Genomic DNA, 536,636 nt, shown 5'->3' with positions numbered 1-536,636 from the left:
ATATTTCACTACTTGTCACTAAAAGAAGCTCCTTCTTCCAATTGCCCTCAAATGTTGACAATAGTCAAGATGTTCCTGCAATTCAATTCTTCATAATGGTATTATTATCTAATAGTATTTATAGCTGAATTCAAAACAAAACAGTTATTTGAGTATTGATACCCAATAATAAATGAGTTATGGGTACTCCAGTTGGTAATAAACTCTATTTTCATTTCTTATCTGGAAATACCACCAGGTGATTAAGTGACAAAAGGAAAAAAAAAAAAGATGATGCTCTGGTCTATGGACACATCAGTATAGACCACCAAAAGGAAGTGGCTCCAAGATTTATGGCTTTGGGTTTTATTTTTCCCTCTTTAATCTGGGTGGTCATCACAGTCAGCAAACATTCACTAAGATTTTATTATAAACAGGATACTGAACTGAGCACTAAACATGTGTGTTAGAAGATATGTTCTCTGTCCAAACCGGTTTGGCTCAGTGGTAGAGCGTCGGTCTGGGAACTGAAAGGTCCCAGGTTCTATTCCGGTCAGGGGCATGTATGTTGGTTGCGGGCACATCCCCGGTAGGGGGTGTGCAAGAGGCAGCTGGTCGATGTTTCTCTCTCATCGACATTTCTAGCTCTCCATCTCTCTCCCTTCCTCTCTGTAAAATATCAATAAAATATATTTTTTAAAAAAAGATATGTTCTCTGTTATTAAGGGACTACTAAGTATAGTAAGAAGGCCAGGAAGATAAACTAAAGCTCTAATGGACACAGAATAAACTATTCAAGGTTTACTTCTCTCAACTGGCCCAGGTCTGGCGTAAGCAGCAAAGAACTGTGTACAAATTTGCCTAGAAGATGTCATATACAGATGTCAGATACGGGCTCTTTGTTTTTCAATCTGCTCCTCTGTTCTGCTAATTCCTACTTCCCATCACCACATCACATGCATCTTTCCCTTTGAAGTGATGACCCAGATGAACTGTAAAAGGACTTCAATGTCTAGAAACCATGTGAAAATTGAGAAGCAATGCAAGGTTTCAAAGCTTTTGGTGAACATTGTGACAAAACTCTGTTGTATTATTAGCTCCAATATTGTATCCAAAAATCTTGTGGAATGAACTAGAATTATGGATTTTGGAAATTCTAGAATTCTAATACAGAATATAGAATTCTCGCCAAAACCGGTTTGGCTCAGTGGATAGCACGTTGGCCTGCAGGCTGAAGGGTCCCAGGTTCGATTAAGGTCAAGGACATGTATCTTGGCTTCAGGCACATCCCTGGTTCGGGGGGTGTAGGAGGCAGCAATTGGTTGATGTTTCTCTCTCATCGACGTTTCTAGCTCTCTGTCCCTCTCTCTTCCTCTCTGTAAATATCAATAAAATATATATATTTTAAAAAGAATATAGAATTCTAACCCAAAGAATAGCTAAGAGGAGAAATGCCAGAAGCAGACTATTGAAACTAGCCCCTCGTCTTATTGAAAACTGAGGTTTGATGGATCCAAATACCTGATAACTTACTATAGGTTCCAGAACCAGGTGTTTGTAACTGATTGAAGTCCCAGCTCAACTCCTCCTCATAATTTTAGCACTGGGGAAGACCCAAGAGACCGTTCAGCCTGACATTTTATTTTATATTTGAGAAAAGCCTGAAACCTTGAAAGGGGAAGTGAGCGTTCCAAGTCCACACAGAGGTAAGGATCTGACTTTAGCTTCAGCTTCCTAATATCCAGCTCGGCAGTCTTCCTGCTACTCTTGCCTTTACTTTAAGTAAGCGTTTTCCAACTTTTTTTCATGATCACACCCTTACCTTCCCTGCTCCTGTTGTCCCCCCCCAATCCTTTCTAGATATTTTCCCCATGAACTTAAAATACTGCAAATATACTAGATATGTTTACATACTGTATGTAATCTGTGCTTTATACATAGAGAAAGATTTCCCCAAGAACCAATTTCCATCCTTTTTGTGTGACATTGTTTTTTTCTTTTTAACCTTCACCTGAAGATATGTTCATTGATTATAGAGAGACAGGAAGGGCAAGACACTGAGAGAAACACCAATGTGAGAGAGAAACATTGGTTGCCTCCAGTACACGTCCTGACTGGAGTCCAGCCAGCATTGGTGTACAGAACAATACTCCAACCAATAGAGTGAATCTCCGGCCCCGATGACATTGCTCCTTAAAAAAAAAATGTTTTTATTGATTTCAGAGAGAGGAAGGGAGAAGGAGACAGAAACATTAAGGAGAGAGAAACATCAATTGGCTGCCTCCTGCACACCCCCTACTAGGGATCAAGCCTGCAACTGGGGCAGGTGCCCTGATGTGGAATGGAACCTGCAACTTACTGGCGCTTGGGATGTCACTCAACTAACTAAGCCACACCAGTCAAGCACGACATTGTTCTTTTTAAGAATGTGTGGTTTAATTGCACAAACACTTTCAGTGGGTAACTATAATCAGGCATTAAATTATATGCCACTCTGCACTATTACCAAAGTATAGTTTTCTACAGCCTGTGCATATGCACACAGCCTGCTATGAAGTTCTCACCATGGTGATGACCCAGTGAGGCCACAGGTTGGTCAAACTAAGGGCCCAAAATCACACAGACATTTTATCAAATTAGTCCCCTTTATCCCTTCTCAGGACACACCTGTCATGACTTAGTTACTGGCTGTAACATGAAACTAGTCATCCTGTTACAATGCAAGTCAGGTCATTCCACTCCTGCTTAACTCCCATTTCTCTCAGTAAAAGCCAAATTCCTTACAATGACCCACAAAGCCCTACAAAATCTACACTAGCATCTCAGTGCCTGTTTTCCCTCCACTTGCTTCCCTGGCTTCAGATGACTTGGCCTCCTTGCTATGCCTGGAACACTCCAGAATGCTCCCATATTAGGATCGTTGTATTGGCTGTTCCCCCTGCTCAGAATGCATTTTCCCTAGATATCTGTATAGTCAATTCCCCAGACTCCTCTATGTTATTTCTTATACCTCCTCTTCTCAGTGTCACCACTCTGCTGTTTTGTTTAATATGACAACCTATCTCAACTCCTATCTGTTACTCCCTCCTCATTATCGAAAACTCTGCCTGAGTTTTTGTTACTCTTTCCATAACACCTATCACCTTCCAATGAGATATACACATTACAGTAGTTATTATGTCCAGAGTTTATATTCTGCCCTCTCCCACTTCTATATAAACCTCAAATGGACACAGGTTTCTGTCTGCTTTTTCATCATGATCTGAAGCACCTGACCCATATTAGATATTCAATACATACCTGTTCAATGACTTTTTATAATGATTTGATATCTTTGCCCTCCACTGGACATGTAAGTTTCATGAGAACAAAGCCTTTGTTCATTTGCCCATCACTGTTTACCTAAAGTCTAGCAGACATAACATATAATAGGTGCTATTCAATATTTGTTTTATTGGGTCGGCAACTATGTACTTGCGGATTTTTTAAAGAAAATCAAAGACAATTTTTTCATGGAACTAAATAACTTTATTCTGTAATGTATTGCCCATTTTGATCAATGACCTTTTACCATCTTTCAGGCAGCATCATAATCCCACGTTCAAAAAACTTCTGGTTTTTATTAGCAAAAAACTGAATCAGGTACGATTTGACATCATCATCATTATTGAAATTTTTACCATTCAAGGAGTTTTGTAAAGATCGAAACAAAAAGTAATCAGATGGTGCAAGGTCAGGACTATATGGTGGATGTGGCAAAACATCCCAACCAAGCTCCATTAATTTTTGCCGAGTGACCAAAGATGTGTGTGGCCTTGCATTGTCATAATGGAATACAACACCTTTTCGATTTGTCAATTCGGGCCGCTTTTCTTCAACTGCATTGTTTAATTTCGTTAGTTGTTCAATGTAGACATCAGAATTGATCGTTCAGTTGGGTGGTAAGAGTTTAAAGTAGACAATTCCTTTGTAATCCCACCAAACTGATAACAAAACCTTCTTTTGATGAATATCAGCTTTTGATGTTGTTTGAGTTGGTTCACCTGGCCTGCTCCACGATCTTTTCCGCTTGATATTGTTGTAAACAACCCATTTTTCATCGCCAGTCATCAGTCGTTTTAAAAATGGATCATTTTCATTACGTTTCTTTAGCAAATCGCAGCTGCTAATGCATTGCGTTAACTGTGATTCTTTCAGTTCGTGAGGAACCCATGTATCGAGTTTTTGAACATAGCCAAGTTGTTTTAAGTGATTTTCAATGCATGTATGTGATACATGAAGCTTCTCTGCAATCTCACGTGTTGTACTGTGACAGTCCGAATTGATTATTTCTTTGATTAGGGCGTCATCAACTTCAACTGGACCACCAGAGCGTTTTTCATCTTTGAGTGAAAAATCACCAGAACGAAATTTGGCAAACCAATTTTGACACTGCCGTTCTTTTAAGGCTTCGTCACCATAAACAGCACATAACTTTTTATGAGCTTGCAATGCGTTTTTCCCTTGTGGAAATAAAAAAGCAAAATATGACTAAAATGTTCCTTTTGATTTTCCATTTTTCAACGAACGCCAAACGAAAACTACAAAACAGATCAAAAAACTTTTTTCACTGATTAACAGCTGAATAGCCAACTACCAAACAACAAAATGTGTTTTACATTTGTACTACATCTGCAAACCTAAAAATTCAACTGAAGCCATATGTGTGTGAAACCCGCAATTACTTAGCTGCCGACCCAATATAAACAAGTAAAATGGAGGAGGTGTATCTAGAATTCATGTCCTCTTATTCCTGGTCTACTGTGTTTCCACATTTATATGTATAATCATAATCTTATCTCCCCACTCTATTATCAACTCCTTCAGGAAGAGAACTGATAAGTGGATCTTCCACAGAATTTTGTATAAAGCAAGTTGGCTTGTTTACTTGTAAAAGGAAGAGTTCACCAACCAATTTATGAATGAAAAATATTTTGAGGGCTCCATATGTCTGTTGCTTATAACCCAGGGAAGGAGATAAGACATGTATTCATTAGTTTGAGAAGTTCTGAGACTGCTTGGGTGCTTTTGGGATTTAAGTCTGTCCATGTTTGGAAACTCCCAGTGGGCCCAAGCTTATACAAGAAGATGTCTAAGAATTATCAGTCCATTCCCTTTCTATGCCCCTGATTCTATTATATTCACCAGTTTATTCTGTTCCTCAGAATCTGAGTCCATCAATGTATCATTCAGATGCAAAAGGCCATTTTTTCATGTTTCTATGCAAAAAGAAATCTACTCACTCCCAAAATAATTTCATAGTTTTAATGAAGACTTGGGGGCTAAGGGGAGCCATCATATTAAGTAGCACCATTTCACTGGCCCCACCCCAAATTCCTCTCACCTCCTCTCTCCCTTCCTTTCTCCCACTTTGACAGGAACCATCGGTTCTTCCAGCTTCTCCCACAGAGCCTTTTTCAGACAAGCTCCACTCATAATTGGTTTAGGGGAGGGGTCTTCTCACCTTCCTTCCCAAATAGGCTTTCTAAGAACTTCTTCAGAACAAACCCAGTGTCCTCCTTGAGAGAATTTTAATGGACTGGATGGTCTCCATCTTATTGCATTTATGTTCAGATTTGGTGACTCCAAATCTGAACATAAGTGTCCTGGTGACACTTTTGGGACTCTGAAGACCCAATGGTCATGATTTCCAAACAGAAGCTGTATCTCTGAATGGCTTGATCTTTAAAGCATGGGAATGGCTTAGCTCCCAGGAAGATGAGAGCCCCTTAGACTAGAGGCAAGCGGTGAGCAATAAGCAAACATTTTGGATCCATCTAAAACTATAAAATCTGAAAATATAAAGGTTATAAAAGGTCAATAAGACATAGCCAATGACTTTAAAAGTTTAAAATCTGTTTAAGTATAAGATATAATGTTCCAATAAGGAAAGTTAATTGACAATGTGAAATAATATGTTCAGTGATAAATAAATGGGGACTGATCTTTGGGCTGTAGGATTTCAGAAAAGGGAGAGGTCACACTGGGCTGGAGGAGGGGCAGGGAAAGTGAGTATCTTAACTGGTAGATGAGATCTGGACAAGTGGAGTAGAGAAGAAGGGAGGTTAATGTGTAAAATATGATGCAGAGTTGAGAATTCATAATGACAGAGAGTAAATCCAATTGAGTGGAGTATGCCCATTCTGGAAAAAAGAATAGAGAAGATGAGAAATTTTCTATGGATGGCCTTGAATGCCATGATCAGAAGTCTGACTTTTATGATCATTGGATGATATTGAGAGTGAGCAGGCACATATCACAGAAAGAAGTTCAATTCCAGAACCATTTAAACCCAACAGGATTCAATATAGGAAGAGGTGCTCAGAGAAAACAATTTCCAGTTGCTGGTTTTGCTTATTGAAGCAATTGATCTATTGGCACATCACCATGTGACATCCGCATTTCAATGAGCATGGGCAGGGAACTGTTATAAGCCACCTAACCTCTGATGGTTCTGCTGGTCATTTCAGTCTCCATGAAAGTTGCCCCCTCTCTTAGACCCCTCCTGGCACTCTCCACAGAACTCCATCAAACACCATTCCTACTGGTCATTACATAGCCTTTGTTTTTGTAAACTTCATAGTTGTTTTAATTTTCTGAATTTCATTCCTCATGATTCTGCCATTATACCAAGATATACTTTATAGTATATCTTCCTGAAGGCTTACTTGCATATAATCCCAAAAATTCACTGCACTTTCTTACTTTTCAAATTGTAAATAGCCATCCACAGCTTGACTTGTCATTACATCCATTGGCCCACCTCAGTGCTGTCTATTTAGGATTATACAATCTGGGAAAGATATTAAGAGTCTTGAAAGAGTCTGGGTAAAAGTCATTTATGGTGTTTTACTGCTCAGAAGAGATGAATAAAGACAACAGGATAAGGGAGGACATTAAATTTGGGGGGAATGACAGATGGAACCCTTTTCACTGACCCAATCTAACATGAATGGGAAGGGACAACTAAATTATTTTAATAAACTTAGTAAAGAAATTGAGTGCCAAAAACAACACATTTAAAAATAAAAATAAAAAAACAGCTACAAAAACACCACATAAATGTATTTCCTCAGAGTTCTGGAGGCCAGAAGTCAAAATCAGTGTATCAACAGGTCACACTCACTCCAAAGGTGCCAGGGGAGACTCCATCCTGGTCTCTTCCAGCTTCTGGTGCTTCAGCACTCCTTGGCTTGTGGCTGCATCTCTCCAATCTCCGTGTGTCTTCACGTGACCATCTCTTTTCTCTTGTATGTATGTCCAGTGTCATGTGCCATTGGATTTTCAAAACAGAATGAAGTATACGCCCACAATCCATTAAGCAGGGCAGTCCTTGCTTCCTCCTCTGCCTGCCCTGGCTCTGTTTTCTTACCCAGGCTGGGATAACACACCACACCCCAGGACCCCACACTCATGGATGCTCTCTAATTGTTCCTCCCCTTCCTCCCTGTGTGTCTCCAAATGAACAAAGCCTCCTTATCTGACCAGCTTAGAAGCTCTCTGGCACTTCTCTAGAATCTCCAGTATAAAGAAAAAAACAAAACAAAAAAAAAAATGGAAGTAGATCAACTTGCAGATGCCTGAAGCCTGAGGTGTCCAGACAGCTGACTTCCAGGAGAAGGAAGAAGTGAGCTGGGCTTCCTCCTATCCAGGCACACAATGAAGGTCCACTGAGGGAGTGTGGAAGGCTCCTACAGAAATGCTCATGGACATGGCTGAGAACTTGCATCGTCATCATTCTCCCTGAAGGGAATGTGCTTTCTTTCTGCCATGGGCAATTTGACTCATCGTGCTCTCTTCATCTTTGGAGATTTTATTTTGTGATTTGAAGGGTTTCAGGGCTTTGTTGTTTGAAAATCTCCCCCCCCCCCCCCCACAATGACATCTGGGAAGTTTGGTTCTATATTATAAAACCCAAAGTAATCTATCTCAGTAATCTTCCGGGTAATCATTCTGTATATTCTATACTTTTCTATGTAACACGTATAACACAAATTGTTAATGTGAACCATGGAGGACAGATAGGAAAAGACTATGGACTTTGAAAATGCAACTTCACTCTGAGAATTGCACTGGGTTGGAGACGCAAGTGCAAAAGCTGTCCTTTCACACTTCAGTTCTACATTTTCTAACCAGCATTGCCCAAGGCCAACGCCTTTGAGTTAGTCCACAAGAAACACACTCTTACCCTGAAATATGTACACAGTTGTCACTTTGAGCTTCTTAGGTTCTTGCTGTTGCATCAAAGATATATTTTTATATTAAGAAGATTTCTTTCTGATTATAGATGTAGTTCAAGCAGATTATAGAAAAATATATTAAAAATCAACTGTAATTCTACCAAAGATGATTATGTTAGCATCCTCATACTCCCTTTCTACCCATATGTATATATTTTCATTGTCATCACATTCAACTTTGAATTCTGCTTTTTAAAATTTTGACATTATGCTTCTCATGCCAATAGCACTCTCACAAACATAGAGAATGTTCCTAAAACCTGCTGGACTTTCTGTAGAAAGTGTAGCAAACACCTACCCCCCCCCCCCCCAAAGTAACACAGCACAAGAAAGGCAAGCTTCCTCTTACTGCGCAGGAAAAGGGCGTTATGACAGGAAGCAGGGTGGCTATGGTAGACAGACTAAGATGCTTTTAGCATAAAGGCTAAAGCTACAAAGATCATTCGGAAACTTCAATGCGGTGAGCCCAACTGCAGACCTAAGAGAATGCTGGTATGAAGAGATGCAAGCATTCTGAACTGGGAGGAGATAAGAGAAGGGCCCAAGCAATCCAGTCCGAAGTTTCCTTTTTTATTTTATTATGTGACAATAAAATGGTGAGCATGTGTTTACTTCAAAAAAAATTTTTACATATGCCAGCATATTTGCATAAGACCAGCAGAGTATTTTTCAAATAATAAACTCAAGTATTAGCTAATATAATTTGTTGATTTATCAGATTCAAAGATACTATATTTTTAATGTAGAACCAAATGACTTTTTAAAAGGCAAAGGGTTTTATTTAAATAGGCAATTGGCCCCACCAACCGGATAATAAAACAGAAAACTCACTGTTCTCAACTGTGTGTGCTTCCTGGGTTGTGACACTGTCACGGTGCAGGGGACAATGTCACAGCAGAGAAGGGCACACTAAGAATCCTACAAGGGATCTTAAGACTACTGATGAGTTTCCTTTACATTTCTCTGTCTGAAGATAGTACACTCAACTTATCTACACATATTTAAATTCTGTTTTGGTCTTGGTGTGAATTTGGGCACAGAGTAGGGAGCAAAGAAGAGAAACTATGGAATTGTGGGAAGAAAATAAACAACTTGAGGCTTATGGAGGTGATTACAAAAATTATGAAGATGAGGGGTGAGTGAACTGCACGTTGTGTTAGCAACATGTGACACGGGGTAAGAGAAACTTTGACCTGGCTTCAAATGCTGACTCTGCCACTTATTTTTTCTGAACCTTGATTTCCTTATTTGTAAAAAGTGTAAATAACATCTTCCTCAAAGTATTGGTGGGAAGTTTAAATTTTTTAAAAAGTGTGAAACCTCAGAGCTGGCAGATTAGATAGGTGTGTGGAGTGTTAGTTTCTAATACTTCTCCAACCACGAAGTCACACTCATTTGAGCTCAGAATGAACAGATTATGAAAGGGAAAAAAATATATAAGTACACTAATAATCATGACATGTTTGTATGTTAATGGAACTTAGTTCTATTGTGCATTTCATTTTTTATTAAGCATTTTGGTGGTTCTTTTTTAAATAACCTTGATACCTATTCTAATAACTATTCATGATAATTACATTTTGCATTTTGCAGTAATTGCAAGCTTCAAAAGACATATATAGACAGTATTTTTGCATGTTTTAAAAAATGCAGTAAGGCAGGCATTACCTGGTGAGTGTTTATAACACTAACTTTAGGGCCTAAGTATCCTAAGAGCTGACACTGAACTTCCACAGCTAAAGATCTTTGGGATTATGGAAAGAAAAATGTTGCAAATTATGCTCTGCTAAAGTAGGTCTGTAGATTCACAGAAAATATCAGATGTCTATAATTGAACCAGAATTATATATAATGCAAAAAAAAATGGCTGAAACCGGTTTGGCTCAGTGGATAGAGCTTCAGCCTGCGGACTGAAGGGTCCCAGGTTCAATTCCGGGTCAAGGGCATGTACATTGGTTGCGGGCACATCCCCGGTGGGAAGTGTGCAGGAGGCAGCTGGTCGATGTCTCTCTCTCATCGATGTTTCTAGCTCTCTATCCCTCTACCTTCCTCTCTGTAAAAAAATCAATAAAATATATGTTTTTTAAAAACCTAAACATGATTTTAAAAAGGCAAACACATGTAATATGCAAGAAAAGATAAATGCAGAAATCAGCCTCCTGATTTGAAAACTCTGTGTGTTTTTGCATTAATATTCCACCAGGTGGCACTGTTATCTGTAGGCAGCACGCACCCCACGCAGCATCAGGCAACAGGTGCAGTTCACAATATTCTGGGTCTGAAGCCTTTTTCCTTAATTATTTTGCTTTAAGAGTAAGGTGCCTCAAATTCAAAACATATGTTTAAAATATTTCACCTGTCATTTTAAAGCTCAATGCCCTCCCTTTTTAAAAATACAGTTCAGCTGAAACCGGTTTGGCTCAGCGGTAGAGCGTCAGTCTGCGGACTGAAAGGTCCCGGGTTTGATTCCGGTCAAGGGCATGTACGTTGGTTGCGGGAACATCCCCGGTGGGGGGTGTGCAGGAGGCAGCTGGTCGATGTTTCTCTCTCAACGACGTTTCTAGCTCTCTATCCCTCTCTCCTTCTCTCTGTAAAAAATCAATAAAGTATATTTAAAATAAAAATACAGTTCATTTAATAAGTTTTAAATTTTAAAATAAAGAGGAAAGGAAGGTTGGGAAGAACATTCAACCTTCACAAGGACCCTATAGAGCAATTAGTTTTTCTACTTCACATGCAAGAAAACTGAGTTTCAGAATAAGTACTATCTCCAAAGTCAGGCTGGTAGTCAGTAGAGAAGCCAGACCACTCCTCAAGTCTGTTTGAATCCCAAGTCCCCATACTTTTCACTACTCTCTACTATATAGTAATTTCATTTTCTTGGGGAATCTGAAATCAAATGATGTCTTCTTAGACTTGTAGGACAAACAAACAAATGGGATAGCATTTTTAGGAATGCCAATTACAAAAACCTTTATCATCCTTTAGAAGATTTTTCTCTCTTTAATGATTTTTTTTTAGTCTTTCTATAAATTAACTTTAACTGTGTTTTATTCCTGACCTGACTCAGAAAAAATATAGTGGCATCTACCTCAATTCTGTATTGTCCACACCAAAATCAGAATGGTTCCATTTTGTGTCTGTGTCTACACATTTGTGTGTGAGTGTGTGTGTGTGTGTGTGTGTGTGTCCACATAAAATTGTATTTGTCCTCAATTTCCATACCAATATTTTGTAGAATTTTGGTGTCCCGCATTTCAATGTTTCTGATATTTATAGTTTCTTTACTACAGCTTAAATAAAATTTGCTCTCACTGCTAATAATCATGGCACATAGGTTTGCTCTTGTTAGTTCTATGTCCTGAAGCTTAAAACTAAAAGTCTTCTTGAATGAATGAACATATACATATATTTATAATAATATACATGCAATGGTGTATGTGTTCAGTGTACAAGATTGGGAATCATGAGGTCACTGTTACATCTTTCTTTCTTATTTGAACTGTCACTCTAATCCAAATACTGCATTTTCTCTCATATTCTCTCTCTGTGTCTCTCTCTGTGTCTCTCTCTCTGTCTCTGTCTCTCTCTGTCTCTCTCTCTCTCTCTCTCTCTCTCTCTCTCTCTCTCTCTCTCTCTCCTTCCCCTTTCAATGCAATTCTTGCTTTGAATACACAAATCTTCTCCCTCCCTAATAAGTGAGGCCTTTTCTGTGAAGCCCTCTCTAATCTTTCTAGACTTTGATTTCATGACTGTTGGCAAAGGCATCATATCATAACAATAAAAGACGGAGAGCTGTCATGATTGAAATGACCAACTGGTCACCATGAGGTGCATGGAGCACCTCTCAGGCCCACCCCCGCTGCCCATAGGCTCCTACCGTAGCAAGGCTGGCAGCTGGCAGGGCAGCGAGCAGGTGGACGCTGTGAGGCAGGTGCAGCTGTGAGCACAGCAAGGCTGTGTGATTTTGTGCTCTAAGCCTCTAGTTCTATTATAATAGCCCCACCTTAGTTCCATCTGCTAACTCTCAAACACTTTTTCTATCCTGCCCCAATTCTTCAGAACAATAATCCTATCTTTTAAAAAATATAAGAGAGAGAGAGAGAGAGAGAGAGAGAGAGAGAGAGAGAGAGAGAGAGAGACATCAATGTGAGAGTCAAACATTGATCAGCTGCCTCATGCATAAGCCCACAACCCAGGCATGTGCTTTGACAGGAATTGACCTGGCAACTTTAACTAACTAAGCCACACCCACAGGCTAGAGCAACCATTATCTTATTTATCTTTACATCCCCTAACCCATTCTTAATTTTGAATGTGCATAAGAACCATCTGGGGTCTTGTTGAAATGCAGATTCTAGTTGAATACCTCTGGCTCGGGCTCTCCCATGAGGCTGCAGTCTTGCAGACATGCAGGATGGAGCTACAGGAGGCTCACTGGGGCTGCAGAACCTGCTGCCAGCATGGCTCACTCAGAGGGCTGTCCTCTCCATAGAGCTGCCTGATTGTCCTTGTAACAGGGCCACTGACTTCTATCATGCCAGTGATCCACCTGCTGTGGCCTGTCCTGGCTCCCTGCTGCCTTTTCTTAGTGGTCTACTTTTATTCTTTTGTACATGTCTGTCCAGTTTCCCAACACCATTTATTGAAAAGACTATTGAAGAGGACTGGGCATCTATACTTTTTAAATGCTCTCCTAGTGATTTTAATGTTTATCACATATTTAGACCTTAAAATGTTAAAGTTTAAAAAAAATCTTTAAATGGGACTGCAAAAACAATTTTTCTCAGAAGAATGCTGTTTAAGGAGTCCGAAGGTTTGAGAGCATCTTTTCCTTCCAGCTCTTAGACATATGTATCTAAGTGTGATAGGTTGATGAGTTCACATTAAAGCAGAACAAACTTCAGCTTTAGATTCCCAGAAATAATAAGATCTCGTTGGCAGAAATTAGTAGCATTTTTATCCTATTGGAGCTGATATGTAAGAGAATGCTGCTGTTTTCCCAAATTCTGATGTGTGCATGTCCAGCCAGCATCCCTGGACTAGGCAGACTAAGCGTGTGTTTAGGGCAGCACCATAATGTTTACTTGGGAAAAATTTTATGTTTGATATCTGAAAAGTGGTATTGAAGGAGTCATTGTGGCAAAAACATAAAGATAAAAATTAGAATGCATTGGCCTCCCTTACACTTATCCTCTCTCTGGGAGGTGGGAGGTGCTCCCAGGCGGGTTGGGATGTAACTATTGCTTCCCACCCTCTTTCCTCCCACCCCTGTCCCCGCCCAGGTGTCAAGGCCAGTCACTTAGAAAGTCAAAGTACTCCAGGAGGGAGATTGTGCCTGGCCCAGAGGGTTCAGCCCTGAACTAGATTGAGAACAATGTGTTAATTGTTCTTTGTTTGCTGAGCAGGGTCTGGTGCCTGTACAGAGCTGGTTCTGAGAATCCGCCAGAGCCAGTGAGCAGGTGTTGGGATCCAGCACTGGCTACCCTGCTGGCTGCCAGGAAGGAGGAGGAGGTGGAGGTGGTGGTGGTGGTGGTGGTGGTGGTGGTGGTGGTGGTTGGTGGAGGAGGAGGTGGGCACACAACAGGTGCATAATAGATGGATTAGAAACTTTGCTTAACTTATAGGTTCAGAGTTTCTCTAATGAGAGCAAAAGACAGAAAATAGCTAAAGAGTCAGGGTGGTGACAATCAAATCAAAACACTCAACTCCAAGAAGAAAGCAAGTTTATCCCACTGACTCTAAATACACAGACACTCCCCATAGAAGGAGTCTTGCCAGAACCCTTCTTGGCCTTCAGGATGTTTGACCTGCTCTAATTGGGGGAGGCGGGGGGTGTAGAAACTGAGTTTTCAGCGACACTGTGGTATAATCCTTTCCACTGCAAGGTAGCTTCCAGGTTGTGAACAAGAGAGAGCCTCAGAGAGGCAGTCTCCCTCAACAGCTTTCTCTATAGAAGAACAGGGCTTTCTATATAGGACACAGGTAAAAAAACTGGTCCCCTTCTCCCCCCATGTATCAATACAGAAAAACTTTAAATATATGCAAAAGAAAACATACCTTTCAAAAATGCACACATGCAAAATTGCCATGGCAATTATCTCTGGGCGGTAAGAATTTACTCTTTTTCTACACTTCTAGACCACCTTACTCATTTTTATTCATGTACATATGTATGTGTTTATATGTCTGTCTAAAACTCAGGAAAACTATGAAGCTAGTTTTACAGTAAAATCACCCTGAAATTCGCATGCATGCTGATGGCCACATGTTGAATTACGAACGGTTTGGGTGGGCAATCTAGGGAGGGAAGGGAAATTTTTTTCAATGCACGTTTTCTCATTAACATGACTGAAGGCCTGTGATCATTTGGATAGTATTTTCTCTGTGGAGCCTTTAAATGGGAGAGACTTACATCTCAAGAAAAATGTCCAATGCTTCCATTTGGTTATTTAAAATCCGTAAGGCCATCAAAAGCAGGGCTGGCACCTGTCCCCTGCCACTCTGACCAAATGCCACTGGTTTTCTTTTCTTGGCAGAATCCCTGCAGAGTTGTTGGGCCGAGGAGGTCATTATGACACTATCAGTCCGTGAACTTGTTCCAGTTTGGCTGTGGTCAGTTTGTCTGCCTTTGACCCTTCACTCTGTTTCACTCTCCAATCACTAGGGCACAGCTGCAATGCATGGCCCTATGGAGCGGCCAAGGCAAAGCCTAAGGAGAAAAAACAAACCTGAACCTGATCCTGTGAGTTTGCTGCGACTGATATTGTAGCCCCTACCCTGTTGTTAAAGAGGAGAGAGCTGAGATGTGGGGAGGTTCTGGGATTTGTCCCGAGTTAGCTCCCAGCTTGGCTCTAGTGCTGCTGCCTGCGGAGAGGCAGAGGCTGGCCTGTGATTCCACCTGCCTTGGCACAGGCATAGGAGCTGCTCTGCCCATGCTACCGACTCACCGCCACTGTCCCATCGGACCTGCCCCTCCTCAGTCTTCTAACTCCACACACTAAGTGATGGTGATGTATGGGGGCTCAAGCGGACTGAACTCCGTTTTATTTTAATTTCTGAAAATCATTTTATATACTTTTTATTTTTTTAATATGTTTTTATTAATTTTAGAGATAAGAGGGAGAGGGAGAGAGAGTTAGAAACATCAATGATAAGAGAGAATTATCTATTGGCTGCCTCCTACATACCCCCCACTAGGTATCAAGTCTACACCTCCAGGTTCACGAGTCAATGCCCAACTGCTGAGCCACACCAGCTCAGCTATACTTTTTATTTTTAATTACATAAGAAATTCACGCAGGTACAATATAAGAAATTCAAACTATGTACAAATCTGTATGTAGAAAAGCCTAGGCAACCATTACAACTCAACAACCAGAACGACCAGAACCAACGGGCCACCAGTCACTATGACACACACTGACCACCAGGGGCAGATGCTCAACACAGGAGCTGCCCCCTGATGGTCAGTGCTTTCCCACAGCAAACCTCCCTCGCTGGTCAACCTCCCACAGTCCCTCCCCTGGCCATCCCTACTCCTGGCCGGTCCCCCAGTTCCTCCTCAGGCTCCCGGCACCAGAGAATCTGGGTCCGGGAAGCCTGTAAGAGGAGAGAGACCCTGACACTGATCAAGACAGAGTGGCAGGTCAGAGGAGGCAGAAGGATCAAGGAAGAAGTCTAACTGCAAAGATGTAAAGTAAGCATACCACCATCTTACTTCTGCCGCTGCAGTGCATGCATTGCTCGCCCTTCTACCCCTGTCAGCCACTTTTAACTTGGCCCCTGCGTTTCCAGGCTCCCAAGCACTGATTGGCTAGTGTTCCTATGGCAGTGTGGCACTATTGGCCAAAGTCAGCTACTATCATTTCTTGGAGCCTCTAGAAAATGTGTGGCTGAGGTAGGAGAGATGACTTGTCTGTAAGCGACTTGCCCACCGGAGAGTGAGATGGCCCAGCATGGGCTGTATTTCCAACTCAGAGCATAGCTGATTTCAGGCCATTTTGGGGCACTCTGTCTGTGGTCTTTGCTTGCTGCTACCTCAGCACATCTACACAAGTAGATTAGGGCCTACTGGCCAACCTCCTGCGGTCCCTCCCCAAGGCCAGGAGGCCTCAATTGCCCCCACCCCTCTCCTATGCACAAATTCATGCACCGGGCTTCTAGTATAAAAAGAAAAAGTGAAAACACTTCTTAACCTCCTCTTCTACCGCTTGCCTTAAGTCACAAATTTTCTGGTCTCGCTTATCTAGTCCAAGGTAATCTTACCACCAAGATCATTGGTACATACTATCCGGCAAAATAGCTGTCAAACAATTGCTATGGACCTGTGATTGCTATATGCCTCTCGTTCTAGATATCTTCAGTTTATTGTTCTATCAACATGAGGGCCTCACCTAAGACTGCTCATAAGGATGACAATTCAAGTTAGTGGGGGTAGCATTGTGGGTTTGACCCAGAGCTGTGGCAGTAAAAATAACTCTGAGGGCTCAGGTATGAATAGACCTTATTCAAGCATGGTATGTCTAAGACCACAGTGTGGCTTGTCTGGTCTTCCACCTCTCTTCCCTTCTCTTACCATAGATGGGCCTTTTCCTTCTCTTCTCCTTTCTCATTCTCCAGGACCAAAGCTGGTCCTAAGAAAGGGGGATCAAATAAGCTCTTTCCCAGCACTCTGTAACTCATCATCAAGCCAACCTTGCTTCTTTGTCTGACCTGTTTGCTGGTTTTCAGTGTCCCCAATCCTGATTTTCTACCCTAGATCTAATCAGTGCATCCATGATATGTCACTTTCTTGGAAACATGCCCCCCATATCCAATCCCCTTAATTTGGTAGACTCTCTTCTGCTCTTTAGTCTCAGCCCAAGAGTGAAGCCTGAGAGTCCATATTGGATTTCCCTGATATAGAACTCTTATGTGCCAGAATGTACTTCCTCCTAGCACACACACCTTGGCCCATCCTTCGCCATTGCAAATGGGTCCAATAACCCTAAGATATGGCAGGTCACACAAGCGGGAGAGAAATAGAAGGCAAAGTCCTATTGGAAGGCTGTCGGCTACCTGGGCTACATTAATTGACATCTGAAGCAGGAGTGGAAGGGAAGCATGATTCAGAACACTTGAGAGCTGGGGAAGGAGCTTAGGTTACTGGTGACTTCTCAGCTATCTCTGCACATGCTCTATGCCATGAAGTTCCAGCCACAGAGATGGTGCCAGCTGACCAGCAATGTTGATGGTGGTTTTTTCCTTCTCCATCCACCTGACTCCTGTGGTCCATTGCAAGACAGTGAAACATGCTATGCTAGGACCACTGTGAGAGATCAGCTAGAGAGCAACTTCAGAGTGCTCCCATCCCAAACTTTGCCTTAATGTGCAGAATATCCTGATAGGGAATAAAACAAATAAACCTGCCTTTTGCTGCCCTGAGATGCCTAAACACTGATGAGGATCCCCCAAACGTCTGCTCTCTGGACCACAATATTAGATTCAATTGCCCCAGAGCACTGACCTATTGCTTAAAAGCAGAAGTACTTATGAGGACAGGAAGAGAGGAGAAAGAACTCAGGACTTGCAATGGGAGCTCAGGTGGAGGTTCCAGGTCTGACAGTAAGGAGCTGTGATCTTACCTGGCCAGCAGGTGGGATGGGTTCATATACCTTCCAAGGTACTTTCCAGCTTTCACATTTGATGAGTCTAAGTTTTCCTTCTTTGCTGAAACCAGAGAAACAAGCCACTAAGGTTCATTCTCACCCGAGCCATTCCATGATGTTATTAAGTGGATGATTTATAAGTTTAATCAAGATGATGCACCCGACCACCACCTCCAAAACATTTGCTTGGTGATATTCTCCTAGTTGGGTTCACAGATAACTAACTTACAAGGTCTTTGCAGAAGCATACTCTTGACTATTCTTCCTCCCTGGTTAGCACAGAGTTAGACACACAATAGGCCCTCAGTAATGTAGGAGTGAAAAGGTTTTGACTGAGACATCCTATCTTTCCCACCTAATCCACCATGGAACAATGAAAAGCCCTGTGGGAAGCTTTGAGGAATGTGTTTTGTAGAAGAGAAAGTCTCTGTGCTCACTAATTGCCTTAAGTCCACACATGCCAACCTGCTAAGTGAAGAGCTCCAGACACATGAATCTGTTCAGATGGAAGGAACTTCGGTTACGAGGTACAAGCCTGCTCCTCTGCTTAGGAAGTTTCTGAAGGACCACATGCAGATGTGCCTCAGAAAGGCAAAAAAAAAAAGAGCACACTGATCTGCCAGCTTTCTAATGTCCACCAGAAAGGAATGGCTGTTTCACATTTGCTGTTTAGAATTAAGCAGGCAATTAAAGCTTCTTACATATAAAGGCAGGGTTGACTTCAATAAAATGTACCATTTTGTTTCTAACTTTCTTTAGTCATTCATAAACTTAAATAGCCTTAGATATTTCATACATTAAATACAACTCTTAAGGAAGAAAAAATTTTAGGTTCATTTCAGATGCATTCTAGACATATTCTAGAAAAACAAATGTGGGGAGGGCTGGGGGTGACAGGTGAATTAATAGAAGAATAAACTCACATCCTAGATTATTTTAATGTTTTCTGCTTCTTTATTTGCAAATGACTTCAGCCATTTTCAAATTATGGGCTGAAAAGCGGGGGGGGGGGGGGGAATAAAAGACACACCACAGAGCTCAAAGAATAGTTGAATTTTTTTTTTTAAATTTCAAATTGAGAGAGAAAGAGAGAGAGAAGCAACGATTTGTTGTTACACTTATTTATGCATTTATTGGTTGATTCTTATATGTGCCCTAACCTGGGATTAAATCTACAATCTTGGTGTATCAGGACAATGCTCTACCCAGTCATGGCTCAAGTACTGTTTTAAAATGTATTTATATATGCCCTAACTGGCTTGGCTCAGTGGATAGAGTGTCGGCCTGTGGACTGAAAAGTCTCAGGTTCAATTTTGGTCAAGGGCATATACCTTGGTTGTGGGCACATCACCAGTAGGAGTTGTGCAGGAGGCAGCTGATCGATGTTTCTCTCCCATCGATGTTTCTAACTCTCTATCCCTCTCCCTTCCTCTCTGTAAAAAAAAAAATATATATATATATATTTTTTTAAATAAATAAAATGTATTTATATGTAACTTCACCTCATTCCAGAAAGCACTTAAGGTGGTATAATATAATCTAAAAGTAAAAATCAGAGAAAAAAAATCAAGGTTGGTAAAACTCCACCAAAGAATGCCATGTAAAGGATCAGTAATAATGTTCATAATGTTCTCTATCTTTCTCTTGTGGGGAGGCACTTATTCAAATATAGCATGAAATACTCATGTGAGTTAAAAGAATGTATCTCATTTTGACTTTCTCAAAGTATTCTTTCATTTAGCAGTCTCTATGTGAACATCATTTAAGGATGGCAGACATAAATTTGTCCATTTTACAAGGAACTTGAAGAGATTAATTTGCTTGTTGTCACATAACCAGATTTGGCAAAGTTCATAATTAATATCTTCAAACAAAAGAATGGGCATCTGAAAAATTATATATACTCTTCTTTCCCATACCCATAGGCCTTTGAGAAATAAGATAAAGGGTGCCTTAAATGTCATTCTTTCTGAAAAAAACATTAATTAGTATAAATTTTACCCCTGTAAGGTTAAGTTCTACAAAATTGCAGTTTTCAAAACATTAAAAATGATTAACAATTGTATGGACCACACTAACTTAGAGGACTTCTATTTAAGCAGAGACTTAATTAGTACAGGGAGTGAGATAAACAAAGACTGTGTGGAGGGCGATTCGGGCCACAGGAATAGGGCAGAATTTCTGAGGCAGGAATGAGCTTCATGTCTCTGAGAAGTAGAGGCTGGTTTGTTCAGAGTCTCGTGAGCATGGTAGTGAGTTGGAAGGAACTGAGGTCCAAAACACATGGGGGTCAGGTGATACGGTCACTGCAGTAACTGAAAGGAGCCTGAATTAATTCTGAGGATGATGGGAAACCATGAGTGAGGTCTGAGCAGGTGAGCCACAGGAAATGAGTGTCTAACTGAAAAGCTCTGTCTGTCTGCTGAGTAAGACTAGATATTAAGGGACAGGAAAGGAAGCAAGGAGCTCAGGAGGTGGGTATAGCAGGGTCCAGGGAACAAGGGCAGGTGGCTTGCAATCGATGGAGATGATAAGAAACAAATTGTGGGCAGCTTTGCCAGTAGGTGATGTTGGGAGTCAGACTGTGGTGTTATGAAGCCAGGGTTTTTAAATCACAAATGTTGTCACTCAGGCAGGTGGATGATGTTATCAAGCAGTCATGTGACATTGGCCAGAAAGTGTAAGACCCAGCTCAACAGTTGGGGCATACCTTTAAGCAGGTAAATAGTGGCATGTGGACCGCCCATATCTCTTAGTAGGTTGTGTTATGGACTGAATTGTGTTCCTCTCAAATTCATATGTTGAAATCTAACCCACAGTAACTCAGGATGTGAATGTATTAGGAGATAGGGCTTTTAAAGAGATAAGTAAGGTAAAAAAAAAAAAAAAGGTCTAATGGGTTTGCCCTAATAGACTATGACTGGTGTCTTTACCAGGAGAGATTAAGACACAGATAGTAACAGAGGGAAGAAGCACAGAGAAAAGATGACCACCTACAGGTCAAAGGAGAGGTCCTCAGAAGAAACTAGCCCAGCTGACAGCTTGATCTTGGACTTCAGGCTTTCAGAATTGTGAGAAAATACATCTCTGTGCTTTAAGCCACCCAGTCGGTGGTACTTCGCTATGACAGCACTAACAAATGAATACAGTTGGGTAAGTTTCTTGAATCTCTGGGAGGTCCTGCATGAGTGCTACATGTAAGCAGTGCTACATATATAGGACATGGCAGAGTGATATGAAGTTCATGAATTCCTGGGGAGATTCTGCAAATTATTACATGACCCTGGCAGATTCCAAGGTGATAGCAAAACAGCTTATTGTCACAAGAACATCTGCAGATGAATAATATGAAGAAGAGAATGAAAAATATGGGACTTAGGGGAGCAGCTTGGTGACTCCATTGAGTCCCTGGATGCTGGACCATAGCAGGTTTGAGAAGCTTGTGAAGGTGGTTGGAAACAATGGTGGTGGCATGTGGGGAGCTGAGCCTAAGTGGCCTGGATGGAGTCAGTAATGATACTACTGTAATGCTACTTCTTAAGAAGTCAGAACTCTACCAACTTTCAGGAAAGGGCCAGAATTGACCTTTTTCACTGAGGTGGTACCTTGGAGCTGAGTGTGGAATCCAACATTCTCTTCTTACCAAATGTTTTGCATTTACCGTATTTCTTGCTGCCTAACCTGTTTCTGGGTTTGCAGAATCTCTGGGCAGGCAGCTGCTCCAAACTCTGTGCTCTCGCCTAGACATATACTTTTGTAATGATCATTTTTCTCTCTCTTTTTTAGTTAGCTTTATTAAAATTTTCCATTTTGTTTGTATGATTTTAACCCCAGAGAGCATTAACACAATAAAATTACTGCCAACCAATTTTGTATTCATTCTAGAAAAATGACTCTAGGAAACAGAAGCAGCCTTCTGTTTACCTCAGAAAAATTATGCCAATGGAACAAGTATATCTTTTATGTTCAATGGATGTCAGAAAACATAAAAATACTGAGGGCTCCTATACCTGGAGCAATGATATATGAGTATGTCTAACAAAACCAATTACATAACTGACCCAGGTGACTTAGTTAAATAAGGCAGATTATGGGTCCGAAATAGAAAAAGGCTCAGCAAGATTTGCTCATGGAAAGAAGAGGAGACAGATATCTTTAGGAATGAAATCAACCTAGAATAATCTGAGGCAGCTCAAAGCAAATATGAAAGTATAAAGAAATCCTGGCTATAATTATAAAATCCCATGCTGTGCCCAGCCAGCTTGGCTCAGTGGTTGAGCATTGACCTATGAACCAGGAGGTCATGGTTTGATTCCCAGTCAGGGCACATGCCCAGGTTGTGGGCTCAGTCAGTGTGGGCTGTACAGGAAGCAGTCGATCAATGATTCTCTCTCATCATTGATGTTTCTATCTCTCTCTCCCTCTTCCTTCCTCTCTGAAATCATTAATATATATTTAAAAACCCATGCTGTATTTTTCATCCTCCTCTATAATATACCTGTGCTGTCTTGTTAGCATATGTGTCTCAGCAATTAATAGACTGGGCACTGAACGCATGGGGCTCAGCTTTACACTCTAAGAGTACAGCCATCATCAAGACCTCAGAGTCTTGGAAGCAGCTAAGAAGACAGTTTGAGGCTGTATTATTCTGTTGGTTATTAGTTTGTACCTTCATAAGTTAATTTAGTGTCAAACCTCAAGGCTGGCCTGGGCATTGCTGATTTGGGGCACCTTGGATTCCCAGGCTGTCACAGCTGGAAGACCTGGCAGAGGCCACGTGGTTCAGTCCCTAGCATCTGCAAGACCTGAGTTTGAATATTCTCTCTGCCACTCAGTAGCTGAGCAGTCTTGGGCCAGTGTCTCAACCTGTTTGAACTTCCATTTCTCATCTGACAGTGTCAACCTTTTACAGTATCAACCTCTTAGGGTTATTGTCAAATAAATGAGATAAAGCAAGTAAAGCACTCAGCCCAATGTCTGGCATAGTAAGTATTATTGATTATTATCACTAAAATGTTCCCCATCCTGAACAATGGTCAGGAGAAGGGTGCATTCTGGGGAAATTCATGCCATGTCTGATTTAGCAAAACTTAAATATTCTGGCATTTGGGGCATAGCCTGTTTGCTCCTTCACTAGTGCCCTGGTGGGTTAAGGAGTAGACAAAATTGACTGCCCTATAGATCAGGTATGTAATGGAGACAGCAGCTGGATGGCATTAGGATAAATGGCTCCCCAACACTGCCCATGTTGTCTGGGCAGGTCAAGGGCCAGGGCTCAGCTCTGACATTCCCACAGGAGCCTTAGGTGAGCACCTCACCTCTGAGATTTAGGAATAACACAGATATAAACGTCACACCTATTTCCAGGCCAGCTGTGAGAGACAAACTTACGTAAAAGCACATTGTAGGCTTAACACACCAAATAAATGCAAAGGTCAATCATCATCCTAGTCCCACTTTCTTGACTTAAGCATTTAGCGACTTTAAATTGCCCCATGCTAATATGAGGTTCCTTCCTATGTAGTCCCCTGTGTTTCATGCAATTACTTCTTCCTATACCAGTGTCCCATCATCTGTTCTCAGATGCCACTCAAGATTTACTAGATTCTGATCCTTAGAAGAGAGTACTTAGGACACTTCTAACAAAAACCATAGATGATTCTGTAATTTGGCAAGTTTGGGAGATAGGGAGCTAATGTATGCAAATGGGTTAGTTAACTAATATGTTATTGTATTTGGACTCAATCCAATTAAAATGTTCTGCTTCTTAAGTATCCTAAACTAGTGTACTATAAGAATTTTTAAAACATGCAATGCCTATTTATTCAAGGGCACTGATCTCTTTTCCCTCAGATTGTCAAATAAAAGAATGACAATAACCAACACAGCAATAGCCTTCCTGTCTGAATGAAACAAAATTATACCTATTTCCTGTCAGATCAGCAAAAAATATATTTGTTAGTGTGCCCCAGAATTTTGTAATTAGTTTATGTGCAGTGAGATGAAAAAGGTTGAAAATTGCTGTCCTAAAGTAGTTATACTTATTCTGAGGATTTCAAGTGGAACCATAGGGGGGGATTTATGGGTAAAGAGAATTCTTCAATCATACTGTTAGCAAGAACGGTTATTGAATTCTACATACTTTTTTTGTAGTGCCATAGTCTAAAAGAGATATGACTATCTTTGTAAGAAAATCTATAGAATGATCAGACAATTAGAAATACCAAATAATGAAAAATAAAATGTAAAGTAATTAAAGTCATTTAAGTTCAGAGATGAGCCACTTTAGCAAGAGTCTTCATATTTGAGAAAGGATATCATCTTACTTCAGAAATTTTAAAATGTACAGTTTTTCACATTTTAATATCTCTTAAAGCAGAATGGATCTTAAACCGATTAACTACTATTTTCATGGTAAACAAAATAATAGAGCTTCTTAACATTGCTTGGATTCAATGAAATACTGAAATGAGCCCAGTTGGTCAGTGGTTAAGCATCAGTCTATGAACCAGGAGGTCGAAGTTTGATTCCTAGTCAGCTTACTATGCCCAGTACATGCTCAGGTTGTGGGTTGTGCAAGAGGCAGCCAATCGATGATCCCTTCTCATCACTGATGTTTCTATCTCTCCCCCTTCTCTTCCTTTCTCTGTAAATCAATAAAAAATATATTTTTTAAAAATACTGAAATGAACCACAGACCATGACATTTTCCTCCAATTCTACTGACACTTAACAAATAATCTAGGTGTACCCTTTTGCCTCTCTCATCGACACAAGCCTGATCACATGTGGAGCTCCAGCCACCAATCTCTCCGTCCCACTGGCGGCAGCATGTCCTGCTCACCCAGCCTGGAAGGATCTCTGTCTTCTTATAGCTCTTATTGTCTGAGGCAACTACCTTCTGTTTCTCTTCCTTAGAATTTCTGTTGAGGCCTCGCTGACAATTAATTTTTGCAGTACATTTTTACTTTAGATCTTCAGATCCTACAACTAGATGGTATACACCTGGACATAGAAAATTTGACACTGTCTGTTGTTTTTTCCCCACCCAGGGCCTAACATAGAGCTCCTACCTTGCAATATTTAACAAATATTGAGGATGTTGGCACTTAAGTGGACTTACCCTATGCTTTATCATCTAAACCAGGACATTTTGTAGAATGAATATTTATGTAGGAAATGGGGGAAAATTGGGACTATACGGGGCAAGTGCGGTTACTTTACATAAATGTCTTTCTCTCCTACAAGACTGTAAACTTTTTTTGAAAAATATATATTTTTTTGAGAGAGAAGAAGAGAGAGAGAGAAACATCGATGTGAGCATAAAACATTGATGTGTTGCTTCTTGCATGCCTCCTACCAGGGATTGAGCCTCAAACCCTGGCATGTGCCCTGACGGGGAATCTATTATAACTGGTGACCCTTCAGTACATGGGATGATGCTCGGCCAATTGAGCCACACCAGCCAGGGCTAGATTGTAAACTTTTCTATAGCAAATATTATATTATAGTTCCACAAAGCAAATAGTGCAATGCTTGCTACATCATTACCTAATACATTTAGTATAACTACTTCCTTGTCTACAAAACAATATGGTTTTAAGTAACCTATCTAGCCTCAATACTCCCTTAATATACATCATTATTTTCCAGACACATAGAATTATTTTTAAGGACTAACACACTTTTCTTATCATGGTGCCTAAGCCAACGTTATTCCCTCAGCCACACATTAGTGGCCTCCCAAAGATGTCTGTATCCTAATGCCCAGAATGTATGACTATGCTACTGTGCATAGTAAAAGGATCCATGCATGTGTGATTAAGGTGAGGATTTTGAGAGAGGGAGATATCATTCTGGATAATCTGGATGGGCCCAATGTAATCACAAGATTCTCTTGCCGGAGGAAATCTTGTTTTCATGAAATATCAAGGACAGAATTCCAGGGACCCAGGTACGGGAGACTGTGGTGTGGTAAGATATATTTGTAGGGTCAGATGCAATTTCAAAGGAGTGCTCTTGGGTTCCCAATGTCCCATCACTGTCTGTGGAGAAAGTATAAGCTTGCCTTCATCAGGCCCAGAAATAGGCCAATGGTCAGCAATCCTGTGCCATATTAGTCCTTTGGAGTGTGTGTGATCAGTCCCAGAGGCACTTTGAGGACAGGGAGTGAATCTTACTTATTTTTGTACCTTTTGAAAAACATTGCCTTCCAGATAGGAAAGCCTCAAAAGAATTTATACTGTTTTTCACACAACTTTATTAAATACTTTTAAAAATTTCTTTAGAGTGAAGAGCATCTAACACTACCTAAATAGTTTGCCATGGACATGACAAAAATATGGACATTTTTAAAAATAGTTTATGATCATATTTGATTGATATTATTTAAATGTAATCTTGCTGAAAACTTTTAGTTAAATACATTTTCAAGATCACTAAAGTACTATGATTTGTAAAGTCCTCTTCTTTTTATATTTAAGTTAAAAGCTGTTTTATGGTTTTTTACATTAACATCTAACGTTATATTAAAAATGAAACTTAAAATACTCTCCCAGTGATGTGAAATTCAATTTGCTAGTTTCAGTTTCGTTGTTTAGGCAGAGCTGAGCAGTGGACAGGAGTTGTTTTTCTGAGAAGTGGACAGGAATTGGGCAGGGTGTGGCGCTTGCTCTGAACGTTACGTATTCCCGTAACTTCTAACTTCTGACCCACTCCTGTTAGTGCAATTGGGAGTTTAAAAGGTAAATAATTTCATAAAGAGCTGTCTTTGATTTTGAAAACAGGATGAAAATGTAAAACTAGTTTATGCTAATGAATAAATGCTAAATCTTGAGTCTAGATCATTGAGGGGCCGTGGGAGGGGGGACTGCTTCTAACATGTTGCTCCAAACATGCTATTGACTATGGAGGCAAAAACTCCAGTTGTACCTTTTTTTTTTTTTTTTTGTACAGTTAGCCAAGTCAATTAGCTTCGGGATACAACATTCACTCATAAATGATGGGTTCAGACTATTGCTCCTAATTCATTTCAATCTCTAACACAAAAGTACCAGAAGCCAATACAGTTAATAGCTGGGTGGAGACTCAAAAAGAACCAGTACTTGATGGTGACATTGTTGAGTTGCTAATTTAAGTAGTCCTGAAGCCTGCCCTACCTCTGGATGTCTTGTTTAACAAGATTCTAAAATCCTTATTATTGAGGCCCATCTGAAACAGGTTTTCACTTGTGGTTGACGTGGTAAATGTTTGGAGGATAACAGAAGCTCAGTGCTGAAAGATCCTTATGAATCATTTTGTCCCTCTGTTTCCAACCACATTGTCTGTAAGGAGACCAGACTGCATAGGACTCCGGATCTGACACAGTCACTTGAGCAGTAGCAGTGGCTAAAGGGAACCTTTCTCTCCTGAAGCCCATCCAGCTGCTGTCTCCACTACACATCTGATCAATATGGCAGTCAATTCTGTCTACTCCTTAAGCCATCATGTACCCAGTGAAACAGGTGTGTTAACGAAAAAAAAAAAAAATTGAAACCTGTAAAGAATTTTTTTATGAGTTTATTTGAGCCAAAACTGTTGACATATGCCGGGAAGCAGAACCTCAACGAATTGAGATAATGCTCCGAAGAAAGGCGGGTTACATTTCTCTATTTTTACACCGAAATCAAAGGAGGGACATAGATGGGTTACATGAAATTCATTGGTGATGGAGTAAGGAGGCGGGAGAAAGCAAAGCGGTGGGAAACTCCTGGGATTGGATAAAAAGTAAAATGATGGACGTGTACTCAGGTGAGTGCAGGAGCAATTAACATGATAAAGAAAGAATCTGAGGCATCTGTCCTGGCGCCCACCAGATTTGGTTGTTCCCCAGGGGCTCCGGAAAAAGAGAAGTTACCAGTTACCCAGACATCTCACAGATATGTTACCTTAGAGGCAAAAAGGCAAATGGGCTCAGTAAAAAGATCAAAGTTAATCTTTGTCTGGGAAAATATCTGGGACATCACTAACTACTATAACCTGTTAGATATTTAATTTTCAAACCATCTTTTGTGGTTATCTTAGGTCTCTGGGTTTGCAAGACTGCCATGCAGGCCTTCCCTGAGCTTGTCAGGTTAGCATGTAGCTTTTTTCTTTCACAGGTGCATGCCCCAAATGCCCGAATATTTTCTTCACTAAATTGGACAATATGTAATTTCCCTTAGAACTCGGTCTGTTACAGGCACAAGGTTCATGTGCCAGACTAGCTCAAGAATATGAGAGAATTAAGTCTCAAATCCATCTTCTTCTGAGAGCTCAAAATGCAGTCTTATCGATCAAGGGAAGGGAGGGTGGGTGAGGTGAAGAGGTGGGTGGGGACTGTAAACAGCCTCCAAAAAGGGGTCCAAGTGATTCGGTTGTTTTCCTGAGCAGGAGGCAAGGGTGATTTCTTTCCTGGGTCCTTGTCCAGTTGCATTCGAAGGAAGAATGAAGTCATGAACAAGAAGTGACAGGTCAAAAGGATGGAAATTTATTGGACTCAAATACAAACACCCACATAGGGAGTTTGTCCCAAGGGGGTAACCCACTAAGCTCTTTTTTTGCCAAGGTTTATTAATGATGCAGTTCTTTGTCTCTTCATGCTCTCTTGTAATTGGGCCCCTTCCCCCATGATCCTATGGTCTTCTAATTGGTCACTCTTTTTGCAGAAGAGCTTCAAAACCCAAACCCATGGATGCCCCCCTCACTTTCACCCCCATCCCCTTATTTTGTAACATTTCTCTATCTCCTGTGAAAATCTGTTATCATTTTTTCTGCCATTTGTAGATATTTCTTTATCCTCTGTGAAAGTTTGTTTCCTTCCCCCCCCCCCCCCCCCATATACTCTGTGGCTTTTCCTTATCTTCTGTGAATGTATGTCTACCTCTCCCCTTATCCTGTGGCACCTTTTTAAATTCTCTGTGAATGTATGCCTTCTGATGACTCCAAGCCCTCACCTATACATTCCTCCCCTATGGACCCTTTATTCCTAAAACTCCCTAAACCTGCCTATTTTATCCCTAAAATTCCTTTCACAAGGAAAAGTGCAAAATTTCTAAAATCTTTTGTTCAAGGTTCCCCCCATCCCCATTTGAGAGTCTGGTTCTGGAGTCATTACTTGATTACTTGTGTGTATCTTTCCCCTACCCTGCCATTACCCTTCCTTTGCTGACAAAGAGGCTGCTCAGGCTAGGTCTCAAGCAGATTTCCGCTAGTTAATTAGCATATCTATAGCAGGAAGCTATTAGCCTGAAGGCCTTCAGAGAGAGGAAGCATCTCACCCTGTCACAAGCCTTCCTCTGATCACTGTTCAGATTGGGGAACATTTCCTAGTGATAATAATCACTACCATTTTCCAAGTCACACACGGGGCTGAATACTTTACTTGCTTTATCCCATTTCATTTACTTGACATGAACTCTAAGAGGTTGATACTATAAGAGATGAGAAATAGAGGCTCAAAGGTCCCAGGTTCGATTCCGGTCAAGGGCATGTACCTGGGTTGTGGGCACATCCCCAGTAGGGGGTGTGCAAGAGGCAGCTGGTTGATGTTTCTCTCTCATCAATGTTTCTAGCTCTCTCTCTCTCTCCCTTCCTCTCTGTAAAAAAATCAATAATATATATATATATATATATATATATATATATATATATATATATTTATTTATTTATTTTTTTTTTTTTAATTTTTTTTAAGAGAGAAATAGAGGCTCAAGTAGGTCGACACACTGACCCAAGATCTGGCGGATACCAGGGACCGAACCACGTGGCCTCTGCCAGGCCTTCCAGTTGTGACAGCCTGGGAATCCAAGGTCCCCCAAATCAGCAATGCCCAGGCCAGCCTTGAGGTTTGACATGTAATTAATTTATGAAGGTACAAAGTGATACATTAAATAGAGAAGGTAACCAGAGACGGATGGCAGGACACACACGGGCTTTATTAGAGGGAAGAGTACCCCTGCCGGCTGCTTCCACAGAGAGGGGCGGAAGAGAGCGAGCGCCAGGGTTACAAGCACTTTTAAGGATAGGGGGCGGGGCTTAGGGCACTCAGCACAAGCTGATTGAGGATTAGGGACCTAGGGATTTAGAAATGGGGGGGCCTAGGGGATTTGGCAGGTGCTGATTGGTGGTTCAGAGCTCACGAATGTCTGGCCGCAGGTGGGGTTTACGTCTGTCCATCAACTGGAGGAAGGGAGGATTTATCACAAACTAATAATCAAGAGAATGTATCTAGCCCCACACTGTTCCTGCAGCTGTCTCCAGACCTTCAGGTCTTGGTGATGGTTATACTCTAAACACCCATGGGGCCAACCTCAGAACCCGAAGGATCTTCTGGCTGGTCTAATAATCAGTCATGATATAAATTAGCAAAAGAATATAACCAAAATTTAATACATACATGTGTATGGGAACCCTGCATAGATGATAGGTTCAGAGATCCCCATATGCACTGGAGGTTCAGAGACAGAAAGGAGGACTGAGGTATATAAGACATTCTGATGAAGTAAGCACCTTCGGGATTGCAAAGAGTCACTGCAGTATGATTAGAAGAGCAGATGTTTAATAAATCAAAGTTTATTCGGCTAGACTATAAAGGTGGTTGAAAAGGTTATTGCTGATAATGTCTTATTGGGCAAGGCCCTTTAGGCAGTTAAGGGAGGGGGTGGGGCAGAAGTTTCTCCTGAATCTGACGGCTAAAATTGCCTTTAGTTCAATAGCTCAAAGACAATCTGCATACCACAGAGGCATATGTGGGTGACTCTTCTGGACCCCCACAACGTCTAAGGTCCACTATTGCAGGTTAATAGTCCAGATATGGTAGGCAGTTAGACAGACATGAGCACAGCAAGGACAATGGGCCAAGTACAGAAGGTCACCAAAGTGGAAAGTCTTGGCAACAGGAGAACGAGGGAGAACAAGGACCTTGCCCCTCCTCCCTAGCATATCACTGGTCATGTGGTTTGCACTCCTCCCTCTACCCTCCCCCCCCACCTTTCCTCCCTAAAGATTTATCTGGACCTCCATTGTATTTCAACTCCAGGTCCGAAAGAGCAGCAAATCCAGGTAAGTGATGCCGTGGCAGCCTCAGGACAAGCTGCCTTGAGTAATGATATCCTGCCCTGGTGCTAACCAATCAGCAGAGACCGGGACCATGAAAAAGTACCTTTGAAAAACTGATGAATGAAAGATCCTCCCTTCCTCCAGCTGAGACATAAACTCCACCTCAGCCGGACATCCCTGGGTATTGAACCACCAATCAGCACCTGCCAAACACCCTAAACCCCCATTCCTAAGTCCCTAGGTCCCTAATCATAGGCCTTACATGAAACCACCAATCAGCGTGTGCTAAGTGCCCTAAGCCCCGTCCCCTATCCTTAAAGGTGCTTGTACCCCGGCCCTTGCGCTCTTCTGCTCATTCTCTCTCTCTCTCTCTCTCTCTCTCTCTCTCTCTCTCTCTCTCTCTCTCTCTCTCTCTCTCTCAGCAGCCTGCAGTGTTACTCTTCTCTCCAATAAAGCTTGTGTCCTGGCATCCCAGTCTCCGGCCCCCTTCTCTATTTCATCTATCAATGAATATTCTATTGAAACACTCTGGTGAAACCTCCCCCTAAGATTCCTGCCTACGAGAGATAAAGCCCCTCAAGACAAAAGACCCAGCACTCCCTCTTCCTCTGGAGAGCATGCCTGCACCTTTCCCTTCTCTCTCTTCCCTCTCTTCTTTCCGCATAGTTATGTGTCTCCTAAACTCTCAGGAACCCCAAAAGACTTGAAACCAGGCCAGCAATGGGTAGCAGCAGCCTGTCCCAGGCTAACCCCCTAAACCTCTCTACAAGCCCCTCTTTTCTCTGACTTCCCAGGGAGCCAAAGCAGCCCAGCCTAGGCTATCCTGTTGCTGCTTCTCCGCTAAGGCCTTCTTTGTTTCACTGTCCCAGCTTCCATAAAGGTACCCTCGTAGTCACCTGGACTAATGTTGTGAAATCTTTTCTTCACAAAGTCAAGACCCCACAGACTACGATCTAGCACGAGGCAGATCCGCTTAGGGCCAGGTCTGATCACATAGGATACATTATTTCCAATACTAGAAGACAGAGCCCCTTAAACCGCCCCATTAAACTCAACAATCACTTAGTAAGTACTTTTTCTATGCCAGCTTCTGCACTTGGCACTGCAGTTACAAAAGATTCTATCTGCTCTTTGCCCACCATACTGGGGTAACCCAAGTGTTAAGAAAAATCTACGGTAGTTCTGTTTGCTAATTTCTGTTTCCAGTAGTAAGCTTCAAGTTACATTGACTGTTTGCCTAAACTTCCAACTACAGGGATTAGCACAATCCCCCATGCGGCTGTCTAAGGAAGTGCCCATTTCTTTGCTGGTACCGATGACTGATTCCCTAATTAGTCTAATTCCCTGCAAGGACTATGTTTCCGTGTTTCCTGTCACTTGACCGGTAAACTGCCTGCCATTCAACTTCGTGTAAAGGTGCTCCCCTGTATGTTAAGACAGATATTGCTATGGTAGTACTCACAATGTGTTTATCTCCACTCACCGGGACTGGCTGATGCTGCTTTAGATTTGTCCTAGGCCCCGGTGCAGCCAAAGTCGTTTTTTGTTTTGTTTTTTTTCTCCCTGGGGACACCTAAGCCCCAGACTTTCCTAAGGGCCAAGTGGGAGTGGCATGAGGCGTGGACTTGGCCTTAGCCAGGGCTCCCTTCTTTCAGGGCCTCTGAAGGGCACGCAGCCCTCGATGGCTTAAAAGGGCCATGGTGGCCAAGACTGAACACACCTCCGCCCCGAGGTCCAGTGCCACTCCACCTAAGCAGCTGTCGCAGGTGGTACCTGAGTCTAACCAATCGGAAAGGCCGTTACACTGACGGCGGCTCCGCCATCCAATCAGAGGGCGGGACTCAGACTCCCTCGACCGCTGCGCCCACCGCTCGGAGCCTGTTCCGCTGTCGCGCCGCGGACGGACGGACGGCGGCCCGCACAGCGCAGCACCCGGCGGCGCGCATTCCCGGAGGTGGGGGCGCTCCCCGCGGCGGCGGTGGTGGCGGCGGTGACGGTGGTGGCGGTGGCGGTGGCGGTGGCTGGGGGGCCGCTACTGCACAGGCGCCTCGGGCAGCGCTGCTCCTCGCCCCTGGCCCTGCGCGTCTCCTTCGCTCCGGGACCCTCGAGCGCCGGTTCCGCGCGCTGGAAAGGAGCGGCCGCGGCGGCAGGTGAGGGAGGGAGGGAGGCTTGGCGCGCGCGGGTTCTGGGCGGCAGTGCCACCCCAGTCAGCCCCCCGGGGGATCTGAAAGGAGAGGTGCTGCGAGACGCCCTCTCTCACCCCCCTGTCCCCCCACATCCTGGGACGCGGGCGGCGCCGGAGGCGGAGGCGGGGTGGCCCGCAGGTAGCGGGTGCGTTGGGGGCGGGCGGGGCCGCGGGGCGGAGGGGACGGAGGGGGCGAGGGGGACGTTGACTGGAGGCCAGCGGAGAGGTCAAGATGGGCGAAGGTGAAATCGAGGGGAGCCCTGGGCCAAGGCGGGGTGGGCATTGGATGGCAAAGAAACGCATCCACAAGGCATCTGTCCCAATATCAGGTTGGGGTTGTCGGTAATGATAAAATCCAAATGGAAAACGAATTTCCTGCCAACGCAGCCGAGGGAGAGGACGACCCAGTGCCGTGCGCAGGCCGGGCCCTGTTTGTGAAGCACTTGACAAACACTTCCTTTCCGGGCACCGCGGACCTGCGAGGTGGTGGCATTCCATCGTCCGGGGGCCGAGGGCGGCGCGGCGAGGCGTGTGCCCGGGGTCCAGCCGCTGGCGACGGGCGGGTTCGCGTCCATCCCGGGGCTGAGCCCAAAAAGGGTTTTTGCTGAACCACCGAAGGCCATGCCAAGGACTGTAGGAAGTCACCTGCTCCTTTTAATAATAATGAGTTTTCTCCCCTTTTCCAGGCCGCTTAAGGAAATGCACTTAATATAATAAATAAACTATCTCCACCCTTTAAGTTAGCTACAACATGCTTTGGAGAAATTTTGATTAAAAATGCATGGAGTCCATGGAGGGGTATTTTATTCTGTAGAAGGTAATACAATTGTGGCTGTTTTGAAGATATTTGCTAGACAATTTTATGTGCGTGGGAAAATTGGAGAATGATTTAGAATCCTTTAAAAAAAAAAAAAAGACTGAGAAAGTCTTTTACTGAATACTTAATGTTTCTCCCCCCACCCCCGTAGAATATGAAGATAATAATAATAATCTGAAGGAAACCACCTATGTTTTCTGTGTGCATAGACAATAATTCTATTTTAAAGCTGTATTAATAGTTCCATTACAAATACTTGTGAAGTGCATAGAATAAAGCTTTTGTATTATGAAGTGGTGGCATGTTAATGGTGACAAATACCTTTCACCTTATCTTGTAACTGTTACACTCTCCCAGCTTCACCTGGACTAAGAATGTCAGTGAGAATTGTCCATTAATTGAAGAAAACTACCTACTGCTTCTGGTTGCTGTGGGAAATATTTGGACATAGTCTAGATGAGTCTGCTTTCTTTTCCCTGCATCATTATTATTGTTATTATTGCTTTGAAAAAGTACAGAATGCCTCCCAATGTTTTCTAATATAACAGTGATCTTCATACATTGAAAACCACTTGAGATCTCATTGATGTTTTAATTATAGTTTAACGCTCCTTATTATAATGAATCAGTATTTGGAAAGCATAGATACAGGTGCTGCTAATGAAAGATGATCTGGCAGGAAAAGTTCCGTTAATCGTTTGGAGATTGTTATTAGACTTGTTAACTTGCTGTTACTAGACTCATAACTTTGTCGAAATTCGTAAGGGCATACTACTTGCTTTCTGAGGTTGGGCCACCATTGACCTTCAACCTCATCACATGTAAAAAGGGGTTTAGACTAAATTATTTTTAGTTATTTTATAGTTTCACAGTAATACCATCTGCCTGTCATAGTGCACTTTTTTTTTTTTCTTCAACATAACAGCTTTGTAACTAGAATGCATAAAAGGAAACTAAATTTGAGGGTCTGTTCTGTAGTACTTTATGCATCCCCATTTTACACACAAGGAAATTGAAGCTAGGAGGAGTTAGATCTGCCAGAGGTTGCCCATCTACTAAGAATGAGCTCAGATTCTGGGATTCTTGTGGTTTCCATGCTGTCTGTACTTTAATTCTGGGGACAAGGACTGGGACCCTTGGATCCTAGCAAGGTATTAAGCCGGGATTACTGACCTCAGGATAAACAGCCCAGGTATCTTGAGCATCCTTTCTACTCAAGATTTGGAGAAGAAAGAGTTTGATTCTTATGTATTTTATGTGAGAGAGAGGCTTATATTGTTTTTTGTTTTTGTGGTTGTTTTTTTTTCTTTCTTTCTCCCATATGAGAAGTGGTGTAAAATATTTTCCCATTAAAACACCCAAGTCTGTATCATGAAGTACACACTTCACATAATTTTTTAGGTAAAATGAGACTTCAAAGATGCTACCTGTTTTGTAGCAGGGCATTTTTAGATGCTTTTAAGATTACAATTTCATTTTCTTCTCTCTCATCACATACAATCCATTTCATTCATTTATAGTGTAAAATATTAGAGTTGTGCAAAATCACCACAGATAATTTGAGAACATTTTTATCACCCAAAAAGAAACCTTATACCCATTAACATTTCTCCCCAACCCTTTGTTCAATGATAACTACTAATATACTTCCCTTTTCTGTAGTTTTGCCTAGTCTAGGCATGTTAAATAAAAAGAATGATAGAATAAGTGATCTTTTGTGACTGCCTTCTTCCACTTAGCATAATATTTCAAGGTTTTTCCAAGTTGTAGCATTAGTACTTCATTGCTTTTGATTGCCAAATAATATTCCATTGTGTGATATACCACATTTTATTTATCCATTTATCACTTGATGGATGGACATTTGAATTGTTTCTATCTCTTGGCTCTAGGAATAATGCTGTAGTGAGTATTTGGTACATGTTTTACTGTGGTCATAATGTTTTAATTTCTCTTTTGCATGTGCATAGTAGTAGAATTACTGGATCCTGTGATAACTTTATTTTAAAAACTGCCAAAATGTAAAATGTTTTCTAAGTGATGATTGTACCATTTTATATTCTTACTAGCAGTGTATAAAAAGGTTCCAATTTTTCTGTATTCTTCCCAACATTTGTTATTTTCTGTCTTTTAAAAAATATATATTTTATTGATTTTTTTACAGAGAGGGAGGGAGAGAGATAGAGAGCTAGAAACGTCGATGAGAGCGATGATGTACATGCTCCTGACCGGAATCGAACCTAGGACCCTTCAGTCCACAGGTCCGACGCTCTACCACTGAGCCAAACCGGCTTAGGCTTTTGTCTTTTTGATTACTGTATTCATCATAATGGGTGTAAAGTGGTATCTCATTGTGGTTTTGATTTCCATTACACTGATGACTAATGATGTTGAACATTTTTTCATGTGCTTATTTGCCATCTGTATATCTATGGATAATTGTTTTTAGGATCTTCCCTCATTTTTAATTGAATTATTTGACTTTTATTACTGAGTTGTTATAGTTTTTTTTTTACATATTCTGTATATACACTGAGTGGTGAGATTATTATGATCTATGAATGCATAATAATCTGGCCACTCAGTGTATATCTTATAAAATAAAAGGCTAATATACAAATTGTCCCCTCTACCAGAAGTTCAACCAGCAGGCAGGCCAGCCAACTGTCCATGTCCTCTCCCCGTGGCCAGCCTGGCCAGACCCCACCCATGCATGAATTCATGCACTGGGCCTCCAAAATATATATGTGTGTGTGTGTGTGTGTGTGTGTGTGTGTGTGTGTATACACACACACACACACAAACACACTCACACTGAGTGGCCAGATTATTATGCATTCAGAGATCATAATAATCTGGACATTCATTATACGTATATAATACATATATTTTATATATTCCTTATCAGACATATGATTTGCCAATATTTTCTCTCATTCTGTGGATTCCCATTCTGTATGGTATCCTTTGAAACATTAAAGTATTTAATTACAATTTCAAGAAAGTCAAATTCTGTTTTTGTAACTCATGCTTTTGGTGCTATATCTAAGAAGACATTGCTTAACCTAAGTTTATAAAAAATTATTCCTGTATTTTCTTCTAAGATTTTATATATATATAGTTTTAGTTTATAATATTGGTTATTGACTAATCATACATGAATCAGGAGGCTTTAGCTAGAAATAAATGATAAAGATTTATTCAAAGATATTACACAGCTAGGTAAATATCCAGAATGTTCTGAAAAAAGGAAGAGAAGCTGAGAGTTTTTATAGTAAAAAGTACCTTCTTGAGAAGAATCAATCTTGCATTCTGAGTCTTTGGATTGGTCCAAGTTGTAATCCTCTAGATCAGTGTTTTTCAACCTTTTTTGGGCAAAGGCACACTAGTTTCATGAAAAAAATCACGACGCACACCACCATTAGAAAATGTTAAAAAATTTAACTCTGTGCCTATATTGACTATATATAAAGTAATTCTCTTGAATAGGAATCAAACACAAAGAAAGTATTTTATAATTACTTTATTATGAAATATTAAGTAAACAAAATAGTGAAAAATTATAAAATTCTTGTCTTGTCTGCACCTACGGCACACCAAGCAACATCTCGGTTGAAAAACGCTGCTCTAGATAACCGATGATCTGAATAAAGTATGTTAGGTGGTCTGGACAGGTGAACGTTCAGGGGTAATCAGAGGATTAGTGGAGGTTTGATATCTATTGATGCAGAACTGGAATATTCAAAAATTTAATATTCCAGGCTAGTTAAAATAAGAATAGAATCTTTTCCTCAGATATCAACCTACTTGATTTTAGTAATTTAGCAGCTTTACTATAGTGAATCCATTTTATTTATTCACTCTAATCCTCATGGTCTATGATCCATTTTGACTTACTTTTTGTGTATGGTATGAGATGAGGGGTCTAAATTCATTCTTTTGGATTTGGATATCTAGTTGTCCACCACCATTAGTTGAATTTTCTTGGAACCCCTCTGCTCTTATAAGTAACTCTATTGGAAAAGTTTTATGCATACTATGATATTCTACTTGTAGTAATTTCTTGAAGAGCTTGGTTTTATAAACAATACTTTTGTGGTGCATGGATCTCAAGCATAGAAGTACAAAAAGTTTTGGTGGTGTCTGCAATGTTCATTCAAGCTTGTCTTTGTTCTTTCAAGGTGACAAGTTGATTCATTGTCCTGATTATTTATGCTCCTATTTTCAGTATTTAAAAAGTATAACATTCTTGTCTCTTGATAAACAGCATGTATATTTTAGTGTTCAGACTTAGTTATATTGTATATTTATTGAATGATTTTTTTGGTAATGATCTGTAAGAGAGTTTGGACAGAACTACACATATAGGGAGTAACTTTAGGATGTTTTTGGAAGCATAGACTGTTACTGAAGAACTGTTATAAGTCACCTGCAGGTCACCTAGATAAATGATTATTGTCTTTTCATGTCTTTGTAATACATTTCAGACAGATTGTGACAGTGAAATCCAAAGACTCAGAATGCAAGATTGATTCTTCTCAAGAAGGTACTTTTTACTATAAAGATATACACTGAGTGGCCAGATATGGTAAATGGAAATTAGGGTTGGCAATTATTTCTTTAAGTATTTTTTTTTTAGTGATTTTTAGTGGATAATGGAGGGGTTTAAATGCCAGGCGGAGGTGTTGTGACTTTTTGTATAGCAGTGGATACTTTGAACATTTTTTTTTAAAATTAGGGGGTTGTCATGAACAGAGCTATGCCCAGAAAAATTAAGTTGGGGCAGATATTGGGTGAGAAAGGGGAAGGTGACTGAGGTGGGAGTGGAAGGTGATTGAGGTAGGAAGGTCAGTTAAAGAGAGAGTATTTTTCTCAGGAAATATTGAGAACTTTAAGAAATAGGGCAGCAGTGGAGATGAAAAAGAATATATAGCTGTTAAAAATGAAGGCTCCTGGTCTCTACTGTAGACCAACTGAATCAGAATTTTCTAGATATGGAGAGTAAACAGTTGATTTTTTAAAAAAATCTTCATCCGAAGATATGTTTTTATTGATTTTAGAGGGAGAAAGAAAGAGGGAGAGAAACATTGATTTGATTACCTCCCATACCTGCTCCTAGGTGACACTTAAATCAACTGAGCCACACAGGGCTGGACAGCTGAGCTTTTAACAAGGTCCACTCAGTGATTCATATGTCTACTATACTGTAGAGATTTTCAACTAGTGTGCCACAAGAATTTTTAAAAGATGCAGTACCTGACTGTTCAGTCAGGGGCATGGACCTTTTTTCCTTTAGATTTTCAAATAAAAAAATGACAACAGCCAATACAACAATAACCATCTGGAGTGAATGAATCAAAATTATATCTTTTTTAAAAAATTAGATTGGCCATGCCGAGACCGGTTTGGCTCAATGGATAGAGTGTCGGCTTGGGGACTGAAGGGTCCTGGGTTCGATTCCCGTCAAGGGCATGTACCTTGGTTGAGGGCATATCCCCAGTAGGGGGTGTGCAAGAGGCAGCTGATCAATGATTCTCTCTCATCGAAGTTTCTAACTCTCTATCTCTTTCCCTTCCTCTCTGTACAAAATCAATAAAATATATATTTTTTAAAAATTAGATTGGCCAAAAATATAATATATATTTTGGTGTGCTGTAGAACTTTAGTAATTAATTTATGTGTCCCATGATATCAAAAAGGTTGAAAATTGCTGCTGTAATAGATAATATAAGAATAAAGTTGACTAGACTGGCAACTGATGGTATACTCAGAAAATTTCTATGTGACCAAGAGAATGGTGAAGCTCTTTTAAGATATTAGGGAACATAGGAAAGGGGGAAAATTTAGAGGTGCAGAGAATGTGTCCAGTTTGACATACTAGATCAAATTTGACTTGGCAGCAGAATACTTTGTGCAGTGGGATTGGTTGGGAAAGTAGAATGGTTACTCAGGGCAAAAGCTAGGGCAATAGATAAACAACCTTTAAAAAATACATTTGTGCCTGGCCATTGTTGCTCAATGGTTGAGTGTCAGCCTATGAACCAGGAGATCAAAGTTCGATTCCCAGTGAGGGAACATACCCAGGGTACAGGCTTGATTCCCAGTGTGGGGCGTGCAAGAGATAGCAGATCAATGATTATCTCTCGTCATTAAAAGTTCTATCTCTCTTTCTCTCTGAAGTCAATAAAATAAAATAAAATAGATCTGTGAGTATCTTTAGAATACTAGGCCACTTATTTGCTGTTTTAGTCTACTTTAGTGGAAACATATTTTGGTATTGGGAAGTAGCTATACTGAGAGAAAACAAGAAATCTGTTCAGTCCAGGCTTTCATGGAGACTTGTGTGCCCTCCACACAAGTTCTGAGATTCTGGAATCTAGGCAGCAGCCTGCATGATGTTGTTGTCTGGACCCAGTTATGACTGACTGAGGGAAGAGATGCATTACACTAGGTCTGGGGCACCAAATACTGAATAAAAAGAGAAGTACTGCTGTCTAGAGTCTTAACAGCTGAGATTGCTGACGTGGGACTGGAGCTACATCTGTGCAAAGTATGTGTCTTGTACTTAGAATTGTTACTCATTTCTTTGGAAAGGTGGTTTTTGTTATTGTGAATTGGTTTTGGTTTCTTGGATGGATCAGCAGCAGTAGAGGACCCATGCGCCATATTGAGGAGGTAGCCCGTCTCAGGTTAAAATGCTGGAGATTTTTCAGACACAAAGATTCTGTGCCTTTGATCTTCAAAATCTTAAGTCCCTGGTTTTTGGAGGGTCACAGCTTCAATTAGTAAGTATTTGATTAACTACATATGCCAGATGCCAATTCTAGAATGTCATAATTGTAAGAGTTTCATCAAAAGATTGATGGAACTTGGGGACTCAACAAGGGCTGAGTTATACATGTTATCGCCTGTTAGAATGGCTAAAGGCATTTCCCCCAAACCTGAATAGGATGATTGTTTGCTGCCAGACAGCTCAGGGCATCTTAATCTACATGTTATTGCCTCCTACTGACTATTCCCCAATCTGACAATGCTTCTGTACAGATACCCTACCCTTTGAAGTGTATATATTTGAAGTTTATCTATTGCCCCTCCACCTTGCTATAGGATAATATGTGTTAATAAAAAGCAAGGGGTCCTGAAACAAGGAGAACCTGGTATCTTCAGCCAGGCTCCTTTGACCCCCAGTGCCTTTCAAAATTATCTTTCATCTCTGGATTCTTATTCAGTTACACACAGCCTTTCTCCAGATTGCAGAACCCTTAAGGCTGGAACAAGAACTCCGGCATACATACACAGACCATCTAGTATGAAGTATGTTTGGGGGGGGGGGGGGGAAGTCTCTGACCTCAAGTAATTGCATTCTAGTTGGGAAAAAGAACAACACAATTAATGACTTGTGAACTTAATCATCATATTAGTTAACTGGACTTCTAGGTGCATGTTCCCCTGGCCATACCACAAGTCTTATTCTGGCATGATGAATTCATTCACCTCACTCTGACCACAACCCCACATCCTTACAATTCTCACTGAAAGTTACTTTTAAAACACAGGTTCTTTGACTTCATCAGACCTCAAGTCTAAAAACCTCTCTGTTTACATCTACATTAGTTTCAATTTAAATGCTGCAGCTCAAATATCAGCCATTCTTTAGATGATATCAACTTTAGCTTCCATCACCATACTTTAGTTTCAAGCCTAGGTATGTTCAGCTGTATGTTTTGTTCATGCCTGAGTCAGGAAATTGCTACAGAAAGCCAATCAACAGTGTCACTCTAAAACTTCATGGTATCTGCTGTCAACATTGACCACAAAAAACTGCTGTTTCCTTGTACTCTCACCTATCCTCCACATCTGCCATTTCTCTGTGTTTCTCAAACCACCCTACTCCCTCTCAATAAATGACCCTACTTCGTATAATTCAGAGAATGCAGCTCCCTTCACCTCTAGTCCTCCAACCTGTTAGCTCACTCCTTTGCACCTCCTCTCTTATTATGATGGAAGGGGTAGCCTGACCATCTATAGTGAAGCATTCTACCTAAATCACAGATATTTTTATTTTAGGGCCCAAAGAAGATCGAGTCTAAAGGCAGGGAGATTTATTAGGGGAAAGCTCTTTTTGTCATTTGTGGATTATTAAAAATGAGTGAAAAATCAGAGAGCTCTGAACCTGAGATATTAGGTTGAATACATATGCCTTTGACAGTAAAAGGGAAGACTAAGAGGGATGTGGTAATGAAGTTCATTTCAACAGCTGTTGAGTTTCTTTAGAAGTTACTGTCGTCTGCAGGTCCCTATAGTCTTGTCTGCCTGTCAGCTTTTTGTGCATATTGTAAAGGCTCAGATTGAGGTGGGGCTTTCTCTCAAATAGTATTTATTTCTTACTCTTATATTGTATGCCAGTATTTTTTTTCAACAATAACTGGTGGTGAGCCAATATGTTGGAATTTCTACCACCTATTTCTGTAGGACTAGTCATTAAATGGAATGGTAATCTCCCTCTCTGGAGCCTCAGAAAGCTGGGCACTATTTCTGCTTTGTGAAAAGGGATACTTTTTGTTTCTTCATCTGTTGTTATTAATCTTTTAGAATAATTTCTAAATTTCTAATTTCAAACAAGCAAGGTAGCCAAACACGAGTATTATATAGCGTATACAAATGGCCCATTTCCCTTTCAGAGCATGCATGCTGGGGCAGGACATATATATAAGGAAACTAGCCAAAACCGGTTTGACTCAGTGGCTAGAGCGTTGGCCTACAGACTGAAAGGTCCCGCGTTCAATTCCAGTCAAGGGCATGTTCCTTGGGTGTGGGCACATCCCCAGTAGGGGTTGTGCAAGAGGCAGCTGATCGATGATTCTCATCGATGTTTCTAACTCTCTATCCTTCTCTCTTCCTCTGTAAAAAAATCAATAAAATATATTTAAAATAAATAAAATAAAAGGAAACTGGACAAGTAAAGGCAATTTTTAGTTTTTCCAATTAACTTTATTCAGTTGCTTTTCAGTAAATGGCATTATTTAATTTTTAAGTTGACAGAGGTAAATCTAGTATATAAAAAGTTTAAATATTGGTTCTCTTCTCCTGGTGGCTAAACTTTTAAAACCTAATCCAAGTCAAATAGTATTACTGCTTATGCATTGTTGTTTTTTTTGTTGTTGTTTTGTTTTTATATTTTAGGAACCTGATTGCTCTCCTTCAACACGTTCAATATGAAGTTATTAGTAATACTTTTATTTTCTGGACTTATAACTGCTTGTAGAGGTAACTCTTCTTACAGTTTGCCACCGAAGTTATTACTAGTGTCCTTTGATGGCTTCAGAGCGGACTATCTACAGAACTATGAATTTCCTCATCTCCAGAATTTTATTAAAGAAGGTATCTTAGTGGAGCACGTTAAGAATGTTTTCATCACAAAGACATTTCCAAACCACTATAGTATTGTGACAGGCTTGTATGAAGAAAGCCATGGCATTGTAGCTAATTCCATGTATGATGTAATTACCAAGAAATATTTTTCTGACTTAAATGACAGGGATCCTTTTTGGTGGAATGAGGCAGTACCTATTTGGGTAACCAACGAGCTTCAAGAGAACAGATCAAGTGCTGCTGCTATGTGGCCTGGCACCGATATACCCATTCACAATACCACGCCTTCCTATTTTATGAATTATAGCTCCTCTGTATCATTTGAGGAGAGACTAAATAATATTACCATGTGGCTGAGCAATTCAAATCCACCAGTTACTTTTGCAGCACTCTATTGGGAAGAACCAGATGCAAGTGGACATAAATATGGACCCGAAGATAAAGTAAATATGAGCAGAGTGTTGAAAGAAATAGATGACCTTATTGGTGACTTAGTCCACAAACTCAAGATATTAGGATTGTGGGAGAATCTTAATGTGATCATTACAAGCGATCATGGGATGACCCAGTGTTCTAAGGAAAGACTGATAAACTTGGATCTCTGTCTCAATCGTTCAGACTACACTCTTATAGATTTGACTCCAGTTGCTGCAATACTTCCCAAAATAAGTAAGTAAATTTTAGCCAAGGGATATTTGAATGGGGCAATGGTTTGAGGGTTTTATAAGAGAATAAAGGTCTGGATTTTTGCAGTTAAGAACCATCTATTCTTACACTTACTCTAGAGTGGAATTATATGTTTTCCCCTATTTTACAAATTTTAAAACAAAACTATTAGCTTAAGACTTATATTGAGAATTATCATTTCTTTGCTTTTGGGTGTATTTTGTAATTAACACAAATGGAAAAAAGAAACTTTTACCCTTGAAAACATCCGGAATATTTGGGTGAGATATACCTTTTGTTTACTGATAGAATTAGTGATGAGTAGTAATATGTAATTAGTTAATATTTACTGAGGAAGCTAGATGTGAAAATTGTCCCCTTTGTATAAAAAGTCCACCAGGAATAATAACAATATGAAAAAAGAGCTATGTGAATACTTTGAAAAAAGTGTGTGTGTGTGTGTGTGTGTGTGTGTGTCTGTGTGTCCCAACACTGTCACATGATTATTCTCTCTCTTTTTTTTTTTTGAGAATTAAATAGATTATATTGTTCAGTATTTTTGTTTCCAGTTATTCTAGTTAGAAGTATTTATTCCTTATCAATCAATCATGACTTTTTTCTTTACTATCTCCTTTTTCTTCAGATAAAACAGAGGTTTATAACAAACTAAAAAACTGTAGCTCTCACATGAATGTTTATCTCAAAGAAGACATTCCTGCCAGGTTTCATTACCAACATAATGATCGAATTCAGCCTATTATTTTGGTTGCTGATGAAGGCTGGACAATTGTGCTCAATAATTCATCACTAAAATGTAAGTATTTAGGGTATTTCTCGTATGTCATAGGGATAAATCATAAATTGACATTGTTCTTTTAACAGAATATTTTCACTTAGAGATGTTGACCCAATGTAATTAGTTCAATTTCAACTAATACATCATTGGGAGTTCTTCATTTAATTCTCAGATTTTTATTTGATAGCATGTCACAATAACCACAATGTCACCCTTGCATTAGAAGGTTGGGTGACCCTAAGGGTAAAGGTATAGTTTTACTTTCTTACCAAAACTGCAGTTATTCTCAGTAACTTTTAAGATAGGTTCTCATTTGTAGAAAGTAAAAGATAAATAAGGAAACAAAAAAAAAAAAAAGAAAAGGAACAAAATACTATAAACAGGAAGAGATTAGCTAGTTCAAATTTCTCAATTTTTTATGTTAAAAAAAAAAATTTCCAGCCCTGGCTGGTTTGGCTCAGTGGATAGAGTATTGGCTTTTGGACTCAAGGGTCCTGGGTTTGATTTCAGTCAAGGGCACATGCCCAGGTTTTGGGCTTGATCCCCAAGTAGGGGATACACAGGAGGCAGCCAACCAATTATTCTCTCTCATCATTGATGTTCTATCTCTCCCTTCTTCTCTGATAATAAAAATATATTTAAAAAAAATTTGTCCAAGTAACCTTTTCCCAATGATGAAATTATTTACCTAAATGCTACAACATTTTTGTACATTGGACAAGAACCAGAAAGTAAACTTCCAAAAATGCACTGGGTAAACAAAATAGATGTATTGAAATCCCTCTTAAAACACAGATGATGTATAGGGGAGAGTTATAGGTCTTCCTGGAAACAAGCTTCTTTATCCATATGCTAAATTCAATTTGAATACTTTAAAAAGAATGCATGATTTTGTAGTCAATAGCAGGGGTCAGGACCCTTTCTGTAAATGGCCAGAGAGTAAATACACATTTTAGACTTTGTGGGCCAGCTGATCTGAACTGTTCAACTCTCCTTTACAATGGGAAAGCAGCCATGGATAATATCTGTAAATTGGCATGGGGTGTTCCACTGAAATTTTGTTTACAAAAGCAAGTAGAGAGCTGAATTTGGCAAGGGGATGTTGTTTGCAGTCCCTGATCTAAAGCAATTTAGAAAAGAATAAAACCAGAATCAATGGAACCAGATACTATTTTCCAGAGGCCAGTTGCATGAAATTTTTGCAAGAGTCGGCCTTCCTTCCCCCGACTGCTGGCACTGGCTTCCCTTTGGCAACAGGCAGGAACCCAGGACCTGGGCTTCCCTCCAGCTGCTGGCAGGCACCAGGGACTTGGGATTCCCTTGCAGCCCAGCCTTCATCCATAAGGTGGTCCAGAAGGATGTCCAATCTAATTAGCATATTATGCTTTGATTATTAGATATTTGTCATATACCCACTGTTAAAAACTTGGAAAATACAGAAATGTTTAGAAAAGAGAAGAAAAAGAATCAATTACCCCTTAATATTGAAGTACATACAGACAAATGTTAATTGTGGGAGTTTTTTGCCTTTCTAATATTTTTCCTATTACACATACTTGCATATTTTTACATTAATGAATAATATCTTTTTATGTATAGTGTTGTATTCCACTTTTTATTATATTGGTCATATGCATTTTTATTTATTTATTTTTTAAAATATATTTTATTGATTTTTTACAGAGAGGAAGGGAGAGAGAAAGAGAGCTAGAAACGTCGATGAGAGAGAGACATTGACCAGCTGCCTCTTGCACACCCCCTACTGGGGATGTGCCCGCAACCAATGTACATGCCCTTGACCGGAATCGAACTCGGGACCTTTCAGTCCGCAGACCGACGCTCTACCGCTGAGCCAAACCAGTTTCGGCGGTCATATGCATTTTTATTTTGAAATATTTTAAACATATAATTAAAGAATAATAAAACACTGGTATACTCATCACGTTGACCCTGCATTTCATGTGAAAGTGGAAGCTTATTAATTGCAAGTGATGTTCATTAAAAGGCAATATTTGTTGCCATAGCCGGTTTTGCTCAATGGATAGAGCAAACTAAAGGGTCCCAAATTTTATTGTGGTCAAGTGTACATGCCCAGTAGGGGGCGTGCTGGAAGCAGCCCAACAATGATTCTCATCATTGATGTTTCTATCTCTCTCTCCCTCCCTCTCTGAAATCAATACAAATGTAATAAAAAATATATAAATATAAAAGGCAATGTTTGTTAAAATAAAGCTAAATTTTGAGAATCTGGTATGTGGCTTTGGTTAGAGACCATCACATTTTTCTTTGAGTTAATCTTTCACTGGCATTATAAGTTGGAATCCTCTGGGTAGACTTCACATTTAGTATAAGAATCTCATCTGTGACGTTTGTAGTTACCTGGCCCTTCAGGTAGAGTTGTTCATTAACTGTCAATGAATGAGTAGTATTCTATATAATAAAAGCCTAATATGCTAAGTGTCCGACCTTTCGTTAGACCATTCAACCAGTCACTATGATGCGTACTGACCACTAGGGGCAGACACTCTGACCAGTAGGTTAGCTTGCTGCTGGGGTCCAGCCGATCGGGACTGGGCAAGATGGGCCGGAAATTTGCTGGAGCCCTCTTGTGGTTTCTCCCCAGCCTGTCAACTTCCCACAGTCCCTCCTCAACTGGCAGACCACGATTGGGACTGGGCTAGATGGGCCAGACATGCTCTGGAGCCCTCCTGTAATCCCTCCCCTCCCTGATCATGTACCGGTGGGGGTCCCTCGGCCTGGCCTGTGCCCTCTTGCAATGTCAGAGAGCCAGTTTCTGCCTAATTCCTGCAGGCCAGGCCACGGAACCCCACCATTGCATGAATACAAGCACTGGGCCTCTAATATTATATATCCCTATTTCTTATCACAGGAGCAATTGACATAGGTAAGTCTGCACATTCACTTCTTCACCATTCAGTGGTTTTAACTCACTCTTCCCCAGTTACTCAGGACTTTTCAGCCAGACCACATTTTCTCCCTGGTGCTGTTTATAGTGGGCTTTCGCAAATAGTGCTAGAAAGTAACAGGTAAAATAGGTGGGGCTAGGACTGAAAAATAAGTACGTAAGATTGAGAAATCATTTTAAAGCCACTATGATTGATTGAAAAAGGGATGTGTGTATGAAAAAGGGAACATGGCTGAGTTGAAGAAAATAGAAAATGGTATTTCTGGCCCCTGTCTGGTTCAACAGATCAGAATTCTAATGGTCTGGGAATTATACTGGCAAGACTAGTATAATTACATGCACAGCAAGTTATTTTCTAATAGATTATTTACTAACATTATTTTTGTTCTTTTTCAGTAGGTGACCATGGTTATGACAATTCCTTGTCTAGCATGCATCCATTTCTGGCTGCCCACGGTCCTGCATTTCACAAAGGCTACAAACAATGCACAATTGACAGTGTGGATATTTATCCAATGATGTGCCAAATCCTGGGCTTAAAACCACGTCCCAATAATGGAACCTTTGGTCATATTCAGTGTTTGTTAGTTGACCAGTGGTGCATTAGACTCCCAGAAGCCATTGGAATTGTTTTTGGTGTACTCTTGATCTTAACCATTCTAACGTGCCTCTTCATAATCATGCAGAATAGACTGTCTGCACCGCAGCCATTTTCCCGACTTCAGTTACAAGAAGATGATGATGATCCTTTAATTGGCTAATAATATGTGCTGGAGTTTCTAAAAAGTGTCTTTGTTTAGTCACAAAACCAAGGATACACCCAAATGTGTTATAACTATGAAAAAGCATATTTTGAAAGACAAAGAATTTATACGAAGCATGCTGAAATTGTGTTTTACTTTTCTTTGTGTTTTCTTTTGGTGCATTAGCTAATACCAAAAACAAAAACATCCTGAACATAGTAAAAATTGCTGGTATATTATTAGTTAACACTATTTCTCTAACTAGAAACATTTTTTTAAGAAAAATACTGCCTATGCCTTTCTTTGTGCAATGAAATTTGTCACATATTTAGATGAAAATATGACAAAATTTAGTAGGCATACTTTTCTAATAAATTTTTATATTTGTAAATGAAACAACAGAATCTTTATGTAACTAGTGGGATTTGTGCATCAGGGAGGAAAAGTTTCCTATATTTTTATATTGACCTTTAATGGAGTTTGTATTCCAAGTAAACTCTTGAGTTAGAAAATTATCTGTGTTAAATGAAATCAGTTAACCAGGCAGAAAAGATCAAGCATATAAAGATTATTTTAAGAAAAGTTATTATAAAAAACTATCAAAGACAATGTGTACAAAGCCCCTGTCTTCACCATTGTGTCTTTGTTAATACCCTTAAGCTGTTGAAATCTCAGAAGTTTTCTTTTGAAGATTATTGCTAATAAATTAAGAAAATAGAGAAAAGTGGATTTCTCTGTGCTTAATGGCTTTGTGTAAGTTATTTGTGTGTGTGTGCAAGTGTGTTAGCATGTATGGGTGTGCAGACTATGCAACTTATAGAAGGAGATCAGAGATGGACTTGACCATAGGTAGGCTTCCGCATTCCCATAGAACCCAGCTCTTAGGAAAGGTTATATTTTCATTCATATTTGTTTACCTTCTAACAAGTTCAAATCATAATTTTAAAAATGCATTTGTTTTTGTTACCATTTTTAACCTTCTCAGGTTGATTATAATTAGAAGTATTAAAGAGCTATAGAAAAAGTTATTTCTGGTTTTGATGAGTTAGAATGAGAAAAAGATATTTTTATGTTAACCTTTGGGACTTTGATGCCTTACTCTTTAGGCAACAGAGTAGTTATATTTAAAGTGGAATTTAGTATCTGTTGCTGTTTTACATTATTATGTTAAATGACAGAATAAGCTCTCAACAATGCCTAACGTTTCCTAACTTGAGTGATTGGTAGAACCTTCTAATAATCAAAATTAATATGAAGAAACTGAGTTGTGACAGACTAGATTATATCTATTAGAGTAGGGGTGTCGAACTCAATCAGAGAAGGGGCCAAAATCTAAAATCCAGCCTAAATCGCGGGCCGAATGGTTTACTGAACAGTCATAAACTGTCATTGTGATGGAAACGCAACGGAGTGCAGTGATGACAGGGCGGTGCGGGCCACATTGCAAGGCCTGGCGGGACGGATTTGGCCCGCGGGCCTTGTGTTTGAAAACTTGGGTTCAGGAACCATTCATTGGAAGTTGAGGCAAGCAATTGATATTAATAGTGTAATCTTTAAAGTTTTGACAATACAAAATAAAGTAGGCACCCACTTTGCAGATACAGAAGTGATTTACAGTAAATATGCAGCCCAGTTAAATGTTGATTGTCTGTGATGGTTAAGAGCAATGGTGCTAATCATCAACTGTTTAATTCACCCTGTCTGGTTCTGCTGGTTTCCTGATCTTGGTATTTAGTGCGTATTGTATCTGGGGTTCTTGAGAAGCATTTCCACATCCTGCATAAATAGGTGACACTGATAGTAATCATAAGTTGACTGTAGTAACAACATAATACATAAGTGCAATAAAGCCAGTAGGGCTAATTTTGCTTTTTGACACATTTTATTTCTGAAGTTTTTCCTCACATAAAAGTTATCTTAAAGGTAATAGTTGATTTGAATGAAATAATACAAAATTTTCTTTTCTACTTCAATTGCCATTAAAAAATAACAAAGAATAGAACAGTCACATTTGAAGCCCTGGACATTTTAAAAATAGTAGGAGAGTATTTTATACTATTTGAGTAGTCTTTGCTACTTAGAATGGTGAGTCTTAGTGACTGCATTAGCTTGATAGGAGGTATGATTTTCAGTGAACTTACGTGGCATCCAAACGGAATAGATTTTATATAGGATGAAATAAGAAGGGATGCTGTCTATGTCTTACCCCCTGTTCAAAAGACATTTACCTATTTGTCTTATCAGTCTCAAAATATTAACTTTAATTGAAATTATAAACTTTATATATATATATATATATATATTCATGAATAGAATTTAATCAAAGAGGTGTTTATGTATTATTATATTGAACTCTGTGTTAATTCATTTGTATTTATAATATTGCTGTTAAAGCTAATGATCCTCCAATACACTGAAAAAATCTTTTAGTAAAGCTAGGCTTTTACAGTAAGGTTTTTATGTATTTTGTTATGTAATTGACAAATATACCTTGATGTTTCCTGGGTAATAGAAAGTATTTGGCTGTTTACGACATTTAACTGTTTATGACAATACTCAAGGTAATAGGATAATTTTTATTAGGTGTTTTTTTTTTTATTCAGTGAGTAAATTCAGAATAAGTACATTAACTTATAACAGGGACAGTTCTGTTGTCAATAACATGCAGGTTCTCTAGTCCATGCTCTGTACTATAGGCTTTGTGTTATTGTTCCATTAAGCTTGATCTAAGAAGTTAAAGATAAATGTTTGGAACATTAAAGGATTAAAAATGCCTTTGCATTAACCTTGGGTTTCTATCTTTCTAGCCTGTATCTGGTAAGCTTTAAGGGTGAATGCATTTAATTTCTTTTATTTGGAGGTTTTTACTTCATTGTGAATATGTAAAGCTACAAATGAAGGACAAAGATGAGATGAGAAGTGTCTATTGTCAATTCTTAAAATAGTGTGTAAATAAAATGACATAATGTGCTTTAAAAAAATTGTAATATAGTGCCTTAAGTTGAAGTAAAATGTATTTTGATTTATTGTTTGAATTCATAGTTAATGACCCTGATTTTAAAATGTATCTGAATAAAATTTACCAAAACATTTTTTTGTATTACTAAGTATAGAATCCAACCTCATTGTTATTTTTTGTCACCATGCACAATATACATATTGTAACAGATTTTGATGATTTAGTAATATTGTATAAGTTCTCATAAGCATTCATTACAGATTTTTTTAAACCCAAGATTAAGTGTATAACATTTAAAACAGTATATAAATAAAGAATAAAATATACTTCCTTTACTCTGGAAGAGTTCAGTAACATTTCAAAAGTGGTAAAAATAAATTACTTAGGTCCACTATGTTTCTGATTTAAAAAAAAAAAAGAAAAAAAAGAAAAATCTTAAATATTTAGAAGTTAATATACTTTTAAATATAAATCAAATGAGAATATATTAAACTGAGTTGAATGATAAATCAAAGTCTGTAGTTTGCAGCTAACGCAGTACTTAGGGGGAAATTTATAGCCTTGATTGCCTGTTTTTGATGTAGAAAGTCCAAAGTGAGTGGAAGAAGAAAAAAAGAATCAATGAAATAGAAAAGCAAAATAAAATTAATAAATCCAAATTTTGTTTTTTAAAATAATAAATTGATAAGCCTCTTTAAAAAGTGACTAAGAACAAAAAAGGAGCTAACACAAATGAGCAATATCAGTAATACAAGTGGGGCCATCACTACTGAACTGTATATATATAAAAGATTTAAAGGAATATGGCAATAAATATTTGGATAAAATGGCAAATTTCTCAAAAAATACAACTTATCAAAATGATACAAAATCAAATGGCTAATTTAATAGTCATATCTATCACAAATCAGTTTGTTATAACAGCCCTATAAAGAAAATTCCAACTCCAGGTGGTTTTACTGATTAGTTATATCACATTTAAGGCAGAAATGCTTTTTATAAACTTTTACAGAAAACAGAGAAAAAAACACATCCTAACTGGTTTAATGAGGCTAGTGTAACACCATTACCAAAATCTGACAAAAATTTAAAAAACAACATAGGCAACCCCTATGAACAAAAATTCCTCAATGAAATATTATCTAATTAAATTTAGCAGTATTTCAAAAGGTAAATACACATGAACAAATGGAATTTATCCCAGAAATGTACATTGATATTTGAAAATCAATGTTATTTATATTAATAGGGAAAAGAAAAATATGGTTGTGTTAATAAATGTGGGAAAAGCATTTGGCAAAATTTGCCAGCTGTTTATTATTCAAAACAAAATAACTCAAAAAATTTGGAATAGAAGGGAACTTAAAGTTGATAATTAACACACACATACATTTATATATTATATATATATATATGTATATATATATATATATATATATAGCCACATATAATATCACATCTTTTTGCCACAAATTTTCAATAATATCATACAGAATTATAATTTTTAATAGCATAAACCCACACCTAATGGACTGAATGATGAAATAGTAAACGTTTTTTCTCCAAAATCAGGAACAAGCCAAAGCTGTCCACTCCAAACACTCCTATTTAATATTCCACTGGAGGTCCAAGCAAGTGCAGTAAGACAAGAAATAAAATAACTGAAAAATAATAAAACTGTCATATTTATAGATGAGTCAATTGCATATATAGAAAACCCAAAGGAATCAGATAAAGTAAAAGTGAGCTTAACAAAATTGCTGTATATAAGGTCAGTCAATGTGTAAAAATCAAGTGTATTTGTATATCAGAAAACAAAAAAACGAAAACTTAAATCTGGTATCATTAAGCATGAAATCTCTAAGAAGTCAAAATGCATACAGAATTTTTGCACAAGAAATTATAGCAATGAGAAGAATTAAGAAAGACAAAAAAAAAAAATAAGAATTAAAGAAGACAAAACAACAAACAAAAAACCCAGAAAGCTATATCAGGTTTATAGTTTGGAAGATTCAATATTGTAAAGATGGCAATTCTCAAATTTGTCATTGCATCTAAGCATTTCGAGCAGGGTTTTATTTTTTATGGAGTTGTATAAGCTGACTCAAAAATTTGTAGAAACATGAAGGGTCAAGACAATATTGAGTTAAAATAAAGTTAGAGGACTCACTCTCTGTGATGTCAAGAACTATCATAAAGTTATAACAAAACTAGGGTGTTGATACAAGGATAGACAAATAGATGAACAGAAGAGACGACCTTTGTTAAAATGAAGAATCCATATACATGTGAATGTATTAGACATCTTTTGTATATCACCTCAAATTTACTCAACTCACCCTTTACTCCAGTTTCATCTTGATTTAGACCAACTTCCCACAGATGCAACTTAACAATGCTTAGCCTCTTTCTTCAGGGCACAGGCACGATGGCATTGGGTGCCTACGAGATCACATTCGGCATTTGTGCATGAACTACTCAGATATACTGGAGTTATACCCATGAACTACTCAGCAAGTGGGATTGGAGGCCAATGGGTAAATGCTTTGCTTTCCTCCCCCATTCCCCACGCGGTCAATTCCGAGGTACATTTCCTACGGTTCCTCTGAAGACCTGTGGGATTGCGCACTCATACCAGTTCTCTAACTTACGCTTATATAGGCTTTGTCTTCATTTCTCCTTTACTCTCTGTCCCTCTCTCATTTCTTGGGATCACTTTACAAATAAATTGTCGACATAATAAGCCTTTGTCTCAGACTCTAATAATGGGAAAAAACTCAGGTTCAACAGTAGATTCATATAATATATTCAATAAAAAAATGTATACATATATTCACCAAATGACGGAAAAGAATGCTCATAGCAGCAGTACTCATAGTAATATCAAATAGGAAATGGTTCAAATATCCAAAAACAATATATAGTGTTGTATATTCATGTGATTTCATGTGAAACAATGAAAATAAACTACTGCTACACACAAAACATGGATGATTCTCATAAAATCTTGAGTGGAAAAAGCCAAACAAAAATGAATATATATTGGATGATTCCACTTAGGTAAAATTTATAAACAGGGGAAAGTATTCTATTGTGTTCCAACAGTGTTGCCTCAGGCAGAGGGAGAAAGGTAGATTGGGTCCCAAGAGGGTCTCTGTGGAGGGCTAGTCATTTTCCACCTTCTATTTCTTTTCTATAATGAAGTTACATTAATTTGTTCACTTACTAAAATTGGCAACATTTATTATTTACTTATATGTTTTGAGTTTTACTTCAATAAAAAGTTAAAGAGCAATACATATTACAAAGAAACAGAGCACGAACCTCAGACAAATAAAAACTTTCAATGTGTAAAAAAATTAAGTAAAAGAGCTAAGGCTTAGAAAATGAAGTATTTCAAATGGTATAACAAAAAGAAGAGTTGATGCCCATTTGGTGTGGCTCAGTGCTTGAGCATCGACTTATGAGCCAGAAGGTCACTGTTTGACCTTCGGTGTGGTCACATGCCAGGGTTGTGGGCTCAATCCCCAGTAGGGGGCATGCAGGAGGCATCCAATCAATGATTCTCTCTCATCATTGATGTTTCTATTTCTCTCCCTTCCTCTCTGAAATCGATAGAAATATATATATATATATAGGCTTTGTCTTCATTTATATATATATTTAATATATTTTATTGATTTTTCACAGAGAGGAAGAAAGAGGGACAGAGAGTTAGAAACATCAATGAGAGAGAATCATCGATCAGCTGCCCCTTGCACACCCCCCACTGGGGATGTGCCCGCAACCAAGGTACATGCCCCTGACCAGAATCGAACCCGGGACCCTTCAGTCCGCAGGCCGACGCTCTATCCACTGAGCCAAACCGGTCCCAGCGAAATATATATATATTTAAGAAACAGCTGATGAAGGATGTTGAGTAAAACTGGTGAGGTGAAGGCACTCCATCCCTCTGACCTGTTAAAGAATCTTATTTACAATTAGTTAACTAGTCTAAATTTCATTTCTACTAATTTTTGTTAACTGTTTATAAAGTATGACCATGAAGACATGCAGGTAAAACCAAAAACAAATAGTTATCAAAGATGATGATGACTAGATTTTTCACAGCAAACTAAAATTTTATTTTCCTTCAAGTAAACTCCTGCTGATATTTTACAGAACAATAAGTACCTGTAAATAAAAGAAACAATAATCAAATCTTCCACCAGAATTCTAGTAATTTCATCAAAGTTACAGAATTTACTTTCTTCTTACTACGAAGGTTAATGGCACTTTCTACAGTGAGTTTAATGATACTGATTCAATGTACAGACAGCCCTTGAGGAGTAATGCTTTTAAACATACCAATTTCTTTCAGTTGTTATATGGGCATCTCAGTAATGCAGGTAAGTTCATAGTAACAATGCAAAGTGAGCCATCCTGACCTGTCTTATTTCTTTTCTAAGATCTTTAATCTGTAGTTTAGACGTCTTGAGTTTGTTACCTACCATTTAACTTCTTAGCTTTTAAATCTATGGTACATTTCCACTGATTCTATTCTATCCCTTTAAGAGGTTCTATAATGAAATGAGAATTAGGTGCTAACATTTTTTATTGTCACTAAGAAATAATCCTCCCACCTCATTTTACAAAGCACTTAAATTCAATTGTATTTTTAACTCTGCTACTTTTGTTCTCTCCATCTAATGTATCCTTTTTTTCCTTCTGAAATACATTTCCCATTTTTCCTATTTAGCCATTTGGTGTATATTTACACAGGAAATCACAATATTTTCTAGGGCCCATACATTTTACCTAACAGAGTTTAGGCTAATTCTGCATCCTCAAATATTCACATCTAAAAGATGCTTGTGCTCTGTTACTATGGGTTACCAGGAATAAAACAAACATGGTTTTCTCTAATTTGATTTTAATGTAATTAATGATTTAGTTTCCAAACAAGCAAATAATTATAGAACAAGAGAAAACATTGCTGAGCTGATGCACATCTCTAATACTTGGACCAGTGCCGGACCAAAGGGAAGGGAATGGATATTCACAGTGTTCTAAAACATTAGAGTAAAATGACCAATCAGGGAATAGCAACAATGAATTTTATGACAAATAATATATTTAGTACTAATCTATCAGTAATTGATTTATTTTATTTATTTATTTATTTTTTTTGGAGGGGGAAATAAAACAAAAACCCAAGTCCTTTGGAAAGAAATAGGACAATGAATGTCCAGGTACATTCCGCTGATAGGAACGCAGTCTCTCCAAAATCCAATACACAAAGGTAGTCCCATTTAATTTTCAACAGTTTTCAATTTCTTCTTGCTTTCCAGCAAACTAAATTTAAGTACATTTCCACATTATTAGGGAGTGATCCGAAACTTCATTCAGTCTGAATGACAAGTATTCTGTGACACGGGTTAAAAAGTTGTCTTTTACAACCAAGTTATAAGACATAATTTTCAAAAAAAGTGCATTTCCCATAAAAGTACCCATCAGGACTGAAACTTAAAGTGCAACATATAAAGTACTTTAAACAGTGCAAAGTTGCTAAATATATACATTATATGTGCCAAGTCCAAATAAAGCAGGATCTTCTCTCTGCCTACGCCAGACAGGATAATGGAAACATACTTTTCCACATCTGGAATCCAATACACAAAGGTAGTCCCATTTAATTTTCAACAGTTTTCAATTTCTTTGCAAGTATGTGTATTTTGGTCCATCTGTGTGTGTGTGTGTGTGTGTGTGTGTGTGTGTGTGTGTGTATGTGTGAGAAAGACTGTGCCTGCATATGTATGTAACTGCTTATGTCTCAAGGTGGTTTCCTAGAATTTGAAACCTTTAAACACTGACATGATTGCTCAATCTCCACTTCTAAGTATCATCAGGCTTGTAATAACGGTTGAGCTATTTCACCCTGCATAGATGGTAAGGCAGGTATTTGACTGAGAATTAAATGTTTAAAGAAAATTATAAAAAATACAATAACTATAATGCTACCGAGAGTGACCCCTATGAAATAAGCATTTGACTCTTGCTCGCGTTCTCCTGGCTTGCCATGGCCACGGTGGGGTGGAGGGCTCTGTGTGTGAGCCATTCTCCTTGGAGTTGTGGAACTGAGCAGATCCTGGACGCGCCTGAGGGAGCCGTTGTGTGGCATGGCGGGGATGCTGAGGAGGTGGCAGAGCAGTGGGTACAGATCTGTGGAGCTCATAGCTTCTTTTGTGAAATTCTTTCTGAAGGCAGGACCGTGGGCTAAAAATATTGGATGCATTTCTGCTAGCGCATTGTCATAACCGTGGTTGCCTACTGTGAAGATAAAATGCATGAAAATGTTAGCCAACCAGCAGGCATTCAAATGGAAATAATTGTGGCACTGTCAAAGTCTGAGCAAGTAAATGCAAACTTTATCCAATTTGACTTTTAAAATAGTCTTGTACGAACAATTTTTGCTGTTGTCCACATCACTTTGGGAAATAAAAAGGCAGCTTTCTCAGGCCAGTACGACCTTGAGCAGCAGGGGTGACCTTGAGCAGCAGAGAATGAAGGGTAAAGAGCAAAACTGAGCCAAGTGAAGAGAAAGTGAAACTGATTTTTATTTATTTTTTGGTGGCAGGTAAACTACTTGTTAGGTACCTACTATGTTCTAATGATTGCTATAAAGGTCAAAGATAAAGGTGCTTTTAGACATGAAGATAATAAATTCACAATTACTAACAAAACAAGAAAAGCAAGAGATAGAGAAAAACACACCGCAAAAATCAAACCTCTAGTTACACTTTCAATCCACTGCAGAAAAACCAGTCAGGACTTGAGGGTAAATTTTTTACTTTCGAGTTCAGATCAGGATCTAACTTAGTACTGTGTGCCTAAGTATGGATACAAGTAAAGCCAAAATTTGAGTCTTCTGACTTACCAAGGGATACTGAACTCCAGGATGAAAACTTGCATAATAAAAGCTGCACTTTATGGTTTACTTTATTTTTGTGAATGGCATTTTTTATTTTATTTTGCAAATATAGTTTGCATTCAACACCTTTTTTGTATCAGTTTCGGGTGTGCAGCATAGTGGCTGGGCTTTCATTTAGATTACAAAGTGCTCCCTCCAGTAATTCCAGAGAGAGAGAGAGAGAGAGAGAGAGAGATACATCAACTGCCTTATGTGCCCCAGCTGAGACTAGGGATTGAACCTGCAACCCAGGCACATGCCCTTGATCAGGAACAGAACCCATGACCCTTTCTTTGGTGTGTGGGCTGATGCTCTAATCACTGAGCCACACCGGCCAGGGATAAAATCTGCATTTTAAAGGCACTTGTGCTTATTAGCATGGTATCAGGGTGCAAAGGAGAAGGAGCTGCTGTTGATAAGATGGCAACCTAAGAAAACTAACTGGCTTTATTTTAAAGGTGGTGAGGACAATGACTTGCAAATCAGTCTCTATACCTATATTACTATAAGGAAATATGTAAACAGGAACACAACATTTTTAAAAAAGAAATCTTAAATTAATTGTTCTGAAAGTCACAAACTGATCCCTTAGTCATCAGCTTAGAGCAATTCCAAATCCACCAAAAGAAGTCTTTCTAAATGCCATGGTTCTCTTGTGTTTACTCAAGTAAAAATAATGCTGGCTTTATGTAATCATCTGTAATCATTTGACAGGGCAAACTATGCTATTCTACTGAGCTGATAACATCAACATTGGGAAGTATGCCATTATAGAATTTGTGACTGATCAGATGATTGTTCTGTTTATTTCTGTAAGAAGTTGGGATCTAGACTCTCAGTCATGGAGACAAAGGTAATATTCTCATATCCCATTTATTAGAAAATCAGATTTGAAATGAAATCATTATGACTCACAAAATCTTTCCCTGTATAGGGGCTTTGTCTATAGTGGAAGCCTTACCATCAATGCTTGGTCCAGTAGGTAATATTTAATAATGGATGCTTAAGGGCAGTGGTTCTCCAACTTCAATGTAAACTGAGACTCCCAGGGACGACGTGTAAAAACACAGATTGCTGGGCTATGCCCTTACAGTTTCTAACTCAGCAGGTCTGGGTTGAGTCCAAAGTCTGCTTTTCTAACAAATTTGCAGGCAATGTGGATGCTGCGGGTACAGGGAACGCACTTTGAGGACCTCTGCTTTTGAACATATAGGCTTAATCTCTTGTAGAACTCCAGCTGAGAAGAACTGTAGTGGTCAATATTTAATTATTTTGTTGAGTAAATGGTCACAATTTATTATAAATAGGAACATTATTAAGGTCAAAAATAGGTGTGATCAATCTATTGTGTTAATTGTAGTTCACCAAACCATATTTCCAGAGAATTTTAAATTCATGTTAACTGCCAAATTTTGAGCAACCCTTCTAACATAAGCACTAACTGCACACTACAGAATATCTAAACATATAAAGGCCAAATAAATTATTTTTAAAGGCCTTCTTAAAATGATCCCTGTCATGTAATTAAATATTGGTTTACAGATCTTTATCTGTATGTAAAACCGGTTTTAAGAACCAGTTACCATGTACATGTACAAATTATAGAACGGCATTATGAATTATGTATACAAGTGCCATTGACAGGCAACTTCTTTTATTTTCATCAATAAAAATGACAGGAACCTATTTCTACCTAAAGGGCCATTTTTGTACATCTGTTATATATATATATAAAGGACCAATAACCCAAACAGCATCTCTAGATCGTTTGGCACAATGTGGATCCTTCAACATTCAAGTAACGGAGTAGAAACAAATCCCAGTGAACTGATAACTGATCAGGAGTGCATGCTAATATAGAGATCCAGCAGGAAGCCCATGCCAGGTAGTCCAGCAGAGGAGGTTTAAGATGGGGACCAATTATAAAAGTGTGAAGAGCTAAGAAGCAAATATGAGATGGTGAGGTTATCCAGTGTTAGGCAGAGGAACCTCCTCCAGGGCTCAGGGATGGAGGGACAGAGGAAGAGATAGTTTTACCAGAGCCCAAAAGTCAGGGCTACTAATTCAGAGCTGAGATCACAGAGATAGTTGGGAGCTGGGATCACAAAGGAAATGAACCCATTGTTAGAGATAAAGCCTGAGGCAGAGATTAGGGAACAAATACACTGGCTTCCAAACTCCTGTCAGGGTGTTCTATTGGACAAACCTAACCAGAAACCAGTTCGCAAAGGAACTGGGGGATTTTAATCTTTAGGGGTCAGTGACTGGTGATACAAAGCAGAGACAGAAAAGAGCAGGGAGCTTAAGAGCAAATTGCAAATGACAGACACCACGGAGATGAGTAAAATTCTGTGGATGGCTTTTCCATTTGGCTAGCTTGTTAAAGCAATATAAAAAGAGAAAATTTGACATTAAGGATGGCAGAAAGTGTCTTATTTTGCATATTTGAATTTAAATGGAACTTTCATTATATTCTGAATTTATTCAGTGGCAATAGCTCCAAAATTATATCATGAGGTATTAGGAAAACACATCTTGATATATTATTTTACATGACACATTGAATTCTTTTTAGAAATGTTTCCAATGTATAAAGCAAAGTTGGCCTACATTTGGTAGTATCAGAAAGAAGGAAAGAAAATACTAGAAAGCTGATAATTGTAAATAAAAAAAGTAGAGTTTAAATTCTTGGCCCAGGTAGCTCAGATGGTTAGAGCATAACCCCAATATGCCAGGGCTGCAAGAACAATCCCGGGTCAGGACACATACAAGAATCAACCCACGAATGCATAAATAAGTGGAACAACAAATTTCTCTCTTTCTTCCCCTTCCATTCTCCCTCTAAAATCAATTAAAAAATTCTAATCAAACTAGTATATAAAACAGAGAAAATATTTCAATTACATTTCAGTTAATGTTTTTCTCTGGAACATCATGTTTATTTGTTTATTTATTTATTTTTTAAATATATTTTATTGATTTTTGTACAGAGAGGAAGGAAGAGAGATAGAGAGTTAGAAACATCGATGAGAGTCATCAGTCAGCTGCCTCTTGCACACCCCCTACTGGGGATATGCCCGCAACCAAGGTACATGCCCTTGACCGGAATCGAACCCGGGACCTTTCAGTCCCCAAGCCGACGCTCTATCCATTGAGCCAAACCGGTCTCGGCTGGAACATCATGTTTATAATTAGCAGTAGAGGTCACTGTGAATATTTTTAGTCTGGCTTCAAGAGAATAAATGTTTCATTTTTAGGAGGTTACCACTTTTCAAAGCCCCAAGAGTTGGTCATATAACCAGCTAGTTATTCAACCAGCAAATAAAGTGATGTATTATCCATCACATCCACTTTAGCACACAGTGATGCAGAATGGGAAGAAACAATTGTAACATACTCACACATAAGGCCTTCCGACTTATTTTGTAAAATGTACCACCCTTCGTCAGCCACTGCTATAATTGGTTGAACCCGGTTGTTGTACTTGTAATGCCATCTTTCTGGAATCTCTTCTTTTTTGTAAACAGTCAGATTAGGATGAGCATGAGCTAGTGCCTCATAGACTTCATCAAATTTACCTTTAAGAGAAGGGAGAAGAAGAGACACTCAGAACAAAACACCCACTGCTACAATCAAACTACAATATCATGGCAATAGAGGTCATTCAAAGCACACACCCTACTGAGGTCACAAGCCAGCAAGCTGGCAAGACACTTTAGAATTCTCATCCCCTTTGAGGAATCTTGAGTGGGAAAGGGGGGTGGAGAGAATAGGGACTAATAAATTATCTTCTGTTCTAAGTAAATTATCCTTATACAATTAAGAGATTATGTAGAACCTGAAGTCTCTAATTTGAGATTTCTTAATAACTTAAACATCCACACAATGCGTGAAATACTGCAACACCCAAACTAAAACAAAGGGTTGCATTCTGCTCGTTATGAGTGCAGAGGTAGAGATTCTCTAAATGAGAAAATATGAGGAATGGAGGGTGAGGACTGGGCAGGACAAAGTGAAGGTGGGAAGCAGACTGCAAAGTAGACAAGTTCTTCAAAACCCTGGAGGTCTTGCAAAAATTCTTCACATGCAGTAAACTTGGGCACTGTCTGCACTCCTTTGTTTGTTATTCACATCCATTTGGTAGGGGTCCCTCTCTGCCTTCCACACCCGACAAGGCGACACCATACCGATTTTATAAGGAAAACTGAAGGACTGATGTGATTTTCTGAAACAAAAACAAACTTGCTATTCCATATTGAATTTGTTGACAAGTTTGTGTGCAGGCATGTATGCCTATTTTAACATTCACCATTCCCTATGATCCTCTGAATTCCCCTCTGAGGGATAAAATTTTCATTTGGGAGGTATACAGCTTTTCCAAATCTGTTCTCTCATTTGAGACCTACACAACCATAGGACCTGATAAAGAAGAAGCCAGAGGAGTTAGTTTGAGTCTTGCTCTGTCTTACATTGTGATCTGGGGACATAATACTTGGTGACAGGGCTGATATGAGGCTTGGAGGAGAGATTTCTAAATGTTCAAAGTCTTGTTATTGCTTGCCTTTCTTATAGTTAAGAAATATGAAATCTCAGGTTGACCAAAGCTTCCTCATTCCTACATTCCACTGCTTCCCTAGTAAGCAGGAACTAAGGAGCCATCCTACCTAATAAAAGAGTAATATGAAATTAACCATCACTCCACTACACCCACCAGCCATGCCCACCAGCCAATCAGAGCAAGTATGCAAATAAACTCAACCAAGATGGCTACAGCCACAGAGAGCAGGAAGGAGGCTTGGGTTTCCCAGGCAACAGAGGAACCCAAGCTTTCCTCCTGCCCTTGCCAGCCTAAGCCTCCACTCAAGACTACAAAGTTTCAATTATAGAAGGTAAACAAATCCAAACAGAAATGGCTGCCAGCCATGGAGTGAGCAGGGGGCTTGGCTCCGCTCCAGGCTACGAAGTTTCAATTGTAGAAGGTAAATAAAATCCAGATACCAGGGCTCCACTTGGGTGGCTGGGGGATGTGGCTGGCCTGCAAACCACTACAGGCCCCTCGCTCAGGCTGCCCCATGCCCCAAGGGAACCCCCACCCTCATCCAAACACCCTTCAGGGCAAACCAGCTGGCTCCCTCCCGTTCACCAGGCTTCTATCCTATCTAAAAAAGAGTAATATGCAGATTGACCATCACTCCAACACACAAGATGGCTGCCCCCATGTGGTCAAAGATCCTGCCCTCTAAGTGGACACAAGATAGCCACCACAAGATGGCCAGCAGGGGAGGGCAGTTGGGAGGCACCAGGCCTGCAAGGGAGGGCAGTTGGAAGTGATCAACCCTGCAGGGGAGGGAAGTTAGGGGTGACCAGGCCAGAAGAGGAGGGAAACTGAGGGCAAACAGGTTGGCAGGGGAGCAGTTAGACATCAATCAGGCTGGCATGGGAGTGGTTAGGGAGTGATTAGGCTGGCAGGCAAAAGCAGTTAGGGGCAATCAGGAAGACAGGCAAGTGAGCAGTTGGGAGCCAGCAGTCCTGGATTGTGAGAGGGATGTCCGACTGCCCATTTAGGCCCGATTCCGGTGCATCCCAGTGGATCCCAGACTGGAGAGGGTACAGGCTGGGGTAAGGAACACCCCCCCCCCCCCATAGGCCCGGTGCAGGAAATTGGTGCACGGAGGAGGAGGGGTGTCCCTCAGCCCAGCCTGCACCCTCTCCAATCTGGGATCCCTTTCACAATCCAGGACTGCTGGCTCCCAATCGCTCATCTGCCTGCCTGCCTGCCTGCCTGCCTGCCTGCCTGATTGCCCCTAACCACTTCTGCTTGCCAACCTGGTCACCCCCTAACCACTCCCCTGCCAGCCTGATCGATGACGAATTCCTCCCCTCCTGGCCCAATTGCCCCTAACTGTCCTCCCCTGTTGGCCTGGTCACCCCTAATTGCCTTCCCCTACTGGCCTGGCTGCCCCAACTGCCCTCCCCTGCAGGCCTGGTTCTCCCCACTCCCCTCCTCTGCTGGCCTGGTAACCCCCAACTGCCCTCCCCTGCAGGCCTGCTGCCCTCCAACTGCCCTCCCCTGCAGGTCTGGTAACCCCCAACTATCCTCCCCTGCAGGCTTGGTCACCCCCTAACTGCCCTCCCCTGCTGGCCATCTTATGGGGGCAGTTATGAAGTGTTGGAGTGATGGTCACATGGGGGCAGCCATCTTGTGTGTTGGAGTGATGGTCAATTTGCATATAATCTTATTATTATATTATATAGGATAGATAGAGAGGAAGAGAGAAGGGGAGAGGGGGGGTAGAAAGGGAGAGAGAGGCTTTTAGGGCTTCTATGAAATTTCTATCTTCCCATTGCAACTTCTCTGAGAAGGGGGCTGAAGCTTTCATCATATTAAATGATTCCAAAATGGTTAAAGACAGCATCAATTGCAATATTCTAGGGAAAAAGTGAAAAATTAGACTTCAAGAGATACCGCTAGTTGGTTTAGGGAGATAAAATATTCTGTTAGCAACCTACAGCTGTCAGAGGGTTGGGTGGCTGGGGGGCTGGGTGAGAAGAGCGAAGCAAATTAAAAAACAACTCATAAATACAGAAAACCGTATGGTGATTACCAGAGGAAATGGAGGTGAGGGGAACAATAGAAGAGGGTAAAGGGGAGATAAATGATGATGAAAGGAGACTTGACTTGGGTGGTGACCACTGATACACAGATGATGTATTATATTGACATATGAAACCTATATAATTGTATTAACCAATGTCACACCAATAAATTCAATAAAAATTTTAAAGATTCTATTAGCATATTTTCCAGGAAGTAGCTAGGCCTCCAGGTAAGCACCTGCAGACTCCACTAAAGGACTCGAGGAAAGAACCAGCTCAAACAGGTTAAGGCATCTATTATGAACTTAAGGCAACTAAGCTCATTATAATAGTGAAATTCCCACTTCTGAGAGGGCCCTGGATATCATTTTCTGAACATGGGATGCATGAAGAGGCATGACCTACTACTGCGCCCACACCTACCCTACACCCACCCTTACAGACTATGACAAAAATTTCCATCATGAATATTCAATGAAGTGACTGGATAACAGCAGAGGCTCCCCAGTTTGGGGAGTCATGGCTTTGGAAATTGTTCCCTGTGGGCTACTTATTTGGGGTCAAATAAATTGGGCTTTGTGAGGCAAGTTCAGTTCAATAACAACAACAACAAAAAAGAGATTTTGTGGTTTTTTTTCCAGAATCTAAGGAGTGAATTCCAGAGTATTACCATGACTCAGGCAAACATACTTTAAAGGCACAGAAGCAAAAATTCCCCACTCCATGGCCCTGGGTTTATGCAGACTGGGCCTCAGACCAATAGTCAGACTCACCTTCTTTAGGCAGGATGGCTGCTACTGGAGACCCGTCAATCAGCAGGTAGAGGTCTCTATCCAGATACTGGTCGAGTTCTATCACCCTCTCCTCAGAACACTGGGTCATCCCGTGATCACTTGTGATAATCAGGTTAAGAGTGTCCCACAAGTTTGCCTTTTTCAGCATCTGCATAAGGTATCCTAACTTGTTGTCAATATCTGAGATGACAGGCCCCATGAGGGGACTGTCAGGTCCCAAATGGTGGCCCATGTCGTCGGGGTCTTCCCAATAGAGAAGGCCAAGATTGATGGGCTCTTTGGATGTAAACCATTCGATAATTTTGGCAACTCTTTCTTCAAACGAAACGGACGCGTTGTAAGGCATGTAGTGAGCAGGAAAGCTCTCATGGATTTTTACATCCGTGCCGGGCCACATGGCTGCACCACTGGCATGTCCAGCCCTCTGATTTGTGATCCATATCGGTGTTGCTTCTTCCCAAAACTCAGAGTCATAAATATTCATGTTATCCAAGGAGAAAGATTTGTTCAGCATAGGATCAAACATGTCATTTGCAACAACCCCATGATTCTCTGCAAAGAGGCCAGTTACCAAGGTATAATGGTTAGGGTAGGTCTTTGTAATAAAAATATTAGTAACTTGCTTCACACGAACACCATGTTTCATAACATGATGAAAATGAGGCGTTGGAACTCTATATAAGTAATCCCAACGGAATCCATCAAATGAAACTAGTAGGACCTTTTGCTGATCTGGTTGGAGAGAAAATGTAATTGAAAGTGGTAATGCAGCAAGTACGAAGGCTGCGCAGAGGAGTTTTGAAGTCATTTTCAAAGTACTTGATCAGTTCAGCATAAGATAATCTGTATAAGAAAAGAACACATAGAAGCTAATTTAGTTTTATATTCTTTACTCAAAACTGAGAGTGGCTGAAACTGGTTTGGCTCCGTGGATAGAGCATAGGCCTGCGGACTGAAAGGTCCCAGGTTCGATTCCAGTCAAGGGCATGTACCTTGGTTGTGGGCACATCCCCAGTAGGGGTGTGCAAGAGGCAGCTGACCGATGATTCTCTCTCATCGATGTTTCTCTCTATTCTTCTCTCTTCCTCTCTGTAAAAAATCAATAAAATATATTTTAAAAAAACAAACAAAAGAAACTGAGAGTGATGGTGCTGAGTAGTCCCAGTTATAAGTCGCAGCCTGCAAGGATTACGTTACAGAACTCCATCTTAAACAAGAGACCTGAGTAATAAAGTTTAGCTGCATTAGAAACTGTTCTACTTTCCAATAATTTATCAAGAATCAAAACATTCCTCAAAGGAATTATTTAAATTGGTTCCCTAACATCACTTAAAAATATGACATACTTTACATATAACTTTTCAGAAACAGTTTCAGGTTGACTCAAACTTCTCACAGTCAAATACCTATAACATATTTATCATTATTAGACCTATTATAGGAACCTAGAAACAAGAAAGTACTGTTGGCAAACCCCAATAATAATGCATTAAAATATACACTAAGTGGCCAGATTGTTATGATCTCTGAATGCATAATAACCTGGCCACTCAGTATATATATTAGAGGTCCAGTGCATGAATTTGTGCATGGATGGGGTCCGGCCAGCCTGGGGGAGGGGACATGGGCAGCTGGCCAGCCTGCCTATGGGTAAAACTCCTACTCAAGGGGACAATTTGCATATTAACCTTTTATTATATACGATATACACTGAGTGGCCAGATTACTATGCATTCAGAGATCATAAGATCTGGCCACTCCATTCACTGGTGTGTGTGTGTGTGTGTGTGTGTGTGTGTATGTGTATTTTATTAATGTGTGTGTGTTTCCTTCACACCAAAGCCAAAGCCTGCCCTGGCAGGGTAGTTCAGTTGGTTAGCATGTCATCTCAATATGCCAAGGTTGCAAGTTTGATCCCTGATCAGGACACAGACAAGAATCAACCAATGAATGCATAAATAAGTAGATCAATAAATCAATGTTTCTTTCTTTCTCTCTTCCCCCCTAAAATCAGTAAGTATATAAAAATTTTTACAAATCCAAACCCTTATGTTTGGTTCATCATGGTTAGAGATGTTACAAGAGAGACAAGAAAATACATTAATTTGGTTTCTTGAAGACAGACATAAAATTTGTGATATTCAAATATATTTGTGAAATGTAATCCATCTTCATTTATTAATAATCAAATTATAGTCTTATTTAAACAATAGATTCTAAACTAAATATAAACAGAAACATATTTTAGTAGGTATTTCCATATTTATTTTTTTCCCCCCCAATCACCATTTATCCCTATACCTATTCCACCTTCACCTGCCCCTTTTCTCCCCGCAATCACCATATTGTGCATGAGTTCTTTTTTTCTCAATTCCTCCACTAACACCCCAAATCCCTCCCCACTTACACCCCCACCCCCTCACACACACATACCAGAGCTGTCTGCATGCTCTTTATCTATGACTTGTCTTTATGTTGCTTGTTAGTCCGGTTTGTTAATTAAATTCCACATATGAGTGAAATTATATGGTATTTGTCTTTCTCTGACTGGCTTATTTCACTTAGCATAACCTTCTCCAGGTCTATCCATGCTATCACAAAGGGTAAATTTTTTTTTCCTTTTTACTAAATAATATCATTCAATTGCTTTAGTGCACTACAGCTATTTTATCCACTCATCTACTGAGGGAAACTTGGGCTGCTTCAAAATCTTGATTATCATATATAACACTGCAATGAACATAGAAGTGCATATATTCTTTCATATTTGTGTTTCAGATTTCTTTGATAAATTCCCAAAAGGGGAATTGATGGGTCATAAGGCAGTTCTATTTTTCATTTTTTAAACAATATATTTTTATTGATTTAAGACAGAAAGGGAGAGGGAGATAGATAGAAACATCTGTGATGAGAGAGAATCATTGTTTAGCTGCCTCCTGCACACCACTCCGCCCCCAACCAGGAATCTCAAAACCCAGGCATGTGCCCTGACCCGAAGGCAAACCGTGACTTCCTGGTTCATAGGTAGACACTCAACCACTGAGCTACACCAGTGGGGCCATTTTTCATTTTTTGAGGTAACTCCATGCTGCTTTCTACAGTGGATGCAGCAATCTGCATTCCACCAACAGTGCACAATACTTGTACATACTTGACAACACTTGTTTGATTTACTGATGAAGCCATACTGACAGGTATGACATATCTCATTGTGGTTTTAATTTGCATTTCTCTGATGATTAGTGATGTTGAGCATCTATTCATAAGTCTATTGGAGAAGTGTCTATTCAGATGCTGACCTTCCTAATGCCAAAATTTGTTAACATTTAATCTCATAACTGATAAGATTAAATAGTCTCTTTGGACCAAGGTTGTTGGTGTGTTGTTCTTTTAAACTGCATGTTATTTCTAAAAATCTTCCTTTTCCCCCTTCCAGCCCGGCCCGCCCCCACCCCAGACCCCCCCCACCCCATTGTCTGTGTCCAAGGGCCATGCACATATGCATACATGTTCTGGATTATTTCCCACCCGCTCCCCTTTCCCCTCAAGATTCCACACTCTGTTCCATGCTTCCATGTCTCTGGATCTACTCAGTTCATCAGTTTGTTACTTAGATTCCACATATGAGTGAGATCATGTGATACTTGTCTTTCTCTGACTCACTTATTTCACTTAGCATGATACTCTCCAGGTCCCTCCATGATGTCTCAAAGGGTAAGAGAATCTTTTTTACTGCTGCATCGTATTCCATGGTATAAATATGCCACAGCTTTTTTTTTTTTTTTTTTTTATCCACTCATCTACTGATGGGCATTAGGGCTGTTTGCAGAGCTTAGCTATTGTAAATTGTGCTTCTATGAACATAGGAATGCAAACATTCTGTCTGATTGGTGTTTCGGGTTTCTTAGGACATATTCCTAGAAGTGGGACCACTGGGTCAAATAACACTCCCATATTTAGTTTTCTGAGGAAACTCCATACTGTTCTCCATAATGGCCGCACCAGTCTGCATTCCCACCAGCAGTGTCCTAGGGTTCCCTTTTCTCCACATCCTCGCCAGCTAAAACGCTTTTATTCAAGAAAGCTAATAAGAGGCAATGTAGTTAAGTAAGTAATACATATGTAAATTTTGTTGGTTTTCATTGGGCTTGCAAATTAAGCAAGGATTTTTTGTTCTCCCCTTTTCCTATCCATTCTTGCATGAAGGTTTTGTAAGCCCACCAAAAATTGGATCTAACCATACTTTGGGCCACGAAGTCTCTTGAATTCAGCTTTGACATCTTCCTAATTTGAATTACTGAATACATGTTTAAACCTCAAAAAAACGAACCTGTCTTGCCTTGCTATATAAAAACTTCTTGGCATACTTGCTTTCTTTTTAGATGCAATCATTCTATTTTGTTTGCTTTGTAAACATGTTTTTACCATACAGATAACTAAATTAGTTAAACTGAAATTGTCTGAGGCATAGGGCTCCAGACAATGATTCAAAATTAAAATTTAAAACTATTTTTCAAATGGCAATAATGTTTCCTCTTCTAGAAGGGGCAGTAAAAATCAGGTCCAATAAGAAACTGCAAATATATTTACTAACATATGTAGATGAGGGTGCTGGTTCCTTCCTCTTGCTCCCTTTTCCATCGCCGTCCTAACACAAGGAAGGCTAATATAATATAAACCAAATATAATTTAAACCTAAAAAAAACCAACTGCGAGGAAACACCCGATTTTCCTCTAAGTAAATTCATTCAGGAACCGTGGCAAGCAGGAAAGAACTGCTTTCTCGGGACAAAGGAAAACACACAAAGGCTAAGTGTTGTCTAAAGCACAGGAATGTTTGAAAAGCAGAACCGACATTCTCACCTCCATGACGCAGAGCAATCAGAGAGATGGGGGTGGGATGAGCGACATCTCAGATTTTTTTCTTTTTTCATGCATAAAATGCTGCACAGGCCGGCGGAACCCCTAGCTTTGGGTCCAAATTCCCTGGGCCGCTTTCTGATTTCTCTCCCCCCCCCCCCCGCCCCACCCTCCCCCTACAGATAGCCTTGGGAATCTGGAGGGTAGGGGCGCCAAGAAACAAGAAGTGGGGCAGTGGAGGAGGAGCAGGTGAATCGACATTAAGAAGAGTGGATGCCCAAACCGATTTGGCTCAGTAGATAGAGCATGGGCCTGCGGACTGAAAGGTCCCGGGTTCGATTCCGGTCAAAGGGCATGTACCATGGTTGCGATAGGGGGTGCGCAGGAGGCAGCTGATCGATGTTTCTAGCTCTCTATCCCTCTCTCCTAAAAAAAATAAAATATATTAAAAAAGAAAAGAACAGGGTGATGCCCACCCTGGACTCTTACCTTTCGCAGCGATCCTGTCCGTCCGCATCGGTTTGGGGAAACGGGAGGCAGGATCTGAACGGGGCTCCCTTTCCTCAGATTCGGGGCGACAGCGGGGAGGGTGGCGGGAGCCTGAAGGACCCCTTGAACCTGCAACCGCTCACCACACACTTCAGCGCGGAGCACCTGACCAGCACCGCATCCCCGCCGCCGGCTCCGCCCCTGGGCTCTCATTGGCTCCGGGAGAGCTACCCTGTTGACGGGCTCCTGGGAGTGGCTGGAGCCGCTGTCAATCAGCGGGAGCGGGCGGTGCTGCCGGGGTTGGGTGGGCGGAGGGGCAAGAACAGAGCGGACGAGAGCTGAGAGCCAGAGCTGGCCCCGCTGGGAGGTCGGAGGGGCGGGGAGGGGACCCCTGCTTAGCTAGCGTGCCTTTTCTGTACTCAGTGGATTGTGTGCTCTAACACTCACTATTTTTGTTAAAAGCGACTTTTATTTTCTTATCTGTTCTCTTAAGTTTTTTGTTTGTTTGTTTTGTTTTGGTGTTTTGTTTTGTTTTTCTTGATTTTTTTTTTCTCTTGTCACAAATTGGTCGGTGCCGCCATACCTCGGGCTTTGTTCTGAGAACACCTCAGGACGTTGTTAGGACTTTAATTTTTTTTTTAATTTTTATTAGTTGGTGTTGGTAGCTGCTTTACTTCTCATATCTTTCATTTAAAACCTAGCATTTACTTCAGCCAATTCTTCAGCCCCAATGTTTGCTGTCCAGGTTTTTGCCATATGAGGTCTCTGGATCTGCAGTAGCGGGGCGCCTGAGAATGAATGGATTGAATCAGGTTCAGGACTAGGCTAGTCTGCACAGGGAGTGGGGGCAACAGCTACTCTGAGAGTTGACCTGGGCTCCCGGCTCTGTTTCCAAATGACTGAGAAAGCTCTGACCTCCAGGACCTATTTCACTTTCGGAAGTCTTCATTGGCACTTGCTTCTTCTGTACCTTTACTGTAGTGAATTAATTTTCCAAGTTTGTTGGTAATCCATGGTGTTTTTAGGCCGGCGGGGGTGCGGTGGGCATGCGCACAATTCGCCAGTTTGATGCCAATTATAATCACCATAGATTGTAGCAGTGATCTGAAGCTGCCCCGAAAGGATTTGCACACCTATACAACTCCTGGGCCTGATTCTGCCCCTGCAATGGCCAGTAAGACCTTAAAGAATGTCACAACTTATCATTTCAACATCTTACATTTAGCCCATGTGTCACAACTTACATTTAGCCCATAAAACAGAGAGTAAAACCAGTGGCTTTGGCTGCTCTGTCTGGCTGTTGTTCGTGCTCCCTGTCTGGTAAACTGGAGCTGTAAAATGCATAGTCATTCCTGTTGATACTGAGTTAAATGGGACAAACATTTTGGTCACAGTTTTTTCCCCTTTCTATTTCTTACAGAGGGGAGAGTAGCGGTAGGGGGTGCGCTCCCTTCTGGTTGTGTTGTAACGAACAAAAAAAAACCATTGAAACCTGTAAAGAATTCTAGTGAGTTTATTTGAGCCAAACTGTCCACAGATATCATGCCAGGAAACAGATAATGCTCCAAAGAATGGCAGGTTACATTTCTATTTATACATTGCAATCAAAGGAGGGACGTAGGTGGGTTACATGAAGTTCATTGGTGACGGATTAAGGAGGTGGGATAAAGCAAAGCGGTGGGAAAGCCCTGGGATTGGATAACAAGTAGAATGATGGACACATACTTAGGTGGGTACAGGAACAATTAACATGCTAATGAAGGAATTTGAGGCATCTGCCCTGGCACCCACACATTTGGTTGTGCCCCAGAGGCTCCAAAAAAAAAAAGGGGGGGGGGAGTTTACAAGTTACCCAGACATCTCACAGATATGTTATCTTAGAGGCAAAAAGGCAAATGGGCTCAGGAAAGATCTAAGTTGATCTTTGTTGTCTTTGTCAGGGAAAATATCGGCCTAGGACATGACTATCCACTATAACCTGCTTGTAGTTAAATATTTAACTTTCAGGCCATCTTTTGTGGTTATTTTAGGTCTATGAGTTTACAAGACTGCCACGCAGGCCTCCCCTGAGCTTGTCAGGTTGGCATGTGGCTCCTTTTGTCCACAATACCATCTCACGGGGCATCGGGGCACTCTGTGGGACCTCTTATTTGTAACCACTGGAGTTTATAGTTTAACACATGTGGGATGGGGACTGAAAGGGAGGCTGGTTTCTTTGTTTATGTGGACACAGTGAAGGTGAAGTTGTACAAGTTGTTCCAAGTCTCCAAAGCCCTGTCCTTTGAAATCACCCAAGCTTGAACCCGGTGGTTCAGTATTATAAGTCCTTCACCCCCCAAAATAGGTCAACCCTATGTTCCCCCCAAACTTTCAAAGAATAGCTTATGCTGATTAGAGAACAGAAGCAAGGAAACTGGCCTTTTACAAGGGCCGCTGAACATGGTTGGCCTCTGTTCAGATGACACTCTGCCCTGCTTTGCAAAGCTTTTATGGAGGGCCGTGTTCTCCAGCCACCCCTGTGAAATAGGATGGTGCAACTGTTAACCACAGCAGCGAACTCAGAAAATGACTCCTCCAGGGGGTCAGTGAGTGCCAGGCACCCTTTCCAGATCTCCATAGAATGATATTTAGTGCTCAACTGGTAAGCTTGTTATATAACTCAGGTCCCTAATGGAGAAAAAAAAAATCTGGCTTAAAAAGTATGGCTAAAGGAATGATTGTAAAAAACATGCTTACTCTGTACCAGCCCTTCTGCCCCCTCACCCTCCCCCCGCCCTCCGTTGCCCCTTTTTCTGTCCAATTGCAATAACTATTGAGCAAATCACAGTAGCATAAATTGATGTTGACTATAGCTCTTCCTTTATTTTATATTATTGAATTAATATAATCATCACCGAACTGGTAATATTTTTCTGAGTAATGGAGTGAGAGAAGAATCAATTTCTTTCATGGGTTTTGGGGTAGGCATGGGGTTCCCTCTGCCTGCCAAAGGCAGTCTAATAGGGATTGGAGGATTGGATTCTCCCGTAAAAGCTGGAAGAGGTTTATGCTAAAACTGACATATGATCTGTTCATTATGAACTAGCCAAGAATGGCTCTGCCACAGAAGTTTGGTTTTCAAAACTAGTCTATACCCCATGGTAGGGAAAATGAACAAATGATTTTACAATGTATTTATTTTTATTTTTTAAAATATATTTATTAATTTTAGAGAGGAAGAGAGAGGGATAGAGAGTTAGAAACATCAATGATGAGAGAGAATCATTGATTGGCTACCTCTTGTATGCTCCCTACTGGGGATTGAGCCCACAACCCAGGCATATGCCCTTGGCTGGAATCGAACCTGGGACCCTTCAGTCTGCAGGCCAATGCTATATCCACTGAGCCAAAGTGGCTAGGGCTGATGTTACAATTTAAAAAATCTGTAAGAAACTAAGTAAAAGAAAGTCTGTCTCATAATCCTTTATAGAACACTAGAGGCCTGGTGTATGAAAATCGTGCACTGTGGAGGGGGTGGGGGAGCCCTCCACAGTCTGGGAGCCCTCAGGGGATGACTTAGCACTGCTGTGGAGGCAAGAGAGGCTCGCATCACTGCAGCTGCATTCGCCAGATGTGAGCCTCACTCAGGGCTTCTGGCTGAGCGGTGCGCCCCCTGTGGAAGCACACTGACCACCAGGGGGCAGCTCCTTTTTGAGCACCTGCCCCCTGGTGGTCAGTGCTGTTTGGTTGATTTGCATATTAGCTTTTTACAATATTATATAGGATTCTGCAAAATGTGGATCTCATATATTCAACAGCCATAGGTTAAGAACCACTGAGACTCTAGTTCTGGACTGACCTTATTATTTTTAAAATATGTTTGTATTGATTTTAAAGGAAGGGGGGGGGGAGGAAGGAAGGGAAAGGGAGAGGGGGGGGGGAGGAAGGAAGGGAAAGGGAGAGGGAGAGAGAGAGAAACCTTGATGAGAGAGAAGCATCAATTGGCTGCCTCCTGAATGCCCCCTATTGGGGATAGAACCCAAAACCTGGGCATATGCTCTGTACATGAATCAAACCTGCAAACCAACTGAGCCACATGCCAGGGTAGAACTGACCTTAATGCTTGATACATAGGACTTCACTAATTTAGACTCATCACAAGTTCAGTAAAAATATTAATTAAATTTTAGTCAAAGACTTAGTCCAAGTATTTTTATGTTTATTATTAATTTGGCTGTTAATGATATATTTGTACTAATTAGAACTATATTTTTACACAGTTATCATGCTTTTATCTTCTGAAAGCTTTATGCAAGTCAAAGAGAACCTTATAAACTTGTTTGTATTATTGTATTTCCTAAATTGTATCACAGTATATTATTTTCTCAGGAACACACTACCACAAACTGGGTGGCTTCCAACAAATGTATCCTCTCGAAGTTTTGGAGGCTGGAAGTCTGAGAACAAATGTTGGCAGGGCCACACTCTCTCCAGAGGCTCTAAGGAACACCCATCCTGTCCCTCCAGCTCCTGGTGTGTCCAGTGTCCGTGGCTTGCTGCTGTGTAACTCTACTGCAAGGGTAGAGAACGTCCAGCCAGTGGGCCATATAAGGTCTGAGAAATCATTTGCCCTGGTCCTACCAAGGCATAAGGGGTGAGTTAATGAAATGTTTGACAAAATATAGCAGGGCTAATTTTTAAGTTGAGATAATTTTGTATGACCCATGAATGATGTTATAAATATTCAAATGGCTCTTGGCAGAAACAAAAGGTTCCCCACCCCTGCTCTAAGGGACACCTCCACCATCACATGAGGTTCTCCTCTCTGTCTCTGTCTCCACATATAATAGCTTCCACCAGCCACTGGAATGAAGGCCCACTTTAACCCAGCAAGATCTCATCCACACTTAGCTAATTACATCTTTAAAGGTCCTATTTTCCAAATAAGTTCACATTCTGAGGTTCCAGGTAAACGTAAATTTTAGAGGGACACTATTTAACCCAGTACATGTAGCTAGCAGGATGTTTAATTTTATAGCTCAGCCTAGATAAAAAGTTCACAAATTATTATTAAAATGGCTCAAATCAAGGAAACTAACAATACCTAATGCTGACAGGAGCAACTTCCACTATCATTACATTGCCGGAGGGAATAAAATAGCCACTTTGGAAAAACAGTTTGGAAGTTTCTCAGAAAGTTAAATATGCACTTATCATACAACTCAGAAATTGCACTTTGAGCTATTTAGCCAAGAGAAATGCAGATATCTTCTCAAAAATTTGTATGCAAGTTTTAAATGTGTTTTTATTTATTTTTAGAGAGAGAGGAAGGGAGAGGGAGAGAAACATTGATCAGCTGCCTCCTGCATGGCCCCCTACTGGGGATTGAGCCTGCTATTAGGCATGGGACAACACTCAACCAACTGAGCCAGGACTATAAGCAGTTTTTAATAGCAACTTTATTCATTATCATTAAAATCTAGAAACACCTCACATGACATGCAGCTGTGAATAGATAAATTGTGCTATATTCATAAATGGATATAAGAAGAAAAGAAAAATATAGGTGAGTCTCAAAAGCATTTTGCTAAGTGAAAGAAGCCAGGTAAAAATGGCTACATTCTGTATGATTCTATTTACTAGTATATGACATTCTAGAAAAGTCAAAATTATGGGAGAGAAATCAGATTGATGGTTTCCAAGGATGGGGTTGAAGGCAGGAGATTAGCTACAAAAGGGCACCAGGGAATTTTCTGATGTGAGGAAATTATAATTGTGATAGTGGTTGCATGACTACATAAGTGTCAAAATTCAGGAACTGTACGCCTGAAAATATTTAAATTCACTATGCTTAAATTATACCTCAATTAACAACAGCAACAAAAAAATACCCCTACTCTGTGATCATATCCCCAAATGTATTAGGCCCACCCAGTGGTGTTTGACTTTCCTGGTCACTTTTCTGTGTGTGGTAGAGCATGCACATTCAGGGTATAAGAACCTGCGAATGCAGGAACTCCTTGGGGCCCCTGATCTGCTGGTTTTCATTTCTTCCACCTAAAGAAGTGAGGACTGGGAATCACACAGCAAATAAACAATTACTTCCTAGGCTAGAACCGAATATTATTTGTTGAATAACTGACTCAGCTTAGGATGTGCAATTGCAGGAGGAAGGGACAGTTGTCTTTTGGTATCTGGTTTCAGGCTTGTTTTGATAGACATATTCTCAGAAGAAGCCAAGTGCAAATTGTACACGCCTGACTTTGTGGGGTGTGGAGTGAAAACATTAGTCCAAAACCATGTTTTCAGTTCTTTGTAAGAACACATCTCAAATTCTTGGTATAACCTCATCATTTGTTTAGAAAAGTATTGGTTTGTCATAGGTATTGTAATTTTGCAAAGTTACTATGATTGGGTTGTCCCAATAATTCCATAAGGGACACATGCACATGTGACCAAGGGTGCCTCAGCCAGAAATCTGACACCCTACAACCCAAGGTACTTAATTAATAATCCACCGAGCATAAATTACACAGGAGACAAACATGCAAGGCATGAATCTCTCACCATTTATTTACCAGAGTCCTGGTGGGTTCCAGACTTTGGCAGGCCACTCGGGGATCCACACTGACAGACACACAATCGGTTCACAGAGGACTCTGCAGCTGCAGCTCGGCTTGAGTTGAGGCCTCTCACAACGGCTCAGGGTCCGAGGCTCAGGGTTCGGGGTTCACACCTCGGGCAGAGCTTTGACTGGTGCAGGCAGGGAAAGTGGAGAGCGACCTTCTGTGGGGGAGCTACCTTCTTCTTTTCCACTCTAGATTCTTACATTTAAAATGTAAATGTAAAGGAATGTCTCTGATCTTCTGTGGAGCTTGCTCTTTTTATGTGTCTTCAGTGCTCAGATGTGTCTTCAGTGTGTCTTATCAGCAGGTCCCAGGAGCCCTGCTATCTGGTCTTACATATGAGGTACAGATCACTTTATCTATTTTCTACATACAGGTCGCTCAAGGGTGCTTATCAGTTTGTTCACATTACACTCATACTTTCAGATATCACACTTCAATTCCACACTTTAATACTTATTCAATATTGTATTTATCCTTATTACTATTACTATTAAACATGTGGGAGGACCTACTCCCGGATCAAAAAGATGTCTTCTTTTCCACTATAGATACTTACATTTAAAATGTAAATGTAAAGATCCTTAGCAACTATTATGTAGCTTGAGGGTGCCCAGGGTTCTTTAGTAAGTGTCTATGAATATGCAAAGCAGGTAGCAATTGCTTTGTGTCTATGGCTTTCTTGGCATGGAGGCTGGGAAAAACATGGGAGGCATTCCCTGCCTCATTCCTGCGTGGCTGCAATTTCATAATTAGCAATTCATCTCCCTGCCCTCAGGCTTTTCTCCCAGGAGTGATGCCAGGTCCATCTCTATTAGCCTTTTACTCAGGCGTCTGTGTGACTAAATCTGTCTTATTCACCCCAAGTAGCTCAATTTGTTGGGTAGCAAGGCCCTGAGAGGAGTGGGTTAGCCCGGTGAGCATTTTCTTTTGAGAGGTGACTGCATAGACTGAGAACCCCAGAGGACAGTGAGAACAGGAAAGGAAAGGAAAGCTGACATTTCTCATAATTTGCTTAAACTTTAGCTCTGCTCCTTGACAGTCATAAGCAGCAGCCACCTAAGGGAGCTAGAAAGGCATAGGTGACAAACAGGACATTTGACTTATGGAGGCATTCCAAGTTTTTCCTTAATTTCTTTGAATAGCCATTGGTCAAAGTTTTTATACAAAATATTGAAATTCATCAGAAAATTCAACAACTAATGAATTTTCTGATATAAAATCCTTGGGAGCATTGCAATTCTTGAAGTCACTTTCATCTTTATGTATCCACACCTGTTGTCACTTGTTATCTGATTTCATTAAGGTCTCTGTCCTTTACATCTTGCCATAAGACATCTGCTGCCCAGGTATCTGCTCCCTAATGGGAATCCTATTTCATCAGAGAATTTGTCGAATGCGAGTGGAGCTTTGCTGATTTACTCATCTATTCTTGCTTAGAAGCAAAGATGTATATATGTCTGAGCTCATTGCCCTTAGTGGTGCTATTCATGGTAGTGGACCAGAGTAAACCTACTGACCCATCTGCATAGAGATTTAACCTGTTATTTTCTAAATAAGAGTTTTTTTGAGATTTCATGCATGAGTGGGATCCCTCGGGGTAGTCTGTGGGGATTGGGCCCCAGCTCATAACCCCAGCCTCACAGCCTCACAGCCCTGCCTGGCACCTTGCCTTGGCTTGGCGCTGCCCCCTCACCTGCTCCACCATCCCACCTGCGGGATGATCAGTCGGGGCCAGACCTTCAACCAGGCTCCCTCAGGGCCTGGGATGTTGGGAGCCGTCAGAGTTGAGACAAGCAACTATTTTCTTAGTCTTAAGAAAATAGAATTAAGTTCCTTCTAGCAGAAGTTATTCGGTGCCCTGAAGGTTTGGCCAGAAGATAAGATTAACCTGCCGCTTAGCATCTTTGCAACTTCCCCTTCCTGATCCTCCCCACTAGATAGCCCAGCCTTGGAATGTCACACCTTGAAATGTTATGCCGCTCTGGAAGTTAGCCAATCCTGTGTTGCCAGATACCTTACCACCTTGCCACTCAGTGCCTAAACCAATTATACACTGCCAAAGACCCCTCTGCATAGGCAACCCTGCCCCCCTTTATTTCTGCTGTATATATACAGCCATTTCAAAGAATAAAGTCGAGGGTTGATCAGAACCTTGTCTTGCCTCCATTCTTTCGCGTTCCTTGTTTGCTTCATTCTCTTAGGTGGTTCCTGCGTGCCCCTGTTGTTGCTCCGCAGATCAGGACACTGGGAGCCAGGTGGCAGCCTCACCCCCGCCCCCACTGCTGCTGCTGCTGCTGGGTGTTATCTGCAGGGCCATAGGTGGGGTATTGGGTCCCCACTTGCACCCGCCTTGACCTGGTGCTGCCCTCTTACTTGCTCCATTATCCCACCATGGTCCTGTTCTCATTGGGGCTCATTGGGTTGGTAGCACCTCATCCACCGCCAGAACTGCATCACTTACACCTGCCATGTTCTGCACCGCCCCCTGGTGGTCAGTGAATGTCATAGTAAGTGGTCAAATGACAGTCTGAGGGGACAATTTACATATTAGGCTTTTATTATATAAGATTAGGGGTCCAGTGCATGAATTCATGCACTGGTAGGGTCTGGGGGCAGTGGGAGCTGGGACACAATCAGCCCTCTGGACAGGTGTTGGGATGCCCTTGCTGGCTTGGATCTGGATATGTCCTATTGATATTCGCGCTGGTTGTCAGGAGCCACCTGGCAGCTGCTTTTATATTGTTTCTTCCTAGCAGAGCATGTAGGGAGGGGAAGCATCTACAGTGCCCGCAGTTGACTTTCAGGATGCCAAAGGCACTGTTGAGATTGTGCTGGTGGTGCTGGTCCATTCTCCGAAGGTTGGACCTGCAGGACTACTGAGGGAGTGAGTGACTGCCACTGGGGTGATGGGCGGCCAGGCTAGTAGGCTGCTGGGATGGGTCAGTCAGCTGTAGGAGTACACTGACCACCAGGGGGCAGCTCCTGCATTGAGCATCTTCCCCCTGGTGGTCAGTGCACATCCTAGCAACTGGTCAACCAGTTGTTCCAGTCATTCTGGTTGTTCTGGTCATTTGTATATGAAAGTTGCTTAGGCTTTTACATATATAGATAATTCACATAGCATAGCATGCACTCATTCTTTCACATCTGATTTTCCAGTTTACTAATTCATTCTTTATCTTTTTTTGCCTTGTTCTTTAGTCCAATCTTTTGTGTAATTTTTTTCAGCTATTATGCTTTACATATTTACAATTTTAATGATTTCTAATTCTTCGTATTGCTAATACCTGGCTTTATCTCATTAAGAATATTTATTATGTTTACATAGAATACTTGGTTCATCTCAGTACTTTTACTTTGGATGGAACATCTGAAAGATTTTTGTACTCTTTTGAGTTTGAGGTTATTGTACTCCTTAGATACATGGTAATTTTAGACTTTGAATTTATGTTTCTCTGAATGTATATTAATAAGGTGGGAGGAAAGACTGAAGGATAGGCCCTAGCCTAGATGAAGTGAATCTTAATGTATTTAAGAATAGGAGATGATCTGAGCCAGCAGGTAGATGCTTTCTCTTATAAACTTTACTGCAAGGTTCTCTAAACACCTGTTCAAAGGTCTTTATACCACATAGAGTTAATTGTTTGTATGTTGTGAAATAGGGATCCAAGAGTTTTTATTTGCGTGTGTTCTTTTCTTCGTGTGGATAACCAGTTATTCCAGCATCATTTGTTGAAAAGTATTTCTTTGCTTTTGAATTTCTTTGGTTCCTTTGTCGAAACAATACACCTCGTAAGTATGGTTCTATTTCTGGACTCTATATTTTGGTCCATTGATCTATCTGTCTATCCTTATGCAAATAGTACACTGACTTTATTACCAAAGTTTATAGTAGATCTTGAGGTTAGGTAATGTGAGTCCTCCAACATTGTTCTTCTTTTTTTAAGATCTCATTAGCCAAACTATGATGCAAAGAATCTCCTTTTACAATTTTCTTGATTTGGGTATATAACCTCCTTTCTAGTAGAGAAACAGACAAAATAAAATTCTCTCTCTCCACTCCCTTTGCCTCTCCTTTAAGAACAGTACAGTACTAGAGACTCAAATCACCTCTAACAGTCAGACCAGAGCTCTGGTACCATAATGTACCTTTTTGTAAAATATAAAATTTTCTCTCATAAATTTGAATATCTCAATAAATGTATCTTTATTGTTGAAAATATGTGCTTTTCTTCCTCCCCAGTGCGAAGCCTTATCCTCTCGTGAAGCACAATTTTGACCACTTCCATGATTAAGGCCATTTCATGACATTTAATTTCCTCTGTGAGATCTCAGCATTATCAGGTAGAACATCCAGTGATATGCTTTGCAACCTGGAGCAGGCCATAGACATTTTTTTTAATGATGGCACATAAATCTCACATTATAGATAAAGGCTGTGTGACTATTAGGGGCACTGCTTCTTTTTTTAATTTTAAAATATATTTTTATTGATTTCAGAGAGGAAGGGAGAATGAGAGAGAAATAGAAACATCAATAATGAAAGAGAACTATTGATTGACTGTCTCCTGCATGCCCCCTCTCCGAGATTAAGCGACCTGACCCCTGATTAGGAATTGAACCCTGACTCCTGGTTCAGAGGTCGATGCTCAACCACTGAGCCACACTAGCCAGCATAGAGGCACTGTTTATACTCAAATGATCAGTCACCTTCCTCTGTATAAAAATGGTGAGAAAAACAAAAATAGCAGGACCCAGCTTATCTCAGGATTTTCTTATCTTTTATTTGTTTGTTCATAATTTTCTTGAGATATTTTCAAGTCCTGTGCATTAGATTCACTGTCTAATGTTTATCGTATTGGAGTTAGAAAGGGAAGGATTCTGTGCCTGGAGGAAGGTAGAAATGGAATCAGGAAGTAAGCAACACTCAGACATAAAATGTTGCCTTATCCAGTGCAGTCACTGGCTCAATAAAATACAGAAAACCCCATTGGTACTAAGTGACAAGGAGTAACTACAGAGACTGTCAAAGATGATTGTGGGTATTAGAATTGAGAAAGATGTATGGAAAAGTGGATTGCTACTATAATATACTGTATATATGCTATATCTATGTTATAATAAATAACCTATATTCTGTATATTCTACTGTCCCTACTGCTTTAGCTCTTGGACAGGGTGTGAACATTCCTTTTCTAAAGAAAAGTACAAGGGTAGCGCAAACTCTCTGTGGGGCCGTGGGAAATTCCCAGAGTGACTGGTTTCCACTGACTGCTTTCCAGGTCTACTCCCCACTGAGAGCACTTGAGGACCTGGCAAACGTAACTTGCTCCAGCACTTGACAAAATCCTGCTGGAGGAAGCTGCTCATTGGTTTAACAATGATAGAAAGTCTGTATCAAACACAATCAATTGCCTATTAAATTTTAGTTCTCATGATGGCCCAGTGAAGTGGGTACTCTTATTATTCTCCACGGTATATATCAGGAAACTAACCCAGAGATGTTAAATTTCTTGTCTAGTTCAGACAGCTGGGATTGGTCAGAGCTGGGATTTGAACCTAGGGAGTTGACTCTAAACTTTAGAGTCTAAAGCATATACTTTCAAGGGTATCGTGTTTCTGATGCTGAGAGTACAAAGATAGTTTTTAAAGCAACTCATTAGCTTGCACCTTCAAGCCTCCACTTTGGCATTTCCTTTATGTCTCTTTATCTTTTTTTTTTCTTTCATTCTTGGAATGATTAATTCTCAGTTTAGAAATACCATGGAGATGAATTTAGAAATCACATCGTCCCACTGGCTGTTTTCATTTACAAATGAGGCGAGTGAGACCCAGAAAAGTTCAGTAACTTGCCCAAGGTCACACAGCTAGTAGGTGACAGAGCCGGAATTATAACTGAGAGGACCTATTTGGAATGTCCGAGTTGGTATAAAGTTTCCTTTAAGATGAAGGCATTTGAGATTTAACAGATGCAGAAAGAAGCCTTCTCAGAGCCTTCCTATCTGACTGACACAACGTAGCGAGTCTGAGAAAAGAGGGCTGCTGAATTCTTTTCCCAAGAGTAACTCTACACCATGATCCCTCTCTGAGTGGTTCTGTGGTTCTAAAGAAGGGGAAAGACCGCCCAGACCATCATAGACAAATAGTATCACAGACTTTACCTTCTATTTGTTCTTCTGAAACCCATTTGTCTTTCCTGAGGAAACCTGTATGTTCTTCCCACTGAAGCCTTTCTCTCTCTCCCTTTGTTCTACTAAGTTCAGTGTATAAGCTTCACCTATTTATTGGGGCAATGACTTATTTTAAAAAATATATTTTAAAATTGATTTCAGAGAGGAAGGGCGAGGGAGAGAGAGATAGAAGCATCAATGATGTGAGAGAATCATTGATTGGCTGCCTCCTGCACACCCCCCATTGGGGACGGAGACCTCTACCCAGGCATGTGTCCTGACAGAATTGAACCATGATTTCCTAATTTAGAGGTTGAGGCTCAATCAATGAGCCTTGAGGACCAGGCAAGCCAGTGACTTCTTTTGTAGGCCTGAGTGTGTGAGTGCATACATCCCTTCCTCCTGTTAATCTGTCTTTTGTCTGTCTTATTGGCAGTCTCCAGAGGGAGCAGAAGAAAAGGTTTTCCCTCCCCCACAAAATGCGGGCACTCAGGCTACAGAAACCATACTCATAACCAGGGCTTCTCAACCTCAGCACTGGCATTTCCTTGTGAAGGAACACATTTCCTGTGCTCTGCACGATGTTATCAGTATTCCTGGCCTCTCCCCACAAGGTGCCAGGAGCAGCCACCTCCCAAGTTATGATAACCCAAAATGTCTCCAGACATTGATAAATGTCCTTTAGGTGGGAAGGGGCAAAAGCTTGCCCCTGGCTGAGACCATGGCTCATTACCTGCCTTCTTTGCTCTGGGTCCCGCCTTCTGGGAAGAGTCTCCAGACTATCCTGTCAAGGCTGGGTCAAGGGTTCTGTGATTCTGTAACCCTTCCTGCTAATGATTACTGATATATGTTGAGTTCTTACCATATTTTGGAGGGATACCAACTTTTTACAAGAATTTTCTTATATTATCCTCACGAGAATCAGTGTGGCAGGTCTTATTGTTGTTTCTTCTATCAATGAGACAATGGATCCAGCAAGGAGCCCTGAAGCTGGAATCCATCTACACAGGGGCTGTGTGTGCTCTGAACCACCCACTCTTAGTTCTCAGGCCCTGTTTCTATCTGTGTATCACACACTTCTCCACGTGTCTTTGAGGCTGGAGAGTTGAGACCAACGTGTCCCCAACAACCACCACATAGCATGTGGCTCAATGTTGTTAAGCAAGTAAATAAAAAACAGTAGATTAAAATCTTCATAGCTCCAAAGGGGAAGACTGTGTCCCCTTTCTGTCCACACGAAACAGTGCCCAGGAGCTCATTGGACTCTGATGTCAGAATATTCTGCTTTCTTTCATAAAGTCAATTCCAATGACCCGAGAGAAAGGGCACATTATACAGGCTGCACATCCTTTCTCAAAACAAACAACAAACATATTGTATAGGCCTTTAGGATTAAATCACGTCATCCCAAAGTTGTTTAATAAATGCATCCTAAATAAAAATTAAAAAAATATATATTTATTGATTTTTTACAGAGAGGAAGGGAGAGAGATAGAGAGTTAGAAATATCGATGAGAGAGAAGATCTGCTGCCTCCTGAACACCCCACTGGGGATGTGCCCCCAACCAATGTACATGCCCTTGACCGGAATCGAACCCAGGAACTTTCAGTCTGCAGGTTGACGCTCTATCCAGTGAGCCAAACCGGTTTCTGCCTAAATAAAAATTTATAGGCAAATACTGTTTAGTCAAATGCAACATGGAGCTCATATTATTTCCTCTCTCCCAGAAACAATACATTTTCTAGACCATCAGAGCCTCAGCACAGAAAGGACAGACCTGTCTGTCGCCCAGAGCTTTGCCACACACGTGTCGGCACCTCATTGCTCCTCTTCAAGAGTCTGCTCCTCCTTCCCCCGACAAGCCCAAGGAAAGAACGTGAACCTTGGACTGACAACTGTCTTGAATCATGGCTCTGCCACTTGTAGATGAGTAATATTAAGCAAATCCCTACTTCTCCGGGTTGGTTTATTTATTACAGTGGAAAAGTATTCATGAACTTTTTCTTGATTTTTCTCTAGTGTTGTTTTGAAGTTAAATAATAAAGGAATACATTAGTTATGTTTTTTTAAAAAATTACCCCCCTAATTTCGGAGAGTTTAACTCCGTTGGGGGTATTGGAAGTGGCTGCTGCATAAAGTGTTTTGCAGGCAGCTATGTGAGGGCCTCGGTGTAGCTCTGTTTCTTTCTGGGCAGTTCTATTTTTGTGTTTGCCACTTCCCCTCCAAGACACTATCAGCATTACCGAGGAAGGCACAGAACCCCTCTTGGGGACATTAACCCAGGGAAAGTTACACTGTGTTCTTTTGTGTCCCCGACACCCACCAGTTGTCAGGCTAAGGAAATGTTGTTCTCCATGGAGAGAAGGAACCATGCAACGTGTGAGCTGAGGGTTTGTGGAGAAGCAGGGAGGTCCCCCTCCCCCCAATGATTGTTGGGATGGTTTGGACCACGTGATGGTTTCTGAGCCAATTGTAGGCACATGTGCCTTCAGTGCTCTTTAGCCCCTGCTCTCTGGGTAACTTCTTTCTCCATCATGAACTTGATTCAAGATCGGTTTTGCCACACATAGTACAGTTTCATACATTATTTCCCTCATCCAATCCCTCCATATTTTACTGCTTAAATCACTCAGCATGAACTAAGAATCTATTGAACTTTTAAGAAATGGGATCCCACAACTTCTGTTAATGTGACTGTAAATGTGAACTTCTGTTTGAGTGGGCGGGGTTAGAGCTGCTAGGAAATGGGTCACTGGAGTCTTTGTTTCTGGAGAGTTAGAGAAAGAGCTCTGTACACAGCTGGAAATATGGAAATTGCTGTTCTGATTTTACATGGACTGCTATTTTTATCAAAAAAGGTTAAAGGGTGCACTTTACAAAATTTCTCCATTCTCATTATTAGGACTTTTAAAAAGTTCTCTATGTTGTGGTTTTTCAGGAAATATGAAGAAATTTCTGGAAGGTAAGGATAAAAAGTGTTTGCCTTGCCTGGCCGGTGTGGCTCAGTGGCTGAGTGTCAACCCACCAACCTGGAGGTCACAGTTTAGTTCCCAGTCAGGATACATGCCAGTCAGGATACATGGCTCAATTCTTATAAGGGGGGGTATATAGGAGGCAGCCAATCATTTATGTTTCTATCTCTCTCCTTCCTTCCTCTCTGAAGTATATGTGTGTGTGTGTGTGTGTGTGTGTGTGTGTATATATATATATATATATATATATTTGCCTTCACATAAATGCACATGCCCAGGAAAAGTCTCTGATGGAGTATCCAGCCAGGCCTGGAATGGAGTCACTTCTCCCCAAGCAAACCATCTTTCTTCCCAATAGAATATTCATTGTTATTATCCTCAACTGGGAATTGGGAGAGCCATTTCTCCTCCAGTTACCAGGAGACTTTGAACACATTTTCTTTTTATTTGAACATCCTGGATTTTAGAATCACCACCCAGGAGAGAAAGGAAAGAAGAAGAGAACATTGTAAAAAATTGGGTCCCCAGGGTTCACTGGCTCTGCCAAGGAGAGGTTTACTGGCTCTTGTTTCTCCCAACCCTATCTGGGATTTGGCAATCCAAACAAAGTCTAGGCATGAACCTGGATTTTATTATTATTTTTTTTTATACTTTGGGTTGTGACCCAGCAGCAAACCCTAAAGTTAATTTAGTCTGACACTTTGTCCACTACCCCCATCCCCATCCCCTAGCTTCTCTGGACTGAGATTCCAAAGTCAAAGCTGAGATTCTGAACACATAGCCGCTGCTGCCATTTTGCTAGCTACCCGAAGTTTTACAGGAATAGCTCTGAGTTTGTGACTCACTGGATGTCAATTTTATTTTGTGGTTGGTAACTACACGTTTAAAATAATGAAAAAGAATACAATGTAAAATATGTTTTTAATCACGGGTCTCAATGTAAATATTTTAAAAATACAGTGGGACAGGGAAGAAAATGCAATGGCTGTCCTTACTAGGCTAGCAACCTTCTACAAAGCCCACTTTCAAATATGCTTCCCTTAATGACGGGGATACGTTCTGAGAAATGTGTTTCCACTAACCTCAATTTGTGTATCTAAACCTAGAAAAAGTCAGTAAAAATATTAAAAATGTGTACCTGTATAGGGCAATTATCATGTATGGAGCTTGTAGGACTGGAAGTTGCTCTGGGTGAGTCACTGACCAAGTGGTGAGTAAACATGTAGGCCTAGGACACAACTGGCCACTACTGCCGGCTTTGTAAACACTGTCCCACAAGCTCCTCCCCTGCTTCCTTCCATCAATGCCAGAGAGCGCACACAAAGGTAAAAAATCTCCATGAACAGGGGTGCAGGCTGCACTGATTGGAAATATGGAAGAGAAACTTGCCGGGTAAGGAGCAGATCAACCTAACAGTGACCGTCAGGAAGTGTGAAAGGTGGTCTGAGGATTAGTAGGAATAAGAAATCCAGATGGAGAGTTGAAGGAATATAGGCGATTGTGGTTTTGGCTATTAACGTGTTGGAACAGTGGTCAGATTAAGGAACTTTGTGGAATTCATTAAAAAGAGAGAGAGTGTGTTTAATATGGAGAGGACATAGAACGTAATTTGCTTTGGAAATTCGTTTGTGGTTCCATTGACTCTATGTAGCACAAAAGGCTCTCTGTGGTGTTGAAATGATTGGAGAAACAAAACATCTCTTCTTTACACCATTACAACCTGAAAATATTTCCAAAGTAAGAGGGCAGGATGGCTCCACAAACCATAGAAAGCTTTTACCCATGGGGCAATGCCACTTAATAGATGCTTAAGTAGTTCCCATCCTTAACAAAGAATTTGCAGCAGTGCACTCTGATGACCATCAGCTGGCTCTGGGAGGGCTGCTCCTCATTCCTCCCTCTCCCCTCACCCCAGCTCAATATGTGGTGTGGGGACAGGCTTCTCTGTGCTGAAGCAGGTTTCTGCTGGCTGATTGAGATATAACCCATGCACTCAAAATTGAGGTGCTGCCAAGCCCCAGAGAAGAAGATACTCCTCCTGAAATGCATCTCCTTCCATTTCTCACCGGATATTCCACTCCACTTTAATCCATGGGGCCACCATCGTATATGTGGTCCATTATTGATGGAAACATGTTCCCCAAGAATGTAGTCTTTTTTTTTTTTTTTTTTTTTTTAGAGAGAGGGGTGAGTGATGGGGTGAGGTTACAGGCCTAGCTTGACCATTTTGTAACTAAATCTCAAGGGGAATGTGCCTAGGGCCTTGCTTTAGAATGTAAGGGTATTTTTGTTACTCTCAGAGTTGAGGCCTTAGGTGCCTTTTTGAGACAACTGGAAATAGGTCCTATGCCAGGCACTGAGAGTACAAAATAAACAAGACCCCAGGACAGACACTGGGTGGAGCACTTCTCTGACTTCCCAATGCCTGCTTCTCCACAGCGGGAAGAGCTCTCCTGGAGCACGAGGCAAGCAACAATTGTGACTCTCACCTGCAAGGATGCCGGAATAAAGTATCTGGCATTCTCAGCCTCTATAAGCCTCTGCCAGCAAGGAAAAATTAATGTGGTATAATAGTTTGGGGAAAAGCAACTAATAGCATTTAAAAGCTACAGTTACACGACTTTAACTGTAGCAGTAAAGTGACCACTTCATGGGCAGTAAAACGAAGATGGACCTGAACGTAGTACTGGCCAAATCCTGGAGTCAAGCATTGGTTCCTGAAGAATCCAGGAACTTCCCTCTTCAATCAACACTTCCACCAGCATCAGGACATCACACTGAGTTTCTTACCGAGAAAGTCAATGGACTCCAAGGTTCTTCTGTGAAGACACTGCCAACGAAACTGGCCATTTTTCCTAGGGATGAGTTCTTATCCATTCAAGGCTGAGGTGACCTTCCAGTTAGCACGCAGCAACTTCAGGTGGGTGAATTTCTGTAGCAACAGTCCTTCACAGGCAAGAAACGTATACTGTTAGCTTTATAGTCTTCTATAGATGGCTTCCCTGCAATTCCAGACTTCTCATTCATACACAATAGTCATCTACATGACCTTCCTGGTGGCTGTTCACCAACTGATTTTTAAAAATATACTATTATTGATTTTAGAGAGAGAGAGAGAAAGAGAGAAACATTGATGTAAGAAAGAAACAAGCACCTCAACAAGTGATCAAACAGCTACCTGAATATGTGTCCTGACCAGGATTCAAACAGGTGACCTTTTGGTACATGGAATGAGCTCAACCAAATGAGCCACACTGGCCATGGCTCACCAGCTGATTTTTGATTGGGATGGGGAGGAATCTTTCTCTGTTATTCAAGGTTTGGTGCCACCTTTTATACTAACAGGTGGCTGAAGACCTGATAGCCCTGGCATAACTCAGCTTCTACCACAAAGATAGGAAGGGGTCCTTGCCAGAGCCCCCGTGCCCCCATACTTAAGGCATTTGTTGGAGTTAAACATCCCTCAAATCTGATTAGTAGCTCTACCACCAAGAAAATGCATTTTATTTTTTGCTTCATTAGTTTAAAAATGTAGATGGTTTTGGGTTTGGTTCATAGAGCATTATAAAATACAAAGCCTTGCCATCTGGAAAATGCCTTTTTGGGATACTCTTAATTAGGACTAAATTTAAAAGGATCCCACACAGAGACCACCAGGTAATGCAGTGGCTCTTTGCCTCAAAAACATTTGGAGGCAAATGATTCTATTGACCCATAACGGGGGCCTAGTGGAGTTTTAAATATATTACTTATGGGATTGTAACTCTCCTGCTGGGCCATTAATCTGATTGTTTATTAAAGTTCTGCTGACTTGTTCATTTAATGGATTTCCCCAGCACAGCCAATGCTCTTCAGAGAGAAAGTGCTATAGAACTTGTGGTTCTTAATGGAAACTGACAATATATCATAAGGGATGTAGGCCTTGAAGGCTTTAAGCAAAAGATAGATGAAATTCTCTGCCTTTAGCTCATTTCGAGAATAGTTCAGCAGTTCTGTGTCTGAGTTAACTGCCGAGGTCTCTGCTGTATAGAAAAACATTTGTCACTTTGGTTTCATTTGCTCACCTTGCAACTAGAATTCCATAGCAGTAACTTTAGGGTATTAAAATCCTTTACACCTGGAGTCATGGAAAGGACTGGAAGAAGCAGCCAAGTAAAATAGCTCACGGAGAATCAGTCCCAGAGAAGGTTACTGAGGTGGACAAATAGTTCAGGAAGCAGAGAACAATGCAACAAGGTGGGTGGGATGGATCCAGGTGAGATGGTACCATAACCAGAACATGATTTGGGAGCCAACTGTCTTATTTAAGGATTTTTCCTTTTTCTCTACATAAAACCAAGCAAGCATGCTCTCAATTTGTCGGAATCATACCCCACTTTCTGCTTAGACCTCTCCTTTTCAACCTGTGTTCCATATGGAAATGTCCTCATCCTGTAGTTAATCTATAGAAAGCTCAATTCTTTTACTCTGATCAATAAAATTGAGACTCTATGTTCAAGAGAGCTATCATGCTCTAGAGCAGTATTCTCTAATAAAAATATGAGCCACATGCATAATTAAAACTTTTCTAGTGACCTTATTAAAATAAATGTTATATAATACATAAAATTAATTTTACAAATGTATTTTATTTGAGCCCAATATATACAGAATATTTTCGTTTCAAAATATGATACTGGCCACATTTCAAGTGCTCCAAAGTCACAAGTAGCTAGTGGCTATTGTGGTTCTAGAGCCAGTCCTTTGGCCAAATCATCTGTACTTTGGTAATTCTCAACATAGCGTTTCCCAGCCAGATATTGGTATTTCCAGGCAGAACTGCAGACCAAGTCTTCTGTAGCAGGTCAGTCCTTACTTACTGGGCTCTTAACTTGCACTGGTTAGGCACATGCCTGCTTTGCATATTGTCCATATGACTTTTATGTATGTCTCTTGTAATCTTAAAAGAACACTCTTAGAGAATTTTCAGAAAGGAACAGAATGAGAGGAAAAAAGGTCTCCTAATAAATTTACTTCTGTAGGTCAATGCTGTTAAAGCTTTGGAAATTAAGGGCTGATTTTGTATATGGTCATATCCATATGTTTTTGCCCTTCATCTTTTGCTTGTTTTCTCTTTCAGAGGTTCTCCTTTTTTTCCTGCTCATTCCTTTCTTCTTGCTGCTGCTTTGACATAATGTTGGAGACTTCAATATAAAGAGTTCTCACTGTCAGAGTATAATTTTTAAGGAAATGTAATAAATTAATAATGATAAGAACAAATGAAGCACATTATAAAGTCTACACAATTTTCCTGCATTTACACCATCTACAAGATTTATCCATTGTTGAAAAAGACCATTTTAAATCTTGGATTGATAGAGGTGGTCACTTTGGCCAAAATTACTGGCCCAAAATTCCAGATATTTGAGTTCCAGGCTGTTGAAGCATGTATCTATTGGGAGTGCTTTCAACTCCAAATAACTCTTTTCCAAAGTAATTGTACCATTTTACAACTTGCTTGACAGCAGCTAGTAAGGCACCATGGCTCTCAGTCCAGCAGATCTTTAGAAACAGAATTCTGCCAATAATCTATGTGAGCTTGAGAGTGAATCCATCCCCAGTCAAACTTTCAGATGAGAACATAGTCCCATTAATAACTTGATGCAGCCTTGAAGTAAACGAGATGTTGAACTTGAACTTGATGAGACCCTGCAGTAGAAGACCTAGCTAAGCTGGGTTCCTGACCCACGGAAATAAAGAGAATAAGTGTTTTATTTAAATCACTAGCTTTATGGTAAATTACTAAATGGCAATAGGTAACAAATACAAACATTGTAAATTTATCTCTGGGAGCAGGGACCAGGCCCATGTAGCAGTTAGCTGGGAGATAATATATATATATAATCCAAGACCTGAGGGAGAGCAGACTGTCTTGGTATTCAGAAACACTGCAAAGAGATTGCTTATTTATGGAAATAAATTAAAGGGTTGGCCCATTAAAATTAGAACAGGAATCAAAGCATTTGGTTCACAGGAAAAATGAGAAAACCCCAAGAGGGAGGCAGTTATATTTAGGCCATACTCTGAGCAACAGCATCTGGCGTATGAATGAGGCTGAGACTTGCTGTGGAAGTAGACTATGAGCCTCAGGAGGTAGATAAACTTTAACATAACAATACAATGAAAGGCTTCAGACAGGGTTGAGAAAGCCAACTAATGCTCAAGGGGAGTACCAAGGGAAGTTGTAGATTCTCCTTTACTGGGTTCCATAAAATTGGTGTGTGATAGTAACTTGCTTCATAAATAACAAGAATCCCAATGGATAATCAAAACCATTCAGTATTCTCATTCTGTGTACAATTTCCTTTTTTCTCTTTCCTCTCCTATCTTCTTACAGTAACCACTGACGCATTAATCTTCTCAGGTTGCCATACAAATTGTGTGGCTTAAGCGACATACATTAATTTTGTCATTGTTATAAAAAGAGGATATCCAAGACCCAGGTGCCGTCAGGGTTGAATTCTAGTGAGAACTCTCATTCTGGCTTTTAAACGACAGCTTTCTCTCTGTGTCCTCACGTGACCTTTCCTCTGTGGAAGAAACGGAGATCTCTGGTGTCTCTTCCTCTTGTAAAGACTCTAGTCTTATCATATTGGAGCCTAACTCTTCTGACCTCATTTATTATTACCTCCCTAAAGTCCCTCTCTCCAAATGCTGTTACATTGGGTGTTAGGGCTTCAGCATATGAATTTCTGGGGGACATAATTCAGTTCATTATGCTTTCCAACCATTAAATACCTATAAAAGTAAGCTCAGTTAGGACAGAAACTTGGATTGTATTTTCCACTCAATGTCTTATTTGTCTAAGGCTTGTTACAGTGCGTACAATATACTAGGCCCTCCATAAATGTTTATTGAATGAATATATGATGGCCTTTTTTTCCCTATCAGATTGAGACTGTAATTGAGGATATCTGTGAGAATAGGTCAAGAAGACATATTTATTTTTTTTTAATTAAAGGAAGACAGTTTAAATGTAGTCTTGAAAAGTCCCTTTCAATTTTATTAAGTAATTTATATATGTCTTTGGGATTCCAAATCATCTATTTTTTTTTTTTTTTACCCACTTCATTCATTAAAGATTTATTGAGAAACTAATAGATGCTCAGCACAGGATCAGGTGCTGTGGGTCAAGCTAAGAATAAGACATCATCTTTGCCCTCAAAGCATTTGCTGTGTGCTTATTGAGGGATGTGGTCAGCACAGGATGTAACCACATAATTATAATACACATAAAAGAACATTACAAAGATCACGCTTCACTTCCCTGAGGACTAATAAGAGAATACAGCCCTAAATTAAATAGAAAGGATACCTGCCGGGTGAGAGGTAGAGATCTATTGATGAGAGAGCTATTTAAGAACTGGTAGAAGTTAAATCAGGTGAATTTAAGAAGCATTTAAAATTCATTAGTGTAAAATTTCACTATTCTGGAAGGCACCGGAAATAATATGAAATTTGCATGATTGTCTTCCATCTTCTGCCACACTTCCATATACAATTAGGAGCAGGCTCAAATGTTTATTTCCAAAGGTGCAAAAGGGAAAAAGGAGGACAAGGAAGGAAGGAAGGAAGAGAAGAAGGAAGGAAGGAAGGAAAGGAGGAAGGAAGGAAGGAAAAAAGGAAGGAAAGAAGAAAAGCAAAGGTGCTTGTGGGGAGTGACAGGCTACCTGTCTCTAGAGGCAGGCAAGGGGAGGGTAGGTCCCCATATTCTTAGAACTCCTTCCAGTCTGATCTTTCCAGGCTGGGCCAACATCTACAAGGACTTCCCTTGAATCTTTGCTGCTGTCCTGGGTACTCCAGGCAGCAATAGGACCTAGAGCTGTCCACACTGACATTTATGCTGGAAAAGACAACCACTGCCAGGTGGCACCAAGTCACAGCCAGACCCTAAGGCCCAAGGCTGGCCAGCAGCCAGACTTGCCCAGTCACTCATTAACCTCAAAATGATGTAACTCGCACTTTATACCTTTGCATTTCTGGATCCCTCTTAATTTGTTACAATATCCCCTAGTATTTATGACTTAGCTAGTTACCTTGGGCTCTGAATAGCTCAGATACAGTCTGGTCTTCTCCTGAGTATAGGAGACTGAACTGCAGTCTTCCTCATGTTTCTTTCTGATCATAGATCTATGAATCAAGGGACCCAAGGCCAAATTCCACTGTGCAATTCCAGAGAGACAGAACAAGGAGACTAACAAGGATATGCATCCTCCTTACCTGCTCATGTCACTCCTGGAAAGATCTGCCCACTCTTCAGCATGAGAAACAATGTTAGACATACATGTCCCAATTAAGCCACAATTAATTGATTATATGTCTAGACTTAGTGGGACAAACGCAGGTGACCAGGAGTCAGCAATAATGGCCTATCCCCTGGTACTTCAATGTCTAGAAGCTGAGCCAAACTGGAACACATGACACACAAAGACAGAATTAGTGTGAAATCACAAGGGTTTATTTACCTATTCCTAGTGGGTGCGAGGCTCCAGCAAAGGCCACCCGGCAATGCACACTGAAGGACAGGCAACGAAAATAGAGACAGGCAGGCGGCCGCAGTGGTTCAGGCTCACACAGCAGAACAATCAGGGGCTTGTCTCTCAGAGCGACATGGAGTCCTCCTCCTATCAGGCAGGAGACCACAACTGAAGCTGGTCCCGGGGTTATATAGACCGCCGTAAACAAGTTGTGTCCTTAACAGTGTGGGCAGACGGTGTGCCTTATGCTGGGTGCAGGGCATTTACACATTGAGGGCTCAGAGCTTTTACATCAAGATATTGTGGTGTTCATTAATTTTGGAAGTTACAGAGTATTGGGGGTTTCCATACAGCAAACATTTCACACAATCATTAGAGGGTTACATTATTACAACAATGCACCAAGATGGGAAGCTCTGCTGGAAATCCCTGAGCTGGTAAGAGACCCAGAGTAGGCCTGGGCCAATCCAAGGACAGGTGCAAATGCTAATGCCTAAGCATCCCTGTAACTCCCTCTCCAGAGATTTCACACTTTGTATAATCTCTGCCAAGTTACCTGGTGCAGGGTATTCCTCCCTTGGCATTGGGATGATAATAAATGAACTCAAATAAAAAAGCAGGTATGACAGCACCTTCTAAACCCAATGCTAATGAATGGATGACCTGTCCCGGCCATCTCTCTGCCATGATCTCTGCTTTCCCCATGGGATAGAGTGCAGTGCTGTGCTTAAAACTGTAGGCTCTGGACTCAAACTCCCTGAGCATGAAGCTCAGCATTTTGGGCTTAACTCTTGTTCCTCTAGGTTTCTTCATCTGCACCATGGAAGTATAAGAATCAACCTCATAGATTGTCATGAGGATTAAATGAGAAAAGTTCATGGTAAAAACAGTGCCAGGAACAAAGCATTCAATAAATGTTAGTATCGTTCCTCTTGTGAGCAGAGCTGGATGCTGACTATTCTTTAGTCTCTTTTCAGTTATGCAGTCTTTTCAACTAGCACTTAGAGGGCAATGGTCTAGCTAAAGGCCAGAATGAGGAATATCTAATGATCGGAAATTGTAACAATACAACAACAACAAAAATACTGCATTTCTGTAGGGAAAATCATGGCCCTAACGGATATAGTGGTAACGTCTTGAAAAGAACACCGTCTGTTAGAAAACTTTGTCCAGCGCTGTTCTCATTGGCAGGAAACTGATAAATGTTGATTTTTAGAGGTTTGAACATTGGCATTTGCTTGTCTCCTCTCCAGATTCACCCAGGTAACTGGATGACACATTTCTTTTTAAAAAATACATTTCTATTCATTTCAGAGAGGAAGGGAGAGAGAAACATCAATGATGAGAGAGAATTATTGATTAGCACGCCCCCTACTGGAGGTCAAGCCCACAACCAGGACTCACACTCTAATTTCCTGGTTCATAGGTCGATGTTCAACCACTGAGCCATGGCAGCCAGGCTTGATGACACATTTCTTACTGCAGTACATCCAATAGAGAGGAGACAGGTCCCATTTTCAGGAATTCTGTAATTTTCTGCAGAGGTCAGAGGGTATGAATGACTATCTGGGAGCATGTTCTTTTCAAGAGGACTCCCTGCCTCTGAGCCCTCCGGCAGCTAAGAAAGATCAACAACATATTTTCATCAAGAATCCAATTTCTGGTTACACATGGTGAATTAAACCCACGAGTTTATGTTTTATTGTTTTCAAAATTTTAGTGGAAAGTCATGAGACCCAAAGGACAGGAGAGGGGAAGGCAGAATAGCAACAACATTTTGGCAGCTAGCAAGCTGAAGAAAGCATGGTTACGTACTTCAGAGACTAAAGAAGCAGGCAGGAGGCCAGGGCCTGGGAAGAACCTCAGTATTATTTCAGGTGCCTCTGAAAGTGGGGCTGCAGGTGGAGTTTAAAAATAGGAAGGTTATTTCAAACATGAAAAAGAGGCAGTTAGAATCCTTGCTCAGCCTCCTTGCCCAGTCAGGCACACAGTTTCATTAGGTGGACTGTGGTCATTTTCTGCTTTAAAGATCCCTTGTTCCCATGGTGATATCAATTGATGTTTTCTGTTTTCACTGCTCCTTTTCCAGACTAAATTGCAGACTTCCTGAGAAGATTGCACTAGAAAGACTTGGGTGTCAGGGATACTGGGTACAGGTGGGGTGGGTGGCAGTGGGTGTAAGCCTCTTACTGAAGACAGACTGCAGACTGGATGGCTGCTGTCTGTTGGCACTATAATACTGGTTGTCTGACTTCAACCCTGCAGACAGGAGACCACACAGCTCTCCTTTGGATGAACTGATTCACTATGAACATTACTTAATGATGATGTGTTATTATTAATCCATTCATTATAACAGATGTCCCCTGCTAATGCAGGCAATTAGTAGCAGTGGTGGTTGGGGGAGCTGGGTACTGGGTATATACAAATTCTCAGTTCCAGCTGCACAATGTTTCTGTCAATCTAAAGCTGTTCTAAAAAAAGTAAAGTCTGTTGGGAAAATGGCTATAATGTCTTAAATCCATAATTCCATAATCAAATTATTCTTAAACACACAGAGTTTGAAGTTGTACGATGAAAATGACATCTTGAGCAACCTACTGTGAAGTTCACAGTCTTCACACAATCAACTCCATCTCATTTGTAGTGTTTCACATATGAGCAAAGCTCCCAGAATCCCAAGACGCTGGAGGAAATGTCTAACACAGGGTTCCTTAACCTCAGCCCTATTTATTTTATTTCCTTTTTTAAAAATATATATTTTTATTGATTTTTTACAGAGAGGAAAAGAGAGGGATAGAGAGTTAGAAACATCGATGAGAGAGCCATCTATCAGCTGCCTCTTGCACACCCCCTACTGGGGATGTGCCTGCAACCAAGGTACATGCCCTTGACTGGAATCGAACCTGGGACCTTTCAGTCCACAGGCCAACACTCTATCCACTGAGCCAAACCAGTTTCAGCCCTCAGCCCTATTTCTGTTGGGGGTCAGATAATTCTTTGTTGTGGGGCTGTGCTATGCACTGTAGGATGTTTATCAGCATCCCTGATCTCTATGCATCATATGTCAGAAGTACAAGTCCCCAGCAATGACCAAAAAAAATAAAAAGTGTTTCCAAACAAGCAAAAAATAAGAGAAGAAAATATATAAAACAAGAACAAGAATAGAAGGCAATAGAGAAGAAACATCCCGGGAATGAAAAATACTCTCAGCAATTAAATACATGTCAACAGAAAGGAAACATTACATAGAAGGGTTGGAAGAAAGGTTGAAGAAAGGCAAAGAGATAGATGTTGTAGAGAGAGAGAGGATTAAAAAGAATTACAAGATAATTTTAAATGATCTAAGATCCAAGAAGATATTTCTAAAGAGAGTAGGAAAGATAGAGAGAAGGAGCATTTAAAATACTTAGTCAAGAAAAGTATCCATAATTGACGTATAGGAGTTTCTAGATTAAAAGGACCCATGAGGTACTAGCACCTGACATTTCACAGCAGTTGGGATAAAGCAGTCTAAAAACTTCTGGGAAGGAAATAAAGGCTCCAAAAAAGAATCATAAATGAGAAGGACATGGGCTTCTAGAAGTTAGAACACAACGAGAGTTGCCTTCAAAATTCTGAAGGAATTCCAGCAAACCAAACTACCATTCGCGTGTGAAGGTACAATAAGGACACTCTCAGACACTCTTGTGATGTTTACCTTTCGTGCTTCCCAGGGGAGCTACAGAAAGTGCCCTATGTCAAACCTGGGGTGCACAGGTTTTTTCTCATGCAAGTCTGCAGTGGAGCTGAAGAGTGGTTAGAAGGCTCTCATGGGCCCAAGTCCCCATTCGGAGCACTTCGGCTTTGTTAGAAAACAAGTTTTGGGGATTTGGCCAGGGGTATTTTTTCAGCTATAGCTAGTGGTAGAGAGGGGCTCAATTGGCCTCAGGTCTTCCAAAAGCAGTGCTTCTATTTCCTGCCCATGCCTCTGTGTATTTGCTGACTCTGAACTCAGAGCTTCTCTAGGCTCCAAGGATGGCTTCCATGGTAGCTGCACCTGGACAGGTGTTCTGCTGTGGCTTTAGCAGATCTAGTTTCTCTGTCACTATGCTTCCCACATTCCAGAAGTGACTCAGATTGTGTGGACAGCACCCTTTTCTTGGGTCTCAGAGCTGTTATGTATATTTTGATGACTTTTTCTATCATTTCCAAGAGATTTTATAATACCAGTTGGGCAGTAAACATGTGTTTCATCAAATATTTTAAACAAAAAGACTCATAAATAGAAGATTTTACTCCTTTCCCACATTGATACACACTGAGCTTCTGTTCAGTGAAGGCCCTCAAAGGTTTATTTTTGATATTATACTTTTTTTTCTTAAAGTTGATCTCATCTTCCTTATACTTCTGTGTTTTTTAAAAACAGTTAAACCTGGGACTTTACAGTTATGCCTGTTACATTGTCTTAACAACTTAGCTGGTCACTCTTTCATTGAATATGGGGAAACCACACTTATACTGGGTTAAGCAAAAGGGAAGTCACTTGCATCTGAAAAATCTGAGATGATTTTAGCTTCAGGCATAGTTTGATCTAGGTGCTCACACAATGACATTCATATTTCCTCCCAACCCCCACTTTTTTCTCTCCATCTTTCAGTCTCCTTGTCTCTGGATTGCCTTCATTCTTATGGACAAAATGGCCACAAGGAAGCTCTCAGCCTTTCAAGTTTAAATTGTTCAATTTAATAATTTAAATAGAAAAATATTCTCCTTTCCATTAGTACCAGCCAGAAATCCTGGTATTGGTTCTGATTCACTTACCTTGGATCATGTGACCATCCCTAAATCACTCACTGTGACTGGGGCATTGGCCAGACCTGAGAAGGTACTGGAACCTTGTGCTGTAAGATCCCAACTGATTTACAGTAGCAGGCAGTGGCTCTCCATGGAAATCCAGATGCGACTCACTGGAAGAGGGAAAGGGTTAAAAAACAACCTGAGTGGTAAAAACAAAATGGGTGCCAAGTAGTATGCCAGCTATGATATACATTAACACTTTACATAAAGACAACCTTAGTACCAACATATAGATAAAGGCATTGAAGCTCAGAAAAATTGAGCAACTACTTGACAGGCTCTTATAATTTAGCAAAGGGACCACACCTTCCTGGTCTGAGGAAACATAGGATGGAGAGAGGGTTTGGTCATATCCAGAAATAGAGATAGTTTAGCTCAAAGCAAAGGAATTCATTCATTACCTCAGAAGTTCACCATCAAGTACTCATTTTGGAAAACCTCAAGTATATGATCTCCCATACATCAGCAGTGTGTGTGACATGGTTGCTGAGTCTGTCAGATGGACTTGTCTGCCAGCCAGGGCGAACTGGGGAGAGGCAATGTTCTCTGCATAAACCAATGTGATTGTATGTTGACGACAAGACACTCCTTTAATTTTTAAGCAGCTGTAAAATTAACATTTTTATTTGTATATTTTCTTCATTTGAAGGCCAATCTTCTCAATTTTGTATAGCTAGTGCAAAATTTAGTTAATCATAATAATATAGGTCATCCATCTACTAAGTTATGGTGAAAAGTAATTGAAGTGGGATGAACTGTATTTAAATACTCTCCGTTTGTTGAAGGTAAAGGGAATTGGCTACTATGTGTAGCTCATCAGTTGACCTTTTTTTTCAAGGCTGGAGAACCTTCTGGAAGACAGTTTCCTACTCCCAAGGACTGTACAATAAAAGGTTTGATTAGGTTCTGGATTTTGGAATTGCTACATTTTCCCTGTATTGGAGGAGGTCATCAAGAGGGCATGATCTCCAGTTGACCCAAGAGCTCCTCACCTGCTTCCCTGTCCTTCCAAAGCACTTTCTGCCCGCCATTCCCATGCTATCAGCTGTTTCCAGGGCACAAGTTTGAAAGCAAAGCATTGTTGAGCTCATCCTGAATATGAGACTGAACCCAGGTAAGGTCTCACATAACTCTTATGTGGATGGGTGTGGAAATCTACCTAAGACAAGCCTCATATGTAAATTCCCTTCTTATTAAGACTGCCACCTACCAATCTGGAGTGGTTTTCTTCTTTCTTCCATCTCTCCTTGACCTCCAGGCACAAGGCCAATTCCAGATTCCACCAAGGAAACTGCCAAGGTTCAGAATCAACACTCTACAAACAGGTTCAGCAGAGTGGGAGCAATAGATGGACATGGTTTCCCACATTTCTAGCATGGTATCCTATATAATCAATAGGTAATATGCAAATTGACCATCACTCCAATACACAAGATGGCTGCCCCCATGTGGACACAAGATGGCCGGCAGGGGAGGGCAGTTGTGGGCCATCAGGCTAGCAGGGGAGGGCAGTTGGGAGGAACCAGGCCTGCAGGGCAGGTCGGGTCACCCCCTCTGCTGGCAGAGGAAGGCAGTTGGGGGTGACCAGACCTGTAGGGGAGGACAGTTTTGGGGGACCCATGCTTGCAGGGGAGGGCAGTTAGCAGTGACCAGGCTGGCAAGGGAAGGAAATTTGGAGTGATTGGGCCAGCAGGGGAGGGTAGTTGGGGGTGACCAGGCCTTTAGGGGAGGGCAGTTAGGGTGACCAGTCTGGCAGGAGCAGGCAGTTAGGGCCAATCAGGCTGGTAGGGGAACAGTTAGGCATCAATCAGACCGGTAGGGGAGTGGTTAGGGGGTGATCAGGCTGGCAGGCAGAAGCGGTTAGGGGCCATCAGGCAGGGAGGCAGGCAGGCAGGCCAGTGGTTGGAAGCCAGCAGTCCTTGATTGTGAGAAGATGTCCAGCTGCCCACTTGGGTCTGATAGGGCCCTCTCCCCGCCCCCCAACCTGGTACATGAATTTCATGCACCAGGCCTCTAGTCTGAGAATAAGAATAAAGACAGTGGTTGTCTTGATGGTTCACTTATCCTTACAAAAGAAGGTGACTTTCTTTGTATATTAGCCCAGAATATATGGCTTGTGTGCCTGAAACCATCCAGTTACTCTCAGTAACTCTGAGAGTAGCTGGTTCTCAGAACTCGGGTGTGCTCCTGGGGTCACTGCCCTTCTGGGAACCACACTGTAGCTTATTCAGAAGCACTTTACTGGTGTCATTGGAGTGGCCATTGGCAGAGCTTTGTCTGAGCCTGACCTATGGCAGTATGACCTGGGTATTTTAGTCAAAACAGCAAGGCCAGAAAAATGGAAAGAATGGATGTGGATAGGGACAGAGAAAGCAGCTTGGTCAAACTGATAGTTACTTGAGGAAGGGAAATTGTATACTTTGAGCATTTTTTTTTTTTTATGACCACTCTATACATTGAGCAGTTAAAAGCATCTGCTCTGCAGTCATAGCTCTGCTAGGACTTGAGTGCTTTTTGAACTGTACTATACAGAGGATTAATGGGAGGGGAGATCTTGTTAAAATGCAGAATCTGATTCAGTAGATCAGGTTGGGAATGAGATTTGCATCACTAACCATCTCCCAGGGGACCTGGTGCCAATGTCTGAAGTGCATGAACAATCTGAGTATCAACTCTTAGAGTAACTCTTTTGGGCTTTGGTTGCCTCACCTTTAAAATGGGACATCAGCACCTTCTTCATAGGATCAGTGAGATAATTAAATAAGAATGTAAAGAACTTAGAAGAGGTCTCAACACAGAGTAAACACTATTATTTCATTATTTTTGAAAAATGGGAGTGATGAAATCACAACCATGAACACTAAGTCAGAGTCAATGTCTAGTGCTCCATTGGGACCTGATGCATAAAAAGCATTGGTCATGGACTTCCTGTGGGCCCAGCTTTGGATGTGTTTTCTCATTTAATCCCTCCTATCTTTTTGAGATAGGTACCAATATTCTACCTTGTAGACGACCACCTGAAAAGGCACATGGACATCCTTTAAATTGTTAGCTGAGCCCGAGGCACTGGCAGAGTACCTTTGTCCAGGTATCAGCAGGGGCGGGTCTAGATATGTAAATCTAGTAATGCTAGAGCCTAGTTAAGAATGTAGATAAGCTCTTTTGACTCTATAAAATAAACCTGTTGCGTGGCTCGGGTTCCTTGCTGCCTCTCCATCAGAGAGTATGGCGCCCACCTAGCATGCAGCTAAGATGAATCTGTTTCTGTGTCATGGTCTCTTCTTTCTTTAATTTCTTAATCCCCAGCTCCTCCACTCAGGAACCTGTCGTTTTCCGTGATGAACATGGAAAACAGAGAAACAGCCCCCCGTACTACCTCTTTGGCAGATGTGTAAATCAAGACTTAATCTAATAAACTTGCAAAGGACCACAGGTTTACTAAGCAGCAGAGCTGGGGTCATGTGGCACCAAAATTTGTGAACTTAGTCACCAATAATAATTGCTACTATTATTAGTATTATCTTATTAAGTCCTCACGACAAAGGTGGGATAATATACCCATTTATAGGAGAGGAAACTGAGTTTCAGGAACTTTAGTAATTTGCCTGAAATCATGTACATCATCTCTATCCTTTTCCCGTACACAAGGCTGGGCCAACAGTGGCACACAGGGTCATGACCTCTGTGTTTTTCCTAAGGACCCCTGACAACATCCGAACAGGCTCTCATCATCCTTCTCACACCCCAGCAGTGTTGGGAGAAGCCCTCCTTCCTGCACTATGATACTCCTTACCAGCAATGCTGCTGTACGCACCATGCTCTCAGCCATCCAAAGCATGGAACAGAGCTTTGCTGTGCTGGCTTTTGGAAAAGCTTCTAACCCCTGGTACAACTGGTCCATGTCAGAAATGCAAAGGGACGGGGAGGAATGGAAAAGTATCGTACAATTCCAGAGAGCCCCAAGTGATGGAGAGAAGGCTATTGAGGATGTTAGTGTTAGGTTAGTCTCTCTGGGACACAGACTCTCAAAGGAAGATGTGCACACGGGAGTCTTGTTGGGGAGCCTTTATGTCAGACCTGTGGGGGTGTGAAGAAAACATGTAGAGGCAGAGGGAAGAGATGAACTGAGATGCCCAGGCCTCAAACAGACCCAAGTAGCTCTGAAGCTGAAGTGGCCCTAGAGTTGATGCACTGGGCCAGCCCACTCCTACATGACCAGTCACTCTCCCCGGGGTGGGGGTGTGACCAAGGGTGGGGGATCTCTCCATCTGAGTGCAATGCTTGGCCACTCAGTGGAGGGGCATGAGTCACCTATACCCCAGCACCTGGCAGCATGAGAGCCTCCACCCTGAAAGGGGATCTGCGACTTACAGCACAGCACCCACTGCAGCACATCACATGGGCTAGTAGGTGCTGAGTTTGTCTGCATTATGAAAAACAGTGATACATCTTGCTTAAGACTAAAATGATGCAGAAGGCAAATCCAAAGTCTGTTTGGGGAACAATAATGATTTCACTAATGATTGCAACAGTCAAGGAGGCCCAAGCCATGCCCAGCCCTAAAAGTTTTCAAATTCAATTATTGGATGAGAATGGGAAATAAGGCAAAAGAATCAAGGAGCTATTATGCATGAAAACGTTTAGCACAGAGTATTTCAACCATTTCAGCCTATTATGGGTCTCCTATTTCCAACTTATACCAAATGCACTTGGGGACACACACACACACACACACACAACCTTGCATATGTCTTCCCTTTAGAGACACCAAATCTCCTGAATCAACTCCAAGCACATTTCCCCAGACTGTCTCTGAAAGGAACAGATGAATGGGTTTGACAGAAAACTTTTTGCTTGAAATTTTCCCTTCCTCACGTTGCATAAATTTAAGGGGGAAGTCTGCCAAGTGTTCAATGCTGCTCTGCATGGTGGCTCTGGCAGGGACGCACTGTACCAGCGGCTAAATGAATGTTTTCCTGAATCACTGACTTATCATTCTTAATCACCTGCTCTGTTCCCCCCTTGCTTGTGCCAAGGCCTTCTAAATGACCTGGGGAGGAACAGAAAAAAGAAGCAACCTTTCCTAGAACCATGAACATTGACCTTGGCGGCTGAGAATTTGTTTGGTAGATAAGACTGCAGCGATGAACCCAGCTAGTCTAAGTTCTCTTTTCAAACCTAAAGTGGTCAGTAGGGGGTTGAGCCTTGGACATTCAGAACTGTGGCTTTGTGTTAGAAAATTTCTATGAGACTAGGATGTCTCACAATGAATTGAGCCATCTCATTCCCTGGCTGAAACTCTTCTCATTGTGCTTACAGTGAGCGAAAAGCCCCCTCGCTTGGCCCACAAGCTAGAGAGCCCAAACCCTTTCCCAGCCTCACTCAGAGGCAAGCCCTCATTCTCTGCATTGTTGCCATATGGATGCCACCCAGGAGGTTCCTTCAACATGAGAAGGCCTTTCCAAACCCATGGCCGTCACCCTGCTGCTTGGAATGCTCTTCATTGGCCGGTTCCTTCTTCAGTTCAGTTTCAACGTCACCTCTTCAGTGAGGCTTTCCCTGACTGTGACCCTTCAGTTTCTTCCCTTTTCTCACAGCATGTTCTTGCTCTTCTTCACTGTGCTCACCTACCAGAGTTTATAGTTATTTACTTGCTTATTTCTTTGTTTACAGTGTCTTTCCCACATCCAATTCTACTATTTGAAACATCAGGGACTATAATACCCACCTGTTCACCACTGGAAACCCAGTGTCAGGCACACAGTAGGTCCTTGGTAAATATTTGTCATTGGAATGAACAGTGCCTCATCCAGTGCTGAAGTCCTATGTTTTCTGTGTTGTAAAGTACCTATATATAGATTTTAAAGGAAGGCTTTGTACGGATGGAAGTATCTCACAGACATAAGATGGATGTATTTTTGGGATGATGGGACATCCCAAATTGTTTTTGCAGCGAATGGCTCCTCCCTCTTGTTCTCATAGTGGTTTTGTTTCAGTTGAGGTATAATTTACATACAGCATTGCCCACATTTTAAATGAATTTTACACACATATATACATCCACAGAGATCAAGATAGAGATGCAGGATGTTCATAGCACCCAGAAACTCCAAGTGTCTCCTCTCAGTCAACATCTCCAAAAGGTATCCACTATTATTTCTATCAATATAGGCCAGCGTTGTCTGTTTCTTAACATCATAAATGGAGTCATATAAACATCATATAGTTTTTCACGTCTGTCTCTCTTTTCTTTTTTGGCTCAAAAGGATGATTTGGAGATCCATCCATGTGGTTCTATGTCCCAATAATTTGTGGGTTTTGGGGTTTTTCTTGCTTTGTTATACTGCTTTGTGTGAATGAATGCACCACTGCTTAGTTATCCATTCTGCAGTTGAAGGACATGTGGGCTGCATCCAGCTGATGGCTATCATAAGCAAGGCTACGGTGGATATTACTGTACAAGTACTTTGGTAGCTGTGAAAACTCATGTCTGCTGACTGTAAGTCCGGAGGGGAATGGCTCCAAGGCAGCTACATGCTCAGCTTTAGTAGATACGCCAGTGTTCGAGGTGGTGGTGCCCGCTAGGCTCAGCCTTGCTCCATAGCATCACTTTGTATTTACCCATCCTCCACATAGGCCATTCTGATAGGGGTGAAGTGTACCCCTTGGAGATTTGCCTTTCTCTGACGAGAAATGATGTTGAACACTATAATGTTTATGGCCCATAGAGTTATTTCAAGTATCAGTCTGTATGCATAAACTGCCAGTATATGTGAAGTGACTAAGTATTTTGACCATTTGTAAAAAAATAAATAAAAAAAATGAATTGCCTATCTTTTTCTTACTAATCTGTAGAACTTTTTTCCTCTAACATTTTGGGTATGAGTTATTTAACAATTATATGTATTACAAATATCTTCTCCCAGTCTGTGGCTTTCCTTTTCACTCTCATGATGGTGTAATTTGATGAACAGATGCTGTTAATTTTAAAGAAGTACAATGTCCTCATTATTTTTTAAATGAAAGTGCTTTTTGTGTTGTATGTGACAAATTTTGCTCACTTTGGGTCTCCTATAGTGTCTTACATGAAAGAATTGAGTAGGGTAACTGTTAAAGGAGAGTCCTAGTATACCTGAAATGACATTTAGGACCAAGAAAGTAGAATAATGACAATAAAACGGGGCTCTCCCACTTGCCAACCCATCCCATCCCTCCGGGCCTTGCTCAAATTCCTCCTCCTTCATGAGGTGGCTCAGCCTCACCCTCTGCTCCTATGAGGAAAACGTAGATGCGTTCATCTCATCTCTTGGTAACTAATTAGACTATAGGCTGAATTGCACTCGCCCACAATCACCACTCAGAAATAGTCAGCACAGGCGGACCACAAAGAAAGTACACCACAAGGACCCAGAGTCATTCACCAGGTATATTTGAAGTCTAAGCTCTTTGAGCTATACACGTGCACAAATGATTCAGTTGGTGGAAATCTCTCCCTCCCCCTCCATATTTAAACTTTTCAAACTTAAAATAGTGCGAAAGAGGTTTGCATAATGTGTGTCATGGAAATGCTGAGGCAATTCAGACTTTCACAGTGCTGGGAGCTTCCACGCTGCCCCCTCCTCAAACCCAATCTCAGGAAGGAATACTTGATCTGAGATAGATTCACATGGGCACTTTGCAATAAAGTTCACCAAGATTAACCATTTAGGTCATACACTCCACTGAGCTTTTATTTCATAATTACACAGACCAGTCATTTCAACTTATACTGAATTTGGTTGGAAATGTCTGATGTATCTGTTTTTTAACTTAAAATTAATTTCCAAATATGTTCTCTCACCCAGATTTCTTTAGAACCTGCATTCTGGAAATTCTGAGTAGCATAAAAAGTCAAACAACCCGAAGATGACAGAAGATTCAGCACAAAATGGCCGAGGCTAAAATTTCTATTTCTCCCACCAGAGGGCAGCATTTCTTCACTATTCAGTCTAATCTCTCATTTAATGAAAAACCAAAAATCTCCACAGCAAAGGAAAGTCAAAGCACTTGCTTATTTATACACTCCTCAGATTTTATTTTTAAGAGGAGCCTTCATTTTTTTTTCTTATGGAAACTCAGGAGTTTACAGCAATGCTGTCCTCACTTTCATCCATCCTGTGTCCAGTACTTATATTGCTATATTCACAGTAGAACGGACTAGAATTTCTGAGTGATCAGTCTATGATAAAACTAACATACACCTTAGTCAAAAACCACAACAACCCTTCTAGCAGTTGGCTGAGTTATTGTTCTTGTGTGTGTTTCTGAGGCTTGGGTACTGAAAGTATTTCCCCCAGTCCATCACAATTGGCATTTGCATCAAAAGTAATTCATTAATGTACAAGAGTAGATGAGGCCTGGCACATACAGCAGAAGGAAATGGTTCTATAGGTGTATCTTCTGTAATGCACTTTGGGCTAGAGAAATAGAAAAATCACATGTAACAAAAACAAGTAATTGTTTGAGCAATATGGGCATTGCATGAGTAGGATCGGCATACCTTTATCATCCTTCGCCTTTGAATATGCTCAGCAGGTGCTACATTCTGGAGACTTAGCTTCCTCCAAATTGTCTACAATTGACATTAGCATCTTCACTTTATTTAAAAACAAGTGGTCTTGATAGCAAAGATGTTGGCCGATCGTTTAAACATGGGCATGAGAAGTTTTGTGCCCTTTCAAAATTCAGCATTCTCCATAATAGAGTGTAATATTATCTGGTTATCTGTATTAGTCTATGAATGCATTCATAAGCAATGCACATATTAGGTCTTAAAGCAGCAAATGGCTGAACAATCACTAAATAAAAAACATCCAGATTTTAAAAGCACAGCTGAAACATTTGTACAAATATACAAAGAGGAAAAACAATCGTTCAGATACCATGAAACTTTTGTAACAAATAGGTTTGTCTGAAATCGGCCTCTATCACCCTGGACAAGCTTCCCCGCAGAGGCTGGGAAAGGTCTAGATGGAAGTTCAAAATCTACTGAGGAATCTCTTTGGGGCCAAACTCAGTTTTGCTTCCAGGAATTTTAACAGAGCCATGACGTATTGACTCAAAACAGTGACTATACCCAGACTTGCTGAGCTGGACGATGCTGATAATTGTACTACTCTAGATAGGACATGGCTGGCTGCTAGCAACCTGTGAGTTAATAGTAGATCCTCAAATTATGAAAATAAATGCTGGTGATCATGCATGTCCTGGGAATGTCGGGATGCAGAGGACTGAGTGAGACCAGATAGGGGTATCTCATGCAGTCAAACTCAAGTTTACTTATGGTCCTACTCCAGTGGCTTGGGAATACACAACGCACACATCAGGACTGGGACTGGAACAGCTCACAAACAACACGGATGCTATTTGTAACTGATATCTCTGGCTTGTATCACCACGAGAGAATGAAGATATAGGCTGTGCTGATTGTTTAATAAGAAAATACTACTTTATTTTCTAGAACCTTCTAAATAATGGATTATACTTGATGGCATGATATGATCAGGAAACATATCACCTTTCCTAGCCCTTTTGTCTGAGAGGCTTGATTACAAGGAAGGAATCTCAAACAACCAAACACCCAGTGATTTAAAGGCATTTTTTTTTCTCCGACAAACAACCGGGAAAAGAAAGCATGATAAAGAGGAGACATATCGGCGAGGCGGAGCGGTGAGCTCAGTTGGACACGGAGGGTGGCAGGCCGGGGCGCCGGGTTTGGATGATTTTTGGCTTTGGGGAAATCTTTGGATCCTCTTCTTCCTCTATGTCACTGTCACACACGTGCACGACGACACTTGGGGTGGACTCAGTCCCTGCATGGAGCTCATACTTCTCTCCTGGAAAGTGAGAAGAGTAGGGGAGGGGTGAGAAACAGATTCTTTGGTGAAGTTGGCTTACGCAGTGAGAAGAATTTACAGTCTCAGGAAACCTAGGATCTTACCCAGGGATTGCTGGGGGCTTTGGAAAATGGAATGAGATCTACCAGTCACGGTATCCCAGACTGACCACCTATCAGCTACAACTCTGAGCGGACCACTCAGCCTCTCGCAGCCACAGATCCTCAACTGCAAGGGTCAACATGGCAGGATCCCCCAGAGGATTGTGGTGAGGACTGAATGGGTCTGGCAGTGAGTTACCAGTTTCTCTTCCATTTCTCAGCATTGCTGCTAATTGCTGTGTAACCATGAGCCAATCGCTTCACCCTCTCCCCTTCTGGATGTAGTGGTCTCTACGTGTTGCAGCTGGACGTGTCCTGTAACAAGAGCTGCCTCAGGATGGAATAAGGCAGGATCATTGCTTGTTTGGGATTTGCAGTAGTGACGGGGTAACTGAGTTAGGGGACTATCAAGGTCCCTTTTAGTCATAAAAGTCTGCCATTCTTAATTTGCCCATCTTACAATCAAATTGCTGTTAGCCAACTGCCTTCCTGTCTGTCTTTTTTTTCAGTTCAGGAGGTACTGGTTGAGCATTTCCCATGGATGAGCCCATTGCTAGTTACACACACACACACACACACACACACACCCACACACACACACACACACACACTGTGCCTTTCTCAAGAGCACAGCCCAGTGATGGCATTTGCGAACAATATTCCACGATAAGTGCTGGGTGGAAATGTATATCAAGGACTATGTTACCACATTGAAAGGAGCTCTAAAAGGCTGTGGTGTACATACAGATGCTACTCAGAGCTCATGTAAATGTCTTTGTTCTCCTTAAAGAATTTTATCATTTTTATCAAAATCACAAAGTCGAAGGACCGTTTCAGATATTGCTAAGGAGAGGCACCTACATGAACTGCCTTTTTCTGAAAGGTGGAGGAAAGGCTGTGGGCCAGGATGGGCAGACCTGGTTGGGGGCATCTTTGCATGGCGGTACCAGCCAACTGCAGGCACTTGTTCAAAAGCATTTTCCAGTGTGAGGCTGCAACCTGCACATTCTCACTTAGTGAATCTGCATTGGTGCCCGCACCCCCAGGTGCTCCACTGCTACAGGAGTTCCTGTGACAGGCAGGCTGCTGTAGTGCTGAGGGCTCATTGGCATCCATGTAATCCATTCCCCATTTCCCTCCATCCCTCATGCATCATGGGGATGACAACAGCACAGGTGGAGGGCAGTGCCAGGAGGGATGCTGAGGATGCATAAAGGAGCAGAAGCAAGGATCCAGCCCAGCCCTGCAGCCACTCCCAGCCATCAGGCTAATGAAGCTTTGACATTCTCATGCAAAGTTCCTCAGCAAAGGGTGGCTGAGTTCCCTGTGGCCAGGGTGCCCAACATTTCCTCTTTCCTGCTGGAACACGCCACAGCTCTGAATAGGGGCTCCCTCAAGCAGGAGACAGAGGAAGAAAGGACGCCTGAGCAACCAAATGAGGTGGTTTTTTTGTGGGGGGGGCTTCTGTGAGGTTCGCACATTTGGAGAAGTGCCTTGAGAAGAAACACAGGTGGCCCTGAAGTCGCCGAAGTCCCTTTCATGGCCCTGCTGGTTGTGACACAGGGAAAGAGAACAGCAGTCACTTGTCCTCTGAGGTGGGGCTGACAGGAGAGTCTGCCATTGCAGAGTGAGTGTGGAGATGGTGGGGGTGAGGAGGTGACACAGGGACCCTGGCCAGGGGATGACCAACACCCTTTCCATTTCATCATCCGCTGCTAAGAAGCTGGCTTAAAAAAAAATAGTAGTAAAATATACATTATAAAGCTAGCTTTTTGATCAGACCACTTGTTTGCTCTGCCCTGCTCAAAGAACAAGCCCTAAAGACTCCTCTAGTTGCAATGTGTTTACTTTTCAAAAGTGGGTGCCTTCCTCAGTCTAGGGGTACTGGGAGCCCACTAGGGATGGAGAGGCAAGCATCCTGTTGGGGGACACCATGTGCAGGGCGACCTTCACGTTGAGTTACCAAAGTCACATCGCTTGGCAGTAGAGGGTTCACTGCTGTGATCCCACTGGCTCTGACATTTCACTGTTCTAAATTTGGGAACTTTCTTACTGTCAAAATCCAGCACAGCTAAACAGCTGTTGAGAGCCCACGAAATTAAAAAAAAAAAAAAAAAAGCTTTGGTTTTACTGGGTTGAGTTTCTCATTTTTTTCTTTTAGCCTCTCTTTCCCATTGGGCTTCGGCTTATTCCTGCACCCTGAAAAATGATCTCAATGCTGTCACCCTGCATGGGGACACGGGACCTTATCTTAACAGGGCAGGCAGGTCCTGCCCCAGGACAGTGGGCAGGGCCACACATGGCAGTCAGTCTGGTAAAGGACAAGCAGAGTCCTCTCATCACAGACTGTCCTTTCCCCTGTGAGCAGAAAGGTGACTGGGATAACACCCCCCGCCCCCCCCCCCGCCCCCCCCAATGCATTGGCCAGGGATTTCCAGCTCTCATGAAACAGATTCCCAGGCACACAAATGCACAATCCTCCAGCACGTGGTCAAAAGTTAGATCCTCATCCAGGCCTTTGACACTGAGATAGCTTGGCTACTGCTCAAAACCAATGCCAAGGTTCTGTCTCCTCTTTCCCTGAGTGGATGGAGACAGGCTGTGGACAGCATCCCTATGTCTGCACATCTGGAGGAAGTGGAGGCAACCATGATTTGTCTCCTGTCCTCAGGAGGGAGGAGGTGGAGTTCCTATGCTGATGAGGTGGCTGGAGACGTGGTGACGTGGTGACGTGGTGACGTGTTCTGGCGCAATCACAGAGAAATGTGCTGGTGATGGTTGGTCCAAGTGCCCAGGGAAGTTCTCCATCATGCTCTCCTGGGTTAATGGGCCATGAGTGGGCCTCTTCTTGAATTCTTTCAGACATAATCAGTATGATGTTGCATGGTTTGTAAACATCAATGTAATGCAGATATGTTAAGGGAGGGCTGATAATACAGATAAAATACTGTATTTATGTGTAGTAAGGCAGAGATCTGACTGCTCAAATTCCTAATAAAGAAACGTTTGTGTTGGGGGAGGGGTGGTGGGGGGAGAGAAACCTTCCTAAAGCATCAGTGCCTCCCAGGACAAGTCTTCATATGACTTCTTCCAGGGAAGATGGCACCCTGTGGGAAGGCTAACCCCTACTTTATAAAACTGCTGTTTGAAATTCTCTTTTTTTTTTTTTATGACAGCATCTTATTCTTTAAAAAAATAAGTTTGCTTTCTAGCCTGTTTGAATAATGAGGAAGATAAACTTAGCTGTCTGACCTTGTAGGCCAGAGACTAGATACACCTATACTGTCATGCCATGCCAGACGCATTTTTTAATTGGATAGAACTGTGTTGTTTTCAAGGCCACCAGCGAGATAACCACTAAGCAAGCACTCATAGGGCTGTTTATTTAATAAAAAGGAAAGTTCTGCTTGTAGCCTTGCTCAGAATTCTAATTCATTTTCTCTGAGCCCACCGCGGTGAATAAAGTGTGACTCCAAACTCTCCGAGCATTGCTTGATTTATTCTGGTTTTCTGTAACACCTGGAAAGGAGGCTGGCAAAGCATGGCAATGTGCAGCAGGCACAAGGCGAAGGTTTGTTTTATATCTTGGCAAATCTGCTGCTTTTCTCAGAAGATTCTTTCTCTGGAACAGCATGAGCTCCTCATTCCTGTCCCCCTGTAAGAAGCTCCAACCTCAGCCTGATCTCACACCCACATTGGGACATATTGCCATCTCCATCTAAGTCTTCTATTCTTTTCCAAATTTACATGCTTAAAGCAGAATGATGTATTTCCCTGTCAATCTATGTTTACTTCCCAGCGATCCCATTTCTCTTAGATGCCAATCCTTGAAGGCAGTCATCCTTGAATTCACTCTTTCTCTGATTCACTGTAGTTGTCACCTAGCATCACCAAATATTGAATTTGAACATTTTCCATCTACTCCCTCCGCATATCCTGCTTGCAATGACCTATTTGTGCTTCACCTCCTCCCACCCAGAAGACTCTAAGCTGGGTTCCTCACCCCAGGAAGCCATATCCCTGCCAGAATACACTTCTTAAAAACATTCGGGAACTTCACCATATCACTTACAGTGGTGTGAATTTGAGTGTTCTACAACATTTCTAAGCCTCAGTTTTCCTCACCAGTTCAGTAGGGATAACACATATCTGTGGGCTACTACAAAATAAAGCATTATGTGCCAAATCCTTTACACAGCCCTCCCAAGATGCATGCTATGATTATTGAAGGCACTATTGTGGTCAGTCCTGTTCTCCGAAATAATTGCTGGATTTCAATCTGATGAAAAAAATCTAGTTACACTTGACGATGGTGAAAGAATGAAGCAGCTGATTCATGGCAAAGAGCTTTTGCTCAGAGAAGCCCTGTTGGAAACAACACTAAGGGGTGGAAGATGACCCTGCTGGATTCCAGGTAACAGTAGGGCTCCATGAATTCTGATCCTCAAAATTAAATGATCCTTTTCCTCTTGACCACTGCCTCCTTCTCTACTTGTTGGTAAGTTTCCTTCCTTTATCCTTCTCTCACCCTACTCATTTCCAAGTTGCCTATTTAATGAGCTCTCTGATTTTCTTTTTCTGAGATAGCATGAACCACATATTCATAATGCTTGGTTAGGCCACCTTTTGTGTTATTCATTATTTTATCTGGGAATGTTTTATATTTCAAACCACTGAAGCCAGGACTTAACCTTCTTTTGTGATGGCTGCAGTGTAGGGTGCCCGTAAGTGCTCAATAAATATGCTATGGATTTATGAAGGCACCAAGCGGGCCACTGAAGAGCTACTTGTGTAGTGTCCGGCACATATGCACACGTGATTTTCCTCCTGTAGTGAAACTTGTGTAAGTCTTAGCTTTTCACCTGAGCTGCAAACTGCTGAAAGGCAGGCATTTGACTTCTTTTCAGGATGCTCTCAGGGCTAGGTCATAGAAACCTGCTGTCTGCCTTATACATCACAACCACTTACTGGGCATTTGCCAGACCCAGCTCTAAGTACTTCACATAAATTAGATATTTAATTAGGGCAGCGGTTCTGTAATGTGGGTTTTGTGATGTCTTCTTCACACAGGAGGAAAATGAGATCACACAGGCAGTAAATGGCAGAGCCAGGATTCAATCAAACTCAAACTCTGTCTGGCTTCAAAGAACTTGCTCATCACCACTCCCGTTATCCCCACTGTTTCCATGTTCTCACAAGAGACTCTACTGAAAGGGAGCCCATTTTATCTTTCACTTTTAATATACTTTCCCTGCAACTCATATATTTAGTGGATATTGGTTCTCTCACAAAAGAAGGAGTATGTATTCCTTTTGCACCTTGCCTCTTTTTGTTAGGCTAATTGCTATTGTTTCTAGGCATGGTCTCCTTGACAACGAATCTTCTCAAAAGACAACACTTAATACATTATACAAAGAAAAGGACTATAAATTACAGACTGAGCTGATCTACATCTCTTATGGTGACTTTGGACTCTGATAAAAGACACTCTTGTTTCCTTCTTGCTTTAACTTTATTGTCTTTTATGTTACTGGTAAAGGTGAATTCTCAACAGGAAAGTTATGTGTAGTAAGTAGCTGATTGTATTTTGCGAAGATGGTCATATTTCCTGCCCAGCATTTTTCTTCGAGAACCTTGCCACTCCTTCATGAAGGACTCTTCGCACTGAGTCCCCTCCCCTCAGATCTGGGCAGGCCTTTGTGGCTGCCTTGACGGATACAGTGGTAGTAACCAGTGGGACTTCTGAGTTAATCACAAGAATGACAGGCACTTCTGCTTTGTCAGCATGCTCACTCCTGGAACCTCACCTCCATGCTTTAAGGAAGCCCAAGCAGCCTGTGGAGAGGTACCAGGGTCCCTGACCCACCACCTTCCTGAGTTCTCAGTCAGCAGCCACGTGAGCGAACCACCCTGAAAGCTGATTGGCCCGTCCCCGGCTGCACTGCCCCAACAACAATGCACAGAGCTGGGAGGAGCTGTCCCCAAATATCACAATGGTGAGCAAAATAAATGATTGTTGTTCTTTTAAATCCTACTCATGTTGAGGTAATTGGTTATGTGGCAACTGGTAGGCCATGGGTTATATAAGTCCCCTGTGTCCAGAAGCAAGCTAAGCTACTACAAGTGCCTTTTAGTGTTTTCCCTCTTTTTCCTGCTCAGGTGCTGAGCTAGAGTGGACAGCTCCCTAGTTCCAGTGGGTCCTTGCTTGTGGGGGGAAGCTCCCTGAGCTCACCACTCGGGACCTCTCTCCCTGGCCCCTCTCTTGCTCTTCTCTAGTGGAAGAGAAGCAACACATGATGGTCAACGTTGGGGGGAAAGAGCTGAAAATGCTCAGCTCACCCTCTCCCACCTTTTTCTCTGAGCCATCCCTGCCTGCAAAGGGCCTGTGCTCTGCTCTGCCCTCAGCTCGGTGCTAAACCCAGCAGAAAAGAAAAGACAGCACTATGTGTGTGTGTGTGTGTGTGTGTATGATGGGAGCTGGGGGTAGTGTGACATGCTCTGCCTCTGTGACAGGGTGAGTAAAATGGTATGGCTCTGGATTTCAGTGTCAGGAAGCACTGACTGTCGCTCAACTAAACCACAGTCTCAGCTTTAGCCTTTCACCAGGAAGGAGGCTGGCCTTTGGAGCTCACCTCACCTATGATTTAACCCTCGGAGAGCTCGAATCCAGACAGGGGGAAAGCAGGTGTGAGTTGTAATCTATGTGGAATGTTAAGGATTGGTGACGGCTTCTCAAGCCCAGGGCTAAGGACATTTCAACGGGACCCTGAGCATGGACCTGGGCTGAGCTCTGCGCCGAGCCCTCAGCCCTGGTTGGGAGTAAGAGCCCATCATATTGGATTGAGAAGAAAAATAAAAATTCCAATATTAAACCACTGCAGGCTTGGTCATGTTTAAAAGGCACTGCAATGCCCTGCCCACGTGATTTTATTGTCAATGAGCTTTTTCTCAAGAGAAAGTGGGAGCGTGAGTCTTGATGGACAGAGTAAGTTCAATGGCATGTCCATGCGTGTTAGTTTCACTGAATACACTTCCCATTGGTGAGATGGAACACAGCACTGAGGTGAGAGTTATATGTGCTCGAAGGGTGTTTATATTTAGATTTCCTTTCCTTTCAGTGTGGGCTAGGGCTTCACATCTGGCAGGGAGAGGAAGGCCCACCAGGCTGCCAAGCCCAGGTGATTGCTCCCTGTCACCTGCCTGGTGCTGATCCAGCTTTCAGAAAACTGGGGGAGGTGGGAAGGGGAGTGACAAGCCAGGAGCAGGGAAGGGGAGGCGGGAGGAGCACTTGTCCTTTCTTCCCTCTACCCCGGCATCGGCATCGGCCCCTATTTGCTTGCCGTGATATTGAATCTTCTCTCAACCCCGGCAGGGATAATGCTGGTTTGTTTTGGGGCTAGTGTTCCTCAAGAGAAGGACTGAGTTATAGGGAAAAACATTCCCCCCAAAGTCTTCCAAAGCTGCACCCTCCTCCCATCCAGATATGCTATTTAATAGTATTTTTAAGTTATCTACTTGCAGTCTTGTCTCCCTCCCCCCTATTTTTCCAAAGGGAAAGAAAGAGAGAGAGAGAGAGAGAGAGAGAGAGAGAGAGAGAGAGAGAGAGAGAGAGAGAGAGAGGAGGGGGGTGGGTGGGGAAAGAGTGAGGGGTGGGAGGGAGCAGTGACACTTCTCTCTACTGCTTCCTTTTTCTTTTTTCTGTCTGCTCCACACTGGTCCTGCAGGCTCCTTACTAGGCATTCTTTGCCCCTATGTCTCTGTCACATTTGACAACCACCTGATAAATACTCCTGAAGTGTAATTAGTGTGGTTCTCAAACACTCCCAGTGGTATCTGAAAAAGTGGTGGGGAATTTTTTTTAATCCTTACCCAAGGAAATTTTCCATTGATTTTTAGATATAGTGGAAGGGAAGGAGGAGGGTGTGTGTGTGTGTCTGTGGGTATGTGTGTGTTGGGGGAAGAGAGAGAGAGAGAGAGAGAGAGAGAGAGAGAGAGAGAGACAGACAGACAGACAGACAGACAGACAGACATAAACTGGTTATCTCCCGATTGCACCCAACAAGGACTTGAGATTAAATCACCACTGAGATACGTGCCCTTGACCAGGAATCAAACCCAAGACTCTTGGATCTATGGGCTTACACTCTAACCACTGAGCAACCAGCCAGGGCAGTGATGGGGGTTTATTTATTTTTTTGTCATAGGATATGGATACTGGCATTTAGCAGGTGATGCCCAAAGATGCTAAATGTATTGCAATGTGCAGAGCTGTCAGTTAAAAAATATCACAGTTGGAAACACTGAGTTGAAGAGCTTACAATAGGCACTTGGATTTTAATAGGAGACCATGATCCAGTTTGAAAACCAAGTGACAATAAAAGGGAGAACTAAGTCCAGGGCTTAACATGTGGATGTAGATGGGTTACATCATTTCATGCTTACAACAACCTGATTTTACTCTTTATATGTATACTAGAGGCCCAATGCACGAAATCTGTGCGAGAGTAGGCCTTCCTTCGCCCAGCTGCCGGCACCGGCTCCTCTCTGGCACCCGGGACTTGGGATTCCCTCATAGCCCAGCACACTAAGTCGTTTGGTCTAATTAGCATATTATGTTTTATATATATATATATGTATATATGTGTGTGTGTGTGTGTGTGTGTGTGTGTGTATTTCAAAGAGGAAGAGAGAGAGAGAGAGATACAGAAACATCAGTGATATGAGAGAATCATTGATCGGCTGCCTCCTGCATGCCTCACACGGGATTGAGCCAACAATCCAGGCATGTGGAATCAAACTGTGACCTCCTGGCTCATAGGTTGACACTCACCTACCAAGCCATGACTCTTAAAAAAACAAACAAACAAACAAACAAACAAACAAACAAACAATATATATATTTCAGAGAGGAAGAGAAAGTTAAAAACAATGTTGAGAAAGAATCATTGATCAGCTGCCTCTTGCCTCTCGCAAGCCCCATACTGGGGTTTGAGCCAGAAACATGTGCCTGACTATGAATTCAACAGTGAATAACTGGTTAATAGGTTGATGCTCAACCACTGAGCCACATCGGCAGGGCTGACCTTACTCTTGAGGAAGCTGAGGCACAGAGAGGTTAAGAAAGCTTCTCAAGGTCAAATAGGTACTCAAAAGTAGAGTCTGGATTCAAACTTTCAAATTCATATTATGAGCTTTAATCATCACCCAAAAGCAAGAGAAATGCCTCTCTTTTTGTTGGAGCTTCATTTATATTGTAGCTACAGGGGGAAAAAGAGGAAGAGGTATTCCAAGACGAGGGACTTAGTGGAAACTTAAAATCACAGCTATTTGGTAGCTGCCTGTTCACAACCTCAATCTGAGAGTGAAGGAAGAACGTCTTTTCTAAGTAGATGTAGAAAGAGGGATTTAGGATTGAAAGAAATGTTGCAGGAGAAAGAAACATTCCAGGGAGCAGAGTCTTTTGCAAAACTTCCCCTCCAATTCCTTTGTGTTTCCATGAGCCCATATTTGACTTTAACGGGGCATGGAGAAAGATGTTATGGGTGGACGTGAGGGTGGATCAATCACAACTCTCTCCCTTTCCTCTGCGCAGCTGCTGTTTCTGTGAAAGAACCACCTCTGAGCCTGGTGCAAAGAGTATGAAGCAAAGCACAGACCAACCCAAATATTTCACTGACAGTTCAGAAAACAGGCCCTTTAAGTAACAGTTACCATCACCTGCACAGTGTTCTTTCTGGCTGGTAGACACTATTCCGAGCGCTTTACAGACCTTCATCCATCTATCGGCAGAGGAGACATCTCTCGGAGGACACCCGGCTAAACATTATTGCTCAGAGCCATGAATGTGCTTGGTTCTATGTGCCAGCCCCCAGACTAAGTGCTTTATGTATATTAATTGTCCCATCTTCAAGATGACTTGGCAAGTTGTCAAGTAATAAGCATTAAAAAACGACCCAGAGGGTGAAGTAAATAGTTCAAGGTCACCAGGATTCCCATTGAGGCCTGCAGAAGTTCACGCATGATCACCACACTGGCTCCGATGTTTAGGAATGAGGTGGGATATGGCACACCATTGACTTCCTTGCCTCAGTGGGTCTAGTGACCTGTTTTCCAATAATAAGAAAACATTATTGACATGAATTATTATCCTACATCCTCAGGCCTGCCCCACACCAAAGCAGGTAAACAGAAGGGGTTCTTTGTAAGATGAAGACAGGGGTGGGGTGAGCGGGGTAAGGGTGGGGAGAGTACTTCTGTGGATTTGTTAGAAGTGGTGCTTTCTTTCTTTCTTTTTGTCTACTAATCCTTACCGGAGGATATTTTCCCATTGATTTTTAGAGAGAGTGGAAGGTGGGGGGAGGGGGAGAGAAAAAGAGAGAGAAAAACATCAACGTGAGAGTGGGGCCAGGGATGGAACCGCCAACTTTTGTCTTATTTTGCTCTGGGCCAGGAATGGAACCCACGCTGCCGTAGGCACTCTACCACTGAGCACACCAGCCAGGGCTAACTGTGGTGTTCTCCTTCAACCCAGGAAAGTTTGCTGGTCTTCTTAGGGGGGTGGTGGTGGGGGGAGAGGTGTTCCCTCTAAGACTGGATTAGGGCGGCCAGTTTTTTTCATTCCCAATGGTGTTATTTAGGATCTTAAGTACTTCATGGAGCCAACTGATTGACTGAAGACCTGACTTAGTGGTTGGGACAAAGAGGTGGAGCCCTAGCCAAAACCGGTTTGGCTCAGTGGATAGAGCATCGGCCTGCAGACTGAAAGGTCCCAGGTTTGATTCCGGTCAAGGGCATGTACCTTGGTTGCGGGCACATCCCCAGTAGGAGGTGTGCAAGAGGTAACTGATTGATGATTCTCTTTCATCGATGTTTCTAACTCTCTATCCCTCTCTCTTTCTCTCTGTAAAAAAATCAATAATATATATATATATATATATATGTGTGTGTGTGTGTGTGTGTATATATATGTGTGTATATATATATATTTATTTATTTTAAAGAGGTGGAGCCTTAGGAGGAGGGTAAGGGGAGAAAGACTAAGGAAACCATAGAGGGAGAGGAAGCGGGAAGGCCAGGGTTGAGCGGAGACAAGGGGCCCTGTGAAGTCTGTGAGGTACGTCTGTCCACAGGGGCGAGAGGAGAGTAGCCAACATAAGAGAAGAAAGCTGCTGCTCTGAGCTCTGGGTGTGCTCCGTCATAGAGCCCTGAGGTGTCCACCCTGTTCTACCTTCCCCGATATCACGGGTGTGGCTATGGGAGGTGCGAGTGCTTTTGAATTTTGGTCATGTATCTTTTTTATTTTTTTTCTACAATGTGCATGTCATACCTGTGAAATAAAACAAAAGGAAGTATTTTTATACTGAGTGGCCAGATTATATGATCTCTGAATGCATAATAATCTGGTCACTCAGTGTATATCCTACATATTAAAAGGATATATGCAAATTGTCCCCTCAACTAGGAGTTCGACCATGCTTGTCGAACTCCTGGTTGAGGGGACAATTTGCATATATCCTTTTGCAGGCCAGCTAATAGCTCGTATCCCCTCCCCCTGGCCAGGCTGGCCGGACCCCACCCATGCATGAATTCATGCACCAGGCCTCATATATATTTACTGAGTGGCCAGATTATTATTCATTCAGAGATCATAATAATCTGGCCACTCAATGTATATTGCTCCTCAACATGGATTGAAAATGATTGTGGAATATAAGCTGAGACAAAAACCTTTATAATTTTTTCCAGGGAAAATTCTTCAAAAGGAGATGGAAAATGATGAGCATGTATTCCAGGATCAGATATCTATGTCTCTTGGGTGGGGAGTGACCCAAAGAGACTGCACTGACTGGAACCCTGGAGACGCTGTTTTATTTGCTTTTTATGCCGGCGATCAGAAACTAGCAAACGTTTACCAAGAACTGAGGCTTCTCTAACAGTTCCACCAGATGCACCCACAACAGGGGTGTTTGTGTGTATTTACAAAATGGAATTTTCTCTCCCTTTGAATCAATGGGATAGAAAATTTTTCTTCCTTATAAGTTACATGAATGACTAAAATATATTTTCCATTTGGAGGAAACAATATATACCAAGCAGCAAACCGGCAAAATTGCTTTACTGTGGCATGTTTTGATGGAGAGGAATTTGGAACAAAATCTAAATATAGCAGATGTACTCGATTTGAAACTCGAGCACCGTATTAAGCCTTCCTCTGCAGTTAACTAAAATTGATTTCTCTAACAAGAGCTAAAAATAGCAGGCGGAAAAAAGGGAACAGACAATGACTTTTCATATCTCTCCCCCAGGCATTTCCAGTGACAATGGACGTGACCTTCCTTCGGGAGCCATCCTGGAGAGCAGAACACGGGCTGGCATTTCACATCCCCCTCCCCCCATCTACCACCCGCTTGCTGCAGCGACAGCTCTATTTTGCCATTTTTGGCTGATTGGTATAGATAAGCTTCTTTCGCTGGGCTGGGTTTCTGTTTTCCCTATTTTGTTTACATTCAAAAAGAACACAGCAATAGGCTCTCTCTGGAGTCAGGAAGAACGGGCATTAGACAATAAATCAAAATAAGTATGTGATCCACTCTCACGCTGGTCAAAGCCCATCTTATTGTGCCCTGGTCATGGTTAAATGACCAGCTTCTCTACATTCACCAGGGGACTAATATCAATGCAGAAAGCTTCTGTTTTATAGAGGTGATGGCTGTCCTTTCAACAGAGCAGAGGAAGGCAAATTCTGATCCCCGTGTCCCTCTGGATAAAGAGATGGAAATAGCTAGCTGGTGCAGTGGTGTATTGTAAGGGGACAGGGGCAGTAAGCAGAGTACTGAAATGTGGAGGAACCAAGGAACCAAGTGTGTAAGTTGTTTTGTATTTTTTTAAATTTCCTTTGGCAATAATCTTGACTTTCTTCTGGAGAAATTAATTTCACTCTTCCAGAGATCTCTCTGGTTTCTCAAACTGTTCACTCTCCAGGGCCAGGGCAATGGCTTGACCAATCCTTTCTGCTGCTTGCCGGTGGCAGAGGAACATGTTTTAACCTACCAGCTGTGCAGCCTTGGGAAAGTTACTCAACCACTCTGAGCCTCACATTCTCCAGCTGAATAAATGAGGAAAATAACAACGCTTGCCTCAGAGAGTTGCAGTGAGCATTATATGCAATAATATAGCAATGTGCTTAGAACAGTGCCTGACACCCAGCAAGCCTTCTATGGAAGCTTTAGTCATTGTTGCTATTTAATTTCCCCCCCCTTATTCCTCTATGTTTATTTACTTCCGGGATCAAAAACAGAACATGAAGTCATGAGGACACTGATTAAGAATGTTTCAAACTAATATTTCCCAGAATGCAAACTTGCCCTCTCTGTGATGAACAGAACTTAGATGCCTCTTCAGTGTTAGGTGGCCCTGGTCTCAAATTGTAACGTTCTGTTAAGAATGTCAAAGGCACCCACAGGTTTGGGTGGATAAGGACCCCTTGGAAATTGCCCTGTTTTGTACATACTTGCTTCCAGAGCCTCTCTAGAGGTTGTGGGGTAGGCAGTTAGACAGGCAGGAGCAGAGCAAGGGCACTGGGCCAGGCACAGAAGGTCTCCAGGGTGGAGAGCCCCAGGTGCCCAGCAAAGAATAGTCACCACCCAGGATGACCCTCCCTCCCCGAGCAAATCGCTGGTCATGAGGTTTGGACCCCCTGACCTTTCCTCCCTAGAGAGAACATCTAGGCCTCAGTTATATTTCAGCTCCAGACCCAGAAAAGCAACAAAACCAGGTAAGTGACCCCATGGCAGACCTCAGGATCCGCTACACTGTATAATGGCCCCCTGCCCTGGTGCCGACCAATCAATCCGCGGAGACCTAGATCCCAAAAGGACACACCTGCAAAGCTGGTGAGTATTCTAGTGAGATCTTCCCCTGGGACCGCCCTTAAAATCTCCCCACTGAGTACCCTTAGGACTGAGCACCCAGAGCACTCTGCCTCCCTGGGGCACACAGGAGCCTTTCCCTTCTCCCTCTCTCCCTGCACTTCCTCACTTCCTTGGCCTTTATGCTTGTTTCCTAAACCCATTTCTTCTATGAGTTACTTCTACCTCTGTGGTTTTATAAATAAATATTCTCTCATAGATTGAGTCTTGGCTCTGAATTCTTTCTTAGCCAGAAATCAAGTACCAAGGTTGCTGAACCCAGGTCCAGTCTGACCCCACGGTCTCAAGTCTGGTGCCATCTCAGCTGCCTCCAGGAAATTCTGGACCAGGTTAGCCTGAATTCCTTCCTTAAAGAACAGGAGTGCAGTCTTGCCCCTGCTCGTCTGAGCTGAGTCCTGTGTCCTCATCTTCACTTTTGTCCTCCAAGAAAGGGTCTTACTAATGCATGTCAGTACCTGCCTTGGGCAGCCTGACAAGTCACAGCTCCCACAAGCCAGCCTGTTTGTTGAAGTGATCCGGAGTGGGAGTACTGTCTAGCCCTGGATCCCAGCCCCAGGATGCTCTGTCTTCAGACTTACTTTTCGTCAGCCCTACCAATTTAGCACTATTAGTCATTCCTTCGAAGCAAAAGCATAACTTCCTCCTTCCATCATGAAAGTTGCTTTTCTCTGCTCTCATTCTAATTTGTTTCTGCATTCCTGGAACAGAGGAAGCCATCCCTTATCACAGAGTGAGTTATAATTTGTTACTGAAATGATTCTGCCAAAAGATTAAAAATGAATTTTACTAAATCATATTTTTTTTTAAAAAAATGGAAATTCCTGAAGTCCTCTTGTTGAAGAAAACATTAATTTAGTGCTTGCCTGGCTCAGTTTGGCTATAGCCGGGAGGAAGCAACACTTTGCCAGTGAAGAAATTATCTCTAGGCAGGCTAATCGCTCTGTCTATTTACTCATGCTATATTTATTGAAGACCTACTGTGTGCAAGGTGCCATCAGGCACCAGGGATATCAAAATGAGTAGAACAGACATTTCCCCCTCCAAAAGTAGGAAACACAGTAAGTGAAAGAATGGAAAATTACCATAAGGAGAAGTGAGCATTTGTGCAAAGTGCCTTGAGGAGACTGAAGGAGCAAGTCCTCACGTTGGCCCCTCACAGGGGAGGGGACAGCAGAGATGTGCGTGGGGAGGATGCCCTGCTCTCTCATCATTGTAGCTAACGCAGCTGCAAGAGGCCCAGGCCTCTAACAGAACTCTGTGATGTTTTCAACTCCATTGCTGGAGACAAATCATTCATCGGTGTGGGTGAAGGAGCTTCAAGGACACAGGAAAAGGACAAATGGAAACTAAATAAAAAGAAATAGCCTTGGATTGCTGTCAAGGAGAGAGAGCTATCCCAGGGAATACAGCCCAATTACAGCTGTTCCATGGCACACAGGATCAGTCATCCTTAGAAAGCAGAAGGCCTGCCGAAACCAGTTTGGCTCAGTGATAGAGTGTTGGTCTGTAGATTGAAAGGTCCTGGGTTCGATTCAGGTCAAGGGCATGTACGTTGGTTGCGGGCACATCCCCGGTCGGGGGTGTGCAAGAGGCAGCTGGTCAATGTTTCTCTCTCATCGACGTTTCTAGCTCTCTATCTCTCTCCCTTCCTCTCTGTAAAAAAATCAATAAAATATATTAAAAAAAAGAAAAAAGAAAAAAAAGAAAGCAGAAGGCCTGCCAGATTTGCTCTTGCACACGTAGTGCACAGGAATTCATTTGCACACGTACCAGGCCCTGGGTTAGGCTTTCTGGAAGTGGTAGTGGTGTTACTTCAGGGTCTATTCAGGGTCGGGATAAATGTTTTGCCTGTGTCAGAGCAGAGTAGGCCTAAAGTCCCTCGAGGCAAGCCAGTGTCTGTATTAGCTCCTGGGATCTGGCCAAGTGGGGAGTAAGAAGAGCTGAGTTTGACATTAGCCTCTGCCACCAAACAGCTGTGTCACCTCGGCGAGTAAGTTCACCTTTCTGCAGCTCAGCGTTCTGATCTATAAGGTGGGGATAGCAATCCTTCCTCTCTGTGTTTGCTGCACAGCAGGGCACATTAGAAGGAAGACAGTGCATATGCTCAGCTGGGTAAGGAGAGGTGAGGCTCATTGGTTAGCAGCACAATTAATGCATTTGTAACATTATTGATAAGTCATTCACAACTTTAGAAAGGACCTCCTTTTTTCTTCTACCTCTTTAAGACAATTTTATTATTCCTCCTGCCTCCTCCATGTTAGGATCTGGGGGTAGTCTTTCTGAGGGGGAATTCCCTCTCCACCGTCCATTCTGCCTCCATCACTCTGGTCCCAAGGAGTGCCCTCCAGAAATGGACTCAGCTCCGTTAGCCATAAGGGCGCCTGAGACTCACCCTGATCTTGTCTTTGCATCAAGCTTTGTGAACATGAACTGCATATGAATTTTCTCTCTTGTGCTGGATGAACAATGATTTGATTTATTGAAATACCAGCTCCAAGTGAGAGGACAAGACACTCCTGGGGTCTGCTGGTCAGAAAGTCTGGCTTGCGGCCTGGCTGGTGGGGTTCAGTTGGTTGAGTGTCATCCCATGTACCAAAGGTCACCAGGGCCATTCGGTTTGATTCCTGGTCAGGGCACATGCCAGAGTTTTGGTTTCGTCCCCAGTAGAGGGCATGCAGGGGGGCACCTGATTGATGTTTCTCTTTCTTCCTCTCTCTCTAAAAGTCAATAATATATATATATATATATATATATATATATATATATATATATATTTTTTTTTTTTTTTTTTTTTTTTTTAAAGAAGGTGGGACTTGGCCTGGGCCTCCTTTGCAAAGAGAAACACAGGAAGAGCCCTGCGGTGGAAGCCCTGTCATTGGCCAGTCATTTTGCCCCCTCTCTGGGCCTCTGGGTCCCTCCTGTGAAATTCAAGTCGGCCGAGTGATTCCTACGTCCTCTAGCCAAGACCTCAGTGATTCTAGGAAGACCTCCGTGTGTTGATATTCAAACCAACCGCACAAAGTGTTCAAATGTGTTCTTGTCAAAATCTGCGCCCGGGTCACTGCAAGGACAGCAGTTGCAAGGATCTCAGGTCTGATTGGTCCATTCTGGGGGTGTGCTTGCCTGCCTCTGCAGCGCCCTGAATTGCTGTGAGAAGTGGCTCCACGAGGCTTGACCTGAGCAGACTCAAGGTCTACACTTGACATTACATAGATGACAGGCCTTTCTTTGGATGGGGAGTGTATGTGGAAAGTCTGTATGTGAACTAGACTTCCCAGGAAACCCCATCTCACAGATGCCTCCCTGGTTATTACCCCTCTTCTTTCACCAGCCTGTCTCAGGCACCTACGGCATCTCACAGCACCTCTCTGAGAGAAACCGGTGGCCACATTAAAGGCTCCAGGAGCTGAGTGCCTTGATGGTGATTTCAAAGAGACCTCCGAGGGGCTTGCTCTGAGAGCCCCATAAATCTCAGGCCACACTTGGGACAGCCACAATTCTCTTGCAGGGAGTGCTTATTAACCCAATTAGCCACATCCTAACCTGAGGATCCTCTGGGTGACCCGCTCTTCCTGCTCTGTGTGGGCATTTTCTGGTTTCAGCACTGAAAGTTCCCAGGAGCCCCTCAGTCCTGGGCACACCAGGGCAGCAGGTCGCTCTAGGATTCAGGTTTCTCAAAACTCAGTGTATGTGTGATGATTAAACCTGCATATTTCTGGGGTGAGTAACTCTTGTCCAAATGTTTTTCTGACCACACTAAGGAAGATAAGAACTTACAAATTTATCAGCCCTGACATTTGACATTTGGCTACCCATGGTGCGTGAACTCATCTACACATCAGAATCACCTGGGAACTTTTAAAAAAAATACTAATACTTGGACTTGATCCAAATCAGTGAAATTAGAATATCTTGGGGTGTTGTTAGGGCTTTGGGGTTGTATTTTGAAAGCCCCCTATCCCACTGGGAGAACTACCGGTAAATGGAGCAAATGCAATGGCCATTGCTTCCCTTGGGATCCATTGTGCCTAAAACCTGAGCTACCTGGTGGCAGCCCTTCCACCATTTCCTCTCCTGCTCTAATACAGGAAACACACTTTGGAGTGCAAGATGGCAGTATCTGGTGAAATTGAAGACAATATCACTTCTAGGAATAAAACATAAAAGAAACTTTCAGAAGAGTGGATAGGAAATATGTACGAGAATGTTAATTGTAGATTCAATTGTAATGTCCATCAACCAGAGAATGGATGCATAAAGTGAGATGGTCTATTAACCCAAACAGAATACTACAATATACTGCAGTGAAAATGAGTGAATCCAAGAAACATATGCCAACATCAGAACAAAGTGGCCATAAGATGTTTCTAAAGTTTGAGGCTATGGTGACCAATTTCTTGACTTGGAAGCTCTGCTTTGGCAGGCAACTATCTTGTGACTGAGGGTTCCTGGGCAAGCTGGTGATAGCAATGAAAAGGGCTGCCCAGCAGAGAAGCCTCATCCCAGCTGCTGGAGCTCCTGTTGCTTGTTCTGAAGAAATAACTTAATAGTGCCAAAAGAATTAAGTAGTTTCCCCCCCCCCCCAATCTTAACCTATTTGCATTGCAATCAAGAAGTCATGTAGACATTTTAGAACTGGTTCCTTAAATAGCTACACAGCCTGATGCTTCCTCATCCATCATCCCTGTCACTGTCCACATAGAACAATACATCCTTTAGAAATGCAGAGGTGACCATGGGCCCAGGATCTCAAGGGGGTTCATCTCCTTTAGCTTCCCCAGGTGGCTGACACATGGATTTTTTTTAAAGGCCTGTAGAGCTCACCTGGTCCAAGTTTGGCCACGGCGTAGAGGAGGTCGTAGTTGAGGACTGGTGTGGCATCGCTGATGGGCTGCCAGCCAACGGGAGGAGATGCCGGGGGTGAGATGAGAAACTGTTTGGCGGGCTGTGGTGGAGCCAAATGCAGTTTGTCTCCGTCTGTTTCTGGAGTCTGAACCTTTCAAACAGAGTAGAAATGAAGACACGTGACTCAGTATGGCTCAGAGATGCCACATTGGCCTCGATTTTAGCTTAGTAATTACTCCTTACCACACACCACATGCTCAATCATCTTATTTCACCCTATATCAGTGGAGCTCAACCTTTACTGTGCATCAGAATTCCCTGGAAAGCTTACTAAAATATGCACTGCGGAGTCCTGGTGTTTCTGACTCAGTAGATCAGGGTGGGCCCAACGATTTCATTGCTAACATGTTCCCAGATGATGCTAATGAAGCTGGTCCCCACATCCACCCCTCCTTTCCTTGCTTCCTTTCTTCTTCCTTTTAATTGAGGTGAAATTCACATAATGTGAAATTAACCATTTTGGAGTAAACAATTCAGTGGCATTCAGTATATTCCCAATGTTTGCAACCACCTATCTCTCAAAAAAAATCTTCATCACCACGGAGGAAAACCTATACCCATTAAACAGTTGCAACCATTTCTGTCTCCAGTCAGAGTGTGTGGCAAGTACCAATATGATTTCTACCTCTGTGGCTTTACCTATTCTGAAGGTATGTATAAATGGAATCATAGAATATGTGACTTTTTGTGTCTGGCTTCTTTCATTAAGCATAATGTTTTAAAAGTTCATCCATGTTGTAGCATGTAGCACTATCTCATTCATTTTTATGGTTGAGTAATATTCCACTGAATGAATAGACAGGTAGTTTGTTTACCTGTTTCACTTAATGATGCACATTTGGGTTGTTTCTACTTTTTGGCTAATGCTGCTATGAACATATGTGTACATGTATTTGTTTGAGACCAATTTTCAATATTTTTCTATATATACCTAGCAGAGGAATTGTTGGGTCAGATGGTAACTGTATGTTTAATTTTTTTTGAAAAAACAAGTGGGGTTTTAACAAATGGAGAGACTGAGGTTTCCACAAGTTATGCATGTTATTATCAGTGTGAGATTTAAGCATGGGTCTGAGGCCAAACTCTGTTCTTTTTCTTTTTTTAGCTTTTATTTTATTTTATTGTGGTAAGAACACTTAACACAAGATCTAACCTCTTAACAACTTTCTAACTGGCTATTTTCTTTTTTTTTCCCTTCAAAATATATTCTATTGATTTTCTACAGAGAGGAAGAGAGGGGGATAGAGAGTCAGAAACATCGATGAGAGAGAATCATCGATCAGCTGCCTCCTGCACACCCCCACCGGGGATGCGCCCACAACCAAGGCACATGCCCCTGACCGGAATCGAACCCAGGACCCTTCAGTCCGCAGACCAACGCTCTATCCACTGAGCCAAACTGGTTTTGGCTTAACTGGCTATTTTCAAAACACAAAAGACAACAAGTATTAGAAAGAAAACTTTATATACTGTTGGTGGTTCCTCAAAAAATTAAAAATGGAACCACAATACTATCCAGAAATTCTACTTCTGGATATTTACCCAAAAGAATTAAAATCAGGCTCTTGAAAAGATATTAGCACTCCTCATGTTGATTGCCACACTATTCATAATAGCCAAGATACGGAAACTTCCTAAATGTCCTTTGACAGATGAATGGAGAAAGAAAATGTGGTATATACATAAAACGAAATACTCTTCAACCCTGAATAAGAAGCAAAGTATGTTCTTTTCATGGTACCATCTTTGTAGAGTCCAATTAGAAACAATGTTTACTGACCAATAAGAAATGGATCAGGATATCTATTGATGGAACATTATGGACATTGATTGTGTATTGTGAGGACACTGTGTGCATTGTCAAAAATTACCCATCTATTTTTGGAGTAGTCAGAATTTACTTTTGGATTAAATAAAACACAAAATTAATTTCCATATGTTTGTAAACTTTTGTTATGAATGTAAATTACTGAAAAGGTATGCAGTCCACTAAAACAGTCATCTAATTTAAGTTTTAAATATAATCTTGCCAGGAAGGTTAGGAGTAATTGTGATTAGAGCATTCTTTACAACTATTACTTGATATTTGTTATGCATTTACCAAATTTCAGGCACTTCTTTTTCCAATAATTTATTTAATTCTATAGCAACAGTATGGGTATATATCATCACCCCCACTTATATCTGAGGAAATGGAGACCCCGTCAGATTATGTGACTGATGCAGGTTAAAGCCCAAGCTGTCAGTCCTCAGAGCCCACTTCTCAACCTCTATGCTGTCCCTGATACACAGGCATATTTCTCAGAGGACTGTGTATAGACCACAAACCAAGGTGACAGTTTACATTTTAAAAAAGGCAAACAATAATGTAAGGCCAAAGGATTACCTTTGGTAAGAATTACCTGTGCAAAGTAGAGTTTTAATTTTTTCCCTCGGAACTGGGTTTCATGAAGCTCTATCCTGGCTCGGGCTGCAGATTTGGGATTGCTGAAGTTTATTCGGACACGTCGGAAACTCTTAAATAGCTGGAACGTCACGCAGTCATCATATGTCCGGAACAGACCCTCAAATTTTTCCTGAACAAAACAAACACAGAGGGTCATCCATGGGTCATGTATCTGCTATGATGCCTGACCTGACAAAAGCAAATAGCTAGTAAATGAACAGGCTGTCCCCAACATTAAATTAAAACAGATCACTGGTTGTGGTTTTGTTTTGTTTTTGTTTTTCATCTATCCTTCTGTTACCCGGTGCTAAATACACCTGCGGATTCAGTCATAGGATCCATAACCGGGCTCCAGGGATCCAGAGAATATAAGTGAATGGAGTTTAAAGCACATGAAAAAACTGTAAGTTATGCAAAATATTTAGTAAGTTTCTGTGCACTTGTGTTTCTTCCTTGAGAGAGATCAGAGCTGTCTTAAGATTCTCAAAGAAGTCCATTATCTCCAAGATATTAGAGGTACTGAGTAAAGCATGTGGCAGACATTGGTAGTGATTATTGATCTTGGTGGCATTCTTCTTGCCTAAAGATATGATAGCCCACACTTTCCAAACCACCCCCAGTGTCATGTGATTAGTCCTGATCAATGACATGTATGCAAAAGGCAAAAAACAAAACAAGACAAAACAAAACAAAAACAAAACAACTCTTGTGAAAATTTCCAGTCTCTCTCCTTGAAGATGGCATGTGCTTGGCAGTCAGAAGCAGACTCGCCTCAGCCTGGGTCCCTGAGTGCCTGTGTGGAGTACAATTATCTTGCTCCCTATTCTCACCCCATCCTGTAAATAACTGCCTTGGCAAGGAAAAAAAAAGGCCCTCTATTGCACTAAACCACTGAGATTTGGGGATAATTTTATTCTCACAGCATAACCAAGCCTATCACAATATAAAGCAATCATTTAAGTTTTTTGATTCAATGCAATTCTCAATTCAATTGAACAAATCTCTATTAAATGCTCACTTTGTAAAATGCATGGTCTCTAGGAGAATACAGAAATGAGTATCATTTTGTTTCGACTCACAATGATCTAACAATCTAATGTGAGAGGCAGACATAGACACAAATAAGAGAATGCCCAAATGATTAGGAAAAGACTTAGAGAACTAAAAAATTTACATATTAATACCATCTGTCTGGCTCCTCTTAGCTTTAAAAATATCCTTATTATAAGCAACAAAAACAGTGCATGTTAAATTACTGTTTTTCCATTAGTGAGTGTTCTTAATGGAGAAATTGACACTAAGGAAATAACTTCTACTTAAAAAAAAAAATCCAGATTCTTGCCCAGCCAGTATTGTTCAGTGGGTTGAGCGTCAAACTATGAAGCAGGAGGTCATGGTTTGATTACTGGCCAGGGCATATGCCCGGGTTGCAGGCTCTATACCCAGTGTGGAGCATATAGGAGGCAGCTAATCAACGATTCTCTCTCATCATTGATGTTTCTCTCTTTCTCTTCCTAGCCTTTCCTCCCTCTCTTCCTCTCTCTTCCTCTATGAATTCAATAAAAACATATTTTTAAAAATTCTGATTCTTTTATTTCTCCAATAAAAGGTATATTGTTATAAGAGTGAGTACAAGTGGGAATAGAGATGCATGGAAGATTAATACTGTAAGGTTCAACGAATTTTGATTTGAAATAGACCTTAGGGATAATTAACTCAACTTTTCTCTCACCACCTCTATCAATTTAGCAGTCAGGACCCTGAGGTCTGTAGAGATCAAGACTTGCCCATGGTCACATGGCCAGTTAGTGGCAGAGCCATGACTGGTCAAAGACCCTATGATCCTGAATATAGAGATGCTTTCAACTACAGAGAAAATTACACTGCTAGATTGAAAGGAAGAGAAAACTGCTCTAATGAGAACAAGAGCTGGATAGCAATACACGGACCCAAGGCTCATATGTGACCTTATCTAAGAGGAGCAACAGTGTGATGTAGGGTTGTAAAATCACTGACTCAGAGATTGCCATGTCAGAGAAGAACTTGGGCATCTGAGAATTTGTCTCAGACCCTCAAGTCTCTGGTTTGTGATCCTTTCAAATGCTGTTGCTCATTTCTGAGATTCCCCAGAGCATGGCTGTCTATAATTCCCCGCCCCCGCCCCCCCCTCCAGCTTTAATTCTTGTATCTGCACACTTTCTCTTTATATCATAGCTATTCAGTCCAGAACCCCAAAGAATATGCTTAAAGCATGTTTTTTGTTGGTTGGTTTGTTTCATGATATGAATGGAATTTGAGGAGTTCTTTCTTTCCCTTTTCAGGCTCTATTCTTATTCCCCTTTCCCTTTAAAGAGCAAAACAACGTTTTTCCTCCTCTGTTCCTTGGCAGTTTTTTTTTTTTTTTTTTTCTTTTTCTTCTTCTCATCTTTCAGGCCTTCGGATCAGCCAACTCCCAGGCCTGAGGCCTTAACAACCACCCCAAGGGGGCTCATTAAGGAATCCTGCATTTTCCTGAACAGAAATCCTGGGAATGTATTGCTTTCTGCTCCATAATAATAACAGTCTTCTCAACTGGTCACATCATAGATGGTGGTTTGATTAATTTGGAGAATTTTTAAAAATGGAAGAAAATAAGAGATTAAAAATACTTATTGCAACATAGAGAATCATCTTTTTTAGGGTAAAATCCTTGGGTCATCTCTGTGGCTCTAGTTTTCTATTTCCAGTTTGGGAGTTCCACCTCCCTCTCCCACCTCAAGGTGTCAGCATCAACAGTAAGATTCAGATAAGATGTGGGTGGGAGCAGGTGTTCATTTCCTTGGAGTCTAACTCACTGTTTTTCATCCTATATTTCTTCCCAATGCCTCACATTTCAGTGGTTGAGCTGTTTGGCCTCCGGGTCTGGCTGGATGAGGAGAAAGAAACCAAGGAGTCCTGGCCCTGGGCTCAGGGAGGGGTGCCAATCAATGGCCAAGGTGCTGCCCTGTCGGGAGGCCTTGGCAGATGTCAGTATGATTGCACTTCCTTCTCCACTGCTTCTCACCAAAGGCTTTCAGACAGCTACTCCCATCAAGCTGGAGGTGGCCAATGACAGAAACCTCTTTGATATCCCTTGTCTGGGGCGTAGGCCCACAAGTCAAAAGAGCTCATCGGCCAGGGTTTTCATTTGACCATCTGGGGCCCACATTCTACAATGATAAAAGTAATAAACAAATAGCATTTCCTTGATGTATCCTCTCTGCACTAGTCTTTTGGGACTATGAAGGGACAAATGGCCGAGGGAGGGTTGAGGGAGGGAGTGAAACCTGGCCAAGAATTAGGGACTTGCTGGTGATCTCTACTTTTTTCTTTCTTTCTTTTTTTCTTTTTTTTCCATTAGTGACATGACAAACACTTCATTTGCTTAAGCAATATAATACCAGACCAAATTGGTTAGAGGCAGATCTAGCACAGTGGACTCGCCAGGCCCTTAGGCAAAACAGCAACAAGAACAAAGCCAGCACAGGGGTCCTCCCTTCTAGCACCTCTTCTGTGGTTTTAATGCTCAGGTTCCCACTAGGCACACAGTAATATTTTGCTGTCCGCTGGCTGCTAATTTCCTCCACTCTGGTACCCCACAAACCCAGTAAATTCCTCATTTCCTTCTTAGTTTCCTTTGTAGCCTCTAGTTTAAATAAAGTTCTACAGCAGCGATCTCAAACTTTGGTCTCAGAACCTTGCTATATCCTCTTAAAAATTATGGGGGATCCCTAAAGAACTTTTGAAATATGGGTTTCATCTATCAATGTTTATTGCACTAGAAATTAAAATTGAGAAATTAAGAAATTTTTATTTATAAGTCCATTATATGTTAAAATAATATTTTATAAAAAGAATTACCTTTTCAAAACAAAAAAAGGTAGTAAGAAGATTGACATTGTTTTACCTTTTGCAAATTTCTATAATTTCTAACTTAATAGAAGATGCCTGGAATCTCATGCTGGCTTCTGTGAATTTGATCAGTTAACATGATGTTGCTTTGTCTCCAGGATAAGAAGAAAGGCTGGCCTGGCTCAAATATGCATTTGGAAAAGGGAGGAGGGTCTTAATAACCTTTCAATGAATTTCAAATATTCTTCCTTGATACATCATTAAAACATGTATTGTAATGTTGAATCTGTTTTCTTTGGTTATATTAAAATCCACTTATCCATTTTGCATCTTTAATAGATTTTTTTACTTGCACATATTCTGTAAGAGTGTGCATTGGTCATTTAGAAAATATTGGTTCTCGAGTTATGCTGCTTTTCCAAATGTCAACGCCTGTCATTGCACAATATCAAAAACGCCATTCATTAATATTACTGCCTATCTTATCAAAGTTGTCAGATGCACCCTATCGGATACAAGTTTTCCAAAATTCTATTTCCAGTTTGGGAGTTCTTCATCATTGGCAACAAACACTGTTGGTTATTTTACTTTAAAAAATATGTTTATTGATTTCAGAGAGGAAGAGGGAGGGAGGGAGGGAGGGAGGGAGGAAGAGAGAGAGAGAGAGAGAGAGAGAGAGAGAGAGAGAGAGAGAGAGAGAGAGAGAAACATCAAGAATGAGAGAGAATCATTGATTGGTTGCCTCCTACATGCCCCACACTGGGACCAAGCCCACAACCCAGGCATGTGCCCTGACTGGAATCGAACTTGGGACCCTCAGTCTGTGGACTGACGCTCTATCCACTGAGACAAGCCAGCTAGGGCTAGTTATTTTTCTTGAAGTACATGCTCACTCATTCATTTTTGAGAAAATGGTTGCCAAATATCGAGGTCTGCATAACTGTAACTTGCTTGTTAGTTATTTTTTCAAGTCAACAATTTGTTCCATGAGAAAAATACCTGCCCAATTCAGCTTCAGACAGCTTAGACTGTTGTCTTGAGACAAGCATTGTGTTTTGGCTGCTATAAAGTGCTTTATGTGTACCCTCCATATTGTTATTCAGATTACTAAAAAGGCTCAAGGGTAGAGTTACTAGAATTAATTTATACTGTTGGATCAAGGACATTCTTATGAAAAACTGGTATTTTGCTTCTTACTTTTCCTTTTTCTAAATTTCATGAGTGTGTCACTGAAAAGAATATAAATACTACCAATACAGTTTGATGCCACTGCATTGATTCATACCCTAAAGACAGTTGCTTTTGCCTCAGAAATGTGAATGTCAACACAGTTGAGAAGGAAATTGTTTTAATATTATTATGAATACTAGAAGGCCGGTGCATGAAATTCATGCACAGGGGTGGGGGGTGGAGGAGGGAGGGAAGGAAGGAAGGTGTCCCTCAGCCCAGCCTACACCCTCTCCAATTCGGGATCCCTAGTGCCCGGTTAGGCCCGATCCCAGCCTCCAGAATAGAGAGGCAATATACTCCTGCTACTTTACTAGTAAGTTACTCAGTTCCAGCATCCCTAGGGAACTAATACAGGCAGTTATGCAGCACCAGTGACCAACTAAGTCTGGGAATGAGACAGTTTGAATAGAGCCAACCAATACAATTAGGCCATTTGTTTCCTAGGAGAGCAGTAAGGGGACAGGTAGGTCATTTTAGGGTGAGGTATGCAAGACAGGGGTGTGTATACATGTGTGTGAGTGTGTGTGTGTGTGGGGGGAGGGTAAAGGAGGACCAAGAGGAAACTGTTCGATGTATTTTACTTGGTTGCTGGATACAAAACCCCAAAGTATTTTATATTATAGACTAGTAGAATTTTAGAACATTATCTTCAATATAACTCTATACCAGGCAGGCTACAGATAAATAATACCGTCTAATACATCATCTCACTGAATCACCATTTTCCTGAACAGGCCCTTTGAGGGAGTGTTGGGTTATCATCATCGTTGAGTAGCATATGAAGCAACTGAAAGCCATAGAAGTTAATGGCCTTTACAGAGTCACACAACTAACAAGTTAGCAAAACCAGAATTAGTGAGCTCAAGTGGGTGATACTACATAAATATCATAGATGGTATGCAAGCAAATGAGAAGTCTGAAAAGCAAGAACATCAGCGTTCCTTGTCCAGCGGAGAGAAGGTGGTGCCGTTGAAGACTACAGAAGTCCGGCGGTGTCTTTATCTTCATTCCTAACGGTGCTGCGGGCCTTCGTGTACTTTTCAATTTTCTCTCACGATCCCTCTGGGTATAAATTATCTTAATAAGACATTCAGCTTCTCTCAAAAGCGCAAAGCTCTCATCCATCAGATAACACCTCCCAGAAACTGCCTAAGAATGAAACAATTCACTCATGTTTATCACCTCTCCATGGATGCCGCCGCCAGGTCATGTGCAGACCCAAGTTTATGGATCCTACGGGCTCCCCAGGAGGGCCTGCCTTCTAAAGGACTGCTACTGTACATCTCCCAGGATGCAGACTCCTATGTGAGAGGAGTAACCAGCCTGCATGTGGGGGTTTACACCTGGATTTTAACCTATGATTTCACAGGCTAGGAAGACTTGTCTTAAATTACTAGTATGGCCGAAACCGGTTTGGCTCAGAGGTAGAGCGTTGGTCTGCGGACTGAAAGGTCCCGGGTTCGATTCCGGTCAAGGGCATGCACGTTGGCTGCGGGCACATCCCCGGGTAGGGGATGTGCAGGAGGCGGCTGGTCAATGTTTCTCTCTCATCGATGTTTCTGGCTCTCTATCTCCCTTCCTTCCTCTCTGTAAAAAATCAATAAAATATATTAAATAAATAAATAAATAAATAAATTACTAGTATGTTGCGGTTTTGATATTTCCTGAATAAAAAAAATCAGCAGGAAAAGAAGGCTCCTAATCCTTCTATTTTTGTTTTTGTTTTTAGAAAGCATTTATATTTATTATTATTTTAATTATATTTTATTTTTTATATTGTTATAACTTTAACAAAATCTTTATTGTTGAAAGTTTTACATATGTCTCCTTTGTTTCTGACCTCCCCCCACCCTGCTTCTGCGTCCCTGCGCCCCCCTCCCCCCCCGCACATGTCCCCATCCCCCTATTGTCTGTGTCCATTGGTCATGCTCATAGTCATGCATACAAGCCCTTTGGTTGATCTCTTATCCCTCTCCCCCTCCTCTGCCTTCCTTCTGAGGTTTGACGGTCTGTTCAATGCTTCTATGTCTCTGGATCTATTTTTGTTCATCAGTTTATATTGTTCATTATATTCTACAAATGCGTGAGATCATGTGATAGTTATCTTTCTCCGGCTGGCTTATTTCGCTTTGCATGATGCTCTCCAGGTCCATCCATGCTGTTGCAAATGGTAAGAGTTCTTTCTTTTTTACAGCAGCGTCTCAACCCTTCTTTACTGATAAGAGAAGTGGACAGCCCAGCTGGTGTGGCTCAGTGATTGAGTGTCGACCTATGAACCAGGAGGTCACCATTCGGTTCCCAGTCAGGGCACATGCCCAGGTTGTGGGCTCAATCCCCAGTAGAGGGTGTGCAGGAGGCAGCCAATTAATGTTTCTCATCATTGATGTTTTTATCTCTCTATCTCTCTCCCTCTCCCTCTCTGAAATCAATAAAAATATATTAAAAAAGGAAGTGGAGATACTCCATGCTACATAACGGCTCCAAGAAAAGAAACTTCACTGGCAAAGGCACAGAGGTCATTCCTCTTTTCCTTGAGGCCTCGTGAGAGACAGATCTCAAACTTGACCCCAGGCTCAGAAGGACCCGCTTTGTCCTAAAGCCTCTGGCTTCACCACTCACTCTCACTTTCCATGGTCTGTGTTGGATTCTGTTTTTCATTCCCAGTGGTGGCCCTCAAGTTCACTGTGGCAGGATCACATTGCTATGCAAGGACACATGTTAACTTCTTTACTTAAGGAAGTCTCCATTTCTATGATCCCAATGAGCCATCATCTATACATTTAGGACTGGAGAAGTCCTTTGATAGCTGCCAAAAAAACTCCCTCCAAACTAAGAAAATGTACAGGGGCTATAACCTGGAAAGTTCTTTGAACAGGGGCGCATCTAAGTACTGTGGAGCCTGAAGCTTTTGACAACTTGGGACGCCTTCTTGAAGCAACATCATATAAAAAAGGTTTAACTTTTGCAAATTTTATAAAAATGGATGTGCACACACCAGGGCCCTGCCAGGTTTTGGTAGAAGTCCATGCAAATGAGGGCGCTGAAACTGACGCTTCATTCACTTTTTAGGAAATGTGACTAAGAGTCTGAGCCTACGATATGATCACCAAGCAGTCTGGAGCATATGTTCTCAGAACAGCTAAAATAAGTCTAGTGCTTACATCATTCTTCCTGATGAGAGTCACTTCCTTACGTGTTTGAATCACCAGAATGAGAGCCAAGAAATTTGCATTTGTGAAGTTTCAGCCCAGGAATCATAGGTGGCTCTGTCCCTGCCCCTCGTGAACCCATTTGTAAATACCTAAGGTGGAGAACTGAGGAGGGGAAACAAGTTAGGGGGGTGCTTGAAACCTGTCCTGTGGGTATTCAGTAAGGGGTAATAGGTGCAAGGAACCTGCCTGCCCAGGACCCTTGTGGGGTCTAACTCTGTGCAGCATGCCCACCCTTTGCATGGGTGAGATCCTGCCAGCACCTGAATCCAGGGCTTGTCTGGTAGGTCACACTAACTCCACAAAGTGTCCAGGGTCTACAGAATCTGGGTATGACAAGCAAAATACCTGCATGCCTACATGCTGCCTGATTATCTCCCAGGACACTTGAGCCCTTGAGAGTTTCCCAATGGGCCTTTGAACACCCAGGGGCTATGGGGATGAGCATCCCCATGTACTGAGGGTACAAGGGGGTGGACCAGGCCACGCTTGAGAACTCTGAGAGAGCACCGAGGGCACAGATCTCTGTCACATGCCACAAATTGGACATATCTGTATAGTGATATGTACAAAGAAAGGATCTGACAGTCCTTTCATAGCTGCCATCTTCCAGTTTACACTACCAACGGCTGCCTTGGTTCAGGCCATTTCCTGAGGGCTAATGACAGCTTCATCCTTCTCTGGGCCACCACCTTCTCTCCTCTGCAAATCTGCAAGAGCTCCTGTGGCTGCCAGCAACTCTTCCTAGATATTTGCTCTAACTGTGCATGTGTGATCGGTGAGAGGCACAGCCTCCTTTACAGTTTACCCAATCTCCACCCAGGAATTGCATTTCAAATGCATTTAAGTATTGATTTAGCTACCAGACACAGGTAAAGAGGGGCAGTATAACCCCATATTACTGGCACAGACTCTAGGGCCACTCTATCCAGTTCAAATCCCAGATCTGGGATTTGTACAACCTTGAGCCACTTACCTATTTGACATCTCAGTTTTCTTATCTGTAAAATGGGAATAAATAATAGTATTGACCTCATGAGGGTGACCTGAGCATTAAGTGAATTAATGTATTTAAATAACTTGGAAAGCTGCTGAGTGTGAGTTGTTACTTCCCAGACTGGAAGATGATGATATTTGGCCTGCTAGCTCTAGCTGTACCACCTCTGTATATCTAGATCCAAGTAAATCATCATTTATGCCTATATCTATCTATATTTATATCTATGCTTGTGCCTCTAACTAATCCTTAAAGACTATAAAGAGCAATTATAGGAGTGCCCAGCATAATATCTCATATAAATTAAGGCTAATCACACCAACAGCATTTTATTACTGTTACTATCTACTTAAAATGTAGAGCCCAAATTAACCATCAAGATTTCCTTCTTGGCTGCAAAGCTTTAAACATTTCCTTTACAAAACCTGCATAGTGAATTAAATAATTCTAAGGTGGAAATCAACTGGGTAATTGCCTTCAGTCCTTTCCTATGGAGGCCCTGCACCATCAGCAGGGGCTGGGACTCAGAGAGGCAGGAAGCAAAGAGGTCAGCCATAGGGAAAATCTGACACCTGTCTACTTCACCTGTCTCAACACACCTCAGCTACCTTTTAGACAAATCCATCTCCACCAACTCTATTCTCACATTCAAATTCAACTATTTCCTGAACATTTCCTTTGGAATATCCCATAGGTGCCTTAAACTTAATGGCTTAAACACACACACAAACAGACACACACACACACACACACACACACACACACACACACAAATTCTTTGCCAGAGGCTGAATGTCATCCTGCTCTTTTCCTTCTCTCTCATCCCACATCCCATCATTCAACAAGCATTGTGTTCTTTCTGCCCTTCATTATCTGATCACATTCCTCCTCTATAAAATCCTTCAGTTGCTTCATATAGCTTTAGAATAGAATACAAGTTGGCTTAGCATTTAAGACCCTTTATAAAATGGCCATCTCTCTCACCCTCCTAACTTCATATCCAACCTTTGTCTTCACCTGCTCCCTGCACTCCAGCCAGACTTCCACTTACAGGTTCCCAAAGACAGGCTAGTCTGTATCTCCAAGCCTCTCTCTTTAGCCAGTGACACCCTTTTCTTTCAGATAACTTACTTTTTCTGTATTCTTTTTTTTTTTTCCAGTTTCATTGAAATACAATTGACATATAACACTGTATAAGCTTAAGATGTTTACATAAGAGTTTCATAAGTGTATATATTGAATAATGATTACAACAATAGAGTTAGTTACTATCCATCAACTCACATAGTTACACATATTTCTCTACTTGTGATGAGAATTTTAAGATCTATTCTCTTTGCCCTGTTCAAATATATAAGCCAGTATTAACTATAGTCATCAGAGTATTAAAGCCCTATCATAAAACTTCTAATTATCTCCCAAGTACCCGCTTAGATCGCCTATCTACGAAATCCTCCAGAATCCCACTGAGATTCCAACATCTTCCATTGTGCTCCTGTCACAGACTTATCTAGTTCACGAGGGTAACTGCTCCCTCATTAACCGAGTGTAAGAACTTCAAGGGCAAGAATGGTTCAGTCTTTGTACACTGCTCTGTATTCATTATTGGTGCCCGGGTGGAAAGGAAACAAACAAGGCAACGTAGATGGAGCAGTCCTCCCATCTCCCCCCCACACTACCTTTTGATAAATTTTCCTTCTCTTCAAAGCTGCTCTTCAATAAAATCAACAAACATGTACTGAACATATAGACTAAGATTCTGCATACTGCAATAGGAAGCCAACAATCAAATTAAACACATTTATCCCCAGAAGTCTTTCCTAATCCCTTCCCCATTCCTCCATCTAGGTTTAATCCGCTACTTCCTTCAACTTTTTAAAAACACTCTAAACCTCTTTTCAAAATAATATGTCACCAAGATGTGTGTGTGTGTGTGTGTGTGTGTGTGTGTGTGTGTGTGTGTGTGTGTATACAAGGGGTGTCACTAAAGATTTCAGGGAAGAAACAGTAAATGAAGATGGATGGAATATTGATGTGTGGTGGTGGGAGCCTTTAGAAGAAGCTTTTTGTTCCAGGCAGGGCAGCCAGCATTACCAAAGGATTTATATTCCTATTCATCTGATGCCACTTCTTTAAAAAAAAAAAAAAAAAAAGTATTTTGAGGCACTTATGGAAGAAGAGGGCAAAAATAATAGTCAGTCCTAAGCCACATTGCCCGAGGCATGCACTCACACTGCTATTAAATACTTAGGGAGTGGCAGGAAACCCCTCAAAATGAGAATTAAGGTCTTATTGTTTTAAGGGCCTTATGTGTTTCTTACAACATTTATTTCCCTAGCAATATGCTCTACTGAATACATCTCATTTGAAATCTAAATGACAGGTCATGCCCCTGCTGATGCACACAGGACAAACAACTCACCAGCACCAACACAAATTTAGGAAGTCATTGCTTTCCAGAATGCCACGCAGTGTTGTAGCTGAAAGAGGTAGGAAATGCACTTCTAAAAACAAACATCGTTATATCTTCCCGAGATGGAAGGGAAGCCTCTATTTTAATATCGAGCTGTCAATAATTGATGAAGACATTTTTAGTATGTTTAATGTTAAATTAAAGGGCTAAATCCTAAATATGTTCCATATCACATCCTTCTGAAGAGAGGCAATTTAAAATTTAATGCATTCATTTTGCCATTTGGCATAAGATCAAAGCAAGCTTTCCAAAGGCAGTGTGGTATCCTTAACTTATTTTCCCCATGAAAATGAAATGGCATTTGCATTTTCTTTTGAGATTCAGATGTGAACAACTTTTTGCAACTCAATCTTTAAATCTAGATAGAAAGTCCACAGCTTGTTTTGCTCCTAATGGTTTTCCTTACCGTTCCTGTTGCGCCTCTCAATTACACCTTTTTTTTTTTTTTGGTTTGTTTTATTATGTTAGGTTCTGTTCTCTCTGTTCTTTGTGTAATGACATAAAAGGAATACATGATCATGATAAAAATCTAATATAAAACTACATCTTTTATGTTCAAAATCTTTGGTATTTGAAGCTAAAATGACTGTTTCAGCCCATCACAAATTTGGGGTACAAGTTACTCAAAAGAAGCCATAATTCCAAATAGTCAACACCAATCCTCTAGATCAATTCCACAACTGTAGCTAACACCGAGCATGATTTGGGATTGAGATTTTCACTTGGCCATTTATGAGACAACTGCTGGGTACTACAGGTCTAAGCTCCTTCCTAAGCCCCTACCTTAGAATAACACATTTCATTCTCACAATAAGCTTAGGAGGCAGATAAAGAGATTCAACAATTTGCCTAAAAAGGCCACTCAGTCAGGGACAGAATGCAGATTTCATCACACAGAGTCTGGTGCCTGGAGTTAGTCTTAACCTCTAGGATCACCTACCTAAGGCCAGAAGAACTTGGGTTGGAATGGTGTCACCCCTTTTTTTGGCATCTCACCCAATAAGACGGACACGTCTTTTGTCTTCAGCCAACTTTGCTCATGAATGATATCTCATTGTCCAGCAGCAGAGTGAAGAATTTCTCTATGATCCTACCGTAGGAAAGATGGATGGAAATGGAATGGAAGCTTCGTCTGTCAAAAGGATGATAGCTGCACATTAGGTAGTCTAGACTGGAAGCATCTGCCAATTGTATCATAGTGATGAAACCATGTTTCTTCCACGACAGAGGGGTGTTTGTGTGAGCATATTATATGCTAAAGTTCAGGAATGTTCAACATTAAGTCGGACTTAAGGCCCAAACCATTACCAGCCAAGAAGGATGCTTTGACTGAGAATTTTCTTCTCTCCCTGTGATAGAAAGTTTGGGGAGAAGCAGGCAAACTGAGTGAAGCTGGGAACTTGTCATCACTATAATTAGGATCACTGTACAATGTATTGCTGAAGCCAGGGCTTTGAAGGGGTGAGTGTTATTGATTATGCATAACCTCAGGGTGTCCTGGGTATACTGAACACGTGCTCACCAATTGGCTGGTCCCTGAATCCCTGATTACAAAACTGTGGCCCTCAGCTCACCAGAAAGATGTGATGGTCTTCCCAATGGGCAGATCCTGTCTGAACATGTAAGCCTTCTTCGTAGTTCTTAGTAACAAATCATGCACATATCACAGACTTTCTTCCTACTAAGGGCTGCTTACTTACAATCTAATGAGAGAGTGAGTTACAGAATCAATTTTTACGGGTTACTAAAACCCATAAGTGAGTTTACTGAAGGATTCTAGTTAGGCATTTAACTAAAAAGTCTGGCTGCTGCACAACTCTTGGTCTTACTGCACTCCACATACAGAGAGCAATAACAGTCATCGCTACCACTAGCAATAACAGTCATCGCTACCACTCAGCAATAATAGTCATCACTACTACTCAGAACTTCCGAAATGCAGTCACTGTTCTAAGTGCTGTGTGTCATCCTGACAATCCAACTTGTGGAACAAAGACCACCACCAGCAGCAGCCATGGGGACTTGTCTAGTAGGCATCATCTCAGTTCCTAAGCCCGAGAGCTACTGATTTAGAATCTGCATTTCAATAAGAGCCCCAGACAGGTCAGTGTCCTTTTTACATTTGAGAAGTACCAGATCAGAAGATGTGGGTTGGGCCATCAGAGACTAAGAGCTTCCTGACTCAGTGAATAAATTGATTTATGTAATTGTGCTCCTGGGAATTACAGTGCTATCCTTTGATGCTAGCATTTTTCCATCCTTTGCATTCATTCATACATTTATAGAATTGCACTTAGCAATTACTCCTGTTGATTGCTTCTTTCTTACAATCACTACATTGTTTTTGTTTTTACTTTTATTATTATTTTGTTCTTTACAAGTTTTGGTTTTCATTGGTTCTTTTCCAACTATAAAGAGGGAACTCATCAGGTAGGTGGGGCACTGTGTTGGTGGTTCCCATAAAAAAGTGAAGAAAACCCTGAAGAGACTTTCTTTCTTTTTAAAATATATTTTGTTGATTTTTTTTTTTAATAGAGAGGAAGGGAGAGAGAGAGAGTCAGAAACCTCGATGAGAGAGAAACGTCAATCAGTTGCCTCTTGCACATCTCTCACTGGGGATGTGCCCGCAACCAAGGTATATGCCCTGACACGGAATCAACCTGGGACCCTTCGGTCCACAGGCCGATGCTCTATCCACTGACCCAAAACAGTTAGGGCTCAAAGAGACTTTCAAGTGACACCAGCTTTAGCCTCAGCTGATTGACAATGTGAATCCCAACCTGCCTGTGTGTATACCCAGGACAATTTATCAGTCCATTTAAGACCAAGATTTTAAATATATTAACTACACCATACTTAACATTGCAACATGACTGCTTATCTCATTCATTTTTAATCACTTATCCCCCAAATTCCCAGTGATCAAATTTTCTCGTCTGCATCACTTTAACCTCTATTTTTAGAAGGGACATTAGAGGTAACTTACTCTGAACCCTTTACCTTGAAAGTTAAAAGGTATAAAGTGAAGAGCAAGGAGGCAACATGACCAATGCCTTGTCACTGGTCAGAGGTAAAGCTGCACTAGAACTTGAGACCTGTATGCACAGACATACAAAATCCGAAGACAGCACAGCAACACTTAATATCAAGAAATTCTGCTGATACAGCTTGACCTTGTGAATAATGAAAGGCTTTGAATAAAAAAAAGATGTTCAGAGGTGAAGTCCTGGAAATCAGATATTCCCTAAGAAAAGCAGGTCTGTGGTAATAAATTATTTTATTAGAAAGCCTCAAATATAAATTTTACCCTGATTTTCCATTTCTCAAAATCAAGGCCAAAAAGAGGGTAAGTGACTTGGTAAAGATGAAGGACGAGTGGTGGCAGTACCAGGCCCCTAATGCACAGCCACATGCCAGGTTCTAGCAATGAACCATGTTGTCACTTGAAAGAATTATTGTTGTTCTCCTTAGAAAACAACATGGGCAGGGTAGGAAAACTGCAAAACATACACAAATATGTGGAACAAAAGAACCCCATGCATCTAAGATCATCACATGATCATTTTATTAAATAAAAGCATTACACTTATCAATTTTACTTAAATTTATCAGAAAAAATTAATAGTCAACAATCAAAAAAGACTTCTTCAAAACAGGAACTATTATTCTCCTAAAGGAGTTTAAAAATAAAGTCTTAAGAAAAATAGGTTTATGTTTGCAGGTATAAAATCTAAGTCAAGTGTCACAAAAATCAGAAGATAATGTTATCTATATAAAAATGTAAAACTTCTATTATTTAATTTGAAAAAGAACCTAAGACTATTTAAGAAAAAAAAAAACACACAGAAAAGGCAAATTTGTAAAATATGTAAAAGTAACAAAAGTACTGGTAGAAAAAAAAATAGCATAGAAAAGTAATTGCAACTATAATGTACAATAAGCATAAATGAATTGGCCAGGACTCTTCGTGCCATTACTAATTCTCCTTACTCTTAATTTCTTGACCTGTGGGGTTTGAATTTATTGTTTCATAAAACACTATTTCTTTCACTCCATTAATGACACATTTCTCTTGTTTCATTATAGAGTCAAGTCTGTTTCATTTTTTTCCTTCTAGAATTTGTAAATGCCTTCTTATTTTTATTGAAAAGACACAAGCCTTTACTTCATTAGTAACACCACACAATTGTACTTCCAGGTTCCTACTTAAATAATTTGCATTATCATAGCAAATGTCTCTAAGTAATTCATTCTACTGGTCTATGTATCTCCTTTTCTTGGAGAACTATTTTCTGTTATATGGTAAAACATATTTGAGTGGTTCCCATCTCCTGGACAGGTAACAGCCAGTATACATCCTGAGTCATTGCATTATCAAACATGTATGCATTTTGCGATTACAATACACTGAAGGCCTCCAAAAAGGGCTCAACAGCTCTCATAGCCACAATGGGGGAGGTGTGGCCCGTCAGAGGCGGCCCCCATTTCGATTTTGCTTCCCTTGGAACCGGCATTGGATGAATGCTGTACCCACATATGGGGGATGACCATGGCTGAAGCCCATTCTCAGTGGATGACTCAGCTGAGAGCCTTCAGCTCCAATACGTCAGAGCATGCGAGTGTCAGGTGTGCCGGGAGGACCTGAAGGGCTGGGAGAGCTCCTGGGTGGGGTGTCCTCACAGGCTTCAGGACATGGGGGGACCCGGGAGTACAGGGCCCTGAGTCTAGCCAACCAGGTGACTTGACTCTAGACGTGCAGAGCCTGCCTTGGAGTCATTTTCAAAGTTGTTTGGCCTCAAGGTTTCTCAGGCTCAGGTCTGTTTTCTTGAAGCCTCAACAACCCTGTAGGCTGATTCCATACTTCGTTTAATGATGTTTACTCACAGTTCAGTAAACAATCATTTGCTCTCAGGCCCTGGGAGCAAAGGTGAGGCTGAGGGTGTGGAGGTGACTGTGTTCTCACATCCCCGCTGGTGGCTGCCCTGTGGAACCAGAGCTCTTCCACCTGGTCAGTCATTGGGACGCTCAGTGGGCTGGGCGCTCCCAGGGCCTGAGCTCAGGAGCCACCCTTGCAGCAGCCGCTCCGGCCTGTAGGATCCCACCTCCCTGCTGCCTTCCAGAAGGGCCTCTGATCTGTGCAGGTACTTGCCCTGTCCCAGCACCATGGATCGCTAATTCTTATTATATTTGCTTCTGCCACTTCAGGAAAAGAGAAGTTAAACACCTTCTAAGCCTGCTACTAGGTACATTCAGCCAGAAGTGCCCCAGCGATTTCTGTTCAAGATTATATTAGGTTGAACCATGTGAAAATGTGTTTTATGATGGTTAAGAACCTTCAAATCTTAGCAATTTCATGTGGCTTCCTCTAACAGTAAGTCCATAGAGCATTGAATAAACCAGATAAACCAAGGAATACCTTCCTAACTCCCTTTAAAGAAATAATATCAATCACCAACTTATAAAAAAAAAAAGCACATTTTCTATTCATTCGTCAATTCCAAGAAGGGAACTTATAATTTAGTTCCAATGAATGTCAGGCACTGTACTGGGAATTTCCTCCTATTTCACTGACTTCTACAGCACTGTTGTGATGTAGGCAGTTACCTGTTCTGGGGGGTACCTTAAACAGCCCAGGGAATGGCTGTGCCAGATACACAGGTGCTCTGGGGACAGCCTGGGGGAAGTGACTGCTCCACTGTGCAATCTGAAGGGGTTGGGGAAAAGCTGAAGAAGCTGTCTCTCTGGGTGCCCAGGCCTGTGGTGACCCATGGTTCCTGTGAGCAAACCTGCCTCATTCCCTCCTGTCCTCTGAGAAGCTGCTACCCACCAACATGGGTAGCCTGTGTATAAGCTTCATATTCATATCATTGAAGATATCACACTGTTTATAGACAAAGAAGAAGTTTAGGATTTTTTGGATTAAAATAATGTTTTTAGCCTTCATCACTCATATGAAAAATTAGTTCCATAAGTTTACTCCAGATTTAATGGATTCCTTTGTAAGACTCTAGATTTTTGTTGTTGTTCTGAGTTTGGCTTTTATGTTTCAAATTGAGGTTTCCTAGCTATACTAAGTTACTATGAATAACAACTATGTTCACCTTATGTAGGTCCCCCCTGGGTAAGCATCTTTCATTGTAGCATTTTTTGTTTTGTTTTGTTTTGTTTTAGTGTAAGGGTACCTAATATTTTATGACATTTTAGAATGTTTTACTTGTCCAGCTTTATGCCTTTGTAGGCCTCGGCTGTGTTTTTCTCAAGGAATGGAAATCAGAGCTGTGTTGTTATTATTTCAGGACCTGGTGTTCCTAATAGTGGATGTGGGCAGCTCATGCTTATACTGTTTTTCCCAGTGCCTTCCCAATAGTAGCAATATTCTGCTGTCCTTTGGCCACTGGAGCAACTGGGCCAACAAACTTTCAAAAATTTGTTTCTTCTTTCACTAAATATGAACACATGGAATTCAGAATTTCTCTGCTCTGGCTGTTTCATCCATGAAAATTTGTCTGGTTGATGGTGATGATGATGATGACAACGACAATGATGATGATAACATTCACAGAAGGAATTTGCACTTCAAGTTTATACATTGCTTTTATCTATTTTATATATCCTTTTAATATAGATTATATTATCAATGTTCTCCAACCTCAGAGGTATATAAGGGAAGCATTATTACTATTGCCACATTTTAGATAATGAAAATAAGACTTAAAGAGCTTAAGTAATTTTCCTTTGGTTAAGTTAACCTCTTCATTCTAGTTAGAATAACTGAGTTATTAACATATTTCTTTGATGACAATAAAAATCTACTTATGCAGGAGTTTAAAAATGCACTGATCAGATACATACACAGACATAACTGGGATCAAAAACACCTTAGAAACATTAAGGTACTTTGTCCTTATATAGTGCAGAGAAGATGCTACTCAACACAGACTAGCTGCATGGCTGTGTCCATCGTTGGCATGGATATTTTTCTACACGGATTATAGCTGTTGTGCTAATCATGGTCATTTCCTCTTTAGAGAGCTGAAAAAATATCATGATTTGTGTGATTCTTTTATGAATAAGCCTGCCCACTGCATTCAGTTTTTAGAGCTGGAGGCATAAAATGTTGTTAAAAATGATGAGAATTTTGGCTGAATGGCACATGGCATGGAGGTTCCCTGTGGATCTTGCAGCAAGCAAATATGGACTGTGATTATTTTATCATCTCCTTTCCAGCAGTATTTTAGATGCCTTTCTGTTTGTGACTCAAAGATTACACAGAACTTAGTTCAGACAAGAAGGTGTTCAAGCTGCAAACATTGGTAAAACCAAGCAAAGTGTTCACTAAACTTGTTTTTGGAATATTGGGTATATTTGTTGAAGGATGTAAATAATGATGCTTTTTCTTTGAATCCCATTACTCTATTTGGTAGCTAATTGTGGGTCATCTGCTCCCTTCACTGTGGAAGCAGAAAACAAAGAGGTCAAATTCTCAGCTTCTAAAGTCCAGCTATGAAAAGAAAATATTTAGGAGAATATTTGCAGAGTCAATGCCATTACAGAAGATACAATTTCTCTAGGGGAGGGCAGGTGGGAGAGATAAAGAGAGAGAGAAAGAGAGAGAGAGAGAGAGAGAGAGAGAGAGAGAGAGAGAGAGAGAGAGAAAGGGAGCTGGGAGAGGAGAGCTATACTGTCATATGCTGGTATGTGTTTGAGTCAGGAACATCACACCACAAAACCTCCAAGGGGTGAGTAGCATTCTGAGACCCTCAAAGTGAGATTAGAGATGTGAGGACAGATAGCACCTGTGGATTGGGGATGTCCAGGAAAGCAGCAAAGTGCTAGGACCCCTCTCCAACAGCCTCGTTTGTACAGGAACAGAAGACTGGACCTGGTTGTGTGGCATCTCCTGGCAGAGAGGATCCAAGACAGCCCAGTGGATTTCCCATAGCTCTAGTCACGGAGGAGCTTCAAATACTTTTTTGTGTTCTTCCAAGAGAAGTGCAGACTCAGGCAGGGAGGGCAGGAAACCCGAGGACCTACTTTGTTGTCAGGACAAGAAGAATAGAGGGTAACCTCATAGACTTTTAACAGGAGCAGATGGAAACATGGGCACTTCATGCCAGGACAGATGGATGTGAATGTCTGGGGACCCCACAGCCTACGGACACAGCCATGGATGTTTGGTGAGATTTAAACAAGGCCAGCCTCACTCCCAACAACCATCTCAACACACTGACAATGTGTTAGGGTTTTTAATTCAACATCAGTTTGGAGGTAGGGTGAACTGACTGAGAAAACCCTATAGCAACTGTAAGAAAAGCCAGAAGTGGCAAAGATTATATTTTTATAATCAGAAGTCTATGAAACACTTTACAGAAGCCTAGGGTTTCATAGTAGATATTATTTTGGCTTTCAAAAACACAGGAGGTGATTCCTCTGATTCCCGAGTCTGTGGTCCTGAAGTCTGTGTCCCTCTAGAGCTCATGATGAGGATGCAATCACAATGCAAAACAGTTGGTGAGTTTGCCAATTCTGGCCTTGGCTCCACCATCTCCCAAACATAGGCCTAGTCTAAGCCATCAGATGGTCCACATAATCCCTGTCGTTCTTTACCAGCTTGACACGAAAAGTCAAGAATGCTTTTTTGGGAGCTTGGTATATTTTGGTGGCACCACCTATGTTGTAATTCTTAAGAAAGAAGAACTATCAGAGGCCAGTGATGACAAAGAGCTTATGGGACGACCACAGAACAAGACTTTCACTTTGCTACACAGCTGTTGAGACCCAGGCTCTTCCCCATCATTAGCTCTTGGAGCCTGGTTAGTTTCTCATGTTCTATTCATGCCGATGCTACATTAAAAATAATAAAATCAGATTAGAAAGTTTCCTAACATATAGATGATGTTCCAACAATGTAACAAGGGTGGAAGAGCATCCACAAAGAGTTCATTACGATTTCAGTGAGCTGTTTTGTTTTCCCAAATAAAAAGTGTTCAAGAGGAAAAAAAAATATGGAGTCGAGGTTGTATGTAGAATTCTCCTGGGCGTCTTAATATACCACACAAGATTCCCTAAGGGTCAGACCAGAGCTTGTAACAGCAGTGCCTGTAGAAGGGCATATATCGCCACACTATGATCTCTGAGGATCCAAGCAATTGTGTCCAGGAGCACATGAGGTATGACAGCTAGGGGCTCTGTGCCCCAGGATTTAAGTGTCCCTCTATAAAAAGAGAGATTCAGGAGACAGGCTAACTTAGCTCAGCTAAAACAAAGAATGTGTTTACATTCTAATCTCGTCACAATCAAACTGTCCCTCTCTCAGATTTTATGAGCTCCACGTGGTCTTTCCCACAAAATGCTGCTTCGGGGAGCACTTTACACACGAAAGCCTGCGTGTGTCTGAAAGAAGCCCATCCACACTCTCATAAATCATTTGAACTGCAGTCACATTTTTTTTCCCCAAAGCTCAAGCCTGGGAGTGGAAATTGCGCTGAAAATTCTCAGGACTGCAGTAAATCATCTCTCTGGCTGTGCATCAGCCACAATTTATTTCCTCCTGACGGAGCCTTTGCTTCCCAGCATTAGTGTGTGCATCATTTTGTGATCGAGACAGCGACAGAAGTTGGGGGGAAGCCAAAGAGGCAGAGCGAGTGGCAGCCTCCAACAGACATCTGGTTGACTTCCCCTGAAATTTGATGTGAGTTTCATTAAGTTCGTGAGCAGATACTATCAGGCCTGTCGGACCGTTTGTGGAAATGGGACACAATGGCAGGATGCGAATGTAAGGCTTTGTCTGGAAAGGCAAGGAGGAAATGGCTTTGTTCTATAAAAAACTAATTTAGAACGGTAGTTAATGAAAAAAGAAAAATAAACAAAACTGTTGGGTTCAACTGACTTTCTGTTCTCAAATCTTTTCTTGTTTTGTTTGGATTGTGTGTTTATTTTCTATGTTTATTCCCGCCTCTGTTCTATCCCACATGGGTTCAGATTTCCACATGGTTATTTACTGGTTAATTTTTCTATTATGAAGCAAAGTGATCTGAGTAATATAACACCCTTGGTGTAAATTATTCTCCCATAGGAGATGGAAATGGCTTTTTCTACAAGTTGATGACTATAGAATTTAATATCCAACTGAAACATTTTTTAGTATGGAATGAGGTGTTGATAATTATGTTAGGATGACTACTATCCACTGGGATCATACTGAGCAAATTGAGATGTGTGGTCACCCTACCTGTGGATCACAAAGACAATTAAAAATGATTTTCTCCAAACTAGACAATAATATTTGTGCCCAGGCTCATTTTCTTCACTTTTTTACTTCCTAGATAGTAGCTTTCTATTTTGTTTCATATTTTCTTGTTTATGAAGAAGGAACTGTCCCTGCACCCTTTTCCTCTACCTATTATAAACATTTACGCAGAGGGAGGCCAAATGGAGCAGTGTTATAAATTATGTTTGTGACCTTCCAAAATTTATGTCAAAATCCTAACTCCCACCCTAGCCAATTTGGCTCTTCGGACTTAAGGGTTTCAGGCTCAATTCTAGTCAAGGACACATACCTTGGTTGCAGGCTCCTTCCTAGCCCGGGCCCTGATCAAAGCGCATGCAGGGGGCAACCTATCCATGTGTTTCTCTCACATTGATATTTCTCTCTGTCTCTCCCTCTGTCTTCCACTCTCCCTAAAAAATCAATGAAAAAATATCCTGAGTAAGGATTAAAAAAAAATCTTAACCCCTAATATGATGGTGTTTTGAGATGGGACTTTTGGGGATGATTAGGTCATAAGAGTGAAGCTCTTGTGGATGAGATTAATATCTTTATAAGAGAAACCCTAGAAAACTCTCACTGCTTCTGCCCTGTGAGGACACAAAAGAAGATGGCTATCTATGAATCAGGATGTTCTCACCAGACATTGACTCAATAGGTGCTTTGATATTAGACTCTTCAGACTCCAGACTTGTGAGCAATAAGTGTTTGTATTTAAGATCTCCAGTCAGTGATATTTTTTAAAATATATTTTATTGATTTTTTACAGAGAGGAAGGGAGAAGGAGAGAGAGTTAGAAACGTCGATGAGAGAGAAACATTGACCAGCTGCCTCTTGCACACCCCCTACCGGGGATGTGCCTGCAACCAATGTACATGTCCTTGACCAGAATTGAACCTGGGACCTTTTAGTCCACAGACTGACGCTCTACCACTGAGCCGAACTGGTTTCAGCGATATTTTTGTTATAGCAGCTCAAACAGACTAAGACAGGAAGGCTGCTGTGTGTATTGGGAAGGGGAGTTTTCTGGAGGGTTATATTTAACTATTCCTCTCTTCCTATATAGACACTCTCCCATCCTTCCATCCCATCCTATGAATTAAAAAGGGGACTGAATTCTCTGAGACAAAGTGCTAAAAGTAGCTGCAACACTTAAATGGCTAAATCACCATAGTGCTGACTTAGATGAACTTGATTCAACATCAGATATTCAAACAAAGAGGCTCTCTGAAGAGATGACTTAGCTCTATCAGGAGAGCCACTTAGGGAGATCTCTTAGAAGTCACAATGAATTTCTCTTTTTTATAAGTTATTATTTTTACTAGAGGCCCATTGCACAAATTTGTGCACGGGTGGGGTTCCTCGGCCTGGCCAGCAATGGGGCTGATCTGAGTAGTGGGAGTTTAGCCAGTGGGGGGAGGGACCATAGGAGGTTGGCTGGAGCCAGGAGGTTGGGTGTGGGAGTGCACTGAACTCCGGGGGCAACTCCTGCATTGAAATAACATAAAAAAATTATGTCAGAACTTTCAGATCACTTCTTATGCATTTATTTCGGGTTTTTTGCACAAAAGATGTTACCTAAGTCAATCATGAAAAATGGACATGAATCTTAGTTCCAAAGGACTCCAAAGAGTCTTTTCTATTTTGAAGTATTTTAATATTTTATTTTGACATAATTTCAGGATTTATAAAAAGTTTGCAAGAATAGAAGAATACAAAGAGTTCCCATGTATCCTTTACCCAGATTCCCTGAATGTTAGCATTTTATCACCTTTGCTTTATCCTTTATCCCCCTTCACAGACACAACTTCAGAATCATTTGAGAAAAGTTGCAGATAAGATGCGCTTTTACTTTTAAAAGCTTTGTATATATTTAATGAAAATAAGGACATTCTCTTATATAACCACTATACAGTTATCAAAATCAGGAAATTAACATGGACACAATAATCTACAAACCACTTTCAGTTTTGCCAATTGTGCCATTAGTGTCCTTTGTAACAAATAATAATTTTTAAAAAATCCCACAATGTGTGTTGAATTTAGTATAATGTTTCTGTAGTCTCTTTCAGCCTGGAAAATTGCTCTGTTTTTGATATTCACATTTTTGAAGTATACAAGCCAGACGTTTCTTCAACTTGTGTTTGTTCGCTATTTCCTCATGATTAGATTCAGGTAATTCATTTCTGGAAGGCTGTTGCAAGTATTGTAAAGTCCCCTGTATTGGATGCTAAGTTTTGATGGTAAACTCACCTCTAATGCTGCTATTTCATTCAAATTCTATTCATCAAGTCCACCTTGATCCAATATAGCAAGTGACTCAATATTGGCTATGCATTGGAACTACTAGGCCACACCAGATCCTGTTAACCAGAATCTCTTGGGATGACACTTGAGCACTAACATTTAAAAAAACCTTAGATGATTTTAATGTGCAGCAGGATTTTTCCCTTTTGAATAGGTACTAAGTTTTCATGGCAAATGTGAAAACTCACATATTTAAACATCTTTCCATTCACTCTATCTTTGCATTAAACTTGATTAATAAAAGCCAAGTCTTGCTTGCTGGCAAGGAGATCTGTGGACCCTCACGGTAGCCCACCTCCTAATAGTTTGAATTCTACATTTTCTAATGGACAGCTATGGGGACTTTAGCAGCCAGGCAAAACCAGGAGAGTTCCCAGTTGTGTCCTTTGGAGATGCACAAACAGGTTAGTAGAGTCATAGATTTCTCAACCTTGGCACTATGGACTTTTGTTTTTGTGGAGTCATCCTATGCATGTAGAATAGTTAGTGCCAATCAGGCTTCTATCTACTAAAGGTAAGTAGCATCCCCTAATCATGACAATAAAATAATGTCTCCAAACATTGTTGAATGTCCCCTTCGAAGTGGGTAATTATTCCCTGTCCCCTTCGAAGTGGGTAATTATTCCCTATTGGTAGACTTCCTTGCCTCAAGATCTTTTATTAAACTACTCTGCACACCCATCTCCAATTGTATAAATTCCACTTGTCCTCTAAGACCAGCTGGTTGAGACAGTATAGTATATGAGCAATCCCAACAATGGCTTGGTTATCATTCTGTACTGGCTTCACTTACTGTAGCAGACCTTGCTCAAGGAACTTGGCCTTTGTAGCTTTTAGTCTTCTCTACTGCAAAATGGGACAACTAGAGCAACTCTTCACAGAGTTGCTGTGAGAGTTCAATGAGATAGTGTATAAAATGCGGCTGATAATGAGACAGTCTAGGTAAAGAGATGAGATGGCAGATATTAGTGATTGTTATCATCATTGATGAAGAAATTGTAACAGAGTGATTAAAAATTTTGGTCATGCCCTAGCTGGTTTGGCTCTGTGGATAGAGCATCAGCCTGCAGACTGAAAATCCTGGTTCAATTCCAGTCAAGGGCATATGCCTGGATTGCAGCTTGATCCCCAGTAGGGGGTCTGCAGAAGGCAGCTGATCAATGATTCTCTCTCATCATTGATGTTTCTATCTCTCTCTCCCCCTCTCCCTTCCTCTCTGAAATCAATAAAATATATGTTTTTAAAAAAGAATCTTGGTCAGGGTCACACAGTGGGTTCATGATAGAACTATAGCCCATGCTTTAGTAAGTAAAATGCTCCTTACCCTGCACAAAGCTTTGAAATATCAAGGACAGTTCTAGAGGGGATGAAACTCTTGGCCAGATGTGCTCTGGTCAGGGCTGTAATAACTAGGACTTGACAGTACAGGTGAGGTGATTAATCATTCTAAATGGGAGAAGTCAGAGCTAATGCTATTCAAAGGAGCATTTAAAGGCACAAAATCGCTTAGTACCATCCACTGAAAAGAATCTTTTAAATAGGTAATACAAAATATTAGGAATACTTTTAATCTTTTCACAAAATAACTGGCCAACCAGAACATAGAACTTTTATGTCAACCCTTAACTATTAAAAGAATCTTTGTCTATGAGGACATAGACAGATGAACATAGCAAAAATGACTTCTTCAGGCTAGAAGACTACAAAAATAATGTAGCCAGCATCCCCTGGCACCTTATAAACATAAAGAACTAAGAAAGCTTGCTCTCCCTACAGAGCCGTATTTTTTACACAGATTCTGCTGGTTCCAATGGAGACTTGGAGAATTACTTCTACTGCCAAAAGGCTGTAGCTTCTTATAAAATAATAGACCAGAGAAGTTCATTCATCATAACCAGTGAGTTGACAGCCTTTGTCATCTGTTCTTTTTCCCCTTCCGTAAAGAAACAGGGTATTAATTACACTGAAGGACTCTTAGTAAAGCGGTTAGCAAGCTGTAGATGCCTTGGGGAGGTCTGTGGGCAAATGAGTATGTATATGTGTGGTATGGCGTGTGTGTGTGTGTGTGTGTGTGTGTGTGTGTGTGATCTTTCCCTTATAATCAATCATTTTTAATGAAGAAGTTAAAACTACTTATTAGTCAGTCCAGCTCTAGAACAGACCTCACCACTTCCCTTTAGCAGAGGCCATGCTGTGCTAGGCTCTTCAGTTGCTCATTGGTTGGGAGCTTCCTGGGGAAGGTCAGACAGCTGAGGTTGGAGTGGGAAGGGAAGAAAGGGTAGGAAGGAGCACTCAAATACCCCTATTCAACATCTAGTTAGGAATGGTAGTAGGAAATCTGATATCTTAACAGACGTGTGCTGGCTAATACCAGCCCCAGACTTACTTATAGGTTATGGTGTTTGCTTATTTTTTAGGCAAGGTGGGCCCTCAAGAACACAGTTTCTCAAACTCGTGTCCACAAGTTGATCTGTGCATGAGAATCACTTAGTTTGCTTGTCTCAATCACAGATTCCTGAGGTTGCTCTCCAGGAATTTGACTACGGTCACAGACCCTGAACCATTAACCACTCACTGGCCTTGCACTATCATTTTAAATAACTTTCTTTCTCTGAGTGCTAAATATGCTAGAAGCACCAAGAGGCTTGGGGCCATTTCTGTCTTGCTCATTTTCCATTTTCTCTGGGTCTACTAGAATCCTGAAATTCCCAATTAAAAAATTTTAATTACATATGAGAAAATTTAAGATGTGCATTTTAGTACAAATAATTCATATTTTCCTTAATGATTTGACTATGCTTATAAAAAAGAAACTACTTAAATAGCTCATATGCAAGACAAGTTATTGCTCTATTCGTGTGGTTGCCAATAAATCAAAATAGGTCACACAGATGGGTTAGGAGAAATTGATGCAGTCTTGAAACCCTTAGGTCCTTCTGCAAAGAAGCCGTCTGTCTTCACTGACTGATAATGTTTGTGTTCATTTTCTAAATTATACATGAAACCAAAGCCTGTTTGTGGACCACTGAAATGAGAGCCCCACCAGCCATCTTTATGATGCAGTGATGGCACCATTAGTAATCTCACACAGGAAGTTACTGAAGGGCCAACTTGACAAAGAACAGCTTTGAGGTTCTTCCTGGCCTTCAATACAAATAAGGTTTCACACCCTTCCCCAAAAGCCTGCTTTTTTCTCTAAATATTAAATGTATAAAATAAATCCTTCAGAGCTAGAAAAAACTTAGGGTTTTATTTCAAGTGATAAGAAATCAAAAGCCTCAAACAGGGATGACACTCTAACTATTTACCTGGGAATCTTTCTACATGAGTACTGACTGGATCACAGGGAAATCCAGGGATTTTCAGGAAAGCAGCCAAAGAGCCTTGCAAGGGGCTTGGGCAAAGGCTACTTTCCAACCAATATAACATATTTTAATGATTTAAACAAGAGTCATGGACATCCCAGTATATACCTACTAATATTGGCCTTGGCTCAGAGGGAAAGTGGCTTACCCACAGAAACTCAGTGGCAGGTACAAGAACCATGGTTTTCTAATTTCACTGTCAAGATACATGCACGGTCTTCAGTCAGACCTCTTAGTCTCTTTGTCCTTAATACTCACCTACCTTGACAATACTTTGGTTATAGTTTGAACACCTCGGCTTCCTATTGGTCTGGTTAACTAAGAGATTAGAATCATTTTCCACTTGGTTGTAATAATTAAAAGAATTCTTCATGACTATAATTAAATATAAGTATGAATGTCATAAAATCATCATATGGATTACAGGTAGAGAAGAGAAAGGGCTCATTGCTAATGACAGAAGTCATGACCCAAGACCTATTGTGGGCTGGTTTCTTTCATACCCCACCAATGTTTTGAAAGACCTAGACACTGAGTCCAGGAGCCAACTGGTCACAAGTGCAGGGAAAGAGTGATTTTAAAAAAGGAGTAAATGTGAGTTGTATGTATTTTTTCAGTTATGTTCAGAATCTTTACTGTTTTTCTCTACAATTAAGGAACAGCTTGAACTATATGTAGTTTTAAAGGGTAAAGAGACAGAGTTAATATAAGCAGGAGCAGTGAATTTGTGCCTTCTCATTAAAAACATTGGTGAAAGGTTAAGAAGTCTAACTAACAAAAAGAAGGGAACATCTCTTAATTCCCTCTTGAGTGCCTGCCAACATAATTGGCAATGGTGATGGGGTTTGGGATGATGGGTTTGCTGTGGTCTATGCAGGAGAGACCTGGAACTTGAAGTAATCACAGCTGTATTTGGAAGGAGTTGATCATGAATCCTTTGATCATAAGTGGCCTCAGGCAAAAGTTAGCTCCACACCCTAGAGTAGTTTTTACTTCAAGCTACAATTTTTCTAGGGAGAGTGAAAATAAATTCAAAATAGATAAAATACGTAAATGTAAGTTGTGAAACCATAAAAATACTAGAAGAAAACTTAGATAGCAAAATTTCAGACATCTCACATAGCAGAATTTTCACTGATATATCGCCTAGGGCAAGAGAAACAAAGGAAAAAAATAAACAAATGGGACTATATCTAACTAAAAAGCTTCTACACAGCATAAGGAACCAGGTTCAAAATGAAAATGGAACTCACTGTATGGAAGAACATATTTGCTAATGACACATCTGATAGGGGGTTAATTTCCAAAATATATAAAATACTCATACAACTCAACAAAAGGAAGACAAATAATCCAATTACAAAATGGGCAAAGGACCTGAATAGACACTTTTCCAAAGAGGACATACAAATGGCCAAGAGACATATGAGAAATTCGTCAACACAACTAATCATCAGAGATGCAAATTAACATGCAAGGAGGCATCACTTCACACCTGCCAGAATGGCTATCACCAGTAAGTCAATAAACAAGTGCTGGTGAGGATGTGGAGAAAAGGGAACCCTGGTACACTGCTGGTGGGAATGCAGACTGGTACAGCAACTGTGGAAAACAGTATGGAGGTTCCTCAAAAAGTTAAAAATAGAACTGCCAGTTGACCTAGCTATCCCTCTTCTGGGAAAAGTAATTTTAATAAAAGTTAACAGATCAGAATCTGTAGGTACCACTGCAGCAGGCACTTAATAAAGGAGGAACTGCCATTTGAGTTTGATTATCCCTGAGTAGTCCTGAAGCTCTGGAACATGGAGCAATTGCAATTTTGCCAAAGGTGTATGATAATATGAACCTGAGTCACGAGTGAAGCAAGGCTGATGCAGCAAATAAGACTGATTGAGTCAGCCAGGTACAGGGCTGGCAATCAAGTGGCCTCCACAGCTGCATCACTTCAGTATGAGCTCCGCCTGGTTACTGCATTCCTGGAATGATGACTCTGATGAGCTGATGGGATTATTTTTCATTTCCATTTATATGGGGTTTAAAAGTATAAAATAACCACACTTTCAGATGCACCGCAAGACACCCATCCTCCATAAAAATGAAATGATGCTTCCCAATGATTCTTAATTTTCTTCTTATCGACTCCTAATGGAATCAGATTCTGTAGTACACAGTTGGTATTTGATTATATGCTGCATGATTAGGATTCTAATGCTGAGGACCTGGGAACATGACTGCTCACTTAGAAACTACATTTCCCAATCTCCTTTGAATAAAAGTATGGCCACATGACTCAATTGGGGCCAATGGGATGCAAATGGAATAATGCAGGCAACTTCTCAATCTCATTTTAAAAAGATATTTCTTTAATTGATTTCAGAGAGGAAGGGAGAGGGAGAGATAGAAACACCAACAATGAGAGAGAAACATTGACTGGCTGCCTCTTGCATGCCTTCTACTAGGTATTGAGCCTGTGCCCTGACCTCCAGGTTCATAGGCCGATGCTCAACCACTGAGCAACACTGACTGGCTCAATATCATTTTAAGAAACACATGGTTGTCCTCTACTTCATATTTTTCCTTCCCCAGGCAGCCACTTTGGACTCAGGTGGTTGCCTGGGTCCCTGGATGATGCTGTGGAGCATAGCTATTGACCCACCATGGACTGCCAGCTACCTCTGCACTGATGTGCAAAAATAAACATATGAACACCACTTCCACTTTACTGCATCTTTAGTTCTCTTTCTCCAGGACCTCCACCTGTACCCTAATAGAGGATTTTATCCATCCAACACTCTTGCATATGCAGGAAAACATGGATAATCATGAACTAATGCAAATGAGGAAATTCCAATTTGTAGATGGAACTGACAATCATGATATCTTGTGAAGTAAACATGATAACTCAGTGCTGAGATGTTAAATGATGAGAAAGAGAACAATACAGAAAGATTAATTGGAATCAATCCTATAGGAGGCCACTTTGTTGCTGGTTTATTGTTCTGTTCAGTGGCAAATGAAAGTGCAGCATTGAACTCTTTCTCCTCCTCTCATGTTATTCATAATCACCCTTAAATTTTATATGAATTATTATTCCAGAACAATTTTAAATATCAGTAAATCATTGTGCCTAAAATAATAAAGAAAAAACCCAAGTGAAAAAATTATCTAACTCACAAATCCTGGGAAAGTGTAGAGGGAAATGAATCATGAAAGCAGTATTAATATGGTGTTGTCAAGTTAATAATAAAAGATCTATGACTAAAATCATGAAGATGGAAGCCCAAAAAGAAAAAATCATATCTCATCCAGTTGGCAAAAGTATGAGGAAATATAGCAACATGATCAGGTTTAAGAAAGAGTAGAGTTGACTTGAACAATGCTGGGGTTAGGAGCACTGACCACTGTACAAAAATCCATGTATAACTTTTGACTCTCCCCAAAACTTAGCTTCAATCATCCCTTGGTATCAGCAGGGGTTTGGTTTCAGGATATCTGAAGAAACCAAAACACATGGATGCTCAAATGCCTTACAGAAAATGGTGTAGAGCCCTGTATACAATTGGCTCTCCATATCCATAGGTTCCCAACTACTGACAGAAAATACAATCTTCAGTTTGTTGAATCCACAGATATGAAACAATGGTGATATGGAAGGCCAATCTATATATACTGAAAAAAAAATCCACATATAAGTGGACCTATGCAGCACAAACCCATGTTGCTCAAAGGTCAACTGTATTTTGAGGAAAATTAGACAATTTCTGGATAGAATTTGGAATTTTGATTAAAATTCATGAGAAATGATAAAACTTATATGATAGTACTTGTATTTCCTCACAATTCCTGACCTAAAAGCACTAGAGAAAGCACAACCAGAACAGGTCCACAAAGCACTGCCCAGTAACTGTGACCCAATTACACTTTGTACCCAATGGACAAGCCCAAGTTCATGAGTGGAAAGAGCTAAAGGTTCAGAGGAAGTAAGTCTAGAAAAGGGCAAAAGAGGACAAGAAGATTAATAATGATAAATTAGAAGAGAAGAATTGAATCAGTGCTTTTCTAAGAGAACTTTTATTTATATCCTAAACACTCAACAATAGAGTAAAAAAAGAAAAGCTGAAAAGCTGAATCGGCTAAGTTGAAAGACATTAAATATAACTAATTAACCAGTGTTTTTACTGGTGTTATTTTTCCTTTTTAAATAAAAACAAGAAGGGTGGAAGAAAGGAGAGTGAGGGAAAATGAGGAGAAGAAAGGAGTGTCTTCCTCATGTTGAAACTCCTGGTATGGACTCAGACTGCTCTGAGTAACACCAAGGCCCAGGGGCAGGAACAAGGGCAGCCTACCAGCCAGTGAACCAGCAGCAGGCCCCATAGCTTTTGGGATCCCCTCTCCCCGGCATGGCAGTGCTTTGATTAAAGTCTTAGAATTAAGAAGGAAACCAAATGATAGTTTGTGACTTAATAACTAAAAAAGGTTCAAACAAAATGCACCTTAGATTCTACATTTTCTGCCATAGATGAGGTCATGTTTACTTACAACAAAAATTTTTCCTATGACTATTTTTATAACTGACAATTTGTACTTCTCAATCTATTCATCTTTTTCACCCACCCTGGACAGTAATATTGTAACAACTGTGTATGATATCAGGTGGGCACTAGGCTTATTAGAATGACCACTTCTAAGTTATCTAAATGTCTCATCACTATGTTGCACACCTGAAACTAATGATGTATCAATATGTCAATAGTGGTTCAAATAAAATTTTAAAAATCAATAACTAAAACAACAACAAAAACACTTTATGGCCTTTTAAAAGCCTCAATAACAACAACAAAAACTTTTCATATTATAGCCAGAAAGGTTCTGCAGTTCTTCCTTTGCTAGGACTCTTTCTTTTATCATGTCTACTAAGGACACATCTGTCCCTGAAATACAGTTTTGATGGGCTCTATGCTTACCTAAGAGAGAATCCCAATCAGTGGCATACAAACTTTCTGCGTTCACTAGGAAACACTTACAAATGGGGAGAGAATTTGAAGTGTTAAACAGTATTTTCAGCACACAGACCCACACATGCAAAGCTACAGAGGCATGAATGAGCAGACGACATTCAGCAAACAGCACAAATATCTCAGATCTTTCTATTTGTTCATTGATGACTAAAATTTGTTACATTCCAAACTGAAATTAAAAGGCTTACAATGCAAATGCCTCTTGAAACTGCCCCATCAGCAAACTTATTATACTAAATTGTGATTAGTCCACCAGGCAACTGGGATAATGCCAACCTGAGTTCTTTTTTGTTCTACAGGGAGGAGAAGATAAAATGATAGTGCTTGGAAAGCTACTAAGAATTGAGGCAATGGGCATTAGCAAAGTTGGCCAAGTCTATACTTGAGAGATTGATTGGCTTCCAAATCATTAAGCAAGCTCATCAAGTAAATTATAGGCATGCAATTATTATTTCAGCTAGAGGCCCAGTGCACAGATTTGTGTACTGGTGGGGTCCCTCAGCCTGGCCTGCCTCCTCTTGCAATCCAGGACCCTTCAGGAGATGTTGTACTGCTGGTAGCACTGCTGTGGAGGAAGGAGAGGCTTGTACCACTGCAACTGTGCTTGCCAGCCCTGAGCTTGGCACCTGGTGCCCGTTGGTCAGCTGAGTGGTACTCCAGCTGAGGGTGTGCACTGACCACCAGGGGGCAGCTTCTGTGTGAGTGTCTGCCCTCTGGTGGTTAGTGTGCATAATAGTGACCAGTCAATCTATGGAACAGCAGATTGGTCACTTAGGGTTCTATATATATTTTTTTTCTCCAAGACAAATGTGTTTAATAAGTGAATTTTGGCTTCTTAATATAAAGAACTGGTTTGGGGATATACTTTTTTTTAAAAAATTTTTTATTAAATTATTATCTCTGTACATATACCATTGCCCCCACCCCTCATACATGCCCTCCCTCCCCAGAGTTTTGTGTCCATTGGTTGTACTTATATGCATGTATACAAGTCCTTCGGTTGATCTCTTATCTTCCTCAGATCTCCCTACCCTCTGGTTTGGGGATATTCTTGTCATGCTATCTTTCTGATAGAATCTTGGGAGTGTTGTTTCTTGTTTGTTTTTACAAAATTTTCATTGACTTCCCTTTTAGCAGCTTACTTATTATTTTTAATTTTAGCATGTAATTTAATTGAACCTCAAGTAGTCAGCTTAAATGACATAGAAGCATTCTTAGATTATATGATATGGTATCTTTCATCATCTCATTCTGAGATATGGTATGCATATTTGTGTGTGCTGCCTCCCCAACCCCAATTCATATGTTTAAACTCAATGCCCATGTAATGATACTAGGAGGTGGGGACTTTGGGAGGTGCTTGGGTTAAGAGAGTGGAGCCCTCAGGAATGAGAATCATTCTGTATGATAAAAGAGATCTCACAGAGCTCCTTAGTGTCCTTCTACCATGTGAGATCACAGGGAAATGTCTGTCCATGAAGTATTGGGCTCTCACCAGATACCAAATTTGATCTTGGACTTTCCAGCCTCCAGAACTGTGAGAAATAAACAAGTATCACATGATCTCACTTATATGTGGAATCTAATGAACAAAATAAACTGATGAGGCACAGAGGCATGAATGAGCACAAGGCATTCAGCAAATAGCACAAATAGCTCAGATCTTTCCAGTTGCTAGAAAGAACAGAAAAGATCCAGAGACATTGAAGCATGCAACAGACTGACATATTTCAGAGGGAGGGGGGTAGGAAGAAATTAACCAATGAACTTACATGCATATATGCATAGCCCATGGACAGACAATAATGGGGAGAAGGCCGAAAGGGACAGGAGCAGGGTAGAGGGGGTCAATGGAGGGGAAACTGGGACATCTGTAATACTTTTAACAATAAAGATAAATTAAAAACAACGATAAAATTTGTTGTTTATAAGTACCCAGTTTATGGTGTGTTGTTATAGCAGCCAAATGGAATAAGACAATAGATATATTTATCTTTTCTAAATGAACATGTTCTCTACTCAACAAGTAAACTTTAGCTCTATTTTCCATCCACCCATCATCCTTCCATTTTCTATGTTTTTAGCATTTCACTGGTTTTCTTATAATTAAGCTGAGAAGTCAAATGTTATGATAACTGAACATATGCACTTATAATTTCCAATGCTTTGTGTTTAATAGTAAATGAATTTTGGAGATAATTAAATCCATGCCAAAAAATCCTTTTTCCACAACTTTATGGAGTATAGTCACACTAGATGTTTGTAACCATATATTCTATCTATTAGGGCTTTAATATATTAGTAACTACTATAGCTCTACCTACAATATTTGGATATATGAAGGGCCAGCACATATTATTGCAATATTCATATAAGAAATTCAAATTGAGGTAAACTTCCCAGAGCAAATACAGCTCTTCTTGGGTGGAGAATAATAGATTCATTCATTTATCTCATATTTCCTCAACATTTATGGATACCTCCTATCTGCTAGCTACTGTTAGGCCATGGGAAAGAGAAACAAAAGGTTTGCCCTCTTTGTGAACAGGAAAGACAATGTAGTGTGCTGAGGGCTAGGAGAGCCTTTCTCAAATGCTCTAAGAGCACAGGAGAAGGACACATAATTCAAACCATGGGGTGCAGAGCTGTTCCCACCTAGGGGAAGTAACTCCTGAGCGAGTTGGAAGGAGAATGGGAGTTTGCAGGCAGATGGAGAATGGTGATTTGTGCAGAAAAAAAGAAAAGAAAAAAAAAGACCATGTTGAAAAGACACGAGTCCTAAAGAAAAAACACATTATTTTGAGATCTGGAAATAGTTCAGAATAACCTGTGGTGTATTTGTGTGCATCTTGGCTCAGAAAGGACAACAGTCAAGGGCAAGATAATAGAAAGCACTACCTGCCAGGCTAAGCAATTTCCACTTTACCCTGAGAGTTAGAGGGAACAGTGGAGGGTCTTTAAGCATGGCTTACTTTTCAGAATGTCTGCTCATTCGTGCAAAATAATAATTAAAATAAAACTCAAACCTTAATATAAAAAACAAACTGAAAACATGAATAGGCTACTCACAGAATAACAAATAGTTATAGCTAATAAACACATGAAAACACATCAACTTAATTTAGAAAATTGCAAGCTTTAATTTTTGGTTGTCCCAAAAACATTATATATATATATATATATATATATATATATATATACACACACACACACACACACACACACACACATATACATATATACACACACATATACACACACACACACACACACACACACACACACACACTTTAACAGCTGATCGTTCACTTAATTTTCACTCCTTTTCAGGTTTGAAATAATGGGTGAAGCCAGGCTAAGCTTTGAAACAAAGAAAATCCATCCACTAGAATTCTTTATGGGGATACATAAAAGATAATGTTTACAGTACAAAACTGGCAACAGTTGATGAATTGAGGGCGCACAAATACCGAACAAAATGATTCTTGATGTTGGTCGTATCACTGCTTTGAGTTATCATCACGTGCCTGGACCAGAATAGTCATCAGTTTGAAAAGAAACATTAACAAAAAAAAAATCATTCATTTCTGTATATTCTTTTAAAATTTGAAAATGAACTGTATGTTAATGAACACTGACTTTATAATCACACGAAGTGTGCACACAGTTTTGGGGGACACCTTGCATATTACTTAAATGTGAACACTCAATTCCCGCCCATGTGAGTGAGGTATCCAGTCTTATACAATAGAACAAGGAGGAAATAATTTGTTCCCCTTCTCTGGAAAACAGTTGTGCAAAATATATATATAAAAAAAACACCCTAAAAATGCTCACATTCTCTAACCCAATAATTTCCCCTTTTGTAATTGATCGTAAAGAAATAAGAAGAGGTAAAAGTTATGGATTCAAGCACAAAGTTGTTCATTTAGTGGTAGTTAAAATGCAAAACAAACAAACAAATAAAAACACCCCACAACCTTAGTGCTCTACAACAGAAGAATGGTTAAATCACAGCTCCTTCATGTCATTTTCTGGACCACACTCATACCTGTATTTCAAACAAAATTTTTGAAGATATGGGATAATGCACAATCAAATTGTATAGGGAACATGATCACAACAATAATTAACCAAAAGGAAATGCATCAATATGTTTATAATGGTCATAACTGAGTTTTAAGAAAATGAAAAACTTTTATTGTCTTTGTTATGTTCCCGGGGCATTTTCCAAGGTATAAGCACATATCACTTTTATATTTTAAAGTCCCTTTTAAAAAGGCAATGTTAATTTTCTATGATGTGGAGGCTGAACTGGAGGGTGACAGAGAATGAAGACTGGGAAGACAGACGCTGGGGCTGCTGCAGTGATTCAAACCAGAAAAGGTGTGGGTCTGGGCCAAGTGTGTGGCAGAAGCATGGAGAAGAAAAGAAGGCATCAAAGGATGTCAAGGAGGATGAGTCCTCAGAACAATCCACATCGCTCGGGATAGAGCACAAGAGAGAGGGAGAGTTGGGCGGCTCCCAAACTCTTGGGGAATCAGGAGGAGCTGCTGATTTGCAGGAAGAAAGATATGAGGTGCTCCACTTTGGACATGTTTTGTTTGCTGTGCCTTTGGAGCACCCATGTGGCGATGACTAATAAACATATAAATAATAAACATGTAAGCTCTTTCTACAGATCTGGGCCCAAGAGACAGATATGGATGTTGCCAGGATTATATGTGAAACCTGAACTCAGAAAGTGAGGTGAAGAACAGAGACATGAGCATAGGCCCAGGACAGAACCTGGGAGACTGACATGGAAGGGAGGAATGGAAGGGAAGAGGAGAATGAAGATGAGTAATTGGAGAAGAGAAGAAAAGCCAGGAAGAAAGTAATTGCAAAAAGTAGAGAGGCATCACCTGTGGGAAGGTTAGGGATGGACAAGTTCTAGACCTGTGGTTCCCAATGTGGGGCACATTCCCCACAGGGGGGCAATTTGATTTTTAAGGGAGGCAATTTAAGAATGAGTTACTAACAGTGAATTTTATTTGCATTTCTAGGGGCCTCATACACAGTATATATATAGTGACATATTTATGCATTTCAGTTCTCTATTATATGTTTTGAAACTTTATTTGCTATTTTTTCCACATCACTTCAGATTTCTTTTTTTAACAATTTCTTAGTGATTTCTTCCTCAGCACTTCAACTGTCCTTTCGTTCTTTTATTTTTCTCTTTCATGGATGCTATGTTCTTTGGAAGCTTGTTTAGACCAAGTTAATGGCTTTTAGGCTTCCTCCATGAGATTAGGAGCTCGATTTTTGAATAATAAGAGTCATATGTCATGGAGGTGGGGGGGGGCAATCAGGATTTTAGAGATGCTTAGGTGGGGCATGGCCAGAAAAAGGTTGGGAAACACTGTTCTGGACTGAGCAGTGTCCATCAGATTTGGCTGTAAATAGTTGCAGGTAGAGGAAGAAGGCAGACTGCAGAGAGACAAGAAAACAGAGAAAAACAGTCTACTATTTAAGGACCCTTAGCAGTGAAGAGAAGGGAAAAAAATAAGAATTCACCAGCTTCCAGACTATCTGTTGCTGAGGTAGAAGAAACGTGAGCACGATTGCAGATTGAGAGGAAGGAGCCAGGAGAAGGAGGCTTTGATCATCCGGGGGTAAGAAGGATAGTGATAGGCTCTATCCTTGGGGAGGCAGCGGGAGAGAAGGCCCAGACACAAGCGATATTTTAGGCCAAAGAAGAAATACTTTTCCCAATGAAACAGGAGGGACAGAAGATAAGATAAAGGAATAAAGGAAATTTGTATGAACAGCAATTCTCCTGGACTATACACCTGACTCAGATGCAATGGGTTTGTATTCTGGTATCAGCACTTGGGGTGGGGGAGATCTAGGGGAAAGAAAGGGTTGTTTATGCTAACGCTTACTGAGCACTAACTATAAGGCAGTGATTATTTTAAGTTACAAACACTCTTACAAAGTAGGTCCTATTATTATCCCAATTTTTACATATTGGCTTAAGTTGATGACTAGCCTAAGATCCCACAGCTAAGGTGCAGGGAGATGGTACAAGTTGGCACTCACGCACAGGGCTCGAGCGCTGAACTTTCTGGGTGTGAATCCTGTTTTTATCCCACTGAACCTCTCTGAGTCTGAGTCTCCTCATCTGTGGAAAATGAGTCTGACATTGAACTGGCTCCCTATCTTTTCAAGAGGATTATAAATGAGTTCATACAAGTAGTATATTTAAGAGGAGTACCTGGAACACTGTAAGCACTTAATAAACCTTAGTATATTGAAGTGCTGTTTGTAATAGCGAGAGATTGAAAACCACTTAATGTTTAATAGGACTGTTTAAATTAATTATACAAGGTTAAAAGCAAGCCCTCTCCCAGCCAAAAGCAACAATAAAACAACAAAAAACAACACCCTTAAATATCAGGAGAGCTTTTAAGAATGAATTGTGGAAAGTCACCTATTAGCCAGGCAATAAGATGTAACTGAAAACTGTCCCAGTCTGGAGCCCTGGGCATCACCTTGAACATAGCTGAAGCCCTGGCTTTCAAACTGAGACCTGGCAGCCTGCCCTACAGGCATTAACAAGGGTTTGCTGGGCCCTCCCAGGTCCACCTCAAACACAGAAAAGTATAACAATTGTTTGGGTTGAATTCATCCCCCAAAAGGTATGTTGGTGTTTAACCCCTAGTACTTCAGAATGTGACCTTATTTGGAAGATAGGGTTTTTAGAGAGATAACCACATTGAAATGGGGTCATTAGGGGAGACCCAAACCCAATATGACTGGTGTTCTTATAATAGGAGAAAACTTAGAGATAGACACACTTCATGGCATAAAAGTCAAAGGCAGAGATTGGGGTGATGCTTTTCAAGTGCCAGCACATTACTAGCATCTAGGTGAGAGGCAGGGAACAGATTCTCTCTCAGAAGCCTCAGAAGAAAGCAACCCTGTCAACACCTTGAGCTCAGACTTCCAGCCTCCAGAACTGCAAGACAACACATTTCTGTTTTTTAAGGCACCTAGTTTATGGCACTTTGTCATGGCAGCCCTAGCACACTAGTACATTATCCGTAATGCTAAGCCATCAGACACACAGCTCTGGCTCTGGTCCTGCCATCAACAAGCAATTTTGGGATTATCTCTGCCTGCCATGATGATCTCCCCACACGGGGAGCTGATGGGAGCATGTGAATACCTAGTTGCTCTGGGGTTCTATTTCTCACTACAGGCTAGTGGGATGGTTTACACATCAATCTCTTAGGAGTTTGCATGTGGTCAGAAGAGATTGAGCCATTTTTAGAATATTGACAAGTCTAACTTCCTTAGTAAAAAAAAAAAAGTGGAGGCCACTTGCTGAAATGTAATAAAGACCTCACCAATGCATGTCACCTGGGGACAGTTCTTGTTGCTTTCTCTGATGGCAGATTTTTGGAATCAAACATTTCCTTCCCATTTAAAAATAATTACATTAAGTAAAAGGTTTAATCAATCCTTAGTACATGTCATCTGACTTTGAAGGTACCTTTAAAAATAATAAACAAATAGATGCTTATGTTTCTATTTCCTTTCTTAAAGTTGCAATTACTTAAAACATAATTCTTTGTATCTAATTGAATTTCACATTTTATTATAAATATTTAAAATTTAAAATAATTTATGTCACTATAAATCATTACAAATCAAATCATAATAGAGAATGAAATAAAGTTATATGACACCTAGAGGTCATCTCACCCACCATTTGGCCCCTTATTTGTACACTAGAGGCTCAGTGCACAACATTTATGCACTGGGGGTGAGGTCCCTCAGCCAAGCCTGTGCCCTCTTGCAGTCCAGGACCCCTCAGGGGATGTCCTCCTGCCAGCTTAGGCTCACTCTCCCCAGGAGTCCTTAGTGCTGCCTTGGAGAGGCTCCTACCACCGCCACTGTAATCACCAGCTGTGAGCCCAGCTTCTGGCTGAACAGCATTCCCCTGTGGGAATGCACTGACCACCAGGGGGCAGCTCCTGTGTTGAGCATCTGCCTCCTGGTTGTCAATGCACATCATAGCCACCCGTCCTTCCGCTATTCAGTCGATTTGCATATTGGCCTTTTATTATATAGGATGAATATTCCCTAAACAGTATCTACAATGTTCTGAAAATCTTCAAGAAAATATAAATGACATAAAGAAATGACGAACTACCTATGACAAGATTCATTGCATGCTGAAGCATCTTCTTAGGCAGTGAGCTAAAAACTACGTATCTCCTGTCAATCTCTTCCACTGCATTTCTGCTTTTAATGTGGCCACACAGGCAGCCAGTCACACTGAGAAGATTCAAAGCCAACCCTTTCTATTACACTCTGATGCAACCACCCAGAATACTCTGCATTCCTTCATTTTCTTTCCTTACAGTGAAAACCCTTTTAAAATTCTTTTCTCATTTCTGAACTCTCTTCAAAAGAACTTTGTGATAAAGGCTAGGCACTACTCGCAGTGTCCCTTTATTACGGTTGAAGGACCCGATCCTGAACTTGTGTGGTCCTGCGGAGCTGGCACCCTCTCACCGCAGCAGGACCCCCAGTGGGGCATCCAATTTTGCAAGAAAGGATTTCAGTGCAAAGGTTCTGCAGACTCTGATTCACTCAGCATGGGCTCTGCCAGGGCTTCCAGATGAGAAGATGCAGCCTCCTTCACTTCAGAGGGAGGAGGAAGAGCCACACTACTCTTAGGACGGAACATCAGAGTGCAGCTCCAGCCCAGGAAAGAGGACAGGGCGGTACCTCTCCTTCCCATCCCAGAGAGTGCAGAAGTGCTAACCAACCCATCTGACAACCACTGTGCAGCCCAGATGGGTAGAATAAACGAAACGAAACGAAACGAAACGAAACGAAACCAAACCAAACCAAACCAAACCAAATCAAACCACACCAAACAAAAAGTAACATGGAGAGAAATGCTAAGAAGGGCTAGGATTTCCTTTAGGCAGAGACACAACATGTATACTTTTCTGCAGATTCCCTAAAAGCCAAATTAAATGTGAACTTGGTACATTCTAAAACATTCAGATGGAAACAGAGATAACCATCTATCAATATATTTCTTTGATTTGATAAGAAAACTCCATTTTCATTTATACTATTTATTAAGATAGAGACATATGAAGACATTTTCAGAATGCTTCCTGCTAATGTAGTTCAAGTAAAGGAATAAATTCTAGTTTTCTGTGACAATCACTTGGCTGTCATTCTTTTAGCCCAAAAACTTTTTATGAAATGAACTGTTAGAAAAGGAATAGTTTGAGGTGAGAAATCCCCCAAAAAGGATGGAACAAAGTGAATGAAAGAAGTGGAGCATCTTGAAACACATTTTACCATCTTCATATTCCACCAAAGGCAAGCTAGCTCTAAAAAGCTTTAGTCAAATCCCGAAGGTCCACCATATACCAGAACAGAGTTGTTAGTCCACGTAAATTGCTTTACAAAAATTATTCTATTACTTAGTGACAGAGTGCCTAACATTCATATTATGGTTTCAAATGAAACCATCCCCTCAGTAGCATGCAAGAGAAGAAAAATACTAACAAATAATTTAAAAAAATACCTTGCCTTCAATACTGTGAGATATTTTATATACTTTCCCCGCTTAGCTTACTTTCACTCCTGGTTGTAAAATACCATTGATATCATGTGAGTGCCATAGATGTTGCTCAGTGTAGGGCAGTAGCATAATGTCAATGTTCAAATAATTAAAAATAACTTTATTGGGCCCGGGGCAGTGGTGAGGGCAAATCAAGCAAGGTATCACCTCTCAGCCTTCTGGGTTGGGCTTATTTTAAACCTTACTTGGTGCTAATGGCTCAGTTTTTACAGCACAGTAGATAAATATCCTTCAAACAAATCACAGTTGGAGATACTTTTATGACTTACCCAACCCAAGCAAGATAGAAACTGTCTTAGTCCATTCGGGCTGATATAACAAAGTATGGCAGACTGGATAGCTTATAAGCAACAGAAATGTATTTCTCACAGTCTGGAAGCTGAAGTCCAAGATCAAGGTGCTGGCATACTTGGTGCTTGGTGGAGGTCCGTTTCTCGGTTCTTAGATGGCTGTCTCCTTCCTGGTCCTCACAGGTATAAGGAGTGAAGCAGTTCTCTGGGGTCTCTTTTATAAGGGCACTAATCCCATTCATGAGGCCTCCACCTTAAGCACCTCCCGAAGTTCTCACCAACAAACACCATCACATTGGAAATCCGGTTTCATTATATAAGTTTGGGGGTTAGGGGCGGGGGGACTATAACATTCAGTCTGTAGCAGAAACATCATCTCAACCTAAGTGCAGAGCAGTTATGAAAGATGGTTTCTTGGGGTTATACCAATGCATATGGCTCTTAAGGCACCAGTACTGGCCCCTCTAATGCAAAATTTTTTTAGGGCTTATACAATAGTTTATAACAGAGAACCTGATGCAAGATTGCTCTCACCACCAACAATAATAATGTTACCATTTGGATATCTTCTCTATATTAAATATTTAATTTGCATTATTTCATTCAATATCACAATAATCCTGCAGGGTAGGTCCCATGCCCATTTAATAGATTAGAGTTATAGAGAGTCACTTGCTATAGAACCAGAGACCTCCAAAACCCTCTCTGCAGGACTTGAAATACGTTTGAAAACAGTAAAGCAAAGTTACCTGAACAAAACATGGACAGCTATAAACAACTCATCACTCTTTTCAAGAATCTCCACCTGAAGCTTACAATTTAGAAAAAGAGAATAAAAACAGAACAAACCAAAAACAGTTAAGAAATGTAGTAGACTTTAATCCAACCATATCAGTAATTACATTAAATATAAATGATCTAAACAAATGTATTAAAAGACAAAGACTATCAAACTGGTTAAAAAAAACCACACCCAACTATATGCCAGGAACAAGAAATCCACTTTAAATACAAAGTTAAATATAGGTTTAAAGTAAAAAAAAAATGGGGAAAAATAAAATTCAAATGCTAATTTAAAAAGCTGCAGTGCTATATTAAAGTTTTATTATCATAAAATTGAATACACAAAATTTAAAATATGTAAGAACCATATCTACATCTAAATCTCACAGATCTATGAGAAATAAGACTAGAAGTAGAATTTGATTAATCTTAATTTTAAAAAATATATATTTTATTTATTTTTAAAAATATATATTTTATTGATTTTGTACAGAGTGGAAGGGAGAGAGATAGAGAGTTAGAAACATCAATGAGAGAGAGTCATAGATCAGCCGCCTCTTGCACACCCCCTACTGGGGATATGCCCGCAACCAAGGTACATTCCCTTGCCCAGAATCGAACCTGGGACCCTTCAGTCCCCAAGCCGACGCTCTATCCATTGAGCCAAACCGGTTTCGGTAGATTAATCTTAATTTAATACCCTGTTTCATATGCTCAAGAGGTACATATCAAATTTATTTATATCTTTTTATTTTATTATTTGAAAACATATGTTATAGTATTTATTTGAATGGAGTTCCGATAAAGTATAATAATCATAGAGCAGGAATGTTAGGCTGAAAGCTGTATATGAATTCTAACTAGCTAAAATCAAATTTGAATTCTTGTCACTGAGTAGGCACATATTTCGCTATTAAATGACCACATTTTAAAGATGTTATTTAGTTAGAAAATATTAAAATACTATTTTCAGAAGTTGCCAGATAATGTTAATTAAAACGAAACCAACCAAACAAAAGAAAAGATAGCTTTCTAAACTAAGATTTTAGTGACTAAAGACACAGCAAGACTCTAATATTTTGAAAATCAGAAGTGTCAAAAAAAGGGGATGGGAATTCAAAATTTTAGCATGGGAAAACTGAAACATCTTGTACCACAATGAAAATCTGGTAAATCTGGGTCATATTTCTTTCTTGCATGAGGAAATGAGAATTCCAGCACTAGTGTTCAAATAGAGTAGGTGTAGATGAAGGAAAACATTTATCAACAATGATGCAGAAATGTTTCAACAAGAACAAATAAAACACATTCTGCTAACAAAGAAAATGACAGGCTTCAACAATTGAGAATCTCCCATATTCACTCTGGCCTCAGTGTCTGCATCAGTAAAATGAAGACTAAGCCCTCTTAAGATGGTTGTTAGGACTGCTAAGGTACATAGGAATGGGCCTTCAGATGGCCATGCCTGTGCTCAGGGATCCTGGGACGTTGGCCATAGGTTGGAATCATATCCTACAAGATGGGACAATAATATCATTTCTGGCATTTGACATTTCACAAGCAATTTAATACATTAATTCACTCATTCATTCATTCATTCATTCATTCAATAAGCATCTATTTAGTGCCTATTAAGGACACGGTTCTAGTCTCTGTTGAACAAGACTGACAAAGGTATTATTCTCTTAGAACTTGCATTTCATTGGTAGATACAGAAAACCAACAAGCAAATAAGAAAATATTAAATCCTATGCAATGGCAAAATTATAAAAACGATGATGTGATGAGGAGTGACTTTATAAGGAAGCAGCTACTTCAATTTGGATGGTGAGAAAAAACATCTCTGGAGATGTGATAAAAAAAAAATGTCTGTCAGATTAAAAAAAAAAAAAAATGAAGGGAAAAATCATTCCAGGCAGAAACAGAAGGAAGACCAATGTGGCCGGAAGCATGAGGAATAGGGAATGAGCAAAATAAGAGATGAGTTTAGACAATTAGATCAAGTTATGTAAGGCCTTGTGGGCCATGGCAAAGTGCTGGATTTTATTCTAAGAGCAGCAAGCCAATGGAAGATTTTGTGCAGAGGAACATGACCCAATTTGTGGTTTCAAGTGATCTCTCCGGCTGGGTGATCTAGAGACTAGGGTCGAGATTAGAGGGGAACAAGTGTGGAGGTAAGAGAACCTGTTAGAAATGACTTCATTATCCAGATGGTAGTGATTGGACCGAGGTTATAGTGGAGGGGGGCGGAAGTAGAGTTTGGAGGTGAAATTAATACCGTGTTTCCCCGAAAATAAGACATCCACCGAAAATAAGACCTACTTACAGGTTTCCTTCTGAGTGAAATATAAGGCATCCCCCGAAAATAAGGCCTCTCTAGGCTAAATATGAGAGATTTGGTCCATTGATTCTGAAAGAAATGGAGTCACAAGAAATTCAACAGGAAATTCAGGAATTGGATTGTTATGATGATGTTCCAGAAGATGATGACATGATTGTCATTGAATAAATGAGTAAATTCTTGATAGTGTAGGATTCACAGTTTGTCTGGTTTGTGTTGACAACTACCATACTACCGTACCATATACAGGTAATAAATTTCCTTTATTTTCATTTAACAATAGATGTGTACCATATTCTTCTTCATGGAAAAATAAGACATCCCCTGAAAATAAGACCTAGCCCATCTTTGGGAGCAAAAATTAATATAAGACACTGTCTTACTTTTGGGGAAACAGGGTAGGATTTGCTGATATGGACAATATGGGACAGAATATAGTCAAGGAAGATTGCTCTGCTGGTAATCTGAACTACTGGGTGGTTGATGGCACAGTTTCCCAAAATGGGGAAGACTGTGGGAGGAGCATAGTGTTTTTTGTTTTGTTTTGTTTTGTTTTAATTTGTTTTTGAAATCTAGAGCTCTGTTTTGGCCAGGTTATGTAAGAATGCTGTGGTAGATATCAAGTGCTGTGTTGGGTCCCAGTGCTGGAAGACATTAGAGCTGAGTCACATTAATGATGATGTCCAACAGAGGATCTTCAAACCCTGCTGCCCACAGGCTGGTCCTCATTTCTGCCATTCTGCATCTCGTGTTTAGCTTTTCCAGCGATTGCATAAGATGCTCCTGCATCCTTCTCATAAGTTGCCATTTTTGCTTAAGTTAGCATTTCAGCATCTATTGTTTGCAACCCAAAAGGACCTTAACACATCCTTGGTGATAGCAAGATCATTTCTAAGTTTCTTTCCTGCGTTACTATTTTCTGAAACCAAGAAGCCATAACTAAACACAGTGTTATTTAAAACTTAGGTCATGGTTGATGGGCACAATAGGAATTGGCTACACTAAGAATAATGGCCTCACTTCATTGAGAGAAGCACTGTACTAAGGACTCTGAAAAACTTTATCTCATTTAATCCTTAAAACAACTCTGAGCTATCCTATTTTATAGAAACTTGAAGCTCGAGGGAAGATGTGAACGGCTTAAGGTCACAGAGACAGTCAGTGTTAGAGGTGGGTTTCAAATCCAGGCCAGGTTAACCCCAAAGTGCACCAGTAACCACTGCACTGACTGCTGTGAGTAGGTTTTTCCTGCCATGACTGGCGATGACTCAGAGAGAGCCTGAAAGAACATCCCGGTTCCTCTGGTTGGTGGTACCTGGACTGCAGCACAACCTCTTGCTGGGTTCACTGCAGGGTTGGCCACTGCACAGTCAGCCACGTAGAGCTCTAAATGGAATGTGGAGACTTCCATCTCTATCCCCTTCAGCTGGGGGCTCTGCTCCTCGGTCCCATTCAGCAGAGGAGAACCAGCACAAGACATAGACCTTGGCCTTGGGTGGGAAGGCAGTCACTGGGATCTTGAGATTTGGGAGGACACAAGATATCCTCATTGGTCACGCATTTTACAGAATGGCAAATGGAGGCCTAGATAGGTTACCTCCCAGGATTGCATGACTAATTAGTGAAGTTAAAATTTGAAGACCGGGTGTCAGAGTCTGTCTTAGGAATTTCCAAGCTCATGGTGCTTGCTCCTTTCCCGCTTGACAATGAGATCTTAGAGTTTTCCTCATAGGCGTGGTGGTCGGAGGTTCATCAACCTTGCTTTGAATTTATTTTAATGGAAGTGTAATATGTAAATATAAACTGCCCAATTTTAAGTACAACTCAAGAAATTTTTACAGTATAACTACCATTGACATAATGACTTCCTAGATCTACATGCAAAATGTTTTCAACATCATACAAGACACTATTCTGCCCCTTGCTGACAATAAGCACCTTTCCTCTTCGTGGGGCAACCACTGTTCTAGTGTCTATCACCATAAATTAGTTTTGTCTGTTTTTAAGTTTTTTGCAAATGGAATAATAAAGATGTACTTCTCAAATCTATCTTCTTTTTCTCTATATGATTGTGCTGCATGTAGTGGCTTATTTATTTTTAAATATATTTTTTATTGATTGAAGAAAGAGGAAGGGAGAGGGAGAGATAAAAACATCAATGATGAGAGAGAATCTTCAATAACTGCCTCCTGCATGCCCCCTACTGGGGATCAAGCCTGCAAACCAGGCATGTGCCCTGACCAGGAGTCAAACCATGATTTCCTGCTTGATGGGTCTATGCTCAAAGACTGAGCTTCACCAGCTGGGCAGCTTATTCCTTTTTATTACTGTGTAGCATTCCACTGTGTGTACATGTCTAGATTTATCCATCCATTCTCCTAGTGATGGACATCTGGGCATTTCCCCTTTCCGAACTATTATGCATAAGGCTGCTATAAACATTCATGTGTATGTTTTCTAGTGGGACATAAGCACTCATTTCTCTAGGGAAGCAGAATTACTAGATTATAAAGTAGAGGGTATACTTAGTTCTACAAGACACTACAGTTTTCCAAAGCATTTGCAATAGTTTGCTCTCCCACTGGCAATAAATAAGGGTTCCAGTTGTTCCCCTCCTTGCCAGCCCTTGGCATTAATTGTCTCTTTGCTTTTAATCACTCTGTTGGTTGTGTAATGGTATCTCACTGTGGTTTTAATTTGCATTTCCCTGATAAATGATGGTTTTGGCCATTTGGATATTGTTTTTTTGAAATGTCTGCTCAAGTATGTTGCTGATTTTTAATTGGGTTGTTTGTCTTACTGATTTTTAAGATTTCTTGCTACATTCTTGAAATGAGTCCTTTGTCAGATATTGGTATTGTGACTGTCTTCTCCCAGTCTATGGCTTGTCTTTTTATCCTCTGAGTAATATCTGTTGATGAATATGAGTCCTGAGTTTTTAACCGAGTCCAGTTCATCCATTTTTAAAATGATGGTTTGTGCTTTTTGTGTCTTATTTGAGAAATCTTGGCCTACTCCAAACCTTGCCTCTTTCACACAGGAAGCCCAGAAGCCATTTAAAACTGTGCCTTTCAGAGCCTTGGGAAATGCTGACACTGAAGCTTTTTTTCAGGCACAGGAAAGGAAAGATGTTAAGAAGTCAGAATGGTGCTGAAATAGTGGAAACTCTTGGACGCCCTGGTGTGTAGCGGGCAGGCAGGAATCAAGGACTTATCATAGAAGCTGGTGGGGGGAGTTTTCTTGAGAGAAAAATCACAGTAGCAACCATCAAACAAACGTGACCTGTATCTGGCCTTGTTCTGATACTATCCCCACGCTCTTGTGGTAGGTGTGCAAACAACCTTATATATATGTGAAGTGCTCACCAGTACCCGGTATTTGTGTTGGTTACTTCTAGAATATCACTTCATATTCTCTTGGCCCCACCTGTCTCTTATTCTAGTTACTGCAGCAGTTGTTAGTTTTATGGTCTAGTAATAATTAATGTCGTTTTTAAACATTCGTTTAAAATCTTGCTTGGCGTTGACTTGTATTGACATAACCTTCAAACACGTGGTATCTACAGAACGTGTGAAGTGCAATTAACAAGTTTTGCTTGAAAAAGTTTGCGTTTGGTTTGGTTTTTGTTGCAAAACTAGGGCTAAGAAGATGGCGGATGAAGAGCATATTTGGCACTGCATGCTTTACGAGTTCCAATTAGGAAGAAAAGCAAGTGAGGCTGCAAAAAACATCTGTAGTGCTCTTGGTCAAGATGCAGTTAGCGCCAGAAAATGCCAGTGTTGGTTTGAGAAATTTCGCGAGGGAAATTTTTCGTTAGATGACAAGAGTGGTCGAGGCCGTGTGTCCAATTTTGATCAAGAAGCTCTTCAAGCTCTTTTGGTGCAAAATCCTCAAATTACCCAACAAGAGCTTGCTACAACTTTAAGTTGTTCACAAAAAACAATTTCCAATCAATTGCGTGCACTTGGCAAAGTCCAAAAGTTTGGAAAATGGGTTCCTCATGAGTTGACCGACAACAACCGTAATCAAAGAGTCACAATTTGCAGTTCGCTCCTCTCTCGTCAAAACTGTTGGCCGTTTTTAGAGCAAATTGTTACCGGAGATGAAGAATGCGTGCTGTATGTTAATTTGAAAAGGCAGCCTCAATGGTTGGACAAAAATGAGGCTCCGCAGCCCACGCCAAAACCTGACTTGCATGCGAAAAAAGTGATGTTGTGTGTTTGGTGGAATTTTAAAGGAATTCTTCATTATGAACTTTTACCATCTAACCAAACCATTACAAGTGCAGTGTATAGTGCCCAATTGGAAAGGTTAGCCCAAGCTTTAAGAGAAAAAGAACCCGCGCTGATTAATCGGAAGGGCGTAATTCTTCACCACGATAATGCCCGACCGCATACTGCAAGAATCACTGCTGAAAAACTGCACCAGTTGGAATGGGAAGTTCTCCCTCAACCTGCATATTCTCCTGATATTGCCCCTTCTGATTACCATTTGTTTCGTTCTTTGCAAAACTTTCTTCTTGGAAAAAAATTTAATAATGAAGAATGCCTCAAAAATGCATTGACCGAATTTTTTGCATCAAAATCACAAGAATTTTACAACAGAGGGATTAAAATGCTTCCTGAGCGTTGGGCACAAGTAGCAGAAAACAACGGCAACTATATTGTTGATTAAATTTTGTTGTATTGTTAAAATAAATTCGATTTAAAAAAAAAGTATTAGAAAACGACATTAAGTATTACTAGACCTAATATGTGTTCCGATGAGGGCTTGTCTCTTTCCATCCCAGACTTCTCTGCTGACACAGAGTCAGGCACCCCAACAACATGCTTGGTATTCATGCGTGCATACACCTGAAGGTCCTAGGAGTCAGTTAACCATCTGTGCGGTGGCTCAGACCAATGGATAAATGCTTGCCTTTTCCCTTCCCTGGACAGGAGGTTCTGAACCATGTCTCATACAGCTTCTTCTCTCCTTGGGATTACCCAACATGTCACCATAGCAGAGGCCAGCTTCCCTCCTTCCCTGCTCCACCCCACCTCACACCCACCCTGCTTCTTGCCCTTAAGTTTCTATCCCAGGCTCTGCTTTCTGGGGAATTCAGACTAAGAAGGTGCTTACTAGGACTTCTGCTTGATTGATTTTACTTCGTTAGATTTTAAATGTGTATCCATTTTACACCATTATAATGTCAATGGAAGAATCAGACCTTTTCTAGGAAAGGTATCATCATGCATTAAATTCAGCCAATCAGGTACACACGTCAGCTACACGGGAAATTTATTCAAGAATTGGTGTGATCCTTCATTAGCCACAGAGCTAAAAATATTTCTCCTAAGACATCTGCTGGAGAGGAGCCAAGACGAGAATCAAAATTTATGTTGGTTCATGAGCTAATCAAGGCGCTGAACTCAGTGAAGACAATTCATTATCGGAGAAACAGTAAGAAGCCAACTGCCCAGGAAATGAGATCGTGTCATTTGGCTTCCACAGCCGGAGCACAGCCCTGTTCTCTCTCGGACGCTTTTGGTCATGGTTGCCACTTTGTCCACTGGCCCCTGGTCAGTGCTGTGTGTTCAGCACTCGTTGCTGGGGTGGTCAAGGGGCCTCCATAGGCATGGGCACAGGCAGCAAGGAGAGTGCTGGGGGTGGAGCCAGCGTGCTGCAAAGGCTATGCTGTGCAAAATGCCACCTAGAGAAAGGGACATGGTGAGAAGTAGACAGTGTGTCAGCATCAAAGTGACACCCGAGGGGGCTGTGTAGCTCAAGATTGGCTTGTTTCCATGTCCAAACAGCCAAATGACAGCAATTGTCAACATACGGTTCAACTGAAATTGCCTTCTCCCTGGCCTGCTCAGTGTTTCTCCTCTGGGAGAGGAGGCAGATAAGAAGCAGAGTAAAGAAGTGAAGTATATAATATGCCATAAAACAAGTAGAGCAAGGAAGGGGGATGAGGAGAGCTGCGAAATGCATTGCAATGCGCAGGGTCTGAGGACAGCTCCTCTCTTTGCATCAGTCCTTAATGTCCTCCATCAGAAACCTTCCTGCAGATGGTGGAGGCCAGCCTATGATTTAGGGGCTTTTTTAAAAAGCAAGCAGGAGGAAGAAAAGAAATCTTCATGCATTACAGTAATGAGAACCATAATTGTACTTCCTATTAGATTCTAAAGTAATTATCCAACAAATAACAAACGAAAGAACTCTCTGAAACAGGCATCAGACAAAGATGTTGAGAGAAAGCCCAGGGCAGTGATGAGCAGCGCATGCTCTGAGCCAGGCACCAGGTTGGGATCCTCTCTGCCATTTCCTGGCTGGTTGACTAGGGCAGTTCATTCATCTCTCGAAGCCATGCTCTCCCTACCTGTGCAGGAGGAGTGGTGATAACAGTGTTTACTTTACACGGGAGTGTGAAGATTCAATGAGGCGATAGGGGAAACAAACATTAGGTACAACACTATTCCTGTACTTATGTGGGTTTCCTAGATCATCTCATTGAATTTTACCTTTTGTGACAGTATGGATAGACCTAGAGGGTATTATGTTAAGAGAAATAGCTCAGAAAGAGAACAAATATCATATGATTTAATTGTATGAGGAATCTAAAGAACAAAACAAACAAAAATGAAACTGACTCACAGATACAGAGAACAGGCTGATGTCTGTCAGAGAGCAGGGGTCGGGGTGGGGTGGGGTGAGAAAGGTAAAGGTATTAAGAAGCACAAATTGGTAGTTACAGAGATGCAAATTACTGCATAAGGAATAGAACCAATAATGCTGTAATAACAAGTATGGTGCCTGGTGGGTACTTGTTGGGGGGACCATTCTGTAAAGTACACGATTGTCTAACCACTATGCTGTACATCTAAAACTAGTAATGAAATACTATGGAATGTAAACTATAATTAAAAAACTTAAAATATGTGAAAAATAAATAAAAACCCCTCAATAATGTTGAACACTACGGTATTAGTCTAGCCAAACATGGCTTCTTCAGTGACCCCAGAGAACATGAACTCTTTTATCTTAGACAAATTGGCCCACTTTGCAGCATAAAGTATGAGGAGAAGTTTGAGTTAAGGGTAAGAAGCAGCAAATGTGACTGGTGGTACCAAGGGGCTTTTTGGCACAGTCTAGGTTAGAATGTGACCAGGTACAGTGCAGGCCTGCTGGATGAAATGGAAGGATAGCTGTTGACTGAAATAGGACATGAGTTGGGCAAACCTGCAGGATGGGAGGCAGAACTTGTGACCACGATACATGAAGAATAACCTGCAGAACCTTTGAATATAGTCTGGAGAGGAAGACCTGGAAGTCAGGGAAAGACGGAATAACTGTCTTCAAGGAACAAAAGTGCTTTTACAGCAAAGAAAGAGCAGACTTGCTCCGTTTGCTCACACTGGTACTAGGATAAATGAGTTCAAGTTACAGGGTATCAGGAAAACAAGTGAGTCATCATAAAAACCATTTCAGTAAAGAGTGAGGGCTCCATCATTGGAGGGGTTCAAGGAGAGGCTGGAATACTGGAGGGGAGGGGCTACAGTAAGTAAGGGGTCCTTAGTTGTCTCTCAAGTCTATTCTAACCCTGATATCCTGACTTAAAGCCTCACTTAAGCAGGAAAAAAATAATATGAAGTCCTGAAGGGCTCCAAGCTTGGAAATAACTGAATCAAATCAAAGTGATTAGTAGAAAGGAATGGAGGTGAGCCTGCAGATGAAGAGAAGTTCACAGAATAAGGTCACAAGGTGATGATAGTGTAGTCTGTGAAGAATGTCCCAAAATGTTTTACTTAATTCTTTCCTGAGAGGTCACTTTTATCCTCATTGCTATTTCATTATGAGCAAATGAGGCATAGGAAGCATTTTGCTAGCAAAGGCAGACCTATCCAGTTTTCTGATGTCTAGTCCAGCATTTTTTCCAGTTCACTCTACAGAATTTCCATGATGGACTAAGATGAGGGATATAAAATGAAGACAAGGTGTTTCAAGAATTGTAACAGCCTCCTTACTGATATCCCTGCCCTCCCTTTCTCTCTCATCCTGTTTTTGATTCTCTCACATCTAAGCTAGAATCCTGGAGCATTGTGATCTTCCTAAATTATGGCTTTTAATACTATAATGAGGTTAATTGGGGTTAATTGCAAATGCTTTGCTCAAAGTCATCCACAGCATGACCTATCCTCACTCCTCACTCCAGCATTATCTTCCACTGCTTTCTATATACTGGGAGGAGGCCAAGTGTAGGCCAACAGAGAATGGTGGGGATTGGAGAATGCCTGCTCTGTTGAAAAAGGCAGGCTTAGCTCATTTGGAGCCAGGAAATGAAGTCATGAGGTGATCATAACAGAGTCTATGAAGACTGTACAAATGTTGCTTTGCTAAATCCTTATCCTATCTGGGAGGTCATTCTCCCTTGGAAAAGGAGATTCAGTGATGTCAGTTCTATCAATGCTTTAAGAGAAGCTGTGATGTACAATAGATTTTAAATATAAAATCTCCCTAATTTTAAAAGGCTAGTATTGTAATAAATTCAATTTAATAACACAATACTATACAGGACAAATAAAATCCCCTGGCCCTGGCCAGGTGACTCAGTTGGTTGGAGTGTTGTCCTGTATACCATAAACCAAAAGGTTGAGGGTTGGATTCCCGGAAAAGGCACATACCTGGATTGAGGGTTTGATTCCTGGTTGGAGTGCATAAGGGAGGCAAATGATAGATGTTTTACTCTCACATCAATGTTTCTCTCTCTCTTTTGCTCTCCCTTCCTCTCTCTAAAAATAATAGAAATATATCCTCCAGCCAGGACCGGTTTGGCTCAATGGATAGAGCATCGGCTTGGAGACTGAAGGGTCCCGGGTTCGATTCTGGTCAAGGGCATGTACCTTGGTTGTGGGCAGATCCCCAGTAGGGGGTGTGCAAGAGGCAGCTGATCGATGACTCTCTCTCATCGATGTTTCTAGCTCTCTATCTCTCTCCTTTCCTCTCTGTACAAAATCAATAAAAATATATTTAAAAAAAAAGAAAAAAGAAATATATCTCCAGCGGGGATTAAAAACAAACAAAAACCCACCTATGGATCTGGTTCACACGTGGACATTTTGCAACTTCGTATCTTTTAGGTGACGCTGGCCCTCATTTGCCCAACTTGAAGTGAGTTGTGCTTCGTGGCAGTCCCCTGGTATGAACCGTTCATCCTTCTAATGGCACTTGGACTTGTCAGCTCTGCTAGACGCCATGATTTTAAGGTATCAAGGTTTTGTGTGTGTGTGTGTGTTTTTTTTTTATAGAAAACTACACAATTCATTTTAGTACTCACAAACAGATTTGGAACTTGATTCAAGTACAAAAAAGACCTGTAAAAATTCAGTTTTGCTTACATAAGAAGTAAAAAAAAGGGGTTGATGAGTGAAGATGCTCTCAGGTTCCATGCCCACATAATGACAATAACCGCTAGGACTGCTTAGGTGGGTTAAGCAAGAGGTTCAAGGGGAAGTTGATTCTTTGTTATATTGTGCTCGTACAGAATTCAAGAGCTTAAAGTCCTTTTGAGTTTATTTACTTTCAATTGTCAGAACAGCATCAAGAAGTCATTATAAACCATTTTGTGCTCCAGAGATTCTATTCTATAATATACACATCAGGAAGAGGATTGAATGAGAGCATTGAATGAGTGTCCTGACCCAACATACTCAGGGAAGAAACTTTGTTTTCCAATGTATGTAAAAAAAAGTATAAAGACTGGTTCTACTTTCCTCCAAAGCAATCTCTTAGTTAACACAAGATTGCTGTTTGCTTATCTCTCCTTAGAATCAGTCAGTAAACAGCTGCTATTAACAATTTTCAATTTTTGCCACAGTGTTGAACCAAAGGAAGCAATTGATATTGTCAATATTAGTAACTTCATGGGAGAAATTGATGAGTTATCAATGTTTGCACTCTTGAAAAACTTGATAGATTTTTTTCTACTAAAACGGATGATGCCCTATGCAGACATGTTAATCAGAAATTGTACAGATTTCAAAAAATTACAATTTGTGGATGAAGCTAATATGTGATTCTCAATATAGCAGAACTGCTGTGTCTTTACCAGCTAAATCTCATTACTGGACTCCAGTTGATTTAAGGGATTTTCATTATCAAAGTTTAGAGATGAAAGAGGCAAGAAAAACAATAGCCATTTATTGAGTGTCTTCATGCTTTAAGTACATTCTTATTCCATCTACAAAACCCAAAAGAGTAACATTACCAGTATACCCATTTTACAGATGATAAAACTGTAACTGAGAGAGTAAAAAAACAACAACTTCCCAAGACCACAAAACTAGTACTAACTGTTAGGGGCAGCCCAGCCTATTTAAAATCCATTCCCTCTACCAGATAAATACCACCATCTGCTCATCTAGGGATCTTGTATTCCAATGGACGTTCAGAAAGATTCCATTATTTGCCCAAAGTGGGTAGCCTGAAAGCCTGCACCTAGAGCTGCTGCCTCCTTAGTTGGTCCCCTTTAGTCTTCCCACTGCCAATGGCTGCACACAGGTTCCACTGTATCTATAAAGGATGCAGAAAGGCTGAGACCTCTTAGTACTCACCTGGGCAGAAGCTTGCTGGCTTATTTAGCATAACTCTAGCCCTATCTAATGACTGCAAAAGATCTGAATGATACTCTGGATCTGATTGGAGATGGTCTTGCCATGTGTTAATAAAAATCTTTCTGCCAACAGACAGAAAGTCCCACTGGATGGTGGTAGTATGTAAAGCAGGATAAATGTGTGGAATGCCCCATCAGCATGGAAGAACAGCCAATCCCAAGGTATGAGGGTGACTGGAGAGGCAGCCTGCTGGTCCCTAATCTCCCTAGATGACCTAGAAGCCACACTGAAGAGTGCCTAATACCTGCCATGCCTTTCACATCTCAGGTCAATGACATAATTACCTGCTTCATGGAACTTGACAAGCTTCTTCTAAGAATGTGTGTTTTGAGATTCCATTAGCACCTTCTGGGATGTTATTTAACGTATGTGAGTTCTGAGCCTTGATTTCTCAAGTCCCTTATTTAAAGGGTACATTTGTCACCTGCTATAGAAATTGCTCCTTGTGCCTCAATATCCACCTTTCTCTTTCTGTTTATCATAGAATCCCGAAACAGATGGCATTCTCAGGCTGTCTTGCATTCTGATGTGTCCAGGGGCCCATGCTTTGTCCAGGTGAATCTGAGAGGAGGTGATATGGACAATTTTTGGAGCCTGCCTTCAACTGGCCTCCCTCTTTCATCCTGTTGCCTAACGCTAGGCCTGCAACAAATGCAATCACCATTAATTCACTCCTTCAGCTAACTTTTAATGAGCATCTACTAAATGTAGCTACTGCTCTGAGGCCAAACTGCTGGCATGATGGCAATAGGTGACTACCAGGACAAGGTATCAGACTTCTCTTTCTCTCTGCTTTGTGTATGTTGAGCTCAGGGACTATGAGCCTCCATAAACATATGTTAGCAATAATGTTGAGGGTTTGGGGCTTACTTTTGCATGGGTGTTTGTTCTCATGAGAGGCCCAAAATATTCTATTGTAGGTCCAGCATTTAACATCACTGAATTTCTCTTTCCAAGTTGTGAGAAGCTTGCAGAGGCATAGGGGAAGACTTTTTGGATAAAGGATATCAGGATGGGATTGTAAATCAGCATCCTTCACCCATAGACTAAGTGATTCCCCAGGGCCAGCACCAGGGTTTGGAGCCTTGATTTTAGAGTCCTGGCCATAGGAGACCATCAACCATGCCATTTAAATGCACTTGCTGCACACCCTGGGTGTAGCAATAACAAATATGCCTTTCTCTGCCCCCAAATCAACCTTGTTGAATGGCAACCTAATGACATCCTCAGGATGGCCTCTTTTCTGTTTTGATTTCTCTCCTCTTTAAAAAAAAGAAAGAAAGGAGAAGACAGAGGAGTAACAAAAGATAATCAACGTGATTCAGGGATGCTGGGACACTGCCGCTGAGTCTCACAGGCCCTCCTCCTGTCTGGCTGAGATGAGGCAGCCCCTCCCCTCTACTCGCCTCTTTGTAGCATCAGCCTCGGTGCAGTACAGTCACACTAAAACCGGAGGACCTGCAGTCAGATGAGGTGGAGGGGTCACTCCCCTGCTTATTCCCATGGTCTAATCCATAAGGTCCAAAGCTCCTTTGTAATGTGGGCCCAGCCTCTGTATCTTGCATCCACCAGGGCTGCATTTCCTAGAAGTGATCACTCTCCCTAGGATTTCTGCTTTGGTGCTCCCCCCATCCCTTGCCCAGGAGTACTCCTTCCTACTTCCACATTTCCTTCACCTGCCCAACAGCTACTTAGCCTGTAAAACTGTAACTCAATAATTATCTCTGTGGGTAATTCTTCATCATCCCAGACCACTCTCCTATAGCTGTCCAGAGAATACAGTGGTCTGGGCTTATTCGACTTGTGGCATTTTCTAAATTCTCTGTGTCTATTCACTATGCCTCACGAATGCCATACACAGTCTTCAGTGATAATTTATTGATTACCTACAACCTAACAGCTCTTACCCCAAATCTGTATCTTTTTTTGTACATAGGAAAAAAGTCATGAATATGAAGTAGTGTGAATTCAGGACCTTTTGCTTTCAAAGACCAAGTTGTTTTCCACGAAACCAAGTTGCTTCTTGCTTCCACATCCAAAAACTATGCAGTAAAAATCTGAAGTCAAAAGGAACCAACTCCAACATAGTATAAGGGATATTTCTAACCTGAATTTCTCATAGAGAGAATAATACTTCCCACCTACATCAGGAGGGTGGCATGAGGAAGTATCTATTGAAAGAGGGTTCAGGTCTTCTGAGGCTAACATCAATGTGGACAGTTGCTGATGTGCAGTGTTACTTAAATATAGAATGTTATTTTGCTGAGCACTACAGCATTGTTTTGCTCGGCACTTTTCCTTACAACGTGAGAATATAAAACAGACCATCCACTATCCCTCTCATTAATAATTCAGACCTGCTGTGTATTCATTCAGGCAATGAAATAGTAGGACTTTTAGCTTATTTTTATTTTTTTAAAGTGTCACAGAATAGTTTACTAGTTTTGGAATACAAGCTAGTAAACAGTCAGAGGCAAGCGTGCATGGCAGAACATGGAGTTTCTAGGGCAAAACGCCTATTAAGCAAAAGAGAAATTGAGCTCAGCTTGGGTAATTAATCCACAGTTTTAAAGTAGAAATGGGAAGTTTTAAAGTAGAAATGGTAATTTCTCCACAGTTTTAAAGTAGAAATGGGAAGTGAAGGTCAATATTAAAAGTACTGCAATTATAGTTTAGCATTACTGTGGTGAAAGCAGCCTATAACCCTACTTAAAATTCCTGCTCAGAGACAGATGTAAATAGATCTGAAGATATTGCTTCTGAGTTCAATCTCCGCTTTCCTTATTGGACATCTTGCCTTAAAACCTCTGCATTCTGCCATATAAACCTGGCCTTGGTCCAGACCCATCCCTAGACCATCCCTTTCAAAGAGAGTGGTCTAATAGCATGTTCAAGGTTACTGGAATTGGAGTCTCTCATTTGTTTAATACACGCTTTCTTGGTGTTACTGCCTGGAGCCTCTAGGAACTCAGAAGTGGATAAAGGGGAAAGTCCCCGACCTCCTGAAGCTTGCGTTCAGGGGTGGGGAGAGGGAACAAGACAATGAACCAATAAACAAACAGACTCTGTCACCTAGTGATTGTGCTGTGATGGAAATCAAGGCAGGGAGAGGGGTGTAGAATGACCAGCAGGCTGTACTATTTTTGATTCAGCAGTCAAGGAACAGCTCTATGATGAATGAGGAGCAAGCCAGGGGCATGCCAGGAGGAGGAGCATTCTGATCAGAGGGTATAGCAATGCAAGTTCAAGGAGGTGCTTGGCCTGTGCAGGGAGCAGGGTGGTTAGAGCTGAGTGAGAGGAAGAAATACATGGAGAAGATGAGATGGGCAAGGCATTTGAGACAAGGTCTAATGGGCGTTGAGGACCATAGCAAGGACTTGAGTTTTATTCTGAGTGAGATGGGAGCCACTGGGCCTCAGAGTTTTGACCAGGAGGGTGGGGGCTCACTCAGGCTGCTTCCTTTTCCATTAACTCAATCAACATCAGCAACTTCCTTGGGGCTTCATCTCTACACCTGTCCCATCCCCACCCCATGGCTGCAGAGTGAGGACGACACTTCCTATCCATCCAGACCTGTCATTTCTTGGTGTCACCTGCTTTAAAGGGACCCCTTTCTCAAGGACTCTTGAAGAGGCAGGAAAAATCACAGACGAGGGAGGAGACACAGCCTGAGGTCTGTGGTTCCTCATTCCCTTGCTTAGCCACTTGCTTCACACTGATTCTGTGACCTCAGAGTGTCACAGAGGTAGGTCACTGCTGCCCCTAAAGGAGTTAGAAACTGCAGGGAGGAGTCTGATATCATTAGGGCAGGTAGAGTAAAGTGTCCTGGCAAGAAAACTCAAAACTCCATGTAAGAAGTCTGCTTGTATTAACAATGATGATGATGACGACGACAATAAGGGCTAATATTGCTTGTGTATGTTCTGTCTGCCAGTAACTGTAACTTGTTTATAAACTCAATTGCATATAATCCTTACCACCAACCTACCAGGTAAGCACTATTTCTTCATTTTGTAGTTGAGGAAAATGAGGTAAATCTCTTTACATAGTAAATGGCTAAGTGGGCAAACAGAGAATTTCAACCAGGATGTATTGAGACAGGCTAGTAAGCCAGGACAAGCAGAATAGGGATACTGAGACAGACAGTGAAACAGCAGTTTATAGCCATCTAAAAAATCTAGATGCCAAGCAGTTTGCAGCCATCTAGCAAATGCTATCTTCTCTAAACCAGGAACATTTAAGAATAAATGGTTTGCACTTCTCCCCAGTTAGAGGGTAAGTAGCTTAAGTCATCCTATTCAGGGCAACGGATAGCAGAAATTCAATTAGTGTCATTTGCTAACCACACCCAAAGACAGATGAATTAAAAAAATAACCCTCATTTTGCTACATCAGCATAAAGCTGGTGAATATTCTACAGAGCTCTTCCCCTAAGACCTCCCCTAAACAGTCTTTAAAACTCCTCAAAATGAAGGTCCAGTGAGCACTCTCTCCCTTCGGGGAGCACACCCGTGTTTTCCTTCCCCTCCTTCTTCCCCCATAGGCATACATCTCCTAAACTCTAAGGGACCCCACGAAGTTTGCAACTACGGCAGTGGTGGGCAATGGCAGCTCATCTGAACCTGTCTCCATGGCCTCCTTTTCTCTGACTTCCTAGTGAGCCAAAGCAGCCTCTTTCCCCCAGCCCTTCCTCGTTTCACTGTCACCAGCTTTAATAAAGGTCCTCTAAAATTCACCTGGACTTGTGTTGTGAAATCTTTCCGGCACAGAGTCAAGAACCCACACACTACTGGCCAGCCCTAGGCAGACCCGCTCAGGGCCACAGCCCCTTTCCGGTAAGAGTCTGACTTGGAGGCTGGGCTTGCTTCCTTCTCACATGCCCTATCAGCAAAGGAGACCTCTTTGGAGGTCGAGACAGCATCATCTTTTCTAGGCAAAGTGGGACTGAGTGAAATAAAGGGCAGCCCTGCTTAATGCAGAGCACAGGCCTTTGCATTCAATGGACTTAATCTCTACATGTCCAGAGCCTAGTGTGAGGCCTTGGATATGGAAGGCACTCGATACGTATTTGATGTAAAAATGAATGAATAAAAGCACTTTGCATAGTGCCTGACAAACAGGAAGTGCTCAATACATTATTGCTATTATTAAGTTTGCTCATTGCTTGCACATCCTGTTCCAGGAAAGGTGGCCTCAGATGATAGTCTTAGTCAATAGCTAAAGGCACAGTGAAGTCACCGAGGGTGAAATCGGTCCCCTCAGACGAACTATTGATGCAAGAGGTCCGTGTTGTGGCATGAACAGATCCCAGACCAACTTTCCCCTTACGAACTGTGTGATCTTGAACACCTTGGTGATCTCCTGAGGGAAAGCTGAGTTTTGTACACTTTGGAGAGCACTATCATTATCATGGTCATTAACAGTTTCCCTACCACTTGCTCCAATGTACTTCATAGATCACCGCTCACCAAGTCAGCGGTCAAAGTTCGGTGACATTGGGACCAGGTGGAGGTACTCTCAGAGCAGGGTTCTCAGTCTGCTGGTGAGCCCCGGGTTTTCGAGAAGACTTTTTCTTTTCCAACTAGACGGCATAATTAAAATTTGACAAAAATTTTAAAACAAAATCCAAAACAGATGCTATGCCTAGAACTGCCACATGCTAGGTTTATTGAGAAAAATTAAGTGATTTCAATGACTGATTTATGTAATAGTACTCCCACCTCTGATAAGAAACAGAGGACAAAAGCAGAGTTTTGATCCCTCCAGTAAATACTACATATGAGCTCAATGTCTTATCTTCTAAGATTTACATCCCTCTTTCTCCCCCTACCCCTGGATGCCCAATAATTGATTAACAGCTGGTTAATGAATCCTTCTTTGGTAATGCAAGAGTGAAGTAGACCACAGCTTGAGTCCCGTTTCTGTGTCATTTTGTGCAAAAGTTTAACTCTCTGTTCAGGAACCTGTTTATAAAGGGGCAGATAAACAGATGCCCTGGGCTGCTATGGGGATGACAGGGAGTACCTGGTGTGTGCCATGTGCCTGGCACTTGGAAATATTTAGTAAATGGGAAGAGCTGTTAGAATCTTTTAAATTGCCCATCTTGACGTCATCTAATACTGATCCATAGAGATGAACATCTCTGGGAATTTATATTTGTCATAAAGGGGGATGGTTTGATGCCTAATTTAGTAAATGCCCCCTCCAAAGTTAAATCTTTGGGGCCCAACATGAACACTGCTCCCCTATTATTTTAGAACCACCAGAGATTGGGGGTGGGATTTTACATCTAAGCAGAAAACTACCCTATTATTGGGACAAGTAGAATACTAAGGAGGATCATTTTGAGAGAAAATGGGAGATTGGTCCGCAGTCCAATTGAGCAGCTGGGGGACAGATTTGCTCAAGTCACCTTTCTGCAAGCTCAAAGGCAAGATCTTTTTAAAAGCCTTTAAAAAATGTGCTCAGTTCGGGGCTTGCATGTGAGATTCTAGAGAGAGTAATTATGTTACTAGACACTAAGGCTATAACCACTCTTTTGGTATTTTAACAATAAAAAGAGGCCAGGAGTGTCTTAGTATTTCCCCCCCTGAAGGAATTGTTTAGCAGTTGTTTAGGCTTCTGTTCAATTATTTTGCCAGGAAACTTCTCCATGCTTTAAATCTCTTAGATGGTCAACAGCCTCAGTTTCTAATAGCTAGTTAGGTAGGCCAGAGCCTAACGGAAAAATACCTTCTATGACCATGGGACTATAATATATACATACATACATACATTTTCATACATATATTTCTCTCTTGATAGAGTTGCCTTAAAAGAGGAATGTGAAAGAACATATAGTGAATATTTTCTAGGGAAGGTCTGATGTGGTGGTTATTTTCTTCTCAAATGCTTTTAAAATAAATTCTCCATTCTAGATGGAGTGTCTGTTTTTATCTGCTTGAAATTCTCATTAAATGATCTCAACATTTTTTACACTGTATTTTGGAATCAGCTTAGATTTAGAGCTGAAAAAGGCTACATTCCCTTTATCTAAAGAATCCATAGAGAAATTGTCCCTTTACAGGGCCATTCCTGGGTCAGACATGGGTTGAAGAGTGTAAGACCTCCTTGAGAACCTGGGCTGTTGATCACAAAGATGCAATGCCTGTTGAGATTACAAATCAGACATGTCAAGTGATAATGTTTAAGCTATTATATCCTTTCTTCTTTGTCTGTTCTAAGCCTCATTAGAAAGTACTAAAAAGCCCATCATGAATTATTGATAGTGGTACTCAAATAGAATCACTGAGGATGCAAATAGAACTCTCTTAGTTTTACATTAACATCTGTTTCTTTAGGACAACAATACTAATGAAGATGCTATTTTGTTGTGGTGGCTTTTAAGTACTAGGTAGTAAATCTGACACTCAAGTTCAAGGTCACAACTGTCAGTGTCTCAGTTACTTTCCAATAGTTCAAAGACTTTTAAACAGATAAGCAAGCTCTTTGTTTTTTCTTTCCTGCCTAACAATGTCGTTAGCTGAATACTTTGCCTTGTCTTTTCCTCACATGACAGGTGGCTGAGAAATCACCTATTAACCTTCTCAGGGAGCACCCATCATTTGCATAAAATCCTTTCTCACAACATGAAAGATGTTTGCTCTCTTCAGAGCAAGAAAATGTCCTATATTGCACATTTAAGAATGGTCAGATTTTTTTAGGCTTCATTTTTACATCCAATTTTGTATAACTCATTTATTTTCAAAATGGTCTCAATTCTACTCTATTTTATTGTCAGAGGAAGAGCAAGTATTTGTTAGTGTATTTTGCAAACACACCACCCTACCCTCCAACCCCATACTCTCACATGCTCCCTTTTGGTTTTCAGATACTAAACATGGTCTGGAGATATGTAACAGACATGATTCAGTATCCCAGCCGTTGAATAGAGAATGATGGTTTCTGTTAACATGGTGGTTACTAAAAGTTGCCATGAATCTCTCTAGAGGGTTTCAGTTTTTGAGAACTCAATCATATGCAACTCTACCTCTTCTGTTACTAAGTGAATACGTGGTATTTGAATTTGCTGGAAGAGCTTGAGAGTTCTGCAGAGCCACAAAGTCAAGCTGGTGGCCAGAGACTCTCCCCAACACTGCATCTGCAGTAAGCATAAGAAATAGGCATGGAGGTCAACCCGCTCTCCCAGCAAAGACACCTACCAGCTTCTCTTCACATCAGTTCCCAGTACCCAGTTCCCACTTGTCCCTCTTCAAATCATAATGCAAAGTGGATGACACCAAAGCTGCTCCATCCTTCTCCTCATGTGACTCCCCCCACACAAAGCAAGTAATTTGAAATTTCCAGTGGTGCCAAGGACAAAGAGGTTTCATTATACAGAAGGACCACAGTGTGCTGTTTTTTTTTTTTTTTCCATAACTCCCACAGCAGCATGACACAGACTATGAGTCAGTCACATCATACCATTGTGTGAAAAGGAAAACAACATGCAAAGCGGTGGAGCGTCTTTCTCAGTATGATTACCACGTATCTAGAACAGTTAAGAGGCTTTTCCAATGTTACATGGATTAGGGGGGTACTGGGAAAGTCTCAAAGGCAGACGAGAGAAAGTGGGACTATGAGTCACCTTACAAAAAGCCTTGGCTTTCAGAAGGAGAAAGAAAAATCCTCAGATTTCAGTATATATAAAAAAATTATTATGCTGAGAACAAATACCTGCTTTATTATTTCTCCCTTCCCCATAGAAACCAACAACCTTAAAATATAGTGCGAGGGGAATTAGGTCAAGCACCATTTCTAAAAAGAAGCACCCTTAAGAAAATATAATAAATAATAAAAACACGCCATAAGATAGTGTTAGTCTCATTAAGTGCCTGAATGAATAAACGATTAACATAGATGAAAACAGGGTTGAGTAAGAATACAACCTTGTCTTGCTTTGTTTCTACTCTTCCCTCTCCTGAAAGGCTTTCCCCTCAGATCTGCCCCTGGCTCTCTTCAGAATGACACTGGAACAGTGACATAAACTGTCCCCTCCCCAGAGATGTTTCCACTGGCCATCCATGCAAAAGTGGCCAATGGAACTTCTAGAGAAAGATAATAGGGCAGAACCCCACTGGCCTAATGACCTCTTCTTTCTTGGTGCTATGATCCAGCAGAATTAGCTGAGTCTCAACACTTCTGACAGCTTCTAAAACTGCACGCATCAAGCCTTCACTGGGGGGCATGTGGGTCGGAGTTTACGTGGAGGTCACTCTAGGCCAGTGTTCAGCAAACTCATTAGTCAACAGAGCCAAGTATCAACAACGATTGAAATTTCTTTTGAGAGCCAAATTTTTTAAACTTAAACTTCTTCAAAATAGACTCACCCAGGCCATGGTATTTTGTGGAAGAGCCACACTCAAGGGGCCAAAGAGCCACATGTGGCTCTCAAGCCGTAGTTTGCCAACCAAGGCTCCAGGCAATGATTGACTGACAGCACCCATACTTACCTGTGTCTAGAAGAGACCTGACACTGACTTTATATGATAACTTAAGTCTGAGCTCCATTCAGATCAGCCAAGGCAGAAGTTCTGGGCATGGGGCCTGAGCATCGCCAATAGTTTTTAAAGCTCTCCACGGGACACCAAGGTGAAATCCGGTTTAAGAACCACTGGACTAAAGTGAAATATAGATTCCATTACCCACCTTTGGATCCCTTTCATTTTCCCAAAGGTTTGGCTCCTTGGGGTGGTGGACAACTATTTTCAGAAATATACTGAAGAAAAAAAAAATCAAAACACACACACACACACACTTCACTTCATTATATCATTTTTCTTCTATTAAGGGTTTCATATTTCTTCATCTCTGTGTACTCTTATGCCATAAAACAGACAGCAAGATTCATGACACCACTAATGGAATTTCTGAAGAAAGCCAAATATGGCAGCACCCTATTTTCTGATTTCTTCCTTTTTAGTCCGATTGCTCTAGCAGTTTTGCCAACATTAAGGACACTGGAGTCTGAAGGGCCCCCAGTGCAATCAGCTGAGATTCCCCCATTGAAGATCAGGCTAAGTGGAGATCAGACGCTGGATTTGCACATGCCTCCATCCCCTTCAGATAAGCCACTGCACCTGCAAAGGGTGCCTGCTGGCTGCCTAACCTGGGGTGGCTGCTTCTCCAGGGGCTACCTGTAGAAAGGAAGGGTCTGCAAAGACAGTGAGACGAGGCAAGCTGGGTGCAGGCAGTCCAGTCAAACCCTCGCCTTAGAGCAGCCTCCCTTTTCTCTGACAGCAAATACGGAAGCCTTGGAGGAAAGGGGCTCTGGTTCCGTCATGTGCATGTGTCTGTTATTGGCAATTAATGAAGTTTTCCTTTGGAGAAACTTTGTTTGGTGGCAGGATTTCACATTTGAACATGGCAATGAGCAATGCCCAAGTTTGAACCAGGAGCACATAGGTTTTCTCCACAAACCTCTTTGGCCCACCTTACTTTATTCATTTTTTTAAAAATACGCACAGAGTGGATCTTAGCTTGATAACATCACTGTTTTACCTTAAATGATTAAATATCTGAAAGGAAGGGCCCTGTTTTCTAAATTGCTTGTGTGTGTGTGTGTGTGTGTGTGTGTGTGTGTGTTCCTTTTTGGGGGAATGGGAGAAAAAACACTTCTGTATCCTGGATTGTCACTGTTATCTCCGAATTAGGGTATTCCAATAAATTGGCAAAAGTCATCTATCACCTTCAGAGAATGTCTAAAAGATGACAATAATGATGGTGGCAATAGCAAATATTTATTAAACAATAAATATGTGTCAGGTACTATGTTAATTTTTTTACGTGTCTAATTCTCTTCAATTATACCAAGCCAAATAGGTAGGAGCTGCTATTATTCCCCACATTACAAACGAGAAGAGTAAGGCACAGAAAGATCAAGTAGCTCACTCCAAAGAAACAGTGTGATTTAGAGCTGTTTGGTAGTAAGGTCATCTTTCCGGTGGGAACCTTCCCAGAAAAACCTCATACATTTCTGATGAACGGCATCAGTTGCTCCGTAATCTGGTCCTGACTCACTTCCTCCCCTGCGGCCCCTCCCACCTCTCAGATCCTACTGCAGTCAAATCCATTGACTCACTCTACTGCAACATGGAATGACTCCCTATCCCCAGACCTCCCCTCTTTCTGGATCAAAATCTAGCCATCACCAAGTTCAAATACCACTTTTTCCATGAAGCCACCCCAGCCACTCAAATAAAACCAGCTGTAAGGATTTTATGTCCCTCTAATTCCACAAGCATTCTCTGTCTTTAAGAAATATTGGGCAAGTGGTTATTTTTATGACTTTCAGGGATACGTATGTCATATAAGCATATTTAAACGTCTTCCCATGTAAGCATCATTCCTGGCATATTGCCTAAGTGCAATAAATATTTTCTCATTATTAGTTCTTGAACCAAAAAAAGTTTAGACATTTTCAGAGCAAGCACATAAAAAACAGAGAACAGTGGAGGATGGAAGAGAGTTCTGAGGTTTTAGTTCTGTTCCGGCATTGGTGGGAAGATACCTCTACCCGGTTATCCACGCTGAACTTGAAACTGGTGCTAAACCAGAGGCTCTGACGACTGCTCTCACTTCTGGGTGCGAATGGCAGGTACACCTGGAAGGACCGTGAGCCTTTGCATGCCTGTTCCCATTCCCAATGCAACCACAGGCAGCACCAATCCATTATATTCTAATTTTCTAACCTCAATGTGACAGGTGATAGACACTTCTGTAGCACCGGTAGGAGAGTCTGGTAAATGCAGGGCCACCCATTTAAATATTCAGATTTCTGAATCCATTTCAAAAGCAGGTCCAAAACCCCAATCTTGAATGACAGAGCCATGCATTATGCTAGCGAACATATAAATCCCCACCTGGGAAGGACCAGAGTGTCACCTGCACACTCAACAGAAAAGAATTTAAGGTCTTCCTTTAAATAAAGACTAAGGCAAGGATGGAAAATGATTATGCAACATAATTCCCCTTTTCTCCCTCCCATCACACAATGAGCAACTGACGTGTGTGTGTGTGTGTGTGTGTGTGTGTGTGTGTGTGTGAGAAAACCGTGTAAATAAGAAGCTCCTGCTCATTCGTACATTAATGATGAGAGAATAAATAAAAATTCCCATTTTACATGCGTGGAACCTTTTTCATAATATAACACAAAATGGGAAATAAAGGAGAAGGAATGTCACCCGGGGACGATCACCCATGACAATTAAACAATTCCTGCAGACAATCAGTGGGGACCAGTGCCATGGAATTCTAAGTCTTCAGACGCAACGTTTATTTATGCCTAAACTTTCTTTTGTACCACCGCTCAGGGACATGACTCCTTTGCTTGACAAAAATAAAAAATAAAAATTTAGGCAGAAGCTCTCCAACTTCGATTACCAGAGAGCTGGAAACTGACATTCTTAGAACAGCTTTTGTTCAATTTGAAGACCACACCGCATCTTTAAATGACATGTCGTGAAGCAGTTACTGTCCCACTACAGGGTGTCCCGGATGGGAGATTTATTATGTGCACCGTCTTCCTTTAATCATTGAGTCAAAACCCCTCCGAACATGAAGCACTGACAAATTCTCCTTCTTGACACAGATATGAAACTACAAAAACATGTCTACTGTGAAATCGCCGGATAGAAAAGATCAGAAAAACAAAAAACAAAAACCAGACAATAGTCGACCTTGTCACAGTCAAAATTAATGCGCTGGTCCCCCTTCTAACTTATTCTAATTAATACAGGCAGCCACTCACCACATGCATTTCTAGCACACACCGTGAGCTGCGAACTATTAAACAAAGTCATGTTTCTTTAAGCTCGAGAGGCTCTGCCCGGCAGCTTCAGGAGCAGCAATCATGCAAAATAAGATTGCAGGTGCATACCTTCACCTCCTGATGGGTAAAGACCTCCACATCCACCACACAGGCGACCAGAGTGGAGACATCACAGTCCATGCTAGGGGCCGGCATTCCCCCTCCTGATTTTTCAAAAGAGTTAGGCAGCCTCGAAGCCCTGTGTGACAGGGTGATGGGCAGAGCCTCCAGGTGGATGCTGCCCTGGTCCGCCCGGCGCTGCCTGCCTTGCCCTGGACACGGCCGGCGCTCGGCACCTGGAGCCCGCTGGCTGCACGCACACAGCCCGCCGCCTCTGAGGCAGCACCGCGGAGTAAGAAGGGCCGGCTTTCTCATGGCAATGACATCACCACAAAGACTGACACAAGCTGAAGCTATTTTTTCCCCCGTGCCTTTTATCTCTAGGCAGTGCAGTGGAGCAAATTGAACATGATTAGGTGCTAAATCTGAACTCAGACTAAATCAATTCAGGCAGCGCTGGCTAGGAACTGAGTCATAGCTGTTGTTTCAGCCGAGTGCTTATGTTTGCAAAAAGCAGCGAGGAGAAGCTGACACGGGAGGCTCTTGTTTGTGGGAGGGGGTGTGGGTGTGGGAAGGGGGATAATTCAGCCGATGAGCCTCCTGAGATGAAGGTGTGACAATTTTCTGCCTCCCGAGATGAGCAGGAAGTTGAGGCGTTTTTGCAAATTGCGTGCCTTCTGTTAATTGCCCTGTGCTGCTCGGAGCAGCCACGCATGTTCTGGGCATCCTAATGCATCGCGGGTACCGGCTGAATAGAAATCCATTCTTGGAGGGACTAAAGAGCTAGCCGTCAGTCAGTCAGGCAGCCTGGTAAGAGGAGATAATTAGAGGTTTGTGAAATTCTATTTGAAGCACATAAGTGCAGACCAGTAACTCTAAAAGCACCCTTCCGAGCTCGGGATTTCAGGCTGTCTCCAAGGTCATTCACACCAAAAGCGGCCCGTGGAGGAGTTACGGCAAACGTCTCAGGCAGGGACAGATGGCAGAATGTAATGGGCCGACGCACTGATGTGGGTCATTGTCAGCGCTTCGGGGCTCTGTTTCGCCGAGACTGAACACATCCTATTGCCTTTTCTCTTTTTCTGATTGCGAGTCCCTGAAGGGCAGGGCTGTGGATAATGCGCCTTTCTATCTTGAGCCTTTAGCAGGGTGCCTGGCAGGAGAAGTCAGTAACTGCTTAATGAATGAAACAACAGAACAGAAATAGCCTTCTTTCCCAGTAGGAATGAGCAAAGGAAAAAGAGCAGATTCGTTTTTATTTCATTATTAGGTATAGAAGTACCAGCAGAACGTTCCAGCAGGATCTGTCCCCACCAGGACTCAGGTGCATCCTCAGCGGTGGTCATCGGAGCGCAGTGATTTGAAATGGATGGGCGCCTTTCTATCACGTGATTGAACAAAGTGGTCCAACTTTGCATGCAGATGGGAAAGGTGACATTTCACACAGAAGATGGAAGTCTTGTCGCTGGTCCCCATTGGACTCCATTTGAGCCTAGTGTTCCCTTGAATAAGGCATTACCCACGCTAAATGAAATCAGTCCACAGTATGAATATTTAGACTGATGAAATTGTGTGTGTGTGTGCGTGTGCGTGTGCGCGTGTGTGTGTGTGTGTGTGTGTGTGTGTGTTGCGGGGGGAGGGGTCAATTACTATGTTGTCCATGGAACTGTGGAGAATATGAAGCCATATATGCAGATGATTCAACTAACCCTAACAGAGTAGTAATTGCGTGCAAAGCTCTGCACCAGATGCTATAAAAGATAAAATGAATAAGCAAAAATCAGGATCCTCCAGGGGCCTGCATTCCCAGGGAGGCGATAAGACATGGAGACAAGGACCTGTACCTTGAGGCAGTGGCTGTGGCTGCGATAGAGAGGCACAGGCAGCATTAGGTGGGAGCACTGGAGAAAGGGCAAAGGAAGGGAGCTGTGGCAGAGGATGGTCAAGAGAACATGACCTCTGCTCTGAACTGAAATATGACGAAGACTTTGTTAGACAGAGCGGGGGTGAGGAGAGCCCTCTAGACTAGAATATCCAGAAGAAAGAATAGGGTACTTGGGGGGCAGGGGCAAGGCACATTGATGATTAAATTTGATTGGAGCCAGGGGTAGCCAAGACAGCAAGAGCTAGATGACTCAAAGCCTTGAGAGGCCTTTTAGTGTTTATCTGGTCAACCATGGAATGCCTGCAAAGTTTTTGAGAAAGTAAATGGTGTATATATATATATATATAATTTTGAACACCATTAGCAACTATTCAACAGGCAAAACAAAGAGACAGCTGTTTTTTCATATGCCACGACATACGCTAAAATATTCTTTTTAAGGTTCATGGCAGTGGCATGCTGGTGTTTAAAAATCAGTGTCTGAAAATAAAAAGCCCAATGTGTGGCATTTGCTGATTTCTGTGATGTAATAATCTCATCGTGGCTGATTTCAAGCGACCGATATGAAGTCCCTGGAATGCAAAGTTGCAGAGCGATGCCTATGATCTGTCCCCACCAGCTGTTCGAGCTGCCTCCAGGACACCACGTTTCATTGTCATGAAAACACTGGCCCGCAGAGGTGAGGTCCAGGGTGCGTGTCCAGGGCCGGCCAGGGCGCATCAGGCGGCAGGAGCAGGGTGTGGTAATGGCTGGGCTCTGTGGATTATTTCACACTTTCCGTTTAGGAAAGGGCTATTAAAAGACACATATGTTATTTCAAGAAAAAGAGCCTTGCCATCATGTCTTGGCAGGAGGACATTCGTCTATCCAGGAAGCAGAGCAAAGTCCAAAATTATAAAATTAGTCCTGTTACTGACACATGCTCAGTTTCTCCTTTCTGATTGGTTTCTGCCCTGAAGATTCCTTCCTGTACCCAAGAACCCACCAACTTCACGCCTTTCTTTTTTAAAATATATTTTCAAGGACACAGCTCTCAAGCCATTTAGATGAGCATGAAATGACTGATAACTCATAGCATTACCCATCATAGGAGAATATGTTTTAACAGGGAACCGAATTGTAAATTGAGTGCTTTTAAGGTGGAATTATAAGCCATCGAGAGCATATAATTGTGATTCTGAAATAAAGTTGTTGTTTTTAATAGGTTGGTTCAAATTTGATATATAATTCAATTGATTATACAAAACACTCATTTTTCCTCTCGATCAGAGCCCCTAGGGGGTTTCACTATTTAAAAAATGTGTCCTGTTTCTCTAGATAAAATGGACTTCTCATAGCTGAGGATGACTTGCAGCCCTGGAGATGTCTAGGGCATGTATATAAACCCCATGGCTAATGGCTACAAGGCCCTAGATACCCTTCCTCCTGCCTCCTTTCCCATCTCATCTCATAACCAACTTTGCCCTTTGCTCTCCATGTCCCAGATCCACTGGTCTTGGCATTTCAAAAAAAAAAATGCTAAGCTCATCTCAGGACCTTTGCACTTGCTTTTGACTTTGTCTGAAAAGACCCAGATCTCTTCATGGTGACTGGCTCCTTCTTCTCATCCAGCTTTCAGCTCAGATATCATCTCTTTGGAGAAGCCTGCCTTGGTCACCTAAAATATGTGTACACATGCATGCACGCTTGTCTGCACACACATACTCAAAATCAATCACTACCAGGCATCTTCATTTGAATTTCATTCATAGCACTTTTCACTATTTGAAATTACTCTGTTCATATAGTTCTTTATGTGTTTATTGCTTGTTTCCCCCAACCAGAACTTATCTCCACATATGCAGATATTTCTGCCTATCCTGTTCCCTGCTGGAAAGTGCCTTACACTTGGTAGGACACTCATTAAGTATCTGACGTATGACTGACTACATGAATCTTCACAGGCGAGTAGATGGCCTCCAATAGAAAGAGACACCTCCAGATGTACGTGTTTCAGGAAGGTCCTTGTCCGAGGACACGTGGGCGTCTGAGTTCAGTGATCACACCACCTCTGACAGCTCAACCTGCTGGCACAGCTCTCTGCTCAAGAACACCCTTCTCAGTGAAATGGCTAGGGACTCTTAGGATTCATTCAAACCACTGCTCTTCCTATGACTGACCACACCGAGGAAATGGGTGCAACATGATGCAGACCCCTCAGACAGAGACTACTTCCCTCAGACAAAGACCATGTCCCTGCCCCTCGGGCCCAGCAGTCCTCTAAGGGGATTGACTGCTGAGCTGGTGCTCTCAGCTCCAACTGTGCAGGAGGTGGCAGCCAAGAGGTGGCAGCCAAGTCTGTCCTACTAATGAGCATAGTTGTTCCCATTACAATGATGAGTTGTTGAAGGCTTTGCTCCTTCTATGTGTCCTTCTGGGTCACTTGTGTCTGCTTTAATGCTTATTACAGAAAATTTCAAATATGTTCAGAAGTAATAGAATAATGAGAGCTTTCATGTACCCACTACCCAGGTCAAGAATAACTTGAGGTTTTCTTGTTTCCTTTCTGCCATTAGGTCTCAAAGTGTGGTCCCCAGACCAACAGCATCAATGCCTCCTGGGAAATCAGGAAGGCAAATTATTTGGGCTACACCCAAGACCAAATAAAAAACTCGCTCTGGATCAGTGTCTGTAATTTAACTAGCCCACCAGGTGAATCTGATGCAAATTCAAGATTGAGAACCCCTGTTCCATGTCCCCACCTATCCTCCCACTCACACCAAGTTATTTTGAAGCAGATGTCTAAAAAATCATTTTGTCTATAAATATTTCATCATATATCTCTAACAGACAAGGGCCCCTCTTTTGAAATCACAATACCTATCATGACAAAACCCAAAAAGCAAGAATAATTCCTCAATATCAACAAATATCCAGCCCACATTTCACCACCCATACTACCCATGTCCTCTTTACTCCCCATGCCCTCCCTGGGCCCCTTCTACCATCCTTCCCTTGCTTTGTTTAATAGTTTGCATTGGGATTCAAACTACAGTCATCACTCATATTTCTCTTAATCTATAGGGTCCTCCTCCATCCCTTCTTTTTCCTTCCTTGTAGTTTCTTGCTGATGATGAAGCCATGATATTTGACATTTAGCATTTCTCCCAATCTAGACATTCTTGGTGAACTTCATAGTGTGATTCCATTGGTCCCTCCACTGCCAGTAGGTCCTGCTAGTTAGGTCCAGAGGCTTCAAAGATTAGGACGTGGCAAGACTCCTTCCTAAGTGGATGGGGCAGGAAATATGTCTTCCTAAAGGATGGATCAAAGCAGGGAGAATGTAATGCCACTGTCTCTCGTTATGGTACGAGCAGCCTTTCATGCTCAAGGCCTGGGTTCATTCTTTCATAAGGCGTTCATTCTTTCAAAACAATGGCATTCCTTCTGCATGCATTCACGGCACACTTCCATTAAAAAGAATGACTTTTCTCTAAGATGTAGTAACCGTGAGCTACATTTTATATGGCAGGCAAATACATACTTGATTCTCTTCCTTTATTAACTAGTTTTGGGTTAAAAAGAACTATTTGTCCCTTTATTATCCTTCAAAGATGATTGAGGGTTTCTTCTTTAAGTGTCATTATGAATTTATTATACATATTGGATGGCTTTAAACCCATTGTAATTTTGCTAGTGATGTCCATCATTGACTGGTCAGAGTCTAATAGGTTGGCTCCTGTGTCTTTTTGACACAATCCCATCATCCTTCTGGTATGACAAGCTGTCCCAGACTCATGTCCATTTCTAGCCCTAGATAAGAAATCAGCCATTTCTCCAAAGAGCCTAGTTCAATTTAGTATTTCAACATGTTTTAATATCCTAATCCATTTACTTAGGTAGAGAGGTGCTCTTTGCACTGTGTTGGTTATTGTTTTAAAGCTTTAAAGCAGTCAGAGGTAGGAAATATGCAAATATAGTTTAAGGATAGCATACACAATGAGTTCAGACTGATCAATACAATCCAAATACAGAACTACCGTATTTTTACTGAAACTTACCCATCTTGCACCTGCATCCTCTTTCTTCCACATCACATATCATGGTCCTTAACATAATTACTCCCTTGCCTTATCCCACACTATATGCATAGCAGACTCAGAATCACATTATTAACCAGAGGCCCAGTGCATGAAATTCGTGTATTTGGGGGGGGGGGGGGTGTCCCTCAGTCCAGCCTGCACCCCCCTCCAATCTGGGACCCCTCGAACATCCTTCTTGCAATTCGGGACTGCTGGCTCCTAACTGCTCACCTGCCTGCCTGCCTGATTGTCCCTAACCCCTCTCCCTAACCTGCTGGCCTGATCACCTCTACCTTGCCCCCCTGCCAGCCTGATTGCCCCTACCTTGACCCCCTGCCAGCTTGATTGCCCCTACCTTGCCCTCTGCCAGTGTGATCGATCCTAATTTGGCCCCCTGCTGGCTTGATTGCCTCTAAATGCCTCTGCATCATGCCCCAGTCTGGCCTCCCTCTGTGGGAGGTGACTTGGTGGATCAGGAGAAGGCACCACCTCCATTACCCCACCGCTGCTGCTGCCACTGCCGGCCTGAGCCTCAGCCCTTCATAGCTGCCCATGGCTGCCTGAGCCTTGACCCTCACAGCCACTGCAGCTTTTCTGGAAGGACGTCCAGAAGACATCCACTCTAATTAGCATATTACCCTTTTTTAGTATAGATACTACCAGGAACAATTTAAGATATTTTCCCCTGTTTTTTTGTTGTTGCTGTTTTGTCCTTTGGGTATAGCCAATAAAGGGAATTCAAATTTTGGTCTTACAGTCATTTGGAATAGTTTCTCTAATTCCATCAACTGGATGACAAGTTAGGTTCTTTGGTTTCTAAAATGTTTACTTTTAGAAACATTTACTTTTAAAGGTTAAATTGTTGCTAAAATGTTTCTAAATTTATTTATCAGTCAGGCAACTCTTTAATGTTTCTCTCATGTTGATTTCCCCCTCTCTCTCTCTCTCTCTCTCTCTCTCTCTCTCTCTCTCTCAATCTCTCTCTCTCTCTCCAATAAACATGTCCTTGGATGAGGATTAAAAACAAGTCCTAAACACCCACCGATGTTCCTCAGTGAGTTTTCAGTTTGCATTAATCTAGTTATGAGTAAAGTGGATCATTTTTTCATTTCATAAGAGCCATTTGCCTTTCTTCTTTTTTGATACCTCCTTAGGTCTGGTCATCACATGTCAAACCCATTCTCACCTCCAGGCTCCTGCACTTGGTGCTCCCTTGTCTGCAATGAATGCATTTCACCAATCTAGACAGGGTTCGCTTATCCATAGCACTCAAACCTCTGCTCCAATGCCAGGCCCAGGGAAGCCTGCCCAGTCAGCCCATCTAAATAGCACTCTTCTCTCTATCTCCTCACCCTGTTTTATTTTCCTACAAAGCATTTGTCACTAACCAATGCTACATATTTATTTGTGTAGTTTCGGTCTCTCCCATTGGAATGCAAGCTCCAGGAGGGCAGGGCCCTTCCACCTTGGTCACCCTGTACCCTGCAGAGTGGGAGCTGTGCTGGGGGAATGAATCATTGAATGAGTGGAATCTTTTCCTCTTATAAAGCTGCTGAAGACATGGACCAGAAGTAAGTCTATCAACTGGGTCCCTATAAAGGAGAGTGACTCTGAGAAGGGAGGGTGAGCAGATGAAGGTGCCTCAAGTCAATGGGCTATGGGGATAGTGAGGTAGAGGCAGGAAAGGCCCATAAGAAGTGAGAAGGACCCCGGAAGGGGAGGAAGGACACAATGCAAGCTCACCATCTGTACAAATCCCATGCTAAGTGGCCCTGCAATGCCCTTGGTCAGACTCAGGGACCATCCTCATTCCACCACTGCTCAGTTAGCACCTGCGAGGCCCACAGATATATTATGGCCCATCCCTGAGTGGCACCCCGAAGAAACTGTTATCACTTCTTCTTTGTCTCACCCTCCTCCCAATTCTCCAGGGTTTTCTCTCTGCCTTGATCCATGCTTTAGGAAGACATATTTCCCTTCCCATCCTCCATGTCTGAACTGGATGGTGCATTTATACCAGGCAGAGCTATACCTAAGAAGCTGACACACTTGAACAATTATAGGGATGAACACAAATAGGATGTTATCGAGGCACACCTGTCTTCTGGGCAGCAAATTCTCTGGGAACTGCTCCTCCTCTGCCCATCCTGGACTTGTCTGGGGGCAGCCCTGACCGAGCCAAGCCTGTCAGAGTTTTCGTAAAAATTTTCCAAACCCAAACTGGGTCAAGAGCACCTGTTCTCTGTGGTGTCAGAAGCTTGGAACTGTTGCCAGCTAAGATTTTTCATCATAAAGCAAATTCAGACATAAACAGGAAGTAGAAGTAAAAAAACGAAGTCCTGGAAGCACTGGAGTCCTCATCTCCAGGTGCCCCTCAGGCCCTGTGGCACCCTGACAACCTTGGGCCACTTATTCAACACTCCCCTGGGTTATGTTAAAAAGTCTAGTGTTATACCAACCAATACTCCCTTCTCTCCCATGCTGATTCAGATAGTGTTGCTGTCACTAACAACCAGAAGAGCCCTGGCTAACACACACACACACAGACACACACACACACACACACACACACACACATATGCACACACGCATGCACACACACCGCTCTAGGTTAAATAACAAGGGACAAGGGACAATAAAGTAGAAGACATTCATCCGGGGACACATTCAAGTTTCTAATTTATCCCATGGAGATGCTCTCCCCTCTCCCTCAATCAGACCTGAGGTGAGGGAGCTGGCACTATCCCAAACTTCCTTTCTGAGATGACAGCAGAGTCCAGGATGGATTTCTGCTAAGAAAAGACCATCCTCACAGACAGTCTTCCCATCTCCATTGGCTTCACCCTATTCCTTATCCTGCAGGCATTAGAACTGGCTCACTCACTCCTGGCCACCTGCTTTGAAAATTTGTGTATTGACCTGATACCTAACTTTGCTTGAAAGGTCCCATTTGCTATTTTACCTTGGTCTAGCTGAAACTTGCAATTTAACATCCTGTTATACTATCATGTACCTGGGGCTCACTTTGTGAAGTCACTCTTAAAAATTTTATTAGCAGTATTCTATGTGCACTTCACAACAGGCTGTTTAGAGATGAGGAAGTCATGCGCCCAAGGCTGAGCAGCTGGGAAGTGGTGGAGGTAGGTCAAATGCCACTCACTGACTTCCAGAGTGTGAACGCCTAACTCCTCTGCTGTGCAGACTTGAATGCTCTGGAGAGGAGAACATGGACATGTCTGCACTTTGGACAGACTTTTAGTTGTGGTGTCAAGGCTGGGTTGGAAAGTAACAAAGGCAGGAGCCAAGAGACCGGTCATCTCAAAGGAACTTTACAAGGGTAGAAATCAACTTGCTGTATTTCTAATAGAATTATCTAAGCCAGTGGCAATGAGGAACCAAATTAGGCAATGAGCAATGCCGGAGACATTATAGAAATATGAGAGAACTCAGTGACCACACTGGGTAGGGAAAGTGGGGAGGGGTTGTCAAGGACAAGAGGAAGGTATAGCATGGTTAAAGTTTCAAAATCTTATCTCCAAGGAGAAGAGGGTACCAGGGACAAGGGTGGGTCCCTTAAAGAGATGAAAGATCCCACCTACCAGCAAAATCAGAAAGCCTCAAAGAAAGAAGGAGGTGCTTGGTATGCACACTGGGTAGAACTAAGATGAATCAAGGTCTTATGAGCAAGAGGCTGTTTAAGGGCCAGTGAGCAGCCAATTGAGTTGGAATGCAAAGCTAAGCCAAGCAGTGGTGAGTTATAAGATCAGAAGGGAGAGCTGTGGCCACACAGATAAAACTTTTGAGTGCCAGGGTCGTTACTAATATGAGTGTATTTCACTCAGTAAGGTATGGAATCTATCAAAAGTTTAATTTAAAAAACTGCACACTAGGTTGAATTGGAGTGGAGAGGGGTTGTAAATGTTGGTAATCTCAAAGGCACTGAGGGGTTGGATTATGGAGATAAAGCAATAATATTGGGAAAGGAATGGATATGAGAAACACCACAAGATGCAATGTTCAGGATTTAACAATTAACTGGCTGTCAAAGTAATTATCAGAATAGGAAGGAAAGCAGGTTGGAGGTACCAGAAAAAGGAGAAATGGAGACAGGGAGGGTGGGAGGAGAGCAGACTCTAAAGGCAAGCCTGGATAGACAGAGGTAAGTCTATGTGAAGTAGCTTAGCTAAGTAGGTGTCAAAAACAAATAGTGATCAGTTTTATACATCCACGACATGAGGTACGCATCCACATTCATTCCCTTCGATCTTTAGCTATTATCATGAATCTTCACTTAAGTAAAAAGGCAGAAAGGAAAGGTAAGGGTAAAAACTGAGATTAAGACTAGAAGTGGTAACAGGTGCTAGTCTTTATAGCTATCAATTAGGGGTGAGCATTATTGCAAAGCTGTTCTAGTTCTGACTAGTCAAGATTGGGCAAATGGTTCCTTTCACCCTACCCTGCTCTTTCATGCTAAAATCTGGGAGGAGGAAATAACATCAAATCTATGAATAGTGGTCTTTCTATGCAACTACTTCTACTTTCCTTTAGAAATGTCTAGATATTCATTTGAGTTGTAAATACATAAAGTATTTGATGAGTCTTACTCTATATTTGAAATTTAAAACTTATGGAGCAAAAAATCCAATTACTTATAGGAAAACAACTGTCCCATTTTTGGAACTGAACTTCTAATTGCCCCACCAAGTCTGCTAGGCTTCCCGTGCTCCCACTTCAATTGTGGCACCACCTTCCATCCAGCCACCTTGCATCGCAACTTCAGTCATCTCTGATTCCTTCTTGGCGGTCCAGAGAATCAGTGAGGTTGTCAAAGGGCTCTCTCTCTCTGACTCTATCTTCTGAGGTGGCATTAGAGAAGCTTTCCCTAAGTAAGGAACATTTTGCTGAACTTTAAAAGATAGTTGGGAACAAGTAGGAAGACAACAAGTAGGGAGATGGGAAGTGTAGGCAGGTGCCTGGGATGATGTGTTGAAGTATGAAATACTATGAGTAGACCAATACTGCAGGAATTTCCAAAAACCTATTGATGTTAAGCAGAGTTAGGGATTAGGGTTTGAAACCATGGAAAATGCAGCTAGACTGTCAGGCAAGGGCTTGTGAGTTATGGGTAGGAGTTTGAATTTTGTACCATAGGAAGAAAGAAGCAGCAAAGGCTAGAACAGTAGCATCTTGATTCTTGCTGCCTCTAAGTTCACTGCTCTTTAATCCATCCTGCAAACAATCTGTGTTCAGAAAGACCTTTCTACTAAGGGAATATGACCATGTTCCTGTCCTGGAGAGTGGAGTGTGAAGTTAGAACTAGGGCTGCAGAGGAGACAATGTTAGAAATCAGTCCTCTGAGCCCTTCTGCTGGGGATTTCTCATGGCCAGCCTCCCCCACTAGAATAATGCATTTGACTTCATATACATGATACACATAAGCCCAGTAGAGCACTTACCCAGCTGTATGGTTTAAATGTTTTATTGTAGTCTCAGCACTTAATAAGTGGTTTCAGACAATGTCTGATAAATAAATGAAAGATTGCATGGACAATCCTCACTTCTTTTCATGAATGGATTATTTCTAAGTGATTCTATTCTGGCAGCAGCTCCACTAGCTTCAGTCCTCCGTGCTTAGCATGAAGTCTCCCACCCCATCACCATTTTTCTTACATCCTCAGCTTTAAAAGCCCTGGAGACTTATAGTGGAAGAACTAAGAAGCACAGCCATGTAGCCTCAGGTGTATTTATGTGTATAGAGATGGTTGAAAGTCCACAGAAGGTTGTGCTGGAGGCTAATTCCAGCAGGGCATAATAAAATGCAAGAAGTTCATCAGAAGGCTGATGAATCTGGGGGTTCAGCAGGGCTAAAGATCTGCATGTTATTGTCTGCTGCCAGCAGTTCCCTCAACATGATAATCCTTTACTGTTTACCAAACCTTACCTTTGATATGTGTATCTGCTTTGCTAAAAGGCAAAATGTGTGAATTAAAAGCACTGGGGCCAGAGATTCAGGGAGCTTAGTCACTAGAGCTAAACCTCGACTTGCTCCCCAAACATGCCTCCCAAATTTATATTTCTTGTTTAGTTTACTTAATTTACATCACAGCCCTTCTCCAGATTCCTGAACCCTGCAACTGTGGATAAGACCCCAGCACTTCCATAGTATAAATCTGTCTCTGGAACATGGTTTCCCAACCAGGGCTATGGTTGCCAGCTCAAGACTGACCCTGTGACTGAGTTCTGGACAATGGCGTAGGAACAGAATTACAGAATGCCACTCTCAGGCTTGCCATAGCGCTCCCTGCAGGACTCTCGTGTCTCTTCTTCACACCGATCTCTGAGCCAAGTGTTGAAGACTGCAGAGCCTCTCTCAGCCTAGGTCTCTGAGTGACTGCATGGAGTACATTCCTAATTCCTTCCTCCTCCTCCCCTATCACACTGTCAATGGGGTTTTACACAAGTGGGAAATAAGCCTGTTTTCTGGTAAGCCATTGAGATTTGGGATCCTATTTGGTAGAGCAGATGGCATTATCTCAAAGAATTCAGCATGCATGTATACTGTGTGTGTTCATGTATGCCTTCTCCTAATACAAAATTCATATTTATATAGAATCAAAAACCAAATGGAGACAGAACTGAAAGAGGATTGAATCCCTGAATGTGGACATCTTTCATGTTAAATTTAATTTGAATGTCTTCAATCAGCACGTGAGCAAGGAGTCATATTCTTGACTCCTTGAGCTTCAGTCCTCCGACACATAATGGTTAGAGACCAGGGAGAAAATGGGGCTGGAGAAAATATTTGGAAAGCCAAGAAAGAAAATGGATAAGATCAGAAAAGATTCACAATTTTTTAATCAGATGAGTTAATATTAGACACACACTCATTCTGGGTGAGATTTCAAATAAAAAAAAATAATCCAGATGGTGACATAAAATTATGCTTATGTTGCTGAGCCCTGTTGAGCTGCAGACTATTAATGCCCTGTACTTCATGGCCACCTCCCTAAAAGTGGCAGGTAAGAACATCCAGTGACTTACTTTATATTTCTAACTACAATATTTTAGGGCTAAAGAATGCATCTAAAAAAGTAAATCTTCTTTTATTACCCATGTGTTCTTTCATTTGCTCTCCCTTTTTAAGAAGGGTTTGTGGTAAGTCCAAAAGCTACAACAGAGGAAGGTAAAGAGGAAGAGGAAAGAAGCCACATGGTGCCGAAACCGGTTTGGCTCAGAGGTAGAGCGTCGGTCTGTGGACTGAAAGGTCCCAGGTTCGATTCCGGTCAAAGGCATGTACGTTGGTTGTGGGCACATCCCTGGTAGGGGGTGTGCAAGAGGCAGCTGGTGGATGTTTCTCTCTCATCGACGTTTCTGGCTCTCTATCTCTCTCCCTTCCTCTCTGTAAAAAAATCAATAAAAATATATTTAAAAAAAAAAAAAAAGAAGCCACATGGAAATGCACTAAAGGGCAGTGTCTGGTATAAGATGTCAGGCTGATTATTCATATTCCTACCTTCTAGATTGTGGTTTGGGATGCGGGTATCTGCTGCGCATATCAATACCTTTGGAAATTTCCAAAATGTGGAGAAATCACATGCTTCTTTTCACTGAGATATATCTTTTGTTTGTTTATTTCCAGAGAGTTGGGGTGTCAAGAGTAGGAAAAACAAGAGGCCCTCTGTAGAGAATTGGTGCTGGCATCAAGAGAAGAAGGGGGCACGAGATTTTTAGGTTACTGTTCAGGTTAGCCAAGGTAATTCATCAAAATAGGTTAAGGAGTAAGAGCCTCAGGACAAATGCTCTACACAATATTGTGCATTTGGATGGAGTTTTCTTTGTGCTGTGTTTTTGGTACACATGGTATGGAAGGTAAGGTGGAAAAAGACACAGAATTCCAGTGGTGGAATCCTAAATAAACTTATCAAAGAGGAAGTCTTCAGCAAGTATGGCTCTGGGCTGTGCCTTTAAATTTTGGGTGTTATTATTTTGATAGAGTATAAATGAAGTTTCAATACTCTGTTAGTAGAAATGTGACTCAGAACAATCTTTCTGGAATTCAGGAGCCTTTAAAAAAATAAGTATAGCACACAGCAACTTCCATTTATAGTAAATATAGAAACTTGTAGGAGACCATTGTGCAACTCTCAAAAAGGAAAAGCCACACGCACTATACAATCACAGACTTTTAAAACCTCTTCAGAAAGCTGATGAAAAAGCAACTTAAATGAACTGAGTTCCTTAAAGTGATGAGTGCTTTTCATGAGAAAATAAACACATGTCTGCTTTCATCTTTTGGATAATAGTGGGAGAAAGAAAAATTTACTAGGAAGGTATAAGGAGAAGCCAGATGAATCCCTAATAAACTTTAGAGTTTCACATGGGCTAGAATAATGGATTAGAATTCCATCAAGTACCAAAAAGCAAGTCTGTAAAGCCAATACTTTATCCAGTCAAAATTTAAAATAAATATCTGTGGGACAATATAAAGTATTTGAACATATGTACAACAAGAGTCCCAAATATAGGAGAGAATGATGCAGAAGAAATATCTAAATAGACAATGGTCAAAAATTTCTACAAATTAATTAAAGATGTCAATGCATAAATCCAAGAAGCTCATTAAATTCTGAGATGACCACATCTAGAAACATCACGGTTATACTTTAAAATTCAAAATTAAAGAGAAACTATTCAAAACAGGAAGAGGGAAAAGACATACTGCACACAGAAGAATAACTGAAAATGACAAACATTTTTGAGAAACAACGGTGGCCAAAACACCATGGAGCAACATATTTAAAGAAAGAAAAATGTTAAACTATCAACCTAGATTTAGATATCCAGCAAAAAGCGACTTTCAAATAGGAAAGTATATCCTTATCTATTGTATTTCTTGTGAGAATGTAAAATAGGGCAGCCACTTTGGAAAATCATTTTTGCAGTATTTAAAAAAACTAAACATAAAATCCTCGCTCTTTTCCCATTTGGGGGGGAGGCAACCTAATTTTAGTGACTTTGTTTTGACAAGACTTAAGAAAATACACACAAAAAACAACTAAATATAAAATTAAGATATGACCTAGAAATTCCACTACAAGTTATTTACCCAAAAGAAATGAAAATAGTTTGACACAAGACTTGTGGGCATGTGTTCATAGTGGCTTTGTTATAATGGCCAAACATTGAAGACAATATAAATGTTCATCAACTGATTAATGGGTAAAAAAAAAAAGTGAAATATTCATCAAACCAATCAATCTCTATTTATCAATAAAAAACAAGCCATTGACTTAATATTATATAATGTGGCTAAACCTCACAAATATTATGCTAAATGAAAATAAGCAAAAGACTACACAAATATTGTATAATTCCACTTATATGAAATACCTATAAAAGTAGATTAGTGATTGCCTGCAACTGTGGGTGAACAAGGTGATGGTCTACAAATGAGCATTAATAAACTTTTTGGAGTTTATTAGAACTCCAAATATTCTAAAACTAAATTTTGCTGATGATTGTACAGGTCTATAACTTTATTAATAATCATTGAACTTTATACTTAAAATGAGCAAATTTATGTTATTTAATTTATGCCTCAATAAGATTGTTAAACAATACAAAGACAAAACAAAACACTATCAACAGAAGTAGGAAAGTATCTATTGCATATCTGAACTACTAGAAATGATTTTAAAAATATTATTTCTAGAGGGGAAAAATCCTAGTGGAAACTATGGGGTTTATAGCATATTTAGAAGTTAAGTATCTATTGTATATGTAAAAAGCCAGCAACCAGAACACCGTAACAACTGGAATGACCAGTTGCTATGATGCCCACTGCTGCCAGTGAACTGGCTTAATCAGGAGGTGAGGCCGACCAGCCAACCAACTACAGCCCCTCCCCCTAGCCAGCTCCACCCCTGATTGGACCCCCCACTCCAATCAGGGGCCCCCACCACCCTGATCGGGCCACAGCCCCTCCCCCCAGCCTGCCCTGCCCCTGATCACCACCCCCTACCCCAATAGGGGTGGGGCCAGCTGGCCAACCTCCTGCCGCCCCTCCCTCTACCAGACCCCACCCCAGATCAGCCCTCCAACCCAGATCAGGAGCAGGGCCAGCCAGCCAACAGCCTGAAGCCTGACAGAACCATGGTCCCTGCCCCAGGCCACTGGCCCCAGATGGATCTCCCCACCCCATTAATGCCCACAACCCCTCCCCATACCTAGCCCCACTCCCGATCAGCTCACATCACCCAATTGGCCCATGGACCTTCCCCACAGCCAGCTCTACCCCCAATTGTCTCCCCCACCCCTAATTAGGGGTGGGGCTGGCCGGACAAACTCCCATGACCCCTCCTTTGGCCACTGACCCCCAATCGCCCCCCCCCCCCCCCCCCGTCCCCATTCGGGGGTATGACCAGTTGGCCCACTGCACACATTCCCTCCCCATGGCTGTCCCCCACCCCTAGTTAGCCCCCCACCCCAATTGGGGGCGGGGGCCAGCCAATCACCAGCAGCCCTTCCCCCAGCTAGCCCAGCCCTGATTGGGGTGGGCTGGTTGGCCAACCTTCCATCATCTCCTTCTCCCAACAAGCCCAGCCCTGATCAGCTTATTGTGGCTGAGCTGGCTGGACCCCATCCAGGCACAAATTCATGCACTGGGCCTCTAGTATAACAATGAAAGCAAAAAGATTGGGTAGGTGAAAAAGAAATTATACTGTTGTAATGATACTGTTGTAAAGAAATTATACTGTTGTAATAACTAGAGGCCCAATGCATGAAATTTGTGCAAGGAGCTCGGCCTTCACAGCCCTGGCCTTATACAGAAGTCACCTGGAAGGTCATTCGGCTGTCAGGTCTAATTAGCATACCGTATTTTCCGGCATATAAGACGACCCCCTAATTTTACAGTTAAAACATAGGTTTAGGCCTATAAAGTAATATAACATTAGTTGAAGACAGGCTGGGATATGCTCAAGATGCTTATGGTAGCCTTGAAGCTAGAGCAACCATTAAAAACAATATAAGAAGGACTAGCTAAAAAGAACACAGAAGAGAATCAAACAGAATACTAAAAGAAAACACAATTATCTTACCCAAGAGAAGGCGGAAAAGAGGAACAGAGAAACATAAACCAGATGAAACAATTAAAAAATAAATGTCAAGATGGTAGACTTAATTGAAACCATATTGATAATTGCTTTAAATAAAAATGGATTGTAAACACATTAAGTAAAAGGCAAACATCAGACTGGATAAAAAACAAGAATGCAGGAATCTCCCTCTCTCTCTCTCTCTCTCTCTCTCTCTCTCTCTCTCTCTCTCTGTAATATATTTTAAATCTAAAGACATGGACTGGTTAAAAGTAAAACATTAGAAAATTATAAACCATGCAAACCGAAAACATTGAAAACTTGGAGATCTATATTAGTACCACACAGAGTGAACTTTAGGACAAAGAGAATGACCAGAATATAAGAATATATACTTTATCAATTTAAAATCAAAATGGTGTAGCAATACTAGATATGAATGCACTTGATAACAAAATTTCAAAATACAGAAGCATAATTTTACAGATCTAAAGAAATACAGATATATAATCTCAGTAGGATATTTTAACACCTCCCTCTCAGAAACTGATAGGGAAAAAAAATCAGTAAGATAAAGAACAGCTGAACAACTTTACAGACCACTTTGACCTACTTGACATTTATAGAACACATTACACAGCAACTGCAGAATACATTTTCTTTTCAGATATGCATGAACATTCATCATGACAGACCACATGCTTGACTATAAAAACATTTCAAAATATTGAAAAGGACAAAAATCATGTAAATCAGAGTTTCTCAAAACCTTCAAGCCCATGAAGTCCCTGAGACCCTTTTAGGAGGTTCCCAAGGTCAAAACTATTTTTGAAATATTGAGAGATTATTTGCCTTTTTTTATTATTATTATTTTACTAGAGGCCCAATGCATGAAATTTGTGCAAGGAGCTCGGCCTTCACAGCCCTGGCCTTATACAGAAGTCACCTGGAAGGTCATTCGGCTGTCAGGTCTAATTAGCATACCGTATTTTCCGGCATATAAGACGACCCCCTAATTTTACAGTTAAAACATAGGTTTAGGCCTATATTCGCTGTATAAGACTACCCCCCACTTCAAAGAAAAGACTTACTTTGCCATCAAGATCTGCAGGTAATTTTTGTGCAATTTTGGCCTTTCCCCCCCGATTTTCGGTTGACTTTTTTTCATTTCAAAAGTCGTCTTATATGTTTTTATTATTATAGATTTTATTTTTTCCATCATCACTTATCCCTCTATACCCTCTTCTACTTCCACCTATCCCCTTTTCCCTACAACCACCGCACTATTGTCCCTGTCCATGAGTTCTCTCTTTTGGTTTTTTGTTCAATCCCTCCACCCCCAACCCCAACACCTACCCCCCCACCAGCCCTGTCTGCCTACTATCTGTGAGTCTGTCTCTATTTTGCTTGTTAGTACAGTTTGTTCAATAAATTCCACATATGAGTGAAATCATATCGTACTTGTTTTATCTTTTTCATTCTCATTCTCTCCTGAGTGTACAGTGAAGTTTTCCAGAGGATAAATGACTTCTGAAATGACAACAAATTGAATAAAGAAGCAAATTCAATTGTATTTTAAGCCAAAATTAAAGAAATTTTCAAAAATATAAACCAATCTCCTTTACTTCACTACCTTTTCATTGTCCTGAAAAATAGAATTGTTTTTCATAAAAATATGATTTACCTTAAAATGTTATTTTTAAATAGCTTATACATTTTTTAAAAAACTTCTCAGTTTTAAATTCCACCACGATAAATATAAACAGAGATAATGTACACAAATAAAAGCTCTTTAGGTCTTCAATAATTTTTAAGAGTATAAAGGTTGCAAGATAAAAAATTTTGAACCATTGGTACAGAATATGTCCTCTGATGACAATTAAACTAAATTAGAAATCAGAGAAAATCGGACATCTAGAAGTATTTGGAAATAAAACAAGACTCTGCTGAATAATTCCTCAGTCAATGAAAGAAAAACTAACAAAATTTAAAAAAAATATTTAAAATCAAATGATAAAAAGCAATATATCAAAATTTGTGGAATATAACTAAAGCAGTGTTTAGAGGAAAATATACAGCTTTGAATGCTGATGTTGACAAGAAGAGTAAAATTAATTTAAAAAGTGCCAATTTTACACAAAATCTTTTAGAAAATAGAGGAGGATGGAACACTTGACAAATCATAATCCTGATGCCAAAGTTTTAAAATAAATGTGCATAATCTATCCCTGGTAACATATTTAAAAATCTCTTCAAATAAATAATCAGAGATATAGATAAATATTTAAGTACTAGAGGCCCAGTGCATGAATTTGTGCATAGATGGCCAGTGATCGGGGCCAATGGGGCTGTCTTATCCAGTTTGGATTGGGGTCAATTGGGGCTAGCTGGCCTGAGGCAGAGACCGCCGGAGATTGGCTGTGGGAGCACACTGACCACCAGGGGGCATTCCTGCATTAAGCGTCTGCCCCCTGGTGGTCAATGCATGTTGTTGTGACCAATTGACCAGTTGTTTGGTTAGTCTTAGTGGTCGCTTTTATATATGAGTTATAACAGTGAAAAATTTCCAGTTAACAGACAATAGTTAAATAAATTATAAGTCTATAGGATGAGGCATCATGGATCTATTAAAAGTATGTTCTCAAAGGAACTAACTAATGTCATGGGAAAGACATAGATAAAAAACTATAGTCTGATTCCATTATTATATGTAACATATATACATATAAAATTCTAAAAACAAATGCACTAAAGCACGAGTAGTGCTTAGCTCTGAATTAGATGAGTTTCCAATAATTTCTGTTTTTATTTTTTCTTTTGCTGTATTTCCTGAATCATCTTCAATGTAAATGTGTCACTTTTACAATTAAAAAAAAAAATCCAATCTCTTGTTAAAAAAAAATGTTTGGGTAATGCAACATCATAATTTCCAGATTAATATTTCTCTAAAGAACTTTTAAAATTTGTTAGTCATAGGCTTCTATTTGAATTCCCCATTCTGGGTGGACACATATAATGTACTTAGGTCATTCATCAAGTTAACAAGAGAATCAAGTCTAGAATCTTGATTCCACTCCTCCCCACACCATGCCCTTCACTTTAGGTCAGAATGTCAAGAACCCAACATTGTGGTCAGGTGTATGAAAATCCTTCAGATTTAATCACTGCTCTCCAGCCTGTGACCCCCGAAGACTTATTCTGGTTTAAGCCATGAATTCTAATGTAAAGTGTTTGACTTTATTCTTTAAAGTATACCATTAACAATCTCAACAAAAATGTAAGGGATCCGTTCTATATATTTTATGAGGAGATGAGTATTTTTCCTATTGGAATTTTAATAATACTTTTCCACGTTATCTAAAATACTCCAATTCACTAAAATCTCAAATTAAGGCAAACCATTAAAATGAGAATTATCAACTGCGTGAAGAGCTTAATGGTCTATTAAAGAATTCTGGCAAAAAAAATAAAATAAAATAAGTCATTGCCCGAAGTGTCCAGGTTTCACTCAATGTCAGGTTCAGCTTAAAGATAATTCTCACATTTAAAATTTGGGCTAACTTACTGAGAGATAGCTCTTAAATAGAAGCTTTAAAAAAATATATAAATAAATAAATAAAAAACAGAAGGCACATTTCTTTACTGGCATTTTAATGAGTAAACCAAATCTGTGTAAGAATAAATGAGCAAGACCTTTTATTGCTGAGAATCTGGAGAAGAGGGCTTAGTTATCTGAAAGGCCTGAGCAGAATACAACGCTGATTTAAATAAAAGCATCCATCATTTTCAACCTTAAGGGCTAGGTTCCCAGTGATGGTGCAGCTAGTAAAACACCTGAAATAATGTCTGTGTCACTTTCTGAGTTGAGGAAATTAAACAGTTGTTCTGTGATGGATCAGAGGTGACTGAATCCAGATTCAGTAGGCGATGAGAGAGCTCTTTTTAATTTTGTTAAGTATTTCATAAAAGAAGAAAAAAAATATCCACATCAAAGGCATGATTGGTGTGTCAGATCATCACATCCTCCATGATTTGAGTGGATAAAAGAGGCTAAGGTACATGTCCTTTGTCCTTAAATAGTCATAAATTAAGAACCCTAGATGACAGTCAATTTTTCCTCAGAAAGAGTTTGTTGGAGCAATAAACTCTGGTACCCCCTTCTACTCCAAGCTCGTTTTGAGGGGTTTCCCTGCCTCCCCATTGATTTTGGAACCCCACATTGGGCCTTTCACATGCCCAAAGAGCTCCTTCTAAGTCTGAAATGCAGGATATTAAATGACTGCTCAGTAAGACAGTTTTCCCAAATTATGTCCAATCCTCTGCGTTGCCATAGAGGATTCTCCACTGCCTGCCTTCAAACTGTTTGCCAGCCATCATTAGGTATATCGATGCTGCACTTAATGTTCCCAAGGCAAATATGATGAGTCTTATTTCATAATGGCAAAATTGAGCCAGAAAACGAGCCATTTCCCCCAAACCATACAGCAAATCGAGAACAAATACTAAAATTGAGGGGTAATTTATTCACAAACATATTTACTTGTTTCACTACTTTTATTGTGCACTTACTATGTGCAAAGTACTAGGGAAGTCACTATTAAAGAGAGAAAAAGAGAAGAGAGCAGAATAAGTAAGGATTTCTGGTCCAAAAAATTTTAAATCTGGTGTGTGAGAAAGATATGCACAGAAAATGTAAGTTGATACACAAATGCCCATCTCAGAGAAAGACAGCATTGTTCACCCCAAAGCCATTCCTCTCTCCCTTTCTCGTCCACATCAAACATATTTGCAGATCCTGTTGACCAAACTGTCAAAGTCCACCTCAAATCTGACCATTCTTGCCGCTTCCATCTCTAATTCAAACCCTCATTTTCTCTCACCTGGAGCCTCCTGACTAGTCTCCTGACTTCCCTTCTGGCTCCACAGTCCATTCCCACACAGAGGCCAAAGTGATCAAACTTCTAAAAAGCCAATCAGTTCCTATCATTCCTTGCTCTCACCTTCCAGTGACTTCTTGTTATACTGAGAGCAAGATCCCAAATCTTCATCATGGTCTATAAGAACCTATTTCCTCTGGTCATGGCCCCCACCTGACCTGACTTTCCATGGCTCTCCTCCTCCTTTACCGTGTTCCAACCATGCAGACGTTCTTGTTGTTGCTTTAATCCGCCAAGCACATCCCTGCCCCAGAGCCTTTGCACTGCTGTGGCTTTAGTTGGAAAGTTCTTCTTATCTTCACATGACTCTCTCCTTCCCTTCATTCAGGTCCAATTTCAAATGTCACCTCTTCACGGTGGCCTTTCCTTACCATTCTAACATAGTGTCTACCCACTCCCTAACACTTTACCCTGCTTTATTTCCCCCAAAAGCACTTATTTCCACTACCACATCATAAATGTGTTTACCTTTGTATTGGTTTCTCTATTAGAGAGTAAGATCTATGAGGTCAGGAACACTGATAGTCACTCATTCACTGTTGTTTCCCCAGCATCTACCATAGTGTGTGGCAGGCACATTGTAGCTCTTCAATAAATATTTGTTCAATGAATTAATGAATGAATGTAGGAGAGAGCTAGAAATAGGAGAAAAGTGTGATATTGGATAACACCAAGGACTATTGTAATGTGTGTCTACATTTCTATTGTAAATTCTCTACCAGAGCAATGGCTGATGTTAAAGGATGCGGTTCAGCTGATGAGCAGGGGGAGCAGGCTCACAGAGGTGTCTGCAGAGGGGCTGAGATGGAGGGAGCGGTGGCATGATGAAGGCAGGTTCCCCCTGGGTCTGGGGTGCACAAAGCCACCAGCTGTGGAGTAGGAGGGAAGCAAGTGATCCCAGAGACACAGCATTTGAGGTGAGCTGCTTGGTATAAATTACATAATATCTGGGCAGTTGGGTCCTGATCCCCAAAATAGGAATGGTAAAACTGACCAAATTCTTTCCATGCTGAGGCAAGCTGTGGGCTGAACAAAACGACCCTAGAGGATTTACAGGATACACTGCTGCTATGGCAATTGAGTTGAATGGCTCCTCTTTCTGCAAACAGAAATTACTTTGAAATCCGCATGCATCAGTGACATCAGGGAAGATCTTACTTCCCTCGGAGTAAAATACCACGTGGGAGTTTTTATGTAGCAAACACTATTATAGCCTTAGCTACCTTATCGCAGGACTAGGGTGGAACCCACAAAGTCTGGCCCTAGAGTCCATGCACTTGACCATGTTCCACGTGGCCTCTCCTGAATGCCAACTAACTCAATCTTGTTGGCCCATCCACTCTGTGCCTCAGTTTATTGTGGAGAGCAAAAGTATTACCTCTCAGAGTTGTGTGAGGCTCTAATGAGCTAACGTATGTAACATGCCCAGAAAGGGCCCGGCCCTCGGTGAGCATCTCCTAGTAATTATCCCTATAGGATCAGTTCCCAGCAGTGCAAGTACCAGGTCAAACACAGGTGCTAAATAACTTTACCAGAGTCACCTGGCTGGTAGGTGGGGCCAGGACTTCCACCAGTTGTGTTTAACTCCCAAACTCTTATTCTTACACCCTTGCTAGCTATTGTCAGCTGTTCCCAGCGCTAGCATCCTTCTGGCGTTTGACAATCCCTCAGCCGAAGTTTTCTGTTCCCTTTCAGGCATTCTTTGTGATGTCCAGTGTTTTAATGCAGCATGTCACCTGTTAACAATCTAGGATCCTAAGTCAAAATGTTTCAGCCCAGAACATGTCTTGTTATGGCCGAATCCAACAAGGGAAGCCAGTGTGGATGCTGCATTTCAGACGCTCTTCTGAAACTCCACAGCAGGGATTTGAAAGAAGCCGTGTCCTTGAACATCTCTCACATCCCCATGCTCCGCTCTCCAGGAGACTTTATCTTCTTGCTACAGCGCTCACGAGAAACAAGGGTGAGAAATTGAATAGCTTCCCTCGTAAACAGCACACACCGCCAAGCTGGCAAAACAGGCCAGCTCATGGACAGGAAAATACAGTGGGACCCAGATAACAAATACCTCGGGTGATGATGGATGAACAAAACAAAATACATCTGCGTGCAGATGCCACGGTCCAGGGAGCTGATGGTGCACACTGTTTTTGTTTCTTTTATAATTAGGAGAGGACAGGTGGGAGGCTGGGAAACGGAGAGGAGAGGCATTTTTCTGTGGCAACCAGCCCTCCAGGCTGCCCTTCCCATGTCCTCAGGGCTCTGTGTACTTGGAGGGTTCTTCGTTTTTCATCTCCTCCCCTTATTTAGTGCTGGCTTCCGGAAAGGGTCAGGCACGTAGCATTATGCTGTCAATAAATGTCTCTTACCTTTAAAATAATGTCACCCATCTCACATCGTAGTTGGATGTCCACAGGCCCCTAGTAAGCATAAACCTGGGCATAAAGGTACACAGTAAAGTGTACCTCAAAGGCATTCTCCAGAGATTAGGCTCCTTCTGAAAGCAGACATTGGCCAATCCTGTTGTCTTAATGCAGTTGATATACAATAATCAACATGTCCCAATGACTTTATCAAGGATACTGTAACCTCACAGCTTTAAGTAAAAAGTGCGGATCAATGGGTGGAGAAAGAGGAAGCAATGATTATTTGTACCAAAAGCTCTGGGAATGGCCCCTTTCCTCCCCTCCCCTCACATTCTCCTTCTCTTCTCAAGCCAATTTCAGGGGCCTAGACCCAGAGCAGGAGAGCTGCCCAGTCCAGGTCTGGAGATTCTCTTGGTCTTGCCCTTGGGTGAAATACTCAAGACTCCAGCACACTCTCTCCAGGGCCTTCCCCAGGCCTCCCTGAGTTCCTGTAAATGTCATTCCAAACCCAAACCTCCCTCTAAAATATTAGGTAGAAATGATATTCTCAAAACTCTGACTTAAACATTGCTTGTGCTCTATAACTTTATGGACCTCATCCAGGTGAAATTCTCCTGGGAGATCCAGGCTCGGGGCCAGAAGAGGAAGTTGGCCGGGTCACATGGGGACACCGAGTACCTGGGAGGGATCAGGAATAGGATGGGCTCTGTCACTGAGAAGGGGAAGATACATAGGAAGGGAGGCCTTCAAAAACAAGAGGCACCCATCCTGCAGGCGAAATTTTCAGCCATACTCTGCTTCTTGAAGGAGGAATTCTCAAACCTGGAGAGGCCAGTGTATGCAGACCATGGAGCTGGAGGGGACAGCAGGTGGAATCTGGCAAGTCCTGTGCAAGCAACCCTTAGTAAATAAACCACAGACACTATAGCAGGGGTTTCCGTTATCTTGGTGAAAGTTTCATCCCAAATAAGGGGCTATCTCCTTTTTGTATAGGTGAGGGCAAATTGTGCGATCTGACCCGGTTCAGCTAAGAGCCCATTGTGGTTATAAATATCCTTATTGAAGCTCACAGTTAATACCTCAGAGTAGACACTAGGAAGAGATGTGAGGTTGATTCATTCCTCCCACTGCTTAACAGACCAAAACCCATTGCAACTATTTTTTAAAGAGAAAAGGCATGGAAACTTGCCCAAGACAGTGTTTAATTTCCTACTGATTTATTTACAAAGAACAAGAGATAAATTCCCATTTAGCATGCATTTGAAGTGTGATAATGGGAAGTTTATATACATAATTATGTAAATAAAGCATTTTATTATTATTATTATTATTATTATTATTATTTTATCATGTTACCAGACTCTAAAACTGAAATTGTACCTACAAATGACATTTTCAAAACCCACAGAATTCTCCTCTCCTTCCTCAGCCTTTAATTCTGGGTATCATTAAGCTCTGGTACCTTTCTCAGCTGTTGTAGACATCGTAAGTTTGATGTAGGCCCCAAACCAGGATATATTTTGCACAGTGGTGACATGCACTTTTCTGGCTCTGAAGTTTGCTTCTAAATGTCAGTCATTTTTTTCTGCAGTCTGTTATTAAAAGTTTTCAGTGCATAGGACTTATATGTGTAAGTGTGGTCTAAATTTTCACACATGCATTTGTGTGTGTATGTGTACAGAATTACATGTTATGGTTGGAAGGAACCTTAAATGGCATGCAATGCAGAGGTTTCAAACCTTAGCAATGTAGTCAAATCACCTGGAGACCCTTTGAAAGTCCTGATCCTCCAACTGGTGAAATCTTCATAATGTCTATGGGCTTCTTGTTAACATTATGAGTCCAATGTCAATTTTATTGGTTTGATGTTGGACCATAGTTATGTGAGATGTTACCACTGGGGAAAGTGGAGTGGAGGGTACAGGGGATTGTCTGTGTCTTTCAACTTCCTGTGATTCTGTAATTTCAAAACAAAAGGTTTAAAAAGGCTGATGCACTGGACTAGGAGCTCTGGGGGCGAAACTCTAGAAATAATCTCTTAAAGGTCCCCAGGTGATCACAATGTAAGGCCACGGTAGATAGTCACTGATCCTGTCCAACTGGTTATCTGATGTTTACATGTTTTACAATCTCCTCACACATTGCTTCCTATTTTATTTTTTTAAAATTTTTTATTGATTGATTTTAGAGAGAGAAAAAGGGGGAAGAGAAACATCAATTTGTTGTTCTACTTAATTATGCATTCATTGATTGATTCTTGATCATTGTATGTGCCCTGACCAGGAATTAAACCCAAATCCTTGGTATATTGGGACAATGCTCTAACCCAGTGGTCAGCAAACTTTAGTCAACAGAGCCAAATCTCAACAGTACAACGATTGAAATTGTTTTTGAGAGCCAAATTTTTTAAAACTTAAACTTCTTCTAACACCACTTATTCAAAATAGACTCACTCAGGCCGTGGTATTTTGTGGAAGAACCACACTCCAGGGACCATGTGGCTCTTGAGTTGCAATTTGCTGACCACGGCTCTAACCAACTGAGCTACCCAGCCTGGCCATTGCTTACTATTTTAAAAGTAATGAAGTACTTTTCAATTACTGAACAAAATATTTATTATGAACTTTCTAATATTCTAGGAAACCACAAGCAATTTCTTGGGGGAACAATGTTCCAGGAAGAATGTTATGCTACATTTTTAAATAATTATTAAATTGTATCTGAATAGGTATCAGCTAATCCTAAGGATTTCCTAGCAATTGTTCATAGGGGCAATAATACAACATGGTATTATGGCACAAAACCTAAGTCATTGTCTTTGTAAATTAAAAAAATATATAGACACTTCTCACAATTAAAGTTGGCCATAAATAAAAGAATGTTCTATTCGTTGTTTAATGGTTATGCCTGAACTTCAAAACCTCTGTAATGCATAACTAGAGTTTTCTCCCCAAATACCCATAAAAAAGGCAAAAGATCCTATCTTCGTATCAGCCTGGAATAAAAATGAATTTGTAAAAAATGTATCTTTCAATCTAAGATCCTATGGTTCTGATCTTTAATGCTGTTTATCAGGCCTACATGAAGTTAGTTATTAAAATATACTTAGAAATCCACATGCATGCAGACTGAGAAGAAAAATTGTAATAAGAATGGAAAATCTTAAGATGAAAGAAGTTAATCATTAGGTCATTGCTTCCTTTATTGACACAATAGATCACATTTTAAACACTGAAATAAGTCATTCAAATGTTACATGTGTTAGGAAACCCATAGAGGTTTCTTAGCAGACTAGATTGGTCACATAGCTCCCACTCACCACTGGCTAAAAACATCTGTCCAGGAGGGCTCTGCACATGCGAAAGTCAGTCCTCCATGTGAGATGTACAATAGTATAGGAAGCTAGACTACTCCAGAGGAATAAAAATTGAAAAAGAAAAAAAACACATTTTTCTATAATAGTAACTGCCACCTATATGTCCACATACATGATTTGTTAGGTAAGCAATGTAAAAAAACCAAAAAAACCAAAAACAAAAACAAAAAAAAACACCACACAACTTGGTATCTAATAATTTATACCTTATCTTAATCTAAGCCTGCATTGACTTCAGTCACCAAACAAACCCAAGGTCAATGATTGTCTGTTAAACCACTATGGGAGTAGGCCTGCTATTATTATTATTATTATTATTATTTAATATATTTTATTGATATTTTTACAGAGAGGAGGAAGGGAGAGAGATAGAGAGCTAGAAACGTCGATGAGAGAGAAACATTGACCAGCTGCCTCTTGCACACCCCCTACTGGAAATGTGCCCCCAACCAATGTACATGCCCTTTACCGGAATCGAACCTGGGACCTTGCAGTCCGCAGACTGATGCTCTACCACTGAGCCAAACCAGTTTCGGCTATTTTTGTAAAAAATCCTATATAATAAAAGCATGAAGTGCAAATAGACTGAACAGTAGAATGACTGGATGCACTGACCACCGGGGGGCAGACGTTCAACACAGGAGCTTCCCCGAGTGATCAGTGTGCTCCCACAGGGGGAGCACCACTCAGCCAGAAGCTGGGCTCACAGCTAGTGAGCACAAAGGTGGTGGCAGGAGGGGTCCCGGTTGGCGAGAGCCTCAGACTATGAGAGGCCTCTCCTAGATAATATTTTTATTACAAGCTCTTAGGGAGGCAAATTTAGGACAAACATAAGTAGACATGGTAACCAATTCAAAGTTGTATTAAATGGAATAAATCTGTGGCTAGGGAATGACCCTATATTCATACATTCTTAGCCCGATTTTAGATCTGATCTCTTCTTCTAGTTACTACAGGTGGTTAGCTAAGGGACAGCCAAATTCTCTAGGCCAATATCATAAACTCAACATCTGAGGGACTAAGCACAAAATGAAATAATCTGAAATGAATGGAAAACACCCAAGATACAGATTCTGTAGTGAACAGGTAAAGTGAGGAGTACACACTTGGCTTTTTGTTTATTTGTTTTCAAATATTTTTATTGAGATACTAGAGGCCTGATGCATGAATTCATGCACCAGTGGGTCCCTCAGCCTGGCCTGTGGAATCAGGCCAAAACCAGCTTTCTGACATCCCCTGAGGGGTCCCCTGTGAGAGTGTGCAGGCCAGGCCGAGAGACGCCACCAGTGCACGATTGGGACTGGGGAGAAAAATGAGAGGCTGGCCAACCAGGGAGGAACTGAGGGAGGACTCCAGGGCATGTCCAGCCTGTCTCAGTCGTGATCAGCAAGATCCCAGCAGCAAGCTAACCTTCCGGTCAGAGTGTCTGCCCCCTGGTGGTCAGTGCACATCACAGCAAGCAGTTGAGTGGCCTTAGCATATTATTAGCATATTACACTTTGATTGGTTGAATGACTGACTGGACAACTGGACACCTAAGCTTTTATTATATAGGATTGACATTATATTAGTTTCGGGTGTACAATACAATGATTCAATATTTATGTATGTTGTTGAATGATGACCACAATTAGCCTCCTAACATTCATTACCACACATAGTTACAATTCTTTTTCCTTGTAATGAGAACTTTTAAGGACTACTCTTACTAATTTTTCAATATACCTAGGATGTTGTTAACTATCATCACCATAGGCCTACTATTTTTAACTCATGTCCTCTACCAAATAGCCATGCTCCTCAGATGCCCAAACTCATCCAAAGATCTTGTAAAAATGCAGATTGTAGTTCAGGAGGTCGGGACTTGAACTGAAATTTGACATTTCTAGCAAATTCTCATGGGCCGCTGCTCTAGGACTATGCTTGGAGGAGCTGGGCACTATGGCTCCCAGTCCAGGCTAAGTCCTGCCATGCTATAATATTACCAGAGTGACCAGGTGAAGCCTGCAGCTGTCCTACAATAGCTCATCCCAACCACCCTCTCAGAGAGAGCGTCCTGGTAACAGAGCACCAGTGAAGCTATGTCCCAAGAACTAGGCAATGATATGTTAGAAGAAAAAATGACAAAGCCAGCCCCAGGTTCTTTTGTCTTTAAATAACATTAAATATGTTTTGTGTCCTTTTATTACCAAATTAAGAAGTATATTTTTTTAAAGTATAAATAGAGACAAATTTTAAATTACAGATTATTCAACATATTCTTGAGGTTTTCACTGAAGTATGTGCTTTGGTTCCTTAAGCATTTTAGTGCTTTAGGATGAGATAATCCCATTCCTGGCCATAAACAAAAAAGGTAATGTTTTATGACTTAAGGGGATTGATATAAATAGTATAATTATTACCACTTTAACATGTCTCAAATATGTGTACTAATAGTTATGAATGAAACTTGCCAACGGTCAAACACTGAGCAAATGGGCGTGTAAGGTAGGACTTCCGCCTACGCTGCACACAGGGCACGAAACAGAGGGTCAGATATATCACTTCTCCCTGTGCTGTCTGGGCCAATCTTTCCATCGGCCCTGTGCAATAAACATTATAGCCATTTAACCAAATAAGGAAATGGAAACTCAGAGTGGGCAAGGGACCTATCCAGTGGTTAGATAATTAAATAGGTCCGTGGTTGGCAAACTGTGGCTCGTGAACCACATGCGGCTCTTTGGCCCCTTCAGTGTGGCTCTTCGACAAAAATGCCATGGCCTGGGCCAGTCTATTTTGAAGAAGTGGCATTAGAAGAAGTTCAAGTTTTAAAAAATTTGGCTCTCAAAAGAAATTTCAATCGTTGTACTGTTGATATTTGGCTCTGCTGACTAATGAGTTTGCCAACCACTGAAATAGATCATTACAGTCGTCCCATCATGTACTTTCTGAGGCCAATCTTCACTTATTCAATTCTCCTTGCCATTCTGTTCTGATGAACTTGACCCTCTCCTGCTCTGCCGGATGGTCACTGCCAGGGGCTTGGCTATCTCAGTGTCAAGGAATAAATGGAGCAGGCTGCCACACCACACTGCCACACAAAGATGTGAGAGCTACAGGCTGGAGACAGCGGAAAAACTCATGCCCAGCTGCTTGGCGCTACCCCAGTGTTGGCACCGAAAGTCCCACATTCTGGAAAACCCCCTCCTTCATTAAGGAATTACTTATTAGTAACATTTAGTTAATGGCTTTAAATATATAATGGTAATAAAACATAAAGCATTCACTTATTGCTTATTGCATGCCAGACCCTGAGTGCTTTAAAACCCACAGTAACCACTTAATCCTCTCAGGAGCCCTAGGATGAAGGCTCTAGCATTCTCTCTGTTATAGAGATATGGGAGCTGAAGCCAGAGAGGCTGACACATTCAAGGTCACAGAGCTAGTAAGTGTTGAGGCTGGAATGGCTTTGTCTTAAGGACATCATATATATCCATGGCCAAGGGCATCACCAAGGGCCAAAGGGGCCAGGATTCCCACTCCAGATGGCAGGTGTCAGCAACAGATTCCTGTTGCACTCCCCCCCACCCCCCACCACCCCACCTGCTTCTCTTCCTTCTCCCCTGCCCCACTTGCTTGCTTCTCCGCAGCTTTGTTCCCTTCTGCAGCTTCGTTCCCTTCTGCTTGGATTCTTTCTATAACACATTGTCTTGATATGCAAATTAACTGCCATCTTGGCTGGGTTTAATTTGCATACTCGCCCTGATTGGCTGGTGAGCATGGCTTGGTGTAGCTAAGGTGTGGTCAATTTGCATATTGCTCTTTTATTAGGTAGGATACACACACACACACACACACACACACACACACACACATTTTAATTTATTTCAGAAAGGGAGAGATAGAGAAACATCAATAATGGGAGAAAAATCATTGATCAGCTGCTTCCTCCATCCCCCTCGCCCCAAAACTGGGGATTGAGCCCATAATCCTGGCCCTGAGACCTCCTGGTTCCTAGGTCAATGCTCAACAATTGCCCTGGCTGGGCAATCTTAAGGACATCTTGTCAGGAACAGTAGCCCTTGGCAGGTGTCAGCAACAGGAATTGCACATTGCTTTGAAAATGCAGGCAATAACAAAGATGAGGCCAGAGCAAGGAAATGTATTTAAAATTCTTCAATTTTCACCTTGTCCAGGGCAGAAAGACTGGAGATTTCTTGGAGTCTCTCCCAGCTCCCAGCTCCCAGCTCAAGATATTATCTTTCCTTTGCCTCACCAGAGAGCGCAGTGTCTTAATGTGAACTGGAAAAATCTATCCGGTCATTTCAGAACTAATTTTTGCATAAAATCTTTAGTTTATTTTTATAGCATTCAAATCAGAGGTACAGATGGAAAATTCAATAATGCGATAATCCTGGTGAGGCCCCAGGTCTAGGATGACATTTATCTAGGCAGATGCACCTCTATGGCCCTAGGAATGATGGCTGTGGCATTTGACAGCCGTATCAGGCCCTGCTACAGAAATCCTGCCCATACTTTTGTAAATCCTGTGGGGTAAGACAGAATTTATCAAGTCACTAAAAATACAGTTCAGCCCTAGCTGGCTTTCTCGGTGGTTAGAACATTAGCCTGAAGACTAAAGGGTCTCAGGTTCAATTCAGGTCAAGGGCATGTACCTCAGTTGCAGGCTTGGTCCCCGGGCCTGGTTAGAAGACAACCAATCAATATGTCTCTCTCACATGGATATTTTTCTCTCTGTGTCTGGCCCCCTCCCTTCCATTTTCTCTAAAAAAAAAAAAAAAAAAAAAAAAAAAAATCAATGGGAAAAATATCTTTGGGTGAGGATTTAAAAAATATATGTAGTTCCATAATAATTCTACTGTGTGTCTGGGGACTTTCACCCCTCACTTCAGAAGGGCTTCTCGGGAGCAGTTTGTTTGGGGCACGGATGGTGGCAAAGGAGGAAAAAGCACTACTGTCCCCCCACCCTCCTGTGGGTTGATCCCAGGTCCCCAGGCATCTCCAATGGCCAAAGGGGCCAGGATGGTCTTCTCCAGCCTTAACTGAGATGCCCCCAGTTAAAATCTGAGTGCCCAATGCAATGGGAACATTAGCAAACACTGATGCCCGAGCATGACTATTGGGAGAAGTTTTCCCTGCTTCCTCGCCTATCAAGCGGGCCACTGAACTTGAAGTGTGACTCTCAGTCTCCCCTTTATATCGGTGACGAGGCCCTTCCACAACCTACAGATATCCAGGCCCCTGGGATTGTTGGAGCCCCAGGTTTCTTGAATACGCTGGCATGCTGATCTTCTTCAGTGGGTCCCAGCCCAGGGTGTACATGACAACCACTTGGGAAATTGGAACAAACCCCAATGCCCTGGCTACACTCCAGGCCAATTAAATCGGAACCTTCAGGGGGCACCCAAACAGTCATTGTTGTTTAAAGCTGCCAAGTGATTCTAGATGCAGCCAGGGTGGAGAGTCACTCAGCCAGCTGATGGCTAGGGGATCATTACAGAAGATTCCTGCTGTGTTTAGAGGCCTGCAGTCCCCTCCACATCTAAAATTCCGAAGGCATTTCCTTCAATGCAGTCAGTTCCCAAACTTGAGCACCTCAGGATCACACTGATAGCGTGTAAGGACACAGACTTCTGGGCCCCAACCCCCGAGGTTCTGATTCATTAGTTCTAGGGTGGGACACAGGAATTTGCATTTCTAACATCTCAAGTGATGCTGCTGCTGGTTTCAGAGATCGCACTTTGGAAACCACTGCTCTGAGGCCTAAGGGGCACCAGACTTCAACGTCAGAGAGAACAAGTAATTTTTGTTGGATAAAAATAATCGAGGGAGCAAAGTAATTATACAGGGCTGCCAGGATCCGCAACACAGACAGCTTCTGGACAGTTAAGTTGTGATACCGAGATACTGACTGGGCACTGAAATGCAAAGATGATGATGGGGTGACGCGTGGGGAGATAATGAAGACACACATCATCTCTGTCAACTTAACCTCGAGCCTTACACTCTTCGCCAATCAAATCACAGGAAGGTAAAATGTTGGAGCATGTTCTGATTTCATCAGTAACTTCATGCAAATTCTGTTAACACTCTAGTGTATTTGCTAATAGTCTTTCAGCTAGTCATGTTTTATGGATTATGTTATTTGTGATATTAGTTTTCCAAAACACATGTAGTTAGCTTTTTCCAAACCATGTCTGAACATAAAGTGCATAATCATTGCTTTGAATGACTTGGGATGCTCAAATGACAGAGGCATCAAGAATGGAGAAAAGGCTTATGGCAGGGGATTGGTGATAAGAGTAATATTGGCTATGTCCTGTCGGTGAAAATATATCTTGTTTAATTCTCACCAAAAACTAGTTTGACAACAGAAGTTATAACATACAGATGCTAGAGCCAAGGTTCAGAGATCACAAATCATTTGTCTGCATTCTCAGAGCTCCAGATACAAGAGCATTTGTATGTGGGTGTGTCTAAGCCCAGGCACTGTCTTTCATATCTCTTGTCCCTCATGCCAACATATCCTATCCCCCCACCCAATCTACTCAGAGGTTCTGCTCACCTTCCTAGTCCACCGTCTCAAGCTTTAATGTGGTAAGAACCCCTAGGGATCTGGTTGAAAAGGCACACTCTAGGGTGGGACCTATGAGTCTGCATTTTCAAACCAGGTCCCAGGTGTTACAGATGCTGCTGGTCCAGGAACCCCACTGTTCATATCAAGGTCTTAGGAGATGGGAGTTTAAAGAGAGCTTTATGTAAATAAGAGAGAGAGAGAAAAAAAAATTCCCAAAGAACTGCTTTGAAGAAGACATTGCCAGTCTAAGAAATGGAGGATGAAAGGTAGCAGAGGCTGGGCTTACAGAATACAGAACAACTGGTCACATGGTGTTTTTAAATGGCCAACCAACCATCTGATACCAAAAAGTCAAATGAGTCATAATCTATACTGGTTCAATCTAATCAATTTTCTCTTTGCTATGGTGGTGAAGAACCCAGAAAAGTGGCTAACCTGTTGATAACAGGGAGAGAAGTACACTCTTATACTTGGTAAAAATGTATATTTTTAAATGGTCATTAAGTTTGTACAATGGTGGTCGAAGAGTGATGATATAATATCATAATTACCCTATATATGTGTATAACTTGACTTGGATTTTCAGGAAAATAATTCATCGATAGGCTTCCTGCCTTCTGTCTCATTTTGCAGTTCTCAAAAGTGTTAAATAAAGTTTGTTTGTAACCCTCAAGTTGTCTTTGTGGATCATTTTTTAACACATGCAAATTTAAATGGGACATGCGAGGGGACTTATGCATATAACCTAAGGCGGGGCTCCCAGTTGGAGAGAAGCCACCATGGTAACCTGTAAATTATGAATGGTATGGTTTAAGGAATGGAATAGTCTTGACTAAATGTATGATCAGGAATTCATTATTTGACTGTTTTTCTACACAAGCCACTGGTAATTCTAGGCTTATCAAATCACACCATCCGGTAAAATTATTGTGTGCTTTTTAAGAAGGTTCAAAAGAACACCCGTTCTTAAGCAACAAATATCCTAAAAACCTACTGATAACCTGAAGATTACATGAGATGCTGACCTATTTAGAAAGCTCCTGAAAGCCTCAGTATTAAAATCATGCCACTGTGGGAACTTCAAAGGCTTGGTGCATTAAGATGAATTTGGAATGTCAGTTCAAGATCAAGTTAAATCACTTCATTATTCTAACTCAATATTTTCAGTCAAGCTGGAGACTTATTCCTTCAGGTTTTTTTTTCATACTGCTGGATCTCTTATCAACAGCAGATGATCTACCCTACACATCACCTTTTAAACTAAGTACGGGGATTTGTTTCTTGCTGATTTCATTCTTCTTACTTTTGAAATACATGTAATCTCTGACTATAAGATCACAAAAATAAACTACATGTAGGCGGATATGTTTCTCTTCTTTTTTCTGTGTACATTATAATTTCCAATTTTTGTTGACATAGCTGGCAATTAATTCTAGCATTTCGAAATGCATGTAGGAGGTAAACGATAATTAACAACAAATGTGTCTTGTCTTGCATTCTCCTATGCTCATCTTCATTTCCACTGGCTTCAACAAATGATTCTCTGCTCTAAACTGCATGTTGTATCCAGCTATGTAATTTAAGAGCTGTTGTTTATCTTTCAGTCTAGAGTAGGGATGGGCCAGGTTTTTCTTTCTTTTTTTTTTTTTTTTTTAAAGGTCTCTTGGAGCTTTGTCATTCCACACTCAGATCACCTTTCTTCTGGGCTTGACCTTGACAAACATTTCTAGTCTGTACACAGTGACCAAAGCCCTGCCAGTGCCTCCTCAGCACCATGTGCATCACTCACACTCCTAACCTTGCCTGTTTCCTTAGTTTTGCCTGATCCTCTATCCTGGTTATTCTGTTTGCCTTCTAAGTTCATTTCCCAATCTTCCCTGCCCTGCTCCAGGCCCCAGGAAGCAGTCCCGGGAAATGCGTCTCCCTAGCTCCCTTACCATTGAAGTCAGCCAATGGGAGGCCCCAGCAGAAGACCAATGGAAAGGAAAAGAATGATTTGGGAGCATGTTTGTGTTCTTGGGTGACACAGCTCCCTCCTGACAGACTATTTGAGTTCCTACTAGGCCTACTAATGCTATTTGTCCTCCTCACACCTTGGCTCTGAGGGTGAAAACACGACCCAATATTAGGGCAACTTATGAGAGGAGTAAAATGCTAAGCTGAATACTCTGTACCATTTGTAAATTGAACTGATTCATGCTGAGTGGGTGTATCTGAACATTTTTTACTTTAAATAACAGAAAACCCAACTGAAATTGGTTTGAAGAACATGTAGATTGTTTAGTATACGTAGCTTGAAGCCTGGATGCCTACAGTGAACCAATCACTGCCAAGAAGGCTAGGATTACTTTTAGACTAATCATGCTTATGGGGTTCATCTTCCCCTGAAGCACACGAACTGAGAACAGTGGGTATATCTCAAAAAAAAAGGAATTCTCTGGAAAGAAAAGAAGAGTGGATAGTGGAAAACCAAGTCCAATGCAGTTGTCATGTTCAAAGTTGTCCTTCTTGAATAAAAAACATTTTGGCCTACCACTGAGATCTAGTTTCGATCAGTTGACTCTCATAAACAAGGAACAGAGCACAGATGTTCAATTAACATGTGTTGAATAGAAACCAAATGTACTGAATATCATGGACTGGAACTGGGGTTGGACTTGGTAACCTCAGAGACTCCTTCCAACTCTAATTCAACATTAACTTACAGGAACTCTATGGAATATAACCAAAGGAAGAATTTTCTCCCAGGCAGCATGCCAAGGATGTTTCTTATTATCCATGGGAAAGATAATGCTGAAGACTAATACTAGTACATGATTACAATAATCATATTTTCTACCAGTCCACTGGGTTTGGAGACACAAAACAGAGGAAATGGAATAAAGTGGTCATGACCATAAGGGCAGCAAGGCCCATTTGTTGAGCATTTCATTTGCACCAAGCTCTTTGCTAGATATTCAAATACATTTTATTATTTAATTTAAACACTGCAACAATCCTATGATCTAGGTATTATCTCACCAATTTACAGACCAGAAAATCGAAGCTTGGAGGTAAAGCAAAATTGCCCAAGATTAAATGTAAACCCATTGCAGCCCTTACACTATGAGTTGTGGACATAAATCAAGACCACCTCAAGGACTCATCTTATTTTAAGAAAACAATTCCTTAAAAGCCATGCCAACTATTAGCTGTCAAAAGAAGAGCTACTTGTAGGTCTCCACTAATGTCTTACTGAATCCTTTAACCATCAGAAGGACATGTTGTTCCATTTGTAAAATAAGGAAAATATCTTCTGAGCCAACGATACCTTCAGATAAGTGTTCTGCACTTACAGAAAGATAAAAACAAAATGGTATTTCATGTGTGGAAGATGCTTTAGAGATCCTGAGGTCAAAGGAAAATGACACCCAGAGAAATGAAGTCCCTGGTACCCGGTCACATTCCTGGTGAACAGAGGAGCTGGGATCAGGATCCAGACCAACCAGTGTTCACTCTGCACATTGTCATCAGTCACAAACACACCCTAGCAGTGAGCACACTGAGGTCATTGGGCAATTAGTATTATTTCATGAACACTGCTTTCTTTGAATTTCTAATAAATTACTGATAATTTATTTTCATTGCTTGATGGGAAGTTCAGTTGTTGACAGGTAAACTAATGTTAAGCTAATGTTAAGCTACAGGATCAAGAAACATACTAGTAAAACCTGAGAATTTTCTGCTTTTATTAAGTTGGTATTTTATTTTCCTCAGAGTAAGAATTAACTAGTCATTAGGTAAGGGGAAAATGTAAACTACATTAGCCCCTACATTTTTCCTTATCTTTAAATAATTAATCAAAGAAGATAGTGATTTCTAGATTCCATGGGTCTAACACTGTAGAGAAGCTTATATTTCAGCAGAGGAAATAAATGCAATCAGTGTGAAATGTCATTTTTTCCTGCTTTAAACTAAATTCATCAGCCTCTGTTTGCTCGACACTTTTCCTTATCAACCCAACACTTTTCTTTATCAAACCAGATGTGAAAGAATCTGGAAGCTGTAGAAATGCAATGTATTTTTCAAATAGTTCAGAAAGATGAAAGAAAACACCTATTGCTGCTAAGGAAAAAATATCCACTCTGGTACTCACAGTCCTAAGTTCAACTCATGAGATGCCATGGAAATCACCACATGGTTCTTTGGAAATTAAACTGGCTCAGAATACTCTTCCACCCTTACCTGTTACACTTGGCCTCCTATGACAACCATGCTCTTTCTCGGCCCACACAGTTTCTTCCCAAACAGATATGATCATGTCATGCCCCAGGATATTAAATGTGGCCCTGGTTTACCCTTCTAACATATTCTTTGCGCAATGCACCAATTTCATCAGCCAATCTGTCATTCTGGGCAAACAACCCTCCACATACCTTTATATCAGACAAACATTTTCTATAAGAACAGAGAGTAAATGTTAGGTTTTGCAGGCCATACAGACTCTGTCAACTCTACTTGACTCTGCTGTTATAGTGTGAAAGTACCTGTAGCCAATGCATTAAAAAAAAAAAAAAATGGGTGTGGGTGTCTTACAATAAAACTTTATTTATGGCCGAAACTGGTTTGGCTCAGTGGTAGAGTGTCGGTCTGCGGACTGAAAGATCCCGGGTTCGATTCCGGTCAAGGGCATGTACATAGGTTGCGGGCACATCTCCAGTAGGGGGTGTGCAAGAGGCAGCTGGTCGATGTTTCTCTCTCATCAACGTTTCTAGCTCTCTATCCCTCTCTCCTCCTCTCTGTAAAAAATCAATAAAATATATTTAAAACAAACAAACAAACAAAAAACTTTATTTATGGAAGCAGAAATGTGAATTTCATGTAATTTTCGCATGTCCTCAAATATACTTCTTCTTTTGATTTTTTTTAAATAATTTAAAATGTAAAAATTACTTTTAACTCCAAACACTTGGTGACCAGATGTGGCCCATGGCCCCCAGTTTACCAACTTCTGTTCTATGACATTGTACCTGTTCTGCCTGCCAAGATTTTCTTTTCTTCTCATCTGCAAAACCCTTTTCATTCTCCAATGAAAATACCATGCTCCCCCGAGAAAGCATCATTCCACTCAGAGGTGATTCTATGCCTCTTCCTTTCTGCTCCCCAGAACCTTTGGTTGGACTCCCGACAAGGAACATGATGCAGTCGGCTGTGGCTGTTATTTTGTGAGCTCACTAGATTGCGTTTCTCTGTGATCCTATGTCTAATTCAACTCTGCACGGACTTCAATACCTGCTTTCCTCTCCTACACAATGCTTAGCACACAGGTGACACTCAGTAGACATGTTTGTAATTATAAAAACCTGTTCCTTGCCTCTTTCCAAAACCCACCTAGAGTACTGATAATGAAATCAAACTAGAGCAGTAGGACCAGAAAAGTTGGGGTGAGTGGGTACTACATACTGATGCCAACTCTGAGACTGAGCCATGGCCTCCATGCTCTCCGGCAAAGATAACAGTTACATGGTCGTATCAGAAAAGAGGACGCTGAGCACAGCTTCAACAAAAGCAAAGTGTTGTTCCTTTTTTCCTCTCAGCATAAGTTTTTAAAAATATATGTATTTTATTGATTTTTTACAGAGAGGAAGGAAGAAAGACAGAGAGCTAGAAACATCCATGAGAAAGAAATATGGATCAGCTGCCTCCTGCACACCCTCTACTGGGGATGTACCCGCAACCAAGGTACATGCCCTTGACCAGTACATAACCCAGGACCTTTCAGTCTGCAAACTGATGCTCTATCCACTGAGCCAAACCGGTTTGGGCTTAGCATAAGTTTTAAAAGCAGTTGCTCATGTGGAAATTTGTGTAGGTCACTTGGCAACAGGCTGGACATTGTCCTATTGATAATTAATACTGAAAAAAAAAAAGATTGTGATTTTTATATGGCTGTATCCAGAACAATTTGGGAAATGTAAGGGAAATCCCATGAGGAGAAGAGGTCCCAGAATGCTGCTTTCTGGAGCTCTAACTTGAAACAACCACAGAATTCAGAATATACGCAAGGCAGAATGGGGAGCCAGGTCTCCCAGCCCCTCTGCCCTAATGCTTCTTCTTCAAGGTCAGAGGCTCATATCTGATAGGCTTGATGTCCCAGACCATACCTCTGGCAAGGGCTGGCCTGTAAATGAGGGAAAGGTAGAACTGACACTCTCTCCTAAAAGATCAAGGGGCTGACACACACCCTCCCCGGCTGGGTGCTTAGGGAAAACCTACCCACCAAGTGGCTGGCGTGCTGCAGTGGGGGTCGGGGTGTTCCAAAGAGCCTCGTGGAAATGAGGTTAGCTTAGGAAATTTTCGGAGTGGGCAGCGCCCCATCCTGGCAGGAGGAAACCTGCCATAATGTTTTCTTACATGACAGAGTAGCAGATCCCCAGTGGAACAGGCAGGGTGAGTCAGCTGTGGAGTGTAGCCCGGCTAAAGGAACAAGGGACTTGGTGTACAGAGTTATTTATTATTAAGTAACTGAAAAAGACCATCAGTGTCAAGAGCCCAGCTGTCTTTTTCTGGCAGAAGTTAGCTAATGGGCAGAGTGCCTCTTGAGGTCACTCTCAATTTACCCTCTCAACACTATTTGGTTGGCATTAATAAAAAGCTTCTTGCTTTTTTTTTTTAAATAAAAAATGTGCATTCCCTTTATCTAAAGTTATATCAGTCCATTATCCTGCTAGTTATAGAGAAAGGGGATAAATCCTGACCAGCCAAGGAGAGGTTAGTGGGGGAGGAACAGTGGAGGGGACTATTTTGGAGCACAAATTTGGAGTCATAAAGATCTGGGGTCAAACCCCCCATGGGACCACTTATTAATGAGAAGATCTTGGCTTACTCTAGCTGCTCTGTGCCTCAGTTTCCTCATCTGAAAAGCAGAGATACTGATAGTGACTGGAAAACTTGCTTTAAGATTAAAATAACCACCGCAATGAGCGTAAAGCAATGAGCACTGAGAAAGCGTCAGCTGTTCCTCTAATTATGTGCACCCCTCCCCACAGTCTCTGTCACAGCAGCTTGCACACAGTAGGCACGAACTAAATATTTACTGATCGATTAGCTAGTTTCTTGCAATTAAGCCCATGGCCATCCGGTTGCTAATCATGATGCCAACTCAGAGAAGCTGACTGGCCTCGCAGATGCCGCGCTTTTCGTGATTTGTTGACAAATAGTAAAAGCTTCTCATTTATAAACGGGGAGTGAGTAAACATGAGAAAGAGAATGGAGTGTGATGAAAGGCGACCTAACAAGCATTACTCAGCCTTGACAGCTACAGCCAGGGACCGTGCAGCAAAGCGAATGAGTGCCTGGCCCGAGGCCTGAGCCACTCAAACTGGGAGGTCCTATTATTATCATCATCCTACCCCATGAGCCCAAGCTGAGAACGAGACTTCTGCTGCAGTGAACCTAACCTGATAGCGAGACGGGCTTTATAGGAATATTCATAACCTGGGATTTATGTACATCCAAGTATCTCGGGATGTATGGACCTGATGATGGGTCCATGTGTCCTGTTCCCTTAAAATATTTGCACATGAAGCCTGAGACACTAAAAAGCACTGCCACATTTGCTTGTGCAGGTTGTACACCGCACAAGCCTCAGGGCACGAGTCACACGGACTGGGGTGACCATAGGGCTATAGACTATGCAAGTCCATGCCATAGCAGCCCTACTACCCCGTGCTCAGCACTATATCTGTGACCTTCCCATTCCTCCTCCAAACACTGACCCCAGAATAGAACAAAACGGGTATACATTTTGAGGTCATATTCAGCAAATTCATTTGTTTGTAGCATTGATGGAGCTACCCTTTTTGAGAGATTGGAGAGATCACACTTTGGGAATTCTCTAGAGGGTCCCGAACCTGATTTGCACTTTGAGTCCAATTGTTTGTACAGAACAGTGACCAGACCATCAAAATAGGCCTCCCTGAATACTGGGGTCAAACAGGGACACACCAAGCTTCATAAGCTGGTGTGACTAGCCAATCAAAGGCCTCTGGCCCTGGCTGAGGTGTGTGTGGGTCTAGAGAATAGAAGGCTGGTGAGTGGGGATTGTAAAGCTGGGAGAAATAGGTTGCTGATTATGTGCGTAGCTGAAACCTGCTGGGCCTAAAACACAGCAAACAAAGAGCTGCTACCAGCTGCCACCATGACTCTCTGTTCTGGAGATCCCATTGTGAGATGACGAGAAATTTCTGGGTCATAAGCACCATCCCAGGAGAGGCGGTTCTGGAAAGCCTGGTTAAGGACCACAGCCACATCACGGATAAAACACAAAACTACAAGCTCCAGATAAAAGCACTGTGAGGGCTTCATTCTTCCCCTCGGACATGCAGTCTCTCAGGTAATTTCGGGTAATCCAGACACAGTATGTGTCAGTGTCACGTGACAGATAAGCTTTTGATGGCTTTATAATGACTCTAAGAAGCATTCTCACTCAAGCTAAATGATTTTGGGGGGATTTGAATAACTGTCTCATGAAGCCTTCCTCATTATTAAATAAAAATATGAAACTCTTCCCTCTACCTCCCTTATGTCAGCCGTGGCCAAATGGCCCTGCACTCCGAGTATAAAATGAAAGTTTTAGGGAAAGCATGGTCAAAGCGTGTGTTATTGATGGAGTCCCTATTAATTGTCATTAAGTGTCAGGAAATATTCCCCGCAGATCACTGTGTCTTTGGGACTTGCCCAGGTGACTGGGAAGGGCTGCTCAACATTTTCTTGCAGCTCAGCAGGCAGTGGCATTTCACAGCTGAAGGACAAAAGCTTTTGAAAACACCAAAAAGATGTCTCAGAAGATATACATGGAGTTCAATGTGTTGGCTATCTAAGCATTTATTTTTTTAAAAATTATGCAGCCCCAAAAGCAAAGCTCACAGTCCCTCTGTCAGCTTAGCACAGATGTACCGTCCCTTATCCGAAAATGCTGGCACTGGATGTGTTTTCCATCTCAGAGTTTTCTGTTCTAAAAGGATTTACAGTATACCTGTCATGGAACATTCCCCAGAAAGGTCTGGGGACCGCCTGCCATCTAGCATATTAGCACGTGTATGCAAACCGGAGGGACAGTCACACCAAGGGAGAAAGGAAGACTAGTCACAGCTTCCCCCAGTGACTTCAACTGGGTCAGGGCAGGCACTGCTCCCACCTTCAGGAGGAAAGCGTTGGCTCTTCAGAGCTTTCTGGGTCTCAGTCTTGCAGGTGAGGGACTGGCTCCCTGCCAAGGGTTCAAAGACGGTATGGCAAAGCAATAGGGCAGAGGTTCTCAAAGTGTGGCCCCCAGCCTGGCAACAGAGCCACCTGCTGCTTTTTAAAGAAATGTGGATCCTCAGACCCCACCCCAGACCTCCTGAGTCAGGAACTGGGGAGGTGGGGCCTGGCCCTCTGTGTTCAGCAAGCCCTCCAGAGGATTCCGAAATCCTGCAGGTGAGACCGCTTCCTGCACGGGTTCGAGCATCACCGCTGGCCTGGAAGTGAAGAGACCCCAGTCCTGGTTCACTAAGCTGTGATACCTCATCTTGTAGTCATTTAGCTTTCAACCTGCAAAATGGACATTGAGTCTGCTTACCCTTTGGTTAAGCAGGATCGTTATGCAGATGTAAAGAGATCAGTCACATAAAAAGGTTTTATCAATGATAGGGTACTACGTGCATGTCGGTTATTCTAAATAAGAATAAAATAAGATCATGAGATGGAGATGAGTGAAATACACTCTGGATGTTATCTTCCTCAGGCTTCCTGTCTCTGGGAGACCCTGAGTCCTGCTCTCAGCCAGCTCACCTTAAAACGTGACAGTATTGCCCTGGCCGATTTGGCTCAGTGGATAGATCACTGGCCTGCAGACCAAAAAGATCCCAGATTGGATTCTGGTCAAGGGCATGTACCTTGGTTGCAGGCTCCTCCCCAGCCGGGGTCCTGGTGGGGGCTCATGCAGGAGGCAACCAATCAATGTGTTTCTCTCACATCAATATTTCTGTCAGTCTTTCCCCCTCTCTTCTACTCTCTCTCTAAAAGGTGGAAAAATATCCTCGGGTGAGGATTAACAAAAACAAAACAACAACAATAAAACGTGACAGTATCTGAAAAGACTGAAATAGTCAATGAAGTGTAATAAATGAATGTATTTTCAGTTGCCCTCCCCATGTCATTCCAGAAAAGATTTAAGACACTGTTGAAAGATGACATGTTATGAGTTTGGGTTTCTGGGCCATGATCAACAGAGAAAACAATCCATACAGCAGTTGATGCGATGGGAGGGTCCTCGGACAAAGAATCGGAAAGCCTGAACTGAAATCCCAGCTCTGCCCCTAATGGACAGGGCCACCCCTGGGCATCAGTGTCCAGCCCTGAGCACTGCTCTTCTGGTTCAGCTACTGACCCAGTTCCTGGAGTCAGACTCTAGAAAAGGGGGGACAGCACATGAATTCAGTGGAAATGGACATGAAATGAGCTGCCTCCCCTTCTATAAGCTCAGGTGGGGAGCCAGAATACCGGCTAAACTGGGTTTCAGGGTACAGAGACCTCATAAAGTAATGCCATCATTTGTCCTGTGCTGGAAACCAAGATCAACAGTAATGAATATAAATGCGAGAAGTCAGGCAGAATGCTGACCTGGACTCCTTTGATATTCCCAGGGTGAATATTTGCATTGTATTACCTACTGCTGACTCAAAGGCCTAAAGCAAACTCACCCAAACCTGATAATCTTAATCTTACTGTTTACTAAACATTACCATGGATATGTCTGTTTGCATTCTTAAAAGGCGATTGTGTATTCTAGTAAATAAATCAGCTGGGAAAGGAGACTCAATGAAGGAACTTGACTGCTATAGTTGAGTTTTCCCTATTGAGTTTTATATAATTATATATAATTATAATTATAATCTTAATTATAATTAAGATTAATAATTTCAAAATTAATCTTGTCTTGTGTGTATCCATTTGTGCGCCAGCTCTTTCTCCAAGCCTTTGAACCCAAAAGCCACGCTGGCCGTGGCTTTTCACAGTCTTGGTTCTCCCTAAAGGCAAAGTTTTATTTGCAGTGAGTTTCCTGTAATGGCTATTATTGTATAAAGTGAAAAGTTTCACCAGGAAAGCTCAGTCCACCAGGCATTCTCCTCTCTGCTGTGGCTGACGTCCAGTGATTGAACCTCAGCCAAGGTCGCAGCATCCTGTCCCCATCCCCTCGAATCAGAGGCAGCCGCGTACAGCTGTCCTATCCAAGCCCGCGAGGGCAGGCTCTGTCTTACCTGGCAAAGCCATGTCTTCAAGGGCTTCTTAGCTGAATCACCTGCCCCATAAGTAGACAGCCCTCCAGAGGCTCTGGCATGTATTCCATCGATCTAAAACTCTTAGAAGCACCATCTCACCCAGAGCACAGGGTTTTGCCTGGGAATTAGAAACTGGCCCTTAAGCAACATGACACACCTGTGTCAAGCTTCCAACACTATTCCCAAGTTCTGTATGCTCATGGGGGAGACAGTGAGGTGGCTAAGGACAGGATTGGGGTATCATATTGCTTTCTAATACTTATTTATATCTTGGCTGATTCAGTTAACTTCTCTATGCTGTGATTTACACCTCTCTCAACTGGGCAGAGGAGGTCTGGGGGTATTAAGTGACATTCTTTGTTAAAGAGCTGGACCACTACCTAGAACAGCACCTCCCACATAGCAAGAGCTCCCAATAGAAATTTCCCGTCCATCTTTTAGCTGCTCTCCAGTATAAGTCATGGAAACTGCCTTCAGCCATGCCCTGGAGCCCTCAGGAAGCCCTGGTGGGACAAACTACCCCCCTCAAGCAGAGCACAACTCCAAGAAGATGAAAACAGTTCAAGCAAACAAAGGGGGATGTGCACAAATGGCACAGACCCACCAAAAGAGACCCCAGGTCAGTTTAGAAAATCACATTGCCAATCTAGGGTGGTTCTATCTGTAAAGTTCCCAGCACATGATCTGGTTTAAATACTGCTATGATCACCTTGTGTTTGTATAAGACTCCTGTATTTTTTATTTTAGTGCTTTTTAATAAGAGTGGTTTTTTTATTGTTTAAGGTATTTCAAATAGTAGTACATGTCTCCTTCCCCCGTCTCCGCCCCCCCACTGACCTACCCCTGGCCTCCTCTATCCCCCAGCACTTGCCCTCACCACCGCCCACCTCCACCCCAGTGTCTTGCTTCGGTTGGTTGTACTTATATGCATGCATACAAGTCCTACGCTTGATCTCTTACCCCAGCAACCCTCCCCTACCTTCCCACTGTAGTTTGACAGTCTGTTCCATGCTTCTTTGCCTCTATTTTTGTTCAACAGTTTGTAATGTTCTTTATAATTCATAAATGAGTGAGATCATGTGGTACTTATCTTTCACTGACTGGCTTATTTCACTTAGCATAATGCTCACTTCACATAAGGGATGAAGAAGCAGGGATGTTAAAGGAGCGTATCACGGGGACCTGGAGCAGGAAGAGTCACTTGGGGAAGCACATTGATCTTGGGAGAGCTCCTTGTCCATTTCCTGGCGTATAAAATAATGATAATAACAGCTCCCTTGTAGGAGGCTGAGTGAGAACACGGATGGAAAGTGCCCAGAGGAGTATTTGGAGGTCATGGCACACACACGAATGGCAGGAGGGATAAGAGTCTTTCAAGACAGCTCTGGACCAAGAATGTGCTGTGGGGTCAGACAGCCTGGCCCACAGCCCAGTTCCAGTCTGAGTGCTCGGGCTTGGGCAGGTCACACAAGTGCCCCAAACATCAGTTTCCTCCTTTGCTAATATGATCAGTCCCTGAATTGCTTCCCCCGTGTCAGTTTTCAGACACACTGGTGATAATAACAGCACCTAGACTTCATGAGGTTGTTGTGAAGAGTGATTGAGGTCATCAAGGAAAATGCCTGGCACATAACAAGGTTTCCCAAAATGCGGCTGCTTAGCTGCAGCTGCCCGGCTGGAGGGGCTGCTGGCACAGGGGAAAGGGGAGAGATGCGCTGCCCCAGAGCGGTGGGGAGGAGCTATGGTGCCCAATTCTGCAGAAAGCTGCATATGTATAGGGTGGGCATCTTAGCTTATGAGGCTGACACAAGTAGTAGAATACATTGTCACTTGTTTCCTTTTTTCTGGGACCATCTACTCTACTCCTGGGGCCACGTTTCAAATCTTAGGAGAGAGCTAACAAAACCAGGGACAGAGTGTCAAATTCCATCCTAAGAGCCAGAGTGGCCTAGATGACAATGGAAGTTGGAAGATTGATAGCTGGTTACATTAGCAATCACAACAGTATTGATTGTTAGATCGATACTTAGAAGATACCAACTCAGAGGAGGGTAGCAGGTCAGGGAGCGGACAGTACAGAAAGTGTATTTACCGTGTTCACTGGCAGCACAGAAGGGAAGTGAAAAAAGGGAGTCTGAAGATGGGGCCTGACATTTTGCAGGTTCCCAGAAACGACTGGATGAATGAATGAATAAAAGAAAAATCAAGATTTCAAAAGCTCTCAATAAGCTAAATGACAGGTCAAACATCAAGGTGGAATGCAATGCAGAAAAATGTTAAGTTTGGCCAAATGGTAGAGACTCGGCCTAATAGAAATAAAAGCAAGATTTATGAGATGTCATCAATTACAAGCTAAACAGGTGACCATATCATGTGACTTAAAAATGTACATTGGCCCAGCTGGTGTGGCTCAGTGATTGTGTGTCAACCCAGCAACCAGTCAGGGCACATGCTGGGGTTGCTGGTTCAATCCCCAATAGGGGGCGTACAGGATGCGACGCATAATGACGGTCCTCTCTCATTGATGTTTCTATTCCGCTATCCCTCTCCTTTCAAAATCGGTAAAAACATATATATTTTAAAAATGTGCACTGAAGCCATGTTATGAGGTTCAGAGAAGAAATAGGCCCTGCAGTGGTAGGGAATGCGTTAGGAGCTTCATTTATCCTCTGGAGTGGGTACACAGGTGGGACACCTGCAAGAGTCAGAAAACTCCATCACAGGCGAAGCAATTCACAGAACTGATCCTTCTTAGTTCCGAAAAAGAAAGACAGCTTCCTGGGGACATGGGAGCTGACTTTAAATATTTAAACATTTGGAGGGCCATTAAGTAGAAGATGAATTAGCTTTATTAGTAAATTGGGCAAATATTTATTGAATATTTACAAAGTATATTTGACAAATATTGATTGGCCACCTATTCTGTGCCAGTCACTGTCCTATATGCTGGGGAAAAGGTCTCTGTCCTCAAGAAGCTCCCTCTCAATAGATGTTGTAAACAAGAAAACAAAGATTGGTTTCTGATAGTCCTCACACATTTGCTTTCCAATCTATCCTATAGTAGGATGTCCTTGGTCCTTGCTGTTCCAATAATTAGATAAAGATTGTAATTTAATAAAAAGAAGGAATTTCTCCCAAAAGAGCAGGGACTCTGTCAAAAAGTGATGGGGTTGCCAAAACCGGTTTGGCTCAGTGGATAGAGCGTCAGCCTGCGGACTGAAGGGTCCCAGGTTCAATTCCAGTCAAGGGCATGTACCTTGGTTGCGGGCACATCCCCAGTGAGGGGTGTGTAAGAGGCAGCTGATCGATGTTTCTCTCTCAACGATGTTTCTGTCTATTCCTCTCTCTTCCTCTCTGTAAAAAATCAATAATATATATTTTTTTAAAAAGTGATGGGGCACACTCTGTAACTGGAAATGTTAAGAACAAAGGTGCATGGCCAACGTCTAAGCTGTGGTAGGGAATTCCTGAGTTGAGAATAAAACTGTATCAATGAGATAATGATCAAATCCAAGAGTTTGAATTTCTTAGACCAATACAACTGAAAAAAATGGTAGGTGGCCACGTAGAATTGCTAAGCTTTTATTTTTCTAAATACGTTAACAGAAAATCCTACTATTTATTAACATCTTTTCACTAAATGAATTTCATTTTTAAGGGATCTCCCAAGAAAGAATGGCATAATACCAGAATAAAAAACCCTGTAAGTTAAGTAAATTGGGTTATATAAAAATTTCACAATATTGGCTTTACTTTTCAAATTTTGCAATGGACCATCAAAAATTTCATCATTAGCCTAAAATTGTCCAGAGACTAGAATTTGAAAATGGAACCAGATGAGCTGTAAGTTCTTCCCAATATTTTTTAAAATGTTTATTCATTATTAAAATTTAGCACACTGTTTATGGTTGGGGTTTTGGAGTGGATGTTCATGAATTTAAGACCATGGCTCAAACTAGCTAAGGGAAAGTTACTACTGAATTGCTCTGAACCTCAGTTTTTACTCCCACATGGGGATAATATTGCTGACTCATCTTAGGGTAAGAAATTACTGAGATAATGCAAATAAAGCATTCAGTGCAGCCTGTGGCACATAGCATGTGTTCAATAAAAATTGTAGCTACTCCCCCTTTTGGTCAGACCTTCTGTTCCAAATAAAATGATGGGATGTGGGGGATTTTTTATGGCTAATGGTGTCAGCACACACCATTTTCTAAATATTCTAATTTCCCACAAAGGAAGAGATTGCCTTATTTAACCTGTATACTTGAATACTGTCCCCTATTGCCCGAGGAGTAATGACGAATTACAGTAGTTACTAAAGGATGGTTTCCTCTTCTCCTCTGCCACTCATTTCCCTAGGCTGCTAGTCCTGACTTCTGCTGCCCACCTTCTCTGGCACTCACTGGCTTCTCCATAGAACACCAGACCACTTATGACTTCTCTTGTCCCTAAAACCTCTTTCATTTATTTTCTTTTCCACCTGCCTGCTTTCTTGTAAGTCTCTCCATGGTACTGCTTCCCCTTACTCCCTGCCAACCCTGCCTGCCATGGCCAATGAGACTAACACTGGTAGCACACTTATGGAGAAAATAAGAACCTTCGACATTAATATCTATCAATCTTGCTCCTTTTCCTTAGTAGGCAACAGAACGTGTCTGAATGCTATGGAAACTCATGTCCTTGGGCTTGTGACTTCAAGTCTGAACACTTAAGCAACATGAAAGGTGACTGATGTTTGAAAGCTGAACAGTAAGTCAACTCTCCATGGCCTGTGCTTTGTGGCAATGCCCAGCAGTGTCGATTCAAAAGCATGCATTGTTCTAACAATAGCTAATGCTCCTGTTGGTTGGTAAGGAAGTGATATTGTGATGCATTAACGGTGATCAGATTTAAGTCCTTGACAGAATTCAAGAACTCTGTTCTTCAGCAGCAGTAAATTTAGACAAAAAGGTGCTGAGATAAGATCTTTAGACCCGAGTCTTAACGGAGAGACGTCAGCGGAGCTCCTATGATTTGGCATTTGCGTAAACTAAAATGTGCTGAGTAAGTCCTGAACTACTTTCCATTCCTGCCTATGCCAGCTCCACGTTTATGACTTATTCGTTTAAAATGTGGCTGGGTATGCTGCAGGAATAAAAGTGTGGAGTGGTATTATTAGTGAACACAGGCCCATGGATAAAAAACTGGCCCAAAAGCCAGGAATTCAGACTCATGTTAGAGATTTCTTATAAGCATGCATTATGCCTAAGCAATTTTTCAGGATCTTAATTACCAGTAAATATGTGCAAGGTCTTCCCTGACTGAGCTATTGCTATCCTTTTCATTTGTGCCTTCTATTTTTTCTTTTTTCTTTAAATTTTCTGTATAAAAAGGAGACCACGTGGGCCTATGGACTACTGAAAGATCTTTCACTATTATCCTAATGCCGTGGTTGGCAAACTGCAGCTCGCGAGCCACATTCGGTTCTTCAGCCCCTTGAGTACGGCTCTTTCACAAAATACCATGGCCTGGGTGAGTCTATTTTGAAGAAGAGTCATTAGAAGAAGTTTAAATTTAAAAAATTAGGCTCTCAAAAAATTTTTTTCAATCATTGTACTGTTGATATTTGGTTCTGTTGACTAATGAGTTTGCTGTCCTAGTGAGATGCAAGCCATAGAGTTAAGTGGAGATAGGATCTGCCTTACCTTTGAGCAGGATCTCTTTCATTGCTCTGGGGATGAAGGCAGAGAAGGAAGACTGGTTACTGGTAATAGGTAATTGCAGGAACCCTAGTGAGAGATGATGGTGTTTTGGTCTGACCAGAGTAGACTCAGTGGACATGATGAAAATGGCAGTAATCATTTATTCAGAAGAACTACTAAACAAGCTCACTGATAGACCTGCCTTGCAAGAAAAAAGAGAAGAGTCATGAATGTCTTTAAGACTTTTGGCCTGACCAACTAGAAGGCAGAGTTGCTATTTTCTGAGAGAAATATGCTGCCAGGATTGTGATAAGCTGGAGGGAGGGAGAGGGGGTAGATCATAAATTTGGTTTCAGATATATAAAATTTTAGAGGTCTTGACATCAAGTAGGCATGCCAAAAAGCAGATGAAAACCCAAGTTAGGAGTTCAGAGCAGAGACCCAGGCCAGGCACATGCACCTGTGAGTCATCGGTATGTTGTGGTCATGAGATGGGATGGGGCCAGGGACAGAGGGGAAAATAGGTCTACACCTGAGGCCAGGGCCCTTGTACCTGAGGTTGGGAAAAGGAAGAAGAGTCAGCAAAGGAGCAAGAAGAAGCCGGTAGTCCAAAGAACCAGATGAATGAAGAAAATGTGTCAACAAAGAAAAAATGACCAGTTTCCAAAGGCCTACCTCACATATTCAACGAACAACCTACAAATGTAATCAAATTCTTTTAGTCCTTTCAAAATAAAATAGCGTGTCTAAAATTAATTACACACTTTAAACCAAAAACCTCAAGGCAAACTTGTCAGAAACTCTAATATGTCAGACTGTTTCAAACACCTTGAATAACAAATAACCACAAATAAAATTAATCATGACAAGATATATCCCTACCCTTGGCACAAAAACATTAAGACCAAGGACGCTGGCTTGTTTTGTCATCTCCCTGCTTCCTTTAACATCCTCCGTCCACTGGGAGGTCATTCCAATTCAGGAGGAACCATTTATCCCACCAGGGGCGCCATGTTTCCTGGGTCAAGGATTCAGGACTGTGACATAATTACCTGTCAAACTCAATATCAGGACCTGGCATCTGGGCCCCGTGTGTTTCAAAGCTGATTCTCCCCCAATTTCAGGTGGACGAGCTGATTGCTTCCTAATGGCTGAGGTCTGTGTGCTGTGGCAGTAGGGGACCCAACGCCCAGTTATTCCACGGGAGCTTAGTTTCACAGCTGGCCACACCACACACTTCCTGGAATATGATTCAAGTGACACCTTCATTCAATTTTTATCAGAAGCTTATGTCAATGTTTTCTCACCTAATTTACGTAGACAGAGAAAATTCTATACCTTGAACCAAGTTGCAGTTAATTTCTTTATCCCTTGATTGGATTCAACTAATGTCTTTGTTCTCTAATTGAGCTCCACATTCCTTTTTTTTTTTTGTCTGAATTGTGACCATATGCTAGCATCATTTTTGTTGACAAAAGAAGACTGAAGTTAAGGTCTGTGGAAGCCATAGGACCGAGCACAGCACAGACTGGATTTTTTTATTACAAAGACCCACAGTGAGGGCCACTGCCCAGGGTTTGTTAGGATGGTGCAGAGTTGCCAAGGAGCCACAGCCTACAACTGCTTACCTGTGAGAATACCACATGGAAGAGCTACAGACTCAGGGCGAGGGCTAGAGGAACCACAGAGGAGCGTCAATGTACCTCATTCATCCAAAAGACATGCATTTGGCACCTTGAAAAGGACTCGGTGTTTGTCCTTACAAAACCACATTTTGAAACCTAGCCCCCAATGAAACCCTAGTATTAGGCATTGGGAGTCTTTGGGAAGTAATTAGGTTATGAGGGTAGAGCCCTTATGAATGGGATTAGAGTCCTGATAAGGAGAGAAACAAGAGCTTGCTTCCTCTCTCTCGCCAAGAGAGGACACAGCAAGTACACGGCCATGGGCAAAACCAGGAAGAGGACCCTTGCTAGCCACCAGATCTGCCAGCACCTTGATTTTGGACTTCCCAGCTCTCAGAACTGTGAGATAAGTGTCTGCTGTTTAAGCCACCCTGTTTATAGTGTCTTTATTATATCGATAGCAGCCCAAGCTAAGATACACCTACCACTTCCCCGGCCCTGTGCTCAGGTGCAGTGCGGAGCTGAGGTGCATCTGTGTCCGCCAGCGTGGCTATACTGACCGTTTACAGCTGGTGGCTAGTCTGACTGGTCAGTCATCATTCCACACAGACTGTTCTGCGTAATGAATAACATCCATGACGCTGGAGATACGGAAGTGCATAGAATACATTTTTGTCTTTCAGGGACTTTTGTTTGCTTTAATGCTTTCACAAAGACACCTTTCTCTTCCGATCCCCATGACAACAACCTTGATAGCCACATAGTACACAGTAAGCTGGGATATACTTTCTAGGCCCGTTGAAGTTATTGATTTACCACAAATGCCTTCGTATGACTCCATTTGGGTAAGATTCTGAAACTGACAACATTATAGAGCTGGGAACTAATCAGTGTCACCATGGGTCAGGGGGAGGGGAGACTGGGCAGGTCATCCAAGGGAATCCCCTTGCAGGGAGGGAATCATCCGCTATGGTGATTGTGGTGGGAGCACAAATCTCCACATGCGATACAATGTCAGTGAACCACACACTTACGTGTGTGTAACAACGGTGAAATCTCAGTAAACTCTGTAACCCAGTTAAGAGTATAACCCCAGTGCCAATTTCTCAGCCTTGATAATGTACTATAGTTAACATGTTACCTTGGGGAAAGGTAGAGGAGGACACCCGGGACCTCTCTGCACTATTCCTGCATTTTCTTGTGAGTCTATAATTATTTCAAAATATGTTTTATGAAAAATCATTTATTTATTGATTAAAAACAATAATAGACCTTTTACATGTAAACAAATTAATGTATTAATGTCCTATCATATTAAAACCTGTCACTTTAAGTCATCTCTCCCTGTCCCAAAGTAGCCAATAATAAACAGGTTGTTGGTAATTACTACCAAAGCCCTGAATCCTCCTCCAGCTATGAGTCATCCCCACCACATGTTTAACAGGATGGATTCATAAAATTAGCATGAGCAAAAATGTTTAAAGTTTGCATTTTCTTTGACACAGAAGTTCTAAAACTGGGAAAATATCCCAGGAGTAAATATACTCATTATCTATGCACACCAAAACGGAGGAAAAAGCAGTCACCACAGCATGGACTCTGATGGCAGAAGATTGGAAACCAAGTATCCAGAACAGCTGACTTGGTGAGGACATTTGACAGATACTCAGAATTGACAAACGGAAGACAAGCAAAAAGTGCTTGTAGAAGAATACTTAGTCACTTGGAAAGCTGCCCTCAATTTCGCTAAGTGAAAAAAAAAAATCTTAAATGGAGCAACAACAATATTTGTACATATGTATTTGCAAGGGGAAAGTACAGACATTTCAATGTTAATGGTGAGCTGTCTCAATTTTCTAAAATGTCTACAGTGAATATTTATCACATTTATGAGAAATGGAAAATGGAAAAAAGCAATGCATACCTTAAACCTGGTTCCCCATAGACCAGTGTTTCCACACTGTGGTGAGTGGATGAAGCTCCCAGGATATATTCACAGTGATGCACACACAGCTGCTGCGTGAGCATTTGTAATGTGGTGTTTTCCTTGAGCTGATAACCTTAGCGTCATAATACACATGTATTCTAGATCATCAGGATGACAGCAGTGTATCAAGGATGACCACTGTCCATATTTGCATTTATTCTTATGTCTGCAAGGTTAACAAGCTCTGCTACCCTTTTTTTTATGTACTTATATTTATTGGTTTTAGAATGCAGGAGAAAGTGAAAACATGAAGGGAGAAAGAGAGAGAGGAAGAGAGAGAGAAGCTTTGATTTATTCCACTTATTTACAAACTCATTGGTTAATTCTATATGTGCCCTGAACCTGCAACCTTGGTATATTGGGATGACACTCTAACCAACTGAGCTACCTGCCCAGGGCTACCCCAACCCTTACAGGCCGTGAGAAAGAAAGTCAAATGTAACAGCAATGTACAATAGTTTCAGCCTGAAAAGGCCACAGCGCACTGCACACATCAGGGTTTCCAGAATTTCCAGTGGAGAAAGCCCTGAAGATTGCCAGGCAAGCCCAACACAAAGGAACTTCCCCTCAGCAGTCAGCACCCAGTCAGCAATGTGACCGGTGGTGACATCTTAGCAAAGAGAATCGTTTGCCACACTATTTCATAGTGCTTGCTTTTACTTGTTATTGCATTTAATTTGTACATTTGTTTCAATCTTCAGTAAGCACGGTAAGTATAGGGACTTGGTGCCCTTTGTACAATAGTTGTACTCATTGAAGCAGCACATTGTTAAAAATATTAAGTTGACTGGAGTCTGCAAAAATCTTTTTCCTTTATAAAGTGTCAAGTATGAAAAAAACAATTTCAAAAGTCATACCACTTATAATAATGAAAATCATAAAATGTCTAGAAATAACTTCAGCAAAGAAAAGAGAGTGTCAGGTATGAGGAGCATTGTTCTAGAACCGAAAGGTCCCCTTTCCAAGGAACATAAACTCCCTCCCACCGCGGTGCCATTGAATCCTGTGCAGGGACACTCCCAACAGGGTGTCACGATCCAGTTCCAAAAGTTTGTTACTAAATTGATTCTTTGGAACCCGAAATACAGGTTTTTTTTCCATCCCAGAAATTATATTAAAAACAGTGCTGGACTCCCAGATCAGTTGACAGGAGCCCTTTTAATATAAAATGTTCCTGCACCAGGAAGAACGATGTGTCCTGGTGATAAGAGGGCATTTTAAAGGCGTTCCCTCTGCAAAATAAACACTGTCATACGCGCATATCATCCGCCCAAGTCTGCAAACAGCTCCCGGCAGCCTGCCTTGTTTAACCTTCGCATTACAACAGGCTGGTAAACAGCATTACATTTCGTATTGTATAGCACTGTTAGGATGGCTTCTCTCTGCTTTGGTCCATATGCCCATATGGCAGGAAGGTACTTTACAAAAATAATCTTTATTTTTTAAAGTATTACAGATGTCCCCTTTGCTTCCCAATTTGGGGGGGGAAGGGGATGTGCAGCCTAAGAAGGCACTTAAAATATATATATATATATATATATTATTGACTTTTTACAGAGAGGAAGAGAGAGGGACAGAGAGCTAGAAACATCGATCAGCTGCCTCCTGCACGCACCTCACTGGGGATGTGCCCACAACCAAGGTACATGCCCTTGACTGGAATCCAACCCGGGACCTTTCAGTCCACAGGCCTATGCTCTATCCACTGAGCCAAACCGGTTTCGGTAGGAAGGCACTTTTTAAAATATACCCTCCCCAGGTCACCCGAGTGACCCACACCTGGGAAATGGTGACACATGCACATCTCTGGCCCAGTCTGTGTTATTGCCATAGAACCTATGGAAAAGGACTCTGCTTTTTATCAAGTTCCCTGGTGATTATTATACACACTGAATCCTGGGGACTACCAGCCTAATCCAAGGCACACACACAGCCCTGTTTCCAGTTAAATTAGGCTCCGTCAAGGAGCCGGATGCTGAACATGCTGGTGAAATTACTGCCCCTTCAGTTCACTCCCAAACCCGTCCAGGCAGCCCAAGTGTACCCAGAGGTTTGGATCAGAACCATATGGCCTCTGGATCGCCTTTCCTCTCTGTCCTTGCCACTTGGGCGCAGCCCACAGTCTCATCTCTTGCTGTTTCATGTTACAGAATCAGTTGCCCCTTCTAGCCACTAGGACTTTCTCAGCATCCCCCTCCGTACAGTTTGAATGTAAGGAAGAGGGTTGACATTTGGAGGCCTCTCCCCACAGAATATCCCAGGAGTCTTTGTGCAAATGAGTGCATCCCTGTCAGAGCTCTAATTTGCAAAGGCACTGAAAGGTGCCCAGAGAAAGAAGGCACAGCACAAGCTGTCCCGTCTCCAGGAGAAAGCGAGCCTACTTGACTTCCATTTGTACGACAATGGAGCTGGCCTGTGAGTGTGCCCACGTCTTCCGTGTAAATGACAGGTGGAATTCGCTGGCATTAATTGAATTCCTATCCTAACATTTCCCTGTGGCCTTCACAATTGTTGGCACATCTGTACCTCGGTGGTAAACAATGTACCTTAATTCTAAATGGTAAAAATAGTTACTCCTTGAACAATGAAAATACTCATAGTAAAAGCAAATGTCTTCCTTCCGTTCCCAGGAGAGCCCCAGGGACAAAAGATGTCTTCATACCGAGGAGACTTCCCGGTGTTCTCTGTGCCCAGCCCACCAGGCCCGGGAGCCTGGCATTGGCAAAAGCTCCTCCGAATAGCTTGCAAGTGAGGCTTGTGGCAGTGCCCAATGCAAAGCCAACACCGGATATTTATTTATATGTATGTATGTGTGTCTGTCTATCAAGAATGTGGATAGACATACACACATACAATTAATTAATTAATACATAAATAAGAGGTGTTTGTTTTTTAATAGTGCTTATTACCTGGGGAAGTAAGGATGCTGCCACTAAGTATGAAGACTAGGTGCATCTGAGAAGCTGAAGCAGCTGAAGTGCAGGGAATAGAAACTCGCAAACACTAGATTCAGCTTCCTCACTGGCAAGGGATCCCAAGTATTTATCACGTCTATCTGAAAAATATTTCCTGTGTGTGATGTATGTCTGGATAAGTGTTTGTGTGTGTGGGGGGGGGGAGGAGTAGAGTGGGGGGTGTTGTGTGTTTTCCATGACCCGTTGGCTATATGCAGGCTAGTGGGATGTGCCCACAAAGGATGGAATCCAGAATATATTTTCCCTCCCTTCCACCCTGACCTGCTGCCGTACTGCCTGAAGTCCATCTCCAGAAAGGGAGTTGTTAACAGTGATGCAAGTTTTATCAAAGAAAAAAAAATTTTTACCCCAAATACCCAGGAGAGTGGCATAGCTACATGGAGAGCAGGTGTTCTTGGCCTCCAAGGCCAGGACTGGCTACTTTCTGTTTGTATTTTGGGGATATGGGGAGAGAGGGTGGTGTAAGCTCAAAAGAGGTGATTTGAAAGAAGGAAATAATTACTCTTTTGATCACAGACCAAGCTGCCTTGAAATATTAGTCTCTATCATTTCATAACCACCAACTATTTATGCCTGGGGTGCTATATAAAGGTAATTTGTTGCGGGTAAAGTACTTTAGGATGTTTTTGTTCATGTTATTGGGTACCTTCTGATTAAAGCTATTCTTAAAACCCTACTCTTGACAGTTACCCTTCAGCCAGGACTACAGCACCTTACTATAATAGGTTTATATTAAATCATTAAATGTAGTTTGGAATAAACTTATTCTATAGCCCAGCTGGCATGGCTCAGTGGTTGAGCATAGACCTATGAACCAGGAGGTCATGGCTCCATTCCAGGTTGGGGCACATGTCCAGGTTGCAGGCTCGATCCATAGTCTGGGGTGTGCAGGAGGCAGCCCATCAACGATTCTCTCTCATCATTGATATTTCAGTCTCTCTCTGAAATTCCTTCCTTCCTCCCTGAAATTAATAAAAAATATATTTTAATAAAAAACTTACTTTATAAATTTAATAGAACCCACAAAATAAGTATATATTTAGTACAAGAATTTAGGTATTTATACTTTTAATACAGGTACTAAGGCATTCATACCTTTATTGGTATGTAGCAAATATATTGATTTTTGTATCTACCAATTCCTTTTTAAATATAGAATACAAATATTTGGGTGCTTAATGTTGCTAAAGTGGACCTGGCATTTTTTTTTTTTATTTTTTTTAAAATATATTTTATTGATTTTGTACAGAGAGGAAGGGAGAGAGATAGAGTTAGAAACATCGATGTGAGAGAGTCATATATCAGCTGCCTCTTGCACACCCCCTACTGAGGATATGCCCGCAACCAAGGTACATGCCCTTGACCGGAATCGAACCCGGGACCTTTCAGTCCCCAAGCCGACGCTCTATCCATTGAGCCAAACCGTGGACCTGGTATTTAAATGGAGGGCAGGACTCAGGAAATCTCAATTATATATCACTCAGCAGACTGCTTACCACATTGCTATATCAGCTTCCACGTGGAACTCTGTAGGAAAGCAAAAATCCCTTTTAAGAGTATATGACCGTTATTACTTCCTTTTCCACATACTGGGGGAAAAGCAATTTCCCAAATTGTGAGCAAATTTCCTTCTGAAGAAAACTAATTATGTTCTCATGAGTGTATTGCAAAGATTAAACAATAGCTTGATGCAATGCATTTATCAATAAAAGGTTGCATATATTAAAATGTAATCTGCAAAGATTTGCACTACCATCTTCAAACGGGCTCAGGGACTTTGGATGAAAGGATGTCCATGCACACTCAATGCAAACACTAGATATATTACCTAATTTTCTCAAATCAAGCCATTCCTGAAAATGTCATTAAATCCAGGCAGGTATTTCTCGGTCTGTTTTTATTCCTGTCTCAGGCTTCAAAGGTGTTTATCAAAGCACTAAACCTTCTCTGTCCTCACTGATCACTCAGCCTCCTTGGCAGTGATGATTCTGAAGAGAGACCAAGGACAGCTGTTTGAGGTTCAGGGCAACTTTAAGTAAATGTTTTTGTCAGCTCTTCCTTTAAATGCTTACAAATGATTCACAGAGAGAAACAAGTCTCAGTGCCACCCTGCTGTTAGTTCACCCTTTGCTTTAACCTAAGTTGGCTGTGAACAATTTTTTTTTTCATTTTTAAAAATTTTATTTTGTTATTTTAAGTATTACAAATAGTAGTACATAGTATATCTTTTTTTCCCCTCCATTGACCTTCCCCCAGCCTCCCTATGTTATTATTAACCCCCCATTCCAATCCCCCCCCCCCCTATTGTCCTTGACGACTGGTTAGGCTCATATGTGTGCACATAGGTCCTTTGGTTGATCTCTCCCTTTTGTCCCCACCCTACCTTTGAGGTCCAACAGTCTGACCCATGGCTCCTTATCTCTGGGTCTGTTCTTGTTCATCAGTCTATGTTGTTCACTATTTCCCCTAGATGAGTGAGATCATATCCTACTGGAAATATACTTATAAGAATCGAAAATGAAACAAGCAATAATCGTTATGCTGAAAGGCATATGAATCAGTCTGTAGTGAGTTTCTTTCTGGGCCAACAGTTCTTTTGAGATCCAATTTCAATGTCAAACAGTTCCTTATGTGTACATGTCAGCAATGATATTTCAGTTCTGGATGGTGGACAAATGGTGGTATTGCAGGTCCAACCCTCTCTGGTTTGGTCCAGGGCAACCTCCTTGGTCCTTGGCTTGGCTACAGAGGATCAGGGAACTTTCAGTGTCAATACCAGCACTTTCATCCCTGACATTTTATGTTGTATTCTCATTATTTTATATTTCAAAAAAAGAACTACACAAGTAGCTGATGGTTTCTCTGAAGGAAGGAAGGAAGGAAGGGAGGAAGGAAGGAAGGAAGGAAGGAAGGAAGGAAGGAAGCTTCTGTTGGAAATTAAGTATATAGTTAAGTGCTGCCTTTGACCTTCACTGACTAACGAAGGTGACTGAGATCTCTAAACTTGACTCTGAGTCCCCGAAGTCTAAGTTTCTGAAGCACAGATATGCAACTGTGTTCCATCCCAGAGCCTGGAAGGCATTCAGAGGCTCTTTTTCTTGTCAAGTCACATTACTGGGCTATTTGGTGAACTAGCCACAGACTGACAGGTGAGGACAAGGCAGGAGGTACCAAAAGAGATAAAAATGGACTGCAGAAGTGCAACACAGGGCTGATCCCTTTTAGCATCTTCAGTGTAACTAAGTAGACAGGAAACCAGGTCTAAAGTGAATGCAGTCAATGGCAATGGATGCCACTATTTTCATCAAACCACATCTTTACTCTTCTGGTGGCGACCACTCAAATATAAAGATGTTCGTGGAAATGAAGGTTTGATGTCTCATGAGAAAGAAGGAAAGTAATAAATTATTGCTTTTATTTTTAAATATATATATTTTATTGATTTTTTACAGAGAGAAAGAGACAGGGATAAAGAGTTATAAACATTGATCAACTGCCTCCTGTATACCTCCTACTGAGGATGTGCCTGCAACCAAGTTACATGCCTTTAACTGGAATTGAACCTGGGACCCTTCAGTCCGCAGGCTGATGCTCTATCCACTAAGCCAAATCAGTTAGGGTTATTGATTGATTTTAGAAAGACAGAGAGAAAGACATCAATTTTTTTTGTCACATTTATTGATGCATTCATTGGTTGACTTTTGTATGTGCCACCCTGACTGGGGATAAACCCACAATCTTGGTGTCTTGGGATGGCAACCAACAGAGCTACCCAGCCAGGGGCTGATTTAAGCATTTTTCAACATCTGTCTTCTATAATATCACAGAGAGTTCTAAGTAGACTTAGCCAAAGCTGCCATCTTTAAAAAACTCGGCATTGAAATCATAGTAAGAACAGGATAACTACAATACGTCTATCAGAAGAATGAAAGTGCTCCTTTTGTTGTGGGCAACTGCTTCATGAACATAATGCTAGACCTTGAAGAATGAGTATTTAAAAAAAGTAAGAGTGGAGCCCTAGCTGGTGTTGCTCAGTGGATAGAGCATCAGTCTGTGGATTGAAGGGTGTTGGGTTCGATTCTGGTCAAAGGCACATGTGGAAGGGTTGTGTGGGCTTGATCTTCTGTGGGGGGTATGCAGGAGGCACTCGATCAGTGAGTCTCTCTCATCATTGATGTTTCTCTCTTCTTTCTTCTCCCTTCCTCTCTGAGTTGTGGGAAGGGAGTCCATCTGAAGATTGATAATTTTATATTATTATTTTTGTTTTATGTATGTCAATATCCTATCCTGTGACAGGGTCAGGAAATAATAGTAGTCACAAATTATTTTGGTGATTTTTACACAAGCAAGTTTGGAAACCCATACCATGACCTATAGCTGAGGTTCTCAGAGTGTGGACCCTGGACCAGCAGCAACAGCATAATTGGCATCCCCTGGGAACTCATTGGATGTGCAAATGCTCAGGCTTCTTGGCAGAGCTACTGAAGCAGAGTCCCTGGGAGAGCAGAGCAGAGCGGAGGAGGGCCCAGAAATCTGTGTTTTCTAGTGGCCAGGAGAGAGGGATCCACTGGCCTAGAGATTTCTGGGCTCCATAGGGGCCCCTCAGATGATTCCTGAGAATTTCAGATAGATAGATAGATAGATAGATAGATAGATAGATAGATAGATAGATAGATAGATAGATAATACTAAGTAAAAGTGAGGCAGATCTTTAGAAACATGCTTCTAAAGGGAGAGAGAGAGAAAAAGAAAAAGACTGAATGAGAGACTATATAAAACTTAAAATCTTGGTGTATCCCAAATGGACAGTAAACACAAGAAATTGAGGTTAAAACGGAGTCATTGCGGTCAATCCTGAAACTGCCCATTGGGAAGGAGCAGCTTTGATTTTTCAAAGTCATCAGTATGTTGAGCTTGCTATTTTAGAAATCCATGATTATTCCCTCAGAAGGGAAGCTGTTTATCAAATAACTTCTGAGGATTCTCTGGCCAGAGACCCAGAATCTTGAATATTTTGTTTCCTAGGCAGCCTCTGACAGATCCGTGAAGAGAGAGCTTTCTAAAGTTCCTTGATGTTCCTATCACTTCCCCGCGGGCAATGCACACAGCTCGGCCCAACGTAGTTTTGCTCAGGTACCTGTTTACATGTTTAGAGCCTTCAGTCTGGGGCTAAACGGCTGTGGTGTCTGCGGGCTCTCCGTGACAACCTGCTGTGGTAGTGCCAGCTGGAGGCTGCTCAGACTGCAACAAGGGAAGATGGTGATGGAGCGAGCTAAGCATTTCACCGTGACCTCCCTCTACTGTAGCAGAAAAATCTGGATGTGCCTCCCCTCACGCACAGCCACTCCATCCAGGAGGGCAGTGTGTATAATTTGAATATTTCTGGCATTGTTCCCATTTGTGGGGATGAGACAGACGGATGCTGATCACCACCTGAAGGACTCCCAGGGCAGTGACCAAGCTTAGGACACGGTTCCTGTCAGCAAAACAGAGCAGCTTGAGGCCAACACAGAGACGGAACTCAGTTCTCTGAGCCCTCTCCCTGGATGCTCAACCCAACTGACTTATTGAGCCACCGGATAATAAAGAATATGAAAAGAGTTGGTTAGGGGCTTGGCCAAAAGCTAAAATTTTTACCTATTTTGTTTGATTGTTTTTTCCCAGCAGAAGATCATTTGGCCAAGAATAACACCATCCTCCTAAGGATGCCTAGTACCATGTTTACTCCTGCACATTTCTGTTGTGTCAGGGAGTCAAGAAGCTAAAAAAGGAGCAATCATCACATAAAGTCCTGGGTCCTGGGCCCTGGATCCTGGGTCCTGGGAGACAGTCCAGGGTCCATGAATTTCACAGGGACATATCAAACTGCAATACTCCAAATCAAGATGTCTTTTTAATTATACTAATAAACTAGGTTCCTTATATGCTTATTTATTTCCATGAAAACCTTGCCTTGGAGTCTTTAGGACCAGGGTATGTAAATATTAGGAGTTCTAAGTAAAGAAAGGGAATAGTCTAAACTAATTTTGCACGGTTCTCATCCAACCCCAGAGGCCTACACATTACATTTCTTCTTAAAATAATTTCTGCAAGCCCATGTGAATTCAAAAACTAAAGTCCACATTCAATAGATACAGAAGGATTCTATAATTAAGTCAGGGATATAATAACACTGAGTTTGTTCTGACGTTATTCACTTTCCAGAGTTTTATTAATTCCCTCATAGGCTTCAAATAGCAGTTAATTTTAGAAGGAGGTCAACTCATATATTCAATTGACTTCTAAAACGTACTATAGATAAACAGCTAGACTCTACACGTTCATTCCCACAATGTCAAGAGGAGAGAGACCAAAAAAGGCGGACTCCAGTGGAGTACTAGATCATTTTTTTTCCAGTGTCACTTGTATAATAGGCTCTTAAATGCATTATTCATTCATTCATTCATTCATTCATTCATTCACTATATGTAAACAGAGAGATACTGTGTCAGGCTATGCTAATATTCTACTCTCTCTTATATATTCTTTAAAAAGTGTTTTTATTGATTTGAGAAAGAGAGAGAAACATGAATGTGAGAGTGAAACATGGGTTGGCTGCCTCCTGCATGCCTTTAACTGGGGATTGAGCCTGCAACCCCAGCATATGTGCCTGACTGAAAATCAACCCCATGACCTTCTTTGCATGGGATGACAGCCAACCAACTGAGCCACACCAGCTAGGGCTTCCTTATATATTCTCCCCCTCCTCCTCCTCCTCCTCCTCCTCCTCCTCCTCCTCCTCCTCCTCCTTCTCCTCCTCCTCCTCCTCCTCCTCCTCCTCCTCCTCCTCCTCCTCTTCCTCCTCCTCCTCCTCCTCCTCCTCCTTCTTCTTCTTCCTCCTCCTCCTCCTCTGAGCCACACCAGCTAGGGCTTCCTTATATATTCTCCTTCTCCTCCTTCTCCCCCTCCTCCTCCTCCTCCTCCTCCTCCTCCTCCTCCTCCTTCTTCTTCTTCTTCCTCCTCCTCCTCCTCCTCTTCCTTCTTCTTTTTCTATCCCCACTTGAGGATGTTTTTTCCCCATTGATTTTTAGAGAGAGTGGAAGAAATAGGGAAAGACAAAGAGAAACATCGATGTGAGAGAGACACATTGATTGGTGGCCTCCTGCACATGCCCTGACCTGGGCCCGGGTCAAGGAGGAGCCTGCAACCAAGATACATGCCCTTGACTGGAATCAAACCTGGGATCCTTTGGTCCACAGGCCAATGCTCTATCCACCAAACCACACCAGCCTGGTCTCTGTGATACATTCTTGAAAAACTTATTCCATGTAAAAGTTCATAAAATATTTTGACCAAACTTTTGAGTATTAGTTGATGTGAGATACATCAATAATAGAACCCGTTTTATTTAAAGTTGATTAAGCCTCGCTCAAAAGCTGGATAGGATAGGGGAGAAAAATCCTGAGTCAGTGACAGCAGTGAAGTATTAGAGATGGTATGACTCCACCTGGTGGCCACAGAGCAAAATACATGCCTGCAAGATAGACAGTTAAAACCCTCTACTGGGCATTTATCTCTTAACAGGGGAATCTCCTGCCTGCTAGTTTTCCAGGAGTCAAGTATTTCCAGAATGCCTAGCCTGGGTGAGGTTCCAGATAAGAAGCAGCCTCTTGAGAACAGCTATAGAAAATACAATTTCCTTATTTGGTGAAAGATCCGATCTATTAAAAAATATTTTTAGCCGAGACCGGTTTGGCTCAATGGATAGAGCGTCAGCCTGCGGACTGAAAGGTCCCAGGTTCGATTCTGGTCAAGGGCATGTACCTTGGTTGCAGGCACATCCCCAGTAGGGAGTGTACAAGAGGCAGCTGATCGATGATTCTCTCTCATTGATGTTTCTAACTCTCTATCCCTCTCTCTCCCTCTCTGTAAAAAATCAATAAAATATATTAAAAATATATTTTAAACAATACTTATGTATTCATTAATAATGTTAATTGGGGGGTGGATTTAATGTTAACAAAGATAATATGATCCTAAGCTCTCTGTCAATCTGTTGTTTGCAAAGTCCTTTTGTATCCATGGTGTTGGTCATCCTTGTAACAATAGACAGGGGGGTGTGCACGTAGGAAGGCCACACAGCAGAGAGCAGGAGGGAGCCCATGGGCTTCGGAACTCGGTAGGGCGAAGGCTGAGTAACAGCAACTCTGATTTCTTAGCGTTACACCCTGAACACACACCTCACCCATTTGAACACTCACTTACTTCAAATATCTAACGGTTGGAGGAGCTGATGGTTCCTAGGAAGATCACAGAGAATAGTCTACTTTAAAGTGCACAGAAGTAGAATAAAGGGGGGAAATTGGGGGACGTCTGTAATACTGTCAACAATAAAATCTATAAAAATAAAAGTGCACCAAATGTCCATCAAGGGATAAATGGATAAACCAGATGTGGTATATACCATTCAGTCTGCAGAAGGAGGGGGATTCTGGCACTTGCTACAACATGGGTGAACTGAGGACACTATGCTGAATGAAATAAGCCAGACACAAAAGGAGAAACAGTGTATGATTTTACTACTATGAGGCCCCTAGAGTCATCAAATTCACAGACACAAAAGGTAGAACAGAGGTTACCAGGGCTTAAGGGAGGAAGGATGAGCAGTTAATTGTCAAGAGGAGAGAGAGACAGAGCTAGAGATTTCTGAAATCCCATGGGTATGAAGTTTCACTTTGGGAAGATGAAAACATTCTGGAGATGGACGGTTATAGAACAATGTGAAAATCACTGAGCTGTACACTTAAAAATGTATGTTCTGCAGTGGTTGGGAGACTGGAAGGAGATGAAGCAACCAGACAGGAAGGAAAAGCCACAGCAGCAGCCCTGATGCCAAGCACAGTGCCTGGCACACAATGCAGGGTGTGTGATAAATATGTGAATAATTTGATCACCCAGGAACTCTGGCAGGTCTGCCCCCAGGAAGACCAATAAGGGCACGGGATGCAGTAGACCATCATAGGGGCCCCCATCCTTCCTGTAGGAAGGGACACCTTCCTGGACACCTTGAAGAGGCACAGTTTAGGTAAGAAGCTTTGCTCAGGTTACCTTCATCTTTCTGAACCACTCAGCTGACTCTCACGTTGCTGGGAATCAATATGAGGCAAGGAATCAGTGACTATAGAAAACAAGCTATTTCAAGAAGATATTCTGTGCGTCAGACAAGAGAGAAGTTGGGAAAAGACACGGGGCAGAGATGGCACTGTTTTGTTTTAAGATGGAGACATCTTTCTATGCTGATAGGGATGACCGAGCAGAGAGACAGTCATTCATGAAAGAAGGCTCACTGTGGGTACCAAAAGCCTAGGAGGCGAGAAGGGTTGACCCTGAGTACAGTGGAGAGGTTGGGCCTTTGCTAGGAGTGAAGATACTTCAGCCTTTGCAGGGGGAGGGAAGGCAGAGGACATGGGTTAATGTGGGATTGGAGAGGTAGACATGGCAGTGGGAGGTTGAGAGTATAAGTTCCTGCTCATGTCTATATTATCAGTGACGTGTTTGGGGAAATGTAGAGAGGCTTTAAAAAGAACAAAATGGAAATCATCTTCTAGTCCATTACCAACCCATTTTCATCCCTAGTGACATTACAATTTATTCCCTGGATTTAGATTTAGCCTACACAGTTATCAAGAGAAGTAGATTTTGCATATTTTACTTAATTTTGCAGAGTTCTTTTCAAATTTCTAATTAACTTAGCCAAATGAGCCAGTAATAAATTATACAGAAATCTCTTAATTTTGTGTTCTTTCACTTCTAATCCTTTTTCTTTCTATTAAAAATGATACTTTCTCTTTCACCAAAATCATTGCTCTAATTAAAGATGCAATGAATAAACTGCATAGTATTAAAGACTTAACTTGTACTGAAGAAGAACACTTTCACTGATACTGGTAGAATATATAAGTAGGAAAAAAAGAAGCAAAAATTTTATTATATTAAAAAACAAAATCTTCCCAGGAAGAGAGAGACAGCATTTGATTAAAGGTTCTGAGAGACTGAATGAAAAGAACATCAGAGCCAAAGTGTCTGTGTATTTTAAAGAACAGATTACATCCGGGAAACATGATAATAATTAGTGTGATTAAACATATGAATTAAACTAATTAACTTAGGAAATGTGGGCAGTTCCATTGAAAGATAGACTAAGATTTTTAGATGGAAAATTCCCATCAATTCTGTGGAGTGATTAAGAGTCCTCCCATGTCTGTTGAAACCAGTTTGGTTCAGTAGATAGAGCTTCAGCCTGCGGGCTGAAGGGTCCTGGGTTCCATTCCGGTCAAGGGCATGTACCTTTGTTGCAGGCACATCCTCAGTGCAGGGTGTACAGGAGGCAGCTGGTCAATGGTTCTCTCTCATCGATGTTTCTAGTTCTCTATCCCTCTCCTTTCCTCTCTGCAAAAAATCAACACAATATTAAAAAAAAAAAAGAGTCCTTCCATGTCTTATGGATTAATTAGAACAACACTGAAGAAAGTCATTCGGACGGAACAGTGTGAGTGCCTTTTCATATGTGTGAGGTTTTCCCCCTACACTTTGAGGTTGAAAAAAATCCTTTAAGAACAGATGGTCTTAAAAATTATATAAGATTTGCTATGGGTCCAGGGGTCTTTCAGATCAGAGTCAACTCTAGTGGTGAGCCCTGAGTGTCCGCCCTCCCTCTTCTCTTCACCACCCGCTGAGGATGCTCACAGATGAAGGTCCTGGGATGTGAAATCCCCTCAATGAGGGCAGAGCAGGGCACATGGTTCTGAACTGCTCCCCAAGCAGGCAGATTGACCCCTGGCAGAGTGAGAGTGAGGCCCCCCTGAATGAGGCGAGTGCTTCTACCTGATGTCCTTGGAGGACCAGAGTCAGGAATGGGACTGAGACAAAGCGTGGTGACTAGTCCTAGACCCCCACCAACTCCCAAGCAATTTGTTCTGCTCCCAAGACCATGAGGCCAGCCACGTGGTCCTCTGAGTGAGGAATCGAGTGCTTGTTTAGATTTAAAAACATTCAGAGATATTAAAGGGTAGCAAAGAGGTGGGGGTAATCTGTCAATCTGTGGGGGCCCTGAATGTATTATAGGAGAAACCCAATTAGAGATTAAAATACCAGTATGCGGCAGTACTTTCCAATACTAAATATATTTATTAAGTGCCTGCATTGCCCAGCAGCCTATGCTGGTATCATGAATTATACAAAGATTAATGAGGTACAATTGGTATGTCCCTCCGTTGCCATTAGTATAAGTGAGAAATAAGCAAATGACAAAATGGCAAAGACCTTGTAGAGTGTGGTAAGTGCTCGAAGCTTCAAATGTCTGTGGGGGTGCAAAGGAGGGAAAGGTGACTCACGGTAAGAGAAATGTCAGGACTCCCTAGAAGCTGGGTCATTTGAACAGGCCTTGAAAAATGGCCCGTAGTTTAGTTAGTGGAGATGGAGGAGAAAGTGAATGATGGAAATAAGTGCACCATAACGGCTCAGTGAAGCATCAGTTCTCAAATGTGTCTGGATTGCAGGACTCTACAGAGATATGCAAGCCTGGAAATGTAGTTTGGGAACAGATCATGGATGTCTTTTATTATTGAGACAAGGAGCTTGGGCTTCATTTTGTAGCATGGTTATGGCACAAAAGAGCAATCCAGGCAAGACCATAACTAGAGAGAGGATTCTGGCTACAATGTTCAAGGTAGAGGCAGGACACCCAAAGGTGACTGCACTATTCACATGAGAGGTGCCACGCTAATGAGGTCAAAACCAGGGCACTGGTTATGGGAATGGCTTGAATGGTACAGAGTCAAGATACTCGAAAGTGACAGAGTGGTAAAGGAAAATAGAATCGAATGTGTGTCTAGCCCCTCCACTCTGCCGGCTTTGCAGGACCATGACACCATGAATCAGATCAGAATGACAGAAGGGGGAGCAGAAATAAAGACATACAGTAAGAGACGCCGGCAGATACGTTCACCTGTGGACCCGTGACTTCCCAGGCATTAACCTTACACGTGGGTGAACGGATTCGGAGACACACTGGGCCACGGTGAACGGAGAGCATCTGCACCACAGATGAGCCAGTGGGGACAATGCTGAGTGAGGAGAGCTCCAAGGATGTTGCTTGCGAGGGATGGGCAGAGGAAGAGGGCTACAAAGGAGACGCAAAAGGGATGGCAAGGCCAAGCTAGGAGAAAGACTGGCAAGGAGGTGACACCCAAGGACTATTAGAAAATGAATGAATAAACCTCAGCAGTGTCTAATCATAGAGGGGGGGGAAAAAAAGAGTATGTCAAGGATAAAAGAGTGATTATCTATTTTAAAAGGATGAGTTCTATTGTATGTGAATTATGTCTAAATAAAGCTGGTCTTAAGAAAGAATAAAGGGGTGATCAGTGGTGTGAGATGATGTAAGAAAACTGAGGGCTGAGAAGAGGCACAATAACCTAAGAGCGATGCCAGGGGAGAAGGGACAGGAGGGGCCTAGCTGTCAGAAGCAAAGAAGGTGGTTGAAAAGTGTGAAGGTCTAATTTGTGCCCCTTTCTCAGTAAGTTCAACATCTCTTAATGTTTTATTTTTCATAAGAAAATAACATTGTTATTGTACAGAATTTGGGAAACATAGAGAGGATTAACAAAAGGGCAAAATGACAATCACCTGATTTTTTGCTACAACGAAATAACAATGGTTCATGTGAATTATTTATTTCAGTCATTTATGTTGGTGCTTATTATTTATAGAATTGGGATTATGCAAAACCTTAAGTTTTATGTATTGCTTTCTTAAAAAATTGATCTTATAGCATTTATCATCCTCTGGATATGAAAACCATTCTGATATTGCTAGACATTGGTTGATCTCCCTCCTTTGTGTATTTTGCTATTTTCATTGTAATGAATGTTTTTCCTTAAATCTTTGTTATATACTATTTTACTGTTTCTTTCGAATATATGTCTAGATGGGGAATTGCTGTGTCAAAATAGCATGGGCATTGTTATTACTCTTGCTGAATTACCCAATGGTTTTTCTGAAAGATTGAACGGATTTGCAATCCTTCAGCAATGATTCACTGCACGTACTTCCCTATTGAGAATTATCATTTTCTTTTCACTCACTTTGCCTACTTGAGAGATAAAAAAATGACATCTCACTGTTGGATTAATTTGCATAATTTAGCTCAAAGAGCTCTCAAATAAGATTTCTCCTTTAAGATCTGTGATTTGTTTCTGAGACTCCTGATTAAAAAGGCAATAGAGAGAAACAAATTGATGAAGAAAGATTATGAAAATGAACTCAGATGAAAATTTAGTTCTATAAAACCAACGGAGGGACATATCAATTTAGACAAAGAGAAAGCTGTTCAATTATGACAACGGAGCTCTGCCGAGAAAGAGCCTCCCTCGTTCAGTTCTCCATGAATTCTTCTGGCCATTTTCTGAAATCGGGAGGTGGAGTAAATACTCATGCACCAATTTTCTTGGATTCCTTATATTCATCTCATGGGCATAACACAACACGTTCAGTTTTACCTGGGGTGTTGTATTTCAGAGTAACAAGCTAAAACCCTTTCCTATATATTTGTATTCAAGGATTAATGGTATGAGAATAAGAATAAAGTTGTCATTTCCTAAGAGCTGGGCACTTGCCAGGTGATTTACATACATGATTAACTTTTACAATACTTCCTAGAGGGAACTATCGGATCCATTTCACTGATGACAAAACTGAGGCTCCTGGTGCTCTGGCTGTGTGCTGTTAATGCCAGTGCTCTCTCACACAAACACCACGGCTGTTTTGTATGCCATTTGACATTGATAACCTGTGAGACAATGTACTATCATTATCCTTATTTGAACTTCAAGAAAGGAAAATTATGATATTGGAGTAAATTTAACAGTCTCTCAACAAAATACCTTAAATGCTGTAGCTGACCAAAGTCACTTATGAGGAGATCAGAGGAAAACAACCTGAGTTGTTAAAGGAAATGTTTCAAGCATTCCTCTTTCTGACATCCCAACAGTTCTTCCACTTCCTTCAGCCCTCCAATATTTAAGGCTCCCACTTTTCCACCATCCAGACTCAAAGTCATGCCCTGTCCCCAGTTCCTTACATCACCTGAGTCCCATATCCTACCCATATAACCGGGGCCTGGCCAACACCCTTAATTACTGCCTGGCTCTCCTTCCCCATCATCCCCACCTGGCCAGCCTCAGTCTCCCAATCAGCCATCTCCTCTGCAGCTGCACCCTGGCAGCTCCGTGTTACTAGAGAAAACGACAAACTTGCCGATGGCTCTCACTTTACATTCATAATCAAAATTGGCTAGGCACCTAATAGTGCCCAGCCAATGTAAATCTGCTTCTTTAGAAGATGCATTTCTCTCCTGCTCCAAAATGACTATTCACATCTCAAATATCCAATACCCTTCCCCAGCTCCCAGGCTGATGAACCTGCCTCATCCTTCCTGGGGAATACAGCAGCAATCACACAGGAAGGGGCTCACCTTAATGTCACTCCTTGCATATGCATCCCACCTGGCTTCCCCAGCAGTCACACTGGATGAGGTAACCCTGCTCCTACCGAAGTAAGTCCTGGAATCAAGTGCTCTTTAAAAAAAAAAAAAAAATATATATATATATATATATATATATATATATATATATATATACACATACATACAGTAATATATATATACAGTAATATATATATATATATATATATATATATATATATATATATTACTGTTTTTTTACAGAGAGAAAGGGAGAGGGACAAAGAGCCAGAAACATCAATGCGAAACATTGACCAGCTGCCTCCTGCACACCCCCCACTGGGAATGTGCCCACGACCAATGTACATGCCCTTATCCACAATCGAACCTCAGACTGATGCTCTATCCACTGAGCCAAACAAGTTTCAGCAATCAAGTGCTCTTGATCCAGCTCTTCCAAGTCTAGATTTTCTCAAGGTTCAGGCTCACATTCTACCCTCTCACAGAGCCTCCCTCACCCAGCCACTTGCTAGCGTTCTAGTCTAACACAGTGGTCATCAGTCTGGGCCATGGAATAGCTGCATCTGCATCACCCAGACCCATGAAATCCACTCCAGCCACCCTGGGGGTGAGGACAGCTCTGTAAGGTGACTGTTCACAACAAAACCTCACTACATATTCAATTCGGCACTCAAGTAAGAAAATTATATTTAAAATGGAAATAGTGAATATTCAAATGTCAATGCTCTCTAACAGAATAACTACATCTTATCTGTGCTCTTGAGGTATTCGAATCTGGTGGAGACATGTGGTGGAACAGCTACAGTGGTCTCTTCTTGACTTCACGTTTAGTGGTGCCATATTGGTTGCTTGAAATCGTCAGCCTTCGTAGGAGCATTTATATCATGGAAATCAGCAATTGTTAAATATGAGGGTCTTTTCCCCAAAGATGCAGTTGTCAAACATTTCCCAGAACGTCGCTGGCTGGGGCCCAATACTCTTCATTGAAAAAAGCCTTCCCGGGGATTCTGAATCAGCTGGAGTTCAAGAACCACCGATTAGAACTTGCCTGTCTATCTCCAGTCGCCTGCTACCCTCCTCCCACCACTAACCAGTCTGATTTCTCCCTCAGACACACACAATGGCGCTTGCTTCCTTTTCATTCTGCCTCAGCCTCATACAACCTGATTTCACCCAATGGAAGTAGGATTTTTATAGGAAAGTAATAACCTTCCTTGGGACTCAGGGTAAACCCCTGTTTTATTTTATATATAGGTTGAAAATTTTTTATAAAAGTTTATTTGCGAACGAAGCTCACTTTAGTATTTCCTTTTATTTTAATAACATAATGAAATTACAAAATGACTTTTCTCCCCTGAAAATAGCATCTGATTGAGCCCAGTCAGTCATCCATTCTCCTATTAGAAGTTTGCTGGATAATAGAAACCAGCAGATGGCAGCAGGGGCTCTTGTAAACAAAGCTTAATGCACTTGAAGCATTTGGCTATGAAAGAACATAAACTGTTATTGTAAAGTCAAGCACATTTCTAAATAGTTTGCTGGCTTATCATTTTCTTCATGTCAGCAAACTGCTTTTTAAAATGCAGGATAGATTATGTTCTATGGTCTCATAAGAACAATAACAACTAAAAGAGGTGTGTTTTTTTTTCTTTCAAGGTTTACAATATCATGTGCATTTTATTTTTTATTCCCCCCCACACACAGGTTTATTCTTTTATTTTCTTTATTGATTAAGGTATTACATATGTATCCTTTTCCCCTCAATGCCCCCCTACCCCACTTCCCTCTCATGCCCTCACCCCCCCCCCCCCCCCCCCGGAGTCTGTGTCCATTGGTTAAGTTTATATGCATGCATACAAGTCCTTTGGTTGATCTCTTTCCCTTACCCCTGCCCTCCCCTAGCTTCCCTCTGAGTTTTGATGGTCATATTGATGTTTCTCTGTATCTGTTCATCAGTTTATGTTGTTCATTATATTCCACAAATGAGTGATATCATGTGATATTTATCTTTCTCTTACTCCTTTTATGCAAATTGGCCCATATCAGAAAAAAATAGGTTTAAAATTGTCAAATTCTTACAGATTCAGATTTAAACTATACTACTTCGTTAATATTCTTCAAGTTTTTTTTATGTTATTACTTCCATAACCAGTTTTCTTGTAAACTCAGAAGACAATATGCAAATAAAGAATTACTGATTATAAGCCACAGAACCCTCACATTTTTACTTTTTTTTTTTTAAATTGATTTTTAAAGAGAGAGGAAGGGAGAAAGATAGAAACATCAATGAGAGAAACACACTGATTGGTTGCCTCCTGCCACCCTTACTGGGGATCAATCTCACAACCAAGGGATGTGCCCTAATCTAGAATCTATCTGGTGACCTCTCAGTTCATGGGTCGATGCTCAACCACTGAGCAACACCAGCCAGGTGAACAGCCACATTTTTTGAAAATATGTTTGTATTGCCCAAACCGGTTTGGCTCAGTGGTAGAGTGTCGGTCTGCGGACTGAAAGGTCCCAGGTTCGATTCCGGTCAAGGGCATGTAGGGGGTGTGCAAGAGGCAGCTGGTCGATGTTTCTCTCTCATCGACGTTTCTAGCTCTCTATCTCTCTCCCTTCCTCTCTGTAAAAGATCAATAAAATATATTTCAAAAAATTAAAAAAATATATGTTTGTATTAATAATTATAGAGAGAGTAAAGGGGAGAGAAACATTGATCTGCTGCCTCCTGCATGCCCCCCATCAGAAATCGAACTGGCAACCTTTCGGTGCACAGGATGATGCCCAACCAACTGAGCAACATCACACAGGGAATGAACCCCCACATTTTTAAACAAACATGAAAGGCCAGAATGTTTAAATAAATTCTCTATAATATAATGTAGCATCCCTGATAGCCATGCAAGGCAATTAAATTGAGTGTGATGTCAAGAGTGATATAGCCGAAACCGGTTTGGCTCAGTGGTAGAGCATCAGTCTGCGGACTGAAAGGTCCCAGGTTCGATTCTGGTCAAGGGCATGTACCTTGGTTGCGGGCACATGGTAGGGGGTGTGCAAGAGGCAGCTGGTCGATGTTTCTCTCTCATCGACGTTTCTGGCTCTCTATCCCTTTCTGCTCCTCTCTGCAAAAAAATCAATAAAATATATATATATATATATATATATATATATATATATATATATATTTTTTTTTTTAATTTTTTTTTAAAGAGTGATATAAACACATTATTGTGTGGATAGGTTCTTGCCTCTTGCCCACCCCCTACCGGGTGTAGAACCTATGCACACAATAATGTGTTTATATAATTAAAGAAAGCCATTTAGCCATGGCTGGTGTGGCTCCGTTGGTTGGACATCATTCCATGCACCTAGAGCCAGGAGGTTTGATTCCTGGTCAGGGCACATGCCCAGATTGCTGGTTCAATCCCTGGTGACAGGCATACAGGAGGCAGCAGATAGATATTTTACTCTCGTCGACGTTTCTCTTTCCCTCTCCTTTCCTCTACCTCTAAAAATATTTGAAAGAAAGAAAAAAGCATTTACATGGAGTGGTTCTGCATGCACATAGTCCTGAATGGTAAGAATCCACTAGGAATATTGAGGTTCACAGGTGTGTTCAGCGACAGTGGCAATCGCAGCCTAAAGAGGTGATTCTTTGACTGCTGAGCAGTGTGTGGGTATAGTATCATCACTGAAATACGGGGGAAAATATCTTTTTTATAACTCACTTTCAGTGCCTTCTGATGCAATAGTTTCTATTGGGTACATAAAGATGTAGACACGAGGGAGGAACAAATACATGATGCAGTTACTTACTGGACATCATTGATGCACTGGCACTGTACTACACCCTGAGGATGCTCTGATGGACAAAATGTTTCCCAAGAACTCACAGACTACAGGGTTGTAAGTTTAAAAGATATTCAGAAGAGTATACTGTTTATTTCACAAGATTGTTTTGATAATTAAATTAGGTAATTTAGAGAAAGCACTTCACAAACTAAACATCCAACACTTACCAATTTTCCATCATTTTTGAATAGATGAGTGACAAAAATTAAACTGGTTTCCATAAAAGGTTGATAGGACAGATTAAATGGGGAACATAACCCCAGGAAACCTGACCAACTTGGGAGTCCACTGCAATAACCGACAGGAGGTGACAGAGTAGGTCTGACCTGACTGGGAAGTGGGAATGACTGAACAAAAAGATGAAGAACTCAAGTGATGTTGTGTTGGACAATAAGTCAACAAAGAGAAAAGAGACAAAAATGCCTATACTGCATTCCCTGGATAGCTGGAGGAATAATAAAACAGGAAGTCAAGTGGGCAATATCATTTAGGGAGAAAGGTGAATTTGACTTTTCATGTGTTGAGTTTAAGGGCAAACATCAGAAGATAGTTTGAAGATGTCACAGCTCACGAACTCCAACTCACCCTTCACAACCCACCTCCCATGTGCTCTCATCTGGAAAACCTTTCTTTGATAGCCGTCAGATGTTTAGTTACTCACTTCTCCATGTTCCAAAAGCAGCTTTTAAAAAAAAACATACTCTATCTTAGCATTTGTCATATTGGTTGGCTTTACCACACAGGCTTTATCACCTCAACCAGACTCCATTCGAATTGGTGGAAGACATAGAAAGTCACCCATCTTTTTTTCTCTGTTTTTAATCCTCACCCAAGGATGTGTTTATTGATTTTAGAGAACGGAGGGGAGAGAGAGAGAAACCTTGACCAGTTGCTTTCCATAGGTGCCCCGACCAGATGGGGATAGAACTTGCAATCTAGTTATGTGCCCTGACCAGCAATTGATCCTACAACATTATGGTGCACAGGATGATGCTCCAATCAACTGAGCCACCCAGCCAGGGCAAAAGTCATCTATCTTATCTTTATGTCCTGAGCACCAGCACCGCACACCATTCAAGGTACTCAATAAATGCCTGGTGAATGCTGTAAGGAATAAGCTGATGAAAAAAAAACAAAACAAAAAACTATCTAATAGCAAAATAAAGGATTTAGAAGTCATCTGTTTAAAAGATAGGCCAAGTTGCTAATGGATACAATTTCTGAGGAAGGATATTTAGAAAAAAGTGAGAGCTAAAGACAGGACACATATAGGAAGTCAAGGAAGGTTAGAGAAATGAAAAGAACACGAGTCAAAGTCTCAGGGAAAAATAGATGCTGTCACTAACAACAAAGGATATGCTCCAGCAAAGTTTTAAAATGCTCCTGGCATCTCAGTGAATGAAGATAAAGAATGAAGCATTGAATTCCAAAGTCAAATTGACTGGAGCAAACTCAGGTTTGTTTCACCAAGAAGAAAAATAAGACAATGAGTAAATGCCCTTAATTCAGTGAAGAAGCCAAGAATGTGGCCGCAATGCCTTCTTGTTATTTATATGCTGTACGAAGGCCCACCGCAGGCTGGGTGCGTATCTCCAGGCAAAGAAGTTGAAAATAGTAAAAGGATGACTTTAGAACATGATGAATAACAGGAACGTCAGTGCAGTATCTTTGATAAGAAACTGATGAGGAGATGAAGAGGATCAATGAAGCTCTCAAGGGAATTTTTCACAAGGAATGATGACTGTGTCAGGATGCACAGCGGCTTGTCGCATCTTGTTATTGTGCATTGCTGGCACTTTAGGACCCAATAGACTTAGCTCAGGCTGCCTCCCTGCCTGCCTGCTGGGAACAGGCACCTCCGCATGTCAGAGTTGGGGTACCTTGTCCTTGCTGATGGGGTGGGTCTAAGCACTATAGCTAAACCATCTGGATCCCTAATTGCATTCCAGGAAGTCCTAGTATTTCTGGAAAGTTTAAGTGGATTCCCAGAAACAGCCTAGAAAGGGACTTTAAAAATAATTTAATTTGACCTTCTTATTTCCAAATGAGGAGACCGGGGTCCTGGGAGGTCAAATGGCTTCTTTAGGGTCACTGTTGGTTATGAAAGACCGAGAATGAAGCCCAGGTCTCCAGATGGCCAGTCCTATGGTCTTGATGTTTTATACTTTTCAATACAGCAGGAGAAGGAGGAAGGAAAAGCAGGAAAGGAAGAGGGACACTGTGAGACGCAATCTGACTTCCTCGCCACAGCGCTGGCCCACTCTTGTATCTTCCTTGTGCACCACGGAGCCATCAGCGAATAGGAAGACAAACTTTCTCCTCAAGAATCAGGAGATTCGTCCTTCTTTGAACATTTCCTAATCCTGTGTACAAACTGTGGGAACCCTATTATTTCATTGTTTTTACTGTAACTGAATGGCCCTATTTAAAAGTCCCATTTTCCTAAATAGCTATGATTTTTGCCACATCCTTGAATGGTTTTTAAGATTGGACTGAACTTCTGTTTCCCAATCACTGAAAGCACAATTTGATGATGCAGGATGCACTATGCCAAGTACCTGCTACAGCCCAGGCCCTTCTCTAAACAGTTTATATTCATTAACTCCCTGTTTCCCACAATTCACTGAGGTGAACACTCTTCTCAATTTGCAGGGAAGGAAGTTAATGCACCAAAAGGTAGCAAGTCTTTCAAGATTTACAGCCAATAAATAGCAAAAGTCCGGAACCTGAGTGCTACCCACTCTATACCACCATCCTAACAGCCCTGCCTCTGATTCTGTTGGAATCCAGATTCACCTCTTTTGCTCCCAATTAATATTAAAAAAAAAAAATAGTTCCCACTCACATAGACCTATATCGAATTTACTAAATGCAAAGCACTGCCCAAAAGATGTCACATACCTTATTAGTTCATTTAATAACAACCCTATGGAGTTAATGGGAATATTGTTGTCACACCCACTGTACACAGAAAACTGAGGTACAGGAAGCTTAAGCAACTTGCCAAAGGTTCCACAGTCACTAAGTGGAAGAACTGGGACCAAGCCTGAAAGGCCAGCTGTGGTGTCCTCCTTCTTTAACCAGGATGGTGTCCCGCCTCACAAGCAGAGACCATGCAACAAGTGAGGAGGTGGCCTGCCTTTGTCATGGACCAGGTTTATAAGACCACCTCCAGAGCCCCCTTTCTAACCTGACCTTGACACTAGACTCTTGTTCTCTCCTGAGTAAGTTGACCTGTATGGGCTGCACTCCTTAGATCTGAGGAACCTGCAACACCTCTCCTTGCCCGGCCTCGGCCAGGAGCCTGCACACGGAGTTGTTCAAGTGGAGAACAGGCAATGAGGTCAGCAGGCCCAAGCGTCAGTCCTTTTGCTGCTCATGACCAGCTGTGTGATTTGGCCAGAGTAACTTCATTTCTGAAGAATGGAGATAAAAACAGCAGCCCCCTACACAGGGCTGCTGGGGATACTAGAGATAATGCACATCATAAAGTTAGTGCATAGTAAACAGTTTGTAGATATTTCAATGTCGTGGTTTCGAATCCATTCCTTCAATCATAGCGATTGGGAGCTTCCTGGATGCTATCGTGTGCCCTGGAGAGGTAGCTGTGAGCAAAGCGGTCGGAACCCTGTTCTCATGGAGCTTATGTTCTCGTGGGGGAGAAGCTACCCAGCAGGTAATGATCTTGACAAAGAAAATCAAGCCTCCAGGCCCATGGATGTGATTCCCAGGCTCCCGCTTAGCTGTTGGAAGCTATCTTTCTTTAGAGCAGGGTTCTCAAACCTGTTGGTCTCAGGAACCCCATTATGCCCTTAAAAATTATTGAGGATCCCAAAGGAATTTTGTTTTTATGGGTACATCAGTAGATATTTTCCAAGTTAAAAATCAAAACAGAACGTCTGAAAGCACAAGAATGCACAGAGTCCCTGGTATAAGTCATTAGAGCGATGACACCATCGCTCGCCATGCATCCTCTGGAAAGCGCCACATGCACTGTGAGAGAATGAGAGCAAAGAGGCAAACACATCTTCACATGCAGCTGGCCGTACAGACCCCTTGGCAACCACCAAGATTACACTTTGAGAGCCAATGTTCTCATGAAAATATATTTAGACTGGCACTAGCTTACATAAAAAAAAAAAAGTTAATTTATTTTTCCCATCTCTGCTGATTTCTTGCTCATTTTTCTAAAATCAGAAGCTGGAAATATTAAATTACAACTTGAAGTACCTAAAGTATGAATACCTCTGAGTTGTATATTTATGTGCCTATTTACCTTAAAAAAAAACACAAGCAAATGTCAAAACTTTAATTCTTGGTCTTCAGAAGCACAGCCATCCTTATGAAATAAAATGTACTTCTCTGCTAAAGATTATAAATTAAACGTTTCTCAGCCGTTCACTTAGCAACCACTTTAACTCTCAGGGTCGGTTCAGAAAGAACCTGATTACTTCCTTTAAAGGTGTGCCATATTCCTTCTGAAAGAGATTTGTTATTTCGCTGCTATTTTAAAAGAGTAAATTTCTTCAGAGCATTTCTAAACATGGTTAAAATGGTCTCATAATTGCATTTCACCAAACTTTGGAAGGACTGAGTTTTATTTTCAATATTTCAATAAAATCACTGTTTCTAAGGACAACAGGAATTTTTTGCAGCTGTAATCTTTTTTACTACGTCTAACGTTAACCACTTTAATTCATCCATATGGGAAAACAGCCCTAGTTGGTTTGGCTCAGTGGATAGAGCGTCGGCCTGTGAACTGAAGGGTCCCAGATTCGATTCCCACCAAGGGCACATGCCTGGATTTTGGGCTTGATTCCCAGTAGGGGACATGCAGGAGTTGGCTGATCAATGATTCTCTCTCATCATGGATGTTTCAATCTCTCTATACCTCTTCCTTCCTCTCTGAAATCAATAAAAATATATTTTGAAAAGATACCTGACAGCCGAAACCGGTTTGGCTCAGCGGTAGAGCATCGGTCTGCGGACTGAAGGGTCCCAGGTTCAATTCCAGTCAGGGGCATGTACGTTGGTTGCGGGCACATCTCCGGTAGGGGGTGTGCAGGAGGCAGCTGGTCAATGTTTCTCTCTCATCGATGTTTCTAGCTCTCTATCTCTCTCCCTTCTTCTCTGTGAAAAATCAATAAAATATATACATTTTTAAAAAGATACCTGACAGTTCACTACCCTGTAGGTCATAGACAGTCTTGAATAAAGGGAGCAACCGCCTATGCCAGTATGTAAGGTAAATGGCTGAGCCCTAAAGAGTAGAATGAAAAGCTAAAACTCCTCAATACAAAACCCATCTAGCATGCAGAGGGAAAGAAGAAAACAAATAAATCTAGCAGAGAAGGTATTTCTTACTGAGCACTTACTGTATGACAGGTCATGTTTTATGCACTTTATGAAAGTTATCTTCTTGAAACCTCACCCTCAGTCAGTCTTATATTCAGTTGATAAGGAAGACAATGAATCACAGAAATATTAGGTAACTTGCTCAAGGTGACACAGTAAGTGGTAGAAATGAGACCTGGACTCACACAGACTGGTGAGAAGCACAGAGTAGGTTGTGAGTGGGCAGACCTCTTGTTCACTTACTAGCTATGTGACCTTGGGAAAGTTACTTCACTTCTCCCAATAGAAGGGAGGTAACAGAGCCCTCCCGTGCAGGACCAGGAGGAATATAGGGAAGGAAGAATCAACGTATTGAGTGGGATGAAAGAGGGACTCTACCACCAGGATGGCTTCCTCAGCTTCTGCAATACTCAAAACTATTTGGAATAACTTGAATTTAGAAATCCTAAAAATAAGAAATCTTGATTAACACCTAAACATTACTTAAAGACTGACTAAAGAAAGCATTATTCATTTAAGTTCAGGGAAATTCGGGATGGCAGACATTGCAGTTGATTACACAGAAGCCATTCCTTTCTCTTCAGTGGGGACAAAAGAGCCCATTTACTAAGGACCCAATTTAGCTGTAGGATGAATCTTGCTAAGACTAAGCCAGGAATGGCTATCCCATTCCTTTTTTCCCCCCTTTTTTAAATATTTTTATTGTGTGTTTTGTTTTTTTTGTTTGTTTGTTTTTTGTTTTTTAAAGAGAGAGAGAGGAAGGGAGAGGGATAGAGTGATAGAAACATCACCGAGAATCATTGATTGGCTGCCTCCTGCACACCTCCTACTGGGGACCAAGCCCACAACTAGAGTATGTGCCCTGACAGGAAACTGAACCAGTGAACTCCTGGTTCATAGTTCGACACAACTACTGAGCCACACTGGCTGGGCCCTTTTTTACTCCTGAAAGAAACAGATTAGTTTCATGTGAAATGTCTCTATAGGTACAAGCAGGAGCTAGAGGTACTGATATGTAAATACACATGTAGCATTTTATAAAGAAAATATAGAAGGCATCACACATTCATTTCTTCAACAAATGCACATGCCAGGCATTGTGCTAAATGCTGGAGAACAGCAAGTAAGGAAGGATTATTCCTGCTCTCATGAACTCTAGAATATAGTTAATAATCACATAAAAAGATATATCATTCATGGTGAGATAAGCACTCTGAAGAAAAGAAACAACGCTATAAAAGTACCTAACAGAGGAATCTATGAGATCTGGGGCTGGCATAGGAGCATAGGGATTGGGAGTATATATAATAGGTGCTGACAGCAGCAACAGCATATGCAAAGGCCCTGGGGTACAACCATGGGTTGTGTGTACCATCTTTGGGTACAATGTCATGGCTAAAACTAATGACATTATAATAATGTTTGTAAACTGAAAAAAGGAGAGAAAGTTAACGTGGCTGGATGCAGAGATCCCAGGATGCACGAATGTGAGAGAAAAGCTTTGAAGGGAGATAGCCTTGAGGGCCAAGGCTAAGGATATTAGACATTAAAGAATAACTCTTTTATCCTCAGAAAGGGGAACCTTTGGTGGGTTTAAACCCAACCAGCAACAACAACAAAATAAACCACCAAAGACTCAGTCTACAGAGTGAACTAGATCGAAGAGCAGCAGGAGGGAGCAAGTCGGGTCTGAACAGATGCAACTGCAATGGTCCAGATGAGAGCTGCCTGGAACCTGCACCAGGAAGAAAGGGAAATGGTCAGATAGGAGGGTAGATGAGAAGGCAAGAGCATCGGGATTGAATACGATGAGGGGGAGGGAAAGGAGAGTTTCTGAATGGAAGGTAGCAATGGGAGGAAAAGGGGTGAGTGGGAAAAAGCGTGTTGCACACGGGGAGTTTCTATATCAGGAAATGTCAGGAAATGTCAGATGCCTAGCTCAGAGAGGTCTAGACCAGGGATAGAATTTGGTAGTTATTATTAATAATTAGGTGGTAGATGGCAATTAAAGACTTGGGTAAAGTTGCTTAGAGGAAGAGTGTAGAGAGAGAGGAGAGGAATATCTGGGTGAAAATGCACTCACATTATAGTTGAAGAAACAGCCTTCTAGACGCCCTAATTTGGTGTAAAAGTTGCCTTCTCCTGGGCATTCTGTGTTTGCACCCCCCTCTCACCTACTACGTGTGGTCTCACCTCTATTTATCCTGACTGAGAAGTAAAAGATTGCTGCCTCCAAAGAGAAGGCCGATAGCAAATCCCTCACACATCTGTACCAAGAATATGAAACAGAAAACAGCAGACAAAGGAGCAGAGGGAGGCTAATAGCTGCAGAGCCAAATGGTTATTAAAAATTGAGGAAGGAGGAAAAAGAAAAGAAATCACCATCCCTGATACAGCCTTTAAAATACTTTTGTGGAGAGCACCCCACATGCCATCAATCAGGAAAATGATCTCAGGCAGAGACGAACGGGGCTGGTGTAAATAATTAATGAATAAAGGCAGAAACGGACTATGGAAGTGGGAGGGGCTCTCGGAGGGACGTTAGCTGGAAAGTTCAAGCAACTGCTAAATGATGTCCTTCTCACTGATTGTCTTCCCAGCAGTGAGAGAGAGAGAGAGAGAGAGAGAGAGAGAGAGAGAGAGAGAGAGAGAGAGAGAGAGAGAGAACACTTTTATTCTCCTGGTTAAATTTTGGATATCATGGAAGATACTTATTTTAAAACAAAAAACACACACAAAACACTGCTTGCTTTTAAGTGCTAATGAAACCTCTAGGGAAAGAATAACATTATACCAAAGTTATTATTTAATACATACAGGTCCTCCATAAATTCACTCAGAGAAAAACAATCCAAGAAAGCCACTCCTTGTTCTGTTCGGACTGAACAAAGACAAATGCCCACAGTGAGTCATATGGCTGCACAGTGCACAGATATTAGAGCAACTCAGAAATATTTGTTCCTGGGATGACCAAGGAGACCAACTCCAATACACAATATTATAGAGATACCCCTAAATCTACAGGAGCTCCCTGTAAGCAACTTCCAGGGTGTGGTAGACAGAATAATGTCACTCATCTCCAAAGACATTGCCTAACCCCTGAAACCTGGTACCTTATGTAGTAAAAGGGACTTTATAGATATGATTAAGTTAAGGACCTAAAGATGAGGAGATACCCTGAATTATGCAGGTGGGCCCCATGTCATCATAAGAGTTCTTAAGGAAAACAGAGGGACAGAAGGAGAAAGAGGAAAAAGGCGATAGATGAAAAGATGGATGGATGGATGAATGGATGGATGAATGGATGATGGATAGACAGATAGATATAATTTTTGTCACAGCAGCAACAGAAACTAATAGTTTGCTTTGAAAAACAAAACAAACTGCGTTGTAGAATTTGTTTATTTCCATGATGTGACTATTTCCATAACTAATTTAAAGCCCTGTCATTACATGCTGCTCACAGCCAATAAGAGCCCACTCCAACATACTACCGGGTATCACTAAAAATGGCACTACCGCAAAGGCTATCTGTAAAACCCCGACCCAAGACTTCCATGTATTCTCATAAGGTCATTCATTTATCTTCAGCATTTTCCAATTTCCTTCAATTGACCCACATGCTGAGTAGCCAGAATCCCAGTGTTGCCCTTCTTCAGCCCCCATTCACGCACATGCCTGTCAAAGACAGAGGCTCTTTCTGGGTTACCAAATTGTAACCTGTTTCCAGGTTTCATTCATAAGCACCTTCCCTAGGTCACCACCTGGGGAATTGGTCCCATGATAATTCAGTGAACGAATTTCCTCAGACATAACTCTCCATTGGCCTGAATGCCACAATTCCTGACATCCTGAATGTGGGGACAGTTGAAGGGCAGTCACTAAAGCCAACTCAAGGTCAGGACTCCTCTGGTCCAAGGACAAGAATTCTTGGGAGATCTTACAAAACAGTTTTTGAGAAAGGACTCCTCATGTTATGAGTGGGGAGAGGTCCTCATCCCAGGTGGTTGCTAGTGGGAATGGTTTTCTTGCAATATCGCAAGAAAATATATTGTAGAAAGCTTTACTTCTTTGGAATTACACTCCTGATAAAGTGACTTTCAGGGTGTGTTAGACAGAATAATGTCACTCACCCTCGAAGACGTTCATGTTCTAATCCCTGAAATCTGTGAATATGTTACCTTATGTGACATAAGGGACTTTACAGACCCTGAATTTCCAAGGTCCCATATCCCCTTTTCCTGCCAAAAAAAGAAGTATAGCTGTGGCTTCAGGAGAGCTAGAATCGGAGCCAGTGTCCAGAGTTTCCTTTCCATGTTGAAGCATCAGGCTAGCTTAGCTTGTGTTCCCTGCTACAGTCCATCAGTCCATTGCATGTGGGGTCCACAGGGTCACGTGACTTGGAGGGAACACAGTAGAATGCAATGAAGCCAAGAGAGAAAGAATTCCTTTGTCTGTGGGGTTATGTATTCCCAGATTTTCACGGACTTGCATTGGCCCCATCTCTTCTAGCCAATGATTTCTGTTTCCAGGTTTCATTCACAAGCACCTTCCCTAGGTCACCCTGACTCATTGCACAGGCATGTATTTCTTTTCTGTCCAGTCCCTCCTCCCAGTAACCTGCAAGGAAAGGGCCAGTGGTTCCCTGGGGAGTGTGAAATTGCAGCTCCCTGGTGAAGTTGCCCAAGTGACATGCCTATATCTGGCTTCCTCCTTTGCTCCTTTTCTTTGATTAAAAACTGCCTATCATTAAACCAGAAACTGCCCCAAAAAAGTTTATAAAGAGAAGACAGGAAGAACTTCAGCCTTCTCACTTGATATGGAGGAAAGAAAAAACAACAACTCAGAATTGGATGTAAAGAATTGGATCATAACTTTTTAAGTGCTGCTTTCAGAGACCATCCTAGGAGATTTTTATCCAGTAAAGAGGAGGTCCTCAAATGGGTATTAAGAAATACAAAGACAATCCCTCTAATCTGGGGCTAGGAACTATCAACTAGACCAGGTGCTTTTCCACCAGGGTGATTAAGCCTGTGGGGGACATTTGGCAATGTCACAGCTGGCAGGAGATATTGCTGGCATCTTGTGGGAAGAGGCCAAGGATGCTACTAAACACGGTACAATGCACAGGGCAGCTCCCCCAACAAAGAATTATCAGTCCAAGATGTCAAGTGCCAAAGTGGAAAAACCTGAACCAGATCAGGCCATGAAAGTTTCTATGCCTCCCATATTATGTCTATTCCTAGCAGCAAAATCTCTGACAATTATTTATTCTGTTGCAAAGCATTAGTATTTATTAATGATGACATTTCTGTATAGATCAGAATATAAATCCTCACACTTTGTTTGCGCCCAGCAATAATTAGTATTACACAAATGACAACCTATGTCGAAGGTAATTTTAAAAGGTTACCAAAGATGCCATTAGCTATCATTCTGTCTACACCAATTACATAGGATTCTGCAAAAGAATTATTCTTGCCCTAGCTGGTTTGGCTCTGTGGATGGAGAATCGGCTTGTGTATGAAGGGACCCAGGTTCCATTCCAGTCAAGGACACATGCCCAGGTTGTGGGCTTAATCCCCAGTGGGGGGGCATGCAGGAGATAACTGATCAATGATTCTCTCTCAACATTGATATTTCTATCTCTTTCTCTTCCTCTCTGAAATCAATAAAAATACATTTAAAAAAATTCTTTCAAATTGCTTAAGTGTAATAAAGTCATCCATACAAATTCAAATCCTCTTCATAATGATGTTTCTCTTCCAAAGAAATTCCACTTTTCATTCACCTATTTTGTTATGATGTTTCCTGTATTATTTTCTTTAGAAAAAATATGCTTGGATTAAGTGAAGAATCTTCTAAGCAAAACCCTTAAAGCACTTAATGACTACAAAAAGTCATATTCTGATTTTAATGGCCTTGTCTCATTTACATTCTCTTTCTAAAGTAAATGTTAATCCCCTCTAAAGTAATTGGGCTCTATAAGCTGACAATCACAATGATCAAATATTTAAAATGAGGAAGAAATGCCAACAGAGAAAAATATCTAGTATTTAGTAGACTTTTGTTTCCTAGGATTAAAAATTGAAATGACTTTAATTGTTCACAAAGAAAGCTTACTTGACCAATACAGTCTTCTCTGGAAACTAATGAAAAAGACAGACCAAATGGGGAAAAAATCCATTTGGCAAAATTTACGAAGGCAAAACTAACTTATCTTTTCAGAAAACGTCTGAGGATATTGTTCAGACTGTAACAGAAAATCCAATATAGTTTAGGCTTCTCATTGAAGTGTATAAATGGAATTGCCAAATGACTATATCTGACTAGTCACTTTTACTTTGCATTCAAGATTAAAGAGAATGAAGCTTTCTAAGAGTAATAGGGGAAGGAGGACATAGAATTGATAATTTATTGATGCAGTCAAGAAATGTGTGGCTGTTCAAGAAATGTGTTGTGTGTGTAGGGGAGGTAGCAAATAGGCTTTCCTCTGGGTTGAATGTTGTGAATAAACTGGTATTTATTCAGATTTCAAAATGCAATCATCTGGTTTACCCCCAATCTGGATTTAGAAGTTCTATGGGTAGAGAGAATAAACAGTAGGGGCAGACATGAACACTGCTCTATGATGAGTTATGCAACAATCACAAGCAAGGAAAGCAGAAGAGTTTTAAATGATGCAAAATGCAGATATTATTAATACTGGTGGGCATTTACAATCCATTAAAGCATCATGGGTTATATCACTTATATCCTCTCAGCAACCCTAAAATACTGTTACTTTATACTATTTTATAGATGAAGACACTGGGGTTTGAAAAGGTTAAATGAACTGCTCCTGGTTACATACGTAATAAACAATGGAATTGGGTTTGGGACCTGAACTTATACATTCAAAAACCTTTCTCTTAATCACTAGACATTTTCCTGATTAGAGGCAGGATGTTCCAAGTTGGCAGGAGGTTTGAGTTGTGAGGTAATAAAAGTGGGACCAACCCCATCAGAGTACCTATGGCTCAAAAAGAAGTTCAGCCTTCCCAGCATGCACTCAGTAGCAAGCCCATCACATGCACTGGTCCTTTCAGCCACACTTAGACACGTGACTGCCTTTCTGTCACCTTCAGATACAAAAGGTACACCATAATACAACTTAAAAAGTGCCCCATTTTATTCCAAGCAGCTGCTTCTCTTCATGCTTCAGTTACACTAGCATTTGGCTGTGCTCATGAGCCATTAAGACGCTTACGGACTTATAAGTGCCACATAAAATAAATCGATCATATTTGGGCATATGCTCTGAATAGGCAATGGGAAAACCAGCCTCAATATTGACCCATGGAGATCCATTTCTGGACTTCACCATTTTTATTGCCCTGTCATTGAGTTGCAATATGGGTTACAATTTATATGTTTATTTAGTTTAACAGGCTATAACAACATTTAGTTTGGCTGCTTTTAGTTCATTCTGCATAGGTGCCAACAGTATCACCCCCTATCCCTTGTGCTAATGTAAGGGATCTTGAATCACCTAATTCATAAAACTATATGAATGGAACTATACCTTGAAATGTTTAAAAACTGGGTAAAATCGCTGATTAAGGCAGTCACAAACCAAATGGGTATCAAGCACAGACAATCAGAAGCCCCTGAAGAGGAAGGCCTTTTTACTTTGTTGCTCTTGTTGGCATTTAAAACAGTGAATGCGTTTAACACGTGGTTGAACAAATACAAGTAAGCACTCCTGACAAAGTCTTCCTACTGTCCACACACAACCTAAAAAGGCAGAACACTTGGAGGTAAAAGTCTAAAAAGTGTGCCCCGAATCTGGAAATTAAGAAAGCATTCCAACTGTAGAGTGGTGACAGAGTCCTTATTGAGGTGACTTTCTGTAGAGTCCAGACACAAGGGCTATTCTTAGAACAACCAAAAACAGCATGGAGCTGCCTAAAAATAATGATGACTCAACACATAGAGGCTCCAATGATGTAATGTTGTCAAAGAACACCCTCTCGCCTCCCAGGTTGCGGTTTTTAAAATAAGCAAGCTCACAGCTCACCTTCTGAGGAAAGTAACATTTCACACACTGCAGGAGAGAATGAGGACACGTGGGTCACAGATAGAATGTCCCATCTATGCATCACCTGTCACTGTGCCTTGGTTTAAAGAAGCCACTGACATAGTCAAAGTCAGTTCTCTCCCTGTATCACCTTCGTTCATCCATTGTCCTTCCAAAACAGGTCCTGTGAGACAGGACCACAATGCTGATTACACAAGAGGCAGGCCTGACAGCTCCTGTCCTCAAGTCACCGCAGCCAGCACTTGCACGGCATCGATGGGTCCACATGGAGACTCTTGTATGGGTGGAGGGTGCCGCTCGAAACAAAGAGCAAAAACATACCCCAGAGCCTCCTCTCACCCCTCTCAGGTGTGCCCACTGCCTGTGCTCTGGGAATATGCCGCATCCACCCCAACCTCTCATGTCCTCTAACTTGTCCTATAGTTATCAGACCCAGGAAACATCAAGCAATGAGGGCTTGCATTTCACTCGCCTTTGTACTCCTCATTCCAAGAGCAATTCTTGGGACATGGGAGATTTTCAATAATTGTTAGATAACTGATGGTTGGATTGATTGATTGGTTAATGCAGTACTCTTTCCCCATGCTAGCATATTTGAGTCACTATCCTTCCTTGGGTATGTACCGTGTTTCCCCGAAAATAAGACATCCTCCAAAAATAAGACCTAGCACATGGAAAGATAAGACATCCCCTGAAAATAAGACCTAGCGCAACTTTGGGAGAAAAAATTAATATAAGACACTGTCTTATTTTCAGGGAAACAGGGTAGATCATATATCTAAGAATATTTTTTAGGATATTTCTTAAATATATGTTGGGATATAATATCTCATAAGGGTACATTCATAAAAAAAGAGAATTATGGATCAGAAAACAGTCTTGGACTTCTAAAAGATGCTGGACCACTGTGGGAGATACTTGGGGACAGGAAGTTGCTCACGCCCCAAAGCCAATCTCCTTGTTCTTATGGCTTGCTCTGTTCAGCAAGGAACAAAGCCAGAGATAAAGGTTTGAGAGTTCAGGCTGGGTACCTTATAAATTGGTACATTAAAGAAAAAACACCCTGCCGAAACTGGTTTGGCTCAGTGGATAGAGCATCGGCCTGAAAACTGAAGGGCCCAGGTTCGATTCCGGTCAAGGGCATGTACCTTGGTTACAGGCCCATCCCCAGTGGGGATTGTGCAGGAGGAGGCAGCTGATCAATGTTTCTAATTCTCTCTCTCCCTTCCTCTCGGTAAAAAAATCAATAAAATATATATATTTTTAAAAACAACAAAACACCCTGTGTTTTATTTAATATGCTAAGTCTTACACCTACATCCAAGGGTCTCTTTTCCTAAAACGGTGACCTCTCGCAGCAATGCCTTCTTCTTGTATTAAAATATTTCTGGAATTCCCAAAAGTCAGTTCTCAAGCCTCAAAGGAAAATCATTCTTATGATTGTGTAGTTCTTTCTCATTGTGGAATGTTTGTAGATGCTGTTTTCAAAAAAAATAATAATAATAATTTTACTCGGGTTGGGTACCCAACTGAAGTGCTGTATGTATGACTCTGAATGACTTGCTTATTTCCACAAAGTCAAATCCACCCTTTGCACAGATCAGAACCATGCAAGGGATGTGCTACCAGTGATGCCAGAAGACTCTTTGAAAGGGATGCTGCTTGCAAAGAAATGTGAACTCAGATATATTTGTTTAGGGGAATGACAACTTGTTAGAGTGGTCAGCCCAGTTGTTGACAGGAAGTAGGTCAAAGGCAGGGCCAGGAACCAAAGGAATGCACTTTCTTCTCCTCTTTCTAAATCATGATGTCCCCATACTCCCGACTCCCACATTTAGAGCAGACTATCTGCAGGAAGCAGATTTCATGGAAGCTAGTTATCTGTGCCAAATTTTTGACATCAAAGACTCATTCCTCTGAAGCTATTTGAAAAGCTAAACTCCTTTCCCCATCTATGCCTCTTGCGAAGCCCTGAATTTCATCTACACGATGATATATTTAAGTGGACTTTTGGCCCAAGTTTTGCAACTGGACAGAGCACAATACTGAGGAGGAAATGAATCTATTTGGGGGAAAGAACAAAATCTCAAATGCCAGGCATTGAAACTACAGTAACTTCCATGAAATAATCTGGCTCTAGGCCTTTAGGGTTCAAAATTAGAGAGATTTATTATAAGGACAAACCAACAGACACATCCTCAAATGATTTGTATGTGTTCATTTTTCACCAATTAACATTCCAATAAAGATCAGACTTAAGAGACAAACTTACAGTGTCGTTAGCAATGTGACCATGTGCTATTCTGGAAACACCCAGCCCACACGTGCTGTGAAAGATATTGTTGGTAATTGTGTTGGCCAAGTTACATTTTTTCCTTGAAGATGTTTAAAAACTATTCTTCCAAACCATGCGAGTTATTGGGGTGTGGGGGGGGGGGGTATGTTATAATCTACCAATTTAGGAGTTTTTTTCTATTTGTAGCACAATTTCAAACATCAACAAAGTATACCTTTAGTGACTCCTGGCCAGCCTGCTTGTATGCTGGAAAGTATTGCTAATCCTTGTATGCCATAAGAATGGTTTCCATTTGGGATGCATGGTTAGCATTCTCATAAAAAATATGAACAAACTTTGATCAGAAAATTTTCTTTTGTATCAACCTATACATAATTAGGTTGAAAAAACAAAACAAAACAGGATATCAAGACCAATAGAGTACAAATAGAGTAGCTATAACTGAGTATTAATTTTTAATTTGAATTCTTGGGAAGCCTCAAAAAATGAGAGAGATAGAGATAGAGAGAGATAGAAAGAAATAAAGAGAGAGAGAGAGAGAGAGAGAGAGAGAGAGAGAGAGAGAGGAGAGAGAGAGAGAGAGAATGAATCAAGTAAGTTACATAACTTTGCTAATGAGGAGAATACCAGTTCTCCGGGTAAACTAAGATTTCTTGGCACTATGTTGTTCTGAACACGTAACCCTTCTATGGGGACATTGAACAACATGTATTGCGCCATAAATGCAGAGACAGTTTTCATGTGGCCAAGACTGAACTTAAACTTTCCTGAAGCACAAGGTTATGACATAAAAACACAACTTCACGAGGTTCCTGCAAAGAGCTGGCTAAGGTAAGCCTTTTGTCCAGCTTCCCCTGGCAGTGGCAGTGCGCTCTAGGTACTTACAATATAATAAGTGAAATAATTTAAAGTTAATACTAGCTACACTTTTGGAGGGAAGGAAGTGGATGTTTCAAACAATGTACAAGATGAAAAATCTTAATTATGTCATGTATCTAATCAATGGAACTCCCCCTTGAAACACCGACAGGTGTGTATATTTAAAAGGAAGGTTAGCCCTAGCTGAATTGGATCAGTGAGTAGAACATTGGCCTGTGGACTGAAAGGTGCCAGGTTCAATTCCAGTCAATGGCACATGCCTGGGTTGCAGGCTTGATCCCCAGTAGGGGGCATGCAGGAGGCAACCAATCAATTGTTGATGTTTCTGTCTCTTTCTCCTTCTCCCTTCCTCCCTGAAATCAATTAAAAATATATTAAAGTGGTTTTTTTTAAAGGATGGTTATGCTATTCTAGAGGCCCGGTGATGAATTCGTGCACCAGTGGAGTCACTCAGCCTGGCCTGCAGAATCGGGCTGAAACTGGCTCTCTGACATCCCTTTGTGAGAGGGTGCAGGCCAGGCTGAGGGACCCCACCAGTGCATGATCAGGGCCAGAGAGGGATGCAGGAGATTAGCCAAACCCCAGCAGCAAGCTAACCTACCAGTTGGAGCTTCTGCCTCCTTGGTGGTCAGTGCATGGCACAGCAAGTGGTTGAGCAGACTTAGCATATCATTAGCATATTAAGCTTTGACTGGTTAACAGCTGAGTGGATGACCAGACACTTAGGATATTAGGCTTTTATTATACAGGATAAGACAACATTCCCAGCAAAACACAGCATTACCCAACGTTACCAAAAACTGATCAAACTTAAAGAACAATAAGCTGCATATATTCTGTTCCATATTCCATTCTGCTTAAAAGGTAGAAGTGTGTAGTTGAACACTGCCTGCTTAATATTATAAATGAGTGAATTATCATGAGATACAAGCAGCACATGAATAACCCCATTCTCAAAGTAACTATCACAAGATGTTCCTGGAATTGGCATTCAGCTCATCTATATCACACTGACTCCCCTCCACCGAGCTACATGGCAGGCCTGCTGCGAAGGGTATGTTGGTGGAGTTTTAAAGTTCATTTCCAAACTCTCTGACTTTCTTTGTTGGTCAGTCATTTTAGAATGACCAAACTGAGACCAGTCTCAAGAACGTCAAGTAAGGCAGGGTGAAACCCATGCTATTTCAGCTGGGGAGAGCAAAATAAATAAATAAATAAATAAATAATAATAATAATTAAGCTTATTTTCCTCCATCCTTCTCCTGGGTTCCCACTCTGACACTCTCGGAAAGAGGAGAGTTCTTAGGCAACAGAACTCAGAGTTACCCTTGAATGTATGTCATTTTACACTTGAGCTATTGAAAACGATCTAATGATAGCCTGGCCTCCATAACGGTTGGTGCACTTCCCCAGGGCTCCTGGCCCAGAAGAGAGTGGAGGGTGAAATCCAGACGCCCCCCTGCTTGTCAAGCCAGCCACCACCGCTCAGGGCTTCATCACCCCTTCAGCCCAGAGGAAAGGGCAATGGTTTTTCTGATCCACCTGTCTTGCCCCAGGCAGTATACCCTAGGACAGCTCCTGCCATGGGGCCACCTCCGAACAATTGGCAGTCACTCTTCAGGCCAGCAGCAGCTCTGATGGAAACCATAGAAAGTGGTGTCCACAGCCCTTTGTTTTTCCAAGAAGGGCAAAAAAGCCCCAAATCCCTCTTTGATATCATCCCGGACTAACTGAAACAAAGCAGCCATTTTTCCCCCAGGTGCCATCAAGCATACATGCTCACCCGCTCTTTGGCACAGAAGCCAAATACTCTCAGCTCTCTGTGCATTGGGCTTCATTCTTTCCCAGGGCCTCGGCTATTTCCAGGGAGTAAAGTGGGACATTCAGAGTGGCTTGTCAGGCTCTTGAGCCCCAGGGGGCCACTCGGTGCTGGGGAGAAGAAAGACACTAAATATGTCTCTGGAATATTTTAGTCACTTCAAGAAAGGTTACGGTTCCAGGGAATGTCCTCCAGCAGCTCTCAGATGAGCCCCACGCTGGGCCTCTCGTCTGGCAGGTGTCCCCAAGTGATTAGCAGAGACTAATTATGGACAGTCATCGTCCGGGGTAAAGGGAAAACAGGACTGACTGACTGAGCACCAGGACATGCAGCCTTTTTATAATTGAAACGTCTGTAAAACACCAACCCTGGCTGTAAATGTCACCTCTACCTACAAAGAAGGAAAAGCACTAGTGAAACAGTGAAACTCCTAAGTATTCCTGGAATATTCTGGTGTCTAATTTAACTGCTACCTGCTTTAATATTTAAAATGGATGTTTGATGACCGGATCCCCAGCCTCAAGTCACAATAGTTCACTTTAGTCTTTTTAACCGATATTCAGCAACATAAGCTACAGTGAAGTATTGTCTGCTATTCATCCTTTGATGTATATCCTTAGCATGAATTTTTCAACCAGCTTAAAGCATGCCCATAACAGTTTTCTTAAGCCCTAGATTTCAGCATTCTTTGCTGCCTTCTCTTCGATCTTTTCTCATCTCTTCCTTTTCTTTTTAAAGGGTAGTTATAGAAAGAAAAAAAAATGCTTTTTTCCCCCCTACTGGAATGGTAAAGATGTCAATTGTTTTCACTTCCTCGGCTTACTCAATAGGTCAGTCACCTCTAAAAGAATGAAATACCATGTTAAAAAACTGACTTATAAAACAAATTTCTTCATATGAGTATCATATCTTAACTATAAGAATGATTTGGACTCAATGTATTTATGTTTAGCCTGAGCCTTGCTATTGAGTCACCTGAGTTCTGTCTGCTTTACATTCCTTTGCTGGAAAGTCCATGCTGATGGGTAGGCAACTTCATTTCTAGTCCCTGTTTTCCATGGTAGAATTGAGAGATGGTGGGGTACAAAGGGTAATGAACTTGACTTAAAAGTCAAGAGGCCTCCTCTGCTCCTTGTTATCCCTCTACTTAATTAATCAACGATCCTGGCATATTCACCCTTTGTGTCTTAGTCACCATTTAAGTGGAGGTTCAGTTCAATAGTGACTGAGTACCTATTGTGTGTCAGGCCCGGTGCAAGGTGCTGGAAATACAAGAAAAAGAAAAAAAGAAGAAGAATACAATTTTGTATTTCATTACTTTAAGACATTGGAGTCTAGACAGAAAAAAAAAATGCAAATGAAGAGAAGCAAAATAGTTTGCAATAGACACTCTCTGGAGTGAAGAGAAAGCTGTCTCTGGAGCAGTCACTGTCTGCCTGACTGCAGGAGGGTCTGCCCTGGACTCAGACCACACCATTGGTCAGGAAGATGGCGAGAGAATGGGCAGCAAGGGCAGTGACAAAGGTCAAGGCCAGAGGTTTTAAACTGTAGGCACTTGAAGGAGGAGACACAGAGACTGTCGGTTTGGCTCGGGAAGGCCACAAAGACAGAACCCATGCACAGTGCTCAGCCTGGCTCCAAAGTGTCCTTCATTTCCAATAGACTCAAGCCTCTCGTCAAAGAAAAATACATTTCTTTTTTCCCCCTATTTTATTGATTTTTTTACAGAGAGGAGGGGAGAGAGATAGAAAGTTAGAAACATCGATGAGAGAGAATCATCGATCAGCTGCCTCTTGCACACCCCTTACTGGGGATGTGCCTGCAACCAAGGTATATGCTCTTGACTGGAATCGAACCTGGGACCTTTAAGTCCGCAGGCCAACACTCTATTGACTGAGCCAAACCGGTTTCGGCAGGAAAATGCATTTCATTGCGCTTTATGCCATAGCCATTCCAGACTGGTGATGTGTCCATTCTCCTTTTTGAACGTGGAGTGTGGGTGCATTTTTATATATTCTATAGCCTGCTGTCTAAAACTTGTGAGGCCTGATATGTTAGGGATTCAGAATTTGAGGATTGGGAAACAGAGAACGTACATGTGTTCATATCGGATGATGCCTTACAAGGTCTGAGGCAGCCGCTGCAGTTCAGACAGGACTATTTCTGCAGAGAGATGGATGAACAGTCACACTGGAAGGAGCTTTCCATCAGTACAGGTTAGAGTTGGAATGAATTGGGTCAAGTAAGGTTTTTCTTTCTCAAAATGGTAATGAAGCAAGGCTCAGCTTTCTGAGGTTTTCAGTTTTCAGTGCTACAGTGGTGAAGTGCAAAGCACGCACTCACATTTCCCTACAAACTAAAGTGGAGACAAATCTTATGTGGGGACTAAAGTGAAAATCACAACTCATCAGATGTAACTTTGAAAACCCTGGAGGAAATGCTGCCAGCATGAGACTAGACCAGTGCCTCGTCAGCTCAAGAAGAAGGAACTGGTACATGTAGTGGTCACATCTTTGAACATTAGGATCATCCCAGCCACTCGCAATGCAAGCAGATGATCCACTCATGAGAAGCCCAAAGCCCAGGAGACCAATGGAGCTGGGTCTCTTATGCTCATTTTGGTATCAATAGAATATATTCTTTAATGGTTGGCAGAAATGATCCCTTATTGAGAAAACAAAACCTACCCCCAAACAACAACAATAAAACCTTGTGCGTGCGTCTGTGTGTGTGTGTGTGTGTGTGTGTGTGTGTGTGTGTAAGGCTGTGACTATAGTTGAAAATATATATTAAATGCCCTTTGGATTTAGCATCACTGTGAGCAAGTATTGTGTTTATTTTCTTATTTTGAATAATTTCCTCTGGTGGACTTTAAACTCAATGAATGTATGCTTTCTGGTTCACCACCGCTTCGCTAAAGCTAAGCATCATGCCAGGGCTCATGAAATATTTACATATTAAGAGGCACTGTTGTGATGCTTAAGAGCACAGACTCTGTCACTTGGCAGCTGAGGTTTGCATCCCTGCTGTACTGCTACTGGCTGTGGGACTCTGGGCAGCCTCTCTGTGACTCAGTGTCCTCATCTGAAAAATGGGATACTTACTGTATCCATGTAGATGGACTCAGTAAAGCTCCAACAACACACCCCTACACCCCAGTGGCTTAAAGTGACAAAGGCTTTTCTTTTCCTTGTCACATTACAGGTTCATCGTAGGTTGGTCAGGATTCTCTGTGTAATCCATTCCTCACTCCATGACCCACACTGCCTGAGCAGGCAGAGCAGGCAGTACCTGGCACAATGCCAGCTGTCCTAATGGAATGAAAAGAGCATCCTTCAGGGTCAAACACTAGTCATCCAATGCTTGGCCTGAAAGTGACATAGGTCATTTCTACTTACACATTGTGCAGAACTAGCTAGAGGGGTCCAGGGAACGCAATCCTGCCATGTTCCCAGGAGCAGAGAGGCCTAGTGGAATTCTACCAGAATCTGGTTCACCACCGCATTCGCCAAAGCTAAGGGTTCATACCACCCTCCTAGGGTTATCATGGCTGTTAAAGGGCTGTGGCATAAAGCATTTGGAAGAGCATCTGGCACCTTGCTATATAAGTGTTTGCTACTGCCATTATTATAATTGAATTCATATTTTTGGAAGCCATTATAAAGTCAATGTTTAGGCTTCTCCTCATTAAACTGAATTTGCCTAATGGTGGTTTTCCGCTCTTCTCCTTTGGGTGTCAGTGAGTGTCAAAGTCCCATCAAGCAGACCCTTACCCACCTTCAGTACAAGCAGAGCAGCCCGCAGGATGGCCCTCCAGTTCACCTGTCTCAAGATGACTTTTGCGGCACAACTGGATGCAGAAAAGCAAACCCAGGTGAGTGTGCCAAAGGGAAATGAACCCGAGCAACTTCCAGGTGCTGCGAGCTGTGAACATCCTAGCCTTCAATGTGTTTCATACAAAAATATTTATGCTTCAGGCTGCAGCATGCACACAGCCATCTGTATTTATAAGTTTCAGATGCCAATTTCCTCCAGCTCCAGTTCTCCTTTGTGTTGTATAAACAAATCTCACCATCGTGAGCATAACAAGCCACACTGAAGTATGTATGTGCTCATGCCTAGCAAAAGCCTCAAATCAAAATACAATCTCGCAGAAAAGGAGTGAACATCATGGCCCTCACAAGGCTGTTTAAAAAGTGTTCTTAGGTGCCAGAACTTAGAATTTAAATAGCACAGCAGGAATGAACATCTCAGACTCTCTGTCAATTTGATAAGAAGAAACAAACATAACCAGAAGATAATATCCTCTCACCTGTATTAAGAGCAATAGAATCCAGTACCTTCCAAGTTATTACCTCAGAAAGGAAAAGGGCTTAGGAGCAGTGTCTCAGACAGGTGGGAAAGTAGAGGAAAGATGAGAACAGAAGCAAAACCTTTTATTCCTATTCTAATAAGGAAGTTAAAATGTACGCTTTATCAGAATTACAAGAAACAAGTTAAATCCAGCTCATCAATAGCAAGAAAAAAATATTCTGCCAAACAAGATACACGTTACCGCTTACCCACTGGGGGTCCACTGAAATGAACACTAAGCATCATTTCTGCTGCCTTATCTTCCCGATACACTCCCAGGCATCTTCTCAAAGCCAAATATTTTAGGCAATCACCATGGCCAGCCTTGCCCACAGGCAAAAACAAGTGCTAAAAAGGCTTCTTGCTTTTTTTCCTCTCGGCCTAAAAATATCTCCCACCAGTACAGCACAGTGCCCCAAATGCGCACCCTGAAAACTAGCTACAAGTTTCAACCACTTCAAAACTATCATCAGACTTCGTGGTTCAGATTCATGAACTTTGAAAGTTGTCGTAAGAGGTTCCTGAGAGAGTGGTGTATAAGACAATGAGCTTCATTAAAGCAGTAGAAAAAAAAAATGGAGGTAAAGAGAAGATACTGGGGAACTTGAAGAGAAACATGTGGCAGTGAAAATGAGGAACACTTTTCCCCCTAGAATCCTCCTGGCTATTGTCAACTCATTTGGTATCTGATAATCTTGCTTTGTCACCTTTAAATTGTATATATGTAATTAAATCAAAATATAATCTGTATCCAATTATTTTATATCCTAGAACCTACTGAATCTCCATTTCTTGTCTAAATTTAATAAGTTTAATCATGTAGACATTGGCTAAGTATAAAATTCACCTTCTTGGCTAAAAATGTGATGGATCCAAATAATTTGAATTCATTCCATTGAACTACGTATATATATATATCTGGTTGATTTCACCTCAATATTTAATCAAGGTTATTTTAAAACCAAATACTCTCTGTCAAGATGCAATGTACCAACTTTGCATTCAAAATAATTGAGAATATTTTGTAACCCATGATTCAATGACAGATTAGAATATCAAAATAGATCTGGGCACATCGCCATGAACTCTGCCCACGCCTTGGGTTTTCCACATAACCAGCTCTGGTCCCTGATCAGTCTTTCTTGAGCAGATTCTGGAATGAGATTCACTCCTTCCTTGGTGTTTTTATTGTTGTTGTTTTAATCTACTGGGAAATATTTAATCAGGAAGGAATCAAAATCCCATTCAACCTGTAAGGAAAAGCCTTCTAATTGTTGGTATTTAAGTAAATAGCTGATAAAATGAGAAAACATGGGACCTTGTTTCATAGTTAACATCAGTTATATTTCAGGGGAAATTACTTGCTCTGAGTAAATTACAACCTGTGTTATAACCTGGTTATAATCCAAGTGTAAAATTCTCAGTTTCTGTGCTACTTTCTGACTTCAAATAATCCAGTGATGACAGCACTAGAGGTTCTAATCACATCTAAGTGCTTGGATTTCAAGCTATTTTTAGTCCTTTTTTTTTTTTAATCGTTCCACTCCAGAATAATAGAATTATAAAAACTATCTTTAAATAGCTTAAAATAATTCCAAATTCTCTGGGCTATCAGAATTGCTTACAAAACTGGTAAAATCCAGAAAAAATTACCATAGGTAATTATTTTCAGACAAGTGAATTTGGACTTCAGCAATTGGCAAAAACTGCTCTCGAAAGAGCAAAGTCATAAATCCTACCCTTAATCTCACACAGAGCCACATACTTCAGTTTTAGAAAAAAAGGCCTTTTCCCCAAAAGTGTCAGCCATGTTTTATAACATAGGATAACAGTGGATATTTACAATTAGAAATCCATGTCCACAAGGGAAGGTTTGATCATTTGACCTACTTAGACAACACACTTAAAAGGTCAGAAAATTCTGAAATGGAAGATCTCCAAACAGAATCTTCACTCTGATTGCCAAGAATGCGTACACTAAATCAAGTTTGTCTCAAGTGGGAAACTTCATTTTCTGGAAAATGCTTGTACACAGACAACTTCATTCCCCAATCCTTTCAAATCAAGGAGTTAACCACTTTCAGTCACTTTCTTATAACACACACATAACAATCCCATCCTCTGTGGTATCAATGAGCAAGACTCAGAGGGCCAACACCAACTTGCCTTTCGTATCACTGCTGCAGTACTTGGATGGAAACTATTTTTAGAACATTCATCCAACTTCAGGAGAGAGGGACAAAACAGAGCTTGTGCTGTTTTGAGAAAGGGGAATTATGTTGTTGGCATAATAGGGGAAGATAATTTGATAATTTCTTCTTTTTTATTACATCTATTTCCTAGCCCAAGGGATATTGCCTGCAATCACTGTTCCTAACACCACTTGTCTTGTTAGGTAGACCTGTGAGTCACAGAGGACAAGATTTGATTCAACACAGCCTCATCTCCAGCCTTGTCATCAGGCCCTCCAAAGTTAGCCACTCACAGAGCAGGCTTTTCTCCTGCTCTGTGAGCCAAGAATAAAACCAGCTACACGTTTCAACCACTTCAAAACGTCAATCACAAGGAAGCCACGGAAATACTTTGGGCTAATGCCCCAGAGCCAATGTTTCAGGAGCAGGAAAGTCTTACCTTGCTCTCTTCTCCTTCAAACACCGACTGGTGAACGTTGCATGCAAACAACGAGTTGGGGAGGTCATTGAAATCGGTGATCGCTTGGAAGGCTTCCTCCGCGAAGCACTGAGTGACAGCCCAGTCCCTGTCTATGCAGCAGAGCAAGAAAAGTCCTCCATCTTCCACGATGTGTCCTGGCTGCACCGGGTTCCTCATTCCAACGAAGTAAGACTCTCCTCTCATACCTGAGGATGCAAAGCCAAACACGTGTCAGAGTAGAATTTGATGATTTCTTAAAACTTGGTGTTCAGGTCGAGGCACTGGAGTGTCTGGGGCAGAGCAAGGGAGAATGATCAGGGGAAGAATCAGGGGCTATTGGAAATTTGAAGAGCCAACAAGTTCATGTTATCCCCTGGATCTCTGAGTCACAATTTCCCATATTCTATAACACTAACTTGGTAAGAACCAGTCAGTGCTCTGGAATAAAAAAGACAAACAACAACAACAACAACAAAAAACTAAAAACAATCTACTCAACTAGGCTAGGAGTTGGAGGCCAGGGCCTCTAGCCTAGGTGCTAGTGTTTACTAGATAGATGTGGGACCTGGGAAAGTTCCATAGTTATCTGAGCCTCTGCTTCATTATGAGAGTCAAATGGACTCAAACAGAAATACATGTGCCAAAGAGCTTTGATACGTTTATTACATGATGAATTATACACCACCATCACCACCACCACCACCACCACCACCACCACCACCACCACCACCAATGCCTAGACTTTATGGAGTTCCGGAACTGTTCTATGATTTACATGCATTAAATAACCCATCTAACCTTCACAATAGTCTATGAGATGGGTTCCAATATTATCTCCAGTTGGGAAAACTTGGGAACAAAGCAAGGTAAGAAACGTTTACAAGGTCAATGGCAAAGACTTGGATTCCAACCCAAGGAGTTTGGCACCAGAGCTCACTTTTCTATAACTTAGAAACTAAGCAGATCAAAATTAGTGCACGTCTACATTTAAAGAAGTACAATCTACTTCATTTCCACTGAATCCTGATTGCGGATACTCTAATAATTAACAGTTTAACCACTGTGAGGACTCTCACACACACATATTCTTCTGCATGGGATGCTTACTCTTAAGTAATTTGTGAACCTTTGATCTTGAAAGATCAATTACTATGTTGACTCATCACCCCAATCAGGAAGGCTTCTAGTATTAATCTCATCTGTGTTCCAGAATTTTATTTCCTCACTCCTTACATTCAAAATTCTATTCAACTGCACCCAGTTGGATAGTTTCTTCCATTTTGTGATACTAGTATATAATTCAGTACATTTTATCCATTTAGGACAGTCCTACACTTTTCTTTTGGGGGGTCTATCATAGTATTATGTTCAAACGTCAATATTGAGAGGCCCAGAGGACCATACAACTTGCCCATGGCGGTGCAGATAAAACTGACAGGCAGTTATGTGGCTCCGGGATCATCTTCAGTAAACTCCTTTTTCCTAATCCCAGCACTGCACAGTCTCAGAGGAAAGAACAGAAAGGTGCTACATGAGATGTCACTCAGCCCTCGTGATGTTGAAACACAAAGCCTGGATCCCCAAACAAAAATAAGTTCCTGCTTATGTTTCTCTTGAACTCTGGTGATGAGGTTATGTTTTTTGTTTTTATTTTTCCTGGAAACAAAACCCAAATGGGACCCTGATAAGCAGTATTTGATGACAGTATAAATAATGCATTGTGTGTAAAATCTTGGACCTGGTTGGGACAGAGCCAAAAATTGGAAGAATTTGAAGTAGTAATTCTAAAACCAGGTCACTGTAATTATGGTCAATAAAAATATTATTCTATATAAAATATATTAAAACCATTCCCGTATTCTAAAGTTCTTAAAACTCCAATTAATGCAACATTTCATGTATGGGAATCAATGAAATATTTATTATAAATAAAAATATGGTATACATTTTAAGCTTTGTTTTGTTCTATGGTTAATCCAAAATATATGAGTAGTTTTAACTAGAAGGAAAAACTTATATGTACTTATTTTTCTTCATATTCAATTATACTGTTACTTCAGATATTTTCGTATAAAATGCATAATGGCCATCATTTATTATTAAAGAATAATTATTTTAAAAGTAAAATAACTAAGAGCATTAAAATAGTATTATTTTTTATAAATGGATTATAGAAAAAAATTTAGATAATGAAGTCATAATCATCTAGTGGCATGAAACATATATTAAGTATCAATTTTGATTTTACTTTTAATACTGTCCCTCTTATTTATAAATTTTTAAATTAATCAAAATTAGTCCCAAAATGTTATTAAACAGGTCTGAGAATGTTGCAATTATTATTTTTCAAAAAGAATTAAAATCTATTGCTGAACAAATTAACTAAATAGATCAAATAATAAGCCTCACTCAGGACTCATTTTAATCTACTCAAATGGTCTTAACTTCTGTTCTAAATTGTAACAATAAGATTATCTTCCTGAGACTTTATTTTAAGCTAATTACTTTCAGTTAAGATTTAAAAGGTGAATGCATTTTGGCAAACAACCTATTCTACTTCTATGGAGAAGTATTTGAGAAGTCAGAGCTTTGAACAAAGAAACTTTAACTTTCAGTGCCATTACTGACTCACCTCATATTTTAGAAAAGTCAACTGATTGTTCTATGACTCAGTTTATTCCTATAAAACAGAGTAGGAAGAAGCAGAGGAGTGAACTAGGAATGAAAGAAGTAATCAAAATCAGCATTAACCACTACATAAAAGGATTTGCTACATGATATCCTATAAAGAGACACCATTTTGATAATCTCAGAGCAAGACTATTATTCTTTGGTATGATCACTAACTTTTAGTAAAGCCAAATATACAGAAAGGGAAATTCTGAAGATTAAAAGAGCTCCCTAATAAAGAAAAGCAAAGGTCCTACATCCCAAAACTAGTTTATCTTTCTAAATTAATTTTAAAACTCTTAAGTATTGTGAAATATCTTTTGAGGCAACAATTGCCTCATATGATAAGAACTACATGTGTTGTCCTTATTTCTAAATCTGAGGGTGGTTATCCAAGAGAAACTCGCTGCCTTCAGTTCAAGGGGCAACTTTTCTGGGAAATCTCCCAACATCCCCCACGGCCCATCCTTGCTTTGTCCCTCGGTGACTTGCACAGCTTTCTCTCCTAGAAGTGCCCTCACTGTGACAACTGTCTACTGGTCTATGTCTCAAACCAGATAGATATTGATGGTATTTCCTTAGAGCAGAGACTGAACTGTCTTCATCAGCGTGTACATTACACTTCATGTTCAGCCTGGTTCTTATAGATAGCCCTCAAATGATGTTTGACTGAATTAATGAAATATGCAAAAAGAAGTCACTTTTAGGAAATAACAGACCAGCAAATGAGTTATAATGGCTGATTTAAAATATGAACACTAATAATATACTATTTATTTCAAATTTATACATGAATAATGAAAAGCACCCAATTATTTCAATTCAAGGTTTAATTTTATAAATCAAAGATAGCAAAAATTACTCAAAGAATTCCTCTGGCTAAATTTTGTTTTTAAATCTGTGCAGTGTAATTAAAATAATAGTTACAGTTTTTGATTATATGAGTTCACTAAGGAGACAAAAAACTGAAAAAAATCAGAATAAAAAGGAAAATAAAATTAAACCCTCACTAGCATGAGATTTATTTATTTATGCATGCATGAGTTTTAGAACCCTAAGTAAGACATTACACCTGTCTAGGAATAGTACAACTCATGAGAGTGGGGAGCTGTGCATTGGCTCATAGGAGTTCTGGTCTATACAGACTTAAACTGAATATAAAGGGGGAGGGATTGCAAATTAAGCCCAGGAGAATGGCAAAGAGCCATGACAAGAAAAATAAAATTGTAAATATCCATGGAGATGCTCATCCTAGCTTCACTATCAAGTAAAATCTCCCCATATATTTATGAGATGTGTGATCTATAAAAAAGGCTATTGCCACATTGGTAGGAGTTGAGTGGTGACAATCTCATCTTGAGTGTCCTCATAGGTAGAAAACATCCAGGCCATTTCTGAGCACACCCCTCTACAGGAAAACTGGCATTCTTTCTAAGGGGCTATCCAATCTTACTGAGAGGCTAAGAGTCATGCCATCTAAGAAACAGGTGCATGGGAAAACACAGCAGAGGGAAGTATAGGAAAGAAGTCTTGAGCGAAATCACAGTTGCTTTCAAATTCTGGAGGAGAAAATGAAATTTTTGTGTATGACGCTTAGGGAGTAGAAGTCTAATCAGAGAGAAAGAATTCAATTTAATAAAAGGAGCAATAGGTCTTTTAAAAATTAATGTAAAGCCGAAATGTCTGGCCTCATGTCTAAGTGAGTAACTTGCACAGGTGCTCCATGGAGCAGAATGTCACAGAGGGAATCCAAGGACCAGGGAGACGGGCGGTTGGCATTTCCTTTAAGGTGTCTTTTCACCTTGAGATTTTTATCTTTCCAGCATTAAAAGAAGATACACAAGAAAAGAGACCCCTGTTTATATCTGGGCTTGAAGATCCTCAAGAAAGGGTAACATGTAACCTTTATCAAAAGCTTTCTCAAATGTTGAAACTTTTAAATTGATGCTCATAACAATCCTGCCTATATTTTTCACCTTCCAGGTTATTAAAACTAGAAAGTGAGAATTAGAAAAAAAAAAAGGAAATAATGATCTACAAAGGGAGAAAAATGAGCAAAACTTACAAAAAGCAACTTAATTTTGCATTTATTTTTTCTTAGACAAAAGAATGCTAAAGATTCAATTCATTTGCTTTTAAAAGAACAGGAACCTAAAACTTCTGCAACAAGGACAACAAAACAGAAACAAATATGCCTTGAATCCATGTTAGGGCCAGCCTGGAGGATAAATAAGGAAATGGGATAAATGGAAATGATTAATGAATAATTCATTCTGACTTTAAGTTCAATTTTAATTGGAAAACAAGTAAATGGATATGAGAGATTAGTTAGTGTGGAGGAACTGAAACACTGCAATGTCAGCTTGAATATTAATGTAAAAATAAAAATGCAATGTTCTATTAATTAGCAGTAGAGAAGATATTGTTATAGCTATTTTTAGGTTGAATATAAAGTTAAATTAATCAAGTTGAAAGTTTTAAACAAGTTAAACGTCCACTGTCTTTAAAATTTCTTTATCTCTAAAATTAATTGATTCTTTCATGATACCTGGAACAAAGTGAGTTTATTAGAAGAAAAATTGTATGTGAATAACAATACTCTTTACCATGAAATCATGTCAACAGCTTTCATTTTTGGTCTGGCCTTTGGGTGAGGTTCTTTTGACATCTTTTTGTATTTTAATATGCAGACCCTATTAGGAGTAAGCCAGGCCTTATATTCACTTTTGTCCTGCTTACAGAGAAATTGAAGTATATTAGTAACCAAAAACCATCGCAACCATCTTGAGATACAAAGGAGAGTCGTGATATTCTTAAGTTGTGCTCCATAGAAATTCATTAGAGTTCTTGCTGAAATATAATGGAACCTATTTAATTCAACTGCACAATTTTCACATCATGCTATTCTTGATACCATATGGGGTCAGTTTTGAAAGTGGCTTTCAACTCATGGATTTCAAAGGAAATTATCCACATTCTTCATCCACTGCTCCCTTCAGGACACCTCTGGAGCCACTGCTCCACCTTAAGCTTCTCTAGGACAATATTTTAATTACTGTATTTTTCCATGTATAAGACATTATTCTTTTCTAAAATCCTTAGGCTGAAAATCGAGGGGCATCTTATGCACAGAAGTCAGCAGAGGAGGGAGCCGGAGGGAGCCACATGGGTGTATAGCTGCCCATAGCTTGTAAAACAGGTTTCCTCCAATCACAAGCCTTATTGTTACTGACATCAGCTGGTGCTATATTTGGAGGTGGGGGTGGAGAGTGCACAGATGCAGCAAAGTCTGGGTCATCCTGACTCCATAAAGATGTAAAAAGTAAAAAGATATATACTGGTAAGTGATTACCTTACTCTGCAAAATTCAAACTGAATGTAATCAGCTATGAAAAAGAGCATGAAACGGGAAACCATAAAAATACTAGAAGCATCCACAGGCAGCAAAATCTCAGACGTATGCCAAAAGATACTACCCCTTCACTGATACTACCCCTAGGGCAATGGAAGCTAAAGAGAAAATAAACAAATGGGACTACATCAAAATAAAAAGGTTTTTTACAGCAAAAGAAACCATCAACAAAACAACAAGAAAGCCCACTGTGTGGGAGAACATATTTGCAAATGATACCACTGATAAAAGTTTAATCTCCAACATCTACAAACAGCTTATACAACTAAATAAAAGGAAGATGAATAATCCAATTAAAAAATGGGCAATGGACCTAAATAGAACATTTTCAAAAGAAGACAGAAGGAAGGCCAAAAGGCACATGAAAACATGCTCAAAGTCACTAATTGTCCAAGAGATGCAAATCAAAACAACAATGCGGTACCATCTCACACCTGTCAGAATGGCCAACATCAACAAGTCAACAAACGACAAGTGTTGGTGAGGTTGCGGAGAAAAAGGAACCCTCGTGCACTGCTGGTGGGAATGCAGACTGGTGCAACCACTGTGGAGAACAGTGTGGAGTTTCCTCAAAAAACTGAAAATGGAACTCCCATTTGACCCACTAATCCCACTTCTAGGAATATATCCCAAGAAACTAGAAACACCAATCAGAAAGGATATATGCACCCCTATGTTCATAGCAGCACAATCTACAATAGCCAGAATTTGGAAACAGCCTAGGTGCCCGTCAGCAGATGATTGGATCCAAAAACTATGGTATTATACATCTACACAATGGAATACTATGCTGCCATAAAAAGAAGGAATTCTCATCATTTGCAGCAACCTGGATGGAATTGGAGAACATCATGCTGAGTGAAATAAGCCAATCAATGAAAGAGAAACACCACATGACCTCACTCATTTGTGGATGATAAAGAACATTATAAACTGATGAACCAAAAGATAGATATAGAGACAGTATATCAACAAGTAGACTGTCAAATTACAGCGGGGAGGGGAGGAAGATCTGGGAGAGATAATAGATCAACCGAAGGACTTGTATACATGCATATAAGTACAACCAATGGACACAAAACTCTGGGGAGGGAGGGGATGTGTGGGAGGGAAGGAGGGGGGCAAAAAAATAAATCAATAAAATATATTAAAAAATAAAATAAAATAAAGTTCTAGGCTACTTTAAATAAATAATAGAAGTTTCATAAAATAAAAAAAAGAGCATGAAAATAGAGCTGCAGAGACAATGTGAACCTCCTCCAATTGAGTATATGATCAGACAGTGAAGAAAACAGGAAGAACAACTCATTAAGGTGAGAAGAAGGCTTTAAGAGAAAAATGGACAAACTTGGAGCAGAGGTTTAAGACTTGGATTATGGAGCAAAACCAGAGTGGCTTATGTGTGTCAACCAAGCTTATTCAATGTCAGGCAAGAATGCTTGCAAGTAAAATGAACATTGTTGATTTTACAGCAAAGGCAAAATGATGCTTCAGTTTCATGAAGAGAGAAGGGTTGGCCATGAGAACATGAGCCAAACAAGAGGGCAAGGGAGCGGCAATGTGGAATCCATGGGTCAGCTTCTAGGGCACAGCACAGAACAGAAAAGGCTGAGAGAGTTTTGCTGGGATTACTAGAAACATCACTTCTAACTGGCTAACAGTCTAAAAATTTCATATTAATTTCAATGGAACTTGATTTTAAAATTTAAATCATTTGTAAGTTCACACTCAGCTAGAGCCTATGTAATATGGCCACAGAGTCACCATTTCTGACTGTTTGTTTGTTTGTTTGTTTGTTTTTCTTCTTTTTTTCCATAAGAACAAAAATAGTGGGAGGGTAAGGAGAGGTTCTGTGCCCTCTGCCTGCACCATTTGGGGCATGTATTCTTGAGCCCATTATGGAGGTAGAAGACCATCCTTTCATTTGTTGCTGTAAGAAGCTTAAAGATGAGACAAGTAATTATATGCAAAACAACTTTTCATAGGAGAATGACACTTCACAAGTGAACAGCAAAGCAGGCAAAGGTTGCTATGGCAGCCAAAGTAAGATTCATCCTGTCATCTTTCACCTTCGGCTTTCAGATGGTACACAGAGCACGTCAGGAGAAATAGAGTGAAAAGGGAAAAGAGCAGGGAGTGAGACATGCAGCACCTCTGAAGAAAATTCAGCCAAGAAAATTCAATTTCTTTCTAGTAAGAAGAAAAGCCAGACTAGCAGGCTGTCTGGAGGGTAAGGGGTGGGGTGGATAGATGATCAGAATCATCAGAAGGCCAAGGAGCAGGATTCACTTCCCAGGATAAAATTAGCAGATAGTATTGGCTTCATTGTAATGGTTTTAATGCAAGAGAAAAAAAGAAAGGAGGAAGAGAGAGAAATCTCAGTGCCCAGCACACAGTATGCCACTTTCCCCCCCTCAACTACAGCTATAAGTTCACGTCACTTTCACATTAAAAATCTTCTATAACTCACTAAGATCCATCAAATTCAATAAAAACAGTTCTTTAGCAAGAAAACCAAGACACCCCCCAAGAAGATTATAGACTTCCTATCCACGTGTGTCTCCTCTTTCATCAGTCCTGAGAAAAAAGTTCGTCCCAGCATCAAGTTGCAGCTCTGTCAAAAGTGATAACAACAGCAGCAGCAGAAAACAATTACTGAGTCCTTCTTTGTTCTGAGCACTTGATCTGCATCAAACCTATAGATGGCTGTGTGGCCTGGACCTACTCAGGCCTTCCTCCCTTCCCAGCTTTCCCTCTGCTAGCTCCCTTCCCCACCTATCAACATTCCACTCACCCTGAAAGCCACTGCCTTCAGACCCCACTCAGCTTGAGCTGTACAAGGTGAGATCACCCCTCTCATGGACCCATCGTCCCATGTCTGTCCTGCCTCTCAGCTCACTTTGTTTTGCCTCTCCTTGTACTTTTCTTATTCTTACCTTCCATTCAACGTTGAAGCAGGAGCTGTGTTTTCCCCACCTGGATAACCCTTGTAGCACCTAAATAGGACCTTCATACCCATGGAAGGCAGCCTCTGACAGTTCTTGAATGGAATAAAATTCAAGGGGTTCTGAATTTAATTCTCAGCTTCCCAACACACTAGCGCTCTGATATTGGGCAAGTTGCTTAACTTCTCTGTGGCCAGTTTCCTCGCCCATAAGGTAGGCATAAAAAAAGAGCATATTCTGCCGAAACCGGTTTGGCTCAATGGATAGAGCGTCGGCTTGGGGACTGAAGGGTCCCGGGTTCAATTCCGGTCAGGGGCATGTATCTTGGTTGCGGGCATATCCCCAGCGGGGGTTGTGCAGGAGGCAGCTGATCGAGGACTCTCTCACATCGATGTTTCTATCTCTCTATCTCTCTCCCTTCCTCTCTGTACAAAATCAATAAAAAAATAAAAAAAGAGCATATTCGTTAGACTGCTGCTTTGAGGATTTAATAGCTAATACAAATAAGTCATTTTGAACAATGACAGACACACACTGCGAGTGCTCAATAAATGATAACTATTATTAGCATTGACCTCCTTAGTTCTCCACAGAGCAACTCCATAACTATGTCTCACTTGATAGAGGAGCTCTTCTTCTCTTTCCTAGAGTCTTCAGTCTTTTTCAGGTAGAGAGGCATAGAGTATAGAGGAAAATAAGGCGGGCTTTGGTCTGAATCCTGGAATGCCACTTTCCAGCTTGTGTGCCTTTGGACATGTTTCTGAACATCTTTGAGCAGTGTAAGCAATATGGGAACCATAAGCTACCAACTTCATAGAGTTGGCATATGGGTTAAATTAGTTACACTCCCTCCCCCCAGTCCAAAAATCCACCAACTTTTGCTGGGCACACTATTGTTCAGCTCTTTAGAATAGGTGGTGCCCTCATAGTGAGAACTGCAAGAACTTTGAAGTCACCTGCAGATTGAAGTCCCAGCTCCCCATCCATTGCTGGCTGACCATGAGGAAAACATCTACCAGTGGTGGCAGCTGGGCCTTGGACCCCAGGTCTGAATCCTCCTTACACAACCATTTTACTTGGTAATTTTAGGCAAGTTGGTTTCACTCACTAAGCCTCTGTTTCTAGACCTTTAAAATCAGGACTATTGAGAGGTCCAACTGGGATCATCCTGGTCAAAAACATAGACCAGAGGTCAGCAGTCATGATCACTCATAGAACACTAGCACTTGCTCTGACCCCTGGCTTGCCCTTGTTAATGTTATGGTCAGTTGCACCTTAACTACTCACCTGTATTTAGATGATTGTTTATTTTTCAGAAAAACATATTTTGCATTAGTCCCACAGTTTGACATAACTTTAAGACTAAATATCAGGACTTCCCTTGTGTTTTCTCAGTCCATGTACTTAGCTTTCAAGTACTTTTCTTGGTTTAGACTTAAAGTTGTACTTGCTATTCTCTTTCCTTTCAGCACCATTCTCCACCTTAGATAGAAATGCCATCAGTGGTTAACCAGAGACTCAGGGTACTTCACAGGAAAGAAGGTTCTCACTGACCCCACCAGCAGCAGCCAAGCATCCTCCTGCCCAGTGCCTCTTTCTGCTCTCCTCTTTGCACATGTGTTGTTATTCACAACATTTGGCAAAACAAGCCCATTTATTGATGTTTTCACATCTCCCCCCATATGTTGAGCATTCTTGCTTCTTCCTGTGATGGCTGGCATCAACTCAGAGCTATGGCTTGATCTGTGGTGTTGGCAAAACAAATGGAATATAACACCAGCAGCCTCTACCCAGAGCTATGGCTATTCTCTCATTTTTTCTCTTTTTTTTCTCTCTCTCTCCTAATAGACTTCCCACAGCTTTGCTCTCCTTTGATTATTTCTTTCTCAACCGCGTGATTTCCATTGTCTCCTGCTAAGTTAAATCTAGAAGCAGCACATTCTCACCCTTCCTTTCCTTATCATTCAATGCCAGGGTAATTCGCCAATTTACTGTTTTTTAAATGAATAAATAGCAATTACATACTTTTTCTGGCTTTATTAAAATATAATTGACATATAACATCATGTAAGTTTAAGGTGTACAATGTGATAATATGATACATCTATATATTGAAAAATGGTGACCACAACAGAATTAGTTAACACCTCCTTCACCTCATATAATCACTATATCTTTTTTGGAGTAAGAACATTTAAGATCTACCATCTTAGCTACTTTTGAGTATGTAATTCAGTATTGTTAACTATAGTCACTACACTATTCATTAGATTCCCAAAATTTATCATCTTTTAGCTGAAATTTTGTACCTTTTAACTAGCATTTTCCCATTTCTCCAGCCCCTGGCTACCATTATTCTACTCTCTCTATGAATTAAGCTGTTTTATACTCCACATATAAGTGAGGCCATCAGTATTTGTCTTTCTCCATCTGACTTATTTCACTTAACATAATGCCCTCAGGGTCCATCCATGTTGTCACAAATGGCAGGATTTTCTTCTTGTAGTTGAATAGCATTCCAATGCGTTCGTGCGTGCGTGCGTGCGTGCGTGTGTTTGTGTGTGTATCTTCTTTATGGATTCATGTGTAAATGGACATGTTATATTGGATGAAAATTAAATCAGTATCTCAAGGCAATATCTGCACTACCATGTTTATTGTATCATTTATCACAATGGCCAGGATAGGCAAACATTCTACGTCACTAGTCCACTCTTGACCTGAAAGTCAGTCACTGCCCTGACTGCTTTAGGTCATTTTAAAATCCCTGCCTTCCTTTTTTATTCCTTGGTGAAAGCTGTTCCTTCTCTCTTTTCTTCTTTCTTTTCTTCACCCTCTCCCTCTCTCTCTCTCCCTTTCAAGCTTACAATCACAACATGCGGTAGGTTCCTACAGGAGCAAATGCTGGTTGGACTTCTGCATTGCAGACCAGATCCTCTTCTTCTCTAGATGGAGTTGCCTGCCCTCAGCCTGTTCAACCAAGAGCCCCAATGAGAAGCCAACACAGGCAGTTTTCCTCCACGTCGTCAGAAAGTCACAATTCAGGATGACCCATAATTCATCCCCCACTTCTGGTACCATGTGTTGTTTACATGAAAGAGCTGACCAATATTCTAGCTTAGAAAAAAGAATAAAACCTTTATTAAAGTCCTTCCCGGCCTGTTGCAATTGGGACCACTATTCTAAGGGGCCAATTCCCCTCATCTTTCATTCCCCCATCAACAGATCAGGGGCCAGCTCATGAGGCTAGAACCCATGTTGGTGGTAAGGTTTCTGCAGAAGACCAGCAGAGGGTGTATGGAGGGAGATTGAGCCAGTGGAGGAAACAAGTTGGAGCAGCCGAGTGAGTTGGATCACTTGTGTGCCTTTGAGAAATGGTGGCAATCTTCTCTCTGCATGGTCAGGCCTCTACACTGACATATGCCAAAGATAACGCTTGAAATGAAATGGTAGGAAAATATACCTCATCTTCTACTTGTCCAAAAGAGCAGATGGAAACTCTTGAAACTGACATCATGAGAATCAAGATGGCCGCTCCATCGCTATCATCTGCAGACTCCTGACAAGGACAACTAGCACAGTATGAGGAGCCTGCCCACACCTCCGCATGACATTGGAAGCCCTTTACACCAGAGGAGAAAACTAGGGCCCTTCTCTTTCCTGCTCTCCTAGCCAGTCCTAGCGCCATTCCATATGTTTATCTCGAAAAACAGCAACACAATTGAAGATTCTTCTTCATAAAGATGTGAAAGGTGAGTGCTAATCACTGGGTCCTGAGGCCCAATTCAGTACCAGGAATGGGGCAGCATGAAAGATAAACATTATTTTAGGGTAGCTTGTCTTTTTGAGAAACTACTGCTATTTGTATAGTGACCTAATAGCTCTACCTTTCAGATGACAGTGTCTGTCACATAGCAGATGCTCAAAAACATTAACCTAGATTGTTCTCTATTTTCCCCTTTCCACCAGTTCCCTTGCTTTCTCATCTTGTCTATTTTTTACATTTCTTAAAATTAGTTTTATTATTGCCCTTCTTGATTTGGAACTTTAATGTACAATTACCTCAAACACTAAACATGAAACATTAGAAATGTAATAAGTGTATGGATCTTTAAAAAGAATGTGGAACATGCATAATATGAGGGGAAACAAAAGCAAGTCTAATTGATTATGTAAACATGGGTTGCCCTTGGTTAGAAGTGGGAGGGTGATCTCTGCCCTCAACATGTTCAGCTTAGTCTTTGTTCCCTTCCTTCCTGGTGTTCTCACCCCTCAGCATCTCTATGCACAGTTATCCTTCCGGGTATTCTACCAGTCTATTGAAACTCCTGTAGTGTGACCATAGTATCGGCATCTGTTATTTCACATATTTTACATAGGGAATTCAGGACTCTGTGTCTGAGAAAGGGTGAGCCATGTAGATATCTGGGAAAAGGCTTGTCAGATAAAGAAGCTGACAGAGGAAAAGGCTGTACAGGAGGAGAGGCTTGGCAGGTTAGAGTTCTCTTCGCTTTCTGGTGGGGAAGGGAGGGTGGTGAGAAATGCTTTCAGGGGAAAGCAGGACTGGGACATGTAGCACCTAATGGGCTGTGGAGAGGACTTTGCTATTGATATTTGCTCTCTGATGAAAAGCCACTGGTGATTTTGAATAAAAGAATTTGACAAATTAATTTATGTTTTAAAATAATTTCCCTGGTGGCTATTTGGAAAATAGACCAAGACAGCAAGGGTGGATGGGGAGGACCAATTAGGAAACTATTGGCAGTAATCAGGGAGGAGATGATGGTGACAAGAGATCAGAGAGGTAGCAGTTGAAATAATAAGATTCTGGATATATTTAATGTACTAGCAGCATTTGTGGATGAATTGGATATGGAGTGGGGAAGGATCAAAGATAATGCCAAGGTTTTGGCCTGAGCACCTAGAAGCGCAAAGCTGCCATTTACCAAGATGGGGAAGATCAACAGAGGGGCAGGTTTGGAGAAATGAAATCAGAAGTTCACTTTAGGACACAGTGAAGATTCCTATGATTCACCTAGGTGATGAGCAATTGGTGCTCCAAGCCCGAAGTTCAGGGGAGAGGGGGTGCCATCAATGATACTTAAAGCCATGGGACTGAGTGAGGGAGTTGAGGAAGTGAAGAGGTCCTAGGTACGAGCCTGGGAACACACCAGCATCTTACAGGAATAACAATGGTAGCATCCCCTGGTGTGTTGTAAGGAACCAATGAGATAGACCACTTAAAACAATACTGGAGTCTTCTTCTATAATCAATTACCACACACACACACACACACACACACACCTTATCACATGCTAGCCCCTATCTCTACCACAGCCCATCCCGGGTCCCAGAGACCTGTACCCAGAGACTCTGAAAGTGTTCAGAGTGCTCAGTAAGGGGAACGGGGTGGGAAAAAGGAAATCTTGTGTTTCCTGAGAAGACCAGAGGGAAAAGTGTGCTGGCTTGTATTCCAACCTGGAATTCTGAGCATTTTCCCACAGCAATATAAACAGTTTATAAATATCTCATACCATAAATCCAGTACTTTATCTCAGATACATCATGCATAGAATAGCCTTTTGGCCTAGCCTGAGGACCTGGTCATAATTTATGATGTTTCTCTGAGAAAATACAGTCCAAATCGCAAACACTTCTATAGAAATTTACATTTAAGAGGAAATAGGTTGCTTCCTTATATAAAATCACACATATATAAATTCTAAGGATGGATGCATAAGGACTTCCTTTTAATAGTAACTTTCTGGCCCTAGCTGGTTTGGCTCAGTGGATACAACATCAGCCTGCGGACTGAAGGGTCTCAGGTTCAATTTGCAGGCTCGATTCCCAGTAGGGGGCATGCAGGAGGCAGCCCATCAATGATTCTCTCTTATCACTGATGTTTCTATCTCTCTCCCTCTCCCTTCCTCATTGAAATCAATAAAAATATATACTTTTTAAATAGTAACTTTCTATAACATATAAGCTATATTTTAGATTCTCAACTATGACTAACAAAGTCCATTGTTAGTTCTTTTGCCTGTCTTAGTTTACTTTGGCATACCTGTCTGTGACCCTCCACACTTCATTCCCCAGTGCTCAGCCAAGCAGCAAATAGATCACTGAAAAATGTTAACTCCAAGATAAAATTCCCCATCATGCTCCACTTCCCCACCAGATCCTTTATCTTGCTGTTTTATAATTATTTAATTGCCTCTTCCCAATGAACTATGCAAATGCTGGGGTGTATCTATTTTCTTCACACTGCATTTCCAGAATTCAGCATAGGATCTGGGATCTGGCACTTAGTAGAGAATCACTAGAATTTCTTGAATGAATGGGGAATTCGAAACTCAACCTTGGTCTAGCCCACTCCAAACTCATAAGTCTCCTGGGGGAAAAAAGAAATCCAGGGGGTTGTTCCAAATGAGTGAAGTCAGTCAATCCGATAACAAGGCTATAGGAACATTGGGCCTCTTCTATATAATGAGATATGGGGATCTGCACCCAGAGCAGAACTCTTAGTGTGGCCTCTGGAAACCCAGAGAGATGAAAAGCCTCCATAAGACTAGCCTCAGGACTGCATAAGAGGGCCACACTTAAGCCCCCAGTCTCCAGTTTTCCAGAAGATCATAGCTTAAATGACAATGTGATCTCCCTGGGCCACACCTCCAGGGGTTGGCATCAAGAAATCACTCAGGAGCAGGCAGTAGAGAGAACAGAAGGTAAGGAGACTGAGGACATTTAGAGAAAGTGCCAGGAGGGCATGGAGAACATTCCAGGCTGAGGGAAAATCTTGAGCAAATGTATGAATGAGGAAGAGTGGGGCAGGGAGGAGGGAGGAGGACATTTAGAAAACTACAGTAGTCCAGACTGACACCTAGGAGCGAGGTAAGCTGAGGCCATATTGCTGTGTACCTTTCACAGACATAAAATCTGCTTCTAGCTGACTGGCTCAAGCCAGGAATAAGGAGTGTTGCTGAAGCAGCAATGTGCTATCATCAGAAATTCATTTTCATGAAATTCCCAAACAGCTTAGCTAAGAGTGAGAGGATGATATGGTGGGAAGACCACCTGAACAGCTATCATGAGGATTCTGCAAGAAGAGCTGTGGACTGACCTGTGTTCCCCCAAAATTCAGATGTTGAAGCCCTTTGCCCCACATTGACTATACTTGGAGATGGGGCCTTTAGAAGGCAATTAGGTTGAATGAAATCTCTCTGTCTTGGCACTTTGCTATGGCAGCCCCAGCTGAGAGATGGTTTGAAAAGTGAGAAGGGGTGAGGATGGATAAGAAGAATCCTCAAAAAGCAGTGGGAGTGGATTTAAGGCATCCAAACCGTGTGAAAGGTGGGGAAGCTGAACACTATGAAATCACTGTGTTTCCAGGCAGGGGTTCCATGACCTGCAAAAGAAAAGCTACAAAAAGGAGGAGTGGATGAAAAATGGCACAGGATGAAAGGGGGAGTAGTTGGGAAAGAACACAGACAGCAGGGAGTGTGGAATTCCTTTCAAGAAGCGATATGCTAAGGCGAAACCAGTTTGGCTCAGTGGATAGAGCATCGGCCTGCGGAATGAAAGGTCCCAGGTTCGATTCCAGTCAAGGGCATGTACCTTGGTTGCAGGCATATCTCCAGTAGGGGGTGTGCAAGAGGCAGCTGATGGATGACTATCATCGATGTTTCTAGCTCTCTATCCCTCTCTCTTCCTCTCTGTAAAAAAATCAATAAAAAAATAAATAAAAATAAAAATAATTATTTAAAAAAAGAAGAAGAGGAAGAAGAAGAAGAAGAAGAAGAAGAAGAAGAAGAAGAAGCAGCAGCAGCAGCAGCAGCAGCAGCAGCAGCAGCAGCGATATGCTCAAACCACCCACACCCTAAGGGAAAGCCAAGGCTTATTTTTCTCTAGTTAAACCTATCTGCCTTATGGTGTTAATACCCTTTTTTCTTTTTTTGTAAAGCAAGGAGTCTTTCAGACACTGTTGGGGATTACCAGGAATTTGTTTTATTCAGGTGATATTATTCAATTTCTGACAAATACCAGATGAAAATGACTTTCTTGTTTTTCCTCATAAGACTCTCCCAGGCGCTTTGGAAATGTTTCCTCTTGGCCCAGGTAATATCTAAAAACCCTTTATTTCACAGAGGCTGATGTTAAAGCAATTTTCAGAAGCCTCTTGAGAAGAAGAAGAGAAATCCCTCCCTCCCTCCTCACCCTCACCTCCCCATGCACAAAGAAGAGGTCATGTGAGGACACAGCAAGAAGCTGTCTGGAAGCCAGCAAGAGAACCCTCACCCGGGACCAAATGGTCTGGCACCTTGATCTTGAACTTCTCAGCGGCCAGAACTATGAGACACTTAAGCCACACAGATGACGGTATTTGGTATGGCAGCCCAGGAAGACATGGACAAATTATCTTTCAAGAAGTAGGGAGCTGCTGTAACAAATACATTAAATATGAAAGTGGCTTTGGAATGGGGTAATGGGTCAAGGCTGGAAGAATTTGGAGATGCATGTTAGAAAAACCTGAGATTGCCCTGCAAAGGCTGTTGGTAGAAATGTGGGTGCTAAAGGTGATTCTGGTGAGAGCTCAGAAAGAAAAGAGGAGAGCTAGAAAGAAAGCTTCCCTCTTCTTAGAGACTATTAAATAATCATGCTTTATCCTTCAGAAAAGACAAGAATCACCCTGAAGGTGATTCAGAAATCAACAGGGTTGCCACCCTCATCACTGGCTCAAGGGGAAGGCTACTTGCTCCTTGGTTTCAGAGGGCTGGGCCTGGCAGAGCCACATGGGGGAGGCCTTCCTAGAGAGCTAAGAGGGTTGCATCCCATGGAGCCAAAGGGACAGGGCCTCCCACAGAGCCATGGGGATGACCAAACCCACCCCCCAGGGGGCCCAAGATTAGGCCTAAGATGATTATTCTTGAGCCTTAAGATCTCGTGGACTTTGCCTTCCTAGGTGTCAGACTTGCTTGAGAAACATCATCTCTTCCTTTCAGTTTCTCCCATTTGGGATGGGAATGTCTATCCTATGCCTGCCCCAAAGCTTTATTTTGAAAGCACATAACTTGTCTACTTTATTTTCTCACAGCGAGAGAATAATTTTGCCTCAGAATGATTTGACATCAAGCCTCACCCAGATCTGACCTAGATGATATAAGGACTTGAACTTGAGACTTTAGAGTTGGTGCTGGAGTTAAGACTCAGGGGGCTATTAGGATGGAATGAATGTATTCTGCATATGAGGACATGAATGTTTCGGGACAGGGGCAGAATGCTATGGACTGAATTGTGTTCCCTATATTGAAGCCCTAACCTCTATTGTGACTGCATTGGTAGATGGGCCCTTTAGGAGGAAATTAAGATTAAGTGAGGCCATAAGGGTAAGGCCTTAATCTGATAGAACAGGTGAGTTTATAAGAGGAAGAAGTCTCTCTCCTTCTCTTCCTCCCTCTTCCTCCACAGGCACTAAGAGGTCACACAAGGTCACAGAGAAAGCACCTCTCTGCCTCCAATATAGTTCTGTTGTTTATGTTGTTTAAACCACTCGGTCTGTGGCCATCTGTTATGGCAGCCCCAGCTGCCTGAAACAGTGAAGAGATGGTAGGCTTGAAAAGTGAGAAGTGGGAGGAAGGATAAGGAGGAGAATCCTCACAGAAGTAGAGGGAGTGGGTTTCAGGAAATTGAGGTGGTCAAAGGCATCCACACGGTGTGAAAGGTGGGGAAGCTGAACACTATGAAATCACTGTGCTTCCTAGGCGGGAGTTCCATGACCTGCAAAAGAAAAGCTACAAAAAGGAGGAGCTGAAGAAAAATGGCACAGGAAGGGGGAAGTAGCCGGGAAAGAACACAGGCAACGGGGAGTGTGGAATTCCTTTCAAGAAGCGATATGCCCAAACCCCCCACATCCTCAGGGGAAGCCAAGGCTTATTTTTCTCTGATTAAACCTATCTTCCTTATTGTGTTAATACCCTTTTTTCTTTTCTGTAAAGCAGAGAGTTATTTTAGACACTGTTGGGGATTACCAGGAATTTGTTTTATTCAGGTGATATTATTCAATTTCTGACAAATACCAGATGAAAATGACTTTCTTGTTTTTCCTCATAAGACTCTCCCAGGCGCTTTGGAAATGTTTCCTCTTGGCCCAGGTAATATCTAAAAACCCTTTATTTCACAGAGGCTGATGTTAAAGCAATTTTCAGAAAATCCTCAGAAAGCCCTGACAAGCACGTGTATGGTTCGGAATTGAATAACCGCAAAACCTGCCTGAGAATCCAGGGCTGCTTTTGACTTTAGCATTTCCCCTGCACTTGGCATTGCTCCCAAACTGTTTATCTCTAGCCATTTCTTTTTTCCTCTGCTTCAGCCCAGGATCCAACAGAGAGAGGCCCCACTTGACCATGGGGGGGTTCCACATGGTCAACACAGTTTGGGCCCACATCTCATCTCTAGCACCTGGCACACATCTTAAAGGGAGGTGGAAAACCACCTGATAGTACCTAGTCACCTGAAAGTCAGGTTGGAGGTGAATTCATTATGCACATACTGAGAATTCTTTCTCAGGACTCTCTGACTGTTAGTTGTGGAGGGGAGAAGCCCTATCACAGCTGCTTCTACAGAAGTCTAAAGAAATAGCCACTATTATACCAGACCAGTTGCGTTACATTCAAGCTCCCCAAAAGAGGAGGCACTTTGACAAGGCACCTTGATTGAAAGAATCCACTTTCTTTCCAAACAGAAGCATTTCAAAATGATGTGAGTTTGAGACAGAAGCCTTTAATACACCTGCCTGAGGGAAGTTCAGACACTGCTGTCCATTATATTTGTGTCCACATGCTATAAAGTTATCTCCTCCTGTCCAGTCCGGTTCCAGTGCTCCACAATCTTCCTAGGAATTCATCAGAAGAATACTAAAGAACTAAGGATAAACACGCTGCCATATATCAATAGCATCTCCTCTGATTGTCTGAGCTTAAGGATTTCCTTTTCCTTACCCAAGAGTAACTGATGCACTTATTTTGGACAGACTCGGAGACTTTTCAAACTAGAAGCCTTTGTAATGTGTAGCAGAGGGTCACAGGATGAATGAGTGGTCTTCACCCTCAGGGCATTTACCACATAGAACAGGTGTAGGTAAATAGGAAGCGGAAGTCTACTGGACTCCAGTTCTACTAAAGACAGGGACTCTGTCTGGGTTTATTTGTACCCCAGTGGCTAGCAGACCACCTGGTACATAGTAGGGATGAATTAACGAATGACTGAACAAACAAATTAATGAATATATGAGTGAATGAGATATAAAGGTTAGACTATGTATGTGCTATACATATAGGTTGAAAAAAAGACCAATGGCTTTTTTGAGAGTTCAAAGATTGAGGAAATTCTGAAAAGATAGAACCTAAAGAAAGACTGGAATTTCAAGAAGCAGAGATAAGAGAAAGTCCAAGTATGATTTTACACAATTGCAATGTGCTTTAAATTAGTTATCATTAAAAAACATTTTTCATTCTGATTATTATTATGTCTAGCATTTCTATAACATTTTATATCTTTAAATTGTAGGCAAATGCTCCTTAGTTTGTTGTTTATTATAAAGCTTTTGATTTATTTATAAGCAACTTGGTGGTTAATTATTTATTAGAATAGGAAGCTGAAGAAATAATATCTGGTCTCTCATAGCCATGTTCCAATTATTTCTATTGCTCTCCCGGGGTTCTGTAAAAAGTAACCATAAAAAAGTTAATTCGCAATTAGGGAAAGAAAGGTGTATATTTGGCAGCATTTACACAGACATGATCAACAACAGACATCACTGACAGAAACTCTACAGTGTAAGAAGAATGACCTCATCGTGACATTAGCATATGGTCTTAAAAATAAACAGTTAGCAATCCTAGGATGATAAAAGAGGTATAGGAATGGTTTGTTTATAGTAAGCAACGATTAAGATACTATAAAGGATGCATACAAATATGTCTATCATAGAAACTCCAAAGCAAGAAAATACTTGGAAAATCATTAAAAGAACTGGCCTGATCAAGAAAAAAAAAAAAAGAGAGAGAGAGAGAGAGAAATGATTATACATGAATAAAAAGAAAACTACTATCTCACTGATGATCTCTCACAAACTAGATAATCATCTCTACTAGATGTTTTTAAATCTAAATTACCTTAATAATAATTTCAAAATATTTTTAAATAATATTTTTAAAATATATTTTATTGATTTTCTTACAGAGAGGAAGGGAGAGAGATAGAGAGCCAGAAACGTCGATGAGAGAGAAACATTGACCAGCTGCCTCCTGCACACCCCCTACCGGGGATGTGTCCGCAACCAATGCACATGCCCTTGACCGGAATTGAAACCGGGACCCCTCAGTCGACGCTCTACCACTGAGCCAAACCAGCTTCAGCAATAATATTTTTTAAATTAAAAAAATTATCTTTTATATTGGTGTTTATGTTCTACCACCTGAAAATCACTCCTTTTTTTTTTTTTTTTTTTTTTTTTTTTGTAGTAGAGAAAGTATCGATATCTTTCCTTCTTTTCCTTTCTTTTGGAAGGGAGAAGTATTACTTCAGCTTTTCAAAGCTTTATGATCATTGAGATTAGGGTGTCTGAGAAGATGAATAGGAACAGATTCTAAAAAGAAAGTCTCCATTCACACTCAGAAACTTATGCCAAAATCTGGAATCACACAAAATAATTCAAAGAGAGCTCATGGTAGATGAGGTGGGGAGCAGAAAGGGAGCTATGGTAATCAGTTGAGAAATCTACCAAAAGCAACTGCCAGCTATACTGGAAACAGCCCCAAATACCAGTTAGGTAAAGGTCTCTGACCTTCATTAGTCTCTGAATTTTCTTTCCTATAACATACTCATGAAATTTATACTGTCATCAAAGTACATAGGATTAGTTTTCACTCATATCCATTACGGTACTTCTAATTTTGTTCATATAAAATAACCTTCTCATAGTATCACATGGTGGCTTGAATTGTAAGACAATAGCCAGGTACAGTTATGAAGACATGAAAATCGCTGAGCTAAGAGGAAGAGGTTCAGTTTGGCCTGCTTGGTTCAGTGGTTTAGTATTGACCTATGAACCATTCAATTCCTGGTCAGGGCACATGCCTTGGTTTCTCTGTCCATCTCCAGTGTAGGGCATGCAGGAGGCAGCAATTCAATGATTCTCTCTCATCATTGATGTTTCTCTCTCTTTCTCTCTCTCTCTGTCTGTCTCTCTCTCCCCCCTTCCTCTCTGAAATCAATAAAAATATATTTTTTATAAAGAAAAAAGAGGAAGAGGTTCAATTAAAGGTGAGAAGATTGAAAGCATAGTATTAAATTTGATCTTTCTCACCCAAGACAAAAGCCTTTGTTATATATATATTTATGCTTAAATGTGACATTTTAAAAGCAATTTTAAAAGAATAAAACTAGAAGCCTCATGAGGAGGTACTATCTTTGGAGATTTCCATAGTTGGAGACCCTTTAGGCCAATCCATGAATAATACAATGTCATTCACTACAGCACTTGCTCTGTGGCCTCCAGGAACTGTGTAGGTGAATAAAAAGATGTATGAAGGAGCAGAGTGCCACCTGTTCATCTGGGTTTTCTCACAGGGCCCCTGTGGCCTGTCCTATGTCCCATTAATGATTTCTCAGCACACAACTGAGCCTATCTAAAGCCACCCCACATTTCACAATGTTTCAGTTTCCAGGTAATGGTCTGAACAGTTTTCACACAGCCTCAAGGAAGTGGTTGTATACTTGAATACAAAATTAATTTGGATTTTGGGGAGCCGAGGGGAGAAGTTCAGGTTTCCATTTATCTCACTTCCCCCTGGAGACAACCTTTCCAAATAGATCTGCACAGATGTGGGACTGTGAAAACCTTCTCGACCTTCCAGAATGACACCACACCTCCCAGTGTGGCTGCAAACCAGAATGAAAAAAGCGACCCCCTCTCCCCATCCATGATATCTCAGGAGGCCAAAGCCAAACCAAGGTCCAGGTGTGAGTCAAGAATCCCCATGGAGTAGCCATGAGCTGGGTCCTTAGACCCACGGTTAGAAACTACGCTTTGGAAATCTACTATGCTTATATTTCAAATCAGAGCTTTCACCTAAATGTCACCTTGTCAAATTTGAAGTTTAATGCAAACAACAGCTGTGTGTGGAGCAGAAGTCACCAAGAGACAGAACACGAATAAAATTAAGGATGCCAAATAAAATTAAGGATGCCAAATAAACATATTTATGGTGTCAGTTGCTGAATATGTTCCCTGACCAAAACTTAACCTCTTCATAAAAGGTTGCTTGTACATCATAAAAGATTAAAGGCATATCATTAATGACCATAGCAGGAAAAAAGGTAACATATTCATGAATTAGTACTTTGCTTTCATTTGTCAAGGTTGAGACTTTGCTCTTGAGCAAATACAATTTTGTTTGAACTACCATTAGCTGATCTGAGCTTAATATACTCTATATAGAAAGTCATGATGATACCTGTCATGATGATCAAATAAATAAATTTTTTCTGGACTAATTATTAAGCCTCAAAAGAGAAGTATAAGATAAAAGTATAAAATCAGATAGACTGATTTAAGCTGGCCAGACTCCATTACTAGGCTTTTATCTTTAACAGCTACAGAAGTAAAAATAAAAATAAAAAACAAGTTATATCAATTTAGCCTGTGTTTCAGATAATTTTGTGGGGGGAAATAATTCAAGTTGGCTGTTTGTTTACCTCAATAAGTCAGTCAATGCAATCAACTCAGTTGACAGTAGCCTAATAATGAATGCGGAGACTCTTTTGGAAAGACTAATTTGATTAGTCATCAAATTAAAATTCTAGAATAATGACCATTCAATTGATTTTTAAAGAGATTCCAGTTGATTATGTTAGTTATTTATTCAAAATGGTTTCTTGTGCATTGTATCTCACTTTGTGGAAGGTGAAAAAGACATAATGAGATATCTAACTCTTGCCAAAGAGGCCCTGCCATCAGTGGAAGGGGAACCAGTCAAAACCAGTTAAAAGCAGCCATAGAACTAACACAAATAAGCACACATATTTGTTGTTAATATTTTTCAAGATTTGAAAGGCAAACAGAACCAGTTCTCATGTAAGCAGAGGCTGCTTCATTGTGCCTCATTTAAGTCAGTTTTAGTAGTTCAACAGGCTGCAATGACAGATGTCATCCCACACAGCCCGCAGCATCCATACACCAGACCTCTGATAACAGAACTACTAGAAGAAAAGCTAATCCACTGAAGACAACTCTCCTACAAACTCTCATTCACACATGTTACAGCTACCCCACCCATCTTCAACTCCCACAGTGAAAGCTCAGCCGCTTTGAAGCAACAGTTAAGCAGGAACAGTTCCACAGGGAGGTCATTTCTGGAAAGCACTAAGACGAGCCACCCCTTATCTTCACCAAAAAGAGTGCTTACTAGCAGGGTGGAGGCAAGACCCATATTCTCATGCAATTGCTAGCAGGAATGTTAATTACTGCAATCTCCTGGGAAGACAATTAAAAAATATGTAGAAAGCCTTAAGAAGGTCCACCATCTGTTTGAGCCAATAATTCAACATCTAGCAATCTATCCTAAGAAAATGGCCTAAAATACAGAAAGAAAAAAAAATTATGATCAAAGATGTTCATTAAAGTATTATTTTATGGTATTCTGGAGATTTGGGAATCATCTAGATGTCTAACAATAGGGGAGGAGATAAATGAATTTGGTAAAATCCCACATGGAAATGCCATGCAAGCAGCTACTGAAAACAATATTCACAAAGATTGTTCATGTACATGGAAGTTAGTTAAAACGTTTGGTGAAGCCAAAACCGGTTTGGCTCAATGGATAGTAGGGGTGTCGAACTCAATCAGAGAAGGGGCCAAAATCTAAAATCCAGCCTAAATCGCGGGCCGAATGGTTTACTGAACAGTCATAAACTGTCATTGTGATGGAAACGCAGCGGAGTGCAGTGATGACAGTGCGGTGCGGGCCACATTGCAAGGCCTGGCGGGACGGATTTGGCCCGAGGGCCTTGTGTTTGACACATGTGGGATAGAGCGTTGGCTTAGGGACTGAAGGGTCCCGGGTCCCATTCCGGTAAAGGGCATGTACCTTGGTTGCAGGCATATCCCCAGTAGGGGGTGTGCAAGAGGCAGTTGATCGATGACTCTCTTTCATCGATGTTTCTAACTCCGTATCTCTCCCTTCCTCTCTGTACAAAATCAATAAAATATATATTTTTTAAAATGTTTGGTGAAATTCTAAACATAGGATGATCCCAATTCTACAAAAACAAGCATATAAAAAAGACTGAAAGGAAATAATAAAAAATATATTAACAGTAATTTATCATTTGCTCATACTAATGCATATTATTTTAATTTTCTCTTTTAATACTATTCTGTGTTTTCCAAATATTTTATAGAAAGCACATACATCCAAGAAGCCATTCAAAAAGTCAGGGCAGAGGCTCACTTATTTTCCTGCAGACTCCACACCCTACATGTTGTTCACACTTGAAGTACATCTTAGGGATGACTTCTTGCATTCTACATCATGCCTATGCCTTCCTCAACCTTGACTTTGACTTTCAGCCTTCTCTGTTTATACTGAGGTAACCTCTCTGGCAGCTACCTCTTTCCTGTGCACCATGCCTTTCACCAGTAAGACCCAGGTCCATTTCCTGGTCAGTCTCCTCCTGGCCCAGCCTAGTGGAGTCCTGGTACTGATTTCAAGTTACCCTTGAAATCAACAGGTATCCTAAGACAAACTACCAAAGAATAGGGCAAGGAAATACAGTTTGTGAATGAATTCCACAAACGTCTTATAAATACAGTGGACCTCCCTCCCCTTGAAGACCTGGTGCTATACCAGGCCCAACTGTAACTGACCTCTTGGGAGGTCCCTATGGTGACAATCATCCTTACCATCTGTGCAGAGCATTCCATTTTGTGGCTATGAGTGCACATTTGCAGACTAACATTTCAGCCCCATGACTCTGTAAGGTGGAGAGGTCAAGTGTTCTTCTCCTAATTGTACAGATAAGACATGTTCAACACAGAGACCTGATCCTCAGGGCATGCTCATCTGCAAATAGTGACAATAATACCCCCATGTTGTCGGGATTAAATGAGATAAGGTATACAGCGTGCTGAGCACAGCGTCTTCAACAGGGTCAGCATTCAACAAATGCCAGCTCCTGGGGCTGTCACATCACTGGGAAGCTCAAGGTTACATAGCTGGGAAGTGACATGCCAGAAAGGGAATCCAGGCCTTTCCATGCCAAGTCCACGCTTTTTATATTTGTAAGAGCAGTATTCCCAACCTTGTAAGAGCAGTATTAAGGCACAGACCATGCTGTCAAAGAACGTAGAATATTCTGTAGTAGGCATGTCTCAATCACTTGAAACAATAAAGCTATTATTCCATGAAGAACTAAAGCCACAGTAATAAACACTAGGATATAGCTCTCCAATTGCACAATTCTTTGGTCCAACAGCCGCCCTTACAATGCTTTCTTCTGCATACATTCCAAAGCTTAGAAACCCTGAGTCTCATCCTTGTTTTAAATGAGCCGAGTCTGGAGAAATCAGATTGAGAAAATAAAAACCCTTTCCACCCTGACTACAAACAGTATTTTCCTGTGGGCATTCTGAAATGTAGGAGGTTTGAGCTATTTTGGGCCTGTCTGTTTCCCTGAGGGTGAAGGGTGAGGACCCCATTTACTAGGTACCTTCGATGAGGCAGACGTGTGCTGTGCCTGTTTTATGTTATCTGTGTCACTCCTTACGACCTTATAACACATGTATTTATCACTCCAACTATCCAGAGATGAGAAAACAAAGTCTCACAGAATTCAAGTGACATATCTGAAACGAAGAAACTGATTCCTGATTATGGGTCCTCCACGTTAGTGCCCAACCTGGTTTCCACTCCCTGAACTGCAGGCTCCCCCAACATGGACACCCTCAGGGGCACATGCACCAGGGACTAGTGGGCATCAGCTGCTAAGGACAGGCCACCGTCTGAGTCAATCCTCTTGGAAGTATTCCTATTCTAAAAGGGACCAGGCAGGCGTGATTTTTAACCCAAATCAATGATAAAATTCAAGATCGAGAACTTAAGAATAGGGATGGTAAGAAGTCGTCATCTGGTCGGCAAATTTTCCAAGTGACATACAGATTTAAAATAAGGAAAGCCTGGGAGGGGCCTTGACTTTGCAGAGGTCACACAACAAATCAGGTGTGAGCCCGGATGACAGCCAGGACTCCTGACTCAGTCTGTTCTCTTTTATAACATCAGCCACAATCATTCAAACACAGGGTAAAAATAAATAAATAAATAAATAAATAAATAAATAAATAAATAAAATTCTGGGATAAATAGGAATTATTTCGGTGTTGTTAATTCTGACTGGTGATTCAGAGTGCAGGTCAGACTGCCTGAGCTTGAACCCCAATGCACCTCTTTCTAATTGTGCAGCCTAGATATGGTACTTACATTTCCCTTGAGTTTCTTATCAAGTATACTAGAGGCTGGGCCTGTGCCCTCTCGCAATCCCGGACCCATTAGGGGATGTCAGAGAGCCAGTTTCAGCCCAAATCTGTGCACCAGGCCTCTAGTATGCATACAGATCTTTGGTTAATCTCTTCCCACCCTCCCCCCGCTCACCCCTTCCCTCTGAGATTCATCAGTCTGTTTCATGTTTCCATATCTGCATTGAGCATCTGCCCCCTGGTGGTCAGTGCATGTCATAGCTGCTGGTCGAACAAACAGTCAAACGTTTGAATGGTCAAACAATAGCTTAAACTTTTACATATATATATATGTATATATTAGAGGCCCGGTGCATGAAATCATGCACTGGGGACAGAGCGTCCCTCAGCTTGGCCTGCACCCTCTCGTAGTTCAGGACCCCATGCTCCTTACTGTCCGCCTGCTTGCTGCTCCTTAGCACTGCCATTGGAGGCAGAAGAGGCTCCCACCACTGTTACTAAGCTCACCAGCCTTTAGCCCAGCTTCTGGCTGAGCAGTGCTCCCCCTGTGGGAGCCTCCCCTGACCACCAGGGGGCAGCTCCTGCATTGAGCGTCTGCCCCCTGATGGTCAATGTGCATCCTAGTGACCAGTTATTCTAGTTGTTCTGCCGTAATTGGTCGCTTAGGCTTTTCTTATTTAGATAGATGAGAATAACAACAGTGTCTGCCTCATAAAGTCATTTTGAGAATCCAATGTGAGAATCTAGGTAGAGCTCTAACTCCTTGTGCTCACATAAACACTGAATAAACGTTAGCTATTACTATCATAATTGAAATTATTTTTACTATGACTACTTCTAGTACTGATAATGACAGTTAATCCTTTCACTTTTGGGAAAGAAGATAGAAAAAAACTTCTTGCTATCAAATTGTCTTCCTCTTCTCCAAAGGCAGCCCTAACAGTCTCAGGAATGAAGGTAAGGTGAGTAGAAGGTTAGCATCAGGAGTGAAGAAGTTAAAAATAAAAGTGCCTTTGAAAAATGAAAGTTCATACTGAGCATTTTCATTTGATCTTCAATGTCAAAATTCCCTATCTTTCTCAAACTTACTCTTTCTTGTATACTTTCTTTCCCCTACCCAGTTTTATAGAGATTCAATTAACATATAACATTGTATTAGTTTTAGGTATACAACATAATGGTTTTGCCATATCCTATATAATAAAAGTGTAGTGTATGCAAATTGTCCCTTCAACCAGGAGGTCATCCAGGAGTTCGACCAGGGGAGGGAAGGAAGGGAGGCCCCAGCTGGCAGCAGCAGCCACTAGGGACCCTACTAGTGCATGAATTTCGTGCACTGGGCCTCTAGAGTGTGTGTGTGTGTGTGTGTGTGTGTGTGTATACACATATATATATAACATTACATATATATTTTATATATACACTAGAGGCCTGATGCATGAAGATTCGTGCAAGAATGGGCCTTCCTTCCCCTCACTGCTGGCATACAAATGTTAGAATTGTTTGTTCGATTGCTGTGAAAAATGCCACTGGAATTTTAATAGGAATTGCATCGAATCTGTAGATTGCTTTGGGTAGTATGAACATTTTAACAACATTAATTCTTCCAAACCATTAGCATGGACTATTCCATTTATTTATGGATTCTTCAATTTATTATTTTATAAAGTCTTCAAATTCTTTATTTTATAAAGTCTTACAGTTTTCAGTGTACTGAAACTTCTTGGTTAAATATATTCCTGGGTATTTTATTCTTTTTGATGCAATTGTAAATGAGATTGTTTTCTTAATTTTGCTTTCTGATAGCTCATTATTAGTGTACAAAAATGCAACTAAGTTTTGTATATCGATTTGTATCTTGCAACTTGACTGAATTCTGTGTGTGTGTGTGTGTGTGTGTGTGTGTGTGTGTGTGGTCTTTAGGGTTTTCTGTATATAACATTTATAATATTGTGTTATCTGCAAATAGAGACAGTTTTACTTCTTCCTTTCTGACTTGGATGCCTTTAAATTTTTTTTTCTTGCCTAAATGTTCTAACCAGTACTTCCAGTACTATGTTGCATAAAGTAGTAAGAATAGCTATATTGGTCTTGTTCCTGATCTTAGAGGAAAAGCTTGCAGTTGAAATTCGTTATCTTTCTCAAACCTACTTGTTCAGTTTATTTCTAACCCAGTTAAAAGCCTGAAGGTATCTAGGCATCTTATCCTTCCACGCCACCATCCACTTGGTGACCTAGTGCCATTGAGTGTCCCTATGAAATGGTTCTCTGTAGATCTCTCTCTTTTCCTATTCTCCCCGGTTCAGGCATAATTCATCTCCTCTAGTCATCTGAAATCTGAGCTCATTTCTCTTTACAATCCCACCTACTCACCACCTCCAAAGTTACTTCTGCAAGCCACAAATTAGATCAGATCATCTCTCCCCAGAAAAATGTCCGGCTTCTCCTCATTAGGCTATAGTCACAACCCAAGCGAACTGAAATCCCTCCTCCCCTGCCAAACTCCCCTCCCACCTCCCCGTTTCAGAACAACTACGTGTTTTTTGAACATGACCTTTCCCTCAAAGTGGATTGCCAACTCCCTTCCGTTGAGAACCTCTAGTGCCTACCGGGATCCAGCCCACATGAGAACTCTGAAGGCTCTTCCGGATTCTTTGCAGCCTTCTTTCCCTGGGCGCCCACTGAACCTGTTCCTGTTTCCATGAGACGCTCACCGGGCTGATCATTATCACTTACTTTCTTATCCTTTTTTGTGAGACTGATTTCTGAAAGGCCTGGGCCTCCCTCATTCAGTGTCTGGCGCAGGGCCTGCTGGCGCACAGTGGATGGTTGACAAACAGCTGTTGATTAGCTTAGTGGATGGTACAGGCAGTATGGGAAACGAGACCACAGCAGCTCTCAAAGTTGGTCTCAGCAAACCTAGTTTCTGCAATGTATATATGACCAACTGCAAATGATTATTCCAGCGGTTTTTAAAAGTGTGTGATATCCACCTGCTAATGGCAAAGCTCTTAAGTTTCCACTTACGTCTACTGAATGTTCCTCCCTGGAGACCGCCACGCCCTCCAAGATTCGGTTGGGTTCTGCAAGCTCTGTGCACACAGGCATTTTGAAAGCTCTTGGGATTCTGTAGCTTTCCTTGAGAACACTTTTTTTCCGCCCCTCACAAAATTCAACTGGACTCGGGCACTAGGTGACCAATTAATGCAGATCTGATTTGCAGTGAATCTGAAAGCAAAGTGCACCTCGCATTTCAGCCTCAATGACAGATGGTACTTAATAGCTACGAGGCTAAAGAAAATCTATGTATGGACTGAAAAGCAGCCAAATGTCCACTCCCCTGCCTTGTTCCACCGCCAGCGCTGACCTGCTTCGTGATCCTTTCCTTCTAGCTTCCAGGTTGTTCCAACTCCCTTGTGTCCCCAAAATGGAGTGGGCAGTTAGCAAGCATTGCCTGGTGCCTGCGATGCATTTGTCCCGTGTTTTGAAGTTGATGTAATATGTGTGGAAGTTGAGTTACATTATTTTAAATGTCTTGCTTTCTCCAAAGTTGCTCTCTGACAGGTTAAGTGTGGTTCTGCTGAAGGGAGGGAGAAGGGTGGCCTGGAAGGCTCTGGCATCCTTTCCTCTCCAGGTAAGGGGCTGGATGTTAAAGCAAGCCCAGAAACTTTTGTGTGTTTTTTTTTTTTTTTTTGGTTGTTTTTTTTTTTTTTTTTTTTTTTTTTTTGTAGGAATACAATACTTTAAAAAAAAAAAAAAAAAGCTTTGGCTTTTGAAGTATCCATTGCACAAGTCTGTGGGACACTGAGGAGATTTAAAGCATGCACTCTGCTCCGTCGTTTATTTTTGGGACAAGAACAAGACGGCAGCGCCTTGGAGAATCAATCATTAACTAAAAGTCAAACCGAGACACCTTGGAAACCAGCGAGACCCGGAGGCGGCAGAGGGATCAGGCGGCTGAGATCTGCCAGCTCCCTCCGGTGGTGGGTGACTTCCAGAGGGAAGCATCCCACGGGCAAGGCGCACTCGGCACGCTGCGCTCCCTTCTATTGCACTTCTCCAACTTGGAGTTATTTTTAGATGACCCGAGCCCGCTAATCCGGGGAGGACAATTCCCGCTGCGCCTCAGAGCACCTCCGTCCTTCCTGGAGCTCTCCTTTAAGCGCCGAGAGAGGAGCCTCCCTCCCGGGCTTGTCCTTGGCTCTCTGAGCCCGGCCCCCGGCCTCTCCACACCTCAGTCCCGGGTACCGCGGGCGTCTTTCTTTACCCGCCACTCGCGCACCTGCTGCTGCTCCGGAGAAGGCAAACCCCGGGCCACTAGGAATGGGGAGGAGGCTCTCCGAGACCCGCGCCCTCCAGCAAGGGGGCAAGGGAGACCTCGGTCCCCCACACCCCCGCCGCCTTGGGGGGCCTGTAGAGGGATCCGGAGATCCCTCTACCCCCGCCGCCCCCTTTGCCCGTGCCCTCACCGGATCGCGCTCGCCCGCCCCCCGCCGCGGTCCCGGGCCCGGCCGGGGCGCCCCGCGCAGCCCTGGCGGGACCGGTGCAGGGGCGAGCGGGCCGGCGCCGTTACATAACAGACCTGCTGGGCGTCCGCGCCGCGGGCGGAGACGGAGACGGAGACGGAGGATGGGTGGCCGGCGGGGGGCGGGGGCCGGGACTGCCGGGCGCGGCGCCGCCTGCTCACCTGCCTCCGGTGCGGGCGCGCAGGGCGGGCGCGGTGCCCGCGGGCCTGGGTGCGGGGGTTCGTGCGCCGCGCGCCCCGCCTGCCTTCCCGTGTCGGTCCGTCCCTCCGGGGTCTCTGCCTCCAGCCCGCTCCTCTCCACCACCTCCGCCGCCGGCACCGGGACAAAGCGGCTCCGGGGAGGGGCCGAGCGGTGGCTCTCGCAGGAGCCAGCGGGGATGGGCGCGCCCCCAGCTCCGACTCATCGGGCCAACCTCCAATCAGACCCCAGGAAACCGAAAGCCCCCTCCTGGCCTCTTCTCCTCTCTTCCCACCGGAGCCGCCGGAGCCCTGCCTGGCCCCCCACCCTCCACCTCCGGGCGCCCACTCAGCCCCTTACCTTCTCCTTTCCACCGGGCGCGGGCAGGGAGCTGCGGGGGGAAGACCCGCTGGGGATCCGGCGCAGGAGCCTGTGCACAGAGTCCGGCCTGGGCCAGGAGGGGCTTCCCAAGGTCCCAGCCCGGGGAGGGAGAGAAGAAAGGAGGGGGAGGGGGGGCTTGGAACTGGAACTGGGGAGGGGGCTGATTCCGAGGCGCAGGGTGGAACTGGGTAGAAGAAACTGGCCCAGGAGCAAACTGTGCATAGGGCGTCCTGGCCAGAGATTCTTAGGAGCGGACTGAGCCAGCCCCCTCACCCCTCCCCTTAACTGAGGAAAGGTCCGAAAACCCCTGGAAGGTCCTGGGGTTCTTGCGTGGTGGGCGCCCGGCGTCCTCTGGCTGGAGCCCTGCGCCCGCCCCGCCCGCGTGGCTGAAGGTGCCCTGCGCGAGGGCTTCACAGCTCTGCCAGGAGTGGCAGCCACCAGACCTGGGACAGAAGGGCTTCAAGGACTGCCCTTGTGTGAGAGCCCGTGACCCGAGGAATGGGAAGCTGGTGTCATACAGGAAACGGTTGCATGTGAGACAGAATCTAAGGTAGATCTGTTGCTCCACATGCGTAACCCCAGCAGAAGTCTCTGCTTTACAAAATAATGCCATTCAGACTCAGGAGGAAGCCCGGGGTTCATGGGGGCCACCATATGGGCAGGGCTGAGTCTGCTGGCAGGAAAATGTCCAAGATCATAATAGAGAAAGTGTGGGGAATGGAAGAAAGAGAAACCTGAGTGAGGAAATGAAGACTAGATTTAAGTCAGTTTTGTTTTCTGTCATCTTTCTCATTGCTGCATAACCAAGGCCTTCTTTCCTTTTCTTTTTTATGCCTTTCTGTTCCCAGAAACAATATTAGTATTGGATTGAAGCAATGTATAAACTTCACAATTATTCTTCACTTGCTCAGAAACACATTGTTTCCCCAAGGTTCACAAAGAAATGCATCCTTAAAAAAAACAAAAAAAACAAAAAAAAACAGACACATAAAAGGTAGACCTTAGCTCTTCTCTCTGATTAACTTGCATTAATGTAAATAAAGACAGAATTTCAGAGTTGAAAGTGAACCTAGACTCCTGCTCTCCCAAACTTCTGCTGAATGTACAAATACAGAAATAGCAGCTGATTTCAAAAAATTACACTAGTCCCTTTTAATCCACCATTTTGCTTTCCACCATTTCAGTTACCTATGGTCAACCATGTTCCAAAATGTTAAGTGGGAGGGTCCAGAAAAAAACAACACCAGGATTCACAAGTTTTAAAGTGTCTGCCATTCTGAGTAGCTTGATGAAATCTGCTAGTGGGCTCTGTGCTGTCCACGGATGTAAATAATCCCTTTGTCCAGTGTATCCGGGCTGTATACCCTACCCAATGTTATGCTTATAGTAGCCAGCGTGGTTATCGGATCTACTGTCAAGGTGCCACAGTGTTTGTGTTCAAATAACCCTCACTCTACTTAATAAGGACCACAAAGTGCAAAAATAGAGATGCTGGCACCATTCAGATATGCCAAAGAGATGTAAAGCACTTTCTGTAAGTGAGAAAGTGAAAGGAAAGAAAAAAAAAATCTTAACACTGAGGTCCCTAAGATCAACTATAAGAACAAATCTCTCCATGAAATTGCCTAATTTGTAAATTAAACTCTACCATAAGTGTGTAAGTATGGATGGAAAAAAAGATAGTTTATATATGGTTCAGTATAGTGTATATAGGGTTCAGTAATATCTATGGTCTAGAGCAGGGGTGGGGAATGGCCGGCCCATGGGCCATATAAGGCCCTCAAAATCATTTGGTCTGGCACTGCCAAGGCATTAGGGATGAGTTAATTACATGTTTGAACAAATGTAGCAGGCTAATTTTTAAGTTGATAATATTATATGGCCCATAAATGATGTTATAAATATCCAAATGGCCCTTGACAGAAAAAGGTTTCCCACCCCTGGTTTAGAGCATTCACTGGAAGATCTTGGACCATATCCCTGCAGATAATGAGGGAATATGGTATTTTTTTTTAATATATACAATTGTTTGAAAGGGCATCCTATTATTGAGCTCAAACCTACCTTCTTAGGATTTCCTATCATTGATCTAGTTTAATTTCTGATGCCATGGAGCCAGAGTCCAATTTCTTTTCCAGTTGATTGTCTTTTAAATATGTGAAGATGGCCTTCATGTTTCACTCACTCCAAATCCCTCACTCTGAGCAAAACAGCCTCCATTCTTTAAACAAAATCCCACTCTTAGTAATTGGTAGAATCTTTACCAACTTTAAGGCTTTTTCTTTTAATAGGAACCACTTGGTAAATATATGTTTACAAATTTTCTGGTTATAGAAGTAATATATTTATTGTAGACATTTTGAAAAGTTAGGAAAACAAGATTCAGTATGAGGATTAAATCTATACTAATAAAATGATAATATGCAAATTGATTAGGACACCCTCACAGTAAGGACTGAACAGCAGGCTACATGGGGCAACACAGCCAACAGGGGGCAGTGAAGGGCAACCAGGCAAGCAGAGGGGGCAGTTGGGGCTGACCAGGCTGGCAAAGGGGGCAATTAGGAGCGATCAGGCTAGCAAGCGGGGGGGGGGGGGGGGAAGGGGGGGGTGCATGCAGTTAGGGGTGATCAGGCAGGTGAGCAGTTAGGAGCCAGCAGTCCCAGATTGTGAGAGGGCAGTCAGACATCACCCGAGGGGTCCCAGATTGGAGAGGGTACAGGCTGGGCTGAGTGGACCCCTCCCTTCCCATGCATGAATTTTGTGCACCGGGCCTCTAGTAAAGCAATATGTGTAAAGCACTTAGCACAGTGCCTGGCCCACAGCAACACTGTGGCTGTTACAAAAAATTAACATGATCATGCCCCAACAAGTACTCTTTTTTTTTTTTTAATAGACATTACTTATTAGAGTTTAAAGTTAGCTACAAAACTGAACGAAAGTTTCAGAGATCTCCCCTGCTCCCATACACGCATAGCCTACCCCATTGTCAACACCCTGCACCAGAGTGGCACCTATGTTACAACAGCTCTCATTGTTGCATTATCAACCAACCTCCATTTTCTACATTAGGATTCACTTTAACTGTTTACATTTTTGGCAAGTGCATACTGACATATCCACCATCACAGTCTCATGGAGGATAGTTTCACTGCCCTAAAAATCCTCTGTGCTTCTATTCATACTTGTCTCCCCACCACCCCCCCGCAACCACTGATGTTTTCATTGTCTCCATAGTTTTGACTTTTCTAGAATGTCATATAGTAGGAATCATACAGTATGTAACCTTTTCAGATTGGCTTCTTTCTCTTAGAAATATGCATTTAAGTTTCATGTGTTTTTATGGTTTGATGGTTCATTTGTTTTTAGTGCTGAATAATATACCATAGTCTGGATGTATCATAATTTACTTATCTATTCACCTACTGAAGGGCATCTTGGTTGCTTTCGAGTTTGGGCAACCTATAATAATAAAAACATAATATGCTAATTAGACCAATGTCCTTCCAGATGATCTCAGGATGAAGTCAGGGCTGCAAGAGAAGCCTGTGTCCAGGGTACCAGAGGGAAGCTGGTCCCGGCAGCTGGGTGGGGGTGGGGAAGAGGAAGTCCTACTCTTGCACAAATTTCATGCATTGGACCTCTAGTTATAAATAAAGCTACTATACACATTTTTGTGCAGGTTTTTTTGTGGGAATATTTTTAATTCATTTGGGTAAATATTAAACAGCATGATTGCTGGTTTGTATTGTAAGAATGTGTTCTGTGCCTTGGACGGTACACCAAAAGATCTTGGATTCAATTCCCAGTCAGAGTACATATGGGGGTTTGATCTCTGAGGCATGTACACGAGGCAACAGATCAATGTTTCTTTCTCACATCCATGTTTCTCTCTCTCTCTCTCTCTCTCTCTCTCTCTCTCTCTCTCTCTCTCTCTCTCCTCCTTCTCCCTTCTCCTTTCTCTAAAACCATTTTTTATTTTATTGATTCCAGAGAGGAATGGAGAGGGGAAGAAAAATAGAAACATCAATGATGAGAGAGAATCATTGATCAGTTGCCTCCTGTATGTCCCCTACTGGGAATTGATTCCTGCAATCTGAGCATGTGTCCTGACCAGGAATTGAACTATGACCTCCAGGTTCATAGGTCGACACTCAACCACTAAGCCTCACCAACTAGGGTAAAATCAAATTTTTAAAAAGAATATGTTTTTAAGAAACCACCAAAATGTCTTCCAAAGTGGCTATACCAGTTTGCATCCCACCAGCAATGAACGAGAGTTCTATTGCTACACATACTCACCAGTATTTGGTGTTGTTAATGTTTTGGAATTTTGCTTTTCTAATAGGTGTGTAGTAGAATCTCATTGTTGTTTTAATTTACATTTTCATAATCACACATGATGATGTTGAACATTTTTTTCCTTTGCATATTTACCATCTATATATCTTCTTTGGTCAGGTGTCTGTTTTGATATTTTCCCTTTCTTAATTGGTTGTTTTCTTTTTGTGCTTATTGTTATTTTAAGAGTTCTTTGATATTTCGAATAACAATTCTTTATAAAATATATACTTTGCAAATAATTTCTCCAACCTGTGGCTTGACTTCTCATTCTCTTGACAGTGTCTTTTACAGAGTAGAATATTTTACTTTCATAAAGCCCAGCTTATTGATGATTTATTTCCTTGGTTGTGCCATTGGTGTCTTATCTAAAAAAGCTTATGATAACCAAAATCATCTAGACTTTAAATCTATACTAGAGCCCAGTGCACAAAATTTGTGCACTGTGGGGGAGTGTCCCTTGGCCCAGCCTGCACCCTCTCCAATCTGGGATCCCTCTCATAATCTGGGACTTCTGGCTCCCAACCGCCCGCCTGCCTGCCAGCCTGATCACCCCCTAACCATTCCCCTCCCAGCCTAACTGCTCCCCTGCCAGCTCAATTGCCCACACCTGCCTTCCCCTGCAGGCCTGTTCACCCCCAACTGCCCTCTCATGCAGGCCTGTTCTCCCCTTCCCCCAACTGCCCTCCCCTGTTGGCCTGGTCCCCCCCATTTTTGCCTCTTGTTTGATAGCAGATCTTGCTTTTGTCTTGATTTGTCATGGTCCTGGGATGTTTTGTGAAACAGTTTATATTCAGTACTAGGATAACACCAATGCCAAGATGATCATGCCCATCATGGCAGATCATAGCTGTGAGGGCACTTTTCTCTTTTTTTACTGTTAAGATGTTGTCCTTGTGATAGATAAGACCCCCCTTACCTTGGCAAACTCACATAGTAACCAGACCATCAACAATCTCTAATAATCAGCAATACCTGGTACCTAATAATGTCTATCACCTTTGCCACAAAGAGAAAATAAGGAAAAGTAATATGAATACTTTAAAAGGCTTTTGAAAGAAAAAAGAGTATGTGTAAAGCTCCCAAGACAACTAGAGGAAAATAAAAGATGGGGGCGCCAGGACAAATACCACAAATTCCCTCATTGTTATTGTTATCATGTTAATTGTTCATTTCTTTCTTAGAATATTCTTCTTCTTCTTCTTTTTATTTTTATTTTATTGATATTGACTGTTAACTATTCTTTACCCACCTAAGTAAAAGAAGTATGTGTTTATCATTTTACTCTTTATCCAATCCCAGTGATATTCCCTTTTGCTTTCTCCCACCTCCCTAATCTATTATCAATGGATTTCATGTAATCCACCTATATCTCCTCCTTTGATTGTAATGTATAAAAATAGATGAAAAACTGCCATTCTTGGTACTTGGTTTGTTCAAAAGAAGAATAATAACCACAAAACCAAAATGATGGCTGTGTTGTGTTTTGTTTTTAATGCTCTTGTGATAGTCGGTAGAGAAGATGGGTATATAAATAAGTATTTTGCAGTCCATAGTGTAGAAAATATTTATAGGTAGACAGCTAGATAGATAGGATAAGGTATTTATTATAAGCTTTCCAATATTATTGTATTTTTTTAAGTCTACGAATTAAGGGAAGATGCTTTTGGGTATCAGGAAAATAAGTATGTAGATTCCAACAGGCCAATTCCATGTGTGATCACAAGTCCCATGGGATGTAGGCGCCCCCATAGGGATCTGGACAACAGAGCATCCTTAAGGATGCCTGTGACTCATTGGTGTAGCACCAGACTATTAGACTATTAGGGCCATCCAAGTTGCCCCTGGGTCAGATTCCTCCAGGGGTTGACAAGGTGACAGACTATGATGAATTAATTTGTGCCAAGGTGCTAATGGTTGATAATTCTCTGGTTGCTTTTAGATAATGTCTGTATTGAAATGGAGCCAGTTTCTTTGTCTGGAGGCCATAGTCATCCTGTTCTCTGCCAGCCTGTTTTTTTCTTGTCCCTGTCTTCCATGTTATCCCCTGGCAGGTTCCTCTCTGCTTAGGGACAATCTCAAATTCTCCTACCAAAGACGAGTTGAAAATAATAAATATTCTAAGACAATGATTCTCAGAGTTGTGTGGGACCAGCAGCGCTGGCATCACCCTGGAGATCGTTTAAAATGTGAATTCTCAGGCTCACACCAGATTTGTTGACTCATAAACTCAGATTGGGACCCAGAAACCTGTGTTTTAACAAGACTTTCAGGGGGTTCTGATGCTTGCTAAGACCACTGTTCTAAGCACTTAACTTGTATCAGCACATTTATTTCTTATTTTTTAAATATATTTTTCATTGATTTCAAAGAGAAGGAAAAAGGAAAGAGAGAGAGAAACATCAATAGTTAAGAATCATTGATTGGCTGCCTCCTGCATGCCCCCTACTGGGGATTGAGCCCAGGCACCTGTCCTTGACCAGAATGGAACCTGGAACCCTTCAGTCCAAAGGCTGGTGATCTATCCACTGAGCAAACAGGTTAGGGCTGCACCAGCATATTTAATTTTCATGAGAACATGCTAAATTGGGTAAAGGTTGTCTCCATTTTACAGATGAGGGAACAGGCACAAAAAGTTTAAGCAACTTGGTGGAGATACTAAGGAGGTAAATGGTAGAGCTGGGCTTTGAATTCAGGCAGTCTGGCTCAAGAATATGGGTGTTATCTCAGTTATGTTACCTTCTAAATCAATGCTTCCCTAAAACCATTTCTGATTTGTCTCTCAAATATCACAATAGCTCCCATAGCACCTTCTTCTCTTCAGATATTTGCATTTTCCTGTCATTTTATCCCTAGTAACTAATACCTATATTGCAGTGAGCAAAATTTGATGTAGGATGAAAGAATAATAATTGAGCCAGGCTGGTGTGGCTCAGTTGGTTGAGCATCCTCCCATGAACCAGGAGGTCACAGATCAATTCCTGGTCAGGGCACATGCCCCAGTTTTGGGCTTAATCTCCAATAGGGGGTGTGCAGAAGGCAGCTGATCTATGTTTCTTTCTCATTGATGATATTCTCTCTCTCTCTCTCTCTCTCTCTCTCTCTCTCTCTCTCTCTCTCTCTCCTTCCCTCTCTCTTTGTCTCTCTGAAATCAATAAAAACATATTTTTTAAAAAGAATAATCTGCATGCCCCCTCCTGGAAATCAAGCAGACTGTTGAACCTCAGAAGGAAGGCAAGGGTGGGTACATGGGAAGAGATCAATCAATGAACTTATATGCATATGTGCATTACCCTTGAACAGATAACGGGGTGGTGAGGGCCTGGGGTGGAGGGCTGGAAGTGGGCTGGAAGAGGTTAATGGGGGAGGGGGTGTGTGAAAAGAAGGACCTATGTAGAACTTTCAACAATAAAGATTTAAAAAATAATAAGTAAAAATTTAAAAAGAATAATGATTGAATGAATTGATCAGTGTGAATGAATAAATGATTTGACTCAAAAGTGACTTGACTAGAATTTTCTAGAGAGCTTTAACAAGAACAACAACAACAAAAAAGATCAGCTTCCAGAATCCTAGCTTTCACCAACTCAGACAGGGTCCCAGGAGTGAGGCCTGGGAGTCTGTATTTTAAAAAGTCAAACCTAAAATAAGACCAGGTTTCAGAAACAATTGTGCCCAATAGACTGATTCTATTGGCACTGATGATTGCAGACAGTTTGACAAGACCAAGCTGAGAGCATGAGTGGAGAAAGGGGGGCTCTTTGAACTTTTAAAGCCTATCCTATGGTAGCTGCTAAGCCCATAGCCAACACTTCCTGGAATAGAGTCTGAACACGCTCCAAATATAGGCACTTTATATGATATTCCTCGAATAAGATCAATATGAGAAATGCCTGCAGTTGGTACCACGAAGCTGTACACGGCAAGATTTTTACCCCTGGAACAGGCAGTCCTCGGCATGTATATATATAACTGGGTCATATTCCAAAAACGTATTTGTAAGTTGAGTTGTTTGGAACTCAGAAATCACTTTCCCACAGAAGTAATATTAGAAAAGAGGGTTCCATTCCTCTGCCAAAACATAAAACCTGATTTAGAACACTCTGTCTCTGAAACAGCAATTCAGATAGACTACGAGGACATCCATGGGAAATGTGACGGGGACCCACCCAACTTGGAACTGGGGATTCTGGGAACACAGTGATTCTGGGTAAGACAGGCTTGTGACAGCATCATAGGTTGGTTCTTCTTTCCTCACTACCCCTCCCAGGCTCCCCATGTACAATTTAATGGCTACTGGTCACAAGATAGAAAGACAAAGTTATCACTCGATGAATACTACTTGGGATTCTAATGACACTTGTTCTCTTTTTGCCTGTGCAGTCATGAGCTATCCCAGACCTCAGGGCTCCCCAGTCAGGTAGGGACAATCAGCAGTACTTGAACCTTTATCTCTGATATCCTCTCACCTGGATTTTATTTTTATTTTTATTTTTTTTATTATTATTTTTTTAAATATATTTTATTGATTTTTTTTTGCCCCCCTCCCTCCCTCCCACACCTCCCCTCCCTCCCCAGAGTTTTGTGTTCATTGGTTGTACTTATATGCATGTATAAAAGTCCTTCGGTTGATCTATTATCTCCCCCAGATCTTCCTCCCCTCCCCGCTGTAATTTGACAGTCTATTTATTGATATACTGTCTCTATATCTATCTTTTGGTTCATCAGTTTATAATGCTCTTTATTATCCACAAATGAGTGAGGTCATGTGCTGTTTCTCTTTCATTGATTGGCTTATTTCACTCAGCATGATGTTCTCCAATTCCATCCAGATTGCTGCAAATGATGAGAATTCCTTCTTTTTTATGGCAGCATAGTATTCCATTGTGTAGATGTACCATAGTTTTTGGATCCAATCATCTGCTGACGGACACTTAGGCTGTTTCCAAATTCTGGCTATTGTAGATTGTGCTGCTATGAACATAGTCACCTGGATTTTAGAAATATTACATAGCCTATATAATTCCAATGTCACAGCAACTGCAACTGCCTTCCCTAGTATGCCTAGAACCGCGGCTCATGAGCCACATGCAGCTCTTTGGCCCCGTGAGTGTGGTTCTTTCACAAAATATCATGTGCGGGCACACACGTACAGTGTGATTGAAACTTCGTGACCCATGGGTAGAAGTCAGTTTTGGGCGTAGGTCAAAGAGCCACATGGCTCACGAGCCACAGTTTGCTGACCACTGGCCTAGAATAATGGTTTGAAATAAGAGCCATAAACAAAATTGCTGCTCAAAAGTATAAAAAGGGATTAAATTTCTATTTTTAATTTGGCCATTAATTAATTAGCAATATGACAGATTAGATTTTCTGAACTTCAGTTTCCTCATTTGTAAAGTACTGGGGGAGGAGAATGGTTTATAAAATCTACGTTCTTTATAGATCTAATATTCTAGAATTCAATAAAAGTGGTTCACTTTACTTCCTTGTAAATAGATTTGCCAGTCTTGCAGCTGTTCTACCTTTTCCATACTTGGCAGTGAAATACTGAAAATTCATCTTATCTCAAGCCCGAAGGTGCACCAAGAAGAACCAATGATGACAAGCTATGGTTTCTTTTCAATCTCATTTAGTTAAATATATTTCACTTAATTCTTACTTGCCCACAGCCAAACTTTATTTGGGCAATAGCTCACTGAGTTTAAGCCCTGTACTCATGGAGGCATTGAGACATTGCTCAGCACTCAGAAAATTAAGGATCAAAGTAGCAAAATGATGATGATGATAGTGGTAATTATTAGAATTTTGACATGGAAGGAAAGATATAATAATTTAAAGTAATTTGAAGTTATTTATGAGAAAAACCTTTAAAATGAATCAACATAATCTTACCATGCACCAACAGGGACTTGCATTTAGTACAGAGCAAAATATATTGTTTCTTTTATAGATGCCCCTACCCAAAGGTCATGCTATCTAGAGAAAAAGGGAGGAGATGTGGTTATTAATAACCAGTTATGGTTTGGGATTGGTGACCCCTGATGGACATTAAGCCAGGTGGTCCATTAATAGCTGTTAGGGTCGTGTGTCCCTATCTCCTGGGGATGCACCTGGAGTTGGCATTAGGAATCTCAAGAAGACCCAGTTAGCATCCTCTGCCTACCATGTGTCCAGTTCTCTGACCTGAATACAAAACAGAAACTTTTACTTTCAGTCCCGTAGGGGGAAAAAAAGAGAGAGCCATATTAAAACAAACAGGCCCCCCCAAATTTCCAAATAATATGCAATAAAAATTCTCATACCTCAACATCTTCCTAACCAGCTTGCATAAGAATACTAGGGAATTGTTTGGGGCAGAGAAAAGAAAAGTCTAGTTCTAGAACCTTTGGAATTTCATTGGTCTGAGAACCAATTATTTAAGATGAATAATAATGTCTTACTGATCTACTTGCTGTGTGCAGACACTATGCTGAGTGTTTTATATGCATGTTTTAATTCAACCCTTAAGACAAGCTAGTGAAGTATGTATTGTTTCCACTTTTCCACTTTTATAGTATTCATAAAAGAAAAAATATCAGGAGAGGATGGGCAAATGGTCCAAAAAAGATAGGACTGTGTGTGCCCCCAATCCCAGGCATATAAACACCCCAATGTGCCTGTAATTGCTCTGATTCGAATTCTTGTTTTACCACAACCTATATCTTAAAGGAATTTACTGCGTTTTCTTATCTATAAAATGGGAATGATAATAATGCCTTTCAGACTTGTGACAGGTTTCCAATGACCCCTACACATAACTGACTTAGAACAGTACCTACCAGATGGTAATATTCAATGACTATCAGGCAGTGCTCTTACCTGGTTCAGCAACTCCCCATCCTCCCACACACCAGAAACATGCCAATATCTGTGCATTCCAAGGATCGTATGTAGGCCAAGTACCAAAAATCCAGGACACTAAAACCACTTCATTCTTATTCCCTGAGTATAGGCCTTGATTCTCAAAGTATATTCCCTGGAGCAGTAGCATCAGTGTCATCTGGGAGCTTGTTAGAAATGCAGAAGGTCAGGCCTAGCCCAGACCTTCAAAATCAGGTTGGCCATTTTAACAAGACCCCCGGCGATTTGCATATGCATTGAATTTGAGAAGCTCTACTCTCAGATCAGGCACCCAGAGAGTAGCAATTCTCTCTGGCCCTTTGATGATGCATGCCCGGAGGCTTCTTAGCCCTCATATTTCAGGAGAACAGCCCAACAGCAGTGCACACAATATTCTAGGCTGCTGGGCCTTTCTCTGCCTTTCCCATTTTGCTTTTGTTAGTTCAGAATGTTCCTCATTATCATCTACCTGCTGAAAACCATTATTCAAAACTCAAGCATCATGGAGATTATTTCTATCTGCCCTACTCCTGTTTCTAGAGGGAATTAATCACTTCCACCTTTGTTTGCTGTTGAAGTTCATACCAATGCTGCTCAAACTCCTTTGCTAGAAAGGATATTTTATACGTGAATGCACACACACACACACACACACACACACACACCCTGTATATTGCTGAAATGAAAGCTTCATGAAAGAATACTTTCATTTACAATGGACTCATATTTTTTCAACATTACTGTGTTCTATTTCAAGTATTAGGTTGCTTATGGGTCATAACTGACAATTTGTAAAACTGTGTACATTTCTTTCAGAGGGACTATGACATTGGATCCATGATTTAGTTTCATGTCTACCACCAAGTACAGGTGGAAAATCCATGGTCCCAGACTGACACATATAAGGACTTAGCATTTTGCTGAATAACAAATGAAGCTTGTTTTCTTAGCCTGACACTACTCCACACCTTATCTCTTCACTGCCATAATTAATGAAAAATTAATATGAGCAATTTATTATGTAATAATTTATCAACTACTAAGCAAAAGCATAAACCAATACACTGAGTCTCTATGCTCCCCATAAAAATTTTTAAGTGAAAAGTGGTTCTACAGAGTATTGTGTTGAATAAGAGGAAAGAGAAAAATTGTGAATTTAAAGAATAGTTTAGTTTTGCATATTTTTGGATCTTTCGTTGTTGCTGTTCATGCTGATATTTTCTTAGTCTCCCCATTGTAAATGAAATGGAGCCCGGGTCGCTGTAACTAAGAACATTTAGAACACCCTGCGCCAGGGAGACGCCAACCTGCCATCCGAACCTCTCCCGGGTACTGTGCCAGTTCACCTCCATTTTCTCTTTCAACACCTCTGCTCTTCCAGCATGAGATCTCTGTTGGGGAAAATGATGACCAACCACATTCATTTATCATTTATATCCCTGGCTTGGGCAAGGCACTCTAGTACATAGACAGGGCTGGAGTTTGACCTTCATGAAGGTGTCAAGACCTTCAGTTTTGCTTTTGCAAATCAGATGACCCCTGCATGCTGCCCTCTTTCATTCATAAGGAGTTAGTAGAACATGCAAAGACCCGGGCAGTACATTTGGAAGGACTAGCAACGTTTTCCGTCTTCCCTGTCATCACAGCACAGTGATAAAACAAGCCACCTAATAATTCTTTCACACCTTTGCAGCTTATTCTCAAATATTGCATTTATACATGACATTTAAGAGTTTGACTATCTGGTTTTTAATCATGGCTCTGAATAGCTAAGTGACATGCATGCCCCTTACCAAATAGAGATATAATAATGCTTACCTCGTAAAGTTTTTTTAATGGGGAAAAATAAAATAGTACATATAAACCACTTAGAGTTGTGCCTGGCACATAGTAAGAGTTTAATAAATTCTGGCTATTTTCAAGATTATTACTATCCACAGAAACTGTATATACACATAGTATTCCTTTTCTACCACATTTACTATTATAGTAGACACGTAAAGTAATGGAAAAAAATCTGCAAATTAAATGCTGTACATGTTAAGTGCAGTGTGGTATCCTGGAGCAAAAAAAATGATGTTAGTGGAAAAACTGGTGCCATCTGAGTAAAGTCTGCAGCTTAATTATTATAATTTAGTGCCAAAGCGAATGTCTTCATTTTGAGCAGTGTACAAAGATTATGTAAATGTTGACACTAGGAAAACTGATTGAAGACTGTACAGGAACTCTCTGTACTGTTTTTTGCAACTTTTCAGTAAATTTACAATTATTCCAAAATAAAAAAATTCAGTTTTTAAAATGCACACATAGTTGCTGAATATGCAGTAATGACAAAGTTGTGCTAGGCACCGTGGAAAATCAAGAGATAAGGAAAATATGACTGCCTTCCAAAATATGACTGTCTCACTCTGAGAACAGGATGGCAATGAGCTTACCATCAACTGGCCAGAATATAATAAATGTCTTAACGGAAGTGGAAATGAACTCTCTCCAGCCTGATATTAAGGACCTGCTTCATAAAGACCCTTGTTCTCCAGAATGAAATGTTGGGTAATAAACTGACACAGCTTCACAGTTTGTGCCTCTTTGAATGGCTACTCTGCCTGGTGGGTGTTAAAGAGGCAGGATGCATCGAAACCGGTTTAGCTCAATGGATAGAGCGTCGGCCTGTGGACTGAAAGGTCCCGGGTTTGATTCTGGTCAAGGGCATGTACCTTGGTTGTGGGTACATCCCCAGTAGGGGGGTGCAAGAGGCAGCTGATCGATGATTCTCTCTCATCGATGTTTCTAACTCTCTATCCCTTTCTCTTCCTCTCTGTAAAAAATCAATAAAATGTATTTAAAAAAAAAAAAAAAAGCTGTATGGCTCTGGAAAAATCGCTGTGACATCTCTGAAACGTTGTTTCCTCAGCCACAGTTTTGAAAATAATGATGCTAATCCTGAAAAAAAAAAGTGTAGAGGATTAATAATAACATAAATAAAATGAAAAGCTATCAGTAGGCTTGAGAATCTAAGTTATTCTTAAACATAGAGATACAAGGACACACTCCAAACTGAGGAAGGAAAAAAAAAAGGATGTTATCCTTGGTGACTCTGGTTCGTTCCTATCTTCCTATCTGATCCGGTCTGTTTATGTTCCAAAGGCATGTTGGCATCAAATCAAGTATCTCGTCAGACTGGTATTAGTTTTAATAATTAATTACTAAACAGCTGGTTTTTCAAATATGTGGGAAACAAAATTCTCAACTCAGACCTCTTGAAAATATTTTATCTTATCAAAGACTTGTCTGTCAGTTCCCTCATGACACACAGTTCCCTGAAAATGTTATGAAGGCCTATGCATACACACACAGCAGAGGCAGCCCCCACACACACACTCACCCGCTCTGCCCTTTGGGAGCTCCGCCCAAGCCCTGAAGCCAGAAAATGTCCCTGGTGGAGGAGAGTGTCTTCTAGAACCAATAAATATTTTTTGAATAAATAATGGACCCAGAAAAAGTTCAGTGGAAAGAGATAAAAATCTTGTACTCACTCCCTTCTGACTCTCTGCTCTTTACCGGGTGTGCACCATTGTAGAAAATTACTTTCATCTCTCTGAAACTTTGTTTCCTCATCTATAATACTGGGAATGGTGACATTTGTCTCTCACTCCCAGTGACCTCCAATATTAGTTAGGTTGCTTTTGGCTGCAAGTAAAAGAAAACCTACTTAAAGTGAAACAATCCAGACACTTATCATCTCACATAACAAGATGTCCAAAGGGAGATGGTGCAGCAGCTCATTGATGGCTGGGCTCTGAGGCAGCCTCTCCACAGGTCTCCTGATGGCTGTATCACATCCCCTCACGACAGTCTTAAACACAAAAAGGATTCCCCAGAAGCTACTGGCATATTCTCCTTTAGTTTCCAGACTTCAACCATATACCCACAGCTACATGAGCACAGAAGGGATTCTTATAGTAGTTTATATTGATCATTGATCATTGATCATCCCCTCGTGCTGGAGGAAAGAGTCCCCCATTCCCGAAGCACCCTGCATCCCATAAATGAACAAAAGGGGATGTTGAACATCTAGACAAAAGAGGAAATAGTTATTCAGTAATAAAAATAGTGATAGTTGTTATTTATTGACTGGAGGTCCAGTGCTTGAAATTTGTACATGTGGGAGGGGGAGAGATAGGGAGTGTCCCTCAACCTGGCCTGCACCTTCTCCAATCTGGGACCTCTCAGGGGATATCTGACTGCCAGTTTAGGCCCAATCCCACAGGGATCCCTGGCAGTCAGACATCCCACAAGCTGGTAAGTAGAAAGGCCAGGGTTTAAATCCAGGCCAATTGGCTCTAAAGCCTAGGCAATTAACCATTAATCTTTGTCAGCTTCCCCCAGTGGGGTCTGCCATCCTCTCTTTTGGTAAATCAGTCCTAGACCCTCTGAAGTAAAGTCTTAGACAAGTGAAATGAATACTTAACAATTGAATAAGTACTTGAGTATGATTGTCATGGCACATGCAAAGCAGATAATTTCTAATGATAGCAATAATAATAAAGCCTGCCTATTGTAAGCCAGGGGTCTATTGTAAGCTGGTCAAGTCTACATCAGGTTTTGAACCTGAGTCATTCAAACTCCAAAGGCTGCACTGTCCCGCATGGCCTCAGGGTGCTCTGCCTGAGTATAGCAAAGAGAGGGCATTGGGGAGAGGAAATCTCTGAAATCCTGGGAGTGGAGTGAGAGGTCTGAGGAGTGAAGCTCAGGCGTAGAGGTAACCCGCACAGGCTCTTGGGTAGAAATGAGAAAGACGGGTGGAGGATGGGAAAGCAGTGAGTCTGAGAGGAGAAAGGACTGAGAGGGGCCTCCACCAGGAGCTGCAAGCTAAAGCAGGTATCCGCAGTAAACCTAGCTGACCACAGTCATCATTGGCTGCTGTGGAGAGAGGATGAGCCAGTTTTGTTCTGAGAGAAGAAAGAGGACAAGGTGAAAGGATACACCAGAGGGGGTGTCCTTATCAGGCCTCAGGGACCCAAGTGTCCAAAGACATGAATTCTACGGCCAACAAAAATTAGTTGCTAGCACTTAATAAGCCGATTCCTCATAAAATTCTGCCTTGTCAGCGTCTCTTGACAAATAATCAGACTATCTGGTTCTAGTTTTTGGAGCTCTCACTTGCAGAGAGTAACAGGTAATCTGAGCTGGAATGGCCCCCCTCCCCAGCCTTCCATCAGCTTCCCCAGGCCCTCCAGTTTCACTCTCAGCCTGCTTACCGCATTCACATTACATACCTGCCTGGGCCCTATTGTCATTTTATTTTATTTTTTCCCCTACCTTTAATAAGCAGCAAGATCTTAGCAGCGGATAATTTTGGATAGTGAAGTTATTGCTGTTTTTTTTTTTTTTAAATCAACAAATTAGCTAACTGCATTTTCTAAAGATCCTCCAATTATTGTGTGTTGCTTTTAAAAAATATATACATTTTATTGATTTTTTACAGAGAGGAAGATAGAGGGATAGAGAGTTAGAAACATCGACTCGAAAGGATCATTGATCAGCTGCCTCTAGCACACCCCCTACTGGGGATGTGCCCACAACGAAGGTACATGCCCTTGACAAGAATCGAACCCAGGACCCTTCAGTCTGCAGGCCAACACTCTATCCACTGAGCCAAACCGGTTTCGGCTGTGTGTTGCTTTTTAATAGCAAAAGAAAACGTGAATGCTATTTTTATAACTACCAATTCCACAGATATTAAGCGAGGTGTTGTGGCTTGGCAGGAGCCCTCATGTAAAGACCCAAGGGTCTGAGTGAAGTCAGGCTCAGTGTGAGCCAAGACCATGACACAGTAGCTAGAAAACAAAACAAGACATAGCAAAATCCTGGCCGGTCGTTGAGATTCATGGCCCCACGGCACTCTGCGTGGGTCAGGCCTCATGGAGCATAAACCACATTTTATTGGAGAAAATAATAACCTAGAAAGAATTTGTTGCTGGGAAACCAAGATGGAAGGAGTCTAGAAGTCAAGTTATTTGAGGGACAGTTAGGAGAAAATAGACATTTTTAGCTTGGGTTTGTTTGTTTTTTACCAAAACCAGGGTTTGGAAAGATGAAATGTGGTCAAAACAGCCTTCCCCAGTGTTGATGTAGAAGGCAGGGAAGGCCCCAGTAAGAGTAATGGGAAAGGGACTCAAGTTTGGGAGGGGAGAGGTTTGTAAATATGAATTTATGCAACATGGTTCTGCCATGTGAATAGGAAATCTCCCCCTTCAGGCAGAAATGGTCTGGCAGCCCATTTTAGGTAGAAGTTGGAACCAGGTGACCTCAGTGTGGGCTCCCCCCCCCCCCTCCCCAGGTCCGAGGGACCTCTCTTCCTCTGTTCAGGACTGTTCACAACCACCCAGGTGCAGGCCACCAGGGATGACAAGAAGATTTAATAACAGAAAGAGATGACTCGGGACTGATAGTGGCTAATTTGCTTCCATTTCCCTAAAGTAATATTCCTTATGAGACAAAAAAACAAAGTATTTCTCAGCAATTGAAATAAGCAGAAGGTACATTAGCCATATGCCTATCAAAACATGGAAATGTCTTCAACATACCTATTGCAGAGAGCTCCCAGGCTGTTAAGTTCAAGTTTATAATGTTAGCATTTTCAGGGAAACAATCCTCCCAAGTTTAGATAACAGTGGGCATTTGCTTCTATGGTCAGAATTCTGATCTCGTTTTCTTATTTAAACATAACCATAGAATCTTGTACTTTTAAGATGCTGGTCTCTATAGACAACTAGTCTGTCCTTATGTGAGCACAGAGCTCAACGTTTTCCCAAAGGATTATGCTTCTTCAGATGGAAGAAAGTGAATCATATCTGAGAGGTCCCTGCTAACATTCCTAGTCTAAGCAATTTCTCTGGTGAAGCACTGAACAAATAAAAATGTTCTAGGCCTCAGTGACAGAATGATGAGAGGAGTGGCACCGTGGGGAGGGTTTGCCACAGAGACAAATGCCTGAAGCTGCAGATTCAAGATATCTGGGAGCCAGTGGCTAAGGGAGAGCTGTCAATCAAATTTGCAGGAGAGTAGCGTCTTTAGAGGTTCTTACCCAGAGGTCTCTGACCACGCACACTCTTCTTAATATAAAAGGTGGATAGAGGAGTAGGTATTAGGTTAGTTAGCACTGTGTTCAGAAATTAGCATAGCAGCAGTGCCTAACTATGCTCCCTCTTTACTTCTGCATCCATTTCTGCTCTGCTCTGTGCCCTGGTAGAGTCCCATACTGGCTGGTTCCTGTTCCCACTGGGGGGTACCAGGAGATCAGGACACGGAAAACGTAAATCAAGGGCTCCCGTCCCATTCCATCTCACTCTGCGTGTTTGGCAGTGGCAATGTACCTCCATCAGTACTGTTCTATACATTGGCCCCGCTCCTCTTAGGATCCAGCTCTTGCCACTCAGACTCAAATTGGTCCTGCTGTGCCTGGACTCCCAGCTCCTCAACAACCTTGGCTGGTTCCCTTAACAGTGTCCGCACCCCTACAAATAATTTCATCATTGGTCTCTACCTGCACTAGATCCCCTTTCCTGCCAGATTCTGGCTAATATAGTTGCTCCCTGGCTTTGTGACCTTAATTATTCTGAGTCTTAGATATGCCATTTGTGAAAATGAGAGCAAACCTAGTATTATCATATGGCACCTGGGTCTCTGCCCTATCTTTTATTTTAAAAGTACCTTGCCGAAACCAATTTAGCTCAGTGGATAGAGCGTCGGTCTGCGGACTGAAGGGTCCCAGGTTCGATTCTGCTCAAGGGCATGTACATTCATTACAGGCACATCCCTGGTGTGGGGTGTGCAGGAGGCAGCTGGTTAATGTCTCTCTCTCATCGTTTCTAGCTGTCTCTCTCCTCTCTCTTCTCCCTTCCTCTCTGAAAAAAAAAATCAATAAAATATATTATAAATAAATAAATGTACCTTAATTTGGGAAGAGAGGGGTAATACTCTGCAGAGTGGTGAGCATGTGTCTGAGAAGATATCCAGGACCTGGTCAATAACAGCATCCAACTACTTGGCAACAGTGATTGGATCTAGGAAGATCACATGACCCAATCAGAGCCAATGAGATACTGTATGTCTACATTTTAGGTCTATGGAGCAAAGGGGCTCTTTCCCCCTAGACTTGGAACCGCAAGATGTAAGAATGGAACTGCTGGAGGTCAAATGTAGCGCCTGCCTGAGAGTAGCCCGCAAATAAAGCAGAACTGAGAAATGAAGAGCTTGATTGGACCCCTGGATGTAGTCATGCATGCACGCCACCAACTAGGCTTTTCACTTTAAGCCAACAACAAGTTATTTTTGCTCAATAAATTGTGGAATTGTATTTTGTGTCATTTATCATAAAGAGCCCTCACTGATGGAAAATTACATATTTTATAAAATTTCAATGAGGATTAGAACTAAGATATGTATTCACTTCTATCCTAGCAGAGTTCAGTATCATTATTTCAAAGATAGAGACTTATTCACTGTAAGAAGCAACTGTACCACAGACATTTTGGGTAAAAAAAAAAAAAAAATACTGTGGAAACAATCTAGATTTGAAAGACAAGGATTAGAGTTCCCCAAGGTAGAAAAAGAACAATCGTCATCTCCTGGGTGGCCTCGTTGTGCAATCCTAGATCTGAAATTGTGAATTACCATCTGATCTGAGTGTCTATAATCACTAGACCAAGAAGCTGTAGGCAAGATTAACATGCTCATTAGGAGAATGGGCCTGCATACTCTAATTTTTAGAATGCCCAGCTAAGACTGTTAAAGGAAGTATGTTATCTTGTAGTAGATATAATAGCATCTCAGTGATATCGCTGACAGTTGTGGGTAATTGGAGAAAGTTCCCACCAGTGTTTTAAAAGCTAAGTCTCTCTTCCAATTCACCAGACCATTTCATCCAACATATTCTCTCCCCTGCTCTCCTAGTTCTCTTCCTAGGTATTTCCTAGGAGGGAGAGCCGGAGGGAGGCAGGGGCAACTTGGCTTCATCTTCATATCATTTTCATATCATTTTCTTTACTTATTCTCTCATTCACTCAACCATGCATTCAAAAGCATTTACTTATTATCCACCACCTACCAAGCACAATGAGAGACACCGGAGATACAAAGTAAAAAAGAATCACGGGTCTTATGCTCATTACCTGGTGGGGAAGGCCAAGGTAAATGAGTCAATTAATCATTTTAATGGCAAGACAGGAGTTTTGCCCTCAGAAATCATTTTTAGAATCAAATTGTTTTGAAATAAATTAAAGAGCGAGTTCTGTTTCTTAAAGCTTGAAGACCTGGTTTTTATCTATGTTTTCAAGTGGAGGCAGGGGTACGTGTGTTCCCAAGCTGCTGGACACTTGAGACCAGAGGAAAGAATCTAGTTATCAAAGCTAATTCTGGAGTTACACACAGACAGAGGATATCTGGAAGCCCAGAGTGAGAACCAGATCTCTGAGGCAAAGAGGTCAGAAGAGAGGACAAATAAAAACCACCTTGCAGGTCAAGGGCACAGATAGTAGTATCATTAAAGAATGGAAGAGGGAACTCATATGTCCTAGAAGTTGTCTTCACAGAAAACATGTTGTTTTTACATGGCCAAAATATACATTAATTTGATTTATGGATCAGAATTTAAGTAAACTGATATTATCAACTTCTGACATTTCTAGCGTATTTTGGTGAAAACACACACATATATATTCATATATACCCCACACACATAGATATATTTTTAAGTTGGAAATTGGAGTGTTGGATCTTTTGCCTTTTACTTACCCCACCTCTCACCTCAGCCAAAAATTTCCCTTCCTCTGGACCTCAGGGTACAGAAAGGGGAGGGAATTTCCAAGGCTCCAGACTGCTAGGCAATGGCTCAGGGACAATAGTGAGAGGAGGCTTAAGCAATTAGTATAAATTTAAACCTGGGCTTCATCTGCACAACTAGACAGTCAACCCATAGCCCTTCACATGTCCATGCAATGTCTTTCAAACCCACAGTCCCCAGTTAGTTTATTCACTGACAATTGCTGACATTTATGCTCTTTTGCCATTTAAAATTTCTATTTTTTTCCTGTGTGATTTCACTTAAGTGTTTGGGCATAAGGTAGTGGGAGGGGCATATGGAAGGGGCCAATGCAAGCTGCTTTTCTTCAGCTCTTCTCCCTGATACACACACACACACACACACACACACACACACACACACGACAGTCCAGGTCCTCTCTACCTGCTGACTGCCTGTTTCATCCAGGGACATCCAGAACAGGCACAGAGGGTTGAGCCTTGGAAGGCCATAAAAACATTAATAATGAATGGATAGATGGATGGATGGATGGATGGATGGATGAATGATGATGATAGTGCTAACCCATATTGAGTGCACAGTTTGGCATGCCAGACCCTTTTCTGAGCACTTTACATGTATCTTCACTAGAATTCAGGTACTAGAGGGAGGTACAATCAAGAGGAAATGTAGGCACCCAGTGGCTAATGACTGTCGGAGGTTATAGAATCGGGAAAGTGGCAGGATTGGCCCCCAGGAACCTGGCTCCTGAGCCAAGCATGGAACTCAAATCCACACCAGTGTTCCAACTGCCACCTCCTCCTCTCCAGCCCCATACACCTTGGGCACTACGTTCTCCTTCTCCGGCAAACGCCATTCCAGAGCACTTCCTCTGTGGGTGGGTGACCAGGCAAGAACACAGCTATACTGGGATGAGACTCCCCAACAGCTGGAAGAACGCACTTGCCTCTGTCAGGTCCTGGCTAAATTTGTAAGAGCATTAACAGCATGAGCTCAAAATCTCCTTGTTCTTGGAATAAAGTACAACTATTTCTTTTTCTATAAATACCCATGAAATAAAAAATGAGAGACAATAACTTAATACTTTATTTTATAAAATTAAATAATCAAATTCCTCCTAAAAGGAGAACATGACTAGATTTTAAAATGTCTTTAACTCTATTTTTAGCCCTTTAAAAGCTCTCTGCACAATCTCTTGACATTTTCTAATTTTACTGTTTGAATATTTAGAGTAGAAAATTACCTTTTCCTCATGTTTCTTTCTCTTCAACTCATGTGAAAGAATTTATTACTTCAAATGTCAAATCTGCCTTATTGGTTTACTAGTAGTTGTTTTTCACGTAATACTACAACATCTCAAAATGTTCATATACATATTTTATTACATTAAAAATGTTCACCGTATTGTAAATACTAAAAGCATGTTTATAAAGTTCTCTATGGTATGATACCATTTGTTAATAAAAAAAAAGTTAAGAAATATATGAATATATTCAAAAAAGAGAAAGAAGCAAATTGAAAAAAAATGTACATCAGAATATTATTAGCAGTGATTATATCTGAGAACTTCATATGTGAGCATTGAGAATATGGAAACATTTTAATCCCCAATTTTTCCTTATACCTATTTTCTAAATTCTCTGTATTACTTTTACAATGAAAAAAAAAAAAAAAACCCCAACCATACTCTTCTTTATAATAAAAACTAACATTTGAGTGACAGGCCACTACTCTAGGTGCTTTGCAAGTATTCACTGAAATATAGAGGCAACCATACTTTGGTAAAAACTGCTGTTTGAATTTTAACCCTGCTAAGTCTGGCTCCTGCCTGATTAAACACGGAATACTTACCTCAGCTTCCAGGTGGAGACCTGGAGGCTAAGGCAGTTTTCCCTTGCCTAGGGGCCAGGACCACAGGAGATTAATTCCCACTGACTCAGTAGCTTCAGGGATAGAAACTGTAGATAACCTTTAGAGTCTAACCACTAAGCTCTGCTTCTGTGTTATTGCTATCACAAGATAGGGCCACATTCCAATGTCCAGCAGGTTGTGCCTGGGAACCGACCACGCGGGCTGTCCCCAGTCTTTAGAATTTAGTCTTTAGGATTTAGGAACAAAAGGAAAATTCTTGCAGTTTAAACCTTTAAAAGGAATTGCCTACTCCTGAAACGGGGCAGTGGTGTGGAGACCACCTGTGTGTGGTGCTCTAGCGGCTGTCCTGGCCAGTTCAATAAATCCTTGCCTGCTTTTTTTAATTAATCATCAGCCTCTGGTGGTCTTATTTTGACCCCAGGTTTTGACCCCATAACATTCACTTGTTTTCATTCTCACGTGAACTCTTTGAAGTTCTGGGTCACATTCAGCTGTTATCCCCATTTTACAAACGAGAAGAGTGAGGCAGAGAGCAGTTCCATGGGCCACACAGCTAGGCTTCAGGCCTGTGCTTGGAACCACTTCCATGTCTGGAGCAATAAGCCTTCCACTTAGGTTTGCTTTCGTTGTCCTACCCAGGAAGACAACAACCCAATACTCTCTGTTTTATTTATTTATTTTTTAAGAATATTATTATTTCTTTTCATTATAGTGTTCTGTTTCAGCCAGTTTGTAAGTTTGGTAACTTTTTAAAAATATATATTTTATTGATTTTTTACAGAGAGGGATAGAGTTAGAAACATTGATGAGAGAGGATCACTGATCAGCTGCCTCCTGCACACCCCCCACTGGGAATGTGTCAGCTACTAAGGTACATATCCTGACTGGAATCGAACCTGGGACCTTTCAGTCTGCAGGCCGTTGCTCTATCCACTGAGCCAAACCAATCTCGGCTCATGTTTTTTTGTGTTTTTTTTTAAGTTCTTTGACCTGGAACCAGTCTTGACCTAATGTTGATCAGCAGTCCACTCATATCTCTTGGGTTACAATATTTCTGAGAAACAGGACACTGAGATGTCAAAAGACAACTAACACAACAGAGCAGCAGATGCCATGTTCCAAATGTGAGTGTTTTAGGAATCAGAGGAGGAGAAAGGTCCCAAGAAAATAAAGATCACCACAACCTCACCATCCACAGATAGCCACTGGTGAGAGCTTTTTATTACAATCTATTAGAATGCTAATGGCACCATGGTGTTTCATTATTTGCATCTAAAACTACTTTGTTTTTTTAACCCCATTCTGTTGGCTATTTAGTTGTTCCTGATTTATTTTTTTGCTATCGGGTCTAGTAATATTTAATGTCGTTTTTATACATTCGTTTAAAATCTTGCTTGGCATTGACTTGTATTGACATAACCTTCAAACATGTGGTATCTACAGAACGTGTGAAGTGCAATTAACAAGTTTTGCTTGGAAAAGTTTGTGTTTGGTTTGGTTTTTGTTGCAAAACTAGGCTAAGAAGATGCGGATGAAGAGCATATTCGGCACTGCATGTTTTACGAGTTCCAATTAGGAAGAAAAGCAAGTGAGGCTGCAAAAAACATCTGTAGTGCTCTTGGTCAAGATGCAGTTAGCGCCAGAAAATGCCAGCGTTGGTTTGAGAAATTACGCGAGGGAAATTTTTCGTTAGATGACAAGAGTGGTCGAGGCCGTGTGTCCAATTTTGATCAAGAAGCTCTTCAAGCTCTTTTGGTGCAAAATCCTCAAATTACCCAACAAGAGCTTGCTACAACTTTAAGTTGTTCACAAAAAACAATTTCCAATCAATTGCGTGCACTTGGCAAAGTCCAAAAGTTTGGAAAATGGGTTCCTCATGAGTTGACCGACAACAACTGTAATCAAAGAGTCACAATTTGCAGTTCGCTCCTCTCTCGTCAAAACCGTTTGCCGTTTTTAGAGCAAATTGTTACCGGAGATGAAGAATGGGTGCTGTATGTTAATTTGAAAAGGCGGTCTCAATGGTTGGACAAAAATGAGGCTCCACAGCCCACGCCAAAACCTGACTTGCATGTGAAAAAAGTGATGTTGTGTGTTTGGTGGAATTTTAAAGGAATTCTTCATTATGAACTTTTACCATCTAACCAAACCATTACAAGTGCAGTGTATAGTGTCCAATTGGAAAGGTTAGCCCAAGCTTTAAGAGAAAAAGAACCCGCGCTGATTAATCGGAAGGGCGTAATTCTTCACCACGATAACGCACGACCGCATACTGCAAGAATCACTGCTGAAAAACTGCGCCAGTTGGAATGGGAAGTTCTCCCTCAACCTGCATATTCTCCTGATATTGCCCCTTCCGATTACCATTTGTTTCGTTCTTTGCAAAACTTTCTTCTTGGAAAAAAATTTAATAATGAAGAATGCCTCAAAAATGCATTGACCGAATTTTTTACATCAAAATCACAAGAATTTTACAACAGAGGGATTAAAATGCTTCCTGAGCATTGGGCACAACTATTAGAAAATAACGGCAACTATATTGTTGATTAAATTTTGCTGTATTGTTTAAATAAATTCGATTTTAAAAGGTATTAGAAAACGACATTAATTATTACTAGACCTAATATTATAAGCAAAGCTATAATAAACTATCATGAGAATAAATATCTTTCCACATCTATGCTTTTGTTAAAACTATTACTGAAAGTGGTATTCCTAAACCAAATTTATGTGTATTTTGGTAGATTTTAATATATGTGGCCAAATTGCCCCCTCAAAATGCTTATTGTCAGACACTTACCAGCCAGCCATGAGGGTACCTGTTTATTTGCTCATTGGAAATAAAGATGTGCTGCCAATTATAAAGAAATCTGCTATAAATATCTGTGTGCCAATCAGTTGAAAAGATAATCTTTGTTCCCTTGCGTTTTCTTTTCTTTTCTTTTTTTTTCTTTTTTTTTGTCAAAGGTCAGTTGATCATACTTATGTTATTCTATTTCTGGACTCTGTATGGCTTCTCATTGATTTGTTTGACTTTCCTTTCACCAATAACACACTAAAACGGCCACCTGGGAACATGAAGTGGTAGCCCTTGCTGGGAATGCTGGAGCTGGGGGGGAGGGGAGAAAGAAATTCGCACTGGCACATGGAGCCACTGAGACTGTATATCTGTACATCTCCTATGTGAGAGACAAGTATATCATATCTTACTTAAGACATTGTTTGTAATATTTAAAATGATATATAGCTAAATCTCGCTGTAACTAACATAGACATCTACCCAGTACGAAAAAAAAATCCTCTTTTCTCTTAAAGTTAGTCTGAGTGTATTAATATCACTGGCAACCAAAAAGTCCTCACTGAGTTAGATATGTGCTATATGATGTAGTGTGTAATTATACACACTTATCTGCATGAGCACATATAACATGCATCCATTCATTCAAACTGTTTAGAAAATAAGAGCATATGTGTGTGTGTGTGTGTGTGTGTGTGTGTGTGTGTGTAAAGTTTAGAAGTAATCCAAAATGTTGAAAGGAATATACATATTTCCAGTCTTGGGATTAGGCTATAGTAACAAATATATATATATTCACACACTTCATGTATAGTTAGCAAACCAAGACATTTTGATTTCATAATCTAAATGTATATGTATATATGTATATATACATATATATGTATATATGTATAATACATATATATGTATATATACACATATACGTATATATGTATATATAGAGAGAGTATAAAGTCAATATGTATATATGTATATATATTTAGAGTATGAAATCTATATATACTATATGTAGTATATATTGATTTCATACTCTAAATATCATCATATATATGTATATATATATTTAGAGTATGAAATCAAAATATCTTGAAATGAAATATATATATATATATTTAGAATATGAAATCAAATATATATATATTAGAATGCTGGAAAAAAATTGGTCAAGGATAGAATTTTAATCATTTTCATTTTAGAGTCTGGGTCACATTCAGTTTGGTTGGCCTGTAGCGAAGTCCAAGGGAGCAGTGCACTGGTCTATTCTGATGGTGGCTGTTATTTGCTGAGATAATTTGTACCTCCGTGCTCTTCACATTGAATCCTTTTATATTTATGACAACCTATGAGGTTGGTGTTTTCAGTCCCTTCTCAGGAGTGAAAATTGAAGCTCAGAAAGATTAAATAACTTTTCTTTAAGATCTAACAACTAAGAAGAAATAGAAAGAAATAAGATTCTACTCCCTCCCTTAATCATTTATTAATGAACTAATGTTTTTTGAGTGCATAATATGTAATGTGTGCACATTATTGTGCACAAGATATGTGAAAGCTAAAATGCAGCCTCTGCCAACAAGGAGCCAGGAGGCTTAGTGGAGGTACAAATTCAAGAACAGAAAAGGTGCATATGCTGTCCCATACCAGGCTTATTCTTAAAGCCAGCAGTTCCAGATAAAACCGAGAGATGCAGGATGAATCGCAAGAGAACTTCACTGAGGAAGGATGGGGCTGGAATAGGAGGGGAAAGACACTCCAGGATAATCCTGATCAGTCTTCAGGTATGGAGGTGGGCATGAGGGTAGTATGGGTGAGGGACAGTGAGGAAATGCCCAAGCAGAACCAAGCAAGTTGGCCCACGAATGCAGAGAAGGCAGGTAGAGCCAGAGGGCGAGCCATGTTGGCAGGGCTCTGTGATTCCAGCAGAGCCTCATGGGTTTGAGGCAAGGCCACCTCCAAGGCCAGCTCCTTCCTGGTTAGGGAACCATGCCATTTTCATTTCATAGTCTAAATAAGATCACGTTCCATGTTGACTCAGGTTTGGATAAATAACACCATAAATCGACTGGCTTAGAGGTTCTAAAACGTCCCAGACTTTGTTTACACAGGGAAGGATTTCTCAAAGGTCACCCCCCCCCACTGCTGTAGTCACCTTTATATATATCTATGGTCAGTATTATTCTTGTTCCATAAACTTAAAATAGGAGTTGACAACACCATTGGGTTTGAAAAGGGGAAGAGCTTCACATTTTTGTGTACCTATAGCCAAATGTGTGGGGTTTTTTTTAAAATTTATTTTTTATAAAACAAGATCTGTATTTTTGGAGGAACTGCATTTCCTGAAATGGATTTAAGCAATTCACCAGGTGTGGCTCCACTCCTTTTTTTATGTAGAGTCAAAAATGAAGTTATAGAAACATACTTCAAGTGAAATATTGCTTAAAAATATTAATTAAAAGTTGTATGCCATTGAAAGAGCAAAATACAATCTTTAGATTATAACAGGAATTGGGGGTAGGGATGAAGAATTGGAGGGAGTACAGACAAACCTGAGTGAGGCAATATCAGATTTAAGTCAGTTGTGTTTTCTGTCATCTCTAAATGCTACATAAAAAGGTTAGTCACGGAGTAGCCATCTGGGTTATCAGATGGCCTGTGGAGGTATAACAGTGCTTGTGTTTAAGCCTTATTCTATTTCATAATGGCCTCAAAGTGCAATGCCAAAGGGAAGATGTAAAATGCTTTCTGTATGTGAGGAGGTAAAAGGGGGGAAAATCTTATGCTGAGGTTGATAAGATGAACTGTAAGAATGAATCTTATATTCGTGAAATTGCCTAATTTATAAACTACACACTATCATAGGTGTATACATATAGGAATGAAGATAGTGTATATAGGGTTGAATACTATCCATAGTTTTGGGCACCCACCCTAAGCATCTAGGACTTATTCTCCTACATACAAAATGAAGAGCAGGACAATCTTAATCTCCCATGTAGCTTGGCAATATTGCTAACTGGCACCTTTCTTGGCAGTCATGGGACTTAGTGCACTTTTTCATCTTAATGCTAATAAAAGGTTCTGATCCTCACCTACATGCCCAGGAAAATAACCCCAAATCATTATCTAAGAGAATTTACCTTAGGGAGCAGGAACAGCCATTAGGATCTCTCATAACTTGAATGTTTCTTAGGCCTGGGAGCAACTCAACTATTGCAATTGCTGGAGAAAAATTAAGTTAATTACTGGATTTTCTGATTTTAGACAGCATTGTACATTCCTGTGTGAATTTATCTCCCTTTTGTTTCAGAAAAGTTCCTCCTCCTTGGATGTTCACCAGTGGATTGTCTTTGTCCTGGAGACAGTTTGGCAGGGCTTAGTTCATGAGCTAAGAAGACAATGGGAAACCAGTGGGTTCACTGATTGCCTTTTCATGTTTTTTCCTTGACTTTCCTCACTTGTTATTATATCTGTCATTTCTGTCCTAACCCTTCCCACTTCCCAAGACTTAGCATTTATATTACTCAAGTTACTTTGCCCACAAAAATTGCTTCCTACACGGGGTTCTATGAACTTATTTCCAATACCACACAAGTTAACACTTTTGCTCTTATCTTGTCCATGTTTTTGTCTATTTCTTTATACAAGCCTTTTCAATCGAGCTGGAATATAAGACTACATTAACAGAGACAAAGTCCTTAACTTGTCCTACAATTCCAGTAATTCCTGACATATCATTTAGGTCACAGAAGATGGTAGAAGATACTTTTTGATTGATGAAAGAGTCACCAATTAATGAGCAATTTTATTTTTGCCAGGAACTGGAATCTAATATAGTACCTGCAGCAGGTATAGAAAAAGATCAACACTTAGAATTAAAAATCACCTCATGATTTTTGTGACTCAGGAAACAGGCTTGTCTCCACTATTCCTAGCACTGTCTGATTTCTTCTGACAATCCAGTAGGAGCCCTGTGAAGAGTGGAGTAACTTGGCCTTGTTAAAACTTAACAGAAGGAAAACTGATAAAGAAGTAGCATAAAAAAAAGATACCTGAATTCCTTAAAAAATCAGAAAAGAGAGAAAAAGTTTATGGATTTTAGGCGTTGATAGAATAAGAAACATGGGACAAATCTCTGAAATCATCATTTTACAGAAGAGCAAAGTAAAACTCAGAAAGTAATTTGCCTGAGGTAGATCTAATACTGGAACCCAAGTCTCTGGCCTCTTCAGTCTAGGATTCTTCCTACTCTGATTATGATTTGTTTTTCCTCCTATTTTCCTAATAATCTGACTAAACAATGCACTCAATAATTGTGCCCATTTTCTATCAGGAGACAATCCATCTTAGAGGAAGGAAAGATATAAAATGGAATGTTCCTAGGCCTTTAGTTACCATGATACACCACTTCTCTTTCTTCATGCCAGTCGTATGACTCCACTTTTATATTCCATAGCTCTTAAATCAATACTAAGATTAAAACTGAACAATCCAACCAAAAAAGCATAGCACTAGTCCAAGTTGGGGTTAATATTAGGAATGACTCATGAGGCAATTCCTGAGAACTGAAAACATTATGTGATATGGTAGTGTTCTGTACAAGTGGGCTCCAAATCCTTCATGAACGTCCTCTGAGGCCTAAAAGTATGATTTGGTAAACAGTCTCATAAAATGGTTTTCTTAACTTAATCAGTCATTATCAAAGTTAAATTGTTGTTGCAGTTGGTTGTGTGTGGTCCACTGGAAATAGTTTAGGCATGACGCTGTGGTGAGGACCACTACTGGAGACAGACCATAGTTAGTATTATGCAGCTGGTGTGATGAACTCAATCGTCAGTTGTTGAGATTGTCTACATCTTTAGAACATTTTAGAATGCTAAGGAGAGACTATTTCAGTAGCCAAGGCCTCTTGTTAGCTTAGTTTGGTGAAATAGCAAAGTGTCTTGATAAGTCCTGGCTCAGAATGTATATGCTATATGGTACTTGCTGAATTGCTCATTTTACACCTGGAAAATAGGGCATTCATTTTACTTCTTCACTAATGGAGTCAATAAGTCAGCACTCTGTGAGTCATCATTGTGGGAACAAACAGCAAACATTCTGTTTTTCCAAATGAATTTCCAGTGGAGAATAAGAAAATTTTTAGAGGGAAGATACACAGTCCCAAGCAAACACTTCAGGAAAAGGCTTGAATGACAATCTCCTCCAGGCCCTTTATGTCAGCTTTACTCCTTCTCCCAAGGAGCAGAATATGGTGATTACTATCCTTATTTTCATATGAGAAATGTGAAATTTTGAGAATTTGAGAAATTTGCCTAAAATCACCTTTAGTAAGTGATAGAGTGATGGAAGTGAATGTGACATTCACATGTAAAACCTTATGAAGTTTCTGCCGTATTTTATTGCTTGCCTTATATCAATCAGACCAAACCAAATAGAAGGCAGACTTGCTTGGTTGTTAACTCTCATGAAGCAAAAAAGAGAGAAGACCCAAATAAATATATCCCCTTTTCACATAAGAACAATAACACACACACACACACACACACACACACACACACACACACCAAAAACAAAACAAAACAAAACAAAACAAAAAAACAACAACAAAAAAACCTCAAGTAGCCAAAACATTAAATATGAACAACTCTCTTATTAGTTCCATGGGTTTGGTTGAAGTGGGAAGTGGATGTAAATATGTTATCTAAAGGTTATTTTAAGTTTCTGATAAGTCTGTGTAAATATCCCACTTTAGAACCCAAGGCTCATTGGCCAAGGATTATCTTCTCCCTTTACCCTTTGTGCCAAAGTTGCATCTTTAAGCCTGTAACAGTATTTCTCAAACTGTATTTTGATGGTAATGAGCGTGCAGAGGAAAGAGAAATTAATTTAAAAGAAAATGTTAAAAATAAGTTGAGAAAATATCAGGATACTGCTATTCTATTTTTGGACTTCTCTAGGACTTTAATATACCAATATTTATGGACTTGTTCACAAGCATATTTGACCATAGGAACTTTATTTTTAGAGGGATGCATCTATGGCCATCCTACGTCCACTGGAACATTAGAAAACATTACCCAGTACAACAATATAAAAATCAGTTACCTGGCCCAGCTGGCATGGCTCAGTGGTGGAGTGTTGACCTATGAACCGAGAGGTCATGGTTTGATTCCTGGTCAGAGAACATGCCCAGGTTATGGGCTCAATCCTCAGTAAAAGGCATGCAGGAGGCAGCCGATCAATGATTCTCTCTCATCATTGATGTTTCTATCTCTCTCCCTCCCTTTTGTGCTCTGAAATATATATCTATAATAATAAAAGGGTAATATGCTAATTAGACCATACATCATTCTGGACATCCTTCCTGAGGTAGCTGGGGCCTGAGGGAAGTCAGCGTGGGTTTTGTGTGCCTGATGGTGGCTGGAAGAGGGAAGCCTGGGTCCTGGGTGCCAGAGGGAAACTGGTGCCAGCAGCCGGGGAAAGGAAAGCCTGTTCTTGCACAGATTTTCATGCTCTGGGTCTCTATTATGTATATATAAAAGTTAGTTCCCTGGAGATTCTAGTGTCAGAATTTCCAAGTTTTGCAAGATGTAGGAAGAAAGGCTTCACTTGTGACTGAAACTTTTGTGATTAATAACTGAAGAAAATGCTTCCAAAATGAATTAAGTCAAATAAACATAATACAGTGTTTGTTAAAGGAATCTTCAACAACAAATCTAGATCATTCTATGTATGACTGGTTCTCTTTTTATCTCTCAGGACTTCTCTGACCATTTGATTTAAAGTTCTTTTTGCCCTCTTCACATTTATTTTTAAAAAATATATTTTATTGTTTTTTTACAGAGAGGAAGGGAGAGGGACAGAGAGAAACATCGATGAGAAACATCCATCAGCTGCCTCCTACTGGGGATGTACCTGCAACCAAGGTACATGCCCTTGACCAGAATCGAACCTAGGACCCTTCAGTCTGCAGGCCAATGTTCTACCCACTGAGCCAAACTGGTTAGGGCCTCTTCACTTTTTTTGAGCCAATTTTTAGCACATGATTCTATTTAATTTTCCTCATAGAACTTAATCATCATCTGAAATCATCTTGTTGGATTTTCCATACTTAGAATATGAGATTCATGAAAGTTGGGTCTTATGATACTTACAGCAACTACTACAGTGCCAAGTACAGTATATATATATAATAACAAAAGTTGTTTCATTCACTCATGTATTTATTTATTTGGCAAATACTTATTGAATACTTCCCTTGTGCCCCAAGCCATTCTGGTTCTGGGTGCAACAGTAAGGAAAACAGACATCAGTTCGCTTCTTGAAAATTGTCTGTACATTAGTGTGTTTTTGTTGTTTTGTTTTTGTGTGTGTGTGTCTGTGTTTTGTTTTTTGAAAATTAAATGAGACTTGCCAAGTTCCTTTGAGAATGGAATATTTCGTCGAAACCGTTTTTGGCTCAGTGGTAGAGCGTCAGTCTGCGGACTGAAAGGTCCCAGGTTCGATTCCGGTCAGGGGCATGTACGTTGGTTGCAGGCACATCCCCGGTAGGGGTGTGTGTAAGAGGCAGCTCGTCGATGTTCTTCTCTCATCGACGTTTCTAGCTCTCTGTCTCTCTCCTTTCCTCTCTGTAAAAAATCAGTAAAATATATTTTTAATAAAAAAAAGAGAATGGAATATTTTAAAATATTGTAATTGTTATTTAAAATATTAATAACAAATTTACTTAATTCTGTAAACATGAATTTCCATATGATGTTTTTATTGTAGTTTGTTGTTATTTATTTAAAGGAGAAAGGACAAAACATTTATGAATATTACCTCATTTAATCACAGCAACCACCCTATGAAGGGGAGACTATTATATCTATTTAACACTTGAGGAAACTGAGATTATGGAAATGGCTTGCCCAAGACACTTAATTAGTAGATAGGTAGTATCTGAATATAAGATCTGTAATCAAAGCCCATTTTCTACCACAACCACTGCCTTCTGTGATATTAGTAGAATCCAACAATTACTAAAAGAAGAAAAGTTAGAAGCATAAAAAAAAAAAATGAGTCAGTGGGACCGTCGTGTCTCATTAGTAACTATATAAATTCTCTCTAACTGATTTTTTTTTTTCATTTATGCTCCTTTCTAGCTCTGGGCAGTGCATCTTTCTACATAATTCTGTCAGGGCAGTGAGTAGGTGCCTGCACCACCTGAGAGATAGTGAATTTCATATTTCTGACACCTGCTGTCTTCTTGATGAATAAGACCAAAAAGTGCATTTCATTACATGGATGCTGCAAAGGGAAGATAAGAGCAATAAAAAAAACTGAAGGAAACAAACAAACAAACAAACAAAAAAATAGAAAAAACCCAAGTTCCAAATGACCTAAATTTTTTAATAATATATTTTTATTAATTTCAGAGAGGAAGGGAGAGGAGTAAAAATATAGAATATCAATGATGATAGAGAATCATTGATTGGCTGCCTCTTGCAAACCCCCTACTGAGGATCAAGCCTGCAACCTGGACATGTGCCCTTGACTGGCGTCAAACCTGGGACCCTTCAGTCTGCAGGCTGACACTCTATCCACTGAGCCAAATCAGCTAGGGCCAAAATTACCTAAATTTAGAAATCATTTTGAGTTTCATTGTTCAAGTTACAAAATTTGTTTTTGTTTTCCAACTGTTCAAGTTTTGCAGTAATTTGATGTGTAGACATAATCTTATCAGGTCTCTTTGCCCTTTTATGTATTAAGTGGATAGCACTATAAGGTGTTAAGCCAGTCCTAGACTGCTCATCCCAACATCTTTAATGTGAGATCATGAACCCTTGTATGTTTCCATGGAATTTTGTTGTTTTGGAATTTTCTGTTATATGCAGCCAAATATAATCCTAATTGAGATAGTTGGTGTACACCCTTGAGACTTAAAATAACCAAAGAAAAAGTGGTGATGTAACTAATGATGAGAAAAAAAGTTAATAAGGAAGACAAAGTGAAAGGAAGTGATGAGTAGAGTTGGGATATGGCAGAAGAGACAGGAGGAAGAGGAAAAAGAAGAGGGAGAGGAATAAAAACAAAAGAAGGAGGAGGAGGAGGAAGAAGAGAAAGAAAAGAAGAAAATCAGGAACAACAATAAAAACAACAAATAGTGATACAAGTAGAAGATTCCTTTCAAATATAGAGTGAAACTCTTCAGTTGATATTCAAATATTTTCCAAACTTTGTGTAACTTTGTAGCTCCCTGTACTCATTGCATATAATTTTCCCCAAAGATTTCATTATTACATTCTGCTGTTGTTCCCATCAAAACCCATAAAACTGAGGTTCAAAGGTCCTATTGCATATAAAAGCCAGCAACATTTTAATCTTTTAAGGTAACTTGATCAAACACAAAGTTCATTTATTAACTAAATTTTATCAAATATTACTAACCTTAGCATTCTACTAACGTTCCCACTTCCCTCACTGAGGCCAAAGTCTTCTTGGGGGTTCCTATCTGACTTAACAGTTCTTTCAAGCTTTGAATCAAAATCCCTCGTCTCTGCCTCCTTGATGCCCCAATCTGGAGTAGCTTGGGCCTCTGACTAGTCTGCAGGTCCAATGCTGTCTACAGCAGAGTAGTTGAAAGGAGTTGGTAGCAGGATAAAGGCCCTTCCCTAAAGCCGGACTATAATTCTCCCCACATTGATATCTAGCTAGGCTGGTATGTGAATTACTTTGGACAATGAAATGGGAGAAAAATAAAACTTAAGAAATATAAAGCTTCCTGTTCACCCCAGATCAGAAAATGATTCTCTAGCAGAAGGAAGAGATAAAAGGAAAATAGCCAAAAGAGGTCACAGGGAAAGAGGAAAGAGGTGACCACAGGATCTAAAAGGAATGAAGGTGGGCCCAGCCTCTAGTCCAACAACGCCTTGCTTTGCCAGAGGACCAAGAAGGACCCAACTGAGAACCCTGGGCCCCACCCTTATGAGTCCTGTCTATTTCCTGTACTCAAGAGCCACGCTAATTTTTCATCCTGCTGTGACAAAATGAAGACTTTCCTTAGCAGTAATCAGCACGACTCCTATCTATTCAATTAGTAAATTGATATTCATTTGAGCCCTGTGTCTTTGCTTTGGCCAAGTTTGACTTGCATTGTGTGGATAAACTCCCACCCTTCTCCACCACACCCATGTCCACCACTCTCAACATTCAAAAAACATTAGGGGGTTCATCCAACCTGCAGGGTGGCACTAAATGGTAAGAGGGAAAGGCTTCAGGCTTGGGACTTGGGTGGGTTAAATTCACTGAGGCTGAGATCCTCCCTAAACTGGCACTGAGGTCACACATATCTCTGGGAAGCTTAATCCCTCCATTGCTCAATCTTTGGTTTGGCAGCTGTCTTCAGGCTCATGTACTTACATGGGTCTGACCTGCAGTAACCTACTCTTGTCTTCATTCGCAGGTCCCAGTACCTGAAATGACTACACCAAGTCATTCTTCTGTTTCTTTCACACCTGCAGCCAGCCCAGTCCTAGGTCTAGCATCCTTGGCTCGCCAGCATTTCCCTTCTGCAGATGAGCTGCTTAATTTCTGGTGTAAGAATTAGAGGGGTGTTATCAACCACCGAGCACTGCATTACAACTCCACACTCATATGCTTCAATTTACTAGAATAGAAAACTATAGTAAAGAAAAAAAGAAAGTAACAGAATAATATTTTTTAAAAAATATGTTTTATTGATTTCAGTGAGGAAGGGAGAGAAAGAGAGAGAGAGAGAGAGAAGCATCAATGATGAAAGAGAATCATTGATTGGTTGCTTCCTGCATGCCCCCTACTGCGGATTAAGCCTACAACCCAGCATGTGCCCCTGACCAGAATTAAACCTGGGGCCCCTCAGTCCACAGGCGGACACTCTATCCCCTGAGCCAAACCAGCTAGGACAGAATAATAAATTTTTAAAAACTGTCATGGAGTTTTATGTATGAAACCCACTTGCTTTTCCAAATCAGAGGAAAGTGATTCCAGTGCCACCCCCACCCAACACCATCCTCTTTGGAGCTTTTGAAGCTAGTGCTGGTGTTATTAATTTGTACTGAATGGATGCTTGGCAACAGCCAAACATGGTGTATTAAATATAAAACTACTTTCTGAAGTAGCTCAGAATTACAAAAACAAGCTCATCGGGACATGGCTCAAAAAGCGCCATATAAATAGAACATAAAAATTTGAAAAATATGAAAAGAGATTTCATCACATTCCATTAATTGATGGATGAACTACAGTAAATTAAATCAGATAAAGTTTTAATCTGGTTTGAATTAATTTTGTTTCATTTTATTTTATTTTATGGTGCTTGTACTCTAAAGTAAGAAAACTCAATTTGGTTTTCATCATAGTATGATCACAAATAATTTTAAACTGATATTAATTTTAAATTTACTTAAACCTAATCCAAAGAACAGCACAACATTTAATTTATGTTACAAAACTCTTACATAAACATATAGGATACAGTATCTGCTGCAACTAACAAACCCCAAATTTTAGTGGCCTACTATGGTAAACGTTTATTATTTATTGTCTTTACGTGTCATTGTAGCTTGGACTGGGAGGAGGTGACCCTTCTCCCCCCAGACTTCTTGCATCTGTGGCTCCACTGTTTCCTCGGAGCCACTCACTGGAACCCTGATGCAGGCAGAGAACAGTGGTGCGTGGGAGGTATTTTGAAGGCCAAACCTGGAAGTGGTGCACGTCAATCATTTATCTCCACATTCCATTGGCCAGAAATCAGTCTCATGATCACACCTAACTGCAAGGAAGGCTGGGAAATGTAAGGCAGCCTTGTTTCCAATAGGAAAGGGGAATCGGTTGGGCAAAACCGTTTTTGGAGATCTATGTGGAGATTGGAAAAGACTCTTTGCTCAGCAAAGGAAAACCAGAGAGAGAGAAGAAAATGGCACTGTATGGAAGGGAAAAGCCACAATGCAAAGGGTCTGCAGTTTCTTTGTTTTTCCAGAATGAAAGAAAATGTGGATGGCAACATTAAAAAGAGCTGAGGGCATGCCTCAGCTCAGGTGACAGAACCTCCTCTGTGCTCTGGAAGGTGTGGCTATAACACCCACCACTGAGCAGTGACTCAACTCTTCAGCAACCCTAGTGGTATATATAACTAAAGCAGTTATATCAGATTATCAGCATTTATTAGGTTTAATTAGGCTCCATTTTCTGTCTTTTCCTATATCTAAATTTATTCATATGCTCTGTGACAAGGCTGCATATCCCATATTTCAGAAAGTCCCAGGAACTTGTGGTCTCTCTCTGTCTCTGGTAGGAGTAATGAGCAGCTGTTGAGAAGGGAAGCAGAGTGTGGGCTGAAATATGTTATTAAGAGCAATATTTCATGGACATTAATTGTCTGGGAGAATTTGTGGACCACTGAATAGATATATTCCAGCCATCAGGCCTTACTGTTGCTTAATGGAATGTTGATAGAATTCATATTTTCAAAGTGAAATCACTGGAGCATCTTGGTTACATGGCTAACAAGCTAGACAAGGTGACTACTTTTTATTACAGTTTAAATCCCCTTCCTCTGATTATGTTATTCCTCCCAGTGACGGCATTGGTAGGAAGTATGAAAATATTTAGATATTTTTAAAGTAAGAGCTGAAAATGCACTAAATCATTCTTCTTGTGGATAGTTTTGCTCTAAGATATTTATAAGCTATGTTTTTGCTTATAAATTACTGCAAGATATGATTGCCTATTTGGTGTTCTGAGATGTGGGAATTTGCAAGGCTTTGATGGAGTATCTAAAGCATCATATGACTCACCTTTTTGGAGTAAATCTCTGATGGTGCCCCCAGAACAGTGGTCGGCAAACTCATTAGTCAACAAAGTCAAATATCAACAGTACAATGATTGACATTTCTTTTGAGAGCAAAATTTTTAAACTTAAACTTCTTCTAATACCATCTCTTCAAAACAGACTGGCCCAGGCTGGGGTATTTTGTGGACGAGCCATACTCAAGGGCAAAAGAGCTGCATGTGGCTCACGAGCCACAGTTTGCCGACCACTGTCGTAGAAGAAGCAAAGACATAGTTAGCACAGATCCTAGAGCCCAAGTGTCTGGATTAAATCCTGGTTCACCACCGACTACCTGTGTGCCTTTAGGAAAGCCACTTAAACTGTTAACAGAGCAGGACGTATAAATACGTCAAACGTAAACAATATCGGGTACGGGTAGGACGTATGAATACGTCCTTGAAATATATGTTGCGCCCTGAAACAGGCGGGATGTATATTTCTGAACAACAAAGGTATTAGTCATCCATACATGTCTCGACATGAATTTAAGACACGGAGGGAATCAGTATAATTTCGCTATTGAGAGTGGTGGACGTGTTCTGGGTGAGCAGTGACGGGTATGTATTGGGTACTTACACTTACCTACCTATTTTCGTATTATATATTATTTACTTATATTTTTTATATTCTCAACCTTTATATAATAAAAACATATAAAATTGATCCAATTATCAATAATTTTGTCAGAAAAGTTTAAAAGTTTTTATGTATTTGAACGAGAAATATGCGTAGATGAATCTCTTTTATTATGAAAAGGGAATTTATCTTGGAAACAATATATATCTACAAAAAGAGCTAGATTTGGAATGAAGTTGTTTATTTTGAGTGAAAGCCAATCTGGATATGTACAAAATATAATTTTATACACAGGCAAGGACACAAATTATGGTTCGAACTACCCACAAGAAAAACAATCAACAAGAATTGTTTTGGAGCTAACACATGACTTACTGAATAAAGGGTATAGGATTTACTTAGATAATTTCTATACTACAATTCATTTGGCTGAACTCTTGGTCAAAACAATACAGACATTGTTGAAACAATGAGGATAAACAGAGTCGGAATCCCCAGTGAAATAAAAACAAAAAAATTACAGAAAAATGAACATATGTAAGAATCAAAGACAAACTTATGGTTTTAAAATGGAAGGATAAAAAAAGACGTATTGATGCTCAGTTCTATTCATAATGACGAAAAGACAATGATTGAAAAGAGAGGAAGAAGGCAAGAAAAACCGAATGTTGTCCTGGATTATAACAAGAATATGGGTGGCGTAGTTTTGGGAGATGGAGTTATGGTGGCCTACACGGCTGCCCCTAATAGGGTAAAAAAATTTTATAAAAAAATTTTTCTACGATTAATTGATATGTGCTGCTTCAATGCATATATTATATACAAAAAAGATAAAGGTCATTTGGATCGATTATACTTTTTGATAGAGTGTGTAGAGAAATTGGTAGATAACAACATAGTGAAAACCCACCCAAAGACATCAACAAGCAGCTCTGCATCTAAACCATCACGCTTAGCTGAAAGGCATTTTCCAGAATAAATGAAAAGCGATATAGGAAAAACTAAATCCAGGAAATGCTGAGTTTGCTACAAAAAAGGTGTTAGGAAAGAATCTACATACTGGTGTCTGGTATTGTAAGGTAGCACTATGTATCAACAATTGTTTTAAAACATATCACACGGAAGTTGAGTTTTGAATTTTTACATCTATATTTCAATTTTTAAACTCAAAATTTCTATTTTATTTGTGTGCTTTTGTTTATTGTTCTGTAATTGTTAACTTTTTTATATTTTTTTATTGTGTATAGAAATAAAAAAATATATTTTTTGTAATCTTTATAATTGTAAAATTTATAATTTTTTAATTCGATGTTTCCATTTTTTTGTTGGTATTCTTTTCTATTTGTTTGTAATTTTGTATTTTCCTTTGTGCTTTATATATAAATAAATGAAAAAAATTTTTCATTTATTTTAATTAAGTATAAATAAAAAAATAATATAAAATAACGTCCACTGGGCATGACATACTGACACGTCCTAGTGAAAGAGTATGCGCCTATTGTACGTTGCGTAATTAAAAAGGGAACTCCCCGGTTAACAGGTTAATGCCCACGAGCCTCAGTTCCTCTTCTGAAAAATAGAAATAATGCTGTACCTATGTCATGGGGTTATAATAGGCACCTGATGTTAGATGGGCACTTGAGAAGGATACAGTCTAACTCCTTTACTACTAGAGCCATCCTTGAGAGCAGGGTCTCTCCTTTCTCTCACTCTCTCACTCTTGCTTGTTCCTGCGCTCTCTGCCCAGTGCCTGGCACTCTGTTGAATTATCTTAGTTTATGGATGGATGGATGAGTGAATGAGTGAGTGAATATCCTCAAAAACAGTTTTTGACTTTTCATATAGCCATCTGAATAACACATTGATATAGAAAAAGCTTAGCAAAGTCTCAATGTGTAAAATCTAACACAATGAGAATGATTTTATGAAGTTTAGTTCATTTATGTTTCAGACACTGGTCTAGAAGGGCTGATACCTCATTTTTGTTTTATTTTATACTTATGTTTCCTTTGGGCTGGATGAGAAATGAACACAGCATGAGAAAGAATTCTGGGAATGCAACTCGGGGCTAACAAACTTTTCTGTCTTTTATGTTTGGTTTTTGGTCTTTATCTTCCCCCAAAAAGTATTTTCATGGAAAAGGCAGTTCCAGGATGCGTTGGTGCCTCTTCCACAAGAGAAAGAAGAGGGCGCAGAGATCCCTAGAAATTAAGTTAGGAAAAGAAGTGAAATTGTTCACAGCAAGCTGGTTCGGAGAATGAGAGTTACAAAGTTCTCAGAAAAGAGGCATGTTTGTCTAAAACTGCAAGTAAGAGTCGGGACAGCAGTGAGAGGAGACCAGAGGAAACGAGAGGAAACGCAGAATGGCTGTGCTTACACCTACTGGAGAAAAAACACAATTGGGCTTCTGCAAAGAAATGACAGCTAGAAGTTTTCTAGGTCTAACGGCACTGAGGGCTGCAGTAATCATTGACTCCAATTTCCAGGGAAGCTTACAGGTATGAAAAGTTGATCCAGACATGTTTTTCACCATCATTGTATCATGACTGTGATCCACTAGGTAGGTTACAGGGTTCATAGTGATTCCATCTAAATATTAGGCTGAGGCAATTATTGGAATTTTCCAATTGGAATTATAGACTAGGAAACTGTGGTTGCAAGAGGAGGAGTGTAAACCAGCTAGTAAATGCATGAAGCAGATTTAGGATGGAGAGGTTTTCTAAATTCAATGTTCTTTCCACTTCTCCAAGCTGCCTTTCCTCCCATCCTCTTCATTAAAAAAGGTGCAGAAAGGCCAATAGCTGTGGCTTATTTACCCCACAAATTCTGCTTTAATGGGTGACTATTAATGCAATATTTATGTCATGACCATGTGCGTACAACAGAGGACATGAGGCATGTAGAGGGTCTGACAGCGACACCAGCCTAGGCCAGCCTTCTCGGGTTCAAGGAGAAATGAAGACCCATGAGGTATGACTGGGCTGTCAATAAGGACTCAGAGCTGCTTCTCCAAGCTGAGTCCCCCTCTTTCTTCTGGGCTCTCTCAGCAGCAGAGTGGCTGCTCTCTGTTGAATGTTGCAGATAAAATCATGTTCTTGTACTTTTTTTTTCTTAGGTGAAAACTGTGCTTCCATTTATTCTGAAAGGGAAATAAATTGAAAAGTAAAATGCTATTGGCTATTTCTGTCAGTGCAGGAAACTATAAAACAAGTACCCCCGGTTTCATAGCTATTGTGCTCAATAGAGTTCTGGAAACTTCAGAATGTTATTGTATGAATCAATTTGTCACATTTCTTGGAATTAAGGACTAAAATCAATATTTCTGTATTGAGTGTGCTTCTTATTTGTTCTTGAAAGAAGAATGGGAAAGCATGGGAAGTGCTTACACAATGCCAAATACAAAAAAAATCAATCAACATTTATTATTATTATCAGCATCACTATATCAAGATGTATAAACCGTCAGAATGCTCTCATAGTGCAGTTTAACTGAGCTGTTGCTTCTTTCCTCTCCTGCTTTAGAAAAATGGAATGCAACTCTTTCTCATCACTTCCTGGGAAACATTTTCAGTTTAAGCCATTTCTGCCTTTCAAGTTTTGCGAAGCTGTGCTATTTATGAGACTTTGAGGCCAAATCTTAAAGAACAAGAAGAATTGAGTTTCAGGGACACCACGTGAGCCTTAGAGAAGTGGGGAGCAAAGAGAGGCTCTCCATAACTAGAAAGAGCTCCCGCAAAGCTGGCCAAGAATCAGACAGCTGGACCTTGGAGATCTAAGTCTGACGGAGATGGAGACCAAGGACATCCAGGCAGAAGGGAGCACAGGCTCCATCCGGTGTTGCTAGCCATACTGGGCAAGGTGCAGAAACCACAGTACAACAGCAAAAGTAGAATTTTAACTGCAATGTTATGACTTTAAAAAAGGTTAATGCATATTGGCTATCAGTCATTTTAGTATAATCCAGTCACCCTCTTGAGCGGGCATGGAGTGTCCCAAAAGCAGGTATTCCTGTGAATAAAATCTGATCAGAGAAAAGAGGACCAAATGCATAAAAAGAAGAGAACTTCATTTCTGAGACTGTGCAGGTTGCCTTGTTTCTGCTGTGGCAGCAAACCATGAGCAATGCACTGTGGGAAAGGACTCTTCTCCTCTCTAATGCCCATGGACTCAGGCAGACAAATGCTCTGTTTTTTTTGTGGCTGCAGAACTTCCGTCACAATGTCAGGGGGAGAGGAAAATACAGTGTACATCCCTATGCCTGTGTTCGGAATTGACACATCATTTCTACCTACAGCCCATTCTTCAAACTGGTCCCAAGATCCTGAGTAACTGTCAAGGCACAGGGAAGTTTGGGGAAGCACTTAACACTCAGAGGGCAGTGAAAGTCTTCATGACACAGAGCTTGTCTAGCCTAGTGTTTTTCAAATTGTGCCTCGGTGATCCCTGGGCTCTGCAGAGGTGTATACCTAGTTCTGTGGATAATGATGTACAATCAACTAAATGCTGAGTCAAATTTATCATCTTTTATTTGCTTTTTTTTTTTTTTTTTTTTTTTTTTTTTTTTTTTTAAATTGGGGGATCTATAAATGAATATGTCATGGAAAGAAAAGTTCCGTTGCTGAAAGAAACCAGAAATTTACTCATTTGTTCCATTGCTTGCCTTCAAAGAACGCTTCAGTTACACCATTGCACTCAGAGGACTGTTTCATTAGTCACTGAACATCCTTCAAGGGCGTATAACATGACATTTCTCCTGCTTGGATTTCAGCCTCTTAAACAGCAAAGTCAGGATGTTATCTCCACGTACCTATATAATTCGAAACATGACTCTCTTTCACAGCAACCACCAAAAAAAATCTAAGGAGCACCTGCATGAATTGTGAGGCAAACTAGCTATGTGACCTCCAGTAAGTCACTCAGCCTCTCTGAGCTCCACTTTCTTCATTTATAAAATGGGGATGGTAGTAGAAACAGACCTATGCATTGTATTGTTGTTAGAATAAAATAAGTGGGTGGATGAAATGGGCTTAGGAAGTTCCAGGCACATAGTCATTAATCGAGTGATCAAAGGTCATAGTGGTGGTTTCTAGAAAGTGATAGGCATTTTGTCAATAAAACTAATTGCTTACGCGTAAAATTGTACTCCTGTCCGTTATAATCCATATCCATTTATTAAAATGCCAAGAAATAAGACTGTAAAATGAATAAAACCCTAATAAGTTTTAAAAAGTTATCCACGCCCAATAGTTAGTGGAGAAAGATGGAAACATTTATTCTAAAAACATTTTTGAAACAAAGGGAATTGTCCTAAAGAAAGCCAGGTGTCCTGGTCCACTCCTATCTGTGGGCTCCAGGCTGCTTCACCAAGTCTGAGCCCCCCGTGCGCAGTGTTCACTTGCACCTCAATTGTGAGTGCTGTCCAGCGTCCTCCACTGGAGCCAAATACATAGCTAGAACTCTTCTAGAAAGGAAAACCACTGTTCAGGGTTACTTCCCACTATGGTCTGAATGTCTGTGTCCTTGACCCCACCAATTCATGTTAAATACTAATCCCCAAAGTTGATGGCATTAGGGGAGGGGCCTTTGGGAGGTACTTAGGTCTTGAGGATGGCGGCAACCTAAGGAGCATCAGGTGGAGGAGGACATAGAGGTAGAAAAAAGCTAATAAATATAGTCAGCTGGGGAACTAGGCTCCCTGTGACGCTGAAAAATAAGTGTTGTGGGAATAAATGAGAAAGCTAGGCAGGTAGAAGGCTCTGGCCAGAGATAGATGGTCCATCTTTAAAGCCTCAGAGGACAAACAGTTATGGGTGGAATGACAAGTTCTAGTGCAGGTATGTGCTGGGTGACTGCAGAGCTGGTTAGGTGAAGAGAATGGAATTCTGAATGTGGTTTTGATCATATTTTAACACAATGTGAGACCACCTACATGTAGAACATTCCTGTGGAGATAGCCAGTGTGGCATGTGATTAAAAAACAAAACAACACACACACACACACACACATCAACTCTCCTTTCCCTTGTTCCAAGGAAAAAAATGGACACAGATTTTAACTTCCTTTTTATTTGGTAGCAGAAACAAGAGTTTATGCATTTACTGACAGAACTGCAGAATTAAATCGTGGCGCTTTCGTTTTTTTAACCTGAATAAACTTGACAGCTAACATTCATCCTGATCGAGCAATGATGAACTAGACACTAGCCCTGAGTGGTTGCAAATTCAGCTGAAGTGTGCATCATCTGCAAATGCAGCATTTCACTGTGAGCCTTCCCTGAGAACACACCTGGCGTCTTTAGAGGAATTTGCCAGATTAGTCTGCAACTCTCAGACCTGCTGGGGACTTCTACATTTCCTCAGTCCCTTCGGTCTCCAGACCCCTGAGCCTGCAAAGCTGATTTACAAGCTGCTGCCTAAGCTTTAAAATCACTGTATTAGTCTGGAAGAGTTAATATACTCCAACTACTTAGTTTTCTGCTAGGGAATCATCTGCTCGTTGGTAGGAAACAGCTGACTAAGCAATCATTATCATTTGATTGCCATGAGATAATTCTAGCTCAGGGAGCAAATAATTCAGAGGACAGCATGCACTACAAAGCTTACTTACTGTGAAGTAAAGAAGGAAAGCAGCTTTTTATTTAATACTAAAGGACAAATCATGACATCACTGACCACTCTGTTATTATTGCCATATTTTCTCCTGAACATGACAGAATTTCTTTTCTGGATTTCACAGAGAACATTTCAGGCATAAGTCTCAATAATGGAGCTAAATGTTGTTATCTGCCTTGACACATCATTATGTTTGTGTTTCTATACATTAGCAAAAATAGTATCTTAAACTGTGATTACAGACACATTGAGTCAAGAGTGCTTTCACCTTAATTGAAATACATACAAATGAATATATCAATCTACACACATTTATTAAATATGTCTTTTAGGGAAGATGCTGTCCCAGATGTAGTTGAGTGTAGAAATGAGTGTTAAGACTTGATCCCAATCTTCACAGGTCTTAGAAACCTGTGAAGATTGGGAAGATCTTCATTTTATTTTTACTTTTTAAACAATATGTTTTTATTGACTTTAGAGAGAAGAGAAGAGAGAGATAGAAACATTGATGAAAGAGAAACATTGATCAGTTGCTTCCTATACACCCCTATCAAGGATCAAGCCTGCAACTCAGGCATGTGCCCTAATAGGGAATTGAACCAGTGATCCTCCTGGTTCACGGGATGATGCTAAACTGAGCCACACTGGCTGGGCTATTCATACTTTTAGCATCAGCCATGTTCACAATAAAGAATTATAGTGATAGAGCTTGATAATTCCAGTTGCTAGTTAAGAATCATATTAAGAAAAAATAGCCCTAATCAGTTTGGTTCAGTGGAAAGAGTGTCGGCCTACGGACTGAAGGGTCCCAGGTTCCATTCTGGTCAGGGCATGTACCTTGGTTGCGGGCACATCCCCAGTAGGGGGCGTGCAGGAGGCAGCTAATCTATTTTCTCTCTCATCAATGTTTCTAATTCTCTCTCCCTCTCCCTTCCTTTCTGTAAAAAATCAATAAAAATATATGTAAAAAATAAAAATAAAAATACACATTTCCAGAAATCATTATTTAATGTTTTTTTATGCTAGCCTTTCTCAACACAGAAATTTAAGTATGTTGCCTTCATGGTGAATTAATGTATTCAGATTTTCATTCAAATGGCATTATTATTATTTGAGGTCCTAATATAGTTTTACATAAACCAAATTCCAACTTCTTAAGAAATGCCGCTTCTTCTTGATCATTTAAACATTTTCTGTAAATCACATATTCAGGTTTTCATATCAGTGAGTGATGTCAGATTCTTGGTCTACTCTTGAGGTCGCAAACACAGGCACCATTTGGACATTTTTCTTGAACTAAATACTAAAGCAAAGGCTCAGCAGCACGTTTTAGTTGAGCTCAGGTCTCGGTGCTGCCAGGCCCGTGGGTGAGGGCAGTCACCCTCCAGAAGGCCCGGTCCTCCGTGACTCCAGAAGATGTCACTTTCTCTGTCTATATTCAATTCGGCATTGTCCTTCTGGCTGCTGAACACCCACCAAATGGAGGGAACTCTAAGAGCAGAAATGCAGAAGAAATGTGGACATCAAGAGATAGACAAAACCAACAGTTTTAGAACGACAGTTTATTCCGTTATAATTATCCCTAAAAGATACAGAATTTACATTTAGAAGATTGAAAGTGTTTATGTGATGAGTCTTATCAATTTGAGCCTCCCATTCAAGGGACAGAAAAGAAAGCAATCCCTTCTTCTAATGGCCACCCTCATCAGCTACCCACCCTTCACTTTGTCTGGCTACACAGGATACCACAAACAAGACTCTACATTTCTGTCCCCTAACTGGGACACCTTATTTACAATCTCTGGGTGAGACCTCTATGCCATGTAATAGAAGTTTAAAAAGCAAGGATGACATCTAACCAACTGAGCAGGTATAACTCGTTGGTTGGGTGTCACCCTGTGCAACTAAAGGTTGCCATGTCGATTCCTGGTCAGGGCACATGCCCGGATTTCGGTAGGGAGTGTGCAGGAGGCAGTGGATCCATATTTCATTCTCCTACTGATGTTCCTCTCTCTTTCTTTCTTCCTTCCTTTCCCTCTAAAAATTAGTATAAAATCTTAAAAATAAAATAAAAAGCAAATGAGGTGTTGGTGGTATGAATGAATCACTATTACAGTATACCCAAGGTCCTAACTTCCAGAAGGATATTTTGTGGGTTCCAAATGTTCTGATTTCTTTCTCTCTAGTTATGAACAAGGAATAAATGTGAATGGAGATGAAAGGTGGGCAGTTTATTGCAAATAATACAGCGGTTGCTGAGGCTTGGGAGCTTGAAAAAGAAAAGCTATCTATTCTGCCAACCGTGAGGGTTGAGGGGGAGATGAGAAGTGAGGAAGGAGGAGATGGATCCAATTTAAGTCATCAGTCTACCATCAAGTGTGAGTGCAACATGGCCGGGAATGGGCTCCTTAGCCAGGAGCCTCTCAGAGGAGTTGGTAGGATGAGTGCAGGGTTTCTGTGGATCCTGTGGAATTGCAGCCACAATTCTGGGTGTATGAAGAGGAGTGGGTTTTTCTAGAATGGGAATCCAGAGGTTTTATGCCACCTACTCTGCCCAAATGTATAAGAGAATAAAAATCAACCGAGCAAACAAAACCAACCCCACTGTGTTAATACAAATGTGCTTGCTTTTGCTATCCAACCATGGACTCTGGAGAACTTTGTGTTTCCTTATTGTTTGGTTTTTAATGGGAGAAAATGGAAATTCAATGAATTTCTTAAGATCTTCTGAAGTAAAATAAAACAATGGGCTGTTGCAAAATTAAATTGGGGTTTCTAGCATTTGATTTTTGCTATTATGACAAGCATATTCCTTTTCAAATCCGGTAGTCTCTCTGCATGTTACAAAATGTTCAGAACATGCCCTGGCAACCGTCCCCTCCCATATCCTACAAGAACATGGACATTTGAAGGTCATTTCGTACGGTTTTTGATCACCTCATTTTACAACTTAGTTACACAGGCCCAATAATTACATAATTTCCATTGATCTTTCTCTTTCTAGAATAAGAATTTATGAAATAGAATGCCCTTTGAGATCATGAGAATTTACTTAGCCCTGTACTTTTGACAAACTGAGATAGCACGTCTTTAAAAAAAAGTTCTTAGTCGTATCACACAGAACTAGGATGTATGTAAAATAATATAATAAGTACAACTAGTAACAGAATTTTTAGCTAGGAGGGAAGTGCTGGGAATATCTTGCCTGAGGATCTGGTCACAATGACTGATTGGGGTAATGTGTCTCTGACAAAGGCTATCGTTTTGATCTAAAAAGGAGCTTCTGTGTCTTGCTGCTGGGGAAATAGTTGACATCCCCGGTAAAAATTTGACATCTAACTTGGGGACCAGGGGCCAGGGACCAGGATTTGATGCCTGTAAAGCCTGGCCCTGATCTTCATTTTGCTAAAACAAACAAACAAACAAACAACCCTGTCTTCAGCTGAGAATCTGTGTGAAGAGTATTTGACTCCTGTTTCCTTGGAGGATTCTAAAAGCTCCTCATGACTGATAGTTACTTGTTCTCAAAATAGAAGCACAAAAGAAATTAGGGGAAAGTGCTGAAAGGTGCACTTTTGTGAGTAATACAATATTGTCTGTGTCACGTATGCACTTACATAATTTCTATTGAAATGTCACCCAAGGGTTTTATTTATCCTTCCATAGATTAGCCTCATTATATCAAGCTTAAACCAAAACACAAGATGCTATGTGAATAGCCCTATGAGTGCAATGCTTAGTTTTTTAATTTCACTTTTAGTTTAAATAGCACCTTTTATCCAGAATTTTCAAAATGACTTCCAAAAATTTGGAATTAAATTGCATTTCCCCTTGGACAATGGTCCTCAAAGTGTGGAATCCAGAGCATCATCATCAGCAGGATTAGGACTCGTTACATATGCAAATTCTTGGACTTCTCCCCAGATACAACAGACCAGAAAGTCTAAGGGTGGGGCCAGTATTCTGTGTTCTAACAAAGCCCCCAGGTGATTCTGATGCTCCCACCAGTTTGAGAGCTATTGGTCTAGGAAACAGAACTATAGAAAATGATGGGAACATTCAAAGGTCAGAGGCTGGAAAGGTCAAGGCCTTTTCACTTTTGTCCACTGTTTTTACACTGGATTAGTTTTCTTCCATGCCATTCTTTTCAAATGGATCAAGGGCTACAACAATATTGTAGCTGATGGTTCATTTTGGACCCACAGCCATATCTTTCTAGGGAAACAAGCCCAATATCAAGGCCATGTTTATCTAACCCTGGAAAAGAGATTAACTTTGGTATACTCATTGAAGAGGTCCCAATACTAAGTGGTAGAAATACTGCTAAAGGGTCCTGGTCTTGTGATGATGGAGCAGGTAGATTAGATGTGGAATGAAGGGAGTATCTTCCTTCTTAGTCTAGTTCAATGTTAGACACTGTTAAGAGAGGGAATGAGTAGCTCATCTCTACTAATTAAAACCAAGATGACAAAATAAATTGATGAACAAAACAGATCCAGAGACATAGAAGCATGGACCAGACTGATAAATCTCATAGGGAAGGTAAGTAGATGGGGAGGAAAAGATTAACGAAAGAATTTGTATGCATATATTTGCATAATCCATGGACACAGACAATAGTGTGGTGAAGGTCTGGGCTAGAAGGGCTCAATGGGGGAAAAATGAGGACATCTGTAATACTTTCAACAATAGAATTTTTTAAAAAGATAAACAAAAATAAAACCCAGGGGTGAAAGTTCATATCAAAATTTAAAAGTCATACTATTCAAAATTCTGAAAATACTCACCTGTTTTGGCAATGGGTCCAGAAGACTGCAGTCATAATAATAAAATAATAAAATAATACACATTTCAATCTCTAACATAGCAAACCATCTGCAAGAAAAATATAAAATTGTTACTTGGTTATGAAAAGTGCATTAGTATCCTCTACCAAAGAGAATATCTAGAAAGTACACATATTTCAGAGCAAATATGCTCTTCTTTGCAATATAAGTTTTTACTATTGAAAGTATAAAGGAAGACCTTAGTCTTTGCTTTCACAGGATGCCTCATTTTATTGTGCTCCACTTTACTGCATTTCACAGATGTTATGGTTTTACCAATTGAAGGCAAGATCTCCACCAGAAAAAGAAAAAGAAAAAAAAAAAGATTATGATTCACATTACTGGGGAGGTCTGGCACTGAACTCACAATATCCCTGAGATGTGCCTGTATAAAACTGTCTACTCAGTAAGGTAGTTGGGATGATGAAATTGTTTAAAAATGTATGTAACAAGCTTAGCCAATACAAGCTCTTAATAAATGAAAGCCTGGTTCTCTTTCTAAGCTTAGATCTGTGCTTTCCAATATTATTAATATAACCGTTAGCCACATGTGGCTATTTAAATTTAAATAAACAAAAAAAATTCAGTTCCTCAGTGCACTAGCCATATTTCAAGGGATCAATAGCCATAAGAGGCTATTGGATACTATACTGGACAGTACACATTTAGAACATTTTCATGATCACAGAAAATTCTATTGGACAGTCTTGTCGATCTAGACCCTTATTACCCACTGAAATTTATTGCCTAAATGTTCTATAGGCACCTCAAGTTCCCCCAAAATTATGTACAAATACTACTGTATTAGTTTACCATCTACTTTGTAAGACACATACAAATAGAAACAAACAAACAGTACAATGGAAATGGAATTCCATTTATTTTTCTTTTACTCCAGTGGGTTGTCTTGAATTCTCCAAAGGATATTCAAACCCTTTTAGAGGTCATAGCCCTTAATGAATACAATTAGCCCAAGAGGTTGGAAAACTGGAAGTCATCATCGATTCCATCCTCTCCATCACCCTCCATATATATACAATTAGGCACTGAGACCATTTTCTGTATCTTCTAAATAATTCCCCAGTCCCTCTCTTCTCCCTTTGTCTCCAGTACCTCCACTTCTCCTTCAGTGTGGTACTTCATTTATTTCATGAATCAGATAATTACTGAACCAGTTTAGCTTCCAGATTGGTCTCTCTGCTTTCAGTTTCACTTCGCTACACTCTAGCACTGGAGTGAACTTTCTAAATCTTAAATCTATCATTCTACACACACACACACACACACACACACACACACACACACACACACGGCATGAGAGAGAAAGAGAGATGCTTCCTATTTTCCTCCAAATGCTATAGGAGAACACAACCAGTTCTCAAAAGTCTGCTGTTTCCTAATAGTTTCTCTTTGAAACCTACATTCTTGCTACACTGTATACATGATGGTCCCTGAATGGTGATGCTCTCTTTTGCAAGCTCTTTTCCTGTCTAAGGCTCAATATCCTTGGGAGGCAGTCCCTGATCACTTGCCTCTGGGCTGAGGTGCCCTTCCTCTCTACTTCTGTGGCTTGCTATGCACATCTCAGTCAGAACATCTATGGCACTAAATTGCAACTACTAGTTATTTGTCTCCTGGAGGAAGAATTACATTGCTGGGCCTTCACACAGTGCATAGCATACTACTGGTGCCCAATAATGTTTACTGAATAAATGAATAGGTGATGGAAGGTGATGCCTTTTACAAAGCAGATTCAATTTCCTGTCCTTTTCAACCTTCTCTGTGTTTCTGTGGAATATGACACATCCATCAACTAACGTCTTTATCCTACAATCATACTATATCCCACCATATTGCAGTTAATCTTTTGTATGTATTTCCTCTTATAGACTACAATCTTCACAAAAAACAGAAACTATGTCTTATTTGTTGTTGAATCCTCAATGTTTGTTGATTGAATGAGTGAATGAATGAGTATGAATGATCTGATATTCCTATCAGGCAATTAGATTTGTTTCCCATTGGTATTCTTGAAACATCTTGCCCATATTTTATTTCAAATGAAATCTGGATCACTCAAGTGTTGTTATAACCCACTTGGATACCACATCCATTCTTCATGAATATTTATGATGCACATTTAACCCTATTTACTTGTAAATGCTAAAAGTAATTTATTCCAACAGAGTATCAGTGTCTTTGAAACATAATATACCCCATCTTTACTGATTCAAATTAAAATTCAGCAGCAGTTCCAAGAAAAAGCAATTTCGCTAATTTGTGTACAGGTTCAGAATTTCTTACAACTAAATTTTTGTCAAATTTCTTACCAATTATAACGTCCACTTGTGCCCATGATGAAGTATCAGGAGTCAGTTATCCTACACTCAAACACTGGGCAAGATTCACAATGTAAAATGAAAACTTCCCAAAAGAAAGGAAGAAAAGAGGTGAGCCCTGTGACTGACTCCGCTTATTGCCCATGGTAGTTTCCAGGCCACACTATAAGGAGGAGAAAGCCTCCCACAGACCTGGCAGTCTCACTACATTAAGAAGACAGAGGATCAAAGTTCAGGAAAGTGAAAGAAACTAGAATTTTCAGGAATGAACATCAGAAAGGACAAAGTTTCACAAAGGGAGCAAGAGTGCGCCAGAGAGCTACCCAGTGGGCTCATACGGCTAAGAAGTGATCTCTGCACGTGTGAGAAAACACTACTGAGGCTAGAGAAGGAAGATGAAAAAGGAAGTCAAAGAGCAATAAGCTGAATAATGCCCAGAGGTCACACAAGTCATGAAAGAGTGCATTCCCACAAGCTAGAGTGGGAAGATCTTATAACACATAGGCCATTGGGTAGAGTCCTTAAAAGGCATTTCCTTAGTAGTTCAATTATATTACTTTAAATTGAATGCCACTCTGAATTTACCTTAAAGCCTAAGAACAATAAAGCCTAAAACTAAAGAAATACAATAAAATCTAGTATCCATGACACTTCAAATTTATGTTCTGCACTTATTCAAAAATTACCAGGCCTGGAAGAAACAGGAAAATGTGACATATAAGCAAGAGAAAAATCATTAAAAAGAAGCAGATGCAGAAATGATAAATATTGGAAAGACCAATGAAAACTACTTCACATGTTCAAAAGGTAGAAGCAGGATGAAGAGAGAAATGGAAAATCTAAAAAGAAAATCTAAATTGAACTCTTAGCAATAGAAAATATAATATCTTCAATGAAAATATGCTGGATGGATTTAATAGAAGATAAGACACTGCAAGAGAAATTATCATAACAATGGGAAATATTCAAAATTAAGTATTTAGATTAAAAGGTCTGAAAAAAGAGATGGGCCAGCTTGGTTCAGTGGTTAGGGTTTTGGTTTTGATTCCCAGCCAAGGGCTCATACTTGGTTGCAGGTTCCGGCCCAGTGAGGGTGTGTGTGGGAGGTGACCAATCAATGTGTTTCTGTCATGTTGATGTTTCTCTCTCTCTCTTTCTCCCTCCTTCTTCCTTTCCAATCTCTCTAGAAATTAATGGAAAAACAAACAAACAAAAAAAAAAAGACTGAAAAAAAGAAGTGAACAGAGTACCAGTGACCTATACAAATATCAAGTAGTCTAACATACATGTAATTTAGAGATGCAGATAGATGGGGAGAAAAAAAATATTTGAAGAAGTAATAGTTGAGACATTTTCAAATTTGTAAAAACTGTAATTTACAGATCCAAGACAATCAATGAACCCCAAGCAAAATAAACATAAAGAAAACATTGCCAGAGCAAATCACAATCATATTGCTAAACACACACACACACAAACAAAAAAAAATGATAAAGAAAAACTCTAAAAAGCAGTCAAAGGAAAAAAGACTCAATAAATAAAGAAAAACAGAATTAAAAATGATCACAGACTTCTCATCGAAAATCATGAGTGCCAGAAGATAAGGGAACAACATTTTTAAAGTATTAAAAGAAAAACAGAAATTGTAAAAGTACTATGAAGAAAAAGTACTAATATGTTTTTATAATAATGCACTACTGATAATAGAAAGGCCATTCTGGATAATTTGGGGCTAAATATTTAATTTCATACACACACATATATCTATATATCTATATCTATATCTATTTCTATATCTATATATACACACACATATATATATATAAACAGTTTTGGGAGATATGTGAAAGAGAGAAAGAGAAAGAGTTGAAATGACAGCCAACCATTCAGTTGACAACAGGACAACAAACCTTCGGACACACTAAGGGAACTGGACATGTTGTGGGCTACCATATTTTATATAAGGAAGACCTCTGATGAGGTGACAGGTTAGCAGACTCTGGAATCAAGTAAGAGAGTACCACATGTGAATATCTGGGTACAGTATTCCATGCAGAGTAATTAAGAGAAACAAAAATCCAGAGGAAGGAGAACGAGAAACAATGAGAAAGCAAGTGTTGCTGTAGATGAGCAATGAGGAATCTCAGAGAAATTTCCCAGACACATAGAGAGTCTTGTGGCACATTAAATACTTCATTTTATTCAATGAGATGAGAAGACATTGAATAGTTCTGAGTAAATTTGCCTTAAATTATAAAAGATGCCTTCTGGCTGCTACTTTAAAAATAAAATATAAGATGATGTAGATGGAAGCTAGAAGACTGATTAGAAAGCCATTACAATTTACCAGACAATAGAAAGCAGTGACTTGGACCAGGATGGTAGAACTAGTCATGAGCCATGGTCAGTCTGTAGGGTGGATTTGCGTGACAGACATGGAGACATAAAGTCAAAGATGACTCCCAGTTTTTGACTGGGGAAATGCAAGGATACAGCTGCTATTTACCTCCACAGTGGGGAGGACTGAAGGAAGAACAGGTTAATGAGTTGTCACATGAAGCTCAGTTTTGGACCTGGAAAGTAGAGCTTGCTAAGACCAGTGCCCTGAAGACATCTGCTGCAGATATTGAGTCCAAGCTGGGTAAATGAGCCTGGTGTTCAGGAGGGTTTCTCTCAAGGATGAGGACATAAGAGCTACAAATACAGTCATTGCTATTCAGACAATTATTTACAGCCACGGGGCAGAATGATATCACATGGGGAGCGAGTCAAAAGGAAAAACATTAAAAAATCTGAGGAGAGGGCCCTGAGATACTCCAAAATTTGGAGGTCAGAAAAGTGAAGAAGATGAGCAAAGGAGAGTGAGAAGAAATAGCCAGAAAGAAAGAATAACAAAAAGAGAGTGATGTCTCCAAAGCCCCAGAAAAAAGTGTCCCATGGAGGACATGAGCCTCTTATCAGAGGAGAGGAGTCAGGAGTACCAACATGTGAAAGTCAACATTCAAGTTCTCACTTACAAAAATGACCAGTTCCCACCGCTCCCTTTCAGGAAGTAAATTAGATGAGATCACTCTTTCCAATAAATTCTGTGTTCAGTAGAGTAAGCAGTGACTCCCCAATATTCAATGTTTACCTAGCAGCACTAGAGAAATGTAGGCTAAGTGTATATTTATAAATTATAAAACAGTGTTATAAGTTCCACTTTATTCAAACAAATCCTGCTTTCTTATAATTGCTTTTAGCCCTTTTCTAACATGAGTTTGCTGTGGACCCTGCACTTCCCTGAGCTCAGTCCCCTAAGGCCTGGGTGGAGCTGTAAGAGTGGAGGCACTTTAGCTCCAGCTGGTGTGGCCCAGCTGTTTAGAGTGCCGTCCTGTGCACCAAAGAAAATTGCATTCCGTGGGTAAAACTGTAATTCAGGCTCTTGGAGAATTCATATTGTTCATTAGGGGGGCTTTAATAATTTTTCTTTTAGTATTAATTATGACAGTATTATTAATTAGTAATATTACATTATAAACATTTTGTTAAGGTGAACTAATAATACATATAGCAAAATAATATGTGTTAAAAATTTATTTTCTCACAATCCAAATATTTGAAAATTCTTGTAGAATTACCTCAATTATCCACTAAATAAAGTTAATAGTTTTGCAATGCAAAAAAATATTTGTGTTTTCAAGCCTTTACCACGTTATAGAATTTTGTTCAATATCTATAATATGAGACTAACATATATATGTACCTGTGGCATTAAAAGTTTTTTATGCCAAAGAAAATGGGTTCATATATTTGTGTTTTTACAAAAGCTCTTCAAAAGCAATCTGAGCTATTTCATGTCAGGAATGCTTTCCTAATACCACTTCTAATGTCAAAACAGTGAGAATAATGAGGCCTATTACTTATAACAGATTTATTTTTTACATTTACAAGAACAACATTACACATCTACAAATAGAGCTCATTAAAATATAAACATGCTGAAAATTCCTTAAACACTTAGTCCTTGCCTATTTTCCCCACTTGTAGATAACTGTTCAAGGAGCGTTCGCAGGCACTGAGAACACCACGTCTGACAAAACACAGACTCCAGCCTCACACCATTAGTAAGGCACGTGGAGAGATGGAGAGGTAACTATCTCAGATAAAGGTGGAAACGAAAGGCCTGTTTGGAGTCTGGAGAGAGCGCTCCCAACTTGGAGTAATCAATGTTGACTTTATGTGGAGGTGAAACTTGAGCTAGACCTTGACAGAAGGACAGGCTTTAAATAAGCAGACATGTTGAGTGAGGGCATTCCTGACCTAACAGATAGCACGAGCACCGGGAGGGATGGGCTGTCGTTAGGGGACAGAGGGTGGACCCTCTGGGGAGGGCTTTCCCAGAGGTTCAGAAGGTACAAGTGGTGTCAGAATTCTAGGGGCACCAGAGTCTGAAGAGAATGGTGATCAGAGATGACAATTTAAGGAAAATTAAATATGTAGTCTGTATATAGTGAGTAAGATGGACTGAAAGAAGAGACAACGGAGCCAGGGGAGAAAGGATCTTATATCACCTGATGCTAAGACACAAGACCTGGTGTAGGAGGTGGAAATGGACATGGAAAGCCAAAAAGGGGGAGGGGTCAAGGTGACTCTAAAAGCCCTTGAGTCCGGGAGAACAGTGGTCCATTGAAAAGGAACAGAGGACTGAAGGAATGCGAGGATTAGGGGAGATTGATGACTTCAGGTTTAGGTGTCTCGGTTGCGAGACTGAATCCTTCTCTTGGAGTCACTGTGGGCCATGCCAGCATGGGCTGGAAAACGGCCACGGTTGCCAGGAACAAGGGCTCTGCAGTATATTCCTAGTTGCTACCAGCTGCGGCTTATGAAAATAGAATGATCTTGCCCTGGAATGCAGAGAAGGGAGCATGTAGACATACTTTCACAGGCACCGCCACTGAGCACGGCTACTCAAGTTAAAGGGAAAGTACTTTTCCCACAACCTCATCCCCCTAAGAAAGCTTTTAGGAAAATATAATCAATTTGGTGGCAGGAGGAAAAATAATATGGACCAGAATTTCTGAAACTTTAGCATGTATCAGAATCACATGGAGGACCTGTTAAAATACAGGTTGCTGGGCCCTAAGTTTATGATTCTGTACATCTGGGGAAAGGCCTGAGAACTTGCATTTTTCCAAGTTTACAGGTTATGCTACTACTTGTGGGGGAGTGTCACACTTTAAGCATCACTCATCTAGAGCATCTTGACAAGGTGAAAGGAGAGAAAAAAATGTCAAAAGAGAATAGTTTATCAAAGCTTTTAGTTTGCTCACAGAACTAAGATTATGAAGAATTTCTCAGCTATACCAGAAACCCTCTGGCTGGGGTACCAAGCTTTTGGTTGATGGTCAGGCCACAGTCTGGTAGAGTGAGCAGGTAGATGCCCATGTTAATAAGGGGTGGGGGGAAACCAACAGAATAACATGGGAAGAGAAGAATGGGATAAAGTTGGAAGAGGAAAAAGAAGAAAACACATGAAAAAGAGGAAAGAATGAAAAAATGGAAAAGGAGGTGAGAAAGCAGATGAGAAGACAAAGAGGAAAGAACTGAGGAACCTCCGCCATTCTTGATGTGAGATTCCGTTTTCTGTGTCATTGGGAAGATCAGAACGGGCTCCTCGTGGGAGTTTTACAGAGTGACAGTGGGATGGTTCCAATGGCATTGCTACAGCTACTCCTCCTGGAAGTGAAGCTCCCATATGTAGGAGCTATGAGCTAGAGATGTGGAAAAGAAGAAAGAAGAAAGAAAGAAGAAGGAAGAAGAAGGAAGAAGACGACGAAGATGAAGACAAAGAAGAAGAGGAAGAAGAAGAGGTGTCAAAGGACCAGTATTGACTTAAGATCAAAAGAAATCATCTCGCCGAAACCGGTTTGGCTCAGTGGATAGGGCGTCAGCCTGTGGACTGAAAGGTCCGGGGTTCGATTCCAATCAAGGGCATGTACCTTGTTTGCGGGCACATCCCCAGTAGGGTGTGTGCAAGAGGCAGCTGATGGATGATTCTCTCTCATCAATGTTTCTAAACTCTCTATCCCTCTCTCTTCCTCTCTGTGAAAACTCAATAAAATATATTTAAAAAAAATCACCTCTTAATATATGTTAAATCTCAGACCTTCTAAGAAAAATTTAAGAAGTGGCATTTACTTTTGCTTTGTGATATACCCAAGGTAAATGAAATTCAGCCCTTTTACAAAGCACAAGATATTTAGAAAGCTATTAACTGATGTGGTTAGTATATGTTTATGATTTCATGGAGTTTGATAAATTTTTAATTTTTTTTCTTTAAAAGAAAATTATATTACTTCGGATGCTCTCAGTTGCACGTGACAGAAAAAAACACATTGGGCTGGTTTCTGTACTGAAGGCAATGCATGGCGTTATGGATCTAAAAAGCGTGGAGCTGGGGCTAGCCTCTGGCAGAGACCACTGTGGCAGCCACGTTCCCGGGAAGCCAGGCCGCTGCCGCCGCCGCCGCACTGTTCTATGGTACCAGCTTCATCCCAACAATACCTCCTTCTGAGTCTCAAATAGCTGCCAATAAGGAAGAACTTGGTTTCTAAGATCAAGTCCTTCCTTATTAACATCCATCAGGGAATGGTTGGTTATTTTTGACCTGTATGTCCCAAAAGAAACTTCAATAGTTCATTGTGCTGCTTAAAACACATGCTAACACCTAAACCAAGGAGGGAAGGAGGGAGGAACCAGGGATAGGAAGTGAGGATTGGCTTAGGGAATTGTACTCCCCAGGGACAGAGTTGGGGGTGGAATCAGCACTACAGGCATATTGTGTTTGGCCTGTTGGAGGTGGAATCAGCACTATAGGCATATGGTACAGTTTTCATGCCGGTCTTCTTTTTTAGGAACAGTAGACACCTATTCAAGAGCAGTCCCTGAGAAGTGGGGTGGGGGGAGACACCAGCCCGAAGTCTCCCTTCTCGCCATAGAGAAATCATGCACCACGGAGGGGCCGGAGATCGGAGATCGTTGAAATCTGCTCAGAAAGGAGCATATTTATTTTAGCACTTTGGCCTATCAGAGTCTCAAAAGTCACTCTTGAATGGCTTCTTTTGTTCTTCAGAGACTGAAACCTTAGGCTCCTAATGAAGTGTCAAAATGAAATGGCTAAGAAGGTAATGACAGCAACTCGGCCAGGGGTCTCACAGCTCCTTTGTGTGAGTTGCTGCTCCTTAGTAAAGCAGAAGGAATAGAGAAGCATGGCTGCAAATTCACGGAGGGTTCTGGCAGCCTGGCTCAGAGTCCTGGGATTAACCGGATCTGCCATGCCTACCCTCATCCTAACCACTTTATATACCCACCAGGACAAGTTCACGCTGTGGTGAAAATGTTAGGTAACCACTGTATAAGCAGATGCAATTCTATTTACCAACTGGAGTTGAGGGGATGCATTAGTTTATGTAACAAACTAGAAGCCCAATGCACGAAATTCATGCAAGAGTAGCATTCCTTCCCCTGGCTGCCGGCACTGGCTTCCCTCTGGCACCCGGGATCTGGGTTTCCCTCTGGACGCTGACAGGCACCCAGAGCCTGGGTTTCCCTTGCAGCCCCAGCTTGGTCCGGAAGGTCATCCTTCGAAAGGTCATCTGGAAGGACGTCTGGTCTAATTAGCATATTATGCTTTTATTATTATAGATTCCTCAAAATGTGGGCTAGGAAAATTGGATTTGCAATTGTAATATGAATAAATAATACAATAATTAATAAATAATAATACAAGAATAAACTCTATTCTGGGTATTCACAACTGTAAACCTACTTTTGCCCTCCCCATATACTGAATTTGCAACATGTCGAGAAACCCGTAGGGATCTCAGTTTGCTCACTCCTCAAAAGTGACCAGCTAACAGTACTTCTCAAATACAAGATTGTGTAAAGCTATTTCATTAGGGCACAGTTATTAAAATTACATCATCTTTAAAACAAACATACAGAAACAACTGTGCTCAGAGCCTCACAAACTCCAAATAGACAACTGACTTGCAACCATTAACATACAGGTCCATTACATTGCTATGACTATTTCCTTTCATCTCTCCTAAAAGTTTGATACCACTGCCTGTGGGGAAGGTGGGCTTTCTTCTATGCCGTTTATTGATTATTCCCATCTAGGCCATAGAGCCCCTTTAAATGCCCTGAACTCCTATGGCGATTATATGACTCACCTGGCATTGCTCAAGTGCTATCTTATGAAGTTAATCAGGCTTGTTTTCCACGTTGCCATGTTTCATCTCCCTAACTACATGATATGCAATTCAGGAATGTTATGTTTCTTTGATTCGCTTGGTGTTTACTAAAGTGACTTGAATTAGACTATAAACTTTTTGAGGGAAGGGACTTTGATCCCTTATTTTGTTTTCCAACGTAACTCCTAGAGCTCTACCCTGAAATACAATATATTCTCCATAAATATTTATTGAGTGAAATAATAACCACACTAAACCAGGTGCTCAAGAGGTATTAGTTAGGTTGAATAATACTACTACCAATCTACTATCAGCTGGACCTATTTTTGGATTAATTTTCCAACAGCTGTGTGATTTTCATTAGTAATTCAAAACACTTCCATGACTTTGTGGCCTAGTACTGCCCTGTGACACAGGTGAGAGCCACATACACACAAAAGGCTGGAAATTGGTTTCTGTTCCCAAGGGATCCATGCTTCTTTTCCATTTCTCAAGGACTGCAGCTGTTCTCTTATATACCCTCTTTTTGTCTTCTTGTCCAAGCATGCCTTTCCAAGTGGGGTAATCATGCCAACAATCAGCGTGACTATTTTACACTAGAATTTAACCCCTATCAATTAGCACAATGAGACAGCCACCCAGGCATCCTCATGCATGGATGGGAACCAGGGAAAATCAAGGCTGCTGGCTTGGTGTTCCAGAGATTGAGTCTAGCAAGCACATCCCTTTCTGCCAAGATCATCTACTCTCAGAGACACCCACATGACACTAAAATTCCCTTGTCCTGTTTCTCCATTTAGATGAACAGTTTTAGAGGAGAATGTCCATTGTAGTGGGGCTCTTCATTTTGCATGCTACCAATGCTGAAGTCTGGGAGTTCATGCTGCTTTCTTCTGCTTTTCTCCAGCGTTAGAATTACTAGGAAGGGTTCCCTTGCTGTGTGTACCCAGCTTCAGGAAAGTGCCCAGCAAAGGGTTCTTCCTCCAAATGCATTTCAGAACTCCGACTATGTGGAGTAGGTACTACAGTTCTTCCATTTCAATGTTTCTCTGGCAGTTGATGGCAGCACTGACTACTTACTTGGTAAATTCAGCAAAATATTCTGTGTTCACTTGTGTGAGGGGTTCTCCTGCTGCCTCAGCAGCCTGGACTCCCAAGGGTGACAGCTGCAAGGCCACAAGACTGTTCCTGATGAACTCTGATGGTCAGAAACTTTACAGGCAACTTTCTCTGACTCACTGCGTGTTTGGTACATGAGAAAGTAAATTGGCTCCTGATACACAAATTAAGAATGGGCACGATTTTCTGGGGATTATACTAAGTGTTTGTGGGATTAAATTTCTATCACAGACCTGAATGGTCTGACTCAATTGGTCAAGTGTCCTCCCATGCACCAAAAGGTTGCTGGTTTGATTCCTGGTCAGGGCATATGCCCAGGTTGTGGGTTCAATCTCAGGTTGGGGAGCATGAGGGAGGCAACTGATGGATGTTTCTCTCTCACATGGATGTTTTTTTCTCTCTCTCTCAAATCAATAAAAACATATTTAAATCATTTCTAGTGCAAAATTTCTACAGTTTCTATATAACATACTACTGATTGAGCTGAAATGTCATGATTCTATGCATGGTATCCATTACTCTCAAACCGAAGCAAATGTCTATCAGCCTCAACAGATATTACACTAATGTCCTAACAGCTCCTCTTAAAAACAATAGTCATTGATTGACCACTGGCCCATACTACATGCTCTATTGTCACGCATTTCATACCTCAGTTTAAAATATTTCTAGGTCAGCTTCAAAGATGGTTATAATAAACTATCTCGTTGCAATTGAAGATATATACTAAAGGAACATGAAAAAGGTAATATTCTTTTTAGAAGATCTACTCTTACAAAAATGTTACTTAACAGTGACAAAAACAATAATGCATTCTTGGCTTAAGAACTGCTTATCTAAAATAAAAATAATAGTGAGGGGAAGGCAATGGTAAGATATGTACACATATAATACCTTAATAAAAAATGAAAATAAAATAAAAATAATATAAGAAGCAGGTGTGTGTGTGTGTGTGTGTGTGTGTGTGTGTGTGTTGCTATTATTGTTGTTTTCCTTTGTCCTACTCTGCTCCTAAAGTATTGGATACTCAATTACAGTGTTCACCTTGGAAGTTTTCTGGTAAATATGTCAGCATGCTTTCAGCTATAAACAATAAGACCTTCAACTCAACTGCCTTAAAAATCATGAACATTAATTATATGTTATAAATATATTATTTTATTATTATCCTATATAATATTGAGGGAATATGCTAATTAATCCTCATGCACTTGCAAAATGATGGTGCCCACAGCCAATAAGAAGGGAATATGCTAATTGACTGCCCTATCCTCAAAGATGGCAGCACTCACAGACACAACATGGAAGCGCCCTGTCCCCTCAGTCCCACCAGGACAGCAGGTGTGCAGCAAGGCTAGGCCTGCCCCTAGGTGAGCCTGGCCACTCCACACACCTGCCTTAGATGGTGGCTGCCCAACTGCCCAGGGCTGGCCCAAGGTACAGGCAAGCCTCGGATGGTGACTGTCCAGCCCCCCAGGGCTGCCCGAGGCTCAGGTAACCAGGGCCAGATGAGGCTTGTGCTGTTGGCAGTGGCAGCAGTAGAGGTGTGATGGGGTGTTGCCTTCCCCAGATTGTCAGATTGCCTACAGCCCCTGAGGGCTCCCCAGACTGAGAGGGGGCAGGCCAGGCTGAGGGACCCCCTGCTCTAGTGCATGAATTTCCATGCACTGAGTCTCTAGTTATTTATAAAAGTGAAAACATTTATTATCTAGCATGACAGGAAATAGATGAACTCCTCAAAACTGCTGGTTCAGTGACACAATAATATCACATAGACTAGCTTCTCTCTATATCTCTGTCCTTGACTCCATAGACTCCACACCATCATGAGGCTGTTCCACTTGAATCTGCTGCTAATAACAACTGGGCTGCATGCTTCCTGTTCACATCCGAAGGGAAAGGACAAAGTGGGCCTCTCTCCTCACCACGGAAGAAAAGTCTCTCCTTTCAATCTGATTGGCCAGTTCAGGTCAACTGCCCAAGCCAAATAGTGTCTCCAGGGAAACACTATGTAACAATTTGCTTACCCTTAGGCTCCTAGAAGAACTTCTAAAAAGGGAGAAAGAATGATCATGGCTGGCTGAGACTAACTAAAACCATTTGGGGGAGGTGTATATTACTAAAAGCATATTGATAAACATGAACCAAAGGAGGGGTAGAGCCGATGCTGTGGAGAAAGTCATAATTGCAAATATGGATGGACATTACTGTTCCAACAAGAAAGACAACTGACTTCTTAAGTTAAGAAACTAAAATTTTTCTGATATGCAATTTTTAAAGGCTCTGTACATCCACTGAGTGAGATTCTGTTCCAAACAGGTGCCAATAATCCTCTAATAGAATGGTACCAATAACCCCCTACCAGAATCAGCAGCAAGAAGAAGTGGGGCTTGTTTAAGGCAGAGTGCAAGTTTTAAGAGGCCAGGGACCATGTCTGCCTTCCCCACTGCTCTGTCACTGAGGCTTAGAACAGCGTTTTCAACCGCTGTTCCGCGGCACACTAGTGTGCCGCAAGATGTTGCCTGGTGTGCCGTAGGTGCAGACAAGACAAGAATTTTATAATTTTTCACTATTTTGTTTACTTAATATTTCATAATAAAGTAATTATAAAATACTTTCTTTGTGTTTATTTGATTCCTATTCAAGAGAATTACTTTATATATAGTCAATATAGGCACAGAGTTAAATTTTTTAACATTTTCTAATGGTGGTGTGCCTCGTGATTTTTTTCATTAAACAAGTGTGCCTTTGCCCAAAAAAGGTTGAAAAACACTGGCTTAGAAGAAGGCCTGGAACAGGCGAGATGTTAAAATAAAGTGTCTGCTTAAACACATAAATATTAGATATCTTTCATTCAATGATAAACTCCTGCCCCAGAACAGGGCATCACACTACAGAGAAGTACTGGGTGCCAGATTAATTTAACTACCAAAGGTGTCAAAATTTTTTTTGATAGAACCAAACTAACCCACTAAATAAAAGCCATTTAGTAAGCTGCTGCTATGCTCCATGCTAATGACATTCTGGACTCTGAACAAATGTCTCCGAAAAGGCTGTTGTTAAAGAAATATCACACCTGCCCAGCAGGCATGGCTGAGTGATTGAGCATCAACCTATGAACCAGGAAGTCATAGTTCAATTACTAGTCAGGGCACATGACCGGGTTACAGTCTCAGTCCCCATTGTGGGGCATGCAGGAGGCAGCTGGTCAGTAATTCTCTCATCATTAATATTTCCACCTCTCTCTCCCTCTCCCTTCCTGTATGAAATCAATAAAAATATATTTTAAAATAGAGAATCATTATACCGACAGTTTTATCTTTTAAAAAGGTGAAACTCAAACGCCTTTTGAGTTATTCTTCTATGAGAGCTGAGCATCTGAAACATAAACCTTGAGCGCCTCTGGCAGCTGGAACTGGAATACTTTGTTCTCCTATCAGAAGCCACTTTAGACATTCCCACAAAGACATCCCACAAGATGGCCAACCAAACAAAACACGGTCTCTGGCTTGCCCTGTCGTTTGATAATAAAGAAAAGACAGACTGAGCCAGAACTCCCCCATCTCCCCACAGACTCTGTGGGTGAGCGTGGCCCGGCTGTCTCACTGACCTTCCTGGACACTGGTACTTCCCACTTCCAAAGGCCACGAAGCCGTCCAAGAAAGCATGCTTCTCTAAATTTGCCTCTTTCCAACGTTCCTGTGGGAAGAAAACATTTTCCCCCCCCAAATCAGCCTTATATAAATAAGCTTAACTTTATTTCTCTAGGCTAAAAATGACCTTGTACAGCTAATCCTTGCATATAAAGTTGCAGGCTTGTTGGTCATTTTTTCCGACCTGTTATTAATATCAGCCACGATTACGCTTTTGGAACATAACTAATAAATAAAAGGGTTTAAGAAGAATTCTGTTAAGTGGCAAATGTAGATGACCATGTAAATCAACCCCAGGACAGACTCCAGAGAGGAAGAGTATTTACAACAGGGCCTCAGGCCCCATCCTGAAACTGCTCTTGGTGATAAATTTAGTAACAGACAGCTGCTGACAGCCCTGTTGGAAGGAGCCTGCATGCAGAACGGATACATCTGGATGCCATTTTTGACAGTTTCACCTGAAGGCAGAGAATAGATCAAATGGCCTCTTAAGATGCTGTTCAGCCCAGACACTCCCCCAATTCTAAGAAACAGCAGAACAGTTTTAATTTGCTTCATTTTTATTTTTCGGGCTCCTCAGAAACCAATAATGAGAACAACTGTCTGAAGAACATGAACTCAGTCTTCTGTGGGAACTAGGCATGTTTACTCTAACACGCTCTGCTGGTTTCAGATAAAAATTTATTGTAAAGTTGCTGAAGCTTATTCCAGGAACTTGCCTATCTGATTTGTTATACATGTTATGCCATATTGCAAATCTAATCTGTATTTTCACCTTTGTTACTAGAGTAATATGCTGCTTAATGACACAGTCCTAGTTAGTTTATGAATACATACTCCTGGCACAAAAATAAATTAAAATAAAAAGAACGATGTATTATTGAAAAAAAGTAACTTACGGGTTTGAACAGTTCCGGTTCAGGAAAATACTTTGGATTTCTATGTAGCCAAAATGGAGACAACATCAACAGGTCACCAGAAGGAACAGTGAAATTCTACAATAGAAAAATTGATTCCAATTTATTTTTTTGAATTCTGTTAAAAAGTGTTTGGGTCACTAAAAACAATGTTATGACTATATTGTGGTGAAGGCACATGCATTTTATAATTAATGGCGATAAACTTTAATTCTTTCCTGGGTAGACAATTCTATTTTCCAACTTGGGAGATGACTAATTTATAATTCTTATTTTTTAAATATTCTTATTAAAAAAAAAAAACACTTTTAAAGATTTTTTTTTAAGAGAGAGAAAGGGAGAGGGATAGAGAATAGAAACATCCATGATAAAGAAACATCATTTCTGCCTCCTGCACATCCCCACTGGGGACTGAGCCTCCAACCTGGGCATGTGCCCTGACTGGGAATTGAAGCAGTTACCTCTGGGTTCATGGATCAACACTCAGCCACTGAGCCACACCATTTGGGCACTGATTTCTAATTCCAATGATCAGTTACTGAATATATATATTTAGTTACATATGGGAAATATTTGATAAATGTGAAAATTTCAGAAACCAGTATAGGTCCATTCTAATGCAGTTTTTGATGCTCAATGCTGAGGTTTACAGCAAGTGTTCTAGAAAAACCTAACTCTGCGATAGGATATTGGTCACAGCACTAAGGACCGGGGCAGCAGGTGTCCTGCCCCTGGGGTCAGGGCAGGCCCAGTGAGTTCTTTGTTTTTTCATTCTTGCAGCAGCTGTTACGGGCAGAAGGAATATGAAGCAACTGGTTAGTAAGACACAGGACGAAGCAAGTGTGGTGCGTTTATTTGGATGGTTTTGTGTTGGGTGCTGTGGTGATTGTGGGGCTGAGCAGTGGGATTCATTCGACAGGAGAGTCTGCCCAATCCTCCTGCATTCATGTTAAATAAGCTATCCCAAGGAGTAAAACCATCTCATAAAATCACCTTTACGCTCAGGAACCACAGGGCAAAGAGCTCTCCTATGGTGTGTGATCTCTAGGTAGCTACCAACTTTACAGAGTGGGGCTGTTTTACTGGTAATAGCAACTCCCACCGCCAAATATCAGAAGCCACATCTATTTAACCCTGCATAATTTTCAGGTGTCCTCAAGATATTTGCAAAACACGAAGCTCATGCATCTAGAAATAACACCTTACAATTAAAAACATGTCTCCTTGTGGTAGTAGGAGGTTGAGTAATGGGAGAGGTCATTAGTTTTTGGCCCAAGAGAACCCCCTGTTGGCTCTGATGGGAACTGAATGTTGCTTGAGTTTTGTAATTTCAATGCCAGGACAGCTGGATAGTTAGATCCAAACCTGGGAAGAGAGAAGGCTTTCTGGTGCCCTCTTAACCATTTTTTTTTTTTTTTTAAGTTGAAAGAGATCGGTGAGATCCCAATTTGTGTTTCATTCCCTCTGCAGGAACTGAAGCTAGAGAGGTCATGACAGCTCTGAAATCAGCTGGGGGCAGGGCTAGAGGCAGTCTGTCCTTCCTTTCCCACCAAGCAGTCCTCTTTAGAGTCAGTTGACCTGTGATTATGACTTGTAGGCTGCTGACTGCTGAGGCCCACAAAGCCAGCTAATAAAGAAAGACGTCAAAGGGGGCCTGGATAACACCATTAACATCAGCAACAGGGAGAAGACCAAAGAGACATGCCTCTTGGAGCAGCAAATGCCAGGCTGACAAATGGCATAAAGGGATGCGCGAGCTGGTTGTATCAAAGGAACCCTCTGAGAGAACAGATATCAACATGCCTAGTCTAAACAGGCCCTGCCATTATTTGCAGGATGGATGAAGGGTCAGATCAAGAGGGAGACAAAACAGTAACGACAGGAACACAGACCACTAGCAAAGAGAAGTCACAACTTGGTGCAATGATAACGGCATCTCTCAGGTAAACAGAATGGAACCTGGCCAGCCCACCACATAGGGATGCTATGAGGCCAAATGAGCTTCTAGTCTGGAGAGGAACAAGAAGGAAGGGCTCTCTGCTATATCCTCAAGAAGAATTCTGAGAGCAAAGTGGGTGCAAGGAATGCAGAATATGGAAGAGAAGGGAGGAGTCCTATAAAGACAAAGCATCAGCAGGAGAAGGTCCAGAGCACCTGGTTTCCCTCCTAGCTCTTGGCCAGGAGCTTAGCTCTTAGCCCTTTAAAAGTTAAAGACTATTTATTTCTTCCTATTGTGTAGTCATTGTGAATAATTCCCTCTCCAATCGCTGTTTAATCTTTCATTGGCTAGATTAAATCATAATTAATCTGAACCTTTTCTAATGTTTTTCCTAGTATAAATGCCATCACTAGAGCCTTCTTCCTAAAAGCATTTTTCATACAAAATCGTTTAACAGAGATATTCAGAAGACACAGGACATGAATATTTTAATGCTATTAATACCTGTTGCTTAATTGCTTCCTCAAATTTTGTAAAAAATAAAAATATCTCTAACTACAATATGAACATGTCAATTTCATTACCCTCTTATCTGCTAGTCTGACATTTTCAATAGTCAAGTTTTGATTGCCACCTAAAAGTTTATGTCTTTGTTGAGCATTTTCCATGTTGTTTTCTTCTATAAACTTTTGTGCATTAATCTAGGTAACCCTAGTGCTTTACTTATGAGCTGTAAATTCTTTATATATTAAAATTATGTCCCCTTGTGTTACAAATATATTGCTATTTATTCTTAATTTTTGGTTTACATTTAGTCTGAATTATACTTTACAAAATAAGACATGTCAATTTTTAATATGGTACATTCAAACCTGTTCATCTGCTTTGTAATTTCACTGATTAATCCTAAATTTATAATAGTGGCTACAATATTGGCTTTCTCTACAACAGTGACTTTCAAAGGTGGGTTAGGGATTTCTAGGAGTCCCCAAGACCTTTCCAGAGCATCTGCCAGGTCAAACATCACTCCTGAGTAAAAATACTCACTCTAAGTACAGGATACACCAGTGGATTTTAACATAACTTACTGCCAAAATTCACTGATATATTTTCAGATTGCAACAAACTTATAAGAAAATACCACTGAGTTTTAGTGTAGTATCAAAGAACAGCCACACATATTTGAAAAGGCTACTAAAACACTCCTTTTTTGGCTACATGTCAATGTGAGGCTGGATTTTCTTCATTTCCATCAATAAAAACAATACATCACAATAGACTGATTGCAGACACATACATTGGAATTCAGATATTTTCTATGAGCAAGACATCAGATTTACAAAAATTTAAAAACCATGCTACTCTTCACTTTTTATTTTGGAAAGTATGTTTCTTAAAACTGGGCTATTAATTTAACAAGTAATAGAGTTTCTTGTTCTTTTTAAATGAATTACTAAATATATCCTATAACAATTTCTCAGCTTTGGTTTCTAACACAGTTAATATACATAACTCACACAGACAAAAGCTATTTGGGATCATCAATAAATTTGAAAAGTATAAAGAGACCCTGAGACCAAAAGTTTCAGAACCACTATGTTAAAAAAAAAAAAAAAAGGTACCCTCTTTTATTTATTTATATTGAGAAATCATTTGTGTATTTGTTTAAGGGCAATTTATAACTTTTAAAAATTATTTATTGTTCAAAGTATTACATATGTCTCCCTTTCCCCTCACTAACCTCTCCCAGCCTGTCCCCACACCCCAGGACAGGCCCTCACACATGTATTGTCTGTGTCCAGTGGTTATGCTTATGTGCATGCATATAAGTCCTTTGGTTGACCTCATAACCTCCCGTCCACCCATCTTCCCCTGCCTTATCTAGTCTTCCCAAACCACATATTAATCTCTTTCCTCTTCGTGAATTTATAATTATTTATTCTGTTAAATTCTTATGTATAAGGGGTTTTGTTTCTTTGTTATCTATTGAATTACTCTATTGTTCTGACAATCTGATCTGACACCAGTGTGATGCCATTTTAATTGTTTTAATAACATATTTTAATAGTTTTATAACATTTTACTACCTCAAGAAGATAATTAATATGCCTTAATTATTCATATTTTCCAATACTACTTTATTACTTGTTTGGTATTCTTGCAGATTAACTTTATACTAAAAATATGAAAACTTGAAAAGAGAGTATAGGTAGAAGTTTAAGAGTTTTCAAAAGGTGGCATAATAAAGAGAAGGAAGAAATTAAGTAAATCTGAGAAAGCAGACAGTTGTTAATTTTAATAGAAAAGAATACAAAAGCAAAAATGAACACTGATACTCTGTTCAGACTACGCAGAGGAAGAGCAGTGGGAGAATACTTCTAGCATTCATAGCAAGACACCCTGACCAGCTGTCCAACAGGAGGGAAAATATGAATGAACCTCTGTCACTGCTCAATACAGATGGTTTCCTATGAAATGTTTTCTTTAATCCAAATTCTTAGGAATGAGTTAGTATATTCAGCAAAGGCATAGTGAAAAAAATGAAAGCCATACACAGAATTGAGAATAGGGAACTGATTAAAAAACTTAGACTCTGTCAGTATATTAGATTATTATGCTGCAATTCAAATGGTATAGATGTCCTTTATTGATATAGAAAATTATTTGTGATCTATTATTAAGTAAAATAAAAGCAGACTATAAAAAAATTAACACAGTAGGACCCCAATTGAATTTTAAAAAATGCACACACTACAGGAAAAGAAAATCTGAAATTATAATACCAAAGGTAATTATAATACCACAGGGGTAATCTTTGTCATGAGATTATTAGCAATTTTTTATTTCTTCTTTCATCTTTTTTTTTGTACTCTCTTGTTTTTTTCTAATTACCATGTATTACTTACATTATGAAAACTCTGCAAGTTATTAAAGTTAGAGGCTCATCTCCCCAGGGAGAAATCCAGGTGCTTGTGGGCTTCCTAAGGGGAAGGCCACATTTACAAAAGAAACAGTGAGTGCAGGAAACACTGTACCTTTTATATCTGTGAAGACCATGTTGTTGGAAATAATGAAAGGAAGGATGGTGACATTCTGGGAAGATGCAGCCTGAGCACAGGTATCTGGGCTGCCCCACCACTGAGACACCATCACAGCTACTGGGTTCTGGATGGAAACTGAACAGGTAGTAAGTAGCCTCATGTTCTCTAGAAGAGTGAGTGTAAGGAAATGGAGATATGAGACTAATAATGATTTAAAATAAGTTCTTGATTTGTTTTAGATATCCATTATGTCTAATTAAAATATTTTATCCCATAGATGTTAGACTTTATAAGAGGGTTGTATATCATGAATCATAAGTGTATTTATACCCTTGGACCAGTAATCCACTAGTAACACATAATTTAAGAATAATCATTATAAAAAGAAAATGGCCCTGGCCAGGTGGTTCCATTGTTGGAGTGTCCTCCATCGCACCAAAAGGTTGAAGGTTTGATTCCTGGTCAGGGTACATACCAAGGTTGCAGGTTTAATCCCCGGTCAGAGAAGGTATGGGAGGCAACTGATCGATGTTTTTCTCTCATATTGATATTCTCTCTCTCTCTCTTTACCCTTATCATTCTCTCTCTCTCTCTCTCTCTCTCTCTCTCTTTCTCTCTCTCTCTCTCTCTCTCATCAATAAACATATCCTTGAATGAGGATTTAAAAAAAGAAAGAAAAGAAAATGCACTCTGTACAAAGATGCAAGTAATTACCACATTAAAAAATGAAAAAAATAAAAACAAAAACCCCACAAAAAAAAGCAATCTAAATTTTCAAGAACCAAGAAATAATTAAATATTCAATAAGCTATTAACTCTATGATGATTATGTGGCAATGAAAATAAATATGAAAACTCCCTAAATGCATAAAAAGTAAAAAATAATGTTAACAACTTTTTTTTAATGACATTTACACTATGACGAGAACTAGATTTATTTACTGACGTAATACAAAGAGAATGTTGGACAGTTGTTACAGTACAGTCATGGGGTTGTGGAGTTGTGTATGTATAAGTGTATATGTATAGGCATGTGTTTGAGCATGGATGTTTCTTTTGGTAACGTTGTTGAAATAAGTAAAATTAAATTTTAAGAACTATGTGGTGTTAACAGCCCCAACAATCTGACAGGGATATGATGTTAAAAGCTCCCCCAAAAACTACCCATTTAAGGGCAGAAAAGGAGTTGAGGGGGTTGAAGGGGTAGTGGAATATACAGTGACCATATCAGTATCAATGTTAAGCTTGACCAGCAGACTGAGTTGCTGGTCAAGAGAGAAGAAATTTTATGCTGAAAAACAAATACATTTGTGTCAGCATGCTTCTGTAAAATAAAAATACAAGAAAAGAGAAGATCAAATACAAGAAAAGAGAAATATTCAAGGAAATGAAAAGTAAAGTGAAGCCGAAACTGGTTTGGCTCAGTGGATAGAGCGTCAGCCTGGGGATTGAAAGGTCCCAGGTTCGATTCCGGTCAAGGTCATGTACCTTGTTTGTGGGCACATCCCCGGTAGCGGGTGTGCAAGAGGCAGCTGATTGATGAATCTCTTTCATCGATGTTTCTAACTCTCTCTCCCTCTCTCTTCCTCTCTGTAAAAAATCAATAAAATATATTAAAAGAAAAAAAAGAAAAGAAAAGTGAAATAAGCAGGAGCTAACATCTACCCAGTGGAAAACTCCTCCTGTGGAGGGGACCAAGGGGCCCAGAAGACAAGCTTCAGGTGGTGGCATAGGAGAAGCTAAAGGAAAAGAAAGAGGATGAGCACAGAATCCCAAGGGACAAAGTAGCGTTTATGTGAAGGAAGTAGAATTGGGGTGTAAGTGTAATTAATCAAATAAAGATAAATGAACAGCATGAGAATCTCCAAAGGCAGGATAGCAGGAGCCAGAAGGAACATGATCTCAGAGGAGGTGAGTTATATTGGTTAGAAAGTTGTGTGTGCCTAAAAGTTTTTGGTTTGTGTCTGGGAAGGAAATCTATTTATGAAACAAATTAAACACTTCTCATTATACAATCACCCTGTGATGATCTCAGATACTTAGCTAATGAAATAGCACAGCCAGGTGTTATGTCTGAGAAGAGGGGGGCAGAGCTGCCATATATGTGGCAGGCAGAGCGAATGGTTAAAGAAGCACAAGGTGAAATGTGTTGAAACCACATAAACCACACTGAAACTCACAGGAGAGAGAAGAAATCCAAAAGCAGCAGGAAAAAAAATTGTGTAAGAACTTAAATATAAGAATCCTTATGGGTTTTTTCTTCTCGATTCAGTCATGGGAATGGTTAGTACAGATAAGATGGGAACTTTTTTTTAAAATTGATCTGAGAAAGAGAGAGACATGGCTTTGTTGTTGTTCTTATTTATTCATTCATTGGTTATTTCTTGTATGCGTCCTGACCAGGGATTGAACACACAACCTTTGTATATAGGGACAACACTCTAACCAGCTGAGCTACCTGGCCAGAGCCTGAAATGCAACCTTTAAGGGAGAGCAATTACATTCTTCAAAAAACCTGAAGAATGAGACAGAAAGAGCAAATGAGAGAAAAATAAAGGAATTAAGGAAGAAAAGAAGAGAGCTATACTGATGACCTTTTCTTTTCTCTTTCATAAGGAAATACATGTGATGGGAAGGAAGAAAAAAATGGGAAGAAACAAGAGTGGATGAAAGAAAGGAATGTGAGTGCTTATGAAAAGGGTACAGAACAAGCATAAAACAGCTTTGAAGAGACTGTCTTGGTACAAAAATCAGACAAAACAGTACAAAATAAAAAGTGAAGGAAATTACAGACCAATAACTCTCATGAGCCTGGATGCAAAAATCCTCAATAAAATGTTAGCAAAAGACACTAACAATGTATAAAAATTATATACATCATGATCAAATGAGGTTTATTCTAGGTATCTACAAAAAATCTACAGTCAACATTATACTTAACAAGGAAAGACTAAATGTTTTCCCATAAAAATCAGAAACAATGCAAGAATATCTGCTGTCACCATTGTAATTCACCACAGTGCTAGATGACAGAGCCAATGCAATAAGGCAAGAATGCAGGTAGGAAGGCAGAAATTAAGATATTATCTACACAGAAGCTCATAAGGAACCTACAAAAATACTCCTAGGACCAATAAGTGAGGTTAGCAAAGTTGCAACATACAAAAAAATCAGCTGTATTTCTACAAACAAGTAATGTAAAATTGAGCCTTAAAACTTGAAAATATACCATTTATAAAATCTTAAAAATAACTGAAATATTTAGGTATAAATCTAACAAAACATGTATAGATCCTGTGTAATACAATAAAAATGAAGATGCCTGCTGGCAGATAAATGATTGTGTAATTCAAATAATTATCTCCTAGCCAGAATATAAATGAGGCTATAAAATAATATGAGTGTGCAAAAGTAAGTTTATAGTTTTTATAAAGAAAATAATAGTTAATATATAATAATACAAGAATAAACTGTGTTTCACATACATAGAACTGTAAACCTGCTTTTGCCCCATACTGTAAAATGTAAATATTTATAATATATGTATATACTTATTTTTGTATATTTATGTTATAAACACGTATAATGTAAATAAAATTATAGTAAAATTATAGTACTAAATAAAATTATAATGCAATAAAATTATAGTACTATTCAGACAAATAAACACATTGTTCTACTTAATTGCACCAAAGTTCTCTGACTATTTCCTCTGAAAGCATATTCTTTTATACTCTTAAAGTAATTAAGAATTTGATTATTTAAAAGCAAAAACTTTAAAATCACACTAAAACTAAATCCTGTAATTTATGTAAGATCAGCCAAAAAGCAACATCTCTTCTGAATTTAGCAAGTTGCAACCTTTATAAAATTTGGGTGTTGTTTTTTTTTGTTTTGTTTTGTTTTTTTTGTGTTGTACCACTGCAAAATGTTCTTGGTTTAAATCCAGGCACTCTCATGCTGTGTGTAAAAACAGCCAACAAGAGTGGAGGTCTGACTTAATGTGATCTTCCAGGCTCTAAGTCAAATCATTCTGAAACAATATTTTGTTCTGCTTGATTGACTCAGCAAATATTGACCTGAAATTCTGCCATGTACACATACCTTTCATGGTGCACTTCAGAATTTCCTCCTCCTCTGCCCATAAAAAGGACCTCTCTCCCTCACTCGGATGCTGATTGTTAAAATCAATTGTTTGTTCCCATATCTGTGATCTGTGGTCTGAAACTGTCTCTAGTTGGAACTTCGCTTGCACATGAATTCCTCAACCTATGGCTGCTCAGCAGTGAAAATATTATCTCATCCACCTGCTTGATTGAAATAGGATTATACTAATTTTAACACATAATCACATAGCCAAAATGATTATTAAAACATTATATTGTAGCTAAAATCTTCACCAATGGGAAAACACCTACATTGACAAAATGTTGCTGTACAACTCTTGTTAGTGATCTATTACTAGGTCATTCCGTGCTACTGGAACTTAAGGAATTATCTAATAGTATATGGAAAAGATATATACATTTTTTCCCCCTAGAGAGATTATTTTAAAGTCAAACCAAAGCTTACCAAAATTTTAACTGGTTTCATCACTTTTCTAGTAATGGCACCTGGGGCTCTTAAACGAATTGTTTCCAAAATACACCATTTAATTAGAGGGAGTTTCTTCAAGTCATCCTCAGACACTTTAATCTTATCTTTACCTGTAAAAAGAATTTAAAAAGAAAATGGACTTAAAGCGACCAGGAAATGATTCTAGGTAAGCTCATAAACATAGGTTAGATACTATCTCTGACGCTAGTGTCAATAGTACTATTACTCTTTAAATACCAGCTTTAGACATTTATTGCTTCTTACCAAGATAAAATGTATGGCATAAAAAACGAAGTCAATGTTGCTTGCTTGGTTCTCACAATCCTATGTCTGTCAAATGACTAAGACAGGCCCTGTCAGAAAGGTGTTCAATTTTCACCCATTTCATACTTCCTTGTCCAAATTCTCATTTCACTTAAGGAAACAGCAATAATATAAGACTGACGTCAAAAGTACAAAGAATATGTTCCAAGAAATCAGAAATACCAATTAGAAAGGACATATGCACCCCTATGTTCATAGCAGCACAATTTCCAATAGTTAAGATTTGAAAACAGCCCATCAGCAGATGAGTGGATTAAAAAACTGTGATAAATCTACACAATGGAATACTATACTGCTATAAAAAAGTAGGTACTTTTACCATTTGCAACAGTATGGATAGACCTGGAGAGCATTATGCTAAGCAAAATAAGTCAGTCAGAAAAAGATAAATATCACATGATCTCACTTATTTGTGAAACATAATGAACAACATAAACTGATGAACAAAAATAGATCCAGGGACAGAGAATCACTGAACAGACCATCAAACCTCAGAGGAAGGCCGGGGAGGGTGGTGTGAATGTGGGAGGAGGAGAACTGTAAGAGATCAACCAAAGACTTGCATGCATGCATATTAGCATAACCAATGGACATGGACACTGGGGCAGTGGGGGCTTGTCCTGGGGGGTGGGAGTGGCTGGGGAGAGGTGGACGGTGGAAAAAGGAGACATATGTAATACTTTAAATAATACAAAAATAGAAAAGAAAAAGAAAATAAGAGAAGAGAAGAGAAGAGAAGAGAAAAGGAAAGGAAAGAAAAGAGAAAGGAGAGGGGAGAGGAGGGGAGGGGAGGGGAGGGGAGGGGAGGGAGGGGAGGGGAGGGGAAGGGAGGGGAGGGGAGAGGAGAGGAGAGGAGAGGAGAGGAGAGGAGAGGAGAGGAGAGGAGAGGAGAGGAGAGGAGAGGAGAGGAGAGGAGAGGAGAGGAGAGGAGAGGAGAGGAGAGGAGAGGAGAGGAGAGGAGAGGAGAGGAGAGAGGAGAGGAGAGAAACTGAAGAAACAATTGCCTGGAGTACAAAGTAAGAGATCTGAGAAGCCATCTGGCTTACTTCTTCTATCTCTTCCCTGCTGATTCATTTAAGTTTTTGCTTATTTTTAATCATACATTTCAGAAGTTTCCCCCCAAAATATTAGGAAATGGGTGATGAGACACGTGTATTTCATCTGGAGTGATGATTCCTCTAAACATAGATGCATCAGATGTTCCTAAGGTAACATGCATAGCTTAGCTAATATTCAGACCCAAGGCAACTGAAAAAGAGTGGAGGCCAATCTCTTTATCATCCCAAAGTATGGGCAGGGCCTTAAATCAGATTAGACAATTTAGCTAATGATGGTATTTCAAGTAAAATGTTTCCATTTTGAAAATTAAAACAACTGAGCTTTCAATTGGTTTTGCAGTATATGCTCAATAAAAGTTAACAACATCATCAGTTAAATTAAGTCAACTTCCCTATCTGCTTCCCAACTGTACTGGGAATGGCTGGGTAAGAGTGAAATATAGGGTCTCAAGCATGTCTCTCCTACATTCTAGATGAGGTTTTTTTTAAAAGCAAGCCCGTCTGCATGAGAGGTGGGTCCATGGTGCCTGGGACACTCTATGTCAGCACATGTGGAATTCCTGGAGAGTTAGAAGCAAATGTCTTTGGTTAGTAGAGTCTGGGAACCAGGGCTTTTGGACTCTGGTTCTACTGATCTCCATAGGGGTGCCTAGACACTCTGGTAAACTCGATAGTTTCTTGACACAAATAGGGACCAGGGCTGAGTTAGGCTCTACAGGGTTACAACAATGAAGGTTTCTTGCAACACATTTAGTATCACAGGAGGTAAGAGACAAGCTCATAGTTAACCGGTATACCACGTAGGCAAGGAAGCTATTCTGTGAGGTGTAAAATATTCTGAGAGTGAAAGGCAGGAATGCTCACATTCAACTGCAGGTAAAGCTAAATATTCTATGAGTATCTCTCTCTAAAGCTACAAATATAATTAGTTCCTTGTATAAGTAGATCTCAATAAATACATATTGAATTAACAAATGGCCCAACTTCCACATGGAGAGATGAATGGTGGATATTCTAGGCAAACAAAAGATGAAGAGCAAGTCCCTAAAAAAGTTTGGACTCTTAACAGTGAAGATTCTAATTTCCTTTTATTTTATTGTACTATCTTTTATTTATTTTTCTGACCTCCTTTGAGAAAAAAAAGAGATTTTATAAGAGTTATTATTAGAGTAATTGAATTATAAAGTGCAAAAATGTTTTGTGTTATGTAATATAGAAAGAAAAGCTTCTTTTGAATTGAATATAATATTTAAAATCTATTATGACCTATAAAAATATGAGCTGCAGACTACTCTTGGAGAATAAATGTTTTGATAAAATAGTTTTAGTTTCTCAAAACCCAATGCTATGTGGGAAAAGCAAGGTAGTATTCTTGGATTATTCAAAGAAAAAAAAAGGAAATATGCTAAGTTTTCAAACAACATCTTTAGGTTAAAGACCTTTCTTATTATAACTCTTAGAAAAGGCTCTGTACTCATACTGTGCATATTTCAATGCACATCTGTGGTTTGTTCCCCCAGCGTTTTGACTCTAAAATTAGGAGGCTTCACTTGGAAGCATGACAAGTTCATCAGCAAGTGCGCTAGAGCCTAAAGCCACCCAGGACTGGTGCAGAAGACATTAGGGAAGAAATCATGGGTGATTTCGAGTAAAATTCAGAGACTATCATTTAACCATGGGCATAAATGCAATGAAAATCAAACCAAATATTAGGATATCTGAAATCAAATAAAAGAAGTAACGCATTAACTATAAATTGTATTTGTTAAGGTTATATAATTGATTAAAATTTTATTATTTCACCCATTTATTCACTCAATAGAAGTTTGCTTCATATCTGTTAGGTGCTAGCCTATGCACAGGTGCCATCAGAGACAGGAAGATAACAATACTAATTCATTGAACACCTAACATCACAGATACTTCGGACCACTTCACTTATTTCTTATAACTATCTGCCAGCTATCAAGCCTCAGAGAGGTTATTGTGTGTGAAGACAAGCCCCTGTGCTGCAAACCCATGTCTACCTACATTGAAAACCCTTGCCCTTGATCACTGATCTCCATAGGGGTGCCTAGACACTCTGGTAAACTCGATAGTTTCTTGACACAAATAGGGACCAGGGCTGAGTTAGGCTCTACAGGGTTACAACAATGAAGGTTTCTTGCAACACATTTAGTATCACAGGAGGTAAGAGACAAGCGCATAGTTAACCGGTACCGGTTAACTATGCGCTTCCCCTCAGAGGAGAAAGGAGGGAGAAAAACACAGCCATTTCCTTAAAGGAGCATGGACACAAGGACCCAACATCATATCTTTCACAAGAGAGGATTCAAGTGTCAGCTATGTTCCTTGCCTCCTGACTAGGATTGGAGTTCCATCTCCTAGTAAGCCTGCAGGGATGAGGGACGCTCACCCAGACAGAAAGAAAAGGCACTTAAGTACCAAAATTAATTATAAAAAAATGATTTCTTGACTAAAGAAAATAAACACAGATCAAATAAACCACCAAAGTGTGACAGATGGCTATTCTGGTGCCTTAATATTTAAGCCCCTGCCCCTTACACACACACACACACACACACACACACACACACACACACACGGAATATAAAATATAGAAAATCTGTTTATATAGTCCTGGGGTAATATTACATAAGGGTTTAACTAATAATTTTGGGGAAATAATCCATGTTTTGAGAGAAAAGAAAAGAATGATAGATATTTGTTGAGTCATTCAGACCTTTTGAGATATATTCTTAAAACACTGAATCAGAAGGTGGGGTTGCAAAGTGGGGTTGAATACTGAGGACCCCTGTGCTTCCACAAATGAAAGACAGATGTAGATGCTATCAAGGGACACATGGGAAGATGAAGAAAAGCAAATAATAAGTTCCACCGAAATTTAAACAGTGCATCCCTCCACATCCCCTCCACCTCTTTCTTTGCTTTTGAAAGCATGGATTCTCAGTTGTTTGTTGTTCTCTGCTGTGAGTTAAGCTTTCCTTTGCAGTGGCTGCCTTTTCATATTCATAGAGCAGCTTCTTTAAAACACTTAAAGGTTTATGCAAAAGGTCATAGCACACATGAAGAATGAACCTGGGGTAAAAATGTATGACATAAAGGTGGAAAAATAAAGAAATTCATGCAATAGCCTTAAGCAATGATCCCTATCAAAATTTGGTCAATAAATTTGTGTCCAAAATGTTATGGTAATTTATTTAAAAAGCAAAAGTCAAATAATGAAAATTAGTGTTTATTTTAGATTGTTATTAGGGAAGTTATGTAATTGCTTTGAAAAAGAAAGCACTTCTATGACTTCTAAAAAATAATGAAGCAATGACTTCAGCTGTAGAAAGAGATTAAGGGCAAGAAACTAGTTTTCTGGCATATTTTCTCAACCACAGACCTCAAGAAAAACTTCTGGAAAAATAATCCATTTTTAGAGAACAGAAACAAAGCTAAAGAGAAATAGTAAATAGTTTATAGTAATCCACAGGGAATAAAATCAGTATCTTACATTCTTCCCTTCATTTCAGGAATTTTAAAAACTCAATATTTTAAGTAATGTTCAAAAGTTCAATTTTTAAAAATTATACCTCTATTTTATGCCAGGAATATAGTATATAATAAAAGGCTAATATGCAAATAGACTGAACTGCAGAACAGCTGAAACAACTAAACAACCAAACAACTGGTCACTATGACATGGGCTGACCACCAAGAGGCATGTGTGGAGCATGGTGGGTGTCGGCCACAGTGTGATGATAGAGCAGGTGAGCAGGGGTGCCAGACCATGGTGGGGGTGCCAGTTGCTGTCATTGGGTGAATTTCTGGTGGTTACTGAAAATTCTTTGCTTCTGTACACCACAGTCCAGACTGGCACTTGCACCTGCTGCAAGCACTGGCCACGCTTGCACCCACAACTGTCAATAGTATTGTAATAATATGGACGATGCCAAGTGGATACTGGAAATAAGGGCTGGGGGGAAGGGACCATGTTGTAAAGTATATAACTATCTAACCACTATGCTGAACTCCCAAAACTAGGACAGGGAGAGACCATAATTGAGAAACAAAGAGTAGTAGAAATAGAATACTGAATGTAAACTGTACCAGAAAAATACAATTTAAAAAATGTACTTGTTTAGAAATTTGTTTTCAACTTGAGCTGAGTCATGTTTCCCATGCCTAAGAATTAAGGTAATAATAAACTGATAAGCCATCAAATAAAAAGGGAGGTGCTGTTTTGGTTTTAAGAAGGGAGTGATAGCCGAAACCGGTTTGGCTCAATGGATAGAGCGTCGGTTTGGGGACTGAAGGGACCCAGGTTCAATTCCAGTCAAGGGCATGTATCTTGGTTGTGGGCATATCCCCAGTAGGGGGTGTGCAAGAGGCAGCTGATCGATGACTCTCTCTCATCGATGTTTCTAACTCTATCTCTCTCCCTTCCTCTCTGTACAAAATCAATAAAATATATTAAAAAAAAAAAAGAAAAAAAAAAAAAGAAGAGAGTGACAGAGAGATTACTGGGCAATGAGACCTGGATAATAGAATAGGACTGCACTTGCATAGGAAAGTTGAGCTTTTAAAAATGCAGCCTACTACAAAGGGAGTCCTTCCAATCTCCAGTCTACCACCTCCTCCTCCTTTCTCCTTGCCCCCCCTGCCTTTTCCTCCTCTCTCTAGCAGATGTCTTGATCTGATTCTGATCCTTCTGCACACAGTACAGGGCAACTCAAAATTTATGGCATCTGAAGACATAGAATGGGAATTTATTGGGTACCTATAGTAGAGAGTATATGTAATTTTTTTAACACACACACACACACACACATACACATGAGGGAGGGAGAGGAGAAAGAGAGATAAAAAATGTAATGAAGTAATTAAAGAAAAGAGCAGAACAGATAGATCCCTGGAGGTTAGCTAGGTCCTGCTGTCTCATTCAGATATCTCACGGAAACCTCTGGAATGTGAAGAAAGGGCTAATAAAAAGAGGCCCAGTCAGGCAAGCTCCAGAGGTGAGAAGACCCTTCTCAGAAACACATGGCTTGCTACAAAAGATAAGCTACGTCCACTATGATTCTGCACCAATGGTCATACACTAAGGCCATGAATTAGGCACAGGCACATGACTACTACTCCAGGAATATTTTCTGAGTATGCACAGTGTATAACTAGAGCTGTAGTTTAGGAACCAATTTGAAATGGAATTAAGTTGGAAATTGGCTCTAAGCATCTTACTTCAGACATGCTGAGTAAAATTTGGCAAGGAGATTTATTCATTTGTGTCATCAACTTCATAGCCAGACAACCTTTGGTTCAAATCATGGTTCTACCATTTACTAGCTGTGTGATCTTGAGTAAACAACCTAACTGGTACTTTATTTCCCTCTTGTTTAAAATGGTGATAAGTAATATCATCCTTTAGAAAGGATGATTCCAGGATTGAGTCGGTAAAAAATCACTTAGAAGAGGGCTTAGTACTTAGTATATGCTCTGTGAGTATTAGCTATTCTCTATCCCCTAGAGTAATCCTACCTAATAAAAGAGTATATGCAAATTGATTGTCACTCCAAGACACAAGATGGCCACCCCCATGTGGTCAAAGATGGCTGCCCCCATGTGAACACAAGATGGCTGCCATAAGATGGCCTGCAGGGGAGGGCAGTTGAGGGCAGAGTGACGAGGCCTGCAGGGGAGTATAAGGGGGACCAGGCTGGCAGGGGCAATCAAGCCAGCCGGGGAGCAGTTAGAGGTTGATCAAGCTGGCAGAGGAGTGGTTAGGGGGTGATCAGGCTGGTAGGCAGAAGTGGTTAGGGGCAATCAGGCAGAGGCAGGCGAGGGATTGGCAGCCAGCCGTCCTGGATTGTGAGAGGGATGTCCAACTGCCTGTTTAGGCCTAATCCTGGATGGGTCCCAGATTGGAGAGGGTGCAGGCTCAGCTTAGGGACATCCCTCCACCCCCATGCACAAATTTCATGCACCAGGTGTCTAGTATTAGACATAAGTAGCCTCATGCTGTATTTTTACTGCACTTCAGCTCCTTTACAAAATAGTCAGCTTATATGAAAGTAATTTGCTTATTTCTATAAACATTCGAGAAAATTTTATTATTTCAAAAAACAACGATGAATATTTGAAAAAAGAAAAGTTGAAGTCATAATAGTTACTAATTTCATGATATGGGAAGATTACAAAATTTCATACAACTAATATAATTGTATCAGTTTGGTTATAGTTAAGACTTATAAGACAGGCACTGAGCCATGTACTTTATATTTGCTACTAGGGGCCCAATGCATGAATTCATGCACCTTGAAAGGAACTGTGGGCCACAAGGTTGGGGTGGGCACAGGGGCAGGTCTCAGCCCATCCTCCATGCCCCAGCCTGGCCCCTTCAGCTGCTGCCCTCAGACCCCCGTCTGCTGACAGCCCTGCTCACATCACTGACACCACTCCCTTGTGCCAACGACAGAGCAGGCCCCACTTGCACCTGCTGATGGCGCAAAGCAATTGGGGCGGCGTCAGCAGCGGGTGCGAGTGGGACCAGCACTCTCATGGGGTGTTTGCAGTGGCTGCTGCCCCAATCACCCCTCAGGAGCAGGGGTGGTGGAGAACCCCTCAGGGCGATCAGGATTAGCAACCACTGCTTGCACCTGCTGATGGCACTGAGTGATCAGGACTGGCACTGGGCAGTGGCAGCAGGTGTGAATGGGATCAATGCTGGCAATGGATTAGAGAGGAAGCTGCTGGCCCTGATCGCCCCTCAGGAGCAGGAGGAGGTGGAGAAGCCCCGAGAGGCGATCAGGGCTGGTAGCCACCATTCACACTTACTGATGGCGCCAAGTGATTGAGGCTGGCACCAGGCACCGGCAGTGGGTGTGAGTGGTGGCTCCAGCACCAGCAGATGTGAGGGGGGCTGGCGCTGGCAGCAGGAGCCAGTGGCTGGTGGGACCGCAGCCTGCAGGAGCAAAGAATTTTCAGTAACTACCAGAGGCTCACCCTGATACAGTGACCAGAGCCCCACCTTGGTCTGGTGCCCCTGCCCCCCTTCTCCATCATCCCACCACAGCCAATGCCCACCATGTTCCACACTCTGCTGCCTGCTGCTGATGCTCGCCATGATCTGCGCATACCTCTGATGGTTAGCGCATGTCATAGCGACCTATTATTCGGTTGTTCCACCATTCGGTCTATTTGCATTTTAGGGATTTATATATATAGATAGTCTCCCAATAATTCCATGAGATGGGCATTATTATTTTGCCATTATTTCAAAGAGAAAACAGGTTTCAAAAATTTGGTGACTTAGATAAGGCTGGGTTTAAACCCAGGAAATCTGATCTCAGTTCTTACACTGTGTTTCAGAGGTTATGACAAGGTATTGAAATAATATGTTGTAATTTATAAATTCAAAGTTAAAACTAAATGACTAATTTCAGGAATTATACCCCAAAACTCTTTATCAAAATAAAATACTCTTTATCAGCTTCCCCGTGACACGATAATGTAGGCTACACTGAAGATCAAAGGATAAAATAAAATGTTAGGCAAGAAAATGCTTTACAGAATTAAAACTCTGAGAAATGCTAGCATTCCTTGCCACTCACATGGATTCTTGGGTTTGCAACTACTCAGCATCCCATATTACTGATTAGATATTGGCTGAGACAAGGGTTTTGCTAACTCAAAAATTCAGTGCAGAAAATTGTCAGAAACTTTTTTACATAAAACACTCATGTCTTCTGAACTGTTTTTTTATTTTTTTAAACAAATTTTTTTTTAAAAAAATATTTATTTATTTATTTATTTATTTATTTATTTTTCTTTCTTTCTTTCTTTCTTCTTTTTTTTTTTAATAAGTTTTTATTGTTCATATTATTACAAATGTTCCTTTTTTCCCCCCCCACCATTGCTCTCCTCCACCAGGTTCCCACCCCGCCCTCTGCCCTTTCCCCACTCCCCATTGTCCTCATCCATAGGTGCACAGTTTATGTTCAGTCTCTTCCCACGCCCCCCTCTCCCCTTTTCCCCAAGAAGAGAGAGGGATAGAGAGTTAGAAACTTCAATGAGAAAGAAACATCTATCAGCTGCCTCCTGCACACCCCCTACTGGGAATATGCCCCACAACCAAGGTACATGCCCTTAATTGGAATTGAACCTCGGACCCTTCAGTTCGTAGGCCAAAGCTCTGTCCACTGAGCCAAACTGGTTAGATCCTCTGCACTGTTTAATGGGATAGGAGACAGAGCTGCAAATGAAGGCTAGACCAAGACACCCATCTCTTAAAAATACAACCTTATATTTGTTCATTAAATTCATTCAGAAAATATTTGTTAAGTAATTTTTTGGTTTTAGGCAGTTAGAGATACTATAGAGAGCACAACACACATTGTTGCTGTTGTTGGGAAGATTATGTTCTGGTGAAGGTGGTGGAGGATAGATAAATAAATACAATAAATAAATAACCATGCATATGAAGGAAATAAGGAGCAAGAAGAGCCAGAGAAGCAAGGGGCAGAGCTAGGGAACATGTCATTAGATAGGATCAGTATACAAGTCCTGTCTGAGGAAATGACACTCATGCTGAATGATTAGCAAGAACAAGGGAAAGGTTCCAGGCACAGAAAACCTACAGAATTCTACAGCGGGTACACATCTCCAAAGAAACAATAGAAATATTCCTTTCTCTCTGCTAACATCTGCTAGCTACTCCCCAACCTGCTTTTACACGATAGAAAAGCAATTCATGAGCTTCCTTGAGAGCACCTTGCACCACACCTCACGCCCCTTCGCAGCCCTGGCATTTCTCACAGTGCCAAGTCAATGAATGGATGAGTGAAAGCTTCATCCATCTGGCAGGTTTCCTAAAAGAAATCTTAAAACATATGGTTCAGGGTTATGTCAGCTAAAAAAGGGACTTTGAAAAATCCCTCTTTAGAACCAATGAGAAATAGGGTAAAAATAGCCAGGATCACTTTTTCAGAACTCTGAAAATTAACCATGGGCTTACAGCAATTCAGGGAGTGCAAATCCAAGAAAAATGTCTGAATCTTGGTAAAAACAGCAAGCTTAATGACATTTTAGCTTGCCCCTATTGTGACCTCCCCCCCTCAAACTCCCCAATAACCTTGAATATCGATATTTGCATTCATATTGCAATCAGTTGCCCTGCAGCCACCAGAGGGGGGAGGATAGGGTTGGAACTTCTGCGAAGCTTCATTCCTAGAAAATTATCGTTTTGTTACCTGTGTGGCAGTCTCCTGAAAAATCCCACTTGCCAAGACTGTCTTGACCTGATCTGACTTAGGGCTCCCCAGTGGAAAAAGTCTTTTCCTCCAGGATGTTGGCTGAAAACTTTTAAAGATAATTGTTTAACTTGGCAGCTACCTGAACCAATAGATAACAGTTGGGACAAAAACAAGTAAACCCAAAATATTCAAATAAAAAGCTAGGAAATGAAATGTCCTATGGGCTTTGGAGAGTTCCAGGACATTCCTGGAAATATCGAAGGCCTTGTTCTTGTGTAGTACTGAACAAATGCCCAGGGCTTTACTCGTGCTCTGAAAAGACATGAGAAGCCCCAATGTTTCAACAAGGGCTGGCTTTGAGGTTCTGTGCAAGCAGGAAGTAAAAGCTAAGGCAGAATTGTCAATTGGTTGGCCATGTGTTGAAGTAGGCCTCAATATGCGCACAGAGTCCCTTGCCAAAGAATGGGAGAGTTATTGGTTATCAATGTAAAAATACTCCCCCCAGCCCAAACCGGTTTGGCTCAGTGGATAGAGCATCAGCCTGTGGACTGAAAGGTCCCATGTTCGATTCTGGTCAGGGCATGTACCTTGCTTGCAGGCGCATCCTCGGTTAACGGTGTGCAGGGGGCAGCTGATTGATGTTTCTCTCTTGTCGATGTTTCTGGCTATCTCTCTCCCTTACTCTCTGTAAAAAATCAATAAAATAAATTTAAAAAAAATACTTCGCCCAAGTATCTGTTGACCACTAAACTAACAAAGCAGAGACATAAGTGCCACATATGATAAGGAATACAAACTAAATCATTAAATGAACAACAATAAGCAGCAATAACAATAAACCTGAGAGGAGAATCTGATTTCCAGAGTTGCCACATTATGATATTAAAAATATCCAGTTTTCAGAACTGCGAAATGCGACAACAAAATAGATCACAAACGAAAGAAATGGAGGACAAAAAGCGTCTGGATATAGAGTTCAAATCTACGCTTACAAGGTTTTTCAAGAATTTCCTAGAAAAGATGGATAAGGCCTACGAGGATATGAAAAGAGATCAACTAGAATTAATAAGGAGTCAACAAGAAATAAAGAATACATTGTCTGAAATAAAAAATATTTTACAGAGTCCTAAAAACAGAAGGGAAGATCGCAAGAATCAAGTCAAAGATTTGGAACATAAAGAGCCAGAAGACACTCCTCCACAGAAGCTAGAAGGCAAGAGAATCCAGAAAATTGAAGATAATGTAAGAAACCTCTGGGACAACTTCAAGCGAACCAACATCAGAATTATGGGGGTCCCAGATGATGAGAGAGAGCAAGATATCGAAAACATACTGAAAGAAATAGTGATAGAAAACTTCCCCCATCTGGTGAAAGAATTAGACTTACAAGTCCAGGAAGCACACAGAACTCCAAACAAAAGGAATCCAAAGAGGACCACACCGAGACACATCATTATTAAAATTCCAAGAGCAAAAGACAAAGAGAGAATATTAAAAGAAGCAAGAGCAAAGAAGGTAGTAACCTATAAAGGAGCACCTATACGATTGTCAGCTGACTTCTCAACAGAAACCATGCAGGCCAGAAGGGAATGGCAAGAAATATTCAAGGTGATGAATAGCGAGAACCTACAGCCAAAAATAATCTACCCAGCAAAGCTATCACTCAGAATCGAAGGCCAGATAAAGAGCTTCACTAATAAAAAAAAGCTAATGGAGTTCATCACCACCAAACCAGAATTATATGAATTGCTGAAGGGGGTTCTTTCAGAAGAGAAGGTAAACAAAGATAAAAATTATGAACAACAAATACGTAACTATCAACAAGTGAATCTAAAAACCAAGGAAATTAAAAAAAAAATCTGATGAACAATATTAACTGTTGAATATAATAGAATCAGAGATATGGAAGGGGAGTGAACTGACGATTCATGGGGAAAAGGGGAGAGGGGGGCGTGGGAAGAGACTGAACATAAACTGTGCACCTATGGATGAGGACAATGGGGAGAGGGGAAAGGGCAGAGGGTGGGGTGGGAACCTGGTGGAGGAGAGCAATGGTGGGGGGGGGGGGGGGAAAGGAACATTTGTAATAATATGAACAATAAAAACTTATTAAAAAAAAAAAAAAAAAAAAAAAAAAAAATATCCAGTTTTCAGCCGAAACCGGTTTGGCTCAGTGGTAGGGCATCGGTCTGTGGACTGAAAGGTCCCAAGTTCGATTCCGGTCAAGGGCATGTACCTTGGTTGTGGGCACATCTCCGGTAGGGGGTGTGTAAAAGGCAGCTGGTCGATGTTTCTCTCTGATCGACGTTTCTAGCTCTCTATCTCTCTCCCTTCCTCTCTGTAAGAAAAATCAATTTAAAAAAATCCAGTTTTCAGCAAAAAAATTATAAGACATGCAAAAGAAAATATGAAATAAGACATGAAACAAACAAAAAAAAATACTGACCATACAGAGAGAAAAAAAGCAATCAATATAAACTATCCCTGAAAAAAGACAGATATTGGACTTACTAAAAAAAGACTTTAGATGTTTTAAATATACCCAAAGAACTGAAAAAAATCAAGTAAAAGAACTAAGTAGAGAATATCAATAAAGATATAGAAATGATAAATAATAAAGATTAGAATAGAAATAAATTAAGTATAAACTAGAATATCAAAAGAAAAAATAAAATCAAACAAAACAGACAAAACCAAAAGTTAGCTCTTTGTCCATAATACTGGCAACTCTCTAGCTACAATGACCCAGTGGGAGGGAGGAAAAAAAGAAAAAGAACACATTACCAAAATGAAAAGGAGAGATGTTTTCCTTGTGACCTAACCATGAAAAAGGATTATGGGGAATACTATAAATAATTGTATGCCAACAAGTTAAATAACCTAGATGAAAGGGCAAATTCCTAAGGAGTTACAAAACTAAACTCAAGAAGGAATGGATAATGTGAATATCCTTGAAGTGGAGATATTTAATTTCTTTAAAACCCTATCACAAAGAAAATATCTGGACTAGTTTACTTAACTAGTGAATTCTACTATATGGTTAATGAAGAATTAACATCAATCCTTTAAAAGTCCTACCAAAAAATAAAATAAAATAGAATAGGGAATGTTTCTGAAGATATTCTATAAAGCTAGAGGTATCCTAATATCAAAACCACCCCACAACATGGCAAGAAAACTATAGACTAATATCCCTTAGTAATGTTAGTGTAAATTCCTCAACAAAATAATACTAACAAACTGAATCCAGAGATATATGAAAATTATATGTCTTATATGGATTATACTCTGTGATTAAGTAGGATTTATCCCAGGAATACAAGGGTGGTTCAACATCTGAAAATCAATTAAAGTAAAACATAGCAATATAAAACATTATGTTAAGTGAAAGAAGCTAGACACAAAAGACCAAGTATTCAACAGTAGTAGCCTTTATCCTTAAACTTGTTTTATAAGAAAGTTAGGCAAAGTGTCTGTGATGGGCTCTAGGGGTGAGTTTTGAGGTGAGAGAGATGCAGAATTGGAAATTGACTGAAGACATCTCCAAGAAGGAAATAGTGATCTTGTGATAAAAAAGAGCATACAAATGGGAAAACTGCCATACTGAATCAGATCCTTGTTCCATGCACTCTAATGTTCCTTCTTTGATAGGATCCTTTGTATGGGTACACGGATATCTTCCTTGATATTAACCATCAAAGACCTGTAGTCTCCTCTCACAACATCTAAATTCCTGAGCTACTACTATGGCTTATGCATGTGTTGATCCGAAATACAGAGGCATGGCAAGAAATATTGATTTTTTTTTTAATAAATTGTTTTCAATTCTACAATAGTCTCGTAAACTGGAAGCATTGACATAAGTATAGCTGGTACTACATTTGAAGGAGCAATTTTCTGTCAAAGGAAAACAATAGGCTCTAAAAATAAACAGAACATGGAGAAGAGAAAAAGATTTCTCTTTCTCCATTAGCACTGTGTTCAATAATTCAAGCTTCAAGCATTGTAGACATTTAGATTAATGTCATATTTAATTGTTGTGGCTTGGGGTCAGAGAGGTTTCCCACATTATTCCCACCATTCCCATCTGTACCTTTTTATTTCCTAAAGACCAAGAATTTGGAAAGTCCTAAATGAGGACAAGGCTCTAATGAGGAAATGGTACGGGAGAATTTGTGACAATCAAGGACACATTCCCTCTTATCATCTGAAGACATGCAGGTATGCGCATACATTTCCAATAGCTTTGTAGATGAACGCTCCGTGAAGGCAGCCTTCTCTTCGATTTTCTAAAATATGGCCAAATCTACCTTGTGAGCACTCTTGGTCCTCTGTGAGAGTAATGCTCACCATTTCTAAGCTGAGATCCAGCACCTGCTGATTCACACTCAAGGCTCAAAACTGTAGGGCTCAGCCTAAACTGGTTTGGCTCAGTGGTAGAGCGTTGGTCTTTGGACTGAAAGGTCCCAGGTTCGATTCCGGTCAGGGGCATGTATGTTGGTTGCCGGCACATCCCCGGTAGGGGGTGTGCAAGAGGCAGCTGGTCGGTGTTTCTCTCTCATTGACTTTTCTAGCTCTCTATCTCTCTCCCTTCCCCTCTGTAAAAAAATCAATAAAAATATATTTTTAAAAAAAACTGTTGGGCTCAGATACTCACATTGGTCAAGCCAATTTGCTTTTTGGTTTAGGTCAGCAAGAAGTAGTCAAAATTAAATTAAAAATTCCAAATAAGATATTTTTAGCAATCATGAAGGGGGAGAGGAAAAGTGTTAATTGTCATGATCCTTTTTATCCAATTATTATATTGTTTTCTTCCCCAAAACCAAGTCATTTGTTACTCTTTTCATATTAGAATGCATAATTTGACATACTAAGTTTTTTTTTTTTAAATCTACTCCAAAACAAGTCAAATTATACTGAGTAAACAAGTAGCTTAGCCCTCTCCCTTCTAGATTATTTCTGCTTTTTAAAACAAATTACAAGAAAAGAATGGAGTCTGAACCAAAAAAGAAAGGGAGCAATTCCTATCTCTGGCGTTAATCCTGAAATCTCTAACAACTGTAACTTTTAAATGAATTCCTTTGGTGGTAGAATGTTGTCTGATTTCCCTACCCCATTAGTACTGTTATGTAATATATGCACTATGCATCATATTACTTTTATGAAACAAGGAAAATCCTGAATTCAAAAACTATGGACTTGCAGCTCAATTGAAGTAAGGGGCCAGAAGACCAGGAGAAAAAGCCCTGCACATCATATATTTAAGGTTACGTAGGGAAGTTGGGCAAATCACTATCTCCCTAGCATTTATTGTCATCATTTGGAAAATAAGGGAGTTAGGCAAGCTGACCTCTATAATCCTTGATAATAATTAAATTCTAGGATTTTACCTGACCCATGTAAGTCCTACCACACATAAATGATGTTCAATTTTGGACTATATGGAATTTCTATGAAATTACGGGCAGTTGACTTTGCTCGCGATATGTAATGAGCACATATTAGTTGATGTCTCTTCACTTATGTAATTTAATTCCGTTTTAGTACCTGCTGCACCAAACACAGATGATATGCCTTCCATAATGGCTTTGTAAAGACTGGGTTGAGAGAGGATAAATCCAAGTGTCCAAAATGCAATCTTAAAAAGAAAAACATACATAAAAAATTATAACCTTTTTTGAAAGTAAACAAATGCAGACTTAGTATTAGGCTCAAACATATGTAATACATTCAATAATATTTTTTAAAAATAAAAAATAAATAAAAGAAGCAAGGAGATTGTTTAAATTAAACTTAAAAGCACGTTAGTAAAGAGCATCTTTGAAAATAACTAAGTTTTATGAACAAAAGAGACAGTATTCATCTCTAAGAGGTCCAATTTATAATTTTATTCTCTCTACAGTTTCACTATGTTGTTTACATAGATTAATGTGCATGAAAAAATGTGAAAAGTGGGATTTCTTTTACAAATATACAATATAAAATATTATATAAGAATACAGTGAATATTTTTTGTTTTGCTTATTTGTTTTGTTAATCCTCACTATAGGATGGTTTTTTCATTGATTTTTTTTTTTTTTTTTTCCTTAGGGAGAGTGGCAGAGAGGAAAGGTGAGGAGGGAGAGAGGGAGAGAAAGAGAGAATCATGATGTGAGAGACACATACATGGATTTGGTTGCCTCCTGAACACACACCAACCGGGGCCAGGGATCAAGCCTGCAATAGGTATGTATCCTTAATTAAGAATAGAACACGAGACCCTTCTGTGCAAGAGCCAACACTCTAACTACTGAGCACACTGGCCAGGGCAGGCATACAGTTAATATTTAAAAACAAAAAACTATGCCACTTAAGAATGTTAATCCAAGTCCAAAAGAGAAATATTTTTTTAAGATTTTATTTCCTTGAAATACAAAGGAATTGTCAAATCATATTCTGCAAATGAAACATGGAAATTTTAAGTAATCCCAAGATACTGTATCTAAACTCTCATAAACTAAATTATGAGAGTACTCCATATAAAAAACGGGGTCCTTTTACACCCTACTGAACATAGTAAGGTGCTCAAAAGTTCATAGCTTGTTACTGAATGCAGTATGCTTGCCAGTTCTCTCTCCAGACCAAACAGAAGTATTTCAGATCTTTCCTCACTGCAGTAAAATAAAATTATACTGTTACACATCTCAAAAACTAGCTTTTCCTAAACTCAGGTAAATGTTTTCCCTTCTATTTTTAGGCTACACAATATAGAAAACCTACTTAAAATCATTAGAAGAAGCTTGAATTATGCTTTCTTTTTTTTCTTTCTTTCTTCATAAACATTGTATTGTGAAAGAAATTTCATCTAGGAAAACCAGTCCTGAAATACGACCCAGACAACACTTTGTGTCACTTAAGTCTGTCCCTTTTGTGAAGTAACTTTGGGTACCTTAAAATAATTCCAATACTCCCCTCTGTGGTCAAAAGAGGAAGAGCAATTATGTGAAAGGAAACACTCACAAAACCAAGGTCATTGCTGCTTATTGTTTCCCCTCTGAGACATTAAACTGCAGGGAAGGGATCATTGTGTTAAACCCAGGCCACCACAAGGTGGGGGGGGGGGGGGGGGGGGGACACTTTCTGTAGCATTTTCCAGATTACAAAAGAATTACCCTAGAGGTGGATCATATAGTGTGGTTTTACAGTAGGAGTAAGACTCCCAGAGAGCTCTCTTCTCCTGCCTCCCCATTCAGGCCTGTTCTACATTTTTCATAGATGGAAGTGCTGAATTACTGTATTTAATTACCGTATTTTTCGGACCATAAGACGCACTTTTCCCCCCCAGAAGTGGGGGGGAAAAAGTCCCTGCGTCTTATGGTCCAAATATAGCCTACACATATACTTTAAAAAAAAAGTTTTTTTACTTGCCCGGCTCTGTGTGGTCTCTGTGTGCTTGCCCGGCTCTAAAATGGTTCTAAATGCTGCTGTTTACTTTACAGGGTTGATTACATGTGTTTATGACTGTGATGTTGGGTTTTAATGCACATAAAATATTTTAGGACACTATTTGTTTCAGAATCTTTTTTTCTTCATTTCCCTTCTCTAAAAACTGGTGCGTCTTATGGTCCGGAGCGTCTTATGGTCCGAAAAATACGGTAATAGTGACTCCATACTCAATTCATCTTATTTAAAGAGTCATAGATCATGCTGGGGGTGGGGGGGTGTTAGGGGAAGGCTTAGTGACATACATAGCTTTTCAGTTATGCAAAAGAAGGGCCTAAAGTTCTATGTGCTTAATTAGACTTTTAGAGATTCACCTATAATACCTTTTTATAACAAATACAAGAAATTTAGCTAAACTATAAATAGCTGCACAATGGTGCCAGTTATAATTTTAATGCTTTTTTTTCTTAACAGATTTTACTTCTAAAAATCTTTACTTTCTACTTTAGAAAACCAAATCACTTTTTAAAAAATAAACAGCATGCAAAAAAGAGTAAAAATTACATTCATTACTGAATCAACAGACAAGAAGAAGCGACCTTGAGATCTTTGTTCACCAACATGTGGGAAAGGAATTAAGAAGTGCTCCCGAAGGCACCATTTTGCCAAAGGGGTCAAGTCCATGGTGAGGGCTGGGTAAGAAGGGGAAGGGCCCTGGCTCAGTGACCTTCAGAAGCAGCCACTCCCATGCCTTCCCACTGCTCTGGAGAGGTAAGAACAAAGGTGACAGGGACAGGGAGGAAAGCTCTGCCTCACTGTGTCATTGAGCAACATTTATCCCTTCATTCAAAAAACGATTTAACAAATACTGATGGAGTCTCTATAACATGTTAGGTAGTCTTTGACCAATCACGGTAAACATAAATTGGCATAAGTCATAATTCCTGCCCAAAGAAGATTCACATCTAGTTGGGGATATGAGATGGAAAAAAATCTCTAAATATAGAGGGAATGGGTGGCACAGACAATAAAGTGAAGGTCACTAGTGAAAGTGTTTAGAAAAGAGCTCCAGGGAAGATTTTAAAAAAGGAAAAATGTCAGTTTTGAGATTAGAATTGCAAAAATGTTCTTGAAAAGTTCTTGGAACTTGGAAATGTTTTTAGCATAGAAACAATTTCATAAATCATGGCTAATATCTTGGGCCAATCCACCAAAGTTCACCTGGGTGACAATGGTCCAGAGCGTCTTATGGTCCGAAAAATACGGTAATAGTGACTCCATACTCAATTCATCTTATTTAAAGAGTCATAGATCATGGTCCGTCTTATGGTCCGGAGCCCTGTACCAAGGCCCTGTACCAAGCCTATTGGAAGCTTGAGCTCTGAGCCCCAAGGGCCTCTAGGCAGATCACAGAGTAGGACAAATGCTAAGATCTGATGTGGGAACCAAGAAATGTCAGGACCACCACCTACACCTCCAGCAGGATGTTCGGCAGCTCTCCAGGCGGTGATGGAAGACCACAGAAACCAGGACAGCAGAAGCCGCGCCTACCCTGGGGCATGTGAGCAGTCACGTTTTAGAAGCCAGGATAGTTGGTTACTAATGAAAATAATGGCTGATTGAAACCACGGCTTTACTTTTTATAAGCGAACACAGCTAATATTTATTAAGCGCCTATCTTGTGCCATGGACAGTTAGCTATTTCCGTTTATTACCAATATAATCTGCACAATGACCCTATGAGGGAGATATCATTAAATCTATATTACAGATGAGGACACTGAGGCTCAGTGAGGTTCAACAAAGTACCGGCTGTCACCCGGCACTGGGATTTGGCTTTGGAACTGACCTAAAGCCTTCCAGGGTCTCTGCCTACATACCAGCTGCCCCTTGGATGTGCCAACAACAGCCAGCAAGATGGAACTTTGAACAATCATCAGACACTTCCTTTCTGAAGTTAAGGATTTAAATTCTTTCAGACCACTGCCAGGAACAAATTCCAATGTGCTGACTTCCCCAGAGTCAGATCAATGGGGCTTTGTGTCCCTGTCCTCTAGGAGACTGTTCTAATGGGATCTTGAAAATCAATCCTGTGACAGGAGTGGCTGTTTTGTTGCTGCTTTGGAGTTGTTTTCATGTTCCTTTTTAATTTTGCTATTGCTTCATCAGCTTCCAAGAAAATTATGTAAGGAAAAATCAAAGATTAATATTCTTTGTACATAAAAAGGGGAAAGGATTAATTAGACTATTTTATATATTCTAGTGGTTGACAGGCATTTGAGCAGAGAAGCTGAAATGTCTATTTCTGCTCTTTACCCAATGAGTTTGAAGCAGGTTAAAGGAAACTAGAATGTCAGTAGTTAGAAAGCCTTTAATAGCCTGGACCTTCATAAGAGGAAGAAGATATAAATAATACTTAACATATTTTATTTCTATTTGTTTGAAGAAAAAGAAGAAAAATGACCACATTTATCATTATAGATGATCTGAATGTTCCTGTTAAGGAGAAAAATAAGTGTATAAAAAAGGTCACCTTTTAATTTCTCAGATAATGTAAATGCAGCTTAGGTTAATGTGAAATCCTCCCAACACAGGAAGCCAGCCAGTATGGAACCTGAAGAGGCAGACAAAGCTCATGGCTTTAATCGAGTTCATAAGAGCTTTTAAAAAATTAGTTACACAGTGTCCACTCTCTTCAGAAGTATTGTGCATTCCAGTGCCACCAGCTCCATTTACAGGGAAGCTTACAGGACCAAGATGGCAGGTAATAAAAACAGAAGGAGACGGGGATGGGGAAGACAAAGAACTCTTATTCAACAGGTACCAGATGGGCTTATCTTGAATCCTCAACAACAACCTTGCAGAGAAATGAGAGTTACTATTTTTATTATTATTTTTTAAATATTTTTTATTAATTTTTTTACAGAGAGGAAGGGAGAGAGACAGAGCTAGAAACGTCGATCAGAGAGAAACATCGACCAGCTGCCTCTTGCACTACTGGAGATGTGCCCGCAACCAAGGTACATGCCCTTGACCGGAATCAAACCTGGGACCTTTCAGTCCACAGACCGAAGCTCTACCACTGAGCCAAATCAGTTTCGGCGAGAGTTACTATTAATAAGTACCAAGTCCTAGGACCTCACTAGGAGTTTCCTTATCCCCTTTTTACAGAGAAGGAAATGGAAACTCAGAGGTGAAATTACCTCCGTGAGATTCTATAGCTGTGACTGGGGATACCTGGATTCAAGTGCAATTCTATCTGAAACTATCTGTTGACCCACTCACTCCCCAATGAAAGCTAAGGGTCAAGCCTTCTTCATCTCTGCAGCACCAATGCTAAGCACACGGCCCTGCAGAGAAGTGCTCCATAAGCAGGTGTCACAGCTGATCCAGGTGCAAGCTTCTTCCTTAGCCTGTGACACGCTGCACTTCAGACACAGGAATTGCCACAGATCTCCAATTTGCCTCCTTGGCGATCTTATCAGATTTCATTAAATATTCAGTTCAGACTGCAACTCCACTGCAGTCTTTTTCTTTCCCATAAGGAAAAAGGAAAGGAAGGCAGGGAGGGAGCAAGGAAAGTGAAGGGAACATTGAAAATGCATAGACTGAAAGGCAGCCCTTATTTTGCTGACATACTTACAGGGACGGCATTGGACAAAGAAGCCCAAAGGAGCAGAAGCCCGTAGTTTGGACTACGCTCATTTGTTTCCATGTCTATGGTATCCAACAGCACCTGCATTAGTGTCTGTTGAAAGAAATAAGTATTGTCAAACCGCAGTTATGTGATAAAGACTTATGTTGATAAACAACAGACCGCACATTTTTCTTTTATCCAAAAGGTATTATTTCTGCCATTCCCAGACTTGCAAATTGCAGCATGCCAAGGGATTTACATACTTACTCCTTGTTCAGTGATTAGGAGTAGGGACTCTGGAGCTCAGCTCCCTTACTCTATTGCTTCAAAATCTGCCTTAGTATTTTTTTTAAGACTTTAATTTTATTTTATTTTTAGATTTACAATAAAATTGACAGGAAGGTACAGAGATTTCCTTATAACTCTTATCCCACTCATGCGCAACCTTCCCAATTATCAACATCATTCAGCAGTAAATTACATTTCTCACCAAGGATGAACCAGCATTGACACATCATAATTACCTAAAGTCCATAGTTTACTTTAGGGTACACTCTTAGTGTTGTACACTCTATGGGTATAGAGAAATCTATAACGACATATATCTTTCCTTATAATCCATTCACACACTGCAGGGCATCTTGGTTCCTTCCAAGTTTTGACAACTATGAGTAAAGCTGCCATAAGCACTGCTTTTGCTACACCCCAAATCTGGTAGGCTTAGTTTTCATTTTCATTGGTTTCAAAATATTTTTAATGTCTCCCAATTTTTCCTCTTTGACCTGTGACTTATTTAGAAGTATGTTGTTTTGGGATTTTCCTTTCATTACTGTGAGAGGGCAGGGCGGGGTGAGGCTAACTCCTGACTCCATTTTGTACTGTGGGGCAGGGTAGAGCATCGGACTTGGCTCCCTGGTGGTCCTTGGGGATCACAAAATCTGGGCGTAACAACTGATTTTTAGTTTAACTACATTGTGTTCTGAAAGTAGGTATGATTTTTATTCTTTCAAATTTGTTAAGCTGTTTTATAGCCAAAAATGAATAGACAGAGCACAGAGGATTTTTAGGACAGCAAAAATACTCTACGACAGGGGTCGGGCCTATGAGCCATATAAGGCCCATGAAATCATTTGGTCTGGTCCTATCAAGGCATTAGGGATGAGTTAATCGAATGTTTGACCAAATACAGCAGGCTAATTTTTAAGCTGATCATTTGTATGGCCCATGACTGATGTTATAAATGTCCAAATTACCCTTGGCAGAAAAAAGGTTTCTCTCTCCTTCCCTCCCCTCTCCCTGCTCCATGTGGATTGCTTAGAAGGAAATTGATAGCATTGATGGATATATTAGAAAAGAAGAAAGTTTTAAACTCAATAAACCAAGTTTTCACCTTAGGAAACTGAACGAGAAACAAATTAAACCCAAAGTTGGCAGAAGAAAGAAGAATTAGAGCAATCAATGAAACTAAAAACAAGAAATCAATAGAAAAATATTAATGAGATTAAAAAAATGGCTCTTTAAAAAGATCAATAAAGTCAACAAGCTTCTAGCTTTAAGAGAAAAAATCGAGACAGAGAGAGAGAACAGAAATTACTAATATCAGAAATTAAAGAGAGGACATCATTATAAAGCCCATGAAAATTAAAAAGAAAATAAAGGGCTCAGCTGGTGTGATTGAGCACCAACTGATGAACTAAAAGGTCACAGTTCAATTCCCAGTCAGGGCACATGCCCAGGTAGGGTGTGCAAGAGGCAGTGGGTCAATGGTTGTCTCTCATCATTGACATTTCTATCCTTCTCTCTATATTCCTTCCTCTCTCTGAAATCAATAAAAAAAATATATTTAAAAGTTAAAAATATCTTCACTAATAAAAGAGAAACATGCAAATTGACCATCAGCTGCTATGCCCACCAGCCAATCAGAAGCAAGTATGCAAATTAACCCAACAAAGATGTCGGTTAGCCCTAACCAGTTTGGCTCAGTGGATAGAGTATTGGCCTGTGAACTCAAGGGTCTCAGGTTCAATTCCAGTCAAGGGCATGTACCTTGATTAGGAGCACATCCCCAATAGGGGGTGTGAGGAGGCAGCTGGTCAATGTTTCTTTCTCATCGTTGTTTCTAACTCTCTCTCCCTCTCCCTTCTTCTCTGTAAAAAATCAATAAAAAAATAAAAATGAATAAAAAGATGTTAATTTACATTTGCAGGCATGGAGCGAAGACTGAAGACAGCATAGAAGGAAGCCAAGCACTGCAGAAGGGAGAGAAGGAGCGGAGAAGGGAGGGAGAGAGGTAGCAGAAGCTCTGTTCTTGCAGGAGCCTTCCTGCAATGGGCCTCTACTATATAATAAAGAGATGCTTTCTACAACTCTTTGCCAACAAATATGATAACCTAGATGAAATGATCACTCCCTTGAATGACACAATCTGCCAAAGCTCTAAAGAAATAGATGATCTAAACAGGACCACATTTGTTAAAGAAATTAAGTCCATAATCAATAACTTTCCAAAACATAAAGCACCAAGCTTTCTACCAAACATTTAAAAATAAACTTATACCAATTTTTGTTCAGAGTATAGTAATAGAGGGAGCACATCCTAACTCATTTTACAAGGCCAACATGACACTAATACCAAAACCAAAGACATTATCCTATCCTACTCTTTCCTATACAATAAAAGCCCGGAGACCAAACAGTGGAATGACCAGAATGCCTGGTCTACCAATTGCTATGACATGCACTGACTACCAGGGGGGCAGATGCTCATTGCAGGAGATTCCCCCTGGTGGTCAGTGCACTCCCACAGGGGGAGAGCAACTCGGCTGACTGGGATGAGTGGTGCCCCCACAACTAAATATAGAGCAAAAATCCTTAACAAAATATCAGGTATTTGCTTACTGTTCTCTCCATTCTGGAGGCCAAAGGTTTGCCCTGTATCATCCCTCTCTGGTGAATCTAAGAGTTGATTTTTCAGTCTGTTCAGGTTCTTACTTAAGAGGATGAAGTGACAACCTCCAAGATACTTTCATGAGCAACTAGAACTTGGCTGTTATTTAAGAATTGGGTAACCCCAGACAAGTTAAATTCTCTGTGCCTCAGTTTCATCTATAAAATGGTCATAGGATTGTGTAAGTATTAAATGACTTGCCATTTTGAGAAATGTTAATCTCTCTCTCTCTCTCTCTCTCTCTCTCTCTCTCTCTCTCTCTATTTCTCTCTCTCTCTCTCTCTCTCTCTCTCTCTCTCTCTCTCTCTCTCTCTCTCTCTCTCTCTCTTCACTACTCTTTGCAAAAGAAACACAGTTCTCTGGAGCATTCAGGAGAAAACTTTACCACCATTCACCATGCAGTTTCTCAGGCTATACCCCATGAGAGAGAAAACTGCAGGGCTAGTGTTCTATAGATACTGTTATTCTCTGAAACCCTGTGAAAAACAGCATGAGGAATGAATTCAGACACTAGAGAATTTTTATTAAATTACCTGTGCACTTTGAGCCTTAAGTAACTCAGGCGTAGGTGATAGAAATAATATAGCTACTGTCTAGTCATTGCTTGCTAAGGCAAATACCATTTCAGGTGCTTTACAAGTATTTTATCCATTCAATCCTCACCCGACTCCAAGACATAAATACTATCTTCACTATTTTACATTTGAGTCAACTGAAGTCCGATTAAGTTAGGGGACTTTGCCAGGGACATATATCTTCTAGGTGATGGGCTGGGATACAGATCCTGCGAGCTTGGCACTAGCTTCAGAGCCCACACTCTTAGCTGCCTACTCTACTGCCCCCTAAGAGGAACAACCCATAATTCTCAAGGATTAGGTTTTGGAGAGCTGCCTTGTACCATATGTAGTAGTTCTGCTTCAGATCCTACAATACAGAAAATAACTATGAAGTCACTATCAGAGAAAATATATGATGAGAGACAGTTGCCGTTACTTACTAAGGCATGTAATGTTTCAAAAGTGACTAACTATTCTGATCCCCAGCTTTCTGGTTTTAACAACCCCCAATTTTCTGGGTATGAAAGTTGTGGAAAATAAATGAGAAATGAATCTGTGTAACACTGTGCCTTGGCATGGAGTATGCAACCCATAAACGTCAGTAGTGACTTATTGTTATTGTTTTTTGTAACAATGGGTTAGCAGGACTGAAAATAGTTTAAGTATAAATTTCATTCAGAGCTGGTTTCTATCATACTTACAATGGAAGCTATTATAACACCAAGTTTATTTCTCATGAAAAATCCTACAGATGTATTTCATTATTTTGATATTCTGTAAATGGAAATACTCGTTTAATATACATTTAGACACATGGATGAAATCACCACATTTGATATTTCTAATGTAATAAAATGGGTGTAGAATATTTGAAAAACAAAAACAAAAAACTTCTTTTAGTCCTCTGCGTAAGTAGGCCATTGAAATCCACTTATGCAGAACATAACAGAATCTTTTATTTTCTTCTTAGCCCACATTAAAAAAAAAAATGTGGGTATCAAAACAGGAAACTTCTCAAGGGAAACAGAAGCAATACATACAAAGATGAAGTTAAATTGCTTGTGACTATTCACACTGAATTCTGTTCCAAAGCCTTAAACAATGAATGAGCATCAATGAAAGTTCAAAATTTGTCTTGATTCAAATAGGGAGTTAGAGTGGCTATGATTTAAAAAGCCTCGTTGTCTTCATCTCATGTATTTTAGGGAGGGGAAAAAAAGATAAGATCTACTTACCATGGAATTATCTTTTTCAGATTTTTTTGCTTTTATATCTGGGATGTTTTTCTCAAAAAATGCTAGAAACCACCGTTTGGATTTTGACCAGTTTCTAGGTGAGAGAAAAAAAATGTGTATAAATTAATTTGAAAGCACTCTAGAAGTAATAGGTCACAGTATGAAATGGGGGATGTCTAGAGAATTATTTCTCCAAATTTTTCATCTTCAGCTAGAATTTCATGAGAGGTCTACCCTCAGACTTATTAGTCCATAAGGAAAATGGAAAGGGACAACTTTAGTGTTTTTTACAGATATATGTTTGAATTCCTATAGGATTGGCAATGAACAAGAAAACAAAACCCAGAGTAAAATACTTTTACTCTGGCTGTTGTCACTTACAGAAGGATGAAAAGCTAGCATGGGGACCCATTGCTGTATTAAACCAGGTAAAGTGAACTGGCTATGTGTTTTTAATCTTTTTGACCATCAACCACCATAAACCAACTGCCAAGAGATAAAAAATCATGAGCTACTTTGTATTCGAGCCATTTTATAAATTTTTATCTGAGTCACTTTAAGAAATGCATTTAACCACACCTACTTTTGCCTCAGAGAGAATGAGGATGACCATGTCTGATTCTGAGACTAGACACATTGGACAGTTTAACGCAGGTCCAAACTGTGGCAATGAGTGTGATTATAAGCTGTAAATGGGATAAGACTCAAATAAATTCTGCACTTCATTCTAATATTCACATTCATTTCCTTTTCTTTCTTTTCCTCTCTCTCCCTCTACTTCCCTTTCAAGGATTTGCTCCTCGAAGTTAAAAAAGAAAACATGCATATCTCTTCTGTTCCTCCTTCAAAAACAAGCCAGTCATAAAAAACAGTTATCTCTTTTCCACTAAACTGTTATATCTACTTTGAACAGGGAAATGAGAGGCGCATGAATTGCTGAGAGGAGCTTGGTCAATGAATTAATTATGGGAAACAACTTCTACCTTAGAAGACATTCTGGCATCTGCGTTCCATATTCAAAACCTTCATCATAAGTTTGAAACTGCTGGTAGAACTCCATGATTTTCTTCTTGTTTGTCGGAAACAAACCTTTTTTAAAGAGTGTATTTACACTGACTGGATAAAGGAGATGCCTATGAAAGGAGAAGCATGCGAAAAGTCAGACCCAATGACCAGGAGAATATAAAGTCAGGATACAAAAGAGGGCATTATTTAATAGCTATATATATATATGGAGTAGAAAATAATACATGATAGATTTTTTGGGGGGAAAGCTACCCTTCACAGGTTTTAATATTTGCAAATTGTTGTCAAGATGACCAGGGGTGTCCAGCTGGTGTGTCTCAGCAGTTGAGCATTGACCCATGAACTAGGAGGTCAAGGCTCAATTCCCAGTCAGGGCACATGCTGGGGCTTGGGGCTCGATCCCCAGTAGAGGTTGTGTAGGAGGCAGCTAATCAACGATTCTCTCTCATTACTGATGTTTCTATATCTCTTTCCCTCTCCCTTCCTCTATCTAAAATCAACAGAAACATTTTTAAAAAATGACAAGAGTAACTGAAATTGTAGTCTTATTTACCGGAAGATTTTAAAATGCTTTCTAAGCAAGCATTCTTAGATTCTGACAAATGTTAGACACACAGAAATAAATTGATTCAATGCAATTTTAAAAATCATTTATTTAACAGATAATAACTAACATACAGTCCATGCCTTTCGATAACAGAAAAAAATAATCAAAGAATCAAGGGAGATATTAGTCACCAAATTTCCTAATGTCTACAGGATCCTACAAATGTGAACCATTCTATATTGAAATATATTACGTATCATAAAGTTTTACCATAAGTGAATAGAATTATTACTGTGGCATACTTAAGTAAAATAATATCAATGATTGCTAATATGCCCTAGATTAGTAACACTGAGTACTGTTAATTTCATTTTTTATTTATTTTCTCCAAAGTTTCAAAGATAGCTGAGAATTTGCTGTTTTGTTGTACATTTGGGGCATGCCAAAAGTTTGATTGGTTAGTTGTTTTTGTTCCTTTCTTTCTCTCTCTTTCTAACCACTAACAAAACATTAAGTGTTGTTCTGTTTCCTGACTCTGAACTATTGAATCCCACCTTTGGCATCCCAGTATCCCACTGAGATGGAAAAATGCCCAAGGTTAATTCAATTTCCCACATCTCCTGTGTACAAGAGAAAATTTCCTCCTGGTTCCCATGCCCAGACTTCCATTTGCCAGAAAGCTTCAGAAGGTGGCTGACTTGCTTTTTCTATCTCATCTGCCTTTCAGCACCTCCCCTCCAGGAGGCATCTGGGGACCTCTGTTGACTTTACCTCAGTAAACTTTTCATGTCTCATACCATCTCTTGGACTCTCTACTTCAGTGGTTCCCAACCATTTTCTGGCCATGCCCCACCTAAGCATCTCTAAAATCCTGATGTACCCTCTCTTTATTCCACCCCCTCCCCCATGACATATGATTCTTATTATTCAAAAAGTGAACTCCTAAAAGGCCATTAACTTGGCCTAAACAAACTTCCAAAGAATGTGGCATCCATGAAAGAGAAAAATAAAAGAACAAAAAGACAGCTGAAGTACTGAGGAAGAAATCACTAAGAAATTGTTTTAAAATAATAATATGAAGTGATATAAAAAAATAGCGAAGTTTCAAAACATATAATAGAGAACTGAACTGCATAACTATGTCAATACATATTTATAAACAGTATGAAGCATTTAGAACCATAAGAAATGCAAAAAAATCACTGTTAATAACTCATTATCAAATTGCCCCCCTTAAAAACCAAATTGCCCCCCTGTGGGGCATGTGCCCTACATTGGGAAACACTGCTCTGTTTGATGATTCTGCCCTCTCCCTTGTCCTTTCAACATCCACTTGTTATAATAATCACAAATTGCACTGAATTTTTTATCAAAAATCTGATGGATGCATGACAATTGTAAGAGGTAAATCCATACAGAGCATATACAATTGTATGGCATGACTAAGAAGAAATTACTATACATGTATTAAGTGTGTTGACTTATCTGCTCACCATAAAAATAGAGTACTCAACTGAAACCTGCCCATCAATTAGAATTTAAAATATTAACATAATCTCTTAATTGCCTAGTTAGGTAGACTTTATTGATCCACCAGATAATCTCTGAAGTCCAATGTATAGGTTTAAAATGTTTTATTCCAAAAAAGCAAAATGAACTAATACCAGTTCGTCTATTTACCTTACTAAGATGGTCAGGTCCCTTGTCCCATGAGTGCCTAAGTTCTCCAGTTGCTCCTGTAATTCTTCAGCTAGTTGTCCAGTAAAATGACATAGGTTGAAAGTCCCCATTTTCCCTTTCATCAGGATATAAAGTTTTTCATGCAGTGTTAAAAAGACATTCTTTGGAATTGATGCTATAAACAAGAAAACTATTTTTAAAAGAAGCAACAACTCCTTGAAGCAGTCAATATACTAGTACTTCTATGATTTGATCAGTAGGGAATATAGCCAAAGTTCACCAAAAACATAAAACAACCTCCTGGCAATAAAACCAGGTAAAGATTCAACCTATATGGTAAGATAGTAAAAGTCTGTAGGGTCATTTACTCTAAGGTATAATCTATAAGTGGGCCTCTGGGAAACATAATTCTAGTGATGTTATTTTCATGCTTAAACCTTTCATTGGCTTTCTATCAACTTTTGGACTCTCTGGTGATATTTCCCCCTTTAAATATACATTTCAGGTATATTGAAAACACTGTTTTATAGAGCCCAGCTTTTTCATGAGCTGTTCAAGCTGCTCATAACATTCTCTACTGGACCAACCTCACCCTCATCCCCATGCACGCATACCTACAAGACCTAAGTTTCTCCTGCTAATTTCTATTCCTCTTTCAAGCATCTTCTTGAATATTACTTCCACCAGAAGTCCTTTCCTCACCCCATGAATTGCTTTTGCCCCACTGTTTCCTTCATATTAGCGTTCATGTTCCTTCCACAATACACACTCCTGGTGTGGTTGAGGTAGTGAGAGTATAATTAGTGTTTTTATGCACTATTCCTTTATATTTTTCTTTAATCCTATTTTATTTTCTTCAAAGTAACTTTTCAAAAAATAATTTTTAGTTTTGTATTTCATCATTCTATTATGTATAGATTACATTTTATATAGGTAATCTAAAAATAATTTTTAGATACCCTGAAGCACTCATCTTCTCTGTGGGAGGGGAATACATGAGAGGAAATTCGAAGCTGACTCAAAAGTAAATATTAACATACTTCATCTATTGAATAAAAATATTTAAACATGATGCCAAAACCAGTTTGGCTCAGTGGTAGAGCATCGGTGTGTGGACTGATAGGTCCCAGGTTCAATTCCGGTCAAGGGCATGTACATTGGTTGCGGGCATATCCCGGGTAGGGGGTGTACAAGAGGCAACTGGTCGATGTTTCTCTCTCATCGACGTTTCTATCTCTCTATCTCTCCCTTCCTCTCTGTAAAAAAATCAATAAAATATTTTTAAAAATATTTAAACATGAAAGCCACCAAAAAGGGAGGGACAGGTATAAAAACTTGATCACTTTCATGTACCTGACAGATGAGTAGGTTGGTATATATTTCTTAAGGATACGTGGCTTTATAGATCAAGAAATTTAAAAATATTTATATTCTTTGATCTGAAATTCCATACTCAAAAATATCTAGAAGTATACTAAATATCATAAAATTTAAACATGTGATTTTCATAAAAGCAAGGTGAAAAAATAATCGTTGTACTGGTCATTGAGAGCTTTTAAAATCAACTTTTTTTGTCTTAATGGTAAAAACAAAAAATGCATGAGAAGCTACATGAAAAGGAATCTAAGAAAGAAGCAAAGAAAAAAAAGCTATAGTCAGTAGAAGCCAGCACAGACATGGTGACAACAACCGTGCAAAATGAATCAGATGCCAAATGAATCAGCCCTACATTCCTGGGAGGACAAAGGGCTCAGCAGCATGCACATGTGTGACCGGGAAGAAACAGAGGAGACCTTGACCCTGCGAACACACTAACCAGTGCAATCCAGAGGTCACTGCAGACAGAGACTTGGAGAAAGGGCACCACTTACCTTAGTAGCCCTATGGATTATGTCAGGAAATGCCATTAGCAAAGGGCTTAGTAAGCAGTGGAATTCTACTTTCAGGGAGCAGAGCAGTAAGATGTGATCAAGCCAAGAGCTACAGCCTGAAGAACACTGTATGCAGAGTAGCAGAACAGTTAGCCACATCATGGGAGCTGTAACAGGATACAGATTCCAAATATTTTCCAAAGAAAACATCAGTGAGGTAACCTCATCTCTTTCATGTGTCTAATTGAGATCTAACTGATCTCAATATAAGCTGCCAATACTTTGTTTTTCAATGACCAAACTCATTATACACTCTCTTCTCCTTCTATCCCTACTCTAAACAATAAAATCATGGAGCTTTGTCATTCTTGATATAGGAGTAAGGATGTAACTGGTACTTAAAACTACTCGTGGATTCCAATGTGACATTTCAAATGAACTGAGAATATTCTTTACCTGTACGATAGACAGGATCTTGCACTGCAAGTTCAAAGTTTACTTCTTTGGATTTTAGAAACACATCAATGCCCTCTTCTTCAGTAACAAAGGTCATTCGAGTTCCCACAGCAAAGACTGTAAATATTGGTCCATACTGAAAAACACACATAAATACAGATCATATTAGTAAGCATTTCTGATAACAAAGTTACTGGGCCATGGGTTAGGTTTAAGACACACTAACCCCAATGCTGAAGTTATAGTCAAGAAAAAAATTATAATCATTACATATGGTCATTAATTTTAAATTTTGACTGATTTGGCCAACTCTAATACTTAACCTCCCTTCTGACCATATAATTACTTAGCTGCATCTTCCTTTCTTGGAGTCCAAAATAATAATTAGAAGAAATTACTAGACATTTTACTAAATATTATAATATTTGAACATTGTTTTCAAGTTTCAGTACGTTATAAGTAACCTGTAGTTCAACTTTGTTCAAGAAAAATATACAAAATTGTTGACTGCTTTTACTATAAATTCATGGTCTTTCAACAATGTCTTGCAATCCTAAAAAGTTCTCTAATGTGTTCACTTTCTCACTTTCCAAATGACTGTTTTACCTGTACAACTTGCGCAACCTTCTTCACTGTGAGGTAGTGATTCTGCTTTGTATGTCACTGGGAATACAGAAACAATCAAGTAAGAGCACTCTCCTTCTTACCACCAATCCTGCAAAGTTTACACATTTGTCCTCTTTCTCCATACTTCCCTCTGGTGAACAGGTGGAAGGTAAAATGCCAACACCCCTTCTAGGCTCTCTTACCTTCTTTTTGTCCTACATTTCTTCCTTCTCTCTCCTACATCATCAGTTTTGCCCTTGCTATCAGATCATTCCAAATAACCCACAAACATACTCTAGTGAGGGGTTTGATTCCAGAAAGTCCATGACTTTATTAGGGGAAAAAATATATAATTATTTTCCTTTCCCCTGTGGCCACAGTGACATTACCATACTTCATCCAACATACACATTGTTAGAACCACCACCCTTACTTTTATCAGTGAATACCACTTATGCTCATTACTACTTCAATATTACAGTCATTTCTAGATATGTCATGAAAAGACATATGATACACTGTTGAACACTATCAGGCAGCTGAAGGCTTAATAATCATGGAGCTACCAAACAGGAAGATTCACTAGCGATCCATATGTTAGCAGCAAGAATGGCAACAGGAGTTAGACTGGACCTTGGGCTCAGCAATCTGGAGTTATGACTAAGAAAGAATTCAGAGCCACGACAGACTATAAGAGAGTTTATTTACAAAGTCACAGAGGTAGAAGAAGAAGTGAGCCATAGAAGAACTAGGCTCAGTAAAATGTGCCTGAGGAAAAGGGGCAGGGAAAGGCATGGCATGCTCCATAGAGAGAGCCCCACTGGACCCTGGTCTAGAGGGTATTTATCTGGAGGTCTCAGGGGAGGATCCCAATAGAACAAGCATCCGCTTTCCACCACTGTGTCCATTTGTGGTTTCTGCAGATTGGCTGGTGCCAAGGCAGGGGTAATTAGTCAATGCAGCTGGTGCCGAGGCCAGCCATAGGGTCACTTGTCTGGTTTGGCAGCTTTTCTGGGCCTGGAGCTAAAACACAACTGAGGCCTAGATGTAACTGATTTGAGTCAGAACCTCATTGTTCTCAATGCATAAAGGGCTGTTCTCCAGACCCTTTGTTCATTCCCCCTCTAAAGGGTCTGACCCACATGACTTAGCAACATGCTAGGGCGAGAAAGATCAGAGGAGGGTCCCAACCACATGACCAGAGATATGAAAAGATGAAAAGTCAGATGAGTCTTACCCCATGACCCAGTAATAAGCTAGGGGAGGAAAGGTTACCCTGGGGGCAAGGTCCTGTTTTTTCAGGTTTGCCCATTGCTAAGCGCCCTGTTGACCTATTTATTACCTGGCCCACCCTCCTTGCTCTGCTCATGGCTGTCTAACTGCCTACCACACTGGCATCTACACTCCTTTCCAAAATTCCCTCTCTACAATTGTTTGCTAGTCAGTACTTAGAAGAGGAGTAATTTTCATTGTTAAAATTTTGTCCAAAAGAAAATCCTTACATTTCCATTAGAAATGTATCCTTTTGTAACACCTATTAGCACCAGGCCACAGGGTAGAACAGCCAAATTCAAACACACTGAATAGCTGAGATAACTGCTGACAAGTAATATTTACAGTAACTTATTGCAAAATGACCACACAGTGCAAATGGCCATGATCAATGTTATAAATTTTGTTGACAATGAGTTTTTTCTGTCTTATTTGCCTTCCTTCTGTTCTCATTTTTGTGCAATGTCAACACTCTAAGTATTACAAAGTAAAGGCAACCACATGCAGTATGTGTAGATTCGATGCTTGTATTTTTTTGTTAAACTTTTTAGTTTGAGATAATGTAGACTATCATGCAGGTGTAAGAAATAACAGAGACCCCATGTACTCATCACTCTGCTTCTCCTAGTGCTAACACCTCTCAAAGTGATAGTACAGTATCATAACCAAGCTACTGACACTGATAAAATCAAGAAAATAGGTCCCTTTTATAGCCACACCTATTTCCCTCCCATGCACAACTTCCCCTTAACCCTTGGCAGCTACTAATCTGCTCTCTATAGACTCTATAGAGTAATGAATTTTAGCAATATTATAGAAATAGAATCATATATTATGGGAACTTTGGAATTAGCTTTTCCCCCCACATGGCATAATTCAATTGAGATCCATCCACATTGATGTATCAATAGTTCATTCCTTAATATTTTGAGTAGAATTTCATGATATGAATGTACCACAATTTAAACATTGTTGAAGGGTGTTTGTGTTCTTTTCAGTTTCAGACCATTACAAACAAAGTAGCTATGAACATTCACGTACAGGTTTTGTGTGTACACAAGTTTTCATTTCTCTAGGATAAGTTCCCAGAATATGAACCAGCATTTCCATCAGCAATTCTACCATCTGACATTTTGTATTTTCACCAGCAATGTATGAATGACCCAGCTTCTCTGTATCCTTATTAGCATTTGGGTGCTGTCCTTATTTTTCATTTAGCCATTCTGATAGGTGTCTTGTGATATTCCATTGTGGTTTTAATTTACATATCCCTAATTGCTAATGATGTTGAACATTTTTCTATGTGCTCATTTGCCATTTGTATGTCCGCTTCAGTAAATTGCCTGTTCTTGACATTTGCCCATTTTTAAATTAGTTGGTGGTGTTTTTTCTTTAATCTGGAATGTTGAGAGTTCTTTATATATATAACTAATCCTTTGTTAGATATGTGGCTTGCAAATATTTTCTTTCCGCCTATTGCTTGATTTTCATCCTCTTAACTGTGGACTTTCATACTAAATATTCCTCTTTAACAAATATGTTAACATTAACAAATATGTTAATATTTACTTTTGAGCTAGCTTCCCATTTCCTTTCATGCATTCCCCTGCCACAGAAAAGATGAATGCTCCAGGGCATCTAAAATTATTTTTAATTCACCTATGTAAAATGTAACCTATATATAATAGGAGGATGAAATGCAAAATTAAAAATTATTTTTTGAAAAAGTTACTTTGAAGTAAATAAACAGGACTAAAAGAAAAAAGAAAAGCATAATGGGTTTAAAAAAAAAATACACTCTCACTACCTCAACCCAACCAGGAGTATGTATTGTGGAAGGAGCATAAACACTAATATAAAGAAAATAGTGTGGCCAAAGCTATTTGTGGGGTTATGAAACTAGACATGTTTATGCCTTTATAATATAAATCTATATGGAAGACAAAACAAAACACCACTATATTTAAAAGAAGAAAATGGACTTCTAATTTTGATAGCAAAATTGTGGCAACTTCTGATGTTTTCCACTTCTTTCCTGGAAACTACACAAAGCCAAAAGGAGAATGAAACAAACATATGCACAAACAACAGACTCAGCTAAACAATAAGAAGGAAATCTACAAACTACAAAAGCCACCACACACGAAACCAGCAGAATGGGCTGTGGAAGCTCTAACAGTATAGGAGGGAGAAATGAGGAATGTCCAGAGAGTTCAATACTGAAAAGCTCAGAAATAAACACTCAAGGATAGGAGAAGGCAAAACTCAGAGCTGGAACCACTCTGTGATAGATGGGCTAAAATAAGCAGGCCATGGATACTGAGCGAACTAGCAAAGGATCACACACAAGCTATTCAGTGGGTTCCAGAAGCAGCGACTTCTAAACGTGAAGAGGCACCTGAGAAGACAAGAGTCCTGTCTCTGAGCAGCAGCAGCTGTGGGAGAAATGAAGTGAGAGTTCAAGTGTGGAAGGGCAGGCCCTGAAAGGCAGGAGCCTTAGGTCATGCTTGTGAGGAGGCACTATGTTTTCACTGTAGCAAGAGGATAGAAAACTTAAGCTGGGAAACTTGGAAAGCAACTACTTCCAACCAAAACCTCTTGTTGATAGCTAGTCAAAGACAACTCAACTTTTGAAAACATGGTTAAACAAAAGGGAAAAATTCAGCACTATAAGAAAGAAAAGAATAACCTGATTAAAAAAAAAAAAGCCCACTAACGTATTTTGCTAACGAGTACATGAGAATTGAAATACAAATTTATTGTTGTGATTTGTAAAAATCAACCTAATAATTGTAGTTGCAAAGAAAATAAAGCATGGGTGCCTCTTATCCTTAAAATAAGAAACCAGGGGGGGAAAAATAGCCAGACAAAAGAGGAAAATTAGAAAATAAAGGAAGTCAGGAAAGAAAGACACAATAAAGACATTTCTGAATAAAAGAAAACAATTACATTAAGTACAAGTGAGGCTATACACCCCACACAAAAAGGCCTAAGGAAAAGAAAGTATAGAAATGTGAGAAATGCAAAATGGAAAATAGAAATAAAGATGAAAACAATTGCAAGGGAATGACAGCCATGGGAGACAGGCCAAAAAGATTAAACCTAAGCATTATTGGACCTCTTTACCTAACTCCAAATTCATTTATTCAACTGCTTATCTCAACATCTCCACTTGGATGTCAAAATCCCAAACTTCTACAGATCTAAAGCTGAACTTTCCTTCCAATGAGGTCTTGCAATCTTGTCCGTCTCATTTGATGGCAATCTACTGTCTAGTTTCTGAAGTTAAACTCTTTGAAGTCACCTTTGCCCTTTTCATGCTCTTACACACCACATTCAATAACCAGTAAATCTTGTTGCTTCCACCTTCAAAATGTACCCAGCTGTTTTCAAACTGCCACTGCTATGCCCATTGCCAAAACCACCATGACCTTCAGCTTAAATTAAATAACTTTCAAATTGTTTTTCTTCTTTTATCCTTAGGTCCCTGTTTTTAACAGAGCTGCCAAAGCGATCCTTTAAAGTTTAAATCAGATCATATTACTCCTCTGCTCAAAACACTCAAAAGCTTTCCTTATTTACACTTTCAATCTGATAATTTATAGATATACCATACACAGAAATGACATTTATTGCTACATTTTTTTATAATAACAAAATAAGAGGGGGGAAAACATGTCCATGAGTCAGTGACTGCTAAAGTGAACTATGTTTCAGGGAATACTACTTTGCAGGTTTTATTTCTGTGTAGGATGTGGTAAAACCAGGTGAGCCAAGGTTCTTACTGCTAATTTTAAAAAGGTGAATAAATTCCAAAGGTCATATTTTTAAAAGCATTAGAGAACTGGGAATACAATAAAAACTAAACGGGCTAAAACTTCACAGAGGAGAGAATTGTACAGAAGTGAAAAAAACAATAGTTCACTATTTATTTCTCTGGTGAATTCTGGGTATGGGCTGATGGTCAGAACTGAAATAGGCACCTTTGGAAAATTGATAGTTAACATAATATTTAATGGTAAAATGTTGAACATTTAACCTAAAATTGGGAAAAAGACAAGCTTGTCTATTCTCATCACTTTTATTCCACAATATATTAGAGCACCTACCGATTGTAATAATGCAAAAAAAAAAAAAAGAAAAGAAATAGAAGACATGAACATCATGATGGGGGAAGAAAATAAATTTATCTCTTTGCAGGACACATTGTTTATGTATAAAACCTCCTATGAATTTTATTAAAAAAACAAAAACCAAAACCAAAAAAACCTACTGGAACTAATAAGTAAATTTAGCAAGGTCATAGGATACAAGTTAATATACAAAAAAAAAACAAACCCTGCATTTTTTATGTGCTAGCAGGATACAATTAGAAAGCTTAAGTGAAAACAATTTTATCTATAACTAGAGGCCCAGTGCACAATTTTATACACCAGTGGGACCTCTCAGCCTGGCCTGTAGGGTCAGGCCAAAATCAGCTCTCTGATATCCCCCAAGAGGTCCCAGATTGCAAATGGGCACAGGCAGGGGGAGTGACCCCACTGGGGTCAGGAAGGGATGTGGGAGGTTGGCCAGCTGGGAAAGGGCTGTGGGAGTACTCCAGGGCATGTCCAACCCATCTCACTCAATCCCAATAGGCCAGATCCCAGGAGCAAGCTAAACTACAGGTCCAAGCGTCTGCCCCCTAGTGGTCAATACATGACATAGGAACTGGTCGACTAATCAACTGTCTGCCCCTGGTGGTCAGTGCACATCATAGCGAGTGGTTGAGTGGCCTTAGCATATCATTAGCATATTATGCTTTGATTGGTTGAATGGCTGATTGGTCAACTAGACAATTAGCATATTAGGCTTTTATTATATAGGATAGCCTCAAAAATATAAAATTCACAAGAAAATAATTAATAACCACAGGCAAGCCCTCATTGTAAAAACTATATGTTATTTCTGAAAGAAATTAAGTAGCTAAATTGAGAGATACACAGCATTCATAGACCAGAACAATTAATATTGTTAAAAAGTCTATTCTCCCCTAGTTTTTCTACAGATTTACCAAACTTCCAATCATAACTCCAGCAGTCTTTATAACAGGAATTTTCAAGCAAATTTTAAAATTTATATTCAAATTTAAATCTTGAATGTCAAAGCAATTATTAAAAAATATGTACAGAAATTTCACTACCTGATTTAAAGACTTACTATAAAAACATAGTATTTAAGACAATTTGATGTTCATAAAGGAGTGGTCAATGGAATAGGATAGAACAATGGAATAGGATAGAAAAGCTAGAAATAGAACTACGCACATACAATCAACTAATTTATGGAAAGCCACAAAGGCAATGCCAAGAGGAAATTCCTTCAAGAATGATACTGGAAAAATTGGACATCCAGATGAGGGGGGGAAATGAACCTCACCCCTTACTTATACCACACACACAAAAATTAATACAAAGTTGATTATAGCCCCAAATGAAAAATGCAAAACTAAAAACTTCTTAGAAGAAAATAAAATAATCTTTGTGACCTTGATTGACCTTTTCAAACAAGCTTCTAAAAACATTCCCTAAATATTATCAAAATCATACTCCTAACAAAGGCAATATATATGTAAATATATAATCTTACCTAATAAAAGAGTAATATGCAAATTAACCATCATTCCACTATACCAACAAGCTATGCCCACCAGCCAATTAGAGTGAGTATGCAAATAAACCCAACCAAGATGGCTACAGCCACAGAGAACAGGAGGGAGGCTTGGGTTTCCCAGGCAATGGAAGAAGCCATGCTTTCCTCCTGCTCTTGCCAGCCTAGGCCTCCACTCAAAGCTACAAAGTTTCAATTATAGAAGGTAAACAAATCCAAACAGAAATGGCAGCAGCCAGGGAGCTGGAGAGAGCAGGCTGGGGTTACCCCCCGCCCCCCTCCCCGGCAACAAAGGAAGCAAAGCTTTCTGCATACCCTGGCTGACACAGGCCTCTGCTTAAGGCTATAAAGTTTCAATTTTAGAAGGTACATATGTCCCAATAGAAATGGCTGCCAGCCATGGAGTGAGCAGCAGGCTTGGCTCTGCTCCAGGCTACAAAGTTTCAGTTGTAGAAGGTAAATAAATTCCAGATAACAGGGCCTCTGTTTTGTCGCCAGGGGCATGGCTGGCCTAAAAACCACCATAGGCCCCTCGCCCAGGCTGTTCCATACCCCAAGGGAATCCCCACCCTGATCCAGAACATCTTTCAGGGCAAACCAGGTGGCCCAGTGCACCAGGCCTCTATCCTATCTAATAAAAGAGTAATATGCAGGTTGCCCATCACTCCAACACACAATATGGCTGCCCCCATGTGGTCAAAGATCCTACCCCTATATAAACACAAGATGGCCAGCAGGAGAGGGCAGTTGGGAGGGACCAGTCCTGGAAGGGAGGACAGTTGTGGGCAATCAGGGCAAGCAGGAGAGGGCAGTTGGGAGGCACCAGGCCTACAAGGGAGGGTAGTTGGGGGTGATAAAGCCTTCAGGGGAGGGCAGTTAGGGGTGACCAGGCCAGCAGAGGAGGGAAGTTGGGGCAAACAGGCTGGCAGGGGAGCAGTTATATATCAATCAGGCTGGCATGGGAGTGGTTAGGGGGTGATCAGGCTGGCAGGCAGAAGTGGTTAGGAGCAATCAGGAAGGCAGGCAGGTGAGCAGTTGGGAGCCAGCAGTCTTGGATTGTGAGAGGACAGTTGGACATCACTAGAGGGGTCCCAGAGTGGAGAGGGTGCAAGCTGGGCTGTGAGATACCTCCCTCCCCCGTGCATGTATTTTGTGCACTGGGTATCTAGTAAATATATAAAAGGCTAATATGTAGAGCGTATCCATGGCAGTTCGACCAGGAGACTGGAAGTTCGATCTCTCACTATGATATGCACTGACCACCACGGGGTGGTGGAGAGAGGCCCTGACTGGCAATTGACCCTGATCACCAGCCAGGCCTAGGGACCCTACCTGTGCACAAATTATGTGCACCGGACCTCCAGCAGGAGATAAAGGAAAATTTATTTTAAAGATACTGTTTTGGCTGAAACCGGTTTGGCTCAGTGGATAGAGCGTCAGCCTATGGACTGAAAGGTTCTGGGTTCGATTCCGGTCAAGGGCATGTACCTGGGTCGCAGGCACATCCCCAGTAGGAGGTGTGCAAGAGGCAGCTGGTCAATGATTCTCTCGCATTGATGTTTCTAACTCTCTATCCCTCTCCTTTCCTCTCTGTAAAAAATCAATAAAATATATTAAAAAAAAAAAAAAAGATAAAGATACTGTTTTGGTCCTAACCAGTTTGGCACAGTGGATAGAGCATCAGTCTATGGACTGAAGGGTCCCCGGTTGGATTCCAGTCAAGGGCATGTACCTTGGTTGTGGGCACATCCCCAGTGGGGGGCATTCAGGAGGCAGCTGATTTATGTTTACCTCTCATCAATATTTCTAATTCTCTATCCCTCTCCCTTCCTCTCTGAAAAAAAATCAATAAAATATATATTTTTTAAAAAGATACTGTTTTGCTTCTATTAGACTAGCAAGAATTATGGTTCCTTGTGTGGGCCAGGATATGAGGAGCTAGACAATCCCCTACCTACACTCAAAAGAAAAGAAATTGCACATACTGTTAAGTCATTTTGGAAGGGTAAAATGGTAACATAAGCAATGTAAATGTTATGTTCTTTGGGCACTTCCATTTTTAGGAATTTATTCTGAGGAAATAATCAGCTAAGTGCAAGAAGCAACACACACACACTATATGTGTGTGTGTGTGTGTATGTATATGTATATATATATATATATATATATATATATATACACACACCCTACCTAATAAAAGAGTAATATGCAAATTAACCACCACTCCACTATACCCACAAGCCATGCCCACCAGCCTATCAGAGTAAGTATGCAAATTAACCCCAACCAAGATGGCAGCCACAACAGAGAGCACGAGGGAAGCTTGGGTTTCCCCGGCAATGGAGGAAGCCAAGCTTTCCACACACCCTGGCCGGCCCAGGCCTTCACTCAAGGGTACAAAGTTTAAATTATAGAAGATAAATCCCAAGAAAAATGGCAACAGCTATGGAGCTGGAGAGAGTAGGCTAGGGTTGCCCACAGCTATGGAGGAAGCCAAGCTTTCCACCTGCTCTGGCCTAGGCTTCCACTCCAGGCTACAAAGTTTCAATTATAGAAGGTGAATAAACCCAACAGAAATAGCTGTCCTCCTGGAGCGAGCAGAAGGCTTGGCTTCGCTCCAGGCCACAGTTTCAATTGTAGAAGATAAATATATCCCAGACACCAGGGCCTCCGCTTGGGTCGCTGGGGGGACATGGCCGACCTGCAAACACCATAGGTCCCTCACCCAGGCTGCCCGATGCCCCAAGGGAACCCCCACCCTGATCTGGGACATCCTTCAGGGCAAACCAACTGGCCCTCACCCATGCACCAGGCCTCTATCCTATCTAATAAAAGAGTAATATGCAGATTGATCTTCACTCCAACACACAAGATCAAGATAGCTGCCCTCATGTGGTCAAAGATCCTGCCCCCATGTGGACACAAGATGGCCAGCAGGGGAGGTCAGTTAGGGGTGACCAGGCTAGCAGAGGAGGGAAGTTGGGGGCAAACAGGCTGGCAGAGGGGCAGTTAGACATCAATCAGGCTGGCAGGGCAGTGGTTAGGGGTGATCAGGCTGATAGGAAGAAGAGGTTAGGGGCAATCAGGAAGGCAGGCAGGTGAGCAGTTGGGAAGCCAACAGTCCTGGATTGTGAAAGGGATCCCAAGATTGAAGAGGGTGCAGGCTGAGCTGAGCGACACCCCCTCGCCCCTGAATTTCGTGTATGGGCCTCTAATATATATATCCATCCCAGAATATTCAGTGAAGCACTGGTTGAGATAAATAAAAAAAATTGGCAATATTCTATAAACTCTTTTTGCAAGAGTCACTATATTTGAAAAAGTACAAAAACAACCATTACTAATCTTAGTACCCGATGAAAATGGATTTCATCATCATTAAGTAATAACACCAGTGGAAAATACAAGGCCAGCAAAATTTGCAAAGACCAAGTTTGTAAACAATTTTTTTTTTTTTTACAATGAACTGGTGTTGACTCCTATTTGGATACTAATTTACTATGCGTTTTCATAAACTGAACTTATACCTGTCTTCCCCAATTACTGCAGCATTTACTTAATGTGTACACAAAGAATTTTTTTTATGATGAAGTTATTAGCACTCATAATGTCTGCTTCCCAAAAGGCAGTTAGTTGCAAGCTGCACTGTACTTCATAACTGATAAAAATCCATTTAGTTTTTTAAAACTATGCATAAGACATAGCTATTCATTGAGGAATTCATAAATGACTAGATCGTTTAATTGAAGGCAGCAGATATGTTCCCCGAGTTCTAACATTGAATTTGAGATCCAATGAAATAAAAACTAAAAAAAGTAAACATTACCTTCCCTGGTAACCCTACCTGCTAAGGCCTCTTACCTTGATTCTTGCTTTCTCTATAAATTCCAGAGGGGCTTTCCCAAACTCAAATGCAGCTCCAATCCAAGGAATCCAGCCTCCGATGCACGGGGGACCGCTCAAGTTCTTCCACCGGAGGAATAACAGAAGAGCGACGCATCCTAGGATTATAATTACTGACGGGAAAATTAGTTCCATGTTTTTGTCTGGCACCTTCCAGAATCAGAGAAGGAAAAGTCCTCCTGCCTTGGCACTTGTTCCTTCCCTCTGGGAATCGGGAGCATCCACCGGACTGGACCTCGCAATGTTTCCTTGATGCAACTTTGGCAGCTTTATTCGCTTTTCCAAGTGTAGTCTCCTTTCCCCGCCCCAATTTTTAGATGACTTTTGCATCATCGCTCCCTCCCACTTCTCTTTCAGATCTTAGCCAACCGGTCTGTGGTGCTGAGGCTGGACCGAGGTCGGAGGGCGGGTTCCGAGAGTCAAAGGGGGAGAAAAAAAAAAAAAACACCCACAAACATGCGTTGTTGCCATGGATACAGAGGGCTCAGCGAGCGCGAGATTGCGGCCAATCAGAGAACGCGGCTCAAGAGGCGCAGAGTGCGGAGGACTACATTTCCCAGAAGCCTCTGGGGCTCCGCGTTGTTTATCTGTTCTCTGTCCTCTGGACCACTCCATCCCCGGCTGTTAGGAAGGTTGCGGGTTCACAGGGCGAAGCCGGGAGAGGGTCGTGGACGCCGCCACGCCCTTGGCCGGTTGAGGAGAGGCCGCCCCGGCAGGGTGGCACGCCAGCGGTGGCGCCCGCGCCGGCCAGAACGGCTGCCTTGTCGTCCTGTCCTGCTGCTGCATGTCGGTCCCCGAGGATGAGGAGAGGCTTTTGCCGCTCGTCCAGAGATGGCCCCGAGCCAGCAACTTCGTTCTGTCCGGCTGCGCGGCCACCGTGGCCGAGCTAGGTACCCGGACGCCCGCTCCTGGGCCTCTCCCGCCGGTCGTTGTGGCGCCGCCCTGGAAAGAGGGGTGGCAGCGGGGGAGCGGGGGAGGGGAGGCGGGACCGGAAGATAGATGTCTTCGTTCCCGGGTGTGTGCAGTCCGCGAGGTTGCGCCCTTCCTTCCCCACGTGTCCAGCAGAGGTGGCGGGGTACGGGCAAGGCCATCTTTGTGTGGAGGAGGGAGTGGGGGGTCGCTGAGGTCTTTGCTTTCCTAATTTCGTCTCCCTCAGAGGTGTGCAATTGCACCCAAACGTGTGCTTTTAGGAGCTTCACCGGTTGTCATTCCTCTTAAGGAGTCATTTCCCCTTTAGTGAGGATGACCTTTTGAAAAACAAAATCCACTTTTCATCCTTATTGAAATCATCTCATGGATGTCTATTCTTTTTTCTTTAAAAAAAACAAAACTTACCTTTACTGTTGAGATTATTACATATTTCCCTGTGATTTATGTTCTTACACAGCCTCACTCCACATTGTCTTTTGGGTCCAAATTGTGGAACCAACTTGTGGGACTTAAGTATTAACGGGTCACACTTAATTGACTCGGCATGTACTCAGCACCTGTCAGTTGGCCACTTGGAGCTTAACTCATCTATGTTTACCTTGCAGGATTCTGGAAGGTCAAAAGTATATAAATACTAAATCCAAGGCAGGGCCCCCTAATAATCGTGTTATTAGTATAATTACTGCAACGCTAGAGACTGTGGAGATATAGTTTAAAAGACCCAATTCTGACCTTACAGGCTGGTGGGGAGACGCGTATTATTATAATGAAGGTATTGTTACCTATCAGAAGAGCATAGAGATGAGCAGGTACCTCTGTGTAAGCAAGTCAGGGAAAATGGAAGGCCACCTAGAACAGACTGAGGATGCCCTCACATGAGCAGGTGGTGTTTCTTCCAAGGGTTTTTGTGAGTAGTGCCTACCGTTCCCTCTGAAGCCTTCCCTGTGAATTTTAAGATTACCCTTTAATTTTGTTGCCCATTTAAAACAAACAAAAAGTAGCCGTCCTGATCTGTTATCATTTGTAAATATTTGTCTTGTTCTAAAGTGAGTTAATTTGTATTTCCAGCCCAGCCAGCACCTTATCTGTTGTCTCGCCCTTTGTGCTCCTGCACTCTTGCCCTTTAAACCTTCTCCTTTTTCCTCTGTCCACCCCAAACTCATGGAGAATTACTTTCATTCATTGTTTTTACTGAAATATAATTGATCAACTTTTTCTTTTTAATTTAAAAGCAGGTTGCTGAATGATTAGATATATTTCCAGGTGGGACTTTTTATTTTGTTTTGTCCTTTTGTTTGTTTTTGTTTGTTTTTAAAATTTATTTAAACTGATGTTTCCCCTCTGACCAAAGGCTTGTATTTCCTCTGTTAAAAATTCATAGAGAGTTGTTAGGAGGCTGGGAGAATAAAAACATGAGATGGTTTTGAGTGCAAAACAATTTAGGATCAGAACCTGGAGTAGGATTTAAGTAACTAGCAAGAAAAACAAAAATTTTTTGAGAGTCATAACCTATGCTCAAATAGAGGCTCCTAGGTCTTAAGACTTTTCATATTTCAATGAAGTGTTGCTTGAATCCTCTATATGTTAATTATGTCTGTTTTAGGGAAACTATTGGCAAGATATAAATTTTTCCAAAGACTAGTATCAAGATTTAATATCCTCTTCAACTCTGTTTTCTTTTGGAAAGACATAGCTATGGTTTTGTATCAAGTGGGTGTCATTGAAAAACTTATGTAATATTAGCAATGTTCATGAACTTAACTGAATCTGGTCATCTCAATTATTTGGGACATTGTGTATATAAAGTTATGAGCTTGATATTCCTACTCTGGGCTAGTTAGCGCCACTCTGTTTCAAGGTAAAAGGTCTATCTGTAATTCAAAATGTAATCATTAGAAAAATAATTTTCAAGGGCAGTTGGTACTTGTAAGGAGGCCATGCATAAAAATTGTCAGTGCTGGAAAAACAACATGTGCTTTAATACAAGGCCAATGAGCATGCCATCCTCGTATATAAAAGATGATATTTTTAGCTCCTTATTGCATCTTCTGTGTCTCAAACAAGTTAGTGATTCATCTGCCTGTGAACATCATCTATGAGATTATAGAATTCAGCTCCATCTGGCATTCAGAACCTAGGATAAGTAGTACAGTAGTCTAAAAGTCACATTAGCTCTAAATCACAATTGCAGTCAAGAGTACATTACAGACTATGGATACCTGGAATTACAACCATCGGAAAGCAAAACTTAAGAACAAAAAAGTAGATTTTAGACTGAAATTTCTGAACAAAAAGAACCCAAGCCTTGTCACTTTTCCTCCTGGCGATTGGGATGTGCTCTGGAGCAGTGGTTTGTAAATTTGGGAGTGCATATGGATCAACGGATTCCCATAGCCGATTCTGATGTTCTCTAAAATATGAGAATCACTGATCGTGTGATGAAAGTATTAGTCCTGTGATTTTAGAATTGTTGTTTGTTCTTCTGATTATTGTGGGTTTCAACTCATTTTGTTTCATTTGTATTAGCAACCTTTCCCCTTGACCTCACAAAAACTCGACTCCAAATGCAAGGAGAAGCTGCCCTTGCTCGTCTGGGAGACAACGCAAGAGGACCTGCTCCCTACCGGGGCATGGTGCGCACAGCCCTCGGGATCATCCAGGAAGAAGGCTTTCTAAAGCTTTGGCAAGGAGTGACACCTGCCATTTACAGACACGTAGGTATTTATCTTGATTCTGGCTGGTAAGTTTGTTTTGATTTCTGTGTTTGTCTCCTCTGCTTTTCTCTTTGGCTCTATCCAAAAACCAGTTAGTTTTTTTTTCTACTTATGTGATAAATGAATATATAGTCTCTTAAGAAGAAGAAAATAAATTCCCAATTGTTACCAAGGAATTATTGCACTAAATTTTTAGAAATACATATAGAATTATTTAGGGATGAACTGTCATAATATCTGTAATATATTTTAAATTAATTAAGAAAAAGCACACAACATGAAGCAAATAGGGCAAAAATGTTAGCACTTTATAAATCTGAGTTATAGATACTGAGGAGTGTTATATCATTTTCTCTACTTCTCCGTATGTTTCAAAATTTTCCCAATAAAATTCTTTTTAAGTTTAAGAAAAAAAACCATAATTTATGTATTTGTTTATTTTAGAAACATTAAACACAAAATTAAAAATGTTTATGTTCTTGAAAATTAAATATATTTGACCACAATTCCACATCTCACCAATACATTAGAAACCAGGCTACTCTGAAAAGACAGCAAGCAAGAATGACTGTGCAACTCTGGCAATAGAGTTCATGTTAAAAAGGTGCTTTTGGTTGCCTCAGTTTCCCAGACTACCTAACTAGCTAGCTATGTGGGCCTCTGGTCACTCTTAAAGGAAAATAGCCATTAAGTACACTGTAGCCAATGAGAACACTTTTCTGCTCTGCTTTATGAGTGGCCCTCATAAAGACAGAGGTGTTGAGTTTTCAGTTTGTGGACAGGGGAACATAAACTTGGCTTCAAAAGGTAGTAGGGCAGTCCTGAGCAGTGGCTGAAGCATCAGCCTGAGTACTGAAGGGTCACCCTGGGCATGTACCCCAGTTGTAGGTTCCATCTCCCCCTTTCTCCCCCTCTCTCCCTCCCTCCCCCTCTCCCCCTCTCTCCCTCTCCCCCTCTCTCCATCCCTCCCCCTCTCCCCCTCTCTCCCTCTCTCCCCCTGTCCCCCTCTCCCCCTCTCCCCCTCTCTCTCTCCCTCTCCCCCTCTCTCTCTCCCTCTCCCCCTCTCCCCCTCTCCCTCTTCCTCTCTCTCTCTCCCTCCCTCCTTCCCTCTCCCTCCCTCCCTCCCTCCCTCCCCCCTCCCCGCCCCTTTCCCTTTTAATCTCTCTATAAAAAAAATTATCAATGGAAAAAATATCCTCAGGTGAGGATTGAAAAAAATAAAAGGTGATAGGACAGGTGTGGCATTTTACTCCTCTATATTCATCATGTTTCCTCAACTCTCAAAGGGACCCTTGGTCAGAGAACTACCCAGCAGTAACTTCCATCTTACTCTTTTTTTTTAAAATATATTTTATTAATTTTTTTTACAGAGAGGAAGGGAGAGAGAGAGCTAGAAACGTCGATCAGAGAGAAACATCGACCAGCTGCCTCTTGCATACCCCCTTCCGGGGATGTGCCCGCAACCAATGTACATGCCCCTGACCAGAATCGAGCCTGGGACCTTTCAGTCCGCAGACCGACGCTCTACCACTGAGCCAAACCGACTTCGGCCCATCTTACTGTTTTTAAAGCTTCAGTTTTTCAGATGAGTACATTTGAGTGCATTCATCAAGAACTATCCAGAAATGTGCAAATGTATTTTGGTACTTTGTATATATTTTTTAATATCTTGAAATATTTCATCAAACTTCCAGAAACACCAAGAAAAATTCTCTATATGAATAGTATGTACTGATTTTAATGATGTTTATTTTTCATCCTTTTAAAAAGTATTTTCTCCTTTGCTTCCCATTGTTATTTTGAATTTCACTTCTTTTCATGTATATTTTTGACCACCATATATGGTTTTACAGTTAAGCTTAATTTCATATATTTGACACCACTGAAAAATGACTGTAGGATAATAAATTATCCAATAAAGGTCTACATGTTTATTGAATGAAAATGCCCGCTGTTTACCCAGCTCTGTACTAGGGCATGTAAGGTAATGAAAACCTACCTTGAAAACCTTATGGTCTGATGAAAAGGTGAGCAAGAAAATCAAGTCCATTTCTAATCAGTATTATGGATGCTGACTTAGGTGTGTGCCTGTGTGTTTCCGTGGGAACACAGGGGAAGCAGCGGGTGCCATGACAGCCTAGAACACGAGAGCAAAGGTCAGAGAATGTTTCTGGAAAAGTAGTTCTCTGAGTTGAGTTTTGAAGATAGGAGGAGTTAGGAAAGCAGAGAAGGGAGAATCCATGCAAGAAATACCAGCCAGCATGTGATCAGGCCTGAGACTGACAAAGGCATGCCACCTGTGGAGAGCCTCAGGAAGTCCATGTGCATCCGTCCTCAGGCACAGGCTCCATGAGGAAAAGAGCCAGCTGGGGAGGTCACCCAGGCCAGGTCAGATGTCCTCGTATTTTATTAAACATATAGCTGAATCCACTTCTTTCATGCTTTCTCTTACACAGTGTACTCCGGAGGTCGAATGGTCACATATGAACATCTCCGTGAAGTTGTGTTTCACAAAAATGAAGATAAGCATTATCCCCTTTGGTAAGCTCTGTTTTGAAAATAAGATGCTAGTGCCCCTAAGCTTTTAATGTTTTATCCATTAGATTTATATAAAATTATGCATTGTATCGAAATGGCCTCAAGTTACAGGCTTAAAATAATAAATGTTAACAATATAAATCCAAATAATTGACCATTTACTGCATTTTGTATACTCATGTATATATGTACATAAAATTATGTATGTATTTAATATTTTAATATTAAAAATTATTTTAGATCACATTCTATATTCCTTTTCCTATTGAGAATTCCTGGGCTTTAGAGTAAGACAGAAATGGGCCCAAATTCCTCCTCTACCAATGTGTAACCTGGGCAAACTATTTGAATTTCCACTCTCTGTGGTCCTTTAACTTTGCCCTCTGTAAACAGACAAATCATCCACTTTCCTCTGATTTGTTTGGGTCTGTTCCTCATTTTGTCTTACATGTCATATGCAGGGGCTGTACCAGCATGGTACTGTTTACTCCAAAACTTGTGAAATTAATGGTCACCTTTAAAAATGTATCTCCTTGTATAATCAGGAAATCAGTGATTGGAGGGATGTTGGCTGGTGTGGTTGGCCAGTTTTTGGCCAACCCAACAGACCTAGTGAAGGTCCAGATGCAAATGGAAGGAAAAAGGAAACTGGAAGGAAAACCACTGCGGTAAGTTCTCTAATTAATTCACACCTTCTTTTCCCCTTTGTCTCCATCGTATTTTGAACATTAACCTAATGGACATATGCATGTTTATAATTCACCATTCAGTAAAGACATTCATTTTGACTCTTAATTTGGAAATTGTATCCATTATGAGGAGAGCTAAGGCGGATCTTTTCTTTGATTGATGAAGGTGCACATGTTCTCTACCAAATTCTGTGTGTGCTGCCTTTCCCAGCCCAGGCAGCAATTAAAGAGTTTGATCATTAACATTTGCCCTGCTGTGAATCCTGATTTAGCCATCATGGCCTGGTGTTGTTGAAGTCAATTAACATTTCTATTCTGTGCTTCTCTGTCTTTACAAGGAGCCATCTTAGAAGGTGTGCCTGATGGTGAGACTGCCTGGCTCATAGGTGCCAGAAGCTTAGCTTAGCTTCCCTTTCTCCTTGAAAGAAGGGAAATAGCAAAGTTGACCTTGTAAGTTGTTCCTGCTTCCCTGTCCAATCTGCTCCTCTTCTTTTTACCAAGGAAGTGTGGAAACCACGCCTTTGTGATCACAAAGCCTCCTATTCCATTACACTGTATTACCGAAGTTTGCCTTTCTTCCAAGGGCTTCATGTTCAACAGTTTTTAAAAATGCTGCTTGCCAGTTTCCCCCAGGAAAGGGGCAAAGTCTTGCAGATAGATAGCTCCCTCTCAGGAAAGAGGAAAAGTGCCGGGCACTTTGAGCTGAGTGATGGGGGTCTGATCCTCTGAGACTGCAGGTCTGCGGCTGAGCCAGAGGTGAAGGAGGTTTGGAGCCTCCTTTGGAGTTCGCTCCTGACCACGGATCTCCGCTCTGCTGCTCCCGAGCTGACTCAGTGGAAAACGAGGTTGGGCTGGGAAAGAGCCTGCACCACACAGGAGAAAGGGAAACCACTCTGATTTAACCAAGTAGTTCAACAGAACCCCAGGGTCTATTTTGTCACCTGGCAACAAGGTCTAATGACTCAGTAGCAGGAGAAGTGATGTGGCCTGGTTGGATATAGGAAGAGAACTAACTATTGGAATCCAGAAATAATCTGAATTGATTGCCTCAATTTTTCCCCTCTCTCATCTTTAATGTTGAAACTTTTTGGTTTGCTATAGTAATAAAAACACTGAATATTGTTGTAAAGAAGATGAATGTTGGGATCAGATAACCAGTGTTTACCACATTTTAACTCTATAACCTTAGTCAGTTTCCTAACCTCTCTAAGCTTCAGTTTCCTCAGATGTAAATTGGAGTTAATAATACACACTTCATAGAGTTCTCAAAAATGAAATGTACCATATGTGTATAAAGAAGTCTGGTGTTTAATAAGTGAACAATAAATTTTAGCTATGTTAGCCATTTATGACCATACCTCCCATGTAGAATCACAGTAATTATGCATGCCTAATAAATGTCATATTTACTTTTCAGTGCGAATCAGAAAGTGTAAGTCCTGAGCAAAAGCCACACAACACAGCTAGTAAGTAGGAAAGGTAGCATATGACTCCAGGTATTTCTAACTATATCAAATGTAGATCTTTATTTTATACCAGAGGTTTCCAGATTTGGTTCATGGTTCAGTACCATTTTTTAAAAAATATATGTATAGAAAAACAAGCAAAATAAGAATAAAATAGTAAATTTTGATAAAGCCAAAGTATTCTATTTTAAACCTCATATGATGAGGTTGTCCTTACTTTTTGGCCTGAAGATATTTTTTTTAAAAGATTATGTGAGGATCAATGTTATTTGGCAAAATTACAAAATTTGTAGGTCTCCCATAAAGTAGTAAAATAAACTCAGAGGTATGATAACTACTATTCCTTTCTATAATTAATATGTGCACTGATTATTTAAAATATCAAGAAAACAATTTTAATGTGTTCAAAAATCTGAGAAGAGGTTGACACAGCTTATAAAGATTTTCATTAAAATGTTTTAATTAAATGTTGGCCTTTTTTCTAAAGGATTTTTAAGTTTATCTGGAAATTAGATTAAGTGGATTGCTTTAATTTCTAACAATTCTTAGTAATTAAGATGTTATTTTACTCCAAATCATAACAGCTATATAGGCAAACTTATCCAATTACATTCCATACAAAGGAATGCATGAAGCTTTTATATTTCGTTTTTATTTTCCCTTAGATTTCGTGGTGTGCATCATGCATTTGCAAAAATCTTAGCTGAAGGAGGAATACGTGGGCTTTGGGCAGGCTGGGTACCCAATGTCCAAAGAGCAGCGCTGGTGAATATGGGAGGTAATGGAAACTTCATTGAATTCTGAGAAGTATAATAGCCGTAATAATTATTGGAACTCACCTCAGGAAAAATAAAAAATGGTATTTTTTAATAGCATATATTGATAATAGTCTTCTTTTATGTTGCACTGTCATTGAGAATTTTCCCTAGAGCATTTTCACTTTTTGGTATGGCATGTGAAAAGGATTCCCAAAAATAAGCAAATTGTGACAATCCTAATATTTAAAGAGCCAGGGTCTGTTATGACTGAAACTTCCTGATGGACGACCATACACCAGGCTAGGGTCCCAGCTGGTGTGACAGATCCAGCTTCCTGCCATGTGGTAGTGGGAGGGAGATGTGGGAATGGAGCATGTTGCCATCGGACTGACTCTAGGTCCCTCCCCCGGCCTGCAGGCTCTGGGGAACCAGAGCTATGCTGAGATGGGGCTGGACCCTACATGAGGTGTCCCGGATTGTGAGAGTATGCAAGCTGGGCTGAGAGATTGCCCACCCCCCCCACCCCCCCACCCCCCCAGTGCATGAAGTTTCATGCACTGGGCCTCTATAATAATAAAAGCGTAATATGCTAATTAGACAAGAAGTCCTTCCAGACAACCTTGCTGATGAAACCAGGGCTGTGAGGGAAGCCCGGGTTCCAGGTTCCAGAGGGAAGCCTGGGTCCTGGGTTCCAGCAGCCGGGGAAAGGAAGGCCTACTCTTGCATGAATTTCATGCATCAGGCCTCTAGTAAAGATAAAAGACCAAATTATTTCTAAGGTCTCCTCTCTACTCCATACCTTCTCTAAGATTCAAAAGACACTCACTGATGAATAAATGAGTTATCTTCCTTTTCTTTCTATTGCCAGATTTAACCACATATGATACAGTGAAACACTACTTGGTATTGAATACAACACTTGAGGACAATATCATGACTCACAGTTTATCTAGGTAAGTGGTTGTTTTAGTTTTAGACATTATTTTTTCTCCAGATCACCTTCCATATTTGACATATGCTTTTTTTTTTTGTCTCTTGATTGGGAATCTAGGGATATCATACTTAGAGAAAGGTGATAGTATATTTATAAAAAGCAATTTTCTTAAAGTTTGTTGCAGTTAAAATGGAGAAGATAGAGACGAAGTTGTAGAATGTTGTAGATTAAACTTTCCCAAATATTTGCACCTTGGGGCCCTGCCAGGGTCAGATTCTAATGATCATTGAGCAGACGTGTTTGAGCATTTTCTATGTTAAAGGCATTGTGCAGGGCCTTTGTAGTCAGTACAGAACATAAACCCAATTCCTTCCCAGGACGTTTACTAAGACAGAAAACCAGACAAGCTTACAAACATTGTACAGTAAATGACTAGTTACTGTAGAGTTTGGAGGAGGGAGAAGTAATAACCACTTGAAGGGGATATAATTAGATATGTGTCTTGAAGGGCTGTGCTTTGATAGACAGAGACAGGAAGAAGGGCATTCCAGGAAGGAGTAATATGTACTTTAACCTCTTTGCAACAAATTCAAATATCCATTAGAATGTGTTATTTTGAAGATGTCTAATATCCTTAACATTAGAGTGGTTTTATTTTGCTCCTGATCTTGTTTCCAAATTCTAGCACCCTTTCTGGTATTTGGACAACCACAAAAATAGTATATAGTGCCAAACCAATGATATTTGGAAATATATAGGTATAGATACAAATGATTCCTAATTCAGGTTCACTTTAACTAAATATTTCTATGGTAGTTTTTCTTCATTCTCCCTCTTGTAAAATCAGTGTTGTCTTTAGTGTTGCTAGGGCAATCTTTTTATATGTCTTTGCTCACTGTTCTTTCCCATTCCAAACTCTTACCCAGGTGTGTTCACAGTCTACATTATTTGGCCTCTTCACAGAGCACTGAGGATTTCAGGGCTCCTTCAACTTTTACCTCCATCCCCATAAACGTATGTGTTGTATCTGTAGTCACCGTACTTTTCTTTCCTTCACTATCTTTGTGCATGCTGTCCCCTCTGCCTATGAGACCTTCTTCACCAGTTGCTACCCAGTCAGTCATCGTGAGAATTACCTTTCCATATTCTTGTCTGGACCAGTGTATGCTGTACTATGGGAGCAGATAAGTCAGGTCTTTCCAAAAGTCCCACAGTGATATCATCTCTGTTTCTTTTACCTTGTCTTTCTAACCAAATAGTCTGAAATCCCACACTTTTCACCTAAGGTTCATGGATTTCCCAGCAGGAGTAAATCTGTTTAATGTACACTACTCCACCTTCCAGGTATATCTTTTTGGAAAGACTTGAAATTTCCAGCTGTATATATTCCAGCCCTAATCTGAAATAGCTTTATTCTCTAAGGTTTTGAGAAAATGGACTGATTAGTATTTGGCTCATTTTTGAGCTTCACCCACTGGATCAGGTTTTTAAATGCATTGCATGAGTATGTATGGTATGTGAAGGCAGCTCAAAATGACTTACTGTGAACGCAAATCTAAGAAGGTAAATAGTGCTGTGTGATCTGAAAGTTAAAATGAATGCTCATGGAGGCGTGAAGGGGACTATATAGCTCTACAATCAGAGAGCTTTACCCAAGCTGCCAATATTTGTGGAAAGGAGATCAATATGAAGAATAATAAAAATTGTGTAAGCTCTGAACTACACACTTCAACATGGTGAAAATGGCAAATTGTGTGTTATGTGTATTTTAGCACAGTTTTTTAAAATGGTGTAAGTAAAATGAAGTCCTGGAGTAGGGCAGGAGCAGTAGAAGCCTGTGGCCAGGATTTGGATTTGGTGAGGTGGGAAGGCAGGTGACAAGGTATGTTAATAGGAGAAGCAAAGAAAACATGGGATAGCAGTAGGATTAATGGTCAGGAAATTATATAGAACAGAAAGACCAGAATAATCCCCATTTTTGTTTTTGTGAGATTATGAGGCTATTAGGTAAAACTGAGAAGATTAGTCTCTATTGTGTGAAGATTATACGTGAGCATGGTTTTTCAGTTGATCCTGAAGAGTGTCACTGATTCTGACAAAGTGCTGATGAGATATTTAATCTAGTTTAGTAGAGAACCATTGGTCTTCTAGAGAAGACTCGCCCAGTCACCTCTGTCTATTTTCACTTTCACTATGTCCTGGGCCACATTTTGGGCTATTACTAGCAAGGAGTGATAAAAGTCAATAGCAAAGTATCCATGCCCATTATGAGTAACTTGATGAAATATATCTCCTGTTATTGCCTTATCCTCTTACTTTGACTGTAGGTATCATATCATAGTTGAGGCCTTTTTAATACATTATTTGCCCTCTTTTAATATTTATTATTTTTAAAGATGTCAGGCAGATCATACTGTGGCATCAAAACAATTTGATAAGAGGATGAGGCCCTCAGCAGTTGCATCCTTCGGTCTCTGTTTAATATTTTACACCATGTTCCTTTCCAGCTTTCCATTAGCCAAACAAGCTCCTCTCTAGGCTTCCATGATCCCAGACTGTGGACTCAGCTGCCAACGTCTGGGTCTTGGGCCTCTGTTTTCTGTGATCAGGTTGGCCACCCCTCTTCTCATCAGGTGCCTTTCTCTTAGAAAACTTCAAGTAGTTAATGAGTTGTCTATTTATGAAATTTTGATTATGTTCCTGTATTGTCTCTCTCATGTCTGTACACACCATGTACTTATAGTGGTTTCTTAACTTTCCAGTCCCACATTTACATAATCTTGATTTACTATGCAGTTGACATCCATTTTGTCTCTTTTTAGTAATTGACAAGAAACCTTTAACAAAAGGGAGAGATTAACCTTGTTGGGTAGAGAGAGGAATAAGCAGAAATTTCTCAACCTTATGCCTGAGCATAGATTGAAGAAAAAACTGGGAATTTTCCAATTATGTGGGGAGCGGGGCATTCCAAATGAAAGAATTAAAGGCATGGAGGTATTGGATAGTGTGGTAAGTACAGAGAACTACACTTAATTATGGCATTAGAGCGTAATGTTCAGAGAGAATACTGGGAGTAAAATCAAACTCCTTCAATGGCCTTCATGGGCTGCGCTCTGTCTCCTTCTTTAGTCTTTCATCTGGATGGACCCTCTTCAGGATGCTGCAGCCATGTATTGTAGTTACTTTCCACCTCTGAGACACCGAGAGTATTCCTGACTCGGGGCTTTTACTGTGTTCTTCCTTCTGCTTGCAGTGCTCTTCCTCCAGGTCTTTGCATAGATACTTTCTTCTCTGCTGTGACTCCCTATCACATTACCCCGTTTTATTTTTTCATAGTACTTACCAGCACCTTACTCATTTTTCCTGTGGAGTGTAAGTGCCTCAAGGGCAGGATCACATCTTCTTGTTCTGCCTATCCCCAGTAGGTTTTCAGTGTATAATTGTCTTGTTTTTCTTTTTAGTGGAGATTTGTATAAGTTATCCACTGACTGCTTGATTCAGGCTGTCCAAAACATTCTTTTGTTTTTCCTTCTTTTCTACTTCTTTAATGAATTTAGCATTTATTTTAAGCTAAAAGGGCATTGTTATGAAAGATATTAAATTATTTAGTATTCTATTCTTTCTAAATGTTAAATTCCCTTTTATTAAAATTTATAAACTGAAACATATTATCATGCAATTTCATGTATTTGTATTTATAGCTTCTGTTCTGGACTGGTAGCTTCTATTCTGGGAACACCAGCTGATGTCATCAAAAGCCGAATAATGAATCAACCACGAGATAAGCAAGGAAGGTAGGTAGAAAGTCTTCAGTGTCCATGTGTCTGAATGTCTCTAATACCATTGATCTTTAAAGATGCTTCCCTGTTTATTCTTAATAGAAATGTATTTAAGTGTTTGTGTGTTCAACCAGGAAGTTGTTTTTATGCAATTACTTGCTCTTTGTCTGATGAAAAAGTACTGTGCCTTTGGGGAAATGAGCTAATTTAACAATCATATTTAGACAAAAGATATTTATTGTGACTTTATTGTTTTCAAGGAGGTTTTGAAAACATACTCTGCTGAGAATTTACAGAGTACTTTCTTCAGAAGCTTATGACTTACAGGTAACATGGAGAATTTGATCTGACATAAAACAGTATTTTCTCTCTGGAAGAGATCAGGTAGAGTGAATTCTAAGTATAAAACCAAGGGTGGGATGAATCAGAAGAGTCAACCTTAAAAATATCTTTAAACTCAAAAAGGTGATCTGTATACAGCAGGTCTTCAAATAATGTCATTTTATTCAATGGTGTTTCCTTATAATGTTGATGAGATGCCGTAGGAATTTAACTCTTGTTTCTATTAATTAGCTTTTAGTGAATTGGTTTTGTGAATACACCATTTTGCTTGAAATTGCAGAACCTATCAACATTAAGTGAGGACTTACTGTATACAGAAACACAAATAGTATTTGTTGTAAACAAGCAGGAAATATTTTACTTTTAGCAAGTTTCCTTAGTCTATTTTTAGTTTATATTTATTTATTTACACACAAGGTATTTAACAGAATTGTCTTGTTTCCTTTTCAGGGGACTTTTGTATAAGTCGTCCACTGACTGCTTGGTGCAGGCTGTTCAAGGCGAAGGGTTCATGAGTCTGTATAAAGGCTTTCTGCCATCTTGGCTGCGAATGGTAAAGTTCGGTCTTTCCTTCTGTTTTTGTTTTCTTTGTACTTACATTACTTTTGATCTATTTTCTTTTCTAGCATGGCCCTGCCCCCAAAACACAGTTCTTTCTTTTTGTTTTCTTTGACTTCTCATCAGAGTCCTATTACCTTCTTTGGTAGATTAAAGTAAAATAATTCAGTTACATCCAGGAATTAATAGGTTGATACTCTGTTGTTATAAAGCCAGTGGATAGATTCTTTTGCATTGTGAAGCCTTTAGTAATCTATTCAGGCAAAATATTGTTGTTTTGGACAGATGTACTGATTTAATACTAGAGATCATTCCTATGGAAATGCTAATATTTCAAATAGAATTTGTTAGTTTGATGGTACATGTTGCATTACCCATTGATATGTATTTAAAAATGCAGAAATAAAGCTAGTATTACCAAAATCATTTGGTATACAGTCAGTACTGTGCTAATCATTTTTTATGGCGTAACTCACGAAATTCTCTCAACAATCTATTTAGCAGGTTACTATAATCTCTCTCTTTCATAGAGGGGGAAACAAAAACAGAGTTTGGATACCTTGGAGTGCAGGTGGTTAACCAGTGGAGTCGGGGCATCAAAGCCAGTCAGCCTGGCTCTAGAGGACATAGTCTTTTTTTTTTTTTTTTTTTTTTAAATATATTTTATTGATTTTGTACAGAGAGGAAGGGAGAGAGATAGAGAGTTAGAAACATCGATGAGAGAGAGTCATCGATCAGCTGCCTCTTGCACACCCCCTACTGGGGATATGCCCGCAACCAAGGTACATGCCCTTGACCGGAATTGAACCCGGGGCCCTTCAGTCCCCAAGCCGACGCTCTATCCATTGAGCCAAACCGGTTTCGGCGAGGACATAGTGTAATTAAGGAGGTTATATTAGTGCTTTGCCAGTGGTATGACCAAAACACTGTGGGAACATAGATAGTGGAGTAAAAATTCCTTTAACTATTTAGGATACCATAAAAGCCTTCACAGCGGTGATACCTGATCTAAGCTTTGAAAGATTGGTAGGCATTTGTCAAGAGTAACATCTGTATGGGCATCAAAGAATGGGCATGGCCATCAAGTCACATGTGGGCCTGATGTTCAGAGAACTGCAGAAAATTCATTGTGGCTGGGGAGCAGGCCTCACAGGACAGTGGTAGGAGAGACTTCTAGAGAAGTACTTAAGGACTCTGCTGAGAAGGACCTTGTTGGCCAAGTTCTGTAGTTTACTTAATAGGTGTACAGGTTAATAACGGCAGATTCTGTAATCAAAGAAAACATGATAATTTCAAGAGAAACATCCAAAGTGCTTTATTCAAAGTAATGTCCAAAGTTAGTTACACATTTCCACCATTGTTCAGGTAATTTATGGATACTGTCACAATAGAACTTTTGATTTGAGGCAAACCATTCAGAGACCCAATTTTCCACTTCTTCGTATGTTTTGAAGTGCTGCTCAGAAAGTGTGTGTGCCATCAGTCAGAACAAGTGGTAATCTGAAGGAGCAAGGTCTGGTGAATACAGCGGGTGGGTTAATACTTCCCAGGCAAGATCTTTTAATGTGTCTTTATCTGGTTTTGAAATGTGTGGTGGTGTGTTGTCATGAAGCAAAATTACTTTGCCATGTCTTATGGCATATTCTGGTCATTTCACGAACAGAGTGTGGTTCAAATTGATTAGTATTTGTTGTTGGTAGCAATGAGTATTAATAGTTTCACCTGGTTTTAGAAGCTCACAATACACCACACCTTCTTGATCCCACCAAACACAGAGCATTGTCTTCTTTCCAAAGTGATTTGGCCTTGCAGTCGAACGTTGATGGTTGACCTGGATCAACCCATGATTTTGTGCATTTGGGATTCTCAAAATAAATCAATTTTCCATTGCCAGTCACAATTCGATGCAAAAAAGACTTTCTTTTGTGCCAATGAAGCAACATTTTACTGACGACTTTTCAGTTCTCCATTTGTCTTTTGTTCAGTTGATGTGGCACCCATTTTCCTTCCTTTGAAATCTTTCTCGTTGCTTGTAAATGATCAGAAATTGTTTGCTGAGCAACGTTTAATCTTTCTGCAAGTTGTTTTTGAGTTTGACACACATCTTCATCCAGTAATGCTTATAATTGTTGGTCTTCAAACTTTTTCAGTTGACCTGGACATTCTTTGTCTTTCACATCGTTTGTGTCTTTAAAGCGTTTAAACAAGTGTTCATAAGTATCGTGGGATGGAGCATGTTCACCAAAAAGCTTCCCAAAGTATATGATAACTTTCAACTGCACTTTCCTTCAAAATAAAGTAATGAATTAAAAACTTTCCACAAATGCTCTTTTTTTTTTGGCATAAAATTTGAATTTTTAAGCATAAAAATACTTGTGATTTAACACCGTCAGGAAATTTGACACATGAGTTTTGAAGCTTGCTGTCAATACAAGAAAATGGCATACAGATCAAATTGATATATATCAAAACCCAGCTGAACTCAGTCCCAATCCCTTCCATCAGGTAGAAGCAATATGAGCTCACTTTGCTCAATCCCTGGTTAACATACATTTCCTCTGCATATAGTTTGGCTGCTATGTCACTAACTTGAGGGAGAAGTCTAATGATCAGAGCAATTAGAAATAAATGCATAATCCATTCTTTACTAAGGCCTCTGCTCCTTGCTCCATTTAAAGTTAAGTTCTTGGTTCACTTCGTTGTTATTGTCACAAGAATATGATATCATCACAGCTTCACATTATTTTACATATGTCTTCAGACATTTAACTGACCCAGGTGTGGTCTCCTAAATCCACTCTATAGTATGTAAATTCTCAGTCTGTCAAGATACATTAATATTTCCAAACACATTGACATATACATTGCTTTACAAACTGTCTAACCAAATACATTCTATAGTCTAATTGCTTAAGTTTATATCTCTAGTTTGCTATTGTTTTTCTCTGATTAACATTACCCATCACCTATGAACCAAACCATACAGGAATGGAATCCAAGGCACCCTTTTTCTAATGGTTACTCCCAAAGTTCACTCTGTGATTTCCCGTGTCTTTTAGCATTTTATAACTATTGTTGAATAACCCTCACTCCCTTAAGTGTAATTCCTTTTGGCACAGTTATAACTTCATTCAGGTTAGTCTTTCTGAGCTGGAAGTTCTCTATTTAACATGAACTTTACACCCATTTTGTGATACCCTATGTGTTGGTTTTGTCACCTCTCAGAATATTTTTTCATCTTCACTTCCAAGTCTTTAAGTGCCTCTTTGTCATGCTCCATATACACCAAATGTAGAGGAGCCAGCCAGGAATTCAGACATACTCAGCCTGAGCCTATAGGCAGTTACATGCAGTGAAAAAGAACTATGAAATGGAAGCCAGAAGCCTGTAGTCTAGACCCACAACATGTTATTAGGCATTTGATTGCTAAACCTCAGTGCCCTCATTTGTAAAACAGGGATATCAACTATAAATTGTTCAGAGAAAATATATGACATGAAAATGTTCGGTGAGAAATAATGCTACATGAAAATATTTTGTGCATTATAAGGTGTTTTGCAAGGGCAAAATAAAAATATTTGTTTTTAGCCTAGGAAGATTAAAATGACTTTGTCATTTAAAGACGTTATACATGTATGTAGAATATTCAGAATTGCTTTGAATTTGCACTAACTTCTTTGGTTAATCTTGCAGACCCCTTGGTCACTGGTGTTCTGGCTTACTTATGAAAAAATCAGAGAGATGAGTGGAGTCAGACCATTTTAAGCCCTTAAAGAGACAGTGTTCAGTATCAGTGAAATACGGGCATCTGCAACACCCCCCTATTATTTCTACCTCGTTAGGAAGACACCTTCCGCTGCAGAGACTGTGATTTATAAGGGACAGCACTTTGTTTTTCTCTGGAAGCCCGAGTTCTCTGACTCCTCTTTGTTCAGAAGCAATCTGCTTGGATAACACAGGCCACCCAGTGGACCCAGCAGAGCACTTTCTAAAGAAGATGCAAGCCTGACCTCTTCCCTTGGGAGAGCTGACCTTTGAGACATTATTCTGTGCTGAAGAGAATAACAGGAGAAGTGCCAGAGGGAGACAGCAGCTCAGATCTGGAGTAGACAATAGGGATGGGAAGAATACACACATACATAGTGATGAAGAATGTATTTAACTTGTTAATTCACATTCCTGTTGTTGTTAAAGTGCACATACTGTACATTAAATAGAAGTGAATGAAAATTCGTGAATAAATACTTTGAATTTCCCTAGTGTTGAAGGACATTAATGTACCTTTTTCTGCCAGGAAGATGAAAAAAATTAAGGAGGTAGGATGTTTAGATTTGAAGGAAAGAAGCTGCTTTCTGTCAGGACCCTGTTGTTAGTTAGACCTTTGTTAACTGGTCCACACTCCACGCACCTGTTGAGGACTTCTAATAGCCAGAGACTGAAGCTTGATGAAAACAGTATTTACTTTGTCCCATGTCCTCTTAGAACCTGGATTTGTTGCTAGCTCTCAAGAAACGTCAATATATTAAAAATTCAACTCACTTGATTAAAGTGCAGGTGAATAGATCTTTTTATATAAAGCATCTTGTTATCATAAGCCCTTTAGTGGCAATTTAAAAGCAAGGCTGACGTTAAGTCAGCCAGTTCTGACATGTATCCTCTCGTTTCCCCCTCCCTAACACTGAGGATTCTAGAAGGAGAGAGCCAGAACTCAGAAATCACACTGAGGCTGTCTCTAGCCTGAATCTTACTCAGTTTGACAGAGCTTCCTGCCAAAATGTGATAAACTGCCTATGATATAGTTATATCCCCCTCCAATCCCTGAATCATGTCCATTTTCTAATTTTAGAAAGATGAGAGAGTTCTTCAGATTCATCCCTATCCACTTGCTCCCCCAACACCAGACAATGGGCATGTCTGAATGGATGGCTACAGTTATGGGTAAATGTCATAACTGTCAAAATAGGAAAACTCAGAAAGCCCTCACCTTGAAGTTAACCAAACAGTTGCCATAGACCTGGTTGCTGTTGAAAAGGTTTACAAGTGTTCTGTGGTTGCACTAATGCACAATCACTGCCATTCAAGAGGGGAAATGTACTGTAAAATATATTTTCATGTGATGTACTAATTTGCTGATTTTTCTGTACAGTTTGCATGAAATCTTTAGGTGGTGTAGTTTCTGACTGCATTTGTCAATCTGGATGCATCGAGTTGTTCAATACATTTAAAATAATATTACATAATTATATTCCCAAGTATTATGCATTAGAACCATCTGGGGAACTTTGGTTATTTTATGTTTTATAACAATTAAAATTAATTAAAGACTTAATTTCTTCTTATACTGGATCAAAAGAACTATATACAACTGTACCATAAAAATATTTATTTAGTTTTATTCTTGAGGGACTTCAGGTGAAAACACTGCTTAAGTACCAAGATTCTTCTTTAGTACCTGGACTCATCATTAATGACTGGAATTTTTTAACCTGAAATGACTCCCTGGGACCATCTGGTTTAACCCTTTCATTTTAGGTGTTAAGGAACTAATACCCAAAAACTTAAGAGTTTTTCATGCTTGTAAGTTACTTAGTAGCAGAGCCAGGATAAAAATACATATCTAATTACAAGTAACAGCTATTGTACAGATTTTTCTTCATGTCATTTTTTGTCTTATTCATGTTAGCTTCTGTTGCCTTTAGTGTAAATTTTAGAATGGAGTCACCATGCTTTAGTTTGAATATTAAGACCTCATACTCTGACCAAATCCTGTATATTCAACACATAGCCCATCACACTCACACTTTTCCAGTGAAATCATACTCATTTATGTATTTTGTAACTTTGCTTTACTTTTACCAACTTGAAATCATCTTGCTTCTCTATAAAAGTAAATAAAAAGGAATAAAAAGTTCAGTAATTTTGTGTCCATACTAAAAGACTTAACCATTTTAACCTCACATTCTTATATTACTTCAATATGTGGTTTTATCTTCAGTTCAGAATTGATAACACTTAACATCTAAATTTCTTTTGCTTAACCTCCACATTTTTTCTCTTCCCAAATAATTTTTTCTCATTGAAATATGTATATTACTTTTAGATATGTAGTTATTTATTCTTTATAAATGACTTAGCATATATATCCAAATAAAGAGTTAACAGTTCCTAAATTTGCTTTTAGTAAGGAACCATGTGTCTTTATCAACTTCTCCAAATGTGTATTTTATTGTGACTAGTGTAGGATTATGTCTTTATGTCTTGTTTTATATATATATCACTACTCTTTAGTAGTATTTCTTTGATATTAGGTACTCAAAAAATGTTGATTACAGTTACATGCAGCATGATTCAATTAAATTTTTCTTCATTATTTTTACAATCTATCATAAAACTAGTCTGAAATTTCTTTCACCTTGCTAAGAAAAAGTAAACATTCAGAAATGTAAAAAAAAAATAAAAATGCTGTTCTATTATTTTTAAAGATTTAAGCACAACCATTTATTAACAATTTAAATAGTTATGTATGTCTTTCTTCTTTAATGAAAATAGATTCCCTCAGGACCTGTGGCTAAAAAAAACCAATTTGGGGGGCACTATTTAATTCTCTTCTTTCCAGTTAAACATTGACTCTTAAAAATGATTACCAAACAAATGTATATTATAATTAAATGCCAGATAATGTGGAAGTAGGACAGTGTGAGTTCTAAAGACCTTGATCAGATTTGGGATTCTACTCTGACAAAGTCTAACTATAATCAGTTTCCTTTACTTCTTTGATTTCTACTTCTTGATAAGGTGAAGTGATTGAACTCTAGAATCTTAAATTGCATGTACTTGAAGGGGGCCATTATATTTATGCCATGTGGAAAAGATAAGATTAAAAGTATTCATTGGGATTTGTTTTTTCCTGGACTTAATTGATTTGTCATATTTCAAGATTGGTAAATGTTTATTCAGACATTAAAGTATAACACAAACTTGAAAAAAAAAGTTTGAAAAGTATAATGCATTTTATATGGCTGGCCTGTCTCTCATTGAGAAATGCACACAGTAGCAGTCATCTTCAACTCTGGGCATGTCAGCCCATTTTTTTCTCTTCAATTGGTCCTTTCTACACACAATAAAAATTAAAATTCTCAGTACCATATGTAAGAACCTCTCCATCTGACTTCATTTTTCTAACCTTTGCATTTCACTGCATACCTGCACTCTACCTCTTTTACATGCATTGCTCACTGATTTCTCTGGAGATGCTCACAGCTGCCTTACAGGCAGTGTTCACACTGGGCTCTTCAACTGGCTTTCCACTACCACCACCACCCAGCCCTCCTCATTTCCATCAGCTACATCCAGAAGTAGCATCTAGAATGATCTCTGAGGACCTAGACATCTTCAACCCCCGTCCTCACACTGCCTCCCCTACTGGGGCTACATGTCTGAATGTATGGGTGTCTGCCTGTGTCCCCTTAGGTACATCTCTGTTTCTCTTACAATTCAAACAAGAGCCAATAAAAAGATATTGATTGAATTCAGAGATTTTTGGGGGGTGGGGAGAAAAAAAATTATGCACATATGGTTAAGACACTTGTTGTTTCTTCCTACTGTCAGAGTAGTAATTGTTAAGTCAGTAACACTTGATTTCATGAGTTTCTTGACCATATTAAATGCTTAACTGTATTTTCCTAAGATCACATGTTTACATGTATGTAATTAACATTTCAAAGAGGTATTCATCAGTTTAATAGCTGTTCCACAAAAAAAACCTATAACTTGAAAGTTTTAAGTAATACAAAATACTTGGTAAGTTGATTAGTAGTTAATACATATATGACGAGTTTATGTTATTCATTTTAGAGTGTCTATGGAAATTATATCACTCTTTTGGCCTTCATTGATGCCATACAAATAAATGCACATTTTCCCCGCTCAAATGTTTTTTTTTTAATTTTTAGGGATACATGATTGCTTTTCTCTCCCCATACTTTACCTCCAACAGGCTGCTGTGATTGTCAACAGCAGCAGGATCCACTTTGAAGGTTTGATAAAAGCAGATGAAGATGCTTAAAGAGGTGTTTTTGCTGAAAATATAACAGGAATATATGTGAGTAAATATAGTGCATTCTAATTTTTTAAATAAATGTTTTAAGAATCCTCACTGGCTGTTAAGGGTTTTGTTTTGTCCTGATGTGTAGTTTTATCCTGGTGTACTTTTAAGTTAAAATGATAAATTTATGTATCATTTTTAAATCTTAATCTTTATTTTTTATAAGTGAGAAAGAAACTGGCTTAATTTAGGATGTCAGAACTGAAATAATTATTTAAGAAAAAAGGATGCTACCTTATCACTACACTAAATCCATTTCGGCTGTTAATCCTGTTCTCCCTACTAATATAGTTCTGCTCTGACTACAAAGAATGGATAGCTGTTAATTACAAAGATGGACATGCTCAGGAGCTGAGGACAGAAGGGGCAAATAAAATGGGAATTGCTTTAAACATTGGAGAATCAGTTCCTCCTCTTTTTTAAAAAATATATTTTATTGATATTTTACAGAGAGGAAGAGAGAGGTATAGAGAGTTAGAAACATCAATGAGAGAGAATCATAGACCAGCTGCCTCCTGCACACCCCCTACTGGGGATGTGCCCGCAACCAAGGTACATGCCCTTGACTGGAATTGAACCTGGGACCTTTCAGTCCGCAGGCCGATGCTCTATCCACTGAGCCAAACCGGTTTGGCAGTCCCTCCTTTTTTAATACTATGTTCTACTTTGATTACCATGATACTATTCCCTCCTGTCACTTATATTTTCCATTACTATTTTTCAGTCTCTTTTGGCTATTTATTAAATTTTGGTTCTCAAGATTCTAATTTTGGCCCTCTTCTCAATTTCACTCTCTCTCTCTAGGAAAAGCCACAAATTTCTATGATTTCAGCTACTGCCCTTAGGCTGGTATTTCCCAAACACATAAAAGGCACTAATAAATGGTAGGCACTCATTATCCGTGTTTCTACTCCTTACTTATTTCTCAAGCTTTAATAGTGTTTTATCAATTGCCAATTATATATTTGCAGCAGGATGGCCCACAGTCCTGTGACCTCAAGTTTCCAATTATTAAGTAATTTTTTTTTCCTGTACAACTTCCTCCCTACCCTTTAAAATGTGCTCTTCCTCCAGGATTCTCTGTTGTATGACACAGTCAGTACAGCAGCCAAGAAACATGGGGACTTCTTTAACTTCTCAGTTGCTTTCTTATTGTTCAAAATGTTTAAATCCATTTATAAAAAAGAGATCAAAGTCTCTTGTGAACATAGACGCAGTAAGTACCACTTCACACCCATTAGGATGGCTGTTATAAAAACAAAATGCAAAATAACAAGTGTTAGGGGTGACATGGAGAAATTGGAACTCTTGTACATTGCTGGTGAGAGTGTAAGATGGTACAGCTGCTATATAGAACAGTATGGGAACTTCCTCAAAAAATTAAATAAAATTATCCTATAATTCAGCAATTCCACTTCTTGGTGCATACTCAAAAGAATTGAAAGCAGAGATTTGAACAGGTGTTTGTATACTAATGTTTATAGCAGCTTTTTTCAAATAGCCAAAAGGTGGAGGCAACTCAACTGTCCATTGATGGATAGATGGATAAGAAAAATGTGGTATATACCTAAAATGGAATATTATTCATCCCTAAAAAGGAAGGGAATTCTGAGACATGCTATATCATGGATGAATCTTGAAAGTATGCTGCATGATATAAGCCTGACACAATGGGCACATAGTATCTGACTCTACTTATGTGAGACACTACAATAATCAGAAAGTAGAAGAGGGTTACCAGGAACTTGGGTGGAGGAGAATGAGGAGTTACTGTTTAACGGGTAACTAGTTTCAGTTTGGGATGATAAAAGAGTTCGGGAGGTAGATAGTGGTGATTGTTGCACGATAATGTGGATGTACTTAATGCATACTAAATGGTTAAAGTGGTAAGTTTTAAGTATATTTTACTAACATTTTTTAATCTAAAAAATTTAAAGTATGTGAGTATAGTTGTAAATATATATTAGCAAATTGAATTCAGCATTATAAAGAGGACACTACATCATATCTAAGTGTGGCTCATCCCAGGAATACAAGGTTAGCTTCAACATTTAAAACTCAATAGCCCTGGCCAGTGTTTCTCAGTGGTTAGAGCATCATCCCATGCACTGAAAGGTTGTGGGTTCAGTTCTCACTCAAGGGCACATACCTGGATTGTTCCCTGGTCCTGCAGTTGGGGCACATTCAGGAGGCAACCAATAGATATGTCTCTCTCACATCAATGTTTCTCTTTCTCCCCTCCTCTCTCGCACTCCTGCTCTCTAAAAATCAATGAAAAAAGTATCTGAGTATTTTTAAAAATTAATATAATTCACCTAATAAACAAAAAAGAGAATCAACCATCTCAATAGAGTATGAAAAGTACATAATATAACCCAATATCCTTTCATGATTAAAGTTCTCAAAAAAAACTTGGCAAAGAAGGTAACTCAACCTGGTAAAAGAGATCTAAGTAAAGCCTATACCTAACATCACATTGGTGAAAGACTGAAGGCTGTCTCCCCACAGGAACAGGATAAGAATACTCAGTCTCAGCATTTTTATTAAAAATGTACTGCAGGTCTTAGCCATTGCAATGAGGCAAGAAAGAGAAAAGGTGTATATATCAGAAAGAAAGACATAAAACTACCTTTATTCACAGGTGATGTAACTGCGTAGACAATCCTAAGGAATCTACCAAAAAAGCTACTAGAATTAATGAATCTTAGCAAGATCATAAACTAGAAGGTCAATACACAGAATATATATTGCAGTAGCAATGAAAACTTGGAAACTAAAATTTTTAAAAGTATAATTTACAATAATATGAAAAACTTAGGGATAAACTTAACAAGATACTTTGCAAGGCTTCTTCACTGTAAACTACAAAATATAGCTGAAGAAAGTAAAGAGCTCAATTAATGGAGAGAGGAAACCATGTCCACGGATTGAAAAAAGTATTGCTCAGAAGTCAGTTCTTAAAGTGATCTCTATCTACAATGCAATCCTAATAAAAATCCCAACAGGTTTTCTTTTTTTGGCAGAAATTGACAAGTATACTCTAAAATACATATGGGAAAGCAAAGGCTGGGCATTCAGGCCATAAAAATAAATGAGAGGAGTTCCTGCTTCCAGGAAGGTCACACTGGTAGAAGGAAGAAATAGTAAACAATTGCAAGCCATGATAGGTAATGTAACAGACATAGGGTAAAAGGAAGAGAAAGGAGAGTCACAAGGAAGAGAAAGGAGAGTCACGAGGAAGAGAGATTTCAGCTAGACCTTGCTCGACATCTTTAAATCAAATGCTTTTTTTACATGGTGATTGGGACATTAACTAGAGTACACTTGGAAATGGAATTGAATCTTTAAGAATGAGTGTATGGGTAAAAGTTTAGCGCCCCCCCTCCCCCCCCGCTTCCATAGAAAAAACTTTTTATTGCACAGGTATATACACAACAGTTAAATTTGTGAACATTTACAGGCATGGAGTTCAATACCAAATCTTTATTGCATTCCATACACTGTACTGTGCACTCCTGTTTTGGGTTCAGCCCAACAGGAATGAGACACAAAGTTATTGCTTTGTGAACAGTGAGTTTCGATTAAATAGAATATTTGGCATTAAGAACAGAGCCAAGGATCCTAATTTTTAATACCCTATAAAAAGTATCTAGCATCTTCAGATGTCAAATCCTGCATATAGTAGGAGGCAGATTCTATCTTCTTAGCAACTAATAGGTGGTATTGGACACAATAAAATATGCCCTTGTTCAAAGGGGGGCCTTTGAACTTTACAAAATGTATAGAAACAAAGCTTGCTGATGATTTTATGTTTCAAAAAAAAAAACTTGGAACCTTAACTCTTCAAATGGAATGTTCTTTGAAATGACATGTTCCTTTAAGGTACTGAAGCTTTATTTGCATATTTATTTCACATCTTGTCGATCTGAGTAAACTTCAAAAGTCTAGCTTTTCAGAGAAATCATATTCATTCTTTCATTTACTAGTATTCATTAGAGGCCCAGTGTACAGATTCATGCACTGGTGGGGTCCCTTGTTGTAGCCCACAGGGATTGGGCCGAAACCAGTAGTCCAACACCACCTGCCACTCCTGCTCATCCCAGCCCCACTTTCCATGCCTCCCCCCACCCCCCAATGCTCTAGACTGCAGTGGCCAGCCATGAGCCCTTCGACCTGTGCCTAACAGTTGGCTGAGCAGCGTTCCCACTGTGGGAGCTAGCTAACCACCAGGGGGCAGCTCCTGCGTTGAACATCTGCCCCCTGATGGTCAGTGTGCATCATAGCAACCAGTCACCTGGTTGCCTAGGTTGCCTAGGCTTTTATATATATATATATTCTGTGATACTAGTACTGTATATACTGCCCCAGCCCCCAGACTAGATTCCAGGAATGCAAGAAACAGTGCTTGCCAAAAGGAGATTTTAAGCTGGTGGATGGCTAATTGTAACACAAATAAGAGTGCAAAGTAAGCCCAGGTGCTCTGGAAGTGGGGAGATCTCTAATCTGTGTAGATGGAGACACTGAGCTTCACTCCCGTAGACGAGGGTTATACGCCTTGACTTCATCTACATTGTATCTGATATTTCATAATGTGAAGGACTGAGATGGAAAAGTATGAGAAACTAAGATGAATGTTTCTAATGTTGCAGATGAGCAGAAATCCAATGCAGACATCTCTGTGAGCTACTTATAGGGTCTGCCCTTCTCCATGCCACTCTCTCCTCCTCGACAAATGGAGTCGTCCAGGGACTCCCTTGATAAGATTTAGGTGGGGGACAAACAAGAGTTCGGCCAAGAGACCCTCTGCTACAGGAGATACAGCAAGACTTTGAAGTCACGTTTCTTCCTTTACTCTTGACCTCCTTTTATGAGCCCAGTTCTGTCCTCACTCTGGGAGTAAATGAAGAATAAATGCCTGAAAAGCTAGGCTGCCAGTTAGGCAACCTAAACAGCAAAGAAACTCCCACTGGACAAACATGGGGAAGGAAGCATTTAGGTCTCCATATACTAGAGTCTCATACTATTTATTTACTTATTTATCCTCACCGGAGGATATTTTTCCCATTGACTTTTACAGAGATTGGAATGGAGAGAGAGAGAGAGGCATCTATGTGTCCATTGGTTGAGCCTGCAACCAAGGTGCATGCCCTTGAACAGAATCTAATCTGTGACCAACTGTTCATTGGATAGGGTTGCAACTCTATCCACTGAGCCAAACGGGTTAGGGCTCACACTTTATTTTAACCCCTGTAACAATTCAGGTGATCAAAGGGGTTCGCAGAAAGAGGGTCAGCAACCTGCTCCAGGTCACAGCAAACGTTGTCCTATGTAGGACACAAGCGCATATCATAGGCACCCTGAGCCCAGGAGCGCCTGAGGGCCTGTGGGTGTTGGGGCCCTTTCCCCCTGGCGAGCCTGCGCCTGGCTCACACTCGCTGGACAGCCCCAGAGGAAGCAACTCTCTGGCCTGGGCCTCCCAGCAGCCCGTGGCCAGCCCTTCACACTGTGGCCCTCAGAGTGGAAGGCGCTCTCAGGAGAGGCAGGTCCTGCCCCAGTCCTGGCCTCCTGAACAGTCCTGCAAGTCTCTTCTGCCCTCCTGCCACCCCCCTCCCTGGGTTCCCACCGCTTCCCTCCAGGCCCGCGGCCAGAACCCCGGGCGCCGCGCGCGCAAATGCCTGCGCGGCCTCGCAACCGTGGGCTCAACCGTGGGACGGTTGGACACGCCGCGGGGGTCTTACCAGTCGGTGCGAGTCCGGCCCGGAGGCTGGACGATTGGCACAGCGCCTCCGGTGGCCTCGCAGGGGGGGTCTTCCCAGGGCTTGGGTCCAGAGCCTGGGTTGTGCTCCCTCCGGAGGCGCAGGGGGTCCGCGGGCCTGGCCCGCCCTGGCCGCGCCGAGGAGATGTGCTCCACACCGGGGCTGCCCCCGCCGGGGGCCTCGCTGGCCCTGAAGGTGTCCTTCGTGGCCGTGCACTCTGAGGTGATCCCTGTGCAGCTCTGGGGGCTGGTGGGCGAGCGGCGGGAAGAGTACCTGCGGCTGAGCCAGGAGATCCAGGAGGCGTCGGCCACGCGAGGCCCGTGGGCGCTGGGCGGCGCCTCGGCTATGCCCGGCGAGCTGTGCCTGGTGCAGGTGGGGCACCGCTGGTACCGCGGCCGCGTGGTGAGCCGGCAGGGCCAGGACAGCCGCGTCTTCCTGCTGGACGAGGGCCGCATCATCACGGCGGCCGCGGGCTCGCTGGTGCCGGGGCGCAGTGAGTTCTTCCACCTGCCGTCGGAGGTGCTGGGCTGCGTGCTGGCCGGCCTGGTGCCCGCTGGGGGCGGCGGCAGGCCCCAGCACTGGCAGCCCGGCGCCCTGGACTTCCTCAGCCACCTGCAGGGCCAGGAGCTGCGCGGGCAGGTCCTGGACGTGCTCCTGCCTCACCGCCTGGTCTTCCTGGAGGTGCCCGCGCTGTGCCAGCAGATGCAGGAGTTGGGCCTGGCCAGGCAGGTGCCGCACAGCCTCTTCCGCTCGCTGCTCAAACGCTACCTGCCGGCGGCGGCTTCGGCGGGCTCCTCCAGGACCCACGTCTTGCAGCGGGTCCTGCCCAAGCAGGACAAGCCGAGCCTGGATTACTTCTACCCGCAGCTGCAGCTGGGCGTGACGGAGCCCATGGTGGTGACGCAGGTGTGCCACCCGCACCGCATCCACTGCCAGCTGCGGAGCTTCTCCCAGGAGATCCGTCGCCTCTCGGAGAGCATGGCCCACATCTACCGGGGTTCCGTGGGGGCCGGGGATGAGAACCGCACGAGTGGCCCCTGGGAGGGGGAGGAGGAGAGCCCGGACAAGTCGGGCTCACCGTGTGCGTCCTGCGGGCTGGACGGACACTGGTACAGGGCGCTCTTGCTCGAGACCTTTTGGCCCCAGCGCTGTGCCCAGGTGCTCCACATAGACTTCGGCCGGAAGGAGCTGGTGAGCTGCAGCAGCCTGCGCTACTTGCTGCCCGAGTACTTCCGAATGCCCGTGGTGACCTACCCCTGCGCCTTGTACGGCCTCTGGGACGGCGGCCGAGGCTGGTCTCCGTCCCAGGTCGGCGGCCTGAAGGCACTGATACTGGGCCAGGCCGTGAATGCCAAGATTGAGTTTTACTGTTCCTTTGAGCATGTGTATTACGTCACGCTGTACGGAGAAGACGGGGTGAATCTTAACTGTGCCTTTGGGGTACAGTCCTGTTGCCTGATTGACAGATTCCTCCACAGCCCGGGAACAGAAGAGGAGGAGGAGGAAGAGGAGGAGGAGGAAGAGGAAGAGGAGGAGGAGCAGGAGGAAGACGAGGAGTCCGAAGCAGCCCTTTACTGTCAGTCTCTGACTGAAGAAGTGGAGGAAGAGCTTCCCCTCCCAGCCCTGAGGTCTGTCCATTTAAAGATCAATACCTTCTACGATGCCCAGGTGGAGTTTGTTAGAGACCCTTCTGAGTTTTGGATCGGGCTGAGGAAGCACAGGGGCACCTTCAGCAAGCTGATGAAGAGGATGTGCAGTTTCTACTCCTCGGCCAGGAAGCTAGACGGGGTGGTTTTGAAGCCGAAAGCTGATGACCTCTGCTGCGCGAAATGGATGGAGAACGGTTACTACCGGGCCCTGGTCACCAGGTTGGACGACAAGAACGTGGACGTGTTCTTAGTCGACCGAGGCAATTCGGAGACGGTGGACTGGTGTGACGTGAGGATGCTGCTACCTCAGTTCCGAAGGCTGCCAGGTTTGGCTCTGAGGTGCACTCTGGCTGACATTTGGCCTGTGGCAGGAACCTGGAGCCAGGAGGCAATTTCCTTTTTTAAAAAGACTGTGCTCCACAAAGAATTAGTTATCCATGTCCTTGATAAGAAGGATAAGCAATATGTGGTGGAGATTCTGGATGAATCAAGAACAGGGGAAGAAAACATTGGTAAGCTAATTGCTCAAGCTGGATATGCCAAGTATCAGGAATTTGAAACACAGGGAAATGTCCCTGGATGTACCCTCTTCCCAGAGCATGTTTCAAACCATTTCAGTGCTGAGAAGAACAAAGTAACTTCTGCCAAGGGAGATAAAACGACTGCATGTGTTTCCGACACTTTGGCGGACACCATAGTTGGTACACATGGTTCAATGGGGCTAGTTGTGGATGAAAAAGAGAAAAGAATGTCTGTTTATGCTCCTCTTATACAGAATTTCTTGCCAGGCTTTTCTTGTGAGGGAGAGATAAAAGTTGGAAGCACAATGGAAGTCAAAGTGTCTTATGCTAAAAACCCAGGCTATTTCTGGTGCCAACTGACCAGGAACATGCAAGAATTTAAAGCATTAATGTGTGATATTCAGGACTATTGCAACAATACCCCTACTCCTTACCAGGGGACCACCCCTGCTTGTTTGGCAAAGCGAACAGCAAATGGAAAATGGTCCAGAGCTCTGGTCAGGAGGACACAATCTTCAGAGGATGTCAAAGTAGTATTTGTAGATTATGGAAATAAAGATACAGTATCTGTGGAGAATATTTGTTCAATTAATGAAGAATTTCTCAAAATGAAGGCTCAGGCCTTTAGGTGCAGTCTTTATAACTTAATTGAACCAACTGGTCAGAATCCTTTTGCTTGGGGAGAAAAGACAATAAAATTTTTCCGTGAATTTGTAGTCAATGCATGGAAAGACAATCTAGAATTAAAATGCACAATATTTGCTACTGCATCAACAGGTGACAAGGAACTGTTTTATATCGTGGATTTGCTAACACCCTTTCAGAGTGTAAGCCATATCTTGGTAGAAAAAGGATTTGCAAGACCAATCAAACTTCCAAAGCCACTGGGCTTCCCCCTTCAGCTATGTTCTTACTACTATTCAACACATGATATGAGAGTTGGAAGTGAAGAATCAGTGCTTATAACACATGTTGACGAGCCTTGGACATTTTTTTGCCAGTTGGGGAGAAATGCCCATATTTTAGAAGAGTTGTCATGTTCTATTATACAATTAAATAAAACTTTGCTGAACGTAAAAAAAGCACCCTTGATCCCGGGAGACTTGTGCCTTGCTAAGTACACTGACAGAAATTGGAGTAGGGGGATAATGATAGAAAAAGACCCAAGCAAAGTATTTTTTGTTGATTTTGGTAACATTCGAGTGGTAGCAAATGATGATCTGCTTTCAATACCTAGTGATGCATATGATGTCCTACTTTTGCCCATGCAGGGAATTAGATGCTCCTTGTCTGATATTCCTGACCATATACCAAAAGACATTACAACATGGTTTCAGGAGACTATTTTAGGCAAGTTATTGAAGGCTGTGGTCGTAGCCAAAGATCCAGATGGAAGACTGATGATAGAATTATATGATGACAGTATTCAAATCAATGCTAATATTAATGAGAAGTTAGCATTGCTTGGTTACAAAGGTAGGGATCAAAAAAAAGAAGAAAGTGAAGTACTCTCTGCAACAGAAACTCTTGATGTGAAAAAGAAAAATATGAAGTTGTCACCTATGGAATATTTAAGCAAACCAGTAGAGAACAAGATACACAATATGGAGATTCTGGCAGAGTCATACAAACCTAAGGATAGTTCAGCAGGTAAGGAACTCATACTTTCACAGAGTTCAACAAAGACAAACATAGTCCCTCAACATTGCAACTCTGTGGGCAATAAAAAGAGTGAAGTGTCTTCATTTATAGAAAAGAAAGAAGCAAGGAAAGTCACGGAACTGGAAGTCACTCCTTCAGAGAGAAAAAGAGGAGGTTTCTGTAACAAAGATTTGCCTCTAAAATTCTCTGAGTTCCCACAGAAGACTGTAAAGCCTGGCTTTAAAACAACTGTGTATGTTTCTCATATAAATGACCTTTCAGACTTTTATGTGCAACTAACAGAAGATGAAGCTAAACTCAGTCGTCTTTCAGAGAGATTAAATGATGTTAGGAGGAGGCCCGAACGCTATGCAGGTCCACCTTTGCAAAGAGGAGATATAATATGTGCCACTTTCCCAGACGACAATTTGTGGTACCGTGCTGTGGTCAAGGAAAGACAACCCAGTGACCTTCTCTCTGTGCAATTTATAGATTATGGCAACGTTTCCACAGTTCCTGCTAACAAGATAGGTAAACTTGACCTTGTTAACGCCCTGTTGCCAAGGCTGTGCATTCACTGCTCCTTACAGGGGCTTTGGATTCCTGAGGTTCTAAACTGTGAAGAAATGATGCGTTACTTCTCTCAAAGGACAGACGAGGCTCCAATAAAATGTGAATTTGTTAAATTCCAAGACAGATGGGAGGTTATTCTTGCCGATGAACATGGGATCATAGCAGAAGATATAATTAGCAGATATACTTTCAGTGAAAAATCGGAAATAGGATTTTCCCTCCAAATAATGAATGGTGCCTTTTCCAAGTCGGCCAACAAAACAGACAGTGACACGTCAGTATTTCTTAACTGGTATGATCCCAAGATGAAGACGATAAGAGCTTATGCCACTGTGGTAGATGGGCCTGAATATTTTTGGTGTCAGTTTGCTGATACTGAGAAACTTCAGTATTTAGAAGGAAGACTACAAGCTGCTGGAGAACAGACACCAGATTGGAGAAGTTGTATCTCATGTCCTCGCGTTGGAGATCCTTGCATCGTGAGATACAGAGAGGACGGGCACTTGTACAGGGCGCTTATCACCAATATTTGCAAAGATTCTCTTGTGTCTGTCAGGCTTGTGGACTTTGGGAACATTGAAGACTGCGTGGACCCCAAATCCCTCTGGACCATTCCTTCTGAGCTTATGGCGATCCCCATGCAAGCCTTTCCCTGTTGTCTCTTGGGATTTCATGTTTCAGAGGGTGTGTGCCCTCAAGAGGGAAATGATGTGTTTTATGAAATAGTAACAGAAGATGTGTTGGAGATAACAATCTTAGAAATAAAAAAGGATATTTGTGATATCCCTTTGGCAATTGTTGACTTGAAAAGTAAAGGCGAAAGTATTAATGAGAAAATGAAAAGGTATTCTCAGATTGGTATTCGAAACAGTGATCTGCCCTATGAAAGAAATGGCCCAGGGATAAAGGGAGCTCTTAGGTTCCCCGGTCTTGATGTCAGAGGTAAGAAACCATGTAGTAAGGCCGGACAAGAGAAAACATTGTATGTGGAACCACAGGCAGGTGAGCTTTCTGCAAGAATTGAGAAAGATTTAAACATGATTGAAATAAAACCAAATAAATTCCATGATCCCAAAATGGATACCATTTTTAAAGCTTTTGAAAACCCATGCAAAGATAAGACTGGCACTGAGGTCCTGGAAGGTAAAGTAGAGTGCCATTCAGTTGAACAAATGACAGAATTGAGTGTGTTATTTCCACATGCTGATGAAACAGAGGAGATTTTAGAACTGAATTCACTTGAGGTGCGGCTTTCTCCTGATGATGAATCCAAAGAATTCGTGGACCTGGAATCCATCGAGTTACAGCATTCCCTCGTCGGGGATGAAGAAAAAGAAGAGCCAGGCCTGGTGCCTCCCATCGAGCCACTCCCCCTGGTCTGTGACCCAGAAGCCACCCTGGAGCCCTTCATGGTGCAGCTGCCCCTCACCTGTGAAGCCGAGAAGCAGCCAGAGCTAGACTTGCCTACAGCCCAGCTGTGCCTAGAATCCCTGGGTGCAGAGGCCGCGAGAGAGCCAAGCTGTGTGGAATGGCTTGATGACCAAGCTGGGTTGCCATCTCATCTCCATGGAAAGGATTGTGATCTCAAGACACAGATCGAAATGACTACATCTAAAGAAGAATTTACAGAATATAAAAGCAGAGATGACATTTCCTCGTTGACGTCTCTGTTTTCTGAGGAAGAACCCAGAGATGAGCGGAAACACGGTGCTTTCCCAGGGGTCCCAGGTATGTGAGTTTTTCCTCTCACTTTCATTTAGGTTTAACCTGGTGTTTTCTTATTTGTTTACTAATTTGTCTTAAAAAAATTATTATTTGAATTTTTAAATTAACTTTTTTTGGGGGGGAACAGAGTAAAACCTGAAAAGAGAATTCGATTTGGAGGGTATTTTTAAAAATATATATATTTTATTGATTTTTTACAGAGAGGAAGGGAGAGTGATAGAGAGTTAGAAACATCAATGAGAGAGAAACATGGATTAGCTGCCTCCTGCACACCCCACGTTGGGGATCTGCCTGCAACCAAGGTACATGCATGCTCTTGACTGGAATTGAACTTGGGACCTTGCAGTCCACTGACTGACGCTCTATCCATTGAGCCAAATAATTTAATTTTAAATTAAATTGTAAAATTTGTGTAAAATAATACTTAATATGCTGGGTAAAATGCTGATTTATTTTGTGTTTAAAAATCAAATGCGTAAAGTGTGTTTCCAAAAAGTAATCACATTAAAATATAAAACAAAAAACAATACCTTTAAAATAAAGAGGTTATATTTTTTGGTGTTTTTAAAAAAAGTGTGGGTTTGGGTTTTTTGTGTGTGTTTGTGTGTGTGTGTGTGTGTGTGTGTGTGTTTTCCAAACATTACTATAGGCATGAATTTATGATAAGGATCATTTCAGCAGAGTTTTCAAATTTAACTGTTTTGTTTCATGCAGGTACTTTGCCATTCATTTAGAATCCCTTAGACAAAAGCTAGATTATGGAGCCTATACAAACCAAAAAAGTTAACAGCCAGGAGTAAATATTGGAGGGCATTTAATGTCATTAACTTTTCTCTAAATTATTATTACTGCTATTTTCTTGGCTGCTTACTAAGATACAAAGTTAGATTAAATGGCTAACTTTTAGTTTGTTTTTTTAAATCAATGTAACTTTTCAATAATTGTTATATTATTCAACTTGAGTTATTGTACAAAATAGAGAAAACGATAGACTCTCAGGAGAATAAAAATCATTATAACTGCCTCACCAGGAAATGACCACCGTTAACACCACGGTGTGCTTCCTTTCTGTTGTCTTTCTGCTTATGTGTGTGTTTATTTACAGAGAGTTTAAAAAGCCAAATAGAGATCATACTATCCTACAGTGTTCATCTCTTAAATATGCCTTCAAAATAATTTAGTTCCATAGTATGCCATCATGTGGATATATGATGACTTATTTAAATATTATACTAGATTTTTAGTCTTCATTGTTACATTTCAGAATAGTAATAGCTTTGTGATAAGATTGTCTGTTTATTTGCAATGTGCTGCTTTGCTATAGAAATGGTTGTTGCAACCATAGACCACACCACCTCTGGCAAGAACAGCCTGCTTTTTGTAGTAGTTTTTAATGTTAGAACCAGACACACACCTTTAAAAAACACAACACATGGTGATAGTTTTTTGTTTGTTTTTGAGGAAAATGGTAAGGAATTATATGGGGAGGGACCCTGATAGAATTTAAACTAAACCCAGGAAAGATGACAGATAGAACATGTTGTATCTTACACAATACCGATTATATAGGAATAGCAATGGCAGATTAGGAAATGCTTTGCTCATGCATCTAATATTAAGGAATGAAGAGGTATGCATTGGGTCTTACTCTGTTCAATCTGGCAGCTGAACCAGAGAACACGTACACTCTGAAAGGATTTACTGTGGGATCCAAATGTGTTGTGTGGTCAAGACACACATGGTCTAAATGTGAGATTTTGGAAATAGCTGAAGAAGGCACAAAGGTGAGTACAGTTGAAGTACTTTATCTCAAAATGTACCTGAAGACTGTTAAGGAACTTTTATAAGCTGAGAAAATGCAGTTACACAGATGTTCAACTGTTCATTCCCCCTCCTATTTTGATGCAGTGCAAAATATCGTTTTAAGAGTTCATAGATGAGCATCCTAGCAAGAAATTGTGCTAGGCTTTCCTCCTTACCCCTAAAATTCTATCAATCACCAGGTTCTACACTTTCCACTTCCCAACTGTCTAAATGTTTTAGATCTCTTGCCACTGCCTTTGCGGAGTCTCTCATTTCACAACCGGATTATTCTAATAACCTTCTATTTGGTTCACTTCTGGCCTTCCTTCCGTTGATCTCCACACTGCCGGTGTGCAGTTTGTCAAATGCCAGTCTGAGTACATCATTCCTGTGTGTCAAAGTTCTTGGGGACTTGCACTTGAACGTGTCTCTCCTGTGACCTGAAAACCACTTGTATCAGAATCACTTAAACTGCTGGTTTCCAGGCTGTGCCCTGCCTGGCTGACTCAGAACTTCTGGGAGTAGGACCAGGACTCTGCATTCTTATACCATTAAAATTTGAGAGTCGCTTATCTAGAATAGAAAAGTCAAGCTCATCAACATGACATAGTCCTTTGGGTTAAAGTGTCAGTGTACCTCTCCGATATCTTGCTCCTTTATCTTTTGTACTTTACATCAGATGAACATCAGACTTCTTGGTTTCTCATATATGTATGATTCTGCTTGGCTTCTTTGATTGATGTATTTAATAATGCAGTTAGTTCTATTTGCCTGTATGCTGTTCCCTGCCAAACTGGTTAATCTCCACTTATCTTTAAAATATTTACTTTAGCCATTGCATCTTCCAGGAAGCATTCACTTGCTTTATTTTCTAAATTTCTTTACCTCTCCCTTTTCCCTACCTTCAAAGGGATTTATGTCTTTTGTATATTTTTGTATCTCCTGCTGAAGAAATCTATTATACAATTTACTGTTTAGAGATATGTTTCTCCACTAAATTTTAAACCTTTTGAGATATAAATTTTATCCATCTTTGATCTCTAGGCATGTTCAATATCTAATTTTTGAACTAAAGTAAGATTGAATTGAAATGTAAGACTGAGATGTAATACAAGTATTTTATTGCCTTTTAAGGTATTTCATTTTTTTAAAGGATTGTTGTGGTATAAGAATCAGTTACAGTTTTTGGAATCTACCAATATTTATTACATTTTTTTCTATGGTAGGTTTTGAACCTTTCAAATGGTATGGAGGAGATAGTGAACCCTGAGAATGTCTGGAATGGCATACCCAAATTGGATAAGAGTCCATGTGAGGTATGGAATTATAGAAATAGTAATTAATGAGAGCATTGTCCTTCATTTTGAAAGGTGATAACTATTGCCAAAGACCTTGTGTTTAGGAATAATGGGGGTCTTTACTGTAATGACAATGAAAAACAGCAATAACAGAATCAATGTTTCTGGGCTTTATGCCTCATATCCTTTTGGACAACCTAGTTATTAGTATTTTACTCTTTCATTTTCATTTTGGGACTTAAAAAATTGAAATTGTTTGGTGTCCATGACCTTTATAAAATATGTTTGATGCAGAAAATCTAGGACAATGGCAAAGTTAAAAAGAAGAGAGTATCAGTCACCTGTAATATATTCATTCAAAGATAAACATGTTGGTCAATGTGGCTTTCCTTTATAGTTTTTCTGATTATATGGAATATAAACATACAATCTATATATTTTGAACATAGTTTACTTTATTCTACATACAGTTTTATATTTTGTTCTTCATTCAAGATTATAAGGTGGGAAATTTCTGTTGTCATTATGATATGTCTGGGCATTTGAATTTATCCTGTTTGGATAAATTTAAATCTCATGAGGCATTAACTTAGGACTACTTTTTTGTGATACATTAACTCACCATGGTCTGGGATTCTATTTGATTACATTAATTTTTTTTTATCTGAGCTATTTTCTTTTACCATAAGAATAGGTCTTATGAATTCATTTCTGTACAGACATCACATACATGATGCTATTAGGAGTTGAAAGCATCCAGGAGAACTATTTCTCTTCATGAAGTCTTTATTAAACCTTCTGTGGCTCACCAGGGATAATGTGTTTGAAAACAGCCCTTGAACAATGTACCAGACACCAGAGTTGTGGGAGTTTGGGAGCTAACCGTTGGAAGAGGGTACTTCATTCCCTGTGTCAGATGCTCCCATGGAGATGGGCCAGAGAAACGAGTAGCTGAAGGATAGAAGATGTACTTGCAGTGATTCTTCACTATAAAATCAGATCCTTTTTAAAGGATTACTTTTTTAAAAAAAACAATTACTTTTTATTGTTTACCATTTTTATGTTTTTTTTATATGGTTCCCTTTCTCATTTTAATTATTTTGTGTCTACAATGAAGAACTGATTGTAATCCAAGGGTTTGTTTTGCTGGTATATAGTCCAAACATGAGGGAAAGATCTTTCCTTCATGTCATTGGATGATACCACCATCAAAGGAAACTTTTGTTTATAAAACAGATTGTCAAATATTAAAGATACCATTACCCTGAACCCTCAAACAGAAATGGTTTATCAATTAATTTCCTTGTCTATCACTAATAAGAAAAAAAGAAAAAACAACAACTCTTTAGCTAAAATGTTAAATGTGGTTAGGAGGATAAATAGCCAAGAAGAGGAATTCTTGAAATAGGAAATGCTTGTTGATTGAATTAACCTTGAAAATTAGATTGTGAATCTGACAAATTCATAGTTTAAAGGTTTTTTTCAGTGTTAATTAGCTTATATAATATGTTCAAATCATCAATGCATGTTAAATGGTCTCTTGGAATTTCTTTCAGGATTCTTAGTTTTATGTGTATGGTACAGTTCATTTTGGGGGAGTTCCTGGTCATTGCATGGTTGTGTTCATAAGTAGCACATTTGTTCTTAGAATTGAGCAGATTATGAATGAAATCAGCTCTTGGTGGTTTTATGTGAAAAATACGCTCTAGTCAAGGAGAACAACGGACTAACTGGCTACCAGCCTTGTTAACATCATTCTAGCAAAAGAAGAAAATATGCCCATTTTGTAATATTTTAGAGAAACTTTATCTGATAATAGGTAATGTGTGAGAACCAAAACACTAAAAAGAAAACAATTTTATAGGGATAATTCTCTGCAGTAATTAGAATACTCACTCATCCTCCCTCCCCATTTTGAGTGCATTACATTTGTGGTGGTCACTCCCATGAAACTAATTTTCTTGTGTGTTTTTTCTGTTTCTTTCTCAACCTCAGAAAAGGAGCCTTGAGGTAACATAGATGTAGCTGTGGATCCAGTCAGAGCTGCTCATAAAAAAGAGGCATGGCTTCCAGACCAATAGAGTGTTTGAGTAAATTGAGAGCCTGGATTGCAAGAAATTGTCATGCTTTGGAAACTTTGATATGTGAAAATCAAATAAGTTGACTGTGCAGTGTATTTATAGTCATATTGCTGAATGTATATGGGTTGGAGGGTGTCTTTATTTTGCTAACCAATTTACTAACACATTAGGTCATATTTTTAAAAATTATTTAAAATATAGTGTTTAAACAAGTATAGGTTTATGACAAGTATATTATATGATGCTACTTAGGAGGATGGTTTTGTAACTCCTTTAAGATTTTTGTTTTTGTTCCGGTAACTTTGCCTTCTGTTTAAATATTTGACTAATTGCCTGTTTGAATTTGGAAGTATTCCAATATGACACAATATTTGAATAAAGTTTATCCTTAAAAGTGTAGTGGTCTCTTTTCACTAAAGAGGAAATAGAATTTTGGAATATCCATAGTAAAGGAACCACAATTCTACAGTTGGGGAAAAGAGAGCAGCATTAAATGCTAGCTCTGGGTTTAGTCACTTGGCTGGTATTTTAAATGCATTTTCTTATTTACTCCTCAACTCCAGGTGCATATTAATATTGCTCATATTTTATAGGCGAGAAAATGGAAACTTTTTACAGAAGCTAAATAACTTCATGAAGTCTTTAATAAACCTTCTGTGGATAACGTGTTTGAAAATCAGCCCTTGAACAATGTACCAGACACCAAAGTTGTTTGGTCAAAGAGCTAAAAGCTTTATCAAACCGGACCCATCTAACATCAAAGTCCATGCTTTTAAAAACATGGCTGTGAGTGGTAGTATGCAAGGTCCAGATCCTAGCATCAGGAAACAGATTCTACTTACTATATATGCGACCTAGGCAGACTATATAATTTCTTTGAGCCTTGATCTTCCTCATCTGTGAAATGGGGATAATAAAACCTTTCTTGCAATATTTTTAAGATTATAAATAATTTATGTAAAGTACCTAAAAAGGAATAGACATTAAATAGGTATTTTATTATTTCCCTGAAAGATATTCAGTATGCACTATACTAGGGTTCTGTGTTTTTACCCTTAACTCATTGGGTCCTTTCAGCAGATATTTTCTTTTTTCTGCAGCAGCACAAGCCACCAACAAAGGATTTTAAAGAGGTGCTAGTGAGTGGAACAGCCATACAATTGGAATGGTTATCCATTTCTAAAATGAGGTTTGTGACATAAGAGTGGGGAAAAGATGTTTGCATAGGAAACTTTATCAGACCTTGAAGCTCAAAGGGAATAGTGAGAATAGAGAAGCTTAAAAGCTGGGTGTAATTTCAAAAAGCAAAAAGGAGATGGTTTTGCATTTAACTTAATGGAGGTGGGTAAGTATACCGTTATTCCTGAGATAATGGACAGACAAGTTTGGCTCAACATGCAGGAAACATGGTTGTGAATTACTGAGAGAAATGTCAGAGAAGGCATTTCAGGGCCAGATTACAGGAAGCCTGCAGTTTCATGCTGAGGAGTTGAAACATTTTAAATCTGAATGGCTATATAGGATAGGAGAAACCAAATTTCTCAAAATGTGTCTTTGTGCACCTTAACACATTAAGACAGGCCAGAAGTGCCATTTCAGAACACAATTACTTAGTAACTGGGCAGAAGGGGTAGATATGGAATAGTCATAGTGAACCAAGTTTCTTACCAAGTATTGATTATCCCTGTCCACACAGGCTTAATTAACTATGAAGAAATCAGAGCACATGTACACTTAAGGAACTGTTTGACATAGAAATTGGGACTCAAAAGAAATGTTGGCTAAGAAAGAAACTCACTATAGACTGATTCACTTGCCTCTCAGCATAACCATTATTGCTTGTCTCATTTTTGGTTCTTTAAGTGTATTTCTAGTATCACCTGAGCTCACTCATCTAGGGGAAATGATGAACAACATAGACTGATGAACAAGAACAGACCCAGAGACAGGGAAGCATCGATCAGACTGTCAGACCTCAGAGGGAAGGTAGAGGAGGGTGGGAATAAGGGAGAGAGATCAACCAAAGGACTTGTGTACATGCATATGAGCCTAACCAGTGGTCATGGACAACAGGGGGGTGGGGGCATGTGTGGGGAGGGGTTTGAGATGGGAATGGGGGAGAGGGATGAGGACAAATATGTGATACCTTAATAAAGTAATAAAAAAGTAAAAAAATAAAATAAAAATCAGAGGAACAAGGCTATACTTAGACCAAAATATATTTAGCTACTCGGTGGTGTAAGTTTTTATATCCTTTGGGAAACTAAAAAAAAAGTGTTTCCCTTGACTCCTGCACATATCTATACTAATAAAAGGGTAATATGCAAATGGTCAGGACATTCTTACAATAACCAAACAGCAGGCTGCTGCGTGAGGCGACCAGGTCAGCATGGGTGGGAGACAGTGTGGGGTGACCAGGCTGGCAGAGGGAGGGCAGTGAGGGGCGACCAGGCCAATGGGGGTGGGGGAAAGACAGTTACAAGTTATCAGGCCAGCAGGGGGAGCCATGAATGGCAATCAGACCAATGGAGGGACTGTTGGGGGTGACCAGGCCATCAGGGGGGGCAGTTGGGGGCAACCAGGATGGCAGAGAAGGGCAGTGAGGGGCGGCCAGGCTGGCAGACTTCTCCTGAGGGGTCCTGGATTGGAGAGGGTGCAGGCTGGGCTAAGGGGATCTCCTCTTCCCTGGGCATTAATTTCATGCATCGCCTCTAGTAAGTGCATAATGTTTAAGGAATTCTCTTCCCTCCATTTATTGTGATATTCTATTTCCAGTACTACCTATGTAATTAAAAAGATTTATTAAATAAAAATAATTGAAGACCAGCCGATGTGACCTAGTTGATTGAGCATTGTCCTATGCACCAAGAGGTCACTGGTTCAATTCCAGGTCAGGGCCTATGCCCAGGTTTTTGGCTCAATCCCTAGTAGGGGGCATGCAGGAAGCAGCTGATCAATGTTTCTCTTTCATCAATGTTTCTCTCTCTCTCTCTAAAAATTAGTAACAATAAAAAAACATATTTAATAAAGTAATAATAAAACATAAAAATAAGTAAAAATAATCAGAAAATAAAGCAGTTAAAAGTGACTCTGAATGTTTTCTTTGTTAACCCTGCCTTTGGTGAATAATAACTGAATGTGATATGTAGCTGCTATTTCTGCTCTGTCTTATGCACCTTTCTTTTGTAAGTAGGATCTGCCAGGAATAAACCATTAAGACAAATACAAACAAATCACCCATTTCCTTTAATCTGCTTTAATTTGTTGCCCTTGCCTATCTCCAATAATCTTACCCTTGTCCATGCCCCACTTAGGCATCATGTTCAATTGTATAATATCAAATTGTATAGTATCACTGTGGTAAAACAATGGCTTTATGACTGCTTGATCTGAGTTTTCTTAAGATGACCAGAAGCAAAGGGAAGTGCTGCCAAATTCTACCCAGATTACCATGTTGCTAAAATATAATTCTACTGCTCATAATAATAAAAAAGGCAAGAAAATATATATTTTTAAGGAGTGTTATGTCCTTGTAACATTTTTTTATTGACATTATGCCTGTTTTAATATCCTTGTTCATTAATGTAATGTAAAAACAGTTATTAACTTGATACTAAAAAAGGATCACTTAGTAAAGAGTAAAATTTAGGCTGGTAAGAATTTTACATAATGTAGTCTCCCTTTATATTTAAAGGAAAAAATATTTAATCCAAATTTCAGTCACTATTATGGTAGAGCGATACAACACACACTTTTGAACAGTTTTAAAAACAAGACTTTAAAAAGCACTTTTAATCTAAATTCTATTTCTCTACACTTGAAGAGTTTTGTAGAGCGCCATGGATGTTGGTTGTGTCAACATTGGTCCCTGGAATAAGGTGATCATCTTTTCCTTCAACCAAATAATCCCATTTATCAAAATCTTTCTGAAGTCCTGGAAAATATAAATGTTAATAAACATTAAATTTTCGAGTGTTGAACAGTTGAGTGCCACTAGGTGGCACCATAGCATCACAAATTACATAATCTGTGTACTGATCAGGGAGACAAGGTATTTTGTGTCCAGTTGCTGCATCTGAAAGAGATGAGGTGGATGCAACATGCACAGTATCCTCAACACGGAAGTCCACACCAGGCTTACTTACCAGGAAGACTGTTGGCTCTAATAGGTGGACTTACTGTCTGATATATAGTATGCAATGCTGCAAAATTAAATTTTCTCAAGTTTTTAAACCAATTTCACTGCTATGTTAAATTATAAACCACTGGAAAGAGTTAACATGAAGATGGTGCTATAATAAAAGACAGTTTTGTTCTGCAAATCATCTGGCTTGTGGAATGAAAGAATATTTGTTTCTTACCTAAATGCTTTTGTAAGAATGCTAATGAAGCTTTGTTGGAAAGATCGAGAGCTATATTTGAATCTATTTTTCCTTTTAGTGTGAACATGTATCCAAGTGCTTTGCCAGCTGCAAAAGTGAAGTCAGCAAAATTCTGATGGACTGAACCCCTGAAAGATAAATGAGACATTTATAAATCACATTGTTTGTAGTTAAGAGTACAGGAAAGATATGTGCTGGGTTGACTTATTTTTTTTTGTTAATTGATCTTTAAAGTGAGAGGAAGGATGAGGGAGAGAGAGAAACATTAATGTGAGAGCAAGACATTCATCGGCTGCCTTCGGAATGCCCTTACAGGAGATTGAGCCTGCAACCTGGGCATGTGCCTTGGCAGGGAATCAAACAGGTGACCTTTCAGTGCCCAGAGCAACAGCCAACCAGCTGAGCCACATTAGTCAGGGCCTGGTTGACTTATTTACAGAAAACTAAGGAAACAAGATTTATCAATTTGATCTCCTTAGATATGATTTTGAGGGTCACAGAATCTGGGGTCACATTCAGGGATCCTAAAGAATGTATTTGTCTTACCTTCTAGATAAACAATGCAATGATTCCTGTTTTGCTTGGCATCTTGTCTTTAAAATAAATGATTCCAGCTTTTTAAGGGACTAGAATACTTCCAATTTCAGTAGATGGAATGTGTTATATGTTGAACTCAAAGCCAGAAGCCTGCACCCTTACTACAACCACTTAACTTGATATTTATTTGATGCTAATCAAGACACTTTGGATTTAAGCCTTGGATTAAGTAGATTAGAAAAACATGTTTTCTTGTATTATTTAAAATGTAATCACCTTCCAAACACCACTAAGTTGCATATTAAATTCATCAACGGCCTACCATCAAATAGGATGGCCTTTTTTATTGCTCATTTTTTATTACTTCTGGGACATTTGAAACTTGATTTTGTTGCATTTTTCCCCCCTTTGTTTCCTTGACTTTGCACCTGCCCCTTTCCTTGTACTCTGTTTTTTCCTGGCTCTTCACCTAAAATGTAGAAATTTCTCAAGGTTCTATTCTCAGGCCATTTCTCTTATCACTTTGTGATCTCATACACACCAAAGGTTTCATCTATAAGATACAAAGTCTATGCATTTCCAATTTGTAGCCAGCCAGCTCTGCCCATATTTCCCAAACTGGAGCTGAGAAATACCAAGATTAAAATACATTTTTCAGGCCCCATGTGGTGCAATTCTTTCTCCCTCCCTCCCCCCACTTTGTTGCTGCTTATAAGCAAACCATGAACCCTCTTAGCTATCAGTACTCAAAACAGAACCACTTGGCATCTGCTCATTCTTCCCTGCTTTCCAATCAAAACTTGAGCATGGGACTCATAAACAAGGTAGATACAAGGTTAGGAAAAAGCAGAAGCCTGGATGCTACCCATAGTAGAGGATGGCCAAGGAGAAGGAGAGGGTGGAGGGAAAGGAGGAGTCACCTAAAATTTAGATACTAAATGGCAGGGGAAGAGTAGGACTGGGTAGCCTGAAAAGAAATAGGGGTCCTCAACAATATCAAATTGATATGGAGAGAAAGGCATAGACTGCTGGGCTTTTAAAGCCTCAGCAGGGCCAGCTTCAGCATGGGGGATGGGGGAAAGGTGTGCATGCTTTTGGGAAGCTAGACCATAGGAGTCAAGAGTAAATGCAAGTAAGCACATGCAATATTACATACAAGCCATTCTTTTAAGGTTTCTAGCAGAAAAAGAAAGGGAAAAAAAGTGTCTAGTAAGGAAGTGGGGTGAAAGATAGGTTACGTGTTCCATACTATTTCTCCTTTGGAATTGGACTTGCACATGCAAATATCCTACATTGAAGTCTTTGCCTTATCTGGACCTTTTCTCGCAGTCTGTCTAAACTCTCTCGATCCTTCAAAACCCAATTCTACTCCCATCTCTTCCAAGCAGCTTTTTCTGACTACCTCAGTTGGAAAAGACCTTTCCTTTTGCTGATCCTGAAGTGTTCATTGCCTATACTATATTTTTCGCCCTGGAAATAAACCTAAACCAGTTTCATATAAGAGAGGGATGAGCACTATCTTTGCTTTGTAACATCCCATTGTGAGTCCAGAACCCTTTTGTGATTTCTTTTTCACATCCATGATATGAGCATATTGTCAGCACACCAGGGGACCCATTATAGTTTGGGGAATTTATAAATTTGTTTTTCCCAAATAGGTAAACACATTGCCTGTCTGAACTGATTATCTGACTTTTTTCCTAAAGAGTTTCTACTCTAGCCTGGTAATGGAATACTTCCCTCTGCCCAGAGCCCAAAATGCGTCAGCTTGCTCTTATGTTTACATGAAAGCTGCATGCACCTTAGCACACATTTTAATTATCAGTATCCTAGAGGCCCCATGCACAAAAACTCATGCAAGAATGGCCTTCCTTCCCCTGGCTGTTGGCACCACCTTTGCTCTGGTAGGAGCCACCTTTTCAGCCCCGAGCTGCCTTTCTGCCTTCCCATGCTGCCCAGAGGCCCGGAGTGTCTAGGATGGTGTGAAATGCCTGCATTTTCACTGTGGTGATGATGTAAATGTCCCACCTCACCCTCAGCCACTCAGGGCCTACATATGCAAATTAACTCAACATCTTTGTTGGGTTAATTTGCATACTCACTCCTGATTGGCTGGCAGGTATCATGAAGGTAAGGTCAATTTGCATCTTACTCTTTTATTAGTGTAGATGAGCTACATATAGTAACACCATTGAACACTTACATTTTAAAAAGAGTAAATCTAAATGCACTTAGAACCTGAGAATTTTCTAATCTTGCTTATTTGAAAATCTACACAACAAATTTAATAGTCCTTTAATGGCTGATATCTATTGTGGTTTATCCAAGTTTCAAGTTTCTATTTCAGATAATGAAGTCAGTTGCTATTACCTGATTGTGATCATTTTTCTTTCTTTACCAGGTGCGTAGCATTTTTTCATACTTAAGATACTAGCAGGTGTTTGGAAACCTTCAGAGTTGATAAAAAAGAGAGGCTGAGAAAACTTGGAATATATTTCATCATTCAGGGGCATCATCCATGCATCCAGGGCAATACCGCACCTGCAGGTGTTTGTTAAGATGATAACAGAAGGCTGGTTACACACTGGCAAACATATAGGGCTTTCTAATAAAGCCAGGACTAATGGACACGCACCACACTGTTCCATGATGGTCATCTCACTGGTATTATACTTCATGTGAGAACGAGATATGATTAGCTTTATAAGATTACAGATATGGGAAATATGTAATCATTTTCCTCTAAGAGGCATTTAGGAATTGGGACCTTTAGAACCATATATAATCTTTAAAATTTTCATTCATTTTAATATTATTTTCAAAAAAAATTTTTTTAAAGTAGTAATTTCTTCAAAATTGTGGGTGTTTGAAAAAATATTCAATGCACACATTATTGCTCCTATGTTTCCAAACTTTCTGGATACTCCATAGTCTGTTTATTATATCTTTTCTTAGAGTAACAATTGGACCATTGCTTTATATTTAGAAGTGCTGTACCTGGAAAACTGTCTGGGCATTGAAGAAAAACATATGGGAATATCGCTTGAAAATATTACTAACTTTCTTTACTTCTTTATTTTTTATTTTATTGTTTATAGTATACAGATACTCCCAATCACTAACTTTCTTTTTACAAGTCAGTTTATCCTATATTTCATGACTTTTTGGACACTGTTGTAGGTGCTAAATGGACTAAGGAAGAGAAACTCCTACTGAAACAGATTTTAAGAAATGCGAGAAGTTTCACAAGTGATCCTCCCTTTCTATCTGGTGAGCTGCATGTGAGCTCATCATTCTGGGATGAAGTAGTTCAAGAAAGTAAACATTTCCTCATGTTAGAACATCGGAGTATTTCAAACCTCACTCCAAATTAAAGATGGGGGAAAAAAATACTAAGGAGTATGAGATGGCTACATTATTATCATAATCTTAAGTTGCTGATAAAATGTGTATATAAAGGTACATTTCCAAGTGAAAATGTTAAGCCCTCAAACAGATGAATAAGAATGAGGGAAAACATATGGGGGAGGGGAAACTTTTTTAATAGCAGTGAAATCAGATGTTTTCTGCTTAAGAAAGTTCACCGAGAGTATTTAATAGAGGCATAAGAATAGACTTGTAAGCCTCAAAGGATTCCTTCCTTACTAAGAATTTGATAAAATTATAATTCACATAGGTTATCATTCCCCGCTTCCAATAAATTACTGTTCTGTCTCTTTGTCTCATTCTCTTACCTGAATCTCCGGTCATCATGAAGAGCCTGAATAACTGTGGCTCCACCAAAAGAATGTCCCATTATTGCTATTTTATCTCTATCGATGGAATCCTATGTGAAAAAGCATGACATAAATTCACAGGTTGTTAGAAAAATAGAGTAAATCATTTTGTTAATCAGAAAATTAGTATTCAATTCATGGGCAAAACCTTATAAAAGAAACTAGAGGCCCTATGCACAAAATTCACACACGGGTGTGTGTGTCTTTCAGCTCAGCCTGCACCCTCTCCAATCTGGGACCCCTCAAGGCATGTCTGACTGCCCGTTTAGGCCCCATCCAGCTAGGACTGGGCCTAAATGGGCAGTCAGACATCCCTCTCACAATCCAGGACTGCTGGCTCCCAACTGCTCACCTGCCTGCCTTCCTGGTTGCCCTTAACAACTTCTGCCTACCAGCCTGATCATACCCTAACCATTCCTCTGCCAGCTTGTTTGTACCTGACTGCCCTCCCCTGCAGGCCTGGCCTCTCCTCAAATGCCCCCCCCTGCAGGCCCAGTTGCCCTCAACTTCCCTTCTCTGCCAGCCTGGTCACCCCTAATTGCCCTCACCTGTAGGCTTGATTGCCCCCAACTGCCCTCCCTTGCAGGCCTGGTTCCTTCCAACTGCCCTCCCCTGCTGGCCATCTTATGGTGGCCATTTTGTGTCCACATAGGGGCAGTCTTCTTTGACCACATGGGGGAAGCCATCTTGTGTGTTAGAGTGATGTTCAATTTGCATATTATCCTTTTATTAGATAGGATTAGATAGGATAGAGGTTTGGTGCATGGGTGGAAGCCAGCTGTTTTGCCCTGAATGGTGTCCTGAATCAGTGTGGAGATTCCATTGGAGTGTTGGGTGGCCTGGGTGAGGGGCCTATGGTGGTTTGCAGGCTGGCCACGCCCTCCAGCGACCCAAGCAGAGGCCCTGGTATCTGGGATTTATTTATCTTTTATAATTGAAACATTGTAGCCTTGAGCAGAGGCTTGGGCCCACCAGGACAGACAGAAAGCTTGGCTTCCTCCATTGCCAGAGGCAACTCAAACCTCCTGCTCTCTCCATGGCTGCAGCCATCTTGGTTGGGTTAATTTGCATACTTGCTCCTGATTGGTTGGTGGGCATGGCTTGCGGGTGTAGTGGAGACATGGTCAATTTGCATATTACTCTTTTATTAGATAGGATTCACACAAATACAAATATACACACATAGTACACACACATAAAATATGTATACTCAAATACATCTGCACATATATATGGTAAGCATTTGTAAAAGTTCAGAAGTGAACTTAATGGTCGTCCTAGTCACCCACACTTAAAACATCATCAATTCTGACTTCTCCATCTCCCCAGTTCATATTTATCACTTTGTTCATTCCATGAGGATTTATTGAGTGCCTGCTCTGTACAAGGCATTGTAGCTCATTTCTAGTGAGCTCACAGCTAGTGGGAAGGCAAGACATACAGATGCATGATGCAAATACAATGGAGTGGTAGCAAGGAGTAGCTATGATAGGTAACTAATCCACGCCAGGGCTGGGCAGAGGGTCTAAGAAAGCTTTTCTTGGATGAGCTGCTGCCTGACCTGAGTTGAAAATTAAGCAGCACTTAGTCAGGGTGGTGGGGTGAGTCATGTTGCCAAGAGGACAACATACAAAGGCACGGAGGCAAGAGAGAGAGTGGCGACCATCATCTTGTGCTTAAACTCAAGTACTTCTAGTTGCCTCTACTCCCTATACTGCACCTTCCACACCCACTGTTGAGTCTTTGTTTATGCTCTTCACTTGGTCCCAAATTCTTTCCCTCTCAACATTGTATCTAAAACTTGTGGACCGGCTTTCCAGGATCAAGCTCAAAACATGCAGGAGCCATCCAAGAAGTCACAGTACTTTTACCGGAGGTGTTAAATTGAATCACGTGGAACTGCCATTTTTATACACTGACTATTGGCAACTTTATAAATAGTTCAACCTACTTGCCCTAACACTTCACCTTTTTAAATTTCTCTGCAGCCCTTTATCACATTGTACCCTGTATTACAGCAGAAAAGCAAACAATAGAGAATAAAGAGCTAAGAACTACAGGACAGGGAAAAGGGCTTTCGTAGCTCACCCGCAGCTGTTGCATATCGAACTCTAATTTTAATACATTCTTCACTGGCCTTCCAGAAAGCATCACATCGAGAGCCTGGGAACACTCCTTTGCTCTTTGTCGCACCTGAAATGATTATTAGAAGAAGGAAATGACAAAGTAAAAGTTGTAATACTTTACAACTTATTTTAATGTTTGTGTAGAGCTTGCATGTGGGAACAATGGTCAGCTGCTTATAAACTGTCTGAGCAGGGAGTGGTTAGAAAACAGCCCAGCATCATGATGCTGGCGCTAGCCTTGTGGGGTCCAAATCCCGGCTCGGTTGCTTAGCCACAGTGTGACCTCAGGTGACTTCATCTCTCTGAGCTTCCTTTTCCTGTCTAATGCTGCCTACTTCAGTGAAATTTGGGTGGAATTTAGTGCAATAACATATGTAAAGCACCTAATGGAAAGCCATCACAGGGCGGGAGCCAGTGAGCTCAATTTCATTTAATCTTCCCAACAGCTCTGTGGGAAAGACACTAGTACTCATTATTTTGTAACAAAGAAAACAGGGACAGTAAATTAACTTGTCCAAAATGATGCCACTGAAAAGTGGTGGCTCCAGGATTCAAGTTGGAAAGTAGGATCCTAAGGCCTAGACTCTTAATACTATGCTATGCTCCTTCTCTGAAAAGTAGTCTTTTTGACAGGACTATGAATCTACCTTGAGATTTTAAAATGAGAAGTTGTAATGCAAAAAAATCCTGTATAATCATGATCATCTCCCAGAATTTTGCTTGTCTTTGATTTCACGATGACCCACACATTTCACTAAGGGGATTGTATTACTGAGAGAACCTGCTGATGATTCTTTGGGCAATGGGAAGTATGAGTGCAAGGAGCACAGCTTGCCGAGTATAAATCTAAATTAGCAAATATCATCCTGTTGCCTGTGCATTTTAGTCCCCACGCCACCACCTGCCCTGACCACAGTGTACCTGCGAATTTCGTAGAAGCACCTCATTCTCCCCTTGTTGTGGGGTTCTGAGATAGAGCCAGGACTTGTTCCCTATTTCTGCATCAGAGTGGTCATTGAAATAGTACGTCGCAGAGGCGGATCCATCTCTTCAACACAAACAGAATCAATTACTTACACTTCCCCATTGCACCCAAGTTCCTCTTTCCCACCTTGACTCAATTTCACTCTGACCTTCCTGAAGTCCCTTTCTTCCTCTCTACTACATTAAAAAACAAAAAATCATGCCCATCCGGTGTGGCTCAGGGTTGAACATCAACCTATGAACCAGGAGGTCATGGCTCAATTCCGGTCAGGGCACATGCTCAGGTCATGGGCTTGATCCTGTGTGTGTGTGTGTGTGTGGGAGGCATGCAGGAGGCAGCCCATCAATGATTCTCTCTCAGCATTGATGCTTCTATTTCTCTCCCTTCTTCTCTGAAATATATATATATATATATATATATATAAAATTTTTTTTTTTTTAAAGACATCACTCTGAGTAAACTCAACCCATTCTACCTTCACAATTCCTGGAGGCCACGTCGAAATTTCCCTCCCGGAATCAAATCCAGCAATGTCACTTACTAGCTGTGTGGTTTTGCTGGCTTCCTTTTCCTTCTTCTTAGAACAGTGATAATGGTAACTATCTCATAGGGTGGCTATGAGGATTAGATGATGGTGTGCAAAAACAGCACACACACACACACACACACACACACACACACACACACAAAAGCCCTCTAGAAATATTAGCTGCGTTTGTAATTCTTGAAGAGCCAGCTCAGTCTCCCTTTTTTATATAGAGTCATAGCTGACCATTCAATATTTTCTGTCAACCTTTAGGAAAGTTAGAGCCCAGCTATAAACCAGGTGACATACCTGTGTTCTACAGTAGCAACTATAAATCCATGAGATGCCAGGTCATTGCCAATTGCAGAATAAATTGTCCTTCAAAACAAAAAGAGGGGAGCATTCAACTGCCAGTCATGATTACAAGGTGGCATTTGCTAGTAAACCTGGGCTGTTACACCCTGGAGTAGTGCCCTGGAGTAAAGCAGAGAGCTGTGGTTCTCAAAGGGAAGTGATTTTGTCTCTCAGACTATTTGACATCTATTGTCATTTTCATTATCATGAGTTGGGAGAGGGTGCTACTGCCATCTGGTGGGTAGGGACTCTGCTAAACATCCTACAATACAGAGGACCACCTACCCTCCACAACAAGAAATTATCCAGCCCAAAACATCAACAGAACCAAAACTGAGAAACCCTGGTGCAATGAGTATCAATACTGCCTTTGAGAGTTCTGAGAATTAATTGTGGCTCTGCCATTTATCAGACACATGGCTTTGGGTAATTACATTTCTGATTTTTTTGTCCTCACCTGTCAAGTGGGGCTAATAAAGGCTTTGCTGTAAGGTTTTCATAAGATAATGTGTATAGGAAAGCAGTACTGTGTGGTGCTTAAGAGATGGGATCTACAGTCCTACCACTGTGTTTGAATCCTGGTTCCACTATTTATTAGCTATGACCTTGGATAAGTCACCTATCTTACCTCTGCCTTGATTTTCTTTTATCTGTAAAAGGGTGATGCTATAACAGTATGGCATCTAGTGGGATTATTCTGAGGACTGAGTAAATTAGTACATTTTCAGTGCTTATAATAATGTCTTAAACAGAGTCATTACTGAGCATGTCAGCTGCTGTTTAAATGACTGGACAGGGTGAGATGTTTAACAGCCATGTGCAAAGCCACTGCATTTGTAACCCCCTTCCACATCTCCATTCTGCACAATTTTCTCATATCATGCATTCAGTAAAAAATGTCCAAAAAGAATAAAAAGGAGGTAGGTAGGACCTATGTCTTCTACCCCTGAAGATCCAGGAACTATAGGGACAATAATCTAGCACAGGGATCAGAAAACCTTTTCTGTAAAATGTCAGGCAGTATATCTGGTCACAACTACTCAACTGTGCTGTCATCACACGGAAGTAGCCACAGGCAATGTGTAAAATGACTGTCTTCTAATATAACTTTACAGAAACAGGTAGCAGACTGGATTTGGCCATGGAATTCTAATAAATAGCTAGACCACAATGAAAGAACTAAACATAATTTACTGCAGATGCTACCCAACTTTTTTCTAGCTGAAAGCCACCTTTTATCTTTCTGAAAGTTGTATTATCCTCTGAGTCGGAGGAAGGGGAGGCAGAAGAGAAGATGTAAGAAGAAAGTGGAAAGGGTATAGTGATCATGAAAATAAGCCAATCAGATATCATGCTACTGAGACTAGAGCTGTCTAAAGCCCCTGCCCAGCTTCAAACCCCTCTGGATTCTTTGATGAACTTTGGGTCAAGCACTCCTATTGGCATCTTAGAACTGTGCTACAGTCTGAGACTCTTCCTACACAATCAGCCTTTAGGAAACTTAAAGGCCCGCTACATACCAGGTAACATACCTGTGTTCTACAGTAGCAACTATAAACCCATGTTTCTCATCTCCTTCCCAAATGTCCACCCTGCATCATAATCTGAAGGCTCTCCCTATCCTGATCCTTCCCCTCTATCCTTCATAGGCTTTTCTCTCAATAGCTGTCTTTCACAGCTAATCCAATCTTGGTGTCTATTTCTCAGGGACCCTGAACTAACACAGTGGATGATTTTGAGAGTATAAATATAATACAGCAGGACAACAGCCAAAAATGCAACACCCTCTCTTCTCTGTTGTGAGGCTAGGCTCCAGGAGCTGGTAGGTGGAAATGACAGGGCTAGAACTGATTAATAATAGATCATAGCCAATTCTTGAGGAAACCCAACTCCTCCAGAACACTCCAAAATCTGCTACTTCTTTTGGGGCTGGGGGAATACATTGACCCCTCATGACTGAAATTGTTCAATCTCTCAAACTTTACCTCAATGCTCCAAGACCATGAGATAAAACAATCAGTGGGTATTTTTCACCAGTCCTCACTGGAGCATTCCAGCTTGCAGGTATGGTTTTTGAACCTAGACAGCAATGAAAGATTATAAATAGGGGTTTTTACTTGAATGTTGCTGGTTAATTTAACTTATATCTCCTTAGTATAAAATCCTGACCCATGGAATTTATATTTTTATGCATTCATTAAAAATTCTCCTACTGGGGGTGGGGCAATGTTAAAATATGTACACAGATAATAATTTAATAATAAAAATAAATTAAGAAAAATTCTCCTACTAGATACCCACCAAGGTATCTGAACCTTGGGTTTTTACCTAAGAGCACAGAATTATTAATGATCAGTTCTCTTTGCCAGTTCTGAGTTTAAGGTGAAACATTTTACTACTTAGAGGCATATTTAAGAAGGATGTTCCTTACTACCAATCCCAGGTTTTGGGAAAACTTCAAAGAGAATGCTCTAAAAACAAACTAAACCTCAGGGACATTACAGTGAAAGTCAAAATCTTTGAATAGGAGATGCCTCTCATTCTACATAGGTCATGATCAAGAGAAAGGTTAAGAGACCATTGACTTTATACTCAGATGTGGCTTTGGCCACAGCTCTGCCACTCACTAGCTATTCACCATAGGTAAGGTAAGAGAACTGTCTAAACTTAAGATTCATCTACACAAATAAATGAGAAATAACGTATGTAAATTAACAATCACTCCGCTATGCCCACAAGCCATGCCCACCAGCCAATCAGGAGCAAATATGCAAATTAACCCAACCAAGATGGCAGCCGGCCATAGAGCTGTAGCAAGCAGAAGGCTTGGGGTGCCCCAGTGATGGAGAAAGCCAAGCTTCCCACCCGCCCTGGTTGCCCTGGCATCAGCTCATGGATACAAAGTTTCAATTATAGAAGATAAATAATCCTAGATACTTGCTTCCAGCTGGCTCTGGCCTCCGTTAAAGAAGGCGCTGGAAAAAAAAAAAAGGAAAAAAAAAGAAAAAAGAAAAAAATGAGGGGCAGGGGCCATTGGGAGTAAGTAGACCAGCAGCGGGTCAGTTGGAGGTGATCAGGACTGTGGAGGGGGGCAGTTTTGAGTGAGCAGGCCAGCAGGAGGCCAGTTGGGGGTGAGCAGGCCAGCAGCAGTTGGGGGTGATCAGGCTAGTGGTAGGGGGTAGTTGGGGGCGAGCAGGCCTGCAGGCAAAGTGATTAGGGGCAATCAGGCAGGCAGGCAGGCAGGCAGGCAGGTGAGTGGCTGGAGCCAGCAGTCCTGGATTGTGAGAGCAATGTCTGACTGTTGGTTTAGGCCCAATCCCTGTAAGCCAGCAGTAGGTCATCCTTCCAAGAATCCTAGATTGGAGAGGGTGAAGGCCATGCTGAGGAATTTTGTGCGCCAGGCAATTAGGTTGTTTTTTTGTGTTTTTTTGTTTTTTATATATAAAAGGAAGGAAATAATAATCTATCTCATGTGGTTTCTTGTGAGAATTATATTTAAGTAGGTAACACATGTAAAGCACCTATGCAGTCAATAGTAAGGGCCACAAAAATGGAAGATATTGTCTTCCCTTCTTTCACTTCTCAATTGTCATTATTTTCATGGACTATTTGTGTTTCCTTTCTCATGTAGAACATGGAGATGTGATCATGAACCAAATGTGACGACTGCTACAGAAGTGACGTGTAAGTTATTCAAGCACCACAAAGATAAGTAGTTCTTAAGAAAACTCCAAAAAAATGTTTAAAATAAATGCCAAAAGCTGTAGGTAGTTTTTAGGGGAAAATCTGAAGATATAGTTAACACCAGTCCAACAGTAGTGCCTGGTCAAACAGATAGATAAGGAAGGAAAGTCTATGCTCATGAGGATAGACAAATTAAGTGATGAATATGTATCAGATTGTCTTTGGGAGAGAGGCTGGTCCCTTGGGTGTAGGGGATGGGAATGAGAATAGAATCTCCTCATTTATGCTCAGTAGGAAATTAGCTTTTGCTCCTTAGTTTGAGATTTGAAAATTATGGATGGTAGCTTCTACTTTTTTTTCTCTTGTTGCTGGCCTGTGGATAGCATTTTAGCACAGAGCATAAGGCATAGTAGTTGATTGGCCCAGTTTCTGCTTTTGCCATATTATTGCTCCCCCACAATATGTAAGAAGTAAACGAAAGGTCTGCCATTGAGAGATGTTAGAACCAATCTGACAGTCTGATACTTTCATTCCCTCCACCAATCCCATCATATTCAGAATGGACAAAATGAGAACCCTCGATTCATTGATAGTTACCTGGCCTTTGACCTTTCAAGAGATATGTAGTTTCTTTGTCATCTTAGTTTAGACTGATGAAACTTTATTTGGTCCTTAACTGCCTGAAATCATCACTGTTTCTAAGTCTGTCTTATATTCTGGAGTGTATAAAGCAGGATCAGCAGAAATCTTACCAAATAATAAGCTCAAAACGTTGCCCATAAGCCAGTGTGTTCCAAGAAATTTACTAAGACCATAAAAATATTCTTTGTTTGGGATCCACACAGTGTCAGGGTGATCATTATCTTGGGATGGATAATACAGACGCAAGAAGGTGCTCTGGAGAGGAAAGAAATTAATGCACTTTTAGTCAAGTCACTTCTCAGATTCCAACAGCTATTTTGGTGGGTACCCAAATATCTCATTTGTTCACGAAAGAAGTCCAGAGAACTTTTTAAGCTGCTGTCATAATTGAATACAGTCAAAGAAGAATATAAATAGAACAACAAGCTTTTGTGATGAGAAGAAAATGAGCCTGGTTTCAGTCATTAAGGAAGGGGAAAAATAGAGTTTGTAGTTAAGTTAATCAGATGGCAGCAATGAATTGGGGAATGACTTAACTGAAAAAATAAATAAATAAATAAATAAAAGCTTCCTACAAAGCAATACAAATCGCAAAGTGAGTCATCTCAGGTGAGGACAAGGTCAACTTTCAAAACCTCTAGGGAGTCATAGCAAGTCAATATTCCAATACAAGGGTTAAGTGGTTTTAAAGCATCACCTGTTTAGCATATTCAGACATCAGGTCTGTACAACCGACGGGATAAGGTCCACTTCCTTTGGGGATGTCAGTCTGGCCCATGGTCATAGCAGCCATCATAGCTTGTAATTTATTGATCCGTGCTGAAAAACAGGTGCATGTTATCTCACTTGTCATTCATTAAACCCAGATTTCATTATGCAAAGAAATTCCAAGGGAATCAAGTTCCCGCCCATAATGTCTGGTCTCCTTCATTTTTTTACTAACTAAAAAAATATACAAGTTATCATTGGGAACCTGCTGTATGCAAAGTACTATGTGAGGGAAAAGATGGAGACACAGGCCTTCTCACAAGATCCTTAGCACTATCACCTTCTAATACTTATAGCCTTGCCCTTACCTTCTGCTTCAATGCAGACCATATTAAAGACCACTTCCCAAGTCTGTTTCCCCTAAACTTGAACCTTATCTCCTATTTCTGATTTGTGCTTACAATTCCCTATTTCGTATCCCCACCCGATGTCCTTCCATAGGAGCATCAAAGCCAATGGCCCAAAATAAAACTAAATGACATCCTCCCAACTTCCCCACCTCATCCTTCAACCACAAACCTGGGAGCATGGGGTCATCTCTCTTTCCCACCTCTTTCTCACAAAACCCCGACATCCAACCAACTCTCAATTTCTAACATTTGTTCTCTTTCCAATATACTCCTAGCCTCTGGCACAACAGTCTCATACATACCCTCCCTGCCTCTGGACCAGACAGTTTCTCTCCTAACTGCTCTATTAACCTTGCAACTTGCCTTTTCAAATGCAAAGTTCACCCAGATCCTGGAGTGATTAAAACACAGCTCACCAGGCAATTCTTTGCAAAATCCTTCAATGGCTTCCTACCACTACACAGTTTTTCTTGAAGAGAGAATGTACTGGAATCTTTTTGGAAGGCAGTTTGTAAGTGATTTAAATCTACACATGCCTTCCTAAACTACTTCCATTGCTACTTGAGGGATGGCCTTTTCTCCCCGTGTTCTGGGGTTAAAACGTGTTCATAGGCACACAACTTAAAGCCCCCAATTCCTGGGCACTGTAAGAAAGACCCTCCAGGATCCAGAGTTCCACTACCTCATACTCTTCTACTTTTTTCCTGTATCTCCCTTCCATGTGCTCCAGGCACCTGAGCCACAACTGGGCTGTCTGACACTCTGCACCTTTGTAAATGTTAATCCCTGTGTTTGAAATCACTGTAGCAAAATCCTATTCAACTTTTGGATTAGTTTTTAGGTCTTCTCTGAACCCTTTTCTCATCCCCAAGAAATAATCATCTTATCCTTAGTATTAAATCAATTCCCTATATGTGTTTTTAGCATTCTTCATTATATTAAAACTAGAGACCTAGTGCATGAAATTCATGCACTGAGGGAGGATCCCTCAGCCCAGCCTATGCCCTCTTTCAGTCCAGGAGCCTCTGGCAGACCTGCCTCTCGCAGTCCAGGAGCCCTCACTCCTTACCATCTGCCTGCTTGCTGCTCCTTAGTGCTACTGTGTAGGCAGGAGAGACTCCCACCACCACCACCACTGTGCTGTGAGACCGGCTTCTGGCTGTGTGGTGGTGCCACAGATGCTCCTGTGTTAAGTGTCTGCCCCCTGGTGGTCAGTTCACATCATAGTGACTGGTTGTTGTGGTTTTTCCACCTTAATGCTAAAGGTCACTTAGACTTTTATTATATAGACTATATAGATTATATAGATTATGTGTTTGCACACTCAAGTCTCCCATAGTGGCCTATTTCTTAAGAGCTGTATCCAATGTTTTTTGTATCCTCAGAGCTACATGGCCAGCGCTCAATAAATATTTATGAAAATGAGCTGAAGTAAGCTTTTCATTGCCACTGGTCTGTCATTTCTGTCAAGTGCTTTATGGTATTTATTCTCTTACCCACCCACTCTTGAAACTTTCTCTCTGGTGTCAAAACCCTTCAACATACCTGCAGTTTCATTTCATCTACACATGCCTTCCTAAGCTACTTCCATTGCTACTTGTGGCATGGCCTTTTCTCCCCGTTTCTAGACCCCAAACAATATTTAATTTCAAGATTCTGAGTCCAAATATCAGTATATTCAGACTGACTTTTCTAGATTCAGCTTGCCCACTCCTTTCCCTCTGTTGGACTGTGAGTTGATTCCTCTGTCAGAGAGACACCTTCATGCTTTCCATCACATACTCCCTCTGCCACTAAGACACCTACAACTATGTGAGGAATGGCACCTGCACTGATATCTTAGGGAACCATCCAGAAAGATTTTGAGACGTAATTAGAAGCCCATGTATATCCTCCAATTTGGTGAGTAATTATGAAGCTCATGCTTGAAATGAGCCTTTCAATAAGGCCTTTCTATTCAAAATTTGTCCATGAACCAGCATCATTGGCATCACTTGGGAGCTTAGAAACACAGGATCTCAGGCCTCACCCCAATTCCACTGAACCAGAAAAGGTGTGCCTATTAAAGCTGAAGATGCACTGGCCTAAGGTACCAGACCACCTTCAGTTAGCAATTCATAGTCAAATAGTAGTAGATAGTTTCAAGGAAGGCAGGGTGTGAGATGGACTCCGGGTCTTGGAGTCAGGTGATCCTAGTTTGAATTCCAACTGGGGAATTTACTCTTGTAAACCAGATGCTCTGGAGTAGGCGATTTATTCCCCTCTCTCCTGTAAAGTGGGGATAAAGTACTTGACAAGCCTATAGTTGTAAGGATGCTGTGATACATACTAGTAAGTCAAGTACCTAACATATAATGGGTAGAAGACCAATATAATCTGCCCCTTACCTAGACCTAGTTAACTCTGGCTACCCAAATTCTATCCTTTAGAGGAGTTTTAGCTGCCCTAAGCTAAATCATACTATACCTATCCGAGGCAGATTCAGAATCCAAGGCATTTCCTAAGAGATTTTTAAAAAACACACATACCTGTAAGCTAAAATTTTAGGGTCGGTTTAGAATCACAAAAGGCATGTTCCCATTTAAGACTGTCTACTGAGCCACGCTGTGGTGTAATAGGGAGATGTCAGGTCCAGAGAACAGTGGGGTAGGCCACAGCTGCCCTGAGCTCTGCTGTTCCCCGCCCACAGGTAGCCATGGTGTGACTGCCCAGGGGATGAGGGGAAGGACTCTGGCTCACAGATTTTGGTGATGAACCCACAGCTGCCTTGGAGGCATTATCTTTTGATTTGGGGGTTCAGTTTTAGAGTCATCAGAGGGTTCCAGATGCACAAGGTTCTCCCTGGGAGATCTCAATTCTACCTGTGCCTCGGGAACCTGTTTCAATCAGCCAGGAATGCTCTGTTCTCTAAAATCAGCCTGCAGCTAACCTGGTCATGGTCTTGGATTTCCTGTTCTTTACCCACCTATCAGGACTCCTCATGAAGAAAGAGGCGGGGCAGACGATTGTCAGGTTGATGGCCACTCTCTAGATGACATAATTCTGTGGATCAGATTTATGTCACTTCCTATTTCTCTTCAACTTTATTTTCCTAAATGCATTGGAAAGCTGCTATGTTATTAATCTGATCACACATTTCTGGTGGGATTCATTTTTAAGTACTCCTGATGTTCATTCCTGGGTTTGGAGATGGACTGTGTACATGCTAGGGATATTGCATTCTCTTACATGGCTTTATGTCCTCCATTAGCAAATAAACTATCTTTAGCCTAAACTTAAAGCCTTTTACCTGCATAACTGTATTTCCTATGCATTTGTTTAATAAGAAGAATATAATCATCTTTTAATTTTTATTTAATAAGCTATTTCTAATAATTAAAAAATGTTTGTGCATTCATTTTTGAGCATTTAAAGTGAATGGGGAATTGGGCTCAATGCTAGGACTGCAGAGATGAACAAGGCAGTGTCTCCAGCTTCTGCCAGTCCAATAACAGCTCTCCAATCATTTTCAAACATGAGTGGTAATGGGAAAATTAAGTTAATTAGGCTGTAGGCTCCTCAAACTTGACTACAAACTGTTGGCGTAGTCACCAATGTATTGCTGATGCTTCAGTTTCCTGGTAGGTATTGAATGAATGGACCTGTGAGATATTGTGCCATTTCCTATGCAAATGTAGATATAAGGTGAAGTCCCTCTCCTACTGATGCATTCATTGCCCCAACTATGATGTAGGGTGAAATTCATCTATAAGGCACTGGGTTATTAAAAGCCTTTTGTAAATGCTACAGCAATGAGTCACCACCTAGCCTGAATATCTTGATACAGAGAAACCATATCTATCCAGGTGCATAGGTCTGTGGGTACAGGTATTAGGACACCATTCAGAAGCCACCCACATTGCTCACCTGAAGAGGCTGGATAAAGAAGTTTATGCATCACAACCCTCTGGGGTTAGCAGGAAAGCCCAAAGCTCCAGAGGCAATCTCTTTGAAATAAAGTTCCTTCTTGGTGATGGGAGATGTATCTGTCTAGAGATGGCTGTCCCACCCTGGCTTCACTTCCTGGACTTGTCTGTTTTTTCCTTGCCTCTCCTTCCCTCCCACCACAATGTAAGAAAGAGTGAGCCATGCAGTCTATTCTTATCTGGGGCTCCTTAGCACCCACTTCTCCCTGTCATTAGGTAGAAAAGATTGTTTCCCTATGCATCCCCACACCCTAAATTGGCACTTCTCACACCACTACCAGCACTACAGCTGTTGAGCGTGAAGCCTGACTCTTCTCCCCTCTGAAGAGGCAGGTTTTGAGGTTGCTCCTGAGGGAGCTCCAGGGGATCTGGGTTACTATGTTGGAGTGGGAGTGGGTCAGGGCAGTGAGGGAGTTCTCCATGGGGACTGCAAGCTGAGCTTCCGGTTTGTCTGGTTCTGTCCTGTAGGCATCATATTTGAAGACAGGTGTTTGGAATGAAGAGACAGGGAGGCCCTGTCCCACACCCCAGGAGAACAGACAGGCCTCCATGAGCATCTTCCTACTCAAGCTTGTTCACAGACCAACTTCTCTGAGGCCACTGTGAGTCTGGCAACAGGTCAGGGGCACAAGCCTTGATAAATGTACCTCTTACCTGTTGGTTTACCATGGTCAACATCTTGCCGGTCAAAAGGATGAACCAGGGTGAGGCAGCAGCAGAGGCAGAAGAGCGCATGCAATTTGGGTGGCAGCATCTCGGGAGCTGAGCAGCGGTTTCAGCTTAAACTTCTTCAAGGCAGATTATTAAAAGAAAAACATAACAAAACATGCAATAAAGAGAATTTAAATAGGCTGGCAAATCATTGTTATTAGATACTAGTAATATGATTTTATAGATTATAAGCAAAGAAGACACTTGGGAAAAAAATGGCACATGCATTTTCTGGAATGGACTTTTGCTAGGTACCAGGGAGGCAAAATCCTTGACAATCTGTTTATAGAGCACAAAAACAATGTCTTCAGGCTGTTAAATTAGGTTTTTAGCCACTTCTCTAACTCTGTAGAAGTCTAGTTTGATTACAAAGAAGAACACCCACATATAATGATTATAATATATTACATCATAATAATATCCCTAGGCATGTCTATCACATAGAAAATATGCAATAAGTGCAGGCTAATAATCCCATCATAATTATAGAATGATTATATTGCTACAGCTGTGGTTGTGTTTGGTGTCGACATAATATTTTTGTTTTCTCTATAATCCTGCTACACTGAAGGCCTCCCAGAGGCAGAGGTCAGGTCTCCTTCCTGTCCCCAGTGCCTAATAGCAGGCCCAGTGCCACTGGTGTTGATTAAATGATATTACTACTGAGTTCATGTTAAGACCTTATTAGCAAATACTATCTTATATTTGAGCATCACCTTTTCTCTTTAAAACATCTCCTCTCATTTTTCTAGGTGCCAGAAATGGTCCAAGCCATCACCATTTCTCACTTGAACTTTGGCAATAACCTCTAACTCGTCTCCCTGACTTTACCCTTATCCCCATGCAGCCATATTGATCGTGCCACTCCTCTGATCAAAACCCCCAAATGGCTTTATATCATACGAACAAAACCCACAGACCTAGTCACCTAGAAGGTTCTACACAGTCTGTACTCTATAGAGGCCCAATCCTACCCCAACCCCTCTCACATGCTCACTGCAGCTCACTGGCTTCCTTGCCACTCAACAAGTATATCAGGCACTCCCTGCCCGGCTGTAGGATTGTCACATGTGTCCCTTCCTCCAGGAAGGCTCTTTGGCCTGATACCCAAATGCCTGGCTCCCTCCCCCCTAGTTTCTGCTTCCCTGTTACCTTTTCAGTGAGGCTTTCCCTGATCAGTTTAAAATTACAACCCACCCCTCTTCTCCACACTAATACATGTTCTATCCCTACTCCTGAGCTTTATTTTTCTCCATAATATTTATCACCAACTAATATGCATGCTCTAGACATTTTTGTTAATGATTTCTCTTTCTTTACTAGAAAGTCAGTCCTGTGAGTGTATGGAATCTTGATTGGTTATTTTATATATATAAGTAGATGGCATTTAGTTGTCCTTCCTGTAAAATCTTTTCACTAACTGAATAATAATGCTGTTGACATTTGAAGACTTCTTACATCCCAAGTGTTCTGCATATTTCGGCATGTTATCTTATTCAGTGATGACGAAAACAGTCTGTGGGGGAGGTTTAATTATCCCCACTCTACTGATGAAGACATTGAGACAAGGAGAGTTGAATTACTTTGTCCTAATCAACCAGTGGGGCTTGAACCCAGAATGTCTCAGTCCCTGCTTCAACCACAGCAGATCAACTCTGTATAGCCTCAATTGCTGCTCAGTTGAAGCTGTTCCTAAAATGTTAACTAAAATTTTTATTGGTAGTTTATCTTAGAATAAAATCTCACAACAGGAAATGAACCTAAAGCAGTCATATTATAGTGCAAAAAATTAAAATTTAAAAGCTATCAAGACTACATTATAAAATTTTCAAAAGCCTCCTAATAGTTAGATCAAAAAAGGGGGAAAGTAGAAGGATATCATGTAAGGAAAAATATTCTGAAAGTAAATTCTAGAAAACTTGTACTTTAGAAAATTAATTGTAATGCTATCAGCAAGACACCCATGAAAAACACATGGTATCAAAACAAGCCAGAGGAAAATCATTTGGGCAAAAAATGAAAAAGGATCCCAAGTCAAATTTATAGAAAATATTCCTTTATTAACTTTTGGTCAAGAATATGTTTGTATATTTTCAGAAACAACTCCGAGACCATGTGGATTTTGGCAACAGAGAGGAATTGACAGGATTACTCCGACCCTGAAGACAAAAGAGAAGCAGTCCAGAGATGGCAGATGCTGACGACGCCTTGCCATAATAGCAGTCAGCAGCTGTGTGTCACTGCAGGTTGCCCAGGACCAAACCAAGATAGGGTTGGATCTGCATTACCACCATTTGCACCATCTAGAACTGAAATATCATTGCTGACATGTACACATAAGGAACTGTTTGACATTGAAATTGGGTCTCAAAAGAACTGGTGGCCCAGAAACTCTCTACAGACTGATTCATATGCTTTTCAGCATAACGATTATTGCTTATCTCATTTTTTATTCTTATAAGTATATTTCCAGTAGGACACGATCTCACTCATCTAGGGGAAATGGTGAACAACATAGACTGAAGATCAAAAACAGACCCAGAGATAAGGAGCCATGGGTCAGACTGTTGGACCTCAAAGGGAGGGTGGGGATAAAAGGAAGAGATCAACCAAAGGACTTATGTGCACACATATGATCACACAGCCTAACCAGTGGTCAAGGACAATTGGGGGGTGGGGGCATGAATGGGAGGGTGGGGGATTGGAATGGGGGTTGAGGACAAATATGTGATACCTTAATCAATAAAGAAATTTAAAAAATAGAAAAAGAAAACTACAATATTCTAAGTTAATAAATACAATTCATTTAATGATGCTAAGGTTTTCAGGAACTTCTAGGACTGAGAATATGATTTAACAAAGAGTTAGAAATTATTCCCCAGAGAGATGAGACTCTCATTGTTTTCATCCTGATATATATTAGAGCAAACATGTTAATAAGCTGTAGAGTACTATGTCTGAATCCAGCAAAATAGCTACTGAGTTTCCCAAGTAAACAAGTGTTGTGGAATGAACCTGAGTAAAGACCACTATAGTCCAGACCAAATTAAAACTTAGGGAGCCTTTATTGCCTGGCCAGCTAGCTGGGTGACTGCTCTGCCATTCTCCATGCAGGGATTCCAGAGAGCAGCCCCAACCCTTTGTGCAGGACCCCTTTTAAACCCATTTACCACCTCCTGTTTTTGCAGAACTAGCAACCCAAGATAAAACAATTTTTAAGTCAGAGTCATGCTATTGATGACCATGTTATTCACAGGGTCATCCTGTTCTTCAGAAAGCCGACAGTGTTCTATGGAAGAAGGCCTACGTGCTGGGAAGGGGCCATGAGACCCTATCTCAAGGCCTGTCCTGATGTCAGCACTGACATCTCTGTGGCGCAAAGTCCATGGCCTCTCTGGAGTGCTCAAAAATTCCCACTCTCTAACAGAGAAGTTGAACTAAAGTCAGGCTGTCTGCTGGCCAGCTGCCACCACCACCCTCTGTATACTGTCACAACTTGGTTTTCCACCAGATAACATCATCCACAGAAAGTATTTACAGGGTCATGAGCAGAGGACTTTAGGAAATTCCATCCCTGATGCTTACAGCCTGTAACTGAATAAGGGGAGTGGCCTTCAACCCATTTGGAAAATCACTGAGGATGAAAACAAAAAAAAAAAAGGAAGACAAAGTGAGTATTAAGGAGATCAGCAGCAATTTTTATGAACATCTCGTGACCCAAAGTTTAGCCTACCCACAGAGACTTAGTATTCATCACATCTTCCCTGTTAATAACCTCAGGAAGAACTAGAGACAGCCAGTTGCTGGCAGGGCTCCCCCAAAACCTCCAAGCAGGACTGGGGTGCTCAGTTACCTTCTTCTCAGACCAGTTTCCTCCCAGACCAGCGCCATCACCTTTGGTCCACAGAGTGGAGCAGGGGACACTTAAGGCCAGGTGAAAGGACACACTAGAGTTCCTAATCTGACCTCACCCACCCTGCAAATGCTCTTGAGGGAACTTTGGTCATACTGATTCCTGAGCCCAAACCCAGCTACTGACTTAGAACCTTCAGAAGGCAGGCCCGGCCCTCTGCATTTTAGCTCTCTAGGAATTTTGCACAGCTAGTCTAAGATAAGAGTGTTTAGAAACTGCTGCAATGGAATAACAAGTACTAATTGTTGGGAGTTTTTCATTACCCTGTCACATGTGCTATCTGATCTCATCCTCTGAATGATCTAATGATTAGTCCTTCATTCGTTCATTCGTTTATTTCATTTATTCAATTTTAAGAGTGCCTGTGTGTTAGTCACTATGTTTGGGATAAAAATAGTTTTTTGTTTTTGCATGCTTAGACTATTTCATTATATTTTAAAACTTTTTTATTTTTTAATTACAGTTGACACACAGCATTATATTAGTTTCAGGTGTACAACATAGTGGTTAGATGTTCACGTAACTTATGAAGTGATCACTCCAATAACTGACACCATTCATAGTTCTTACAATATTATTGTCTACATTCCCAATGCTGTACTTTACATTCCCATGATTATTTCATAGCTGTCAATGTGTACTTAATCCCTTCACTTTTTCACCCATCCTTTCCTCCCTCCTCCCATCAGGCAATCATCAGTTTGTTCTCTTTATCTATTAGTTTGTTTTTTGTTCATTTATTTTGTTTATTGGATTTCACATATAAATGAAATCACATGGTAGCTGGCTCTCCCTGTCCTACTTATTCAACATAGGTGTGATATTTTCTTACTTCAAAATCCTTCAGGAAAAGAGACTTTCAAAAAATCACAATGAATGCTAACCAGACAATTTATAAGACTTAGTGGAAATAAAGGTCTTAGTGGGAATAAAAGAACAGAAGCAAATGTTAGCACCTCCGTTTTCCAGTTTTGGGGGATGGAGATCAAGGACACACAGAAAGGCTATGCACCCTGCCCGAGGCCCACAGTGAGCCTCTGGTGCGGGTCTTCCTCCTTCCACTGCAGAGTACTGAGAGGCAGAAGGACCCAAAGGGGACCCCTCTCCTCCCTCTACCTTCCCAGCGCCACAAAGTTGCCTTCTCCCACAGCCTCTGGCGTGCTTTGTGGGATGGAAAGAAAGGCCAGGGCTGTCTCCAGCTGATGGCAAGACAGCTGGGCCCAAAGCAGTAGACAACCATCACCAAAGCTTCCCTGAAGTCAGGAATGGAGGTCCATGCTGGGCCTGACTCCTCAAGAACCCCAAAGGAGAAGGCACTTCCCATGTCACCGCACAGAGACACATCTGTCTAGGTAGTCAGACCCCAGGGCCTCTAGCAGCACAGAGTTCTGTGCTCAGGCAGCTTCCCCTTTGCTCAGGCAGCTTCCTGTGCACGCCTCCATACAGGCACTCTTTACCTCTACTGCAATGCTCTGTCCACGGTATTGCTGCACCGGGAGCTCCTCCAGGGCAGGGATTGGTTTCATTTGTCTTTTTATTATTATTACTTAGCAAAAAGCTCAGTGTATAATAAGAATGATAGGTCCTGTCTTCTTTTTGATATGAGCCATCAGGTAGACCAGAGACAGTTTCCAGATGATTTCACACCAGATGGTGACTTCTCAATATGCCACTCAAGTGGGGCGAGGTCAAGTGCTTGGGCTTTAGAGCCTACAGCCCAACTGCTTGGGTCTGCATCCCAGCCTTGCCACCAGTGTGACCTCCTGTAACTATGGAAACCTTCTGTGCCTTATTCCCTGACCTACAAAGTAGGGTAATATTTACCTAGAATTAAATGATAAATATATGTAAAACAGTGTTTTTGCAGGTAGCTACATGTAAACATTAGCACACACATTTTGCATTCCTAGCATGCCCATCGCCTCTAGGTTGATAGTTGCTCAGTAAATGTTAACAGATGAAAGACAAGACATTGAGATAGGAACAGAAAGACTTAGTCATTGCTGACTGAAGTTACTTCTTGGTCATCATATACTTTGTCCTTAGGTGGTTCTGTTGAAAAGATCTTATGGGTTTCACTGAGGCTATAACTTCCCTAAGCATGGTATCAGCACTATAATTAGCATTTTCCCTACATTCCCTAGGAACTCTGTGTTCACTGCCCTTCTTCCTCTCTTCGGGCTGTTAGTGCCCTGGTAATGCCTGGGCACCTTTTCTGGTTTATCACCATGGCCTGCCTCGCCAAAACTTACCAATCATACCCCATTGCCAGCTCCTTACACTTGGCTGCCAAGAGGTACCAGTATACTCAGGAGCCTTTCCTCAGTAAGTTCCAAATAACTGCCCTTTCTTTTACCCAAGGTCTTTTGGAGGCATCAAAGCTCAGAAAATTTACTCTAAAGACACAAATTGCATGCTGTTGGAGAGAAATATTTTGAAGAAAAGAGGACTTTTCATGTCCCTCGGGTCAGATCTCAGGAGCAGAATTCACTCGGGTGGCTGCCAACCTCCAGCAAGAGCGATGAGGCTGTTCTCTGTCCTAAATGAAGAGCTTGAATGACTCAGAGAATGGTTTGTGAGGTCACTTCTGTTTGAGGGAGGAGACAGGTAATAGACAATACTTAAGGTGGGTGGAGAGGGAAGGGGGGGAAGCTCAGAGCAAATAGTTTTGTTCTGGAATGCTACCTGTGCGCATGATGGCAAGCAAAAATGGGACAATTATTCCTCCCTGAAAAAGTTTTCTTTAACTCTGGGGAACCAGAAGCCAGTCCTCTCTCAGGAGGTTTGAGTGAAAGGGGAAGTTCTAGATAAAAAGTCCTTTTGAAACTAAATTACTGATGCCAAAAGGCTGACTAAGACATAAGAGGATATGTGAGTATATTTTGAGCATTTTCTCAATCAGTTTTACGCTTTCTAAAATGCTGGGTGAGAACTCCTGGGACCAGCAAGAGGACTTGATGAAGCATACTTCTGAAAGAAATGATGGGGAACTCAAGAGGTTAAAAATGTTTAGGTTTCCTTATACAGTTAATAGGCTTGGTGATTAATGCAGGTAGAAGGCTGTTTGTTCCAGGAACAGAAATGTATGACTGGACCTACCCTGACTCCAGGACACCCGCAAGCAATTCGACCTTTGTGCCCCAGGTGATCAAGACGCTATCTGAGCTAGAGCTCCAGGAAGAGAACGTCAGCTACCCAGGATGCAGATAAAGGATCACCAGGCAGCAGACGAAGGGTAACCAAATTGCTGGACTGCAGCTTTTATCTGATGAACCTTTTCCCTGAATGACAAACCCCTTACCTAATTTCTCCTGAATCCTAAATACCTTTTACCCACACTTTCCTTGTCCTTATAAAAAAGGTCAACTCGAGATGAGCTGGAAGAGGGCACATAACCATGGACTTTTAGGATAAATAGCCTGTGGTCTCCTCAGGTAGCCAGCCACCTGAATAAAGTGCACATAAAGAATCAATCCTCATCTCTACCCATTGGTTCTGGTAGTGACAGGCAGTAGGAACGCGACCTTTCAGGTTTCAGAACCAACAAATGCTCCTGGTTGACAAGTCATGGGCATCTGAGAGGAGAACCAAGGTTTGGTTTCTCAGTTGATCTTGGTTTAGTTGTGCTTTAATATTAGCAGAAACTCTTAAAGATAAGCAAAGAAGAATTTTGACTGTAACTTAGACTTTCTGAATACAAATTTGATTACTGTTTAGGTAAGCTGTTGGAGAAGATCATGGAGAGGACAGGACCTCCTCCCTGTTGACCCTCAGGCTCCTCCCCACCTCCCCTTTCCTGGGAACTTGCATTCTGCTTGCCTTCCTCATGTTAGAAGCTGCCCAAGGACACAGTCTTGAGATAGTCATGTGTTGTTGAAACCATCTGGACAGTACACATGCCTAAACCCAGGTAAGGCCTCCAATTAGTAGTTTGTGGTTATTAGGATGGCAAGAAACTTTAAGATTCCTGTGGGTGGGTGCTGAAATCTACTCATCTTGTGGCTGCTGAAGGAAAGCCGAATAGGTAAGCTCCCTGGCCCAGGCTGCCACTTATTCACCTAGAGTGGTCTGCATCTCTCTGCGGTCTCTCCCTGCCTTCTGTATGTACGGGGCCTGGTTTCATATTCCACCTGGGAAGCTCCTGAGGTTGTAAACTAACAGATATTTTAAAAGGTGATATGAGGATGTCAAGTGGGTACTAAACTTCAGGGCGATCACTTTGTAAGTTATATAAATGTAAGTAAGTTATGCAAAAATTGCACACCTGAAACTAATATATTATTGTATATCAACAGTAGATGAAAAAAATAAAATAAAATAATCAGTCAATAAAAAAAATAAGTAACAGGTGATATGAGACATAAATTACTTTTGTATTGACCACCTACTATGTGCCAGCACTGTCTGGCTAGGTACTTGATGTAATCTCTGGACTTCCCAACAAGGAATAGAGTTGGGCGGGTAGTGTTACCTTCATTTTACAGTTTTTGAGCACTTGGCTTTGAGCACTGAGGCTTTGAACACTTGGCTGACTCCTTTGATTGACAGGATTCAGAGGCTTGATCCACAAACCCAGCCTTCCAAGGTCAATGAGAAAAGACTATCAGTTAACATGCTCTTATTTATATTTATATATATATATATATATATATATATATATATGTGTGTGTGTGTGTGTGTGTGTGTGTGTATGTGTATATATGTATATATATGTGTATATATATGTATATATGTATATGTATGTATATATATTTTGTGTATATAAATGTATATGTATGTATATATATATATTTTTTGTGTATATATATGTATATATAAATGTGTATATATATTTATACACAAATAGGGAGGAAATCTAGATGGATGTTAAGCCAGAATGTTCTCAGTGATTATTATTTGAGTGGTGGAATTAATGGTGATTTTGTTTTATTTTTTTAACATGTACTTAAAAATTTTTCAACAATGCACATGAATTACTTGAGAAGGTAAAAGGCAAAGATACAAAACCCTAGCTCATTTCTTGGGCAATTAAACCCAAACAAATGGCTTCCTGTATGAAACAAGTTAGACCTTTGGATATTTTAGGTCCAGTTCAGAGCAAATATTGGATTTTGGGCTTTGCTTTGAAGCAATCATTTTAGGAGACAAGTTGCTTAGTTTCACTTTTAAAGTTTGCAGTAGGTATTTTCCATTAAAAAAAAAAATACTGGCTTGTAGGTATTATGATTTCAAATTAGTACTAATGAGCTAAAATTTTACTAATGAGTAAAATTCTAAGTATTTTCTTTCCCCAAATAGATTGAAACTGCTCCTGAGAAATGTCTAATATCCTTCATCTTTTTAGATTTCTCACAGTTCTATGATGTGCCTAGGAGGCCCTTAATAATACATTCCTCTGGTTTCAATCATAAAATCTACAAATGAATTAGTCTAATCCATATATGCATGAATTTTATGTTGGTCTAGTGTTGTCATTATCTTGAATTACATCTAGAAGATGAGTATACTGTAATAGTCATAGCACTTCTCTAGCTTTCTTTCTTACATATGCTGTTTTCTTATTATAAGTAACACTTTTGGGGGAACATGAGCAAACATTGCCCCTGTTACTAAAATGAAAACAGTGCTTATTGCTCTTATGAACAAAGAACTACTATGTGTGGCCACAAGTCCCCATCATTCCTGGACACTGGAGTCTTTCATCTTCAGATGGTCATTGAGACTGAGAGAATGACCACAAAGGGTTCTGACTCTGAACACAGAGGAATAATTCATAAAAAGTCTTAACTCTCAAAGCAATCTTTCCACAGAAAATGAGCTAGCTAAAAATGCATTCATATTTGAGAACCAGGACCCTGAAAAGTCTAATATTTATTTTGGGCATTTAGAACTGATGATTCCCAAGTGACAATACTAAAACTCTTAATACACAGCTTTCATTATCATAACCTATGAAAACCCATTATCCCCACCACTGGCCAATACAAAATGTTCTACTGATCACACAGAGCAATAACTGGGAACCCCAAATCCAGAACACAGAACTTACCCATTTTTTAAAAAAGATTTTTTTTAAATTAGAGTTCATATTTGATATTATTTTGTATTAGTTTCAGGTGTACAGAATAGTGGTTAGACAATCATATACTTCACAAAGTGGTTAACCTGTTCTTTACCAATGCAAATTCAACAATTCTGGTGGAAGTATAAATGGATTCACTGATTCTTCTGGAAGGCAATTTGGGAATACTTTGATTGCTCATATCCTTTAACCTTTACATAACGTTTCTGAGATCAGCACACAAAAACATCTTATACACATGGGAGTAAAACCCTAAAGATGTAATGCACTATGGCGTTTATCCCACCTCTATTTATAAGAGCCAACACACATACATACACACATGAAAACCGTTCAGGTGTTAAAAAATAAGAGAATATCATCAATGGGATTTTATTGTTATTAATGTGATAGTTACAAAACAATTCTTTATGACTTAGGAAACTGTTTACAATGCAATTTTATTTTGAAAAAGATACAAAATTACCATGCAAAAATTCACACTAAAAAGACTATTAATATAATAAAAGTGATGGAATTATGGGTGTTTTTTCATTATATTTTGCATATTTCACAGTATAATGTACTGCTTTATTAATAAGAAATAATTTTAAGAGGATATTTAAGGAGGGTTTGTATGACTATGAAAAGTGTTTATGCTTAATATTTACTAAGATGCTGTGTAAAGATTTAAGAGAATTATCCATGATCCCAGACACATAAAAGAAAACTGAAGAGAAAGAGACAAAAAGAAATAAGAAGAAACAAAACAAATAAAAGTTTTATAAATACATTTTATAGAGTAAAATTCTATAAAACTCTCTTATTTAAGAGAGTTTTGTATAGTTAGAAACTAAAGGTAATTTTTATACTCCTCTCTACTTTTCTCTTTTCCACAATGTTAAATCAATGAGAATATCTATTTTTTTTAAATAAAAAATTATTTAAATACTAAAAGTGGAAAATAATTTTCTTTAATTTTGACTCCTTAACCACTAGATAAAATACCATCCTGGAAGATCAAGAAGACCTTTAAATGTGAGGTCAGAGAACATGTCCTATTTCAACCAATTTAGAAGTAGATATATTTCTGTCTTTCTTCTGTGAACTTTGTATCTACCACTGAAACCACGGTTTCCTATATGCTCTTCAATTCTCAGCTGAGATCTCCATATGCACTACCATAATCTCTGCAAATCCTGTTTTCCCCATTTGTCTGTCACTATTAAATTCTCATCAGACATCACGTCCCTTTTGAAATAAAAGATAAACCAAAACAGTATGTAAAATGTCCATTCTCAAGACCAGAATGCCTGTCAAGAGCTAATGAATAAGTTCATGCAAAATCCACTTCTGGCAACAGATTCGGGTATGGGCCTTTAGTCTTCTGTTACCGGTGAAGAGAAAGAAAATGCTCTTTCACAAGTATCAGTGATCTCTGTCAAATTCTTTCTGATTAACTTTTGGAATGGGAAGATATGACAGGCAGAATACTGAGACTATTTCCGCCCCCCCCCCCCCCAAAAAAAAGAGTCCACACCCTAAACTCCAGTACCTGTGAATATGTTATGTTACCTGGCAAAGGAAAATTAAGGTCACGGATGGAATTAGGGTTGCTAAATTAGTTGATTTAGAGAAATTATCCTGACTATCCAAGGCCCAATATAATCACATTAAAAGTGGGAGAGAGAGGCAGAACAGGAAGTCACGAGTGATCAGATGCGAGAAAACTCTGAAACAGGCCCATGGCAGTTAGAACATCATTCTATAGCAGTGATGCTCAACTGGAGCACTTTTGCTTTCCAAAGGTATTTGGCAAAGGCTGGAGACATTTTTGATTGTCACAACTGGGAGTGGGTGCTACTGGCATCTATGTGATGGGGACTGGCAAGAGATACTGATAACCATATTACAATGCAAGGACACTTCCCACTGTAAGTGTCCATAATGTTGAGACTGAGGAACCCTGGCCTAAGGGATGCCAGTGAAACAAAAATATTTATTTCATTCTGAAACAGGCTACAGGGAGGCAGATGCCTAATCAATACAAGGAAGAACTTTCTATTAGGCCATTTGCGATGTATACCTCACAGTGCAGAGAGTTCTCTGTCAAGAGAAGAATTCAAACACTGCTAACTGGCCCCCGGCCAGGTGCTGAAAAAGTGATGGGTGCATGGGCGTGGCTGGACTCTGAGGTTCCAACTCTATCTAAGAAATGTGATTCCTTTTCAAAGCATTGCCAAAAACTCCCTTACTTCATGCTTGTTCATATTGAAAGTAGGAAAGAGAAAAAACTTATTCTTAATATTATCTTTCTCTACCACACGAGCTATGGAATAAAACTTAATCTGGACGTTATCTCACATGTAGAACATCTAACTGCCTTCTGCAAAAGTGTCTAATGCCGCTTATCGTGGGAAGTGACACAACACTTGTGAAATCATTTCACAACCTAAGAAACGCCATAAAGGTCAAGAAAGCAAAATCAGCAGTTCCCCATTGTGGTAATAAAACGGCCGTTTACAAGTACAAGTACCTCACGCTGCAACTCAAATAAAATGGACTGATTCTACTTACATTTTTTAAATGGGGACTCGTCTGCATCCAGTATGCAAATGTCCAGATGTCTGGTGCCCAATCCAGCTTAAAAGCCGCAGATGATAAGTGTTTTCTAAGATCACTGAGCAGTTTGATGCTATGCTGGAAGCCTACTGGGACATCCCATGCCAGTTAAAGCATTTCTTATGGAAGTGTTGGGGCTTTAGGGACTTTAGTAATAAAAACAAAAATAAAAAACTGAGTCAAGGGAACAATAACTCAACAATAACTAGACTGTTGAGGGCACAAGGCAGCAAGTCACATGAGGACATGTTGAAGGAACCAGGGATGTTTACTTCATGGAAACCCAGAGATTACACGACAGCTGCAAATTTATGGACAAGTTTTTGCTTGTGAAACAGCAAACTTAATGTTCCACTGGGATCCAGATTGCAGAATTTAGTCAGAAGGAGCCTTTGCAACAATTACCGTATTCTCTTTATTAGAGGAGCAGCTTAAGCACAGGTCTGGGGACTCCCAGCAAAGATCCTGAGAAGGGATTCCTGTATTGAATGAGGGTGAAAGTGGAACTGATAGACTAGAGAACCATGAACCTGAGGGTTAAGATCAGAAGACTATGAAGCCCAGGCAGGCAACGTAGATGAGTTAAATAGGATCCGTGTAACAGAAAAATCAGAGGTGGGGACTGTGGCAAATGGGACCATCGAAAAGGGGGGTCACAACACTCTTCAGTAGGAATGAGAGCTCCATGTTACCAGGTCTCCTAGTTTATTTTTCAAGAAAAGCTGGAAGGCTCACTACAGACTGATTCATATTCCTTTCAGCATAATGATTATTGCTTGTCTCATTTTTTTATTCTTATATTTCCAGTAGGACATGATCTCACTCATCTAGGGGAAATGGTGAACAACATAGACTGATGAACAAGAACAGACCCAGAGATAAGGAGCCATGGGTCAGACTGTTGGACCTCAAAGGGAGGGTGGGGATAAAAGGGAGAGATCAACCAAAGGACTTATGTGCACACATATGAGCCTAACCAGTGGTCAGGGACAACAGGGGGGTAGGGGCATGAGTGCGGGGGAGGGAGATTGGAATGGGGGGTTGAGGACAAATATGTGATATCTTAATCAATAAAGAAATTAATAAAAAAAGAAAAGCTGGAAGACTATATTCATATGTACAATGTACTGACTTATAAAGGATAGCAGCTACTTCAGCACGTCATTTCCAAACATATAACTCAAATAGAACAGATGAGTGGCCTCCAAGTAGAACACGAACCTCTTCCTTAAAAATGCCCCAACCCGCCAAAACCAGTTTAGCTCAGTGGATAGAGCGTCGGCCTGCGAACGGTCCCAGGTTCGATTCCAGTCAAGGGCATGTACCTTGGTTGTGGGCACATCCCTGGAGGGGTGTGTGCAAGAGGCAGCCGATTGCTGATTCTCTCTCATCGATGTTTCTAACTCTCTATCCCTCTCTCTTCCTCTCTGTAAAAATAAATCAATAAAATATATTTTCTTTAAAAAAAAAATGCCCCCTCCACCCTCACCCCTAAGAGATTAGGGTGGTAATTACCACAGGAAGAACTCTTACAGATCCCAGAATTGCTGTCACGTGTTTGTCTGCAATTTGAATCACCAGACTGGCTACTTAGAACTGAAATTCAGAACCACTGACCAGTAAATAATGAACGGGTGCTGGCGTGTGAAGATAACGAGAGAAATAATTTTAAGTCCCTAAAAGCTGAATCTTCCCCTGCACACCATGCAATTGAGGAAAGGCTTCCATTTTCTTGTAAACAGAAACATCTCATTCTAGTAAATTACATGTCAAAATGAGGCCGGAAAGAGAAACAGGGTTGCTTCATTGTGGCAGTAGGTGTCCTGTTGCTGATGTCTTCCCTACCCTAGCTGGTAAACAACATTGAAATTCGTCCCTGGGCCTCTTAGTCAGTGATCAACTAGGGAATGTTCAAGCTTCCTTCCAGAGGGAATGCCTGCTAAGGGAAACAATACTATTCAAGTCTGGTTTACAGCCCTCTCCAGAAATCCCGCTGGCACGAATAGATTTTCAATTATGAAAAGACCTTTGCCCAACAGATATCGGTGCACTGCAGTATTCGGGACAAAGGCAAAGCTGCTAACTCTTCTCTGTATTTTTTCCCCCTCCCAATTCCCTGCTTGAAATGCTCTATTTTGAATTTTGCCCAATCATTTTCAACTTCCAGAAGTGGGTTAGCTACCAGATTAACATTAATATTACAGCATTCTATGATGGTGTTGTTGTGGTTTTTCTATTGATTTTTAGAGAGAGAGGAAGGAAGAAGAGAGAAACATCAATGTTGAGAGCATAATATCCATCAGCTGCCTCCTGCACCACCCCACCTGGGGATCAAGCCCTCAACCTCAGGATCCAAAGATCAACCTTTGGGTACACAGGTCCATGCCCAACCTCCTGAGCCACACAAGCCAGGGCTATGGTGGTGTGTGTTGTAGGTGGCTCTTAGATGAGGGTTCCCAACACTCAGAACAAAACAAAACATTTTTTGTGTATAATAAGTTACATTACTGGAAGGAGTAAGAAACTTAAAAACCAAATTTAGTATAAAAATTTTGAAAATTATGCACATGGAATTCAAAGTAACACAATATTAACAAATAATGATAGCATAAACTCTTACATTACCCTTAAGAGCATTTGTTTTTACAAAATATAGCCATGTCACCCCCATTGTGTAGATGGGAAATTTGAGAAACATTATCTTCTCACTCTACCTCTAAAAATAGCTTCTGCTTCCATCCTCCACTAGATTGCTAATAATAAAAACCTGGAGCTGGCCTCCTTTCTCCCTATTAACCATCCTTCACATAGCACCCAGCGTTACCTACCTTGTCACACCTCTGCTTCTGGCTTCTTACTGCTTGTAAGGCCCAGAGGGGTTACCTCAGGCTAGGAGGCTCTGCAGGACTGGCCCTGCCCCTCACCCTCACTCCTTCCTTCTGGTTCTCCTTCTCCCTCCTCACTCTAGTCACACTGCCTTCCTTCCAACTGCGCCTGGAACACATCAGACTTGTCCCCAGGACTGTGCACTTGTGGTTCCATCCACAGAAACTGTCTGCCCGTCTTCTGGGGACTCATCTCTCAGAAAAGCCTCTCCTCAACACCCAATCCAAGAAGCTCAGCCCCTCCCATCTTTCTTTCTCTATCTCTCTCTCTCTCTCTCTCTCTCTCTCTCTCTCTCTCTCTCTCACACACACACACACACACACACACACACACACACACCATGATATCTACCACAGCACTGTTTCTTTTTTTTCAAAGCTTGCAGTACAATCAGACTTGACCTGCTCATCTCTCGATTCTAGAATGTGCACGCCATGCGAACAGAGCCCTACCTGCCTCAATCGCACTGCTCTATAGTCAGTGCTTGGCACATGGTGCTCAATAAATATTTCTTGAAGTCAGTGAGGCAGTGAACAAAGCTTTCACTAGGAATCAACTAGCCCACTTAATTCAATCAGCATCTATTCTTATATTAGTAAGTACGCTTTTCTTTCTCCCCTACTGTTAAGTTTATTTTCTAAGAGAAACTATAAGCATATTATATGTATATATTAGACTGTTTCTATTAGTGTGCTATATCTGCAAAATGGTCCAAGTGACAGTGAGGGTACATAACAGAGAAAAACAGTCAGAATCCACTGTCCATCTGTTGAAACCACAAAGCTTCCACGGAATTCCAGAACAATATGGCTTTTGAGCTCAATGATCCCCCTTCGACGTCCCATCACTCAATACTTTATCTTCAGTGCTTCAATTTTATGGGATTTTCTCAGAGCCTCAAGAGGTCAGTGTGACAATTCTCATGGGTGTTAAAGAAAAAAAAATCAGGCTTGCCCTGGCCAGTGTGGCTCGGTTGTTTGGGCGTCATCCCGTGCACTGAAGGGCTGCAAGTTCCATTCCAGGTCAGGGCACATGCCGAGGTTTCTGGCTGGATCCCCAGAGTGGCAGGTGGGGAGGGCATGTGGGAGGCAGCCCCATCAATGTTACCCTCTCATATCAATGTTTTCTTTTCCTCTCTCTCCCTTCCTCTCTTTCTAAAAATCAATGAAGAATCTTAAAAAATAAAAAAAAATCAGGCTTAAGATGATCCAAGGTACAAAAAACCGAATGATCAGCTTCCTTTCCAGGAAATAGTCATTTTCTGTGGAGTCAGGGAAAGGAATATAGATGCCTAAACTCCAGCTGGCTTTCTGGGGGTCCCAGTCCAGTTGCTCAGATACCTAATCAGCACTTTCCTTAATGCTCTTGTGATGAGAGCCTCAAAGAAGATGGAACTTTGTATCATCCCTAAACCTAACCGTGTGAGGGCATAGACATAAAGTGGAGAGGAAATGAGGAACCAGCTGCCCAGGCTTCTGCTTTGTTTTGGGGGGTGGGGGGAACAGTTGGGGTGCTAGGCAAGCCCTTCCATACCTCAGAAGGGATTCTCCATAGACAAATGAATGGCTGAGCCAGATTCACATCGCTCCCTAATCTGCTCCTCCCTCACAGACACTGGCAGCCCTGGTGCTAGTCTGTGGTGGTTGTCTGTGGTGGCAGACTGCTGTCAGCCTAAGGAGGAAAGGCCCATTTCAGTGAAGAGCATCATCATGCTGTCCCCAGCAGCCACTCCTGCATAGCTGTCAGGGGAAGAGAGAGAACCCTCCGTGCCCTGAGGCAGTGAGTGGAAGTCCACAGGCTGGAAAATGCATGTGGGTGGGCTCTCTCACCCGGGCCCCAGGATTCCCTCTGTGAGGACATCTGTCCACGTCCTGGCAGCTCACTAGAAGGCCATCTCCTTCTTAGGGATCAAGCCAATACTTAATGCCCAGATTCCCGAGCTCCGTGTTAGCCTGAGATTTGGTCCAGAGTCTTTTGGGATTGTCAAAACCTTTAGACACATTCTCCTGCTCTTATTCACATACCAGTGTCCCAGCTCAGCAGTCTCATGTGGGTCAAAGGCAATTTGTGCAAGATTTGTTAATACAAGTCCCTTCTAAACCTGAACTTGGGTGTTTTTCAAAGGGGGCAAGCTCCCCTCCTGAGCCCCCACACCTCTCCCTCCTCCCCCGCATCACCTCTGCAGCAACCCAAGAACCACAGGTCTGCTGGAAAGCCCGATCTTTTCGTTTCTGGAGAAAGAATCTTCTAATAGAAGCTCCAGGGAATGATGGGGAAGAGCATATTCCCCGATTCCAGGTTTGGTTTTGACTTTTAAAAAGGAATCCCTTCAGGCCCAGGGTAGAGCAGAGCATCCCCGATCTCACGGGGCCCGCAGGGGGGCGCTCTGGGACGTGAGGCGTGAAGGAGCCCAGCAGGGGCTGCGCGGCTTTGCTTTTGTCATTCTGGTCCCAAACAGCTTCTCAGAACTGGGTTGGTGCAGAAGCGATACTCCCAAAGGGAGGGCTTTGTTTGTGTTGTTTTGTCCCCGGGAGAGACCTATTGATCCTCAGGCTACCAGTTCCGTGGGGCTAATTCTCCCTATCGGCCCCGAATTCTTCGGGTTTCATCCTGGGGAAAAGGTGCGGGGGACTTGGTTCGAATTCCGTCCGGCCAACCGCAAACATCCCAGCGCGGTCCCCGAGGGCCAGGGCGGCGGGACAGAGAGCCCAGCACTCCCGGAGGCGGGCTCCGATCCAGCTACCCACCCCCCCTTCCCCGCCCCAAAGCTCCTCGGCGCCCATCCAGCCCGAGCCCCGCGGGCCCCGCACCTCTCCCCGGGCTCCCGGTTCTCCCCAGGGATCCCGCTTTACCCAACGCTGTGGCGAGTTGCTACCACGAACCCGGGACCCTGGGCGCGTTCCGCTGTCTTTCGCGGCTGCGGGCCTCTGCCGGCAGCTGTCACCGCGGCTGCGGGGCGGCGGCGGCGGCGGAGGAGCGGGCAGCCCACGGGCTTTCGGCCCCAGTTCTGTCCCGGGCTGTTTTATCGCCCCAGCTTCTCCTCCCCCAGCCGCAGGAGGAGGGGCCGGGGAGGAGCGTGTGGCCACCAGCCTCCCACGAGCAGAGGCGGTTTGGGATGCGAGGGTGCTCAGGAGCACCGGACACCCTCCCCCAGGGCCCGGGACCCCGGGACTCCGGGACCTGGACCCGCGGATTAATGTAAGGCTCCGGGGGGTGGACCCAGACAGCGCTTGGGATCGGTGGCTGTGCCCTCTCTCCCCAGCTTCTGTTCTCAGACTTCGTTCTGATTCAGATCAGATCTGTTTGCCTGTTCGGTTCGCCTCACATCCATCCAACCTTGCTAGTCTCGCTAGATTCCCTCCGCTTGCATCTGTCATCTGGTATGCCCTGCGCATTCCGCATTTCGGTACATTGCAGGGTGGACACCAAATCA

General features: G+C 40.8%; 7 protein-coding genes across 23 annotated transcripts; 3 read left to right on the top strand and 4 right to left on the bottom strand.

Moving 5' to 3' along the window:
- Positions 1-33,001: 33,001 nt before the first annotated feature.
- ENPP4 (ectonucleotide pyrophosphatase/phosphodiesterase 4) lies at positions 33,002-49,487 on the top strand. Its single transcript, XM_036415101.2, has 4 exons — positions 33,002-33,135; positions 43,171-44,028; positions 44,669-44,839; positions 48,144-49,487. Exons 2-4 carry the CDS (start codon positions 43,203-43,205, stop codon positions 48,506-48,508), a joined length of 1,362 nt encoding a protein of 453 aa, XP_036270994.1. The 5' UTR covers positions 33,002-33,135; positions 43,171-43,202; the 3' UTR covers positions 48,509-49,487.
- Positions 49,488-57,147: 7,660 nt separating this feature from the next.
- On the bottom strand, positions 57,148-71,338 carry ENPP5 (ectonucleotide pyrophosphatase/phosphodiesterase family member 5). 3 transcript variants are annotated; one of them, XM_036415100.2, is made up of 4 exons: positions 71,142-71,338; positions 65,769-66,634; positions 61,800-61,976; positions 57,148-57,758 (listed from the first exon to the last, which is right to left on the bottom strand). In XM_036415100.2, the coding sequence occupies exons 2-4, from the start codon at positions 66,595-66,597 to the stop codon at positions 57,334-57,336; spliced, it is 1,431 nt and encodes a 476-aa protein (XP_036270993.1). In that variant the 5' UTR covers positions 66,598-66,634; positions 71,142-71,338; the 3' UTR covers positions 57,148-57,333. The 3 variants fall into 3 exon arrangements, with proteins under 3 accessions (XP_036270993.1, XP_045428870.1, XP_045428871.1); XM_045572914.1 differs by having other exon boundaries at positions 65,769-66,632; positions 71,139-71,337; XM_045572915.1 differs by lacking the exon at positions 71,142-71,338 and adding an exon at positions 70,653-70,673 and having other exon boundaries at positions 65,769-66,632.
- Positions 71,339-107,656: 36,318 nt separating this feature from the next.
- RCAN2 (regulator of calcineurin 2) lies at positions 107,657-335,557 on the bottom strand. Of its 4 annotated transcripts, none has more exons than XM_036414085.2 (5): positions 335,169-335,557; positions 302,528-302,754; positions 131,456-131,629; positions 128,973-129,144; positions 107,657-110,119 (listed from the first exon to the last, which is right to left on the bottom strand). In XM_036414085.2, exons 2-5 carry the CDS (start codon positions 302,750-302,752, stop codon positions 109,959-109,961), a joined length of 732 nt encoding a protein of 243 aa, XP_036269978.1. In that variant the 5' UTR covers positions 302,753-302,754; positions 335,169-335,557; the 3' UTR covers positions 107,657-109,958. The 4 variants fall into 4 exon arrangements, with proteins under 4 accessions (XP_036269978.1, XP_036269979.1, XP_036269977.1 ...); XM_036414086.2 differs by lacking the exon at positions 335,169-335,557 and adding an exon at positions 334,793-335,049; XM_036414084.2 differs by lacking the exon at positions 335,169-335,557 and adding an exon at positions 334,688-335,048.
- Positions 335,558-381,927: 46,370 nt separating this feature from the next.
- LOC118705039 (24-hydroxycholesterol 7-alpha-hydroxylase) lies at positions 381,928-483,761 on the bottom strand. 4 transcript variants are annotated; one of them, XM_045573318.1, is made up of 13 exons: positions 458,870-458,874; positions 443,627-443,762; positions 441,300-441,474; positions 439,030-439,179; positions 438,047-438,140; positions 433,314-433,418; positions 427,796-427,886; positions 425,033-425,065; positions 411,586-411,719; positions 402,016-402,111; positions 401,074-401,162; positions 385,730-385,817; positions 381,928-382,433 (listed from the first exon to the last, which is right to left on the bottom strand). In XM_045573318.1, the coding sequence occupies exons 2-13, from the start codon at positions 443,721-443,723 to the stop codon at positions 382,362-382,364; spliced, it is 1,224 nt and encodes a 407-aa protein (XP_045429274.1). In that variant the 5' UTR covers positions 443,724-443,762; positions 458,870-458,874; the 3' UTR covers positions 381,928-382,361. The 4 variants fall into 4 exon arrangements, with proteins under 4 accessions (XP_045429274.1, XP_036269090.1, XP_036269089.1 ...); XM_036413197.2 differs by lacking the exon at positions 458,870-458,874 and adding an exon at positions 455,015-455,544; XM_036413196.2 differs by lacking the exons at positions 425,033-425,065; positions 458,870-458,874 and adding an exon at positions 483,607-483,761.
- SLC25A27 (solute carrier family 25 member 27) lies at positions 455,660-477,899 on the top strand. 6 transcript variants are annotated; one of them, XR_004983578.2, is made up of 11 exons: positions 455,685-455,946; positions 458,513-458,704; positions 461,157-461,241; positions 461,784-461,906; positions 463,345-463,359; positions 464,059-464,171; positions 465,020-465,104; positions 468,787-468,879; positions 469,125-469,191; positions 469,657-469,759; positions 473,458-473,489. XR_004983578.2 is itself a non-coding variant. In XM_036413207.2 (11 exons), exons 3-11 carry the CDS (start codon positions 458,551-458,553, stop codon positions 473,527-473,529), a joined length of 843 nt encoding a protein of 280 aa, XP_036269100.1. In that variant the 5' UTR covers positions 455,815-455,946; positions 457,222-457,249; positions 458,513-458,550; the 3' UTR covers positions 473,530-475,660. The 6 variants fall into 6 exon arrangements, 5 of the variants coding, with proteins under 5 accessions (XP_036269097.1, XP_036269095.1, XP_036269094.1 ...); XM_036413207.2 differs by lacking the exon at positions 469,125-469,191 and adding an exon at positions 457,222-457,249 and having other exon boundaries at positions 455,815-455,946; positions 473,458-475,660; XM_045573319.1 differs by lacking the exons at positions 455,685-455,946; positions 469,125-469,191 and adding exons at positions 456,587-456,631; positions 457,222-457,249 and having other exon boundaries at positions 473,458-475,660.
- A 7-nt stretch (positions 483,762-483,768) lies between the features above and the next one.
- Positions 483,769-495,314, top strand: TDRD6 (tudor domain containing 6). Its single transcript, XM_036413194.1, has 4 exons — positions 483,769-489,736; positions 491,399-491,517; positions 492,763-492,852; positions 494,830-495,314. The coding sequence occupies exons 1-4, from the start codon at positions 483,769-483,771 to the stop codon at positions 494,851-494,853; spliced, it is 6,201 nt and encodes a 2,066-aa protein (XP_036269087.1). The 3' UTR covers positions 494,854-495,314.
- A 3,095-nt stretch (positions 495,315-498,409) lies between these two features.
- On the bottom strand, positions 498,410-536,273 carry PLA2G7 (phospholipase A2 group VII). Of its 4 annotated transcripts, none has more exons than XM_036413200.2 (12): positions 536,066-536,273; positions 517,665-517,800; positions 512,625-512,746; positions 512,038-512,182; positions 509,587-509,680; positions 507,557-507,625; positions 506,658-506,784; positions 505,699-505,803; positions 503,569-503,660; positions 502,205-502,375; positions 499,277-499,425; positions 498,410-498,849 (listed from the first exon to the last, which is right to left on the bottom strand). In XM_036413200.2, the coding sequence occupies exons 2-12, from the start codon at positions 517,762-517,764 to the stop codon at positions 498,719-498,721; spliced, it is 1,305 nt and encodes a 434-aa protein (XP_036269093.1). In that variant the 5' UTR covers positions 517,765-517,800; positions 536,066-536,273; the 3' UTR covers positions 498,410-498,718. The 4 variants fall into 4 exon arrangements, with proteins under 4 accessions (XP_036269093.1, XP_045428860.1, XP_036269092.1 ...); XM_045572904.1 differs by having other exon boundaries at positions 517,665-517,798; positions 536,056-536,272; XM_036413199.2 differs by lacking the exon at positions 536,066-536,273 and adding an exon at positions 521,455-521,615 and having other exon boundaries at positions 517,665-517,798.
- Between the last annotated feature and the right edge of the window lie 363 nt (positions 536,274-536,636).

Source organism: Pipistrellus kuhlii, unplaced genomic scaffold (genome assembly GCF_014108245.1).
Source record: "Pipistrellus kuhlii isolate mPipKuh1 unplaced genomic scaffold, mPipKuh1.p scaffold_m20_p_5, whole genome shotgun sequence".
Taxonomy (NCBI): domain Eukaryota; kingdom Metazoa; phylum Chordata; class Mammalia; order Chiroptera; family Vespertilionidae; genus Pipistrellus; species Pipistrellus kuhlii.
Note: the sequence above shows the minus strand (reverse complement) of the source record. Positions and strands in the feature narration are given on the sequence as shown.

What these genes read in the sequence shown, in the direction of transcription:
- PLA2G7 (XM_036413200.2), bottom strand. Translation starts at nt 517,764, where the DNA reads ATGCTGCCACCCAAATTGCATGCGCTCTTCTGCCTCTGCTGCTGCCTC. An exon ending in TGACCATGGTAAACCAACAG is followed by an intron (nt 512,747 to 517,664) that starts GTAAGAGGTACA and finishes CCTGTTTTTCAG; the next exon opens with CACGGATCAATAAATTACAA. An exon ending in CGTTTTGAGCTTATTATTTG is followed by an intron (nt 509,681 to 512,037) that starts GTAAGATTTCTG and finishes ATTGCTGTCTAG; the next exon opens with GTTCAAAAACCATACCTGCA.
- SLC25A27 (XM_036413201.2), top strand. Translation starts at nt 455,841, where the DNA reads ATGTCGGTCCCCGAGGATGAGGAGAGGCTTTTGCCGCTCGTCCAGAGA. An exon ending in ATGACTCACAGTTTATCTAG is followed by an intron (nt 465,105 to 468,786) that starts GTAAGTGGTTGT and finishes TTGTATTTATAG; the next exon opens with CTTCTGTTCTGGACTGGTAG. An exon ending in CCACGAGATAAGCAAGGAAG is followed by an intron (nt 468,880 to 469,656) that starts GTAGGTAGAAAG and finishes TTTCCTTTTCAG; the next exon opens with GGGACTTTTGTATAAGTCGT.
- TDRD6 (XM_036413194.1), top strand. Translation starts at nt 483,769, where the DNA reads ATGTGCTCCACACCGGGGCTGCCCCCGCCGGGGGCCTCGCTGGCCCTG. An exon ending in TAGCTGAAGAAGGCACAAAG is followed by an intron (nt 491,518 to 492,762) that starts GTGAGTACAGTT and finishes TTTCTATGGTAG; the next exon opens with GTTTTGAACCTTTCAAATGG. An exon ending in TGGATAAGAGTCCATGTGAG is followed by an intron (nt 492,853 to 494,829) that starts GTATGGAATTAT and finishes TCTCAACCTCAG; the next exon opens with AAAAGGAGCCTTGAGGTAAC.
- RCAN2 (XM_036414085.2), bottom strand. Translation starts at nt 302,752, where the DNA reads ATGAGAGGAGAGTCTTACTTCGTTGGAATGAGGAACCCGGTGCAGCCA. An exon ending in TTGAAGGAGAAGAGAGCAAG is followed by an intron (nt 131,630 to 302,527) that starts GTAAGACTTTCC and finishes TGTTTTGTTCAG; the next exon opens with GAAAAATTTGAGGGTCTGTT. An exon ending in TAAAACTCTACTTTGCACAG is followed by an intron (nt 129,145 to 131,455) that starts GTAATTCTTACC and finishes TCTGTTTGAAAG; the next exon opens with GTTCAGACTCCAGAAACAGA.
- ENPP5 (XM_036415100.2), bottom strand. Translation starts at nt 66,597, where the DNA reads ATGACTTCAAAACTCCTCTGCGCAGCCTTCGTACTTGCTGCATTACCA. An exon ending in AGCCATCCTGCCTAAAGAAG is followed by an intron (nt 61,977 to 65,768) that starts GTGAGTCTGACT and finishes CTTCTCTTAAAG; the next exon opens with GTAAATTTGATGAAGTCTAT. An exon ending in TAAGTCGGAAGGCCTTATGT is followed by an intron (nt 57,759 to 61,799) that starts GTGAGTATGTTA and finishes TTATCTTCACAG; the next exon opens with TAGGCAACCACGGTTATGAC.
- ENPP4 (XM_036415101.2), top strand. Translation starts at nt 43,203, where the DNA reads ATGAAGTTATTAGTAATACTTTTATTTTCTGGACTTATAACTGCTTGT. An exon ending in TGCAATACTTCCCAAAATAA is followed by an intron (nt 44,029 to 44,668) that starts GTAAGTAAATTT and finishes CTTTTTCTTCAG; the next exon opens with ATAAAACAGAGGTTTATAAC. An exon ending in CAATAATTCATCACTAAAAT is followed by an intron (nt 44,840 to 48,143) that starts GTAAGTATTTAG and finishes GTTCTTTTTCAG; the next exon opens with TAGGTGACCATGGTTATGAC.
- LOC118705039 (XM_036413197.2), bottom strand. Translation starts at nt 455,191, where the DNA reads ATGGAACTAATTTTCCCGTCAGTAATTATAATCCTAGGATGCGTCGCT. An exon ending in CATCTCTCCTTTTCATTTTG is followed by an intron (nt 411,720 to 425,032) that starts GTAATGTGTTCT and finishes TTCTTTTTACAG; the next exon opens with GTAAAGATAAGATTAAAGTG. An exon ending in AAGTACCAGTGTCCAGGAAG is followed by an intron (nt 385,818 to 401,073) that starts GTCAGTGAGACA and finishes TTTTTCTTGCAG; the next exon opens with ATGGTTTGCTATGTTAGAGA.